We start from the raw sequence: 576,716 nt of genomic DNA on the forward strand, positions 1-576,716 counted from the left end.
CATTGATTGAAACATAGCAACTTTAAAATGCAGGAACGAAAAAGTTAATTCAACTGGTGCCAAAGCCAGACTGCAGTTATAAGAATCAAAGGATATGAAAGGGAATCAGTAGCTGAAAAGGTAGTGGGATAGGGTTGTTAATCAACCTGTAAACAGAGAAATCATTAAAGGAAACCAAGAAGAAACTTGGGAAAGAAATTCAAGTTTTGGGATAAGAAAAAGTCTTTGGGATTTGCTGATGACTTTATAATTCTCCCACAGGTGACAAATCAACGAGAAATTTATAGCACAAAGTAACTAAAAGAAGTGCTGGGTTGATAAAATACATGCTGTGGGGCATCAAGGAATAGTTAATTTGGTAATGGAAGTAAGTATAGGGCTTAGGGGAGGAGGTGCTGTCGAAGGAGAACAAGGTTTCAAAAAATGGTTCAAATGGCTCTGAGCACTATGGGACTTAACATCTATGGTCATCAGTCCCCTAGAACTTGAACTACTTAAACCTAACTAACCTAAGGACAGCACACAACACCCAGCCATCACGAGGCAGAGAAAATCCCTGACCCTGCCGGGAATCGAACCCGGGAACCCGGGCGTGGGAAGCGAGAACGCTACCGCACGACCACGAGATGCGGGCGAACAAGGTTTGGCTAGAAGAAACAGCACAACTGGGTGTAGTTTGTTGTAATTATGCCCAGAGTTGAGGAAAATGTTAGACTTACTGATACCACTTGTGTACTTTGAACCATGATGTCATAAAAATGATAGACATAACAACTTACTGAAATCCAACATGTGTGAAATAGACACCACAACAAGAATTACAGTTGTGATCATGACATTATATTTACTTTCTATCTATCTTAGACCTTAGGACATGCTACTGATCAGTATGTTACCACAAGTAAGATTTCATACTCACACTTGTTACATTCTGTTCCAGCTCTATTTGGGCACACATAACATCACACGCTCTAACATTGTTATGTCATGTATCAGCATGTATATTTGGTGCCAGCAGGGTCAACAAGCCCTGAACCACTCACACAAATACACTATAGGCTAATATGGAAAGATGGGGACAACTGAACCTACAGTTATTGGATAGCAGTTTGATTCCACAACATAATGACAACACTTAGGACATAGTACCTGCACACACAGGGTATTTGGGGGGGGGGGGGGCCGGCACACACAGCTTGTGACAGACTGAACTGTAGCATAGTCCAAGGTACAGGCTATGTTGAAAAGTGAAAACTTGGTTAAAGGCTGACAAAGCTAGTGAATGTGGATATGAAATCTTGGTTGGTGACATACTGCTCTGCAGCATAGCCTGAGGCCTAGTTTTGGCTGAACGTTGTCAATCTCACTGAGAAGTGGTGTAGCAGTACTGAAGGTCCAGTTAATTCATTCGAGAGATGCATCAAATGTGTCTTTAGAATGAGAAACAAAACAATACAGTAAATAAGTTTTGTACACTCAGCGGGTTCATCCCTTTTTATGGATATTCCATATTATTTCCCATGTGGAACAATCAGAATTCATGTATCTTAGGCTACAATTGCCTGGTAATTATGAGTATGTCTAGTCGGGTATCTGTTCTGAACATTTCATTATAATGAGATGTTTGTGTAACAGAAAGCATGTGGGAAATGAACAACACCCCATAAGATTATGACAGAAGAATGAACATAGACTGATGGCATGTCAGGTTATTTGTAATCATGTGCCTACTGTATTCCAACTAATCTCACTTGCTGCAAATGCACTTCATGCACAATGTAACTCAGCAGATACTCTGGGTAATAACACATCTCATGTTGCATAATACTAGTACCCGAAAAACTGACCTTGAAAAGACAAGTTGCAAGTAGGCTACATCTATTGTGTAACTTTTGTAGTCTGTGAGTCATATTATTAACACCAAAGGCATCTAACTAAATGCAATATCACGCTACATACGTATTTGCCAATTCTGCTTCTGAACAGAGTACTTCAGTAACAGGGGAAAACATATATTAAAGTTCCGTCATCTTTCTACAACCAACAGAAATTGAAATGAAGTAGTAAGGTGGTATTATGAATGACTTACTAAGTTGTCTTGTGCAATTTTTTTCTGTGACCTTTGTCTATTAACAGCTGAACTGGAAAGCCTAGGACGCTGTGGTGCTGATGTAGTTGGACATTTTGGGCGTCTATTGAAATTTGCTTCTATCTTCCTTAGTAAAATTTGGTTCTCTCTATCAATTTTTCTTACTTGATCCTTTGAAAACGTCATGTTCTTACAAATAACAGGTTTTCGTTTAGGTGTTGCACCATTATTTCGATCAACTGTCTCGGGGTTTGTACTATCCAATACTTCTCTCAAAAACCTCAGTGTATGTACTGGCTTCTGCTCCTCTTTTCTTTCAGCATCACTACTGTGGGAATGCTCCGTAAATTTTTTACGGCTTTCCCTGCTTTCTTCTGATCTTGATAGCGAAGAACAACCACTGGTTGTGGAACGTGGCGTAACATCTGTTACATCCGACGAAGTGTCTGTACTCAAGAAATCTGGCGAAGTTCTTTCGTCGTCATTGAATTCATCAGGTTCTTTCTGAAACGCTATACAGTTCATGAGATCTTTAACTGCGCCTGCACGCGTAGTTTTGCACTTTGCATCATCTGCAATATTTATCGTGACCTTTTTCGCACTAAACTTGGGGCGCTCGTGTCTGTTGCTCTGTAGCTTAGAATCACCTTTTTGTGATGCTCCGCACATAGTGTTAGTATTGCTATCATAGAAATCGTCAACTGCTTCCATCTCCTGCCCAATACGAAGATTCGTCAATACTTCTGCAGTTTCTTGGAGAGACACACCACCAGCATAGATTGACATCTTTCAATCAATGAATAAATTAATTAATTCAAAATTCACGCGACGTGTCAATTTTCCAGTACATCAAACTAGCAAAAATCTTAGAAAACATTAGAAAAACACGATCAGCAAATATACTTAATCGTCCTAAATACACTACCTCCCATTTAAAACAACTGACAAAATACTATCTGCATGCTTTGTTTGTTGATACACATAACAAAGCATTATCAAAAGTCGACTCTCGAACGGAACGTGGCAATTCTTCCCAATGCATTTCGATAGTGCTATACCCATTATTTTATAACCTGCCGCAAGACTTCATTTCAGGCTGCAAGAATTATATGTGTCTTGGCAACGTCCAACAGTGTTTTCATTTTACACTTACGGTAAAAAGTATAGTTTGTTCATAATAGAAGGACAGCTTTTTAGGGTGTAATAATAACCGCTGCCAGTGACAATAGATGGTGATTTAGTTTATGTCATCTTCTATTGACTGGTAGTTGTATTATTCTACAACCTATAAAGGAAGAATCACAGAGTTCAACTGCATCCACTGTGTATAAAATACATTTTGGACAGCTTTTTCTATGTATTATCAGCTTCTCGCACCATGAGCGCTTTTCTCTCAGAAAAAACGAGTAAAATATTTTATTGTGGTGAAAAAAAGTTATGGTTTCCTTTCTATGTATATCATTCAACAAATTTGGAACTTCAGACGTTGTTTTTTCTCATTATTTGTTCAATTTAATTTTATTATTAATGCGACTTATCTTTGTAGTAGTAAGGCCGATTCACACTAGACTGTCACTCCAGCTTCAGAGAGTATTCACATTGGACATCACGTCACATTCTATACGATACCGAAGTTGGAGTAATGGAACAGAGAAACTAACAACGATAAATTTTATTAAAGCCAAAAGTACACTTCAAATGGATATTCTTGACGAATTTTATATGGCAGACTACTAAGAAATGAAACAACATTTCAAAATATCGACATTTATTTGCTAGAGGAAATATACAGGCCCCCATATAAACACATCAAACACAAGAGAATACATACAACGTGTTTATTTTATCCATCACTCCAGGATTGTCTTCTTGTTAGATCTAGAAAATGGCAGTACGCTGAATTTATTGTTAGTTATATTTAAATTCTTAAGCTCTTGTTCATACTGTCATATGGAACTGTATATTATAGAATATATAATATATGAGGAACATCAAGGGTCCAGTACTGTGCCTTGTGGAACTCCAGTAGTTACTATTTCCCACTCTGACGAAGCTGGAATTCTATCACTATAAGTAACTTTTACAGTTTACTATGTGTTAAATAAGACTTAACTCTTTAAAGCCTGAAGTTGTGCTAACACAATATATCATTCGTAATTTTTTTACTCTAAATGAGTTGGACTAATTTAGAATTTCTTTATAAAAACATTAAGAGGAAATCTGAAATAATTAGTTTAAGCCTTTGTAATTGATTAGAGAACATAATGTTGACCACTCTGAATTCTGAAACTTCCAGATAAATTCATGCAGTTCATTAGAAAAATTTTTATTTTCTTTCCTAATTAGCACAAGATGATTTTTAAATGAATTTCACTCAGTGAACTCCTTTAAAGCTTCTAATGTCGTACTACATTATTGTTTAGACCTACATTAAAATGTATACTATTTTATACAATGTACAATAATGTTGCATTTATACAATTTTGGGACTTGTGAGTATTTGTGTAACCCAACTGCTTTATTCTACCACAATAATATATTGCTATTCCATTGTTGCTCGAACCGTTTATTATTGTCAGGCTTTGTCTGAAAGGTATTTAGTCAGTATGGTCTGTTTATGTGCTGGACATTAGTTGAAAATAGTTAGGGCGACGACTGAGAAACCACATGCTTTTATAACTGGTGTATCATTCTAAAAGGACTTTGCATCTCAACTAAGTTTCAGTTTGAATTTCATTTGTAACAGAGGGTGTGTTCACAGCTGGAACAATAACTGTGAGCTTTATTGAAGATCAGCATTTCACTTTATTTTTACTTATTATGAATAAATGAGATGTGGTGCTACTGAAGAATGAGGAGATTCTGTGAAGAATTGGCGAAGAAAGGAACATATGGAAAACAGTGACAAGAAGATGGGATGGAACAGTAAGATGTGTGTTAAGACGTTAGGGAGCAACCTCCATGGTACTAGAGGGAGCTGTAAGCTGTAGAGGACGAAAATTGAGGAAGACAGACTGGAATACATCCAGCAAACAAATCAAGATTTGGGGTGCACATGCTGCTCTGGGAAGAATACATTGGTGCAGGAGAGGCATTCGTGATGGACTGTGTCAAACCAGTCAGATGATGATCTTGCTGAAGAAGAGGAAGCAATTGATATTACAGGTACATTTGAAATACATCTACACAGTGAACTTGACAAAGCAAATAAAGACCTAGGGCCAAAACCCAGTTCTTCTGCTAAGAAAAGAAATCGAATTAGTGTAAATGCTACAAAAATGAAAGAATATGTTCCAAAATGGGAGAGAGTTCAACCAACATACACTTCTTCACCAGCAGCAAAGGTGCTAACTAAGACAGAAGATATAAAAAATAGATACAGGGTCTACCGTCTTAGAAAATTTTTTCGCTTTGCTTTGACTCAGAAGTGTCTGCAAAAATTACTGAATAGGCAAATAATATACACACAAGATAATAATCACCATTTATTTCAAATAACTGTTTCATTGCTAAAGCGTTTTATAGAAGTAACGATTCTTTCAGGATATCACACATTACCTGCAACTGTCCTGGTCAAAAGATGAAGATAAAGGATCACCAACTGTTAGAAAACGTATGAATCATATTAAATTCTTGTCAGTCAAACAAAACATCTATTTGTCTGAGGATGAAGAAAAGGATAAAAGTTACAAGTTTTCTAAAGCGGCAAAAGTGTTTGATATAATCTATCATACGTGTCTTCAGTTTGGAACATAATTTGCCTATTGACTAAGAAATAGTCCCTTATTTTGAAAGTCATTCCTGCATGATATTCATCATAGGTAGACCTGTCATATTTGGCTTCAAATTGTCATGTTCATGCAGTTCATGTAGCTACTTATACAGATTCATTCCTTTTTGTAGAAAGGTGGCAGGCAATGAAACATCTGAGTTTTCTTTGGGTGCAGTAGTTACAAACTTGCTTTGAGTTTCTGAAGACCCACCTCGTCATTGTATGTATTTTCATAATTTCTTTCTTCTTATTCTTTATTTTGTACTTTAAACGAAAAGGTCTTTTTGCAAATGGCACTGTTCGTGAGAACCACTCTGAAAAACTGCCCTTTGGAATCCACCTCAACCGTGAAAAAAAGGCAGGGGTGCACTTCATTTTCATTTTGATGATAAAATTGAATTCATGATGGTAAAGCGGTTCCAGGGTGACAGAAGTTACCAACTACGACACTATGATGATTTTTTCCAATACAAAAAGGTACAGTCAGAAAGACTAGAAAAATATTTCTCTGCCCCAGACCTGGGTAATGTCTCAATACACTCAGGACATGGGTAGCTTTGATTTGGATGAAACTGCTGTTGCTAATTGTAGATTTCGAATAAGAGGTAAGAAATGGTGGTGGTTTCTCTTCACCAACTTCACAGATATTGTTATTGTCAATTCATGGAAAATACACAAATGTGTAAATAATGAAAATTCGTCACAACTCGAATTTCGATCATACTTACGTATGACCGTAATGAAATGAAAAGACACTGCAGTCGTGAACTAAGGAAATAAAGAAATTGCAACCCCACCCACAGAGAAATGAACTTATGGGCAGCCTTCCAAAAGCCCTCTTCTGAATGAAATACATTATGATGGTGTAGTGTGGGTAATAAGAGGAGGAAAGCAAAGCAAGAAGAAGATGTAGGTTGTGTAAAAGTACAATAGTTTACAAATGAAAAAGAATGTAATGTGCATCTCCATTCAAACTGTTTTCAAGAATTTCATATGACATTGAAATAAACCTCCTTAGAGTCCCAAAGTTGCGTCAGTGCAACATTTTGCTATACTTTAATTAGAGTCTGTATGTTTCTTTTTATGTATTTATGTCTGTATTAGTGCACAATTAGGTCACGTGAACATCTTTTTAACAATTCCATTATTTTAATGCTTGGTCCTTAATGAGTTAATTTGCATCCAAATTATCCCAATTAGACCTTAGAAGTCGGCTTTGTTTAGAAGAAAGATCTTTTACTGGCTGTATAAAATTCCAGTTACTGCCACTTTACTGTTTAAAAATTGCAGAATATATTTGGTGAATGATAAAACTGACTGACAATATTTCACCTGTCATTACATAACACGTCAGCAGTAGGCAATCACACATCATCTGACTGGGAAGAAATTACATGTGGTGTTACCCAAGGTTCCATACTAGGTCCACTACTGTTTCTTTTGTATATTAGCGACCGGTCATCTGTTACATTACCAGATGCCAAGTATGTCTTATTTGCAGATGATACAAACATTGCAATAAATATTAAATCAAACGTAAATTTAGAAAGGGCAGCTAATCAAATTTTTACTGACATTAAGAAGTGGTTCATAGCCAATTCACTGTCAGTAAACTTTGAAAAGACCCACTATATGCAGTTCAGAACATCCAAGAGATTTCCTTCTGGTGTGTGTATAAAATATGATGACGTGGAAATAGGAGAAGTTGAGAGTGTAAAATTCTTAGGATTACAACTTGATAATAAATTCAGTTAGGAGCAACATACTAACGAACTGCTAAAGACCTAAACAAGTCTGTATTTGAAATGCGAATGATGTCAGACATAGGAGATATAAATATAAAAAAACTGGCATATTTCGCTTATGTTCACTCCATTATGTCATATGGTATCATATTTTGGGGTAACTCCACAAACAGAGAAAAAATTTTTAGAGCACAGAAGCGTATAATAAGGGTAATGTGTAGTGTAAATCCAACAAAATTATGTCGAAACCTATTCAAAGAATTGGGCATATTAACCACAGCTTCTCAGTATATTTATTCCTTAATGAAGTTTGTTGTAAATAATACATCTCTTTTTCCAACTAGCTGCTTGGTACACAGTATCAATACTAGGAATAAGAACAATATACATAAAGATTTAAAATCACTTACTCTTGCCCAGTGAGGAGTCCAGTACTCAGCAACACATATTTTCAATAAGTTACCAGCAACTATTAAGAGTTTAGTTTTAGACAAGGCACAATTTAAACATAATTTAAAAGAATTTTTGACGGCCAACTCCTTCTATTCCGTCCATTAGTTTCTCAACAAGTGCAGTAGACCATTTTAATAAAAATTTATTATACTTTAATTTTTAACAATACTTGGTTGTAACAGTCAAGTAACTACCTACTGTGTGACTGATGGATGTATGGAAAGCAGATGTAAGTCTTAAGTCTGTAATTAGTGGAAGTTTAATTTTAAATCTTGTACATAATCTGACTGTTCTTAACTGAGGATCACTGAAATGAATAATTTACTTTAATTATTGACAATACTTGGTTGTAATAGCCAAGAAACTAGCAAATGTCTGAATGATGGATTCAATGAAAGCAGATGTAAGTATTAAACCTGTAAATATTAGAAGTTTAAATTTAATTCATGTACATAATTTTACGGTTTATTGACTGAGGATCATTAAAATTATTGAAACTCCAGTTTTTCTAATTAAATTTTTGTAATGTGTTTATCTGACATGTTCCACACCCAGGAAGATTCCCTCTTTTATGGGTCTATGGAATGAATAATTAATCTAATCTAATCTAAACTAAACAGGTTATTAGTATTTTTCCCTCACATCAGCTTTTCTGCTACATTGGAAAACTTGTTAAATGGTAGTTTAATACAATGAATCTATTATACTTCTAGAAATGTGGCTTTACACATGAATGTTGTGTCTTGCCTATTCGTCGAATATGGGGTGCCTATTCGTCGAATATGGGGTGCCTATTCGGTGAATATGGGGTCCTAGGAAACCTGCATTCCAGGATCACTAGACAACAATTCAACCAAATAGTATTAATGAATGTTATTCACAGAAAATAAATGACAATACTTAACTCTGAGATATTCACAATGATGTGTCACAAGCAAAGGGCGTCATGCAACATAAGCAATCTCTTCATTATATACAATTCGGAATACAAGAGAAGTAATACAGTTCTTCAGTTGCTGCTATACAAGTGCCTATTCTTGATGCTGCTGCAGAAATGGGTGTACTGGACTGCAGCCAGGTGGCGTGGTGCCTGTGTCCTCTTCCTGTAGGTGGCACTGCCATTGTGTTGTCGTTCTGTAGAGCGGTTGGTCAGTGTGCAATTGGCTGAGGCCGTCTCACAGTCCTCTCAGCTCTAACTTTCCCGCCCAGCATGCCAGCGCTTGACTTTATCCAGAACAACGAATATTTTATCTCTCAGGTTCAATAATTTGTTGTACAGATTCATTTAGTATCTGACACATGACTGCACTTATATACCTGAACAATCTCTGAGTCTTCTTGTAGAAATAGCATCAACCCTAAAAAACTTTCTGTTTATATCTCCTTGACTGTGTTTTCATTTCACTGTGTGTTATAAGGGTTACAAGCATCTGTCCGATTTTGCTCCTGATAGCTTTCTGCAGAAGTCCCTTCACCTCATTCACTGTGCATTTACATACAGTTTTCTCTGCTGATTATAAAAAGTGTTAATTGAAAATATCAGCAACATCCTTATGGATTTTTCTATGTTGCATCTATGAATTACTTCTATGTCAGACACAGGCTTTACTTTCTCCCACACTCCTGTTTTATAACCTGCCAGATGGTTTTTGCAATATTGCACAGAAATGAGAAGTACAAATACAATTTACATATCGTATTGATGATACTGTTGGAATACTTTTTTCTGTATCTATTTATTAATCAATCACTGACTGTATATGTGATATGGGTTTCATCAATTACATGCATATTATTAGATGCACAAATATGCGAAGCAAAACAAAATTTTGTGGATTCCTACATACCCATACTTTTACGTGAACAAGCACCAAATCAGATACACAAAATATACTAAAAGTGAACTCACACATCAATGACAGAGCTGTACTGCTATTTACAAGATGAACAAACATAGTGATATGACAAGTGTCAATAACTGAAAAATATATAGTCATCTAGATCACATCACATGTCCCTAATACTTACACATGTTATGCAATGGGTAACAAAATATATGAATTTCACATTATAATCTTGTTTCTAAAAATTCTTTAACCAAGTGGAAGCAATGACACAGTAAATATTTTTTCAGTTTGGGCTTCAATTCCATTACTGATTTGATTTTTTTGAGTTCTGGTGAATGATGATTGTATATTCTGATTCCCGTATACTTTAGATTGCTTTCATAAAATTTTGTTTCTTGTGCCATAGGTGTGTGATAAAGGTATTGTTTAGGTACTCTAAATGCACGATTATGAAACAAATCTAACTAATTATGTATAGGCTTGTTCAGGGCAGGATATTAAACTATTTAGAATACAGCCTAAAGTGTTCATACTACTTATTAAAACAAAGTATTCCCACTGTGCGAGGCACAAGCGTTAAAATATCTTTATTATTTGTATCTCACACTGATCACATTAACAAACAGACTTTGTTAAGTTTTTTACAGACTTGTTGAAGTTCACTCTGTAGTGTCTTCTTTCTACCAGATTTTTCTTGTTTGCTGCAAATGCTTAGGTTTTCTTCCCAAATCAAATCAAATCAATGATCTTCTTAATTTACAAAAATGGTTTATTTTAAGTTTCATCAGTTGACACAAAGCTGACACTGCTGTGGACTGCAGACTGACTCTGCCTCAGCAAACATGGTGGCTAAATAGTTTATGGTACTGATTATTGCAAGTGAGTTATTTTTATTTCCAGTTTTTTTTAAATTTTTCATACATTTTATGTAATATTACTTTCACCTAACAACAAATGACTTTGCACTTGATTAAAACTTTATCATTTTTTCTGAAAATAACAAGTACTTTACAAACTAATTTATTAATAGGTATGCCATTATATAGGAATTTTCTCCTTTACCACATAAATTTTCCTTTCATGTTGTCAAAATATTTAAGTTTGTAATTTTGTATTGCTGACTACACTGAATTTTACCATATATTTAGCAAGACTTCAGTTCTTAATATAACTCCTCAGCTATTCATAAATTGTACAATTTTATCAGAACCAATTTATAACAAATCTGTCACTTCTTCAAAATTATTGTATTTAAATTTCTGAAAATAAGTTATGATTGATAATTCTCATATAGCTTATTATAACAAGAACGATCTTTCTAAATCCAGTTTCACAATAAATGTTATCGAAACAATGTAAATATCTCATATTATTAAAACTGGAAAATTATCTTTTGTGAAATATGAATTACATGATTTACATTTAATTGTGCTTCAGAGTGAACTTGTTCATTCATAAAGTTATAATGAGTGATTTGAAACAAATTTGATTAAGAACATGAATGACAGTCCAAACATCTTCTTTTTACAGTTTTAATTATTTATCAAATTGCAGTTGCTGTCTCTCTTAAAATATGTGACTTGTACATCCAATACTACAAAGTTGTATACCAATAAAGAACTTCATTATCTTTAAGTCATTAAGAGCTCAATTATGTCAATAACTGAAATTAGAATGAGTGATTTTGTCAGGTTCTTTAGTTCTATATCATTGTATTTCGCAGTTAAGAAATCTGTATTGAAATCACTAACTAAAAAATAAGTCCTTGATTTTGGAATATGTTTAATGAAGTGCAATGGAACTATTTACTGAAGAACAGAGCAACCAGTAACAGCTGATGTTATGAAAGATCAGTTTGGGTTGTTGAGAAATGCAGAAGCATGGAAGGTAATGCTGACACTGTGGCTCATCTTAGAAGTTAGGTTGAAGACAAGCAAACTTACATTTGCAGCATTTATGTATAGATTTTGACAATGTTGACTTGTAAACACTCTTCAAAATTCAGAAGGTAACAGGGATAAAAGTACAGACAGTGAAAGGTTGCATACAACTTGTACACAAGGGAGTGAGACACAGTGGTAGACTATCACCAATGTTATTCAATTTGTACACGAGGTAAGCTGTCGAGGAAACCAAGAAGAATTTTCGAAAGGGAGTTAAGGTTCAGGGAGAACAAATACAAACTTTTGAGTTCCCCCAGTGCTGAGCAAATAAGACTGAGAAATGAGACACTAAAAGTGGTAGATGAAGACATAGCAGCAAGAGGAGAATTCTGAAAAAGAGGAATTTGTTAACATTGGATATAAATTTAAATGTTAATGATTTCAAGATGATGGAAATAAAATGTGGATGATAAACAGTTCATTGAAGAAGGGAACAGAAGTTTCTGCAATGAGGTTTTTCTGGATCAGGTAAACAATTAATAGATAGAGAGAAAATTATTGTAATGGCACATCTTGACAAAAAATATATGTCAGTTGATAGGAAGCATTCTGAGGCATCAGTGTATTGGGAATTTGGTAATGTAGAGAAGTAAAAATTGTAAAGGGAAACCATTGCTGAAGTAAGTAAGCAGTTTCAAATAAATGTAGGTTTCATTAGTTATGCATAGACAACAAGGTTTACAGAAGTTATGTTAACATAGATAGCTGTTTCAAATTTGTATCCAGGCAGAAGACTGCAGTAACAAAAACAAAAGCAAGAATGGAAGCTGTAATATTGGTGTACATACTGTATATTCGCTCAGGTTAAGTCAGTGCCTGGTTTCGCAAGAGATGATTGAAGAGATGTTGTTGAAAGTGAGTCAAAAGGTTTCTCAATGTCTATGAGCCCCAAACAAAGTGGAAATTATTTTCATTGCTCTATTATAATTTCATCTCTCACTTGTGAATGGATCACTGTGCCATATTCACTTTAAGAGTAAGTGTCTTCCTTTGCCTGTTACAATATAATATTTTTTTTTCTAGTCAATTTGTGGTAATTTTACTGGAGCTCCTAAGCATTATAAAGACAAGACTGATTGTTCTATATATTTTTTTCTATATTTTTTATATCTTCTCGGTCTTCTTTCTTCTGGTACTCAAAAACTCCAACATTGCTCTAGTTGTGGAATGTTATAATTTCGCACAGATACACTGTAAACAACTTGATCAGTTCTTTGTGTGTTATTTTCTCTCCAGTTTTAAGAATTCGTATAAAAGTGTTTTCAAGTACTTCCCTTTCTTCATACTATACGAAATTGGAACATAGTAAAAAGAATAACAACAAATTACTGAGGTTTAACAATGTTTTGCAATAGGGTATTGGACATAATACTGCTAATGACAGCAATAACAATAATAATAATATTAATATTAATAATAATAATAATAATAGAGCAGTTTTGCACTAACAGAGTGATATCATACATTTTAGAAACTAACTCATTAATTAAGTAGTTACATATCATGAGAGAATGAGTTAACAGTTCTGCTACTTAAAGTTTCTGAAGAAAGCAAAATTGCTCTCTGTTCTCTGTGCACAACATCGAGAGACAGTCATACAGTTTTCTGATGATAGTTATATGACTCTGAAATCGACATCACACACATAAACAACAAAAAAATACTGCTTGTTTGAATGTATATAATATATTATTGAAAATGTATAAGAAATTAGTTAAATTTTATCCTGAATAATTTTGCTTCATGTGCTCTTCTAATGACTTGGAAATGGGCATCTTAGGATATTTCTGCAGTTACTTCTCAGATGTTAATAACATTGATATCTGCCATCTTAAATGTGTTGTTACCTGGTGTATTTTTATGTTTCATGTTTTGCATAATGCTATTGTTTTCAGTGTTTTGCTTGTATCTTCTCATACTGAAACACATGTTTCCAAATGGTTTTCATTAATTCAGCATATTCTGTCACATATCTATTATTGGTCCATGCAAACACCCCCTGCTTTGCTTTTACAATTTGAGATTTTCTTATCTTTTGCTTTCTTTCTACCTGCAACATCTTTTAGGATTTGTGTATAAACCTCTGCTGACTAATTGGCCCTTTGGTCTGCATTAGTGAAATCTTTATATTCAAGCATACTGAGGTTTGTTGCTTAGATTGAATTAACATACCTCGCTGGTAAAAAGTAAATTGTCAGAGTCTGTGTAGATAACTTTCTGTCTAATACACACATTTATTTCTAGTTTTGCATCCATTTTAATTTAGTGGGCCTATGAACACTTGAGATCATTAAATGTTTTATGATCACGGCATTTATAAAACATTGTTACTAAATGAGGAAATATAATTCACTTAATTTTTGTATTTATTTGCGCCTTTCCAAGTACATTTTCTATTTTCATTTTCACTGGAAGAACGTGTTAACTATGAATATGTTGATCTCTCAAGCAAATTCTATTAATGTATGAGCTATGAGGTTTGGACCTTTAATAGTGGCAACTATTTATTTACAGCTTCTACAAAATAGATACATGTTTCAAAATTTACTGACCTTCAAAGCAGTCACCAGCATTACGTATAACCCGTCACCAGTGATGTGGAAGTCATAGGATACTCTTAGTAGTCCCAGTTGTGTTGACAGTTTGAGCAGCGCTGTCTATTGTCGGACGAATTTGTAGCAGTTCTGAAGCGAATGCCATGAAATGTTTCCTTCAGTTTAGAAATCGAGTTGAACTCAGGGGGATTTAAGTCGGGGGAGTGCAGTAGGTGGTATAGCACTTAGCAACTCCATCGGTCAAATAAATCAGTAACAGGGTGTTTCTAGAATGAAATTTTCACTCTACAGCGGAGTGTGCGCTGATATGAAACTTCCTGGCAGATTAAAACTGTGTGCCGGACCGCGACTCGAACTCGGGACGTTTGGCTTTCGCGGGCAAGTGCTCTACCAACTGAGCTACCGAAGCACGACTCACGCCCCGTCCTCACAGCTTTACTTCTGCCAGTACCTCTGCCTGCAGAGGTACTGGCAGAAGTAAAGCTGTGAGGACGGGGCGTGAGTCGTGCTTCGGTAGCTCAGTTGGTAGAGCACTTGCCCGCGAAAGCCAAACGTCCCGAGTTCGAGTCTCGATCCGGCACACAGTTTTAATCTGCCAGGGAGTTTCAAATCAGTAACAGCTCGCACTGCATGTGCTTGGGCATTGTCCTGCAAAATGATGGTCAGGTCCTGCAGAAAGTGTCATCACTTCTGTCTCTAAGCTGTTCGTAGGTTGTGTTCCAAAAATGGGATCTCTTTAGTTCATGTTCTTGAACGTTTTCAAGAAATCTCTTTTTCTTTTTAAAATCTATCTGTCTTTCTCTATCTAAAATTCAGTAATTATGTATGATATTGTTTCTATTTTTCTTTTTTATTACTGATGAAATACCTCCCGCTGTAGACAGAAAATTAGTTGGTTGGTTACACATTCCATAGAACATTCCAACGATTCTTTTATCAAAGTGGTGAGGAACGAGTCAGTTTAGAGGATATGTATACATGATTTGTGTTAATGTTAGTGAAAACATTATTATCTTTAGTTCTACCCACGCAACTACACTTCATTTTTTATGGCCACCAGTTTTTAAGTAGAAATTCGTCAATGGAACAGAATGAGTTGTCCAGGAGCAATGACTTTAAATTAGATTTAAACCTTACTTCACTACCTGTCAGACATTTTATAGTATCGGGCAAATGATCAGATTTTTGTGGCTGCATGTTGAACTCCTCTCTGAGCCACTGACAGATTTAACTGTGTGTAATAACTTAACTGTTTCAGAAGCTCAATAAGATGCTTCTTCCAGTTCAAGTTTTCATCTGTATGTTCACCCAAAAATTTGGAGCATTTTACCCTTTGTATTGACTCCTGCCCATGTGCTTAATCATTTATTGATGTGACTGTTTCTTGTACAGAAATAAATGTAGTGTGTTTTTTCCAAAAATTTATGGAGAGTACATTTTCAGAAAACCACTCAATAATTCCTTGGAAAATGTCATTTTCCAATTCTTCTGTTACTTTGTCTCCAATAGGGTTTATTTTAGCACTAATGTTGTATGCAAAAAGGACCAATTTTGCTTGTTGAATGTTAAGTGGAAGATCATTCACATATATGAGGAATAGGAGAGGATCTAAAATAGAACCATGTGGAATACACTTCATAATGTTTTTCCAGTTACTGTAATTTTCTACCTTCCTGAAACTGTCTGAAGTACTAAGCACAACGTCTTGCATTCTGTTTGTCAAGTATGATTCAAACCAGCTGTGTGTAAAACCATTGGTTCCATAAAACTTGAGGTTTTCTAAGACAGTATTATAGTCTGTAATCAAACGCCTTGGAAAGATCACAAAAAATCAACTAGCGAAGTGTTATTATTTCAGTCTTGTATTATCTGACGGATGAAGGTATAAATGGCATTCTTAGTACAGCAATCTTTCTGGAATCCAAACCATAATGTGCTAAGTAAATTATTCCTATAATTGTGTAAGTCTATTTTGTCACTTTTATTATGAAGTGTTTTAATAATTGCATACTTCAACCATTCTGTAAAAATTCCCTGTGCCAGCGAAGCACTGCATACATCACAAAGGACATTAGTGATTACTTTTCAGCATTCTGTTTTAAATTCCATCAACCCAACAAGAGTTGTTATTTTTCAAATTTTTATGATTGTTTTAATTTTGGTGAAGGATGTTGGTGCTGCTCCTAATTGCTTAAATTTTTGTGATATGACACTTTTATATATTTTCTTACTTCTTCAACTGAACGATTTAATACAATATTTGCTGCTACATTTAGAAAGTGATTGTTAAAAATACTTACAACCTAGAATGAGATTTCCACTCTGCAGCGGAGTGTGCGCTGATATGAAACTTCCCAACAGATTAAAACTGTGTACTGGACCGAGAATCAAACTCAGAGCCTTTGCCTTTTGTGGGAAAACGCTCTACCATCTGAGCTAGGAAGTACTGGCGGAAGTAAAGCTGTGAGAACGGGGCGTGAGTCGTGCTTGGGTAGCTCAGATGGTAGATCCACTTTCCCACAAAAGGCAAAGGTCCCAAGTTTGAGTCTTGGTTTGGCACACGGTTTTAATCTGCCAGGAAGTTTTGTTACTTACAACCTGTAACTTATCAGTCACTGTATTGTCATTTAGTTTAACTGTTGTGGAATCTTGTACACCTACTGTCTATCCTGTCCCCCACTTGACAATGTCCCATATAGTTTTAATCTCACTATCTTAATTATTTATTTCTGTCATGAGTTGCATATTCTGCATATTTTAATGACTGTCATTAAAATACTACAGCATTTTTTGTATATGTGAATAATGCCAGATCATCACTTTACATAAATTTCCCTCTTCCTCTTATATGAGATTTTAATTCCTTTAGTTATCCACAACTTACTTGTTTTTTAAATGGATCTTGCAGATAATTTTTTTAGGAAATCAAAATATAAATATTGACACAAATTTACTATGTAATAAATTGAATTTGACGTTAGCCTCTCTCTCTAAATATACCTCGTTCAATTACACCCCTTTTAGCTTACTCTTAAAATATTATATCCCATTCTTACTAACAAGCCTCACTGTTTTGTATGTACCTGCTGCAGGATTTTAAGGTGCCATACTGTTTACTTCCATTGTCTGTGCAGCATGGTCAGATAGTACCTAGCAGTTGGGTACACATTGAGACTGAGCACTGTCTGTAAAAATGTCTTCAATCAGTGTCCTACTATTTTGCTACATACGATTTCGAAAACTGAGTACTGAAATGAGACTGAAACACCTAAATAATAATTCTAGTTTCTTTCTCCTGCCCAGATCTTTTAAGAAATCTGCATTTAAATCTCCACAAACAACTAACTGTTTCCTCTTGTCCGACAGGCAGCTCAGCAATGCATCTAGATTTCTCATAAACAGCTGAAAGTTTTCTAGAGGGGATCTGTAGAATATTACTGTCATCAAAGAAGGATTCTACAGTAACAGCTCGCAAGTATATGTTTCTAGGTTTTGATGAACTCGAAAACTATTTGTTAAAATATTTTTGACCTGTATCCAACTGGTACATATGTTGAAACTCCTTTTGCCATGTTAACTCTACATGAAAATGATGCATGTCTATAATCCTTGATATTTAACTTCTCTATTCCCGTGGTTACAGGGTGTTCAGAGAGGCAGAGAACATTCTATCACTTCAGAATTTTCCACATCTTCTAGGCGCACAATAAGCTCATCTATCTTGTTTTTCAACCTAAAAATATGCCCCTTTAATTCCAGTAATGACATGGATTTTGTCTTGTGTGCTAGTGGTCACCCTTACACTTTCTGCAAGGTGCTTAGCTAATCTTTACGGACCCCTACCTTTCAGATGGAGGCCATGAATAATGTACCCCATCCCCAAATAGCAAAATGGTTCAAATGGCTCTAGGCACCATGGGACTTAACATCGGAGGTCATCAGTCCCCTAGACTTAGAACTACTTAAACCTAAGGACATCACACACATCCATGCCCGATGCAGGATTCGAACCTGCGACCGCAGCAGCCGCGTGGTTCCGGACTGAAGCGCCTAGAACCGCTCGGCTACTGTGGCCGGCCCCAAATAGCAGCAGCAGGTATGGTACAGATATGAGACTTTGTTTCAGCCAAAAGCAATGTGCTCAGCTCTTTGTTCATGTGGCTCATGGCAGTCTTAACCTAGGGCTGGTCATATCACTGCAACCTAGGGCTGGTCATATCACTGTAAAGCTTTGACAAACCCTACATGAATGTGTGATGTTGCTGCTCCTGTTTTACTCAGGTAACTTCTGTTTCTAGCACAGCTGTTTCCTGCTCCTCTACTATAAGTACTTTATCCTCCCCATTAAAATCTCTACACAAGGCCCCTGTGTTCCCTGTCAACTTGCTAAGCTTAGCAGCAGGTTTCACGATGCTTGTGACCTGGTATTATGCGCCTAGATTTTCCTGTATCAACTGGCCTACACCTTTCCCGTGATCGCTTCCTTGCAGTAAGACTCTATTCTTTCTACATAACTTTTCTATTGACTTTGCCTTAACGTCATTGCTACAAGTCTAATGCACCATATTAAGCTCAAAAAGTGGTTGTGGCTCTATCCTTACTTCAGATAACAAGTCGGACTGATTGCTAATCGGAATTTGAAAGGTGATTTCTGAGGTTTTCTCCTTTTGTCTATTACTTTTCATCTTCTCCCAGCTCCCATTTTTCCCCATTTAACCCATATAATTCCACATATATCATTTCTAGTTCTTCCTGGAAGGGACAAATCTTTCTTCTCTATTCCACGATTTACTTGTCTCGACTAGTAATCTACAACACCATAGAAGAGCCTCATCTAACACTTTTTTAGCTTCCCCACTGCATTCTCCACAGTGAAACACCAATCCGCAGTCCTGACACGTTTCTCCCATGTCAGTTAACGTATGGCAACATCCACATTTGTCACACATGACGCTACTCTTACAATAAATTAAAAGAAGCACTAAACACACTTAAACTGTAACAAAGTAATAATCAGTAGAAAATTATCTTTCGGTAAGCTGTGCATCTAACTTCCAGGCTAAAGGCAGACATAGAATAAAGAAATCAACGTTTGTTGAATGCAGAAATTATTAGAAATGAGGTGAATCAGAACTGTAGAATCATGATATTTTCTAACAACACTCCTAATCTGACGCTATCAGGAAATTATTTAAAGCAGGATCCAAGACAACATGTAACGATTATACGTCTACAATTTGAGAGCCTTACTATGTCCTACCGGGTCTTATCTCCTAGAACCCAGAAAAGAATCTCCTTGAGCCATTAAGAAACAATCCTTTTTTTTTATTTGTGCTGGCCATGTCCATTTAGTTTTCATTGCAGTCATAATTAGGTCTTCAATTCCACTTTGCTACATAAAGCATGTGTTTGTTTTCGAGTATCTGCTAGTAATTAGCACCATGCATGTTATGTAACTCTTCAGGCTTTCCCGGCGAGATCTTGACATGTGGAATAATCGGGTCTACTGACGGATGTTTGTGTCGCTCTGGCACAATATTTCGGCCACGTAACTCGTTGCCTTCTTCAGGTGCTACCTGAGACTGCCATATTGGAGGATCTTGTCCAGTATTTATGCCCAGAGGGCGCTGGGTGCTCTCTCTGCCCTCCGCGCCCGCCTGACGCTGCCTGTAATGTGTTGCGTCTTCCCCAGTGATCCCTCGGACGTCCGCGCCCGACTTGGTCGCCATCTGTGGCAGCTGTCTGAGCCCGTCCTGTGTCGGGCGTTCCGTTCGCGGTCCGCGCCTGCCTGGTGCTGCTCCTGAGGTTTTGGCCCTTCCCTGGTGCTCCCACAGACGTCCATGCCCAGAGCGTCCACCATCTGTGGTTTTGGCAGCTGTCTGGGGCCGGACCGGCGTTTGGCGTTCCGTTCGTGGTCCGCGCCCGCTTGGCGCTGCTCCTGAGGTTTTGGTACTTCCCTGGTGCTCCCACGAACGTCCGCTCCCGCCTCGTCCACCATCTGCAGTTGTGGCAGCTGTCTGAGGCCCGTCTCGCGTCGGGCGCTCCGTTCGCGGTCCGCGCCCGCCTGGCGCTGCTTGTAAGGTGTTGTCTCTTCCCCAGTGCTCCCTCGGACGTCCGCGCCGACTTGGTGTCATTCTGTGGCAGCTCTCTGAGGTCTGTCGTTTGTCGGGCGTTCCGTTCGCGGTCCGCGCCCGCCTGGCGCTGCTTCTGAGGTGTTGGAACTTCCCTGGTGCTCTGACGGTCGTCCGCGTCCTGCGGTGTTACTACTTCTTGAGGAGTTTCTTGGTTCCTTTCGTTGGGCCTTGATAAGCTCCAGAGCCGGACTCCACGCTGAGCTGAGCTGGTAACCGCTGTCTCGGTTTATTAGGTTGTCTGTGACCTTAATCTCGATGGCCTCCTTTATAACACTGTCCCAAAATCTTGGAGTCTGTGTCACAATTTTGGTGTTGTCGTAGGACACTGTATGACCAAGCTCCAGACAGTGCTCCACTATGGCAGATTTGGCTGCCTGTCCATCTGGTGTGCTCTGATGTTCTTTGCACCTGACGTCCACCGTCCTGTTAGTGTGACCAATGTATGATTTTCCACACTGGCACAGGATGTTGTAAATGCCTGGTTTATGTAGCCCCAGGTCGTCCTTCACACTCCGTAGCATTGTCCCAATTTTGGAGGGTGGACAGAATATACTCTTTATATCATATTTTGAGAGAATTCTGCTGATCTTTGCAGAAACAGGTCCAGAATATGGCAGATATGCCACCTTCCTCGCCTCCTCTGGCTCCTCTTCTGTACCCTGTGGTTGGCTGGTAGCATGAAGTGCCCTTTGGATGTCTGTGGAGGAGTATCCATCTCTGCTGAACACCAACTGTAGATGTTCTATCTCTGTGGCCAGACTTTCCGTATCTGACAGAGCCTGAGCCCTGTGAACTAATGTTTTCAAGACTCCATTCTTCTGTGCCAGGTGGTGGCAGCTACTGGCTTGAAGGTATAAGTCGGTGTGGGTGGGCATACGATACACACTGTGCCCCAGAGTGCCATCTGCCTTCCTCTTGACCAGGACATCCAAGAATGGGAGTTGTCCATCCTTCTCTAGCTCCATAGTAAATTTTATACTTGGGTAGCGTGAATTTAGATGTTCCAAAAAGTCATCTAGCTTCTCCCTGCCATGGGGCCAAATGACAAAAGTGTCATCAACATACCTAAGAAGGCACTTGGGTTGGTAAGTGGCTGTTGCAAGTGCCTCCTCTTCGTACCTTTCCATGAAAATGTTGGCTACCACTGGTGATAAAGGGCTGCCCATTGCCACTCTCTCCGTTTGCTCATAAAATTGACCCCCGTAAAGAAAATATGTTGAGGTCAGTACATGCTTGAACAGGTCGAGCAGGGCACCATTGAACTTCTCTCCAATGATATTGAGTGAATCGGCGAGTGGCACTTGTGTGAAGAGCGACACCATATCAAAACTGCCCTTGACGATTTGGATGGGATTCAGTTAATGAAAAGGGGACATACAATTCAAGGTTTATTTCCCCAAAACAATTAATTAATTGTAATAAATTACACTATGGCTTACAAATTATAATGACACAAACAAATCAAGCTGCTTACAATATGAGGTAATAAAATGTTATATACCACAGCTAAACAGAGAAACTTCAAAACTGTTTACAATTTGATACATTAACAAATAATCATTGTGCATTAAACTACATGCATTCAACTAATACAGTTAAATTTTTAAATGTGAAGCACAAGTGAATAATTTACTATTAAATTTTCAGTTGAAGTTATACTTGGGTGGCGTGAATTTAGATGTTCCAAAAAGTCATCTAGCTTCTCCCTGTCATGGGGCCAAATGACAAAAGTGTCATCAACATACCTAAGAAAGCACTTGGGTTGGTAAGTGGCTGTTGCAAGTGCCTCCTCTTCGTACCTTTCCATGAAAATGTTGGCTACCACTGGTGATAAAGGGCTGCCCATTGCCACTCTCTCCGTTTGCTCATAAAATTGACCCCGGTAAAGAAAATATGTTGAGGTCAGTACATGCTTGAACAGGTCGAGCAGGGCACCATTGAACTTCTCTCCAATGATATTGAGTGAATCGGCGAGTGGCACTTGTGTGAAGAGCGACACCATATCAAAACTGCCCTTGACGATTTGGATGGGATTCAGTTAATGAAAAGGGGACATACAATTCAAGGTTTATTTCCCCAAAACAATTAATTAATTGTAATAAATTACACTATGGCTTACAAATTATAATGACACAAACAAATCAAGCTGCTTACAATATGAGGTAATAAAATGTTATATACCACAGCTAAACAGAGAAACTTCAAAACTGTTTACAATTTGATACATTAACAAATAATCATTGTGCATTAAACTACATGCATTCAACTAATACAGTTAAATTTTTAAATGTGAAGCACAAGTGAATAATTTACTATTAAATTTTCAGTTGAAGTTATACTTGGGTGGTGTGAATTTAGATGTTCCAAAAAGTCATCTAGCTTCTCCCTGCCATGGGGCCAAATGACAAAAGTGTCATCAACATACCTAAGAAAGCACTTGGGTTGGTAAGTGGCTGTTGCAAGTGCCTCCTCTTCGTACCTTTCCATGAAAATGTTGGCTACCACTGGTGATAAAGGGCTGCCCATTGCCACTCTCTCCGTTTGCTCATAAAATTGACCCCCGTAAAGAAAATATGTTGAGGTCAGTACATGCTTGAACAGGTCGAGCAGGGCACCATTGAACTTCTCTCCAATGATATTGAGTGAATCGGCGAGTGGCACTTGTGTGAAGAGCGACACCATATCAAAACTGCCCTTGACGATTTGGATGGGATTCAGTTAATGAAAAGGGGACATACAATTCAAGGTTTATTTCCCCAAAACAATTAATTAATTGTAATAAATTACACTATGGCTTACAAATTATAATGACACAAACAAATCAAGCTGCTTACAATATGAGGTAATAAAATGTTATATACCACAGCTAAACAGAGAAACTTCAAAACTGTTTACAATTTGATACATTAACAAATAATCATTGTGCATTAAACTACATGCATTCAACTAATACAGTTAAATTTTTAAATGTGAAGCACAAGTGAATAATTTACTATTAAATTTTCAGTTGAAGTTATACTTGGGTGGCGTGAATTTAGATGTTCCAAAAAGTCATCTAGCTTCTCCCTGTCATGGGGCCAAATGACAAAAGTGTCATCAACATACCTAAGAAAGCACTTGGGTTGGTAAGTGGCTGTTGCAAGTGCCTCCTCTTCGTACCTTTCCATGAAAATGTTGGCTACCACTGGTGATAAAGGGCTGCCCATTGCCACTCTCTCCGTTTGCTCATAAAATTGACCCCGGTAAAGAAAATATGTTGAGGTCAGTACATGCTTGAACAGGTCGAGCAGGGCACCATTGAACTTCTCTCCAATGATATTGAGTGAATCGGCGAGTGGCACTTGTGTGAAGAGCGACACCATATCAAAACTGCCCTTGACGATTTGGATGGGATTCAGTTAATGAAAAGGGGACATACAATTCAAGGTTTATTTCCCCAAAACAATTAATTAATTGTAATAAATTACACTATGGCTTACAAATTATAATGACACAAACAAATCAAGCTGCTTACAATATGAGGTAATAAAATGTTATATACCACAGCTAAACAGAGAAACTTCAAAACTGTTTACAATTTGATACATTAACAAATAATCATTGTGCATTAAACTACATGCATTCAACTAATACAGTTAAATTTTTAAATGTGAAGCACAAGTGAATAATTTACTATTAAATTTTCAGTTGAAGTTATACTTGGGTGGCGTGAATTTAGATGTTCCAAAAAGTCATCTAGCTTCTCCCTGCCATGGGGCCAAATGACAAAAGTGTCATCAACATACCTAAGAAAGCACTTGGGTTGGTAAGTGGCTGTTGCAAGTGCCTCCTCTTCGTACCTTTCCATGAAAATGTTGGCTACCACTGGTGATAAAGGGCTGCCCATTGCCACTCTCTCCGTTTGCTCATAAAATTGACCCCCGTAAAGAAAATATGTTGAGGTCAGTACATGCTTGAACAGGTCGAGCAGGGCACCATTGAACTTCTCTCCAATGATATTGAGTGAATCGGCGAGTGGCACTTGTGTGAAGAGCGACACCATATCAAAACTGCCCTTGACGATTTGGATGGGATTCAGTTAATGAAAAGGGGACATACAATTCAAGGTTTATTTCCCCAAAACAATTAATTAATTGTAATAAATTACACTATGGCTTACAAATTATAATGACACAAACAAATCAAGCTGCTTACAATATGAGGTAATAAAATGTTATATACCACAGCTAAACAGAGAAACTTCAAAACTGTTTACAATTTGATACATTAACAAATAATCATTGTGCATTAAACTACATGCATTCAACTAATACAGTTAAATTTTTAAATGTGAAGCACAAGTGAATAATTTACTATTAAATTTTCAGTTGAAGTTATACTTGGGTGGCGTGAATTTAGATGTTCCAAAAAGTCATCTAGCTTCTCCCTGTCATGGGGCCAAATGACAAAAGTGTCATCAACATACCTAAGAAAGCACTTGGGTTGGTAAGTGGCTGTTGCAAGTGCCTCCTCTTCGTACCTTTCCATGAAAATGTTGGCTACCACTGGTGATAAAGGGCTGCCCATTGCCACTCTCTCCGTTTGCTCATAAAATTGACCCCCGTAAAGAAAATATGTTGAGGTCAGTACATGCTTGAACAGGTCGAGCAGGGCACCATTGAACTTCTCTCCAATGATATTGAGTGAATCGGCGAGTGGCACTTGTGTGAAGAGCGACACCATATCAAAACTGCCCTTGACGATTTGGATGGGATTCAGTTAATGAAAAGGGGACATACAATTCAAGGTTTATTTCCCCAAAACAATTAATTAATTGTAATAAATTACACTATGGCTTACAAATTATAATGACACAAACAAATCAAGCTGCTTACAATATGAGGTAATAAAATGTTATATACCACAGCTAAACAGAGAAACTTCAAAACTGTTTACAATTTGATACATTAACAAATAATCATTGTGCATTAAACTACATGCATTCAACTAATACAGTTAAATTTTTAAATGTGAAGCACAAATGAATAATTTACTATTAAATTTTCAGTTGATGTTATTCCTTCCTATACTTTCTTTAAAAGAGTGATAAAATTTCCAACAGGTATCTCAATTAAAAATCCTTAACACAACAACACATACATGACTAAATATATGTGCAACAAGGCCCAACATCAACAGCGCAAAACACATTCACTCTCTCGCCAACATGGGCCGCTTGCTGGTCAAAACATGTTACGACTACAGCATCGGGCAAAGTTACGTAGGTAATAACACAGGCCACCTAGAAATCTTGCCAAAATCAGTTTACATGAAGGAGTAAGAAGGGGGGGCGGGAACACAATAAATACTATATGCAAGTGCACTTGCCAAACCTACTACTATAAATACTGTATAAAGGGCTCTCAATTACTGACAAATCCGGGATAGGCCCGGCAATATTGCACCTGAGCGCTAGTAGTCAAAATAAGGTTGACAGATACCAAAGTCTGACATCATCTTAGGGCTAACTGGCACAACAAATAAATAAGAGTAAAAGAACAAGTAAATGCCAATGCCCAAGAATTTAAATAGGATTAAGTACACATGAGGCTAAAATCAATTGCTAGCACCTTGGACATCGTCTTAAGCTTAATTGACACTACAAATAAGTAAAGGTAAAAGAACAGACAATTGACAATGTCCAGCAATTAAATAAAATAAGTAAGCACAAGGCTAAAAGCAACTGCTAGCAACTTAACAAGCACACATAAAAATATCAGGCTGCTGCCACATCACAAATGGAACAGCCGCACGTGCAGTCCCCAGCAAGCCAGAAAACCAATAACACACACTCCAGCAACTGAGCCAGCCTGCCACAGTAATTTCAACTCAGAATCAGGGTGCGTGAGTACTCCGGGTTCACGCAAAACACACACTGACAAATAATTCCCACCAACAGATATGGCTGCCTCTTGGGCGGAAAAACAGGGCCGACGACCGGGTACACACGATCAGAAAACTTGACACCCAGACTCCGGCTAAAACGAAATCACACAGAAAATATAAACAACAGGTGAAGTAAGGTGAAGTATGGTGAAACGAACCCCTCCACGCAGACCGGACAGAGCACACACACAGAAAGCCTGCCCTGCAGTCCTTACAACTCCTGGGTGCGGAAACCCAAGCGATATCGTGGCACCCCTTTCAGAGCCGGAGAACCTCGACCGATCGCGTGCGGGGATCCATCAGTTGTCCACTACACCACATCATCAACACGCCACACTGCCCAACGCCCAAATCAACAACGAGACCACACCTCCGTGCCGGGGCGGAAGGCAAAATACCACCAGCTCGGTGCGAATCCAACTGCCGAGCCAAGTGCGCGCGGCCCCCCGCGAAAAACGTTCCAGAGGGCAGCAACAGCCTCAGCGCCTGCGCAGGCCAAACCAGACACAAACAGAAATACAAGTCGCTATCGATAGTGTCGGATACGCAACGCTCCAGAGGAATAACACAATTTCCCTCCCCCAAAGGCCAAACTCGGTGGGGAACACTACTGAGTATAAGACAGGCATTTAAGCTGGCTGAGGTGTACCCTGGAAATACGTCCAGAAGAGAGATCTCTTACCTCAAAGGTCACAGGTCCCAAGATTTTAACAATGGGACAGGGGACCCGTAACTGCGGTGTAAATTTCCCTCCCAAACAGTGTCCACCAGTCTCAGAAATCGTACGGATAAAAACTAAATCACCAATGTTAGCATTAAATAGCCGTCTTCCCTTATTATACCTGTCGGCTTCTTTCTGGTGGGCCGCGAAGACGTTTCTCCTCACTCTCTCCCAATTTTCCCAGAGAATCGCAGGAGTAAATTGCTCCGGAAGAATATCATTGATGGTCCAGAGATTAGAGAGTGGCGAATTGACCTGATACGCAAATATCAACTTGTTGGGGCAAGAGTCGGTGGATTCGTGCCTGGCGGAATTGAACGCCTATTGAGCCAACCTAAGGTGGTATCCCTCTTAGAAGGGGCCCGAGCATGATTAATACAAAGAGCTACCTTCAAATTGCGGTTAACTCTTTCTGCAAACGAAGGACGGGGATAATAAGGGGTGGTGGTAATATGCCTGATACCTTGGTTAAAACAAAATCCCTTAAAGTGGCGAAACAAAAAGGCCGGCGCATGATCGGAAACCAAACTCTTTGGGGGTCCAAACCAGGCGAAAATCTTGGTTAGCTGATGAACGGTGACAGAGGCAGCAACTCCAGTGGTACGCCTCAACCAGAGAAAGCGAGAGAAGGCATCAACAGCCACAAAGATGTACTTGTTTCCTCTCTTAGTACGCAGCAAAGGTCCGACATAATCAATGTATATACGATCCAAAGGATACTGCTTGCGAGTAGACTGTAGGAGACCTTCCCGAGCCCTGGAGTCAGGTTTAGCTTTTTTACAATCATAACAATTGTTGACGTAAGAACGAACATCACGATACATGCCCTCCCAGAAAAATTTCTCGCGGACTTTCTCTAAGGTTTTAAAAAAACCAAGATGACCACCCAGGGCAGAGTTATGAAAATAGTGCAAGACACTCAAAATGAGTCTATTAGGAAGACAAATTTTCCAATCCACTCTGGGAGCACATTGTTTACAGAGGACCCGCTGACACAAGGAAAAGCCAGACACCCCCTCTCCACTCTGGAGACGAGTATAAATATCACTCCACTTACAATCCTGTTTCTGTTCTTGAGGTAAATCACAAAATAGATCTGGCACTTCGCCCAGTATGGTGTTAACGGCCAACTGATGTACTTCAACCTCGGGCTCTTCAGTAAACATACGATTCAATGCGTTGGCCACCTCGTTATCGACACCTCTGATGTGATGAACCCTAAATCGAAATGCCGACAACCTAATAGCCCATCTAGCAATACGAGTTGTTTTGCGGGGACGAGCCAAGACCCAGCTCAAAGCCTGGTTATCAGTTTCCAAAATGAATTCTCGATGTTCGAGGAAAAAGGCAAATTTCTCAATGGCAAACAGAACAGCCAGAGCTTCACATTCATACACAGAGTGCTTACTTTCAGTATCAGTAAGACGACGAGAGGCGTAGGCTACAGGACGCCTCTCACCGTTTTCCTCCTGCAACAAGACAGCCGCTATGCTCGCATGAGAATCATTAGTCAGAACCAAGAAGGGGAGATTGAAATCTGGGATCGCTAACACAGAGGGACTGCTAATAGCGGTCTTAAGAGCCAAAAAGGCTTGTTGCTGCTGTTCCCCCCAAACGAATGGCACGTTCTTTTTTCTTAAATAATTAAGAGGAGCAGCCAACTGAGCATACTTAGGGACATGCTTACGAAAAAAATTAACCATGCCGACAAAACGAGCTACTCCGCGCTGATCGCGGGGCGGAGAAAGTTCCCTAATGGCTCTGGTTCGCTCCTGATCAATGCCGACACCTCTGGCTGAAACAATAGGCCCTAAAAACGAAATCCTATCTCTACATAGGGTCATCTTGACGGGGCTGACCGTTAACCCAGCGTCTTTAAGCCTTTGAAAGACTTGTTCAAGATGGTGAAAGTGTTCAGGAAAGGATTTACTAAAGACAACAACATCGTCTAAATAATTGTACACACATTTAAACATTAAGTCGTGTAGTACATTATCGAGCAAGCGTGAAAGCACAGCTGCACCGGTCGCGAGACCAAGAGGAACCCGGTTGAATTCGAATAGGTTCCAGTCCATACAAAATGCTGTTACTCGCTTCGATGATTCAGCGAGAGGTATTTGGTAATATGCTTGGTTAAGATCCAGTACCAAGAAAACGGTAGCCCCCTTGAACCAGCGAAAACAGTTATGTAAATAGAGTAAAGGAACGGACTCCAAAATTACCTTTTTATTAAGTTCGCGATAATCTACCACCGGCCTAAAGTCCTTTTGGCCGTCTTTCGGTACTAAAAACATCGGAGCAGCATAAGGCGAAGTAGAAGGGCGAATGACTCCCTGTTGTAACATCTTTTCAATCTTTTGCCGAAGAATACCCATTTTTGGTGGATAATGGTGGTATGGTGCCCAACGGATGGGGACGTTATCAGTTAACTGTATTTCATACTGAATCAGGGCAGTCATACCCAAGTGTTGAGTAATTACCTCAGGAAACTTCTCAATTAAATGCTTAAGTTGGCTAGCAGACACCTGCTCAAGATGATCCAGATCAACACCTACCTCATCTTGTATAACACAAAGGGTTTTGGTTGGATTCTCGGGATTACAGGAACACAGGGCGATAGAAGTGCTAGGACTGAATTTAAAATAAAAGGTGTTCCCAGAGAAATCCAAGACCAAACCCGTATGTTGAATGAAATCACAACCCAAAATAACTGGGGTGCTTAATTTTTCAGCAATCAAGAAAGGGGTCGGCCATGAAAAACCTTGTATAGAGACCTTTGCCTTCACCAAACCGAAGATAGGTAACCTTTGCTCATCCGCGAGCCGACATCTACCTTCATAAGTTTTAGTAAAACCACACAAACGTTTAAATTCATGATACCAACGTCTATCAACGACCGACAGAGCGCACCCAGAATCCAAGAGAGCACACAGAGGTTCTTGCCTAATAGCAAGGCATAAATACGGTACTGAGCGCCTTTTAGGGTAGGAAATGGCTCTACAATTAACGGGCCAGTTCTTAACGCGCTTCCTTTTGCTCCCTATAACCTGGTGTCATTGAGAAACACGAGGTTTCCGTTGTACCGGGCACTGAGCTACCAAATGTTCGGAAGAAGCACAACGATAACAACGCCGCTCCCTGAGCTTCTCAACATGACGCTCAGACGAGCTCTATGGAGTGCACAAGGGAGTAATATGGGAGATAAGATTATTCTGATCCCGTTGTGATTCTGCAAAAGCTAACTCTTGTGCTGTAGAAATCAGAGCTTTAAACTGCTCATATGATGTTGGACGCTCGGCCCACACAAAGGATACCCTATCCTTGTGCCTCATACCTTCAAGTAACATAGCAACTCCATCCTGTTCCGGAACATCAAAGTCCAAGGCTAGCCTAGCTACGTTAACTCTTTCAAAATATTGAGCTAAGGTTTCTTCCACGCCCTGCTCCTTCCGGAAATAATCAGGCAATAACTGGTTGCGCATGCGTGCCGAGAGAAACTCAGTGCGAATACGCCTCCTCAATGCCACCAATGATCCCCCATTTTGCAGATATTCAGCCAAGACGGAAGTTAAACGACCCTTAGTTAACGGGTAAAGCACCGCTAGGATCAAGGAATGTGAAATCTGTAAAGCGTCAGCATGATCTTGCAACTCAACCAGCAGCCAAAGCAGATATTTAAGCTGCTGCAATGAATCAACATCAAAACATTGAATCCTCTGAACTAACAAGGCTAGCTGACGCCTTAAACAGGCAAATCTACTATCGATGGAAGCTGTCCGATCTCTGACCAAGGAAGCACAACTCGACACTGCTTCTTGACTACTTTCCCCTGACTGATTCTCGATCAAAGATACTGATAACAAGGGCATCTGCAATGACTTCAGCGACGTCAATTGGTCTTCAATTCGCTTCTTACCTCACCAGATTGACCAAACGAGAGAAGATCCATAAGAAACTGCCTATAATGCAAAAGGTGTGCCTGAATACGAGCTACCTGTCTCTGAGTGGGTGTCTCTCCCGTAAACAAATCCAGAACCGGCTCTAATAGCTGAAGATTATGTGCTACGCTTGCCAAGGACTCACCCAATGCCGGAAAATAGTCCGCGACAATGTGGACTGGTAATCCGAGCGCTGTGCGCAATCGCGACGCCAACTCGGGAACGGTGCCATCTAAAGCTTGGCTGCGAATGCGCAGCTCACTACGGAGCTGATCGCGTCGCAGATAACCTAGTCCGGGAACTGGTCGGGCAGTCATGACAGCAGTCTGAACTGAAAACACAGTACAAGAACAAATGAGTACAATACCAAACAAGGCTAAAATATTTATGATTAAAGCTACTTGCGTGCAAAAACCCCCCACTGAGCGGACGATTTGGATGGGATTCAGTTAATGAAAAGGGGACATGCAATTCAGGGTTTATTTCCCCAAAACAATTAATTAATTGTAATAAATTTCACTGTGGCTTACAAATTATAATGACACAAACAAATCAAGCTGCTTACAATATGAGGTAATAAAATGTTATATACCACAGGTAAACAGAGAAACTTCAAAACTGTTTACAATTTGATACATTAACAAATAATCATTGTGCATTAAACTACATAAATTCACCTAATACAGTTAAATTTTTAAATGTGAAGCACAAATGAATAATTTACTATTAAATTTTCAGTTGAAGTTATTCCTTCCTATACTTTCTTTAAAAGAGTGATAAAATGTCCAACAGGTATCTAAATTAAAAATCCTTAACACAACAACACGTACATGACTAAATATATGAGCAGCAAGACCCAACATCAACAGCGCAAAACACATTCAAACTATCGCCAACATGGGCTGCTTGCTGGTCAAAACATGTTACGACTACAGCATCGGGCAAAGTTACGTAGGTAATAACACAGGCCACCTAGAAATCTTGCCAAAATCAGTTTACATGAAGGAGGAAGAAGGGGGGGCGGGAACACAATAAATACTATATGCAAGTGCACTTGCCAAACCTACTACTAAAAATACAGTATAAAATGCTCTCAGTTACTGACAAATCCGGGATAGGCCCGGCAATATTGCACCTGAGCGCTAGTAGCCAAAATAAGGTTGACAGATACCAAGGTCTGACATCATCTTAGGGCTAACTGGCACAACAAACAAATAAGAATAGAAAGAACAAGCAAACGCCAATGTCCAAGAATTTAAATAGGATTAAGTACACCCGAGGCTAAAATCAATTGCTAGCAATTGCAATTGCAATTGCTAGCACCTTGGACATCGTCTTAGGCTTAATTGACACTACAAATAAATAAAGGTAAAAGAACAGACAAATGACAATGTCAAGCAATTAAATAAAATAAGTAAGCACAAGGCTAAAAGCAATTGCTAGCAACTTAATAAGCACACACAAAAATATCAGACTGCTGCCACACCACAAACGGAACAGCCGCGCGTGCAGTCCCCAGCAAGCCAGAAAACCAATAACACAAACTCCAGCAACTGAGCCAGCCTGCCACAGTAATTTCAACTCAGAATCATGGCGCGTGAGCACACCGGGTCCACGCAAAACACACACTACCAAATAATTCCCACCAACAGATACGGCTGCCCCCCAGGCGGAAAAACAGGGCCGACGACCAGATACACACCAGCAGAAAACTCGACAGCCAGACTCCGGCTAAAACGGGATCACACAGAAAATATAAAAAAACAGCTGAAGTAAGGTGAAACTAACCCCACCACGCAGACCGGACAGAGCAAACACACAGAAAGACTGCCCTGTAGTCCTTACAACTCCTGGGTGCGGAAACCCAAGCAATATCGTGGCACCCCTTTCAGAGACGGAGAACCACGAGTAATCGCGTGCAGGGATCCATCAGTTGTCCACTACACCACATCATCAACACACCACACTGCCCAAAGCCCAAAAGAACAACGAGACCACACCTCCGTGCTGGGGCGGAAGGCAAAATACCACCAGCTCGGTGTGAATCCAACTGCCGAGCCGAGCGCGCGCGGCCCCCCGCGAAAATCGCTCCAGAGGGCAGCAGCCACCTCAGCGCCTGCGCAGGCCGAACCAGACGGAAACAGAAATACAAGTCGCTATCGATAGTGTCGGATACGCAACGCGCCAGAGAAATGGCACAATACTCTTTATATAATATTTTGAGAGAATTCTGCTGATCTTTGCACAAATAGGTCCAGCATATGGCAGGTATGCCACCTTCTTCGCCTCCTCTAGCTCCTCTTCTGTACCCTGTGGTTGGCTGGTAGCATGAAGTGCCCTTTGGATGTCTGTGGAGGAGTATCCATTTCTGCTGAACACCAGCTGTAGATGTTCTATCTCTGTGGCCAGACTTTCCGTATCTGACAGAGCCTGAGCTCTGTGAACTAATGTTTTCAAGACTCCATTCTTCTGTGCCGGGTGGTGGCAGCTACTGGCTTGAAGGTATAAGTCGGTGTGGGTGGGCTTACGATACACACTGTGCCCCAGAGTGCCATCTGCCTTCCTCTTGACCAGGACATCCAAGAATGGGAGCTGTCCATCCTTCTCTAGCTCCATAGTAAACTTTATACTTGGGTGGCGTGAATTTAGATGTTCCAAAAAGTCATCTAGCTTCTCCCTGCCATGGGGCCAAATGACAAAAGTTTCATCGACATACCTAAGAAAGCACTTGGGTTGGTAAGTGGCTGATGCAAGTGCCTCCTCTTTATACCTTTCCATGAAAAGGCTGGCTACCACTGTTGATAAAGGGCTGCCCATTGCCACTCTTTCCGTTTGCTCATAAAATTGACCCCCGTAAAGAAAATATGTTGAGGTCAGTACATGCTTGAACAGGTCGAGCAGGGCACCATCGAGCTTCTTTCGAATGATTTTGAGTGGATCAGTGAGTGGCACTCGTGTGAAGAGCGACACAACATCGAAACTGACCATGATGTTAGAGTCAATGGTGTGTAGCTGCCTTAGCCATAGTAGGAAGTCCTCTGAGTTCCGAATGTGGTGTGCACGTTTGCCCACACATGGTGCCAATATCGTCTTCAGGTATTGTGCAGTGAGGCATGTCACTGCGCCGATGTTACTGACAATAGGTCGGAGAGGGACCCCCTCCTTGTGTACCTTGGGGAGTCCATAGAGTTTGGGTGGTACAGGTGCTTCGGGATTAAGCTTCTGGATGACCTGTTCTGGTAGACCTGTCTCCTTCAGCAACTTCCGGGTCTTCTTGTCCACCTTGTCAGTGGGGTTGCCATCGAGTGGTTTGTAAGCAGTGTCTTCCAGAAGTTGTTGCACCTTCCTATCATACACCAACTTGTTTAAGATGACCGTGGAGTTACCCTTATCAGCTGGCAGAACTACAACACTGTCATCCTCCCATAGATGCCTGAGTGCCACTCTCTCCTTGCTCGAGATGTTGGATTTGTGGGGCTTTGACCTGGTGAGTGCCCTGCCGGTCTCCCTGCGGATCTCGCCAGACACGTTGGAAAGTAGCGTGTTGAAGACCTGCTCAACAAAACTGATGAAGGCTGGAACAGGTATGCTTCTGGGAGTCACTGTAAAGTTGAGGCCCTTGCTGAGTGCTTTTGAGGTGGCCTCATTGAGCTGCTTGTCGCTCAGGTTGACCACTGTCCGTGTGTCCCCATCCTGCTGTACCTTCTCGTTAAGGCACTCAAACTTCGCCTGTTGACATGGTGTTGATTTCCTCATGGTGCATTCAGCCAAGGACCAGGAAGCACCATCAACCTGGTCTCAGTCTTCTCGGGTCAGGGTAGCTGCTATGGAAAGGTGGAGATACAGCATCTCCCAAGACGTGACATCTAGGTGGTGGCGCGTGTCACACACTCTTTCTCTTAGCAGTGCGAGGATGGCACGGTGTTTGATTCTGTTCGCTGTTCTGGTGTTGACGTGGTGCTTGAACCTGACGAAGACAGGAACTACATCCCCCTCTCGGCATCTCATAAGGAAACTGAGAGAACTCAGCATCCTCCCTTTCCTCTGTCGAAGCTTATCCAGCTTCTCGATATGAAGGTACATCTCCTCCCCGCAGAGTCTTCTGATGTAACTCTTCAGGCTTTCCCAGCGAGATCTTGACATGTGGAATAATCGGGTCTACTGACGGATGGTTGTATCGCTCTGGTACAATATTTCGTCCACGTAACTCGTTGCCATCTTCAGGTGCTACCTGAGACTGCCATATTGGAGGATCTTGTCCAGTATTTATGCCCAGAGGGCGCTGGGTGCTCTCTCTGCCGTCCGCGCCCGCCTGGTGCTGCCTGTAATGTGTTGTGTCTTCCCCAGTGATCCCTCAGACGTCCGCGCCCGACTTGGTCGCCATCTGTGGCAGCTGCCTGAGGCCTGTCCTGTGTCGGGCGTTCCGTTCGCGGTCCGCGCCCGCCTGGTGCTGCTCCTGAGGTTTTGACCCTTCCCTGGTGCTCCCACGGACGTCCACGTCGACTTGGTCTCCATCTGTGGCAGCTCTCTGAGGCCCATCGTTCGTCGGGAGTTCCGTTCGCGGTCCGCGCCCGCCTGGCGCTGATCTGCGGTGTTACTACTTCTTGAGGAGTTTCTTGGTTCCTTTCGTTGGGCCTTGATAAGCTCCAGAGCCGGACTCCACGCTGAGCTGAGCTGGTAACCACTGTCTCGGTTTGTTAGGTTGTCTGTGACCTTGATCTCGATGGCCTCCATTATGACACTGTCCCAAAATCTTGGAGTCTGTGTCACAATTTTGGTGTTGTCGTAGACCACTGAGTGACCAAGCTCCAGACAGTGCTCCGCTATGGAAGATTTGGTTGCCTGTCCGAGTCTGGTGTGCCTCTGGTGTTGTTTGCACCTGTCGTCCACTGTCCTGGTTGTCTGGCCAATCTATGATTCTCCTCACTGGCACGGGATGTTGTAAATGCCTGGTTTACATAGCCCCAGGTCGTCCTTCACACTCCGTAGCATTGTCCCAATTTTGGAGGGTGGACAGAAGATACTCTTTATATCATATTTTGAGAGAATTCTGCTGATCTTTGCAAAAATAGGTCCACCATATGGCAGGTATGCCACCTTCTTCGCCTCCTCTGGCTCCTCTTCTGTACCCTGTTGTTGGCTGGTAGCACAAAGTGCCCTTTGGATGTCTGTGGAGGAGTATCCATTTCTGCTGAACACCAACTGTAGATGTTCTATCTCTGTGGCCAGACTTTCCGTATCTGACAGAGCCTGAGCCCTGTGAACTAATGTTTTCAAGACTCCATTCTTCTGTGCCGGGTGGTGGCAGCTACTGGCTTGAAGGTTTAAGTCAGTGTGGGTGCATCTTGTTATTGCTTCCATTGCAGCACATGTTATCTTGAATGTTTTGTGTTCTGCTGTGTAAGAGTTCCACGCCTCATTGGCATTTGTAAGACCTATTCACACTCTTTCTTTTGATGCGAAAGGCACTGACACACATAAATGCATTACTAAAAGAACTAATAACACAGAATGTAAGGAAGGTTTTTAATTGAGATGAAAATCTATTTACAACTGACATTCCTATCCTAAACCATCCATCCCCGTGTACCTTCGCAAATATACTAACTTCTTGAGGTCGATCCCTCTTCTCAACCATCCCCCCCCCCCCTTTCAGTTCTATTTCAATAATTTCACTTCCTCTTGTAACCAGTGCTACCTCCCAGTCCTGTATGACCCACAGCAATAAATGTAGGAAAGGCCACCTGAGCTATACATCCTCGAGAACGATTCCTCACAGCCCACAAATGTTCAATTCACCTTACTAAAGCACTAACGTATCTGAGAGAAATACTCTGTCAAAAGCTAAATTGGAATCCCCAGCTAGTAACCATCCAAAAGAAATTCCAAAGTAGACTAAAACTTCTTACTAATCCAACATGGGGAATAAATCCCTTGAGTCTCATACATACCTACAACATATTCATCCGTCCTGTCCTCGCATATGGAAATATTGCATGGAGCTCTACATCTCTCGATGTACAATCTCCTTTAGATCCTTGAGTATCATACACTTCACCTCACTTGCCATATCTGTTTAGCATTCCTCACTAATATTTTGTTCCACGTAGTGAAATTACCATATCTCATCAAACAGTGGAATACCGCTACCAGTTCGAAATGTCCTGTAAAATTTCCTCCCATTACCTCTCTCTGTTCCCCATCTTCGAGAACACTGACCTGCTATCAGACCTCTGTCAAGATGTTCCAGCTTCCTTACATTTCGATAAACTCCATGTTATTTTAGAGGGAATTTAGTTTGTGTTCTCTCCTACAACTTGAAATAAAGCCTGAAATCCACCCACACAGTGAACTATTCGCTGCCTTACCTCACTTATTCCAAATGTAGGCCCCAGCATAACTGCAATCCTGCTCATTTCCTATCACTTTCATTCCTTCTCTTGGTCGTTCCCAATACCCATTCCACATCTTTCTCATCATATCACATCTTGTCATTCCACTTTTATCGAAATCTGTCAGATAATAAACGTTTCTGGGGACCCACAGCAACATCATCCTTATAGTTGTCAAGTCCAACCACATCGTCATCTCATCGAGAATAAAACAATCGATTTTATTCTTGTCAGTTTATTTTAACGTATTTCTTTAATTATTTTATTGCAAATGCGAAATATAAATAATACGAGGGTCGACCAGAAAGTAATGCACAGCAGTATTTTCTCAGACGAAAACAATGCTACGAATGCGAAAAGTTAGGTATGTATTATCTGAAGTCTTCTGAATGAGCGCGCCAAGTTTCCTTCACTTAGGACATACAGTGTAGCTGCACAACAGTTTCAAAATGGCGTCTGTAGGTGATTTACGTTACGAGCAACGTGGCGTCATTGAATTTCTCACTGCAGAGAAAGAAACTGTGGGGAATATTCCCAAACGCTTGTTCAAAGTCTGCCGTTGACAGAAGTATAGTTAGTTGCTGGAGATGGAGGGTGAAGTCATCAGAAGCTGGTTCAGCGGAGCTCCACGATTTGCAGCAGTCGGGGATACCATCCACGGCTGCCACACCTGACATGTTGCAGCGAGCCGATGTTGTCATTCGCAAGGACAGACGCATTACGACTCGGCAGTTGACGCTGCATCTGTCAATCAGCAAAGTAAAGTGAAGCACTCGCTCCGTCACCAGGAAAAGTATTGGTACCGATGGGGCATACACACCTTTGTTTCACGTTGGAGGAGGACCATAGAACGGGATCGAGATTGTTGTTGTTGTGGTCTTCAGTCCTAAGACTGGTTTGATGCAGCTCTCCATGTTACTCTATCCTGTGCAAGCTTCTTCATCTCCCAGTACTTACTGCAACCTACATCCTTCTGAATCTGCTTAGTGTATTCATCTCTTGGTCTCCCTCTACGATTTTTACCCTCCACGCTGCCCTCCAATGCTAAATTTGTGTTCCCTTGATGCCTCAGAACATGTCCTACCAACCCGTCCCTTCTTCTTGTCAAGTTGTGCCACAAACTCCTCTTCTCCCCAATTCTATTCAATACCTCCTCATTAGTTATGTGATCTACCCATCTAATCTTCAGCATTCTTCTGTAGCACCACATTTCGAAAGCTTCTATTCTCTTCTTGTCCAAACTATTTATCGTCCATGTTTCACTTCCATACATGGCTACACTCCATACAAATACTTTCAGAAAAGACTTCCTGACACTTAAATCTATACTCGATGTTAACAAATTTCTCTTCTTCAGAAACGCTTTCCTTGCCATTGCCAGTCTACATTTTATATCCTCTCTACTTCGACCATCATCAGTTATTTTGCTCCCCAAATAGCAAAACTCTTTTACTACCTTAAGTGTGTCATTTCCTAATCTAATTCCCTCAACATCACCCGACTTAATTCGACTACATCCTCGTTTTGTTTTTGTTGATGTTCATCTTATATCCTCCTTTCAAGACACTGTCCATTCTGTTCAACTGCTCTTCCAAGTCCTTTGCTGTCTCTGACAGAATTACAATGTCATCGGTGAACCTCAAAGTTTTTATATCTTCTCCATGGATTTTAATTCCTACTCCGAATTTTTCTTTTGTTTCCTTTACTGCTTGTTCAATATACAGATTGAATAACATCGGGGAGAGGCTACAACCCCGTCTCACTCCCTTCCCAACCACTACTTCCCTTTCATGCCCCTCGACTCTTATAACTGCCAGCTGGTTTCCTTACAAATTGTAAATAGCCTTTCGCTCCCTGTATTTTACCCTTGCCACCTTTAGAATTTGAAAGAGAGTATTCCAGTCAACATTGTAAAAAGCTTTCTCTAAGTCTACAAATGCTAGAAACGTAGGTTTGCCTTTCCTTAATCTTTCTTCTAAGATAAGTCGTAAGGTCAGTATTGCCTCACGTATTCCAACATTTCTACGGAATCCAAACTAATCTTTCCCGAGGTCGGCTTCTACCAGTTTTTCCATTCGTCTGTAAATAATTCGCGTCAGTATTTTGCAACTGTGACTTATTAAACAGATAGTTTGGTAATTTTCACATCTGTCAACACCTGCTTTCTTTGGGATTGGAATTATTATATTCTTCTTGAAGTCTGAGGGAATTTCGCCTGTCTCATACATCTTGCTCACCAGATGGTAGAGTTTTGTCCGGACTGGCTCTCCTAAGGCCGTCAGTAGTTCTAATGGAATTTTGTTTACACCCGGGGCCTTGTTTCGACTTAGGTCGTTCAGTCCTCTGTCAAACTTTTCATGCAGTATCGTATCTCCCATTTCATCTTCATCTACATCCTCTTCCATTTCCATAATATTATCCTCAAGTACATCGCCCTTGTATAGACCCTCTATATACTCCTTCCACCTTTCTGCTTTCCCTGCATTGCTTAGAACTGGGTTTCCATCTGAGCTCTTGATGTTCATACAAGTGGCTCTTTTCTCCAAAGGTCTCTTTAATTTTCTTGTAGGCAGTATCTATCTTACCCCTAGTGATATGCACCTCTACATCCTTTCATTTGTACTCTAGTCATGCCTGCTTAGCCATTTTGCACTTCCTGTTGATCGAGATTACGTGTGTATATAAAACACCATTCTTTTGTGTGTGTAATTCGCATTATGTTCAATAAAGATTTGTTGAAGAAAAAATGCGGTGCATTACTTTCTGGGCAACCCTCATACATAATCAAAAAAGTAGAATTGGTAGAGTGACTATAATTGTTAATGTTTTGTAGAAGGTAGGTCAACTGTGAGGTCAGAGTGCTGATTCTAGAGAGTGTTGTTCGATTTCACGCTCATTTGCGACCACAAAAGGCTATGTTCCATACTGTGGTGAGCTGATTGTCAACAAGAGACAGGATATTGTTGATGTCACGTAATACCTTCAGGGATCTCTCACTGTCAACACGAGACGGAAAACTGATGTATGTCTGTGTAATGTCGAGATGGGTAAAGAGGATGTGTGTTAGAGACCAATGATGTCGGAATAATACGAGCCCCTCAGGATGATTCTAAAAGAAAGACGAGAGTAGGATTTTTACATTAAAATGCTATATTACGATCCTTGGTGATTATTCCGTTAGCTATGTTAAAAGAAATCTTTTTATTTTATGTCATCCCATGCACCTAACGTGTCTGATTAGAGCAACTCTTTAGCGTTAGACATATATTTCCTGAAATTGTATGTTGTTGTTCTGTGTTTTCACATGTAGTTTCGTCATTTTGACTACCAGTTTGCTTTGTCTAACTGCCGACATTTCTGCAATCGTGTTGAGTTTTGTCACTCAGCTTTCATCTTCATCAGCCCCATCGTTATATAGTCATTGAGTGTCAGTCACCGTTTTATCATTCCATTGTCTGTCTTCCTGTCCATCAGTCCATCCATTTATCATGGTTGACGCTGCAGTTTCATTTTTGCCATATTGTTCTTCCACACTAAATAAGGCACTCATCTATAAGCATCATGATACATACATCTGTTCTTCACAAACGCTTACGATGTGTTACAGAGTGATAGTGGAATGATCCAACTGGGTTGATTACATGCAGTACATTTCAAAATTTTTATGAAAGACCACTGCACAGTATAAAATCAACACTGCAGCTATTTAACTCGTAAACAAGATACACTTGAAAGATAATAAACTGAAAAGTCATACCACAGTTACAGCTCTTAAACAGCAAAGTGATTTTATAAATTAAAATGTCTTTAAAATATACTGCATCAAAACAGTACAAAATCCATTCAGTGAGAAATGGTCTCTCATAAATAAAGATTCTCTTCCCAACATAAACAGCTGGCATTGGAACACAGTTCAAATAATAATATATTATTGCACCAACTGATGTACCTTAACTGTAGTAAACAATTCTCAGAGGGAGTGTCGCTAATAGCTAGTCCTCAACTAGTGACAAAACCTAGTATAGAATTTTCATGACAATCATGGTGATATCCCACAACATTCGGTGACTTGCCCAACTTCAGTGTCAGGTAAAAACTGGAGCAGTGATGGGCGTCTCAGGCAGGTAGTTGTGCTGTCGAACTAAGGCCCAGGACTCTGTGGCAGCAATGCATGTCCTTCTAGCTGAAAAAGTTCCGAGACAGACACACCTACTGCATTGTCCAACAGTGTCTCTAGAAACCGCTGCCAGATAATTCAAATCCACTGCAATCTGCCGGAGCCAATGGAATAGGAGGTGTTCAACATGCTACACTTTCAAAGCCTAGAATTCCTCTAATTAGTGTGATTGTCTCGGTTGTTCTATCTCCTGGTGTACCACATTCTAAATCCTTCCCAGCTCACCATCCTCACCAAGAATAGGAACAACGTTTGCCTGCTCATTTCATATCAGAATTACTACATGTGAATGCAGCACCACCTGTCTTACATCAACAGCTGCATCATCAACGCTGAATGCAGAATCTAGAAAAATGAGAATATTTATCTGTAACGATTCCCAAAACAATCTGGCACTAGCAGATATAAATAAAATATCCTCAGGCTGCAAGGATGGTTTTAAAACTCTTTTTTTACTACATGACCGAATTTGGGGCTGCCAGTTTCATTTTCAGTTGCACCTGTGCACAGGTATAACAAATAACAACAAAACGTTTTCCCTTGCAGTGTGCAGCTATTTTGTTTGTAACTGCTAATCATACACTGCCAGAAAAAATAATATACCCTTTTAGAGGTTTCCAATTTACTCAAGATGTATTGTAGCAAAAGTGCACATGGAGGTTATATCACATGCTAATGTGGGTGCGATAAACTACAACTCTCGTTCACCTTTGGTGTTTCTGTAGTGGGCGTTAACCTGCACTCAATACGTGCAGAATATTATTAGACCCGTCCTTTTGCCGTTCTTGCAACGGGAAGGTGATGTGTTGTTCCAACAGGATAATGCTCGCCCACACACTGACCGTGAAATCTGACGCGCTCTTCAAGGCGATCAGCAACTTCCCCAGCCAGACCAATCTCCTGACTTGTCTCAAATCGACCACATGTGGCATATGATAGGACGAGAAGTGACTTGTGCAACTCATCAAACAAAAACTCTTACAGAACTACATGAACAGGTTGAGTAGGCTTGGCATAACATATCCCAGTACAGTATACAGTATCTGTACAATTGACTGGATGCCAGAAACAGTGCTTGCATTGCCACCAGTGGGGGCTGCACTACATACTAATTTCGGTGTTTCAGTATGGGTCGAAACCTGGTTGGTACCTCAGAAGTACCTGACTTTGGCATCCAGTCGATCACCCATAATACTGATCTGGGATACGTTCCGCAATGCCTGCTCTACCTGTTCACGTAGTTCTGTAAGAGCTTGTAAGAGGTCCATGACTAAATATTTTATTGATAGCGCACTCGAACAGATGTAATTTCGATGGATTGCTCACATGCTGCCTGCGATATGTAAGCCATAATAGAATCACAGACCAGGGAGCAGTGTCAGCTGCGGAGAGCAGTTTTGGCAGTAGTGGTGGTAGTGTAATTTTAATTAATATTTGTATTTATACTGGTTGCTGGTGAGGAGGAAAGTTAGTTATTAGTATTTTATTAATGATCTCATTCATAAGCAGTCATATCACAGTCATGACAGTCGCTCAAGAAAGTTGTAACTAAGCTTTACGTGTTTCATCAGAATTGGACGATGACTCTCCTTGTCCGCAGTCTTGATGATTCGAAGTGATCTGCAATCCTGTGTAAATAAAATGTCTTGGTTTTCTTGCGTTGCGTAGTTAGTCAGGAAACCTCAGATCAAGCGGAAAGTTTGCTTTGATAGAGTTTAATCATCCGACGAAATAATGGAGCTCTTGGATCTAATAATTGCAGGTTTGTTTCCAATTCATCGGAAGTTCCCTTCTGATTACTAACGAAACCACACATCCATGCAAATTTCCAATTAGAGAATACATACATAATACACACCTTTGATGTAAATGCTCAGTATATATTTTCTTGAGTAGCATACAATATATTTTCCAACTCTTTCTTCCAGTAATCTCGATTGCAAAATTACAATTATTCAATGTGGCTATTCGGCACGGGGATGATCGTAGAAGTCCTCTGAACACACACCAGAGAGAATATTACAAAGAGTAACTATGCGCTCATGGAATAGTAATAGTACTGTACTACTTTTCGCATCGATTCTGTGAGTATATAGATGGTCAAGTAGGAAACGTAATTCACTCATAGAATTGTGCACGGATAATTAGTAGAATGCAAAGAGATATCACAATTGCCCCTCGCAGCGAGCGAAGTTAATGATAATACACTTTGCGAGCTAACCGTAAATTTTGTTGGCTCGTTTATTCAAAAGGGAAATATTTTGAAGATTAGTTTTTTAGAAATTTACCATAGAGTGTATGGGTAACATGTTAAGACTGTATGTTACCAGAATACCTAGGCTGTGACTTTTACACGTACCGGGGTATATCCGCATCCCACGTATGTAACCAAGGAAGATAGGGAAGATATAAATCAGTATGATCACAGAAAAGGTCTACCCATTTGGGAGCTGGCCTTCACAGGGAAACCCTGGAAAACCTGGAAGAATAGACCTAAGCTCAGGTATAAGACGGTAGGAAAGCCTAAACAAAGTGATTTTGAAATGTATAAAAACTTGATAGATGAGGTAGGTAGAAAAGTGCCTCATAGCCAAAAAAAAAATCTTTACAAAAGTGTTTCAAAAAAAATTTTAATTTCTTCTTTCGATGGTGTAGGCAGAGATCTCGTAGTGGAGCCGATGAAACAGGGACATTGGGTACGGACAGCGAGTAGGCGATGTACAGCATTTGGTGGAGGCGGTACGGAGGACAGGCGATGGTGGTGGTGGTGGTTAGTGTTTAACGTCCCGTCGACAACGAGGTCATTAGAGACGGAGCTCATGCTCGGGTTAGGGAAGGATTGGGAAGGAAATCGGCTGTGCCCTTTCAAAGGAACCATCCCGGCATTTGCCTGAAGCGATTTAGGGAAATCACGGAAAACCTAAATCAGGATGGCTGGAGACGGGATTGAACCGTCGTCCTTCCGAATGCGAGTCCAGTGTGCTAACCACTGCGCCACCTCGCTCGGTGACAGGCGATGAGTGGTGGTACAGGACAGAAGCTGGTAATGTGCCGTAGAAACAGCAAGATGGTCTCAGGAACAGATGCTCAGGGATGTGAACATGGAACAGGTTTAAAGTGGAATGAGAAAAGGTTCTGAATGAATAAATCCCTGGAAGAGAGTGGATTAAGGCACTTATGTCCATATTTCATTGTTGAATTCAAAATCGGAATTGATTCATTTATTCTTCCATCTGTACTAGACTGGAATATCCATCAGTCCTGAAAATCGTGAATTTTAATGTCATCCTCCATTTTGAAGTTGTTCAGAATCTCAACTGCAGATTGTCCAAAGTATTGCAAAAGAATCTGTGTTAATTCAATTTTGCTGTAGCACATCCTGAATGTATTCCTCCAAAAAATTTTCTTACTCTTATCTTCGATTTGATATATTTCAGGTGGAAGTAAGGCACTGAATCTGTCCGAATTTTGTTTTCAAGTACGAAATTATGGATAAAATTCAAGTTCATACATGAGGAAAATTTTAAAATATAGGCATTTGACATAGAATACACATAAAATTATGTTCTTCCAGTACCAATATCTGAAAAATTTTGATCTTTCTTATTATCGTTATTTGGTCTGCAGATCCAACTGCAATTAAACAGCGTTAATGGTGATGTATGCTCATTTAGCTCAGCATCTACTCGCAGAATCTTTGTCATTCTCTCATGAACATTAATGGAAAATATATTTTCAGCAATCATGTCAATAATATGAAAACACAAGAAACCCAACTCCTAAAAATTCAATGAAAACTCTTAAATTAATTCAACTGAAAAAGAATGCATAATGAGAACTTTAAAAATATAATAAACTTTCTCTCGCGTGACCAGCGAGTCTCTTTAATTGTTCGTAGCGGTGATATTATCGACTGTAGTTTCACTTCACACTTCACTTGTTTTTACCGCGAACAGCACACGTCCTGCCTTCAACATACTTCCATACATAATTACTACATTTAAAGTTTTATACGCCATGTTCATATGATTGTTACGTCTTGAGAGAATATAGGTGCACTTTAACTACACATTAACACTCCTTATGGCTGTTACTTATAGTCAATACGTACACACACTAGCAAATGCTACAGTCTGATACCTATTCTAAAGATTATACTAAACTATCACGGGAGTAATCTCACTGTCTCTTAACCTATCAACCACGTAAACATATTCACTCAAATAATAATAAAAATCCATTCTTTATTCTTCATCAGATCCATTGCCATGGCACATCCTTCTGCAGAAGTCGGTTTAATGCTTCGGAATTCATGGCTTGATTCTTTATGAAACGACTGAAGAACGACGCCATTCCTATGAATCCCTTCAATTGCCTCTTATTCCGTGGAGATGGAAAATTTCTAATTGCACTTATCTTCTTCTCAGTCGGCAGAATACCTTTTGCATCAATCATATGCCCTAAGAACTTAATCTGTGGTAATGCAAAGTCAGACTTCTGTAGGTTTACTGTAATTCCTGTCTTTTTGAAGACATAAAAAATCCTTTTCAGAATATGTAAATACTCTTCCAATGTCTTTGTTGCTATTAATAAATCGTCAACAAATATAGTTATGTGAGTTCGCAATTCTGGCCCAAGAGCATAATCCAACGCTGAAATGAATATTCTGGCACTGATTTTGAGTCCGAATGGGACAACTTTAATCCTTCATTGCGTTGCTTTGCAGATGTGCAAAGCAATGTTTCAACTCTCTTTTCGCCGTTGTTCTTGAAGTTCAATGCTTGAAACTACTTTTCTGATGTACTATGTTGTATTATGACGGTAACTGATAAGATTCTGCCACTATAATGCGCTACTGAGTGTATGACGTGACAATGTGTGTTGCTGTGAGTAGCACTATAAGTCAGGCTGACATTGCTCTCTTCTTTCTGCTTTTTTCTAGTTTATCGTGATAGTTCAAGTGCTGTAATGGAGTCATTCTTATATTTCGACAATGGACGACGTAAAGTGACGACGTGTGGGATACGGGGTTTGCACACAAAATTGAAATCTACAGTGGGCAAGAAAATAATCGAAAATTCAGGTTATATAATGAACCAGATATTGGAGCATCTGGAAACGTTGTGATTTGCCTCTTTAGGGAAGTTCCAAGGTATCAGAATTACAAGATCTACTTTGACAGACATTATGCCTCTATGGATCTAGTTGTATACCTTTTCATACTTGGGATCCAGAGTGTAGGAACAATACAAAGGAACAGGATACCAAATTGCAAATTTCAAAGTGAAAAGGAACTGAAGAAAGAAGTACGTGGCTACTCTGAGGAATACATCACTACTGTTCACAATGTGGACATTTCCTCTGTTTTGTATAAAGATAATAATATTGTCTGTTTCCTTTCTACATTTGTTGGTGAGCTGCCAAAATCTGAAGTGACAAGATTTGACAGAAAGAAGAGAGAGCACAGAAGGTGCAGTGTCCAGCTGTTGTTTCTGTTTACAACTCACATATGGGAAATGTAGATTTGTTGGATAGCAACATTGGAAGATGTCATATAAAGATTAGATCCAAACGCTCTTATTTACGTTTGTTTTTCCATCTGATTGTATAATTGTAATAAATTTGTGGATTCTGTACAGAAGGGTACTAATGGAAAAAACAGCAGCAAACATGCCAATAAATCAGAAGAAATTTAGAACTGAGTTGGCTCAAACTCTTTGCCAGATTGGTCCTGGAGCAAAAAAAAAAAAAAAAAAAACAAAAAAAACAAAAAACGACGAGGTAGACCAGCTAGCACAGATCCAATAGAGATAAACAGGGTGAGATAGAAGTGATCATCATTACATCCAAAGGAAGTAAGGTTAGATCCTTATGATCACTGGCCAGTGTAGAATAAGAAGAGAACAACATGCAAACGCCCTAACTGCAAAAGTACAAAGTGAATTTATGTTTAAATAAAGACAAAAACTGCTTTCTTGCATTCCATAGTGTTTAAGACATGTGCCTTTCATTAATTTTCGAATATGTCATTAATTCTTTCATATCTGTTGTTAATTTGACAAGAAAAAAATTTTTTTACAGTTAATAACCTTTTTGTGTGAAAAACTTCATATGGTTTTGCATATGTGCTAAGTGTCACTTATGAGTGTATATGATAAGTTTCCCACAGTTATGCATAAGTGCAAACTGAATAAAAATAATTTTTTTTCTGAATTAAAAACATCTTTTTTTTCAACATTTTTCCTGACATCCTTGAACAATTTGAAATACAAAAAAATATTTTAACTTCTAAAAAAAAAGTGTGTAATGAAGGGTTAAATTGGTAACTTCTACCTGCATAGATGAATGCCATATATTTCCTAGATTCTTCATTCATGGGAACTTGCCAATAAGAACTTCTCAGATCGACACTAGTCAAGTAAAAAAATCTTGAAAATTTTGAATTAACTCATCAATATTTTCCGGATGGGTTCTCACAGGTACTATTCTTTTATTGATCTCTTTTGCATCAAGAACTAATCCTATGTTGCCTCCAGGTTTTGGAACGACTAACAACAGGGAACAATATGGACTCATTGATGGCTCAATCAGGCCCCATTTTAGCATTCTATTTATCTCGTTTTGAACAGATTGTTTTAATCGTCTGGGGATCAGATAGTTCGTGTGACAGTAAGTTTGATGTGGCTTTACTTGCAGGTGGTAAATATACCCTTTGATAATTCTTGGTTTCTCATCAAAAATCTCTTCGTAAGCTGCTGCCTTTGTTCTACAGTAAGCTGATTTGATTCACTGGCTTTAAGTATTGCTGTTTGATTAAAGTCTTCATTCTGCATCGAATTATTTGAAAAATCCTTCCAACGACCGTTTGTAGTATCAATTAATTGAATGGTGGCACCACGACAATACTTCTTATGCACCTTCTGCTTTCTGTTTAAGTCCAGTGCCACCTCACCTCCATTTATTCTAAATTTAACTTTCCCTTCCGAAAAATCAATCTTACAATTGTACTCCTGCATACTCCCAATACCAAGAATACAATCCACTAACAACTTCTCTACTACAAGGAACCTGCATCTTATTGCTACATTTCCCATCTTCATCTCCAATTGAGTTTTTACTTTGACATTGGGAGAGCATGCTTCTACAGCTCCGATAATTTTACTGTTTTGTACCGGTAAAATTGATACCTTCCTCTTCTTAACAATTCTCCTAACAGGATCGTCTGAGATGGCATTGGCGGAAGCGGCGGTATCTAGTATTAAATTCGTTGGATTCTCCTCTATGTCGACAAATATCTCCGATACGGGAACACTCGATCTTTCATTCTGACACATTGTTAAATCTTTCGTCAACTCTTCAGTTAGTAGCTCACCGTCATTATATTGTAACATTTGCACTTTTACTGACTCGCCCCTAACAGATCCCCTGACCACTCCTCTGGGGCACTATTAGTTTGACTGATTTGTATTACGATTGTGATTTGTATCGTCAATTATTTCAGTAATGATCAGTTGTTGTGGTGAGTCGTGATTCCACTCTGTCTGTTGAGGTGAATTTGGTCAGTATTGCCTCGATTGTTTCGTGTAGTTATTGTTATTATTCTGCAGCTTTTGGTAGAACTGTCTTGCATTCCCATACATAGGATTAAATCGATTAAAATTTCTGTTGTTCCTGAAACTGCCCCTTGTGGCACTGTTATTGAAGTTTCCATTATAATAATAATTGTTATTTCCATTTAATCCATTTCTAAGTCTTTGCGGTTAAGATGGTTGGTCGTGATTATTATTACTGTTACTATTATTGCCATTTCAGTTCCTGGTGTAACTCGAATTTGCTTCAATCGGTCTTATTTGATGGAACATTTCTCTTGACCTTTGATCGTCCTCCTCAATTAAATCAATGTGATCAAGAGTGGTCATAAACGAGTCTAAGTCCTTATCATTTATGCACAAAAGCTGATTCTTTATATTCGTGGGTAATCTGGATTTAAGTATTCTGAGTAAATCAGGTAAAGGAATTGGTACGTCCCAGTATAATGATTTGTTAATATATTTCTCAAAATATTTCTTTAGGGATCGTCTAGAGAATGAGAAAGGCTGAGGATATGACACTTCCTGCCTTAGTCTTTCTTGTATTCCAGCAGACCAGTATTTTGATAGAAAAGCCTGCTCAAATTCTTTATATACTTTACAGGACGATATTTGCTCAGATGCCCACAATTCTCCTGATCCTTGAATATATCCTGACACAAAACTAATCTTTTGCCATTCTGTCCAAGATCGTGGAAATAGACCTCTAAAGCTTCTAATGAAAACTACAGAATGAACATTCCTTTTATCAGGATTAAAGATTTGGAATTGTCATTGTCTTTGTTTAATCATTTTTTCTTCTACCGCACTACGATTCCGAAAATCATGCTGTTCAAAATCTTCACGGTGATAATCTGGTCGATCAGCTCTAACCTGTGACGTTATACTTCTGTCTGCATCTGACCTTGACATTGACGGAATGTTACGCATAGATTGAGAATTTTGTTTCTTGCTTCGCGCGATTTCCAAATCCTCCTGCGAGAGATTTAACGATCTTTCAATATTTTCCTTCCAACGTGAAATTTCCTCCCCAAGTTGGTCACGGACTTCCTTCAACCTTTTGTTAAAGAAATTCGCTTCGGAACTATCAGAAATCGACTGCAAAGCTACTTTCACTGTTTCCTCGATCTTTTCAGAAGAAAAATTCTGCCGTTCTAATGTTATTTCTGAAAATTTCCCGGTAAATATATTGATTCTATGTTCAACATTCGTCTGGTTCTCCTTGACTTCGCCGAACTGCTTCTTTAGACTGTCTATTATTTCTGGTATCATAGCTACAGCACACTGCATGTGCTCATGTGCTTGTATTAATTGACGAACAAGTTCGACTTGTTTTTGTATCGTGCCTATCTTGGCAGATACATATTCGGTTAGTTCTGCCTTTAATTTACTGATAGTTTCTTGACATTGCTGACGGACCTGCTCTATTTGAGCAATGAGATTTTTTTCGGTTCTTTCTGCCTGTTCTTTTATTTCCAGTGTCTTGGTATTTAACCTGTGATCTAGTTCATTAAAGCTGTCTCGTAATTGATTCCGTAATTCGGTTTGCTCTTTTGCTAAGAGGGATACCTGCTGCATAATCACAATTAATGGGTCCACAACATTTTGATCTGGTGTCGTACGAAGATTGTCTGAAGCAGCGGGGGTTTCTATATTGCTACCACTATCCACAACAGTCTCAGAATTGCTCTCTATGGCCTCTGCTTCGGCGCAAACAGCTGATGGCTCTTGCACGTCTTGTTGCTGATGCATGGCCATTTTATATGCAGCTCTAGTTAACACCAAAAAATAATTATCTATCACAGTTTATAAATCACTGAATATTGTTTCAAATTTAATGTCTTGACCAAGTTTAACGTTCAGATTAATTCACTTAGGTAGTCAAGTTAAATGCTCACACACGAAATAGTAATCACACAACATTAAAATTCCACAAGCTAACTACTCTCTGAAAAACTTCTTTCCAAGATACTTCAAATTCTATTTTAACTACAAAATTAAAAATTCGTTTGTTCTGGCCTTTATCTGGAGTGCACTTCTTGTCTAGTAGGTGCAACCTTTCCTATTGGCAACCTTTACTGTCAGCACAGGATATCTCTGCAACTTAGTTCCAGTGCGTTCTCGTAGTTTATCATGAAACAGAAAATACATGTATTATAGAACAATCCAAGAGAGTCCTGTCACACTGGCGCCAATATAATTTTAATCAATTATTGTATTTTTACTGGCTGCTGGTGAGGAGGAAAGTTAGTTATTAGTATTTTATTAATGATCTCATTCATAAGCAGTCATATCACAGTCATCACAGTCGCTCAAGAAAGTTATAATTAAGCTTTACTTGTTTAATCAGAATCGGACGATGACTCTCCTTGTCTGCAGTCTCGATGATTCGAAGTGATCTGCAATCCTGTGTAAATAAAATGTCTTGGTTTTCTTGCATTGCGTAGTCAGTCGGGAAACCTCAGATCAAGGGGAAAGTTTGCTTTGATAGAGTTTAATCATCCGATGAAATAATGGGGCTCTTGGATCTAATAATTGCAGGCTCATTTCCAATTCATCGGAAGTTCCCTTCTGATTACCAACGAAACGAAACATCTGTGCAAATTTCCAATTAGAGAATACATATATAATACACACCTTTGATGTAAATGCTCAGTATATATTTTCTTGAGTAGCATATGATATATTTTCAGTGTCTTTCTTCCAGTAATCCCGATAGCAAAATTACAATTATTCAATGCGACTATTCGGCACGGAGAAGATCCTAGAAGTCCTCTCAACATACACCAGAGAGAATATTACAAAGAGTAACTATGCGCTCATGGAATAGTAATAGTACTGTACTACTTTTCGCATCGATTCTGCGAGTATATAGATGGTCAAGTAGGAAACGTAATTCACTCATAGAATTGTGCAGGGATAATTAGTAGAATATAAAGAGATACTACAGTAGCTCGCAGTCAGGTGGTTGCGCCGGTCGTGCCTGAGCAATGTAGTATAAGGTTAAAACAGAAGCGCGCATATCTAATTTGTTACAACTAAATTTGTACTATTATTATATCAAGTCCCATGCAAATGTTTTAAAAAATCTTTTAATAATAATCTTTTTTATAAAATTAACTTTTTGACAATCATTCATCTGAATTTAAAGAAAACTAATTTCTGCAATCCATGGTCATCCCGATTATCATAAAGAAAAATCAGATGTTTCTTTTTATACATGACAAATCTAGCGGCCAGGATTGCACTGGGCTGTGCCAGAAAAATTTCTTATAGGAGCAGATATATACATATTATCCGGCGACTTCATTGAGGTAAATTTTTCAGTTTATTCAGAATGAATTTTCAGGGCCATGACACAGCATTGCTGACGTCCAGATTTACCAGTTTATGTTCACAGTCAGTTAATCATTGATAGGTTATATGTGAGCCACAATTTTATTGACAGATTGGTCACATTTTGTTATTGGGAGGTTACGGAATTTCTCTGTTGGGAGGTTACACTTGTCGACAACCAGCCAGGATCGTATTTTTTTGTGAATTTCTGAGAAGTAGTCAGTTATATATCTGCTCTTATTTACCTAATGTTAAATAAAATTTGCATCTGGCGCAACGCATTTACTAATTTGTCACTCCTCTCACAGATCATCGGCAATTTATTGCTCCTTGTTGTTATTGTACTTGTTCCATTTTTGCATTGTCTTTGTTTGATTTTGTGCCTACTTTTGACTTGTGAAAATGCCGCGAAAAACTGTCAACAGTACATCGCAATGCATAATGAGTGAAAAAGCCTACTTGATTAATTTGACTGATAATACTAGCGACACTCGGTTACATAATGATAATCCTCCAATAACAGATAATCAGTGTGTGTCGAACACCAGTAATGATTGCAATCTAAATGATGAGCAGACTAATTCAATTGTGTTCACACTAAATTTAACGACAACTGATGATGCGGCACATTCCGCTACGATGAACGCTGCCCAGTTTGGCGCACCTGATTTGCAAAATCTGCACAGTGAACCGATAAATGCATCTAACGAAGATGAACAATGTGCCCAAAATACGTCAAATTTATTTGATTCCATTGTAGTGGCCAACAGTGCACATCCAATTAGCAAACCTTTTCATGAATCAGACAATCACCAAATGGTTACACAAAATGTAACAAATGAAGATAGACCATCACACAGCACAGAAAATAGAGTTGCTAATTTTGGCATGGATCAAGTTGTAGCATTATTGCCACACCTTAATGAGAAACAAGAAAACAACTATAGGCAACTTAATGAAAATATCAAACAGTCGAATGAAAACAAGACAACAAATATAGACAAGTTAATGAATCGAACAAACAACTTAGTGAACAGATTACAGCCATTGCCGTGCAATGTCATGATACTAAAGAACAATTACGTGAGGAAATTAAGGCTTGTGCTAGGAACAGTAGTGAAGAAATTAGATCTGTTGCACAAGAATTACGTAATACACATGCAGCCACAACGAAATTACTTAGAGATGAAATTAGTGCAGCTGCTAAACAATGTTCAGAAAACGCAACACAGTTACGCGACGAGTTTAAATTAATGTCAGCAGAACTTTCACGCACACTGGATGCGAAAGTAGACAAGAAATTTGAACAACAGAACAGCCAAATTGACGAACGTTTTAATCACCACTTACAAAACGGAGAGATGCGTTACCGTAAATTCATACAGGAACAGAACAAAGTAATGAAAGAAGTCACAGAAACAATTACTACACAGAAACAGGAAGACAAGCGAAAGCAAAAACATACATAGACAACAATATTGCCACAGTATCAGACGAAATCAATACTATCAAACAGTTGAACAGTGAATTACATGGTGAAATCTCCGATCTAGAAACAAAAACAGACACTGATATTCAGACTTTGGAAAATAAATACACAGTACACTTTCAGACAGTGACCAACAGACTTGAACAATTAGAATGAATACAGGATCCTCATGCCATTAAAGGAGACGTTAAGAAATTGAACAAAACCACACGTAAAATGCAAAAACAAATTAATGCTTGTGACACTAAAAATGACGATCATGTAAAAGCACTGATTGAAAAATTTGATGAATTGGCCAGCCGTATTACGTTATCGAAAATAACAATGACACCACATCAGACGATACGTCACCAGTTTCGGTCAAACACCCGAATTCCAAAACATACAGTAGACAATCAGATAGGTTCGTCCAATAATATATTATGTAGAAAATTGTCATCTTTACAGCAAGAAGTGACAGAAATGAAAAATGTTTCAGCCTGTAACGCGTCACAGCATATGCCACATTCTGAACATTTGTCACACTCACACAGCCAGTATAACTTAAGTGATTTACTGAGAGTACATGACATAGATTCCGAACAGTCACAGACAAACAGATTATCATACAATCCTGAACCTGTTGAAACATTCAGAGACGATAATTTTGATTACAAACACTTTCTATCCATTAGGAAATTTAAAGTATTTAAAAATGACAGAACACAGATTCACCCTTTGGATTGGATACAACAATTTAGCTTTGCTTTTCCACCAACTTGGCCCAGAACACAAACTTGTATTTATTTGCAGTTTTTTTGAAGGCGAACCGGTAACTCGTATGAGACTGATCACGACACAATGTTATTCGGTAGAAGAATTTCAGAATGCTTTTCTGTCAGCGTATTGGTCGAAGATGACTCAGCGGGGAACCAAGGATGAATTAAATAGTTTATCGAAGTACGAGAACTCAATTTTTCCCGCTGTCACGCAATTTTTTGAACACATGGTACAACAAAACCAATATTTATGTGAGCCGTACAGTGAATCAGCCCTTACCCAATTATGTATTCCAAAATTACCACGATCGTCAAGAGTATCACTTTTAACAGGACAGCAGAAAGAAAATATTTCGGCATTTAGAGATCTGTTGCAGCTTTTGGAAGTTCAGCAATCAGACTATTCCTTCATAAACAAAAATTTTTCACATCATAACCGAAGCAAACAAGCATACAGTAATTACGATCAGCCACGCTATTTTAATAGCGAAGGTGATAGGCGTTCCAGGAATGACAACCACCATAACTTTAATAACAGACAAATTTTAATTATCAGTATCATAAAAATTATCAGCAACAGCGAACACATTTTGGTAATAATAGAGGCTTTTCCCCACAACAGCAACAAAAGCAGCCGGTTAGCATACCTAACCAACAATATAAAGTGCAAGGTCAAAGAAGCTTTACAGTTTCGCAGCCTACACGTATAGCGTCAGCTGCGCCAAATAGTAACACACAGCAACAAGGAAATCACTACATACGGAAGACATAAAATTGGTTCAAATGGCTCTGAGCACTATGGGACTCAACATCGGAGGTCAACAGTCCCCTAGAACTTACAGCTACTTAAACCTAACTAACCTAAGGACATCACACACATCCATGTTCGAGGCAGGATTCGAACCTGCGACCGTAGCGGTCGCGCGGTTCCCGACTGAAGCACCTAGAACCGCACGGCCACAACAGCCGGTCAGAAGACATCATTTCAACTCAACTGACAACACATAGTAATGACTATCATGACAGACGTAAAAGTAATGAGCACAGTTTTCAGCGTACATTTAATAACAGTCGGTCTTATCTATTTATTTATTTATTTATTTATTGTTCCGTGGGACCAAATTAAGGAGAAGTCTCCATGGTCATGGAACGAGTAAATACGTGAAATTATAACACGATATTAGAAACAGATAAAATGAAATATAAAAAAAACGTATTGAGATGACAAGTCGTAAGTTTAAATAAAGAAAATCAACAATGTAACACTGGAATTTGCTTGATTTTTTAGCCCTTCCAGGAGCTCCTCGACAGAATAGAAGGAGTGAGCCATGAGGAAACTCTTCAGTTTAGACTTAAAAGAGTTTGGGCTACTGCTAAGATTTTTGATTTCTTGTGGTAGCTTATTGAAAATGGATGCAGCAGAATACTACACTCCTTTCTGCACAAGAGTCAAGGAAGTGCATTCCAGATGCAGACTGGATTTCTGCCTAGTATTAACTGAGTGAAAGCTGCTAACTCTTGGGAATAGGCTAATATTGCTAACAACAAACGGCATTAAAGAAAATATATACTGTGAGGGCAATGTCAGAATTCCCAGGCTATTAAATAGGGGTCGACAGGAGGTTCTCGAACTTACACCACATATAGCTCGAACAGCCCGTTTTTGAGCCCAAAATACCCTTTTTGAATCAGAAGAATTACCCCAAAAAATAATACCATATGACATAAGCGTATGAAAATATGCGAAGTAGACTACTTTTCGTGTTGAAGTGTCACTTATTTCAGATACTGTTCTAATGGTAAATAAAGCAGCATTTAGTTTCTGAACAAGATCCTGGACATGGGATTTCCACAACAGCTTACTGTCTATCCGAACGCCTAGAAACTTGAACTGTTCCGTCTTGCTTATAATATGCCCATTCTGTCTGATCAAAATATCGGTTCTTGTTGAATTGTGAATTAGAAACCGTAAAAACTGAGTCTTACTGTGATTTAGCATCAAATTATTTTCAACAAGACATGAACTTGTTTCATGAACTACATTATTTCATACTGTTTCAATATTACACACAATATCCTTCACTACCAAGCTAGTGTCATCAGCAAACAGAAATATTTTTGAATCACCTGTAATACTAGAAGGCATATCATTTATGTAAATAAAATACAGCAGTGGCCCCAACACTGACCCTTGGGGAATGCCCCACTTAACAGTGCCCCATTGGGACTGAACATCACTACCACTCTCAATATTGGGGAGAATCACCTTCTGCTTTCTGTTCTTAAAGTAAGAGGCGAACCAATTGTAAGCTACTCCCCTTGCTCCATAATGGTCCAACTTCTGCAGTAATATTTTGTGGTCAACACAGTCAAAAGCCTTCGTTAAATCAAAGAAAACACCTAGCGTTCGCAACCTTTTATTTAATCCGTCCAAAACCTCACAGACAAAAGAGAGTATAGCATTTTCAGTTGTTAAACCATTTCTAAATCCAAACTGAACATTTGACAGCAAATTATGTGAATTTAAATGCTCCAGTAACCTTGTATACACAACCTTCTCGATAACTTTAGCAAATACCGATGACATAGAAATAGGTGTAAATTTGTCAACATTATCAATGTCTCCCTTTTTATAAAGTGGCTTCACTACCGAGTACTTTAATCGGTCAGGAAACCGACCACTCCTAAAAGAAAAGTTACAGATGTGGCTATGCACTGGGCTAACATACATAGAACAATACTTCAGTATTCTGCTAGATACCCCGTCATATCCATGAGAGTTCTTAGTCTTTAGTGATTTAATTATTAACTCAATCTCCCTCTTGTCAGTATCATGGAGGAGCATTTCAGGTAAAAGTCTGGGAACACTTTTTTCTGAGAGCGCTATATGATTCCCTGTTGGGACTAGGTTCCTATTTAGTTCACTTGCTATATTCAGAAAGTGATTATTAAATACTGTACATATATGCAACTTATCAGTAACACGGACATTCCCACTACGCACTGTCTCTGCAGACCACCCACTTCCTTTGCGACTGACCATATGGTTTTAATTTTATCCTGAGACTTAGCTATTCTATCTGTATACCACATACGTTTTGCCTTCCTAATAACATTTTAAGCACCTTACAATACTGTTTCTAATGGGCTGCTGCATTTAGATTTTGACCGTTTGTAACGTTTTGATATAATTGCCACTTTGTTCTACAAGATATTCTTATCCCTCTAGTCAGCCACCCAGGCTGCCTGTTTGTGCTAGTACCCTGTTTTGAACGTTCTAACGGAGAGCAACTTTCAAAGAGCACGAGAAAAGTCTTGAGAAAAGCATTATATTTATCGTCTACTGTATCAGCGCTATAAACATCTTGCCACTCTTGTTCCTTGATAAGGTTACAAAGGTCTCTACAGCAACTGGATCAGTTTTCCTAAACAGCTGATGACTATATTTAACACGTGTTGCAGCACAAAAATCTTTTAGAGTTAAAATTTGTGCATCATGATCTGAAAGGCTATTCACCTTTTTGCTAACAGAATGCCCTTCTAGTAATGAGGAATGAACAAAAATGTTGTCTGTGGTTGTTCTACTGTTCCCTTGCACTCTCGTTGGAAAGAATATGGTTTGCATAAGATTTTATGAATTAAGGTCTATCAGCATCCTCTTCCTTGCACAATCACTTATACAATTAATATTGAAGTCACCACATATAACCAAGAACCTCCTCTAGCTTTAGCAAAAATGTTGTGAAATCGGAGTCTGGGGGTCTATAAATAACAACAGTTAGAAGTTTAGCTCCATTAGTTTTAACCACACCTGCACAACATTCAAACACCTTTTCAGTGCAATACTTTGAAACATCAATTGACTCAAATGGAATGCCGCTTTTCACATACATGGCTACTCCCCCACACCGCAAAGAGCTCCTTGAAAAGCTGCGAGCCAACGTGTATCCTGGTAAATGAAGCCTCTGAATTATCTCCTTATTTAAGAAGTGTTCAGATATACCAATAATTTCAGAGTCAACATCTATAAGCAGTTCACTAACTTTATCTCTAATACCTTATATATTTTGATGAAATATACTAATTCCCTCATTACTCAGATACCTAAGCTTTGTCAAAAGTGGTTCCTTTGTTAAAGAGACTTCCCTTAAGCAGGAATACCGATCAGCTGACTTCAATTTAAAAAAGGTGCAGCTCTAACACCCACCACTGCAGGAATTTTCCCATGAGTGATCCCACCAACCCCACCTACGCTGTCACCTATAAGCTTTTCCAACCTCCCCTTCCCATACCTGTTGAGGTGCAGGCCATGTCTAGTGAAACCCGTCCTGCTGATAGACTCCACCGACACCACTGAAATGTGAGCCATGCTTTCTGTCATCAGCGCACTCCCAAGTCTCATGTTATTACACCTGACGGCTGTATTAAGATGAGGCCGATCGTGACGCTGAAACAGTTCCACGAAATGCACATTCGTGTTGCCAGTCTGAGTGGCTATCTTTTCCTGGTCCCCATCTATGTCATACTCCCCGTCCCTATCAATACTATTACCAGCCCCACCCACAATCACTACCTGATCCTCTTTAGTAAAATCCCTACATAATCCCCCTATGTTAACAGTCACCTGAGCCAATCCTGCATTAGGCTTCACAATGCTGGTGACCTGGTACTCACTCCCCAGCACTTCCTGCAACTGCTGGCCTACACCTCTGCCATGAGAACAACCTAACAGCAGAACCCTCTTCTTCCTCTTCGACTTTGCAACTGTTCTAGCCACTGTAACTACTGAGGTCTGCTGCATACTTCCTACATCTACAGCTACTAGAGATTCCTCTCCACTAGACTCTGACAGTTGGTCATATCTATTGTAAACACCAATAGTAAAACTATCCGAAAATCTTCTTCTCCTAGCAGATCTCTTGCCAACAGCCAGCTCCCATTCCCTAACCCCCTTCTCCCTCCTCATCCTATCTAGCTCCTCCTGTGCGTTTTTCAACTGCACCTGAAGGGCACGGATCTTACGCTCCTGCTCTTCTATCAACTTACTCTTGCTACATAACCTGCAGTTCCAGGGGAGGGTCTCACCAGAATGCCCACTGGCTTCCCCACTGCGTTCCCCCGAGTGAAAATACTTCGAACAAGTCTCACACCGCAATCCACTACTCACGAACCTACGGCAAAGCCCACACTCCTCACTCATGGTAAAATTTTACTATTTCTAAGATCCACTACTACAATAATCACAAACTTACTCTACAAGGGAAGTAACTACTATTATTAACAGTATTAATAAACAACAAATGTGAATATAACAAAAGACTAATACAGAAAGAGAATCAAACGTCTAATGACGCAGTAACGAAGCTGAAAACAGTTCCCAAAACGTTCTTCTGAAATTATTTCACCAGAAAACACAAAAAACACCGGTTGAAGACTACTAAAGTTCCTAAATAAACCACTGTACACAAACAATTAATTAGTGCTTAACTTTCGATGCGCCGCTACAGCTGCAACTGGTCAGCGCGGAATGTAAACACAGGTAAGAGGTTACATTGCTCGATACGAAACACTCACAAATATCAGGTCACAACACAAGAAAGGCAGAGTCATCCACAACAACAGATTAACATGATGAACCAGATAGTCGATATCATTCCGAACCTAATACGTCAGGACGAAGTAACAGAACAGTACAAATAGTCGAAATGCCACAGCATCCTCCTGCAAATAACGGCACGTCAGAAAAAATTTGACTAGATACAGTACAGGTTGCATCTTCCAGCAAAGTAAGCAACACTTTTGACACACAGAATCTTGTTCACGAAAATGTTGTTACTTTTGACGACATCCGAGACACGCTTTTGCATGAAAAACCACTTATACAGAAAACCATTTTCCACCCTGTTATTGAAGTAAAGACTGGATCATCTACATTTCCAGCAGTAATCGATTCTGGATCATCTATGTCAGTTACAAATGACGAAACTTTCAACGAATGTAACAAATAAAACACCTATCCTACGTTACGATTAGGCAAAACTAAAGTAAAAGGAGCAGTATCTGGTAAAGCAGTAGATGTAAAATTACAGACACACTTATCATTTTGTATTGCAGGTCATATGTTCCACTCAAATTTGTGGATCGTTCCCTTATTGACAACAGACGTTATTTTAGGTACGAATTTTCTGGTACAACATGACGCAATTATTGAGTTTCAAAATTACTATTTAATGTTAAAGGATAAAAAGGTACAACTGGCATTAGAATTACAGCACGCTTTATCTGCAGAAGAACAAGCAATTAATCAGGCAGTGGTCATTTCTACATCACGTAACATAGACTGTCATTCCACATTGTTCACAGCTACGTATGTACACAACTACAGTACACCAGACGAAGCCGACTATGACGTCATGCAAATTATTTCTGATAAAGTAAAACAGAGCAATGTAAATACAGATGACGAACGTACTCAACTACGCAAAATTCTTTTACAGCGAGCTCCAGTTTTTGACAACGTTCCTGGTGCTATGTCCGGTTTTATGTATGAATTTCAAGTTAAACAGCACGACACATTTAAAGCCAAACATTATCCCATTCCATATATTCACAGAGAACAAGTTAAGAAAGAATTACAAGCTATGCTAGACCAAGGAATTATTGAATCGGCAGTTAGTCCGTACATAAACCCGCTCCATATTGCTAAGAAAATGGATGGTTCACTTCGCCTCGTAGTCGATTCGCGTCATGTCAACGACATTATTGTCAGTGAAACAGACACTAGTTGAACTTATACAGAAATTTCATGGTACTGCTATTTATTCCGCATTAGATTTAAAATCGGGATTTTGGAAAATTCAGCTCCATCCGAACTGCAGAAAGTACACAGCATTTCTCGGTTTTGGTGATTGTTATCAATTTTGCAAATTACCGTTCGGTTTAACAATTTCTTCAGCAGCATTTATTAGCGGTTTGAATAATACACTTCCGACAGAACTTAAAGACAGAATCACAACGTATGCAGACGACATACTTATCGCAGAAGCTAACTGGTCTGAACACAATTTGATTCTTGAACAACTATTGCAAACTTTTTGTGCACAGGTACTCACAGTTAATCTTAGCAAATCGCACTTTGGCAAAACTTCCATGAAATTTCTTGGACATGTAATTTCAGCAGAAGGCTTCTGGTCTTTTCCAGTATACAATCTTCTCTCACGATTTTCTATCAGGCTTTGGATATGCAATCTTTACGTGACATTACTACTCGTACTTCAACGACGAAGAAACAACTACGCAGCTTTTAGGATTAATTAAATTTTTCCGTCAATTTATTCATTACTCTGTTTTAGACACCCCTAGATTATGCCAGCTGACGGGTAAAAGCGGTATTTGGTCCTGGGATAGGCAAGCCCAGTCTGAATTTGTTAATCTGAAACATGACTTTTATCACACCCAGATCCTACCAGAAATTTTTAGATTGCCACCGACAGTTGTAACACCGCTTTAGGTGTATTCATTTTTCAGGAAATTGAAGAAGACGGTACTACAGTAATTAAAAACATCGCCTTTGAAAGTCGCATTCTCTCACCTGCTGAACGCAATTATTCTGTTACAGAACTTGAAACACAATGTGTTGTATGGGCATTTACCAGATTAAGGGATTTTCTTTATGGAAGAGATACTACCGTTTATACAGATCATAGAGCTATACAGTTTTTACTTTCTGCTGAATTTACGAATGACAGGTTAAGCAGATGGAAGCTTTATTTACAGGAATTTAACTTTACAATTGTTCACATTCCCGGTACACAAAATATTGTAGCAGTCGCACTATCCCGTTCTCTCAGCAACAATCAGCAAGACATCGCAACCGACTTCTGCCAAGCCAAGCAAATTTTAGCCTCATGTATATTCAACAAGGTGCATTTGAAAATTTCATTTCGTCGTCATTATGAGACATAGCACAAGAGCAGAGCAAAGACAACGTATGGAAAGAAATTAAACACGTTTGGCTAGGTAGGAATAACGTTACCATTAGAAATCATTATACTGTACGCAATAACATTCTGTTGCGCCGCTCTCACCCTGACAGAAAAAACTGGTTTTTATGTATTCCTGGCGAGCTTGTTAACGAATTAATTTGATATAGTCATTTAAGTTACGCACATTATGGAGCCAGAAAATGTTTTCTTATACTAAGTCAGAACTGTAATTTTGTCAACATGAAGAAACGTATTCAACGAGTTTTAGCGTCATGTAAAATCTGCCAGAAAGCTAAATCAGACACGACTTCACATATTCCTCCGTTACATTCCATTGTACCGATTAAATTGAGACATATGGCCGCTGTAGACATGTTTGGTCCGATTCCCAGATCTAGTAGAGGTTTTTGTTACATCTTCGTCGCTGTTGAACTCACTTCGAAATTTGTTACCTTCACTCAGTTACACAAAGTTACCGCTAAATCTGTTTCGAATGCATTTGTAAAACATTTTTTATTTCATGTAGGGCATGTATTGAAAGTAATTTCCGACAATGGACCACAGTTTCGATCTGCGATATGGACACATATGTTACGAGCTAGAAACATTTCTCTGATCTATATATCCAGGTATCGCGCTTCTTCGAACCCTTCTCAACGACTGACGAAAGAAATTGGTAAACTATGTAGAATATACTACCATAAAAGACATATTGATTGGGATACACACATACTCTCATTCCAGGATGTAATTAACTCCATACCAAATGAATCTACTATGCTATCTCCGACTGTTATATTGAAAAATGTTGAACCACCCAACAAAATTAAAGAATTAGCATGTTTTCCTACATCTCGTCGACTACACTAACATGAAATAATTGACACTGCGCTCAATAACATCAAACGTGCCGCAGAGCTCCGCAGAAGACAGCAAAAACAGGTTTGTACACGCCGTGAATTTCACATAGGACAGAAGATATTAGTATGCACACACTATTTCAATCACCATACTTCCACTATTAAACCCTTTATTGAATGAACATACTTTATGATTTATCACACTGTAATGCCGTTTCCAGATATTTATATGAACACTTACTGATGATGATCATATTTTTTCTTGGCAAATGCCCGGCAAGGTAAGGTTAGCAGGTCGCTTTTCTTGTCGTTATATATCAGACCGTGCACATTTTCCATTTTTTATGTATATATAATGGTTTTCCTGTCGAAAGAAGAATTTTCTCTGTATGCACTATGAAATGTTTAAGATGTAACGTATACCAGTTGACTTTGACTTTTTTGCCTTATGATATCTCAATATCTGGACTATTCTACATTTTTTGCTACTACATTATGATATTGTGTGTACATTTTTGCATTTGAAAATTGTCAGTGGTTTGACCTAATACGTTTTCTGTCATGCTATGCTGTATAATTAGTTATATCTCTAGAAACAAATTTTCATTTAATGAGTATATGATTTAAATGAAATATATTAATCCATATTCATCATTTCCAGAAAGCAATACCATGTAAAAGAAATAAATTAAACAACCACAGTGGTTTACTATGAAATGGAAATTTCACAATTGGAATGAATGAAGAGTAAATGGATCAGAATTAACAAGCATTAACATGAACATACTTTACACACTGTATGACAGCAGTCTTGACTAATTATTTTTCTTTCAGAATACGAGGCGATTGTCGCAGGCTGCCAGGCAAAACTACACATGTTAATTTTAGTGATGAAATATGCTAGAAGTAAGAAACTCTATAATATATGAAATAATGAATGATAAAGAATAGTTGTATGAGGAAAATGGTAACATGAATATGAATAATGAAGTGTCTATTTTTTGCAGATGGTGATAAATGATGATGAATAGTTGTATGAAGAATATGGTAATATGAATAATGAAGTTTTTCTTTGCAGATGATGATAATGATGAAGTTTATATATTTTCGATTAGTTAAGAGATGGTATGTAGTTATTTAAGTATTTGTTGCAGTTCTTTTTGACAGTATGTCATATGTCGCATAGTATAATGACTGAATGCTTTGGGAAAGACAGCTAGAGTACATATATATTAAGTACACGTTTCATTACCTGTTAATTTGAAGTTTACTACCTTTCAGCATAAAATACATTTGTTCTTTCAGCTCAATAAGCCACTTTGTATTTTTTCCAGGAGAAGCTTTCCATGATATTAATATGCTACAAGCACTTAGTTATTAAACTTGTTCTAGTACTTGCAATTTTTTTACCCAGTTGTGTGTATCATTCACGAATGTGATCACAATACTGTACTTGTTTCATAACTTTGCTACAGCTGACTCATGACGAATGACATTATTTATCCTTATTTCCAACAATAAGTCAAGAGCAAATATTTTCATGACCCAGCAATTGACTATCGACCCCAACACAGTACATTGCTAGCACAAAAAAATTATTATTACCAGTCCCAACTATTACCAGTATACAACTAAATAATGCTACCGGTTTAAGATATATTTCTAGTCCTAAATATAATACAAATTTTTCTGATATATTGATTCCATTATGTCTATGTATAATTGGACTAAACACCTTGAATACTAGTTCCAATGTCTTACATTTTAAATATGTCTTACATCACTTGTATGAATCATATACTATAATCACTAGCAGCTTTATGCTACACTCAATAATGATTAGCATAAGACTTAATGTATCTTTCACTTTCTGTCCTAATTACCACCAATTACTGCGATATCCGTATGTCCTGTCCATCCTCATGATCATGGAGCACTATATTTGGTTTTTGCACTAATTTTACGTTGATGTAAGAGTATGGATTCTACAAGAATGTGGTGTTGATGTCAATCTGCCTACCACTCTGACCGAAGGAGATGTTATTATGGTCCTACTGTTTGGTGTACCTAATGTACTACCAAAACGATAACATACAATATTAATACAACATTTCAGTGTCTTGGCTACACTGATAAATACTTCAGGGAAGAGAAATTCAGATTGTCTCACATGGTGTTGTGATTCTGTAGAAAGATATGGACTTTTAGTGCAGCTATGTGAAACCCACTGTGCTACAGTATTGATGCTATCCTTCCCCTTCTTTTCCTAGTTCTTATAAAATGCTAAAAACTTATACAGTGCATGTGCACTTTATTTCATTTCTCGATATGTTTAAATTCTTGTAAAATGGTGAAGACTTATACACTGTGTGTGCACTCTATTTCATTTCTTAGTATGGTCTGTACTCATTGCATATACACTTTGTCATTTCTTAATATGTTATGTACTCAGTGCGTGTGCACTCTAGTTCATTTCTTAGTATGTTCTGTACTCAGTGTGTGTGCACTCTATTTCATTTCTTAATATGTTCTGTACTTATATTATTTATCAATAATGTTATATATATATGTGTATACTCTGTGACTGTAGACTTAGTAAACTAAACAGATTATAGAAAAATTTGTTGCTCATGGCAAGTCCAGTTGACTTACCATCGCTGCCAACAAATTTTTACCCCCCCCCCCCCCCCCAGTGGAGGGTTATGTAAGAGTTCCACGACTAAGGAATTTATTGATAGTGCACTTGAGCAGATGTAATTTCGATGGATTGCTCACGCGCTGCCTGCGATATGTAAACTGTAATAGAAACGCAGACGAGAGAGCAGTGTCGGCTGCGGAGAACAGTGTCAGCAGTAGTAGTGGTAGCTCGCAATCGGGCAGTTGGGCTGGTCATGCCTGAGCAAAGTAGTATAAGGTAAAAACAGCTGTGTGCATATGTAATTTGTTACAACTAAATTTGTACTATTGTTATATCAAGTCTGATGCAAATGTTTTTAAAAATCTTTTAATAATAATCTTTTTTATAAAATTAACTTTTTGACAATCATTCATCTGAATTTAAAGAATTTACTACTTTCTACAATCCATGGTTATCCTGATTATCGTAAGGAAAATCCGTTGTTTCTTTTTATACATGACAAATCTAGCGTCCAGCACAGCACTGGGCTGTGCCAGAAAAATTTCTTATAGGAGCAGATATATACGCGTTATTCGGCGACTTCATTGAGGTGAGATTTTTTAATTTATCCAGAATGAATTTTCAGAGCCATGACGCAGCATTGCTGACGTCCAGATTTACCAGTTTATGTTCACAGTCAGTTAATTATTGAAAGGTTGTATGTGAGCCACAATTTTATTGAAAGATTGGTCACATTTTATAATTGAGAGGTTATGGAATTTATCTGTTGGGAGGTTACAAGCTGTTGGTTGACAAGTCACCTGAGTCACTTCTCACCCCATTATACCCCACATGTGCTCTATTCGAGACAACTCCAGAGGTCGTGGTGGGCAGGGAAGTTGCTGCACGTCTTGCAGAGCACGTTGACTTTCACGGACAATGTGTGGGCGAGCATTATCGTGTTGGAATTATACATAACCTTCCTGTTGCAAGAACGGCAAAAGGACGGGTTTAACATCATTCTCCACGTCCGCAACAGCTGACGCCCGCCAGGAACGTGAGCGACGGTTTGTAGCTTATCAAACCCAGATCATAAGGCCTGAAGTGGGGCCAAGGTGTCATCAACGAATTCACTCTACGAGACAGTGCTCACTAGGTCCACATCATACAGCCGAACGACCATCACTTGCATGCATGCAGAATATGCTTTCATTGGTGAAGACCAAGGCGCGTCATTTTATCTTCAAAGTGATCGTCTGACAGCGCCAGTCAAGCCGTGCACTTCGACTCTCTGGCATGAGTGGAAGACGGGCTAGAGGTGTGTGTGCCCATAGTCCCACCACTAATAACGGATTTGCAACAGTTTGTGTTGAAACGTCTGGGCTCACAAGCCGTCTTACCTGTGCTGTGGTAGCTGTACAATTTGCCACTGCCGCTCTTACAATACGAGGATTCTGGCGGGCATCTGTTCTGCATGGACGTCCGGAACCTCGTCTACAGATGTGAGAATGTTCACGTGACCACTGATACCAGCAGCGTTGCACAACTGACGCAGGAGGTCCAACTTGTGTGGCAATTCTCCGAAAGGACCATCGCACCATTCGGAAGGCCACAACTAAAGACATGCGCGGAAAAACTGGCTAACCTTCAAATGTAAAAACTTAGAGAAAGTGATGCCATCTGTTTCTGAGTACGGGAACTATCAAAATTGATATTGGTCTCACCCCTAAATATCACTTAGGGGTGAGATCAATGTCAATTTTGATAGTTCCTGTACCCAGAAACAGATGGCAACATTTATGTCTAAGCTTTTACATTTGAGGGTTAGTCCGTTTGTACGCGCATGTCTTCAGTTAGCCCCCTTTCAAACTCGCTCAGTTGGCTATAGCGAGCATGAGTGCATCTCCATAGCACGGTTGCCTGCTTGCTTCACAGGTCTACATCACACTGAGACTTCTGGCTGCAAGCATTCCTTATTAAAGGGTACACACAGGTGGCTCTCCAGGAGCTATGCAATTATGCTACCTGTTGGCGGACGACGTTGAAACCATTACCAGTACGTATACCATCACCCAGGTAGCAGATGCTATCATCAGATCAAACTCGCCATCATCTTTCCAGGTGTGCTATTTTTTTCTTTCTGGCAATGTATATTGTTGCGTTCTCACCATCCACTACGATTAATAGTCAAATTCGGCACTAGTTACCTCTCACTGCTCCCACAACATCATGGATCCCAACAGCCCTAAAAAACGCCGCAAACATTTCAGTACCGACACTGCAATTATCATAAACCTTATGAAAACTTCAAGACAAGTCGATGTGTGGGACATAGGCTCTAGAAAACTATTGAAACACATTTATCACCCTGTAAGAGTCATACCTTGCTTCCAATCCCTCATTCTCACATTCCTGGATTGAAAACCTCTTGTACCTAAATCCGAAAATACATCGCTTCTTCACCCATAAACTAGATCAGTTCACACAAAGACTCCATCCTTATAAAATCCCGCGAACCATACTTCCACCCCAAACTTCTCTACGAAATTTGGTGTATTATGTTCGGCCCTCAGGCAAACCTAACATTTTTCCTCCTAGACGCCTAACCCAGCAACAACAACGTATTAGATACCACCTGACGTAAATGACGGTGGCCTATAATTAAAATACTATATTGTCCCTCAGTATCTATCCACATTATCATAATTTACCTATTTCCATGTGTATTTGTCTCACAATGGCTGAGGGGTGTGATTTACATAAGCATTCATCACAGTATCCCTAAAATTAGGCATTTCACCCCATGTTTTTATAGCTATGAAATACAGTTTCATATTAGCTACACAGTAATACAGAGTCTGAATAACCTGGCAACGTATTGATATATTAGAGGCTACAGATGTGAATAATACCAACTACGAAACTATGTGATACGACAATATTTCATGAGAATACAAATTTTTCCACGAATATCTACAAAAAAATACGAAGACACTAACACACAAAAATGATTAAAAACACGCCCTAAATTGATGTGCCCAAAACTTTACACATGTTTGAGATCTCCTTATGTTTACTTTCTGGCATTTAATTCGATATTGCATCATAAATTTCTAAAATCTAGAACTCCTAGGGATGTATGTATGATATTGTGCTCATTTTATTAAGGGTAGCAGTTCCACAGTTTTATATGATGTCTGAAGTAACGTTTAGGGGTTGAATAAACAACAAAACTTGCTGTAATATTTATTATTATTAGCCTCGAGTAAAAATAAACACATTAATCAGTCTACTATATTTCAATAACGCTGCCACCAGTGCTGCAACCATACCATTACTCAGAAACAAATATGCACAGTGCCATTTGAAACAGTTAAATGAAACCATCGCTTTTCCTTCTTATCATTCTTCTAGTAACTGCTGTAACTCCCTGTAACTATCGAGGCACTTACGTGCATAACAGTGGCCTCTGACATCATTCTTGTGCCTTCAACAAAGAATATTTCAGAACATCACGATGTGTTTTGAATCAACTATCATGTATTCAATTTCAAATGACAGGTGAGAACAACTTTAAGCTAGATTCAATGTATCTTAATAGAATCTGGGCATCTTCATAGATTGCCAGTTTTGGTTGCATGCAAGTTGTGTTTACAATTTATTGATTGAACTGGACTGATGTGGGAACAAAAGGGCTAAAAAACATACAAAGCCAAAAATCGTGGAAAAATTTGAAATTAAAGACAAATAGACTGAGAATTTTAGGAATATCAAACGATTGTATTTGATTAGTAGATAAATCTGGAATGATATTTTATTAAGGTTAATTGTGTTGAAAGTTATCAGTTTTTTTATCAGTTTTTAATTATATAACAGTAACCAAAACGTCTCTTAAAGTGAAATAAGTTATGTGGAACAAGCATTCTGACTTCATACCTTGACTGAGATACCTCAAGTACTTCAAAATGGTTTTTAAAGAAAATGTCAAAAATAGATTGAGCAGTGTTCTCATGTGACGTATGGTGGGATTAGTGAATGGAAGCAACACCCCACAAAACCTGTTACATCACTGCGAATAAGAAACGGTTCTGTCTACCAATAAATGATGGTGATTGCAATTATGGTCATAAAGCGTCTAAACAAATGGCTTCGATCCGTTTACTGATTTAACATAAAACCAAATTTTTAGAAGTTTCTGTCAAGTCGGTAGACAGAACTTTATTTTCGAGTTCGTTGACCGCTTCACTTACGTCTCTCCTTATGCTAATTTTGGCATCGGTTCAGTTTGGTTTGTCTATGAGGCTTTGGTTGCATTTAAATTTGGAGTGAAGCTCTCTTTCCTTTCGTAGCAGCTTTCTATCATGGGTGTCGAACCACGACGGGCCTTTTCCATGCCTCACAGCTTTGCATGGCGTATACCTAACTAAAATGAATGCTCTTAGACTTCGTACGTTGATACTCTACGTTGTTAGTGTTGGAGACGAAATTTTCACCGAGACCGCTCAGGTAAACGGAAAACTTGTTTCTTGTCACTCTTGCTAAGCAGAAAATAAGGGCCTTATGATTCCTAATTCCATATACTACTCTGAGTCCAAAAGTCTGGGTCTGTTTTTCAGCGGCAGATCTAAGACATTAAGCTACTTTGGTTAGATCTGTGATTAACTGCTCGAGGTATATGGGCGTGCCGAAAAGTAATGCTTCCGATTTTTTTCTTCGAAAACTCTTAAAGATTTTTAAATAAAACAAAGTTTATTGACAATCCACATCTTTATTCTTCAAGCCCACATAATTATTCCTCAACATAGTCATCCTGGAGACGAAGACATTTTCTCCCAATGAGAAATCAGTTTGTCGATACCGTCACTGTAGAATATTTAATTTTCTTGACGGAGCCACAACATCAGCTCTGTTTGCATGGCTTCATCACTATGAGAATGAAGTCCTCGAAGGTGTTCTTTAAGTTTTGGAAACATCTGAAAATTGGATGGGGCCAAATCGGGATTGTATGGAGGATGATCGATGACAGTGAACTCACAGCGTGGGATTGTTAAATATGTCACAGCGATCGAGTATGGTATGGCATTGTCATTTTAAAGGAGAAGGTGCTCCATGTGTTGATGAATGTTTTTCTGCGGTTTCAAAATCGATTAAGCAACATGTTCCCTATGGATACTGAGAATAGAATAATATATTCGAAGGCATTGCTTTTCAGCACTCCCTCATAATTTTTGGATAAGGCATTTAAAAGAGTTTCACACGATTCCCTATCCTAATCACTTGAGTCTCTCAGTGTATAGTTGATAAGTTGAAACATCCACGTAAAATTACAACATGACCAGCAAATTTACGTCAAATATTGCCCAAGTTTCCTCTCAAATTTTCCAACACTAATGCTCCTAGGGAAGAGGGGGGGGGGGTCTATAAAGCACACTACTGCCATGCTTGATTCACCTTTAACGCTTTTATTCAACCAAATTACTTCGCTTACGGAATCTGTACTAATCTTAGTAGGACACAATCTTTTTTTTGTGGCAACAAACACTCCTCCACCACCAGCGTTTAATCTATCTTTGTGATACACATTGAATCAGAATTTATAATTTTATTGCTGTTGACATTTGGTTTCAGCCATCTGTCTGTCCTTAGTACTATGAGGGCATTGTTACCGTTTATAAGCGAGGCTAGTTACAGGGCCTGTCCATAGACGCTCCTGGGATTAACTAACACTGTATTAACATTTTCTTTCTCAGAACTGCTATGGCGAATGCTACGCTGCTTGTGACCACAACACATCGTCTCGGGCCTGTGGTGCTTAAAAACATACATGCGCAGGCCACACTTGCTCCACTACCTTATTAGCCATTTCCTGCGTATAGTGCAAGCCTCACTTATTGCGGGGGGGGGGGGGGGGGGGGGGGAGGGGGGCTACAATTCTCCAACAGATATCGAAGGTCGAGAAATCCAAGATCTTTGCAGATTCGCTTGAGCCTCTGGTGTAAGCCTTCCACTCGGCTCCAGACCAGAGCACCACTATTCGTTTTGGGAATGACACTGCGAAACGATAGCTCTGATTCCACACTGCGTCTTTACCAAATCAGGCAGCTGTCTGTAGGAACCGAGGATGGCCTCTGAACCCAGGCAGGAGGCGTCATTTGTGCTGATGTGGGCCATGATTTTCAGCTGAGTGTACCCAGTGTGCTCAATCCCTGCTAGCAGACCCCCCCCCCCCCCTTACCAGCAAACAAACGAAGTGAACACTAGCCTCCTTTCTCGACCAGCTCTCTACTTCTCTGGGAGACATCATCTGCCTAACACTGGAGCTCCTGATGACAAGCATTCCCATCTGCTGCACTTGTCTGGACCATTCAGGAAGATCGGCAACAATCCCAATAGGCAGGGCATTGTGTGCTGACTTAAATGTACTTTCAGAAGCACACAGTACCTCTAACCTGTTTTTAAAACGTAGGGGGACTGCCATGTGACTGGTATCCACTTTGACCTTCCACCCAGAGATTCCCGAGCCCGCCACTGTTCGTCAATTACTGTCCACTGGACAGGAGGTGCGAATAGGAATGCGCAGTGGTATCAGGGCTTCTAGGCGACACTATAGGCTCCAGATGTGCCAAAGCAACTCTCTCGGGTATACAACGCGACCGCAGCCCAGCACAGCAACCTGAAGGCTGTCTCCCCCCCCCCCCCCCCCCCCAAGGAACATCTCACACCCGACGAGTGTAATCCCTACGTTTGTGTGGTAGAGTAATGGTGGTGTACGCGTACGTGGAGAACTTGTTTGTGCAGGAATCGCAAACATAGTGTAGCTGTGGCGGGGAACCAGCCCGCATTCGCCAAGGCAGATAGAAAACCGCCTAAAAAACCGTCCACAGGAAAGCCGCCTAAAAACCATCCACAGATTGGCCGGCTCTCTGGACCTCGACCCAAGTCCGCCGGCCGGATTCGTGCCGGGGACCAGGCGCTCCTTCCCAGTACAAAAAGCCGTGTGTTAGACTGCGCGGCTAACACGGATAACCAGGTGGGCCAGACTTACATTTACTCAGAGTTTCTTTCTTTCTTTCTTTTTTTTTTTTTTTTTTTTTTTTTTTTTGCACGTTCTAATCAACTTCTCCCATGAACACATCTAAAGGCCTCTCAGCCCACTTGACGACGCTTTCGCTAACTTCATTTGGCACTTTGTATTGGCATATCTCGCTGCGGCAGGTTGTTTGTTCTATATTTTCTCCCTCTAACTGACGGTGTGCTCCAGTTTCGGACCTCTTGTCACTGCTATGGCTTTACACAACTTTCTTCTCAACTTTTCCAACGACGCACCTTCTAGCGCTGCATATTGCCACTGTCTGCTGGTATCGTTAGTAAATTACTTTGTCCGGCAGTTTCATTCACTTCACCCCAGTAACTCACGTTAGTAATATCTATCACCACCGAGCGAGGTGGCGCAGTGGTTAGACACTGGACTCGCATTCGGGAGGACGACGGTTCAATCCCGCATCCGGCCATTCTGATTTACGTTTTCCGTGATTTCCCTAAATCACTCCAGGCTAATGCCGGGATGGTTCCTCTGAAAGGGCACGGCCGACTTCCTTCCCCATCCTTCCCTAATCCGATGAGACCGATGACCTCGCTGTCTGGTCTCCTCCCCCCCCCCCCCCCCCCCCACCCCCCAAAAAAGTAATATCTATGTCCTTTAAACAACGGCACTGCTTCTCTTTCGAAGCTATGTACATGTAACATCATTTACTCAATAACATTTATACATCAACACCAAAGAAACACCGTGTATCATAAATCTTAGCCATGACTGTTGTCTGGAAGAGTTACTTCTATGAAAATCTCATACTGTATTTCTGCTCCTCATTCCTGCTCTTGATCACACGTAAGCTAATTTTAGTTTCGTAAGTTGATCAAACTGTAGTCTTATTTGGAAACAGGTTGCAGGTGGTAATAACGTCTGAATTTATAATGACCTCTGTTTATCACGCATTATAGGTGCCAATAATAATACTCAATGTTAACTAAACATTAACTTAATCGATTTCTTCATTTGCACAGGGTGTAAAAAATTACGTAAACAAAATTTTAGAGCGTTTAGAGGAGATTAAAATAAACAATTTTTTATATGACAAAAATGCCACGGGTGCACCATACTAATATTCAGACACAATGTGATGGGTATTGTTTGAGAGATTTTGCTGAAATTGTTGTCTGTTCACATTAACGCGAAACTGGGATTTGTGTGCTAATGATTGTCTAATATGCTCAAAACAATCATTTGTTTCACGAATAATGGCAGCAGTTTTAGACAAACGTGCAATCAACTCTTCAGGAGTGTTTGTTGGACAAAACATAATCTAAATGTTCTCTGGCATCAACAGCAAAGTCGGTCATGCTGGACTGCTAGCGGGACACTCTTCAACATTTCCGGTAGTACTTCACAAAGAAAGATGTAATTTCATCCACAGAGCGTGTTAGGCTGAACATACAGACCAATAAAACGGTCATCAATGATACCAGCATACACATTTATGGTAAATCATTGTTCATGGTGGAACCCACGAGTTGCCTTGAGAGATGGCTATTGTGGCTGTGAACACCGTCTCTGAACATCACTAGCGTCAAAACCTTCTAGGGACCCTAGTGGGGAATTGTGCGCCTGTGACATTTTTTTTTGCAAAACAGTGTTTCTTTTTTTCAACTCTACACATAGTTCCACATTCAAATTCTGGAACTAATATTACGAGTTTATGACTATTTTCTCTATATTTTATATTAACGCAAGAATAATACAACCACCATAGCATCTACTACCAAATTGGTTTTCCACATAATCAATAACAAGTTTCGTCTTTCTTTGGTCCTATCTGGAGATGGCTCGTTACCTTTATAGAGGCTGGGGTGTCAGCCCTCCATGTTGGGTAGAAGTCAGAAGACCAGCTGTTCACCACCATGGGCAGTGCAGCAATTGTGGACACCTGGTAGTCACTTGACGTACTCTCAATAAAAAAAACACCATTATTAAAAGTCATTTATTGTTCATAAACTGCAATAATCATGATGATAGAGAAGTCGAGAGACCCAGGACATAAGCTGTGTATGGTCTGTAAAGAGGCATGGGCACCAGTGGGCAGCGTTACAGCTTGCAGCAGTGGGCAGTTGGTGGGTGTTGGTGGTAGCAATTCTTCAAGGACACTGCCACAGCAGTGGATGGTGCTTTGCAGTGAACACTAGGGACTGCCCAGCAGCCTAGGACAAGGCATGTAGAGGTTCACAGACTCTCATTGCAGACCTGTGGTGATTGAGATGACTCACAGCAGTAGCTGTAACTGCCCACATGAGCATAGATGTGCAGCAATGATTTTGGATGCATGGTCAATGGCGGCTGAAGGGCTGCGCAGGCCCACGCTCAGAATGTAGAACTCCAAGGAAAGAGCCCAGCAGCAAGTGCAGAAGTGGATCCCTAGGTTGTCTGCTGGTTGGAGGGCACTAATTCCGCAGGACATGTTGCAAGCAGCAGGGTCACAGGAGTAGCATAGTCTGGAGATGGTGACTGGTTGGTCCTTGTAGACTCGTACATTGTCGTAGGCCACCTCTCAGGACTGGTGACTGGCAAGCTGCGGTACTTAAAAATGACGAGTATTTATATGGCCCGCCCTTGTTTTGCTACACTATTGGTTTCTATCAAGTAAGCCACAACAAAACTGTGTCTTGGATGTGAAGCAATCAGGCCACCAACACCGCAGTGCCTCTGCCATTCTGCTGTGTTATAGACATTACAATTCTGGTCCCTTGGGTGGCCTGTCAACGTGGTAATTGTGAGGTGTCATAGCGGCAGTTCTCCTTGTATCAGTAGGCAGCGTGTGATGCAACAGCTTCTGTTCAGCACCTGCGGTAGGTGATCAACATAACTCATCTGTACCAAGAACATTATTTGTAGTGCAATATACCTCCTTTCTTTACCTAAAGTAACATGAACCCGGTGAACCATCACTTATAGACTAGTAAAATGGCGTCACCAAATTATCCTTTCTTGAGCTATTTCTCAACGTTCACTCAACAGTAATTCGTCTCACTCAATTCTTCATCAGGCCTTTCATTCATCCTTGTTTATCAGGTGGTTTCTTACCTAAACCCTATTTAACTAATCGTTATTTCCTACAGGGAACCCAGTGCGCTGGTAGCTGATGCACTTGGACTGCAAGGGGTAGGTAGTTTTCACCTGTGGTTACACAAAGCAAAACCAAAACCACAACAGTACCAGAAACCAAAAGGCTGATGGTCATAATGTTGCTGTGCTGCTAACTGCAGTACTCATGTACATGTTGAAAAAATTGCTCTGTGATAATCCGACACTTCTGTGAAGATACAAGCTCATCCAGTGAATATAAGAGGTCTGGTTTTAGGGTGTTGTTTAAATAGACCAGTTTCTGAGCTGCAAACATGTCTAATGGTTTTTTTTTTTTTTGCCAGTGCAATGACGGTTATGTCATGTTTCTCATACTTATTCTCGAATGTTGCATCCATTCTGGATATTCTTGGTGGTACGACATTTGGGAGGAAAGAAATTCACATCATTATCCTTCCATGCCCCCTCTCAAGACTTGTCATACATTAATCACTATATCAAGCACTGCATCACAGTAACATACTCCATTCACTTCCAAACTATCTACCATAAAATTTAACAAGATAATCTTCTAAACCACAGCAACCTCACTGCAATGAGACAGACACGTGATTATCACATAATTTACCATGAAGCTGTTTATATATCACATATAACTTGATGTCTACTGAAATGGTCCAAGTGCATAAGGCACTACATATAGATTCTAGTAATTAGTTCTCAGTTCAGTCCTCCCCTTCTTATTTTTGACTTTACCTGAGGGTAGCGATCTTGGCAGTTGTTGCAAAGTGTCTAAAGTACCCTTAAAAGGCTTAATACACCATAAATGAACAATGAGTGTTCTCATTGATAATTGTAACTTCACATTCATGATGTGATTATCATAGCTGATATAATCGTTGGTACCACTTAAAGAATTCTTTCGGTTGGTACTTTGGTGTATAGCCTAAAAAGATGATGGCATCTTCCTACAGTATACTATAAGGGGTGATCAAAGAGTTTCCATTTGAGGGTTTTGCTGCAGCATGTATGCAAACCAGCGCTACTCCAATGTGGCTATAGAAGCATTGACACATAGGCAAGTGGTTAGTGTGTTCTTCAAAATGATACTTTCTGAATGCTCCTTGTGTCTCCTATGGCAAGAGTCCAATTCCATCAAGGACTTTACAATTGTACACAACTACGACATAGGGCAATTACACGTCTCAGTCGTTACAATAGCTTTTCACATAATAACTTGTCATTTTACTGACTGTACATTGGATCTGATCCATTCTTTGATTTGACGGAGGCTAGTCGGACTAGTTCTTAGCTTCTGCGTTTCCAATAAATAGCACAGCTGCTTCATCAGCTCAGAAAGGAAGTTGGTGGTTTGATCTTTAATTATCATATCAGGAACACAAAATTGTAACAACCAGTTGTTTCCCATTGCCTGTGCCACTGTGCACACTTTTTGATTCAGGATTCCAATCATTGCAACATAATGTTAAGAGTAGTGTGTGATGGTTAGCATGTAGTAGTTACCTGCTGGTGTTAAGTTGAAAGGGCCCAAAATGTCAATTGCCACCACTTCAGATGGCTTGAATGCCTTCAGTAACCTTTCCTGTGGTATTAATTGACAACTGATAAAGTCATGTTGTGCATATTGTATGAAACTCTCCACATCCTCTCCCCTCATGGTCCACGACTACTGTTCAGCTATTCAACGATGTGATGTTCCTTATCCTCCCTGAACTGTCAATACATGATCATGCACATCCTTCAGCACTTTGTCCCTCAGAGCTGCAGTTAGCACAATACATGACCTGAACTTCATATGTCTACATAACAGTCCATTGTGCAGAGTGAATGTTGGCCATGTCATAAATAACTGGCAGTCTGCATCAGCTGTCTGTGCCTGTTGTCACTCTACAAGGCGTCTGATAAACACTCATATGACCCCAAACTTTTGGCTTATCAACACTGCTATGTTTCCTGCTGGGTTTTGTAAGAGTATAGTATAGCATAAACAAAGTCACTCAGCTTCAGTGGCCAATAAGTTAAATTGCCTGAAGATCTTTCAATCTTGATAGCCAATCTGATGCCACATGGTCTATTATTACTTTGCATTTACTGCTATACACGTAACAGCAAAAACAGTAAAAATACGTAATATCATACATGACGCTCAAAATATCCTGCTCTATGGTCGAGTAATTCCATTTGGACTTATTTGGCTGCACTGGTAGGTACACTTCAGGGTGTTCCTTGCCATTCACATCCTATCACCTGATTGCTTGCTTCGCAGAACTCAATAAACTTTTTTTCATACTCAGACCTATCAGTGCAGGGACACTTGTTCACACTTCTTTCAGTTTATTAAATGCACTCTTTAAAATCGGTTGTCTTCTGGAATGTTATGCCTTTTTTTAAAATTAATTAATCAGTCGTCTAGCAGTTCCATCAAACCCCTCAGATATATTGTCTGTAATAATTACAGAGGCCTAAAATGACTGAAGTGTTAAGAAATAACAGACAACTCATATCTGTCTTGAGTCAGTTTTCATGTCATCATGGTTAGTCACAGGACCTAATATGAACTAGATAGTTAACCTGCGATACTTTTCAATTGTACACTTTTAACATTATGCATGCCAAATGCAACCCTTTGAAAAATTCCTCTATTCACTGTGTATCCTCCTCTAAATCTCAAGAACAAAACCTGCTGATATTGGTAGTGTCCACAAGGAATGGTAAAAGCATTCTTTGACCAGTCTTCTGGAACCACTTCCATCTGATGATACCCATGCATTAAATCCACCATAGAGAAGTACTTATTAACACTGAACCATACTGTCCAACATTTCTGTTATTTTCAGTATAGGATGTGCACCATTCTTGCATTCTGATATTGGTAATCCATATTCCTTCTTCTCATCACATGACTATTTTTGCACCTTGGCAATGATTGCTCCCCATGTGCTATCGTTTTCTCAATAATATCGTCAGTCAACTGTTGACTAATGAATTATTCCACTGTTGGTTGTAAGTGCTGAGGCATTCTGTACAGTTTCTTGTATACAGGAGGATTATCTCAAGTCACTATTATATGCTGTGTATTTGGTGTTGCTGGTAATAGACCACTAGGATTGAATAAATCCTTAAACCGTATTAACAGAGTTTCCATAGCCAGTCATATCTTCCCTCTTACATGCTGTGCTTTCTAGGGTAATGTGGATGCATTGATGGTTCGCTTGCAGCAAAGTTCTCCACTCGATCTATCTAAACCATCCTTGTCCAAGACGTCCAGACAGGTAATCAATAATCCGTTTTCCAGACCCACCTCACCAGAGGTGAAACTATCCTCACTCACTGGAACCATGTATTCCCCATCTGCTTCCTTCACATGTCCCACCTTTTACACACCAAACAATGCAAAATACCCAATTTGTCGTTGTGTTCCAACTGCGCTATAGCACCCAACATATTGTTTGATAGGTCAGAACCCATACCCACCAAGAGTAATTTCCCTGTACATCTAGCATTTTATCATGCAAACTGAGCTTTATTCAACAAGTACACATTTTATTTGGTTTCACCTGCATGTTCGGTGAACATTGCGAAAAAGTATAATTTTCATTTTCAACAGTCGTTCCAAACTGGAAAAATTTTCAACTGATTTTTATAGTATGCTGTGAATGATCAATTTTTGAGTGATATTTATTCAGAGAATCCAGCCATAGGATTTCACAGTATCCCTCACTAACATGGGGCACTACTTCCATATGTTTATAGAAATTCCTGGCTGTGGTACAGAAACTTAGCAATGTTGACCCAGTGATGCCACAACATTGTACCCCGCTCCACGTAATCGATATCATGGAGAATTTACTCTCTTTCCATCCAAGAAGTTCATACTTGTCACTGACAAATGGCCCCCTGTGTCCACTAAAAACATATTCCATCCAATTCACTATGCTCACCAGCCAACAGTCTTTCTCTGCATATGCCTATGGAGCATTTTGCTTTACTGAAAACGTTGTCTGGCAGTTTAGAATTCCAATTGGCGTTTAACAACCCCTTACCATGATGCCACGCCCTTTGCATTTTATTCCAACAATCCTGCACCCAATGATCCCACCACCCCACACTCATAGCACTGCGGCTGGTAGCATTGTTTCTGAACGTGGCCCACACATCCAGACCTATAGTACTTTATTTCTGTAGTAAAAACAATCGTTTTTCCTGCACCTGACTAGCTATGTCTACTTCCTCTAGTTACACAGCAACCATAACGGCAGCAGCAAAATCCATTAGATACTCTATCCTTACCCTCCGTGGCACATCAAGTGGATGTCCTCTCAAAACACAACTAACACCCTGTGTTCGGCCTCTTGCAGAATAATTTTATCCACCTCTTCATTCAGCATTAAGCCATAAGTCCGTGTATTAATTTTCTTAATTCTGTCTAAGAATGTATTCACCATTAAGTTGTTCCCTGAAGAATGTGGCACCATTTCATTTGTGGTAGCACTGATACAGTTCCTTCTTGAGTTGTTTAAATGTGCGCACTTTACATGATGAGCGTCTTTGCCTCGCCAATCAATCGTAACTCGGTATGTTCAAATGCACTTGGTCCTACTAATTGCCCGGACTAGCAGCGGCTTCCAGACTGTCAATAAACAATGACCCATCCTCAGTCGCTTCTGCCGAAAAAGAAGCCACTAGAGTAGCCGCAATGGATTTCACAGAAGAAACAGGTACCCTCGATGGAGTTTTTGCCTCTACTGTTTCGACTAATTCACTCCGTCTACGTGGATTATCTGCTGTTAAAGTGTCCACCTCTCTTTAAAATACCGTATTCCTCTCCTCCAGCTTCCCTATGTAACCGACTGCTTCCTGCGTCATCGGCCGGCCGTTGTGGCCGAGCGGTTCTAGGCGCTTCAGTCTGGAACCGCGCGACCGCTACGATCGCAGGTTCGAATCCTGCCTCGGGCATGGATGTGTGTGATGTCCTTAGGTTAGTTAGGTTTAAGTAGTTCTAAGTTCTAGGGGACTGGTGACCTCAGATGTTAAGTCCCATAGTGCTCAGAGCCATTTGAACCAACCTGCGTCATCACTGCACGTGTTTCTGGAATTTGTGCACTTTCTATCTACCAAAAATAGAATATACCTAAAGTTCACCAAACATGAACGAAACAAAGTCAGCTACCAAACACTTGGGCTAAAATACAAAAACAGTGACTTTAGTCTTTACAACGAATGATAGCCCATCGAGACTCTGAGCACTGGTGTGCATCGTCCACTCATGTCAACAAGTACTGCAAGTAGCTGGCACAGCCGGCATACACGCCACTTTCCAACCTGCTAAATTACGGTATTGGCACCTCACTGGCTGTAAATAGTATTCCTTATAGTGTCCTGTAAACTGCGATAAATTCAGTCGCCCGTCGAGATTCATAAATTGTACCATCATGTTCCTATCCATATCACTACCATCCACCATAGTTATGAACAGAACAAAACGACGAGGCCTCAAAATAACGAAACCTGTACTGCTGAAATACTCATTACAGCTGGAGACGTGGTCCTGGACCCAACTTTAGGCGTCAGTGACCACTTCTCATACCACTTCTCATACCACTTATAGACGCTGGGGTGGTAGGCCTGTATGATGGGCGGCGGAAGCGGGTCGGCAGAGGTCAGACACCTTCAGTGTAGCCGGTACGTTTTTTGTAAAAGCCATGAAATATTCAATGTTATGACGACATAATCACAATAATCTGAAATTTCAATATTATTACTACATAATCTAGTTGATGTATTATGATCACGTATACGAAACTCGAAATCATAGTGGCTGGTAAGTTAATGCATGCCATTTTCTTGCCAACTTCTTCGAGACCTGATACGATCACTCTCTGTATCAGGCAGGCCACGACAGCATGGGCTGCAGGTAGTCTTGTTAACCCATTGAAAGATAACGTCATTGAAAGTGCAGAGGCACCGGCCTTGACTACAGTCTGCTTAACTACTTTCTGCACGACACTGGAAAATTTTTTCGTACTAAATGCTTTTGTATTGCTATTCAGGGTGAGTCACGAATATATGCAAATATTTGAATATGTTATTGTACAAGTAACTCCGCCTGGGGTCAGTTGCCTTACAACAGCCACTGCTGGTACCAAGCCCAGATAAAGGAGGACGGTTGGGCATTGGGCTAACAACCCAAACCTGTAAAAGAAAACTCTTTGTTACGAAACACAAACTTGCCTCGAACGTGGATGGATGCAGTGGAATACGAAAACTGCAAAGGAAAAACGGTATACGATTTAGAAATTTTAATTTTGGATCTTGGAATGTTCAGAGCCTGTATAGACCATGAACCATCCAGACTATGGTCTCAGAAATTAACTGATATAAACTGGACCTGGTGGCGGTACAAGAAACAAGATGGCTAGGAGAAGGAATTCACAAAAAGGATGGATACACACTGTTCTACGGCGGGTGTGTAGATGAACACGAATTCGGCACTGGTTTTGTAACACACAACAAAGCAGCAAATTCGGTGAAGGTATTCAAAGCTGTTAACAAGAGAGTATCCTACATAGTACTTGGAAATGAAGTGCCAGACATCACATTCATCAGTGTTCATGCCCCAACTGAGGATAAAACAGATGAGCAAAAGGAAGAGTGCTATGACCAACTAGAACAAACAATTGAGAGCACATCAACTGAAATATCAGGATAGTGCTGGAAGATTTTAATGGAAAAGCAGGAAAAGAAGAATTCTACATATCAACTATAGGAAGGCACAGTTTGCATGATGACACCAATGAGAATGGTCAGAGGATGATCAACTTAGCTATCTAAAAGAACCTGAGGGTAAGTTCGACTTACTTCAAACACAAGAGAATACATAACGGAACATGGTGCTCACCAGGTGGAAGAACCACCAACCAGATAGATCACATGTTGGTGGACCAGCACTATAGCCATAGAGTCATGGGCGTCAGGTCGTATAGAGGAGCCGGCTGTGCGTCAGACCACTTCCTCATTGTGTGCAGGCTTTAACTCGTGTTCAACTACATGCACAAGAAGAAAGGGACACTAGAACTTGCTTTGAATGTTGAGAAACTACGAGAAAGTGCCATTAAAGAACAATATGCTATAGAAATCAAAAACCATTTTGAGGTCCTAGAGACCCTGGAAGCAAGAGAGAACGTGGAGGAAAGGTGGAAAGAAATAAGGTCCACGGTACTAAGTGTAGCGGAGGATATATTGGGAAGAAAGAAGACAATGAAGAAGAGGTAATGGTTCAACGAGACATGCCAGAAGGCTACAGAAAAGAGAAGGAAGATGAGGGAGAAGTGGCTAGCTGACAGGGAGAATGAGCAGAAAAGGGAACATTCTATCAACATCAGAAGACAGACAAAGCGAATCCTAAGAGCAGAGAAGAGAATATATCTAACCAGTTTACTAGAACAAGTTGGGGCAGAGAGCCAAAACAAGAATTCAAGGCAATTCTTCCAATACATAAAAAATTGGAAATGTGGATTTCAGAGCCCAACTTTTTTCATTAGAGATAAGAACGGCAACTTGATAAATGACAGGGAAAGAATTGTAGAAAGATGGAAAGAATACTTCTCAGAACTGTTGACTCGCCTAGACCCAGGTGAGATATTACCTGCAAACAATATGGAGGAAAGGAAAGATGAAGAAGAATGAGAAATTAGTGAAGAAGACGTAAAGATCGCAATCAAACGACTCAGAAACAACAAAGCCCCAGGGGAGGACAGAATAAGATCAGAATTAATAAAGGAGGGAGGTGAGAGCTTACTCTTAGAGATATATAAACTGATTCAGTTGATGTGGGAGGAGGAGACACTGCCAGAAGAATGGAAATTGGCTATAATATGCCCAATATACAAGAAGGGAAGCAAAATGGAATGCGGTAACTACAGAGGAATCAGCTTGTTGAATGTAACGTATAAGGTGCAATCCATCTTTACCCTCAGCAAATTGCAATCATTCATTGAGAACATCATAAAAGAGTACCAAGCTGGCTTTCGACCAAACCGATCGACAATAGATCACATTTTCATACTAAGACAATTGTTTGAAAAACACTGTGGATATGATAAAGATATCTACAGCCTGTTCGTCGATTTTCAACGTGCATATGACAGCAGCCATAGGAATAGCCTATATAGTGCACTGTGTGACTTCAGAATCCCTGAGAAGCTAGTGCGAATGGTGCAAGCTTGTACGGAAGGGTCAAAGGCAGCAGTACGTTTCCGAGGAGCCACACCAGAAACATTCGAGATTGAGAGACACAAGGGGATGCTCATGTGTTCTGTTCAATCTCATCTAAGAGAACGTAATAAAAGAGTGCAGGCAACAGGAGTGGGCTGGAGTAGAGATGGACGGTAACATCAACTGTCTCGCATATGCAGATGACATAGTACTACTAAGTAAATCAAAGGACGGGTTGAAAGGAATGTACCAGAAAATGGACAATTATGCACAGAAGGTAGGGCTCAAAGTGAATCGAGACAAAACAGAGTTCATGCAATTAGGAAGAAGACAAGAGCAGGAAGAATTTCTTGATATAGATGGCAAGAGGTTCAAGAGAGTACGCCAGTTTAGATACTGGGGATCTTGGTTTACCTGTCAGGCACTAGTCACGTGTCTCGATTGACATCTTACATGGCTTTTGTATTGTCTTCCTGAACCTATCGATTCTGTGTTCGCCCGACAGTCGTAGGTTCTTGGCCAACGTGAGTAGCAATATCGTGGAACGATAAACTATAGTATCGATAGTCTACATCTCTGTTACTGTCGAATTACGACACGTGCTGATAGACGTGTCTCCTTACAAGAAGCATAGCACGATCTTCTTGCGAACAAAATACACTCAAATGCAATTTATGAATGAGAAAACAGCTGCGCAATCTTTCCTTACCGAAAGCACATGGCATAACTGCTACCAACTTTCTGCGGTAGTATATAGAAGTAAATAAATCCAGATTATCATCATAATATTAATACGCGAACACGAAAATTGAAGTGCCGATTTTTAATATCCACTGTACAAGGAGGCCAATGATCCTTATGTAATTCGAAACGCACTTTGCTATAGAGGTGCACTAAGAAAAAAATGTGTGCATGTAGCCGATAAGAGTGGTAAAAGCAAGTGGAAGCGTTCACATTCGTAACACTGATGTTTCATTCTCTACCACGCATTAAGATCTCCATTACCTGAGCATCGAAAATTGAAGAGCTATCAACCTCTGCCCTGCGCACCGATCAAGTACTATGGTAGAAATGACACACGAAAGTAAGAACATTTCATGAAATCGCATTTTAGGGGCTTTCAGGTTTACATGGTACATTTGCAGTAAAACATGCGTTCAGGACAGCTATAATGCCGCAACGGCTACGTCACTAATGTCAACAATAGAAAACTAAATGTAGTAAAGAAGCCGTCGGGGGGAACGAACATTGTTTATTAGCGTCGTTTTTGCCACTTACTTTGGTCTAAGAGTAAACGGAACTAGCTCTGTGTTTGTTTGCCGGTATCACCACAAAATTTATTTTGTCCTTAATTTTCATATCTTCATTTCGAGGAGTTACGAAGTTTGATATTATAAGGAAACTACATTTATTTTAATCTGTCTCGAAGACAAACATTAACGGGTCAGGGTGAAAGACGAAGAGCTACTGAGACAATTTCTGCGTAGGGAAAGTAATAGGCATAATACAGATGTTGATACGATAATTCTATAGTCGTTCTAAAAGAGTTCAATGTGCACTGAACTTAATTACAAATAATTTTGAGAACTGTAATTGAGATTTGATGAATACACAGTACAGATTTTGTAATGCAAATCATTTCGTGTCTGAGATGACTTTACGTGACACAACGGCATTCACATTAAAGTTGCCATAAGGGTAAAATTAATATGCCCCCATTAACACAAAATCTATTTTTCGACGCAGCGTATCAAAAACTCCCCTCTAATGACTAAAAATTTAAGAGAAATCAAAGAATTATTTCAAGAATACATGTAACTATAATGCGGCATTTGCCACGGATCAGTTCTGTGGCTAAAATTTCAGACAATTGAAGATACATGGTATCTGCCATTAGAGATCAGGTCCACTGATGCAGTTGGTCGAATTTCGACCACAGCAAATACTAGTTAAAATAAATACCCTCTGTACAAAAGTATATCACACTGTGTGGAATGTCGTAGCGTTATCTCTGTTGACTACATTTAAAAATATCATCCTAACTGTTTATGTGCGTTTATTATTGTCGAATCAAACTATGCACAGAAATATGAGAAACTCTGCACAAATGGACCACAAGAAAACTGTAGGAAGCACTTCTTCCAAATGTCGTCACCAACTATGTATAATGGTCGATAATCAACTAAAATTGTGCGTTTTTATATTTTGCAGTTGAGACAACAGAACAATGCAGAACCTCACGCATCAGAAACATCACGAATAATGGCATAGTGTACAAGGAATCATTTCCCAAAAAGTATCGTGCAAGATATAAATAAAAGAAAACCATGACTGGTGTGAAGTTATTTGTAAACAAACCCATAGGAAGGTTGTGTTTAAATGTCCCATTGTTAACTAGGTGATACGAGATGCATAACACTCTCAAGTTGAACACGAATGTAGAATGAAATTCATCTGCCCTTATCAAAGCAAGCACATTCCTGAAATCGCCTTCAGCGAGATAGTGAAACTGTTGTTGTTGTTGTCTTCAATCCTGAGACTGGTTTGATGCAGCTCTCCATGCTACTCTATCCTGTGCAAGCCTCTTCATCTCCCAGTACCTACTGCAACCTACATCCTTCTGAATCTGCTTAGTGTATTCTTTAGAGTTTGAAAGAGAGTATTCCAGTCAACATTGTCAAAAGATTTCTCTAAGTCTACAAATGCTAGAAACGTAGGGTTGCCTTTCCTTAATCTTTCTTCTAAGATAAGTCGTAAGGTCAGTATTGCCTCACGTGTTCCAGTGTTTCTACGGAATCCAAACTGATCTTCCCCGAGGTCGGCTTCTACTAGTTTTTCCATTCGTCTGTAAAGAATTCGTGTTAGTATTTTGCAGCTGTGGCTTATTAAACTGATAGTTCGGTAATTTTCACATCTGTCAACACCTGCTTTCTTTGGGATTGGAATTATTATATTCTTCTTGAAGTCTGAGGGTATTTCGCCTGTTTCATACATCTTGCTCACCAGATGGTAGAGTTTCGTCAGGATTGGCTCTCCCAAGGCTGTCAGTAGTTCTAATGGAATGTTGTCTACTCCGGGGGCCTTGTTTCGACTCAGGTCTTTCACTGCTCTGTCAAACTCTTCACGCAGTATCATATCTCCCATTTCATCTTCATCTACATCCTCTTCCATTTCTATAATATTGTCCTCAAGTACATCGCCCTTGTATAGACCTTCTATATACTCCTTCCACCTTTCTGCTTTCCCTTCTTTGCTTAGAACTGGGTTTCCATCTGAGCTCTTGATATTCCATCCATTCTATCCAGGTCCCATCTCCTTAAATTCCCACCTTCTTGCAGTTTCCTCAGTTTTAATCTACAGGTCATAACCAATAGTATGTGGTCAGAGTCCACATCTGCCCCTGGAAATGTCTTACAATTTAAAACCTGGTTCCTAAATAGGGAAACTATGAAACATTAATTCTGAGTGGTCGAAAGAGGGTTTGTATTCAGAACCTCTAGAGCGTGAATACAGTGTGTGGGGTTGCCGCAACGCTTCAGAGAAAAAAAAAATCAGTTTCATTACAGTTAGTCTAAGCAAACATCAGACTGCAGTGTACGCAGACGTCATTTAATACTGCTGGTACGTTAATCAAGGATATCAATACAGAGAAGTGGCTATCAGAAACTACTTCTATTAAAGATAACCTGCTATGGATTATTGTTAATGAGGATGTGTATGACTAACATCTTGTATAATTAAGTGGAAGAAAGATGTTTGTAATTATACTTTATGACTGCACTAACTTTGTCTAGATGTTGTTGGCTAATATTTATGCATATACTGGAAATGAATCTGCAACAAGAACTATCGTCTGTTATCTTATTAACATCTTTCAACTTCCGAATCTAGCTAATGAACGTACTGTAGAAGTGGCTCTAAAGATATTCACCAAAATATATTTGAATTTTTTTGAATTTCCAATTTATTATATTACTTTGCGTTTGCTTTACATTTGTTAAATTCCTTACCTTACTTCTTTAAGTAGATTGTTAAATACATCTGAACAGTAAAGTAGCACTACGTTTTAAACTCTAGTCAAGGCTCTACAAGAAATTATATTTGGCCTTACTGTGTGGTTTCATGGAACGCTAAGGCGGATTATAATAGAATTGTGTCATTAGACACACATACCATTAAGCAGAAAATACTTTGTGAACCGTGTGTGAGGATTTCGAGATAGTTAAAGACATTCAGTTATGCATTTTGCACTATAATCTTATAGACCTCTTTTTCAGAATGAATATTGTTTTTACTTTAGTTGCATTACTCCAAAAGGTAATTCCATAGGACGACATTAGACGAAATTACGGAAAATAAACGTTATTCTCTGTTAGGCTACATAATCCTTACCTTGTACGATTTGTTCAATGGCATCACATCAGCTATTAAGCTGAAGTCAAACTTTCTAACGAACAATATCAGTAAAAGTGTTTGAGTAAGTTGTATACATATGAGGAATCGTGAAGTACAAAAATAATACAAGAAATCAGACTCACTTTGTTCATTATTTTATTTAAATTCTTACATAATATTTGTAGAAAATTACATTTTAATCACAGCCATTATTATGGGTAGAAACAACTTTGTTTCCTGGTAAGAACAAAATTTACGGCAAGAAACACCGCCGATGTCGATAAGAGAGCTATATCGTCACACTGGGTGACTGCGTGTAAAAGTCAACATAAAAAAAGTCACATGGTTAACATACGACTCATTTAATGCCTAACAACTTCTCTGCTTTAGCCTTCACCGTAGTCGTTACTATCGTTCTAAAGAGCAGTATAGAATCAGGGATCGTATTGTTCGCCCTGAAGCTAACCTTGCTTGAGACTTGATACTTTGCGAGCAAATCTTTCGTACGTTTGGCTCTCGCGAAATCGGTCGTAATTACTTAACAAGTCTCACGATATTTCATCGAGAACCATTGTATCTTCATGAGGTAGTGTCAACGGTGAAAGGACTCGGCCAGTGATAGAAGAACCTGTATTTTTTTTCTTACACTCTGACGCACCTCGGTCGAAGAAATAATAAAAGTGAACACCGTTTGTGTACTGTTCTGGCAATCTCGTTGGACAACCACCATAGCCTTCTAAATGTTTCAGGCTGTGGTTTGTCTTCAACTGAAGTGATACTATTTCGTGAATGAGAAGAAGATAGTATCTTAAAATGGACAGCAACTCAATCGCTGGCTTCTTGCGCTTAGACATAAATAATTATCGGAATTTCTACACAACATTATTAGTGTCCTCGTAATATCACAGCCAAATACAGCCATGAAACATTTATTAAAGGTTTTGTTCAAGCCACTTCAAGCAGGAGGTCAGAGCTGTATAATTTAATTACATCCACAAATTTCTTACTAGTCTGCAGCTCTCAATTTTAACATTTGGTTTTGTGCAGAAGCAAACATCTCCGAGGCTTTACGGAGCAATGCTCACAGGCGGAGGGCAGACATCTCCACAAGTTTCCTCTGATGAGTCGATTGATGTATTGGCGGACGATGTGATTAGCTCTCATTGAGACAACGTCGACCATCAACTGTATCAAATGTGCATAACTTCTACTTGTGGAAGCACAACCCTAAGAAAGTTTGGATCCTACAGTTCTCATAGGTACCATGCAGGCTTCTGCACAAGATTCCATTGTTGAATAAAGCGGTGTATTAACAGGTGAAGGGGGGTTAGCTCTCCCTGTTTCAGTGTAGTCCAAGAACCGTGACACATTTCGCTACCTTCGACTCTTGGAGGGAAATGTTCTGAAAGCCACAGTCGACCAGATCTCACATGTTGCATCAGTTATTGTATTGGTGGATAAAGTGGATAACTTTCTAATTGGCGTTTTAGTTCATCAATTATGTAAACATTTCACTGTCTTCTCCTCGTGGAAACCGACTGACGAGTTCTTATACATACAGGACGGATATCTGGAGAAGTCTGCTTTTCTACATCAAGTGGTGTACTGGCGGAAGAAAAGGTTAGATCTCTCCCGGTCAACGCCGCCCAGCAACCAATCCACATTTCAGTGCCTTCCATTCGTGGTAAGCGGCTGTCTGAAAGTTTGTACTGACAGAGCATTGCTGAATCATCTGATACATTGGAGGACGCTGTAGTCACCACCAGATGTCTCGGGGCAGACAAACAACTTCACTACGTTTCCGTGTCTTTGATTGGTGAAATGTTTGGATTGAGCGGCTTTCGATTGAGCTCTTTGCTGTAGCAAGTGGTGTATTAGTGGATGAATTGACTATCTCTCGCTGTGTCAACATGATCTGACAACCAAGCCACGTTTCATTGTCGTTGACCCATGAAAAACCGGCTCCGAAAGTCTCAATCGACTGGTTCTCTTAGACACAGGGCAGACATGTGAACAAGATTTCTTTGCTGCATGTAGTGGTATATTGGTATATCGAGGCTGTTAACGCTTGCTGTGTTAATTTAATCCAAGAACCATGCCACGTTTCACTGGCTTTGACTGACGGAAAGTCTGGGCAGACCTCTGGACAAATTTCCATTAGCGCAAAAAGTGGTCTATTGGTGTTTGAAGAGGTTAGGCCTCTCTCTGTCAGTACAGTATAACATGTCACAAATGAAAACCTTTGACCTGTGTCAGGCGAGTCTAAAAATCTGGAACCTGTGTCAGCGCTGTCCAACAATCGTGACATATCGTAAACTGATTTGTTGTCCTGTCGTCCTCAGTAGCGTGCAGTGTTGTAGGTTGTTGAGGATTATTACTTTAGAGCCGTCCAATCATATCTGAAAGGAAACAAACTTTTTCTCGCCATGCGCGATTCGCCTTTATTATTTGCAAGGCACCTTCAATGACCTAGGATGTATACTCATTTGTATTTAAACTATTTTGCTTTACATTTTGAACATCATATATTGAAGTTATAAAAAGTTTCTGCTTACCTGTGAAGTGGTGATAGTACAAATCACTACTCACAAATTTCGTAGATACTGGACTACATGTCTTCTTTTTCCTATTTTACAGCTACGCTGCTTCTGCTTCTGCTTCTTGCCGTATAAAATTTAATTTTCGCAGCACTAGAAAATGAGCATTTGTTTTCGTGATGTTAAATTTTGGGTAGTTTTGCGAATTTTTGAATCTTATTATCAACTATTGAATACTTCCTTGTGATACCTGTGATCTATCCTCATTTTGGATGGTGTTGTCAGCTGTTGGATGTTATTACCAACTGATGTAAGAGTCCGAAATGAATTTTCTCACTGCACCGGAGTGTGCGCTAATATGAAGCTTCCTGGCAGATTGAAACGTTGCCAGACCTTAGACTTACGCTTGCAAATGCTCCACAAAGTAAGCCATCCTAGCACGCCTCACGACCTGCCCCTAAATCGTTTCTCCTGGACAACAACTCCTGTTACATGAACGAATTTATATTTACAAATTTGTGGCCCGTAAAAAAAAAAAAAATAAAATAAAAAATAAAAAAAGACTTGTTTTGAAGTGTAGTTGCACGAGTACAACTAGAAAAAATGTGTTCGGTAAAAGAAACGTTCAATGATCTAAAGAACATGTAACCAATCAAATAACTAAACCGCAGTTTTACTTTCGCCAGTACCTCGTCTCCTACCTTCCAAACTTCACAGAAATTTTTTTGCGAAACTTGTGGGACTAACACATCTGGCAGAAAGGATGTGTGTTTGTGATATCAGTGATCTATCCCACACACAGGAGTAGATCACTGATGTCACAAACACACATTCAACAGTTGATAATGATGTTCAACTGTTGGCACCATCATCCAAAAATAACATTAAGTGAACACAGGTTCACTTCCTACTGCTAAGAAAGCGAAATTTCGTATGGCAAAAATCAGAAGAAGAACAGCTGTAAAACAGGAAAAAAACACATGTTGACCAACATCTACGAAATTTATAAGTAGCTGTTTATACTATCGCTACACCATCGGTAAGCAGAAATTGCCTAACCTTTTCATAACTTCAATATATAATGTTCAAACTGTAAACCAAAATAGTTTAAACATAAATGCGTATAACTCCACGCCAATGAAGATGCCTTGCAAATAATAAAGATGAAACGATATTCTAAGAAAAATTTGTTACTAAACGTGTTTACTGCCTTTGACTCATGGAAAGTCTGGATCGACCAATTTTCCTAGGTAACGTGCAGACCTCTGGACAATTTTTTTCTGCATTATGTGGTGTATTGGTGGTTGAAATGGTTAAGTCTCGTTTTGTCAACGCAGTCCGACAACCAAGTCATATCTCCTTACTTCCACTTGTGGAAAGTCTGTCTCAACCAATTCTCACAATAAAGCACATAGCTCTGAACAAGTTACCATTGCTGCAACAAGTGCTTTTTTGCCAGATGAAATGGTTAGGCCTTGCTGTGTCAGTGCACTCGAATAATTATGCCATATTTGAAAACCGCTGACCTATGTTAAGAGATCTGAAAACCTGCATCAGCTAGTCTCCTACAGACAGGACACACCTCTGACCAAATTTCGTTTCCTGCATCAAATGGTGTGTTAGTAGTTGAAGTAGTTAGGTCTCACCGTGTCAGTACTGCCAAGCAATCATGCCATATTTCCCCGGCATTGACTCAAGGGAAGTCTCGATCGGCCAATTCTCATTGGTACAGTGCAAACTGCCGTAAGTTATTCTTTTCTGCATTGAATGGCGAATTGGTAGTTGACAGGATTAGATCTGGCTGTATCACTGTAGTCCAGCAACCAGGCCACATTTCACTAAAGTCCTCTTGAGGAAAGTGTGGATTTCCCAGTTCTTGTAATAGAGGGCTTGCCTCTGGAGATGTTTAAATTGCTGCAACATGTGGTCTGTTGATGCCTTGCTGAGTCATTGCACTCTATCAGCCGTGCTACATTTCACTGCCTTAATACATTGATTGTCTGAATCAGTTCTGGAAGGGAGAAGGCAGACCTCTGGTGGTGTATTGCTGTCTGAAGTGGTTCAGTCTCGCTGTATCAATGCAGTCCAGCAACTATGCCACATTTCATCAACTCCCACTTGTGGTAAGTCTGGATCAACCAGTTCACATAATACAGGATGTACTTCTGGACAATTTTCAATTGCTGCAACAAGAGGTCTGTTGGTTGTTGATGTGGTTAGCTCTACATTTACCAATGCAGTCCACGAACTGTGCCACAATTCACTGTCTTTGACTGGAGGAATGTCTGGACCGACCAGCTGTCGTAGTTACAGGTAAGACCTCCGGTGGTGTATTGTTGGTTGAAGTGGTTACGTTTTGCTGTGTCAGCTCAGTCCAACAACCGTGCCAAAGGCCATGAAAGGTCTGGATCGACCAGTTTTCATATATGCCAAAGATCTGTAGGTGTCTGGATCGACCAACTGTCGTAGTCACAGGGAACATGTCTGGAAGTGTTTGAAGTCTCAGCTCAACCACAGAGCCATGCCACATGCTGTGGAAAGTCTGAATCGAAGAGTTCTCATACAGGGTGAAGGTAAGAGGACACGGTTCGACCGTGTGCCGGGACAGTGACCGTCACCAGCCGTACTCGGCCTGACAGGCGTCCAGCCCGTAGCGGTGCCAGAAGGTGCCCTGCTGGGGGCTCGTCATCTGGCGCCAGAAGTAGAGCATGCGCTCGGGGCCGACCTTGTGCATGGTGAGGTAGCTGCGAACATGGCACAGGAGGCGCTCGGCCAGTAGCGGGCGGTCCACGGCGATGGTGGGCACGTGGTACTGTGCCAATCCGGCGGCGCGCGCGGCCACGCCCGTCACGAAGACGTCTTCCAGAGGCAGCAGCGGCGTCTGGAGGGCGGCGCGCAGCAGCGGAGCGAGCGCCCAGCCGGCCACGGCGTAGCTGGGGCCCGTCAGGTAGTCGGGCAGAGCCGCGTCGGGGTGCAGCCAGCGCGGCAGGTACCACTGCGGGTACGGCAGCCGCCAGCGGTGCGGCCGGCCGTGGAACACGTTGCCCACCAGCCCCCAGCCGCGCGACGCCGCCTCCGACAGCAGCCGCAGCACGCCGTGAACGTTCACCAGCACGTCGTCGTCCACCTGCCGACACACCATAGCCCTTCTGAAATGGGCCCCTGTCTGACGGATGCACCACTGAATCAAGCTATTTGTGCGAAGCAAGGAAAATAGCTTTTCACCAACTGTGTACAGGGTAAAGTTAAAATCTTTTGGGTTGTTAGGCTGCGTTATATTTCCTTCTAAAATAATCGCCTTTTCGACCCCTCTGCTGGGATCTTCTTCAGGATGTTTCGGTGTCCACCATTGCTAGGACACTGTCAGAGACCAGCCTATAACGATGGCCCACCAATGGTAGCCACAAAAAATTTAGCCAATACTCCCACTTCTCCAGTACAAACGCGGGAAAACTCCCCTTTGTAAGAGAATGCGACAATGATCTCTGGCAGTGTTCTAGCAATAGTGGACACCGAAACATCTTGAAGAAGATCCCCGCAAAAGGGTCGAAACGTCGATTATCTTAGAAGGTAATATGACGTGGCCGAACAACCCAGAAGATTTTAACTTTAGTGACAACGGCCACGAAAGCCTGCAGACTTACATATCTGGTGTCTCAGGTAGAATGAGAGCGTCAGTCACTTGTTTACTTTGGTACTGTCCGTTTCGACGGTTCACACCACCATGTTTATTTACGTAGCTGGTGTTGGTTTGTCACTGTGAAAAGACGTCTTTATTCTTCACCAAGAGCAGTGCAGGTTATTTTGCGTCTTTTTTAGAAACGATAGAGTTGTGAAAGTCTGCTGCCTCTCCAGTGCACATTAATTTTACACTGTCACTTCAAAATTTTTGAAGTGAGCCGGCCGGAGTGGCCGAGCGGTTCTAGGCGCTACAGTCGGGAACCGCGCGACCGCTACGGTCGCAGGTTTGAATCCTGTCTCGGGCATGGATGTGTGTGATGTCCTTAGGCTAGTTAGGTTTAAGTAGTTCTAAGTTCTAGGGGACTGATGACCTCAGCAGTTAAGTCCCATAGTGCTCAGAGCCATTTGAACCTTTTTTTTTTTTTTTTTTTTTGAAGTGACAGTGTAAATGTAACGTGTGATGGGGAGCAAATATACAGTATTAGAAGGGAGTTCAAAAATGGCTCTAAACACTACGGAACTTTACATCTGAGGTCATCAGTCCCCTAGAACTTAGAACTACTTAAACATAACCAACCTAAGGACATCACACACATCCATGCCCGAGGCAGGATTCGAACCTGCGACCGTTGCGGTAGCGCGGTTCCAGACTGAAGCGCCTAGAACCGCTCGGCCACAGAGGCCGGCTAGACAGGAGTATGCAGTCGTTCTAAACTCTACCATTCCTCAAAAGATGCAAACTAAGCTACACTGAGAAAAGACGTCTGTGCTCTTCACCAATAGCAGCTATGTAAACAAACGGTTCTCCATCTGAAGGTGACGGTGTGAATCATCGAAACTTGCAGTAGCAGAACAAGCACGTGACTGACGCAGAAACTGTTATTTGTATCTACCTTACGAACGAAATATTCAACCAGCCACGTGTGAGGTTTAAAAACGTTTATTTGAATCAAACAGTGACCGGACTGGGATTTCTTACAAATCCATCTTCAGATGGTTGATACAGACTTCGTAGTTTTCCTACTAGGGCCTCGTTTTATATTTGTTATTGATTTGCTGCATTAGGACAGAAAGCTTTTTAATTCGCTATTTGGCGAAACTTACGAATAATTTAGTGCTTTTGACGTCTATTGAAAGATTTATGAAAGTGTTTTAAAGTTATTAAATCGTGAAACATGTCGAAGACTCACGTGCTGTATAAGTGTGTGGAGAAATCGCTCCGGGTTTTTGTTATGAATTTTAAAACCAGCACATTTGTGGACTGCACTCTGTTAGTGCTTTTCAGTTCACTCGCAAATACTTTACTTTCTCTGTTTAAAGGCAGCACGCACGATATAAATTCGAAATTCAGGATCCAGCTTCACAGAGAAAACAATATTTTCAAAGATGTTGCAGTGGTAAAGATGTTAGGCAACCAATGTTGCCAGAGTATATGGGCGTAGTAAAATATATCTTTGCTGGAGCAACGGAATTAATTTAAAAATCGAGAAGAAAAGTAGAATTATTTATCATTATTTGCAATGTGCTGAATGGTTAGGATTACACATAAAATACCAAACAAATTTATCTTATTGTAATTGTACGCTGTACGCAGTGTTAGGCGTTGAACGTGGGTAGAAGTTTTCCGCATGTGATGTTCGCCACACACGTGTTTGTGGAACACTAATGTGCAGAAAGTCGCTGTGTGATGGTAGCAAGACTACTCTGCTCCATTTTAATAATGTCACCATGTCTTACTACTCCTGCATAGGCTGTGGAGCTACACGTTCAGAAGAAAAATGGCAACTTTGAAGAATACATGTGTCACGCAATGTGCTGAAAAACACTTTACGGTCAGGATTTCTACGTGTCAGGAAGCGCTGACTGCATTTTATCGACAGCAGCAGCAGCAACAGAATCGCATACTCATCTCGGAAAATTCTTCATTGGTGTGGATGTGTGGCATTTTAGGTAGTGCCTGCACAAACACAGTTAATCGATGCTTATCTTCGATACACTCTCATTCAGTCACACTGCTTCACTTGCAACGCATGACGGATAAATGCGCCTACGACGGGGTAATTTAGTGGTACAAAGACAGCCCGAGCAAAGAGGCTGAAAGCAACGAGGTAAGTGGGCTGGGATAGAACGTCAATGAGTTTTGGTGGGTAAGAAACGCTCGTGCACGCCACTAGCCCAAAAATAAATGTACATTAATCGTGTTCTATCTTGGAAACATTTTGGAACAGGGCATATGTCCATATGAAGAGTTTTTTCCAAATGAGCGTTTCTATCACACTGTTAAGTATTGACCATTCCTCGTAGGGCAACCTGCATAATAGAATGTATGTAAAGAGTGGAGAGAGCAAATTAAACGTCCAAATTTTACGTCGAAGCGGATGGATTAAAAAACATGAAAGTAAAATAATTCACAACAATAATACATTTATGAATTTTATCCCGCGTAAAGAATATTATATGAGGTTTCAGGATCGCAGCCCGATTATGTCGACTTCTTGCCACGATATTGCAGCCATCTTCAGGAGACTGTTTTGCACTGGAGACTGCTAGGTTGGTTTGTGGGATTAAAGGGACCAGACGGCTACGGTCATCGGTCCCTTTTTCCAAAAACTAAAAACACCCACAGAGAATAAAAAACCAAAAACAGAAAAGACGGCAGACGACACAGGACAAGAAAGACTCAAACAGAGTTCAGACAAAACGAATTAAAATCACACAGTGTGACAGTGGTTGGCCGCCCATAGAGATAAAAAAGGAAAAGCCAACCACCGAGAAACACACTAAAACTCAGTCTAAAATCGTAGGCCAAAGGCCAGACTCAAAACAAAAAAACATAACAAACACTCAGATTAAATTATAAAAACCCCCTGCCTGAATAAAACGCAAAACTAAGCCTGTCATGGCAGTGTCATCAATTAAAATAGCAGGAAGCGTATCAGGTAGCGCAAATGTCTGCCCGACCACAGCTAAAAGTGGATAGGCCAACAAAATGTGGACCACCGTCAAGGCTGCCCCACAGCGACAAAGAGGTGGGTCCTCACGGCGCAGTAAATAACTATGTGTCAGCCGGGTGTGGCCAATGCGGAGCCGACGAAGGACTTCTGAATCCCTGCGAGTGGCTTGCATGAACGACCGCCACACATCCGTCGTCGTCTTGATAGGACGGAGTTTGTTTGGTGTGGTCAGGTTGCGCCATTCAGTGTCCCATAGTTCGAAAATTTTGCGGCGTAAGATTGCCCGCAAATCAATCGCCGGGACGCCAATGTCCAAAGATGGTTTACTGGTGGCCTCTTTCGCCAGGCGGTCTACATGTTCATTGCCGGGTATCCCAACATGGCCTGTGGTCCACAAAAATACCACAGAGTGGCCGCAACAGGCAAGAGCATGGAGGGACTCCTGGACAGCCATCACCAGACGAGAGCGAGGGAAACACTGGTCAATAGCTCGTAAACTGCTCAGGGAGTCGCTACAGATAACGAAGGACTCACCTGAGCAGGAGCGGATATACTCTAGGGCACGAAAGATGGCGACCAGCTCAGCAGTGAAAACGCTGCAGCCAGCCGGCAAGGATCGTTGTTCGTAATGCTCCCCTAGAGTTAGAGCATAACCGACACGACCAGCAACCATCGAACCGTCAGAATAAAACGTGCCAGGGCTCTGATACGTGGCTAGGATGGAATAAAAGCTGCGGCGGAAGGCCTCTGGAGGGACTGAGTCCTTTGGGCCCTGTGCCAATTCGAGCCGAAGGCAAGGGCAGGGCACACACCACGGGGGTGTACGCAGAGGGGCCCGGAATGGAGGTGGGAGAGAGGAAACCCCAAGCCCGGAGAGAAGCTCTCTGACGCGGACCGCGATCGTACAACCCGACCGGGGCAGACGTTCTGGGAGATGGACGACCGATTGTGGGAACAGAAGACAATGGTTAGGATCACCGGGCAAGCTACAAACATGTGTAGCATAAGCGGCCAGTAAACGTTGGCGCCGTAACCGCAGTGGAGGGACACCTGCCTCCACAAGTACGCTGTCCACAGGGCTGGTCCGGAAAGCACCAGTGGCAAGTCGGATCCCACTGTGAAGAATTGGGTCCAGCACCTGCAACGCATATGGGGATGCTGAACCATAAGCCAGACTCCCATAATCCAGACGGAACTGGATTAACGCCTGGTAGAGCCGTAAGAGGGTAGAGCGGACGGCACCCCACCTGGTGTGGCTCAAGCATCGCAGTGCATTAAGATGCCGCCAACACATCTGCTTAAGCTGCCGAATATGTGGGAGCCAAGTCAACCGGGCATCAAAAACCACACCCAAAAAGCGATGTGTCTCCACCACAGCAAGAAGTTCCCCGGCAAGATAAAGCTGCGGCTCAGGGTGAACTGTTTGTCGCCGGCAGAACAGCATATCGCAGGTCTTGGCAGCCGAAAACTGGAAGCCATGCGCGACAGCCCAAGACTGCGCCTTACAGATAGCGCCCTGCAGCTGAAGTTCAGCAGCTGCAATGCCAATGGAGCTATAGAAGAGGCAGAAGTCGTCAGCATACAAGGACGCTGAGACAGACGTTCCCACCGCCGCAGCGAGCCCGTTAATTGCAATTAAAAACAGGCAGACACTTAAAACAGATCCCTGTGGCACCCCGTTCTCCTGAACTCGGGAGGAACTCTGGGAGGCCGCGACTTGCACGCGGAAGGTTCGATGCGACAGAAAATTTCGGATGAAAATCGGCAGTGGAGTCCGAAGACCCCAACCATGAAGCGTAGAGAGGATGTGATGGCGCCATGTCGTATCATACACCTTTCGCATGTCGAAAAAGACAGCGACGAGGTGCTGACGGCGGGCAAAGGCCGTACAGGTGGCTGACTCCAGGCTCACCAGATTGTCGGCGGCAGAGCGGCCTTTACAGAGCCCACCCTGAGACGGAGCCAGAAGACCCTGAGACTGGAGTACCCAACTCAACCGTCGGCTCACCATGCATGCGAGCAACTTGCAAAGAATGTTGATGAGGCTAATGGGGCGGTAACTGTCCACCTCCAATGGGTTTTTGCCAGGTTTCAAAACAGGGGTAACAATGCTTTCCCACCATTGCGACGGAAACTCACCCTCGACCCAGATACTGTTGTAAAGGTCGAGGAGGCGTCGGTGGCAGTCGACTGAGAGGTGTTTCAGCATCTGACAGTGGATGCGATCTGGCCCAGGAGTTGTATCAGGGCAAGCGGCTAGGGCACTGTGGAATTCCCACTCAGTGAATGGAAAGTAGGATTCAGGATGGCGGAAAGCCAGTGGGTAATTCACAGATGTGGAACTGAGAGCAAAATGGTCTGCTAAGCGGTTGGCAATTATGTCGGAGTCGGTACAAATTGCCCCATTCAGTGACAGCGCAGGGACGCTGACAGGGATCCGATAGCCATAGAGGCGTCTAATCTTTGCCCAGACCTGTGATGGAGAGACATGGAGGCCAATGGTGGAAACATACCGTTCCTAGCACTCCTGCTTGTGTTGGCGAATGATGCGGGAAGCCCGCGCACGGAGCCGCTTATAGGCGACGAGGTTTTCGAAATATGGATGCCGTTTGTGACGCTGGAGCGCCAGCCTGCGATCTTTAATCGCCTCGGCGATCGCTGGCGACCGCCAAGGCACAGTCCTCCGCCGAGGGGACCCAGAGGAACTGGGAATGGAAGATTCTGCGGCAGTAACGATGCCAGTGCCGAGACTCAGTGAACCACTGCATCAATGGCTTCATGAGAAACAGCTTCAATAGCGGCAGTGGAGGAGAACAAGTCCCAGTCAGCGTTATTCATAGCCCATCTGCAAGGGCGCCCAGAAGACTGACGCTGTGGCAGTGACAGAAAGATCGGAAAGTGGTCACTACCACACAGGTCTTCATGCACACTCCATTGGGCATACGGTAAGAGGCTAGGGCTGCAGATGGAAAGGTCGATGGCGGAGTACGTGCCATGTGCCACACTGAAATGTGTGAAGGCACCATCGTTTAAAAGGGAGAGATCGAGCTGGCGCCTCGACCTGTTGCCACTGACCCATCCCACAGAGGGTTATGGGCGTTGAAGTAGCCCAGTAACAGGAAAGGTGGCGGGAATTGGGCTATCAGCGCCGCCAGGACATGCTGCGGGACATCATCATCCGGTGGAAGATAGAGACTGCAGACAGTAACAGTCTGTGGCGTCCACACCCGAACAGCGACAGCCTCTAAAGGTGCTTGTAGAGGGACGGACTCACTGTGAAGGGAGTGAAGGACATAGATGCAGACGCCACCAGACACCCTTTCGTAAGTTGCCCGGTTCTTATAATAACCCCGATATCCATGGAGGATGGAGGTTCGCATTGCCGGAAACCAAATTTCTTGAAGAGCAATGCAGAAGAAAGGGTGAAGGTTGAGAAGTTGTTGGAGCTCAGCAAGATGGTGGAAGAAATTGCCGCAGTTCCACTGGAGGGTGACATTGTCCATGGCTGAGAAAGGCGAGAAGGGACTGGAGAGGCAGATTACGCCGCTGGGTCACCTGCTGCCACTGATTGAGCACCTGTGCAAGTGCTATCCATGGTGTCTGAGAGACCAGCGAGATCAAGGTCCTCAGCGGACGCCAGGATCTCGACCTCATCCTCAGACGCAGAGCTCGAAGGGTGCGGTGGGGTCGGTGCCACAGCAAGTTCTTTGGCCTTAGAGGACTTTCTCTTGGACTTCTCTCACTGAGCCTTGGGTTTCACTGGCTGGGATGGCTTCACCGATTCAGTCTCCAGGACGGAGGAGGATTGCGAAGCCCTATGACCAGCTGCTGGTGGGAGCTTATGCCACTGTCTGGCGTCATCCTTCCTGCTTGTGGAAGCCTGGGAAGGGAGGGACCCCAGGGACCCCTTACGAGTGAGAGTAGCTGAATAAGTTGGACGCTTCTCCGGCTGAGAAGCGGGGACGGACGTCCCCAATGGGTGAGAGGGTGTTGCTCCTGAGGTAGGTGGCGCAGGAGCAACCGGGTGGGTAGAGCCCCCCCCCCCCCCCCCCACGGACAAGGGGGCAGGAGGAGGTGTACTGCTCATCGATCCAGCCGGAATTCTCGAAACTGATGGGGCAAGCACAGTTGTTGTAGCAGCAGTGTAGGAAGATGTCATTCTAACAGGATGGAGTCGGTCATATTTCCTTTTGGCCTTAGTATAGGTCAGTCGGTCCAGGGTCTTATATTCCACGATTTTGCGCTCTTTCTGGAAGATTCTGCAGTCTGGCGAGCAAGGTGAATGATGCTCTTCGCAGTTGACACAGATGGGAGGCGGGGCACATGGAGTATTGGGATGTGATGGGCGTCCGCAATCTCGACATGTGAAGCTGGAAGTGCAGCGGGAAGACATATGGCCGAACTTCCAGCACTTAAAGCCCCGCATTGGGGGAGGGATATAGGGCTTGACGTCACATCGGTAGACCATCACCTTGACCTTCTCCGGTAATGTATCATCCTCGAAGGCCAACATGAAGGCACCGGTAGCAATGTGATTATCCTTTGGACCCCGATGAACGCGCCGGACGAAATGTACGCCTCGGCGCTCTAAATTGGCGCGCAGCTCGTCATCAGACTGCAAAAGAAGGTCCCTATGGTAAATAACTCCCTGGACCATATTTAAACTCTTATGGGGTGTGATCGTAATGGCAACATCTCCCAACTCGTCACAAGCAAGTAACCATTGTGACTGGGCAGAGGATGCTGTTTGTATCAGTACTGACCCAGAGCGCATTTTGGGCAAGCCCTCCACCTCCTCAAACTTGTCCTCTAAATGCTCGACGAAGAACTGAGGCTTTGTGGATAGAGAACACTCCCCATCAGCTCTCGTACAAACTAAGAATAGGGGCGAATAACTGCTACTGCCATCCTGAGACTGACGCTCCTTCCACGGTGTGGCCAGGGAGGGGAACGTTTTCGGATCGTACTTCTGAGCATTAAATTGAGCCCGAGAACGCTTAGAGACTGTTGGAGGCTGGCCACCAGCGACAGATGATGTACCACGCTTCATTGCGGGTCATCTGCCCTGATGCTACCTACTCCGACCAAGGGCTCTCCCTACGGGCGCCACCCAGCCTCAGCAAGGCACAGCTGGCAGGATGGCCATTGCTAGGAGTCCAGATACCCCAGGAGGATAGGCATCTACTCCTTAGCATACGTGGGGAGTTAACGGCGCAGGCATCAGTAGAGCAATCCCTGTGTTGTCAGGGGGCTACAACCAACAGGGTACATGGCGGCCCCACCACAACGGACTGGCTACCGTGATGGATATTAGGTGCTAAAATGTCCGAGGTCATCGTCTCAGCAAAAAGGAACACTGCACGGTGCATAGTTGTAATCGCACCCAGGAACGTATCCTCCCCCAAGAGGTGGAAAACGAGAGGGGCAGCATTGCGACGACAAGAAAGCCGGCTAAAGGTCTCATTGCACGACGGATACAGTGCACAATGTAAGGCGTCCTTCCCCAATTGGCTCGCTCTTCGGAAGAATTTAGAAAGATGGAAGTCAAACCCGAGAGGGGACCATCACATAAGACCGAAACGTATCAGACTCCTTTTAGTCGCCTCTTACGACAGGCAGGAATACCGCGGGCCTATTCTTACCCCCGAACCCTCAGGGGGAGGGGGGGGGGGGAGACTGCTGGTACTTGTTGCTAACTTTATACGAAAGATAGACTGAAGTCACTTCGACTCAACGAGTCGGACTTAATTGTAAGCTTCGATGTCGTCTCACTCTTCACTAGTCTCCCTCTCATGCATTCATCGTCACTCATAAGAAGTAAGTTCAAAGTCGATGTAACAGAGCTATTTCATAGTGCCCTCTCTTCAACCTACGTTTTATTCAACAATGAACATTTTAAGCAAATTGACGGTGTTGACATGGGTAGTCCTCTCTCCTCTGGTAGCAAACTTTTTTATGAAAGACTTTGAGGAAAGGGCACTTGATGCGGTAGAACTTGAACCAAACGTCTTCTGGCGATATTTGGATAATACCTCTGTCGTGTGACCCCACTACGAAGAAGCGTTGTCACGCTCTTTGCAGCATCTGGATTATATGTGCTATGGAAGGGGAGAAGGGGGCTGTTTGCCATTTCTGAACGTATTGGTCAATAGGAGAATGGACTGATAGGCGTGGGTCTACAGTAAACGGAATGACCAGCTAATAGCCACCACCCATCGCAAATTATGGGCGTATGTACACCGAAAATGCATCATCCAAAATGTTTCGCAGTTTAATATCTGTTGATAACTTTTAATATCCTGCTATTTCCGAATCTGTAAACTTTGTACCGAAACTATATTTAATATGCAATGGAAGCAACAGCATACTCATTTGTGAATGTATGTAATTAATTGTTATTATAATGTAAATATTGTAAACTGCTGGGTAATCGCCAAGGGAAGTCTGTTCAAATGTATCAATAACAACGACGAAATGGCAGTAGGTATGCCGTTGTTTACCTTTGCGTATGGAGAGAGTCTGTCGTGTTGCGAGTAGAGACGTTGCGATTCTAACCTATTGCCTGCCCCATAAGTGTCCGTGGCTGCTGGTTCTCAACCAGCAACAGTAGCAGCACCAGGTTGGTTGGTTGTTTTGGGGAAGGAGACCAGACAGCGAGGTCATCGGTCTCATCGGATTAGGGAAGGACGGGGAAGGAAGTCGGCCGTGCCCTTTGAAAGGAACCATCCCGGCATTTGCCTGGAGCGATTTAGGGAAATCATGGAAAACCTAAATCAGGATGGCCGGACGCGGGATTGAACCGTCGTCCTCCCGAATGCGAGTCCAGTGTGCTAACCACTGCGCCACCTCGCTCGGTAGCAGCACCAGCAGCTCACCATTCTCGTCAGCTACATGCTTCGTCATCTGCACAGCCACAACGTTGTAAGGCTGTTCACTGACAGAGTATACCTAATGTTGTATAGGCATTGCCCAGTGGCATTTCTTTAACAAACTTTAATGATTGACTTCCTTGAATAATAACCTGCTATAAAAATGGTTCTGAGCACTATGGTACTTAACTTCTGAGGGCATCAGTCCCCTAGAACTTAGAACTGCTTAAACCTAACTAACCTAAGGACATCACACACATCCATGCCCGAGGCAGGATTCGAACCTGCTCCGCAGCGGTCGCGTGGTTCCAGACTGTAGCGCTTAGAACCGCTCGGCCACACCGGCCGGCAACCTGCTATAGTTAAAAGCCTGTAGGGCACCCGTGTTGTCATTGTCCTCAGACATTATTACCAAGCAGGGTCCCTTTCCTTTTCACACAGTCACCGAGTATCATAAAAATATGAAAATTGATTAACTATTTACTGCCAGTTTTGTTTGTTTGTTAATGACTAGTTTCACTCTAAATTTTTCTGCCTCAGTAATTGTTTATTCTTGTACTGTATATCAGAGGCGAAACTAATTTGCAATTGTGAGTATTAATTTCACTCAGACTAACATAAAATTTAAGTGGCAAAACTAATAACTAAAAGTACAGCATAAATTAAGACTACGCAATTTAATTTATTCTGTGTTTTGCTTAGAGAGTGACTTCTGTTGGCTTGGCATGTACTTTATTGTTCTTATGTTAAAACTGAAATCAGTTGCTCATTTGCTTAAAGTAAATTCAAAAAATCGTTCAAATGGCTCTGAGCACTATGGGACTTAACATCTGAGGTCATCAGTCCCCTAGAACTTGAAACTAATTAAACCTAACTAACCTAAGGACATCACACACATCCATGCCCGAGGCAGGATTCGAACCTGCGACCGCAGCGGTGGTTTGGTTCCAGACTGTAACGCCTAGAACCGCTCGGCCACATCGGCCGGCAAGTAAATTCAATTCAGTCTTAATAATTAAAGGTACATTGCTTGCCTTTTTCTAAATTTTGCATTACGTTACGCTGAGGTTACTGAATGTCCTTTTTTTAAGTAAGAAAGTTTCACTTACAGTGAAGTCATTTATTTAAGCAGCAACTTCATTTAATTTTGATTTCAAAATGTAGTATTTCAGAATAAGTAACTTTCTGATTCATTTATTTTCTCATGAACTGTTGTGTTGTGTAAAAGTGAGACAACCTTCTGTTGTCACGCCACTGATTATTTGCCTGATTTTCGTTGCCATTACCTTTCTTAGGATTTTGGGTATTCATCGTCCTAGTGGGCTAGCGACCGTTTAATTATTCCTTTTTTGTAATCAGTATGTTTTGTATTAAATATTACGTGATACCCTTCTCTCTCCTCTCCTCTCCCCTCCCGTATGCACTAAATTGCACCCGTTGAAAAATTATCATCAGTATTTAGATTAGGTTTGGAATAGATTCTTCCTTCAGAAGGGTCTGTTCTCCAATTTCTTCCTACTAATCGTTATTATTTTCCGTCGGTAACGATAGCCTTCTCACTGTAAAATTTCATTAGGCATACGCGATCACGGTCATTTGTATCGCAATCCAATAGTCCGATTAGGAAAGGGGAGGTTACAAGTGCTTCGAACGTTGGTGCACCGGGTACCTGTTGCGTCTGATGGAGACACCCTTGCAAAGGAGCTGGAACACTTACAAACTTTGTTCAAAGGTATTGTATTGTATTGTATTGTATGATAACCGGGGACCTAGAAACGACGGAGAGGCTCCGTCCGCGCCGCAGCCGCAGTGGTCCACAACCCCACGACGACTACCGCAGTCCACTTCACCCCACCGCCGCCCCACACAGAACCCAGGGTTATTGTGCGGTTCTGCCCCCGGTGGACCCCCCAGGGAACGTCTCACACCTGACGAGTGTAACCCCTATGTTTGCGTCGTAGAGTGTACGTGGAGAACTTGTTTGCGCAGCAATCGCCGACATAGTGTAACTGAGGCGGAATAAGGGGAACCGGCCCGCATTCGCAGAGGCAGATGGAAAACCGCCTAAAAACCATCCACAGGCTGGCCGGTTCACCGGACCTCGACAGAAATCCGCCGGGCGGATTCGTGCCGGGGACCAGGCGCTCCTTCCCGCCCATAAAGCCGTGCGTTAGACTGATCGGCCATTGTTCAAAGGTAATGGATATTCTCCAGTTTAGAACCGCAGTTTTAAGAAGGAAGAAACGTGACCACCGACAGGACCCTGACAAGAAAGAGCGTTCGTCCTATATGTCGGCAGTGTTTCGTCGAAATTAGGAAAGAATTTAAGGCAACATTACTTTTACATAATCTTCCGTTCCCATTTCTCGGTTCGCCAAAGAATGACCTGGGATTGTGGAGGGCTACTTTCTAAAGAATACCTTGCCAGTATGGCAAAGCCTACATTGGTCACATAATGCGCACAGTGCGTGAAAGATGCGTTCAACATGATTGCCACACTCGCCTTTCGCAGCCCACTAAGTGCGCCATAGCCGAGCATTGTATCTCCACATGACATACCATAGATTATTCTGCCACGGAAGCCATGCTCTCGACGAGATCCTTTTGGGATTCGGTATTAAGGAATCAGTCGAAAAACGAGTGGCGGAAGGTCTTAATAATCGTGATGGCGGGTTTCGTCTGGACGAGGCGTGGGACCCGGTGATTTCGCTTACTTCTTCAGAAAGAAAACATTTTTCGGCTAATAACTCGTCTAACGACAGCTGATGTTATTAAGTTTGACATCTAAATTTTAACTTTGCGTGTGTGCGTTCCGACAAAGAGCGTGCATATAGTGTCACAATTACGCATGCACCTGCGAGTCACAGATGGAGAGGTATTAGAAAAGGGCCGCGAAACTCTACAGAGTTTGCTAATGTAGCAGCTGCCTCTGTGCATGCGTCTCCGCGCCATTTTTTGGTATAAAGCTAACGATGTGAACCAGCAATTTCCACACATCAGCACCATCTGACTAGCAGTCTCTTGCACTAATTAGTTTGTTCCTACTGTTTGGTTTTTGCATAGACTGGTGGAGGCCACCTCCCTATTGGTTGGTTGATTTATGTGAGGGGAACAAACAGCGAGATCATTGGTCCCATCGGATTAGGGAAGGAAGTCGACAATGTCCTTCTAAAGGAACCTCCTGGTATTTGCATGAAGAGGTTTAGGGAAATCGCCTGTGTGCGTGCGTGCGTGTGTGTGCGTGTTCATCATCGTCTCCTTCATTCCTTGTCGACGCCTCCCCGCCGCCTTCCCAGATCTGTCTCCGTCCTAGTCTTTGTCACCTTCGCCGTCACCCTCGCCGCCACCGTAGCCTCCTTGCCGCCTCCATCGAATCGTCTTCGTCTCCATCGCCGCCACTCCTTATTTGCCGTCATCACATCATCTCGGACATTGTAGATGGCATCATACACAATCTCAGTGATGCTCCGTCTCTGGTACGTATCAATTTTATACCCGACTTGTCAAACCACGACGGACATCCCAACCATGTCCAACATTTACACCACTCCCTCCCCTGCCCCACTATCAGTATGTGTAGTGCTTCCGTCAATCTACCACCAAACGTCCACCCCCTTCCCTGCTGTTTCTTCCCCATCCACAGTCACATCAGCGGCTGACCCTCCCCTACCTTCCACTTTTTCATTTCCTTATTCTCCACTCCCAACCTTTCCCCTACTCACCACTGCTCCTATAACACCTGCACCAGTTACATCTTGGCACGCCACCGTCACTACACAAGACACCACAACACCATCCAGCAGCATCTGCACTGTCTCTGTCCCACTGGAAAGACCTGCACAGCATCATATACCCCACCCTCTCTTATTGTTCAACTACCATCCCATCCCATAATTACTAAAAAACTCCAGAAGCGACCAAACACAGACACCACAGCCAGCACTACCACCAAAAAATCTCAAACCAACCCAGACCATAACGAACACATGGGCACTGCTCCCTCCCCTGCACTCTCTCCTCAGTGAGACCACACCTCATTCCTCTCCTGCCCTAACCCTCAGTTCCTTAATGTCAAGCTCCTGACCCTCGAAATCAGAAAGTATGTCCCCCACATTCTCGTCATCCAAATCATCCCCAACAAAGATTTGGCCCCCATCAACTAATATGCCAACTTCCACACTGACCTTCTCCTCAAACTCTCCCCATGTTACGTCTGCGCCCGCGCGCGTACACACACACACACACACACACACACACACACACACACACACACACACACACACACACACACTGCTTCACCACCACCCATTCAAAGAACTCCAGCCTCCCTGCCACCCCACTTCCTCACTGACATGATCATGATGCTTGGTTCTGAGACCATGACAGAGGAGGTTGTCGCAGAACTCTATTCCAATCCTTCTTTCGCCCACCATATCTTCAGTGACATTTGCCGAACCTTCAACACACTTCACAAAGCATGCTCTCCCCACCAACCACCTCTCCACAGAGGGAGCCTTCATCTACAACCACTGTCACAAAGCTGAACACTCCAAATCTCCCCCCTCTCCCTCGCCTCCAATCCTACAGATGCCAAAAATGACTCCTCTATAACGACCACCTAACTGTAAGAATCCTCTCACCTACCTCCACTGTAAGCAATCCAACTTCCTTGAAGAATATCCCAACTTAGGTCCCCCCCCCCATCTGCAACACCTGCGATGGAACTCGCCCTACTTACTCCACAAAGTGCAAGGCCAAACCCCTACCTGTCAAGCATGAATTAACTGGGCCTGTCTATCCTATTGATAATCCCATCCAGCCCAACAACCCCTCCATCCACCCCTACTGCTGAGGACATCATCTGTCTCCTTACTTGTTTTGGGGAAGAGACCAAACAGCGAGGTCATCGGTCTCATCAGATTAGGGAAGGACGGGGAAGGAAGTCGGCCGTGCCCTTTCAAAGGAACCATCCCAGCATTTGCCTGGAGCGATTTAGGGAAATCACGGAAAACCTAAATCTGGATGGCCGGACGCGGGATTGAACCGTCGTCCTCCCGAATGTGAGTCCAGTGTGCTAACCACTGCGCTACCTCGCTCGGTTGTCTCCTTACTGTTGTCCTCCAGAATATCCACCTCTTCCAAACAAGATGACACCAGTTGACATCACAGCAGCTGAGAAGAGTGCTCCACCTACCATCTTCGAAGGATGCCACAGGTATAACAAGTCTTACTGTATTTTATCCTTATAAGCATTTTGTCATATTTTATTGTCAGTCTAGTAAGGTTTCTATTACTTTCTAAATTAAATTACAGGTCTGATGATGGTCATGTAATATGACCGAAACCGGTCACCTACGTTCTTGTAGCATCCGTGTGCGATCAAGACTGAATTTTAAAAAGAAAAGTTTTTTAACTGTGTGTGATGCAGCGTCAAGGGTAACCGCAGCCATGGTCTCCGAGCTGATAGTCCATGTTGCTGCAAACGTAGTCGAACTGTTCGTGCTGATGGTTGTCGTGTTACAAACGTCCCCATCTGTTGACTCAGGGATCAAGACGTGGCTGCACGATCCGTTACAGCCATGAAGATAAGATGCCTGTCATCTCGACTGCCAGTGATAAGAGGCCGTTGGGATCCAGCACGGCGTTCCTATTACCCTCCTGAACCCACCGATTCCACATTATGCTACCAATCATTGTCGACCGACGCGAGCAGCAATGTGGCGATACGATAAACCGCAATCGCGATAGGCTACAATCCGACCTTTAACAAACCCGGAAACGTGATGGTACGCATTTCTCCTCCTTACACGAGACATCACAACAACGTCTCACCAGGCAACGCCGGTCAACTGCTGTTTGTGTATGAGAAATCGGTTGGAAACTTTCCTCATGTCAGCCCGTTGAAGGTGTCGCCACCGGCACCAACCTTGTGTGAATGCTCTGAAAAGCTGATCATTTGCATATCACAGCATCTTCTTCCTGTCGGTTAATTTTCGCGTCTGTAGCACGTCATCTTCGTGGTTGAGCAATTTTAATGGCCAGTAGTGTACGTATCATCATCTCTTCTATACAGAAGTTATTTTGCGTGAGCTTAATTTCAGTGCAACACCTGCCAAAACAGGACTTTTTTGTGTTCATAAGGATCGTGGTGACCATTAGAGTGTCTCTCCTTCGTATGAAGAAGACTTTAGGAGTACAGAGATACATTGCTGATAGGTAGTAGGTGGCTAAGGTCAGTCAGGTAATGGCAACCTAATAGACGTGAGAGTTCCCTCAGAACTCGCTGTTAGGAGAGAGACAGCTTATTCTGGGAACGGCAGTTTATGGCGTCGGTGCTGCGTTTTTACTGGGAGCGAGTTTTTAAACAGGACCAAGAACGCCTCTTAGCCCCACTTTTTCGGTGACCTGCAGAAGTCAACAAATATCGACAGCGTAGTCACTGTCCATCACAGAGGACCTTGGTAGGCGCCTTGTGGACATAAGTCAGCCTCTAAAGCTTCATGCACTTACAGGAATAGTGAGCCTTTGAAAATCGAGTGTCCTATTTACTGTTCGCGAAACGTGATAGCGCGATCGGAAGGGAACTGCCGCCGCCGTCTGCATAGCACGGCGAAGCGCTATGGCCTACAGGTTAGGTAACTTGCCAACGTGCTCCAATATTGTTGCTCATTGCTAGCATCTCTCTCTCCCGCTCGTCTCAACCCTACAGTGGCTTGCTTGATGTAATTTACTAACTTTTATTTTTTACTGATCGTTGATCACGTGTGAAATCTCATACTGAATATTGGTGTACTCTATACTCCGATTTTAGTGCTTAATGTTGTTGTTCTTGATCTGATCTTAAATCTTAACTGCAGAAAATTTGTAATTAAATGAGTCAAATTCGGGCTCCTCCCACTGTCAAGGTTGCGGTACGGATCTTTCTATTCACCGAAATCTCCTTGTGAAGCTGTGATTAACCGTTGGTCAAACTGACAGCTTGATTCACGTCTCTAAGTAGGTCCGAAACGGGGTCTTCCAAGAGCACAGGTGCGGCATCGTCTTCTTTGGCTTTTGTTAACGGGAAGTGAAGGGCAGAAGAGCTGTAGCACCACAAAGTAACGCAAGCAGAAGGGAAAAAAATGTTCAAATGGCTCTGAGCACTATGGGACTCAACATCTTAGGTCATAAGTCCCCTAGAACTTAGAACTACTTAAACCTAACTAACCTAAGGACATCACACATACCCATGCCCGAGGCAGGATTCGAACCTGCGACCGTAGCAGTCCCGCTGTTCCGGACTGCAGCGCCAGAACCGCACGGCCACCGCGGCCGCGCAGAAGGGAATGCAAGCGTCTCGATACAAAAGAGCAAAATAGCAAAGAAGGGATGGCTAAATACAGGTCGTAACAGCATGGATGACTGAGAAGATACACACGTACATATCTAAAAAAAAACGTTGAAAGAAAGAGAAGCATCTTCATGAGGATTAATTATTTACTGTTCCTTTTTTGGTATGCAAATATTTTATTCATTTCTACATAGACAATGAAACTTTTACCTTTGATTGTTGCACCTAAATGTTTAAATGACTCCTATAGTGCGTGGAAACTGAAAAAGAAATCATTTTTCTCTAATAAGCATGTGTTAGGAAAGGAATTAATTTGCCTATTTTCTGTCATCGCACTGGGCTACAGTGTATGCCTGCTGGTAGTTTTGCGTGACAATGAATCGTGATTTAGTTGTATGGGTATGTTTGTGATGAAGATACGGATGTCCATATCCCATTCAGTATATTTCAGATTTCCTGAAGTACGTGTTGCATCAGTTTATTTTATGCTTCCCAGTAGTTTGACAATTGAATGTCACATTATCACTCCTTTGTTGATATGCGCTATTACTGGTACACGTCTTATATACAAAGTTAATTGTATGAGATTATCTCCAGGTTTAGGTATTAGAGTGAAATAAACCCTTTCACATTTTGTAGGTATTATCTTTTTTTCGTCACAATCAAATGGTTCAAATGGCTCTGAGCACTATGGGACTCAACTGCTGTGGTCATAAGTCCCCTAGAACTTAGAACTACTTAAACCTAACTAACCTAAGGACAGCACACAACACCCAGCCATCACGAGGCAGAGAAAATCCCTGACCCCGCCGGGAATCGAACCCGGGAACCCGGGCGTGGGAAGCGAGAACGCTACCGCACGACCACGAGATGCGGGCTCGTCACAATCCTTTTGAATGACCGTTTATCACGATCACTCAACACACTTTCGTCCGTGTTGTGACTTAGCGGATGATATATGTAACTGCAAGTTTTCTCGTCGTATTCCAGAAATAAAATCTTCTCGGGTGTTCAGTCAAGTGGTGGTTTCGCCTTCTCGCAATGTTTTGTCTTCAGGCTGGTCACCCAATAAGATTTTATCGTACGCGGATGATGTACTCCCACTTTCCCTGAATGAGGTATAAATCTTAGTTTCGGTGCCTCTTGAAATACCAAACACTTAGGCTTCCAGTATACGAGTACCAACAGTTTGCTCAGGTCAGAATTCACTTGTCTCCAACAGAATGCACTAAACTAAACTGAATACTGCTCTGACCAGCGCTTGCAACGTATCGAAGGCATTGCACAGGTGGTCAAATACAGTACGGCAACCTGTAGGCTTCGCTAGTACCTGAATTTCTGCCTAGAACCTACACTCTCCTTATTTCAGCACTAAACCTCTCTGGAATGCATAACAACTCGCTTGCAACGTCTGCGACTGGAGTGTGTTGAACATCTCATGAAAGTTCTCACTCATACTAAATGAACACGTAACGAAACAAGCCGCTCTTCGCAGTATCTTCTGTAACTGTCCTATTAGTTCAACCTGATAAGGGTCGCTGGCTGACGAGTAGCATTCAAGAGCCGATCGAAAGAACTATTTTTTTTGTTTTTTTGTTTTGTTACTGCACTTCGTTAGTCTATGAAGATTCTAATAGGATATAAACATACCACGTGGACTTGCAGCTGAAGAAGACACAGCAGAATGGGAGAGCTACGAAGTTAGTGAAGATGAAGCTGATGACTTAGAACTGATGATAATTCCACCAAATGCAGTGGAATAGTGGATGAAAAAGACAACGTATAAACTGCTCTGAAGATGTAGCAGGTACTTTTAGAAGTTATAAACAGTAAGAATGAAGCGAATGTTACTGATTTTTCTTCAGAAGCTAAGCATTACGACATGGGGTGGAAAGTGGTGCATTATCCACAGTAAGAAAGATGGAAACTGGCAGGTCCCTTGGCTGGTACGAGAAAAATGGTGGACGAAAGTGGACCACGATTCTACGACTACATGTTTGACAATGAGAATGAAGTCCTGGTAGTGAAATGCCGGGTCAAAAAACCAATATGCGTAGCCAAAAATTAAAGTACTATTACTCTTTTGAGTTGTGCTAAGAGATACTCACGGAGAAAGAAAAAGGAAGTATTTGTTACAATGCAACATCTTATTCGAGAATACAATATGGCCATATGGGTGCCGTAGACCTGTTGAAGAAGTAGGTATCATTTTATAGGACGAGGATAAGAGAAAAGAAGTGGTGGTGACCATTATTCACCCAGACGATTGATATATGCATGGTAAACACATAGTGTGCATACCAAATTTCTAACCCAAATGAGAAGATCTCACTTTTGTATGCCCAAAGGAATATGGTCTAGGTGTACCTCTCAAAGAACACAGGATTAACACCGAAATGCAAAGGTCCACAAGGAATCAAACTGTTGGGAGAACGGGTGAGTGCATTCGTACGACTAGATCCAGGAAACCACTTTACTGTGTCAAGTAAAACAGTGACGAGATGTGCATACTGCAAAAAGCGACAAAAATGTGTTACAGGTGCCAAGTCGGTGTGTATGACATGTGTTTTGTTCATTTCATACTGAATAGACACTCCATAACATTAAATACAGTGTTTTTATTTGTTCACGTGATTCTTATAGTTTTCTGCACTGGCAGCAACATTGTGCATTTTGATAGCTAATGTTGCTGATGTTCCAATAATGTATTAATATACTGAACTTTTTCAGAATACCTTTTACTTTCATGTATTACTCAGCGTATCACATTCATGTAAAAAAACTTAAAAAATTAAATGATACATTTTTGGCAAGCTCAGACAGCAAGGGAAGACGAGAAGGTGGACGTAATTGCAGGATCTACATAAATGAAACAAACTCTAAGACTGTATTATTGAAGGAGAAGAGGAAGTACATGAAGATGAGATGGGAGCTATCATACTGCGAGAGAATCTTAGAGATCACAGAGACCTAAGCCAAAACAAGACCTCTGGTGTAGACGATATTCCACGAGAATTAAGATCTTTGGAAGAATCAGCTATGAGAAAACTATTCCACCTGGTATAAAAAGATACGTGATAGACAAAATATTATCTCACTTCAAGGAGAAAGTAATAGTTATGATTTCAAAGAAGGCAGATACTAACAGGTCAATTCAGTAAGTCACGGTTGCAGAGTATTGACACGAATTATTTAGAGAAGAATGTAAGGACTGATACAAACCGATCTCGGAGAAGACCGCTTTGGGTTCCGGAGAAATGCAGGAACACGTGACACAATAATGCTATTAGGACTTACCTTAGAATATAAGTTGAAGGAAGCCAAACCGATGTTTATAGCATTTTTGTGTCAGAGAAAACTTCTGACAAGGTTGTCTGGAACATGCACTTTAAAATTCTGAGGGTGTCCGGGATAAAATAGAGACATGAAATGCTGTCTCCAACTTCTACAGAAACCAGACTTCAGTTGTAAGAATCTAAAGACATGACAATGTAGCAGTAATTGAGAAGTGAATGAGACAGGGTTGTAGCTTATTCCCGTTGTTATTCAGTCTTTACTCGTACAAAGAGCAAGCAGTTAAGGAAACACAGGAAAAATTTGGAAAGGAAATTAAAATACAGCGAGAAGAAATTAAATATTTGAGGTTTACTGAGAAAACTGTAATTTTGTCAGAGATGGTGAAGGACTTGAAACAACAGTTTAACGGAATGGATGGTTCATAAGCAAAACAAGGATACTGGAATGCAATAAAATTAAATTTGGCAATACTGACTGGATTAGACTAAGAAAGGAACGCTAACAGTAAAAGTAGTAGGTGAGTTAGCTATTTGGGAAGCAAAATAACTGGCATCTCAAGTACGAAAAATGTGAAGTGAGAATTTGCAACACCAAGAAAAGCATTTGTGAAAAAGAGGAATTTGTTAGCACAGAACATAAATGTAGAAGTTAAGAAGTCGTTTTTGAACTATAACCTTCTACGGAAGTGAAACATGGACGGTAGAAAGTTCAGACAAGAACAGAATAGCTTTGAAATGTGACCAAACGAAGCGATTGGTTGACGGGAGACTTGTCAGTTTGGTAATGGAGAGGTAGGGTAGACTAACGTTTCAGTTTAAGCAAGTCTTAGGACACAGTACTCTACTGACTAAGATAACACTTGACATCTCATCCGTCGGAATTGGAAAATGGTGAGAGAAAAAATACTGCATCGGCTCAGAAGTATCCGGACACCTACTGGTGGACATTACTATGAGATGTATTCATTCTTGTGAGAGCTTGAAATCTGCTGGGTACACTTTCAATGAGGTATCTGAATGTCTGTGGAGAAATGGCGCCCATTCTTCCTGAAGAGTCGAAAGCTATGGAAGTAGTGATACTGGACGCTGGGGTCTGGAGAGAAGTAGACGTTCTAATTCATCCCAAAGGTGTTCCGTTGGGTTCAAGTCGGGAAAAAGGGCAGACCAGTCCATATATCAAACTGATACAGTCATCGTCTCCGACCTGTACCTCTACTGTGTAGAGTACACAATGCTGTAAAATCGGTTAATATCATTCCGAATTTAGCATTTTTAAGAAAAATGAGGAGAATACACCCTAACTACGAGAAAAGACCCTCGTATCTTAAATACTACCTCTTCTGTACTCCACTGGTTGCGCTACACATGATGACCGCTAGCGTTCTCCAGGCATTCGCAAACCCAAACCCCTCCACAAGGTATAGCGAGACTCATCCTTGCAAATCACTCCTTCCAGTCATCCAATGTCCAGTGGCCTCGCTCTTTACGCCACCTCGAACGTCGCTTACTACTGACTACAGAGATTTGTGGCATATGAAGAGCTACTCCGTCCATCATTGTACCCCATTCCTTCTAGCTTCCTACGTACGATCATTGTGCTATCTGGGGTACTGGTGGTACATTACAACTCACGTATGATTCCTTCTGTTGGTTTATGCAGCCACTCTCCACAGTGTTCGACAGTCCATCTCCGTCAGCATGTGAAGTCTGTCTGGCCTTGACTTGGCTGTGGTTGTTTCTTTCGCTTTCCTCTTCGCGTTCACAACCGGAACTACCGACTTGGACAGCTCTGGCAGTACTGAAATGTCTCTGAAGGATCTGTTATTCAGGTAATGTCGAATGACTAGTCCACGTTCGAAGTCACTGGGGCCTGCTCTGCTGTTACTGCATCTCTACTGACAGCACAATACGTCGCGCCTCCTTTTGTACTGGCTGGTCTTCCTCTCGTATCGTCTAGTGCTCCGTTCCTTATTACATATATAAACACTTTCATTACATAGAGTAAATGAAACAAATGGGCATCAAAGGGATTAGCGAACGCTGGGAGTCGAACACGTCTAAAGACACCACAGCGTGGTTGTAGTCCTGACAGACAGTACTCACAATGACATAACTCGCAGCTTCTGAAGATGACAACTGAGCTGGTCATTTATAAATCGTAGAGGAAAATGAAATCAACATCTCAGCTGAACACTCTAAGCACAAAATTACACAAACAATACACTAAATTTGTTGGCAATTGCGAATATGGACAACCATCAGCTGTAGAATGGAATGACAACAATGAAAATTTGTGCCGATCCGGGACTAAAACCCTGATTTCCCGCTTACTGCGAGCGGTCGCCTTATTTGGCTATGCGTTCACAACTAACGGTCAGACCCAAACTTCCAAATGCCGTCAACAATGCGTCTTCAACCTATACTCCTACATCCATTACGTATATTCCTATACAGGGGAGACGTTTTACTTGGAAGTCGCTTGCCCGATGTCGACATTGTCGGCATTCCATTCTACAGCTGATGGTTGTCCATGTTCGTAGCTGCGAATACATTTAATGTATTTCATAACGGTTGTAGTCGCCGCATTGCCTGTTCCTTTGTATCGTAATTCAGAATCATACAGGTACTGCAATATCGCATTACTCAAACAAGCCAAGAAAACCTGAGACATCACAGCATTAACGTTACATGACAAGGAACCAACACTGATTGTCTGATCCCACGACGAAAGATAGTTTGGAGAGAAGTACCAGCAGTGGCACACAATATATGGTATCGTCTTAGTCGCATTCTTGCTGTATTTGCGCACAGTTTGTGGCAACACTGTTTACCTTGAGCAAGTACGTTGCCTTCGGACAGTGAGATACGGCCCACTTGAGGATGAAGAGCGTCTTGAGCGTCAAGTTGTGGTAGGTGTCCAAGAAATCCTCGACAAGAATGTCGCCATGCAACGCCGCCTCCTCAGCGATCTCTGGCTGCAACAAGACGACATTTTACTGTTTTTCATGCATATTTTATTCCCATGAAAACAAACATAAAATTTTACTCGTAATTTTGAGTGCGTAAACCAGAATGAGTGCTTCTATTTCTTTGTAGTTTCGCAGTTATATACAGTGTACTACCGGATGTTCAGAAAGTAGCTATGCAGTGCCATATTGTGGTGTGCTAAGTAATGACTGATATGACTCAACTATTAATACAATATTTTCCACTGTTTAACATATTTGGACCATATTTCAGCAGTTATCTGTATTTGTTTGCAGGTCTGGTTTGATTGAAGACCAATGTCTTGTGTGACATCATTGTGATCCAGGTCACCATGCTGACAATTGAGCAAAGAGTGTTCCTTGCGGAGCATGTGTTCCGCAATGGAGACAAGTTTAACTCAGCAGTAGAAGCTGCATTTGCAGAAAAGTTCCCAGGAGTGGAGATGCCTAACCGCATTGCTGTACAGAATCTCATCACCAAGTTTCGAAAGGCCGGATGCGTTCATAATGCTCCAAACTCAGGCAGGCCATCGACATTCACATCCAAAGAGAAAGTGGCGGAGGTGCAAGACATGATGCTGCAAAGTCCAAAGAAATCGTTAGACCACCAACTCGGCAGGCCCACGTGTCCGTGGATTCCCCTTACAAGATTCTCTGGACCTCACTGTCGATGTATCCGTACAAAATATCGGTCTTGCGTGAATTTTTGCAACGGGTTTCTGTCCCTCATGCAGGACAATGGTCGGAGCATTCTTGACAACGTTTTTCACGGATGAGGCATGGTTTCACATCTCCGGTTACGTTAATAGCCAGAATACTCGAGTGTGGATTATGGAGAAGGTGTCCCCACTGCATGATCCGAAGGTTGGTATATGGTGTGACGTGACTCGTAAACGCATCATTGGGCCGATATTCTTTCAGGACACCATAAATACAGAACGGTACTGCATCTGCATTCTGGAGCCTTTCCTAGGTGAACTGAAAGAGGACGAAATTGAGAAGGCCTAGTTCGAACAGGATGGGGCGACTGCACATACTGCCCACAAGGCGATGAACTTTTTAAAGGACATCTTCGGTGACCGCATCATCTCTCGAGGACTCTTGCCTCCGCGTTCACTCGACTTAGCTCCACCGAATTACATTGAAGCAAAAGGCCTATGAAAGCAATCCGCACAGCATACAAGAACTCCAAGCTGCACTGACACGTCACATTCGGAACATCATTCCGGATGTTCTGCACAAGGTCTTCAAGAACATGCAAAAACGTGTGGAACTGTATCTTCAAGTTGAAGAGGGATCACTTCCAGCATCTCTCATAACTTCCATGAGTTTAATACGGCAAGTTATAAACTGCGTAGTTACTTATTGAACACCCTGTATGTAGGCATATATACTATACAGACATTACTATTCCCTAACAGCTGTTTTTATTGTCCCCTCTGTTAGGATATCACAGACTCGAGGACACAAACATAGGGACATCAGAAATTACACATGCTGTCCCCCACTAACACCATTCTGCAACAAGAGTGGCTTATTGTCAGAAGAGACTAGATGTTCCAGGTTTACTGTAGGGGCAGTTCCGCTACGATACAGACATCTGGTGCATCACACTGCGGGAGTAAGATGGCGCGGCAACTGAAAAAGTACTCCAAAGTCTAAGTACGTGGGACAGTACGATTTTTTTAGGGCAAATCGTGAAGAACAAGCAGGAAAATTAAGCAGAAGTACAGTTCTCTTGCACAAAATAGAACACCACCACTGCATGCATAACACAAGCTTTGTTTCTCTCTTGGGACGTAAATTCGGCCAGAAGTTAGAAACAGCTTGAAACAAGACTCATCCTACAAAATGGTTATCTTCTATTGTTCCATAGTCCAACACCACGTTTTTCAGTTAGGGCGCTTGCATGATATGGTTGGTTTTGGAATTGCAGCTAATCCCTCAATTCCTTTCTTATGGAGCTCCCTTAGTGTTATTTGGCGCTAGGTGTTTCGCTAGTGCGACATTCAGTTCTGCAGAGACTTAAGCATCTGTCGCCCTCTTATTTTTCGTCACAATCTTCTTTAATGACGATTTGTCACTTCCGTCAACGCTGTGACTTACCACATGGTACAGGCTATGTGACTGTGGGTTTCCTCGACCTATTCCACTGATAATAATCTCGGGTAAGCACCCCAGTGGTTCAAATGGCTCTGAGCACTATGGGACTTAACATCTGAGGTCATCAGTCCCCTAAAACTTAGAACTACTTAAACCTAACTAACCTATGGAGATCACACACATTCATGCCCGGGGCAGGATTCGAACCTGCGACCGTAGCGGTCTCGCGGTTCCAGACTGAAGGTTCTTGCTACGAATCTCAAGCTAACATTTAGCTTTCCTTCAACCAACTGTAAGTGATTATTTCACTTTTGGTTGCTCCTATTTTACGGTTGTTACTGTTTCCAGTGATTTATCGCCTATAGCGTAATTCAACAGTCACGGGCCTGTTGCGCAACAGAATTTTATTGTATGCGTTTAAATTAAAAAAATAATCGGTCTAGCAGGTGAGCTCGGAACGGAGCAGGTTAGCGGTAGATTAGTGTGCCAGTCGGTATATCAACAGGACACACCGTCTGTGGAAAAGACGCCAGAACGAAGCAGACAGAAACGCAAGAACGGCTGTGCTACTTAACAGGGCACTGCGATGTAACGCACCGTAATTTCAAAGCCTGAGCGCCACTACAAAATCAAACGTACACAGATAATACCCAAGCTCGGCGATCCAGAATTATTACTAAATTACCACAGTGAGCCAAAGAGCGCTGAGGGGCCCGGTAAATGAGGACAAATGCGCTAATACAGTTACAAGGGGAACTACTTGTCGCTCCCCCCCCCCCCTCCCCCCTCAGATTTAGAGGTAAAATGGTCCAGTGGATAGACCGCCAAAACCTGAACACAGATCACGCTTGAAAACAGAAAGAAGGTGTATTGAACTGTGAAAAAAGAAGCAAAATGGAAATAGTGAACTTTCCAAGCTCAAGATATGCAACACTGATCGTGTTGCAAGAATTCCGAGGTCGTAGTTGTGGGGTCACAGTGTTGGACAACAAAGCGGGAGATCCCTGTTCAAGTCCTCATTAAAGTCTGTTCTCCTTCTGTTGTCTTGGCAGTTGTGGTACTATACATTGGTTATGTGATATGAGTCATGAGGTAACAATGTGTTACCGTCGCAAGTAAACGTGGTGAAGTAGTGGGAGCAGTTGGGACGCCGCATAGACCTCTCACAGATATGAAAACAACAAATAAACGGGCGTGAACTATGTTGAAACAAAGAAATTCATGAGTCAAATCTTAAAACGGAACGCAAGAGTCATGACATGTGGTACTTGCGTAGGACAAAAAGGAGGTACGTACGTCTAGACGTCCCTTCCTTGCATCTTGCTGTTGCAAATGGACGTTACACCACGACAAAAGCACAAATTAGAATACAGCGAACAGATACCTCAATGACCGGACGGATAGTTCATAATTTTGTGAAAAAAGGTATGGGACATCAGGGGGATTTGAACACGGACCTTCCTCTTCGCAGTCCAACACCGTGACAGCGTAACCACAACGTCACATCTATTGATATTCGCTTGATGTTGGACATCTTGAACCTGGACAGTTCACTGTTTCGATTTTGCTTCTGTTTTTTTCACAGTTCAGTACACAATCTTCCTGTTTTCATGCTTGATCTGTCTTCAGTTTTTGACGGGCTATCCACTGGGACATCTTACCACTAATTCTGAGGGGGGTGTAGTGGGGGGGGGGGGGGAGGGATGCGATGGAGAGTGCCCCTTGTTAGAGCCACAGGGTCATAGGCGCAGACTCAGCACATTAAACAGAGAGCTCAAGAACACACTCTTTTGTGCTGCCATTGTGTCGCTAGAACCAGAGAGATGACGATGATGATGTTTGGTTTGTGGGCACTCAACTGTGCAGTCATCAGCGCCAGTAGAAAGTCCCAGTTTTTTCACAGTACAATTTTGTTCACAGTCCAATCCATCCACTGTCACGAATGTTGAGGATGATGATGAAATGGTGAGGACATCACAAACACCCAGTCCCCAGGCAGAGCCAATCCGGTCGGGAATCGAACCCAGGACCCTGTGATCCAAAGGTAGCAACGCTAGCCACTAGACCACGAGCGGAGGACTGGAGAACCAGAGAGAATGACAGTCTGTTGAGTTTGAGTGAAACCACGACAAGATGATCGATGATGGCCAGCCTGCTACCAGCTTGCTAACTTCAACACCGAGACGCAGCCAGCCTGATGCATACCACAGTCGGTATGCATACTGGGTCATCGAGGATGGGAAGACTGGTGAGCGGCCAGCCCTTCTCCCTCATTGGATTATCTAGGATGATCGGCAAGCTCCCATCTGTGAACCGCCCAGACAAGCTGTATCCGCTCAGCCTCCTGGCCGATTCTCGGGCTTTTGTTGCAGTCTTTAGTCGATCCACGGTGGTTGACCAGGGCCTAGTCTTTATGATGGTCGACATCAAGGACCACAGTCGGCAGTGTCCACCTGAGCGAGCAACGGGCTGTCTCCGAGAGCGCTGAGATGGGAGCCGTACTAGGTGTTCACGGAACGTCCGGCAGGCAGCGCCTTCTTGGTCCCTCCACCATTGCCGGCACAGTACTGGCCGTGCCACTGACGTGAGGCGGCGACGTTACGATTCGCTGATTAGGCATTAGCACTCCTTTGTGGGCACGTGTGATTACGCCCGGTCGCCGACTGCAACTCTGAAGGCACTAATACCCCTGCACACTTTGCACGATAAATTAATGTCATTACAGATACCGCTGTATCATTGGCGCTTCCTGTCGTGACTGGACCACACACGCTCACTCTTCGCTTCACCTCCTGATCACAAAGGACCCCAACCCACGTATCGCAACAGATCTCTTTGACTGTTTAAGCGCAATATGTCACGTTTATTTCGGAGAGAACTGCCAGTGATTTCCCCTATTGTCGATCTTTTCCAGATCTTCCTGCATTTTGTAAGTCTTCTGGCGTTGCATGCTTCCTGCAGAAAACAGCATCTTTGCCAAAATCCTTATGGAACTTACGAAGTTGACGCGCTATTTGTGAACGCGAACTTGGTGAAAAGCTCTTAGAAAATGCCAGTATTTTTTTGTTTTTGTTCGTTTTAAGTACATTAACTCTAAAGTGTTCTATATTTCGAAAGTAATAGTAGTAACAATCTATGACAACGAACATTAAATTTAAATTATGCCAACTGCAATACACAGATCCTACTCGTATCACGATGACATCTACCTAGTTAACATAGAGTTGTGAAGTAGTGTGTTGCCCCATTTGTAGAGAGTGTAAAATGGTATCAACGAGCAAAAAGGTGTACAGCCCACGGAAAAAAAGTTAGATGCATAAGATGGGTAAAGGAGAAATGTTTAAAAACATTGCTGCTGAATTTGATGCTGGAACTTTAACGGTTTCAGACTGGAAGAACAACCGGTCTTTGGTTACAAAATGATGATTTTGATGACTAAATATCGCTAATTGTTCGTCTGCAGAGATTAACGATAGCAATAATGGACTACCTGGCGAATTGGACGCCCAATCTGACGATATAACACATACAGGAATAACCCCGCAAATGGATCAATAATGCCTTATTTGGAAAGATAGGCAGAAACCAATTCGGCCGAGTAAATGCTGGTAAAACACATGCGTGATCGTGCTGAACAAAACTAACCCACGAATTTGGCTCAACAGAAACTTAACTGATTATTTTGGTGTATGAAACGCTGTGTTTTTTCTTCCTAATATCTGCTCAAAATTTATGTGAAAACTATGTGTGATTTGTGTACTTGCGTGACAAAAAATACAGGGTGTCCAGCGCAGGAGTTCCTGATTTCATAATTAAATATCTCTAAAACTAAGATCGCAAGATGAGTACAACAAACGGTACGTTTATTGCGAAAGTTGTTAGAATTTTATACCGAAGTTATACAAAACTTTCGAAATAGTTCGAAAAGCTGCTAACAGAAGGCCCTGTGCGCTTTACAGCGCGCGTAATTAAACTCGTCCTCTGCAAGCAGTCTTTGTAATAGCATCACAATCTTCTCGAAATGCCCACCACCCACAGTACAGAGGTGACGCAAAAGAACAGTGAAATTTGCCATCACATCCTGTAGCATCTCAACGGAAACGAATTCAGATGCTACAGAGATCGGCTATTCGTGCTCGTCCAGCGTGTAGGGATGGTTAAGGTAGACACTTTCTTTCGTCGCGTCCCAAAAAAATTAGTCACAAGGAGTTAGAAAGAGCAAAGCTACAGGCTAATCCTTTCCTGCGCCAATAAGTGGACGGTAATCCAACACTATCACTGTTCCCGAAGTATTCGTACAGAAAGCGAAGTGCCTGTTCGGTATGATGCGGTTTGGCCCTATCTTGCGTGAAAAAATTGCTGCCTTTTCGACCCTCCAACGGCGGCTATGTGGCGAGGCATTGTACCGAGTTCGCAACATAACGTTCACTAGTGATCCTTTCTCGCATGAAGAAATGGGCGAAAAATGCTTCTCCTGCCTACCGGAGCCCAAACTTTGGACGAATACAGTGGTTTCTTTCACACAAATGAGGATTTTTGGAATCCCATAATCGCCAGTTTTGTTTATTCACGACTCAGTTTGGGTGGAAGTGCGTTTCGTCTGTGAATCAGACATAGCTAACATCGAATCCTTAGTTATCAATCATTTTAAGGATCTGGTTCACAAACTCAGATCTCTGCAGCACAGCTCTTACAGCTACAGATGGGCCCAACAACATGTCGAATGGACCGCTTAGGACTGCCATCAAGTTCTCTTCACCGATGCACATATACCTTCAACCACACAATCTTCGCGATGTTTCTGACTTTGATAAAGGTCGGATTGTAGCCTATCACAATTGCGGTTTATCGTATCGCGACATTGCTGCTCGCGTTGGTCGAGACCCAATGACTGTTAGGAGAACATGGAATCGGTGAGTTCAGAGGGTAATACGGAACGCCGCACTGGATCCCAACAGCCTCGTATCACTAGCAGTCGAGATGACAGGCATCTTACCCGCATGGTTGTAACGGCATCCACGGCATGGATTATGACCAAACCAGAGTCCTGACACAGACTTCCAAATACTGGGACTGTGTCATCAAAGAAGCCATAGAGATCAGAGTAAGGGAGCCACAACTAAATCGTGACAGCGGTTACATCCTTAGCAAGGCGTGGGAACCCGCGATCACCCGGATTAAGAAGAAAAAGGATATTTACCAGCGTGTACCAACTTCGGGGGAGGAGGGAAGAATAACGAGAGCGGTGCCGGCAGACACTCCTGAACGAGAAGACCTAGGACGCAGCGCCCAGACGGCGGGAGAACGGATGCTGTACCTGGACCGTGCACGGGGCGCGGACCACACCGACTCATAGGAAAGGCCTGAGGGATGAGCGGGAGGGGGCTTGTCCTATATATACCTGGCGCCGGCCCACCTCCGGTCAGTACATCAGCGCACCTGATGATGGCAACGTGGTCGAGTGCCGAAATTGTGTCCTATGCACACTCATACCAGGCTGTTCACCCGAGATTTATTTCGTCATAAAATACGCCTGGAGAAATTGAAGAATCACATCATACAGACTTGTTACACATCCTGCGAGCATTTCATAAGTGCTCTGTCAGCTCCGTATACCTTGCTACGCTCGGTAGCGGACGGTGCTCTGTCTACAGCAACATCCCTACTTGGCAGACCGCGGCAGAAACTCACCGGCACGCCCTGCCCCCGGTGGCCGACAACGAAGAGCAGTCTGGTAGCCGAGGGCTCCCGCCGGCCCCACGTCTGCCGCACAGCGTCCCGCCTCTGGCGGCGCCCGATGGCGGATGGCACGGCCATCAGCAGCACCGGACCCTGCTGCCACGTGCCCGACACGTGGCACAGCTCGCTCCGCGGCAGCAGCAGCGCCGTCCGCTCCCCGGGCCGCACGTACAGCGCGGCGTCGCGGCTCCGCCGCAGCCAATCCAGTTCCGGGCTGTACACGGTCGTGTACACCAGCAGCACGCACACCACCACCAGCAGCAGCAGCCCTGCACATCCACATCTACAGCTGCCAACACATCAACATCTCTACCGACATCAGCTTTGCGATGCACACTGCTGAGTTCTGCAGCAACAAGCAAATCACCACCACCACAGAAAATTCCCAAATATCCACATCTAAAGCTATATACCGGGTGGTTATAATTAAACTTTCCCTATTTAACACATTGTAACACAAACTAATTAGTGTACTAGAACCAAACTTCGTGGCGTTAATGTCAAGTACATAGGGAAGAGAAATAATGCAGAATCAATTCAATTGAAACACATTTAATGTGCTACCACGGTACATCATACCATTACATACCACTTCCATCACTGCTACAAAAAGGGCTCTATATGGCACTCATCAGTGCCCAGAAGAGTCTGAAAGTGGAGGACTGCATTCCGCACGGCACACCGAAGCATGTCCGTAGGTATGTTGGCTACCTCTCTTGATATGCTGCGCTTCAGATCAGCACATATGTGAATGTTCCCCTGGTAAAGCCTGTCCTTCAGGTAGCTCCGCAACTAGAAATCACAGGGAGTGAGAGGAAGTGACCTTGATGGCTGATAATTCGGTCGTTTCCAGATCTGTTTCGGAGAAGCAGGCTAATTTCGCGAGCGATGTGCGGTGGTGCCCCATATTCCATAAAAGCTGTCGAGTTCAACGTGTCTCTCTCCTATAGGACGGGCGTGACATGTTTGGGAAGCATATCGCAGCAATGCTGGTCAGTCACACCGTCTTTGGTCCCTGAGCACCAACCTTTGGTCCTTGAGCAGCAACCTGTTCAAAAAAGAATGGGCCAATGACGAACATAGCCGTGACGTTATACCATAGGGTGACACATTCACCATACAGAAGAATTTAATGCATAGTGACTGGAGGTGAAGATACCCACACTCGGCAATTCTGTGTGTTCACCTCACCCACCAGAGAAAAATGAGCTTTGTCTGTCCAGAGGATGGTACAGACCCAGTCCTCGTCAACTTCAGTCCTTGCGAGAAAGTCGATAGCGAAGTCAACACGTCGTTGTGCGTCCTGTGGTGCAAGCTGCTGTACGATGTGGATCTTCTACAGATACCATTTGAGAATGGTTTGAAGGACCGTCTGTACACTGGACCACGGGATGTTCAACTGTCGTGGCAGCACACTCACTGCCTGACGATCGGGAATTGCGCGCAGCGTTTTCTGCCATAGCAACAGCGATTTCATCAACCACCTGTGTTGCAATTGGTCGCTGACCCTTCCCAGAGCGACGCCCAGTTCTCGAGTTGATTTGCACTACTTCATTAGGCTCTGCACAGCAGATGGACGAAGATGACCCTTCTGTAATCCTTTCAGCTGTCGATGTTATCTAAGTTCAGTTGCAGCATTACTGTTGTTTTAATAGAGCTTCACCAATAATGCCCTTCTCCTTTTGTACAAGCTCATGTTGACACGTCGGAAAGTTCACTGCTACTGATCAGAGTTGTGAGACTGCAAATCACGATGGCTCCTGGTGGCCATAGTTGAAACTTGACATTAGTGCTGTGACGCATAGAAATCATGCACCCAATACTCTGGACATTAGTGCCACCAAGTTTGGTACTCATAATTACTTTCCATGTTATAATATGTTAAATAGGGAAAGTTGAATCATAACTACCCAGTACATACTCATAGGGAAATCTCTATGGAACTCAGCATTGTTATGTACACCAATTTTTTACCTCAGCAGTAGGCACACCACCACTACCTCTAGCCCAGCACATCCAGTTACAGCTACACAAACATGAACATGAACATGTCTACAGACATCAGCTATAGAAAGTATGTCATCTTGCAAACAAGCAGTGAGCATACCCACAGCAATACTAACTCTGCATATCCACATGAACATCTCTACAGGCATCTGGTTTACGATGCACACCAACTTCTACACCCAAATCAAGCACACTAATACTAGCACCAATCCTGCATAGCCACATCTACAGCTATGCATGCATGAATGTGTCTACAAACATTGCCTTTGTGAAGTACACCATCTCTCACACAGGTAACGAGCGCACCCACACCAGCACTACCTCTACATTTCCATGTGAACATCTCTACAGAGATCAGCTCCACAAGCACCAGTCCCATATGACCACATCTATAGCTATGCATACATGAACATCTCCATAGAAATCAGATTTGTCATGTGTAGTGATGCATACACCAAAACATGCACATCACCACCACCACTACCACTACCACCACCACCACCACCACCACCACCACCAACACCAACACCAACCCTGCATGTCAAAATCTACAGCTGTATACACATGAAAGCTTCTACAGACATCAGCTTTATGACATACATCACCATGTACACCAGAAAACCTGTAGCTTCACATCCCTATCTCTAAAGGCGTGACTGCATCTACAGACAAAAACCTTCGGCTGTACTCTTCACTTAAAATAGTTACATCTGTCCACCACCATCTAGGTATGGGAAAACCTGACCAGTTAAAACTGATACCGGTACTTTCGTTCTGAACAAACGGTATTTGTTGTTAATTGTTTGGTTTTTGTTGTAACAGGTGCTTCTTTATTTATACTAATAAACGGATAAAAACCGAAATATCTATTAGTCAAGCTGCAATGCAAACTTTTTTAAATTAACGTCTTTAAGAAAATGACTAATTTTCATTCATAAAATTTCCAATGCGTTATTATATAAAATGGAAAAAGCGATCAGTGCTATTTTATTAACAATGCCGAAAGAAAACGAGTAACAAACACATGACATAAGAATTGGTGCAGCATCGCTGAGACAATAATGAACCTGTTAGCATGTGGCGTGGCCTATAAACTCGTACAGGTGTAGAATGAGAGTTTCACTCTGCAGCGGAGTGTGCGCTGATATGAAACTTCCTGGCAGATTAAAACTGTGTGCCCGACTGAGACTCGAACTCGGGACCTTTGCCTTTCGCGGGCAAGTGCTCTACCAACTGAGCTACCGAAGCACGACTCACGCCCGGTACTCACAGCTTTACTTCTGCCAGTACCTCGTCTCCTACCTTCCAAACTTTACAGAAGCTCTCCTGCGAACCTTGCAGAACTAGCACTCCTGAAAGAAAGGATATTGCGGAGACATGGCTTAGCCACAGCCTGGGGGATGTTTCCAGAATGAGATTTTCACTCTGCAGCGGAGTGTGCGCTGATATGAAACTTCCTGGCAGATTAAAACTGTGTGCCCGACCGAGACTCGAACTCGGGACCTTTGCCTTGCGGGCAAGTGCTCTACCATCTGAGCTACCGAAGCACGACTCACGCCCGATACTCACAGCTTTACTTCTGCCAGTACCTCGTCTCCTACCTTCCAAACTTTACAGAAGCTCTCCTGCTTCTGTAAAGTTTGGAAGGTAGGAGACGAGGTACTGGCAGAAGTAAAGCTATGAGCACCGGGCGTGAGTCGTGCTTCGGTAGCTCAGTTGGTAGAGCACTTGCCCGCGAAAGGCAAAGGTGCCGAGTTCGAGTCTCGGTCGGGCACACAGTTTTAATCTGCCAGGAAGTTTCGTACAGGTGTACTTTTAGCGTGCGAGACTGGGCCCATTTGGTCTGTGTGGTAGTTCACGCTGTCATAGTCGAACATTAGTTGTATTACAGAGTGGCAGCATCAATAGTCGAGGAAGTATTTTACGAAGTGCGGTACCAATGAAGTACAATGCTTCATTTCCTCTAGAAGGTTGAGAAACGAAGGAGCCACGACAAACTTGTGACATCATATAAGGAGAAACTTTCCAACTTAACAATTCATTCATAGTTTACAATAAAAATTGAATGTAGTTGATCTGTTGCCTGTGTCTACGTAATATGCCTTTATCTGGTTATAGCCCTTGAAAACGGACAAATTAACATGAGAAATCTTCAACCTCAGATTTCGCCCTTTATCAATGACTATTCCGAAGGCAAAAGGGTGTGTGTCGCATAACTCTTCCTTAGTGTTGCGATTTTTTTCCGTCAGTGTCGATGGTTTAGGGAGCTTCAGAGAGGTAGCTTCTACATCAAGGACATGAAGAGACTGATGAAGTAGGACACATCGGTCGAGAGGTCTGCTGTACGCCGCACCTGATAGTGAAGCAAATGTAGATGGTCTCACTGTAGGTACCTTGCACAGCTCTTCAAGATCACGTTAGTATGGAGTAGTAAGTTCTTTGTGAGTAACCACGCACATTGACAAGTGACAGGGCATTGAAATCACACAGGGGATTCAAATTCAAGGACGGCCATGCAGATTTAAGTCTACGGCGAGTCCCCGAAATGCATTCTCTCGAATGCCGAATTGATTGCTTTGAAATTGCCACGCCTGGTTTCAGGTGCATCCTTGCTCAATCCGAGTCTGTATAGCGTCTCTTATGGCCTCGTGACTGACAAGACAATCTCACTCTTAGCTTCCCTTTCCCTTTTCTTCCTTCCCCAAAAGTTTGGTAAAAGAGGAAAATGCCTGTTTGCCCAGGGGATTATTCAACCGGGAAATATCGCTACAGCGCTAGCACTGCTAAAAAAATTGTTATATGGTTATAATGTTCTGGACAGCGAGCAGAATAAGGAAAGCTACTGAAAGTCGATATGTCGTTAGCGCAGTCTGCGAAAAACGGAAGTCTACCATCAGAAGGAAAATGATGAAACGCGTAACGTTCGAACGTCAGAAACATTCACTGGGAAGCCAGTCGTCGAAAAACACTTTCCATGGAAGAGTTTAGATCAAGCTACTCAAGATTTAATTATATTCAACACGCTTAAATTGTGGAGCACGTGATAACATTTTATACATGAATGTCGTCATCGTTATACTTTATTTTTATAAGGCGTCCAGTTTCAACCGCACTTAGCAGTCATCTTTAGGCTTAATGGTAAGAGACGAAGAGAAATAATCAAAAAAAGCAATGATTAAAATACTATATAGAATAAAACACACACAATATACCGTATACGGCCCGTCCAAAATATTCAGAGACGAAATTTAGTTCTGTAACTGCATTGGAAGCTTGTATTAACAAATGTAGACAACAGCCGTGCGTTCGCTGTCTGTTGTTAGGCGGTTGTGTTAAGTAGTGGACTTGCGGGCGTTGTTGTGCTACAAATAGCAATGGAGCAGCATTCCTAAATGAAGTACTCAAGACATTCTCCAGAATTTTATGAAGAAGACAAAAATTAATGTAAGGTATGTCCCTTACGTCTTCACACCCGAACAGAAACAACGACGCTTGGACGCCTGCCGCGACTTGATTCAAATGCAAAACATGAACAATTCTTTTCTGGAAAATAATTATCACTGGTGACGAAACTTGGTGCTATCAATATGAAACGAAAGCAAAACGACACAGTATAGCTATTCACATGAAGGTTCAAGTCTTCGACGACGTATTCGACATTTAAGTCAATGTGACGCTTATGTTGAGCAACATCCCAAAAAAATGTGTGTGGATTCCTAAAGGACCAAACTGCTGAGGTCATCGATCCCAGACTTACACACTACTAAAAGTAGCTTAATCTAACTTAAGCAACATCTCAAAGGAGGACTTTTCTGACTGTTTCACATGGTTGTATGAAAGTCCTGTGTGTTGTACTCAAGTGGGGGAGACTGTGTAGAACACCTGAAGCATTAAAACTTTTATCTTAACTTCAGTTTTTATTTATCCAGCCTCGAAAGTTTTTGGACTGACGGAGTACAGTAGTTACCGCAGTAACCAGTCACTTCGCCAAATCACAACTAACCATTCTGAATGCTATAAAAATCTCAGGTTGTTGCGTAGTACCAAGCATTATTAGTGTGGACTGGAGGTCTCAGCAGCCTCCGGCCACAATTGGAAATATATCCGACAAAACTCCAAATGAGAGAAGAAGAAAAAGAAACGACAGCTGAAGTATAATGTAGATCAATTCATAACGAAAGACTTGTTATATTCTACGATAAAAAATATAAACAGTTCCTTGAAATCAGCAGAGAGATAAAGTGTTGACCATTACATGTTCAAATCGACAATGATGTAGTAAATCATTAACAAAGAAAAAAAAAACGGGAAAAGAAACGGGACGCACTGCACTCTACTATTCCAGAGCACCCTCCGCACTATCCCGGTCAAATCGTGCTTTCTTCATTGCCCTCAGAAGTGGTGACGACGAGTTTCTGTGGTTGAAGATTTCTTGTAGGAATAGTTACATGGAAAAACCCAGTTACTAGGGAAAACTTCAGTAACATAATTTGCAGAACGGTTTCGAAATTAAGTGTAGAGGAAGTTAATTGATGCTATACTGAAATCACCTGATAGTTTAAAACTGTACTTGGTTCAGGATTCGAATACGGACTTCTCAATCATGGGAAATGTCCTTATCGAATGAGGTATCCTCCTCTCCCTTTCTACATTCACACATGACACGCGACACACGCCAAGCGAGCGCACACGCATCACTAATGCACTCGCACGAGGTTGGGGCAGCGCACAGTTTCAATCTGTTAATAGCTCTTTCGGACTGCTCAAACTCTATAGTAGGATTAGCGTCGCTGAGAGAAAGGTTATGACTGATTTCAAGTTATTCACAGCCTAGGGCATCGATGGCGAACCTATGACCAATAATATGGGCGCGGAGTTAAATGATGAATTTAGGCAGGTCCACCTAATTGAAATAACTAGTTTGTCGATTTGCGTTTGAAATCATAGTACCGAAGTTCAACGTGAACGGGCTATTTACATCTCCGTCTACACAGATACTCCGCAAGCCACCGTACAGCGCGTGGCGGAGGGTACCCTGCACCACTACTTGGCATTTCCCTCGTGCTCCACTCGCAAATAGAGGGAGGGAAAAATGGTTGTCTGTACGCCTCCGCATGAGCACTAATTTCTCGTGTCTTATCTTCGTGGTCCTTACGCGTGATGTATGTTCGCGGCAGTAGAGTCGTTCGGAAGTCAGCTTCAAACGCCAGTTCTATAAATTTTCTCATTAATGTTTCTCTAAAAGAAGGCCGCCTTCCCTCAGGGGTTCCCATTTGAGTTCCCGAAGCACCTCCGTAACAGCTTACGTGTTGTTCGGACTTACTAGTAAGAACTCTAGCAGCCCGCCTCAGAATTGCTTCGACGTCTTCTTTCAATCCGACCTCGTACGGATATCCCAAACACTCCAGCAGCACTTAAGAATAGGTCGGAACAGTGTCCTATATGCGGTCTCCTTTACAGATGAACAACTCTTCCCTACAATTCTCCCAATAAACCGAAGTTGACCATTTGCCTGCCCTACCACAGTTTTCAGATGCTCGTTCCTCCTCATATCGCTTTGAATCCCTACGCCCTGATATTTAAACGACTTGACTGTGTCAAGCAGGACACCAGTAATACTGCAACCGAACATTACAGGTTTGTTCTTCCTACCCATCCGCATTAACTTAGGTTTTTACTCATTTAAGGCTAGCTGCCATCGATCCCACTACCTGGAAATTTTGTCTAAGTTGTCTTCTATCTTCCTACTGTCACTCTTCGACACCTTACCGTACTCCACGGCATCATCAGCAAATAGTCGCCAAACCGTTTATGTATAAAGAGAACAACAGCGGTCCTATGGGTGCGGAGGCGTCATGAAAGTTGTAAATGACAAATCTTCGCTGATGCTCGCTAACTGTGTGTCACGGTGTACTCAAATAAATTAGTAATAATACACCGCCATCCACTGTTAGACCACGTAGGTTGGCAGCCGTTCCAACTATGGCGACTTCCGAAATTCTCTAACAAGTATCGCGATGGCAAATTGCGTCGGGAAAACAGTGTTCACCTGTTTGTTTTTGTTTGTTGCGCGCTTACGCCGTGTGCTGCAGTTACACATAGTAGTACCCTTTTTAAACTTGACAGTATTATTCTACCTGGCTAGTATGACAAAGACACAAAAGGGGCAAGAAACGTGCAATAGAGATTTTCTAACTCGGTGGATGACTTCAGTTATTACTCATGCACGTGTGAATACTCGTGCTCAGGCAATTAAAATAATAATTAATTCAAAGTTCGTACTCAGAACTTTAGTTTGTTTACTGACTAACAAAATAAAAACTGAATGAGTCAACAACGGTAGTTTTATGTTCCATGAATCAATAGTACATTTAGTTACATTGACAAGAAACGAGGATGGCTACATGCTGACCATTTTCTTCTTTTAGTAATACAAATGGCAATTGTTAATGCCACCACCTTCTATGCATTAGATAAATAGACATAATTCGACGGAATAGCAGGAGCCGTGAAGAATAAACATTTTCAATTCGTTTTGAAATTTAATGAGATGGGATACTAATAGAGTAGTGTAAATCACTATAATCTTTTCTGTTACGGATTTTGGTAGACAAACTTTGCCAGTTACTTAAAATTCACTCTCAGCATTGCTTCATTTAAGCGTTAATAACTTTAAAGCAACAATGAAACACAATGGCAACGCTGGACTACGAAGGCCAATTTATAGATACAGAAAATTACCAAAATCGCAGAAATAATTAATGTAGTTAAATAATAGGTAGTATTTACTGATATTTGCGAGATTAAATGGTTTCGATGAATCTTTCAAATATTAACTTTAAAAGTTAGTCGTTGTTGTTGTTCTTCAAACTTTAGTTTTTTTTACTTTAAATATTCAGCAACAACACGTACTCTCCAATAAAAATCAGATTTAACATTCACAATATGATACTCTGAATAGGCAATAACTCCAAACACTGGCATGCCTTTTACAAGGCTGAAAGTCAGAAGTTGTTCATTCTTACCTTTTTGGAAGATGCAGGAGCGAATCTGATGCTCTGCGACAACAATGTTCCATAATTCCAAATTGTAATATCTCTTCCGCAAATGCAAATACTACTTTCATTTGCTGTGGCTAAACAGTACTTCTCCTGTTGTTCTTCTTGAGGTCTTTGTTATAAGTCCCCAATGTGCTATGGTCAGTGGAAGCTGCAGTGCCTCTCGCAGCCACAGAAAATTGCTGCACAGTTTATTGGCTCCACCAGAGCGTTACATTCTCTCGTCTTTACCGACTCGGAGCTACACTGTTTACTTTTACGGCGAGGTTTTGTCCGTACCTCAAAGACTCAGATTGAACCATTCGCAAAGACACTAGAAGTGCAAGGTGGCAAGTTAAATCTTTACTAAGGCTCATTTGAAAGTATTGTGTTAACAATTATGACAGGAAAAATATTAGCTGGTGATGACTCACCAAGTGCATCAGGCGGGCGACAGAAAAAGAGTGTCAGGGAGGTGCAGAGATCAACCTTCTACTGGGCGTATGTATTACACTTCACAAACTAGGCATCGTCGACATTCAAGAAATGTTCAAAACAAACCATTAACTTGCACCATGAATACCGAACGAAAAATGGCACGCCACAGTGATCGCCAAGGTTCGCACCGTCAGACGGCTCAAATGGCTCTGAGCACTATGGGACTTGACATCTGAGGTCATCAGTCCCCTAGAACTTAGAACTACTTAAACCTAACTAACCTAAGGACATCACACACATCCATGCCCGAGGCAGGATTCGAACCTGCGACCGTAGCGGTCACGCGGTTCCCGACTGAAGCGCCTAGAACCGCTCGGCCACACCGGCCGGTGCACCGTCAAGATCGAAGGCGAACTCCTTGGGAGTTAAAACCGTGTTGGACGTTCAGCTAGGTATCGACTCTTACAGAATGCATACAGAATCATATTGGTGTAAAGGGGTGATGAGAACTGATGGATTGTGGTGGCATGAAACCGAATGCGAAACAGTCTGTCATGGAGCTTATCGCGAAGCTGGCTATGCTTTAAAACATAGCTCAGCTAGTGCGGTAACATGTTTTATAGGTAAGGGAAAAGCGAACATCAGACATTGAATTTGTCCAGTGGTTCCAGGTGGTACGAATTGCAATGTCTCACACTTTTCAGAAGGGACAGTTTGTTCTAGAGGCGTATGATTTTTATACGCAGACTACGAATCAAGCAAATTATTTTGACCAGCTATTGGCCAAAAGCAGTACTCATACCATATTTGTTGCTCTCTTACACCCATTTCACCGCGCTTGCTTGTTGTGAGTTAATTATTCCCTACTGCCCTTGCAAGATCAGGCACACGAGAAAGAATCGTAGGGGTCAGAGCACCTCCAACTTCTAGCAGCACAATAAATAACTTTGCAGCCCATTTACCATCCAGATTAACAGTCGGTGTAATTGTATAAGAATGCGTTAAGCCACTGATGTTAACTGATCTTGATACAACTCTCTTGGTACCTCTAATTTTCAGGGTTCCTTCCACATGTATTTACTCTTCTAATCTAGATTTGTGAGAACTGAAAACGAATTAGTTACTGAACTATGGCATATGTTTGTTAATCTCATCCACAATTTTTCGGGCCGATTCCTCAGTTTGCTGTGCATCGTCAAGTTGATGCTTTGTTTGAAATTTCGTTATGTCTTCCAATTCTGTAGCACTGTTTGAAGTTATACAACCATTCACTTCTTCCCTTGAGATCCATGTGATCTACGTCGAGCTTAATTTGATGTTTATAATGTAGTAGGCCACTATCATGCACATCGCGCAAACACCAGTTTTTGGAACAAGTGCGCCTTGACCTCCTTTGAATATGCGTAGTTTCTCTTATACACCCCAATGTCATATTTCTACGGACTTATTCAAAATCTGTTCAGAATTGTTTTTTACTTTGCTGCGGATGGTCATCCATGTACGTAATTATGTTTAGTACCCGCTCCTTGGATAAGGATTTTCCTTTGCCACGTTTCATTGGAGTAGACGGAATTTGTGTCTCCCTGTCCGACAAGGATTATGAACTACATGCATCGACACCTGTTTCAGTATATCTTTTACTGTTAAGCACGTATCGTCATCACTGTACTCCTCTTGTACATTGTTCGCACAATCGTGCATATACAACACACATTCCACTGACTCATCTTTCAGAAACACTAATATTTCATGACACGTCTTTCTCGCTCTGAGAAATTCCTTGGGTTCCTTTCCGACAAAATGTCAACTTTTGCAATTGTTGTTGTGGATATAATGCAATACTTGCTTTGTTTAGCGTTGCCATTGCTCTACATCTACATAGTTACTCTGCAATTCGCACTGAAATGCCTGGCAGAGGGTTCATCGAACCATTTACATACTACTTCTCTACCATTCCACTCTCGAATGGCGCGTGGGAAAAAGGAACACCTAAATCTTTCCGTTTGAGCTCTGATTTCTTTTGTTTTATTATCATCATCATTTCTCCTTACGTAGGTGGGTGTCAACAAAATATTTTCGCATTGGGAAGAGAAAGTTGGTGATTGAAATTTCGGAAACACTGCCACCCCAACTCGCGTATCATATCAGTGACACTATCACCCCTATTGCGCGATGACACGAAACGAGCTGCCCTTCTTTGCACTTTTGCGATGTCCTCCAATCCTACCTGGTAAGGTTCCCATACTGCGCAGCAATATTCCAGCAGAGGACGGACAAGTGTAATGTAGGCTGTCTCTTTAGTGGGTTTGTTGCATCTTCTAAGTGTTCTGCCAACAAAGCGCAGTCTTTGTTTCGCATTCTCCACAATATTATCTACGTGTTCTTTCCAATTTAAGTTGCTCGTAATTGTAATTCCTAGGTATTGAGTCGAACTGTAGAATTGTGCGTTTTATCATATACCCAAAATTTATCGGATTTCTTTTAGTACCCATGTGGATGACCTCGCACTTTCCTTTGTTTAGTGCCAATTGTCACTTTCCGCAGGATATAGAAATTCTCTCTAGATCATTTTGTAATTGGAATTGATCGTCTGACGATTTTACTAGACGGTAAATTACAGCGTCATCTGCAAACAATTTAAGGGGGTTGCTCAGATTATCACCTAGATCATTTATGTAAATCAGGAGCAGCAAAGGGCCTATGACACTACCTTGAGGAACGCCAGGTATCATTTCTGTTCTACTCGAGGATTTACCGTCTATCACTACGAACTGTGACCTCTCTGAGAGGAAATCACGAATCCAGTCACACAACTGAGACGATACTCCATATGCACGCAATTTGATTGTGAGGAACGGTATCAAAAGCCTTCTGGAAATCTAGGAATATGGAATCGATCTGAGATCCCTCGTCAACAGCACTCATTACTTCATGGGAATAAGGAGCTAGCTGTGTTGCTCTGTTTTGTATCAACACCTCTAGCACAGAAGCGCTGCTGCGAGTTACACGTCGACTAAGCGGTTCAACTACGCTTCGCAGCCTCATGCTGTGCTCACCATTGGATACTTTCAGTTCCACCCCCTGTTATTATTAGCAGCCAATATTGTGGTTGCATGGTAGACAATATGTGGGGCGTCGAACGCCGTAAACATCGTTGGCCTTTCGCGCCCACTCACTCAAAGAGTTCCTTGTCAGACGGTTTCAGTGACTCTATACAAAGTCTCGGACTTTCTCAGTGTGTCCGCTGCACACATTTTCCAAAATTGTTTCAATTGGAATATTATCTGAAACAGTTAAAACCAAACGCATTTCACATATTTAGTATACACAATGGTTAAACTGATCATTCGTAATAAAGAATTTTTAAAAAACCAGATTTGTGAAAAAGAAACAAATATTTCAATTGCACTGCCTTGTTATAGCGCCACGTTCTGTGTTTTTGTATTTCAGAGTGACTGTGTTCCGGTCACTGTCTAAACTTATGGGTAGTTTCAGTGCTGTCCATAGTCCACTGTGGTATGAAAAATTGAATGTGATAGTCGGTGGTGCACTGCAACAGTTTCCTAGATCCTTTTCTAAATATCATAAACCAAAGACGGATTACACGTGTGCGATTCGCAAAGACGATGACTGAAAGCAACATACAGTACACAGAGAAGTTCAAAATGGTTCAAATGGCTCTGAGCACTATGGAACTCAACTGCTGTGGTCATAAGTCCCCTAGAACTTAGAACTACTTAAACCTAACTAACCTAAGGACAGCACACAACACCCAGCCATCACGAGACAGAGAAAATCCCTGACCCCGCCAGGAATCGAACCCGGGAACCCGGGCGCGGGAAGCGAGAACGCTACCGCACGACCACGAGATGCGGGCGCACAGAGAAGTGACAACGTAAGCACACAAAGACCACAATTACTGAACGAGTGTTCCGGTTTTTCGAGGACCCCATTCCGTCAGTAAACGTGACAGAGACCTCTGGGTGGCGGCGATGGTCACAACTGGTGCAATTAGCTGAAACTGAGAGGGGTCAGACTGTAGATGTGCGCGAGGCTACTCGGTCCCTTCCAGCGACTGGTCACGCATTGGAGGTTACTTGTCTGCTGTGGCAGTGGGCCCGTGAAGGCCGCGGCTCCGGACGGTCGCGACATTATGATGTACGCCTGCGTTGCAGAAACTGTTCAGGCGACTGCAGCACATCGCTACCGGTGGGTCAGCATGACCCGCCACCAAATGTTTCGTTAAAGCTGGGCTCTGAGTAAGGATGCTGCTCGCGAATCATCCTGCATAACGTCATCATTTCTTAGCCCGTTACAGTTCCTGCTCTACGTTGATATATATGTATACAGGGTGAATCAGCTAAAACTCTCACCGCAGATATTGCGGGAATGGAAAGTGCTATTGATGTGCGGTTCCCACAGAACAGATAGGTAATCAGGGTCTCGTATTGTTAGCCAAGTAACAGATTGTATTAATACCTAGAAAGTGCGTCTTTTGGGCAAACATACTGTGGGGCGGCGGGTAAAAATTTATTAATTAATGCCGTCTTTTTCACGCGAGTCTGGCAACTAATTTTGTGGGCAGCCAGAAAGCGAAGGGAAACGTACTGACCCTAGTTTCCAGTCTGCACGGCCACATTCTGGTCCAGCTCACTGAAAGAAAAGTTTCTATTGCCCTATTTCTTTGCGGGATCAGGACCATGATTTTAAATCAAAGTATAAAGTTCCGGTCAAAATTTATATTACGTAAAGTTTCTCACAGACAACATTTACAAATTTGCTGTTGCCAACTGAAAGCAAGTCTTTCTATTCTAACAGCTCATTTAGCAGTTCAGAGGCGACCTCTACGGTACGTTCCTACCAGATTGTCTCTAGCCCTGACTAAAATTACTCAAACGAAATTTTGCAATAAATGCTCAAAATAATTCTCGCCATAAAAGTGGAAGTAAAGTCACCACTTGCCACGCGGAATGACACACTAACAGTTACACTGGCCAATTCTAAGCGATCCAGGACGGTGAACAGTCCTCGCGAGTTCACTATCAGTTTTTACCGCAAAATACGCGCTTTGTAACAGTTCGGCACTGACGTCATCAGAGGCAGATCGCGATCCGACGTTTGATAGACGTGGATCTTACAGTAGCTGAATCCGAAGTGAATCTTACTACTGCCTCTCGGGCTGCATTTATATAGGTGCCGGAGCGGACGGCCGAGGGAACATCTGTTGTCTACTACTATATGCATACTGCAGCAGCCTCCGAACGACCGCTCTCTCGGGCACATAATCTTTAGTAATGTAGTTACAAATTACTTCAGAAACTTCTTAATTTTTGCTTGTATACAGTTAAGCTGTTTGAAAGCACAGAGAAGGTTTCAGCTCGCTAGAATAAGAACTTTGCCTTCTAGAATTTTTATAGTGGAACCAACGGTAGTTTCCTCTGAACCACACCTTTACTAATACTAATATCGGCTGTTATTAATACCGAAACTCTCAAATTTGGCACAGCTCTATCATTTGGTGTGTTTTATCATCCACTTAAACCAAAATTCCCTATCATTAAAACTAGAGGTACTTAATCTACAACAATTGGGTATACTTTAGTTACGAAATTGGTTTTTACTTAATTACTGAGAAACTATAAGAAGTAGCTTAACGTGGTGTCGCAGTTATTTTTGGATTGAAGCATAAAACAAATTTTCAAGATTCTAAGTCCATTATTTAGCACCTCTGATTTTTCCTAAAATCGTGGATTCCGCTCTTAATTTTTGTTATATGGTTTTGGAACCTGCACCACTTATTTATGAGCTCTAACTGCACCTTCTGACCAAATTCTGGCTTTCTCGCTTAATTAATTAGCATCACTCATTTTTACGTAAACTGTAAAGTCTAGAACATAAAGACTTGGTATTTGGAACATTATAACACTAAACTATATTTTAACAAAGTTTTAAACATAAATTTTGATTTTAATTTCATACTTAACTGTGGTGCAACACATACGCGCTATGCGCAGACGCGTTAAGTGACGTGGCGCTACTAGCAGTGAACTGAGTCCCGACACGCTCGCTCGCCTCTGTATCTCGCACACTATACAGCGCTTGCTTTGCTTCAATACACTTTTTTTAATGGAACAATGACAAAACTAAAAGTAGGATAAATTAGAATGTTTGCTGAAGGACACTTTTGCGAGACCTTTACGAGATATCGTAGTTTGAAAAGTTTCCACATTGATACTTGTTTGTGCCACTCATCCTGCATGGCTGTTAACGAACATTGTTATTATGTTCGCTTACAATGTGCTTATGTGCTCCTTGAGTGCATTACTACTTGCTATCATTTAGTATGTGACAGTCCAAGCAGTAGGTCGTGAGTGGACTATGGGATTTACCAATGCAGTAAAAACCGACACGTCACGGTGAACAGAGAGTCTAAGAAGAACGCAGTTCGTTCTTGTACGGTGTATGTGGCAAGGTATCCCAATAGACGTCAATCATCTCGGCGATTATTTATCAACGTCAACCAGTTAAGTGTGTGTGTGTGTGTGTGTGTGTGTGTGTGTGTGTGTGTGTGTGTGTGTGTGTGTGTTCCTAAGGGACCAAACTGCTGAGGTCATCGGTCCCTAGACTTTTACACACACACACACACACACACACACACACACACACACACACACACACACACACACACATACACGCGCGCGCGCCCGAGGGAGGACTCAAACCTCCAGCGAGAGTGGTCGCGCAACTGGTGTGCAGTTGATCAGCACGTTATATCTCGCGCAATCGCACGAGGAAATAGCACGAGTCACGCAAGTATCCCACGCCTTCTCCATCGACATAGGTTCCATCCGCATCACGTCAGTCTCCATCAACGGCTGTATGCAAACGTTTGTGAGAATCGTGGGCGTTAAGACAGGACACTCAAGATATATCACGTATCTTGTTTAGTGATGAAGCTACTTTTACCAATAATTGGCAGCTAAACAGCCAAAACATGAACTATTGGTCTCTTGACAATCCCCGCTGACTTCGTCAGGTGGAACGTCAGCGTGCATGGAGTGTAAACATGTTGTGTGGGGTAACGAACTATCAGCTTTTAGGCCCGTGTTTCATAGACGGAACACTGAACGAGCACAAGTATCGCAGCCTGCTAACGGACAATCTTCCACGGATGCTCTGAAGACTAGGAGGGACCTGTGGTACAAGCGTGATGGCTGTTCAGCCCATTGTGCACGAAATACATCATGTCTTCACGAGCTGTTTCCAGATTGTTCGATTTGACGAAGAGGACCGGTACACTGGCTTGCTCGTTCCCCGGATTTGACGGCTGTAGACTTTTTTCTGTGGGGAAAGCTGAAAGACGCTGTCTACAAGGACATACTAGCTATACCCAATGATATACAACGACGTGTTACTGCAGGCTTCTCGGACATCTCCGCTGAAATGCTAGCGCGCGTGCAGCAGTCGTTCCGTACAAGACTGGAAGCAGGTACTGCCGCTGCCGATGGTCATTTTGGACACAATCTGTGATAGTCAACTGTCTCGTTGCTGGTGAGAATCAATAAACTAGTGTATGCACTTGTGTTGTTCTTCAGTATGGGCTACCACAAGGATTGTACAAGTGTCGGTGTGGGAACTTTCCAAAATACGGTACGTCGTAAACGGCTTTCTCTAGAATCCTGCAACCAATACCACTGACATTCTAATTTACGCTCTTATTAGTTTGTTACTATCAATAGGCATTGTTCCAAGTGTATGTTTGCACAAAAAAGGCATTCTTAAGTATTATTACAATGTGTTGATTGGCTAGAAATACGAGCCCCTGGCTACCACCCGTTCTGTGAAAACAGCACGTCAATAGCACTTCCCATTTCTCCAATATTTGCAACGCAAATTTTAGTTGATTCACCTTGTATACACACAGAATGCTTCAACAACAGAAGTAGAAGAGTCAATGTCTGTAAGCGTAGAAAAATATTTTAAAAGAGAATCAGGAGCCTAAATTTTGTTCAACCTACTGCTTTTCACACGGAGCAGAGGACTGGATGATGGGCGACAAAAAAAGCATTCGCTTAACGCACAGTGCCTACGACCTGCTGCCTCTCGAGCCGACCGACCGCCGTGTCATCCTTCTCCAATAGCGCCATTGCATTGGGTATGGAGGGCATGTGTCAGCACATCACTCTGCCGGTCGATGTCGGGCTTCTTGACGTGTGAACCACTACTAACCTTTCGAGTAGCTTCAGGAGGCTGACTGCACCCCGTTCCAGTAACGGGAATAATAGCCCGGTCCACTGCATGGCTGTCAGGCGCACGGAGGGCGAGACTAGTTATACTTCAGTGTATGTGTCTCAGCGGGTAATGTCGGAAACTCCATTGTTGAACCTCACGACACTATCGTAAATAGGGGCAACTTGCCCCGAGTCCCACCCAGACTACTACTTACAAAAAGCGTCCAATAGAGAACTTTTTGAATAAACCATATTACTTATACGAAAGCTTAAACAATTACTTTTGAACTTACCAGTGTATAATGTGGGTAAACGCTGAAAATAATATCGGACAAACGTCCGCCAAGCGTGTGTTGAAAAACCCTTCCTCTTTTTACAAAGTTTATAACACGTATTCATACATTCCGAAATCTAGTTCCGTAACGGCGCGTTCTATTGTGTATATAACCGAAAAACATTATCTTTGTTCGTACAAAGACGTGACTTCACGTAACCCACTGGAAATGGTCTCACGGTCTAATGTGGCAAGAACTTGGTGGCTCAAAGCGCATAATTCCGCGTTCGGAATGGCAGTTGACAATATCTTCTGGAAGGACTTGTCTTAGAGGACTATCCATTCCATTTACGGCGAAAGAAAGTCAGTGATCGTGTTGCGGCAACGTACACCATTCATCATCACTGGACTGCCTGCGGTATTTTCGATCAAGTGCAATATCCATACTCTGAGGGTTGGAACTTTAATAGTGGCAGCTATTTATTTATAGCTCATATAAAATAGATACGTGTTTAAAAGTTTTACTGGCCTTCAAAGTAGTCACCAGCATTGTGTATAACCCGTTGCCAGCGATGTCGAAGTCGTAGGATACTCTTAGCAGTGCCAGTTGTGTTGATACTTCGAGCAGCACGGTCTATTGCCTGACGAATTTGTAGCAGTTCTGAAGCGAATGCCGTGAAGTGTTTTCTTCAGTTTATAAATCGAGTTGAACTTACGAGGGCTTAAGTCAGAGGAGTGCAGTAGGTGGTATAGCACTTAGCAGCCCCATCAGTCAAACAGATCAGTAACAGCTTGCACTGTACGTGCTTGAGCATTGTCCTGCAAAATGGTCAGGTCCTGCAGAAAGTGTCATCACTTCTGTCTCTATACTACTAATTTCTGGAACACAGCCTACGACCAGCTGACTTAAGCCCTCGCGAGTTCAAGTCGATTTCTAAACTGAAGGAAATACTTCACGGCATTCGCTTCAGAACTGCTACAATTTCGTCGGGCAATAGACCACGTCGCTCGAACTGTTAACACAACTGGCACTGCTAAGAGTATCCTACGATTTCCACATCGCTGGCAACGGGTTATACACAATGCTGGTGACTACCCTGAAGGTCAGTAAAACTTTGAAACACGTATCTATTTTGTACGACCTGTAAATAAAAATAGTTGCCACTATTAATGTACCACCCCTCGTAAATAGTGGCTCGTTCTGCATGCTTCGGCCATTGAAACGTTCTGCGAGGATTCTCGTTGCTTCAAATTGGACTGTTATATGTATTGACATAACTTTCCTGTTGGAAACATGCTCCATCGCTAAAAATGACGTTCTTCACCGTCACCAAAATCTTTGTTTCCCAACACTCAGTCGCGCGAATTCACACCTCTGTAATTGGTCGGTTAGCAGTAGTTTCTGCGTCAGTTGAGCCTTGTAAACGTGTAGATGGAGATCATAGGACAGAATTCGCTGAATGCTGCTTCTCTAAATATTCAGTTCTTATGATTGATGGCAAATCGACATTCGGGTATCTTGACTACAATCTGAATTACTGGGGCAATATTTTCAGCTGACCGGCCGGTACGACTTTGCTTCAGTGTCTTAACATCACGAACTGAAACAGTTTCGTCAGAATTTGCTGTTATTCGTCGAAATGTCGATGAACTGGAATCATTCCGCAGAACGAAAAGTGTACACAATTTGCAAAGCATCTCTAGAGAATTTTCCTGTTATTTTTAACACTTCTGATTATGACAATTGTTCGACGATAACGTGACTTATTGTCTCTAACCGCAACGGATGTAGATGACAACCGAGTAATAACAAGTGCTGTCAACCGATCTGAACGAAAATGACGTTCAATACAATTGTGCTTTTTTGTCGGAGCGCATACAGAAACGACTTAATGGAAAAAGTAAGAAACCCAACGAGGCTGTTCACAGACGATGTTCATCATCAGTGTTCTGCCCTAGGAGAGGTGTTTGTATGTAGCTCCCCATGCAGTCCTGTCATTTGCCACCCTCTTCATTTCCTCATAATTGTTTCCTATCGTTATGTGAGCCACCATCTGGTTTCTGTTTCTTCTTCTTCTTCTTCTTCTTCTTCTTCCTCCTCCTCCTCCTCCTCCTCATCCTCCATTAATCGTTCCTTCCATAGCCTCCATCTCTTCTCATCCAATGTACAAGCCAATTGTGTTTCGTCTTCCTGATTACCTTCTCTCACTCTTCTCGACAATTTATTCTTCACTTTGTCTACCCATTATATCCCTTCCACCATCCTCCAAATCCACGTATCAGTTGCTTATATTCTTATTTCTTCCTGTTTCCTCAGAGTCCATGACTCAGCTCTGCAGAATGCCACGTTCCATATGAAACACTTCGCCAGTCTCTTCCTCACGTCCCTGTCCATGCACCGACATAGAAGCCGCCTCCTGTTATTAAACGCCTCCTTGGAAATTGTTATAATTGTTTTCATCTCATTGTATCTCATGTTGTCCATAATTATGCTTTCCGGATATTTGAAAGCACTAACTTGTTCTACATTTTCCTGTCCAAACTTTACAGTTGTTCTTATTTTCTTGCATTTTTCATCATACATTTTGTCTTTTTCTTATTAATTCTCATTCTGAATTCCTCACAGCTCTTATTTAATTCTTTTAACGTTCCAATTATAGTTCTTTCGCTCTCTGGCAATAACATTTTTTTATCCGCAAATCTAGTATATTCTGTCCTAACCCGGATTTCCGCTTTTTCATTTCAAACATTTCTGAATAATATGCTGCAAATATTTGTTAAACATTACTCGGGAGACACACCGGCCTTGCCTCACTCCCTTCCCAATTGTGCTTTCCTCTGTCATTTCATTACCAATCTGTTCTCATATTTTCTGTTGTAGATATAGGTTCTTAATCAGCCCTCTAGTCCTCCATTCGACACCATTCTTCCTTAGAATGTCCATTAATTTATTTCAATGCCCCAAGTCGATGAAAACAGTGTAAACTTCTCTTTAAATGTATCTGTCACCTATAATTCTCAGCAGTCCAATTGAGTATCTTGTCCCTTTCTCCCTTCTAAACCATACTGTTCCTCTGCAAAACTTTTTCCCAGTCTCTCGTACAGTCTTCTATTTATCACCCTTAGCAGAACGTTTTGGCAGATAAGAAATCAAACTTATGGTTCTAAAAACTTCACATTTCTTGGCAATGCTTTTCTTCTCAGTTGGTATCATTACTGCTGAGAAAAAGTCATTCGAACATTCATCTTTCCCATATTACACAAATAAGTTAACTCTTTAAAACCACTTCTCCCAAGGTTCTTAAACAGCTCTGCTGGTAATCCGTAACTTCCTCTTGCTTTATGATTCTTCGTCTCTCTTAAAGCCCTTTCTACGTCTTCTTCCAAGATGGAGCATCCTTTCTTCTCTTCTATAACTTCCGTCTCCTCTTATTTCACTATACTTTGGTTTTTGATCAGTTTCAAATCGGGACTCTACATCATCTTTCCACAATCCCAAAACACTTGCTCCCGCTTATGCAAAATATCATGCACATTTAGTAACAGGTATGTTTTTAAAATTAAAATACAGAACGTAGGTACGTTTGAGCATTTTATTTCGGTTGTTCCAATGTGATACATGTACCTTTGTGAACTCATCATTTCTGAGAACGCATGCTGTTACAGCGTGATTATCTGTAAATACCACATTAATGCAATAAATGCTCAAAATGATGTCAGTCAACCTCAATGCATTTGGCAATACGTGTAACGGCATTCCTCTCAACAGTGAGTAGTTTGCCTTCCGTAATGTTCGCACATGCATTGACAATGCGCTGACGCATGTTGTCAGGCGTTGTCGGTGGATCACGATAGCAAATATCTTTCAACTTTCCTCACAGAAAGATATCCGGAAACGTCAGATCCGCTGAACGTGCGGGCCTTGGTATGGTGCTTCGACGACCAATCCACCTGTCATGAAATATGCTACTCAATATCGCTTCAAACGCACTCGAGCTATGTGCCGGACATCCATCATGTTGGAAGTACATTGCCATTCTGTCATGCAGTGAAACATCTTGTAGTAATATCGGTAGAACATTACGTAGGAAATCAGCATACATTGCACCATTTAGATTGCCATCGATAAAATGGGGGCCAATTATCCTTCCTCCCATAATGCCGCACCATACATTAACACGCCAAGGTCGCTGATGTTCCACTTGTCGCAGCCATCGTGGATTTTCCGTTGCCCAATAGTGCATATTATGCTGGTTTACGTTACCGCTTTTGGTGAATGCCCCTTCGTCGCTAAATAGAACGCGTGCAAAAAATCTGTCATCGTCCCGTAATATCTCTTGTGCCCAATGGCAGAGCTGTACACGACGTTCAAAGCCTTCGCCATGCAATTCCTGGTGCATAGAAATATGGTACGGGTGCAACTGATGTTTATGTAGCACTCTCAACACCGACGCTTTTGAGATTCCCGATTTGTCTGCTACTTATGTGCGGATTAGCCGCGACAGCAGCTGAAACACCTACTTGGGCATCATCATTTGTTGCAGGTCGTGGTTGACGTTTCACATGTGGCTTAACACTTCCTGTTTCCTTAAATAACGTAACTATCCGGCGAACGGTCCGGACACTTGGATGATGTCGTCCAGGATGCCGAGCAGCATACATAGCACACGCCCGTTGGGCGCTTTGATTACAATAGCCATACATCAACACGATATCGACCTTTTCCGCAATTGGTAAACGGTCCATTTTAACAAGGGTAATGTATCACGAAGCAAATACCGTTCACACTGGCGGAATGTTACATGGTACCAGGTACTTATACATTTGTGACTATTACAGCGCCACCTATCACAAATCGAAAAAAGTGGTCCAACTACAACGTTAATATTTCTTTACGTACTACACGAATATGTAATAAAAAGTGGGGGTCCCTATTTAAAAAAACGTTGATATCCGTTTGACCTATGGCAGCACCATCTAGCGGGCCAACCATAGCGTCATCTGGTTTCCCTCTTCAAGCTAGACGTGTTTCGTTCTTTGTGGTTGATTTCGTGAAATATTTGGCCCGGTCACTGTCAATGGACCCCCTGTATAGGGGTTGCAGTATTTTTGCAGATTTGTAGAGGTTTGCGCAGGACAGTTTAACAACATGGAGAGTTGCATCAAACCAGCCTTTGCAGCAGCAGCACCACCACCACCACCACCACCACCACCACATGTTCTGTCACTAAGGATATAAGGATATTAAACTAGAATTCACAGCTACCAGATAAGCTACGTATCTGTTTGATAGTAATAAATATACCTTTTCCATGGTGTTATTAATCTGTGCGATGGACAAAGAACGCCAGATTAGTTGCGTGGAAATCGGAGAGCGAAACCACAGCGATTAAAAATAATTGTGTGGAGAAGAATTTATTCTATTCCATTGTGGATGGCTGATACAACAATCGTTTGGAATTATTTGAGAGTGAAAGACATTCTTGATGTGAAGTTAGTTACATCAATAAGAGTTTTTACCATTTTTGGATTTTCTCAGTTTGTGTGAGCGCTAAACGGATCCATTGTGCGGCGCACAGCTGGTACCGCGTTTGCATCTTTGTAAACGTGGTCGTATGCTGTGCTGCTACGGTGAAGTTTGCTGGTGTGATCAACGTCCACCTCTCATTCTGTATCACGCGTCCGGTCACCGTTACACAATCTGATGGTGCCACAAAATAGTGAGAGGCGTTTTTGAAATAAATAAATTCGCAACCCAGACTGTCTTTCCGTGTGAAATTGTGTAGAGCCTGGATTCGAGGGCTGAAGGGTTCTGTTTGCTGCCTGGCGGATGGCAGTGTTTCTTGTAAGGCTACGTGACAAGCAGTAATGCGCTGGTAATTGGTCTCTGTAGTTAATTATTTAATTAAAAAAAAAAAGACCACAATAATCCAGTAAATATGAAGCGATCAACAGGAGATACACAAGGCGTAGTTAAGGGTAATTTTAAAAATTTTGGAATTTATAGAGGACGGAATTCGGAACGTTTTGATAAAAAGCACCTATAGCCAGAAATGTGAAATAAAATTTCTACAGCTCTACACACTTTCTATGCATCCAGTAGCCTAAATGAAGCACCAGAATATTGTATTTCGGAAAACGTTTATTGACGGTAGAGTACAGTCGAACGCAGTTAACCGAGTCTGAGGTCACTGCTGTAGAGTAAGTATTCAGTGTGAAGACCATCAATTTCGTTATATAAAGTGCAACGACAAACGATGTTTTGTCTTACTGTGTGTAAGATTCCGCGCTCAACCGTTGAAAAGATGCGCGCAATGAGCTGAGCTACTGTCTCTACTGGTACTGAGTACACAAGGGTCTTTATATAATCCCAGAGGAAATAGTGAAGAGCTGCGAGGTTATGGGAGTCGCACGGCCCAAGGAACTAAGCGTCCTCTTTCCAAATGCTCTCTGGCTGAAGATATCTATGAGACTTGTTCCGGCTCCATGACCAATGAGCGCTGGAGCACCAGTGTTCTGAAACCACGAAAGTAGTGCTTACCTGCAAGTGAAGGTTCTACAGAAGTTCAGGCAAGGCATTTTCCAGAAACCTCAAATACCATGCACCATTAAAACGATCTGGTGAGATGTGCGCTCCAATGAGGTGACCTCGAAGAATCCCAGACCAAATGTTTACCGAGAATCTCTCCTAGTAAATTCTCGTAAAGGTAGTGCGTAGCTTTTCAACGGCCCGGTGGTAGCTGTTTCCGACTATAGCTTCCTCATAACAAATCGTTCCGAATTTCATCCTCCACAAGCTACCAAATTTCTAAAACGTCGCTCTGTTACACTATGTCTACCAGTTATGTACCTTAAATACGGAAGGAGCAGCCTTTTTAAAAGTAGCTGTTTTATTTATAATTTATTTTAATAAATATATCTGGTGTATGCATGAATAGCATGAAGACGTGCAGTGATAGTTAATTTTAATACAGCACGCAGATTTCGTTCGTATGATTTGCTTGTCCTTTGTTAATGGATACATCAACTCGTTTCACATACCTGAAATTTCTCCTTTTAATGATACCTACGGAACACGGTGTATGAATAAATAAATAAATTCGTAAAGTCCTCGTTAAAAAGGTAACTGGCGTTGTGGCTGACGTTTCAGAAATAGTTTTTCCATCCTACGTGGTTCAGAAGAGCCGGCGGTGAATGCGTGGAGCTCCATCTGTTTGCATACCTTTCCCGTTTCCCCTCCGGTTAGGGACCGGAAGTGGCAGGATATCCTGAGAAATACGGTGCTGCGTCGATAAGATAGTGGGCCCAGTTTTTACAGTGTGTATCGAACGAGGATAAGTCTATTTATATAGAACGATAACTCGTCTCGCCGCGACAGCACAGACCATTCGGCCAATATACAGTTTTATTTTATTATTTCGTTTCGGCTGGTCCCGGCGGAGGTTCGAGTCCTCCCTCGGGCGTGGGTGTCTGTGTTTGTCCTTAGGATGATTTAGGTTAAATAGTGTGTAAGCTTAGGGACTGATGAACTTAGCAGTTGAGTCCCGTAACACGCACGCACACGCGCACAAACACAAACACACACAAAAAAACACACACTCAGATACACACACACACACACACACACACACACACACACACACACACACACACACACACACACACGCGCGCGCGCGCGCACACATTATTCCGTTTCAAAAGTAAACAACTAGTATAAAAGGCATTCTTAAAAGAGCAGCTTTATCATTTTGCTTTTCATTACTTAAACTTGTTTTAGTAGCTCTGAATGGGTTGAAGGTGCGTCATCCCAGTTCGGTTCCACGAATTCAGAGCGCGTGGAAGTTTCACAACGATCAACCGTGTCAGACTCAGAACGATGTTCGTTCAAATCTTTTCATCTGACATCGAAGGTAACCGTTTATTGGTACTGTGTCAACATTTCTTTCGGGGATGATAACAACATTTTGAAACTCTCAGATTTTCATTACTCTTATTGAACTGAAGCATCAACACCCTATATCAGCGGCGATCGACACCCAGCACTACAGTGCAGTCGGTGATCTACTACGGAGAAACATCAACACCATGCAACTCTCAGTGAAACTATTTCGTTACATAATATTTAACACTTCACAAGCGAATTGGTGTTTTAGTTGCAACTTAGTATAACGAGTACCCGAGCAAAATAGGGCTCTTTCGTACGTGTATTAATCTTGCTATTAGTTGAGAAATTGTGTTCATATTCTTATATTCAAATTTTGTCTGACTGTTTTGTGAAATCCGACAAAAAGTCAAACAAATAAATCCATACACATTTTTATAATGTGTGTGTGAGCGCGCGCCTACAAAGCGATTTTTTAAAGGTCTCTACGGCAACTCCTCTTCATAGCACTATAGACGACTATTGTTTTCACCTACAGCCGTTTGCACTTCGCAATGTGTGTGTGTGTGTGTGTGTGTGTGTGTGTGTGTGTGTGTGTGTGTGTGTGTGCGTGCGTTTTCTTTTATCCAGCTCTCTTTCTCACCACTGGACCGATTTCAACCAAGCTTGTTACACGCATCACTTACTGTCAGGCAACAATCGCTGTGGTAAGAACCATATACCGATCATAATTCGGGAAATATGACGTCATAAACAATGAGATGCATGAAAAAATTCCGCATCATGCATGAAGTTTTAATACATTTCTTCTGTACTACTAATAAACTCCTACAATTTAGCCAACTTGAGGTAATCCCTGACATCTGGCAGCGCTTTTGACAGCTTTCAAACGCGAAGCGCAAACGGCTATAGGCGAAAACAGACTTCTATAGAGCTATAAAGAGGCGTTGCCATAGAGACGTTTACAAAATTGCGTTGTAGTCACACAAAGCAGCTCCGCCCAGCGTACAGAAAGTGTTTGGGATAACATCACACCGACTGTACTGCGGGAGCACATACACAGTATTCAAAAATTCAGTGCCAAAGTAACAGGGATGATACAGGAAACAAAAACAGGTGTATTTAGTGAAGCAACCGTGTGTCCGAAACCCATACAGCAACAGCACTGAATATGCGTAGGTAATACACGAGTGGAGCAGATCGCTGTGCCTAACGCTTTTGGTTTGAGATATGCCGTGACGTCGTGCTCTACGTCACTGAGTCACTGAACAGTGGGTCGCACTAGTGCCAGCATGACAGTTGCAGTATCAACATGCAGCGCTACACATGAAAAAAAAAGTGAGACATGCGCCTTTTGTACGGTGCGTCTGAAGGCAGAAGGACGTGGTTTCATCATGGTGGGGACCCAGAGCATATTGCAAAACCAGTTCGAGCAGTAATAACCAGCGCTTTTGGCAATCGGCCGACAGTCCGGTAAGTACGTTTACATTAGCCTGCAAGAATCCCGGACCTCACCTCGTTAGACTTCTTCCTCTGGGGCTACATAAAAGCCGGGGTGTATTCTATCCCGTTGACTCGGACGCGAAATTGGTTGTAATAGTTCTAGCAGCAGCCACACAAATACAGAGCACGCCACGCATTTCCCAGCGAAGACAGGCCTTCCTGCTACGTTGATACTGGCTCTTCGTCGAGGTTAATGGTGCTTAGTTTGAACATTTATTGCAATGAAACAGTGATCTGAACAACGAAGCAACGAAAAATATTTGACACTGTTACTTCCCAATCACACACAATAACTTCCTGTATACTCAGTACTCCAACAACACTATGAGTTTCCGCCACATGGTTGCCTTACGAAATACATTTGTATTCGTACCCGTTATCATCTCTGTTACTTTGGTCACTGAACTTTTGAACTCCCTGTATAATGCTTCGTTTCTGACAGAAAATTAGCAAAATGAATAACCTTGCGATTCAGGGTTTGTAAGTCAGCAGAAAATAAAGAAGCTATAAATGAGTGGCTCAGACACCAAGTTCAAGTTATCTTCATCGTTGAATTTGGAAAACTTACACGGCATGAGCTGAATGCTTAAATACAGATTGAGACTAAATTAAAAACTAGTATGAGTTTGACTGTCATGGAATAATTTTTTTCCCAGTGATTTATATCAAATGGCTCTGAGCACTATGGGACTTAACATCTCAGGTCATCAGTCCCCTAGACTTAGAACTACTTCAACCTAACTAACCTAAAGACGTGACACACATCCATGCCAGAGGTAGGATTAGAACCTGCGACCGTTGTGGCCGCGCGGTTCCAGACTGAAGCGCCTAGAACCGCTCGGCCACAACGGTCGGCTGATTTATGTAGTTAATTATTCGATCTGCCGAGTTAGTTCAAGTTATTACGACGGCATGGTGAAAAGTAATGCCTCCGAATTTTTTATGTGAAAACACTTAAAAGCTTTTTGAATGAAACAATATTTATCAGCATACTACATCTTTTTTATTTTCTCTCCACGTCTGCATATTTATTTCCTCAACATTGTCACGCTGAGAGAGAAACATTTCTCTCAATGAGAGACCACTTTGTTGATACCGTCGGTGTGGAACGTTTGACTTGGTTGGCGGAGCCACAACCTCACTTCTGCTTGCACCGCTTCATCAGTATGAAAGTGACGTCCTCGAAGGTGTTTTTGAAGTTTTGGAAACTGAAGTAAACCTGATGAGACCAAGTCGGGAGTGTATGGAGGATGATCGATGACAGTGAACCAAGGTGTGGGATGTCGTAGTGGTCGCGTGTGATCTGGCATTGTCACGGTGCGGAGGGGGGGGGGGGGGAGGGGGAATTGCCCATGTATGAACGAACCCTTCGAATTCGTGCTTTCAGTTTTCTGAGGGTCTCGCAGCACCTTGCAAAGTCCACAGTGGTGCCTTCAGGCACGAATTCCAAATGCGTCACACCTTGGACACCCCAGAACACTGTGAGCATGAGCACCACAAAACACTGGGAGCATGATTTTGTCGATGGCATAGTATGTAACATTTTTGGCGTCGGTGTTCCTCTGTCACACACACTGAGGTGAGCACCACCGTTTCCTTCGTTATTAGCACAAACGACCCAGCGTTCACATTACTAATATTCACACAATCACCAATGTACACAGCTTTCACTCTTCTATAGACACGTCTTCTACCGTTATAAACTCGATTACAGCACGCTGTTTCTCACGCACCTGTATAGTTACGTTACACGCCGCCACATTACGCGCTACAATTCGGAGACCTCTAGAGGCAGGGTATTGCATCTTGTCTCAACGAAGTAGGAAAGTCGTCCGAGTAAGACGAGGGCTGTTCAAAAAGTATCTGTCTTTGTTCAAATACAATTGTTTGTCACTAGTTACCTTCAAAGTAGTTCCCTTCTGCTTCTAAGCACTTCTCTCTTCGCTGCTGCCGCTGCTACAACCATTGCTGGAAAGCCTCTTTGGCTAAGGTGTTCTGTCGAGTTCTGCATAATGTGTTCCAAGTTCTGAATTCTGGTCCCTCTCAGAGTATTTTTCAGTTTTGGTGAAAGCTAAAAGTCACTCGCGCGTTAGGTCAGTGGAATGGGGAGGCTGACAAAGCACAGCCGTGCTTTGTTTGGCCAAAATCCCTGAATTAATTGAGAACGATGGACGGGTCCACTACCGTGGTGGAGATGCCAACTGCCTGCTGCCTATAAGGCGACTCAGAACCACTTGGTAGTACTCCTTGTTGACATTAGACCTTCTGGGGTGTACTCTTGATGGACCAAGCCGTTGGACTCATACAACACGGTCGACAAGACATTCACATCGCTACGGACGTGCCTCACTTTTTAGATCTCGGGAACTTTGTTTCTGGGTAGTAGTCGTAAGCCCAAGGACTCGTGGCCAGTGATCACTGTATTAAGAACGTTGAGATTACTGCTCACAGTATACACCGTAACCTGTGCGGTCACCGAATGAATTTGCTACTGGTCGTTTATTAGAATGTTCGGAACAAATTATGCTGATTTCCTCCTGAGGTGCACATGTTCCATTAAAATGGAATGAAAGGACTGAATACTAATTTCAAACTCGTTGCAAGTTCTCTGACAATCATTCGTCTGTCCTGCATCACCAGCGTCCTTAAGCGATCTAGAACAACCTCATTTGTGTATGTTGAGGGCCTACCTGAACGTTCTCCACCCTTCACTAAGGGGCGGCCATCTTTGAAGCGCTCCTTTATCTGTGCGATACCCATTGATTCGTCCCCAAACACTTTTCGAATTTTTCGGATTGTTGCAAATTGAGAACCGCCAAGCTTAAAACAAAATGTGATGCAACAACGTTGTTCCACTTTTTGTGCCATTTTGCCCACGACACAAAATCCGTCGACTACCACTTACAAGTGTTCACTTCTCAACGACAAGCCAGTGAGTGGTAAGTTTGTTTCCGTAGTACTGGAGGAAAATCAGGCTTGCGCACTACATATGCCTACAAACATGGAGAGGGCGCGCGTCCCGATACCATTGTTAGTTTCAACAGTAAAAATTAAGCTTTGATACTTAATGAACTGCCCTCACATGCAAGACACGCAATACCTCAGCCGCTATTGACAACAGAATAAAAATACGGAGGCATAAATTTTCAGCACGCCCTCCACATATGAGTTCCACTGTCACGCAATAGGTTTTTTCCTCCAGAAAGATTGTGTCGTTAATTATTCAATCTGCGTGTTAAGTTCTCTTAAAAAATTATTAGTCACTTCCTGGAAAGAGCCAATGGCTGCTTTGCAGTGAATGAGATGACGTGAAACTGGTACCAGACGGTCACGTGATCCTCCACCGCTGGCTTAAGCCATGATTGTGAAATGGCATATACAGGGTGAGTCACCTAACATTACCGCTGGATATATTTCGTAAACCACATCAAATACTGACGAATCGGTTCCACAGACCGAACGTGAGGAGACGGGCTAGTGTAACTGGTTAATACAAACCATACAAAAATGCACGGAAGTATGTTTTTTAACACAAACCTACGTTTTTTTAAACGGAACCCCGTTAGTTTTGTTAGCACATCTGAACATATAAACAAATACGTAATCAGTGCCGTTTGTTGCATTGTAAAATGTTTTACATCCGGAGATATTGTAACCTGAAGTTGAGCTTGAGTACCACTCCTCCGCTGTTCGATCGTGTGTATTGTAAGTAGGCTGTTTATGTTTTCTTATAGGCAACGTTACGTAGCGCTCTGTATGAAAATTACTGGCTGTGCGGTGTGCAGTCTGTGGCTAGTTTGCATTGTTGTCTGCCATTGTAGTGTTGGGCAGCTGGATGTGAACAGCGCGTTGCGTTCCGCATTTGGAGGTGAGCCGCCAGCAGTGGTGGATGTGCGGAGAGAGATGGCAAAGTTTTGAAATTTGTAAGACTGGATGTCACGAATGCTATATACAGGGTTATTACAAATGATTGAAGCGATTTCACAGCTCTACAATAACTTTATTATTTGAGATATTTTCACAATACTTTGCACACACATACAAAAACTCAAAAAGTTTTTTTAGGCATTCACAAATGTTCGATATGTGCCCCTTTAGTGATTCGGCAGACATCAAGCTGATAATCAAGTTCCTCCCACACTCGGCGCATCATGTCCCCATCAATGAGTTCGAAAGCACCGTTGATGCGAGCTCACAGTTCTGGCACGTTTCTTGGTAGAGGAGGTTTAAACACTGAATCTTTCACATAACCCCACAGAAAGAAATCGCATGGGGTTAAGTCGGGAGAGCGTGGAGGCCATGACATGAATTGCTGATCATGATCTCCACCACGACCGATCCATCGCTTTTCCAATCGTGGAGCACCATCCTGTTGAAAGATGAAGTCGGCGCTGTCGGTCTCCAGTTGTGGCATGAGCCAATTTTCCAGCATGTCCAGATACACGTGTCCTGTAATGTTTTTTTCGCAGAAGAAAAAGGGGCCGTAAACTTTAAACTGTGAGATTGCACATAACACGTTAACTTTTGGTGAATTGCGAATTTGCTGCACGAATGCGTGAGGATTATCTACCGCCCAGATTCGCACATTGTGTCTGTTCACTTCACCATTAAGAAAAAATGTTGCTTCATCACTGAAAACAAGTTTCGCACTGAACGCATCCTCTTCCATGAGCTGTTGCAACCGTGCCGAAAATTAAAACCGTTTGACTTTGTCATCGGGTGTCAGGGCTTGTAGCAATTGTAAACGGTAAGGCTTCTGCTTTAGCCTTTTCCGTAAGATTTTCCAAACCGTCGGCTGTGGTACGTTTAGCTCCCTGCTTGCTTTATTCGTCGACTTCCGCGGGCTATGCGTGAAACTTGCTCGCACGCGTTCAACCGTTTCTTCGCTCACTGCAGGCCGACCCGTTGATTTCCCCTTACAGAGGCATCCAGAAGCTTTAAACTGCGCATACCATCGCCGAATGGAGTTAGCAGTTGGTGGATCTTTGTTGAACTTCGACCTGAAGTGTCGTTGCACTGTTATGACTGACTGATGTGAGTGCATTTCAAGCACGACTGTCGGCCGCGGTGGTCTAGCGGTTCTAGGCGCGCAGTCCGGAACCGCGCGGCTGCTACGGTCGCAGGTTGGAATTCTACCTCGGGCATGGATGTGTGTGATGTCCTTAGGTTAGTTAGGTTTAAGTAGTTCTGAGTTCTAGGGGACTGATGACCACAGAGGTTAAGTCCCATAGTGCTCAGAGCCATTTTTGCCAAGCGCGACATACGCTTTCTCGGCTCCTGTCGCCATTTTGTCTCACTGCGCTCTCGAGCGCTCTAGCGGCTGAAACCTGAAGTACGGCTTCAGCCGAACAAAACTTTATGAGTTTTTCTACGTATCTGTAGTGTGTCGTGACCATATGTCAATGAATGGAGCGACAGTGAATTTATGAAATCGCTTCAATCATTTCTAATAGCCCTGTATATTATGACTATTAAGGTAAATACATCATTTGTTCTCTATCAAAATCTTTCATTTGCTAACTATGCCTATCAGTAGTTAGTGCCTTCAGTAGTTAGAATCTTTTATTTAGCTGGCAGTAGTGGCGCTCGCTGTATTGCAGTAGTTCGAGTAACGAAGATTTTTGCGAGGTAAGTGATTTGTGAAAGGTATAGGTTAATGTTAGTCAGGGATATTCTTTTGTAGGGATTATTGAAAGTCAGACTGCGTTGCGCTAAAAATATTGTGTGTCAGTTTAAGCACAGTCACGTATATAATTTTTCAAAAGGGGACTTTTCAGTATCGGAGAGCACCGAATTACGTAGGGATCCAAAGGGAACGGTGATGGACCTTAGGTACAGAAGAGACTGGAACAGCACATTACGTCCACATGCTAACACCTTTTTATTGAAACTTCCTGGCAGATTAAAACTGTGTGCCCGACCGAGACTCGAACTCGGGACCTTTGCCTTTCGCGGGCAAGTGCTCTACCAACTGAGCTACCGAAGCACGACTCACGCCCGGTACTCACAGCTTTACTTCTGCCAGTACCTCGTCTCCTACCTTCCAAACTTTACAGAAGCTCTCCTGCGAACCTTGCAGAACTAGCACTCCTGAAAGAAAGGATATTGCGGAGACATGGCTTAGCCACAGCCTGGGGGATATTTCCAGAATGAAATTTTCACTCTGCAGCGGAGTGTGCGCTGATATGAAACTTCCTGGCAGATTAAAACTGTGTGCCCGACCGAGACTCGAACTCGGGACCTTTGCCTTTCGCGAAAGGCAAAGGTCCCGAGTTCGAGTCTCGGTCGGGCACACAGTTTTAATCTGCCAGGAAGTTTCATATCAGCGCACACTCCGCTGCAGAGTGAAAATTTCATTCTGGAAATATCCCCCAGGCTGTGGCTAAGCCATGTCTCCGCAATATCCTTTCTTTCAGGAGTGCTAGTTCTGCAAGGTTCGCAGGAGAGCTTCTGTAAAGTTTGGAAGGTAGGAGACGAGGTACTGGCAGAAGTAAAGCTGTGAGTACCGGGCGTGAGTCGTGCTTCGGTAGCTCAGTTGGTAGAGCACTTGCCCGCGAAAGGCAAAGGTCCCGAGTTCGAGTCTCGGTCGGGCACACAGTTTTAATCTGCCAGGAAGTTTCATATCAGCGCACACTCCGCTGCAGAGTGAAAATTTCAACCTTTTTATTGGTCTTTTTCACTGACGCACATGTACATTATGTACATTACCATGAGGGGTGAGGTACACGTACACACGTGGTTTCCGTTTTCAATTACAGAGTGGAATAGAGTGTGTCCCGACATGTCAGGCCAATAGATGTTCAATGAGGTGGCCATAATTTGCTGCACACAATTGCTATCTCTGGCGTAATGAATGTCGTACACGCTGCAGTACATCTGGTGTAATGTCGCCGCAGGCTGCCACAATACGTTGTTTCATATCCTCTGGGGTTGTAGGCACATCACGGTACACATTCTTCTTTAACGTACCCCACAGAAAGAAGTCCAGAGGTGTAAGATCAGGAGAACGGGCTGGCCAATTTATGCGTCCTCCACGTCATGGTAATATACATGTGCGACAGTGAAAAAGACCAATAAAAAGGTGTTAGTATGTAGACGTAATGTGCTGTTCCAGTCTCTTCTGTACCTAAGGTCCATCACCGTTCCCTTTGGATCCCTACGTAATTCGGTGCTCTCCGATACACACGAACGAACAGCGGAGGAGTGGTACTCAAGCGTCAACTTCAGGTTAGAATATCTCCGGATGTAATTAACATTTACAATGCAACAAACGGCACTGATTACGTATTTGTTTATATGTTCAGATGTGCTAACAAAACTAACGGGGTTCCATTTAAAAAAAACGTAGGTTTGTGTCAAAAAACATACTTTCGTGCATTTTTGTATGGTTTGTATTAAACAATTACACTAGCCCCTCTCCTCACGTTCGGTCTGTGGAATCGGTTCGTCAGTATTTGATGTGGTTTACGAAATATATCCAGCGGTAACGTTAGGTGACTCACCCTGTATATGTGGAGGGGGGTCTTTCAATGGGATCAGCGCAGTGAATAAATTTTTTAAATTTGTGGTAAGTTCCCATGGAACCAAACTGCTGAGGTCATCGGTCCCTAGGCTTACACACTACTTAATCTAACTTAAAGTAACTTACGCTGAGGACAACACACACACACACACCCATGCCCGAGGAAGGACTCGAATCTCGGAAGGGGGGAGCCGTGCAAACTGCGGCAAGGAGCCCTAGACTGCGCGGCTACCCCGCGCGGCCTCAGCGCACTGAGATGGGTCGATGTAGAGATATGACATAATGACGTAAAGGAGCTATTGTTTTCGGATGTGTCGGTGAAGACACCGTGAAGTTGTCCGAGTTCCTGGTGTATCAGTCTGGACTGTCCAGTATGTCTACAATGACGTACTACTCGAATCTTCATACACTCTGTAGTCTACGAACAGCTTGAAAAGATCGGAAGTGACAGGGGTTGCAGTCGAGTGTCACGCCTTATCAACGACTGTTCCAAATACGACAGGAATTTCTACTGTCAGTGAACTCAACTGTGTTTCAACCAGTTTATGAGAGAAGATTGCGAAGGGACCCGCATGCGATGGACATTTATTGCCGCGTATCTCGTAAAATACCATTGCTGACAGCGGACAGTGACTTACAAAACACTTATCGAGCAAGAGTATTTCTCATCAGTGTGGGATCCGTACCAGGTAGGGTTGACAGAGGAGATGGAGCAGATCCAAAGAAGAGCAACGCGTTACGTCACAGGGTTATTTGGTAAGCGTGATAGCGTTACGGAGATTTTAGCAAACTCAAGCGGCAGACTCTGCAAGAGAGGCGCTCTGCATCGCGGTGTAGTTTGCTGTCCGGTTTCGGGAGGGTGCGTTTCTGGATGAGGTATCGAATATATTGCTTCCCCCTACTTATACCTCGCGAGGAGATCACGAATGTAAAATTAGAGAGATTCGAGCGCGCACGGAGGCTTTCCGGAAGTCGTTCTTCCCGCGAACCATACGCGACTGGAACAGGAAAGGGAGGTGATGACAGTAGCACAAAAAGTGCCCTCCACCACACACCGTTGGGTGGCTTGTGGAGTATAAATGTAGATGTTGAACATAAGGCTGCACGTCCTCTGTGAGGCAGACAACACAAACTGTGAAGCAGTTGAATAGCGGCGAGAAGTTTGCTCCGATGAGACGCGATTTTGCCTCTTTTTCCAAGTCCACCGAAGGCTCAAATATGCGTTTAACCCGCAGTGTGTGGAGGACGTAGCAGAGGCCAGAGGAGATTCTTTGATGACGTGCATCCCAGTACCTGGGCCTAAACTTGCAGGTTACCGTGAACATTAACTGGAATGTAAGTTTCCAGAATGAGATTTTCACTCTGTAGCCGAGTGTGCGCTGATATGAAACTTCCTAGAGCACTTGCCCGCGAGCGCAAAGGTCCCGAGTTCGAGTCTCGTTCCGGCACACAGTTTTAATCTGCCAGGAAGTTTGGTATGTAAGTCTTCTGGTTTTCGTGGCCGTTGTCACTGAAGGTAAAATCTCCTGTATTGTTAAGCCGCGTCATATTCCTTCTACTCGTATACCATCGACGTTTCGACTCCTCTGCTGGGATCTTCTTCAGGATATTGTGGTGTCCACGGCTGACTGAACACTGTGAGAGGCCACTGTCGCGTTGTCTAATAAACTAAGATTTTCCCGCGTTTATGCTAGAGAAGTGGGAGTATTAGGTAAAATTCCTTTTGTATCATTGGTACACCATTGTCATTGGATAAAAACAGATTTTTCCCGCATTTTGTTGGAGAAACGTTTTTGGTGAAAATTATTCTTACTACTATTAGTGGGCCACCGTCATTGGATAGAACTGAAATGGATAGAGTAAGATGAGTGGGGGGGGGGGGGGGTGGAGGCGTTTATCAAACATGCACTGCCAGAAAAAAATCAGTACACCGTTTTAGAGGATTCTAGTTCACTCACGGTCTATTTGTAAGACAGTGCATTTGGACTACGTGAAATGATTGTCAATCTACATTTTATATCCTCTCTACTTCGACCATCATCAGTTATTTTGCTCCCCAAATAGCAAAACTCTTTTACTACTTTAAGTGTCTCATTTCCTTATCTAATCCCCTCAACATAACCCGATTTAATTCGACTACATTCCATTATCCACGTTTTGCTTTTGTTGATGTTCGTCTTATATCCTCCTTTGAAGACACTGTCCATTCCGTTCAACTGTTCTTCCAAGTCCTTTGCTGCCTCTGACAGAATTATTGTCTTGTGACAGCCAGAGCGAGAGCACCAGCAGCAGCGAGTACTGTTTGTATAAAGCGTTTATTTTGCATTTTGTTTACGACCTTCCACTAAGGAAGGGATTCTATTTGTGTTTATCTGCTCTGCATAGTAACTAACAGTTCTTGATAAAACTCTACGTAGTTTTCGTGTTAGATTTCTTAGTGTTTTCTTGATCGTTTAGAACAGAAAGCGCCCTAAAACCGTCTTTTGTTTGTTTCGCGGCTGTTAGCCACTAGTCACTTGAATCAGCAGTTGTCTTGTGACAGCCAGAGCGAGAGCACCAGCAGCAGCGAGTACTGTTTGTATAAAGCGTTTTTGTACTTATTTGCTGCGCTTAGCTTTTAAATAGTTTTTCTGGGAAAACCTAGCGTAGTTTTCGCGTCTCGTGTTTCAGTGAGTGTTTCTTGATTATCAGAGTAGCTCATCAGAAGATTATCTTGGGAATTTGTCACCGTATAGAGTAGGGTAAACATAGTCATGTGTAGGGACTGTGGTTGTTGTGAGCGGACGCAAGGAGAATTGTCCACTCTTCGGGGGCAGGTGGAGGCTTTGTCTGTTAGGCTCATCGAGCTCGAGGCGCAGGCGTCGGCTCGTAGTGGCGTTGGGGCAACTGTGGTGAGACCTATGCCTACTTCGGTGGCCTTGGAATCACATGGAACCCCTGATGTCGCTGCGTCTTCCGGCAGTGAGCATCTTACCGGTCAGCCATCACTCCAGGGTGAATGGCGGACAGTGGTGGGCTCGCGCGTGCCTGGCCGAAAGGCAAAGGTGGGATCTGGCCGCGTGGCAGCTGCCTTACCCCTTTCCAACAGGTACGGGGTGCTTCCTAGTGGTGATGACATCGTTTCCGAGCCACCACAGGATGCCTCGCCTGTTGGGCCAGTGGCCGATTCTCCGGCAAGGTCCCGACAGTCACAGAGGGCGGGCCTATTAGTTATAGGGAGCTCCAACGTTAGGCGGGTTATGGAGCCCCTCAGGAAAATAGCGGGTAGGTCGGGGAAGAATGCCAGTGTGCACTCGGTGTGCTTGCCGGGGGGTCTCGTCCGTAATGTGGAGGAGGCCCTTCCGGCAGCTATTGAACGCACTGGGTGTGACCGGCTGCAGATAGTAGCACATGTCGGAACGAATGACGCCTGCCGCTTGGGTTCTGAGGCCATCCTTGGTTCCTTCCGGCGGCTGGCTGATTTGGTGAAGACAACCAGCATCGCACGCGGAGTGCAAGCTGAGCTTAATATCTGCAGCATAGTGCCCAGAGTCGATCGCGGTCCTCTGGTTTGGAGCCGTGTGGAGGGTCTAAACCAGAGGCTCAGACGACTCTGCGACTATAATGGTTGCAAATTCATCGACCTCCGTTATTGGGTGGAGAACTGTAGGGCCCCCCTAGACAGGTCAGGCGTGCACTACACACCGGAAGCAGCTACTAGGGTAGCAGAGTACGTGTGGCGTGCACACGGGGGTTTTTTAGGTTAGAGGGACCCCCCCTTGGGCGAAACGATAAAATACCTGACGGCTTACCAGAGAGGACATTATCATCGTTGATAAAGAACGTCCGTCCTCAGAGACCAAAAACAGGAAAAGTTAACGTAATATTGGCAAACTGCAGGAGTATCCAGGGCAAGGTTCCTGAATTAGTATCTCTTATTGAAGGAAATAGTGCGCATATAGTATTAGGAACGGAAAGTTGGTTAAAACCGGAAGTGAACAGTAACGAAATCCTAGACACAGAATGGAATATATACCGCAAGGATAGGATAAACGCCAATGGTGGAGGAGTATTTATAGCAGTAAAGAATTCAATAATATCCAGTGAAGTTATTAGCGAATGCGAATGTGAAATAATCTGGGTTAAGTTAAGTATCAAAGGTGGGTCAGATATGATAGTCGGATGCTTCTATAGACCACCTGCATCAGCAACCGTAGTAGTTGAGCGCCTCAGAGAGAACCTGCAGAACGTCGTGAAGAAGTTTCGTGATCATACTATTGTAATAGGGGGAGACTTCAATCTACCAGGTATAGAATGGGATAGTCACACAATCAGAACTGGAGCCAGGGACAGAGACTCTTGTGACATTATCCTGACTGCCTTGTCCGAGAATTACTTCGAGCAGATAGTTAGAGAACCAACTCGCGAAGCTAACGTTTTAGACCTCATAGCAACAAATAGACCGGAACTTTTCGACTCCGTAAATGTAGAAGAGGGTATCAGTGATCATAAGTCAGTGGTTGCATCAATGACTACAAGTGTAATAAGAAATGCCAAGAAAGGAAGGAAAATATATTTGCTTAACAAGAGTGATAGGGCACAAATCGCAGAATATCTGAGTGACCACCATCAAACGTTCATTTCTGAGGAAGAGGATGTGGAACAAAAATGGAAAAAATTCAGAAACATCGTCCAGTACGCCTTAGATAAGTTCGTACCGACTAAGGTCCAAAGCGAGGGGAAAGATCCACCGTGGTATAACAATCATGTACGAAAGGTACTACGGAAACAAAGAAAGCGTCATCATAGGTTTAAGAGTAGTCGAATCATAGCTGATAAGGAAAAGCTGAACGAAGCGAAAAAGAGCGTAAAGAGAGCAATGAGAGAAGCATTCAACGAATTCGAACATAAAACATTGGCAAACAATCTAAACAAGAACCCTAAAAAGTTTTGGTCATATGTAAAATCGGTAAGCGGATCTAAATCCCCTATTCAGTCACTCGTTGACCACGATGGCACCGAAACAGAGGACGACCGAAGAAAGGCAGAAATACTGAATTCAGTGTTCCGAAACTGTTTCACTGCGGAAAATCGTAACACGGTCCCTGACTTCAGCCGTCGCACGGACGCCAAAATGGAAAATATTGAAATAAACGATATCGGAATTGAAAAACAACTGCTATCACTTAGTAGCGGAAAAGCATCCGGACCAGACGAGATACCCTTAAGATTCTACAGTGATTATGCTAAAGAACTTGCCCCCTTTCTATCAGCAATTTATCGTAGATCGCTGGAAGAACGTAAAGTACCTAGCGACTGGAAGAAAGCGCAGGTCGTTCCCATTTTCAAGAAGGGTCATAAATCAGATGCGAATAATTATAGGCCTATTTCGCTTACGTCAATCTGTTGTAGAATAATGGAACATGTTTTGTGTTCTCGTATTATGACGTTCTTAGATAATACAAATCTCCTTCATCATAACCAACATGGATTCCGCAAACAGAGATCATGTGAAACTCAGCTCGCCCTATTTGCCCAAGAAATTCACAGTGCCGTAGACACTGGCGAGCAGATTGATGCCGTATTCCTGGACTTCAGGAAGGCATTTGATACGGTTCCGCACTTACGTTTAGTGAAAAAAATACGAGCTTACGGAATATCGGACCAGGTTTGTGATTGGATTCAGGATTTCCTAGAAGAAAGAACACAACATGTCATTCTTAACGGTTCAAAATCTGCAGATGTAGAGGTAATTTCGGGAGTACCGCAGGGAAGCGTGATAGGACCTTTATTGTTTACAATATACATAAATGACTTAGTTGACAACATCGGTAGCTCCGTGAGGCTATTTGCAGATGACACGGTTGTCTACAAGAAAGTAGCAACATCAGAAGACTCGTACGTACTCCAGGAGGACCTGCAGAGGATTAATGCATGGTGCGACAGCTGGCAGCTTTCCCTAAACGTAGATAAATGTAATATAATGCGCATACATAGGGGCAGAAATCCATTCCAGTACGATTATGCCATAGGTGGTAAATCATTGGAAGCGGTAACGACCGTAAAATACTTAGGAGTTACTATCTGGAGCGATCTGAAGTGGAATGATCACATAAAACAAATAGTGGGAAAAGCAGGCGCCAGGTTGAGATTCATAGGAAGAATTCTAAGAAAATGTGACTCATCGACGAAAGAAGTAGCTTACAAAACGCTTGTTCGTCCGATTCTTGAGTATTGCTCATCAGTATGGGACCCTTACCAGGTTGGATTAATAGAAGAGATAGACATGATCCAGCGAAAAGCAGCGCGATTCGTCATGGGGACATTTAGTCAGCGCGAGAGCGTTACGGAGATGCTGAACAAGCTCCAGTGGCGGACACTTCAAGAAAGGCGTTACGCAATACGGAGAGGTTTATTATCGAAATTACGAGAGAGCACATTCCGGGAAGAGATGGGCAACATATTACTACCGCCCACATATATCTCGCGTAATGATCACAACGAAAAGATCCGAGAAATTAGAGCAAATACGGAGACTTACAAGCAGTCGTTCTTCCCACGCACAATTCGTGAATGGAACAGGGAAGGGGGGATCAGATAGTGGTACAATAAGTACCCTCCGCCACACACCGTAAGGTGGCTCGCGGAGTATAGATGTAGATGTAGATGAATTACAATGTCATCGGCGAACCTCAAAGTTATTATTTCTTCTGAATGGATTTTAATACCTACTCCGAATTTTTCTTTTGTTTCCTTTACTGCTTGCTCAATATACAGACTGAATAACATCGGAGAGAGGCTACAACCCTGTCTCACTCCCTTCCCAACCACTGCTTCCCTTTCATGCCCCTCGACTCTTATAACTGCCCTCTGGTTTCTGTACAAATTGTAAATAGCCTTTCGCTCCCTGTATTTTACGACTGTCACATTTAGAATTTGAAGGAGAGTACTCCAGTCAACATTGTCAAAAGCTTTCTCTAAGTCTACAAATGCTACAAACTTAGGTTTGCCTTTCCTTAATCTTTCTTCTAAGATAAGTCGTAAGGTCAGTATTGACTCACGTGTTCCAATATTTCTACGGAATCCAAACTTTCCACGAGGTCGGCTTCAACCAGTTTTTCCATTCGTCTGTAAAGAATTCGTGTTAGTATTTTGCAGCTGTGACTTATTAAACTGATTATTCGGTAACTTTCACATCTGTCAACACCTGCTCTCTTTGGGATTGGAATTATTATATTCTTCTTGACGTCTGAGGGTATTTCGCCTGTCTCATACATCTTGCTCACCAGATGGTAGAGTTTTGTCAGGACTGCCTCTCCCAAGGCTGTCAGTAGTTCTAATGGAATGTTGTCTACTCCCGGGGCCTTGTTTCGACTCAGGTCTTTCAGTGCTCCGTCGAATTCTTCACGCAGTATCGTATCTCCCATTTCATCTTCATTTACATCCTCTTCCATTTCCATAATATTTTCCTCAAGTACATCGCCCTTGTATAGACCCTCTATGTACTCCTTCCACCTTTCTACTTTCCTTTCTTTGCTTAGAACTGGGTTTCCATCTGAGCTCTTGATATTCATACAAGTCGTTCTCTTATCTCAAAAAGTCTCTTTAATTTTCCTGTAGGTGGTATCTATCTTACCCCTGGTGAGATAAGCCTCTACATCCTTACATTTTTCCTCTAGCCATCCCTGCTTAGCCATTTTGCACTTCCTGCCGATCTCATTTTTGAGACGTTTGTATTCCTTTTTGCCGTCTTCATTTACTGCATTTTTTGCATTTTCTCCTTTCATCAATTAAATTCAATATTTCTTCTGTAACCCAAGGATTTCTACTAGCCCTCGTCTTTTTACCTACTTGATCATCTACTGCCTTCACTACTTGATCCCTCAGAGCTTTTTGTAGTTTCTTCAGTTTTAATCTACAGTTCATAACCAATAGATTGTGGTCAGAGTCCACATCTGCCCCCTGGAAATGCCTTACAATTTAAAACCTGGTTCCTGAATCTCTGTCTTACCATTATATAATCGATCTGATACCTTTTAGTACCTCCACGATTCTTTCATGTATACAACCTCCTTTTACTATGATTAAGTTATGCTGTGTGCAAAATTCTACCAGACGGCTTCCTCTTTCATTTCTTACCCCAAATTCATATTCATCTACTATGTTTCCTTCTCTCCCTTTTCCTACTCTCGAATTCCAGCCACCCATGACTATTAAATTTTCGTCTCCCTTCACTACCTGAATAATTTCTTTTATCTCATCATACATTCCATCAATTTCTTCATCATCTGCAGAGCTAGTTGGCATATAAATTTGTACTACTGTAATAGGCGTGGGCTTGGTGTCTATCTTGGCCACAATAATGCGTTCACTATGTTGTTTGTAGTAGCTTACCCGCACTCCTACTTTTTTTATTCATTATTAAACCTACTCCTGCATTACCCCTATTTGATTTTGTATTTATAACCCTGTATTCACCTGACTAGAAGTCTTGTTCTTCCTGCCACCGAACTTCACTGATTCCCACTATGTCTAACTTTAACCTATCCATTTCCCTTTTTACATTTTCTAACCTACCTGTCCGATTAAGGGATCTGACATTCGACGCTCCGATCCGTAGAACGCCAGTTTTCTTTCGCCTGGTAACGACGTCCTCTTGAGTAGTCCCCGCTCGGAGATCCGAATGGGGGACTATTTTACCTCCGGAATATTTTACCCAAGAGGACGCCATCATCATTTAACCATACAGTAAAGCTGCATGCCCTCGGGAAGAATTACGGCTGTAGTTTCCCCTTGCTTTCAGCCGTTCGCAGTACCAGCACAGCAAGGCCGTTTTGGTTAGTGTTACAAGGCCAGGTCAGTCAATCAGCCAGACTGTTGCCCCTGCAACTACTGACAAGGCTGCTGCCCCTCCTCATGAACCACATGTTTATCTGGCCTCTCAACAGATACCCCTCCGTTGTGGTTGCGCCTACGGTACGGCCGTCTGTATCGCTGAGCGCTGAGGTACGCAAGCCTCCCCACCAACGGCAAGGTCCATGGTTATTGGGGGAGGGGGGGGGGGGGGGGAAGACATCCACAGTGTGGAGATAATCAGATTCATTCGTTTTGCGTCGGAAAAAGTATTTTATTTTGTTTTGACTGAAGAAAGAGCCTCCCTTATCAGCGATGAAAACTGATTAGAATCGAAGTTGGATTTCTTAAATAAGGCAGTGAAGGTCAATAGCTATAATAGTTTGTCCATAGAGAGGGGTTTTAAGTGAAATATTAATTATGTAAACAGGAATGACGAGGAACCACCTTCTCATTCTATTAAGCTTCTGTGGTCGCTGACCACGTAAACAGAATTCTAAAGAAAAATGATATTCAGATGGTACAATTTTTTTAGGAAACATTATCAGCGATCTATTGAAATTAAAATTTAAAGATTAAAACAGTCTTGATCGCAACTTTTTATTTTTATTGGAGTGACCGGTTTCGATTCTATTTAAGAACCATCTTCAGACTCTGAAAAAATATATTACCAGATAGAGGGATCGTTATAATTAGTATATATAGCAAAATGTAGAACTAATAATAAAAGTTGCGATCAAGACTGTTTTAATCTTTAAATTATCTTTAAATTATATTCAGAAGGGTTTTGTTATTGGATTCTTATAACGACCAAAACCGCTGCACTGGCGCCAATCAGGCAGATCCGCCACTATGGGCTACCTTACAATGAGAAATGCGACCCTGGCCAAAATTAGTAACATCTGAATTAACTGCAAACTGCAATTCCGAGCAGCACAAATCATAGACAGCGCGTCTATACTGGAGCGTCATTACTGTCTATTTGGTGTCTCCCTCACAAACACGAAAATCACCAATCAAGTTACAGTCAAAATTAATTCATATAATAATATCATTGGTATCCTCAGAGGCTTGGTAATCTTTAATGAAACCAAGTTTGATGTGGCGATAATAGCTGCGCAGCCCTGGAGGGCGTGGAATGACAACCACAACCTGAAGTTGTGGGATGTGGACTACTTTGTGCGAAATATTCCATTCTACGATTCAGTCACGATGTCCCATTCAACAGTGACAATGTTGTTAGGTCGTAAAAGACGCAAATACATGTCACGTGTTACAGAGTGCTATTTACAACTGGGAATGAATAAGTTCCGAAACACTTGTGCTTCCGCACTAATTCATTTTACAGAATGTGTGCGGAACAATCTCTGATGTTGGCCGAATAACAGCTGAGAGGCGTCTTGTGGTGTACCACTGAGAAGAAGGTGCAGTCACCAAGACATCTGAAGGGGCCAACCATCTTCATACGACCGTCCAGATACAAATTTTCTGCAGTCTAATAAACTCACTGGCTCCGTAGACAAAGCCACAGTCGATTTACTGCCATTCCATTGAACGGTCAGAGCTTCGGCTTCGGCACTGCCAACCTTGACATCCACGGACAGTCAGGTTAGTACAAGAGGTTCCAGTTCATTGATGGCTACATCAAAAGAACACCGAGCATGCCCTGACCTTTACGAAACCCTAGCTCACTTTCGTTAGTGTTATCCTGCAGTAATAAAGTAAACCAGCAGGTTTCCTCATATTGCTCACGTCAAGTCGACAGAGTTATTTATGCGCCTGGAGGAATCACAACATTACCTACCGTCTGTGTCACGTCATGTTACCTGAGAGTTGTTTTTGTCATGGTCTTCAGTGGCTGGCTCTGAGCACTATGGGACTTAACTTCTGAGGTCATCAGTCCCCTAGAACTTAGAACTACTTAAACCTGCCTAACCTAAGGACCTCACACACATCCATGCCCGAGGCAGGATTCGAACCTGCTACCGTAGCGGTCTCGCGGTTCCAGAGTGTAGCGCCTAGAACCGCACGGCCACTGCGGCCGGCTGGTCTTCAGTCTCGAGACTGATATGTTGGAACACTATGCTATTCTATCCTGTGCGAACGTCTTCATCTCTGCATAACTAGTGCAAGCTGCATCCATTTGAACTCTGTTGACAATTCCCTGATGCCTCAGGATGTATCCTATCGACTAATCCCTTCTTCTAGTCAAGTGATGCAACAAAGTCCTTTAGCTATGTAATTCAATTATCAATTGATATTAGATGTTAAAAATTGTTATTTTTCAGAAATTATTTTCTTTCTTTTGCCGATCTGCATTTTATATCCTCTCTACGTCCGCCGTCATCAGTTATTTTGCTGCACAAATAGCAAACTCATCTACCACTCTGTTTCTCATGTCGTAATCTAATTCCCTCAGCATTGCTTGATTTAATTCCATTACAGTCCATTACCTTTGTTTTATTTTTGCTGATGTTGATCTTGTAATCTCTCTTCAAGACATTATGCATTCCATTCAATTGTTCTTGCAAGCCCTGCGCCATTTCTGACATAATTACAATATCATAGAACCTTTAAGTTTGTATTTCTCTTCCACTTCCCTGAATCATAGAGCTTTTTTATTTTTATTTTTTTACTTCATATCTGAGTAGGAAATTTTACAGCCACCAACAGGCATATACTTGGCTCAACAAACATGACAAATCCACAGATCATCAGCTACCAACTGAATTGTGTTACCTCTGGAAGATATGGTTGACACCCTCATGTTTACCCCAACCATGTAATGGGTCTGGCACAAAACCAGTGTGGTGGAATGTAAGGCGTTTCACAGCTCTTCTCAGGGAGTGGTATTCTCTTGCCAGAACGTGGTCGCAACTATCTGCTATAATCTCTGTGCTGCGTACGAGCCATTCGTCCTATCAGGCAGCAACCCGTCTTACACCTCTGGTATGCAAAAGGCCTAAAAGGGGAGGGGCAACACCAGCAGAAGACTGGTCAATGGTCGTGCGCGCTCAGCTAGCCGATAGGTGGCATCGTGATCGTTACCTGAGGGTACAAATAGATCTTACAATGAAATGAACACCCTTAGCTGCTTACAGGCGTTGACATAGGTCAACGGGGACAGATGAAAATGTGTGCCCCGACCGAGACTCGAACCCGGGATCTCCTGCTTACATGGCAGACGCTCTATGCATCTGAGCCACTGAGGACACACAGGATAGTGCGACTGCAGGGATTTATCTCTGGCACGCCTCCCGCGAAACCCACATTCTCAACGTATTGTCCCGCACTACATTCGAAGTGCCCCCACCCATTATACTAATTACTGGCGGCGCATTGCCGATTCCCGTAAGAGTTCGGGCACTGTTTGTGCATCCGCACAGAAGAAGAAGATGATCAAGTGGCCGGTGAGCCTTAACTATACATATACACTAAGATGGTATCTGTTCTTTTGGACATGTCCCAAAGAACAGATACCATCTTAGTATATACAAGTAGATCTGCTTGCTTCCGCGGATCACGTGGCCGCCACTAGTTCCTACTGCACCCTGGTACCGCCCACAGTCCACCATTCTGAGCTCTCGCAGGAAACCTTCGGAACCTTCCGCGCCGCTCCGTTTGCCAGTCGCCACCGACCCTTGGAGCTGCCAGTGACCACATCACGTACTGCCAGGACGTGGCATCCACACCCGAGACAGCGCCGGACTCTGGTAATAGTTATCGACCTTATCTCTCGTTGTACTGTTCCTACTTCCAAAGTAAATCTGGGACATTTGACTTCGTCCACCACAGGTGCCGTCTGCCCACTTAAGAATTTGCGTGAATTCAGTGTGAACCACGAACTGTTGCGAACAGTTGGTGAATTGACGTTGTCCAAGGAGGAGTTTCAATTAATGTACAATACAATAAATATGTTCCACACTATTTACTTGGGCTGCATTCTCATTGTACTTCTAGAGACACCAGCTGCAACACACTGCCTTTTTTCTGGAGGGCTGTTGCCACTCTGCATGTCATCTCTCCCTGATAACTGTTATTTTGGTCCATAAGATCGTAGCGCTTTTGTTTTTGCATGTTGGTAATCCGGCTGCTGGAGGTTTAGTTATCGATTGTCATTTTTTACTTGTTACTATTTGAGTTTACTTACTGTCATTATGTCAGCTCTGGAGCTGTGGACACTGGAAAATGGAGTGCCAAGTGGAGAAATCGGAACATTTTCGACATATTCTTCTGTTTGGGTTCGGTAGAGGGGTGACAGTAGCGAAGGCAGCCAGAAAAAATTTGCGCCGTATGGGGATAATGCCATTGGACACAGCACGGCAATAAATGGTTTCCTCGTTTTAAAGAGAATCGTCCTGCCATTAGTTCACGTATAGGCCGACCTACGGGGTTTGATGTAAAGCGTTTAAACGGATTAATACACAATGATCCACGTCAGTTCAAAATGGCTCTGAGCACTATGGGACTTAACTTCTGAGATCAGTCCCCTAGAACTTAGAACTACTTAAACCTAACTAACATAAGGACATCACACACATCCATGCCCGAGGCAGGATTCGAACCTGCGAGCGTAGCAGTCGCGCGGTTCCGGACTGAAGCGCCGAGAACCGCTTGGCCACCGCGGCCGGCTCCACGTCAGTGTACTCGAGAACTGGCAAATATGATGATCTATGATCATTCGACCATCGTGTGACATTTACATGCAATGAAGAAGGTTCAAAAATCACATGTATGGGTGCCGCATGCTTTAAGTGAAAATCACAAAAAACTGTGGTTGGCCATATGCGCGTTTCTGTTTGCTCGTCATTAATTGTCTCGTGAACAACACCGCCCATTCCTATCCTGAATAGATTCTGGTGACGATAAATGGTGTCTTTATGCGAAAATAAGGAAAAGAAAGGAATGGTTGAGCTCAAAGAGAGCAGCAACGCTTTGTACAAATACCTGTGCTCTTCCACAAAAGAATGTTATGCTTCTGGTAGAGAGGGACGATGTGTTGTGCTACGAGTTGCTTCCCTGAGGTGTAACCAACACTGTTGACATTTACTGTTAACAACTGAAACATCTTGCAGACGCAGTCCAAGAACGGCGACTGTGTGAAGTGATGCTAATCCACGATTTCGTCCGCTCGCATTCTGCTGGGCTGGCAAAAGGCACTACACAGGACTTGGGTTGAGAAGCACCTTATTCGCCTGATCTTGTGCCCTCAGGTTTTCAGGCCCAGCATCACGATGGACGTATCCCTGAGTAGAGGACCCGAGGAGAACGACATTTGTCAGATGACATTCGTCATCATCATAAGCGCCCAGTACTTGGCGTGGTGCTATAGTGTGCCACTGGGTACACAACAAGATCATCTCTGCGTCGTATAGAAAATAATTTAGCCAGCAGCCGATACATCTCTGACGTTTTACGGTCGGTGGATGCGCATTATCTTAGAGGTCTCTCTGACGTTGTCTTTCAACAAGATAACGCTCTTGCATGTTGCTTGTGTTGTCCTGACTTATCTCGATACAGAGGGTATTCGGACTCTTGCCTGGTCAGAACATTCTGGGCATGGGTTTCCAAGAGATCGCTAGTCCACCAGTCTCTAGACAACAATAAATCAACTTTGGTACAGTTGAAAAAGTATAGACTGACGGACCAGGTAGTTATAATTAAAGTACAGCTGCTGCAGAGATCCAGTGTGGGCTATAATTAACGTATGACGGCGAAATTTTGTACATATTCTGCTGCATTAATGCGGAACCGATTTACGCTGGAAAAAAATTGGTTCCAATCTTGGCCATCAGATGTAAATCTGGTATTGTGACTGCAAGAAGGATGCATAGAAATACTTCCATGTTATGTAATGGATTAGGAATGGCACATGGGCAGAAAAAGTCTAACAAGTGAGGAAAGCATGATGTGGATTTTTTTATTAAATGTCACCATAATATAAACAATATCCAGCGCCAGACTTGTACCTAGTGGCAAAAATTGGAACTAATTTTTTTCCAGAGTAAATCGGTTGCACATTAATGCATAAAATACCTACCAAGTTTGGCTGCCATATGATGAATACCTCGGGGAATATCAGTTTTGATTCCGTAGAAATGTTGGAACACGTGAGGCAATACTGACCTTACGACTTATCTTAGAAGAAAGATTAAGGAAAGGCAAACCTACGTTTCTAGTATTTGTAGACTTAGAGAAAGCTTTTGACAATGTTGACTGGAATACTCTCTTTCAAATTCTAAAGGTGGCAGGGGTAAAATACAGGGAGCGAAAGGCTATTTACAATTTGTACAGAAACCAGATGGCAGTTATAAGAGTCGAGGGGCATGAAAGGGAAGCAGTGGTTGGGAAGGGAGTGAGACATGGTTGTAACCTCTCCCCGATGTTATTCAATCTGTATATTGAGCAAGCAGTAAAGAAAACAAAAGAAAAATTCGGAGTAGGTATTAAAATTCATGGAGAAGAAATAAAAACCTTGAGGTTCGCCGATGACATTGTAATTCTGTCAGAGACAGCAAAGGACTTGGAAGAGCAGTTGAACGGAATGGACAGTGTCTTGAATGGAGGATATAAGATGAACATCAACAAAAGCAAAACGAGGATAATGGAATCTAGTCGAATTAAGTCGGGTGATGCTGAGGGCATTAGATTAGAAAATGAGACACTTAAAGTAGTAAAGGAGTTTTGCTATTTGGGGAGCAAAATAACTGATGATGGTCGAAGTAGAAAAGATATAAAATGTAGACTGGCATTGGCAAGAAAAAGTGTTTCTGAAGGAGAGAAATTTGTTAACATCGAGTAATTACTTAAGTGTCAGGAAGTCGTTTCTGAAAGTATTTGTATGGAGTGTGGCCATGTATGGAAGTGAAACATGGACGATAAATAGTTTGGACAAGAAGAGAATAGAAGCTTTCGAAATGTGGTGCTACAGAAGAATGCTGAAGATTAGATGGGTAGATCACATAACTTTATTTATTTATTTAATCGTGTCAGAAGCATCGTACGTAAAATCAGAATAATTAACACATAAATATCAAGTATACAACAATAGAATTGGGGAGAAGAGGAGTTTGTGGCACAACTTGACAAGAAGAAGGGACCGGTTGGTAGGATATGTTCTGAGGCACCAAGGGATCACTAATTTAGTATTGGAGGGCAGCGTGGAGGGTAAAAATCGTAAAGGGAGACCGAGAGATGAATACACTAAGCAGATTCAGATGGATGTAGGTTGCAGTAGGTACTGGGAGATGAAGAAGCTTGCACAGGATAGAGTAGCATGGAGAGCTGCATCAAAGTAGTCTCAGGACTGAAGACCACATAAACAACAACAACAACATGATAAATACAGTTCACATCGCAGCTCCGTGAGCAGCTGCAGTTTCATTGTACAACCCGATACTTGTATTCGTCATTCAAGCTCAGTTCGCCTCGTTGTCCAGCCAGGTTAGAATCACTGTTTCTCTTAGAATCACTATTTCTCCCAGATATGGTATCTCTCTGTATTAAATTTCGCACATGGTACATACGCAAATCAAATGGTTTCTTCCTGCTTCCTGTATACGCACAATAAGCAAAACTTCGTTATTTGCTATTCATTCTGGCGTTGCAATTTTACCGGCCAGCAGCGTACCTAGTTCGGCACAAGCGACAGTTTGCTTAGTACGCTGAAAATGTGGTGATGTAACTGAGTGATAAATCTTGTAGAGATGTCTGAATGAAACGGTGGTGCGAAGAGACCAAAGACGACAGAAGGGTCGTAATTCCAACTGCCAAGAATTACAAGGGCGTGATTTAAAGCAATGCCTCCGAATTTGTTCTGCGATAATTCATACTTCATATCTACATATTTATTTCTCAACATAGTCATCCTACGAGGAACACGTTTCTCCCAACGAGAGACCAGTTTGTTGATACCGTCACTGTAGAATGTTTGTTGACGGTGCACAACGGTGCACCGCCTGTGAGGGTACAGATACGTTGGTTAATATTTCAGAAGTTTCGTGAAACAGCTGTACACTTATCAGTCTGAGTAATCGTTTATACCTGGTGTTCAGCTAAATTTAAGCAGCATTATTGTCGTTAGTTAAGATATTGGGACGTTACTGGGCTTGATGGGGTTAGATTTTTATGTCTGAAGTGCTCCTAGCGTATAGTGCGGCGGCGAAAGGCGGCCTTTTGATGAGTTTCAAACATCGCAAGTAGTCGCTCAGAGTCTGCAGCGCCGCGCGTCGTGCCATGGAGCTCCTCCCTGACGAAGTTCGCTGGTTCTTGTTAACACAGATCTAAGAATGCAGAACAAAGAAAAGAACAGTGTGATGGCAGAAATTTGTCAGACAAGATGTTCTTTTGAAACGACTAAGTTGTAAACATAGTCCGCGTTGTATCTGGAAAACCAGATTGTGTACAGAGTGCATAGCCTGTTCTTCATCATAGTAAAAGTAGCTTTATGGGAAAAACTGCCAGAAGAAGTGTAGGTTCCGTCTGGTATAAGGTAAAAGCATACTTTAAGACAGCGGGAACCCTCACATGCTTGATCGCTATCGAAGAGAAATCCTGTAAGGTGTTCTTTAAGTTTTGGAAACAGAAGAAAATCGTGTGGTGCCAAGTCGGAAACTGTATGGAAGATGATGGATGACCGTGAGCCCAAGGCGTCAGATTGTTGCAAAAGTCGCAGTGCTCGTGCGTGGTCTGACATTGTCATGCCAAAGAAAAGGGTGTTCAATGTGTGGACGAACTGTTCAAATTCATACTTACTCGATTACATAACGTTGTTTCTCACGCAGTAATAAGTCAATTTTTATCAGCAATTTCACTGTGATTTGGGGCAGGAATTCTTCGTTCGGTCTGCCGCCAGGTGTGTTAGTTCTTTAAGCGTTACCCAGGGTGCACCACGTGGAGGCGAACTAACGTTAGAGATATTCGTATCGAGGAGGTTACCAATTCCCTGAAGAAGGTTAAACCAGGCAAAGCTCCGAGTTTCGATGGTATCCACCCTGAGTTCCTCATACATGTCGGAGCCTACACAAAACAATGGCTGGCTAAGTTCTTTACGGACATTCTCCAAGTGGGTAACATTCCTCCCTCACTTAAATGAGCAAAGATCATCGCAGTCCTGAAACCTGGTAAACCAGGCGATAGACCAGAGAGTTACCGCCCCATTGCCCTTCTCAGTACGGTCTATAAATTACTAGAAAGACTGCTCCTCAACAGAACAGGCCAAACTATACTCAAAAAAATCCCTATCGAACAAGCAGGATTCCGTCCCTATCGCTGCTGTACAGATCAAGTCCTATCACTGACAACATTTATAGAGGCGGGGTTGCAGAAGAAACAAAGTAGCTGCAGCATTCATAGACCTAACAGCAGCCTATGATACAGTTTGGAAACAGGGACTGATGTACAAATTAATCTGTGCCGTCCCCTGCAAAAAGATAACCAACCTCATTGACGATATGTTGTCAAATAGAACCTTTCAAGTAATAACGGGGAATGAGAGAAGTAAACAGATGAAACTCAATAATGGACTCCCACAAGGCTCTGTCCTTGCGCCCCTTCTTTTCAGGCTTTACATCGCTGACATGCCTGCAACAGATCGCGCAAATTTGGTTATGCTGACGACTGGGCTCGGGCAACGGCCCACAGAAATACAGAAAATGCCGAAGATATCCTTACGAGTGACCTAGGGATTCTCAGCGAGTACTTTAGAAAATGGAGGCTACAACCTAGTGCTACAAAGACGGAAGTATCTGGCTTCCACTTGAACAACAAAATGGCCAACAGAGAACTACATGTATATCTAGACGGGAAAATACTAAATCACAACAAACACCAAAGTACCTTGGGGTTACCCTAGATAGGACACTAACATTCAAAGAACACCTGACGAAAACTGCAGCGAAACTTAAAACACGCAACAACATTGCAGAAGCTCTGTGGCACCACTTGGGGCTCCTCAGCATCTACCTTAAGAACATCCGCACTTGGCTTGGTGTATCCAGTGGCAGAATACTGTGCCCCAGTGTGGCTTAACAGCAAACACACACACAGATAGCCAACTTAATGCAACAGTATTATATCAGGCACTATCAGGCACAATCAGGCCAACTCCTACAGTGTGGCTGCCCGTTCTCAGTAGCATAGCCCCTCCTAACCTGCGCCGAGAACACTCTCTGGTTAGAGAATTTCAAAAAATCATGACCAACCCTCAATTACATATCCATGAAGATACTCACGACATCCAAGGAAGCCGACTCCGGTCTAGGTATCCTCCACTAAAGACCGCACAGGCGCTGCACCAAAGCAACTTTAAAATAAATGACCGATGAAAAGAGGAATGGGAGAGCACAACAGCAGTAAACTGCAACAGTATGCCACGCGTCTTTAGTAAACCAAAAGGATTTGATTGCCCTCGCAAAGTTTGGTCAACTCTTAATCGCATCAGAACTAACTGTGGGAGATGCGCCGACTCTTTACACAGATGGGGTGAACTTCCTTCGGCCGCTTGCGACTGTGGCGCTGAGAGACAGACGGTCAAACACATCGTGCAGGAATGCCCACTATGGGCATATGAGAGTGACCCATGGGATTTCCTAATGACTATCCAAGAGGCAATCGACTATATATTTGTTTGTGATTGCTCTTCTGTGAGTGTAAATTTACTATTGGTGGTGTCCTTATATGCAAGCTGTTATTTATTGTTCTGCTTGTACATATGTGAATTTTTTTTAAATCGTGTTGTTTCTGTAATTTTTACTGTGATGTTATGAGCCATACGCTAAATAAAATATCAGCAATTTAGTTATATTTTTCTTTATTTTGGTAGTACGGTCGTTTTACGTCGATGACGCATGCTTTGTTTATTTGTTGTTGTATCTTTGCAATTTTCAAACTGCTATGTTAGTTTCGTTATCGCTGCCGTGCTGTTAATCATGGCTGCTCCGCTGTCTGCTAGCACCAAGGAAGAGCAACGTTCAGTAATCCGTTTTTTGTGGTCGGAAGGCCTACCAAGGGCGGAAATTCATCAAAGACTTTCGGTACAGTACGGTAAAAGTGTTTTGGCATAACGGAGTGTCTACGAATAGATTGAAAAAATCCGGAATGGTCGCACAAGTGTTACGCACGATTAAGGAGCCGAACCATCATTTACCGCCACAAATGAAGAAGCCATTGAGCGTTCACGTGGAATGATTCTCTTAGATAGACGATTAACTATTGACGAAGTTGCACATCATCTGAAAATTAGTCACTGTTCTGCCGACGGAATCATCCACAACAGACTTGGGTTTCATAATGTTTGTGCAAGCTGGGACCCAAAACAACTTACACAGTTGCATAAACAAACGCGCTTGGACATGTGCAAAAAACATTTGGATCGCTATGGCAACGAAGGGGAAAACTTCTTGGAACAGTATCATTACTGGTGACGAAACATGGATCCATCATTACGAGCCGGAAAGTAAACGGCAGAATACGGAATGGAAACATCCAAAATCGCCGTGCAAGAAAAAGTTCAAGATTCAGCCGCCCGCAGGAAAGCTGATGTTTACGGTTTTTTGGGACGCATAAGGTCCAGTACTGGAACATTATGGGGAAGGGGCACAACAGTAAACAGTGTACGTTACAGTGAGATGCTTAGTGCCAAGCTAAAGCCTGCAATTCGAAGCAAACACCGAGGATTGCTGTCAAAAGGTGTTGTGCTGTTGCACGACAATGCCCGTCCGCATACTGCTGAAACGTTCCAGAAACTCAAATCTGAAGTACTGGATGATCTTCCATATAGTCCCGATCATGCCCCTTCTGACTATCACTTGTTTGGTCCACTCAAACAGGCATTAAGGGGCCCTCGATTTGCCTCGGACGAAGCAGTGAAAGAAGCGGTGCATTCCTGGCTCGCAGCCCAACCGAGAACCTTCTTTTATGAGGGCATCAGGAAGCTTGTACAATGATGGACCAAGTGCGTTGAACGGCAAGGAGACTATGTCGAATAATGATGTTCTTGTAAATTTCCTATTTGATTACAATAAAATTTTATAACTACTTTGCGGACAATAATTGACTTACTGTCGATAGCGCAAAATAAAAATAAAGACTTAGGATGTTTATAACGTTTGTTTTATTTAAAAAACTGAGTTTTATATCAAAAATTCGTAGGCCGTACTTTTCAGCACGATTTCCTACATACAAAAAGGAAACGAAACTTGCCGAAGAATGTTGAAAGCCTTTGTAAACCGCAGTTATAGATCGCTAAAGCTCATGTCAATGTAGTAGAAGCAACTCGGGAACAATCTATCAGTCTCGTGCAGTCGTGATGCACTGTAACTGCTTCGTGAGCAACAGTACACTACTCGATCACCGGCTTTCGTACTTTTTATTTAGAATAGTCTGTCAAGCAACATTTGTGACACGGTTCCGGGCTGTCACGTACAGCCCCCAAGCACGCAATTTGCTGATAAGAATCTCGCTGGGAGCCAAACGAGCGCGTTTCGCCTGTGAGGCAACACGCAACACACCAGCTTAAAAAGGCGCCGCAGCCTTGTTTCAGCTTAGTGTAGAGTTTAGAAAGGGAAAACCGTTGTCAGAGTCCAATTTTCTAGCGGTGCCGACCACCTGCAACCAATCCTCACCATACGATAAACAGTTCAAGAAATGTTTTGCACCACCTGCGTATCTACGAACGTTCTGGGGAACACGGAATTAAAAAATAAGCCTAACAAAACTATAAAGGTTTGGTCTGTCGACTGAGCTATCCAAGCACGACTCACGACCTGCCCCCCACAGCTTTACTTCCCCACTACCTGTTGTTCTCTCTTTCAGGAGTGTCATTCTCGCAAGATATGCAGGAGAACTTCTCTGAAGTTTGAAAGATAGGAAAGAGGTATACATGTGAAAGTAAAGCTGCGAAGGTCGCGGGTTATCAGCTGTTATCGTGCTTGAATAGCTCATTCAGTAGAGCACTTTTCCGTGAAAGGCAGAAGTCCCAGATCCGAATCCCAGTCTGGTACACAGTTTTAATCTGCCAGGAAGTTTCGAATCAGCACATACCCCGCAGCGAAGTAAAAATTCGTTTTGGAAGTAAGTAACAAACTTAGTACGTATTATTCAAATAATCTGCATGGTACAAGGTATTTCTGCATAAATGGATTGTATCAGTTCTCCTTCCGTGTCTCTACGGGGTTGGCACGCTACTTCGAATTTGGCATTGTTAGCGGTAGTGGGTAGTCGGATCAATACGCAATGTTGCCCGCGTTTCCCAAGTGAGTTGGAAGAGATTTCGATTGTCTGCCAATATCTCAGTCATTCTGCGTCCTGAGAGTTTTCGTAGTTCTCAAGTCCTCCAGCAATTCAGTTTTTAGTCGACTGTTAACGTTAGCGAATATTTTATAATCATCATTGGTTAGGTAATCGGTCGTGTGTGATCAGCTGCAGTAATTTTTGTTTTCTTTGTTTAGCCGAGTAACACTTTCTGTAGAATACAAGGAGGCGAAGTGTACCGCAGTAACCTGTGTGACGGTCTGCTGTGTGTCGCAAACAGTTTCATTAGTCTGAAAGCTTTCCGTAAGATGCCTGCGCACTGTTTTGAACTCCTGAGCTTGTTGGCGTGTGGTCCTATGCTTCTTCGTCAAGCTGATATTCTTAGCCTTAACACTTTCGTGATCGAACCCGAATAGGACTCGTGCAACGGTAGTTGGTCAGGCGGACGACGTAAAAGTTAGTAGCTGCCATTTCGCTTCTTTCCCTCTGTCGGTAATGATGTACACGGCACAAGCGAATGTCTCTGCATTGTGGTACCACAGTGTTCGAATTCTGAGCTATCTGCTCTCGAATATAGCGTCTTGTATGTTACTACTGTGTGTTGCGTCCATGCTACTTCTGTCTGCATGTAAGAGTGAGAAGGGAAAAATAACAGAAAAACGTGCATAAAAAAGGTTCTGATGGTATCCAAATTGTGTGTAGAAACTACGTATCCATTAGTGTATATGTATATATATATATATATATATATATATATATATATATATATATATTTTTTTTTTTTTTTTTTTTAGAAAACGCCTGGTTCAGTAAAACTGTTTTTATATTTTCTAGTTTAACAAACTCATAATCCACCCTTTATCGATGGTTAAAGCAGGTTTCATCGTTTCAAATGACACTTCACACGAATGTATTGCGTTTATAGTTACAATATTATGACCGTCGGAAAATGTGATAAAAGCAGCTGTACAGCTATCCCGACCACGGCTACTGAGGGCCGTCTCGAAAGCGTTAACACGTTTTGTCACGACAAAGTTACGTTGTGTCGTCGAGCCTGCATCGTACAACTGTCGCAATTCCACTAAATAATATTCCCGCGTTATTTTTTCTCAGGTAGCCTTTACCTCTGCGTATTCTTTCACACAACTGATTAATACGGGCTTAGTTTTCAATATCCACCACTGGATCTGAGGCATTTTTTTGCTCTCTCCGGAGTGTCTGTGTTCCAAGTCTGGGTTTTTTGTACACTAATTCCAATACTGAATTAAACTGCAATTAAGTTGTCACAATCCTCCACCCCGATGGATTTTTGTGGTGTATGAGCAATGCAGACATGATAGACGGAATGATGTGAAAAGTGCAATTTTGTCATATGATGACATGATTGGAGGTCGTGGCTGTTATTTGAAGACAAATGTTGATGGTTTTGAGACAGCAAAAAGCCACAAATTTATTTTAAGTTCTTTTATTCAAAAGGTACCGTTACCCATTTCGAATCATTACTATTCATCATCAGATAGCTTTCATGCTTTCAGTAGAACATGTGGTGCGTTTTTTATTGATTATCTGTCCTAAAATATAAATACTACATAATTATAAGCACGCCACACAGATGGTTGCGTTACAGATTTGCATTGGGATATGACTTACGTGAAATGTCGGTCTGGAGTTTTTGTTTTCATAGTTTTCGTCCAACAAATGATATTCGTAGTTTTCGCCACATTCTTATCGCTGCACACATAAATTTTCATTATTGAGCTCAATAATGGGAATTTGTGTGTGCAACAATTAGAATGTGGCGAAAACTACGATCATCATTTGTTGGAAGAAAACTATGAAAACAAAAACTCCAGACCGACATTTCTCTTAAGTCATATCCCAATGCAAAACTGTAACGCAACCATCTGTGTGGCGTGCTTTTAATTATGTATTATTTATATTTTAGGAAAACTAATCAATAAAAAACGCACCACATGCTCTAATGAAAGCATGAAAACTGTCTGATGATGAATTGTAATGATTCGAAACGGGTAACGGTACAACGAGCGAGGTGGCGCAGTGGTTAGCACACTGGACTCGCATTCAGGAGGACGACGGTTCAAAACTAAGTCCAGCCATTGTTATTTAGGTTTCCCGTGATTTCCCTAAATCGCTCCAGGCAAATGCCGGCATGGTTCCTTTGAAAGGGCATGGCTGACTCCCTTCCCCGTCCTTCCCTAATTCGATGAGACCGGTGACTTCGTTGTTTGATCCATCCCCCAAACAACCCCAACCCCCGTAACGGCACCTTTTGAATGAAGGAGCTTAAAATAAATTTGTGGCTGGTGGCTGTCTCAACACCATCAACATTTGATCTGAAAAGACTGTGGAATAAAATTCTGCCGCATGTGTTTTGTTTGCGAGTTGTGATACGTTATGTGCGGTCTAAGCCACTCGCTGCGTTATCTGTGATTTACGAATAAGCCTTTCTGTTTGCGTATTTTAGCCTCAGGTGTCGGATAACTACACTTCACTGATTAAAATTTGAAGCTCGCTGCTAAAATTTGTATTCGGTGTTTGGTCTATATGACTAAGTACACAATTAAAATCCCCGGCGGTAACCATTGAGGGAACGGTTGCTATTTAAAGGTCCACCTATTTCTGTGGTGAAAAATATTTTGCGTTTTTTGCTTGGCGTTTGTCCCCGGAGGTGCGTAAATAATAATAATCCCCCTGGAGGCCCGGGAAAAGAATAGGCCTCCGGTATGTTCTGCCAGTCGTAAAAGGCGACGAAAAGAACAAACCACTAATAGGGCTAACCCCCCTTTTAGTGTGATTAGTTGGTTCAGGACAGAACTAATGAAGCCTCTGACAAGCGCTGTCATGGTCGGGGACGACGCTTGAACCCTATGCCCGTCCACAATGGTAACGACACTGCTAGCCACATGGAAAATGATTTAAATCCAAATAGAGGTGTTTTCCAGGATATGCTTCCTGCAACCACTCTAGAAGAAAAACAAAGACAGCGGATGAGATGGTCAGATGAAGTTAACAGACACCTCATGTTCTGTTATTACCAAGCAACAAACTTAGGAACCAACACAACTGGATACAGATCACAAGTACACACAACATTTATTACCAGATACCCAGAAAATTTTTTTTTAACAGAACAACGACTAGCTGATCATATCCGTGTAATAATCAGAAATAACAGGATACCCTAATCAGAGTTAGAAAACATCAAACAACAAGTACAACAAATACTGGAACAAAATAATGTGCAATCAGAAGAAGAAGAAAATACAGTAATGGACTCAAACATCTCAGAGCAAAGAAACAAAGAACAACACGCATCAGTTAAACAATCAGAGGAAAACGAAATTTTAAGACAGCCACCGGAACAAGCACAAATAGAACACGAAGTGACACACATGTCAGATATAGAAGAAAAATTTCAGCTGACATATATAGAATATAAAGACACAAATACAGACATTAGACCATTCTTGCATAGACCACCAAATAACCCACAAGTCGAAACAACAATAAAAACTATCAACACAATCATACACAACAAAATAAATGAAAATAGAACTACAGCAGAGTTAAAACTAATGGTTTATATAGGAGCACTCACTACACTAAATATACAAACTAGGCAGAGATCAGAACCAACCAACACACAGAAGAAACCCACCAAACCAGCATGGCAACACAGGCTACAGATCAGAATAGAAAAACTGAGAAAAGACATCGGACAGCTAACACAATTTATAAGAAATGAAATGTCAGACAAAAAACGAAAAAGGTTAGGTAAAATCTCACAACAAGAAGCGATAGAGCAATTAGATGAAAAGAAGCAGAAATTACAAGCATTGGCCAAACGACTTAGAAGATACAAAAAAAGTGAAAATAGAAGGAAACAAAACCAAACATTCAACACAAACCAAAAGAAATTTTACCAGACAACAGATAACACACACATTACAATAGACAATCCACCAAACATAACAGACATGGAACACTTCTGGAGCAACATATGGTCAAACCCGGTACAGCATAACAGGCATGCACGGTGGATACAAGCAGAAACAGATACATACAAGATGATACCACAAATGCCTGAAGTGATAATTTTGCAACATGAAGTCACCCAAGCAATTAATTCTAATCACAATTGGAAAGCCCCTGGAAGAGATAAAATAGCAAATTTCTGGCTAAAGAAGTTCACTGCAACACATTCACTTTTAATTAAATTGTTTAACAGTTACATTACACATGGAATAACTTATATGAAACCTAAAGATCAAGCAGACACAGCAAACCCAGCTAAATATCGCCCCATAACATGCCTACCAACAATATACAAAATATTAACTTCAGTCATTAGACAGAAATTAATGACACATACAACACAGAACAAAATTATAAATGAAGAACAAAAAGGTTGTTGCAAAGTAGCACAAGGATGTAAAGAGCAACTGATAATAGATGCAGAGGTGACATATCAATCTAAAACTAAACAAAGGTCATACACTATGCATACATTGATTACCAAAAAACTTTTGATAGTGTACTGCACTCATGGTTACTACAAATAATGGAAATATACAAAGTAGATCCTAAATTGATACAGTTCCTAAACATAGTAATGAAAAATTGGAAAACCACACTTAATACCCAAACAAATTCAAATAATATCACATCACAGCCAATACAGATCAAGTGTGGAATATACCAAGGAGACTCATTAAGTCCTTTCTGGTTCTGCCTTGCTCTGAACCCACTATCCAACATGCTAAATAATACAAATTATGGATACAATATTACTGGAACATACCCACACAAAATCACACATTTTCTATACATGGATGATCTAAATCTACTGGCAGCAACAAATCAACAACTCAACCAATTACTAAAGATAACAGGAGTATTCAGCAATGATATAAATATGGCTTTTGGAACAGACAAATGTAAGAAAAATGGCATAGTCAAGGGAAAACACACTAAACAAGAAGATTACATATTGGATAACCACAGCGACTGCATAGAAGTGATGGAAAAAACAGATGCCTATAAATATCTAGGATACAGACAAAAAATAGGAATAGATAATACAAATATTAAAGAAGAACTAAAAGAAAAATATAGGCAAAGACTAACAAAAATACTGAAAACAGAATTGACAGCAAGAAACAAGACAAAAGCTATAAATACTTATGCTATACCAATATTGACCTACTCATTTGGTGTAGTGAAGTGGAGTAACACAGACCTAGAAGCACTCAATACACTTACACGATCACAATGCCACAAATATAGAATACATCACATACATTCAGCAACAGAAAGATTCACATTAAGCAGGAAGGAAGGAGGAAGGGAATTTACCGACATAAAAAAACCTACATTATGGACAGGTAGACAATTTTAAGAAAATTCTTTCTAGAACGAGCAGAAACTAGCAAAATACACAAAGCAATCACTCATATAAATACATCGGCTACACCACTGCAATTTCATAACCACTTCTACAACCCTTTAGATCACATAACATCAACAGATACGAAGAAAGTAAACTGGAAAATGGAAACACCACATGGCAAGCACCCATATCATCTAATACAGCCACACATCAATCAAGACGCATCCAACACATGGCTAAGGAAAGGCAATATATACAGTGAGACGGAAGGATTCACGATTGCAATACAGGATCAAACAATAAACACCAGATATTACAGCAAGCATATTTTTAAAGATCCCAATACTACAACAGATAAATCCAGACTTTGCGAACAACAAATAGAAACAGTAGATCACATCACAAGCGGATGTACAATACTAGCAAATACAGAATACCTCAGAAGACATGACAATGTAGCAAAAATAATACATCAACAACTAATAAAACAACACGTTCCCATATACAAGTATGCACCACAAAATGTACTGGAGAATGATGAATACAAATTATACTGGAACGGAACCATTATAACAGATAAAAGAACACCACATAACAAACCTGACATCATACTCACCAATAAAAAGAAGAAATTAACACAACTAATCGAAATATCCATACCAAATACTACAAATATACAGAAGAAAACAGAAGAAAAAAATTGAAAAATACATCCAACTGGCTGAGGAAGTCAAAGACATGTGGCATCAGGATAAAGTTGGCATTATACCAATTGTACTATCAACTACAAGAGTCATACCACGCAATATCCACCAGTACATCAATGCAATACAGCCACATCCAAACTTATATATACAACTACAGAAATCCGTAATTATTGATACATGTTCAATTACCCAAAAGTTCCTAAATGCAATATAACATATACCGTACAGTTAAAAGGAAGTCACGCTTGATCAAGGTCCGCATCACTTTCCATTTCTGACCAGACATAACGTCTGAGAAAAGAAAGAGAATAATAATAATGATAATAATAATAATAATTTGGATGCCTGAGAAATCAGTCGTGATTCCGGGACCTGATTCGAGAATTGCGACAGGCGTTCAGTTTGGCCCGTCCCGAAACAACATAGCTGTGCCGTCTTCTCTGCCGTGGTTCAGTATTTCATCATATTCTAACATATCTACCAGTTTCGCGGTGGTAGTTTCTTACGTTAGAATAATGTCGACATCAGTAGCACGAAGATATTGTTGGAACTTATTATCTTAGTCGCTGATTAGATTCTGTTTACGTTTATGGTGGCAAGGTTGATGCAAATGTCGTCCACCAAGTTTAGGCAGTGACCATGTCAGTTTTTGGGCTTTTCCAAGATTCGCTCCGTCGCCGACAGGGAACGATTCTGTGTTTCCCTACTTTATGGGGCCAAGTCGTTTTTAGTGGCGCTGGTGTCCCTATCCACATCTTGCTTGTTTGCGACCCTGTAAATTGTAATTTTCTTTCTAGTACCCAATCCTGGAAGCCAGAGCTCTCTCTCATGGCGCGTCTGGTCCTAGCCGTTCTTATTGGTCCAACACAGTCAGTGTCAGTCAGAGATTGCTTGCAATACTCACCGTCTCTGTTATGAAGCGCGGTCTTTCATAATACACTACTGGCCATTAAGATTGCTACACCACGAAAATGACGTGCTACAGACGTGAAATTTAACCGGCAGGAAGAAGATGCTGTGATATGCAAATGATTAGCTCTTCAGAGCATACACACAAGGTTGGCGCCGGTGGCGACACCTACAACGTGCTGACATAAGGAAAGTTTCCAACCGATTTCTCATACACAAACAGCAGTTGACCGGCGTTGCCTGGTGAAACGTTGTTGTGATGCCTCGTGTAAGGAGGAGAAATGCGTACCATCACGTTTCCCACTTTGGTAAAAGTCGGGTTGTAGAGTATCGCGATTGCGGTTTATCGTATCGCGAAATTGCTGCTCGCATGGTCGAGATCCAATGACTGTTAGCAGAATATGGAATCGGTAGGTTCAGGAGGGTAATATGGAACGCCGTCATTTTTTCGGATGAATCCAGGTTCTGTTTACAGCATCATGATGGTCGCATCCGTGTTTGGCGACATCGCGGTGAACGCACATTGGAAGCGTGTATTCGCCATCGCCATACTGGCGTATCACCGTGCGTGATGGTATGGGGTGCCATTGGTTACACATCTTGGTCACCTCTTGTTCGCATTGACGGCACTTTGAACAGTGGACGTTACATTTCAGATGTGTTACGACCCGTGGCTCTACACTAGATTCTATCTCTGTGAAACCCTACATTTCAGGAGGATAATGCACGACCGCATGTTGCAGGTCCTGTACGGGCCTTTCTGGATACAGAGAATGTTCGACTGCTGCCCTGGCCAGCACATTCTCCAGATCTCTCACCAATTGAAAACGTCTGGTCAATGGTGGCCGAGCAACTGGCTCGTCACAATACGCCAGTCACTACTCTCGATGAATTGTGGTATCTTGTTGAAGCCGCATGGGCAGCTGTACCTGTACAAGCCATCCAAGCTCTGTTTGACTCAATGCCCAGGCGTATCAAGACCGTTATTACGGCCGGAGGTGGTTGTTCTGGGTACTGATTTCTCAGGATCTATGCACCCAAATTGCGTGAAATTGTAATCACACGTCAGTTTTAGTATAATATATTTGTCCAACGAATACCCGTTTATCATCTGCATTTCTTCTTGGTGTAGCAATTTTAATGGCCAGTAGTGTACATGCTCTGGTAATCTATTATATTCCTTGTCAGGATGCAGTTCCGGTTCCCCTCTAGTACTCCCTTCTTGCAGAACATTTTCACTGTCTTGGTCGCAAGTTTTTGCCGCCTTGTCCGCACGTGATAAATAGGTCTGAGATGTCGTTTCCCTGTCTACGCATGCGCTTGGAGGTGATCGTGATGCTAATTCGGAATGTTGTGGGCTTTCTATAGCAAATGATGAAAGGATGTTGGTGGCACCCAACTACGCACCCTCGGACTCAACGTTGAAATATTAAAAGTTGGGCAGGTTTCATTGTTTAGGGGCTGGGATACGTAGCTGCCGTATTACAAGCCAAATACTGCTGAGTCTACAGTATACAATAAGCAAACACACATGAATCGAATGCTTGAACGTTTCTGTCGGTCGGAAATTGCGAATTATGAATGTAACATATAAATGTATAACTGAAAGATTGAAATGAAATAAAATCTGCGGGTACTATCTTAACGACTTCACATAATGAGTACGATAGTAGAAGTACTTTTGAGAATGCGGTGTATTTCTGCAAAAGACCTATTGATGTTGTTGTTGTTGTTGTGGTCTTCAGTCCTGAGACTGGTTTGATGCAGCTCTCCATGCTACTCTATCCTGTGCAAGCTTCTTCATCTTCCACTACCTACTGCAACCTACATCCTTCTGAATCTACTTGGTGTATTCATCTCTTGGTCTCCCTCTACGATTTTTACCCTCCACGCTGCCCTCCAATACTAAATTGGTGATCCCTTGATGCCTCAGAACATGTCCTACCAATAGATCCCTTCTTCTAGTCAAGTTGTGACACAAACGTCTCCCCAATTCTATTCAATACCTCCTCTTTAGTTATGTGATCTACCCATCTAATCTTCAGCATTCTTCTGTAGCACCACATTTCGAAAGCTTCTATTTTCTTCTTGTCTAAGCTATTTATCGTCCATGTTTCACTTCCATACATGGTTACACACAAATACTTTCAGAAACGACTTCCTGACAAATCTATACTCGATGTTAACAAATTTCTCTTTTTCAGAAACGCTTTCCTTGCCATTGCCAGCCTACATTTTGTATCTTCTCTACTTCGACCATCATCAGTTATTTTGCTCCCCAAATAGCAAAATTCCTTTACTACTTTAAGTGTCTCATTTCCTAATCTAATACCCTCTGCATCTCCCGACTTAATGCGACTACATTCCATTACCCTCGTTTTGCTTTTGTTGATGTTCATCTTATATCCTCCTTTCAAGACGCTATCCATTCCGTTCAACTGCTCTTCCAAGTCCTTTGCTCTCTGACAGAATTACAATGTCATCGGCGAACCTCAAGGTTTTTATTTCTTCTCCATGGATTCTGATTCCTACTCCGAATTTTTCTTATGTTTCCTTCACTGCTTGCTCAATATAGAGATTGAATAACATCGGGGAGAGGCTACAACCCTGTCTCACTCCCTTCCCAACCACTGCTTCCCTTTCATGCCCATCGACTCTTATAACTGCCATTTGGTTTCTGTACAAACTGTAAATAGCCGTTGCTCCCTGTATTTTACCCCTTCCACCTTCAGAATCTGAAAGAGAGTATTCCAGTCAACATTGTCAAAAGGCAAAAGTACAAGTGCTAGAAACGTAGGTTTGCCTTTCCTTAATCTAGCTTCCAAGGTAAGTCGTAGTGTCAGTATTGCCTCACGTGTTCCAATATTTCTACGAAATCCAAACTGATCTTCCCCGACGTCGGCTTCTACTAGTTTTTCCATTCGTCTGTAAAGAATTCGCGTTCGTATTTTGCAGCCGTGACTTATTAAACTGATAGTTCGGTAATTTTCACATCTGTCAACACCTGCTTTCTTTGGGATTGGAATTATTATATTCTTCTTGAAGTCTGAGGGTATTTCGCCTGTCTCATACATCTTGCTCACCAGATGGTAGAGTCTTGTCAGGACTGACTCTCCCAAGGCTGTCAGTAGTTCTAATGGAATGTTATCTACTCCGGGGGCCTTGTTTCGACTCAGGTCTTTGATGTCGATAGTCCAGCAATTAAATAAAATGTAAGTAGAGTAACAGGGAAGCAATAGATTCCTACTGCAAGTAATTAGTTATGAACAACAACATAGCTCGCGAGATATTCACTTTTAAACGCACACTACGTCTTCACAGCAGAAGCCACGGAAATCACACGAGAGCACAGGTCGGCACTCAGAAATATTTCTATTCTCGGCGACCACGCGCAAAGGGCTCCATTGTCCAAGTCTTTCCGCCGACTGTGCGTCCGGCGCGCTGTACTGTCCGCGTCCAGCACTTACTCCCGTGTCCTGTGTCGTACCGTCCACAACTCCCTTCCATTCACTTTAGTAGTCGCCTCCCTTACTAACGAGCGCTGTGATTGGCTAGAGCGCTCCCTCCATGTCTCCAAGCCAAACGTGCACTCACAAACATATTGAAACACACATGAAATACTGCATTTACATTTAAATACTTGAAATTAAATAAATATTCCTACGGCTGGACCATAAACACGCTCTAACACACATTATTAAATACATAAACAATTAAATAAACATTTATCAATAGAAAAGAAGCGAAAGGTAGGCCAGAAGCCTAATGTGTCTGTGCTTTCTAACACACAGTAAATATTTAACCAATTTCTTCATGAATAGTATATATCGGATATAAACAAGGATATAGACTAATAAATATATTTACAAGCATGCTGCCACCTTTTTTCGTGTAACTGTGTAGTACTTATGGCCTGACACGATCGATAGCAATCGGCCACTATGACCTCCAATAGCTCATGTACTATTTAAGTTACATGCCTGTAATTGATACCAATTTAGGTTTACATTAATAGCATTCTAAAGACACGTAGATCGACAAAATCCGATTACATTTTGGAAATTCGTGGCTGGGTGTTACTTGTATAATTTACAGTCAGATACTAAACTTTAAAGCCGCGCGGGATTAACCGAGCGGTCTCAGGCACTGCAGTCATGGACTGTGTTACTGGTCCCGGCGGAGGTTCGAGTCCTCCCTCGGGCATGGGTGTGTGTGTGTGTGTTTGTCTTTAGGATAATTTAGGTTAAGTAGTGTGTAAGCTTAGGAACTGATGACCTTAGCAGTTAAGTCCCATAAGATTTCACACACATTTCAACATTTTTTTAAAACTTTAATAAAGATATTTAAAATCTGCTTACACCATCAGAAGCGTCGTGTAAATAATAGTAATGTACATGTTTCTTTCTGAGGTATCACGATTCATTTGGCTACTATTAATTTCTCTGTGAAATATCTGCATTAGGGTTTCACAAAGCCCGCCATCTTTGGCACTCCCGGCGAGTCTCCTCCATCAACGTAGCGTCACCGTGGACCCCTCTCGCTTCGGCCAGCGTCTGGCACCACGTCACACGTGGTCGGCCTGCCGAGCGGCCCGTGCGGCCACTGCTTCCTCCAAACTCAGAATATTGTCAGGGCGTAACGACTCACCCGTTACCTCAAAATGTCCTTGGTGATTTTCCGCCTCAGTGATAGGTGTTGGTCTGCCTGTGTTCTTTTGCTCCCGCTCCTTTAATCGCGAAGACTGTCTGGTTGATGTTTGTTGCATTCTTCTTTCTGCGAAATTATTTAACATCTGAGGTTTGGTTCTAATGGCCCTGCACTGTGCCCGTAGATGCTCCAATTCACCGCAAAGTGCGCACATCCATGACAGCCCGTCTTAGAGACTTGAATGTCAAGACCGGACAGGTGATCCGTACGTGCCACACATACACCGCTGTCCACATTAAACATTCTATACCCCTGGACAGAGCAGTATACAGCTATACAGGGAGCGAAAGGCTATTTACAATTTGTACAGAAAGCAGATGGCAGTTATAAGAGTCGAGGGACATGAAAAGGAAGCAGTGGTTGGGAAGGGAGTGAGACAGGGTTGTAGCCTCACCCCGATGCTATTCAATCTGTATAATGAGCAAGCAGTAAAGGAAACAAAAGAAAAGTTCGCATTAGGTATTAAAATCCATGGAGAAGAAATAAAAACTTTGAGGTTCGCCGATGACATTGTAATTCTGTCAGACAGCAAAGGACTTGGAAGAGCAGTTGAACGGAATGGACAGTGTCTTGAAAGGAGGGTATAAGACGAACATCAACAAAAGCAAAACGAGGATAATGGAATGTAGTCGAATTAAGTCGGGTGATGCTGACGGAATTAGATTAGGAAATGAGACACTTAAAGTAGTGAAGGAGTTTTGCTATTTGGGGAGCAAAATGACTGATTGTGGTCGAAGTAGAGAGGATATAAAATGCAGACTGGCAATGGCAAGGAAAGCATTTCTGAAGAAGAGAAATTTGTTAACATCGAGTTTAGATTTAAGTGTCAGGAAGTCGTTTCTGAAACTGCTTTTATGGAGTGTAGCCATGTATGGAAGTGAAACATGGACGATAAATAGTTTATATAAGAAGAGAATAGAAGCTTTCGAAATGTGGTGCAACAGAAGACTGCTGAAGATTAGATAGGTAGATAACATAACTAATGAGGAGGTATTGAATAGAATTGGGGAGAAGAGGACTTTGTGGCACAACTTGACTAGAAAAAGGGATCGGTTGGTAGGACATGTTCTGAGGCATCAAGGGATCACCAATTTAGTACTGGAGGGGCAGCGTGGAGGGTAAACATCGTAGAGGGAGACCAAGAGATCAATACACTAAGCAAATTCAGAAGGATGTAGGCTGCAGTAGGTGCTGGGAGTTGAAGAAGCTTGCACAGGATAGAGTAGCATGGAGAGCTGCATCAAACCAGTTTCAGGACTGAAGATCACAACAACAACAACAACAACAACAACAACCCCTGTCATTTCCTGATAGCAGTCAGTAGGAGTGACTAATACGTTCTGGTGACTTCCGTACCATGTCGTTACGAACTTCAAGAGGGACATTATAAACTCGAATGGTACCTAACTTAGCAAAAACCAATCGGTCACTAAAGTACCATGTAACTTACGTTTACGAATAAAAGCAGTGCAACCATAATTACTTGTATGTTCGTTTTCACAAGTGTACTGAAGCTGTTTAGCTTCAAATCTCGAAAGGTGAGTCCAGAAGAAAGGAATAGCAAGACTGCTAACAGCCTTTGATTGGGTGAAATGGAGTCTCTGATGGCACCGATGAAACGAACGAAGATGTCTAATAGGTCTCTGAACTTAGCTGGACACGTGTGTGTGTGTGTGTGTGTGTGTGTGTGTGTGTGTGTTCTTATGGGACTTAACTGCGAAGGTCATCAGTCCCTAAGCTTACACACTACGTAAGCCAAATTATCCTAAGGACAAACACACAACCGAGGCCCGAGGCAGGACTCGGACATCCGCCGGGATCAGCCGCACAGTCCATGACTGCAGCGCCTTGGACCGCTCGGCTAATCCCGCGCGGCTAGCTGGACACGTGCGTAAATAGTTGTTTTAGCCAAATGGCACGTATAGTTTTAATTCTTTGAGATTTGCGTGGCTCAAATTCTCCCGATTTCTCAACCAGTCCTCCATCCAGGCTTTGCGAATCATTACCTGGCTCGTATTTTCACGCCAAACATGGACAGTTACAACTGCGTCGGCCATATTTGCTCATAAGTTAACCCTGACAAAGTTAATTTTGCGCAGATTCGTTCCACAGTTCGTGATCACAATGGTGGGCAACGCTGAACTTGTGCGACAGTGGTTTGCGTAAATTAAGTGATCGCGTGTGTGACGCTTCAGCGCGGGCCGGGCGTGCCGCCTGCTGTTCACGGTATTGTTCACTCTCGTCCGTTGTCGTCGGGAATGGCCAGAAGCAGCTGCAGTCCATTTGGCTGCGCACCCCAGGAGGATCGATAGAAACCGCAAGATTGCGTACGACTGCGGAACGTCATGCACTTATTTCGCCTCGGTTCCGACCTTAGCCTAGCAAATAATGCAGTATGCACTGGAATAGTTGTCGCCATTTTGTGTTGTCATCGTCACGTTGAATGAGTTTTGTTTTGTACACACTAAGACAAAAAAGAAAAAAAACCGTACCACGAAGGGATTATCGGAATGTGACAGAAATCAGTAATGTGTGATGTACACTCTTTGACGTAAGAGCCCAAGTCCGCGCCGATTTCGAGTTGGGACGAATAACCTGTCCACACTGAAAAATATTGTAAGTCTGGCTATCTGCACGATCTGGCAACATTGTATGTTGCGGCACTTTCTGGAAGAAGTCTTGGCTCCAATTCGAGCTAGCTAGTTCCGGCTGCGTCCGTCGTCTAGTGGTAAAACGCGTGACTTTGGGATGTAGGGTCTCGCGATCGACACCTCTCCTCGGCTGCATTGTTATACCGCCTTTCGTCTGAGTGTTGAAGTCAAGAGTGAAATGGTAGCGGAGATACGGTTTATTTCAGTTCCTGACACACCGGTAGCAACAGTTTTACCGGATAACAGTAACCGACTGCTTGGCTGACTGTGTCTCTGAACGCCTCACACGCCACGGTATCCCGGACCCGTTTACTAGCTCCCGGTAGCGGCTGCCGCGGAAACTCTGCGCTTTCTCGCCAATTGTCGAAGGCGTCTGCTACCGCTTATCGCTTTGGGTAGTACAAAATGCTTTAATGTTGTCGAGTGATGCTCCAACAAAAATGTCTACGATTTGATTTCACGTTCGACAGTAACGGGGCTATACAACCATTGCGAATCATTACTTGTCTCACATTTCCACGCGAAACACAGACAGTTATAGTTGCGTCAGCCATATTTGCTCGTAAGTTAATCTTCACAATGTTAAGTTTGCGCAGATTCGTTCCACAGATCGTGGGCGCAGTTATGGGTAAGATGACTTTTCCATTACACTAATATGGTACAAAACCACCGGGTGCTCTTAATTTTCCTTTTTAACACGTTATAATACGGAAACTGATTACCGTACGAGTACCAAATTTGGTAGCAATAATGTCCAGATTATGGGGTGCGTGACTTCCATGTGTCACAGCGCCAGCGTCCAGTTCCAACTATGGCCCCTAGGTGTCGTGATCAGTCATAGTGATACAAAGTCTCATATACCTGACCATCATATACCAGACCAGTCGCAGTACACTTGTTGACGTGTTAACATGAGCTTGGACGAAAGGACCGTGGCATTACTGGTGAAGCTCTATTACCAAAACAACAGTAAGGATGCAGCTGCACTTCGTGAATATCGCCGGCTGAAAGGATCCTCTTTCTCCACCTGCTGTGCGGAGCGTGATAAAGAAGTTCGAATCCACTAGAGAACTGGCCGACGAATAGGCCGACGACCGGTTGCACCAGTGGTGGTCGAAGAAATCGCTGTTGCTGTGGCAGACAATACTGCGCGCAATTCCCGATAGGCAGTGAGCGTGCTGTGTCACGACAGTTGAATATCGCATGGTCCACTGTACGAAAGGTGCTTCCAACCATTCTCAAATGGTATCCGTACAAGATACACATCTTAGAGCAGCTTGCACTACAGACCGCACAACGATGTGTTGACTTCGCTATCCACATTCTCGCAAAGATTGAAGTTGACGAGGGCTTGTCCTGGACCATCCTATGGACAGAGGGAGCTCATTTTTCTCTAATGAGTGAGGTGAACACACAGAATTGCCGAGTTTGCGTATCTTCACCTCCAGTCACTGTGCATGAAGTTCCTCTGCATGGTGAACGTGTCACTGTTTCGTGTGGTTTCACGGCTGCGTTCGTCGTTGGCCCATTCCTCTTTGAAAAGACTGGCGCTCAAGGACCAAAGACATGCAGTGTGACTGACCAGCGTTACTGCGATATGCTTCGCCAGCATGTCATACTCGCCCTACAGGAGAGAACTCAACAGTCTTCATGCGATTTCTGGTTGTGGGGCTACCTGAAAAAGAGGATTTACCAGGAGAACATTCACACATGTGCTGATCTAAAGCGCAGCAAATCAAGAGAGGTGGCTAGCATACCTACGGACATGCCTCTTTCTGCTGTGCAGAATGCAATCCTGCGCTTTCTGACTCTTCTGGAGACTGATGGGCGGTTTATCGAGCCAGTTTTGTAGCAGTAATGGTACCGGTGTATAATGGTATGATGTACCGTAGCAGCACAATGAATTTATTCTGCATTATTTCTCTTCTCCATGTCATTAACATTAATGTTAACAAGTTTGATCCTCGTACGGTAATTAGTTTCCGTGTTATAACGTGTTAAATAGAGAAAGTTGTATTCTAACTACCCTGTATTTCTATAGTTTTTGACCCAATTAAAATACCTTACTACGATATTTGATGTCATTATTAATGCTTTATATCTGAATTCTTTTCCTGTCAGAGGCGGTTCATCACGCAATGTTTTAGTCAGGAATTCGTCTATTTCCGTGAAGCCACTGTAACGGTGGCGCAATGCGTTTCGCTGTCGTCGTTTGATTCCGCACGGTAAATGTTTGCGACAAACTTGTGAATATTTTGCACAGCATTATCTACAGCCAGGAGGTATACTGCACATTTTGAGGACCACATATGGATGCACGGAGAACTTAACACTAATAGGAAGTGATTTTTGTGGTACTCGGTTAGATTGAAAGCAACAAATCTGTCCATATTCGAAGCTTCCTTGATAGAACGGACGTTATTAAAGGCGTTGTAAGCAAACGTCTAAAGGTTGTGTCTAACTGCTGTTACAGAAATTTGGCACAGAGGAAGTATATCGATATGGTCACTTCACAGCTGTTCCCCTGACTCGGCCGGCCGGTATGGGCGAGTGGTTCTAGGCGCTTCAGTCTGGAACCGCGTGACCGCTTACGGTCGCAGGTTCGAATCCTGCCTCGGGCATGGATGTGTGTGATGTCCTTAGGTTAGTTAGGTTTATGTAGTTCTAAGTTCTAGGGGACTGATGACCTCAGATGTTAAGTCCCAGTGCTCAGAGCCATTTGAACCACCCCTGACACGTGAGTCGTAGGTGACGAGCAGACATCAAGTTTGTGTCGTTGACGGTCGATTCGAATCTCTTCAGAGACGTTTGTATAGTGATTCAACAAGATATTCGTCAGACACCCACCGTCATTAAAGCAGCTTACTCAGTCGACAAGGCTAGAAGACTTAATGTAAGGTTTTCTTCAGATTTCGCCAAAGCATTTCCTGAATCAATTTTCACCTCCATGGAGTAAAACGAGAAAAAAGAATTTTCAACGCTTTGGTACCCACCGCGAAGGAACTTGCAATCCACACCGGCGTTGCATCATATCACACGTGCAGAACCACTGAGCGAACGAAAAGGTGCTGGAAGCATCCTCTCATGTCGCACGATTAATCTCTGGCCCAGATAACGCACTAATAAACATAAGAACATTTGTTGCTTATGTAAAGAACGGAATACCTGGAGTCCAGAAATGAAATTATTCTTGTCAGTGTCTCATCTTTCATGAAGATTATACAGCGAAAGTCATCGAGGTTGAATGTGAGCGTCAAGTGAATTTAGCAGGTCTACTCAGTGACATACAAGGAAGTATATGCACTCTCACAATGTTGCCAAATATTTGCGGCGATGTCGTCAATTCTCAGCTATGCCAGTAGCAACTCTTGTATGTAGCGAAATGCTTGAGCTTGCTCGTCTCATACCGGCTCCAGACGAGAGGAGCGCGTGTTTGGATTTACATTGCGTTATCTCCTGATACTTCTTTACTCTAACTTTTAGGATATTTGTATTTAAGTCAGCAAATGACATTTAACCAGAATTCCCCATTTTCTAAGCTTTTCGGCATGTTAAGCGCGGTGTTACGTAGCAATAAGGTAGGGATCTCAAAGTTAGTGAATTAGTTTCGCTCATGCTGGATGCGGTATGCAAAGTATTGAGGTATATAATTTTCCACCACAAATGCAATTTCTCAAAATACAAGGGAATAAAACACTTACATGGATAATTTGCAACGAAAGCATATTTCAATGGAAGATAAAGATATTGGAAATCAACCTTGTTTCACAGGTCACGGAGCAGTAAGAAACCCACTTGTTATACCCCGAAATCGACTGTTTGTGTGCACTCTTGTCGTATGTTGGCGGAATGGAAGCAAGAAGAAACGCAGTTAGCTGATTATTCGATGGCACGCAGTAAGCCGTTCATTTGAGATTTAGAAGAGAAGAAACTGGCAGATATGTTCATTAACACGGAAACTAATCTGTAAATGTGGATAATGTGTAATTCAGTGCTTTCATACACTTTTGATCTGAAGAGATGATGTATATAGTGTAAATGACAGTCTGCTCACAGCTTTCTTAATGTTACGTCCCCCCTTCCCCGCCCTCACCCTCGATTGGTACGGAAGTGATGAAAAGAATCCAAATCCATGTCACAGATTGTTCTTTCGAATAGTTCTAGGACTTTTTTTCTGTATAACTGCTTGGTATTTGGAAAGAGGAACACTATACCTTCTCCCACGGTATTGTATCAAGATGGCTACGACACTTACTGCATTCGAAATCAAATTTAACAAGTGAAACACACACTTTATTACCTGGAATTTAAATAATACTTTACATAACTGTGCAAACAAGAACAAGAGAAAACTGTAATCTATGCACTGCCATAGCACATTTGAATAGCAGCACAACTGAATTATCAAACACAGTTTTCCACTTACGGTTGTTACTACACTCCTGGAAATTGAAATAAGAACACCGTGAATTCATTGTCCCAGGAAGGGGAAACTTTATTGACACATTCCTGAGGTCAGATACATCACATGATCACACTGACAGAACCACAGGCACATAGACACAGGCAACAGAGCATGCACAATGTCGGCACTAGTACAGTGTATATCCACCTTTCGCAGCAATGCAGGCTGCTATTCTCCCATGGAGACGATCGTAGAGATGCTGGATGTAATCCTGTGGAACGGCTTGCCACGCCATTTCCACCTGGCGCCTCAGTTGGACCAGCGTTCGTGCTGGACGTGCAGGCCGCGTGAGACGACGCTTCATCCAGTCCCAAACATGCTCAATGGGGGACAGATCCGGAGATCTTGCTGGCCAGGGTAGTTGACTTACACCTTCTAGAGCACGTTGGGTGGCACGGGATACATGCTGACGTGCATTGTCCTGTTGGAACAGCAAGTTCCCTTGCCGGTCTAGGAATGGTAGAACGATGGGTTCGATGACGGTTTGGATGTACCGTGCACTATTCAGTGTCCCCTCGACGATCACCAGTGGTGTACGGCCAGTGTAGGAGATCGCTCCCCACATCATGATGCCGGGTGTTGGCCCTGTGTGCCTCGGTCGTATGCAGTCCTGATTGTGGTGCTCACCTGCACGGCGCCAAACACGCATACGACCATCATTGGCACCAAGGCAGAAGCGACTCTCATCGCTGAAGACGACACGTCTCCATTCGTCCCTCCATTCACGCCTGTCGCGACACCACTGGAGGCGGGCTGCACGATGTTGGGGCGTGAGCGGAAGACGGCCTAACGGTGTGCGGGACCGTAGCCCAGCTTCATGGAGACGGTTGCGAATGGTCCTCGCCGATACCCCAGGAGCAACAGTGTCCCTAATTTGCTGGGAAGTGGCGGTGCGGACCCCTACGGCACTGCGTAGGATCCTACGGTCTTGGCATGCATCCGTGCGTCGCTGCGGTCCGGTCCCAGGTCGACGGGCACGTGCACCTTCCGCCGACCACTGGCGACAACATCGATGTACTGTGGAGACCTCACGCCCCACGTGTTGAGCAATTCGGCGGTACGTCCACCCGGCCTACCCGCATGCCCACTATACGCCCTCGCTCAAAGTCCGTCATCTGCACATACGGTTCACGTCCACGCTGTCGCGGCATGCTACCAGTGTTAAAGACTGCGATGGAGCTCCGTATGCCACGGCAAACTGGCTGACACTGACGGCGGCGGTGCACAAATGCTGCGCAGCTAGCACCATTCGACGGCCAACACCGCGGTTCCTGGTGTGTCCGCTGTGCCGTGTGTGTGATCATTGCTTGTAGAGCCCTCTCGCAGTGTCCGGAGCAAGTATGGTGGGTCTGACACACCGGTGTCAATGTGTTCTTTTTTCCATTTCCAGGAGTGTATCTAACCAACAGCTCAGTCAGGGATGAACCATGGTCGCGGTCACAAATTCGTAGATAGCTGTATCAGAGTCACTTCATACTACATAATCTATTGTTGAGTAATACGCTGCGATGTGAACTTATCCGACATCACAGTGTGAAATCAACAGCAATTATAGTAGATTTCTGCCCGCGTCATCGGTTGTCGTTCACTCAACGGGCTGTTCCTTTTGCCCTGAACGTAAGACGTGGAGCTAAATGTGCGTAGTCTGGGGCGAAACATCTAGGATTACATTTTTCCAGATTCACTGATCAAGTGCATTGGCATAAAATAAACGCACGAAATTTTTTGCGACAGTAATAATAGTAATAATAACTAACTAATAGTGATCGAATTTTATTGCTTTACCGAGGATGATGTCGACTAGAAATAAAAATAGGTTGATCGTTCATTTGGCCGAATGTAAAGGTTTCCTTATCATTTTGTGACTGAATTTTGTTCTTGAGGTGGTTGTTGTCGTTGTTGTTGTCGTATTCTTCAGTTCAGAGATTGGTATGATGCAGCTCTTCATGCTACTCTATCCTGTGCAAGCTTCTTCATTTCCAAGAAACTACTGCAACCTACAACCTTCTGAGTCTGCTTAGTGTATTCAACTCTTGGTCTCCCTTTATCATTTTTACCCTCCACGCTGCCCTCCAGCACTAAACTGGTGATCCCTTGATGCCTCAGAACATGTGCTACCAATCGATCGCTTCTTCTATTCAAGTTTTGCCACAAATTTCTCTTCTCCCCAATTATATTCAATACCTCCTCATTAGTTATGTGATCTACCCATCCAATCTTCAGCATTCTTCTGTAGCCCCACGTTTCGAAAGCTTCTACTCTCTTATTGTCTAAACTATTTATCGTCATGTTGCACAATCATACATGACTACGCTCCAAACAATTACGTTCAGAAAATACTTCCTGACACTTAAATCTATACAAATTTTTGCTCTTCAGAAACGCTTTCCTTGCCATCGTCGGTCTACATTTTATATCCTCCCTACTTCGACCATTATCAGTTATTTTGCTCCCCAAATAGCAAAACTCATCTACTGCTTTAAGTGTCTCATATCCTAATCTAATACCCCCAGCGTCACCTGATTTAATTAGATTACATTCCGTTATCCTCGTTTTGCTTTTGTTGATGTTCATCTTATATCCTCCTTGAAAGACATTGTCCATTCCATTCAACTGCTCTTCCAGGTCCTTTGCTGTCTCTGACAGAATTACAATGTCATCGGCAAACCTCAAAGTTTTTATTTCTTCTCCATGGATTTTAATTCCTACTCCAAATTTTTCTTTTGTTTCCTTTACTGCTCGCTCAATATACAACTCTTGATATGTGCAAATAAAAAAGACAAACCGAGGCGATATACATCTGCAAATCTAGATCTGAAACAGCAACTACCCTTGTATTAGATTACGAGGCAAGAATGGTGCCAAGAAGCTAACATGACGGAAACAAATTGAATCTCCGTTACTCGAAGTCATACAGGGCCTACTCAGAAAAAAAAGAAGGAAAAAAGGAAAAAGAAGCCTTCCCAGAAGTACCAGACTGAAGGTCGTCAAAGATAAAAGAGTTTTTTGTAAAGCATATATATCATTTCTGCCTCTTATGACATAAGACTTGTGTTACCATTAAGCGAGTAAATATACATATTTAGGAGTCTGGTGCAATGTGTGGATCCCAATGCCAGAAAGTATTTTAAACATTATCACAGGTAGCAATTGCCTATGTTTCCATCGAACACACTATTTCCAGGCATCTATTGTTACCAACGAGAGAGTTTTATTCAAGGATTTGCTGTCATCAGGCCCTTTATCAGAACTGGTCTTATTTTTGGATCGCTGTACAGAGCAACCCACAGCTAAAACCATTTATTGCTCTCCAACAGCGACCAACTTTCATCATCTATGCATTTAGTTCTGACCGTTACTTTCTAAAATAGTAGCCTCTTTCGAAATCAGTTTCAAATTTACTGCAACTTCTGTATCTTATTCATCCCATTTCGCTATTACCGGTCACTGTTTATGCTATGTTATGACAAAGAAAGGAGTTTGTGACCACTGGAGACAGTGCTACAGGTTATCACAAAGTGTAACACAATACACGCATGTCATATTAATACATGAAAATCCACGTGATGATTATACTTCTTTATTTGAATCGCCAATTGTCATATCGGAAGTCAGGGAAGAATCTTAGGAGACACACTGTCTCATCTTGGTCCTAGGACCTAGTAGGAAATTCCAGAGTAGTCTGCTTTGCGAGTGCGAAGTTGCACCACCAACAAAGCTTGAGAGAGTTTCTGAAAAGACGACGTAATTGTCAGTGACACAGACCTGTATCTTGTTCAGCATCATCTCGATATCAAACAAAGCGCGAAAAATTACGGAAGCACTGAACAAGCTTGTTAGGATCCATTATCTTCGGTAGACCTAGCGGTGAAAAACCTATGAGAGTGCACAACTGCACATTTCCATAAGTCGTCTTCTTTTCTGCTTAAAGAGTCATACATTCAAATGTTTCTCGTGAATACACAATTTGATTTATTACTACGTGCTATTGCTGCATTAAACGTATAGACAAGGAATCATCCTTTGACAACTTACACGTACGAATAGTCATTACACACGATGGTTTATCTAAGAAAATTACCAGACGTATCAGTAAAAGTAGCAAGTTTCGACTGGGTAATTACTAATGTCTTATACGCAGTTACATGGTGAAGTGGAAAACTTTTGAAATCACCATCACTAGAACGCAAAACTGCAAGAGTAAATCACGATTGTCGTGGACGAGCATCAACACAGTCAAGGCAAAAACAAATCGTACACCGCAAAAAACGGTCTAACCTTTTAACACATCAACGAGAGCAGCACTCCCTGCTGCCATATTATAATATCTCCGCATTTTTGTGGCATTCCTGGCCTAGTTATACACTGTAGAGCCAAAGAAACTGGTGCACATGCCTAATATCGTATAGGGTCCCTAAGAGCATGCAGAAGGGCCGCAACACGACGTGGTATGGACTCGACCAATGTCTGATGTAGTGCTGCACGGAACTGACATCATTAATCCTACAGGGCTGTCCATAAATCCGTAAGAGTGCGAGAGGGTGCAGATCTCTTTTGAACAGAAGGTTACAAGGCAACCCAGATATGCTCAACAATGGTAATGTCTTCGGAGTTCGCTGGCCAGCGGAAGTATTTAAACTCAGAAGTGTGTTCCTGGAGCAACTCTGTAGCAAGTTTAGGCGTCGCATTGTCCTGCTCTAATTTCCCAAATCCGTCGGGATGCACAATGGAAATGAATGGTTGCGGGTGATCAGACAGGATGCTTACGTTCGTGTCACCTGTCAGAGTCGTATCTAAACGTATCAGGGGTCCCGTATCACTCCAACTGCACACGCCCCCCCCCCCCCCCCACACACACACACACACACCATTACAGAGCCTCCCTCAGCTTGAACAGTCCCTTGCTGACAAAAGGTATCCATGGATTCATTGAGCTGTCTCCATGCCAGTACACGTCCAGCAGCTCGATACAATTTGAAACGAGACTCGCCCGACCAGGCAAAATGTTTCCAGTCATCAATAGTCCAATGTCGGTGTTGAAGGGCCCACGTGAGGCGTAAAGTTTAGTTTCGTGCAGTCATCAAGTGTACACGAGTGAGCCTTCCGGTCCGAAAGCCAATATCGATGATATTTCGTTGAATGGTTCTCACGCTGACACTAGTTGATAACCTGTGACGCTACAACGCAGTCATTGCTATGAATTTTTTCGCTTACTTAACACATGAAACTGTTTGTATACGATGTATTGTCTAGTGTAAATATGTATTGTAAATACTGTGTTTAAATTATGTAACATTTAACTCTAGCAAGTCAGGGCGTATTTAGTTAACGTTGAAGTCAGAGAGATGGTTTTGTCGTGTCGCTGGGCGCAGTGACGTCGTGCTCGGAGTAAGACGTACAGTCGAGTGCTGCTGTTCCTAGCTGTGTTACATATAACGGCTATTGTGGGGATCTAGGTATGGCGGGAAAGTTATGGTCGGCATACCTGGAAGCATAGCCGGGCAAGTTATTATGGATTAATGGGCATAGTGCTGAAGAAACGAGGGCTTAAATGTGAAGCGCACTGTGGGCCCAAGTCGCAACAGTAAAAGCCCGCTGCCACATTGTGTCGCCGCCGTGGACGTCCGTCGATCCACCGACAACGAGGGAAGTTAGATCTACGTAATTTTCGTAGGGTAAAATTGTAGAGGGCTTGCCAGTGACTGTGCTTTTCTCTGAAACTGAACAATTAATAACAAGCACTTTATAATCGAAGTGTTGCAGTTTCATTCCACCCGACAATAACACCAAGTAGGCTCCTTCCGATTCTTACCTTATTGAACCGAGTGTGTCACGCCATTATCAAGAGAAAACATGTTAATTATCAAATTATTTGCATAGACTGTGAGGAGTAAATTTCAGACTGTTTTGAACGATTGGTTATCGTAGTTAATTCTTGCACTTAATAAGCTTATACCAACCGTAGTAACTTAATAATAGACTGAAGTAATAAATTTGATTATTAAGATTTATTTCAATGCGTATTCAGCTGAAGTTAGTTCAAAGATATTTCATGAAACTATAAAGCTTATTCTACCTGACAATCGCCCAATTAATGAATTATTATAATTCAAAACATAGTTAATCAATTATTGGCAATATATTTCATTATCAGTAGATTAAAGTTGTCAAAGTACGTAATTTTAAAGACAGAATGATAGTCCATTATTCAAAATCTCCATAGATAATTATTTGCGTTGTCAGCATTGCACTTAGCTGACAAATTATAAACAAAATAATTATCAAAATACTTCTTGAAAGTTAACCAATAATGTTTAAGTGTAGCTAGATTGTTATTTTATATGACTACCGAGCCTCACACAGAACTTACGTAAAAGTTCCCGTTCCACCTGCTACGCTACAAACAGGTAAACTTTATTTTGGAAACAATTATTCACGTACTTAACAGTACTGTCGCTCATCAGTTGAGCTGGCGACCGATTTTTTAATTGCTTTTACAACTTAATCATTTCTTTCGGCAAAATTTCCACTGGCAAAATTTATTTCCAAATTATTTCCATTATTTCATTTACCGATCGTTATTGAATGAAATTACCCATTAAATAACGATCAAGTTATAACGTCTCCTGTTTCCCGCGGAATAATCATTATTTACTTCGGATTCGGATGCCTTATCCCGACACGGGTCAAAATTCATAATTCACGGTCATTGTTAACTTGTAATTTCGCAAACCCCGGGAAGCAGGGCGGTGTTATATGCCCAGCACTGAAATCTGCAGCAGTTTAAGGAAGGACTGCACTTTTGTCGCTTTGAAAGTTCGCTTCAGTCGCCGTTGGTCCCGTTTTTGGAGGATATTTCCAGCCACAGCGATGTCAGATTTGTTGTTTTACCGGATTCCTAATCTTCACGGTATACTCGTGAAATGGTCGTATGGGAAAATCCCCACTTCGTTGCTACCCCGGAGATGCTGCGTCCCAACGCTCGTGCGCCGGGTATAACACCACGCTCAAACTCATTTAAATGTTGGTAACCTTGCGATGTAGCAGCAGTAACTGATCTAACAACTGCGCCAGACACTTGTTGTTTTACATAGGCGTTGCCGAGCGCAGCGCCGTATTCTGCCTGTTTATCTCTGTATTTGAATACACATGCCTATACCAGTTTCTTTGGCGCTTCATTGTATATTATACACTCCTGGAAATGGAAAAAAGAACACATTGACACCGGTGTGTCAGACCCACCATACTTGCTCCGGACACTGCGAGAGGGCTGTACAAGCAATGATCACACGCACGGCACAGCGGACACACCAGGAACCGCGGTGTTGGCCGTCGAATGGCGCTAGCTGCGCAGCATTTGTGCACCGCCGCCGTCAGTGTCAGCCAGTTTGCCGTGGCATACGGAGCTCCATCGCAGTCTTTAACACTGGTAGCATGCCGCGACAGCGTGGACGTGAACCGTATGTGCAGTTGACGGACTTTGAGCGAGGGCGTATAGTGGGCATGCGGGAGGCCGGGTGGACGTACCGCCGAATTGCTCAACACGTGGGGCGTGAGGTCTCCACAGTACATCGATGTTGTCGCCAGTGGTCGGCGGAAGGTGCACGTGCCCGTCGACCTGGGACCGGACCGCAGCGACGCACGGATGCACGCCAAGACCGTAGGATCCTACGCAGTGCCGTAGGGAACCGCACCGCCACTTCCCAGCAAATTAGGGACACTGTTGCTCCTGGGGTATCGGCGAGGACCATTCGCAACCGTCTCCATGAAGCTGGGCTACGGTCCCGCACACCGTTAGGCCGTCTTCCGCTCACGCCCCAACATCGTGCAGCCCGCCTCCAGTGGTGTCGCGACAGGCGTGAATGGAGGGACGAATGGAGACGTGTCGTCTTCAGCGATGAGAGTCGCTTCTGCCTTGGTGCCAATGATGGTCGTATGCGTGTTTGGCGCCGTGCAGGTGAGCGCCACAATCAGGACTGCATACGACCGAGGCACACAGGGCCAACACCCGGCATCATGGTGTGGGGAGCGATCTCCTACACTGGCCGTACACCACTGGTGATCGTCGAGGGGACACTGAATAGTGCACGGTACATCCAAACCGTCATCGAACCCATCGTTCTACCATTCCTAGACCGGCAAGGGAACTTGCTGTTCCAACAGGACAATGCACGTTCGCATGTATCCCGTGCCACCCAACGTGCTCTAGAAGGTGTAAGTCAACTACCCTGGCCAGCAAGATCTCCGGATCTGTCCCCCATTGAGCATGTTCCGGACTGGATGAAGCGTCGTCTCACGCGGTCTGCACGTCCAGCACGAACGCTGGTCCAACTGAGGCGCCAGGTGGAAATGGCGTGGCAAGCCGTTCCACAGGACTACATCCAGCATCTCTACGATCGTCTCCATGGGAGAATAGCAGCCTGCATTGCTGCGAAAGGTGGATATACACTGTACTAGTGCCGACATTGTGCATGCTCTGTTGCCTGTGTCTATGTGCCTGTGGTTCTGTCAGTGTGATCATGTGATGTGTCTGACCCCAGGAATGTGTCAATAAAGTTTCCCCTTCCTGGGACAATGAATTCACGGTGTTCTTATTTCAATTTCCAGGAGTGTACATTACCAGACGTAATATAGTGTATTTGAAATCGTTGCTGCACGGTATGTTACTGTTTCTTGACATTTTGGCGAAGGCTGTTTTACGCTCCATTTTATTTCTGTTAAAGTAAGCTTTTACAGCAAACCGAGCAGGATCAGTGCGTAATTCACGTTTATTTTTGAACGTTGTAATCTGCTGCAATCTGCGGCCTTCCTTTAGGTCAGCGTCCGGTAGCGCAGCTACATTGAGAGCGGGCTGGAGTAGGCTGTGGATAGCGGTCAGGACTTCCTGAGCTAGTCATGAGGTGGTCCATAGTGATAGAGCAGATGCGATTTGAAAATATTGCTGACCATGTTTGGCAGCTCTGATCGTTCACTCACTTTCGGTATTGATGCTAAGTGGGTTAAATTCTCGTAATAGTCTCTTTTCATACTGGTGAAGTACTCTGATTAGTCACTATTGCCGCTATACTTATAGTGAGAGAACAGCAATAGTAAAGACATTTATAACAAGTCTGATTTATTCTTCAGTCTCAGTTGCACATTCTTCGAAAATATGCAACTGAGACCCGAGAATAAATGAAATTAGTTTTAAATCTTGCATAGTCATCGCGTTTATATAACATCAAGATCGTAAATTTAATTTTTCGGCTCTTGGAAGGTCAATCCACGCTCAAGTTGCAACTGGTTCTTTTGTTTCGTGTTGAGGCATGTCTGCATTAACTACCACCAGAGCAACGGCATAGAGTGTAATGGAGCACTGTTATGACGGTGGCGCCAGCCTCGTTTCATAATGTCAGGCAAGGGTAGTTACTAGTTCAGATCTCGTTGGAGTGCCGATGTGTAGCACTTCACTTTTTTCTTTTCTCTCTCCAGACCACAGTTCAATAACGAAATGCGAAGAGAACATTTGTATCGTTCTAACAAACGATCAGCCAATTTTCATCTATTTTTATTTTTAATCGTCAGTCTTCTTCCCATAATGCAATAAACTCCATTCATTATTAGTTTATTATTGTTACTGTTACTGTTCTTCCTTCACTCGCAAGAACTTCTGTATCCCTATTTCGTGCCCACGCATGTGACCAGTGAATCTCGAAGAATGGAATGTTGGATGTCTTGCCACCCAGAATACACACATTTACCTCGTCGTTTTGCGTTCAGGGTAGCAGGAATTGCCCAGGAAGCAAGGACGACAACGGAAGGCCGGTGACGCAAGCAGAACTCTATAACTTTCGCAGAATATTACTCAACAGTCTAAAACGCAGTATGGTCTCTGCGTCAGGTACAGATATCTGCGAATATGTGACCACGACCATAGTTTAAGCTTGGAAAAGCTGCTGGTTGTAAATAACTGGAAGACGATGTGTGTGCTGCTATTCGGATGGGTTACGCCATTGGATAAACTGAAGTTTCCTATTGCTTTCAATTACGCAGCTACGTAACGTATTATTTAATTCTAGGAAATCAAGTGTGTGTTTCACTTGAAAAAGATTTCGAATGCAGTTCGTAAGCATTCTGGCAATCTTGATCTACACTACTGGCCATTAAAATTGCTACACCACGAAGATGACGTGCTACAGACGCGAAATTTAACCGACAGGAAGAAGATGCTGTGACATGCAAATGATTAGCTTTTCAGAGCATTCACACAGGGTTAGCGCCGTGCTGACATGAGGAAAATTTCCAACCGATTTCTCATACACAAACAGCAGTTGACCGGCGTTGCCTGGTGAAACGTTGTTGTGATGCCTCGTGTAAGGAGGAGAAATGCGTAACATTACGTTTCCGACTTTGATAAACGTCGGATTGTAGCCTATCGCGATTGCGGTTAATCGTATCGCAACATTGCTCCTCGCGTTGGTCGAGATCCAATGACTGTTAGCAGAATACGGAATCGGTGGGTTCAGTAGGGTAACACGGAACGGCGTGCTGGATCCCAACGGCCTCGTACCACTAGCAGTCGAGATGATAGGCATCTTATCCGCATGGTTGTAACGGATCGTGCAGCCACGTCTCGATCCCTGAGTCAACAGATGGGGACGTTTGCAAGACAACAACCATCTCCACGAACAGTTCGACGACGTTTGCAGCAGCATGGACCATCAGCTCAGAGGCCATGGCTGCGGGTACCCTTGACGCTGCATCACAGACAGGAGCGCATGCGATGGTGTACTCAACGGCGGACCTGGATGCACGAATGGCAACCGTCTTTTTTTTTTCGGATGATTCCAGGTTCTGTTTACAGCATCATGATGGTCGCATCCGTGTTTCGAGACACCGCGGTGAACGCACATTGGAAGCGTGTATTCGTCATCGCCATACTGGCGTATCACCCAGCGTGATGGTATGGGGTTCTATTGGTTACACGTCTCCGTCAGCTCTTGTTCGCATTGACGGGACTTTGAACAGTGGACGTTACATTTGTAACTGATGTGTTACGACCCGTGGCTCTACCCTTCATTCGATCCCTGCGAAACCCTACATTTCAAGAGGATAATGCACGACCGCATGTTGCAGGTTCTGTACGGGCCTTTCTGGATACAGAAAATGTTCGACTGCTGCCCTGGCCAGCACATTCTCCAGATCTCTCACCGATTGAAAACGTCTGGTCAATGGTGGCCGAGCAACTGGCTCGTCACAATAAGCCAGTCACTACTCTTGATTGAACTGTGGTATCGTGTTGAATGTGCATGGGCAGCTGTACCTGTACACGCCATCCAAGATCTGTTTGACTCGATGCCCAGGCGTATCAAGGCCGTTATTACGGCCAGAGGTGGTTGTTCTGGGTACTGATTTCTCAGGATCTATGCACCCAAATTGCGTGAAGATGTAATCACATGTCATTTCTAGTGTAATATATTTGTCCAATGAAAACCAGTTTATCATCTGCATTTCTTCTTGGTGTAGCGATTTTAATGGCCAGTAGTGTAATACCTCGTTCGGTGCACGCATGGTGTTCTGCTTTCCGAGTATCAAGCAACAACATGGATAAATTTGAAAAACGACACTGTTCCACAAGGCTGAGTTTCCTATGTTTTTTACCTACACTATCAGTTTCGAGCATTGCCAGTTCCCAAGATCGTCTGTAGTGGACACTTCGTCGTCATCGTCTCAAAAATCGCGTGCCACTCAGATTTCTGCACAAATACGAATGACACATGATTTTTTTTAAAATAACGACAACGATATCTCCACATTTGTCCATATAGATGCATTTGAGAATGGGCAGTGCCCAAAACTAGTAGTGATAATAAGAAATATTTGCAACACAAATAAATGTCGCCAGAATGCATCGAAGAAACATTAAGTGACCTGAATTTGAATTCTTTTCATTATTTAGAGTCCAAACAAGGGAGGCACGTTAAGAAAGCAATTAACAGACTATTAAGCTTTGTTTTCGTGTTAATGAACATATTTGACAGTTTCTTCTTTTCTTAATCCTGAAATGAACTGATTACTGCGTGGTTTCGAATAATTAGTTAACTGCGGTTCTTCTTGCTTCCATTCACACCAAATACACAGTCAATTTCGAGCTGCAACGTGTTTGATATCTTCCTGTTTCGTAACATGTGGCAAGGTTGATTTCCAAATGCTTTTTACATCATTGAAATAAGGTTTCGTTGTAAGCTATCAATGTGTTTATTAGTTTTTTTTTCGTGAAAATACTAATCGTGACTGAAAATTATATACCTCAATATTTCACACGCCGTATCCTCCATGAGCGAAACTACTGCTACCTTAGATATCTTAACGCTAATATCATGTAACACCAGGATTAACAGCCCCCTTCCACACTGGAAAGCTTAAAATGTGAGTAATTCTGGATTAAATGCAATTGAGTGGCTTAAATATAGACAAAAGGCGAAGTTAGAACTATCAGGAGATAACAGTACAAGACGAACACGTCGAGAATTTCGCTACGTAGCTTCTCCTAGAACAGCTAAGAATTGGCAACATCGTCGCAAATATTTGGCAACACTTCGAGAGTGTATATACTTCCGCGTATGTCACTGAGCAGACCCGCTAACTTCACGACGTAAGTTTTTGTGTTTCACGTTGTGTTATCAGAGTCAACGACGGATTATACAATATGAGAGCGCTCATGCTGGCCGCGTCTAATTATCTCAATAGTTTGCACACGCGTTATGCTGCGACGGGTGGTGTGGGTTGTAAGTTCAGATCGTGGTGTATACAAGGACACTAAGGTTTTTTCCATTTTACTTTGTGGAGCTGAAAATTGCTGGAAGAAATTATTTAACGAAATCCGAAGAAAACCATTATACATTCAGCCTTCTCCCTCTTTCGAGATGTTCGTTTTGCGAATATGCCATGTAGAACCCACATGTCAAGGGGGACAGTTATAAAGTGAACATACTGATTAATACACACTGGAGACCCAGAGAAACTGGTACACGTGCCTAATATCGTGTAGGGCCCCGAAAACATGCAGAAGTGCTGCAACACGACGTGGCATGGACTCGACTAATGCCTGAAGTACACTCCTGGAAATTGAAATAAGAACACCGTGAATTCATTGTCCCAGGAAGGGGAAACTTTATTGACACATTCCTGGGGTCAGATACATCACATGGTCACACTGACAGAACCACAGGCACATAGACACAGGCAACAGAGCATGCACAATGTCGGCACTAGTATAGTGTATATCCAACTTTCGCAGCAATGCAGGCTGCTATTCTCCCATGGAGACGATCGTAGAGATGCTGGATGTAGTCCTGTGGAACGGCTTGCCATGCTATTTCCACCTGGCGCCTCAGTTGGACCAGCGTTCGTGCTGGACGTGCAGACCGCGTGAGACGACGCTTCATCCAGTCCCAAACATGCTCAATGGGGGACAGATCCGGAGATCTTGCTGGCCAGGGTAGTTGACTTACACCTTCTAGAGCACGTTGGGTGGCACGGGATACATGCGGACGTGCATTGTCCTGTTGGAACAGCAAGTTCCCTTGCCGGTCTAGGAATGGTAGAACGATGGGTTCGATGACGGTTTGGATGTACCGTGCACTATTCAGTGTCCCCTCGACGATCACCAGTGGTGTACGGCCAGTGTAGGAGATCGCTCCCCACACCATGATGCGGGGTGTTGGCCCTGTGTGCCTCGGTCGTACGCAGTCCTGATTGTGGCGCTCACCTGCACGGCGCCAAACACGCATACGACCATCATTGGCACCAAGGCAGAAGCGACTCTCATCGCTGAAGACGACACGTCTCCATTCGTCCCTCCATTCACGCCTGTCGCGACACCACTGGAGGCGGGCTGCACGATGTTGGGGCGTGAGCGGAAGACGGCCTAACGGTGTGCGGGACCGTAGCCCAGCTTCATGGAGACGGTTGCGAATGGTCCTCGCCGATACCCCAGGAGCAACAGTGTCCCTAATTTGCTGGGAAGTGGCGGTGCGGTCCCCTACGGCACTGCGTAGGATCCTACGGTCTTGGCGTGCATCCGTGCGTCGCTGCGGTCCGGTCCCAGGTCGACGGGCACGTGCACCTTCCGCCGACCACTGGCGACAACATCGATGTACTGTGGAGACCTCACGCCCCACGTGTTGAGCAATTCGGTGGTACGTCCACCCGGCCTCCCGCATGCCCACTATACGCCCTCGCTCAAAGTCCGTCAACTGCACATACGGTTCACGTCCACGCTGTCGCGGCATGCTACCAGTGTTAAAGACTGCGATGGAGCTCCGTATGCCACGGCAAACTGGCTGACACTGACGGCGGCGGTGCACAAATGCTGCGCAGCTAACGCCATTCGACGGCCAACACCGCAGTTCCTGGTGTGTCCGCTGTGCCGTGCGTGTGATCATTGCTTGTACAGCCCTCTCGCAGTGTCCGGAGCAAGTATGGTGGGTCTGACACACCGGTGTCAATGTGTTCTTTTTTCCATTTCCAGGAGTGTAGTTGTGGAGGGCATTGACACCATGAATCCTGTAGGGCTGTCCATAAATCCGTAGGAGTACGAGGAGGTGGAGATCTCTTCTAACAGCACGTGGCAAGGTAACTAACATATGCTCAATAATGGTCATATCTGGGGAGTTTGGTAGCCAGCGGAACTGTTCGAACTCAGAAGAGTGTTCCTGGAGCCACTCTGTAGCAATTCTGGACGTGTGGGGTGTCGCATTGTCCTGCTGGAATTGCCCAAGTCCGTCGGAATGAGCAATGGACATGAGTGGTGCAGGTGATCAAACAGGATGCTTATGTACGTGTCGCCTGTCATAGTCTTATTTAGATGTATCAGCGGTCCCATATCACTCCAACAGCACACGCCACACACCATTACAGACACTCCACCAGCTTCAACATTCCTCAGCTGACATGCAGGGTCCATGGATTCATGAGGTTGTCTCCATATCCCTACACGTCTATCCGCTCGATACAATTTGAAACGAGACTCGTCCGACCACACAACATTTTTCCAGTCATCAACAGTCCAATGGCGGTGTTGACGGGCACAGGCGAGGCATAAAGCTTAGTGTCGTGCAGTCATCAAACGTACACGAGTGGGCCTTCGGTTCCGAAAGCCCATACCGATGACGTTTCGTTGAATGGTTCTCACACCGAGACTTGTTGATGGTCCAGCACTGAAATCTCCAGCAATTTGCGGAAGAGTTGCACTTCTGTCACGCTGAACGATTCTCTTCACTCGTCGTTGGTCCCATTCTTGCAGATCTTTTTCCGGCCGCAGCGATGTCGGAGATTTGATGTTTTACCGGATTCCTGATGTTCCGGTACAAATGCGAAGTCGTCGTATGGGAAAATCCCCACTTCATCGCTACCTCGGAGATGCTGTGCCCCATCCCTCGTGCGCCGACTATAACACCGCGTTCAGACTCACTTAAATCTTGTTAACCTGCCATTGTAGCAGCAGTAACGGGTCTAACAACTGCGCCAGACACTTGTCTTATATAGGCGTTGCCGACTGTAGCGCCGTATGTTGCATGTTTATTTATCTCTGTATTTGAATACGCATGCCTATACGAGTTTCTATGGCGCTTCAGTGTAGTTCCTCTGTGCTAAGTTTCTGTAGTAGTTTGTATTGTAGACGTTTGCTTACACTTGCGTTTGCTACGACCTTCCATTCTGGGTGGCTGTAATACGAGGTGCAGTCAAGTTCTAAGGCCTCCGATTTTTTTTCTCCGGACTGGAAAGAGATAGAAACATGCGCATTGTTTTCAAATGAGGCCGCGTTCATTGTCAATACGTCCCAGAGATGGCAGCACCGTACGGCAGATGGAATTTCACCACCAGCGGCGAGAATGAGAACTGTTTTAAATACTTAAAATGGCGACGTTTTCCTTACTTGAACAGCGTGCAATCATTCGTTTTCTGAATTTGCGTGGTGTGACACCAATTTAAATTTATCGACAGTTGAAGGAGACATGTGGTGATGGATTTATGGATGTGTCGAAAGTGCGTTCATGGGTGCGACAGTTTAATGAAGGCAGAACATCATGTGACAACAAACCGAAACAACGTCAGGCTCGCACAAGCCGGTCTGACGACATGATCAAGAAAGTGGAGAGAATTGTTTTGGGGGATCGCCGAATGACTGTTGAACAGATCGCCTCCAGAGTTGGCATTTCTGTGGGTTCTGTGCACACAATCCTGCATGACGACCTGAAAATGCGAAAAGTGTCATCCAGGTGGATGCCACGAATGCTGACGGACGACCACATGGCTACCCGTGTGGCATGTTGCCGAGCAATGCTGACGCACAACGACAGCATGAATGTGACTCTCTTTTCGTCGGTTGTAACAATGGATGAGACGTGGATGCCATTTTTCAATCCAGAAACAAAGCGCCAGTCAGCTCAATGGAAGCACACAGATTCACCGGCACCAAAAAAATTTCGTGTAACCGCCAGTCCTGAAAAAATGATGCTGTCCATGTTCTGGGACAGCGAGGGCGTAATCCTTACCCATTGCGTTCCAAAGGGCACTACGGTAACAGGTGCATCCTACAAAAATGTTTTGAAGAACAAATTCCTTCTTGCACTGCAACAAAAACGTCCGGGAAGGGCTGCGCGTGTGCTGTTTCACCAAGACAACGCACCCACACATCGAGCTAACGTTACGCAACAGTTTCTTCGTGATAACAACTTTGAAGTGATTCCTCATACTCCCTACTCACCTGACCTGGCTCCTAGTGACTTTTGGCTTTTTCCAACAATGAAAGACACTCTCTGTGGCCGCACATTCACCAGCCGTGCTGCTATTGCCTCAGCGATTTTCCAGTGGTCAAAACAGACTCCTAAAGAAGCCTTCGCTGCTGCCATGGAATCATGGCGTCAGCGTTGAGTAAAACGTGTACGTCTGCAGGGCAATTACGTCGAGAAGTAACGCCAGTTTCATCGATTTCGGGTGAGTAGTTAATTAGAAAAAAAATCGGAGGCCTTAGAACTTGAATGCACCTCGTATAGTCAGATTCGTTGGTTTCAGTCTAATTGAATATTTTAAGTATCACTTTTGATAAGCGTTAAGTTCACAAGAAGTCCATATGTGCAGTGTGCATGCGTTACTGTAGCTCATACACTGCATAGTGTTTGCTGAGGTAATCACATACATTTAACGTAAAAAATCAAACAGCGACAGTAATACGTCGTGCACAATCATTGTTCATTGTGGCTTCAAAGAAACAGACGAATTTCTGGCGAAAAAATTGCATGAAGAATCGTCTCTGAAAGGAAAAAAGGACATACAAAGCATAGTAACATGAAACAACATGGTATGGCATTTTAATTAAATCACAAACAATAATAATAATTTTGTGCAATACTCATGTCTTTTATACCAGTGTAACAGAAAAGGCATCGTATTAAAACAGGTCGTCTGCCTACGTTGGTATCGAGTGCGAAATGCTGATCTTAGACTTTTGTCTGGAGAACCACTCGACAACAGTTAACCATTTTATACTCCCCAAAGCGACGAGCGATAGCTGTCGCCTTTGGCATGGGGCCCCCAGCGGTAACTAACGAATGGGTGCCGGACAGAACTGGCGCATGTATAGTTCGGAGGCAGATAGTCCACAAAGCAATTTGTCGCAAAATTGTCACTGAGCTGAACTGTTTTTTGCGATGTGTCAGAATGTGAAACACATTGTAGTTGCGTTATTGTTTCAGTCATGACATCAACATTCAGACGTAAGCGCTTTAAAATTTTAAGCAGCAAGTGGTCTTGATCGCGAGACCTCACATCCAGACACCAAGTGCTTCACCGCTAAACCAAGGCCACAGCCATCACCAACACTTTCGAACTGGAGGCGAGACTTCCTCCAGGAAGTGCCGCAGCGTACAATGTTGCCAGATCGTGCAGTCGCTGGACTTATATTTATCAATGTGGCCAGGTTACTTGCCCCAACTCGCGATCAGCGCGGACTTACGCTATGAGGCGGCCGACCGCTGGCCAGGTTTTATATCAAAGAGTGTACATGTACAGACAAACAAATGATTGAAATTTCATACAATTTTGATGATTTGTCCAGTAGAAAGAGCTTCACAAATCGAGCAAGTCAGTAATACGATTGTTCGCCTCTGGCCCTTATGCATTTATTCGGCTTGACACTGACAGAGTTGTCAGATGTCCTCCAGATTGATACCGTGCTAAATTCTGTCAAATTGGCTCTTTAGAGAGACAACATCATGAGATAGTTGGAGGGCCCTGCCCGTAATGCTCCAATTGTTCTAGGTTGGGGAGAGATCCGGTGACCTTACTGGCCAAGGTAGATTTTGCAAGCATGAAGACAAGCAACAGAAACTCTCACCGTGTGCAGGCGAGCATTATCTCGCTGAAATGTAAACCCAGGTTAGCTTGCAATGAAGGGCATAACATCTTCGACGCACCGCTGTGCTGTAAGGGCACCCCAAATGACAACCAAAAAGATGCAAACATGAAACTGAATGACATCCCAGATCATCACTCCTGGTTACTGGGCCTTATGGAGGATGATAGTCAGTTGGTATCCCACCACTGTCTGGAGTGTCTCCAGAAACGTCTTCTCTGGTCGTCGGAGCTCAATTGAAACGTGACTCATCACCGAAGACAGTTCTACTCCCATCAATGAGATTTCAAGCCGAATGTGCCCGACATCGCTGCAAAGGTGCTTGCTGTTTTACAGATGTCAATGGTAGTCGGTTCAAGGAGGCGCCGAGAGCTTAGCCCTCTTTCTCTGAGGCCACTATTACTGGTCCTTGTTGTCACTGAAGTACGAGCTGCATGTCGAATCGATGATAACGATGAATCCGCAGCTCGGAATGCCTCTCCGACGACTTCACTGTCCTCACCTTCTGTCGTCCCTCTAGGTCGGCCGCTTCCTTCTTGACGTTGTGGTCGGCCTTGGTTCATCGACTCCTGCTAACACTGTCTAATACTGGCATCGCTTGAGATGTCGAGCGAGACTCCAACCGACTTCCTTCAGCCAAACTACACGTCCTCTCTGGAATGCTGACGTCTGAGTATACAGGGTGATTCAAAAAGAATACCACAACTTTAAAAATGTGTATTTAATGAAAGAAACATAATATAACCTTCTGTTATACATCATTACAAAGAGTATTTGAAAATGTTTTTTTTCACTCAAAAACAAGTTCAGAGATGTTCAATATGGCCCCCTCCAGACACTCGAGCAATATCAACCCGATACTCCAACTCGTTCCACACTCTCTGTAGCATATCAGGCGTAACAGTTTGGATAGCTGCTGTTATTTCTCGTTTCAAATCATCAATGGTGGCTGGGAGAGGTGGCTGAAACACCATATCCTTAACATACCCCCATAAGAAAAAATCGCAGGGGGTAAGATTAGGGCTTCTTGGAGGCCAGTGATGAAGTGCTCTGTCACGGGCTGCCTGGCGGCCGATCCATCGCCTTGGGTAGTTGACGTTCAGGTTTCATAACTAACCTTTTTCGTAGGACTCTCCATACAGTTGATTGTGGAATTTGCAGCTCTCTGCTAGCTCTGCGAGTCGATTTTCCTGGGCTGCGAATAAATTCTTGCTGGATGCGTGCTATATTTTCATCACTCGTTCTCGGCCGTCCAGAACTTTTCCCTTTGCGCAAACACCCATTCTCTGTAAACTGTTTATACCAACGTTTAATACACCACCTATCAGGAGGTTTAACACCATACTTCGTTCGAAATGCACGCTGAACAACTGTCGTCGATTCACTTCCGCCGTACTCAATAACACAAAAAGCTTTCTGTTGAGCGGTCGCCATCTTAGCATCAACTGACGCTGACGCCTAGTCAACAGCGCTTCAAGCGAACAAATGTACAACTAAATGAAACTTTATAGTTCCCTTAATTCGCCGACAGATAGTGCTTAGCTCTGCCTTTTGTCGTTGCAGAGTTTTAAATTCCTAAAGTTGTGGTATTCTTTTTGAATCACCCTGTATTTTCCACGCTCCTGTCTGCGAGGCAAGGTTACTGCCCAACTGAGTACATGGAAAGAAATTCGCAAGGGGTTTATGCCCTCTTATCGACATGTCCTTTGGTTACTACTCTTGCAACCTGCACGTTAAAATGCGTTGCAGCGTCATACGCTCATCCCTCGGGCGCCGAAATTTACAATTATGCATTTTTCGTCGGTATCTGTATGAATATCAGTATGTGAACAACTGGCACAACTTCTTCGTGACGTGTCATTTTTTTGTGTTAGTGTGTATATTGTGATCGATGATGTTTCCAGAGCTGTTAAAAATGACTGATGAGGGACATTAAGTAACGGTTAACACTGCATGTCGCAGCTGCATTCGCATACAAACGTAAACGAGGTGATAAATTCAGTGCTGTATGCCAACAGAGGTAAGGTAGGTCTATAGCGACAGGAAAGCTGGCAGTTCGATTTGTATCGATTCAGTAATCCGCTTGACCCACAGCGTCGAGTGTCTTGCTGGAGTGCGCTTCTAGTAATTCTTAAATTTGTAGCGACATAAATACTCCGCAAGTCGCTATACAGAGCATGGCGGAGGGTGCGTCCTATCTATATAATGTTTCTTTCCTGTTCCATTATCGTACTGAGTGAGGGATAAATGACAGACTGTCTGTATACACACCCTAAATTCTCTTATCTCTATCCCTACGCGTGATACACATTGTGTGGCAGCATTATGGTGCCACAGTTTTCTTCGAATACAGCCTCTCTAAATTTACCCTACAGGACTTCGCGAGAACTGTCGTCTAATAATTGTCAAATACCCGTGCGTTTCTGTTACACTTTCGTATGGGCTGTAGCGTCCTGTTACGATCCTAAGAGCGCGACTCTGAATTCGTCCGACGTCTGTTCTCATGTCTACTTTATGAGGACACTGGATCAATATTCTACAATTAATCGCACTATCGGGCATGGACGACCTTTTGTGACCCGCAGGTCTGATTAAACCCGCTGGCCGTCTCGCCATGTGACGAGACACAACAGCTTTGCTCCTAGCGCGTAAAATCAGAACTATAACTTTCGTGGAAACAAGGCCCCGAGAGTAGACGTCGCTCTGACAGAACTACTGACAGCTTTGGGAGAGCGAGCCGTGACAAAACTCTTCCACCTGATGTACGAGATATATCAGAAAGACGAAATACTCTCAGACTTCGAGAAGTATGCAATTACTCCAATTCCAATAAAAGTCAGCGCTGACTGATGTGAATTTCACCGAACTATCAGTTTATTAAGTCATGTTCGCAAAATACCAACACGAACTCTTGACATGAGACTGGAAAAACTGTTGAAAGCCGACACTGCGGAAGATCAGTTTGGATATCGGAGAAGGGTTTGAACAAGCGTGGCTGTACTGACCGTTCAGGTAGACTTAGAGAAAGCTTTTGATGATGTTGACTGGAGTACTCTCTTTCAAATTCTAAAGGTGGCAGGAGTAAAATACAGGGAACGAAAGGCTATTTACAATTTGTACAGAAAGCAGATGGCAGTTATAAGAGTTGAGTGGCATGAAAGGTAAGCAGTGGTTGGGAAGGCTTTTTTTTGTGGTTTTAGGGCGCACAACTACAATGGTCATTAGCGCCCAGACTAAGTTAGGAATGCACCGCGAGGCACAAGGTTAAAATAGCAACTAAAAGGGACAATAGTATAAAAGACAGATAGGCAGATGATAAAAAAAAAACAGCATAATCAAATGTCCTTAGACAGGTTTGTCAAGTTGATAAAACGAAGAACGCGAGCAGCTGCTCCTGGGTCATCCGCTAAAATGGCATACAGAGTATATGGCAGGCCAAGATCAAGACGCAGTGTATTAAAATCCGGACAAGACGTTAAAATGTGGCGGACCGTCATCAATTGCCCACATGGGCAGAACGGCGCCGGCGCAGCCGTCAGCAGATGGCGATGGCTGAACCGGCAGTGTCCAATTCGTAACCGGGCCAAAACTACCTCATCCCGCCGAGAAGGGCGTGAGGAGGACGTCCAAGCCGCGGGAAGAGGTTTTAAGGCCCGAAGCTTGTTGTCCATAAGTGCAGCCCAATCGGCATGCCACAGCGATAAAATGCGCCGACAAATGACCCTGCTACAATCTGATGAAGGGACACAAGAAGCTGTCCGAGGCTGGAGGACCGCAGCCTTGGCCGCGGCATCTGCAGCTTCGGTTCCAGGGATACCGACATGGCCAGGAACCCACATGAAGCTAACCGGAGAACCGTCGTCCACCAGCTGCTGAAGAGAGCGTTGGATCCGGTGCACGAAAGGGTGAACTGGATACGGATCACTGAGGCTCTGGATGGCGCTCAGTGAATCGGAGCAGATGACCTAAGCAGAATGTCGGTGGCGGCAGATGTAAAGAACAGCCTGGTAGAGGGCAAAGAGCTCAGCTGTGAAGACCGAACAATGGCCATGGAACCGGTATTTGAAACTTTGTGCCCCGACAATAAAAGAACACCCGACACCGTCATTGGTCTTAGAGCCATCTGTATAAATGAAGGTCATATTAATGAACTTCGAACGAAGTTCGACAAAACGGGAGTGGTATACGGAACCGGGGTAACCTCCTTTGGGAGCGAGCTGAGGTCAAGGTGAACGCGAACCGGAGCCTGGAGCCAAGGTGGCGTGTGGCTCTCGCCCACACTAAAGGTTGCAGGGAGTGAAAAATCAAGGTGTTGGAGGCGACGAAAGCGAACTCCAGGGGGTAGCAGGGCAGAGACATACAACCCGTATTGACGGTCGAGAGAGTCGTCAAAAAAGGAACGATAAGACGGGTGGTCGGGCATTGACAGTAGCCGACAGGCATACCGACAAAGCAGTATATCGCGCGGGTAGATGAGTGGCAATTCACCGGCTTCAGCATGAAGACTCTCGACGGGACTAGTATAAAACGCTCCGATCGCAAGACGTAAACCCCGATGTTGTATGGAGTTGAGGCGGCGTAAGATGGACGGCCACGCAGAGGAGTATACGAAGCTCCCATAATCCAGCTTGGAGCGGACTATCGACCGATATAGGCGAAGTCGGACGATTCGATCCGCTCCCCACGACATACCACTGAGAACACGGAGGACATTTAGAGAACGGGTACAACGGGCAGGCAAATATGACACGTGTGGAGACCAGCTAAGTTTCCTGTCAAATGTAAGACCTAAAAATTTTGTTGTCTCCATGAATGGGAGAGCAACGGGACCGAGTCTTAAGGACGGTGGGAGAAACTCTTTGTAGCGCCAGAAGTTAATACAGACCGTCTTCTCGGCAGAAAAACGGAAGCCATTGGCGACACTCCAGGAGTAAAGACGGTCAAGAGAACGCTGAAGACAGCGCTCCAGGAAACATGTACGCTGCGCGCTGCAATAGATGGTAAAATCGTCCACGAAAAGGGAGCCTGATACATCAGCTGGGAAGCAATCCATTATTGGATTGATCGCTATGGCGAAGAGAGCGACGCTCAAAACTGAGCCCTGTGGCACCCCATTCTCCTTGCGAAAGGTGTCTGACAGGACAGAACCCACACGTACCCTGAACTGTCGATCCATTAAAAAGGAACGAATAAAAAGAGGGAGGCGACCGCGAAGGCCCCATGTATGCATGGTGCGAAGAATGCCCGCCCTCCAACAGGTGTCGTAAGCCTTCTCCAAATCAAAGAACACAGTCGCGGTCGGGCGCTTCCGCAAGAAGTTATTCATAATGAAGGTCGACAAGGTAACCAGATGGTCAACAGCAGAGCGGCGCCTACGAAATCCACATTGTACATTGGTAAGTAGGCGTCGAGATTCGAGTAGCCAAACCGAACGAGAGTTAACCATTCGCTCCATCACCTTACAGACACAGCTGGTAAGCGAGATCGGTCGATAACTGGAAGGCAAGTGCTTGTCCTTCCCTAGCTTAGGAATCGGTACAACAATAGACTCGCGCCAGTATGCGGGAACATGTCCCTCAATCCAGATGCGATAATAAGTACGAAGAAGGAAACCTTTACCCGCAGGAGAAAGGTTCTTCAGCATCTGAATATGAATAGAATCAGGCCCTGGAGCGGAGGACCGTGACCGGGCAAGTACATTTTCGAGTTCCCGCATGGTGAATGGGGCATTATAACTTTCACGATTCGAGGAGCCTCCTCTGCCTGTTTTCGGGGGAGGAAGGCAGGGTGGTAACGAGCGGAGCTCGAAACCTCTGCAAAAAAGCGGCCGAAGGCATTGGAGACATCCTCAGGGGCCACAAGGCCGTCATTCGTGACCGTCAAGCCAGAAACTGGTGAGTGGACCTTAGTGCCAGATAGCCGGCGCAGGCTACCTCAGACAACAGAAGGAGTAAAACTGTTGAAGGTGCTTGTGAAAGCAGCCCAGCTGGCTTTCTTGCTTTCTTTAATAATACGACGACACTGCGCACGTAATCGTTTATAATTGATACAATTCGCCACTGTAGGGTGGCGTTTAAAGGTGCGTAAAGCACGTCGACGAGCACGTAAAGCGTCTCTACATGCTGCGGTCCACCAGGGGACCGGTACGCGACGTGGAGAAAAAGTAGTGTGAGGGACGGAATATTCAGCAGCAGTGAGAATGACTTCCTTGAGGTGCGCGACCTGACTATCGCAGCTTGTGCAGGTTTGATCCTGAAGGGTCGCCCTGGAAGAGAAGAGCCCCCAGTCTGTTTGGAGATGTTCCAACTAGTTGAGCACGGAGAGGGGGTATGATGCAAGAGATGGATAACACACGGGAAGTGGTCGCTCGAATATGTATCAGAAAGTGCATACCACTCGAACGAGCGTGCAAGTTGGGTAGTACATATAGAGAGGTCTAAATGGGAATAGGTGTGAGATGTGTCCGAAAGAAAAGTAGGGGCGCCAGTATTGAGGCAGACAAGATTGAGCTGGTTGAAAAGGTCTGCTAACAGGGAGCCCCCTCAGGCAGGATGCTGGAGAGCCCCAAAGGGGGTGGTGCACATTGAAGTCTCCTGTTAACAAAAATGGTACAGGTTGCTGAGCAATAATTTGCATCATGTCTGCCCTGGTAACGGCAGACGACGATGGAGTGTAAACGGTACAAATGGAAAATGTAAAAGTGGGGAGAGTAATTCGGACGGGAACTGCCTGCAGGCCGGTGTGCAATGTGATGGGATCATAGTAAATATCATCCCGGACCAGCAACATAACCCCTCCATGAGCCAGAATACCTGCCACAGGGGGTAGGTCAAAACGCACAGAGGTGTAGTGTGCCAAGGCAATTTGATCGCATGGGCGTAGCTTCGTTTCCTGGACGGCTACGACGAGCGTACGGTGCAAGCGGAGGAGCAACTTCAAGTCCTTTCGGTTGGAGCGAATGCTGCGAATATTCCAGTGAATAAGTGCCATCGTGAGAATAAAAAGAAAATGCAAGAAGGGGTCACCTCGAAGGCCGCTGAGGACCTGGCTTCGAGCGAGCACTGCCGCCGCTATCAGTAGGCGGAGAGTCATCGTCCATTGGTTCAATAGGTTCATCGGCCTTCTTGTTAAGATGGCCGGGAGGGGGAACTTCCTCCGCCGGTGAACGGCCAGTTGTTCGGCTACCAGCGGTGCGGCCAGGCGAAACGGATGACGGCCTGGGGCGGCAACCGCTGGGTGGCGCAGGAGAAGAAATGCGCCGTGGCAGGGAAGGAGAACTGTGCTTCCTATGAGCCTTCTTGGAAGGTCGTTTAGTGGAAGTACTGGGTGATGGCTGGGAGTTCGAGGTACGTAGGAAGTCTGCACGGGACGGTTCCTTCTTGAAGGCCCGTGCATCTGACTTCTGGGTCTTCGTCTTGGCAGAAGCTGATGAAGGTGCTTGTGTCTGAGGGGTGACGGGAGGAAGAGGAGACGTCGACCGGGCGATCTTAGCACTGGCCGAACGGACGACCGCAGTGCTGAAGGTCAGATCGCATGTCTGCGTCGTCACCTCCTTGGTAGTCTGAGGAGAGGCGAGGACAGTACTGTATTTCCCCGCTGGGAGCAGCGTGGGCTTCCTACTAGCAAATAGCTTGCGAGCAGCCGAGGTGGACACTTTCTCTTTGACCCGAATTTCCTGTATACAGCGTTCTTCCTTGTAGATGGGACAGTCGCGGGAGGACGCTGCATGGTCACCCTGACAGTTCACACAACGAGGAGACGGAGGTGGACAGTCACCCTCATGGGCATCCCTGCCACAAGTGACACATTTAGCCGCATTAGAACAAGACTGGCGAGTGTGCTTAAAACGCTGACACTGGTAGCAGCGCGTAGGTGTCGGGACATAAGGGCGAACAGCCCGCTTTGATGCGCGACGGCAACTGCACACTATCAAAGGTCAAGAAAAGTGTCCGGGTCGGTACAAGGTCATCGTTGACCTTTTTCATGACCATATGGACAGCCGTCACGCCCTGCTCAGCGAGGAGAGACTGAATCTCCTCGTCAGTCAATCTGTCGAGCGATCTAGTATATACCACACCACGAGACGAATTCAAAGTGCGGTGAGCCTCCACCCGGACAGGGAACGTGTACAGGAGTGTGGCCCGAAGCTGCTTTTGTGCCTGAAAGGCGCTCTCAGTTTCTAGTAACAAGGTACCGTTACGCAACCTGGTACAAGACTTAACAGATCCGGCTATGGCATCTACGCCCTTCTGGATAACGAAATGGTTGACAGAGGAAAAATCCTTTCCGTCCTCAGATCGAGAAACTACGAGGAACTGTGGGGCAGGCGGTAGTACTTTTGTCACTGGTGGCTGGTCAAGTTTCCGTTTTTGGGCAGAAGTCGAGAGAGAAAAAGAAGAGAAATCCATTGCGGAGGAATCCCCCACGATTGCCACCATCTCCGATCGCGCGCTCCTTCCTTGTGGGGACCCTCTCAGAGGGCACTCCGCCTTAGGTGAATGTTTACACCTCAGGTCACACCTCCCGAGAAACGGACGGAGGGACGAATCGGCATGGTCGGAAGGTGTCAGCTCAGGCAATCACCCCTCCCTGGGCCTGGCCTTTACCAGGGGGTACGTGCGTGCCTTACTTGTTTACCCAGGGCGGGGAATTACGCGTTACCCCGTCACCGGCTACGCGTGCGAACGCGTGGGTTGGCCTTCAGGCACGCACAGGCAGGAAGGAAGAAGAGGAAAAAGAAGAGAGAGGGGGAGAGAAAGGACAGACTGTCTCAAACGCCGAGGCGGAGACCAGAGAAGGCAAGGAGAAGGAGGCAAGGAGAAGGAGGCAAGGAGAAGGAGGCAAGGAGAAGGAGGCAAGGAGAAGGAGGCAAGGAGAAGGAGGCAAGGAGAAGGAGGCAAGGAGAAGGAGGCAAGGAGAAGGAGGCAAGGAGAAGGAGGCAAGGAGAAAAGTAAGTAAGACAGTGAGATGGAGAAGAACAAAGAAAGGAACCAACCAAAGGAAGGAAGAAACCAGAAGAAGTGAAAAACCAAAATGACCGCAAATATAGGTCGTGGAACCGTCCGTCTCCAGACGCAGGCTCTAACTACCCCCTTGAGGGGGAGAGACTCCTTTTAGTCGCCTCTTACGGCAGGCAGGAATACCTCGGGCTTATTCTAACCGCCAGACCCGCAGGGTGGTGGTTGGGAAGGGAGTGAGACAGGGTTGTACCTTCTCCCCGATGTTATTCAATTTGTATATTGAGCAAGCAGTAAAGGAAACAAAAGAAAAATTTGGAGTAGGTATTAAAATCCAGGGAAAAGAAATAAAAACTTCGAGGTCCGCCGATGACATTGTAATTCTGTCAGAGACAGCAAAGGACTTGGAAGAGCAGTTGAATGGAATGGACAGTGTCTTGAAAGGAGGATATAAGATGAACATCAACAAAAGCAAAACAAGGATAATGGAATGTAGTCAAATCAAATAAAGTGATGCTGAGAGAATTAGGTTAAGAAACGAGGCACTTTAAGTACATAAGTTTTGTTATTTGGGCAGCAAAGTAACTACTGATGAGTGACGTATAGAAGATATTAAATGTAGGCTGACAATGGCAGGAAAAGCGTGTCTGAAGACGAGAAATTTGCTAACGTCGAATGTATATTTAAGTGTGAGCAAGTCTTTTCCGCAAAGTGTATGTATGGAGTGTTAGGTATGTGTGGAAGTGAAAGGTACAGAATAAGCAGAGAATAGAGGCTTCTGAAATGTGGTGCTACAGCTAAACGTTGTACTTTTTATTGTTTGTGTATATGTATGGCTGGTCTTTTGATTCAAAAACTATGCATACCATATGATAAATAAATAGTACTTATAGGATGTGACACGCTCAAGACGTTCACCACTAATCTTGTAAATAAATACTATATCATCCCTTCCTTTTGTAGAAGGCATTATTTAGCAAAGCCTTTGACACTGTCAGCTTCGACAGTTTACTTCCCACACGAAGAACCATACATTTCTCTCCAGATGCATTGGAAATGGTTTCTCTTGTACCTGGAGTCTCGCCAGCAATGCGTCATGTCAGCACCATTAAGTCACAAAGGAGACAGGCGCAAGAGTGTTCAGTATTTAGGCCTCTACTGTTTTCACTGTATGTCAATTATGCGTCTTCAGTTCAGTCACAATGTAAATACAAGTATGCTGATGACCTTCAGTAATGTCTAACAGCAATAACAATAAACGTGAAGACATATTGAGAATTTCGGTGCTGACCTGTGTACACTTTCAAAATGGGCACAAAACTCGGGCTGTCGTGATCGGTCACTATGTTCATTTGACCAAGAATTCTCGAATTCTATCATTTTCAATCCTAAATGGGACAAATATCAAATTCACTCCCACAACAAAGTGTCTATGAGTGGAAAGCCAACTTGGGCTGAGCACATAGCAGCAGTGTGCAACAAGGCACCAACATTTCTCCACGCCCTAAAAAAAAAAAGCTCCTTTTATGCCCGTAAAAATAAGTTGTGCAAAATATTATACTTCCAAATGTGGAGTACAGAGATGTTATCCTGCACGGAGAGCTCATAGCATCAGGAACTGTTTAAGAACGCCTGTATTCGACACACACACACACACACACACACACACACACACACACACACACACACACACATCAAAAAAGCTTTGCATCGCCTCGGTTCGAAGAGTTCCGGAACCTATACAGAAAATTGGAATAGAGATCAACATTAACATCAATTCCGCTCTCTTTATTGCTCCTCAAAACCACACATTTCATGTTGTACCAACATACAGCGAGACCACAGATGGTGGTCCAGATTGCTGTACACACTGGCACCTCTAATTCCAATAGCACATCCTCTTGCATTGATGCATGTCTGTATTCGTCGTGGCATACCATCCACAAGTTCATTAAGGCAATGTTGGTCCAGATTGTCCGCTCCTCAACGGCGATTTGGCGTAGATTATTCAGACTAGTTAGTGGGTCACGTCGTTCATAAACAGCCCTATTAAATCCATCCCAGGCATGTTCTATATTGTTCATGTCTGGAGCACAAGCTGGAAGTCGTTGTGGCCGAGCGGTTCTAGGCGCTTCAGTCCGGAGCCGCGCGACTGCTACGGTCGCAGGTTCGAGTCCTCCCTCGGGCATGGATGTGTGTGATGTACTTAGGTTAGTTAGGTTTAAGTAGTTCTGAGTTCTAGGGGACTGATGACCTCAGATGTTAAGTCCCATAGTGCTCAGAGACATTTGAACCATTCACAAGATGTGCACGATGGGGGCGCGAATTGTCGACCATGAAGACGAATACCTCGCCAATATGCTGCCGATATGGTTGCACTATCGGTCGGAGGATGGCATTCACGTATCGTACAGCCCTTAGGGCGACTTCCGTGACCAACAGCGGCGTACGTCGGCCCTACATAATGCCACCGCAAAACAGCAGGGAACCTCCACCTTGATGCACTCGCTGGACAGTGTGTCTAAGGCGCTCAGCCTGACCGGGTTGCCTCCAAACACGTCTCCGTCGATTGTCTGGTTGAAGGCATATGCGACACTCATCGGTGAAGAGAACGTGATGCCAATCCTGAGCGGTCCATTCGGCATGTTGTTGGGCCCTCGCCATGGACGTCGGGAAAAGTTGCGCATCATGCAGCCTACTGCGCACAGTTTGAGTCTTAACACGACGTTCTGTGGCTGCACGAAAAGCATTATTCAACATGGTGGCGTTGCTGTCAGGGTTCCTCAGAGCCATAATCCGTAGGTAGCGGTCATCCACTGGTGTAGTAGGCCTTGGGCGGCCTGAGCGAGGCATGCCATTGACAGTTACTGTCTCTCTGTATTTCCTCCATGTCCGAATAACATCGCTTTGGTTCACTCCGAGACGCCTGGACATTTACTTTGTTGAGAACCCATCCTCACACAATGTAACAATGCAGGCGCGATCGAACCGCGGTATTGACCGTCTAGGCATGTTTGAGCTACAGGCAACAAGAGCCGTGTACCTCCTTCCTGGTGGAATGACTGCAACTAATCGGCTGTCGTACCTCCTCCGTCTAATAAGCGCTGCTCATGCATCGTTGTTTACATCTTTGGGCGAGTTTAGTGACATCTCTGAACAGGCAAAGGGACTGTCTCCAGAATGAGATTTTCACTCTGCTGTGGAGAGTGCGCTGATATGTCAGGAAGTTTTAAAGGCACTGTGTGTGTGATACAATATCCACAGTCAACTTCTATCTTGAGTTCTGGGAGGTGGGGTGATGCAAAACTTTTTTGATGTATCTGTGACGTTCAAGTTCTTTGATGGTATTTCACCATCTTCTTCACAGTTATCCTGGCTACGTGCATACAAACTCCGTGATTTCCATGCAGTATTCTCCTCCGCCATCTTATCAGTGTATATCGTCTCTCAGATCTCTCCTTAACCTTAACGCTCTTGTTCGAACAACATAGCTAAAACACCAGTTCCCATAAGAGCAAAATCCTTTCAGTCACACTCCATCACTTAGCCCATTACGTGAAGCATTTTTCAGTAGCAAGCACCCGACACTGGAATGGCATTCCTCATATCAGAGAACTTAACAACAGCTGCAGCTTCGAAGGACAGAAATGACATACTCCAATCTACTGAAGCATCAATAATGTCTACCTGTGTCCTTGTACATACTCGTTATGCAATTACACCTCTCTCTCCATCCTGGTCTTTCTCATTTCCCAATGCTCTTAGCTGGTGCTGCCTACCTAAATTGGTCTCCCGCAGAACTCGCTGTAACAAAAATTATAATTTTTATCCATGTAGAGCGGTGTGCAAAACATAAGGACGAAAGTAGCCTTCGTATGCTGGGTCACTGGCAAGTAACCTATACAGAAAGAACTGCTACAGTGTATTACACAACGTAAGTGAAAGAAATATGCAATGAGATGGGCAGAAATAACACTTTTATACACTGACAATTACACTGAGGTCACCGCGATTTATGATCGTCCCGTGGGCACTACAAAAGGTGGGACACTGTTCTTAATAGAGTATATGATCACGTCGGACGGCAACGCATGCTCTCCAACACGCTACATGCTCCCTATCTGGTTACAAGGGGTTGCATTCCTCCACCAGCGCGGATGACAACTGCCGAATTATCGCTGGAGAATTTGGACGTACTGCAATGCGTCTCCCCACACGTGCTCGATGGGATTTAAGTCGAGGGAATGGGCAGGCCGGTCCATTCGGCCAATATTCTCTCGTTCGAAGAGCTGCGTGTTTACATACAATTGCGTAGCGTGCAGGGTGCCTTGCACAGCAACTAAATATCTGTGGCTGGAAGTTCGCTTCCTGCTACCAGTGATTTTGGGCATCATAAGGCTGTGACGAATACAACAAATGTAATTAACTCAGTTAAAAAAAGTGATACATCACTGAACGATGGGCCAACAGACAGATTCGCCTGTATTATTCACAGTTTTGTTTAAATGTGGGACGCCGCCACTATTTACCAAAGGTTGAAGTTTATTAACCTTTTTAATAAAATTAATATGACACTCAGCCAAGTGTCAACTGACAGATCTCAATGAGGGCTATCTGCAAATATTTTCGTTTACATCATTTACATATTTGTTTAGGCCGTCACTAATTATCATATTTGATTTCTTTTGAGAAGCTACATAATTAACAATGTTACACACTCCAGCATGTCCTAGTCTGAAGACCTAGTTATCAGAATAAACATGTCTATGCTTTTATGCACATTAGGATCAAAATTGGACGACGCTAAGTACGTATTATTAATACCGTCAGTTAGGCGAAAAACAGGACTGCCACGTTAACTTTGAGTCTATAATTGGAAAAGGGGTGGAGATTTTCCATAGGGGAGCCACTATATTTACCAACTCAACATTTAGATGTATTTTGATTGTTCGAAGATTCGTACTTTTTGCAAATATTACAAATTGCACTAACTCGGAGTATTGAAGTTGTGTTTAGGTGGGCCATATTTTACGGCAAAAATTCGCAGCTACAGCCTGTCGTCACCACTGCTGCAATATGGCTGCAACAGACGGCAATTTTGCGGTGTGACTGGACAATATTATTGACGTTGTTGGCTGTTGCAAGTAGTTGATTTATTGCCGAGGGGTTGCCGGTGTTGTCCACCAACGAAGAAGAGTATTTCGTAATGCAGGGAAATATTTATCTTTGTCCTTGTCTGCAAATACTTGCCTCTCCCTCTCATCTTTGTTTCCTACTTCTCTCACCGACAGCGCTGCAGTCACGTGTCAGGGTGAATACAATATCGTTTCGCTTTTGTTCGAAAATTTGCGCTCGATTATATAGCCACTTGTTTTGTAGTTTGTTGTGATTTTTTGTGTTGTGCACAACAATAGAAAAGTGGACAAGCGAGAGAACTATAAGCCTTCGCAAGCTATTTCGAATTTTCGAATGACCTCTGATTCATGTTTGATGAAGGATTCAAAAAATTCCGAAGTCTTCGAACCTATGCCAGATACGAGGCAAAAAGTTGCATAGACAGAGTGGAGGCGCAGGTAGCTCTTCATCCGCATGGTTTGTATGTGATGCTATGATTTTCGTACTATTTCGAGACTTCCCTGAAGCAGGAATTTAAAGTGTAAACAGTGGTGTGTGTTGGTGAACAAAACTAAAATAAAAATTGTAGTATTATTTGAAACTCCCCTTAACAAAGTTATTCAGTCCTACCAAAGCAGTGCACACTTCTGGTACTAAGAAGCTTACAGACGAAAAAGCAAGTTTAAAGACGTACATTAAACTTCTGTATGAATTCTCAGTACCTAAAAAGCCGTAGCGTGATCGCGAATCGAGTTGTGACTGGCATGCGCTCATATTCCTTTAGCAGTTCTCGGACCAATTGCTTATAGGAGTTATTGAAATCGTGTTTCGATATTTTAGTAAAATTTTGGAACTGGTATGTATTCAGCATCAGTTCACTAGTTATATTTTCCGCAGCATTCAGCTTACTTAAAAAATAAAGCAACGACAATACCCGATTTGTCTGTTTTTTGACTTAATTCCTTATCTGATTTAAAAGCAACAGGGTCGCTCTCTACTGGTGCCTCGCGTTAGTCCGTTTCGTGGGAATAGTTGAGACCTTTGTAAACACTTCTGGCCCAGACATGTATTGCTGCAAACACTGCCGGTCTGTAATAACCGATAATGTACTACGTACGTCTGCAATTCGTGTCGCCACAATGTTGCCGGACAACGTTGTCGGAATATATGGCCGTCTAAAAGTACTTTTAGATATAGAGCGTTTAAAGTCATTCTATTAAAAAGTTGAACATGTATGACATGGTACAATTGTTTAACAAAGTTCGTATGTTGTTCAAAACATGTGGAGTTTGAGAGACTGGTGAATCAGGTTAGACAAGTTGGAGACCCATAGAGGGAGTAAAGGTACAAGTCCCTGGTTTTCAAAGATTGGTGCACACCCACCCACCCACCCCTTTCCTCCCAAGAAGGGCGTAGGGACGTATAAAAGGGAGTGCGGCCGAACCGAGAGGTACCAACGCATTACATTATTAAAAAAAAGTAGCTATTTAATCAAGACAAATATGTTGGTACTAACGACGAACTGTCTACTGGTACACAGTATCTTCTGTGTACTCAGACTAATTTTCGTCTTAGTCATCAGCCTGGATGTAAGCGCAGTAACTGCCTGTAGCCAATCCTACCACTGAAATTCGTAGCGCACGAGTACAATAGATGTCCAAAATTTGGCAGATCGTCTCACGTCTGCCTGATTCGGAACACTTCGTGCAAAGTGTGTTCTGTATACCATTTCTCACAGCTTCAACGACATAGTAATTGTTGCCGGTGGTGGCTTTGCTTCTAAGCCGCGATGGCGCTGGAGTCTTACTAGGAATAAGTAGTTCAGTCAATATCGATCAAACAAACAGTTTAGTAGTGTGTACTTTCGATGTGAAAGTGAACTGTCTGCTTTTAGAGCTATTTTTTTCTTCACTTCGTTATGAGCTTGTCGAATAAACCCAAGTACAGTGACGATTACATTAAATATAGTTTGTTGCTGTACAAAGCAATGGTGTCGACCGGCCTCAATATGTTATTTGTTATGAAGTATTGAGCAAATGATGCCATGAGACCTTGTTGTCTCGAACGGTATTTGTTAACTGAACACAGCGCTTTAAAAGGTAAGCCGATGGAGTTTTGAGTTGCAAAATTTGCAAGTTTGAAATATATGAAGTTGGGTAGAACTGGATCCATTGCTCCATCTTCTGAAAAAACGATCCTAGCTTCCTGTGAGTTATCGCTACCCATCACACAAGCTAAGAAGAATCATTGTGTCGGAAAAACACTTGTCAAACCATGTTTGTTCGAAAGCACCCGATATTGTTCTTGGACCAGAAATTAAACAAAAACTTTCATATATACCTTTTTCTGACAACACTGTAAAACGTCGGGTTGATGACGACAGGGCCACAGACATAACAAATCAGGTAGTGCAGGCCGAGAAAGAATCAGAATTTTGCGTAATACAGTTAGAAGAGAGTACAGATGTTACAAATTGTTGTCAACTGTTAATTTTCGTTCGATGAATCCAAAACGAAACAGTTGAAAAGGAGATGCTGCTTTCTAGAGAGCTAACGACTTCTTCAAAAGCAGCTCATATAATGACAGCGATATCTGAATTCTTTAGAAAATATGAATTGTCGTGGCAAAAGCTGATCGTTGCCCCATCAATGCTTGGATATCGCTCAGGATGCGTGCAGAAGGTCAGAGGAAAGAATCCCAATGATATTTCAATTCACTGTGCTATACGACGTCCAGCCTTGGCAGCTGAGACACTTCCAGAAAAACTCAACGACGTCTCAAAATTATGCTTCAAAATTTGTGAATCTTGTTAAAAAGAATGCGTTAAATACTAATCTGTTACGGCCCTTTGTGAAGATTTGGGAAGGGAACATTTAAAAAAATTAGAAATTTCAAGGTGGAGATTCGAACGTAATTTATCATGAGGATGCCATCACAGCGTTTACTGATAAGCTGAAACTTGAGAAGCGTAGAATTGTAGCCTGTAATTATTCCTGTTTTCCCAGAATATTTGGAATCCTGGAAGCAGCACTCTTTATGGAGGTCTTTAAGCAAACTGATACTCCAAATAAAATATCAAATTATTTGCAGCATCTACCTGACAAATTCAAACGTTACTTCCCTAACATTTGCATATTGACAACAGATCCTTTTCACTTTGACATAGACATTCTGTCGTAAACACTGTGAGAACCAGCTTTGAAAATTAAAAACGGTTCTGCAGCCAAATCTGACTGAGGTGCACAAGAAGATCGATATATTTATTGATATATAAATAAATGCATATGTCTAAGAATTTATTTAATATCTTGTATTTAGAATTTTATATGGGATACAAATTATTTTCCTGGTTTTAGTGGAAATTGTTGCAATAACTTCCATAGGCGTAATATGCTCTTCAATTTTGATCAAATTGAAGATAACGTGAAATTTATGCGACTTTGGTTGAACCAATTATTATTTTACAACCGAAACATCTTGTCAATTTTTGGAGAGCTTTGTTTCATCGAGATATAGATAAAATAGTACACAATAGGTCTAAACCATCATCTTTACATATCTATGCTAAGATGTTATTCGACAAAACAAAAGTGTTTCCTTGTCATCTACAAAGGAAAGTGGCCGAAGAAGTACAGTACACAAATTTTTAGTTGTTCTTCCCTTGACATGTCAGAACAAGTGGAAACATTTCGTATCGATTAACCTCTTTTCCCCATTGGCACCATTGTCAAAGTCTTACTGTCGTGGCACTAAAGATGTGAGGGAAGTTTTGCTGTGTCGTGGTGTATTGTTTGACAATTCAAGTAATGACGAAATGGGCAACTAATTACAATTGGCAATAATTGTATTTACATAAAATTATCTGGCACTACCTAAAACGCTGAATACGTTTTTCTTCTTCTAATTGCTAAGAGCTACATCATCATTAAAACAGTTTCATTTCTTTTAATACATGTAACGCACTTTAAGATTAGCGCATTCTCAAATCTACGTTTCTTCCGTGTCAGATTTATAACATTGCAGCTTTTTGGTACGATGCGCACTAACCCGTCCGTTGGTAGCTCCGAACTGGAGACGGGTAAATATTTCTCCCTCTCACATCACCCGTTGCCGCAGCGACAATGATACTCTCTCGCTGTCCTCCACCTAAACGCGCTTGAGGTAAAACACCAACTCCAAATGTTCATACTGTAACATATTCTACTGCTCATAATCCAGTGAACGCGTTATCATCATAATATTAATACGTGAACACGAAAATTGAAGTGCCCATTTTTAACATTAATTGTACAACGAGGCAAGTGAAACTTACATAATTCGAAAGGTACTTTGCCATAGATGTCGACAAAGAATCATGTGTGTACATAGACATTCAGAGATGTGTGTACATAGATATACGCACATGGGAAAAGAGGAAAGCTTTCCTCTGTCTCTCACATTGCTACCAACTTGTACCACACGTACCGATCAGGTGCTATGGTAAAAATGACACACGAAAGTAGTGACGTTTCGCGAAATCGCATTCTAGGGACGTTCACGTTTAAATGTTGTCGACGGTTCATTTTCAATAACACAGGCACAATGGGCAGCTACCAGTGCCACAACTGCTACTTCGTTGGTGTTGTCAGCAGCGGAAAACGAAATTAGCAAAAAAGTTGTCGGGAGCAACAAACGTTCATTAGCGTCGTTTTTTCCCTTACACTGGTCCAAGAGTAAGCAGAACTAACTGTGTTGGGTTGCCGCTTTCATCACAAAATTTGAAGCGCTCCTAATTTTCAGTTTCTTTATTTTGAATACCTACGACTAAGTATATTTGTTTTAGGCTATGCGTGAAAGAAGGACACTAACGAGTCGGACTGAAAGACGAAGACAGAGAGAATTTTGTTGTAGGCAAAGTAATAGGAATAATGTCGACGTTGATAATAATCATCCCATTTTGTTTTTAAAGATACATTTAAACGTGCACTGAACATAGTTTCAAGTAATCGAGAGTTGTTATTGCTGTTTGATGATTTTAGAGTCCAGATTTAGTAATGCAAATCATTTCACATCTGATGTTACTTTACACGTTAGAACGGCGCTCACATTCTGTTGTCTTAAGTTATTTCACCATCATTAACTGAAAATTAATTCTCAAAGCACTGTATCAAAGACTAACTTCAAATGATCAAGCAATGAAAGAGAAATCAAAGAACTCTTTCGAGAATACTCGTAGTTACCATGCAGCATCTGCTATGGGTCATTTCTGGCGCCAAAATTTCAGAGTTGCGTGTGGAGTGTATCACTTTGAGATAGACGGTACTTTTTTATCACGGATTATGTCCACTGATTCAGTTGGTCGACTTTCGACTACAGGCGATACTAGTCATTATAAATTTATATAGAACTGAAGTCTATTCATCGCACTTACCAATATTGCAAGATGAGACCTTGTCCCAAAATGAAGTGAGGAAACAATTATGAACGGTTATTATTGTTATTGTACATGCAATTTTAGTTAGTGTCTTACTTAAAATGGTGTGTGATGCAGAGCGAGTATTATTTAGCGGCCTTGTTCGTGAGAGGGGAAATGTTGACTTGGTTCCCCATTGGTACTGCCTACCCACAGGTGCTTGCACTTCCTATGGAATGGAACTGGTGTCCGTCGACCCACTTTTTGGATAAAACTATGTACCAAAGTGAATATACACTACTGGCCATTAAAATTGCTACACCAAGAAAAAATGAAGATGATAAACGGGTATTCATTGGACAAATACATTGTACTAGAAATGACATATGATTACATTTTCACGCAATTTCGGTGCATAGATCCTGAGAAATCAGTACCCAGAACAACCACCTCTGACCGTAATAACGGCCTTGATACGCCTGGGCATTGAGTCAAACAGAGCTTGGATGGGGTGTACAGGTACAGCTGCCCATGCAGCTTCAACACGATATTACAGTTCCTCAAGAGTAGTGACTGGCGTATTCTGACGAGCCAGTTGCTCGGCCACTATTGACCAGACGTTTACAATTGGCGAGAGATCTGGAGAATGTGCTCGCCAGGGCAGCAGTCGAACATTTTCTGTATCCAGAAAGATCCGTACAGGACCAGAAACATGCGGTCATGCATTATCCTGCTGAAATGTAGGGTTTCGCAGGGATCGAATGAAGGGTACAGCCACGGGTCGTAACACATCTGAAATGTAACGTCCACAGTTCAATGTGCCGTCAATGCGAACAAGAGGTGACGGAGACGTGTAACCAATGGCATACCATACCATCATGCCGGATGATAAGCCAGCATGGCGATGACGAATACACGCTTTCAATGTGCGTTCACCGCGATGTCGCCAAACACGGATGCGACCATCATGATGCTGTAAACAGAACCTGGATTCATCCGAAAAAATGACGTTTTGCCATTCGTGCTCCCAGGTTCGTCGTTGAGTACACCATCGCAGGCACTCCTGTCTGTGATGCAGCGTCAAGGGTAACCGCTGTCATGGTCTCCGAGCTGATAGTCCACGCTGCTGCGAACGTTGTCTAACTGTTCGTGCAGATGGTTGTTTTCTTGCAAACTTCCCAATCTGTTGACTCACTGATTGACACATGGCTGCACGATCCGTTACAGCCATGCGGATAAGATGCCTGTCATCTCGACTGCTAGTGATACGAGGCCGTTGGGATGCAGTACGGCGTTCCGTATTACCCTCCTGCACCCACCGATTCCATATTCTGTTAACAGTCATTGGATCTCGACCAACGCGAGCAGCAATGTCGCGATACGATAAACCGCAATCGCGATAGGCTACAATCCGACCTTTATCAAAGTCGGAAACGTGATGGTACGCATTTCTCCTCCTTACACGAGGCATCACAACAACGTTTCACCAGGCAACGCCGGTCAACAGCTGTTTGTGTATGAGAAATTGGTTGGAAACTTTCCTCGTGTCAGCACGTTGTAGGTGTCGCCACCGGCGCCAACCTTGTGTGAATGCTTTGAAAAGCTAATCATTTGCATATCACAGCATCATCTTCGTGTCGGTTAAATTTCGCGTCTGTAGCACGTCATCTTCGTGGTGTAGCAATTTTAATGGCCAGTAGTGTAAATATAAAACTGAAACATAGTACTTGATACATTGTGCAATTCTGGTCTTATGGCAGTTCATGAATGCACGCATGTTCAAGATATGATTAGTGTATGGAAACTGAGGCTGTAATAATGAGTCGTCACGAGTCCGTTTATTTCGTGCGGCATTTACACCGTAGTGGCTGATCGGCACAAGGTTCACGCACCACAATTATGTTGGCAGTACCGGGAGAGAAACTAATGCCAACGCATTTCTCTTTCACGACGCCCCCCCCACCCCTTTCTTCACCAAATCCTTTCCACTTTCCATTTTACCACCTCCCCCAGCCCCTCTCCCTTACCCAAGACGTTGAGCTGATCGGTCGCATTTTCAGGTGCTTGCTGTAGATCGTACAGTATAATCATTGTGAAGGGGTGAGTGAAGTTTCCAGTTTTGGCAGTAGAGGAGCACAACAAAGAAAACTTTGGGAACTCGTGGTATAAGTAACTCAGAGAAACGAATGTGAGGTACGACTATGCACGAGACACGTTTACGCGAGGATTCCCTGTCGGTCTGTGCGACAGTTTAGTTTGTTCACGTCCTGACCGAATTTTCAGGGGGATACCGTAACCGAAGAGAGCAACCTGCGTCTACCATAGGCAAATACATTGGCTACTGCGAAGGGAGTGGCCTGTGTGGGGATCAAATTGCTCTTTCTTCACATAGTACTGGCACCTCACATGTGCTTACCGGTTCGGCATATTTCGGTACGAAAATCAGTTCGTAACGGCTATAGCAGACACAAGCACTAATTTTTAGTTCGCCAATGTTGGCAGCGGCCGGACACAGTTCATGGGCCAAAGTCTGTCGACTCGTATGGGCTTCCGCCGATCTAGAAGTAGGAAGCCATCGTACAGGATGTCGTGAACAAACTATGAAAAAGGGTCCTGTGGAGACGGAAATACTGCCGGCGGGCTGTGGCAGTGCGGTTCCTGATGTTTATCTTGCTGATTAGGACTTCCGCATCTAACGCGACGTCCTGTTTTCTGCACTCTACTACATCTGTAGTGGTACTCTGCGAACCACTGCATGGTAGAGAGTACTTCCCACTGTACCACGTGTCATTGTTTCTTCCCGTTTCGTTCGCGAATGGAGCCCAAAAATGCTTCCGTTGAAACATCCCCTTAGAAAAAATTTATGAATGACTTTCAATAATCCCTACAAAAGAATGGCCCTCACTAACAATAACTTATACCTTTCGTGAATCACTTACCTCACAAAAATCTTCGTTACTCCAACTACAGCAATACAGCGAGCGCCAACACTGCCAGCTAAATAAAAGATTCTAACTACTGAAGGCGCTAACATCTGATAGGCATAGCAAATGAAAGATTTTGATGGAGAACAAACAATGTATTTACCTTAACAGTGTTCAAAAGTTATAATGTATGTATCAGTTCATGACATCCAGTCTTACAAATTTCCTTTTTCTGAAGGACACGTCCAGATCGTCCGCTCTCAAAACTCTGCTATCTCTCCCCCCACATCCACCACTGTTGGCGGCTAACTGCGCAACGCTACGCGCTGTTCACATCCAACTGCCCAGCACTACAATAGTGAATATTCCACTAATGCCAACCAGCCACAGACTGCACACAGCACAGTCAGTGATATTGATACAGAGCGCTACGTGGCGTTACCAACATAAAAACCTAAACAGCCTACTTACACCGTGCGTGCCGTAATTAGTCGGGTCTTGTATTCGCCGTTCATACGGGAGAGATAAGTCCACATCTGTAGTATTACACTGTTGCATAAGTTCGTAGCGTTTTTGTTTTGCATGTAGGTATTCCGTTTGCTGTGTGTTTATTTGTAGTTCACTGTAGCTATTTAGTTCTACGTATTGTCATTTTGTCGTTTGGGGATTGTGAGTGGAGCTGTAGACGCTAGAAAATGGAGTGCCAAGTGGAGAAATTTGGACATTTAAAGTGTATTCTTCAGTTTGAGGTCCATAGAGGAATGACAGCGGCGCAGACAGCCAGAAACATTTGCGCCGTGTTTGGGGATAATGACATTAGACAAGGTACAGAAAGAAGATGGTTTTCTAGTTTTAAAAAGCATTATTTTGTCATAAGTGACTATCCACGTTCAGGAAGACCTTCAGGGTTTGATGAATATCGTTTAAATGCATTAACCTATAACGATACACGTCAGTGTACTCGAGAACTGAAAGATGTGATGAGAAATGTGATCATCCCACCATTGTGTGAAAATTGCTTGTCACGAGGAAAAGTTCAAAACATCGGGTGTATGGGTACTGCGTGCTCTAAGCCAAAATCAGAAAAATCAGCCGGTGGCAATATGTGCATCTCTGCTTGCTCGTCATCAACTGACTCACGAACAACACCGACCATTCCTACCCTGTATCGTTACTGGTGACGACAAATGGTGTATTTATGCTAACATGTAGATTTAGAGAATGCTTTTGACAATGTTGACTGGAATACTCCCTTTCAAATTCTGAAGGTGGCAGGGATAAAATGGGGTAAAATAAAGGGAGCGAAAGGCTATTTACAATTTATACAGAAACCAGATGGCAGTTGTAAGAGTCGAGGAGAATGAAAGGGAAGCAGTGGTTGGGAGGGGAGTGAGACAGGGTTGTAGCCTCTCCCAGATGTTATTCAATCTGTATATTGAGCAAGCAGAAAGGAAACGAAAGAAATATTTGGAGTAGGTATTAAAATCCATGAAGAAGAAATAAAAACTTTGAGATTCACTGATAACATTGTAATTCTGTCAGACACAGCAAAGGACTTGGAAGAGCAGTTGAACGAAATGGACAGTGTCTTGAAAGGAGGATATAAGATGAACATCAACAAAAGCAAAACGTGGATAATGGAATGTAGTCCAGTTAACTCGGGTGATGCTGGAGGAATTAGATTAGGGAATGAGACACTTGAAGTAGTAAAGGAGTTTTGCTATTTGGGGAGCAAAAGAACTGATGATGGTCGAAGTAAAGAGGATATAAAATGCAGACTGGCAATGGCAAGGAAAGCGTTTCGGAAGAAGAGAAATTTGTTAACATCGAGTATAGATTTAAGTGTCAGGAAGTCGTTTCTGAAACTGCTTGTATGGAGTGTAGCCATGTATGGAAGTGAAACATGGACGATAAATAGTTTGGACAAGAAGAGAATAGAAGCTTTCGAAATGTGGTGCTACAGAAGAATGCTGAAGATTAGATGGGTAGATCACATAACTAATGAGGAGGTATTGAATAGAATTGTGGAGAAGAGGATTTTGTGGCAAAACTTGACTAGAAAAAGGGATCGGTTGGTAGGACATGTTCTGAGGCATCAAGGGATCACCAGTTTAGTATTGGAGGGCAGCGTGGAGGGTAAAAATCGTAGAGGGAGACCAAGAGATGAATACACTAAACAGATTCAGTAGGATGTAGGCTGCAGTACGTACTGGGAGATTAAGCTTGCACAGGTAGAGTAGCATGAAGAGCTGCATCAAACCAGTCTCAAGACTGAAGACCACAACAATAACAAGAAAGGAATGGTTGATCCCAAAGAAAGCAGCAAATTCCCTAACAAAGACCCGCGCGCATGAACGAAAGATAATATTATGCATCTGGTGGACCAGCGATGGTGTTGTGTACTACTAGTTGCTTCCCGAGGTGTAACCACCACTGCAGACATTTACTGTCAGCAACTGAGACTCTTGCTGACGTAGTCCAAGAACAACGGCAGGGAGACGACGTGAAGTGATGTTACTTGTTACTCCATGATAACGCCCGCCCACATTCTGCTAGACTTACAAAGAACACTACACTCTTAATTTTTCATATCTTTTACACGGTCATGATTTCGGCCTTTGGAACCGTTCTCAAGCGTCGGTTGAAACGTTAAAATATGTCTGACTTGTCTGTGACAGGTCAGACATGTTTTAACATTTCAACAGGAAATTCAGAACGGTTCCAAAGGCCGCAATCCTCACTGCGTACAATAAATGAACAATTAACAGTCAAATGGCGGTAATTTCGCAAAAAACTGTATACGGCTGTGGTTCCCCACGAAGAGAAGGTCATTAACTGTAGAGGATTTTGGAAGTCATTCCGCCCCTACCTTATTTACCTCATCTTGCGCCCTGCGATTTTCACCGTTTCCGCTCTCTATTGAACAAGCTTGAAGAAATTTAATTTCTGGATAAAAATGCCCTCCGAACATGGCTGGACGAGTTCTTCCCTTCAAAACCACGAGATTTCTACAATCGTGGAATCGAGAAGCTACCCCAGTGCTGGCAGTCGGTAAACAGCGAAGAATATGAAACTTCCTGGCAGATTAAAACTGTGTGCCCGACCGAGACTCGAACTCGGAACCTTTGCCTTTCGCGGGCAAGTGCTCTACCATCCGAGCTACCGAAGCACGACTCACGCCCGGTACTCACAGCTTTACTTCTGCCAGTATCTCGTCTCCTACCTTCCAAACTTTACAGAAGCTCTCCTGCGAACCTGAGTTGCCCGCAAAAGGCAAAGGTCCCGAGTTCGAGTCTCGGTCGGGCACACAGTTTTAATCTACCAGGAAGTTTCATATCAGCGCACACTCCGCTGCAGAGTGAAAATTTCGTTCAGCGAAGAATATATTACTGACGACTTAAGTCTCTGTTATGTGTAACAGTTGTTTAATTAAACTTACGGAAAAACGCTACTAACTTACGCACGATCCCAATGTATTTCTAGATTTGCCGCTTAACAATTGTTCATGAAACTCCGTACAGCCGTTAAGTTATTGATAAAATGCGTTATTAACCAATGTTAATGACGAACCTCTATGTCTGCCGGTTTGGATCACAGACTATCATCACGGGGCTTCGGGTGAAAACAGATCACGTGAAAGCTATTTCACGACCGTTATGGGCTCATATGACAACTGAGTTATAGTTAAAGTCCAGTCAATAACAGCAGAAGGTTGTTATCGATGGGCGACCTAAAGAATATGTATAATAAAATACTCTGATATTGAAATATTTTATTTTCAGCTTACCTTGAACATTATCTTTCGAACTGCATTCCTGTAGACGCATAGGTCATAAATACTGACTGAATGAAATATTTGAAATATATGTCATCGACCAAGTAATGTTAGTGGTTGCCTTCAGCGGGCCAGGGAGTGTCCATGAATTGTTTATAGTGTAATAGCTATTTCATACAACATAAATCTAAATACATACCAATAATTTTCACAATTTTTATTTTTTCTACGAACTTTTGCCGGTTTCTGAACATGAATTCGAAATAAAGGAGGCTTAAAATGTAAATTTCCCCTAAGAAGGATAAAAAACTATTTGATTATCAAAAAACTTGCAAACTATTAGAAAACATAATGATAACCATTTCTTTTATTTTGTTCATAGTGACTTACTTAACCCTGAGATCAGACAAAATTCGAGGTGGCTTATTCAAGCCAATTCGCACTGCATCGCTTAACACCACCTAGTCTATGTTCACAGCACGGAACCTTACATTGTGAATATGACAAAATACTGTGAACTTCTCGTACCTTCCAATGATGGTTGCAGAAATTGAATCACTATTGTATCGTTATAAGGATTCAGTCAATAATACTAGTCCATAACAAGAAACGTGATGCAAATCCAACTTTTCTTCTAAACTGTTACTTTGCGTCTTCGTTGAACAATTTACAGTTAACGACCGCTAGAATACGCCTTGTCAGTATTCACAGAGAAATCGAGCCGGCCCATAGATAGCTACATTACACTAAAGTGCACTCTACGATTGACTGTGGACTTTCACTACGGTAATTTTGATGTCATGAGCCCATAAGGAACGTAAACTATGCTCTCACCTGACCTGTTTTCACTTCTCATTCTGTGTTATTGTCTATGACCGAAACCGATAGGCATATAGGTTTATTATAAACAGCTGATGGTTAATAATGCATTTTCTCAAGTCTTTTGTACGCAGGCTTGCGACGAATGATTGGATTCTTTCTTCAAGAGTCTGCTAGCTCTTTGATACCGTCAGATCTGAATCACTAATAACTTCGAGACTAATCATGTGTTAACAATGGTTGAGCCCACAACGGATAGATGACGCCTGTACACGTTTGTCGTGCAAGATTTGTCTTGCCTATGACGTTACTATACCACTATAGGTGCATGCGCCTAATTATTACCAACTGGCTTTGTGTAAAGTTATAAACTGGAAGCGTGGAAACCCGTTTGGCTAGACACTGTGTAGGGTGACACTGTGAAAATCTTGCGGAACACAACTAGGACTCAAAGTGAGACAACAAAAATATTTGCCGGAATATAAGTGAAATCGATATTAAACTGAAAATTACAAAATGAGAGATGCCTCCTATGACTCGTAAATATACTCGGAATTATAGAAAACTCAAGTCAGAGGAAAGCTCGCTATAGAAGCAATCCAAAAAGGATATGATTTCCAGTGTCCAAAACGAAATGAGAAAACGGTGCAAAGCGACGAGCATACGGCCAACGACAGTCCAGACTTGTGGTTTATCTATTCTGCAACCATTAAACTACTCTGTGTAACCATTGTATTGAAGAGAAAATTTAATTGTGACGGAGGGGACTGGAATACGATAGTAGGAAAAGGAAGCGAAGGAAAAATAGTAGATGAACATAGACCGGGGAAAAGGAATGAAAGAGGAGGTAGCCGCCTGGTGGAATTCTGCACAGAGCATACTTTAATCATAGCTAACACTTGGTTCGAAAATCATGAAAGAAGGTTGTATACGTGCAAGAGACCTGGAGACACCGGAAGGTTTCAGACTCATTAGATAATGGTAAAACAGTTTTAGGAACCAGATTTTAAATTGAAAGACACTTCCAGGGGCAGATGTGGACGCTGACCAAAATTTACTGGTTATGAACTGTAGATTAAAATTAAAGAAACCGCAAGAAGGTAGGAAATTAAGGAGATGGGATCTGGATAATTTGAACCAGAAGTTGTTTAACAAGGTGCATTGGGCAACAGTTGACTACAACGTGGGAAAGGATTACAGTAGAAGACGAATGGATAGCCTTGAGACATGAAATAGTGAAGGCAGCTGAGGATGAAATAAAAGAAAAGACAAGGCGTAGTAGAAATCCTTGGATAACACAGGAGATATTGAATTTAATTGATGAGAGGAGAAAATATAAAAATGCAGCAAATGAAGCAGACGAAAGGGAATACAAACGTCTAAAAAATGAGACTGGCAGGAACCTTAAAACTGTAAGCGGGACAAATTTAAGGATTTTAGGAGCATGTTTCACTAGGGGAAAGATAGATACCACCTACAATAATATTGAGGATATTTTTCGAGAAAAGAGAAGTAGCTGTATGAATATAGTGAGCTCGGTCGGATAGAAAGCCAGTCCCATGCAAAGAAGGGAAAGCTGAAAGGTGGAGTAACTATATAGAGGGTTTCTACAAGGGAGATTAACTTGCCGATAGTATTGTAGAAGAAGAGTGGAAAAACTGGAAGGAGCCGATCCCGAGGAAGATCAGTTTGGATTTTGGAGAAATGTAGGAACACGTGAGGCAATAATGACCCTACAACTTAGCTTACAAGATAGGTTAAGGAAAGGCAAAACTACGTTTATAGCATTTGTAGACTTAGAGAAAGCTTTCGACAATGCTGACTGGAATACTTCTCTTTTGCAGATGGCAGGGGTAAAATACAGGGAGCGACAGGCTATTTAGAACTTTTACAGAACCCAGACGGAATTTATAGAAGTCGAGGGGCATGAAAGGGAAGCAGTGGTTGAGAAGGGAGTGAGACAGGGCTGTAGCCTATCAGCGTTGTTATGTAAACTGTACACCGAGCAAGTAATAAAGGGAACCAAAGAAAAATATGGAGTAGGAACTGAAGTCGAGGGAGAAGATATAAAATCTTCGAAGTGTGCCGACGACATTGTAATTTTGTCAGAGACAGCAAATGTCTGGGAAGAGCAGTTAAACGCAATGGGCAATATCTAAAAAAGGGACGTTATCAAATGAACATGACCACAAGCGGAACAAAGAATGTAATGTAGTCGAATTAAATCAGTTGATGCTGAAATATCAGAGGGAGACCAAGAGAAGAATACAGGAAGCAGTTTCAGAAGGGAGTTTGTTGCAGTAGTTATTCGGAGATGAAGATTCTTGCACAGGATGGAGTAGAGTGGAGATGTGCATGAAACCAGTCTTCACCCTGAAGACAACAACAACAACAACAACAACAACAGAAGGAAGGGGAATGTTGAAAACGAAGAACAATACAGAAGTGAAAAATATTTGAACACTATTTATTAATCTCGAAACATAGCAATGACACCATTTATTGGTAGTTATCTATTATCTAAATGAAAGGGATTGAGGTCATGCGTTTTGCCCCTGGGGAAGGAAACATTAAAATACATGGGAATAAGTTCTGTACACAAATTTTTAGAAGTTTTTGACATTGGGTGATAAAACGTGAAAAAACATCGCGAATCTAATGTGCATTACCACTGGAAGCTTTCAGACTCCAAAGACATTTTTTTTTTCTTCAGAGCTTTAATTTTCAGCAACTGTAGTATATATTTCAGAACAATATTCAATCGGCAGTTGTTCATATTTATTTATTTTATTTATTTATTTATGCATTTATTTTACCTGGCAAGATTAGGGCCTTCAGGCCCTCTCTTACACCTAACCAGGCATACTCAGATTCAACAAATTTCAGTTTCTACAGAACATTAAGGACATATAACATGTTATACAGTATTAATGTTAAAGAAAAAAATAGAGATTATAAAAGTAGTACAATGATAATTATAACAATCAAAAAATGATTATGACAATCAAGAATAATAATAATAATAATAATAATAATAATAATAATAATAATAATAATGACTATGTATATGAAAGTAAACATATTTTTCTTTTATGAATGTCAGTCCTATTGCTAGTTGGGAATTTTCTCGTTATATTCTTGCAGCTTGTGAGTTATTCTCATCAAGCAGAGACATAAGACGATGGAGTGGGGTGAAAGAGATATAGAAGAGGTAGATAGGTTAGAGGAAGAGAAATAGAATGGTAAGATTCGAAGCTATGATGGAGTGGAGAAAGAAAAAGATGAGAGGGGCACAACAATGGTGGCTATACCGTCCCTAATATGTAAGTCTTGAGTTCCCTCTTGAATGTTGAGTGGTTTTGGATAAGACGTAGATCACAGGGGAGCGCGTTCCATAGTCGTATGGCTGAGATGGAGAATGACACGGAGAAAGATTTTGTGTTATGTAAAGGTACAGCCAAGATGCTAGACGTATCCGATCTGGTATTGCGGTTGTGGAATGATGATAGGTGTTTAATATGAGAAGATAAGTATTGGGAGCACCAGTGGCTAAGAAATCGATGAAGTAAGCACATCGTGTGGAGATCGCGTGCCTTATGTGGGCGTATCCAACCTAGCTGGGAGTATGAAGGACTGATATGATCATACAACCGTATATTGCATACGTATCTAACGCAAGCATTCATCACTAGCTCGAGGCATCTCGAATTTTCACTATTTGTGCCGTGTTGAACTACATCACAGTAGTAAAGATTAGGCAAGACTAGTGTTTGGACTAATTTTTGTTTAACATGGGTTGGAAATATTTTTCTAAATTTTTGAATTGCATGTAGGGAGGAGAGCGATTTCCGGCAAGCTGTGACTGTTTGTTCTTCCCAGTTTAGGTGTTCATCCAAGATTATTCCAAGGTCTTTTACTGTTTTTTGGTATGGTAGTTGGGTACCATTGAGGAGTATTTGAGGGACTGTTTCGCGAAAGTACCGACTGATTAACTTTGGATGAGATATAAGTATGACCTGGGATTTCTTGGGGTTTAGTTTCAGACCTAGGTTCTGTGCCCATCGAGAAACAGAGCAAAGATCTGCGTTCATACTCGCTACTGCGTCAGCAATGTTCTTGGGGCTTGCACTTATGTACAGTTGGATGTCGTCGGCATATAGATGGTAGTTGCAGGAGTGAATCACTGAAGAAATATCATTAATGTAAAGTGAGAAGAGTAATGGACCAAGGACGGAGCCTTGGGGAACTCCAGAGCGCACGTTTTTCCATGATGACTTTTCCGACCCACAAATGACTTGTTGACTTCTGTTTTTGAGGTAGCTGTCGAACCAGTGTATTGCGCTGTTTGAGAAATTCAGCTGCTTCATTTTAATTAGTAATATATCAAAGTCAACTGTATCAAAAGCTTTGCTAAAGTCAAGCAGTGTTAGGATGGTAGCTTCACGTCTGTCCATAGCATGTTTAATGTCATCAGTTACTTTGATTAATGCAGTTGCTGTACTATGGTGCTTTCGAAAGCCTGACTGATATTTGTCGTGGATGTGATGAGTTTTGAGGTAATCCGTCAGCTGTTCATGGACGATGTATTCTAGGGCTTTAGATATTGCAGGAAGTATGCTGATCGGCCTGTAGTCACCTGGCGGCTTAGGGTTGTCAGTCTTGGGTATAGGTTGAATTAAACTTTGCTTCCACTCAGTAGGATATGTACTACTGACAAGAGACAGGTTGAAGATGTCTGTGATAACTGGAGTAATAGTGTTTACGACGTTCTTAATCATGCCAATGCTCACTCCATCATTTCCTACTGCCTCGGAAGAGATTCTCATAATTGCCTTGTGTACTGTGCCGGTAGTGACATGTTTTAGGAAAAACTTGATATCTTGGGGCTGGTAATTTGTCGCTGCGTGGCAGTTTACAGCTGTTGAGAAGAAATCGTTTAATTCTTCTGCAGACGCTTGATAAACAGCGTCAGATCTTCGCTTCCCTATACCGAAACTGCGCAGCTTTTTCCACAGTGCAGCAGGTTTTGATATGCCGCATACGACAGAGCGGGCGTGTCTGATTTTGGCATTCCTCACGCTTTGCTTGGTTCTATTTCGGAGATTCCTATAAGCTTCGTACGCCTCGGGAGTTGGGTTACGCTTGAAGGCCCTATGTGCAGCATCACGTTTATTCATTAACTGGCGTAATGCAGTGGTGAGCCACGGAGCGGGAGCTCTCTCTACCTTGACAGTGCGTTGAGGAGCATGTTTATCATACAGTGCAATAATTTTGCGACATAATTCCCGAATTTTTCCGTCTAAAGTCGGTTCATTGCTTATATCATGCCAAGGGATGTCTGAGCAATCCTTTTGAAGAGCGTCATGGTTAACATTTTTTAGGTTTCTGTAGGTTACCAGGTGAGATTTTTCTTTGGTAGTATGTACTGAGTAATTTAAGAATATCACGTCATGAGCAGAGAGTCCTGGAGCGGATGTCTGATTGGCGCGAATTATTTTATCTGGTCGCTTTGTTGCTATTATATCTATGAGTGTATGGCTGTGTGGCGTGTGATGAGTTGGGTCCAGTGGTGTTAAACTCATATCATTGGAGTGGAACAGTCTCCTTAGTTTTTCTGCAGAGGGAGATTTTAACTGTAAGTCGATGTTTGTGTCGCCCATAATGATTGTGTGTTCATACAGTGTCACGAGCGAGGACAGGGCAGACTGAAAGGAGGACATAGCACCGACGTTTGGAGGTTTATAGATTACTCCAATTAGCAGTTTCTGATTTGATGTATCTATTTCGAAAAACAAGAACTCTGCTTCTCCTTCGCCCTTTGCATCCGATGTGCATAGTATAGTAGGTCTCAGATCAGAGCGAACATAGGCACCCACACCACCCCCGCGTCGTGTTTCACGATCTGCCCTTAGGAGAGAGTAACCAGTGATTCGGATAGCGTCGGAAGAAATGTTTGGTTTCAACCAAGTTTCAGAGACGAGGATAATATGAAACAGCGATTGGCAGAACAGGTCACAGAACTCGTCGAAGTGAGCCGTTAGCGATTGAGCGTTCGCGTGGGCCACAAAGAGCCCGCCGCCGGAACCGGTCCGTCCCATTGTGGCCGCCTGTAGGACCGAGCCACAGAGTAACATATAACCGAGCGCGCTCCGTCTACCTGCTGGCCGGAAGAGGGACAAAAGCTGGATTTCGCGGGGGAAGACATATTTACAGGTGTGTCCAAGGTCGTGACTGACTCAAGCGTCTGTGGGCTAAAGGTGAAAGACAAGCTGGAGATATCGGAGAAGGGAGCGAAAAGAAAGAGGGAAAGTGGCAGTAGTGGTTACGAAAAAGATAATAGTAGTAGTAGTGGTAGTGACGAGGATGAAAATAACAGATATAGAAAGGCGGTTTTAAGGAGGTTCCTGTTAATGGAGAATGTTAATTCCCGTTTGACCGACAATATGAATATACATGAGCACTCCTTTACAGAAGCATAATGTCATGGTATGTCCAGAAATTTTCATATTGTAAGTGATTATTGTAAACACAGACTGATAGTAACTGAATCACTTCAATGCACACGTCAAGCGAAATGAATATTCTCAAATTATTATAACTGACGACTGAATTTTACTCTCAAAAGTCATATTTTCTGTCTGGAGGAGGATAATGGTGAACATGAAGTTAGTTCGGAGATTTAACGAGAATGCAGATACATTCGCTGCTGGTCAATAACCACTAAGTTCTCTGGCATCCTTCACACTGATAGTGGACAGCTAACATCTGTTTGTGTGGCGGGACAGGGCGTCAGTTAAGTCTGCGAAGATAAGGGGTAGGGGGTGGGGGGTGGGTTACCTGCATTCTCCTCCTCCCCCCCCCCCCCCCCCCAACTGAGTACTCCCTTGTTAGCCTGATCACTGATGCACATATGGACAGTAAGGGTCTTAAGATACTTCCCTGGGGTACACCTGGAGTTACGTCCAAAATAACATTATCCAAGCTTAAATCGGTTTGCCGAATGGCTGTGTAATGCGGTAGTAAATGCAGGTGGCATCCGAAAGCTGCCAACAGTAACAGGTCTGATCCCGCTGAAGCAACACTTTCCGGGCAGTTTACATAACTCAGTATCTTATCGCAAAATGGCACCGAGATATCAACAAACTTATTTCACGAATAATCACTACCGATAAAGAGTGATCTTCTTCCTTAGTACAGCACACTGTCAGAATTAGGCGGCAGACAAACTAATGTCAGCACATAAAAAAATGAATGCTATTTTTATTTGTAACTAGCTTAGCGCCCGCTGCTTTGCTCGCACAGAATGCATGGTCTACAGAGATTTTTTGGTTTCTGTTTACTCGAATTTTTATGTTGTTCACAAATTGCAACGCATAAGCTTCTCACACTAATTAAGATCATAAGAATGGTCTTGTCCGAATGTACTTCTGACCAAAAAAGATATTCTGATAGCTAGAGTCCAAAGTTCTTGTTAATCATATCTTTTGTGTTCTTGTGGCGATACATCGAAAGTAACTTTCATCCGTTAACAGTTACTACTTTTTATCTAACCGAGAAGTGAAATACCAATTTGCATAAATTTATCTTTAAAATTTTCTTAATGTAAAGAAATATTTTCTGAAAAAATTTCATCCCTTATCGCACTCCCTTAGGCGTCGAATTTCCAGAAACACTGAAACACTTTTTTTTATTTCTAACCGATAAGTCAGATACTTACTATCATAGAGCCTTTCGTAATTATTTAAAAAAAAATCTTTCACCCACTGTTTTACCCCTTTAGTGGTAGAATTTCCTATACCGCTGAAACACATATTTATTTATCTCTGACCGAGAAACCCTAACCAATGTTCTTAGATGTAGCTTCAAAATTGTCGCAATAGCGAAATTTTTCCAAAAAAACCTTTATACCCTGTTTTACCCCCCTTAGAGTTCGAACTTCGAAAAATCTCTTCTTAAACGAGACCTACAGTAAGATCGGCATTTTCTCCAAATTTCAAGTTTCTATCGTTAGCGGGCTTGGGCTGGGCGGTGATAAGTGTCAGTCAGGATACTGACTTTTGTAAATAGAGATTTCGCAGATCGCCTGCGGAAACAACAGTTTCGATCTGCAGAAGAGGCTACTGCTACCAAGAGGTGCTGCGAAATCTAGCAGAAGAGCAGTGAAAGCGCGTATTTACTGTTAAAGAATAAGAAAATCTTAAATCAGAATTGTACAACAACATGTTTGGCTGTTAAGCAACAAAGCCAACAGTGTTTTGCAAGGGAGCAGTTCTCTTACAACTACTTAGGGAAAGGTAGGTCTGCTGTCTTTGTGAAAACCAAAGAGACCATAGAGTACTCTCAGCATCATATTGTAGGGAAGCAGCATACTCACACCAATTATTCCCCCCGCTGCCCCACAATATCCCGATCATCAGTCAATATGCCATAACCGCTTGTACTAAAGCGCTTAAGGTTTGTTAACCAAGATTTTGAATTTAAAAATTATATAATTTAAAAATATATACGAGGGCAATTCGGTAAGCAATTTAATTATACTATTCTAGCACCTACTCATTAAAGCTACAATCTTAAACTACTACTCAGCATACTTTTCTACAAAAGTAAGGCACTTGACGTAGCTGTTCTTTAGTCTCGTCGTAGACCACTATTGTCCGTTCGCTTGATCACGATTCGATGGCGTCTTCATTAAAAAAAAAGAAAGAAAGATAGTATTTGATGGCAAACAACCGGCGAACTACTGTGAGCATATTCCAAAGGAATCTCGTTAGTGCCATCTTCCGCAAATCTGTCGAGAAAATTGTCACCTGTGACTGCATACCGTGGCATGCCGCAGCAGCAAACCATACAGCAGACAGTTACTGTTACACGTGCGGAGTGCACACGCTGTCCGAAAGACTTCTACGGAATCCAGTCACTACAGTGATTCACGCTTCACGCACTGTGTACATATATGATTGGAATACTTCCGACGTTTGACGTATTGGGGCCTGAATAAGACGCTATCGAGGCGTTGAAACTGGTAGCTAATTGAAGTTTTCAAAAATAAAAACTGGTAGTACATATTTCTACAACAGTTCGACAGATCGCTGTTCCTCACTCCATATTTTTATGATAGATATGCAATTACACACTGCGCCAAGTGGTCATCAAGAAGTTTGGGCATCCTACGAGCACGAAATTTGCAGTGGAGAAATAGTTGCCTCGTCGTAAACACACTTTTTGACAATCTCCATTTCTTCCACACGCTGATCGGTCCTCGCCCGATCTTGGACAACACTTCTTCACGTAACACGCGGCAGAAGTGTCTTTCATTCACTCCGTAAACTGTACAATTTTCCTGCTTTGCACACGAAAAGGAATCACTGTGCGCCATTCACAGTGGTCGGGGCCTGAGGGTGCAGCAGACACTGCAAACCTTTGCCACACAATGCACAACGTCGCAACTACCTTGCCTCAAAGGCTGCCTGATTCGGACCGACCTAAGGCCGGTATTACACTATCAAATTTCTTTGTACAATATCTTTGTCAAAGAAATTTGATGGTGTAATAGGGAACTTGTCAAATTTCGTCAAATATTTGATCAAATCTAGGGCCCCGCTGTAGATTTGATCAAAGAAGTCGCTTGTCGCGTGTTCACTGCAATGTGACATGTTACCACGTGGAGCGCTAGCATGGTTGCTGCGTTCTGTCATCTGTAGTGTTTTTATAAACATTCCCGGTAAATACAACTGGTGTGTACCGACAACTACAAAAGTAATAGAGATGCATGAAGCTGACGAGGCGCTTTACAACGTGAGGCACCCTGAATACAAAAATAGATTTAGAAGATAGGAGACCTGACCTAACCTAACTCTCTCATGTAGCAAGGAATCTGAGTGTTACAGTGACCCTGTCTTCTGCAGATATAGCAGTTCTTGAGTGAGTATTGTGCTTTTTGATATGAGGATACACTTCACTGAGCACATACAGAAATGTTTTCTCATCCATTCTTAAGTAATTGATGCACGACTTGACGTCCTCCACTATAAGCTCACGTAACAAGTTTGATGAATGCCTTTATCGTGTCGTAAAACCCACGGCTTCCCCCAGGTACGTTTGTTTGTTTCCTTCCTTCCTTCCCCCCCCCCCTCCCCCCTCCACCCCCTCCCCCCCCTCCCCTTCTCTTCCGCATGTGCTCACAGACCAATTGTCGTACATGCAACTGCTGCGGTTAATAACAAGTTGTCAGCCATCTTGAGCTTCGACGAAAAATATGATGACAGTGTAATACCCATTTTTAGCGCCACATCAAAGATCTTTGTTAAATGTATTTGACGAATATTTGATCACATCTTTGATCAAATCTTTGAAAAAGAAATTTGATAGTGTAATACCGGCCTAAGCTACGTATTGCAGCCAGCGAAGCAGATGTAGCTCCACTCTCCCTTTCCCACGCTGCGTGGGAACGGATGTCGCTCTACGATTATTTCTCGCAGCACTCATGATTTTGATGCTTGTTCGTGGCGTACAGGAAAATCAAGAACGCAGCGTTTAGGGCTACTAAGAGTTTCTGCGGCACATACACGCACACTATCGAGTTATTCGATGCAATACAGCTGTCCGCGGCGTTAAAGTCAATGAGACGTGCTTTGGACAGGGAAGCAATTTCTCTTCATGTAGCTCTCTTAAACTCTAAGGAAACGCCACATGCTACCAACCAGACGCGACACACTAGAGAAAAAGGAACACGTTACCTGCGCCGAACACCGTCCGCCGTTCAACTCTCATGGCGACTGATAGCGGAGAGCCGCAGATAGTGTGCCGGGCTGTTGGGTCCGCGCTATCTGTCGGCAGTGTGGGATACACCCGCCCGCCGATCGCAGTTACTATCAGTCTCGCCAAACTATTCGACTCCCCACTAAATCTTACGGTGAAAGATGAATTTTGTGCTTCGTGAAGTGTGCGCTGTGCGTGTTGTATCCCATATTAATTAAAAAGAACCGTATTCTTGTTGCCATAATGTTGGATGACCAATAAACTGTTGTTCCGAAGAATAAGCTGCAAGTCTGTTCTCACTTTATTACCACTACCATGTGAGGATAACTACACAGTACCTCCAGGATAAATTTTCACTCTGCTGCGGAATATGCATTGATTGAGGAACTTGTAGAAGTAACGCTGTGATGGGGTTGTGAATCGTGCATGTGCAGCTGTTGTAGCGGCGCTGTACGCACCAGGTGGAGTATCGGTACTGTTGTTTCCGTTGGGCTCAGTCCTTAATGCCCTACACACGCATCAATGTATCGGTCGAACGACCGACCAACTTATTTCGCGGCAGTCTACACGCGCCTCGACCGACTGCACTCGGCTTTTACAGCGCCGCCCTGTTGTTGACTTTTGTTTATCTTAGGTTCACCGAGTTTATGTTCTACGAGAGCCCGCTTGGTTTTACACAGACACAAAAACGGGAGTTTCCCTTGTCTGTTTTAGAGGTGACAAGGCCATAAGAAGCCGGGAGAAAGCTGTGGGCGAAGAAGTGCCTAATGAGAGGAACGAAATTTACCCACCTTGTGTTACTTAAGCCGATGATTTCCGTAATTGTCTAAGAATGGGTGAATCAAGCATTTCGGAACTGCTGAACATCATCAAACCTTTCTTAATGAAAAAGAATTCAGTCATGAGAGACGCTGTAAGGTACGAGGAAAAGATATTAGCTAAATTGTGATTTCTAGCCAGTGGCAGAAAAAGAGGACCTCAAATTCAGCGCAGTTGTATGCCAACAATTATTAACTAAAACGACTCCTGAAACCTACGACGTGATTTTTTGTTGTTGTTGTTGTTGTCTTCAGTCCAGAGACTGGTTTGATGTAGCCTTCCATGCAACTCTATCCTTCGCTAGCTTCTTCATCTCCAAGTACCTACTGCAACCCACATTCTTCTGAATCTGCTTAGTGTATTCATCTCGTGATCTCCTTCTACGATTTTTACCCTCCACGCTGCCCTCCAATGCTAAATTTGTGATCCCTTGATGCCTCAGAACATGTCCTACCAACCTATCCCTTATTCTAGCCAAGTTGTGCCACAAATTCTTCTCCTCTTCAATTCTGTTCAGTACCTCCTCTTTAGTTACGTAATTTACCCATCTATTCTTCAGTATTCTTCGGTAGCACCACATTTCGAAAGCTTCTATTCTCTTCTTGTCCAAACTATTTATCGTCCATGTTTCACTCCCATACATGGCTACACTCCATACAAATACTTTCAGAAAAGACTTCCTGACACTTAAATCTATACTCGATGTTAACAAATTTCTCTTCTTCAGGAACGTTTTCCTTGCCATTGCCAGTCTACATTTTATATCCTCTCTGCTTTGACCATTATCAGTTATTTTGCTCCACAAATAGCAAAACACATCTACTATAGTAAGTGCCTCATTTCCTAATCTAATACTTTCAGCATCACAACGTGATTTATAGTTTAAAAAATTTTTTTTATGCCAGCAGCTGTAAAATTTTATTTATTCTCTACCGGATTCTCAGGACTGAGTGTCTATGTGTTACCGCACTTCGTCTGAGGAAAATCAATGAAACAATTATTGTGGTAATTCGTCACATTTTATACATGATTTTGTGGTAATTGGCAGAGAGGCATTTTTGACCATTTGATGTACATTCTTATCTGCTATGAAGATGGCAGCCAGTACCGAAAACGGCAGAGAATAAATAAAATTGTACCGACGTTGGCACAAAAGAAAATTTCTCCCAAATATTTATCGGCTTCAGCTAACCGCTTGAAGAAATCTTGATTTATAACTCACTGAGGAAATATATCATGATAAAGAAAATAAATAATACAACAGATATTATTAATGTATCTATGTATATAGCATAAGAATGTGCTGTAAGTTTCAGAAATTCATTTCAAATTCGAAGAAGAAGGACTACATATGGTGGTGGTGCACATAATCTAACAAATACGACAGAAACATGAGAAAAGAAGCTTTTAGCAATTGTTAGAAGTGTAGAAAAATCTCACACTTTGCTCTTCAAAGCAGAGGACTTGGATATCTACTGAATTTTTTTAACATCTTTAATAATGAAGGAAGTGTATTTTATGAATTAACGTCCACTGATGTTTCAGTTTTTAGCTTTCATATCCGTAACGCGTTGGAACGTAAACCTAATAAGTGTTTCTTGAACCTACGGCGCTCCAGGAAAGTTGTTACGCTCAAGTTCTTCTCGGAACCAAGAGCTGGCTGTAACCCGAAGTAGAAAGCTCAGAAATGTTAAGCGAGGCATACGAGTATAATGAAGAGATGGATTGGACACCATAGGAGGGAGAGTGTTCATTGCTGTCGATAAATATGTTGCGTCTATCGAGGTCAAAGTTGACTTTGACTGTGAAGTTATATGGACATGAGTCGCAGGTCTAGGTGAACTCAAATTAATTATCAAACATTTTTACCGGCAACCTGATTCCACTGTAACCGTTGTAGAATCATCCAAGGAAAATCTACATTCAGCAGGGCGAAAATGCCGTTATGATGTAGTATTACTTTGTCGTGACGTTAATCTTCCGAGTATATGCTGGGACGTCTATGGATTCACTGCAGATGTTACGGACAAACAGTGTTGTAAAGTACTTTTGAACACGTTTTCCGACAACTATCTTGAACAGCTAGTTACAGAACCCACACGCAATGGAAACATTTTATACCTTGTACCTAGAAACAAGCATGACCTTATCGATATTGTCAATACAGAGGTAGTGATTAGTGTTCACGATGTCATCCAAGCTACGATGGTTACAAAAGTTAAAAAATCGGCCAAGAAGGGTAGGAGAGTATTTATGCTAGAAAAAACAGGTAAGCACTTGTTGGCATCCCACTTAGGTAATGAATGTACATCATTTAGCTCCAATAGGACGGAAGTAGATGAATTAAGGGCAAAGTTTAAACTGATTGTAAGGTGAGCGCTGGAGATGTACGGGGGATTTAAGTGGATTAAGAATGGCTTTAAAAGACCCTCAGTAATTAAATTCGGAATTTGGTGAAGAAATGGATATTGATGCACTCTCGATTCAAGAAACACCGCGCAAACGTTGTCAGCAGAAGTTAGTAGAAATTCGTGTGTCCGTAAGAAGAGCAATGTACGGAGCATACAACTACTACCACCGTCTTACCTCAGCGAAAGATCTTGCCGAAATCCCGGGAAAATTCTGGTTATACGTAAAATAACTAAGCAGGCCGCAGGCTTATATCCAGTCACTCGTCGACCATTTTGGGGTGGCAATAGAAGACAGCAAGAGGAAAGATGAAGTTTGAAAGTTCACGTTTAATAAATCATTCATGCAGGAGGATAGTATAAACATACCGTCGTTTGTTATACAGACTCCCTCGTAGCGCAAAAGTCGCCAAGTCCAGAGGGAATCTCAGTTCGGATTTACAGAGAGTGCTCTGCTGCAATGGTCACTTACGTAGCTTGCATTCATTGTGGATCTCCCGCCCAGCGACAGGTACCGAGAGACTGAAAAGGAGCCCAGGTGACTCCTGTGTACAAGAAAGATAAAAGAACGGACCCGCATATTACCGACCAATATCCTTAACAACGGTTTCCAGCAGAATTATTGGACGTATTCTGAGTTAGAACATAACAAATTTCTTTCAGACAGCCAAGCTTTTATCCTCATATCGGCAAGAATTCAGAAAGCGTCGCTCGTGCGAAACTCAGTATGCCCTTTTCTCACATGATATCTTATAAACCATGGATGGAGGGCTACAGGCAAATTTCATATTCCTGGATTTCCGAAAAAGCGTTTGACACAGTACCCCATTGCAGACTGTTGGTGAAGGTCAGAGCCTACGGTTTAGGTTTCCAGATACATGAGTGGCTCGAAGCCTTAATAGAATCCACTTTGTTGTTCACGACGGCGAATGTTCATCAGAGACAAGGGTAGCGCCAGGTGCGCCCCATGGAAGTGTCATGGGACCGCTCGTATTCTCTGTATACATAAATGATAAGACGGACAGGGTAAGCTACAATTTACGGCTGTTTTTTGATGACGCTTTGGGGCACGAGGAGGTGTCGTCGTTGTGACTGTAGGAGTATGCCACATGACTTAGACGGAATTCCTAGTTGATGTGATGAATGGTAGGTAGCTCTAAATATTGAAACAATGTAGGTTCATGCGGACGAGTAGGAAAGAGAATCCTATAACTTTCAAATACAGCATTAGTAGAGGGCCTCTTGACAGTCACATGGATTTAAATATCTGGGTCTAATGTTGGAAGCCGGCCGTAGTGGCCGAGCGGTTCTAGGCGCTTCAGTCTGGAATCGCGTGACCGCTACGGTTGCAGGTTCGAATCCTGCCTCGGGCATGGATGTGTGTGATGTCCTTAGGTTAGTTAGTTTTAAGTAGTTCTAAGTTCTAGGGGACTGATGACCTCAGATGTTAAGTCCCATAGTTCTCAGAGCCATTTTTGAACCTAATGTTGGAAAGCGATGTGAAATGGAATGAGCACGTCAGGTTGGTAGTAGGGAAGGCGACTGATTCACTTCGTTATATTGGGAGAATTTTGGGAAACTGTAGTTCACGCATAAAAGAGAAGGCGTATAGAACGTTGCTGCGACCCATTCTTGAGTACCGTTAGAGCGTTTGGGATCCCTACCAGGTTGGATTAAAGAAAGGCATCGAAGAATCCAGAAGCGTGCTGCTAGATTTGTTACCAGTAGGTTCTATCAGCGCTGAAGCCCGAAGTAGAAAGCTCTGAGATATTTAGCGATAGATTAGACGCCAAACGAGAAATACTGTACATTTGCAGCTGACAAAACTATTGTCTCTATTGAAGACGAAGTTGAGTATGACAATGAAGTTGTCTGGTTGCGTAGAACAGGCCTAGGTGAAATCAAGTTCATTGTTGGAGTTTTTCCCGGCCATCCGATTCCGCTTTGACAGTTTTAGAGTTACTCAAAGAAAGTGTACGATAACTACCGCCTAAGTACCCACATCATGTATTACTAATTGTAGGTGACTTTAACCTACCGAGTACAGACTAGGAAATCCAGGGATTCACTGCAGGGCGCACAGACAGACGGTCTTGCGAAGTACTTTTGAACACGTTTTCAGAAAACTTTCTGGAGCAGCTAGTTCGACAGCCCACATGCAATATAAGTATTTTACACCTTTACATACAGGTCTAACCTTATCGACAGCGTCAGCATAGACACTGGGATTAGAGTTAATAACTCAGTCTTGAAGGCTAGGAGAATATTTCTGTTAGAAAGAATAGAGAAGAGGTTGTTAACTTCTCATTTAGACAAGGAAGTGACATTTTTTGGTTCCAGTAATATGGACGTAGAGGAATTATGAGCAAAGTTTAAACGGACTGTAAATCGTGCTCTGGAGGAACATGTGTCCAGGAAGTGGATAAAAGATGGAAAAGACCCATCGTGGTTTAACAACGAAATTCGGGAAGTGTTGAGGAAGCAAAGGCTGTTGCGCTCTCGGTTCAAAAGAGAATGCGCAATTGAAGACAGACAAATGTTAGTAGAGACTCATGAGTCTGTAAAAAGATGTATGCGCGAAGCATACGACTACTACCACCACCTTACCTTGGCAAAAGATTTGGCCGGAAACCCGAGAACATTCTGGATCTATTGTGATATTCCTGACTGTGTCCGCCAGTATTTTATTTTGCTAGAAGCTCGCCTTGATGCAGCTTGATACACTTGCAGTAGCATATGTTACTAAAGTGGAGTGAGGTACAAGCGATAGATGGTACAGTATGTACCAGTCCCGTGGGAGAGTCCGCCAGTTGTACTGAACTTGCTGCTGACTGGTCTGTACATTCGGGTGCTAGGCGCCAAAACGACGAACTTCTCTTATCAATTATTTATATACTTTTCATTGTATTTAACCCAGTTTTCAGTCTGACAGTCTCTCATAGTTACCCTATGAATCTACCGTTTTTGTTTATTAAATTTCACTAGTTTTGAGAAACATAACAGTAACGATATTACAACCGAAGATCTTCGGACACCTTCGGGTCGCTTTGGCGCGCCTGGGAGACGAATACTTCGGCTGGACTAGTCAGACTGCTTCGGGCGTTCTGAAGGTGCGGTCACGCAACTCTGTTTCGGTCGTTCGGTGGGCCAGACTTGAAACACTGTTTGGGGCGACCTTCAGAACCGGACGTGTATCTCTTTTTCGAACAGACATTTTGTACTCTGACCGCAAGTTCTCAGAAAAGTACCGTACTATTAAGAAAGTTATGTCAAGTGTTATAAAAGAATATTTGAATAATAACCAAACAGGATACAGTAATGAGAAGCGTCGCCTACCATCATTGTCAGTACTACAGATCTTGCCCTCTGTAGCTACAGAGACTAACCAGGACAAGTGGCTTCCCATAAAAAGCGCAATCACAGATTCGAGATGACGGCATAGCAGCCTCCGCCGAAGAAGATCCCACGACCGACGAACTGTCTTCTGCGCTGGGGACACAACTTTAGATGACGACAGGTTGGTGGAAAGAACGTTTAGCGATTCTTATTCAATCCCTCCAGATCTCTCCAGCTTCCAGAGGACACTCATAATTTATACTGCGTAAAATCACTGGGGGTCTATGGCTTCCGTCCAGCCGTCATTGCCCAGTCTGAGTAGAAGATAGCTAAAAGAAGGACGAAACTTTAAATTTCGCTTTTAAGAAATCATTCATGCAAGAGAATCGTACAAACATACCGTTGTTTGACCATTGCACACACTGCCACATGGACGACATAGTAATTGGTTACCAGGTGTACAAAAATAACTGAAAGAGTTGAAAACAAACACGTCTCCAGGTTCGTATGGTATTCTAGTTCGATTTTACAAAAGTTTGCATTCATCGCGAATCCCTCGCCCGGCACAAAGTCCCAAGCGACTGGAAAAAGCACGAGAAACTCCTATACGCAAGAAATTAAATGAACCGACCCACAAAATTACAGATCAATATCCTTAACATCGGTTTGCTGCGGAATTATTGAACGTATTATCAGTTCGAATATAACAAATTTCCTTGAGAAGGAAACTCTTCTGTCCACGAATCAGCACGACTGTAGACAGCATAGCTCGTGCGAAACTCAGCTTGCCCTTGACGCACTGTGAACTGTGGATGAAGGACAACAGGCAGATTCCACATTTCTAGATGTCCGAAACGCGTTTGACACGGTGCCTCACTGCAGACTGTTAACGAAGACACGAGCATGTGCAATAGGTTCCCAGATATGTGAGCGGCGTGAAGACTTCTGAAGTAACAAAAAACCAGAACGTTGTCCTCGATGACGAGTGTCCAATAGAGACAAGGGTATCGTCAGGAGTGCCCCAGGGAACAGTGATAAGACGGCTGTCGTTTTCTATATACATAAATGATGTGGCGGTAAGGGTGGGCAGCCACCTGCGGCTGTTTCCTGATGATGCTGTGATGCAGGGGAAGCTGTAGTCACAGCATGACTGTAGCAGGATACAAGATTCTTTGTGATGAACGGCAGCTAGCTCTAAGTGTAGACAAATTTAATTTAATGCGGATGAGTAGTAAAAACAAACCGATAATGTTCGAGTACAGCAAGTAATGTGCTGCTTAACATAGTCACGTCGTTTAAATATCTGGGTGTGACGTTGCGAAGGTATTTGAAATGTAACGAGCACGTAAGGACTGTAGTAGGGAAGGCGAATGGCCTACTTCGGTTTATTGGGAAAATTTTAGGGTTCAAATTTTAAATGGTTCAAATGGCTCTGAGCACTATGGGACTCAACTTCTGAGGTCATTAGTCCCATACAACTTAGAACTGGTTAAACCTAACTAACCTAAGGACATCACGCACATCCATGCCCGAGGCAGGATTCGAACCTGCAACCGTAGCGGTCTCGCTGTTCCAGACTGTAGTGCCTAGAACCGCTTGGCCACTCCGCCCGGCATTTTTAAGTACAGCTCGAGTATTTGGGATCCATACCATGTCGGAATAAAGGAAGACATCAAAGCACTGCAGAAAAAAAATGTCTCTGAGCACTATTGGACTTAACTTCTGACGTCATCAGTCCCATAGCACTTAGAACTACTTAAACCTAACTAACCTAATGATATCACACACACCCATGCCCGAGGCAGGATTCGAACCTGCGACCGTAGCGGTCTCGCTGTTCCAGACTGTAGCGCCTAGAACCGCTTGGCCACTCCGGCCGGCATTCTTAAGTACAGATCGAGTATTTGGGATCCATACCATGTCGGAATAAAGGGAGACATCAAAGCACTGCAGGAAAAAATGGCTCTGAGCACTATGGGACTTAACTTCTGACGTCATCAATCCCATAGAACTTAGAACTACTTAAACATAACTAACCTAACGACATCACACACACCCATGCTGGATGCAGGATTCGAACCTACGACCGTAGCGGACGCACGGTTCCAGACTGTAGCGCCTAGAACCGCTCGGCCATCTCGGCCGGCAGCACTGCAGAGGCGGACTGCTAGATTTGCTACCGTTCGTTTCAATAACACGTAAGAGTTACGGAGATGCTTCGGGAACTCAATTGGGAATACCTGGTAGGAAGACGACGTTCTTTTCAAAGGACATTATGGACAAAATTTAAAGAACTGGCTTTTGAAGCTGATTGCGGAACGAATCTATTGCTTCCAATGTACATTTCGCGTAAACACCACCAAGATAAGAGAAATGAGTTCTGATACGAAGCCATAGAGATAGTTTTTTCCCTCGCTCTACTTGCGGTTGGGGTACGAAGGGGTGTGACTAGTAGTGGTATAGTGTGCCCTCCGCCACTCACTGTTCAGTAGCTTGCGAAGTATGTATGTATGTGTAGATGTAGAAGTATTACGGAGATGCTTCGTGAACTGAAATGGGGATCCCTGGGCCGAAGACGACACTCTTTTCGCATGAGACTACTGCGTACATATTGCGTAAGAATCATGAAGATTAGATGCGGTAATTAGGGCTGGTATGGAGGCTTTAAAAAGTTGTTTTTCCGTCGCTCTATTTGCTACTGGAACACGAAAGGCAATGACTAATAATGACACGTGGTACACTCTACCATGCACCGTACAGTGGCTTGCTGAGTATGTACGTAGATGTAGATGTAATTACGCTACTGGCCATAAAAATTGCTACACCACGAAGATGACGTGCTACAGACGCGAAATTTAACCGACGGGAAGAAGATGCTGTGATATGCAAATGATTAGCTTTTCAGAGCATTCACTCAATGTTGGCGCCGGTGGCGACACCTATAACGTGCTGACATGAGCAAAGTTTCCAACCGATTTCTCATACACAAACAGCAGTTGACCGGCGTTGCCTGGTGCAACGTTGTTGTGATGCCTCGTGTAAGGAGGAGAAATGCCTAACATCACGTTTCCGACTTTGATAAAGGTCGGATTGTAGCCTATCGCGATTGCGGTTTATCGTAACGCGACATTGCTGCTCGCGTTGGTCGAGATCCAATGACTGTTAGCAGAATATGGTATCGGTGGGTTCAGGAGGGTAATACAGGACGCCGTGCTGAATCCCAACGGCCTCGTATCACTAGCAGTCGAGATGACAGGCACCTTATCCGTATGGCTATAACGGATCGTGCAGCCACGTCTCGATCCCTGAGTCAACAGATGGGGACGTTTGCAAGACAACAACCTTCTGCACGAACAGTTCGACGACGTTTGCAGCAGCATGGACTATCAGCTCGGAGACAATGGCTGCGGTTACCCTTGACGCTGCATCACAGACAGGAGCACCTGCGATGGTGTACTCAACGACGAACCTGGGTGCACGAATGACAAAACGTCATTGTTTCTTATGAATCCAGGTTCTGTTTACAGCATCATGATGGTCGCATCCGTGTTTGGCGACATCATTTGTCGGAATACGGAATACTGATGTTCGGGGAATTCCCGTGGCCTCAGAGAGTTCCCCGCAAGTTGCACTGCGATTATCTTCAAGAGCATCTGCCACGAGTTTAACAATTCTTATATCTATTGACGTTTTTGGCTCCCCAGGTCTTGGATTATCGTCTATGCCCATACGACTACCACGAAAACGATTAACCAAACGCGAAATGTACTAAGATCCACTGTAAACGCAACAGAAACTTCACTTAACGCACTGTGAACTTCTGTCGAATTTTTGCCATGCGAAGTTTTTCTATCTTGATGTACGACCTCTGATCTTCAACGGTCACATTACCCGAGATCCCTGCAGGGTCCATTTGCACATCTTGCCAATTTTATGTTAGAATACAAAGCGAAAAACCAAAAACAGTTGCAGACAGTATTGGTTACTGTCAGGTGCGTCCGAGCTAATTCCAAACTGGTACTTCTGTTGGCCTTTCCCCTGAAGATCCAATGTTCCGACAATCAAAGAATGGAATTAAATGAACAAAGTGCTGCAAACGTACCGTACAGTAACCATAAATTAATTTAAACGGAATTACATCTGTAACAAAGATAACGGAACTGAAGAATAACTTATACGAGACAGAGGTGGACACAACTGTGCTGCGAGAGGCGACTTACCCACAGTTGCAAACAGTACTGGTTACGAACACATTATAACTACAGACGACACCACCTGCACTGCCATTTTGTGCAGATAAGATGTACCGTGCAGTCCAGCCCCTCTTCTTGCACCAGGGAGAGGAATATCATACCAATTACAACACGACACACAGTTAAGCAACATCTACGCTCCATCCTGAGTTGTTCCGGAATTAGACCGACGCGAATTTTTTAAAACGCAACTGGCACAATTGTTCCCTAGCTCTTTAAGACCTACAATTCTTGGCGGAGACTTCGATTGCGTTATACACAAGAAACGTCAAGAAGAAAACTTCAAATATAATCCCGAATTACACAACTTTGTCAAAGACGCAAAAGTCAGCGGCGTGTGGGGTAAAGACCATCTCACGTAAACGGCATTAACCCACATTGTAAATAACACGGCAACCAGACTCGATCGTATACAGGGTGAGTCACCTAACATTACCGCTGGATATATTTCGTAAACCACATCAAATACTGACGAATCGATTCCACAGACCGAACGTGAGGAGAGGGGCTAGTGTAATTGGTTAATACAAACCATAAAAAAATGCACGGAAGTATGTTTTTTAACACAAACCTACGTTTTTTTAAATGGAACCACGTTAGTTTTGTTAGCACATCTGAACATACAAACAAATACGTAATCAGTGCCGTTTGTTGCATTGTAAAATGTTAATTACATCCGGAGATATTGTAACCTAAAGTTGACGCTTGAGTACCACTTCCCCGCTGTTCGATCGTGTGTATCGAAGAGCACCGAATTACATAGGGATCCAAAGGGAACGGTGATGGTCCTTAGGTACAGAAGAGACTGGAACAGCACATTACGTCCACGTGCTAACACCTTTTTATTGGTCTTTTTCAGTGACGCACATGTACATTACCATGAGGGGTGAGGTACACGTTCGACGGGCGTTTCATAGGACGTGGAGGACGCATAAATTGGCCAGCCCGTTCTCCTGATCTTACACCTCTGGACTTCTTTCTGTGGGGTACGTTAAAGGAGAATGTGTACCGTAATGTGCCTACAACCCCAGAGGATATGAAACAACGTATTGTGGAAGCCTGCGGCGACATTACACCAGATGTACTGCGGCGTGTACGACATTCATTACGCCAGAGATTGCAATTGTGTGCAGCAAATGATGGCCATCACATTGAACATCTATTGGCCTGACATGTCGGGACACACTCTATTCCACTCCGTAATTGAAAACGGAAACCACGTGTGTACGTATACCTCACCCCTCATGGTAATGTACATGTGCGTCAGTGAAAAAGACCAATAAAAAGGTGTTAGCATGTGGACGTAATGTGCTGTTCCAGTCTCTTCTGTACCTAAGGACCATCACCGTTCCCTTTGGATCCCTACGTAATTCGGTGCTCTCCGATACACATGATCGAACAGCGGGGAAGTGGTACTCAAGCGTCAACTTTAGGTTACAATATCTCCGGATGTAATTAACGTTTTACAATGCAACAAACGGCACTGATTACGTATTTGTTTATATGTTCAGATGTGCTAACAAAACTAACGTGGTTCCATTTAAAAAAACGTAGGTTTGTGTTCAAAAACATACTTCCGTGCATTTTTTTATGGTTTGTATTAACCAATTACACTAGCCCCTCTCCTCACATTCGGTCTGTGAAATCGATTCGTCAGTATTTGATGTGGTTTACGAAATATATCCAGCGGTAACGTTAGGTGACTCACCCTGTATACGGGCAGATTGGACCACTACCTCACGTATCACGTAGTGAAATTCTGCCACTGTGTTTTTCTGAACCAGTCTAGCTTTCATATTTCATGGAGGCAAGTCAAACAAAAAGGGTTTAGAGCACGAGGCCTTTGGTACTTGAATGTCAGTCACTTGTCAGCAACCTGCTGTAGACGGAAATCGAAGATTCAGAAAGCGAATTGACTGATGGTTGTTCTACACTAAAAAAAAGTACACTCCTATTAAAACAATTTTCAAGAGAAACTGGTACAAAAAGCACAGCAAGAATTAAACGGTACAGAGCTGAAACTGTATAGCTAACGCATAATGCTCCACAAGGATATGTTGTCCCAGGCATTCACATCCCGAATTCGCTGTCTCAACCTTCATATTAGGATTCTCGTATGGAAGCGCCAGGCGTTCATATCCAGAATTCGCTATATCTAGCTTCATATCAGGATACGAACAAAGTCATTAGTGCAACCTATTCATCAAGATGAAATAGCTGTAATAATGAAACAAATTCCTCCTGATAAGTCCCCGGCCACTGATAGAATCCCAGCTGAATTTTATAAACGCTATTGATATTTGACATGCTTAAATAAACTGAAATTTATAACGATTTACTATGAGGAGATGCGTTGCCACGTAATTTCAAGGAAATCGCCACCATCTTAACTGAAAAACAATCTTCTCCAAAAAAAAATATAGCACTTTCGACCAAAAACGTATCTGTACATTGACTTTAAGCTTTACACCTACTTTACCGACCCAGGTGGCGCAGTGGTTAGACACTGGACTCGCATTCGGGAGGACGACGGTTCAATCCCGCGTCCGGCCATCCTGATTTAGGTTTTCCTTGATTTCCCTAAGTCATTACAGGCAAATGTCGGGATGGTTCCTCTGAAAGGGTACGGCCGACTTCCTTCCCCATCCTTCCCTAATCCGATGAGACCGATGACCACGCTGTCTGGTCTCCTTCCCCAAACAACTAACCAACCAACCAACCTTTACACCTACTTTCTCAGTTCATGCGTAAAAGAAATTACATACAGAGTCTTGAGTGATTATCAATATAATGTAAATCCTTGATGAAGTACGACGGAGAAAATGGTGACATATTGGGATGTGATAGCGATGCCTTCTTAGACTTCAAAAATGCATACAAAAGTGTATGTGACAAACTGCCTATTGGCTCCTGTCTCGGGTTATTCGGCCGACGTTCATCTAATGATTTTACTGACGTTTCATCAGCACGAGTGGCTGGCATTGTCAAAGCTTCACCCTCCATTGCCGATGGTGAACTGGAGCCGAGCTCGCGGCCGCAGAATTTATGTACCTGGCGCGCCAACGTCCGAGGCTTCTCCACGGTCATTTCCGGTGCGGTTCTCCTCTTGCTACCTGCGACGGTCGTTCGCTACAGTACGGGAAGCCAGGATCCGTTTACCTTAAGGCTTTCCTCTTTCTTGTTGAAACTGCTCGCGTGTTTTTGTATTTCTGCCGGCCGAAGTGGCCGTGCGGTTAAAGGCGCTGCAGTCTGGAACCGCAAGACCGCTACGGTTGCAGGTTCGAATCCTGCCTCGGGCATGGATGTTTGTGATGTCCTTAGGTTAGTTAGGTTTAACTAGTTCTAAGTTCTAGGGGACTAATGACCTCAGCAGTTGAGTCCCATAGTGCTCAGAGCCATATGAACCATTTTTTTTTTGTATTTCTACTGCTTCTCTGAACAAGCGCGTGTGGTAGTGCTTCTCTACAGCCAGAACTTCCGTGTCGGCGAGTTTTATTACAAGGTCGGTCTCACTCAGTGCGTGCTCTGCCACGGACGATTTCTCCACCTGCCCCAACCTGTAATGTCGCTTATGTCCTTTGATCCTGATGTTGATTGATCGTCCAGTCATTCCGACATAAATTTTTCCGCAAAGCAGTAGAGCCATTGCTGTGACAATTCTATAGAACTCTTATAGGTCTATTCTTCACCAGCACAAATTCGCCATCTTACGAGTCGGGCACGGAAGCTCACAAACTCGTACAGAGTGGCTTCCTGGTGTATCAAAGTGTAAACAGCTAGCTGTACATTGTTGTAGACTCTCAAATTATGTATCAAACGAACTGTCAAATTATAATGCACTTGATGTTGCAAATGCTGGTCTATTGTTTGAACTGGGTGACTGATGTGGTATGGTTTCTCCTGCCTATCGCCTTTTCTTCTCAGATAGCAAGTTAATCTCAGATGCTGATCTACGATCCCTGGACATGACGGTGCCGGACTACTCTCAGCACGTGTTTCGCTGCCTAATTGATAGCTTCCTTCAGTGACAAAGGGACAGTGGGAAAGTTGCAAAACATGATAGGCAGCAGACCTAAATATGATAAAACTGGTAGTAAAACACAGGAATGTGATTAACACAAGAATACATTGTCCGTTGTAGGCTGTATTGAGCTTTATTAAAATCGTGCTGTTAGCTACTTTCCCCCGTGAGCCATTTCTCAAGCACATTTGCTGTGTCATGTATTACATTCGTGCTCATCACATTCTTTTATGCCACATACATAAAACCAGGATTCGTACTCCCCATCATAGCATACTCTAAATACTGCATCTTGACAACACGAATGTGAGTTAGCCCTGCACATTTTTCTGCCATGCACTCATAAATCTAGGTGATTTGGCACGAAGCCACTTTGCGCTAGGACAAGGCACGAAGACAAGAAAATACAGCAAAATACGTTGAAGTTCAACGAGATCACGTTCAGACCCTACGGAGCGAAGAATGGTCGAACGAAAGAAGGATAAGATGCTAGCTGTGAGATCCGTATAACAGCAACAGGAGCAGGGACCGAACGAGGAAGCTTACCGCATTACGCTTTGTGAGGTCATGGTGATCCACACAGAGGGCCGTAACACGCAGTCGCTCCTAAGTTGGTGAGAGACAACACTTCAATACCGAAATGGTTGTAGCTTCCGCAGTACTACTCTCCCCGCAGTGAGGGCTTCTGAGATCAGCAGCCGAGTGCTCTGAAATATGGCTCTCGGTGCTGTTTGTAAACTCGGGCCCCGCACACGTAGACCCCAGCAGCCAGCCTAACAGGGGGAGAGGGTGAACCGTTAGCGCAGCCTCGCCCCGGAGTGCAGTTCGGTCTCTTTGCCTCTCAGGTTGGGACACCTGACTGAGGGTAAATTTTCTGAACTGGTACGCTCACACCACCACGTGGGTCCATCTTACGCTCAAATGTAACGGCCACGAACAGTTAAGGAAATTTGCCATTAAGAGCATTTCCTACATTAACCAAATGGAGAAGGTGAAAATTACTTTGCCCCCTCCGTTTGATGGTCCTTGTGAGTTAACGAGCATTGCGCTCTCATTTAAATACACTCCTGGAAATTGAAATAAGAACACCGTGAATTCATTGTCCCAGGAAGGGGAAACTTTATTGACACATTCCTGGGGTCAGATACATCACATGATCACACTGACAGAACCACAGGCACATAGACACAGGCAACAGAGCATGCACAATGTCGGCACTAGTACAGTGTATATCCACCTTTCGCAGCAATGCAGGCTGCTATTCTCCCATGGAGACGATCGTAGAGATGCTGGATGTAGTCGTGTGGAACGGCTTGCCATGCCATTTCCACCTGGCGCCTCAGTTGGACCAGCGTTCGTGCTGGACGTGCAGACCGCATGAGACGACGCTTCATCCAGTCCCAAACATGCTCAATGGGGGGCAGATCCGGAGATCTTGCTGGCCAGGGTAGTTAACTTACACCTTCTAGAGCACGTTGGGTGGCACGGGGTACATGCGGACGTGCATTGTCCTGTTGGAACAGCAAGTTCCCTTGCCGGTCTAGGAATGGTAGAACGATGGGTTCGATGACGGTTTGGATGTACCGTGCACTATTCAGTGTCCCCTCGACGATCACCAGTGGTGTACGGCCAGTGTAGGAGATCGCTCCCCACACCATGATGCCGGCTGTTGGCCCTGTGTGCCTCGGTCGTATGCAGTCCTGATTGTGGCGCTCACCTGCACGGCGCCAAACACGCATACGACCATCATTGGCACCAAGGCAGAAGCGACTCTCATCGCTGAAGACGACACGTCTCCATTCGTCCCTCCATTCACGCCTGTCGCGACACCACTGGAGGCGGGCTGCACGATGTTGGGGCGTGAGCGGAAGACGGCCTAACGGTGTGCGGGACCGTAGCCCAGCTTCATGGAGACGGTTGCGAATGGTCCTCGCCGATACCCCAGGAGCAATAGTGACCCTAATTTGCTGGGAAGTGGCGGTGCGGTCCCCTACGGCACTGCGTAGGATCCTACGGTCTTGGCGTGCATCCGTGCGTCGCTGCGGTCCGGTCCCAGGTCGACGGGCACGTGCACCTTCCGCCGACCACTGGCGACAACATCGATGTACTGTGGAGACCTCACGCCCCACGTGTTGAGCAATTCGGCGGTACGTCCACCCGGCCTCCCGCATGCCCACTATATGCCCTCGCTCAAAGTCCGTCAACTGCACATACGGTTCACGTCCACGCTGTCGCGGCATGCTACCAGTGTTAAAAGACTGCGATGGAGCTCCGTATGCCACGGCAAACTGGCTGACACTGACGGCGGCGGTGCACAAATGCTGCGCAGCTAGCGCCATTCGACGGCCAACACCGCGGTTCCTGGTGTGTCCGCTGTGCCGTGCGTGTGATCATTGCTTGTACAGCCCTCTCGCAGTGTCCGGAGCAAGTATGGTGGGTCTGACACACCGGTGTCAATGTGTTCTTTTTTCCATTTCCAGGAGTGTATATGGCCGAAGGAGTCAGCCTACAGGAATTGTGAAATGAACCCTGTCGTCCAGGACCGCGTGCCACAACGGGCGGAGATTCGCCGCGAGATGGGGAAACTCACAGAAGTCTATTGTCTATTGAGGCCTAAGTGCTGTAGCGTGTGATTGAGACAGACGAGAACCTGTTTCATAGGGAAACACAGTAGAAGGCTTTTGTGGCCAAGGAGACGTAGCAGTGTTAAATACGGCGGACCTAAGATCGTTCATAGAGGGAAAACTATTTAATTCTGTAGTAATGTAGGGAATCAAGCCACAGTAATTTTAATCTGCCATCGTCCATAAATTTTCGTGGTGGTCCCAATAAAACTTGAATATTGATCATCTCTATAATGTGATTCTTCAGTTCCTCCCGGCGTATTTCTTGCTCGAACAGACCACGGGTGTACTGCCGGTTCATAGTGTCCAACGGGCGATCAGACATGTCACCATCGTCACGTGCGCTGACGAACTGGGCTCCTGGGGGTGGGTCTCCGTCTTAAATCCCCTCCCATCGCAAGGTGTTCTCTCCGCGGTCCGCGCCCGCGCGTCAGCGGTCGCTGAGACGCTGGCGTCGGCGTCTGTGGTGTCGTCGGTGTAATTGCCTCGTCCGCCCTAGTCGCCCGGTAGTTTCCTTTGCTGGGCGTCTTTTTAATTAGACTCAATGATGGTTCCTACGCCCTGTTGAGGTTGTAGCCGCAATCTCGGTTGATGAGTCCGTCCTTCGTACGAATTTCGATAGCCTCTTTAACGACGCTGTCCCAGTATTTAGATGTCTGTGATAGGACCCTGGAATGTTGGTAGTCCATTTCGTGATTTTAGGACAAACAGTGCTCTGCGACCGCCGACTTGTTAGGGTACCCAAGTCGAGTGTGCCTCTGATGTTCTCGGCAACGATCTTCGATGGTGCGCACTGTCTGTCGAATATAAGTCTTCCCACATTGACAAGGAATCTGGTATATGCTGGCCTTCCGCAAACCGAGGTCGTCTTTGACACTTCCTAATAATGTACGAGAAGACGAGGGACCTTTTCAAGCACGTTCTGACCTCCACGTATTTTCTCTTTAATGGAAAATACTGTGAAAAAACAGAAGGAGTCGCAATGGGGAGCCCTCTCTCGCCTGTGGTCGCCAATTTCTATATGGAGCACTTCGAGGAGGAAGCTTTGGCGTCATCCAAATGGAAACCTACTTGTTTTCTACGTTATGTGGATGACACGTTCGTGATCTGGCCCCATGGAAGGGACAAGCTCCTAAACTTCCTTACACATCTGAATTCCATTCGTCCGAACATCAAATTCACTATGGAGACCGAAGCAGAAGGAAGAATACCTTTCCTGGACGTCATGGTGAAAAGAAGAGCTGATGGTACCCTGGGCCACGGGGTGTACAGGAAGAAAACGCACACCGACCTGTATTTGCATGCGGATAGCTGCCACCACCCTGAGCAGAGGAATGGGGTACTAAAAACACTGGTACACAGGGCGCGCACCATCTCTGACGCAGAGAGTCTGCCCCAATAGCTGGAACATGTCAAAACTGTTTTCCGGAAAAACGGGCACTCGGAGTGGTAGATCAGACGCGCTCTCCGCCCCACCTCTACAGTCCAGCTTGTGGAGGCGGAAGAAGTCACGGAAAAAGAGATAGCCACTGCGTGTATACCGTATACTGGCGCACTATTGGGGAAAATAGGACGAATATTGAGGAAACACCGAGTAGGAACTGTCTTTTGCCCACCAAAGAAAACCCGAGCATTATTAGGAAGTTTCAAAGACGATCTCTGTTTGCGGAAGGTCGGCATATACCAGATTCCGCGTCAATGTGGGAAGACTTATCTTGGACAGACAGTGCTTATCATCGAAGATCGTTGCCGAGAACATCAGAGGCACACTCGACTTTGGTACCACAACAAGTCGGCGGTCGCAGAGCACTGTTTGTCCGAAAATCACGAAATGGACTACCAACATACCAGGGTCCTATCACAGACATCTAAATACTGGGACAGCGTCGTTAGAGAGGCTATCGAAATTCGAACTAGGGACGGACTCATCAACCGAGATTGCGGCTACAACCTCAACAGGGCGTGGGAACCATCATTGAGTCTAATTGAAAAGACGCCCAGCAAAGGAAACGACCGGGCGACTGGGGCGGACGAGGCAATTACACCGACGCCACCACAGACGCCGACGACAGCGTCTCAGCGACCGCTGACGCGCGGGCGCGGACCACGGTGAGAACGCCATGCGAGGGGAGGGGATTTAAGACGGTGACCCACCCCCAGGAGCCCAGTTCGTCAGCGCACCTGACGATGGCGACATGTCTGATGGCCGAAATATTGTGCCCGTTGGACACTATGGACCGGCAGTACACCCGTGGACTGTTCGAGCATATCTATAATAGTTTAGGGTTTACTGTTAAAGTGAAATTAACAACTTTTGTAACGAAGAACTGAATGCTAAAATCTGAATATTTTGGTCGATCTTAACGGTCGACATTTCACATAGAAGCGCATCATTAAAATGGCAAACGTTGTATATATCAAGTTGTATATATCAACTCTGCAACTTTATTTGCATAAAATATATAGTAAATTTAAGTTATCAATATTTTCACTTTAACATCATCAGACAATCATTTCCTCCACACAAAACACACTGGACGATGACAGCATGACACCTTATTGAAACATTAGGTAAGAGAATATTTGTATCAAGTTTAGTGCATACTATTTACTCTTGTCCTTTATTTATTTGTCAGAAAGCACAATGGTGCAAGGCTATTAACCGTGGCATTCAAAACTAAGAAGGAAATTGTATTGGTTTCATTAAAAGAGTTTTACGTTTATTATGTAATGAATATTATTGTGCTCTTAGAGGCGAATCGGGCGGCCCCTCCCAAAAAATGGTTAAAATGGCTCTCAGCACTATGGGACTTAACATCTATGGTCATCAGTCCCATAGAACTTAGAACTACTTAAACCTAACTAACCTAAGGACATCACACAACACCCAGTCATCACGAGGCAGAGAAAATCCCTGACCCCGCTGGGAATCGAAGCCGGGAACCCGGGCGCGGGAAGCGAGAACGCTACAACACGACCACGAGCTGCGGACGCGGCCGCTCCCGCCGGAGGTTTGAGTCCTCCCTTGGGCATGGTTTTGTGTATGTTGTTCTTAGCGTAAGTTATTAAGTTAGTTTAAGTAGTGTGTAAGTCTAGGGACCGATGACCTCAGCAGTTTGGTCTCATAGGAATTCACACACATTTGAACATTTTGATATTATTGAGCCGGCCGCGGTGGCAGAGCGGCTCTAGGCGCTTCAGTCCGGAACCGCGCGACTGCTACGGTCGCAGGTTCCAATCCGTCTCGGGCATGGATGTGTGTGATGCCCTTAGGTTAGTTAGGTTTTAGTAATTCTAAATTCTAGGGGACTGATGACCTCCGATGATAAGTCCCATAGTACTCAGAGCCATTTGAACCATTTGATATTATTGTTACTTTATTTAGAACGTGAAAGTGGCCAAGCTTTAATTATTTAAATATTTTAAAATGTGAAATAATGTAGAACAATCTGTAGCCAATCAGATGGACGGCTTCAGGGAACGGAACTGTACTAGTCACTTGAGCGACGATGCTCGGCACGCCGGAAACGCGGCCGGGGACGGAAAAGACAGTGCTGGTGGAGACGCAAAAGCGGATGGTCGGTCTTTAGGTAGCTAGGAAGTGAAACGACTTAGAAAATTTGGCGTTGTGTGGTATCGCGGGTCTTAGTCTCTGAGCGGTGAGCGGCCGCGCGCCTGATGTGAACTCTTAACTTTTCGTGTGAAGTATCGGACTTTTCTTTCGCGATGAGATTGTGAACGATCGAACTGCGTCAAATGTATATGCGCTCGAGTGTAATAGGAATTCTAAATACGACCACTTTCGCTATTAGTTTGCTTTCTGAATAAACATAATTCTAAACAAATCGCAACTGTGGCCTACATCATTTATGGGTCGTTAATTTAGTTCCCGATGTTATTATATGTTATATTAACTTGGTATTTCGTAAGCTTGCCATCTGCCAGACAATTCAATCAAAGGGTCATAAGTGACTAATTTAGGGCGTGTAATGTGACACATGAGGTTCAACCCCTACACGAGTCTAAGCCGAGACATTTCAACGAAGAGGAACAGCATGTGAGCCCGAACGTCTTTGGGATGATAGCCCGCATCCGCCATGGAATCAATTCTTCGGTGGCAGTCATTAGCAGGAGAAAAATACTCTAATAGCATAAAGTGATCGATTTAGTTTCATGACTTGTTAATTAAAGCTCCGCCTGGTCTTAGATTATTATCAATAAGTTCGAAATTTTGTAGGCAACTCGAATCTGTGGTTGGAATTACCAAATTAATTCTATCTGGATCTCTTTCTTTTTGATGGGAATTGGCCAGTACAGCCTTTGTGGCCGCGTCCTGGGCGCTGTATGCCCTCAAAAAGTCTTTGCTTTACAAAGCAGTGTGGAATACTGGAACGACGGCAAAGGAACCTCTTACAAACAGCGCACTGTTTATAAATACGTATGTTCTACTCAAGTTACACAGACAGCGCTCGTCTACCCTGTAGCACGTAAAAAGCAAAGCGCATCATATTAGCCGGAGCGTGTCCCATATGATCACCAAATGTCCTTAAATTACCTCTCCAGACAACAGCAACGTCAACCACAGCTGGAGTAACGGGTCTACAAAATCCGTGGACTCATTTTCGCATCATATTCGTAAAGGACACGAATTGCATCCTTCAAGCGAATATAAATTCCGTCACGTAAGCTTTGATGCTCCACTGTAGACCCGCAGACATGTCGCCCCAATACATACGTCTAGCTCACTCCTCCTTTTTCACATGTCAGGCAATACTCCCAGTACTCCATGATGCCAGTGTTACAGAGAGGACAACTTACGTCCACGACAGTATTATACAGAAGTCTTCGGATCACTTTCCCCACATTCAAGACAAGTCGCCCATCCTATAGCGAGCTGGGCTAGTGTGTGGATTAATACACAACAATCTTTTCTGTCCACCAGCATCAGGTCGAAATGGTATGACGCTGCCAATCACAACATGGTGACGCGAGAGGAACTACACTCCTGGAAATGGAAAAAAGAACACATTGACACCGGTGTGTCAGACCCACCATACTTGCTCCGGACACTGCGAGAGGGCTGTACAAGCAATGATCACACGCACGGCACAGCGGACACACCAGGAACCGCGGTGTTGGCCGTCGAATGGCGCTAGCTGCGCAGCATTTGTGCACCGCCGCCGTCAGTGTCTGCCAGTTTGCCGTGGCATACGGAGCTCCATCACAGTCTTTAACACTGGTAGCATGCCGCGACAGCGTGGACGAGAACCGTATGTGCAGTTGACGGACTTTGAGTGAGGGCGTATAGTGGGCATGCGGGAGGCCGGGTGGACGTACCGCCGAATTGCTCAACACGTGGGGCGTGAGGTCTCCACAGTACATCGATGTTGTCGCCAGTGGTCGGCGGAAGGTGCACGTTCCCGTCGACCTGGGACCGGACCGCAGCGACGCACGGATGCACGCCAAGACCGTAGGATCCTACGCAGTGCCGTAGGGGACCGCACCGCCACTTCCCAGCAAATTAGGGACACTGTTGCTCCTGGGGTATCGGCGAGGACCATTCGCAACCGTCTCCATGAAGCTGGGCTACGGTCCCGCACACCGTTAGGCCGTCTTCCGCTCACGCCCCAACATCGTGCAGCCCGCCTCCAGTGGTGTCGCGACAGGCGTGAATGGAGGGACGAATGGAGACGTGTCGTCTTCAGCGATGAGAGTCGCTTCTGCCTTGGTGCCAATGATGGTCGTATGCGTGTTTGGCGCCGTGCAGGTGAGCGCCACAATCAGGACTGCATACGACCGAGGCACACAGGGCCAACACCCGGCATCATGGTGTGGGGAGCGATCTCCTACACTGGCCGTACACCGCTGGTGATCGTCGAGGGGACACTGAACAGTGCACGGTACATCCAAACCGTCATCGAACCCATCGTTCTACCATTCCTAGACCGGCAAGGGAACTTGCTGTTCCAACAGGACAATGCACGTCCGCATGTATCCCGTGCCACCCAACGTGCTCTAGAAGGTGTACGTCAACTACCCTGGCCAGCAAGATCTCCGGATCTGTCCCCCATTGAGCATGTTTGGGACAGGATGAAGCGTCGTCTCAGGCGGTCTGCACGTCCAGCACGAACGCTGGTCCAACTGAGGCGCCAGGTGGAAATGGCATGGCAAGCCGTTCCACAGGACTACATCCAGCATCTCTACGATCGTCTCCATGGGAGAATAGCAGCCTACATTGCTGCGAAAGGTGGATATACACTGTACTAGTGCCGACATTGTGCATGCTCTGTTGCCTGTGTCTATGTGCCTGTGGTTCTGTCAGTGTGATCATGTGATGTATCTGACCCCAGGAATGTGTCAATAAAGTTTCCCCTTCCTGGGACAATGAATTCACGGTGTTCTTATTTCAATTTCCAGGAGTGTATTTTGCATCGCAGTGGCACCGAACCCGCACCAACCTTACACCGTCTCGTGTGCACGTACCAAAACAAAACGTGTTCGTGGTTTCGTAAAATACTGGCCCATACCACACGCATGGCACCTTCAGCTGTACTACCAGAAAATATGTTATGGCCAGAATGTTGGCTTCAAAAGCGGAACAGATCTCCGCGGTACGTTGTGATGTGAACATAAAACCACGTACGACACCATATTTTTCATTGGTGACTTGATCAGTTGCGTTTTAAGCAAATATTGCTACTTGTGGGAAGTATTTCTTCGCTAAAAATATTTGTCATCATTCCTTAACTTCCTCTGAATTTTTGTGCTTAATGTAGTTTCATAATATGAATCTTTCTTGCAGATATTGTATATCGCGCTGCATTTATCTTGAAAATCACGTCTTACTCAGTCATATGATTTCTCCCATCCGTATATACTACTCTGATTCATATAAAGGGTGACTTTTTCCACCAGTAGAAACTCTATGGACAGATCGATGAGAGTATAGGGAACAAAAAAGGTCTCATGAACTTATGTCCGGAAACGCTTGGTTTCCATGCTAGAGACCGTTTATTCGATCATAAACTGTTACAGAGTCTGCGGTCTAATAAGCGCTGTGGCCGGCCGGTGTGGCCGTGCGGTTCTAGGCGCTTCAGTCCGGAACCGCGTGACCGCTACGGTCGCAGGTTCGAATCCTGCCTCGGGCATGGATGTGTGTGATGTCCTTAGGTTAGTTAGGTTTAAGTAGTTCTAAGTTCTACGGGACTGATGACCACAGATGTTAAGTCCCATAGTGCTCAGAACCATTTGAACCATTTAATAAGCGCTGTACCGTGCAGCCACAGTTACAGCAAGTGTAAAAAATGGCTTCCATCTGCCTCAACACATGCGTGTACTCGCCGTAGCATGTTCTGTCTCACGCGTTCACATCGGCCAGGCTGTATTCGAACAGCGTCCAGCGCAGCATGAATACGCTGCTCCAGTATCTCCACACATGGAATGGGCTCTGAATTCACTATAATTTTGAGATGGCCCCATACACAGAACTCGCACTGGTTAAGATCCGATGAACAACCAGGTCATACAATTGGACCTCCTCGTCCATTCCTTCGACCAGGGAAGACACGTTTGAGATGCGTCAGGACGTTAAGGGAAGGTTTACTATCTTTTGGTTCAAAAAATCGATTTTTTAATTGCATTTTTGGATCTATAAAAGTGTTTAGAATCCACCCCTGAAACGGTTTTTCCGAATACGGAACGGAAATGTTTGTTATTCGCTGTAGAACAAAAAAATGCACCTGGCTGAAATCGGCCTTTTCCACGCACCAGTTTTTTTTTTCTTTCGGAGGACGAGTTATTGTACCGGTGCTTGGGAGGAAACACACAAAATTCAAATAAAAGTTCGAACGCGTGTGTTTGGAAGTTAGTCCCCAAGCATTTGCATTCTGGATCGAAGACTGTGGAGATTGTGACTTTCCTGACAGTGAGCAGCTTTAACGAAGGATATTCAGCAATTCTGAAGACCATGACAACGATGGACATCACCCTGGGTCCCTATTCGACGCAGTTCGCCAAGCATTCGGACGACCACCAGATTGAAACGGCCGAAAACCACTTGTCACCGGGCGTACGAGCGGCTCTGGAGCAGCGTAGAATGGCCCAGATCCAGCAGAACGCCCTCTATGAGGAAGAGGCAGGACTAGTTTACGGACCCGGAATAGCAGATTGAACGTAAGTTGCATAATATTGCATTTATATGTAGTCAAAACTTCAAATGCATTTTCCTCGAAATGACGGTTTTTTCATCGCGCGGTATGGTAACTTCAAATCTACTGAACCGATTGTCATGATTCTTTGTTTCCGACGCTAACTAAATTGTCTAGGAGTTGTAGCACTTTTATTCCGATTCATCAACTATACATCTTTTTACTTGGCCGACTAAATCGGAAAATCGATGAAAATAACCCTATTTTTTAAAATGGCCGCCATTTTGTTTCTTATGATCCAAATAACTTAAGCGAGGTACAACTCCTAAACAATCTCATATACTTCACTAACGTCAACTCAATTTTGATTTCAGACGAGCCCGCTGACCTTTGACATACCGCACTTGGAGGTCTACAGCGAAATTTTGTTTCGTTCCGACGGCACTTCCGCCTTTGCTCTTCGACATTTCCGGTCGAAAAAATTTCTGTTTGTAGAGGAAATATCAATAAACATTGTGACCAAATTTGACATTGATATGTGTAACACATCCCAAGAAAATAATTCTCAAAGAACTTGCTTTTTTCGGGCCAAAGATAGTAAGCCTCTCCTTAATGGGGAAGTGGGCTGGCGTTCCGTCATGTCGCAGCCATATAACCCTTCGAATCATCAATAGCACTTCTTCCAGCAGGGGAGGCATAGTTACCCACAAGAAACGCCGATAATTCCGGCTTTTTAGGCGACGTGGGAGGAAGACTGGTCCCAAAATACGGACGCCAATTATCCCAGCCCACACATTCCGGCTGCACCGATGCTGATGATTCGCTGTTGCTATAACTTGGGGGTTCTGTATTTCATTCCACAGATGACGGTTGTGAAAGTTGAAGATACCACTCCGTGTAAAGATGGCCTCATCTGTGAATAGGATGGAAGACACAAATCGTGGTCGTCTGCTGAAGAACCCAGTGACAAAAATGCTCCCGATGTGGAAAGTCCGCCGCTAGTAAGCCCTGCACACGCTGTAAATGATAAAGTTAGTAACAATTGTCATTGAAAATGTTCCACACTCTCGTCTGGCTTACCCTGTACTGGCGGGATATCTGCCTGTTACTAACACGGCAGTCCCGTTTCACAGTGTTAATCACATTTTTCTTCATTATGGTTTGTTTTGTGTGCTTGTGAACCTTTAGCCACTGTAAAGCGCCTTGTTCCAGAAGAAACTTATTTGGAAGGTTGGCGGTGTGCATAGTATATGCATTATCTATTTTTGTCCGCTTCCCATTAATTCTGCTGATTTTTAAAGTAAATTATTGGTCATGCAGTTTTGAATTGGATGCGCAGTGAAATGTTTAGTATTGTCAGTTATCACGGATGGAAATTGGAAATTTGTGGTAAAGTCTTATGGGACTAAACTGCTGAGGTCATCGGTCTCTAAGCTTACGCACAACTTAATCTAACTGAAACTAACTTACGCTAAGGAGGGAGGACTCTAACCTCCGACGGGGGGAGCCGCGCGGACCGTGACAATATGCCCCAGACCGCGCGGCTACCTCGCGCGACCTACCACGGATGTTTAATTGTTCATGTCACAGTGTGTGTCGATTTAATTTGCTTTTGCCGTTCTGGTTTCCTAGAAAAATAATGCTAAAGGGCTATGCTGTCTAAGAGATTATATAGTACATCTGTTATATTTAAGAGGCTCAAATAAACTTTAGTCTGTTCCAGAACACATTTGTTCTCTCCGAACTGCTATGGACTAATGTGTGTACGGATGAGCTCTGAATGTCATGTGAATGCCCTTGTCGCTACTTTAATGGTTTGCTAAAAAATTCTGATATTACTATTTTATTGCTGAAATTATTTTTTTAAATATTTGTAGCTGTTTTTTTTTTTTGTAATATTTCGGTTGTCGTGGCTTTTGGTAAGAGCTCAGATTAATTAATTATACATTAGAGTTATTTACCTGATGCACGGCTGTATGTTGGAATTGTAATCAAAATTATTTGTGCTGCAGAGAACTATCTTGAATAATCTTTTGTACCTCATTGCTGGTACTTGTTACCCAGGATGGGGCCCCACTTACTCAGGGCCCGTCGGCTTGCTAAGCCGGGTGTTTGCGTCATTTGGAGTGCATACACTGGGCTGCTCTCGCCGCTCCAACCGCAGCCGCACTACTTGATGTTACTGTTCGTATTAAATTTGTACTTGGAATAATTCTCAATTCGTATCCGTTAGGTTGTGGCCATCACCTTAAGCAAATTGTGATGAGTGTGGGGATCCCAACATATGCTTTAATCTATTGTAAATTAATTATTCTTGTGTTACTGGAAAATTTGTTAAATCTTCAATTGATGTTTCTGGGCTCAAAATTATCTTGCTTAGATTTTGGTGTTAAATTGTTTTTCATTGTTTTAGCTTTTTTTATCAGTCAAGTTTAAATCATATTTTGTTCTCACCATTTGGTAATTAAAGACCTTCTGATCTGTTCAATAATGGTTCAAATGGCTCTGAACACTATGGGACTCAACTGCTGTGGCCATAAGTCCCCTAGAACTTAGAACTACTTAAACCTATCTAACCTAAGGACATCACACACATCCATGCCCGAGGCAGGATTCGAACCTGCGACCGTAGCGGTCGTGCGGTTCCAGACTGTAGCGCCTTTAACCGCTCGGCCACTCCGGCCGGCCCTCTGATCTGTTCTGGTACTGTAGTTTAGATTTACGTCTGCATTTGTTATCACTTTACCCTTATTTCATTATGTGTCTTATATAGGGCATGTTTTGCCTAAAACTATATAAAGTCATCTTGGGTTAAAGTTAGCTTTAAATTGTCTGTAAATTATTTAAATCGGCACTGTATTTTAAATGAGTCTCATTGCTTGGGATTTTAATTATTTTAAAAGAAAGGGATTAGCTGGCTGGTTATGTGATCTAAACTGTGTAAAGTGAATTTGTGTTTTACCACTGAATGAAGTCTGTAAAATCCCCATTGGCCCAGCCATTCCCGGTTTTGGGTTGGGTTGTTTTGGGGAAGGAGAGCAGACAGCAAGGGTATCGGTCTCATCGCATTAGGGAAGGACGGGGTAGGAAGTCGGCCGTTACCTTTCAAAGGAACCATCCCGGCATTTGCCTGGAGCGATTTAGGGAAATCACCGAAAACCTAAATCAGGGTGGCCTGACGCGGGATAGAAGCGTCGTCCTCCCGAATGCGAGTCCAGTGGGCTAGCCACTGCACCACCTCGCTCGGTTCATTCCCGGTTTTCCTGCTGGCTGAATTAAGAGGCAGTAATTATGACCATTTCAAGTCGAATGAATCGATTATTTTCATTCGGTTGTTCCCAACACTAGTTCTAATCATATAAGGGACGAATTTCGCAATGGAAGTGCAATGTGGACAATCCCTCGGCCCACAAAAATCACGTCCTTGTAGTCGGCTACACAGTCGTAGCACACCTGCAACCTTGGTCTGACTGCGATCATCAATCATTGGCCGCAGAATACTATACAGTATATGTCGTGTACCTTCCACGCGACATGTGCTGCCACTTTCTATATACGTATAGGCGCGAAATTTAAAACGATATTTCATCTTCTGGAATTTGCGATTATATTTTATTGATTTACCCTCGTGTAAGTACGAGCCACAGGCTTAAGCTAACTGATGCGTTTTTTATGGTGAGCGTAAGGTGAAGCTAAAGGGAAGCACGGAGACAAAAAGTAGGTCCGCAGAACTCTTTCCCGCGAAACGCAGAGATCTCAGGTTCGCGTCCCAGTCCGACTTATAGTTTTAATGCGCCAGGAAGTATGAAATACGTATCTCACAGAAACATACTACAAAATACTTAAACAGAAAATGAGTTAGCAACAATGATCCAACTAATAAGTTATAGCCAGCCGCTGTGACCGAGCGGTTCTAGGCGCTTCAGTCCGGAACCGCGCTGCTGCTTCGGTCGCAGGTTCGAGTCCTGCCTCGGGCATGGATGTGTGTGATGTCTTTAGGTTAGATTGGTTTAAGTAGTTCTAAGTCTATTGGACTGATGATCTCAGATGTTGAGTCCCATAGTGCTTAGAGCCCTTTCAACCATTTAAAAAGCTGTAAAGGACTGAAGCCTCGTCAATTTACCTTATATATTATTAATTATTTATCGTCGTGCAGTGGTTACAGGTAACAAGCACTGCGTCAGCAGTCCAACCTATAATAATAAAAAGTTATGTGCAATTACGAGAGCAGCCAAACTCACTTACTGCTCGCTAGCAGGTACAGACAAGACAAAATCTAGTGATAAAACAAGCGCTGGAAGACCGATTGGCAACCAGCTATTTAAAATCTTCACCGACAAGAAAAAAAGAACAGCTGTGTGGATACCAAGAGCTCAGATGGAAACCAGTCCTAAGCAAAGAAGGGAAAGCTGGAAGGTGGAAGGAGCATACAGAGGGTCTATACATGGCATATGAAGGTAGTGTGATAGAATTGGAAGGGACGTAGATGAAGGTGAGATGGGAGACACGATACCGCGAGAGGCTGGTTCAAATGGCTCTGAGCATTATGGGACTTAACTGCTATCAGTCTCCTAGAACTTAGAACTACTTAAACCTAACTAACCTAAGGACATCACTCACATCCAAGCCCGAGGCAGGATTCGAACCAGCGACCGTAGCGGTCGCGCGGTTCCAGACTGTAGCGCCTAGAACCGCTCGGCCACACGGCCGGCAGTTAATGATGGCGAAATAACTTACGACAACAGAATGTGAGCGCCGTCCTAACGTGTAAAGTAACATCAGATTTAGTAATGCAAATCATTTCACATCTGATGTTACTTTACACGGCGCTCACATTCTGTTGTCGTAAGTTATTTCGCCATCATTAACTGCCGGCCGGTGTGGCCGAGCGGTTCTAGGCGCTACAGTCTGGAACCACGCGACCGCTACGGTCGCAGGTTCGAATCCTGCCTCGGGCTTGGATGTGAGTGATGTCCTTAGGTTAGTTAGGTTTAAGTAGTTCTAAGTTCTAGGGGACTGATGACCTCAGAAGTTAAGTCCCATAGTGCTCAGGGCCATTTGAACCAAAGACGTAAGTGAAAACAATTCCCCAGGAGTAGACGACATTCCGTCAGAAATATTAATAGACTTGGGAGAGGCAGCCAACCAACTCTTCCGTTTGGTAGGCAGGAAGTATGCGAGAGGCGAAATACCCTCAGACTTCATGAACAATATAATAGTTTCAATTCCCAAGAAAGCAGATGCTGACAGGTGTTAATATTACCGAACTATCAGTTTAATAAGTCATGGTTAAAAAGTATTAACACAAAATATTTACAGAAAAATAGAAAAACTGATAGAAGCCAACTTCAGTGAAGATCATTTTCATTCTGCAGAAGCATAGGAACACGGGAGACAATACTGGCACGACGGCTTCTCCCAGAAGCATTTGTAGACTTTGAGAAAGCTATTGACGGTGTTGACTGGAATATTCTCTTTGAAATTCTGAATGTAGCAGGGGTAAAATAAAGGGAGCGAAAGGCTATTTACAACTTTTACAGAAATCAGATGGCAGTTATAAGAACCGAGGGGCATGAAAGGGAACAGTGGTTGAGAGAGGTGTGAGACAGGGTTGTAGCCTTAGTCGATGTTATTCAATCTGTCAATTTAGCAGGCAGCAAAGGAAACCAAAGAAAAATTTAGAGTAAGGTTTTGGCTCAGCGAGAAGAAATAAGAACTTTTAGGTGTGCGAATAAAATTGTAGTTCTGTCAGAGACAGCAAAGGACTTGGAAGAGCAATTGAACGGAATGGACAGTGTATTGAAAGGAAGGTGCAAGATGAACATCAACAAAACCAAAACAAGGATAATGGAATGTAAATCAGGTGATGTTGAGGGAATTAGATAAGAAAACGACACAGAAAGTACAAGATGAGGTTTGTTATTTGGGCAGCAAATAAACTGATAATGGCCGAAGTAGAGAGGCTATAAAATAAAAAAAATAGTTTCTGAAGATGAGAAATTTCTTAACGTTGAATATAGGTTTAGGTGTGAAAAATCTTTTCTGAAAGAATATGTGTGCACTGTAGCCGTATATGGAAGTGAAACATGAACGATAAACAGTTTAGACAAGAAGAGAACAGAAGCTTTTGAAAAGTGGTGTTGGAGAAGAATGCTGAAGATTAGATGGGTGGATCACGTAACTAATGATGAGGTACTGAACAGAACTGGGGAGAAAAGAAATTTGTGGCGCACCTTGACTAGAAGAAGGGATCGGTTGGTAAGACACATGTGAGACATCGAGGGATGACCAATTTAGTTCTGGAGGGTATCATGGGGGATAAAAATCATAGAGGTAGGCCAAGAGATGAATACATAAACAGAGTCAGAAGGATGTAGGTTGCAGCAGTTATTCAGAGCCGAAGAGGCTTGCATTGGATAGAGTAGCCTAGAGAGTTGCATCAGCCCAGTCTTCGGGTTGAAGATCACATTCATTATAACAGAGATGAAGTGCTCAAGCAAAAATTACATAAATTTACGTTGAAATTGTAATGGCTACTACATGTACCATTTTTTCCGCTAGTGTTAAAAAGGTCGAGACGTCTTAGGACAAATGAATTAATACAATTAGTTTATATTTTATTTTTATATTTATGTTTGCTGCGTTATCCAGAACTGGAAGACATGTGGGCTATTTGAAAATTAAAAAAAGTGTCCGGTTTTCTTACAGGAGATAATGCTGGTCAAAACTACAAGAAATTCCTATGAACTTATGTCTGGAAACACACACTTTTGATACAGGGGCCATTTTAATTGTACCGAGAACTGCCAGTGCTCATTAACATAGGCTGTCTATTATAGATGTTCATTGCCCACTTCTTGTTTGCTGTATTTGCCTCTGTACTTAGTCCTCTCATTGTGATTCTGTTATAGCATACTGCACTTACAACTATCTGCTACATCAACTACGTGTAAGTCTGCGGTTGTCGTACATCAGAACACAGTTAGTGATTCAGTACAAATTAACAATTGCTGTTATCATCAGTTTCTTCTCGAATAATTACCCTTGTTATTGACAACGTTATCCTTGCGGAAAGAGATGGATGTGGTTTATAAGCGTAGGATCACCTGATCTTAATCCCTTAGCTTTATGGTCAAGGGGACGTTTAGAAGCACCCACAGATATTGCACGCGTCAAGGCGAGAGTTGCAGCTGATCAAACCCCAGAGAGGCTAGGTGTATTCGCACGAGTTTCCAATTCTTTGGTAAGGACGCTCGGCTATGTGAAAATGTGTGGTACGTAATCACATTGAGCCCCTCCTCTAGTGTCAATATGCAGATGGCTGTCGTAGGACAGAATGACTCATATACGTACAAGTACACTACTGGCTATTAAAATTGCTACACCAAGAGGAAATGCAGATGATAAACGGGTATTCATTGGACAAATATATTGTACAAGAACTGACATGTGATTACATTTTCACGCAATGTAGGTGCATAGATCCTGAGAAATCAGTACCCAGAACAACCACCTCTGGCCGTAATAACGGCCTTGATACGCCTGGGCATTGAGTCAAACAGAGCTTGGATGGCGTGTACAGGTACAGCTGCCCACGTAGCTTCAACACGATACCACAGTTCATCAAGAGTAGTGACTGGCGTATTGTGACAAGCCAGCTGCTCGGCCACCATTGACCAGACGTTTTCAATTGGTAAGAGATCTGGAGAATGTGCTGGCCAGGGCATCAGTCGAACATTTTCTGTATCCAGAGAGGCCCATACAGGACCTGCGACATGCGGTCGTGCATTATCCTGCTGAAATGTAGGGTTTCGCAGGGATCGAATGAAGGGTAGAGCCACGGGTCGTAACACATCTGAAATGTAACTTCCACTGTTCAAAGTGCCATCAATGCGAACAAGAGGTAACCGAGACGCGTAATCAATGGCACCCCATACCATCACGTAGGGTGATACGTCAGTATGGCGATGACGAATACACGCTTCCAATGTACGTTCACCGCGATGTTGTCGAACACTGACGCGACCATCAAGATGCTGTAAACAGAACCTGGATTCATCCGAAAAAGTGACGTTTTGCCATTCGTGCACCCAGGTTCGTTGTTGAGGACACTATCGCAGACGCTCCTGTCTGTGATGCAGCGTCAAGGGTAACCACAGCCATGGTCTCCGAGCTGATAGTCCATGCTGCTGCAAACGTCGTCGAACTGTTCGTGCACATGGTTGTTGTCTTGCGAACGTCCCCATCTGTTGACTGAGAGATCGAGACGTGGCTGCACGATCCGTTACAGCCATGCGGATAAGGTCCAGTCATCTCGACTGCTAGTGATACGAGGCCGTTGGGATCCAGCACGGCGTTCCGTATTATCCTCCTGAACCCACCGATTCCATATTCTGCTAACAGTCATTGGATGTCGACCAACGCGAGCAGCAATGTCGCGATGCGACAAACCGCAATCGCGATAGGCTAGAATCCGATCTTTATCAAAGTCGGAAACGTGATGGTACGCATGTCTCCTCCTTACACGAGGCATCAGAACAACGTTTCACCAGGCAACGCCGGTCAACTGCTGTTTGTGTATGAGAAATCGGTTGGAAACTTTCTTCATGCCAGCACGTTGTAGGTGTCGCCACCGGTGCCAGCCTTGTCTGAAAGCTCTGAAAAGCCAATCATTTGCATATCACAGCATCTTCTTCCTGTCGGTTAAATTTCGCGTCTGTAGCGCGTCATCTTCGTGGTGTAGCAATTTTAATGGCCAGTAGTGTAACACAAGTATTACAACTGGTTATCGTGTGTTTTATTGAGGCAGCGTAGCCGATGTCGAGCAAATACCCAGACTTCATTCATCTGGAATTTGAGTTAGAGAATTTAGCTACTTCCCACAAACTTTAAGCGTAATTTTAAGCCTTTTCTGCCTGAAGCCAGGCAACCCCTTCGACACCTCATAGGTACCACATGACCACAACCAAGTGCTGGAGCAAATGCGGAGGGCCACTCGGCTAAACTGTAGTCGATGTCTCTGTACAGTTACATATAGAATACAAAGTGCTCAACAAAGGTACATGGGCAGCAGCAGGGGTGCTGCCGAACTGGAAGGCCTGAGAGGGGCCCCTTTGCCATTTTATTCACGCATACATCAATGTTTCAACCGCCCGTGACTGCAGGAAACAGGAGGCTAAAAAAGCATAAACAGACTTTACTGCCACTGATCAGGTTCAAATTTCGTCGAATGATTTCGAACGGTCGCTAGTGGTTCCACCAAGTGTACCAGAGCAAAACTTGCTGTAGTGCTGCTCTTAAAAAGAGTCAGATCACATTCCATGGGGTTACAGTTTTAAATTTCACATTTAAGTAATCGTTCACAAAGGAGGATCGTACAAACGTACCCTCATTTGACCATCAGACAGACTCCCGTATGAGCGACATAGTAATAAGCACACCTGGCATAGAGAAACAACCGAAAGATTTGAAAGCAAAAAAATCACCAGGTCCGGATGGAATCCTAATATGCACTAATCGTGAATCTGTCGCCCAGCACAATGTCCCAAGCGACTGGAGAGAAGCACAGGTGACCACAGTATATGAGAAATGTCAAAGAACGGACCCGAAAAATTACAGACCAATATCCCTAACTTCTGTTTTCTGCAGAATCCTTGAACATATTCTCAGTGCAAATACAAACTTTCTTGAGACTGAGAAGCTTATGTCCATGAATCAGCATGGTTCGTGCGAAACTCGCTTGCCCTTATCTCACATGACATACTGAGAACTATGGATGAAGGGGATTCCATATTTCTAGATTTCCGGAAAGAATTTGACACGGTACTCAATTTCAGGCTGTTAAATGGTTCAAATGGCTCTGAGCACTATGGGACTTAACTGCTGAGGTCATCAGTCCCCTAGAACGTAGAACTACTTAAACCTAACTAACCTAAAGACATCACACACATCCAAGCCCGAGGCAGGATTCGAACCTGCGACCGTAGCGGTCGCGCGGCTCCAGACTGTAGCGACTAGAACCGCTCGGCCACTCCGGCCGGCCTCAGGCTGTTAAAAAAGGTACGAGCTTATGGAAGAAGTTCACAGAGTGGCTCGAAAACTTCTTAAATAATAGATCCCACGTCCGTGGTGTATGGACGTGGGATCCGCACCAAGTAGGAATAAAGGAAGACATCGAGTACTTCAGAAGCGGGTCGAACACCACGCAAGAATTACAGAGATGCTTGGGAACGCAAATGGGAATTCCTGGAGGGAACGCGATGCTTTTTTCGGGAAACGCTATTGAGGAAATTTAGAGGAACGGCGTTTGAAGCAGACAATTCTACTGCCGCCAACATACATTGCGCATAAGGACCACGAAGATAAGATACGAGAAATTAGGGCTCATTGGTGTGGATATTGTATCATTATCCCACTGTACACCTCACAGGAACTTCTGAGCTCCGGCCTTTTTTTCCACATGTGTCGACATGTTTCTGTATAAAGAGTCGACGAGCCCGGGGGTGATGTCGCAGGGCACGACGCTTTTGTTCTATAACAGAGAGGGGTTGTACGCCGAATTTCAAACTTCTACGTCGGAATAGGAGACAAGTGACACTTTGAGCATGTAAAGATCTCAGTGCCACGAAAATCGCCTTTGATTTAATGATTTCCATCCCAACCGCTGTCCTCCGTAAATTCTATCGGGAACTAATCCTATACCGCAGAACAGTACTCTAGCAGTGGGCGCACAAGTGTAGTGTGGGCAGTCTCTTTAGTGGATTCGTTACATTTTGTAAGTGTTCTACCAAAAAAACTCAGCCTTTTGTTCGCCTTCCCACAGTATGATCTATGTGATAGTATCAATTTAAGTTATTCGTAACTGTTATTACTAGGTAGTTTTTTGTTGAGTGACAGTCTTTAGATCTGTGTGATTTATCGTCTAACCGAAATTTAACCGAATGCTTTTAGCACTCATCTGGATGGCCTCACAGTTTTCATTATTTAGGGGTAACTTCCACTTTTCACACCGTACTGATGCTAACATTAAATGTATTCGCAACTGCGAATAAGGACAATCATCAGCTTTGGAATGGAACGACAACAACGAAAGTTTATGCCGGACCGGTCTCGCTCCTCGGTTTCCTGCTTTTTACGAGCCTTCGCCTTACCATTTCTTTACCTTTTATTTTTTAATAGACGCTTTATCCCACTGAGCTATTTTTTTAATTTTTTTTGTTTATCGCGAGCGATCACCTTACCATTTGGCTATTTCTTTTATTATCAGAATGACTTGGTACTATCATGAAACTTCAGTAGACCATAGTCAAATCATCATTTAACATAAGCTGTAAATGGGAGAAAAAATTAATTATGATAACAGAATAATAAACAAAAGGAGGAAACAACCGAGAAGGTAGCCGACAAACCACCACCAAACTCACATGATATGTATCAAGAATTATTTTTATATGGGTTTTTAGCAATTTTTTAATTTTTTTAAATTTTTTGTTTTTTATTTATTTTTTATATTTTGTAATAGAATCTATAAGTAGAAGGAAAAACGAAACAAGATTACATTCGAAATAGCAAATTAAGAAAAATCCCAATTTGACTGCTAGGATTGTCGACGCTCATTAGTATATATACTTCATCTATACACATTTTACAATGGAACTGGAGCGATGCCGAGTCAAAACGCAAAACAAAACGAACAGGGAAACCAGGAGAGGACAAGACGAAGCAAATCAGCTGGGAACATACACAACAAGGAAAAACACTTATCCGAAAAATTAAATTAACTAACACCTTGCCGACGGAAAGCAAGATTCAACATGTTGGCGAAGAAGTCTCGCTATCGAGGCATTCGCAAGGCAGTGCTCATGTACTGCATGAAGTCCATGTGATCTTTCCCCTCGCCTTCTACAGCATAATGAACGAAGTGTCCCAGCAACCACATAACGGTAAGGGTTTTCGACCGTGGAAAGAAAGAAGAACCTGGGCGCAATATGATGTCCATAGTGTATGCAGTCTCAGAAGATCGAGCAAGGAAGGCCAACTGTGTCCTGATCCAAGACCAGTTTGCCATACGACCTCCACAAGTAAGGCGATGTCGTATCGTACCTGGAGACGTACAACGATGCGATGCACGACTCACGGCAAGACCCAGACTGCCATGTGTTGTCAACCATGCGCCTTCACGTTGTACTCGTACACCCGTTGTGTATACTCCCATACAGATGAGACATTTTACTTGAAAGTCACTTGCCCGGTATCGGCGGATAAATACGATATTGCAGTGCTTGTGTTATTCTGAATACGATGCAACGTTCCTTTGGACGTGCATGAGTGTCGAAAGGAACAGGCACTGCTGTGACTGCAGTCGTTGTGAGATGAATTTGCCGCGCGGGGTAGCCGCGCGGTCTTGGGCACCTTACCACGGTTCACGCGGCTCCCCCCCGTCGGAGGTTCGAGTCCTCCTTCGGGCATGGGTGTGTGTGTGTTGTCCTTAGCGTAAGTTAGTTTCAGTTAGATGAAGTAGTGTGTAAGCCTAGGGACCGATGACCTCAGCAGTATGGTCCTATAGAAAGTGGCCACCACAAAAATGAGGTACACTAAATGTTGGTTATGATCTTCTAATGAAATCACTAGACGGTAAACGACAGTATCATCAGCAAAAAATCTAAGAGGTTTGCTGAGGTTGTCTCTTACATAATTTCTATAAATTAGGAACAACAAAGAGCTTGTAACATTTCCTTGTGGAACGCCACAAATCACTTCTGTTTCACTCGATGACTTTCCGTTAATTGGCTGGAAATCACGAAGCCAGTCGCACAATTGAAACAGTACTCCATAGGCAAGCAATTTGCTCAGAAGCCTCTTGCGTGGAACTGTGCCAAAAGACTAGTGGAAATCTAGAAATATGGAATCAGTCTGAGACACCTGTCAGTTACGTCCTGAGAATAAAGAGCTAGTTGTGCTGCACTAGAACGATATTTTTTTCAATCCGAGCTCATTGTGTCAACAGATCGTTTTCTGAGAGGTAATTCATAGTGTTAAATCACAGTATACGTTCCAAAATCCTACAGCAAATAGACGTCACTGATATGGGTCTCTAATTCAGCTGATTGGTCCTAATTTACTCCAACCATGTTAGGGTAAGCTGTGCGCCTTGAATAAGATGTAGCGGCTCGAAAGTCTGTAAAGCCGACAACGGTTGGTAGAGCGGTGCGCTGCCCCCCCCCCCCCCCCCATACCACATCCAAATGACGTCATTGGCTGACACGGCGGTCGGTCGGTCCCGATTGGCTCGTCTGAGGCCAGAACGGTGTAACACCACTATCGATATTATCTGTACGTATCTCATTTAATTTCTTTGTCTGCTTATGTTTAATATGTCTTCTGTATAACCATGTTCTTTGATGTAACATCTATGTAAATATTTTATTCATTACTTACTTCCATTTATGTCAATATAATTAATGTACGGATTTAATTTTAAATAGTAATGTCTGCAAAATAATTGAAATATTGAAACTTCACTTATGGTACTGATTTATGCATAAGGAAAGTAGGTTTGTAATCATGTGAAATATGGAGGGAATCCCTCTGCAACGATTTTGACTTGGCGGGAATAAAAAAAAGGTGGGTCTGGCGGTCGAACCGCAAGGTTCCTATGTGGCAAGATATAGTCGGTGGCTGGGATGTGACGAGTTCACTTCCTGTGTGCTGAGCGGGGAAAGAAGACCAGCAACATTACATTATATAGCCTCGGATGTGGAAGCAATACGGTTTATTATTCATGGCATACGTTGGTTAGTTTTGTACTACGAAAATCAGACGATAAGAGGAGAATTTTCAGAGCTTATTATAGAGCAGGAGTCATGGGTACTTTTGCCGACTTTTTGAGTAGCCACAGGAAATCATCACAGCCACCACCTTCGTCTCAAATAATCAGCTGAGTACTGCATGGGTCAGATATTTGATTAATTATACAATGAGTTTGTGTTATTTAAACTTTGCGTCGAGCACCCATACTTTGTCCTTGTTGTTGTTGTTGTGGTCTTCAGTCCTGAGACTGGTTAGATGCAGCTCTCCATGGTACTCTATCCTGTGCAAGCTTCTTCATCTCCCGGTACTTACTGCAACCTACATCCTTCTGAATCTGCTTAGTGTATTCATCTCTTGGTCTCCGTCTACGATTTTTAGCCTCCAGGCTGCCCTCCAATGCTACATTTGTGATCCCTTGATGCCTTAGAACATGTCCTACCAACCGGTCCCATCTTCTTGTCGAGTTGTGCCACAAACTCCTCGTCTCCCCAATTCCATTCAATACCTCCTCATTAGTTATGTGATCTTCCCATCTAATCTTCAGCATTCTTTTGTAGCACCACATTTCGAAAGCTTCTATTCCCCTCTTGTCCAAACTATTTATCGTCCACATTTCACTTCCATACATGGGTACACTCCAAACAAATACTTTCACAAACGACTTCCTGACATTTAAATCTATACTCGATGTTAACAAATTTTTCTTCTTCAAAAACGCTTTCCTTGCCATTGCCAGTCTACATTTTATATCTTCTCTACTTCGACCATCATCAGTTATTTTGCTAGCGAAATAGTAAAACTCCTTTACTACTTTAAGTGTCTCATTTCCTAATCTAATTCCCTCAGCATCACCCGACTTAATTCGACTACATTCCATTATCCTCGTTTTGCTTTTGTTGATGTTCATCTTATATCCTTCTTTCAAGACACTGTCCATTCCGTTCAACTGCTCTTCCAAGTCCTTTGCTGTCTCTGACAGAATTACAATGTCATCGGCGAACCTCAAAGGTTTTATTTCTTCTGAATTTATTTTAATACCTACTCCAGACATTTCTTTTGTTTCCTTTATTGCTTGCTCAATATACAGATTGAATAACGTCGGGGATAGGCTACAACCCTGTCTCACTCCCTTCCCAATTACTGCTTCCCTTTCATGTCCCTCGACTCTTCTAACTGCCATCTGCTTTCTGTACAAATTGTAAATAGCCTTTCGCTCCCTGTATTTTAACCCTGCCACCTTCATAATTTGAAAGAGAGTATTACATTCAACATTGTCAAAAGCTTTCTCTAAGTCTACAAATGCTAAAAACATAGGTTTGCCTTTCCTTAATCGTAGGGTCAGTATTGCCTCACGTGTTCCAACATTTCTACGGAATCCAAACTGATCTTCCCCGAGGTCGGCTTCTACCAGTTTTTCCATTCGTCTGTAAAGAATTCGCGTTAGTATTTTGCAGCAGTGACTTATTAAACTGATAGTTCGGTAATTTTCACATCTGTCAACACCTGCTTTCTTTGGGATTGGAATTATTATATTTTTCTTGAAGTTTGAGGGTATTTCGCCTGTCTCATACATCCTCCTGACCAGATGATAGAGTTTTGTCGGGACTGGCTCTCCCAAGGCCATCAGTTGTTCTAATGGAATGTTGTCTACTCCGGGAGCCTTGTTTCGACTCAGGTCTTTGATGTCGATAGTCCAGCAATTAAATAAAGTGTAAGTAGAGTAACAAGGAAACAATAGGTCTTTCAGTGTTTCGTCAAACTCTTCACGCAGTATCATATCTCCCACTTCATCTTCATCCACATCCTCTTCCTTTTCCATAATACTGCTCTCCCTGAAACTCTGTACAACCTCTGGTTCTTTCAGTTTATTCAGGTCCCATCTCCTTAAATTCCCACCTTTTTGCAGTTTCTTCAGTTTTAAACTACAGTTCATAACCAATAGATTGTGGTCAGAGTCCACATCTGCCCCTGGAAATGTCTTACAATTTAAAACCTGGTTCCTAAATCTCTGTCTTACCATTATATAATGTATCTGATACTTTCTAGTATCTCCAGGGTTCTTCCATGCATACAATCTCCTTTCATGATTCTTAAACCAAGTGTTAGCTATGATTAAGTTATGCTCTGCGCAAAATTCTATCAGGGCGCTTCCTCTTTCATTTCTTAGCCCCAATCCATGTTCACCTACTATGTTTCCTTCTCTCCCTTTTCCTACTCTTGAATTCCAGTCACCCACGACTAATAAATTTTCGTCTCCCTTCACTACCTGAATAATTTCTTTTATTTCATCATACATTTCATCGATTTCTTGGTCATCTGCGGAGCTAGTTGGCATTTAAGCTTGTACTACTGTAGCAGGCATGGGCTTCGTGTCTATCTTGGCCACTATAATACGTTCACTATGCTGTTTGTAGTAGATTACCCGCATTCCTATTTTTTTTATTCATTATTAAACCTACTCCTGCATTACCCCTATTTGATTTTGTATTTATAACCCTGTATTCACATAACCAAAAGTCTTGTTCCTGCTGCCACCGGACTTCACTAATTCCCACTATATCTAACTTTAACCAATCCATCTCCCTTTTTAAATTTTCTAACCTACCTGCCCAATTAAGGGAGCTGACATTCCACGCTCCGATTCGAAAAACGCCAGTTTTCTTTCTCCTGATAACAACGTCTTCTTGAGTAGTCCCCGCCCGGAGATCCGAATGGGGGACTATTTTACCTCCGGAATATTTTACCCAAGAGGACGCCATCATCATTTAATCATACAGTAAAGCTGCATGCCCTCGGGAAAAATTACGGCTGTAGTTTCCCCTTGCTTTCAACCGTTCGCAGTACCAGAACAGCAAGGCAATTTTGGTTAGTGTTACAAGGCCAGATCAGTCAATCATCCAGACTGTTGCACCTGCAACTGCTGAAAAGTCTGCTGCCCCTCTTCAGGAACCATACGTTTATCTGGCCTCTCAATGTCCTTAGGCATTTACAAAGAAAGGGTCCTATTCCAAGTGCTATCATATTTCCGAGTACCTTAATTTATTGAACTGAGAAAATAATTGCTTTCTTTAAGCTGTGTGTAATAAACTTTGCGGAGTAATAAGTTTCATATTTATTCAGTGAGCCTTGTTTCTGCAGTTGCCCATGTATTTTTCATAAAAGGAAAACTAAGGCTTGACCAAAGTGTAATCGCCAAGAAAGAAATGTAAAGCGCTTTGCTTCAATTTTATTCTTGTTGAAATATCAGTACAGTATCAAAGTTACTTGAACAAACCGATACTCAGTTTGAGTAGTTACTGACTAGTAAACTTGAAGGGTCAGCTTAAGAAATAATTAATGCGCAGGTTTGTAATAATATGCGTATTTCGTGTGTTTGCATTTGATACTCTTTTTCATATTGTGTTGTAACAAAACAAGCCGGCCTTGATTTAGTCACTAATAGATTGGTTTTTGCCCTCCCCCCCCCCCCCCCCCATTCAAATTGTTGATCCAGCTTTTCTTTAGTTACTGTAGTACTCAAATGCAAATACTTATTTTATAACATTTGTGTGCTGTAACAAGTAACTGGTTGCTACTATTCAAACTGCTAGAAATTTCGGGACCACAAATCTTTTTGCTTTATTTAGTATACATGAAATGCTCCCTGGTAAAACAATTAGCAATCTGAAGAAATAAAATAAAGATTTGTATACCATTTCAGTGACTGTATTTCCCAACAATTAAACTGAAGAAAGATGCTCATGTCCAAGTTAGTACTGCCCCACCAGTAATAACTTTCTTCTTTAACATAATGATCGCGTTGCTGAGAGCCAGTTGTTGCCAAAACGTTTTAACGCTGTGTTATTCATGACAAACCACTGTACTACCATCTCGTGTTCTATACGCAAGAATAGTATGCCAGTATCAATTAAACACGAATAGTTAACTTTCTTTATGAACAGTGATAGTACTTTGTTTAACTTTGCCGAACTTGGCTGGCGATCGGTTTCGTTTTTCATAACTGCAGTTTACTTTATTAGTAATAGAACCTTAGTTGGATTCCCATTTGTTCTGCTATTACTTCTTTCAATATACGAGATCTGTTCAAAAACTTCCGGAACATTCCTTATTCCGCGCCAATCGCGTGTTGGAACGAAAGCCGGTTGGAATCCCTGCACACGCTTCTGTATAATGTGTAACAGCCGTAAGTTTCATTGTTGTCATGTCTGTTAGTTGCTGCTCAGTGCCCTTTTGAGTAGAACGTTGTGTCGCACAGTTTGCGTATTTCGAGATGGCAGAGTTACGAGGAGCAACGCGTCTGCATTAAATTTTGCTTGAAACTGGAGGAAACTTTTACAGAGACACCCCAAATGCTGCAGAAAGCCTATGGTGGTGAATATTTAAGCCATACTTTGTGTTACGAATGGTTCACACGTTTTAAAAATGGGCAGAATGAAGTTAAAGATGACCCTCGCTCAGTTCAAATGTCAAAGTCATGGTGATAGTTTTCATTAACTTTGAGGGATTGGATCATCTTAAATTCGTGACACAGGTACAAACTATTAATCTATGGTACTATCGGGCCGTGTTGCGACACCTGCGGAAAAATGTGAGAATGAAACGGCACCTAAAAGTGAGGAGACAATTCATGGCCCTTGTATCACGATAACGCACCCGCACATTCATCCTTGTTGGTGAATGACTAATGCACAAAAAACCAAATAAGTGTGCTGCCTTGTCCTTCATACTCTCCAGACCTGTCTCCTGTGGACATTTTCTTTTTATTTCCAAACCTTGAAAACCTTTTGAAAGGATGAAAATTTGTAACGGTGGACGAGATAAAAGAAAATTCGCAGACGGCGCTTCGCACGATCCAGCAAGAGGCGTACCAAGACGGCTTCCTGAAGTGGAAACGACGTGTTGTATCAATTGTGGAGGAGAGTATTTCGAAGGAGACCATGCACAACAAGTAAAAGGTAAGCGAAGAAAAATTATGTGGGCGAAGTTGTGGAATTCTTTGAGCAGGCCTCGTGTATTTTCAGAGAAAGGAGAAACAGTCCGATACCTTAACCATTGGCACACAGTCACTGTCAAACCTAATAACTTTCAAAAGAGTAATATCATCAGTGAACTGCTTATTTAGTAACAGGGGTAGTGGTATAGGTGGAGCTGTGCTTTGCTTTTTGACTGCTACATGTGTTGATCGTTATCTAGAATTGACAGAATCTGCTTTGTGGGTGCGACAGCTCAACGAATGCTTAACTTAGTGGTAAAACGAACCGGAACGAGCTCTTTCTCGCACCTGCCGGACAACGTTGTGGAACGAGCGGGGACAATTGTTTAGGAGGATCGGCGATTGGGTGTGACAGATATCGCATCCGTATTTGGGATTTCCGTGGGATCTTTGCACATAGTCCCGCACGATGAGCTGAAGATGCGGGAAATGTCACCCAGGTGGGCGACCGAATGCTGACGGACGACCTCAAGGCTGCGCGCATGGCAGCTTGCCAGATACACGCCATTCTCAACGGACAGAAGTCTTCGACGTAAAAGTAACTTCAGGCATACACAAGCGAGTATTATAGGACCATTAGTTAAAAAAAAGAACTGTAAATGACCTAGTAGATAAGGTTGGAAGTTCCACGAGGCTTTCCGCAGATGATGCTGCTGCATACAGAAAAATCGCAACGCCGAAAAATTGTATCGAAATACAGGAAGACCTGGAGAAGGACGCTTGGAGCAGGGAGCGGCAAGTGACTCTCGGCGCTAACAAACGTGTTGCGTATACATAGACAGAAAGGTCCCTTACTATAGGATTACACCGTTGCAGAACAATCACTGGAAGCAGTTACTGCCATAAAACATCTAGGAGTATGCGTACGGAGCGATTTGAAGCGGAACGACACATGAAATTAATCGCGGGTGAAGCAGACACCAGACAGGTTCACTGAAAAAATCCTCAGGAAATGTAGTCCATCAACAAAGGAAGTGGCTTACAAAACAATCATTCCACCATCACTTCGATACTCCTAGTCAGTATGAGGTTCGTACCAGATGGGACTGATAGAGGAAATTGAGAAGACACAGAGAAGAGCAGCAAGTCTGCTTACAGGTTCATTTAGTAAGCTTGAGAGGGTCACGGAGATGCCCAGTAAACTATGAAAGGTCTCTGTTGGATTCTTTTCATGTTAATTTCTTAAATCTGTTGTCATTTACGGCATAAACTCCACTTCTAAATTTACTGTGGTGTTTCTGACTATCTGGGAGGAGACTGAGCAGTGAAACGTGTTACTTTTACACATAAACAAGAACGATCTGTCACTCTACTACACTTTAAAACACAGTTTATATGTAATTCATGTCACACAGTTTCATACGGAACCTACATCCGCTTTCTTTTATATACTGTATATGATAAGATACTGTCATCCCCCTTCCCTTCTGTGTGAGAGGATGAATGAGCAAATGTATTTCTAGTTGCATGCTTGATGGTAGCAGACAAGCCTGTCTGCTAGAGAACAGTAGGACCAACGTCGGAACAGGTAGCTACGCTTTCTAAAAGCAGAGAGGTTTCTATTCTTAGTCTGGTCCTGTCCGTCCCTTGTCATGTTGGTATAGGAAGCCGCCTCCCTGGTCACTTCCGTTGGTATTTGTGAAGCACGCTCGATAGGAGCCCAGCAGGGCAGTCTGTCCGCGGCGAGCGTCTGGAGTGGTAAGATCTCCGGCTAAGCGCGTGTCTGCTAAGTCCGTAGCACAATGGATTTCTTAAGTTCAGCCTAACTGAAAATTTATTCACCTGTGAGCTGTCTACCATGATAAAATTAGATTCGAGCCCACAAGGATACTAGCCAGCAATCGTCCTTCCCGCTAACCATACGCTACTGAAACATCGTAAGGGGGAATGGACAGTGGTACATTCGCCACATACCGTAAACTGGTTTGCGGAGTGTTGATGTAGATGAAGTTGACACGTGATGACGACAGGGATCGAACTTCATTCTCAACATCTGGTTCAAAGGGTGGGGCACTGATGCCCACGCTTAATATGAAAACGAAGCGTTAGTCAGTTCAGTGGAAACACACAGAGGCACCGCCGTTTATAAAAAGAATAAGTGTAAGGGAACATGTTTTGGGGCGGCGATGCCGCGATCCTTATTCATCGTGTTCTAAAAGGCACTGCAGTGATACGCGGGCGCTCCCAAGGTGCTCTGAAGAATAGGCTCCTTCCAGCATTGCGAGAAAAGTACCAGAAAAGGCTGCGAGTGTGCCTTCCCACCAAGACAAGGCACCAAGGCTTCGGGCGAACGTGACGCAGGATTGCCTTCACAAAAATAAGTCTCAAGTGGTTTCTCTTGTGCCTCTCCCACCTGAAGTAGCTCCTACGATTTTTGCCTGTTTCCGACGATGAAGGACAGACTCCGTGGTCGTGCCGCTATTGAATCAGCACGTTTCCGGTGGTCCAAACAGGCTCCTGAACATGCGTTCGCAGTGGACGTGGAATAAATGCATCAAGGGTGTGAAAATTATGTACGGCAGCAGAGGGATTACGTTCAGGAATGACAGATGTCTCAAACGTTTGTACGTCTGCTTAATGAAGAAGAACATCAGAGAGCTTAGAACTCGATCGCATCTCTTAAACAATCAGTATTACAATTAGAAATGCATATGCTTCACCTTTTGTGGGATATGGAATAATAAATTCTAATACCTTAAAAGCCGAAAGTAGGTTACCAGCTGAATAAGATGGAATGGGATATCGCAAAATTATCGGAAGTACGGCAGAAAAACGAGTTCCAAATAGAATTAAAATCAGGGTGTAAATTTCGCTACAGAGCAACGGAGCTGGGAGGAAATCAAGGAGTAGGGTGCACAGTAAACTCTAAAATTAAACAGTATTGCAGATATGGAAGGAATCTCGGACAGAATAGTAAAACTTAAAAGATGTTCCATGGAAATGACTCAAGTCTATGAACCAACATCCTCGCATTCTAATAGAGTACAAGACCTCTACATCAAGTTACAGTAGTTGATAAATGACAGAAAGCCCCACTGCAAGATAAGGGACAGTCTCAATGCGAATGTGGAACAAAAACTAAAGAACGACTCTTCACTGGGAAACTCCGCCGTGGTATCAGAAGTGCCAGAAGTTGCGTAAGTCGAACAACATGTTTGTTCTTAACACATTCTTCCAAAAGAAAAAAATTGTAAATATTTGGAACTAAACATGAAATCGACTATGTTTTATCAAACAATAAAGAAATTGCTTACACGAGTTCGCGATCGTTATTAATTTTTGTCAGTAAACACGTATGGGTGCTTAATATTCTTTTTCAGCCCCCGGTAGCTGAGTGGTCAGCGCGACAGAATGTCAATCCTTAGGGCCCGGGTTCGATTCCCGGGTGGGTCGGAGATTTTCTCCGCTCAGGGACTGGGTGTTGTGTTGTCCGCATCATCATCATTTCATCCCCATCGACGGACAAGTCGCCAAAGTGGCGTCAAATCGGAAGACTTGCAACCGGCGAACGGCCTACCAAACGGGAGGCCGTAGTCACACGACATTCATTCATATTCTTTTCTTTGATTACAATGCTTCGGCTACTGCTATCATAATTTAGAACTTGTAAAACAAATTTCAGTGTCGGCTGGAATAAAATGTATGCCTAAGTGGGGTACAGGCATTGATTTTATGGCAACCAACACTGAATATTATTTTGCGAGGTATACGTTTGATATGATGATGGCAATAACCAATACCCTCGAAATATGTGAAAACGTGTTAACTGATTAAGTCCTTTTACTCGCAAACAACACGAAACGATACAACTGCCTATAGTTCTAAATCACTAATTAGCTTAGCCACCATACGTTCTTAAGATGCAGAGTAAACGTAGACACAAATCTAGAAAGAAGCACACTCATCATCCAGGAAGTCAGGTACGTGGATTACCAGAATATATTTAAGAATAAGGCGGTATCACGGCTTAAACCAAGCAACAACTTCAGCATCTTAGAAGGTTAAGTTCAGAGGGACATAAACAAAAGGCTCAGTTTTTGGCAATTTATTTGATGGATATCTCGAAGAGGAAGTGAGTACATCTACATCTACGTGATTCCTCTGCTACTCACAATAAAGTGGCTGGCAGAAGGTTCAATGAACCACCTTCCAGCTGTCTCTCTACCGTTCCACTCTCTGACGGCGCCCGGGAAAAGCGAGCACTTAAATTTTTCTGTGCGAGCCCTGATTTCTCTTATTTTATCGAGATGATCATTTTTCCCTATGTAGGTGGGTGCCAACAGAATGATTTCGCAATCGTAGGAGAAAACTGGTGATTGAAATTTCATGAGAAGATATCGTAGCAACGGAAAACGCCTTGCTTTAATGATTGCCACACCAACTCACGTGTCATGTCTGTGGCACTATCTCCCCTATTTCGCGATAATACAAAACGAGCTGCCCTTCTTTGTACTTTTACGATGTCATCCGTCAGTCCCACCTGATGCGGATACCACACCGCACAGCAATACTCCAGAAAGGGTGGACATGCGTGGTGTAAGCAGTCTCTTTAGTAGACCTGTTGCACCTTCTAAATGTTCTGCCAATGAATCGCAGCCTCTGGTTTGCTCTACCCATAACATTATCTATGTGATCGTTAGGTTATTTGGAATTGTAATCCCTAAGTATTTAGTTGAATTTACAGCTTTATGATTTGTGTGACTTATCGCGTAATCGAAATTTAGAGGATTACTTTTGGTACTCAGGTGAATAATTTCACACTTTTCTTTATTCATGTCAATTGCCTCTTTTCGCACCACACAGATACCTTACCTAAATCATTTTGCAATTCGTTTTGGTCATCTTACGACTTTACAAGATGGTAAATGGCAGCATCATTTGCAAACAATCTAAGACGGCTAATCAGATTGTCATCTATGTCTTTAATACAGCTCAGGAACGATAGAGGGTCTATAACAAGACCTTGTGGAATTCCGGATATTACTTATGTTACTACGAACTGTGACCTTTTTGACAGGAAATCATGAATTCAGTCGCACAACTGAGGTGATATTCCATAGGCACGCAGTTTGGTTAGAAGACGCTTGTGAGGAATGGTGCCGAAAGCCTTCTGGAAATCTAAAACTCGACATCTGCTGTCGATAGCACTCATTACTTCAAACGATTCAGGTGGCTCTATGCACTATAGGACTTAACATCTGAGGTCATCAGTCCCCTAGACTTAGAACTACTTAAACATAACTAACCCAAGGACACCACACACATCCATGCCCCAGGCAGGATTCGAACCTGCGACCGTAGCAGTAGCGCGGTTTCGGACTGAAGCGCCTAGAACCGCTCGGTCACAGCGGCCGGCTACTCATTACTTAATAAATATAAAGAGTTAGTTGTGTTTCACAAGAACGATATTTTCTGAGTATGTGCAATAAGTCGTTTTCTTCGAGGTACTTCGAAATGTTCGAACACAGTATATGTTCCAAAACCCTGCTGTAAATCGACGTTAGTGATATGGGCCTCTCATTCAGCGGATTACTCCAACTTTCGTTTTTGGGTATTGAGTAAAGTGGAAGGAGGGAAGACTGATTAATGCGAAAAGAGGCGTCAGTATAGATGGACGAAAAATAGAATGCATAAGATTTGCGGGTGACATCGTGATTCTTGTAGAACACGAAGAGACATTGATACCAAATCTAAATGACCTGAATCAAGCCTGTGTTGCATACGTTATGACAATAAATGAAAAGACAACTAAAGGCATGATTATAAGCTTGGAGAAAACAAGAGCGAAGTATAAGTTAGAGTCAGGAACTATAGAAAAGGTGAGAGTATTCAAGAATTAGGACTAGGAAAGATATGCTTTGTAAACGGGACATCAAAGCCAGAATAGCACTGTCGAAATACACTACTGGCCATTAAAATTGCTACACCACGAAGATGACGTGCTACAGACGCGAAATTTAACCGACAGGAAGAAGATGCTGTGATATGCAAATGATTAGCTTTTCAGAGCATTCACACAAGGTTGGCACCGGTGGCGACACCTACAACGTGCTGACATGAGGAAAGTTTCAAACCGATTTCTCATACACAAATAGCAGTTTATAGGCGTTGCCTGGTGAAACTTTGTTGTGATGCCTCGTGTAAGGAGGGGAAATGCGTACCATCACGTTTCCGACTTTGTTAAAGGTTTATCGTACCGCGACATTGCTGTTCGCGTTGGTCGAGATCCAATGACTGTTAGCAGCATATGGAATCGCTGGGTTCAGGAGGGTAATACGGAAAGTCGTGCTGGATCCCAACGGCCTCGTGTCACTAGCAGCCGAGATGACAGGCATGTTATCCGCATGGCTGTAACGGATCGAGCAGCCAAGTCTCGATCCCTGAGTCAACAGATAGGGACGTTTGCAAGACAACAACCATCTGCACGAACAGTTCGACGACGTTTGCAGCACCATGGACTATCAGTTCGGAGACCATGACTGCGGTTACACTTGACGCTGCATCACAGACAGGAGCGCGTGCGATGGTGTACTGAACGACGAACCTGGGTGCACGAATGGCAAAACGTCATTTCTTCGAATGAATCCAGGTTCTGTGTACAGCATCTTGATGGTCGCATCCGTGTTTGGCGACATCGCGGTAAACGAACATTGGAAGCGTGTATTTGTTATTGCCATACTGGCGTATCACCCGGCATGATGGTATGGGGTGCAATTGGTTACACGTCTCGGTCACCTCTTGTTCGCATTGACGGCACTTTGAACAGTGGACGTTACATTTCAGATGTGTTACGACCCGTGGCTCTACCCTTCATTCGATCCCTGCGAAAATGCAGGACCGCATGTTGCAGGTCCTGTACGGGCCTTTCTGTATACAGAAAATGTTCGCTGCTGCCCTGGCCAGCACATTCTCCAGATCTCTCACCAATTGAAAACGTCTGGTCAATGGTGGCCAAGCAACTGGCTCGTCACAATACGCCAGTCCCTAGTCTTGATGAACTGTGGCATCGTGTTGAAGCTTCATGGGCAGCCGTACCTGTATGCGCCATCCAAGCTCTGTTTGACTTAATGCCCACGCATATCAAGGCCGTTTACGGCCAGAGGTGGTAGTTCTGGGTACTGATTTCTCAGGATCTATGCACCCAAATAGCGTGAAAATGTAATCTCATGTCAGTTCTAGTATAATATATTTGTCCAATGATTACCCGTTTATCATCTGCATTTCTTCTTCGTGTAGCAATTTTAATGGCCAGTACTGCAGGTATTTCAAAAGCAGAGAAGACGCTTACCTTGTGCTCTGAACATGGAATTAAGAAAGTGACGTGAAATGCGAGGACTTATATGGAGAAAGCAAGACGAGAACAGAATTGAACTTCTTTAGATGTGGATATGGTGTTTAATGGACAAGATCAGATGAACTTACAAAGTGGTGGCTAATGATGAGGAGGTGGGAACAAGGGAAACTCCCTATCGCAACCCATCATACTTACTAGTAAAATGGTCCAGTCGATAGCCCGTTAAAAACTGATAACGGATCAAGTATGAAAACGGAAGAATGTGTGCTGGACTGTGAAAAAAGAAGCAAAATAGAAAGAGTGAACGGTTCAAGATCAAGATGTGTAACGTCGAGTGAACTGGCAGAATGCGGCGTTGCGGTTGTGTGGTCACAATGTTGGACTACAAAGCAGTTGAACCGTGTTCAAATCTCCCTCGTGCCCCATTTCTTTTCCACAAAATTATGAAATTTCCGTCCGGTCACTGAGGAGTCTGTTCTTTTTCTGCAGTCTTGGCGATTGTCATTCTATACATTGGTTATACAATGTGAGTCATGTGGTAAGGGTATACTGCCGTCGCAAGTACACTACTGGCCATTAAAATTGCTACACCAAGAAGAAATGCAGATGATAAACGGGTATTCATTGGACAAATATATTATACTAGAACTGACAAGTGATTAAATATCACGCAAGTAGGGTGCATAGATCCTGAGAAATCAGTACCCAGAACAACGACCTCTGGCCGTAAGAACGGCCTTGATACGCCTGGGCATTGAATCACACACAGCTTAGGGCGTGTACAGGTACAGTTGCCCATGCAGCTTCGACACGATACCACAGTTCATCAGGAGTAGTGACTGGCGTATTGTGACGAGCCAGTTGCTCGGCACCATTGACCAGACGTTTTCAACTGGTGAGAGACCTGGAGAAAGTGCTGGCCAGGGCAGCAGTCGAACATTTCCTTTATCCAGAAAGGCCCGTACAGGACCTGCAACATGCGGTCGTGCATTATCGTGTTGAAATGTAGGGTTTCTCAGAGATCGAATGAAGGGTAGAGTAACGGGATCGAAACACATCTGAAACGTAACGTCCACTGTTCAAAGTGCCGTCAATGCGAACAAGAGGTGACCGAGACGTGTAACCAATGGCACCCCATACCATCACGCCGGGTGATACGCCAGTATGGCCATGACGAATACACGCACAATGTGCGTTCATCACGATGTCGCCAAACACGGATGCGACAGTCATGATGCAGTAAACAGAACCTGGATTCATCCGAAAAAAATCGTTTTGCCATTCGTGCCCCCAGTTTCGTCGTTGAGTACACCATCGCAGGCGCTCCTGTCTGTGATGCAGTGTGAGGGGTAACCGCAGCCATGGTCTCCGAGCTGATAGTCCATGCTGCTGCAAACGATGTCCAACTGTTCGTGCAGGTGGTTGTTGTCTTGTAAACGTCCCCATCTGTTGACTCAGGGCTTCGTTACAGTCATGCGGTTAAGATGCCTGTCATATCGACTGATAGTGATACGAGGCCGTTGGGATCTAGCACGGCTTTCCGTACTACCCTCCTGAACCCACCGATTCCATAGTCTGCTAACAGTCATTGGATCTCGACCAACGCGATCAGCAATGTCGCGATACGATAAACCGCAATCGTGATAGGCTACAACCCGGCCTTTATCAAAGTCGGAAACGTGATGGTACGCATTTCTCTTCCTTCCACGTGGCATCACAACAACGTTTCACCAGGCAACGCCAGTCAACTGCTGTTTGTGTATGAGAAATCGGATGGAAACTTTCCTCATGTCAGCACGTTGTAGATGTCGCCACCGGTGCCAACCTTGTGTGAATGCTCTGAAAAGCTAATCATTTGCATATCACAGAATCTTCTTCCTGTCGGTTAAATTTCGCGTCTGTAGCACGTCATCTTCGTGGTGTAGCAATTTTAATGGCCAGTAGTGTAAATGTGATAAATAGTGGCAGCAGGGGAGATACCGCTAAGACCTCTCACTGAAACGAAAACAAGAAATAATCGGGTGCGAACTATGTCACAACAAAGGAATTCAAGAGTCCAAACTTCAAGAACGGAGCGCAAGGGTCATAACGTGTGGTACTTGTGTAGAACAAATAAGAGGTGCGCACGCCTGGAGCTCCCTTCCTTACACCTTGTTGTTGCAAGCGGACGTTGCACCACGTCGCAGACACAAATTTGAATACAGCGAACAGACACGCCACTGACCGGGCGGACAGTTCATAATTTTGTGGAAAAAAGATGTATGGGGCACCAGGGAGATTTCCACACGGATACCCCCTTCGCAATCCGAAACCGTGACCACACAACCACGAGGCGTGGCTCCTCATGCACGCTCGACGTTGCACATCTTCAGCTTGGACTGTTTGCTCTTTCTGTTTCGCTTCCTTTTACGCGGTTCAGATACCTTCTTCATGTTTTCGCGATTCATCTGTGTCCAGTTTTTGTCGGGATGTCCACTGGTCCATCTTACCACTAAATCTGAGGGGGGAGCTTCCTATGTGAGAGCAGTTGAACACCGGAGGATGTTGCTGACGATGAAGAGCAGGAAGCTAAACTGGATGGGGCGTGAAACTTTCTGGCAGATTAAAATTGTGTGCCAGACGGGGACTCGAATACGCGACCTTTGCCTTTCGCTGGCAAGTGCTCTACCGACATTTTTTTCTTTTCTTTTTTTTTTTTTTAAATCTGAGGAACCGCTACGGGAGCAGGACGACGGGTAGGGTAGGAATTGACCCCCGAGGCCTGGCGATCCCGCCGCCATGCCCATGCAACTTGCTCTACGATCAAGGAGGGGATTTAGCAGGTTTATCTATTTTTATTTATTTGTTTTATTAACAAAAGATCTCACAGCTGCCGTAGCGAAGCTCCGAGTTGTGTTCTCGACTGTTGGTAGGGGTTACCCCTGTAATGTCCATAAGGGATCAATATGCTCCAGGACTCATCTTCAGAGACAGCGTCTCATACCCGGAACGCCCCAATGAGCAGTAGCGCCCGCAAATACGAACATAAATAACTGGCGAAGTGGGTCCCGTACTTCGGGTGGTGGTTGAAAGCAGCATATGTCATCAGTGCGGACCTTTGTGTCCATCACGAAATACGTAGTAAAGGACCGTGCCTTTAACGGCGTTCGTTCTGGTTGGTGGAAAATATACGCCCGGCTGAGCTACCAAAGCACAACACAGGACTCGTTCTCACAGTTTTACTTTCGCTAATACCGCCAGGTCCCGAGTTCGTGCCTCGATCCGCCATACAGTTTTAATCTTCCAGAAAGTCTCATACCAGCGCACTCTCCATCGCAGAGTGAAAATTTCATTGTGGATAGGACATAATTTGAGACGAGACTGGCTTTTAGTAGAGGCAATTGAATGCTTTGTTTCTGGGAAGAGAGGGAACAGTAGAGGAGATCAGATGTTGCACGACATCGTTACACCGCAAGGAGGGTACCAGAGAATAAAGAGGAAAGGAGAGGACAGAGAAGCATGGAGGGCTATGAATTCCAAAATTTGCAGCAACGAAGATATCCAAATGATGATTATATTTGTTTTACTTTAAATACCAGCAGCAATACGACATAGAGCATTTGTTTTTCTGCTCCCTCTTCGATCGTCCTCCAATGGCGGTTGCGTTACTGCGACTTCGATCTCTACAACTCTCGTCTGTTCTAAAAAAACAATCACGGTCATACGAGCACGGAAAATAAAACAGATGTGAAGCATTTTAATTTAACATTGAAGTTAAGACAGCACTTATTCGATCATCTCCTTCGAATTTAAAAAAATAAAAATATCCTAGCAATGGATTTCTGATGAATCGTGGCTTCCATTTTCTTTTTTTTCCCAGCTCGCGCTATTTTCGAAAATTTTTCTTACAGTGCACAGTTGACACATCGGTCCAAAGCTTCTCGCGATATGCTCAGCTGAGCACCAGATGTAAAAGCGCTGGTCTCAGTAACTGGAACATCCTGCCTACTGAGTGCAGGGAGCGTGCAAAATGAGGTTGGAACTTCCTGCGGATTACGTCGGCGAACTTGGAGGTGGCAGCTGCAGGAAACCGGTTCTGTAAAGCGACCTCTATAACACCAATGGCGCATCTGCGCTCTTCTGTAGGAACGTTCTACGTCGTAGCGGAAGACGTAACACGTGTAAAAACTTCAAAAGCTGCGAGATGTTGGTCATTGTCATTGCAGGGCTGCTTATGCGTACGTGTACTGATTGCACGGTACACCACAGAAACTAATATGTAAGTATGAGTCTATCATTCCAGTGCAGCCCCTGTTAGTGTGATACGAAAGGAAGAGGGAACTTCTGGACAATTTTACATCATATTAACAGAAATATGTTGTTGGCAGAAAATGATACAAATAGGTATTGTCTTTAAAAAGGGGACCGCGCCAACTCTTCACCGATTTCGTCCAAATTTGTGGTATATGCAGGGCTCGGCCAGACATGAAAATGGTAGAAGTGCGAATCCAGATGGCCAAGTGTACAGAAAAAAAATAGCATCTCTGACATGTGTAGAGCGAGGCATGAACCATTCATCTTAGTGTAGACTCCAGGAGGCAACTGGCCCAGGGAAAGAGTACAGAGTGGTAATCCGAGGGTCGGGGCGTCGAGTCCCTATGTGTAAACTTTTTCTCCTTTCTAATTTACAGTTTTTTATGTTGCTTATAAACCGAAATAACTCTCAATATATTGTATTTATTAACATTTTCATTCAAAGGCATGTAAAGGAAAATTTGGGATTGCAAGTAAATTTCTAGGAAGGGACTGCAAGCCATACACGAAAGCTTCGTACGTAAAATTAAATACTTTTTTTTATTTTACAAGTGATGATTTACACGTGTTAGGATGATATTCATCGTAAAAACAGGGGAAGCAGTAATTTTCTCGCTATCTTGGACACTTAACAAACACAGCAGTTTTACGGTTACATGGTTGTTTTAAAATTTCTACAGAAAAACCAACCTGGTTTACACTGATAAAAGGTTCTTTCTACTCGCACAGTTTGGCGGCAAACTCTGCGTAACGCATTATGTTGCCGAATATTGCCAAGGATAGATGATGACGTACAATGGAATGTTTTTTAGTGCATTGTTCTCGGGATCTGATTTCTTTTTCTGTCTCGATGAGATTAGAGTAGTTTTGAAGCTTCTTAATCAAATTCTTTAACTCACAATAAAAACAGACATTGCAGAGTTGCACTAGCGTAGTGCTTTTGGAGGGAATCAGTTTAATACTACGTGATGGCAATCGTTCATCGTGAAATATCTTGCTTATGATTGTGGATTTGTTTGTCCTCCCCACGAATCAGTTAACAGAAGAAGTTTGTTCTCCTGCACATAGGACGTCATCACACCAGTCAAATTTTTTGTATTACGCCTTTGTAAGTTTATTAAATTTTGTTGAAGTTATGACGAAATTCTTATATTTTTCCGCGTCTTTCGAACCCTCGCTCCAAAGGAGGCAGTACTCTGTTGTATCCTTACGTAGACTCTAGGTAATAATTTCCCAGAAAGGTTTAGACGAGTAGAAGACTGCGGTATATACAAGTTGATTACTTTGTTCACATACTCCAGTTTCACGAGAACTACTTCTGCCCCTCAGTAATCCAGAGCTCAGTTGTAAGTCAATTGGTACTGGCAAACTCGCTAAACAACACACGAACATAAATATTTTAGTATATATGACGTCGAGAGTTATCGACTTACCTCTTTGATCGGTCACTTTAATTACAGCCCATTCTTGGAAAGTCGTTTTAAACTCAAATTTTCCTTTCATTTGTGGAGATATACAGAAGAATGCTGAAGTTTAAGTGAGTAGATCATGTAACTATTGAGGAGGTACTGAGTAGAATTTGAGAGACAAGAAATTTGTGCCACAACTTGACTAAAAGAAGGAATTGGTTGATAGGACACATTCTGAAACATCTGGGAATCACCACTTTAGTACCGTACCTGAGTGAAGTATGGGGGTTAAGAATCGTAGAGGGAGACCAAGAGACGAGATTCAGAAGGATGTAGGTTGCAGTGGTTATTCGCAGACAAAGAGGCTTGCACAGGATAGAGTGCATGCAGAGCTGAATTAAACCAGTCTTCGGACTGAACACCACAACGAAAACATGAAAATATCTTCGAACTGAAGTCCGCAACGACAAAACAAAATATTAGCAAATACAGAGTATACTGAGAATCATTTCAGTTTATTCGCAGTGTAAGTACGGTAAAAATTGAAAACAAAATAGAAAAAAGGTGTTCGCATAGGGAGTCGACGTCACGATCCCCGTATTACCGTTTTATACTTTTCTTCGTGCGCCAACCACTGTCTGGGAACTACGCTAACATAAATGGCCTATGTCTCGCCCGACCCGCGCCAAAAAATTATTTTTTCTAGACGTTTGGTCATCTGGAACTCCAACTTCCGTTATTTCTCATTTTTAACCAAGTCCCGCAAATAACAAGTTGGACGAAAACGGTGATGAAGGTAAGGCCCGGTCTCCTTGTAAGCGAGAGAAATCATTGGCTAATTATCTTTTTATGAAAGAAAGTCTAGATCATCTTTTCATTTCAACATTTCATTCGGCTTTGGCCGAAATAAACAATTTTCAAAGTTAAAAGTAAAATACAGGACTGTTGATACCATCGGTGACAGTTGGCGTGCGTCGTTTTAACAAGCTGTAACGACGCCGACCACCACCTGTCGATGGTGGTAGCAACAGTTACCCTGTACTTAATTTTTTACTATGAAAATTGCCAAATTCACCTGAAACCGATTATAATATTTGAATAATAAAACGACACCACTGCCATCTCCTGCGTCACATTTTTGCCTTTCTTTAATTGTCATTTTTCGACAATTTCGTTCTGTATGTGACACTTTTTCAAGATACCTTCGTGTATTCTGCTGTCGAGATTACCCATTGCTAGTTGTTACATGTGACTATGCACAACACCAGATTTCGTCTGGAATTCGTTCATTAGTTCATCCAAAGTACTGATGTGGATTGTGAAAACTCAGTTCTTACGGTAAGCCTACTACCAAAACTTAGAAATGGAGATACTCGATGGTCTTATTTATTTCCACGATGCGTTTCGGAGTTTTAAAACTTTATCATCATCTAGAATTATGTGCATTAATGTGACATGCATGTTTATTAATAAAGAAATTAATTTTTCTGTATGAGTCCACGATCATTGTGAATATAATGTGCATTATCTTAATTTATTACGACGTTTCGGGAACTTTCATCAACGGATCTGCAATCAAAATTTTAAAAAAAGTAAAGAAAGAGAGGTAGGTTTTACGTTATGAAGCTACAAAAGATGAAATACTGAAAAGTTAAGAAATTTTAAAAGTTTACGCACCAAAACGTGGAACTTCCAAGACAAGGTCCAGTGTCAGTATCAGTGAAACCTTTACCTAATCGGGGTCAAAAAGTTTTACATTGATGTAAGTTCTAGCTGACAGGTGACGTTAGTGTGGGAGATATTGCCTTTAGTTTCTTTCCTTCACCCTCTTAAAATCACAGTCAGTCTTTAAATTACAAAGATTACAAAACACAATTTAAATGAGTATAGTTGCGTATTTATAAACTTTGCTTTTCAGATGGCGGCAGTAATTTGCCCATGTGGTGTTCAACTAAATTCGACGTCAAGTATTCATTGAATCTGCCTTACAAATGAATTAATGCAACAGAAATTTTAGTACAGAAAATCTGGATTAGAATCACAATATCAAGACAACGTAAAATGTATTTAATACTGAAGTTTGGCACACTGTACTTTATTTGGCACACTCAGACTGCCACATATTCCAGTATGTACAAACATTTTTGACTTGAAATCATCTTGATTCGAACCAAGAGGGGCTACCACCTCAGATGAGTATTTTATATCCCTTTCAAAAGAGCCCTTGACGACTGCAATTTACTCGCTGGAGACGGACAAAGTGGACATTTGGCATTCTGGCTGTTGCTTTCGTCTTTTTTGAACAGTTACAATTAGCGACACGAAAATAACATGGTGTAATCAACAATCTTTTGGGTCTACAAATACAATAAGACGTTTCCTTATATATTGCTGTTGTATTATATGTGTAGGTTTTAATCATTTTATGTACAGCTCAGTCAGGGGACGATGGGCGGAGCCTCTGTGTTGTAACTCGTAGCCCTCGCTGGCTAGTCAGTTGGCTATGGCTGCCTTTTCGTAGCACACAGAAGCTTCGAGCACCGGTTTGCTCCGTGGTCTGGGTAAACCGTATTTTATATCTGTTACTAAGGTTATTTTATGCTTATGACTCGACGTTGCTAATGATCTCCCATCTGCTATTATGACCCATTTCTATACTACTGTACGAAAAGAATCTTGGTAATACCTCATCTAATCAATTTTCCTGCCCACTGAAGCGTGCCTTCTTACTAACATTTACTAGTAACTTTAAAACTCGTCTTTAAATAATGCGACCGAGTAGAATGAAAATTTATGTAAAGCATTCTCCTTTAGAATCTGTCTTATCAAGTAGGTGCACTTCAAGAGCGATGGATTAATGTCAAACTGAGATATTTACTTAAGGTGGACTTTTATAAACGTTTTTTCCATAGCATTTATGGGAGCAATGTCGGCTCCCGTCACTGCTTTGTGGCATTTGATCGCGTAGGTTATTTTGGTTATCTAAAACTGATATATTAATTGAAATATAATCGAACTTTGTTTAGAATGAAGGCAGGTTCTTTGTGAAATAACAGAAAACGCTTAATGATAGTGCGTGACTGCCACAGGTTCGTTTCAACCACTAATACAATCCGGTGCCAACCATTTATGTTGCCGTTAATTATAAATATATGCAATTAATATCCCTGAGGGAACAACGGAGATGAATTTTTAAATAAGTTTCTTGAAATACAATTTAACAAGAACGCTAATTTTTATTCAGATAGTGATACTTAGTCTATATCTGAGGAGTCGAAAGCTAGACAACAGAGAGCTCCGAAAACCAGTTACTGACTATAAGCGATGAACGCTTATACGACAAATTGTTCAACGTTGCTAACACAATCGTTAATCGAAATCGGTATTCAGTGTACGTCACACAGTGGCTTATTGTTACGCTGTTTTTTCTTAAATCAGTTTCACATCGCATTTTTGTTCGCTGGAGGTAAACAAAAGAAAGATATATAACGCTATACTACGAAGTATCAGCTGAGTTGTGTGGCCGGATTCGTGATTTCGTGTCAGAAAGGTTACTGTTCGAAGTAACTGACGGGAAGTCATCGACTACAACAAGTGATTTCTGGCGTTCTCCAAGAAAGTGTTGCAGACGCTCTGCTATTCCTGATCTCAGCAGCCCTCTTAGTTGTTTTCAGATGATGCTATCACTTACCGCCCCGTAAAGTCATCGGATGATCGAAATGAATTCCAAAATGATTTAGACAGGTTGTCTGTAGGATGCGAAAAGTGGCAGTTCATTCTAAATAATCAAAAGTGGGAAGTCATCCGCATAAAAGAAATCCGCCAAATTTCGGTTACACGATAAATCACACAAATCTAATGCCTATAAATTCAACTAAATACTTAGGGATTACAGTTACGAATAATTTTAATTGGAACGTTCACGCATAATGTTGTGGGAGAGGTGAATCAAAGACTGAGGTTTATTGGCAGAACACTTAGAGGATGCAAGTTCTGTTAAAGAGACTGCCTACTCTACGCTTGTCCATCGTCTTCTGGAGTACTGCTGAGCAGTGTTGGATGCACATCGGATAGGACTGACGGAGGATATCGAGAGGATTCAAAGAAGGGCTGCTCGGTTTGTACTATCGCGAAATAGGGAAGAGAGTGCCACTGTTATGATTAGGTAATTGGGGTGGCAATCATTAAAACAAAGGCGTGTCATCGCTGCGGCAGAATTTTCTCATGAATTTCGATCATCAAATTTCTCCTCAGAGTCAGAAAATATTTTGTTGGTTCCTTTCTACATAGGGAGAAATGATCATTGTAATAAATTGTAATAAATAATTTATGTGTTCGTTTATCCCGCGCCTTTTTCGAGAGTGGAACAGAAGAGAAATAGCATGAAGGTGGTTCGATGAACGTTCTGCCAGGCACATAATTGTGAATTGCAAAGTTGTCATGTAGATGAATATAACGGAAACTGGTTACCACCAACAGAAATACAGAAACTGGTATTCAGACTGTTAATATTTATTATTATACACTCCTGGAAATGGAAAAAAGAACACATTGACACCGGTGTGTCAGACCCACCATACTTGCTCCGGACACTGCGAGAGGGCTGTACAAGCAATGATCACACGCACGGCACAACGGACACACCAGGAACCGCGGTGTTGGCCGTCGAATGGCGCTAGCTGCGCAGCATTTGTGCACCGCCGCCGTCAGTGTCAGCCAGTTTGCCGTGGCATACGGAGCTCCATCGCAGTCTTTAACACTGGTAGCATGCCGCGACAGCGTGGACGTGAACCGTATGTGCAGTTGACGGACTTTGAGCGAGGGCGTATAGTGGGCATGCGGGAGGCCGTGTGGACGTACCGCCGAATTGCTCAACACGTGGGGCGTGAGGTCTCCACAGTACATCGATGTTGTCGCCAGTGGTCGGCGGAAGGTGCACGTGCCCGTCGACCTGGGACCGGACCGCAGCGACGCACGGATGCACGCCAAGACCGTAGGATCCTACGCAGTGCCGTAGGGGACCGCACCGCCACTTCCCAGCAAATTAGGGACACTGTTGCTCCTGGGGTATCGGCGAGGACCATTCGCAACCGTCTCCATGAAGCTGGGCTACGGTCCCGCACACCATTAGGCCGTCTTCCGCTCACGCCCCAACATCGTGCAGCCCGCCTCCAGTGGTGTCGCGACAGGCGTGAATGGAGGGACGAATGGAGACGTGTCGTCTTCAGCGATGAGAGTCGCTTCTGCCTTGGTGCCAATGATGGTCGTATGCGTGTTTGGCGCCGTGCAGGTGAGCGCCACAATCAGGACTGCATACGACCGAGGCACACAGGGCCAACACCCGGCATCATGGTGTGGGGAGCGATCTCCTACACTGGCCGTACACCATTGGTGATCGTCGAGGGGACACTGAATAGTGCACGGTACATCCAAACCGTCATCGAACCCATCGTTCTACCATTCCTAGACCGGCAAGGGAACTTGCTGTTCCAACAGAACAATGCACGTCCGCATGTATCCCGTGCCACCCAACGTGCTCTAGAAGGTGTAAGTCAACTACCCTGGCCAGCAAGATCTCCGGATCTGTCCCCCATTGAGCATGTTTGGGACTGGATGAAGCGTCGTCTCACGCGGTCTGCACGTCCAGCACGAACGCTGGTCCAACTGAGGCGCCAGGTGGAAATGGCACGGCAAGCCGTTCCACAGGACTACATCCAGCATCTCTACGATCGTCTCCATGGGAGAATAGCAGCCTGCATTGCTGCGAAAGGTGGATATACACTGTACTAGTGCCGACATTGTGCATGCTCTGTTGCCTGTGTCTGTGTGCCTGTGGTTCTGTCAGTGTGATCATGTGATGTATCTGACCCCAGGAATGTGTCAATAAAGTTTCCCCTTCCTGGGACAATGAATTCACGGTGTTCTTATTTCAATTTCCAGGAGTGTATAAAGTAAAAATCATTGGAGTTCCAAAATGTTGCCCAAATTTAAGTGTGCTCCACAGAATAGTAAGGTGCAATATTTTCTGGGGGTGGGAGTAGCGGGGAGGGAGGGAAATTCTCCTCCATCCAGCGGCGTCACCAGCCTCTAGAACTTGTCGGAAAACTGGAAGGCCTGCTCTAAGGCAACTCCTGTAATCCGGCCTTGCTGCCCGTATGGCTAAATGATGTGGCTGTGTTTACAATAGGCCTGTGAGCTGGGATCCAGATAATATCGGTGAAGTACTTGCTAAGGGCTGACGTTATATGAAATTGTGAGACAGACGTATTTGTTCAAATATAACTGCCAGACGTAAATGGATGTAACAGCCACTCGAGAATATTATATTACCCGTCACTCTTCGAAAAGTGTCGTAAATATACCTAGCATTTAATTTCCGTAATGGAAGGTACTTTACTTCACTTGTTATTAGAGAGAACCATCGCTCAACATGGACTGTCGTATGGCAGACAGGTACATAAAGCTAACGTAGGCGCCTGCTTTGCTGTCAACTTGAGTTTTCCTAGGGGAATTGTCACGTGCCAAACAGCACGCAGACACACACACACACAGGACGCGTGGCTCTGGTGAAAGACACAAGTTCGATAGATAGGCGGTCCCCTCCAGTCGTGCCGTATGCGTGTCAGACGCACTGCACTTCATCTGATTGTACTGCCAGCTTTTGTTCGCTCTGTAACGAGGTTTTCAGCGAATAATTTGCCTAATGAGCATGTCGTAAAAACTTGGACGCCGCATGCAAGGAAGTGTGCTTCTGACGTGTAGCCTTATACGTACGTGAAACGCGGACGATAAACAATTCAGATAAGGCCGCAACAGAAGGTCCTTGAATGTGGTGCTACAGAAGGCTGCTGAAGATCAGATGGGTAGATCGAATAACGAAAGAGGAAGTCCTTTATCGAACTGAGGAAAAAGAAATTTATGGCTGATCTTGATCAAAGGAAGGCGTCGGTTGACAGGACACGTACTGCGGAATCGAGGAATCGTCAATTTCCTAATGGAGGGAAGGGGGGAAGGAAGGGATAAAAATTGCACAGGGAGATCAAGGATTGAATAGAGTAAGCAGTATTAAGAACTCAAATACACAGTATTGACATTCCACAATAATGTTTATTTTATAGTACGTTCTGAACTGACTTCCAGCTTCTTAGGCCATCATCAGACTGATGGTCTAAAAAGCTGAAAAACAGTTCAAAGCCTACTATAAAACAAATACTATTGTCGAACGTCAATAACGTTTATTTCAGGTATTATGTCTATGTTCCTCCAAGTACCGACGGAATATTCCATAAATGTGACAGTAAGCAGGCTAAAATGGATGTATGTTACAGCAGTAACGCAGATATGAAGCAGCTTGCTTCACGTAGACTGGCGCAGAGGGCTACATGAAACTGTTCTTCGAATTGAAGATGATGATGATGTTTGGTTTGTGGGGCGCTCATCTGCGCGGTCATCAACGTCCCAGTTTTTACACAGTCCAATCTAGCCACTATCACTAATGATGATGATGAAATGATGAGGACAACACAAACACCCAGTCTGCGTGCAGAGAAAATTCCCGACCCGGCCGCGAATCGATTCCGGGCCCCCGTGATCCAGAGGCAGCATAGACCACGAGCTACGGACCGAATCGAAGACATCAACAACAACAGACATAGTGCACAAGAAAGTACAATTAACAGTTAAACTTTTCAAGTAAGCACGTCGCAGAGAAATAATATTTGTGCAACTAGCTGTTGGCAGATAGAGTTATAAATAAATAAACAAAAAAAAAAAAAAGAAAACAGAATCCAGTAAATTTTGGCGTTCGTCTCAAAGATGTGGCAAAAGGATATACTCCTGTAAAGCATTGACATAATTTCCTTTAACCATAGTTATCGTTAGATTCACTTATGAACTATTAAACAAATAAAAGAGCCTAGTATAACTTGTTTTGGTGTAGCATTTTGTATTTCTTAGGATTGTGTTTGCTGTTTGGAAACAATGTGCCTCATTTAATACTGCGTCCGTATTCGGCCACTGACCTCCACCTGGTATCCGCAGTCTCTTCCTACTGAAGCCATCCTGATAAAGTAAAACGGAATTGGGGTTCACCATTCCATCGCCGACAAGATAAAGATGGAAGATAAGCTCGGGTGGACAATGTTGGTGGCAGAAATAGGCCGTGTCTCTTTCAGATGAAGCATGTTCCCCGTGAGCGGTTTAGAGAATCCGCGGAAACTCAAATGCGGATGGCTAGACGGGGATTTGAACCGACGATCTCATGATTACGAATCCAGTGCGAAGCGAGTTCGTTCTGAATGAAGCCATTCGAGAACGCGTGAAAGAATGCTTGAAAGTTTCAGTCTTGCGCTGTGTAACGACCTCGAATGGGAAGCAGAGACAGATATATTTCATCAGCAAGATTCTGATCCGGAAACCCGCCTGGATAGCGGTGCGTGTTAAGAAGGGGCGCCAGGCCTGGATGCGGATAGAACGACGAGGGATGGGGAGCCCTCCAGACAAGATGTGTTTCTTTGGGTGGTTTCCCACATCCCACCAAGTCCTGCTTCAATTTTCCGATTCTCAAACATTTAGAAAACGTTCATTCACTTTCACATGGCTACCACTACACGCAGGCAGTCGGGGTATGCGTACACCGTCCTGGAGGGTAGCAGGGTCGCGACAGGAAGGGCATCAATCACAGATTAAACTACCATGCCAGATCCAATAGTAACCATGCCGACCCCGCCTAGATGCGGGACAAAGGCACATGAAAAAGCAAAATTTTGAATCAGACTATGTGGGGATCTCGGATAGTACACTGGGAAGAATGCTGTTCGAAGCAGGTGATTGGTTTTCAGCTGCTCAGGAGATGTATACTCTTAATCTGTTAAGGTACGTTTATTTATTTATTTATTTTTTCAATCATCCGTCTTCCGACTGGTCTCATGTGGCCTAGCAAGAATTTCTCTCCTTTTCATCCCCAATTCTGATAGGTTTTTCACTGTTCTCATTTCTGCTATTCCTTATCACTTTCCTCTTTTTTCGATTTACTCTCAAACAATATTCTGCACTTATTAGACTGTTCCTTTAATTCAACAGATCCTGTAATCCTTTTTCACTTTCACTCAGGTTAGCAGTGTCATAAATGAATCTCATTCTTCATATCCTTACATCTTGAATTTCAGTACCACTCTTGAACCTTTCCTTTTTTCCGTCATTGCTTCTTCGATGTATAGATTGAACGTTAGGGGCGAAAGACTACATCCCTGTCTTACACCCGACCACTTCGCTCTTGGTGCACCACTTTTATTATTCCCTCTTAGCTCTTGTACATGTTGTATATTACCCGTCTTTTCCTGTAGCTTACCCCTATTTTTCTCAGAATTTCGAACATCTTGCACCAATTGAAAACACTTTTTCCAGGTCGACAAACCCTATGAACGTTTTTTGATTTTTCTTGTCTTGTTTCTATTATCAACAGCAACGTCAGAGACGCCTCTCTGACGTATTCACCTTTTCTAAACCAAATTGATCGTCCATCTATTGTGTGGATGATGTTTTTACCAATGTCTGATGGTATATACTCTACACACCAACGTGAATAGTCGTTGTGTTGCCACCTCTCCTATGATTTTAGAAATTACAACTTAATTCTATCTGTCCCTTCTGCATTACTTTGTCTTAAGTCTTCCAAAGTCTTTTCAGTTCTAATACTGGATGCCCTATCTCTTTCCTATCAACTCCAGCTTCTTCTTCCACAACCTCATTAGAGAAGTCGTCCTCCTCCTCATACAGACCTTCATTGTATTGTCTGCATCAATCCGCTTTCTCCTCTGCGTTTAACAATGGAATTCCCATTGCGTTCTTAATGTTACCATCCTATTATTTAATTTCAACAAAGGAGGTTGTATTCACTTTCCCGCACGCTGAGTCATTCCTTCCGAGAACCATTTCTTTTCCGATTTCTTCATATATTTCATGCAGCTATTTCGCCTTAGCTTTCCTGTATTTCCAATATTTGGGACATCGGCACGTCTACCTGAAGTATTGTTGTCGATGTTGGTTTGCTGTCGATTCTGAACTGTTCACAATAACTCACTGTCTGTCTTATCTTCCTATTAATAACGAATCCTACACCCATTACACCATTCTCTGCTAAAACTAAACTCCGGCCGAACAGGCAATGAAGGCCCAACGGTACCGACCGGCCGCCGTGTCATCCTTAGCCCACAGGCATCACTGGATGCGGGTATGGAGCATCATGTCGTCAGCACACCGCTCTCCCGGTCTGTTTACGAGACCGGAGCCGCGACTTCTCAATCAAGTATCTCCTTAGTTTGCCTCACAAGTGCTGAATACACCCCGTTTGCTAACAGAGCCCGGTGGACCGGATGGTCACCCATCCAAGTTCTAGCTCAGCCAAACAGCTCTTAAATTCGGTGATTTGATCCATTTTCTGCTGCTGCTGGTATTACCCCGTACTCATCTGACCAGAAACCCCTGTCTTCTTTCTCTTTCACTCCATTGAGCCCCTCTGTGTCTAGATTCAGCCTTAGCATTTCCCTTTTCAGATTTTCAAGCTTCGTTACCACGTTCAAACTAGTGCCACGCCACAATTCGTTTAAACGTTACCCTTTCGATGGTTACTGAATCTTTTGTCATGGTCAATTCCTCCTTGGCAGTCCCCTCACGCAGATCCGAATGGGAGACTACTCCGTAATCTTTTGCCACTGGAGAGAACATCATGGCACTTTTTCAGTTATAGGCCACATGTCCTGTGGATACAAATTACGTGTCTTTAACGCAGTGGTTTCTCTTGCCTTCTTCGGCCTCATACCGTAGATCATTGCTGATTTTCCGCTTTTGAGGGGCAGTTTCCTACACCAAGAGCAAGAAAGTGCCCTGAACCTATGTCGGCTCCTCCCCCGTCTTTGAATGGGCCGTTGACAGAACAAGGGTGACTTCTCATGCCGTAAGTCTTCGGTCACCTTTGCTGACGACTTTTTTGCAGGATTTAAGCAGTAGTGAGGTTCGAAAACGGGACCCAGGGCGTTCTGATTACTAGTCAAAGACACCATCCCTAAACCCCTAGAACGCGGACAGATTATCGTCCGATAATATCGTATGGCGCCATTTTTTAAGATACTACTACAGTACATCTACAGCTACATGTACGTCTACATGGATACTCAGCAAATCACATTTAAGTGCCTGGTAGAGGGCTAATCGAACCACTTTCACAATAATTCTCTGTTGTTCTAATCTCGTACAGCGCACTGAAAAAACGAACACCTATATCTTTCCGTACGAGCTCTAATATCCCTTATTTTATTATGATGATCGTTGCTGCCTATGTAGGTCGGCGTCGACAAAATATTTTTGCATTCGGAGGAGAAAGTTGGTGATTGAAATTTCGTGAGAAGATTCCTCTGCAACGAAAAACGCCTTTTTTTTTAATGATATTCATCCGAAATCCTGTGTCATTTCAGTGACACTCTGTCCCCTACTTCACGATAATACAAAACGTGTTGCCCTTCTGTGTACTTTCTCGGTGTACTCCGTCAATCCTATCTGGTAAGGTTCCCACACCGCGCAGCAATATTTTAAAAAAGGAAGACAAGCGTAATGTAAGCAGTCTCCTTAACAGGTCTGTTACATTTTCCTGCCAATAAAACGCAGTCTTTAGTTAGCCTTCCACACAACATTTTCTATGTGTTCCTTAAAATTTACGTTGTCCGTAATTGTAATTACTAGGTATTTAGTTGAATTTACGGCCTTTAGTTTCGACTGATATATCGTGCCGCCGAGGTTTAACGGATTCCTTTTAGCACTCACGTGGATGACCTCTAACATTCGTTATTTAGGGTCAATTGCCAATTTTTGCACCGTACAGATATCTTTTCTAAATCGTTTTGCAATGTGTTCTGATCCTTTGATGACTTTACTAGTCGATAAACGTCAGCGTCATCTGCAAACAACCTAAGACGGCTGCTCAGATTGTCTCCCAAATAGGTTATATAGATAAGGAACAAATAGTTCAAATGGCTCTGAGCACTACGGGACTTAACATCTGAGGTCATCAGTCCCCTACAACTTAGAGCTACTTAAACCTAACTAACCTAAGGACATCACACACATCCATGCCCGAGACAGGATTCGAACCTGTGACCGTAGCGGTTGCGCGGTTCCAGACTGAAACGCCTAGAACCGCTCGGCCACACCGGCCGGCGATAAGGAACAGCTAAGGATATATGACACTACCTTGGCGAACGGCAGAAATCACTTCTGTTTTACCCGACGACCATCCGTCAGTTACTACGAACTGTGACCACTCTGAAAGGTAATCACCAATCCAGTCACATAACTGAGACGATATTTCATAAACACGCAATTTCACTACAAGCAGTCAGTGTCAAACTATGGGTCCATCCAGATTGAGAATCAAATAGAATTTTATGTGGCTATATTCCTAAAAGCGACGTAGTTGCTGATGATGCCGAAACGATATGTTAATGACAGGCGAGTAGGTTATAAAACAAAAATAAAACAATAATTTGTGAGCAGCTGTACGTAGGAAATTTTATAGTATAGATAAATGGGCTAGACTGGTAAAGTAAAGTCGCAGTATATGAATAATTTTGGTTTGGACAGTTTAGTCTTGAAAAGTAATAACAAAGAATTTATAATGTGTTCCATAACACAGTCTAAGAAAAGAGTTTCAAAACAGTTTTAATTCACTACAATTCCTATTTTTATATATTTTTTGCTGGTATTAGTAGATAAACGACCAACTGCATTGTTATTAAAATATCAGTCCATTTTTCACAGCAGACCTTTACGAGAGTGGCATTCGAAATACAGGATGAAAGTGCTTAGTAAATCGCTCGTGTATAGCGTTTGTGTGTGTGCGTGCGCGCGCGCGCGCGTGTGTGTGTGTGTGTGTGTGTGTGTGTGTGTGTGTGTGTTTGTGTGTTCAAATGGTTCAAATGGCTCTGAGAACTATGCGACTTAACTTTTGAGGTCATCAGTCGCCTAGATCTTAGAACTAATTAAACCTAACTAACCTAAGGACATCACACACATCCATGCCCGAGGCAGGATTCGAACCTGCGACCGTAGCGGCCTCTCGGCTCCAGACTGTAGCGCCTAGAACCGCACGGCCACTCCTGCCGGCGTGTGTGTGTGTGTGTGTGTGTGTGTGTGTGTGTGTGTGTGTTTGTGTGTGTATGTGTGTGTGTGTGTGTGTGTGTGTGTGTGTGAGTGTGTGGCCTTTTAGAGATTTTTGATAATAAATAAAAATGGTGCATTCGGGTTCACTCAATCTGCCCTCTGACAAGCCATGTAGCAGATTTTATCAAGTAGTCAGTGTGACTGGTCGCACTTTAATAAAATTTTCGAAGCGCTTTCCATTTGTTATTACAGACATCAGGAGCTATCTGAGATATTCCAGTTACTGAAATGAAACAATCGCTAACGTAAATGCTTCTAGTCGTTATAACAAGAGTGTTATGTTATCTTAGTCGTCGGTGACTAGTGTTCGCTTTTAAACTTCCACCTCAGTTGTAATGCGAACCCAGCAAAAAGTGCAAACCGGCTTGTGTGAAAAGTTTTTGAAAAATTCCAAGGAAAGTTGTTGAGTGCACTACCTCCATGCATTTCACGCCTGCGTACGAATTCAGATACCGACATTTTTCTTTCTGCGTCACTTTATGCACTCGCCATACAAAATTATCCTCTCAGAATATGAGAGTTTTGAATTGTGGCTGTAACTATACAGTGTCTCATACTGCGTTCCCATTATTAGCGCCAAAAAACAATTACGCAGCTTTCATAGGCTATGCTCGATACCCCATGTTCTCTTTCGTTTCCTTTTAATTGTAATCGGTTGTTCACAGGTACAAACGAATGATAGTGTGCACTGTCGAATTGTCTACGACGAATGCTCGTTGGTTTGTGTTCGGTTCCATTCGCAGCAGCGTAAACCATTCTTCACACATAATGCTAATTCCACAGCTGTGTACACGGAAACAGTCTAAACACATCGTTTTTTCTCGCAATCACGGTGGTTTCCGCAAGAAAATTCTTTGAAATCCCCATGGTGGATTATCATCGCTTGTCATTAAATGTAGTGATGGTTGCCTACTCTCTCATGGGTTGTTTGATTAGTTCCTTGTTGGCAGATCTTTACGATTGTGGTCTGCGATCAGCGTGTTTCCAGACAGCGCTTCTTCGTCTCGTTTCGCTGCTTTCACATTTCCTACTCCCCCTGAAAGCCCGGCTCGTCATCACGATACGGCACTGCGTGTCGCCCTCTACTAACAAAAAAAAAGTTGCGAGAGAAAAATGTGGTTACTCAACTCGCAGGTGTATTCTGTTATCGAAATTAATGTATTTAAAGTACCCTGCATCGTCACTCCAACTTCAGGCACGCTAATGTCGGTGAATGCAAGTCACAAGTGTGAAGGTACTAATTGGCTCGTAACACATATTGTCCCCGGGTTTTGAAAATTGTTGTGTTAGTAATCACGAGTTCGAGACATTTTATTCGCGAGTTCAGAAGAGAGCACATTATAGACGACAAATTATCGCGGAAAATGTCTGCCGTATGCATAAAGTTGTGACGACGGCAACACATGAACGGTGTGTGTATTTTTGGCAATATCTACCGCACTTATCATTTTTAGATTAAGTCCTTCAGGAAAAAGCAAACTGTATGTTTCAAAGACATTAGTACACCTCAAAAAGCTGCGATTGTCATAGTCTGTTCTGATACTAGTTTAGATATGACTTACCATTTCGCAGTCTGTAACAGTGGTATAAACCACGTGCTTTATACGACTTTAAATTGTTAAAGGCTGCGAAACTAGTACCGGAATACTGTATGACATAATATCAGCTTTTTGGTGACGTAAGAATGTATTTTATACTGTTTCTCACATCTGTGCAGTATAGATTCAAGACTATTTGACATATTTCATTCTTTAGCCATTGTCATTGATTACTAAATAATTCAATAAAAGATATAAATGTCGAAACTGCTCGTCTACACGAATACAATAAAGTGTGTCGGGATACGATCAGCAACGTATTAAGAAATTCGGTACACTGCAGCAAATGTAAAAAACAACCTGGTGTAGGTAGAAAGCTATGTACAAATATATGTCAAATGGTAGAATAAACTGGCTGTATGAGAGTCAGACATATTTTAATATCTATATATTTCAAATGGAAAGGTTTTCCGTGTTTGAAAAAGAACAGGAATATTCATCCACGTGAGGCAGTAGCATCAGAGCCAGTGGCACGGAATTGTATTTTAACTCTTGTCACACGCCCCGCTGTTGAGATACAAGATGTGATACTTCCAATGACAAAATCGATACCGTCTGCATACCCGATCAAGTCTTGCTTGTATCGTGCCACTGTGAAGCATGCACAGTGCAGAGACTCGTATGAAGCCATCTACTGAAATGAGAATGCGTGGTAGCTTTTGTTATATTTCGTTGTTGCGTTTCAGGACGCAGGATGCTGCGGTCATCTGCGTCGGTATTTGACTACGTCTGGTCGACTCAGGTAAGACTTCTTATTTCTAGGTTTATCTTAACATATATTTACATGCACATACACATAACAAATCTCACTTGGCCGACGTTCCTAAATTGTTTTAAAATGCAAAACATTACACACAAAGGGAGAAGGTAAAAAAATGAGTGTATAAAATATATATACGGCCGTTCGATTACGTATCGTAAATAGAGCATGAGCCAGTCTCTGCTTGACACATTAAAACCTTCTCCCTACCACGATCTGAAAAGTTTGTGACAGCAAAGAAAATTTCGTAACTTCTACATCTACATATATACTCCGCTTTTCACCAAGCGGTGTGTGGCGGAGGGCACAATACGCGCCAAAGTCATATATCCCCCCCGCCGTTCCACTTGTGGATCGCGCGAGAGAAAAACGACTGTCTGAGCGACTCAGTACGAGTTCTTATTTCCCTTATTTTTGAATGGTGATATTGCGCGATTTGAAAGTTGGTGGTAATAATATATGCTCCACATCCTCGGTGAAGATCGGATTTCGGAATTTAGTGAGCAGCCCCTTCTGTTTAGCGCGTCGTCTATCTGCGAGTGTGTCCCACTTCGAACACTCTATGAGATTTGTAACGCTCTCGCGATGGATGAATGTACCAGTCACGAATCTTGCCGCTCTTCTTTGGACCTTCTCAATCTCCTGAATCAGACCCAACTGGTAAGGGTCCCATGTAGACGAACAATACTCCAAGACTGGACGAACTAACGTATTGCAAGCTATTTCCTTTGTTGAAGGACTGCATCGCTTCAGGATTCTACCAATAAACCGCAACCTAGAGTTCGCCTTACCCGTTACTTGTGTAATCTGATCATTCCATTTGAGTCACACCCAGATATTTGTCCCCCACCAATCTTGCAAGTTACATGTCCTCCATCTGTCGAGCTAGATCTCAATGAAACCAAGGTCGGCTCTTTAATCTGCGTCTACAGGAGACGCTTAAGTTATTTTAAAAGTGACTCTCCTATCCCATGAGACCTTTTACTCATCAAGAGAGCCTTTTTACACGGATAGATGGGATATAAGTTGTTGTTTCAGCTTAGCTTCGATACTTGGAACTATTGAAGCGTTAAACAGAAATAACAGAAAATTCATGTAGACATCATTTTCTAAGTGAGAGTCACGTATAACTCTGTTGCCACAGAAAAAAGGATGGTTAGAAAACTGTAGTTAATGTCACGAAGACCTGCAGAGCATTGACGCTTCATATACAGGTTGACAGTTGGTCCTCAACATAAAAAAAAACTGACTTATTGCGCAAAAGTAGTCGGAAAGACGCCGAAAAAATGCAACACGCTCAAGGACAAGGCCGTTTTTAAGTCGAGTGATGTAAAAGGTAGCTCATCATTGTAGGAGCATATGATAACAAATTCTGTCCAAATGAGACACAGGTGATTGTAATGAGTGCGCAAACAGTCGCGTCAGTACACAGTATATCCCCCCTCCACTGGCGGCAATGCAAGTGCGTATTCTCTCATGCACGATCATAAAGGTGCCGAACGGCATCCTGCGGTAGAGTGTCCCAACTACTTTGCAGTTTTTGTTGCAATTCGGCAATGGTTCTTGTAGACTCTGGAGGACGAGTAAGTTCCTGCTTCACCATGTCCCATTCGTTTTTATTTCGCGAGAGATCTGCTAATTTTGCTGACCAGGCTGTAACCGCGCGACCGCTACGGTCGCAGGTTCGAATCCTGCCTCGGGCATGGACGTTTGTGATGTCCTTAGGTTAGTTAGGTTTAAGTAGTTCTAAGTTCTAGGGAACTGATGACCTCAGATGTTAAGTCCCATACTCCTCAGAACCATTTGAACCATTTTTTTGCTGGCCAGGGCAGTTGTACATCACGAAGAGCACCTTGTGTGGCAGTAGCATATATGGACTTGCGTTGTCCTGCTGAAAAACAGTATCACCTTCCTGCCGAAGAAATAACAGCAGCATGGGAATAACAAACAACCCGTGCAACGTAGCGGGCACTGGTTACTTTATCCTGCAGAAACGCCAAATGTGGCAGCGACTTGTAACTGATGGACCCCCACACGACGCAGCGTTGATTGGGACCTGTGTGTTGTGGAAGAATGCACTTGGGGGTATATGCCGTACACGTGTACGTTCATCTCTCGAATACAGACAGGACCTTCTCTCATCACCGAAGACGAAAAGGGTCATTCCACTCTCCAATCGAGTCTTTCACAACAATGTAGTCGCGCTTGGCGGAGTCGTGGCGTCAACATTAGCCTGGCCAGAGGCATACGTAATGTTAGTGTTAGTGCAAGAAGACGATTCCCAGTGGTCCTTAGTGGCACATAAGTTGCAACATATGCTTACATTTTTTCCCTGGGTGCCTAATGCCACTGAACACAGTCCTTGAGAGTGATACATTTTTTCCGTCAGTGTATTTCGTGCACCGTAAGATAGGCAACCCAACTTACATAATTCTGTCGGCCACTGCTGCTCCTACAATGTATCGATCTTTATTTGTGTGTGTGTACCACGGGGCGTCTAGAACCTGGTTTACAGGTGTGCGAATGTCCCGCAGACCACTGTTGAAAGTAGTGACACATCACCGATACACCGTGCAGGACATTTGCAGCAACCTTGAAAGGTGTGTGTGTATATATACGATGGTTATTCGGAAAGAAAGGTCCGGTGGAGTGCGAAATGGAAACCATGGTGAAAATCCGATCAAGCTTTGCACAGACGTGTTGGACAGTGACTCTAGTATGCCCGTCGATCGCGTCATGTCGCTCTTTTCAGTTCTGAGCGCACAGTGAATACGTAAAGATGCCTAGAACAATAGTGTCTCCCGCCAAGTTTGAGGGGCTGGTGAGATATTTCGTCTGATGTAATGCAGCCCACATTACACAACTGTCATGGGCTTCCTTCTTCATGACAATTCTCGGCAGCACACCGCAGGGGCAACGAAGGCACTTCTGCAGCGTTTTCGATGGGAAGTCTTTTCTCGCCCACCATACACCCCGGACTTACCTCTCTCTGTTTTTCATCTCTGCTCACATGAACCGCTGTCTACGAAGACAACGTTCTGGCACAGACAACGAGCTGTAGACCAGCGTAGAGAATTGGCACAAAGCGCAGGCGGCTGCCTTCTATGACGAGGGTATTGAAAAGTTGGTAAAACGCTACGACAAATGTCTAAGTCTGAGCGGCGAATTCGTAGAGAAGTAGCTGGAAGGTGTTCTAAATAACACATTTTTGATTTTCACAGTGGTTCCCATTTCTCTATCGATCGGATCTTATTTTCGTAATAGCCCTCGTATTTTTATAGGTAATTTTCTTGTTTTTGATTGTCTTATTTGTATCACTTACTAATGTGTGCGCAGTCTTGCAGAGACGATGCACTGCTCGAAGACTAGTTATGTGCAGGAATTAAGTGTCGATTATGGAGAGAGGAGATAGGGAACTGTAGCGTGGTGTCGTAGCAGTGAGCTTGTGCAGGAAGGATGCAGAACATGGTGCTCCTGGGAATCGCTTTATTGATCTGATCGAAGATGATATTATTATTACAAAAGGAATACTGTCATTACGCAATGAATAGGATGGGTTTACTAAGATAGATAATATTTTGAGAAGACTAGCTGTAGTTTGTAAAGATACTAAGCATGACAACGCGAGAGTAAAGACGAAATCTGTTTATAACGTGCGCCTATGCCAAGACGCGCGGCCAGCGTTTAAAAGGTACTTTTAAACACTATGACTCGCTGGGCGCAGATATTTAAAATCGTTGCCGCAGCGCTTGATAGCAAGAAGCTGCGAAACAGAAGAAAGAACAATTTATCATTTGTTAGGAAAATTCTAGAGTCTTTATAGTTAGTTGTACTTCTGGTCGCCGATATGTTAACATGTACTTCGTTACCTTTGACGTTTGGTCGCCGACTTGTTAAGACGTGTTGTGTAGCACCGCTACAAGTTATATTTCATTTAGTGTAAAAAACCACGTTATCACCAAGAAAAAAAATACGCTTTTTTAAACCTTATGACGATAAAAAAACACTTACGCGCACGCCAGGACATATAATTTTTACAAAATATCACACATACAAAAGCAGCGATTGTTGAACTGCTCCATGTATGAGAAAAACATAAAGATGTAAGTTTTGTATTCATTGTAAATTTGTTGATGTTTATAGTTTGTTCTTTGAGAATATATTGATGCTTCACTGTACAGGAAATCTATGCTTATTCTTTTCTTTAAATAAACCACAAATAATGTTTATGTTTAAACGAACTTTGTTACAGGTTCGCTCTTTATCGCGGTGTCTCGATTGTATTTGGGAGACCATTAATGTGTTCAATTTCCGATCTGACAACATTTTTTTACGAAATTTCACTGTTTTGGATTCATTTCCAATTTTTTTAAATTATTAAAATAGATCCCTTAGGTAATTTCATTGAAGAGTCTGATTGCGTGAAAGCAATCCAGGTTAAGAGGTCATTTGAGAAACTATTTTCGCGCAATCAATCTGTACGTCTCCTGAACACAATCGAGAACCGACGCATCGGCGATCATTCATTAATTTTTCTCTCTTTCCAAGTCGTACCAAAAAACGGCCAAGGAGAACTGCCGTGAGTACGCAATCTAGTGTTAAAGGTTGCATTCTTTATCTTGTCGGCAAACATTGCCATAAATTATCATCATCAATGTTATATTTGGTTAAATGTGAAAAGCAAAAACCTTTTAACTCTAGAGATGTAAGGTAACGAATGAACATATTTTACTTTATTGTGGCAGCATTTAGTAAGGCATTCTTGATTCGACACAAACATCCGAGTCAGGAATTTCTTGAATGGATTCGAAAAGAATTTAATCATTAGTATGAGGACTTTTATGTGCAATAAATTTTCATGTTGAGTTACATTTTTGTATTTGTGCAGTTTTGTTCTTAGATAATTGTAATTTGTAATGATATATTTTCTCATTGCTTACTAAGCCTTCAATGGTGAATTTTTGTTAATGGAATAGTGCCAAGAAAATTTTTTCGGATGAATCTATTTAATACAGTTCCTTGAGAAGAATTTTTGTCTGAAGAGTAACTCAGATTATTCCACTTCATTATTTAGCTTAGGTGAAAATTCTTTTTTATGAGAGACAACTTTTATGAGGGCCAAATTTGCATTGCATGTATTTAAGATACTGCATTGGACTACAGCGATTCCCTGTGGTTAGTAGCAGCTCAGAAATTGACAGGCGTCTTTTTCTACGAGAGTAGCTGCACGGCGTGTTCCATTGCGACAAAGGTAATCCAAATACAGGAGATACGAGTTTCCAATTTCGCAGAGTCAGTTAACAGTGCTGGGTTTAATTATCATCATTAAAGTTCAAAGTCACTTTTTTGTTACAGACAGTGTTGGCCCAGAATGGGTGGGTTTCATTTACAGTCTCGCTGTCAAATTTGCTTCCAATTCTCGCAGGCAGATTTAGTTCTTAGCTGTAAACGTTGAGGTTAACTTATGCACATATGGGATCTTCTGGCATGCAACAGCTTACATTAATAGAGGGACTATATATTCAGAAAGAAACAATACAAAAGTAAAGACACAGGAGCACAATCGCATGATCTTTTTTATCTTTTTTATTTATTAAGATAATTTTTCACCTGTCAATGCGTGTATCCAACTTCCCGCAGGCCAACAATGCGACTCTGTTGAAATGGCTCGAGTTCTTCATCAGCGGTACGTACACGTTAGTAGAGCATGATTTTATCCTGGAATGAATGTTGCAACCACTGTTCATCTCTAAACTCAGCACAGTTACGCCTACAGAGGGCGCACAGACAGGCCTTGAGAGAGCCATCTGATCGCCAATGACTGTGACAAATGAACCGCTAACAATACAGCCCCTCGGTATATACATATTATATCCTAGTGCCACTGAACACAGTCCTTGAGAATTATAGTTTTTTTTCGGCAGTGTATTCATGCGTCTCACATAATCCTTAATCCATCTTACATAATCCTTAACAAGGGCAGATGATGTGAGTTGGGCTGCCTATCTGGTGACGTATGCAGTATTTTATGAGCCGTCCTGTATAACTGATCACAGAAAACGCAGGTGGCAGACTGAGATTCGTTGGAAGAATCCTCGGGAATTGTAGTTTATCTACGAATGGTGTAGCTTACAAGACTCACCTTCGATTTGTACTTGAGTATTGATTCATAGTCTGTGACCATTACCGGCTAGGAACGATAAAGGAAACAGAGAAGATACAGAGAAGAGCAGTGCGTTCCGTCACTGGTTTGTCTAGCAGCAAAGATACTCGTCCAACTTCAGCAGCAAACGCTACAAGAAGGCGATGAGTTAAGGCGTGGTATTCTGCTAAAATTCAGAGAGAATACCTTTATCGAAGAGTAAAACAACATGTTGCTTCAACCTACATACATAAAGCGAAACTATGGTGTAGTTAATATTAGAGATTCTCGAACACACACGAAGAAGTTGTTCCTGTGCACTATTTGCGAATGAAACAGGATAGAGGAGCGGTGACAGCTGTACACAAAAGCACCCTGCGCCACACACCACAGAGTTGAAGCTGTAGATGCGATGTTGGCATGTTTTATATCACTTCAGGTCTTTTGTATGATATTAGAATCACTTTATTATAGACTCATTGAGCAAGCTGACTAAAATTTTTGTGAACGCATAAATCTTCACGAAATCATACGTTTTGTATCACTAGATGTTCTTTACTATACGACATTAGAATCGTTGTATTATAACCTAATTAAGCAGTTTTTAAATATTTTAATGAAAACAGACATCTTAGTTAACCCTGAGTGTCAAATAACAGTACTGCAAAACGTTATAACCATTATTTACGTTGTTGTTGTGGTCTTCAGTCCTGAGAATGGTTTGATGCAGCTCTCCATGCTACTCTATCCTGTGCAAGCTCCTTCATCTCCCAGTACCTACTGCAACCTACATCCTTCTGAATCTGCTTAGTGTATTCATCTCTTGGTCTCCCTCTAAGATTTTTACCCTCCACGGTGCCCTCCAATGCTAAATTTGTGATCCCTTGATGCCTCAAAACATGTCCTACCAACCGATCCCTTCTTCTAGTCAAGTTGTGCCACAAACTTCTCTTCTCCCCAATTCTATTCAATACCTCCTCATTAGTTACGTGATCTACCCACCTTATCTTCAGCATTCTTCTGTAGCACCACATTTCGAAAGCTTCTATTCTCTTCTTGTCCAAACTAGTTATCGTCCATGTTTCACTTCCATACAAATACTTTCAGAAACGACTTCCTGACGCTTAAATCTATACTCGATGTTAACAAATTTCTCTTCTTCAGAAACGCTTTCCTTCCCATTGCCAGTCTACATTTTATATCCTCTCTACTTCGACCATCATCAGTTATTTTGCTCCCTAAATAGCAAAACTCCTTTACTACTTTAAGTGTCTCATTTCCTAATCGAATTCCATCAGCATCACCTGATTTAATTTGACTACATTCCATTATCCTCGTTTTGCTTTTGTTGATGTTCATCTTATATCCTCCTTTCAAGACACTGTCCATTCCGTTCAACTGCTCTTCCAAGTCCTTTGCTGTCTCTGACAGAATTACAATGTCATCGGCGAACCTCAAAGTTTTTACTTCTTCTCCATGAATTTTAATACCTACTCCGAATTTTTCTTTTGTTTCCTTTACTGCTTGCTCAATATACAGATTGAATAACATCGGGGAGAGGCTACAACCCTGTCTCACTCCTTTCCCAACCACTGCTTCCCTTTCATGCCCCTCGACTCTTATAACTGCCATCTGGTTTCTGTACAAATTGTAAATAGCCTTTCGCTCCCTGTATTTTACCCCTGCCACCTTCAGAATTTGAAAGAGAGTATTCCAGTTAACATTGTCAAAAGCTTTCTCTAAGTCTACAAATGCTAGAAACGTAGGTTTGCCTTTTCTTAATCTTTCTTCTAAGATAAGTCTTAAGGTTAGTATTGCCTCACGTGTTCCAACATTTCTACGAAATCCAAACTGATCTTCCCCGAGGTCGGCTTCTAGCAGTTTTTCCATTCGTCTGTAAAGAATTCGCGTTAGTATTTTACAGCTGTGACTTATTAAACTGATAGTTCGGTAATTTTCACATCTGTCAACACCTACTTTCTTTGGGATTGGAATTATTATATTCTTCTTGAAGTCTGAGGGTATTTCGCCTGTCTCATACATCTTCCTCACAAGATGGTAGAGTTTTGTCATGAATGGCTCTCCCAAGGCCATCAGTAGTTCTAATGGAATGTTGTCTACTCCCGGGGCCTTGTTTCGATTCAGGTCTTTCAGTGGTCTGTCAAACTCTTCACGCAGTATCGTATCTCCCATTTCATCTTCATCTACATCCTGTTTCATTTCCATAATATTGTCCTCAAGTACATCGCCCTTGTATAAACCCTCTATATACTCCTTCCACCTTTCTGCCTTCCCTTCTTTGCTTAGAACTGGGTTGCCATCTGAGCTCTTGATATTCATACAAGTGGTTCTCTTCTCTCCGAAGGTCTCTTTAATTTTCCTGTAGGCAGTATCTATCTTATCCCTAGTGAGACAAGCCTCTACATCCTTACATTTGTCCTCTAGCCATCCCTGCTTAGCCATTTTGCACTTCCTGTCGATATCATTTTTGAGACGTTTGTATTCCTTTTTGCCTGCCTCATTTACTGCTTTTTTATATTTTCTCCTTTCATCAATTAAATTCAATATTTCTTCTGTTACCCAAGGATTTCCATTAGCCCTTGTCTTTTTACCTACTTTATCGTCTGCTGCCTTAACTACTTCATCCCTCAGAGCTGCCCATTCTTCTTCTACTGTATTTCTTTCCCCCATTCCTGTCAATTGTTCCCTTATGCTCTCCCTGAAACTCTCTACAACCTCTGGTTCTTTCAGTTTATCCAGGTCCCATCTCCTTAAATTCCCACCTTTTTGCAGTTTCTTCAGTTTCAATCTGCAGTTCATAACCAATAGATTGTGGTCAGAATCCACATCTGCCCCTGCAAATGTCTTACAGTTTAAAACCTGGTTCCTAAATCTCTGTCTTACCATTATATAATCTATCTGATACCTTTTAGTATCTCCAGGATTCTTCCAGGTATACAACCTTCTTTTATGATTCTTGAACCAAGTCTTAGCTATGATTAAGTTATGCTCTGTGCAAAATTCTACAAGGCGGCTTCCTCTTTCATTCCTTTCCCCCAATCCATATCCGCCTACTATGTTTCCTTCTCTCCCTTTTCCTACTGACGAATTCCAGTCACCCATGACTATTAAATTTTCGTCTCCCTTCACTACCTGAATAATTTCTTTTATCTCATCATACATTTCATCTATTTCTTCATCATCTGCAGAGCTAGTTGGCATATAAACTTGTACTACTGTAGTAGGCATGGGCTTTGTGTCTATCTTGTCCACAATAATGCGCTCACTATGCTGTTTGTAGTAGCTAACCCGCACTCCTATTTTTTTATTCATTATTAAACCTACTCTTGCATTACCCCTATTTGATTTTGTATTTATAACCCTGTAATCACCTGACCAAAAGTCTTGTTCGTCCTGCCACCGAACTTCACTAATTCCCACTATATCTAACTTTAACCTATCCATTTCCCTTTTTAAATTTTCTAACCTACCTGACCGATTAAGGGATTTGACATTCCACGCTCCGATCCGTAGAACGCCAGTTTTCTTTCTCCTGATAACGACGTCCTCTTGAGTAGTCCCCGCCCGGAGATCCGAATGGGGGACTATTTTACCTCCGGAATATTTTACCCAAGAGGACGCCATCATCATTTAATCATACAGTAAAGCTGCATGTCCTCGGGAAAAATTACGGCTGTAGTTTCCCCTTGCTTTCAGCCGTTCGCAGTACCAGAACAGCAAAGCTGTTTTGGTTATTGTTACAAGGCCAGATCAGTCAATCATCCAGACTGTTGCCCCTGCAACTATTGAAAAGGCTGCTGCCCCTCTTCAGGAACCACATGTTTGTCTGGCCTCTCAACAGATACCCCTCCGTTGTGGTTGCACCTACGGTACGGCCATCTGTATCGCTGAGGCACGCAAGCCTCCCCACCAACGGCAAGGTCCATGGTTCATGGGGGGGGGGGGGGGGGGTTATTTACGTTACTATGTTTTAAAACATTTTATTCGTATTTTAGCTTTTGTAATAGATGTATCAGTAAGACAGGTGTAGACATCAACGTAGCTTTTCCATTTTCGCTGCACTGGTAGCGAAACCCTTCTGACGTGCTTCCTTTTTCTTATACGGGTATAATCGCTCGGTAATGACGACTCGAACCACCTGACGCTGAAGATAATTATCATCGCCTCCACATTTTGTACACTCTTGTACGTCTAACGTACTGTCCACTAATATTGCAGCACCAACAAGCCGGCATGAAACACATGTCAAACTGGCTTGAACTGTGCTACAGGCTTCTACATGTTAATGATTAGGATTTCAGCGCAGCCACACAGAATGGTTAGGAGTAGCACTATCGTTCGGTAAATAAGCAAAGATTACGCAGTGGGGTTCTCATTCGGAAGGCCCGCATCTCGTGGTCGTGCGGAAGCGTTCTCGCTTCCCACGCCCGGGTTCCCGGTCTCGATTCCCGGCGGGGTCAGGGATTTTCTCTGCCTCGTGATGGCTGGGTGTTGTGTGCTGTCCTTAGGTTAGTTAGGTTTAAGTAGTTCTAAGTTCTAGGGGACTTATGACCACAGCAGTTGAGTCCCATAGTGCTCAGAGCCATTTGAACCATTTTTTTTTCTCATTCGGAAACACCATTTTAGTATTGTTTGTGAGAAGATCTACTACACTGACGTCCAAAATTAAAGCAACAAACTGCTATTTCCCGCCGGCCGGTGTGGCCGTGCGGTTCTGGCGCTTCGGTCTGGAACCGCGTGACCGCTGCAGTCGCAGGTTCGAATCCTGCCTCGGGCATGTATGTGTGTGATATCCTTAGGTTAGTTAGGTTTAAGTAGTTCTAAATCTAGGGGACTGATGACCACAGATGTTAAATCCCATAGTGCTCAGAGCCATTTGAACCATTTGCTATTTCCCCGTCCTGTGTCTAATTCACGATATAATCATACAAACTGTCAACAGATGTCATTAAGATCGTGTTTTGCACGGCAGATGGCATTCCAATCAACAGAAAACCACGCCAGCAATGACGTCAGGGCATCTGTCAAGCGGGGTAGTGTTTGCAGGGCAGTCCCATATACACAGTCGCTGTGTGCACCGTCACAGACGATGCAGCATGGCACAGAGAACACGCCCTAAGACTCTCTGCTGTGGAGGGTCATGGAAGAATGGAAGTAGGAGAGTCACAGGCCGGCCGAGTGGCCGAGCGGTTCTAGGCGCTACAGTCTGGAGCCACGCGACCGCTACGGCCGCAGGTTCGAATCCTGCCTCGGGCATGGATGTGTGTAATGCCATTAGGTTAGTTAGGTTTAAGTAGTTCTAAGTTCTAGGGGACTGATGACCTCAGCAATTAAGTCCCATAGTGCTCAGAGCTATTTGAACCATTTGAATTTGAGAGTCACAGATTGATGTGGCCCGATGGCTTAATGTAAATTGTTCTGTTGTTCCTCCGATGAGGCTACAATTTATAGAGATCGAGACTGTATCTCAGAGACCAGGACAGGGCAGATCGCGTGTCACATCAGAAACTGTGGGCCATTATTTGGCTGTGAGGACACAACGGTACCGCCTTACTACTGCACTGTAACTGGCATCTGACCTCGCAGCATCCACTAGACGTGTTTTACCGAGGCAAACTGTGTACAGAAGGCTTCAGCACAGAGGCCTTTGTTGCTGGAGCCATCAACGGTCGAACGCTCGTACAGTAGGACAATGTTCGTTTTACAGATGAGTCTCGATTTGGTCTGGAGGGTGATTCTCTACGCATTCTCAGCTGGAGGGCACGTGGAACAAGATTTCTGGACCCAAACATTGTAGAAAGGGACCGACATCTAGGAGGAACCCTAATGGTGAGGGCAGGGATTATGCCGACCACTAGAACAAATGGTTCAAATGGCTCTGAGCACTATGGGACTTAACATCTGAGGTCATCAGTCCCCTAGAACTTAGAACTACTTAAACCTAACTAACCTAAGGACATCACACACATCCTTGCCTGAGGCAGGATTCGAACCTGCGACCGTAGCGGTCGCGCGGTTCCATACTGTAGCGCCTAGAAGCGCTCGGCCACTGACCACTCGTACACCCCTTCATGAAATTGTACGGGTGAATCAGCAAGATTTAACTGCTGTCAGGTGCAATGAGGAGATCTTGGGCTGTCATGTGCTGTTGTTATGAGGTATTGTGGGTCCAGACTTCGTACTGATGGACGATAATACTCGACCTCATAGATGTTTTTTTGGAAACGGAAGACATTTCACGCATGGCGTGGCCTGCTCGCTCTCACGATTTGAATCCCATAGAGCATGTCTGGGATACACTGATGCACTAGGAAGACGGGGTGCATCACGTCAGCATCCACCAACCGCTCTCCAAGACTTGTGAGCAGGTCAAAGGGAGAACGGGCGTTATTGACTCAACATGATATTGATGACATTATTCATAGCACAGTTCAAAGCACAATTATTCTCGGGGCTAATAATATGTTTGTAGACAGGCATGCGGTGTCGGCGTTGACGATACACACGTCGACGAGGCATAGTGCTTCAATGCTGTTGCAGATAGAGCTCACAGCGGAATGGTTCCGCTGGAGTGCACTGCCCGCTTATATAGGAGACGAGTGACCGTGATTAGGTTGCAGGGTTAATTTTACTCTGGATGTCGCTACTGGAAATTCTGGTAGTGGTTCGTTTACCCTTGTCATCGTTTGTTGTGAAAACGCGTCCCTTCCTGGTCTTGAATCTTTCGCCGATCGAGATGTCATCGCCTACAAGACGTGGCATTGTGGTATTGATCTAAAGACACAAATTAGACCTAGATATGTTTATAGTAACATGCCATTTACACTGTGTACACACTCCTGTAGAACAGTTCAACTGGTTCAACTGGCTCTAAGCACTATGGGACTTAACTGCTGTGGGCATCAGTCCCCTAGAACTTAGAACTACTTAAACCTAACTAACCTAAGGACATCACACACATACATGCCCTAGGCAGGATTCGAACCTGCGACAGTAGCGATCGCGCGGTTCCAGACTGTAGCGCCTAGAACCGCTCGGCCACTACGGCTGGCTGTAGAACAGTTAGTGATGATGAAAAAATTCATGTATTGATGAAAGGACTTGGTGTACTTGCTGAAAATGTAACTGTAACTGGATATATTACCTTGTACTATAATTATTAATAAAGTGTGATCCCTCACTTTAGTAACCGGGGAGCGTAGGCCTATATTGGTGCCAGAAGCGGTCACACCACATAGTGAGCACCTTAGCCACTTGTCAGAACGTGTCTGCAAATCCGTTAAAATGGTTCAAATGGCTCTAAGCACTATGTGACTTAACATCTGAGGTCATCAGTCTCCTAGACTTAAAACTACTTAAACGTAACTAACCTGAGGACATACTACACATCCATGCCCAAGGCAGGATTCGAGTCTGCGACCGTAGCAGCAGCGTGGTTCCGGACTGAAGCGTCTAGAACCGTTCGGTCACAGCGGCCGGCTGCAAATCCGTTAAGTTGGAAAAAAAGGAAGAACATTTTTTTGACTATAGTTACGCATGTTGCAGTTGATAACGTTCTGTATTCTTTACATTATTTCTACTTTTCTAGCGCCTACTTATACTGTTTTGTGGCGAAATAAACACAATTTTGGACACCAGTTTTCGCCTGCAAAAGGGTGTCAGTCAGTACACAACGCATCTCTTGTTCGTATAACTCAGACATGGGCAAACTTCGGTGACCCGTGGGGCTAATTCACATACCTACTGTCTTAAGCTCGCGGTCCGCCTCGTCAAGTCACGTGACGTGACAGCAGCTCTCCTACCGTATAAAAAACAAACTATAGCGTCCGCGAAGTTAACATTTATGAATGGCACCCCTTTTCCGACATGTGCAGCCAACTGATTAGGCTCAACACACTCCTTTTGCTGAGTGCATTCATTTTATGTTCACCCCATCTTCGGAATGGTTACATTTATTTACTTGTTGTGAACACTGTTTCTTTAAGTACGACGTCTAACAATAGCTGTCTTAAAAACTTCCGTTGCAAAATTCTGCAGCGCCGTTAGTAAAGAAACAATGTTCACAACACGTAAACAAATGTAAACAACTGAAGATGGGATGACAGGCATCTTGAAATGTCAGCGAGGAAAAATAAGTGCCTACAAAAGCAACTGGTTGCAGCTACAGTCAGTTCCACAAGATAATGTACGCCGTTATGAAATAGAAGACACTATCATAAATACATATTTACATGAAAATACATGTTATTACTAATTGCACGATCACCTAATAATAAATTCAATCGCTCCCAGTATCGGTTATAGCTTGGCATCTTTATGGCATGCTTCTAACGATATTTTCTGCATACTCTGTCGGTAACGATTTCCATATCGTTCTGATTTTATATGACAACTGCTTCAAAGTGTATATTGGCTTTCCTTTAAGCTTCATCTTAATATATGACCAAACATTTACGATTTGCATCTGGAGACATTGCAGGTCAATCCGTTGTGGACGCCCCATTCTCTTGTTTTCAAGGTGTAGAGTGACAGCTGCTATGTTTCGGATCATTATCCTCTTGTAACACCCAGTCTGCCTCGTTCTAACCAAATAGCTTCCTATCGGATCTCAGAAGGCATTTTTCATTAATACTGAACATTTTTTCAGCGTTTAAATTGGTTGTAAATAAGTGCAAATAGCCAAAACTATAATCGACAAATCAAAACATTCAGTTCTTGCACTGTTTATCTATAGACTGTGTAAAAGCGCATTGAGTACAGATACAAGACCAGAGATGTCGCTACGGAGTTTACATTTAAAATTATGGTGTACACTTTCATGTGGAACTGACAGTAATGAATTATAAATTTCCTTCAGTTTCAACAGTTTCCGTATATTATTACGTCCACAATGGACAAGAATTACTTACCAAGTTAATGCATGGAATAATAAAAAGAAAGTACTACTTGAGGTAGGCAGTTCCAGTTGACAAGCAATCAAGAATAACTTTGGGATTTTTTGTCACAGGCTGGTCATTCGAGTTTTGAACTTTAGTAAGTTAATATCCATGGACATTATTAGCAAGAATTTTTTAAATATTTGTCCAAATATGCTATTGATGATTGATCGGATAGGTATGGATTGTTTCTGTAGCACTAAATACATTAAGCCATTATTTCATTCTTCGTTTTAAAAAGTTTGAAAGTGTAAACCGCTTGAGCTTAACATGCACTGAAGCTCCAAAGAAACCGGTATAGGCATTCGTATTCATATACAGAGATATATAAACAGGCAGAATACGGCACTGCAGTTGGCAACGCCTATATAAAAAAACAAGTGTCTGGCGCAGTCGCTAGACCAGTTAATGCTGCTACAATGGCATGTTATCAAGATTTAAGTGAGTTTGAACGTGGTGATATAGTCTGCGCACGAACGATGGGACGCAGCATCTCCGAGGTAGCAATGAAGTGGGATTTTCCAGGAAGACCATTTCACGAGTGTACCGTGAGTAGTAGTAAAGGAGTTTTGCTATTTGGGGAGCAAAATAACTGATGATGATCGAAGTAGAGAAGATATAAAATGTAGACTGGCAATGGCAAGGAAAGCGTTTCTGAAGAAAAGGTTATGGTTTAGTTATTAGGATTGGTTGGGTTGTTTGGGGGAGGAGACCAAACTCGAGGTTATCTGAAGAAGAGAAATTTGGTAACATCGAGTATAGATTTAAGTGTCAGGAAGTCGTTTCTGAAAGTATTTGTATGGAGTGTAGCCATGTATGGAAGTGAAACATGGACGATAAATAGTTTGGACAAGAAGAGAATAGAAGGTTTCGAAATGTGGTGCTACAGAAAAATGCTAAAGATTAGATGGGTAGATCACATAACTAATGAGGAGGTATTGCATAGAATTGGAGAGAAGAGAAGTTTGTGGCACAACTTGACAAGAAGAACGGACCGGTTGGTAGGACATGTTCTGAGGCATCGAGGGATCAGAAATTTAGCGCTGGAGGGCAGCGTGGAGCGTAAAAATCGTAGAGGGAGACCAAGAGATGAATACACTAAGCAGATTCAGAAGGATGTAGGTTGCAGTAAGTACTGGGAGATGAAGAACCTTGCACAGGATAGGGTAGCATGGAGAGCTGCATCAAACCAGTCTCAGGACTGAAGACCACAACAACAACAACCGTGAATATCAGGAGTCCGGTGAAACAACACATCTCCGACATCGCTGCGGCCGGAAAAAGATCCTGCAAAAACGGAACTAACGATGATTGAAGAGTATCGTTCAACTTGACAGAACTGCAATCGTTCCGCTAATTGATGCAGATTTCAATACTGGGCCATCAACAAGTGTCAGCGTGCGATTCATTCAACGAAACATCATCATTATGGGCTTTCCGAGCCGATGGCCCAGTCCTGTACCCTTGATGACTGCACGGCACAAAGCTTTACGCCTCGCCTGGGCCCGCCGACCCCGGCATTGGACTGTTGATGACTGGAAACATGTTGCCTGGTCGGAAGAGTCTCGTTTCAAATTGTATCGATCGGATGGACGTGTACGGGTATGGAGACAATGTCATGAATCCATGGACCCTGCAAGTCAGCAGGGGACTGTTCAAGCTGGTGGAGGCTCTATAATGGTGTGGTTCATGTGCAGTTGGAGTGATATGGGATCCCTCATCCATTTAGATACGACTCTTACAGGTGACACGTACGTAAGCATCCTGTCTGATCACTGCATCCGTTCGTGTCAATTGTGCTTTCCGATGAACTTGGGCAATTACAACAAGACAATGCGACACCCCACACGTCCAGAATTGCTACAGAGTTCCTCCAGGGCACATTCTTCTAAGTTTAAACACTACCACTAGCCACCAATCTCCGCAGACATGACCATTATTGAGCAAATCTGGAATACCTTGCTGTTCAAAAGAGATCTCCACCCACCCGCACTCTTACGGATTTATGGACAGCCCTGCAGGATTCATGGTGTCAGTTCCCTCCAGCACTACTTCAGGCATTAGTAGAGTCCATGCCACGTCGTGTTGCGGCCCCTTTGCGTGCTCGCGGTGGCTCTACACGATATTAGGCAGGTGTACCAGTTTCTTTGGCTCTTAAGTGTATATCGCATGTGTTATACAGAAGCCAATCTGGAAAAATGCGAACAACAGACTGGCGAATATCCGAAAATGCATCACAGGTGGATTTGAATTCGAGCGCCTCGCTCTCCCACGAATTTTTCCGCGGGCCGGGTTGAACTCAATTGCGTGCACCCTGTTGCCCTCCCGTCACCCAGACGGTACACACACCGACCCATATCATCAAGACAGCATACAGACCGACCTAAAAATTCAGTGAGTGCCTCAGATCGCCCAGAGCAATACAATAGCCACTCACAGCGTCGGCATAAACTTGTGGCGAGGTTTACATCGGAATGACGGGACGATCCGATAACATCAGCAGTGTGGAATTCAAACGAAACGGCATTCTGAGACAGAGCTTTCTTAGGTTAGTTAGGTTTAAGTAGTTCTAAGTCTAGGGGACTGATGACCTCACGTGTCAAGTCCCATAGTGCTCAGAGCCATTTGAACCATTTGAACCAAGAACTTACAAGACAAGATTAACAAAAAATTTGGTCTCCAGCTACTAGAATCGCTTTTTGGTCGGCAGGAGATTCGGAAAAGACCATGCTTATATGGCCTTAATTAGCGTGAAGACTTTAGAAAGTTTACAATTTATGAACATCGTAAAAATTCGATTACATAATAAAATTCTCTGCAGGCTACACAGTCTACACGAGCAAAGCGATGGACGCTGAGCTATTGGGGTATAATCTTATGTTAAATACAATAAGACAAGTATTATTGTTATAAACTGTATATATTTCTTGAGGAAGCGTAACTGATCTAGCGCCAATTACAGGCTGGATTCATACAGTCCTTGGTAATGGTGGCGCTTAGCGACTTCCAGGAAACTTAACCTGTTCAAAATATTTTCTCACTGGCATTCCCCACTAAATAATGAGGAACAAATTTATCGCTTACTACATTTTCGTTGCTCATACACTATTTGGTCAAAAGTATCCGGACACCCCTGAAAACAAACTTTTTCATATTAGATGTATTGTGCTACCACATACTGTCAGGTACTCCATATTAGCGACGTCAGTAGTCATTAGGCATCCTAAGAGAACAGAATGGGGCGCTTCGCGGAACTCATGGACTTCGAACGTGGTCAGGTGATTGGGTGTCACTTGTGTCATACGTCTGTACGTGAGATTTCCACGCTCCTAAACATCCCTAAGTCCACTGTTTCCGATGTGATAGTGAAGTGGAAACGTGAAGGGACACCTGCAGCACATGGGCGTACATGCCGACCTCGTCTGTTGACACACAGAGATCGCCGACAGTTGAAGAGGTTCGTAATGTGTAATAGGCAGACGTCTATCCAGACCATCACACAAGAATTCCAAACTGCATTAGGATCTACTGCAAGTACTATGGCAGTTAGGCGGGAGGTGGGAAAACTTGGCTTTCATGGTCGAGCGGCTGCTCATAAGCCACACATCACACCGCTAAATGCCAAACGATGCCTCGCTTGGTGTAAGGAGCGTATACATTGGGCGATTGAACAGTGGAAAAACGTTGTGTGGAGTGACGAATCACGGTACACAATGTGGCGATCCGATGGCAGGGTCTGGGTATGGCGAATAAAAAATGGTTCAAATGGTTCTGAGCACTATGGGACTTAACATCTGTGGTCATCAGTCCCCTAGAACTTAGAACTACTTAAACCTAACTGACCTAAGGACATCACGCACATCCATGCCCGAGACAGGATTCGAACCTGCGACCGTAGCAGTCGCGCGGTTCCGGACTGCGCGCCTAGAACCGCTAGACCACCGCGGAATGGCGAATACCCGGTGAACGTCAGCTGCCAGCGCGTGTAGTGCCAACAATAAAATTCGGAGGCGGTGTTGTTATGGTGTGTTCGTGTTTTTCATGGAGGGGAATTGCACACCTTGCTGTTTTGCGTGGCACTATCACAGCACAGCCCTACATTGATGTTTTAAGCACCTTCTTGCCTCCCACTGTTGAAGAGCAATTCGGGGACGGCGATTGCATCTTTCAACACTGTCGAGCACCTGTTCATAATGCACTCCCTATGGCGGAGTGTTACACGACAATAACATCCCTGTAATGGACTGGCCCGCACAGAGTCCTGACCTGAATCCTATAGAACACTTTTGAATGTTTTGGATCGCCGACTTCGTGCCAGGCCTCACCGACAGACATCGATACCTCTCCTCAGTGCAGCACTCCGTGAAGAATGGGCTGACGTTCCCCAAGGAACCTTCCAGCACCTCATTGAACATATGTCTGAGAGAGTGGTAGCTGTCATCAATAGTAAGGGTGGGTCAACACCATATTGAATTCCAGCATGACCGATGGAGGGCGCCACGAACTTGTAATTCATTTTCAGCGAGGTGTCCGGATACTTTTGATCACGTAGCGTATACTAAAACTGTCGCATCATGCACGAGATTTTATTTCTTCTTTACTACTAATGGTATTCGTAACACATATAGCACACAGTGACAATATATTTCAATGGATGAACCTGCAAAATTATATCATGTACGACATATGGTTCAGAAGATTTGATATCACAAACTTTCAGATGAGTGAAAAAAATCCGCTGTTGCTTAAAACGGAGCTCATCTGGTTTGATGCTGAGAGCATTCAGTGACTTCCAACAAACTTTAAAAATTATTTCAAACCGTTTTTAAATATTCTCTCGGTTACGAACTTAACGTCAAATGCTTAATACATTAACTCTTTTGTACATATTATTATCAGAAGTCTGAAGCAGTTTTAAACTCCCGGGTTCGACTCTTTAAAGGCTCTGCATTTCCTGGTATATAACTGATATGGAAGATGGCTGAATGACGAAAAATATGAGATTTACAAGGGAGAGTTTTCTTTTATTATGTTACATTTAATTAAAAATGACACATAAAATTTTGAGAGGATATCATTACATTTAACAAAATATCAAAAATTAAGATGAATTTGCACTTGTCATCTAATATTTGCATAACTGGAACTTAAATTAAGATTGTGGGTAAAAGAAAATTGTTAAATAAAGTTTCAGGTATGCTTAATTAGAATACAATTGCAAATGAAACTTCATGACTCATGTGTTATTGTATGTAACGATTTCAACATAAGATTTCATTTGTCATTTTTAGTTTAATGATCTGACCGACAGGGCGAGACAGGAATCTGTGTCTGCTGATGATGCTGTGGTATACAGGAAGATGTCGTCGACAAGTGACCGTAGATTAATACGAGTTAGACAAAATTTCTAGTTGGTATAATGAACGGCAAGTGACTCCATATGAGGAAAAATGTAATATAATGAAAAATGAGTCGGAAAAACAGTCCTGTAATGTTCGAATACATCACTAATAGTGTGATTATTGATACAACCACGTCGACTGAATATTTCGGCGTAATGCTGCAAGGCGATATGAAATGTAAAGAGCACGTAAGGAAGGTAGTAGTGAAGGCGAATGGTCGACTTCGGTTTATAGGGGGCATTGTAAGAGAGCGTGGCTCATCGGATATGGAGACCACTTACAGAACACTAGTGCGACTTACTCTCGAGTATTTCTAGAGTGTTTGGGGTCACGACCAGGCCGGTTTAATGGAAGATATTAAAGCAATTCGAAACCGTGCTGCTATATATGTTACTGGTAGACTCGATCATCAAACGAGTGCTACAGACACACTTCGTGAACTCAAATGGAGATCCACGCAGGGAAGGCGACGTTCTTTTCGCGGAACACTATTGAGAAACCGTAGAAACTTCATTATAAAATACATAGCTGTACGAGTATTTTTATTGAAGACATTCGATTTTGTTCCAACGTTAGATGATTTTCGTGTGTCAAAAGCAACTCAGCTATGCATTCTCACAGTTCCAAAACAAAATGTTCAAATGGCTCTGAGCACTATGGGACTTAACATCTATGGTCATCAGTCCCCTAGAACTTAGAACTACTTAAACCTAACTAACCTAAGGACATCACACAACACCCAGTCATCACAAGGCAGAGAAAATCCCTGACCCCGCCGGGAATCGAACCCGGGGCCCAGGGCGTGGGAAGCAAGAACGCTACCGCACGACCACGAGCTGTGGACTAAACAAAATGTAACTTTTAGGCTGTTCCATTAATATTATTAACTCTCTGTGCACAATCTTTATGTACAGCCAACATCAAAGACGAAGCCCCGCCTGGCTCCTCAGTGTAGCCACCTTAACCTGTAGTTCATCGCTTAAATGTTGTTCGTAACCAGAACTGAAATCGTTATTTGTACTGACGCGCTTAATAAAGATCCTAACTGCAACAGTCACTTATACTCACAGCCGGGAAAGAGGACAGCACGAAACAGAGTGACACACAAGGCTTTGACACAGCTGACAACAATTACTAACTCACACAGTACTGTCAGCTAACTAACGTTGGCTGCAGCCAAAAACAAATGACTATCCTTGAGTGAAAATTATGCATCTAGTGGCAAGTGATAATTTTGGTGGATTTTGAAAATATTTGGATGTTTTATGGTAAAATTATTTTAAAAAATCACTTGACACATTCAGCCTACAGCAAACAGAACTATTTAATTAGCTAACGTCTAGTAGCTCTGAAATTCATATCACCTAAACACTTACACTGAAGCGCCAAAGAAACTGGTAAATGCATGCGTATTCAAATACAGAGATATATAAACAGGCAGAAGACGCTACTGCGATCGGAAACGCGTATATAAGAAAAAAAAAATGCTCAAATGTGTGTGAAATCTTATGCGACTTGACTACTAAGGTCATCAGTCCCTAAGCTTACACAATACTTAACCCAAATTATCCTAAGGACAAACACACACAACCATGCCCGAGGGAGGACTCGAACCTCCGCCGGGACCAGCCGCACAGTCCATGACTGCAGCGCCCCAGACCGCTCGGCTAATCCCGAGCGGCCGTAAAGACAAGAAGTGTCTGGTGCAGTTGTTAGATTGGTTATTGCTGATACAATGGCAGGTTATCAAGATTTAAGATTGTTTGAACGTGGTGTCATAGCATGCGCACGAGCGACGAGAGACAGCATCTCCGAGGTGGCGATGAAGTGGGGATTTTCCCGTACGACCATTTCACGAGTGTATCGTGAATATCAGGAATCCGGTAAAACATCAAATCTCTGACATCGCTGCGGCCGGAAAAAGATCCTGCAAGAACGGGACCAACGACGACTGAAGAGAATCGTTCAACGTGACATAAGTGCAACTCTTCCGCAAATGGTTGCAGATTTCAATGCTCGACCATCAACAAGTGTCAGCGTGCGAACCATTCAACGAAACATCATCGATACGGGCTTTCGAAGCCGAAGGCCGACTCGTGTACCCTTGATGACTGCACGACATAAAGTTTTACGCCTCGCTTGGGCCCGTCAACACTGACTCTTGATGACTGGAAACATGTGGCCTGGTCGGACGAGTCTCATGTCAAATTGTTCGAGTGGATGGACGTGCACGAATATGGAGACAATGTCATTCATCGATGGACCCTCCATGTCAGCAGGGGACTGTTCAGGCTGGTGGAGACTCTGCAATGGTGTGGGGCGTGTGCAGGTGGAGTGATACGGGACCCCTGATATGTCTAGACACGACTCTGACAGGTGACACGTACGTAAGCATCCTGCCTGACCACCTGCATCGATTCATGACCGTTGTGCATTCCCACGGACTTGGGCAATTCCAGCAGGACAGCGCGACACCCCACACGTCCAGAACTACTACAGAGTGGCTCCAGGAATACTCTTCTGAGTTTAAACACTTCCGCTGCTCACCAAACTCACCAGACATGAACATTATTGTGCATATCTTGGATGCCTTGCAACGCGCTGTTCGGAAGAGATCTCCACCCCCTCCTACTCTTAAGGATTTATGGACAGCTCTGCAGTATTCATGGTGTCAATTCCAGCCTACTTCAGACATTAGTCGAGTCCATGCCACATGTGTTGCGGCACTTCGGCGTGCTCGCGGGGTCCTACACGATATCAGGCAGGTGTACCACTTTGTTTGGCTCTTCAGGGTGTAGTTCCGGTATTCTGTCTTAGTTCCCGTATTGTTACGTGCCCAATTTATTATACGCTCTAGTATTGATAAACCTGCAACTGTATGCATAGTGCATACCTGTAGTCGCGGTTTAATGTGGTGTTTTCTTTACGTCAGAAATATTTTTTTAGTGCTAAACTCGGGAAAAGTAAAGGCACAGAATATCTACAAATTTCGTACTGAACGTCTGCGTGATGGTAAAGTTGCAGACTGGCTAGAACGAATTGAAGGCTGTGACATAAGCGCACTTATTAAAGTTTTTCGGAGTAGTTCGTTAGCGCGTTATGCCGATATATTAAGCCACCGTGACACAAAAAACACAAAATGCTGCAGTGTAAGACGAACAAAAATACCTTTCAAAACAGTGAAAGAATCTTTAGAAGAGAATCAATCTGAGGGCTCCCTTGCATTATTTGTTTCTAACCACTGTGCGATCATGTCATCTGATCACTTAAGTTATCTGTGTAAGAGTAAATTCACAGACAGTGATGTTTCCAGAAAGCTTCAGATAGAACAATGTTTAGTAGAAAACATGCACTACGGCCCTATTCTGTGGTAAATCTGGAGCAAGATACTGATGAAAGCATGTACAGCATTCTAGTTGCTGAAGCAACAGACATAAGCGTGACCAAATATTTAGGAATGATAATAATAATAATAAATTACAGTGCTGCAAACAATGTGATAATTTCAAAGGTTTTGAAACTGGCCGACGTCCAGCATTTAATTAATGCACAGTCTATTGTGACAGTAATTAAAGACACGCTTCAAGAATTCCATTTAGGTTTCAACAACTGCAGGGTATATGCACAGACAATACGGATGTAATGTTAGGTGTTAAACAATGGTTTTGTCTCAGTTTTGTAAAACAGACATTCCGCATTTGATCCTTATAAAATATGTATGCCATTCGGTTCAACGTACTGCTTCTGCTGCGAATTAAGCGCCGTCACGAAATCATGACATCCTACTTAGGGAATCGCACAACTGATTTTTGCGTTCTTCAACTCGTCAATAGTTGTTTCACGAAATTTACAAGACAATCAGGGAAGCAGCAGAACCCCTCAAATTTCCGCGTGCATGTGATACGCAGTGGCTGTCCATAGGGTCTTTGGTAAATAGAATTACAGACCAGTAGTTGAGCTTAGGACACTCTTTGAAATAATGCTAATAAAAAACAAGTGTTACAATGCAGAAATGCTTCATGCAATGTTTGCTGATGAATACACTTTGGCGTATTCAGTATTTCCGAAACCCATTCTTTCGAATTTGCAAATGGTTAATAAATGTTTTGAATCCTACACGGAGATCCGCGCAAGCTGTTGAACGACATCGTTGTGGTAATAGCCATTAATTAAAGTTGTTGTCGTCCCCACATATCCTGTGCAAAAAATTTAAATTTAGAAGCAAAAGCACTTAGATCCTAAACAATAACTAGGCTATGAAACCAAAAGAAAGGCTGATAAACATACACACTTACACCTAGAACACGCCTAACGTCAGAGATGCATCTAGTTTGTCTGCCATGATCTAGTTTGTTGCCATGATTTCCAGACAGCAACAAAATTCTGAGGAGAATTTCACTTCTTTTAGCGTGGAAAGCTCTTCTAGACGTTGAGGAACCATTGAATCCTCTACTTGTATCACATAATAATGACCCTGGCAGAATACACAAAAATTGATTTTTAGTGGCAAAATATAACTGTTGTCAAATAATCCGAAACCACAGACACTGTTAATTTCTGTTGTGAAGTGCTTGAATATAGGGATACAAGTGACATCACTCCACTTCCCTAACTGGCAACGTTTGCATTGTCGCGACTAGTGTTAGCATGGTTGAATGCGGAAGCGGGAAGACATTTTTGCCAGATGAACATTATTAAAACCAAAGCGAGATATAGGAAGAGATCCGAAATGATGAATTCATTTTTGTCGATCTGAGCGGGAGTGAGAATGAAGAATCAATGTTGACTACAGTTGCGCTCTATGATTGGGTGGTTTCGGTACAGTAGTTAAATGACAGTAAGTAGTAAGATTACCGGTAGTACTACCAGCACTGGTAAGGAAAGAAACACCAATGCATGTATGAGAGAGAAACTGGGAACCGACGACTTGTCTTTGTTTTTTGAAACAAAATTGAGAGTTCGAAGAAGTATTTAAGCGATGTTTGAAATATTTTTGTTTAGCGGTTTTTCATTTTAGCTTTTTTTGAGGAAATTGCGTTTTCTGGCACTATGTGATAAATCTGTATTGTTTTCTTTATTTTACTACAAAATCCATCTGTTTCACGTTACAAAGTAACAATTTTCGAATGAAACATGAACTAAGCATTAACAATTGTAGCCTTGCTGTCAATACTGTTTATCCTTAAGTAACGGGCAGGAGGATAGCTATGAGGAACAAAAGTGATCGTAGGTTACCCGACCCTTTATATAGCCTGACTCAGTTTCTAGACGGTTCATCGCTTCCGATTTTTAGGGAGGAGCTAGTGAGATCGCTTTGAGGTAACGCCTAATGGTATGCAACCCATCTAACAAACAAGTAACACGGGTACGACCTTAGCTGACAAAAGCTACTAGCAAAATTACTGTCGTCTACACTTAGTAATTGCAATCTACAGTATGCTACTTTGTCGACTCTGCCGGCCGTTGTGGCCGAGCGGTTCTAGGCGCTTCAGTCTAGAACCGCGCTGCTGCTACGGTCGCAGGTTCGAATCCTGCTTTGGGCATGGATGTGTGTGATGTCCTTAGATTAGTTAGGTTTAAGTGGTTCTAAGTCTAGAGGACTGATGACCTCAGATGTTAAGTCCCATAGTGCTCAGAGCCATTTGAACCATTTGAAGTTTGTCGACTCTAATGTTGCCACAATTATGAACTGACAGCAGAAGTGCTGAAGCAGACTGCAGCAATTACAGGAAATAAGCAGCTGGATGTACTTCATCCGATACTACCTTCGGCTCTGATGTTTAACCTTACGTCGAAGAAGACGATGATCTCGAGCTGTTCATTTTCTCTTAAGAAAGTTCGCCGTGATACATTTCGTAACACTAAGTCAGCTTTAAACACAAAGGGTAAAGTGAACTGTCTCATTTCTTGGTTGCTCAACATACCATACACTTAAAGAAAATAAAAATCAAATAGTTTTTTTAAATATGCGAAAAAATGTAGTGGTTTGTGGTGGTTTTGAATATGCTTTTAGTGGGCAATACAAGTTCACTGTTGGCATCACGCCTTCCTACTAGAGTTGTCAGGTTCAAAAATAGAAAACCCAAACTGGGCGTTACATTTAACCAGAAATTTTGCCTTAAAAGGCGGAATACCTGTTTTAAACAGAAATAGTTAGTTGGCTATTTTCAGTCGTTTATTAATAGTCAATTAGTCAGTTTTTTACTAGATTAACCTTAAACGTGTTTACAGGAAGACGTTCATGAAATTGACTGAAAATGTCAGTTTTCAATTTATTTTTTATTTATTAGCAGAACTCATGAACAATAAGTTCCCAAAGTTTCAATAATGAAATTACATGCAAAGTTCGTTAAAAATAATTGAATGTGTCATGCAGCATTCTTGCCACGCCCACTTATTGAAACAACACTTCAATACTAGCTCGGTGAACAACCATTCCCTGCATTACTTTCATCAAATTTGCGTGGGATGCATCTAAAGGGTTGTGATGTATGTTGTCTGGTTTTATTGACCGTCTATGACTGTACCGTATCTTAGAAACAATAACAAACCAGTTGATTTGTTTATGAAGAAGCAGTTCTTGTTTTGCCTAGCGCTACTGACGGAGATGACAAGGCTATCAGACAGACCTATACAGTGGAAGTAACTTGAAAAGTGCAGTATGGGCTACATACTTCCACATGGTGTCAACAAATGAACATCCCATTCATCATCTGTGTCACAACAGCTGGTGTAAACACCTACAGGCTCAGAGGGATAACAAGCCCCACATTCGCAAGGAGAGGCTTCCATATAGTATCCTGGATGTTGTCAAGGCCACGTACAGGTCTCTCGCCAATCCTGAAGTTCTAAACAAGTGTGTTCATGGCAAAACCCAGAATCCAGATGAGTCTCTAAATCCACTTATATGCAAACTATGCCCTAAAACCATATTTATACCTGCTACAGTTGTCAAAATTGGCGCTTATGATGCACTTCTTGTATTGAATGATGGGAACGTAGGGAGTAAGAAGGTATTAGTGAGAATGAGTTTTAAGACAGGAAATTTCACTCAAGACATCTTGAAGAAAATAGGTTTACACCGACTCTCCGCAGCTGAAAAGTCAGTTGAAGACCTGGCAGAGGAAAGAAGGCCGAAAGAAGCCTTGTGAGGAAATAGGACTCCGAGTACGAATATGAGGGCTTCTGAGGAGGTGACGTGAGAAAAAACGTTCGGTTGCGCTTTAAACTCCATTTCCTAAAAATTATCGTTTTTGAAGTTGCTATACCTTTTTCTCAGAATGTGTGACGGCTTAAACTATGGAATTCTGTACACTTATTTCCATAAACCCAGTAAATGTTGTCTCGAGAGTAAATTTTGGAATTGTGAGTGTAAACTGAGATACTGGGCAAAGTGCTTGGAATTTTGCAGAATTTTATATTATACTTACAGAATTATAATGAAAAATTATTAAAATTCTCGTATTCGATACATTGAAAGAAACCTCATGAGAGAAGTTTACTATACGCAAACAGATTAATCAGGGAAAATTTTGAAGAAAAATCTTGAATAGTTTCTGAAAAAGTTTTTAAATTCCATAAAAGAATTAAATATGCATAATCCAAGGAACTTAATAGTAAATGTGTTATTTTCACGTAAAGCAAGGTGCAAAATTTCATTGCTGTACCTTCAAATTTGTGGCTTTGTTGCATCTTTTAAATAGTGCCCCCTCAACTGAGGAAAAAATCAATAAAAAGCAACGCGCGATCGATGTGGGAGAGGGTTGTCATCAGCTGATGGGCACATTGTACTGTGCCTCGCTTGCTTTGTGCGTAGCGTCATTATGAAGTGTGTGTTATAGAAGAAAATTCTAGCACACAGACATAATACCAGCAGAGTGTAAATGAAAACTGTTTACAACGTACCACAGTGACGTAGGTGAAGTCGACGAGTACGAATTGATGTGGGACACTTGAGCGGTCTATCAAACTGGAGAACGGCCTCAAAGCGGGCTACAAAAGCTATATAAGCCACAGGGCATGAGCGCTGTGCGGGATTTTCGTTGAAGTCGATCTCGAACATTAAAAACCCCTTGTTCGTGCACTTACAAAATGTAAAATGAACGTTTCTGTAAATGGTACCTAAGAATATCGTGAATTTCAACAGCATTAAATTAACAATTAAATCGTCTTGTTTGACTGACCTTCTTACTACGAAACTACTGTGTCAGCCCCGGATCTACGATATTTCCGAACCTGCTTGATAAAACGAAATAGGCCTTTCTAATATTGCAGCATTTGTAACAAAAATTGTCATTTTTATCTACCTCATTAACATAAATAACACGAGAGAACATAATTCATGCACTACCAATATCAAATGCTTATTAGGCCAACTACAAAGAAAAAGTTTCATGTTAGGAAATAGTTTCACATTTCATAGAAAAAACATCTACATCTACATCTACGTGATTACTCTGCTATTCGCAATAAAGTGCCTGGCAGAGAGTTCAGTGAACCATTCCTTCAAGCTGTGTCTCTACCGTTCCACTCTCGAACGGCGCGCGTGAAAAACGAGCACCTAAATGTTTCTGTTCGAGCCCTGATTTCTCTTATTTTATCGTGATGATCATTTCTCCCTATATAGGTGGATGCCAACAGCATGCTTTCGCAATCGGAGGAGAAAACTGGTGATTGAAATTTCATGAGAAGATACAGTCGCAATGAAAACCGCCTTTGTTTTAATGATCGCCACTCCAATTCACGTATCATGTCTGTGGCACTATCTCCCCTATTTCACGATAATATAAAACGAGCCTCTCTTCTTTGAACTTTTTCAATATCTTCCATCAGTCCCATCTGATACGGATCCCACACCGCACAGCAATACTCCAGAATACGGCGGACAAGTGTAGTGTAAGCAGTCCCTTTAGTAGATCTGTTGCACCTTCTAACTGTTCTGCCAACGAATCGCAGTCTTTGGTTTGCTCTACCCACAACATTATCTATGTGGTCGTTCCAATTTAGGTTATTTATAATTGTAATCCCTAAGTATTTAGTTGAATTTACAGCCTTCAGATTTGTGTGACGTATCGCGTAATCGAAATTTAGCTGATTTCTTTTAGTACTCATGTGAATAACTTAACATTTTTCTTTATTCAGGGTCAATTTCCACTTTTAGCACCACACGGATATCTTATCTAAAACATTCTGCAAGTTCATTTTGGTCATCTGATGACTTTACAAGACGGTAAATGACAGCATCATCTGCAAACAATCTAAAAGGGCTACTCAGATTGTCTCCTATGTCGTTAATATAGATCGGGAACAATAGAAGGCCTATAACACTTTCTTGGGGAACGCCGTATATTATTTCCGTTTTACTCAATGACTTTCCGTCTATTACTAAGAACTGTGATCTTGAAATCACGAATCCAGTCGCACAACTAAGGCGATATTCCATAGCCACAGAGTTTGGTTACAAGACGCTTGTGAGGAACGGAGTCGAAAGCCTCCTGAAAATCTAAAAATATGGAGTCAATTTGACATCCCATGTCGATAGCACTCATTACTTCATGAGTATAATACGCTAGTTGTGTTCCGCAAGAACGGTATTTTCTGAATCCGTGCTGAGTATGAGTCAGTAAATCGTTTTCTTCGAGGTACTTCACAATGTTCGAATACAGTATAAGTTCCAAAACTCTACTGCAAATCGACGTTAGAGATATGGGCCTGTAATTCAGCGGATTACTCCTATTTCCCTTTTTGGGTATTGGTGTGACTTGAGCAACTTTCCAGTCTTTAGGTGCGGAACTTTCTGTGAGTGAGCAACTTCCAGTGATATATGTTTGCTACAAATGTTCCAGCACTTAACATCCAAACATATATCTTATTAAAATATTTCTAAGATTATAGAGTTTGTGTTATATCTTCCAGGTAGAAATGCAGCAGTCAGGCTTGCCTTTCTTTGATGAATACGATGTAGAAAACCGACAAAAGTAAAATGAATGTAGAAGTATCGAATATGACACTAATGGTGAAACTTAATTTGAAATACAGTTGTTCTGAATTCTATCACTTCTTAAACTTAAATGGAAACAAACATTTGCTGAATCAAATGCATTCATCACAGAAGTATGGCGGTACAAATAACTAAGTGTTAAAAACTTTGTATAGACACCTAAGCAAGTGTTGTCCACTTCTGGAAGTGTTGTCCCGTTTACTAACTTTCAGGATTCAAGTGTATTATAGTTATACAATAACTACGAATGTGCCTATTTTTAGATTACGTTTGTTATATTATCATTTGGTGCTTACTGTTCATTTCGTTGTAAGGTTTAGCTATGTATAACAGTTACGGAGCATTGTTGCACCCCGAGCAGTGAGCAGTCATAAAATTGGTCCCAGCTTCGATCGCTAGAAATATAGTCACCTTTGTTTGGATCGTATTGTAAACGTAATTGGCCTTTGCAAAACGCTTGTAAAAGTGTTTTTTTTCTTTCATCACCTGCACGGGGAAGTTTAAATTAACTTTCTGTTGCTTTTGTAGGCTATTTTGAGGTTGTTTCTCGGCGTGACAGACCGCACGTGTACAATATCAAACTGTCCGTCTCTAGGTCAGCTACACCATTATGGTACGTTGTAACCAGTTATCGTTTACATCCCGTACACCCTTATGGTATATCTCCTTATTGCTCCTTATACTTTTTCACCCCGCTCACATCATTATCTTGGTACAGACCTTCACAGTACGTTCTCTGCTTCATCGCTAAAACGTTTAACAAAGTGTTCCTCACATACGTAAACGATCTACCGTCTAATATACAACAGGCAGAAATAGTTCTTTTCGCATATGACACAAGTATTGTAATCAATCCAAGCATATGTGCAGAAACAAATAGTAAACAATGCTCTTAAAAGTATCATTGACTCGTTTTCTGCGAATGGGCTCAACCAAAATTTTAAAAAGGCACAACATATTCAGTTATGCACATCTAGGGATACTACACTAATACGAATTGTAACACATGGTGAGGAATAATAAGTGCAGTGAAAACTTCAAAATTATTAAGTGTTAATATTGATGAGAATTTAAACTGGGAAAACCTTATTTTGGAACTCATTAAACAACTTAATTCAGCCACTGCTACACTTATAATCATCGTAAATCTTGGGAAGATTTACCGAACAATCAGAAAGGTGACATATTTTGCATATTTTCATTTAGTAATGTCATATGGAATAATGTTCTGGGGTAACTCATCTTTAAGAAAGAAAGTCTTCATTGCGCAAGAACGTGCTGTAAGAACAATACGTGGCATTCATCCACGATCATCTTGTAGACATCTATTAAAAGAGTTTGGCAGTCTGACTACTGCTTCACAGTATATTTATTCCCTCACGAAATTTTTTGTAAATAATCCATTGCAGTTCAAAAGGAACAACGATGTAAACAATTACAATACTAGACGGAGAAAATGACATCCATTACTTCACATTAAGGTTGTATTTAGCGCAAAGTGGGATACACAACGCTGCCACAAGAAATTTTGATAACCTATCCAGGGTATGAAGTGTCTGACAGATAGCAAAGTAAAATTTGAAAACAAACCAAAAATGTTTGTCCGTGACATTCATTTCTGTTCTGTAGAAGAATTCCTATTACTATAATGTGTAAAAGGAGGTGGGCAGGAATTACTAACTCTCATATGGAGATATTAAAATAAAAGAACTACTACTTGATAAACCTACCATAGATCCGATTTCTACCCAATCAACAATAGGCAGCTGATGGGCCAACTTGAAGTTAATGCACTATATTAGCAGGAGCAGCAGTCTGAATGACTGACCGATCGGCTTTGTAACGCAGCCTTTGTATATTGATACTGCAAATACTGAAAGCAAGGATAAACTAAAGCTACCATATTTTTACGTGAAGGCTATGCAGCTCTACTGTATGGTGAAGTGATGATGGATTCCTCTTCGTTTTTTTCTCCCTCCCCAGCGCTTGCGAACCCTCTGTGCGTGCGTCATTGGCAGGTGGCTGTTTCGCCACCCCCTCGGTAATGCGCTGCCGGTAAGCGTATGTCCACACTCACAACGCATACTGGACTAGTCCGCAACGTTTTCAGCGTTTTTCTCTGCGCGTATCGAACACCAGCGCCGCTACAGTACTCTTCGAATCATGTGGTGAAATGTGTCATTACAAACCACGAAATCTTTTTTCAGTTTCAAGATTATGCACTGTTTCTGGAAGATAATTCGCCCCAATCCATATCTGATTTAAAACATTCGTAACATTGGTTATGTAAATGTTTATGGTTGCCTACATATTATACTGAGCGGTTATAATTAAAAGTGTCGCTGTTCACAGAGGTTCAGTGTGGGCTGTGATCGATTTGCTGCTAAACAGATTACGCTGGAAAAAAATTAGTTCCAATTTTGGCCACCAGGTGCAGATATGGCTTTGAGAATGCAAGAAAGAGGCATAGAAATGCTTTCATATGTAACCTATTAGAGACAGGACATGGGCAGAAAAGATCAAACAAATGAGAAAAGTATAGTGATAATTTTATTTTTAACCACTACATACACAGCTTCTTCAATAAGAGCTGAGACGCTGTAGAGTGGAAGATTTGCACCTGGTGACCAAAAGGGGAATTAATTTATTTCCTGCTTAAATCGGTTCCGCATTAACTCATTAGCATGTCTACCAAGTTTTGCTGTCATACGATAATTACAGCCCACACAGGACCCACGTGATTAAGTGCACTTTAATTAACAAAATGAAACGTTCTCGGACAAGACTTCCAAATGCAAATAACAATGAAATCTTTCAGCAAACAAAGTATTCGAAGAAGTGAGTAACATTGGATCAAAGCTAAGTAAAGCGATACTTTTATTCAGGAACGTCGATTCGTAAGGTCGAGCTTAAGTCAGACAATATTGCTGTTTTCCAGTTACCTGGATAACGGTTTTCCATTTGTGAAAGATCTTGCTGAAACGGTGCTCCATGTTCGTCACTAATGGCTCCAAGATTATCCTGGAAGACGCCTTAATGATCAGCTACTGACCGCCACATTCTCAGGATGCACTGTAATTGACAATTCTTCACTGTGACATGCAGCCCATGTATAAGATGGTGAATTGCACAGTTTTGTTTGTTTTGGAGGCGATCTATCTATTTCTGTCAGACAAAAATAACAGTCGAATGTGTTGTCCGGTGGCTCCCAGAAAATCATGGGAACATAACAAGTACGCATACATAGTCCTTTAAACTAACCTGTCAGGAGTGTAGTACATGACGAACATCTTATGTGGGTGACCAGATTATCGCCCTGATCGCCAATCTCACAACCGATATAAAGTTTGTAGCATTCCTTTACGAGAGCGTTAAGTTTTCTTTTTGACTGTTGAGACGTAACTCTCCACAGATATAACAAAAACAATTTGTTTTGTTTACGCAGGAACGAACATTTCTTCTTATGAACTAACACAAAACACATACCACAAACTTTTACCAGCTTAGAAGAACAAACAGGCACTTCCAACAACTGTCAGCATTCTCAGTTCCGAGATGCAAGTGACAACAAACGCAACGCGGTTCTCCGTGTTCAATCACGGCTCATCGACAGTGCTGCCAAACCACATACACTTCCTGGAGACAGATTTCTGAACTGAGGATCGAGCGTGGTGATACTTCCTTGTACGTATTTCGATTATTTTCCAACAGTTAATTATGCAGAAAATTTGCATTAGGCTACAGGAGAGTAACCAATACGCAGCGTTTTCAAGGATTTCGATAGACGGAGGGTAGACTTTCATAAAAAAAAATATAACTCGAAAGAATAAAGCTTATTTCGTTCTCGAATTCAGCACCGACGAAAAAGAACACCATTCACATTCTTTCTAACAAATGTGTTGTTGACCAAACCACCGATGAGTGATGAACCGGATAGAGACGACGCCTTCCGGCAAGCGTGTGGTCGCCAAGGTGCCGACGATTGCGCAAAAGTTGCACCGTGTGCGGCGTTGCAGCAAGCAAAGTTGAACACCCGCGGCTGCCGCAGCGGGCTGGTTTGCGGGCCTCTGTCCGCGGTGAGTACCTGCGAGCGCCAGCGCCGGCCGCCGCCTCCAGAAGCGCGGCATCGCCGCCTCCGCCTGCGCCGCCCCCGCCGCCGCTTCCGCTGCGTCCGCGCCTGCCTCCAGCTCGGCCGATGTTCCGCGCAGCACTGGCTTCGGCCGCTCGCGGCGCGCCGCACAGCACCTCGGCAGCCCGCCGGCTCGTGACCTTGGCGGCAAACCAGCACGGGCACGCCTCGTGGCGTGCGTATCCCTCCGCGACAAAACTGGTGAGAAATGACGCCTCCTGGTCACTGCAGGGCACGCGAGTACAACCGTGCTGAGGTGACCGCGCGCCTCTGGCAGAACTGCCAAAGCTTCGGCACCTCCCCACCCCTTCCTCCCCTCCGCCCAACCCCCACCCCACAGTAAAACTACCTACCTTCCTGCGTGGCGCAAATCCGTGGTTAACGGCTCCTTCGTCAGAGATACATTTCAGTAAAAAGCGTTTTATTTTTGTTTCTAGGAAACCTCACCTAGATTTTCTTCTTGTAAAACTCTGAAGATTTGAGTACACAGGAGACTTCTGAATAATCTAAAATTCGATTTTTTTACAAAATTATTAAATTATGTAGTAGTTTCTGATTGCACTGATGTAGAGGGTGCTCTAAAATCCCCTTACAACTTTCTAGGAGTTGTAGACGGGACTGAGTAGATAACACCGGGTGATCAAAAAGTCAGTATAAATTTGAAAACTGAATAAATCACGGAATCATGTAGATAGAGAGGTAAAAATTGACACACATGCTTGGAATGACATGGGGTTTTATTATAACCAAAAAAATACAAAAGTTCAAAAAATGTCCGACAGATGGCGCTTCATCTGATCAGAAGACCAATAATTAGCATAACAAAGTAAGACAAAGCAAAGATGATGTTCTTTACAGGAAATGCTCAATATGTCCACCATCATTCGTCAACAATAGCTGTAGTCGAGGAATAATGTTGTGAACAGCACTGTAAAGCATCTCCGGAGTTATGGTGAGGCATTGGCGTCGGATGTTGTCTTTCAGCATCGCTAGAGATGTCGGTCGATCACGATACACTTGCGACTTCAGGTATCCCCAAAGCCAATAATCGCACGGACTGAGGTCTGGGGACCTGGGAGGCCAAGCATGACGAAAGTGGCGTCTGAGCACACGATCATCACCAAACGACGCGTGCACGAGATCTGTCGGACATTTTGTGAAATTTGTTTTTTCTTTGGTTCTAATCAAGCCCCATGTCATTCCAAGCATGTGTGTCAATTTTTACCTCTCTATCTACATTATTCCGTGGTTTATTAAGTTTTCAAATTTATACTGACTTTTTGATCACCCAGTGTTTTGGATTGGATATCATGTCCAGAAACGTATGAGGGTCACTCCAAAAGAAATGCACACAATTTTTTTTTAATCCATCTTTTACTCTACATGTTAGAAAGTTTTACAGTGTGTAGATACATCCTTTAGGAACAATATTTTCATTTCTCCACATAATTTCCATCCCTCTCAACCTCTTTACGCTATCTTGGAACCAGCGCCTGTATACCCACACGGTAAAATTCTGGACCAACCTGTTGGAGCCACTGTTTAGCAGCGTGCACAAGGAGTCATCATCTTCAAACCTTGTTCCACGAAGACAGTCTTTCAGTTTCCCAAAGAGATGATAGTCACACGGAGCCAGATCAGGACTGTAAGGCGGGTGTTTCAGTGTTGTCCATCCAAGTTTTGTGATCGCTTCCACGGTTTTTTGACTGACATGTGGCCGTGCATTGTCGTGCAACAGCAAAACACCCTGCTTTTGCCGACGTGATCGAACACGACTCAGTCGAGCTTGATGTTTCTTAAGTGTCGTCACGTATACATCAGAATTTATGGTGGTTCCACTTGGCATGATGTCCACAGGCAAGAGTCCTTCGGAATCGGAAAACACCGTAGCCATAACTTTTCCAACAGAAGGTATGTTTTTGAATTTTTTTTTTCTTGAGTGAATTTGTATGATACCACTCTGTTGATTGCCTCTTCGTCTCTGGTGAAAAATGATGGAGCCATGTTTCATCACCTGTCACAATTCTTCCAAGAAAACCGTTTTTCTTGTTTCTTTGTGAGCCACTGTCAACATCCTGGGAACCCACCTGGCACAAACCTTTTATAACACCAGCACTTTCAGTATTCTGCGAACACTTCCTTCCCCTATCCCAACATAGCGTGACAAATCGTTCACTGTGATGAGTCTGTCAGCAGTCACCAATTCGTTAACTCTCTGCACATTGTCTGGAGTGTGTGCAGTACGAGGCCTACCGCTGCGAGGACAATCCTCAATATTACCGTGCCCTCTTTCATCACGTAACCTGCTTGCCCACCGACTAATTGTACTGTGATCGACAACAGCATCTCCATACACCTTTTTCAACCTCTTGTGGATGTTTCCCACTGTCTCGTTTTCACAGCACAGGAATTCTATGACAGCATGTTGCTTCTGACGAACGTGTAGCAGCCATCTTGAAGACATGCTGTGACGGCGCCACTCACGGGAACAGGTTGAACTAAGTTTGAAAACAAGCGGGAAGGATGTATCTATACGCTGTAAAACTTTCACACATGCAGAATGAAAACTGTATTTTTACAAAAGTAGTGTGCATTTCTTTTGGAGTGACCCTCTTACCATTTCTGTGCTACCCCCATTTGAAAACATACAGGTTACGCGGCCACTTTTACAAATAATTTATTAGGCGTGAGCCAGTACATCACCTATTTTACAATGCCACTCATTAATAACCAAAGAAACAAAAAGAAAACTTAATCAGTTTTGAATAACAGTGTTGTTTACAGTTACACTTAAAGCGTTTTTGTCCTTTTCAATGGAGGGTTAGCATTCTGATCCAGTAGAAATAACATTTGATATGGTGACTGTCATACCCTGTCCAGTAATCTAGTATAAGGTGTATAGGAAGCTGTTTTCTCGAATAGCTAGACAACAATTCAAGCAAATCTTATTAATAGAGTTTATTACAGTTTATTAATGTGACGATACTTAACTTTCCGTTTTCACAAAGAGGTGTCGAAACCAACTGGCGACATGCAAATAATCAATGTTCTTTGGTAAATGCAATTCCATTGCAAGCAAAACGTAAGTCACGGCTAAAGCGTTTGGATGACGGCTCGTCTTCTACAGCTCTTCGTATAGGGGCCGTTCCTGTCGTGGTGCCGTCCTAGTCAGCGTACTATTGGCTGACATCGTCTCACAGTTTCCCTTCTGCAACATTCCAGGCCAACCTGCCGGAGCTTGATGTTACGCCGGAACAGTGACCACCATGTTCGATACACAGATTGTACCTACGAATGATGTTATGGTACAGGGGCTCTATCACGCCTGGTGTGTCTGCAGTCTGTCCTGCAGCGACCATAACTTGTACCACCAGATCTTCTTCTTCCTCTGCAGGAGTCTCATAAACCAAACTCTTCATTCGACCCAGAGGAAAAAGTCCAATGTAATCAAATACTGTAATCGTGAAGGCCATGCGATGGGACCACCTCGGCCTATTCATCTGTGTCCGCATCAGTGATCCACCTGTTCCCAAACATGACGTCATAAGTGAGCGGATGCACCATCGTGCTGAAACCACATGCCCTGACGAACGTTCAATGACACAGCATCCAACAGCGCGCCCAACTCTTGTTGCAGGAAGGATGGGTAGATGGTTCCCATGAGCTTGGGTGGAAACATGCACAGCCCAGTCACATGACCATCCAGATACCTGCCCACACATTGATATCAAATCTGTGTTGGAATTCCTGGACATGTGTGTCATGTGAGTTTTAGTCTGTCCAGACGTGACTGTTTCGAGAATTGAGAACACAACCCCACCATGACTACCCCGTTGGATATCTACCCAGTAAACATGTTTTCAAATAGCTACAGCATGGAAACGGTGCGTTTCCGGACATGGTTCCAATTCAAAACTTTAGCTGCTCAATCCCATCCACAAGTCCTATGAGTTTGTAGGGGAATATTAGAGTACCTTGTATCAATTATTGGGTGTATAATGGAAAATTGGTCAAGTGCGAGTTGGACTCGCCATCTGAAGGATCCGTACGTACTTCATTAGGAATAATATATCGATAATCCATCCCTATTAGGAATAGAGACTCTCTACGATTTTTCCTGTTATTGATATCGATACTGGCAAGATATTGGACCGGGAATTCCAGGTCTTTCCAGAATGTTTTAATTTTAAGTGTTAAGTTTAAATTTTTTGTGTAGTGTAACATTTGCTATTGCAATTCCTGAGAAAAAGGGGTCTTAACAGAGGGAGACACAGATAGCCGGATAAAAATGACAAACAAATTCTTTTGCTGTGATATTCACAACCGTTTGTGAAAATTGCAACACCAAGAAGGAAACGCATGAATTCAATTAAATTAATACATTTTAGGTACATAAAAGGTAACAAATGAATACCTTTTCAAATCTGTACATGTCCTTTGAACCTTACTATTCAGTATGTCGTGTGGCCACGATGCGGTGCAATTAGAGCTGCTATACGCCGTGGTATTGAATCAATAAGGTTCTGAATACGTTCCTTAGGGATTTCCCTCCACGCAGTTTGTATCCGAGCCCACAAATCCGTGACACCAGTTGCTGGAGGACCGTGGCGCACCAGGTGTCGACCAACCATACCTGGATATGTTCGATGGGCGACATGTCTAGCGAATGTGCATGCCAGGGAAGCCATGGAACCTGTCGCTCTTCGAAGAAGGCCTGTTCATTCCTCGCAATATGTGGCCGGGCATTGTCATGTTGAAATGTGGCCTGTGGAGATTCCTGAAGCAGGGGGAATACCTCAGGCTCCACAGCCTCCGTTAGGTACCGGTTACTGTTCAAAATGTCCGCAGTATGTGCGTGGCGAGATCGGTTGTTGTAACCATGGCGCCCCAAACCATCACAGCTGGTGTTTGTCCGCTATGCCGCCCCACAATGTAGCCCTCCAGAGTACCATCGGACACGTATGCGGCGATCACTGTAGGAGACGTTGAAGGGGGACTCATCCAAAAAGAATACATGTTGCCACCTAGCACCCCAGTGACGGCGCTCACGTGACCATTGCAGTTGGAGGAGCTTATGGTTTCTGGACAATGGAAGCCGACGTAATGGCATGCGTGCAACCAGTTCAACCTGCAGCAGACGGCGACGAACTGTCGATGCAGACAAGTTCACACCTATTGCAGTCCTCCAGCGACGAGGCAACACTGTGGATGTCGCTGTACAGACCATAATGGCCATGCGGACTAGATGACGGTCATCCCGTGCTGTGGTCATGTTCCGTGATCCAATTCCCGCTCGTCGCTGCGTAGGACCTTCCTGTATCCACTGCTTCCACATAAGCATCAGTGTCGTGGCAGCATGCCCCGTTCGAGCCGAAATGTCACGGTATGACAACCCCGTTTCCCGCAGACCGGATCATTCTGCCCCGTTCGAACTCGCTCACATGCCGTTATGGTTCCCTTTGACGTCGACGAGGCATACTGACACTCACTGTATTGTTTCCACCTTGTGTGACAGCTCTGCACCGACTACACTAGGCGCAACACCGACACTGTCGGACCGACACGAGAGGACTCTGCTCGGCCTACATGTACCCCATCTCGCTGCAAAACTGGTCACGTATTGCTTGCACACCCGTCGCCACTGCCACCAACTGTGACGCTATTTGGGTAATTTCTCCTCGGTGTTGTACTTTTCACAAACGGCCGTGTAATTAGAAATTATCAATTTTCGGATTTTTTTTTTTTTCACACTTGTACTGTACAACCTTTCCGGGCGAGAAGGAGCGCCTGGTCCCCGGCACGAATCCGCCCGGCGGATTTGTGTCGAGGTCCAGTGAACCGGCCAGTCTGTGGATGGTTTTTAGGCGGTTTTCCATCTGCCTCGGCGAATGCGGGCTGGTTCCCTCTATTCCGCCTCAGTTACACTATGTCGGCGATTGCTGCGCAAACAAGTTCTCCACGCACGCGTACACCACCATTACTCTGCCACGCAAACGTAGGGGCTACATTCGTCTGGTGTGAGACGTTCCCTGGGGGGGATCCACCGGGGGCCGAACAGCACAATAACCCTGGGATCGGTGTGGGGCGGCGGAGGGGTGACGTGAACTGCGGTAGTTGTCGTGGGTTTGTGGACCACTGCGGCTGCGGCGGGGTCGGAGCCTCTCCGTCGTTTCTTAGATCTCCGCTTACAATACAGTACAATACAACACTGTAAAACCTTGTTTCTTGCCAAATTTCATGATTCTAGGTCAACAGGAAGTTGAGTTCTATAGGTGTTGATGAGTGAGTTTGCGACTATCATAAAATTGGCCAGCTGCGTGTAGTACTCACGTAGAAAGGATATCGTACAGACTTAATTATGTACGTAGACAGTTCGAGCATGTCGACCGTTTTTTGTCTGTAATCAACATTGATACTGACAAGATATCGGTCCCAGCGCTCCCAAGATTTTCGAGAATGTTTTAATTTCAAAAATATATATCATGCAGGGGGCAGGCGACTATTCTTCTAATAATCAGATCTGCATTCAGGCTGACTGGGTCGCAATGGTAAAATCCAAACAACAGACAAGGAATGACTTTATTGCTCATATGACGCGTTTCGGAATTTATCCGTCATTAAATAACCAGGAGCGATTACTGCACGTAGATGTGGTGTTTCAAATTGTGTGTGAAAGACACATTCGCAGACTTCGTTTTAATTTCAAGTTTGACGTCGGATAACAAATCACAAAAGAAATATTTTTTTCGTGTGATATAATTATAAATTAGCAGTTTTCGAATTTTTTTCCTTTATTTTTACGTCATTGTTGATCAACAGGAAGTACTCTATAGCTTTTGATGAGTGACTTTGCGACCATCATAATAGATGACAGAAATAGCCGTACCTTTTGATTCCATTGACTTAGAAGCTAACGTTTATTACAACGCCAAGACACCACAGCTCCTAGCATGTGCCATAAATTTCTACTTCATACTTCAACCTTTTCCTGAGGAAAATGGGTCTTATCAGATGGACGGTCAGACAGTCACTCTGATAACAAACTTTCTTTCATGTAACATAATTGCGGCCTTGCTGTGCTGGTACTGCGAACGGCTGAAAGCAGGGGGAAACTACAGCTGTAGTTTTTCCCGAGGCCATGCAGTTTTACTGTATGGTTAAATGATGATGGCATCCTCTTGGGTAAAATATTCCGGAGATAAAATAGTCCCCCATTCGGATCTCCGGGCGGGGACTACTCAGGATGACGTCGTTATCAGGGGAAAGAAAACTGGCGTTCTACGGGTCGGAGTGTGGAATGTCATATCCCTTAATCGGGCAGGTAGGTTAGAAAATTTAAAAAGGAAAATGGATAGATTAAAGTTGGATATAGTGGGAATTACTGAAGTTCGGTGGCGGGAGGAACAAGACTTCTGGTCACGTGAGTGCAGGGTTATAAATACAAAATCAAGTAGGGGTAATGCAGGAATAGGCTTAACAATGAATGAAAAAATAGGAATGCGTGTAAGCTACTACAAACAGCGAAGTGAACGCATTATTGTGGCCGAGATAGATATGAAACCCACGCCTACCACAGTAGTACAAGGTTATATGCCAACTAGCTCCGCAGATGACGAAGAGATTGATGAAATGTATGATGAGATAAAAGAAATTATTCAGATACTGAAGAGAGACGAAAATTTGATACTCATGGGTGACTGGAATTCGATAGTAGGAAAGGGAAGAGAAGGAAACGTTGTAGGTGAATATGGAATGGAGGTAAGGAATGAAAGAGGAAGCCGCATGGAAGAATTTTGCACAGAGCATAACGTAATCATAGCTAACACTTGGTTCAAGACTCATAAAAGAAGGTTTTATACATGGAAGAAGCCTGAGGATACTGGCAGGTTTCAGATAGATTATATAATGGTAAGACAGAGATTTAAGAACCAGGTTTTAAATTGTAAGGCATTTCCAGGGGCAGATGTGGACTCTGACCACAATCTATTGGTTATGAACTGTAGATTAAAACTAAAGAAACTGCAAAAAGGTGGGAATTTAAGGAGATGGGACCTGGATAAACTGACAGAACCAGAGGTTGTAGAGAGTTTCAGGGAGAGCATTAGGGAACGACTGACAAGAATGGGGGAAACAAATACAGTAGAAGAAGAATAGGTAGCTTTGAGAGATGAAATAGTGAAGGTAGCAGAGTGTAACGCCGGAAATGCATATCCTCCTATTTCCATCTATTGTACTATTATTTTTTTCCTTGTTTTGTTACCTCAAGATATGACATTTCTGTCTCTTTGTATATTGTAATTGTTTTACTATTTGTATATTTATGCATTTATGTCGATGTATAATTGGTTTGTTTCGTAAATATTATTTGTATTTTTACGCTGGGTCTTGCCTAGGGAAAACTGCTATCGAACGATTACGTCGATAGGTCGTGTGAAGAATCAAAGTGTGTAGGATCTTTGGTAGTGTTAACTCTGCCGCGTGGAGCGCGGGCAGAACAGTGAGAGTCTGGCGGGAGTAGCGAGTGGAGCAGGTGTTGTGTGACGCTCCCGCGAGTTGCCGCGCTTTCGGGGTTTGGCAGCATGTAATTGCGCTCGACTCGCGATGATAGTTTCTGACATGGTGTCGCGGACGGGAAGCATTAGCTGGCGCACATCAAGAGCCCGTTTCGCCTGGTGACCGTGTCGAGAAGAAGGCGCGCCAACATCCAGCTTCTGCAACAGCGACGGCCGACAATGAGTGACTGTCGCCACCTCCTCGATCGACGGCTTCAAACCTTCAATCAACCAACAAGGAAGACTAAAAGCACGTAAAGTTTCAGAACTGTATGGCAGACCTCAGCTTTTCAAATTGTTCCATTTGTCTCGCAAAATTACAGCAACTTAGCATGAACCTTTGTTGCTCATTGTCCCAATTTCATTGCCAAGCAGGGTCCCTTCCTTTTCCGAAATGAACCCGAGTGTCGTTGAAATTCAAACGCCAGCATAATTCCATTTCACTGCTTTAATTTCAAAGTTCAGTTAAAGTCTCAGAGCTGGCTACAATATTCAGATTACACAAGCACGAATTAAGAGTGCGAGCTTTGTTACCGTATTTTAGCTTACCTGTGACTGCAGCTCAGCTTGGTACGTACTAAATTTTACTATTGTTAATTGTTCAGAATCATTTAATTCAAGTTCAAAGATAAATCTCTTCTTTCTAAATTGCGTAGATTCAAGTAGCTTTTGAAATGATTGTTGAGGTAGTCCAAGACTAACCGTATTTTACTGGATTTCGATGTGCTTCAGAAAGAAAGCTCACTGTTAACTTCAGTCACTAAATTAACTTTCGATTTTCCGGTGTTATTAATTCTTTTGCTAAATTAAGTCAGAGTGTAGCGAAATTTATTACTTCTGACAGACTTTCAGTTTTCACACTACACGTGTCAACCTTCAGTTGCCACGCTTCTAGTGTTAATTATATGTGTAATAACCTTTCTTTTTCAGTTACTATAGTAATTGTCCTTAGGACTGGCGACCGTGATTTCCCCCAAATCTCAAATATCTAATTACCGCTAGTTAATTGTTAACGTAACGGCCGCACATTTACTTTCTTTATTAACTTTACCCCTTTTCAAAATTAATTTCCACCAGTTTCATTTGCATTTTTCCTTTCATTTAGATGTAACTCTTTCCTCCCTCTTTACCGACAGGTTAACTTCGGTGACGATTGCTTTTCCAAAACTCCCATTAGGTACACGTGGTTTCATTTTTCACTGTCATTAAGGTCGGTAAGTGAGGGGGAGGTTACACGTGGCGACCTGGTGACAGGACAATCTTCAGTTTTGAGGTTGTTCTGGACACGAATTTTGTATGGTGCAAATCTCGTAACAAAGTATTGGTTACGAACAGGTCGTTACGTCAGCGACATTAAGTAGTGGGAGTAAATCTAATTATATTTGAGATTTGGCATTTATATTGAAAATTATTAAAATGAGTGAAGGCAACAATTACCAAAATTTGGTAGACTTGGATACGGAACAATCGGTCGAACAGTGGGAAACGCGCACGGCGGTTCCCATTGTTCAGGGGCAGGCGGCTAGCATGAAAGACGCGACCGCCGAAACGCAACAAAGAGCAGAAATGGAATTCCAAACTTTAGAAAATGTTTCGGAATCGGAAGCGAAAATCAAATCTGTACCCCTTGATGATGAATACGGAGGAACATGTATAGAGGAACCAGCTACGGAAGTAAAACCGGTAGTCTCTGGGAATTTAACTGATTTATTGAATGCTTTGATTAATGAAATCAAGAGTCAATCGGCAGAAATTATAGCTCTGTCTGCCAAGCAAGAAGCTCAGTCTGAAAAAATTGAACGAAAGCTAGACAATCAGAACAAAGCTATTAATGTTGTTAACCACAATGTTGGAGTTGTTAATACAAAAGTTGATAAAATCAAAGAAGATATTGTTGTAATTAATACCGAAATCGGTAATCTTAAACAGGAAATGATAGGCGTTCAGGCGGAAATTGCGAGCATAAATACTCGCTTTGATTCCGAAATTAGCAGAATCGAGAAAAGTGTAGGAGAAGCAGTTGCTCCGATCATCGAGAATAAGGTGACGGAACAAATTCAATTAGTGAAAAAAGAGGATCAACAGAAGGTGGAAACTTTAAAGGCTTTAGTGTCCGAAGTAGACACTAAAGTGAGGGAGCAGGCTAATACCTGAGAAGAGAAAAAGAGGGAAGTGGAAACGCTTGCGACAACCACTTGCCAAGTAATTACGAGAGTGTCGGAATTAGAAAAGAAATTTGATGAAAAACAGAGCTATGTGCCAATCTGTGCACATAGTTCGGAATTGTTGACGAAAGAGGAGCGGTTCGACCCCTTGAAAAAAGGCGGTATACACGCGACAGATTTCATTAAGAATTGTGAAAGAGTTTTACCCAGATCATGGACTAATGAGAGAAAAATTAATGCGGTTATTGATGTGCTGGCTGGTGATGCCAAGCGTTGGGGCTTAAACCTCAACATTACGAACCTGACTTTTGACGAGTTTAAAAATTTGTTTCTGGCTGAATACTGGTCAGAGCAAAAGCAGCAAAGTGTCTGGCGCGAATTTGTCGTATCGAGGCCTTTCGATGCGAATTCGCGCGGTTCGATGAGGGAGTTTTGTGAGGGCTGGATCCGCAAGTTGGAATATTTGCGTGATCGCCGCACGGAATCCGAAATAGTCTGGGAACTCTACAAGAAGCTTCCAGATGATACAAAACGCTACGTAGGAAGCAATTACAGGACAATCAATGATTTCCTGGAAAGAGTTGAGGACGAGGACAATTGGCGCAATAATCGCGACAGTGGTAGAGGCCGTGGTAACAACAACGGGTACCACCCCAACCATAACAACGATAACCATGGGAATAATGCATACCGCAGCAATGACAATAATGGTTCGGACCGTAATAACAATCGGTACAATGCAAATAATAACCGGAATGACGAAAACCAGTATCATACTAGCGTGATACGGGCTGCGCAGAATAGTAATAACGCCAGAGGGTGTGACCAGCCGCCTCAGCAGTATCCGGGGAGCGTATCTGCTGGGACGAGACAGGGAAACCATTAGCCGCGCCGGTGAGGGGCCGACCGGGCGTGGAGAAATTTTGGCGGCCCAATAACAGGAGAAAACCCAGGTGTCGTCGTTATGGAAATTTCGTGTGGAATAATCAACGGCGAGAGAGTGTGCCAGTGTTAGGAGAAAGGAGTGCGCCCACAAGTAGTAGATCAACTGTATACACGGCAGTAGAAAATACCTTCACTGTCAGTGAGAACAATTTAAGTAGTGTTCCGGAAATCGATTATAAAGTGGCAGCTGTAATACCCACAGCGGAACTGGAGATTGAGTTTAAGAATGATTCGCAATTGTTGAGAGAAGATCAGATGTCGGATAACACGTCCGTCATCGAGCGAGGGGATGCAGAGAGGGAAGAGGTCTGGTTAAGGCAGTTCGGTCGCTTACACGACGAACTAAGAGATTATAGGGGTCTGTATGGGAGAAGCGTTTATGGGGAGCGCGTGAAGGATTTTCCGCGTCTCGTCCCGCAGGAAGATAGTGTTTGTGAAATGATAGAAAGTTCTGGCCCTAATCGGCAAACTTTACTAGAAATAGTTTATGTTAATGGGGAGCACGAGCAAGATGCGTCGTGTTTCGTCCCGCAAGAGTTGAATGTTGAAGTAGTAACGGAAAGCTCTGGCCCTAACCGGCAGACTTTACCGAAAGTTGTAGTGGTAGAAGTAGCCGACCCATCCGACGCGAACATCCAGTTTAAACATTGCGAGAGTATTAAGGAGAAAGATTACGAAAATTTTAGTGATAGCCGGACACGATTGGTAGGAAACCACGTAGATTACAGTGTGTATGAGTTTAGAGCTGACGTTATACGGTCAGACGATAACAGTGTGGGTTGCGCAGATCTAGAGGAAGTAATTGCAGATACTACTGGGCACATTTCTCCAGGTAGATTGGCAGATGAGATCAATCTGACCAAAGTGGAATCAACGAAGGTGACAATTAGTGAATTGATAGCAAAGCAACACTCACTAGTTGACGAGTTACAGGAAAAGGTTTCGGTATTGGAGGCGAAGCTACAGACTAAGCCTCAGGACAAACGTGTTGAAATTAAAACTGTATGTAAACAGAGGCTGAAAAAGCCGCCAGATAAACCGGATTTAGGATCAAAGCCGGATGGTTTATTCTGGAATGACCTGGATATAGACAAGGATTTACTATGGGAAAATAAAGAAACAGTCGAGGACAAGTGTAGACAGATAGTAGTGTCTGCTAATATGCACGGCCTACAACTAAACGTGTTGATTGACACCGGTGCAGAATTGAGTGCTGTATCTGGAAAAATATTTCAGTTACTGAAAGACAGACCTGGCATCGTAGTTATGCCAGTAACAGGGGTGAAAATTATCGGTGCTACTGGGAAGGCCAGTAAACCGGTCACAAAACAGACTTTTGTCAACTTCGAGATATGTGGGGCACGATTTGAACAAGAGTTTGTCGTCGTGCCAGACTTAACTACGGAAGTAATTATCGGGTTAGATTGGCTATTAAAGTACCATGCAGTGATTAACTGCGAAAGCAAAACTTTGACATGTATGTCACTAGATAAAACAATGATAGTTAGTTTTGACGAGGCAGGAGACGGTGTGCATAGGCAATACCAGCCTATACACATTGTTAACTGGCCGGATGACATTGACGTAGGAATGAGTTTGAACTGCCATAACATGAGGAATTTCGGCATTGACAAAAGTGTAGAAAGTGAACTGGAAGAGATAATCAAATTCCCTCCACGGATTAACATTAGTATTGGTGTGAAAAAAGATCGTTTGCGAGAAGTAATGAAGCTAAAAGCCGATGCTCGCATACGTCGTCATGACGCTAAAGCGCGTTTTGCTAAGTTTGCAATCGGAGACTTAGTACTTGTAAAAGCTCATGAGAAATCGAGCGAGATAGACCATGAAAACTCTAAATTTAAGTTTGTTTATAATGGACCATATAAAGTCATTGGTATGCCTCACACAAATGCTTACGGAATATTGTAGACTTGAAATTGTTCCAACCTAGGATCGATTAATACCACACAATGGGTAATTTATACAGTATGTAAAATAGAGTGTAAGATTTAACGATTTGCTAGATTGCCATGCTTTTGACTGACCAAGGTCATTAAAGAAGTTGTAATTAATAAGTAATTAATTTTGATTAATCAATTTAATTTTAATCAATTTAATCATGATCTAATCAACTGAAAAATCCAAGCTGCTAGTTTAAGTTTTCAGCTGAGTCACAGTAGATTAAGGAATGTAAATATGATTTTGTAAATAGCTGTAAGATTTCATAAATATGTGATTTACTAGTCATTGCCGATGTACTTAGACGCTGTTTTAAGTTTCAGGCTAGTACATGCGTGTGATGATGGACAGTGTTGAGTTATCCACTGTGATAGTATTAAGGGACTCCTTGAGATTACTCGGGAGTGAGTTTTTCCTAAAGAATTCAGTGAAACGGACGTTCTGGAAACGCCGTCATAAGGGCGAGTGAGATCAAGCGTGCCGCACACGCGGGCGCAACAATACTGGCGAGGCGAGCCGCTGTCGGCTCTTGTGCCGCTGTTGGCTCTTGTGCCGCTGTCGGCATCCTTTGTACTCGCGAGTACGGAATGTGGAGTTGCTTTTCTTCCCGGACAGCTGATGTGAAAGGATTCTGCTGTCAATATTTATGTTTTATTTTATCTGCTGTATATTATTTTCTTGTTTAGCGTTAATTGGACATGACGAGAATATTAATTATGAAAAGGTTACATAAATATGTGTATTCTATGTAATTAATTATTAGTTTGCGTATTTTGATATACCTGTTTTTTATGACCATGTACTCTGATCAATTTTGCAAATAGTATTCCATTTCTTATAGTGTTACGAATTTTAATGATTTTGGAATAGCTAAACCGTTTTCTATGTTTTCTATGAATTTTGATATGTTGTCAACCTGTTTTATTTTGTGCAAGATGACAGAGTGGAATAAGATTAGGAGTTTCTCCACTCAATTATTATTGTCTACAAATTGGTTTATGGTTAATTAGACGAATGCTAAATTTTTTTGATGTTTTGAGCATATGCATTTCCGCTGTTTCTTTTTTGGGACATTTTCTGAGTCTGTTTACGTTACACGAACATCCTCAGACAATGTGGGGCACGTGTAACGCCGGAAATGCATATCCTCCTATTTCCATCTATTGTACTATTATTTTTTTCCTTGTTTTGTTACCTCAAGATATGACATTTCTGTCTCTTTGTATATTGTAATTGTTTTACTATTTGTATATTTATGCATTTATGTCGATGTATAATTGGTTTGTTTCGTAAATATTATTTGTATTTTTACGCTGGGTCTTGCCTAGGGAAAACTGCTATCGAACGATTACGTCGATAGGTCGTGTGAAGAATCAAAGTGTGTAGGATCTTTGGTAGTGTTAACTCTGCCGCGTGGAGCGCGGGCAGAACAGTGAGAGTCTGGCGGGAGTAGCGAGTGGAGCAGGTGTTGTGTGACGCTCCCGCGAGTTGCCGCGCTTTCGGGGTTTGGCAGCATGTAATTGCGCTCGACTCGCGATGATAGTTTCTGACATGGTGTCGCGGACGGGAAGCATTAGCTGGCGCACATCAAGAGCCCGTTTCGCCTGGTGACCGTGTCGAGAAGAAGGCGCGCCAACATCCAGCTTCTGCAACAGCGACGGCCGACAATGAGTGACTGTCGCCACCTCCTCGATCGACGGCTTCAAACCTTCAATCAACCAACAAGGAAGACTAAAAGCACGTAAAGTTTCAGAACTGTATGGCAGACCTCAGCTTTTCAAATTGTTCCATTTGTCTCGCAAAATTACAGCAACTTAGCATGAACCTTTGTTGCTCATTGTCCCAATTTCATTGCCAAGCAGGGTCCCTTCCTTTTCCGAAATGAACCCGAGTGTCGTTGAAATTCAAACGCCAGCATAATTCCATTTCACTGCTTTAATTTCAAAGTTCAGTTAAAGTCTCAGAGCTGGCTACAATATTCAGATTACACAAGCACGAATTAAGAGTGCGAGCTTTGTTACCGTATTTTAGCTTACCTGTGACTGCAGCTCAGCTTGGTACGTACTAAATTTTACTATTGTTAATTGTTCAGAATCATTTAATTCAAGTTCAAAGATAAATCTCTTCTTTCTAAATTGCGTAGATTCAAGTAGCTTTTGAAATGATTGTTGAGGTAGTCCAAGACTAACCGTATTTTACTGGATTTCGATGTGCTTCAGAAAGAAAGCTCACTATTAACTTCAGTCACTAAATTAACTTTCGATTTTCCGGTGTTATTAATTCTTTTGCTAAATTAAGTCAGAGTGTAGCGAAATTTATTACTTCTGACAGACTTTCAGTTTTCACACTACACGTGTCAACCTTCAGTTGCCACGCTTCTAGTGTTAATTATATGTGTAATAACCTTTCTTTTTCAGTTACTATAGTAATTGTCCTTAGGACTGGCGACCGTGATTTCCCCCAAATCTCAAATATCTAATTACCGCTAGTTAATTGTTAACGTAACGGCCGCACATTTACTTTCTTTATTAACTTTACCCCTTTTCAAAATTAATTTCCACCAGTTTCATTTGCATTTTTCCTTTCATTTAGATGTAACTCTTTCCTCCCTCTTTACCGACAGGTTAACTTCGGTGACGATTGCTTTTCCAAAACTCCCATTAGGTACACGCGGTTTCATTTTTCACTGTCATTAAGGTCGGTAAGTGAGGGGGAGGTTACAAAAGGATCAAGTAGGTAAAAAGAAGAGGGCTAATATAAATCCTTGGGTAACAGTAGAGATACTGAATTTAATTGATGAAAGGAGAAAATACAAAAATGCAGTAAATGAAGCAGGCAAAAAGGAATACAAACATCTCAAAAATGAGATTGACAGGAAGTGCAAAATGGCTAAGCAGCGATAGCTAGAGGACAAATGTAAGGATGTAGAGGCGTATATCACTAGGGGTAAGATAGATACTGCCTACAGGAAAATTAAAGAGACCTTTGGAGAAAAGATAACCAACTGCATGAATATCAAGAGCTCAGATGGAAAGCCAGTTCTAAGCAAATAAGGGTAAGCAGAAAGGTGGAAGGAGTATATAGAGGGTCTATACAAGGCCGATGTCCTTGAGAACAATATTATGGAAATGGAAGATGAAATGGGAGATATGATACTGCGTGAAGAGTTTGACAGAGCACTGAAAGACCTAAGTCGAAACAAGGCCCCGGGAGTAGACAACATTCCATTAGAACTACTGATAGCCTTGGGAGAGCCAGCCCTGACAAAACTCTACCATCTTGTGAGCAAGATGTATGAGACAGGCGAAATACCCTCAGACTTCAAGAGGATTATAATAATTCCAATCCCAAAGAAAGCAGGGGTCGACAGACGTGAAAATTACCGAACTATCAGTTTAATAAGCCACGGTTGCAAAAAATACTGACACGAGTTCTTTACAGACGAATGGAAAAACTGGTAGAAGCCGACCTCGGGGAAGATCAGTTTGGATTCCGTAGAAATGTTGGAACACGCGAGGAAATACTGACCCTACGACTTATTTTGGAAAATAGATTAAGGAAAGGCAAACCCACGTTTCTAGTATTTTTAGACTTAGAGATAGCTTTTGACAATGTTGACTGGAATACTCTCTTTCAAATTCTGAAGGTGGCAGGGGGAAAATACAGGGAGCGAAAGGCCATGTACAATTTGTACAGAAACCAGATGGCAGTTGTAAGAGTCGAGGGGCATGAAAGGGAAGCAGTGGTTGGGAAGGGAGTGAGACAGGGTTGTAGCCTATCCCCGATGTTATTCAATCAGTATATTGAGCAAGCAGTCAAGGAAACAGAAGAAAAATTCGGAATAGGAATTAAAATTCAGGGAGAAGAAATAAAAGCTTTGAGGTTCGCCGATGACATTGTAGTTCTGTCAGAGGCAGGAAAGGACCCGGAAGAGCAGCCAAACGGAATTGACAGTGTCTTGAAAGGAGAATATAAGATGGACAACAGCAAAAGCAAAACGAGGATAATGGAATGTAGTCGAATTAAATCATATGATGCTTAGGGTATTAGATTAGGAAATGAGACACTTGAAGTAATAAATGAGTTTTGCAATTTGGGGAACAAAATAACTAATGATGGTCGAAGTAGAGAGGATATAAAATGTAGACTGGCAATGGGAAGAAAAGCGTTTCTGAAGAAGAGAAACTTGTTAACATCGAGTATAGATTTAAGTGTCAGGAAGTCTTTTCTGAAAGTATTTGTATGGAGTGTAGCCATGTATGGAAGTGAAACGTGGACGATAAATAGTTTAGACAAAAAGAAAATAGAAGCTTTCGAAATGTGGTGCTACAGAAGGATGCTGAAGATTAGATGGGTAGATCACATAACTAATTAGGAGGTACTATATAGAATTGGGGAGAAGAGGAATTTGTGGCACAATTTGACTAGAAGAAGGGATTGATTGGTAGGACATATTCTGAAGCATCAAGGGATCACCAGTTTAGTATTGGAGGGCAGCGTGGAGGGTAAAAATCGTAGAGGGAGACCAAGAGGTGAATAAACTAAACAGATTCAGAAGGATGTAGGATGCAGTAGGTACTGGGAGATGAAGAAGCTTGCACATGATAGAGTAGCATGGAGAGCTGCATCAAGCCAGTCTCTGGACTGAAGACCACAACAACAACAACAATTACAGATTCACAGTTTTCGGAATTTTTCATTTTGTTGTACTGTGAAACCTTGCTATTTACCTAATTTCATGATTCTAGGCATACGGGAGGTAAGCAGTAGGTTTTGATTAGTGATTTTCCGTGAATCAAAATATGTTACCTAACGACCGTAGCTTTTGTTGCAATGACTTAGAAGCTTCAATTTCTTACACCACCAAGAAATCATAGATCTTAGTATGTGACATTAATTTCAACTTGATACGTCTACCCGTTCCTAAGAAAAGGCATTTTTAACAGTCGTATAGACAGACAGGAAAGCGATCCTATAGATACTACAAGGGTCCCGTTTTTACCGATTGCGGCACGGGACCCTAAAAAATAAGTAAACTTTATTATATCAAAAGTAATCGCTAAAATTGTAGTACATTCCAACACAAAAAAAGAAGAAAAACGTCGTACCACGAAGAAATATCCGAATGGAACAGAACTCGGTAACGTGCTGAACACGTACAGACAAACAAATTATTATAATTTCAGAAAGATTGGATGATTTATTCAAGACAAAGAGCTTCACAAATTGAGAAAGTCAATAAGGCGTTGGTCCATCTCTGCTCCCTATGCAAGCAGTTATTAGGTTTGGCGTTGACTGAGTTGTTGGATGTCCTTCTAAAGGATAATTAATTACTTAGTTACACATTCCAAAGATTATTTGAACGAAATTGTGTGGAAAGAGAAATATAACAGGCTACATATAATAGCGTTAACATTAATGAGCACATTATTTTTAGTGCAACTACGCTTAATTATTTATAAAGTTTCAATTATTAATTTTTTATTGTTTAATTACTACCAGATTTTAAATAGAAATCCATCACTGGAGTAGAATAAATTGTCCAGGATAAATGATTTTAAATCAGATTTAAAACACATTTTGCAACCCTTTGGGACAATTTATGTTATGGCAAATGACCAAACTTTTTGTTGTTTCATACTGAACTCCTTTCGGACCTGCTGTCAGTTTTAGCAATGGGTACTAAAGATCACTTTTCCGTCAAGTGTTGTAGGTATGGACATCACTGTTTATCTGAAACTGCACTGGATTATTTATGACGAAATTCATTAAAGAATACATGTGTTGTGATGTCTCATTTTAAATGCCCAACTCCTTGAATAGCTACCTACATGATATCCTTAGGTGAACACCACATACTATACTTACTGCTCGCTTTCGTACAGCCAGTCATTTCTTTCTAAGTGATGAGCTATCCCAGAAAATTATTTTATAAGACATTATTGAGTGGAAATATGCCAAAATAGGTCAGAAGACTGATACGTTTGTTTCCAAGACTAGCAGCTACATGAAGAGCTAAAGTAGATGAACTTAAATTTTTGAGAAGATCAACAATGTGCTTCTGCCAGTTCAAGTATTCATTAATATGTACACCCAAAAATTTGGAGCATTCTACCCTGTTTACTGACTCCTGCACATGTGCTATATCAATTGTTGTTGCTATGACTCTATTTGTTGGTGAAAATTGAATGTAATGCGTTTCTTTTTAATTTAGGGAGAGCACATTTCCAGAGAACCACTTAGTAATTCCGTGGAAAATATCACTTGCAAACTCTTCTGCTGCTTCTCTCTGATGGGTTTTATTATAATACTAGTATTGTCTGCTAGAAGTACCATTTTTGTTTGTTGAATGTTAAGTGGAAGGTCATGCACAGATATAAGGAATAAGAGTGGACCCAAAATTGAACCCTGTGGCCTCCCTTTGTGGTCTCTCTCTCTCTCTCTCTCTCTCTCTCTCTCTCTCTCTCTCTCTACCCTACAAGCACAAAAATTTTTTATGTTTCTGATAATGTCTGAGTTATTGAGCAAAAACTTCTGCATTCTGTTTCTCAAGTATGATTCAGATTAGTTGTTCATAAGGTCATCCGTTCCATAAAACTTAAGTTTTTTCTAATAGAGTAATATGACCTACATAGTCAAAAGCCTTGGAAAGATCACAAAAATACTAGTTAGTGATATATTATTATTTAAGTCTTGTACTATGTGATAAGTGAATGTATAACTAGCATTCTCAATGAGGGAAACCTACTGGAATCCAAACTGTGATATGGAAACTAAAATTGTTTCCACTTAAGTGTGCGACTACTTTTGAGTATCTTACCTTTTCGAATATTTTCGAAAACTTGGGCGACAATTGTATAAGTCTGCCTTGTCATCTTTCTTATGAAGTGGTTTAACAATTGCATATCTTAAACTCTCTGAAAAAATTCCCTGTGCCAGTGATGCATTGCATACATCACAAAGGACATTACTTATCAACTTAGGACAACTTTTCAGAATTCTGTTTGACATTCCTTCTGCTCTACACGAAAATTTGTTTTCTAGAATGTCTATAATTGTATTAATTTCAACAAAGGTCGTTGGTGCTAAATTCCGTTCAGTTGGCGCGTTAGATCGTCAAAATTCCAAGATCGTTAGAAGGTCCTTCCTGGCCAAGGTAGGGTTTGGCAAGCACGAATACTAGCAGAAACTCTCGCTGCGTGGGAGAGGGCATTATCTTGCTGAAATGTATACCCAGGATGGCTTGCCATGAAGGGCAACAAAACAGGCGTAGAATATCGTCGACTTACCGCAGTACTGTAAGTTTGCAGCGGATGTCAACCATAGCGGTCCTGCTATGAAATAAGTGGCACTCCAGACCATCACTCCTGGTTGTCGGGCTGTATGATGGGCAACAGTCAGATCGGTGTCCCACGGCCGTATGTGGGCTCTAAGTACACGTCTTTGCCGGTCATCGGCGCTCAATTCGAATCGGAAATCGACGCTGAAGACGATAATACTCTAGTCAATCAGATTCCAGACAGAGGACGTATCTGGAGGCGCCCCAGATAGCAGTGGGTTACCAACCAGACTATCGCCTGCCATATGGACAACAGCCAGGAATGATGGTCTGGGATGCCATTTATTTTCGTAGAAGGATCCCTTTGTTTGCCATCCGCTGCATCCTTACAGCACAGCGGAACGTCGACGATATTCTACGTCCCGTTTTGTTGCTCTTCATGGCAAGCTATCCTGAGCTTACATTTCAGCAAGATAACACCTGCCTGCACACGTTGAGTGTTTCTACTACATGTCTTTGTGGTTCGCCAATTTGACAGAATTTGGCAAGACATCTTTTAGAAGAACATTAAAAAATCTGTTAATCATTACCGTATAGAATAACTGCTGGCCTAAGGGCCTGGTGTGGACCAAAGCGTAATTGACTTCCTCAAACCGTGAAGCTATTTCTCTTGAAGAAATCATCCAATTTTACTGAAATTGTAATCATTTGTTTGTTTGTACATGAACATTACATCTACCGATTTCCGTCCCATTCGGGTAATACCTTTGTGGTGTCTTGTCTTAGGTAATTCCTTTGTGGTGTCTTGTCTTACAGTGTGCTTTTGCCCTCCTGTGACACAAAACGGTCAATGCCTCATGGAAAAATATATGTGGTTGCTTACTGAAGTATGATTGTTCCCAGGGCCCGCCCAGTTGGCCGTACGGTCTAATGCACGGCTTTCCGGGCGGGAAGGAGCGCCTGGTCCCCAGCACGAATTCGCCCGGCGGATTTGTGTCGAGGTCCGGTGAAATGGCCAGTCTGTGGATGGTTTTTAGACGGTTTTCTATCTGCCTCGGCGAATGCTCGCTGGTTCCCCTTATTCCGCCTCAGTTACACTATGTCGGCGATTGCTGCGCATACAAGTTCTCTACATGCGCATACACCACCATTACTCTAACACGCAAACATAGGGGTAGCACTCATCTGGTGTGAGACGTTCCCTGGGGGATCCACCGGGGGCCGAACCACACAATAACCCTGGGTTCGGTGTGGGGTGGCGGAGGGGTGAAATGGACTGCGGTAGTCGTTGTGGGGTTGTGGACCACTGCGGCTGCAGTGGGGACGGAGCCTCTCCGTCGTTTGTAGGTCCTCGGTTAACATACAATACAATACATACAATAATTGTACCCAAGTGCGCAATCTTTGTGTGAAGTAAGTTGACGGCCAGGAATGTTCCCCTTCAGGACTCCGAAAATATGGAAATCGCATGGGGAGAAAAAATGACTGTATGGAGGATTTGTAAGGGCTTCCCAGTGAAACTTCTGCAGATTAGTCGAAATAACAGGCGCGCTAGCTCCAGGAAAGTCATGATGACCTTTTCCTCTGACTGCAAGTGCACGCGGCTCATTGGCTTTCTGGAACATGGCGCCAAAATTACTGCACAGCAGTACGTGCAAACTTAGCAATATTGGAGCGCGCCATCAAGTCCAGATACCAATGAACGTTGAGGAACGACATTTTTCTGTTGCAGGATAATGCTCGCCCACATGTAGCCATGTTTATTTTAACTTCGCTGCAGAAATTTTGTACGTAAGAGGAATAGTTCAAGCGATATTTTATTTTATATACATAATTTTTGGTGGTGCTGTTTAATTTTACTATAATGGTCTTATTTCTGTCATTTGGCTTCAGACTTCCTATCAACCCAACTCGGAAAGGTGTCTGGATGATCGCTGTGCGAAGGGAGGATTGGAAACGGACCAAATCGCAGATATCTGATAAAAATTTGGTGTTTTCACGTGTGTATTATGGGATTCAATAGTACCTGAATTTGAGGAAGCATTTTAGAAAATTTTGTGCCAATTGTTTTGTTCAAAGTACTTGTAAGATAGAAAGTATACTTCAAAATCGTAAAACATATTCAAGACAAAAAGTGCCTGAGGGAAACAGATGCTGATTAATACCGAGCCGAAAAAATATCCTGCCCCCTAATAGCCTTGTCTCACATAAAGGTAGATCTTTCACTGTACCAGCAACCTCCATCCTTGGCACATGAGCAAATGTTCAGTGTCTGTGTTTCTCCACATTTACACTGGTCATCTTCAGAGTAGCTCCACTTAACCACACTTACTTTACATTTTGCAACTACTGTTCTTAATCTATTCAGTGCCTTCCATGTACTAAACTGTAATAGCTGCCCTGTGTGATGTCCTCTTTGGGGTGCAGCTTTGTATTTTTCAGAGAGTCCAACCACAATGATATGTGGCAGTTCTCAGATAACTTTGTAGTGGTACTGTACTTTGGATAAAGTTCTTTCTTGACTTAAGACGATTTGGAACTATTCGGAGGTTATACATTAAGTGCCGTGGGTAGGTTTGCTGTCTCCTCCACTCTGTTTGACAAGTATAGGAGCGTAAGTGGGTCTCTTAGGGATGTGACTGCCAAAGAGGAGAAGCCCAGTGTGCAATCTGTGTGCATACCCGCTGGGAGTCATTCTAGATGTGGAGTGGATGCTTCTGGATGACATGAACAGCACAGTGTGCAGCCAACTGCAGGTGGTTGTTCACCTCAGTACTATTCATGTGTGTCACTTTGGATCACAAGAGATTATCTCGTTTTATGGGAGCTATCTGAAGTGGTAAAAACTGCTAGTCTTCCTTATCAGATGAAGTCAGATCTCAGTATCTGTAGCATCGTCAACAGGACTACCTGCATAGTCTGTATGGGATATGGTGGCCGATGTGCAGTGATCAATTTTCGTTCAAAGTGCTGGGCGAGTTCATTCTTTTGTTTGGAAGGGGAGGCCGACACTGCCTGCCACCTTTAGGCAGGTGCACGCCCTGAAATCGAGGTGCACGCCCTGAAATCTTTCAATAACGATTTTACAGAAAGTATTCAGTAAAAAAAATTTCATTTTTGCTTTACTTGTAGCTTTATATGTCAGGTTCATTATGAAGTGCCCATCCTTTTGTTAATGGTCACAGTTATATTGATATTTATGTAGAAGTAAGACACAGCGCGATAGTCGAAAAAGTTTGCATTGAAAAACAGGAGTCACTATGATTTTGCGTTTGGCGCACATTACAACATAAGTTGTTGTGTATGAAATTTACATAACATACAGAATTTTCCTGTAGGCTTTGGTGGAGGTCTATCTGTCACCAATGTCAAGAAAATTGATCTGACGTAGCACACTAATTTGTGATCGCCCCAAGCCAGCGTTAAAGCCAGAGTTGAATATCCACAACATTCCTCATATTTCATAAACAGTTTGATATATCGCAGAGATGTGGCAAATGATAGCACACAAAGAGGAAAGTATTTTTCCATATGATTATTACGCAAAACCTCATTATCTACTGTGTTCTTCCACTAACTACAGACTTTTTCGATGGGCAGTGGCATCAGACGCCAAATGTATCAGGATGACCGAAAGTAGTGGGAGAGGTAGAAGGCACGGTATTAAAACTTGGCAAGAACTTTCCAGTGATTTATTGTTTCCAACTACAGTGCTCTCGTTCCTATTGGTCTGCATCACAGGGCCCCGCAATGCTGAGGAAGCACCCCAGCGGCCGGTGCAACACAATGCTGTGTAGTGCCACCCTCGGACAGCTGCAGAATGCACAGACAGATGGCTCAGCGGTCCGCATCCGTGCCGACAAAGCGCTGCTTGGTGTAAGCTGCAGGTGCCGAGCTGCTGCTTCTTCTCGCCAGCATGGCTGAGATCGCAGAAACAACAAGCGCCCACGATCTGGAGTCTGAATATGCGGTCCTCTCCTCGGAATGCCTCCGGCGCGAGTTGTAAGCCAGGACGACTGCCCCCGTGGTAGCTGTGAAGTGGCCCACCGCTGGCTGGCTAGCGACACACCCTGTGTTGGCCTCAGGGACTAGAACCAACAACTCGCTGTGGACTGGAATGCTGGCGCCCATCTGCTGCTGTGTGTAGCGGTGGTGTGACATGCCCTGCCGTCCAGGAGAGCTGCCACACTTGAATGAATGTCGTTAGAAAACGGCACCTATTTATACTCGGCTGTGCGCCTCTGTTTTGCCAAGAGCACTGCTTCGCGTCATGTTCTCGTAACATGCTAGGTTGGCTAGTGGCTCCCTTCTGCCTGCGACTGGCAATATGCAAATCAGCCACGTATACTCTTTCAGGAATTTGACGGCCCTGTGGCCTCTGTTCCACTTCGCAACTGTTGGTATGCGTAACTCAATGCAATCCAGCCTGAACCTGGCTGTAATTTGTGCTCAGAATGTCACACAAAACTAACTTTTCCTGTCCTAAGCGATGGTTCCGCTACATTATTCCCCTCTTCAGAAAGACCTCATAAGCGTATTGTCATATCGCTGGCTTAGTTGTGGAGTATCTTTGCGGGCAGCCGCGTATGTAGAGAGTCGAGCGCGGGACACGGTACTGTTATGTTGTGTAGTGTGTAGCTCTGCATGTGAGAGGCTTTTTTTTTTTTTGTATTCGTGTTGAAGTGTTGGTACAAGTGCAGTTACAGTAAAGTGATGAAATATGGAAGTGATTCAGAGGAAAGTGTGTCAAGAAGTAATGAAAAATTGAGCAGTGCCGTCGATAACGTATTTATGTTTCCTCTCGTTGCGTGTCGCACAGCATCGATCATTCGCGCCGTGTTCGGTCTCCCCGAATGAACCAATGTGAATCAGTAAAAATTAGTTACCATAAAAGAGTGCAGTCAAGTGCCAGTGTCTTGTAGCGAGCGTGAGGACGTGCGTTCGATCATCGCGTTTCCGCATTATCAACAATCAACCGCGCCGCGACGGTTACGCGTACGCTCGTACAATTGAGAACTGAGAACTGAAAAATTAACTTTACGAACAGTGTTATATCGTTACTAGTGACAAGGAGGACTATTACCAGGTTTTTGTATGTGTGACGAGCGTAAGAACTTTCGTTCGATCATTCGGCTTCCGCATCATCAACAATCACCCGCGTCGTGTCGGTTACGCGTATGCTCGTCTAAATGATATTTTGTGGACTGTTAATCATCCATTAATTGGGATAACACTTCTAAATTCGGATGTAAACAGTGCAACCTGCGATTTTCCTTTAATCGTTTCAGAATATAGTTGTTCATACCAGACGTCGAACAGTGTTGTGTTTTAACGTTGAGTGGCTCCCCTTATTCGCTTGCATATTTCGATAAATAATTTCAGGCAAGCCAACAGCAGTGTCAAGCAGAACAGTACGACCGCCGCGGGATTATCAGGTACGTGGTGTGGACAGGGCGCACGGTCAAGAAAAACAACGGTCACGAAACGACAAACAGTTTAAAAAGGACCCCACCCATTTGTACTTCCGGGCGTGTTACATGGTGACGTGTATTCAGGACTTGCAATTTTCGGATAAGAAGTGCCGTATAATTTATTAGGAGAGTGAACCATTTGTGTACAAACACTGATTGTTAGTTTATATTATTGAGTGACGTCACGTGAGCTTTGGGATCTGTACGTAAAAGAACTTGCGACACAGTGTATATACTCGTCCGATCCATGACAGTGCAAAGAGCTAATGCTACGAAGGGAACATACTCCATGGTGGTGCGCTTTTGACGACGATAGCGACATCTATGTGCGAAAGGGAACAGTTATTTGGCAGCCATTATGGAAGACGACGCTAGTGGCACCTAAGGGCGAAAGTGAAAACTTTTTGACAGCCGTCACCGTGTATGATGTGAGCGGTGCCCAAGAGCGACGCAGCAAATTTTACCAGTCTTTGCGGAGAGGGTGCATTGCTGACAGCCAGACGGCGTCAACCAACGCCGCAACTGAGTCGGCGCTGCGCAACAGTCGCGACTACTGAGCCACAAGACTACGCAAAGTAAGTCGCGTATCACAACGTTACCTCACGCAACTGAAGCAACGAGAGTAATTAACTGGCAGTGCAGATTGCATTCTACAATTACGTAATTACAAACAGTGACACTTTTAAATTCTTTTGTATAACCAAAATTACGAGACATTGCTTACTTGCCGATCGTATAGTAAAGTAAATGTCGCTGTCAGATCCTGCTTACTTAGTAGTCTAATTTTTTAGCAACAGTTAATAAAATTGCAGAACTATATTTATGTTACCTTTTTTTTTTTTTTTCTTTTACGTGATCTTGTATGTTATGTGTGCTTCGGAGCACGAATTACAGCGTTGAATGTTTACGGCGTTATAGTTTGGTTGTGGTTATTGCCATCCATTGTGTGTTGTTGTGATTTGTTTATTGCTCGCTTGATTGACTTATCTGTGGTTCAATATGGCAACTAATGAGGTTCGCGCATCTGCAGTAGACAGGGAGGTGAAAGCAGACTCTTTAGGCGAAAGTAATCAGGTGGAGACGAAAACAGAAGCAAGGAGTAGTGGAGTGTCGGATTCCGGTATAGGTGACAGTAATATATCAATAGAGATGGGAAGTCCTAATGCAGTGTCGTCACCAATCATGGAAACGCCTAGACGGGATGAGTATAGATTTAGGTCTGACATGTCTATTGTTGACATGTTCAAAACGTTATTACACGATAATAAACAATTAAAAGAAGACATTAAGCGCCAGAGGGAAGACATTATATGCCAAAAAGAAGATATTAAGCAGTCGGTAGAGCAGATAAATGAACCACTCAGTAAAAGGATCGACGAGACTAATGAGGCTCTAAGGAAACTGGCTGAGTCAAGTCATCAGAGGATAGATCAGCTCACCGTTCGGTTTTAGGAGAACGTTTCAGGCAATACTAAACGTTTTGAAAAAGTAGAATCGGAAGTCAAAGAAGTGAAGGAAGAACTTACTAAAAAGGTTGAGGTTTACGACGGGCATTTCGAACAACTAAGTGAGGAAGTGAGACACTGTAAACACAGGATGACGGCTGTTGCGCTAAACCAGGATGCTTATGCACGGCGAATAGAAGAGGTGTACAGTGAGGTGGGAAAGACTAAGGAGCAGGTTGGTCAGCAGGTGGAGAACCAGGTGAAATCACTTTTACGTAATGGAAACATTGCGGGAGGCAGCTTAACTGGTATACGAAATGATAAGGTCTTCCTTGGAATAGGGAATTTTAAGAACTTCGAACCAAATGGGAGGTGGCATCCTAAGGATTTCTTAGATCAATTTAAGGGCGTGTTGCCTGAATTATGGAATGAGCAAAGAAAGGTACGCTTCGTTGCAGCAAGATTGGAAGGTGAAGCTGGTACCTAGGGTATGAGAATAGGACATAAGTGTACAACCTTTGCTGAATTTGGAAAGGAATTTTTGCAACAATATTGGTCACGACGGAAGCAAAATGAACTACATAACAGTCTATACCAAGGTAGAATGTTTGAGAGAGGGCGTGTCCAGAACTTGAAGAAGTTTCTTCAAGATTATTGCGAAAGGAGCTTGTATTTAGGTGAACCAGTGATGACAGAAGCAATATTGTCCCTGATGATAAGTAAACAACCAACTGGAGTTCAGGATACGTTGTTAGCAATCTATAGAGATGACAAAGAGGCAATGAAGTCGGCCTCAGGACAATTAGACATGTTGTATGAGTCACTAGGAACAGGAGGAGGAGAAGATGATAGAAGAGTATCAGGGAACGATGAACCCAATGCAGATACCCATTCAAACCTCGACAATAGACATAGTGGACGACATTGGTAAAATAGTAATTACAGGAGACATTATGGTGGTTTCTCTGGCCATGGTGGTCACAGAGGCGACCATGGCGTCTACGGATATCAGAATGCAAGGCATGATGCATCGGATGACCAGGTGCGATACTGGAAACATAGCAAGTGGAAGGCGTATATCACATATTTTTGAGGGTGCAATCAACAGCATACCTAATGCCACGTGGGAAAACGCCAAGTGGAAAACATTAAACTATACCATAGTGAGCAAGATTAATGACTGAGTGGTATATTGTGACGTGTCTGAATCTGTATATATGTCAACTGCTATTGTTCATAAGTACAGACGTTAATTTCTCATTATTGTGAGGTTTCATGAGGACAGTCTAATCGAGTGAGATTTAACTAGGATGTGTTACTGCCATATACAATTTTTTTTCTTTCTTTTCACTTCTATCAGTTTAACCTAGATTATATGTATTACATTTCTTCTTGCCCACACAGTGTTATGGTTGAGTGATTACTAGTGTCTAGTGTTTATAGGTGTGCTATCCAAAAGTTTTCATTTAAAAGTTTCTTACTACTCTTGCTTAATGATTTGCTATTAATTTTTGTACCATTCACTTAGCTACCAAATTTAAGTTAGTGGACATCCATATGTTTTTCTTCTTAATAGCGTATGTGTTTATTATGTCATGTAGACCATCGTAATGTTTACTGTAGTAGTAACGGACTATGAGTAAGTTGGATAGGCATTGCTAGGACAACACTGAGACCGTCACTATCCTGTTTCATGTACACCAATGGACGGGTTACCGCGAGGCGAGAGTGATGAGCTAACGACTATACTGCACATTTGCCGTTCGGCGCAGCATCGACGCTACAGTCACTCCCCACCCCTTTCAATGCAAAGAACGCTCCCTTGTGACACAGTGTTGTGAGTAGTGAAATAGTTTTTTTTTTTTTTTTTTTTTTTTTTTTTTTTTTTTTTTTTTTTTTTTTACTGGGTTCTGACGGCCTGGTGCTGATGGAGGTTCTTAAGGGTTGTTGTTCTTTTCTTTTCTTTTTTTTTTTTTGCCTAATAGTGCCACCAGTGATATTGTCTACTTGGAGTAGTTGGATTAGTTGGAGTAGCAGTGGAACGCGTGGGTTTTCCTACAATTTTTTTTATCTACTTCTTTCAGGCATCTGTGTATCATGTCTAACCTTTTGTATTTGTAAACTTTTCTATTTCAGGGACTTTATCCATTGTACTGTAACTGTGTTTTGCTATACAGGTTGCACTGTAGGTAGGGTTCGTTTATTATGTAAAAATTTTGCATATTTGACAACTGTTCTTTATGTTTCCATGATTATGTGTAACTCATGTCTGGTCCATAATGTGGCAATGGTATATACCTGTGGGATGGGGCAATATACCCCCCACCCCTTAACACCCTTCAGGAGGGAATTATCTAGATTTTTTGATATTCTCTTCGACAATTCGAAAACTTTTTCGTGCGGGAATGTAAGAGTATTGTCATATCGTTGGCTTAGTTGTGGAGTATCTTTGCGGGCAGCCGCGTCTATAGAGAGTCAAGCGCGGGACACGGTACTGTTATGTTGTGTAGTGGTGTAGCTCTGCATGTGAGAGGCTTTTTTTTTGTATTCATGTTGAAGTGTTGTTACAAGTGCAGTTACAGTAAAGTGATGAAATATGGAAGTGATTCAGAGGAAAGTGTGTCAAGAAGTAATGAAAAATTGAGCAGTGCCGTCGATAACATATTTATGTATCCTCTCGTTGCGTGTCGCACAGCATCGATCATTCGCGCCGTGTTCGGTCTCCCCGAATGAACCAATGTGAATCAGTACAAATTAGTTACCATAAAAGAGTGCAGTCAAGTGCCAGTGTCTTGTAGCGAGCGTGAGGACGTGCGTTCGTTCATCGCGTTTCCGCATTATCAACAATCAACCGCGCCGCGACGGTTACGCGCACGCTCGTACAATTGAGAATTGAGAACTGAAAAATTAACTTTACGAACAGTGTTATATCGTTACTAGTGACAAGGAGGACTATTACCAGGTTTTTGTATGTGTGGCGAGCGTAAGAACTTTCGTTCGATCATTCGGCTTCCGCATCATCAACAATCACCCGCGTCGTGTCGGTTACGCGTATGCTCGTCTAAATGATATTTTGTGGACTGTTAATCATCCATTAATTGGGATAACACTTCTAAATTCGGATGTAAACAGTGCAACCTGCGATTTTCCTTTAATCGTCTCAGAATATAGTTGTTCATACCAGACGTCGAACAGTGTTGTGTTTTAACGTTGAGTGGCTCCCCTTATTCGCTTGCATATTTCGATGAATAATTTCAGGCAAGCCAGCAGCAGTGTGGAGCAGAACAGTACGACCACCGCGGGATTATCAGGTACGTGGTGTGGACAGGAAGCACGGTCAAGAAAAACAACGGTCACGAAACGACAAACAGTTTAAAAAGGACCCCACCCATTTGTACTTCCATGCGTGTTACAACCTGGTCTCCAGGACGACCCCTAACTACCTCTTAACTTACTTGGGTCAGCATCTATGGCATATTTACTTACTATCAGAAAACTTACATGTGGCCTAGTGCCCCTTAAAATCATGACGTGAAACAAAACGTGAAAATTCCTTACTGGACGATCACTGCTCCATCAACCCCTTACCTACTCGTCTCACGCCCTCGGTATCCAATCCACTGGTGCCCTTTTGGAGTTAACTCTCCACCTGATCAGAAAGAAAACAACACATAACAAAGTTAAGGCTGCGATGACACCTGACACAGAGGTACTCAAAATGATCGTCATTTGCCATTGTCTTTCCCTGTACTGAGCAACATGTTGAACAAGCTGGTCGGCTGATTGCGCCCTCTTGCTCTAAAATGAACTGGTTTACGGATCTCAACACACCTGGCTCCATAGTTTGATTTAACAAGGTCAGATTCTGCCTTGGCAAAAACTCTAAAATGACTTCTGGCCAGTACAGCTGTGGCTGCGTAACTTTCAGTTGCGTGACTCCTGAAATTGACGCTGGCAGGTGGAAGGTTGGTCCTATTATGTTACACTTAGTCCCATTAATTAAAATTCCACTCCCTTCGAGCTCTATACGTTTCGCTTCTGCAAACACTCCCCGCTCAAAACAACTTGCTACTACTACCAAATTCTCGTAGGTGGAAAAGATCCAATGCATCCCAACCCGTTGGAAGCTCAATTTTGGCTCGACGAAGTCCCTTGGACAGTCTATTCCTCTCCCCCTAGCTAAAAATAACTGCACTGTGCACGTGTCCCATCTTTGTAGCTTCATAGATTTACTTCCAACATTCACTATTGTTGATCCAAACCTAACACCAATTGTGTGACTACTTTTATCCTTAAATTTACATTATATGAACCGGTGCAATAAACACAACTTTCCTGACCCAGCACTGTCGATAACAAAAAATTTAAACAGGAAATCGTACGACTCTGACATCGATCAACACATATTTATTACGGTTTTGCCTCAAAATTTACTCCGACGCATTTATTTCTCCGGAACTGCGTTTGATTTCTCCTCCAACAACACTCCACAAACGTCAGATGCTACACTTCCCTTTTCAGTGACCCTTCCTCACTCTTCAAAAGGACTGCTGTCCGCAGCAGGCTATATTCGAAAATACATGCAACATATGAAAATACAATGCCTAATTACTCTGCACAAACCCAATGACACATGACACCAAAACAAAAACAAAAAAAAAACTACAAGTACTCTACTACTTTCTGGATCGCAAAGAATATGGTACTTCATGCTGTACTCTATCTTCCTGGTTTTCTCTGTGCTTAGCACCTCTCATCACTCTCTCTTTCTTCCTCTTTCCTTCCTGTGACATGCCTGGAATCACATCCGGGCAACCCTTAAATGGTCGTCACCGCCCAATGTGTACTATCGTTGTTCTAGTTGGCAGCTGAAGCTTAACATTAACGAGGGATGTGGTTTTAACAACTTGGTATGGTCGCTGATACGTCTTGAGGAACTTCTTCGTTTTCCGTTTTTGTGTGTAGGTGCTGGACAGCATGACCCATTGCCCCGCTCTATATTGCGGTAAACTTCCTTTCCGCTTCACTGCGTCTTCCTGCCCTTCCAAAGCCTTCGTATTCGCCTTTTGTACCCGTTTACAAACATCCTGAATTGTCCCTGCGAGTTGATGTACAGATTCATCGGTCCTTCCTTTCTGTAGCTTCACTAAATCAAACGGTGACGGCATTTTTCGCCCGTACACTACCTCATATGGAGAGAAACCGGTATTTGTGCATTGTATGCACATACCATATGCCTCAAATACTAGTCCCACTGATGGTGATGAGAAGCCACATAAAAACTCATCATCTTCCCATTTGTTCTGTGTACCCATTCTGCCCTTCCGTTCGCCTGTGGTTGCAATGCACTCGTCCTCAACTTCTTTACGTTCAACAATTTACACAGTTCCTTCATTAAATCTGAAATGAAGTTGGTCCCTTGGTCAGTAACTACTGTCTCCGGTACACCAAACTTCAAAATCCAGTTGTTTACTAACGCTTGTGCGACCATTGCTGAGAGTTTATTTGGCATAGGCACCACCTCTATTATTGCAAGACCAATCTGTTCCCCGATGGTGTTCGATTGAAAGGTCCTAAGACATCGATCTCCAGCAAAGAGAATGGACATGTTGCTTCCGGTAATCGTTGTAGCTGTATCTGTTACCAACTCAAATCTGCTCTCTGCGTACATGGTATACAATTCTTGACATACTGATCCACATCTGCTTTATCTACTTTTCTACCTCTCCACTAATACCTCTCCGCCACTCTCCTATTCGTCGCTCTACGTCCTCCATGAACAGATAACACGTGATCATGAGCTTCCTTTAAAACCTCATCCCTCAACTTCGCTGGCACTACTACCCTTGGCCCTAACTTCGTTTCCCTGCACAGAAGACCGTTGTACATATTAAATTGTGGCTGTGTCCAATACAATTTACAATCGTTGTCGGCGTCCTGTAATTCTTGCCATACTGCTAGGTCATAACCTATGACTTCTACTTTTGCCACCTTCCTACTTGGTGCATCCGCATTACCGTGCTTCTTCCCAGGCTTGTGCACCACCTCGTAGTCAAATTCACTGAGTCTCACAGCCCATCTAGTGAGTCTAGTAGACGGATCCTTCAACCCCAACAAACACTTCAACGCAGCATGATCTGTCACTACCCGAAATCTTCTCCCATATAAATAACATCTAAAATATGTGATTCCATAGATTGCGCTAGCATCTCCCACTCTGTTGTTGAGTAATTCCTCTCTGCTGCATTCAACTGCCTAGACGCATAGGCTATAGGATGTTCTTTCCCATCAATTTCCTCGCTAAGAACACACCCCAATGCTAGATTCGATGCATCGCATGCTAGTATAAACCCCTTTTCAAAATATGGAAACACAAGAACCGGAATTGATGTTAACACTTCTTTTTGTTTGTCAAACGCTTTCTGGCACTCTTCTGTCCACTCAAATTTCACACCCTTCCGTAACAATCGCGTCAACGGCTGTGCTAAATCTGCAAAACCCTTCAGTAACTTTCGACAGAAATTGCAGATTCCAATGAATGACTGCACTTCCTTAACTGTCCTCGGTTCCCGAAAATCCCTTACAACCTGTACCAACCCCGGATCTGTTCGCACTCCGTTCTTACTGATAATATGAACCAAATGTTTTACTTCTTCTAATGTAAAAATGCACTTCTCCAGGCTCAACGTCAAACGAGCTGCTCTTAACTTCTTAAAGACTTCCCTTAAACGCTGTCTATGTTGCTGCATACTACTCCAAAACACTACAATGTCATCCAAATAGACCAGACACTGCCGTGGTTTCAAACGCCTCAATACACTGCCTAGCAACCTCTGAAAGGTTGCTGGAGCGTTGTTCAAACCGAATGGCATTCTAAAGTACCGGTAATGGCCTCCAGCAGTGGAGAAAGCAGTTTTTGGACGATCCTCTGGAGCCATCTCTAACTGATGATCACCACTTGTCAAATTCATCGTAGAAAAGTACTGGCACTGTCCTAAGTGATCCAAAGCCTCCGATATGTTTGGAATGGGTTATGCGTCAGTTACTGTCTTATTATTGAGGTCTCGGTAGTCACAACAGAACCTGTATTTCTTAGCAAATACCTCGGTATTCTATATGGTTTATGGTAAACAGGTACTTCATTCCATGTTGGTACCATATGTTGAACTAATGGAGTTGGTGGTAATGGCCCTTGTGGAAAAAACGAATCCTTAAATTTCCACAATAACTCTTCCATATGCTCCCTTTCTTCTCCTTTCAAATGCTTAATTTTCTCACGCAACGCAGTTCTATCGGCAGTTAGTGATTGATCGCTTCGTCTACCTCTCGAACACCAGTCTTCGTCATCTGGCACATCCAAATTTGCTACTAAAACTCCTTTCCTCAAATTCGCGTCTACAGCGCTAAAATTATTCACGTTCCCCTCCTGCGCGTTTACAACACTTCGTTTCACAAAACAACCCAGTGAACCCAAAACTTCATTATCCTCCAATGGTTCAATAACACATACTGTACGCACAGGTAGATTCGACTCCACACTTACCCGAATGGGACTTCCCAGTGCCACTGGACGCACATTCATGCGAATTAAGCATTAATGCTAATGTACGCGGTTCAGTTGGTTTGTTCATGACGTTGAGCGCCCCTCACGACAGCTCTGCATTGACAACAGTTTCCCCTAGCTGAAATAACACTCCACCAAGTTCCACAGTTCGTTGTCCAAGGTCAATTTTTGCATGATGTTCATGCAAGAAATCTACTCCTAGGATCAAGTCATAGCCCTCGCTTACCAATGGTACTACCTCCATGCATGCATTACATCGGGATTTCTCTATTCGAAAGTCAATTGTCACCGACCCCAAAGGCGTGACCTCCTTATCCCCCGCTCCACGCGACCTATACTGTTTTGGGTCTAACTTCCTTCGTCCCATTATATTCTTAGTAACCACTGATACTTGCGCCGCTGTGTCCAACAAAATCTTAAACTTTTTGGGTCCTGTGGATCCTACCACCTCTGCGTACGTATTCGTAGCATTGAAATTAAACAGGAGCTCGCTAGTTCCCTTAGGAGGGTCTATATCCGAACATTATGAACTACCTCGAGGAAAATGATCTACTGTCACATAGTCAACGCTGACTCAAACACAACTAGCTCTTTATTCACATGCAGTAAAAGTTGCTATGGACAGGGGATCTCAAATTTATTCCATATTTCTGGATTTCCAGAAGACTTTTGTCAACGTTCTTCACGAGCGGCTTCTAATCAAACTGCATGTCTATGGAGTGCCATCTCAGTTGTGCTACTCGATTAGTGATTTCAAGCCAGAAGCGTCATATTTCGTGCTAACTGACGGAATGTAACCGAGTAAAACAGAATAGGTACAGGGTGTGATTCAAAAGTCTCAAGACTTAGAACTAGAAATTTATTGGACATTTAATTACAGCGGACTAAAATTCTTCAAAATATGATCCTTTAGCATCAACACAGCGCTGCCAGCGCATCTTCCACTGTTCGTAGCTCTTCTGGAAGGCCTCGGGTGTCATGCTGTCAAGGGCTCTCGTCGAAGCCTGCTGGATGGCGTCGATGGAGTCGAATCGCTTCCCTTTCAGCCTGTCTTGATTCGGGGGAAGAGGAAAAAGTCACTTGGAGCCAAGTCGGGGCTGTAGGGTGGCTGCGGCAGTGTTGTCACGTTGAACTTGACCAAAACTTCGGCGGCGGCGCGCGACGGTGAGCGAGCGCATTGTCGTGGTGGAGAATCCATTCGCTCATGATCGCCAGACGGAAGCGGCGAACTCGATCCTTCAAGTGGCGGAGCACTCACACTAAGACGGCGGTCATTGTTTAAAAGTTCCCGCAGTCTCTCAACACTTTGATCCGTTCGGCCAGAGCGGCCGTCGTCTTCAACATTCCCACGGCCATCTTTGAAATGTTTGTGCCATATGAAAACCATTGCACGGGACATGGCTTCTTCCTTAAAGGCCTCTTGAATCACATCGAGAGTCTCCGTGACGATTTTGTTCAGTTGCACGCAAAACTTAATCGCATAACGCTGCTCCAAGTGCTGCACCATTTCCGCCTCTCCCACTTTTCGACCGAGGTCAATGACACGCACTCACGCTACAAGCAATGCGCACTCTCCAGGGTTCTGGAGGCAACTGCCGCAACGTCAGTTCGTTCCCTGAGATCCCCCACTACTTACCCCAACCGGCGGAACTGGTCCTACTCAGAAATGAATCAGTCTTGAAACTTCTGAATCACACCTTGTATATGGCATTCCCAAAGGAAGTGTTGTAGGCGCTCTGCTGTTCCTTATTTATGTAAACGGTTTAGGAGACAATCTGAGTGGGCCTCTTCTACATCTACAAACACACCTACATATACAACTATATCTATATTCGAAAGCCACTTTGTGGTATGTAGCGGAGGGTGTTCTGTGTACCACTGTCACTGGAGTTGTTAAACTACCACAGTCTACCATAGACAACGGCAGTTTTACTTGTAGCTTTGGTCAGTAAAGGTCGTACACGTGTTACCTGTGTGTTACGTGTGTTGCATACCATTGCGGGCATTATCTCATAACTATCGTTTTCTTTACACGTGCAATCAGAGCCTCGCTAGCTCCCAATAAAAACCGGAAGCAGTGAACCGTCTAGGCACTGAGGGAGGATGTGTGAAGGGTCGGGTAACCAACGAAACATTTTTGTTCCTCGTAGTTACTCTCTTGTCTGTTACTTAAGAATAAACAGTATTTATAGATAAATTGCAATTGTTAACGCTTAATTCAGGTTTATTTGAAAATTGTTGATTTGTAACGTTAGACACATGGATTTTGTGGTAAAAATAAAGAAAGCAATATAGATTTACCATACAGCGCGTTTAATTTCCTCAATAAGAAGCTGAAATTAAAAAAACCCACGAAACCAAAAGATATTAAACATCGCTTCAATACTTCCGCGAACTTACATGAAACATGTTTCTGTTGTTCATGAACAACTCTCACATTTATCAATCATAAAAGAAGACATTGCCTTTAATCACGATGCTGTACGTTATGCTGAGTACAAAATATAAACAACAATTGTATATATTTTTGCTTGTGCATGTTAACTGTATTTGCATCAAAAGTAATTGTTTTGGTTACATAAAAGTGCAAAAGTTATGCGATCAACCAATTTTTATTACTTATAAAATGCAATTTATATTCTGTAACGATGTAAAATACACAATGGACTATCACTGAATGATGCGCGCTTCAAACTACGTGTAAAATGAAAAAGAAAAAAGAGAAAGAAAGAAAAGAGAAAAGAAAGAAAGAAAAAAAGGAGAGACAGAGAGAGAGAGAAGTCGCTGGCTTCCAGTTTCTCTCTTCCATATTCATTTATTTTTCTTTTCCTGTCAATTCTACCAGCGCTACCAGTAATTCTATCATTTACTAGATCATTTATGTAGGGTACCATTTAGGTAGGGTACTATAACTAGCCGCACTGTAGTGTAGGTATCTGTGGAGAGGCCACACAAATGTGTGGTTCGTGAAGAGGGACAGCAGAGTTTGTAGTAGTTTAAGGAGCTATGGTCTGGATAATTGACTGATTTGGCCTTGTAGTATCAACCAAAACGGCCGTGCTATGCTGGCATTGCGAACGGTTGCAAGCAAGGGTCAACTACTGCCGTAAGCTTTCTCGAGGACTTGCAGCTCTACTGCGTGTTTAAATGATGACGCCATCCTCTTGGGTAAAATATTCCGGAGATAAAACAGCCACTCATTCAGATCTCCAGGCGGGTACTACTCAGGAGAATGTCATCATCAGGAGAATTAAAACTGGCGTGGAATGCTGGATCCCTTAATCGTGCAAGTAAGTTAGAAAATTTAAAAACGGAAATGAATAGGTTGAAGTTAGACATAGTGGGAATTAGTGAAGTTCGATGGCAGGGGGATCAGGACTTCTGGTCAGGTGAACACAAGTTTATAAATACAATTTCAATGCAGTATTATGTTTAATAACGAATAAGGAAATAGAAATTCGAGTAAACTACTATAACAGTAAAGTGAAAGCATTATTGTAGCCAAGATAGACACGAAACCCACATCCACCACAGTAGTGCAAGTTTATATGTTAAATAGCTCCGCTGATGATGAAGAGATTGAAGAAATGCACAGTGAGATGAAAGAAATTATTCAGGTAATTAAGGGAGACGAAAATTTAATTGGGATGGGGGACTGGAATTCGATAGGAGAAGAAGAGAAAATGGTAGGGAAAAACGGGCCGGGGGAAAGGAATGAAACAGGAAGACGCCTGGCAGAATTTGCCACAGAGCATAATTTAATCATTGCAAACACCTGATTTAAGAATCGTGGAAGAAGGTTGTATACGTGGAAGAGACCTGGAGAGACCAGAAGGTTTCAGACTGATTATACAATGGTACGACAGAGATTTTGGAACCAGATTTTAAACTGTAAGACATTTCTAGGGACAGATGTGGACTCGGTCCACAATGTATTAGTTAAGAACTGTTGATCAAAGCTGATGAAATTACAAAAAAACGTATGAAATTAAGGATATGGGACCTAGATAAGTTGAAAGAATGAGAGGTTGTTGGAAGCTTCACAGGAAGCATTTGGCAACAGATGATTATAGAAAAGGGGAAAGGAACAAAGTAGAAGACGAAAGGGTAGCCGCAAGAGATGAAATACTGAAGTCAGCAGAGGATCAAATACACTCCTGGAAATGGAAAAAAGAACACATTGACACCGGTGTGTCAGACCCACCATACTTGCTCCGGACACTGCGAGAGGGCTGTACAAGCAATGATCACACGCACGGCACAGCGGACACACCAGGAACCGCGGTGTTGGCCGTCGAATGGCGCTAGCTGCGCAGCATTTGTGCACCGCCGCCGTCAGTGTCAGCCAGTTTGCCGTGGCATACGGAGCTCCATCGCAGTCTTTAACACTGGTAGCATGCCGCGACAGCGTGGACGTGAACCGTATGTGCAGTTGACGGACTTTGAGCGAGGGCGTATAGTGGGCATGCGGGAGGCCGGGTGGACGTACCGCCGAATTGCTCAACACGTGGGGCGTGAGGTCTCCACAGTACGTCGATGTTGTCGCCAGTGGTCGGCGGAAGGTGCACGTGCCCGTCGACCTGGGACCGGACCGCAGCGACGCACGGATGCACGCCAAGACCGTAGGATCCTACGCAGTGCCGTAGGGGACCACACCGCCACTTCCCAGCAAATTAGGGACACTGTTGCTCCTGGGGTATCGGCGAGGACCATTCGCAACCGTCTCCATGAAGCTGGGCTACGGTCCCGCACACCGTTAGGCCGTCTTCCGCTCACGCCCCAACATCGTGCAGCCCGCCTCCAGTGGTGTCGCGACAGGCGTGAATGGAGGGACGAATGGAGACGTGTCGTCTTCAGCGATGAGAGTCGCTTCTGCCTTGGTGCCAATGATGGTCGTATGCGTGTTTGGCGCCGTGCAGGTGAGCGCCACAATCAGGACTGCATACGACCGAGGCACACAGGGCCAACACCCGGCATCATGGTGTGGGGAGCGATCTCCTACACTGGCCGTACACCACTGGTGATCGTCGAGGGGACACTGAATAGTGCACGGTACATCCAAACCGTCATCGAACCCATCGTTCTACCATTCCTAGACCGGCAAGGGAACTTGCTGTTCCAACAGGACAATGCACGTCCGCATGTATCCCGTGCCACCCAACGTGCTCTAGAAGGTGTAAGTCAACTACCCTGGCCAGCAAGATCTCCGGATCTGTCCCCCATTGAGCATGTTTGGGACTGGATGAAGCGTCGTCTCACGCGGTCTGCACGTCCAGCACGAACGCTGGTCCAACTGAGGCGCCAGGTGGAAATGGCATGGCAAGCCGTTCCACAGGACTACATCCAGCATCTCTACGATCGTCTCCATGGGAGAATAGCAGCCTGCATTGCTGCGAAAGGTGGATATACACTGTACTAGTGCCGACATTGTGCATGCTCTGTTGCCTGTGTCTATGTGCCTGTGGTTCTGTCAGTGTGATCATGTGATGTATCTGACCCCAGGAATGTGTCAATAAAGTTTCCCCTTCCTGGGACAATGAATTCACGGTGTTCTTATTTCAATTTCCAGGAGTGTAGATAAAAGGACCATGCCTATTAGAAACCTTTTGATAACACAGGAGGTATTGAATTCAGTTGATAAAAGGAGAAAACTTAAAAATGCAGCAAATGAACCAGGTAAATATAATACAAATGTCTAAAAAATGAGACTGATAGAAAGTGCAAAATATCTAAGCAGGAATGACTACAGGACAAATGTTGGGATTTAGAAGAATATTTCACTACGGGAAAGACACAAACCACCTACAGGAAAATTAAAGAGGTCTTTGCGGAAAAGAGAAACTGCTCTATGAATATCTAGAATTCAGATGGGAAACGAGTCCTGAGCAATGAAGGGAAAGCTTAGAGGTGGAAGAAGTACATAAAGGGTTTCTGCAAAGAAGATGAACTTATCGAAAGGGAAGAGGACGTAGATGAGGATGAGGTAAGAGATATGGTACTGTGAGAAGAATATGACCTAAGTCCAAACAAGGCCTCGGGAGTAGACGACATAGTGTCAGAATTATTAATGCCTTGGGAGAGCCATCAATGACAAAATTATTTCGTCTGTTGTGCAGACTGTATGAAACAGGCGAAATACCGTCGGACTTCAAGAAGAATGTAAAACTTCCAATTCCAAAGAAAGAAGGTGCTCACAGGTGTGAATACTATCGAACAATCAGCTTAATACGTCATGGCTGCAAAATAATAATACGGATTATTTATAGAAAAGTCGAAAAAATTGGTAGAAGCCGACCTCGGAGAAGATCATTCAAAATTCGAAGAAATGTAGGAGCAAGCGAAACGATGGTGACCCTGCGACCTGCGACTTACTTTAGAGGACAGTTAAAGAAAGGCAAACGCACGTGTATCAGGTGCAGAAGTATGAACTCGGAATTTTCCTATGGATGGTGCTAGCCGTCAGTGTAGGGCCCGTGCGACTGCGTCTGCAGTGCCATCTGCTTCCTGTAACGGCTGACGACGAATGTCAACACACAGTAACCGAAGTTCCATGCATTGGTATTTGTTTTAAACCCGTAAACATGCGGAGTTTTGTGCTTACGAACTACGATTTGCGGACAGCATTGATTTCCTGTTATCATTTGAAGAGAACTGCTGCAGAATCGCATCGAATGCTTGTCGAAGCTTTCGGCGACCATGCTCTTGGGAAAACACAGTGTTTCGAGTGGTTCCAAAAATTCAAAAGTGGTGATTTTAACGTGAGAAACGACGAGCACGGGAAACTAGCGAAAAAGTTTGAAGACAACGAATTGTAGGGCTTATTGGATGAAGATGATACTGAAACTCAACAGGAACTCGAGGAACAACTGAATGTGGCGCTGAAAGCCGTTTCTCCTCAGTTGAAAACTCTGGTAAAGGTGCAGAAAGTGCGAAAATGAGTTACGCATGAACTGAATGGAAGACAGCAAACAAATACAGAGGCCACTTGTGAAATGCTGCTCGACAGATACAAAATAAAGTCGCTTCTCCATCGTATAGTGACAGGTGATGAATAATTGATATATTTTGAGAATCCTAAGCGTCATAAATCATGGATGAATCCAGACAAACCATTGACATCCACTGGAAGACCAAATCGCTTTGGAAGGAAGACAATGCTCTGTGTTTGGTGGGATCAGAAGGGTGTCATGTTATTATGAGCTGCTAAAACCTTGTAAAACCGTTAACACTGATCGCAACCAACAGAAAAGGATCGATTTAAATCGAGCATTACGTGAAAAACGATAGGAATATGGAAAAAGGCAACACAGAGTCATACTGCTCCACGATAACGCCCCATCACACACAGCAAAACGCGTCAGGGAAGCGATCGAGGCGTTCAGTTGGGAAATACTAAGACATGTGGCTTATTCTCCGCCAGATTATCATCGATTTGCATCACTGGGACACCCTCTCGCTGAACAACGCCTCAATTCGTATGAAAATGCACGAAAATGGCTCGCTGATTGGTTCGCTTCAAAAAAAGAACTGTTTTTCTGGCGTGGCATTCATAGCCTGCCGTAGAGGTGGGAGAAATTTATAAATACTACGTCTACAACTTTGCTTCCGCCGTTTTTTCTCGAAGTTCGGGGCTTTATTGTGAAAAACGTAAAAAAAAATTATGGTTCATAGTATTGCCCATCGCTGGTCACTACTTTCTCCCATCTTTCGGATAGCTTACGAATTCCGTGGCGGAAGAACTGGCGTCTTTTGTGGGGATCCATGAATCGATTCAATTTTGCACTTGTTCATAAGAGCGGAAGTGCTGGTCAGCCAGACTGTATGCCACTGATCGAAAAAGGTGGTAGTCAGAGAGAGAAACCTATGGAGAATACGGTGGAAGGGATAGGACTTCTCATTCCAATGTTTCCATATATGTTTTTACAGGTTTTGCGACATGGGGTCGAACACTGACCTGCTGCAAAATTACCTTTACGTGTCTATCGCTGTATTGTGGCCGTTTGTGTTTCAGTGCTGGGCTCGAACGCATCAATTGCTTTCGATAATGACGTCCTGTGACTGTCTTCGTCTGTTTCAGTAGCTACGAAAACGTTCTGTTTTCCCATGCAATGCCGGTCTTCGGCATCAAAATCACTGTTTTTAAGGCGTTGAAAACATTCTCTGCACGTTCTTCCACTGATCGTTCCCTCACCATTGGTCTTACCCATCGTTTTAAAAGCCACAGCCGCAGATTTCTTCATGTTGAAGCAGAAAATTAAAACGTCCTGCAAATGGCGGGGTACTTAATTGAGAATAACCTTATGATGCAATCACAAATCGACTAATATTTTTATGGCATTATGTTTACAGATGCCTAAGCTTATTGTATTATACCTAAGACCAACCACCTGAACCCCACTTGCCGCTACTGCCGTCTATTGCAAAATGGCAGAAGCAAAGTTGTAGACCTAATAGCAATGGAGATTATTCTGACTAAAATATTGTTTATCAGTTTCAAACAACAGACGTGTTATTATTGCAATCAAATTTCGGTTTCATACTCCTACACCTGGTATATCGTTTATGGACTTAGAGAAAACTTTTGACAGTATTGACTGGAATAATATCTCTGAAAATCTGAAGGTAGAAAAAAATAGCGAACGAGAGGCTGTTTACTTGGACAGAAAACAGATGGCAGCTATAACAGTCGATGGGGCATGAAACGGAAGCAGTGGTTGAGAAGGGATTGAGACAGGGCTGTAGCCCGTCGCTATTCAATCTGTACACTGAGCAAGCATTAAAGAGAACCAAAGAAACATTTGGAGTAGGAACTAAAATTCAGGGAGAAGAAATAAAAACTATGACGTGTGCCGACGACATTGTAATTTTGTCAGAGACAGCAAAGGACTTGGAAGATCCGTTAAACGGAATGGACAGTTTCTTGAAAGGAGGATATAAGATGAAAGTCAACAAAAGCAAGACAAGGATAATGAATTGTAGTCGAATTAAGTCAGGTGATTGTAGAGCGAATCACATTAGGAAATTAGGTATTTTAAGTAGAAAACGAGTATTCTATATCCTCTCTACTTCGGCCATCATCCGTTATTTTTCTACCCAAATAGGGTAGAGGTTGAGAATTTAATAGGGTAGGAAATAACTGATGATGGGCGAAGTAGAGAGGATATAAAATGTAGACTGTCAATGGCAAGGGTAGCGTTTCTGAAGGAGAGAAATTTCTTAACATCAAATTTAGATTTAAGTGTTAGAAAGTCTTTCCTGTAGGCGTTTGAATGGAGTGTAGACGTGTATGGAAATGGAAAATGGACAAAAAGAGAATATACGTTTCGTGCCACAGAAGAATGCTACGGATTAGATGGGTAGGTCACGTAACTAATGAAGAGGTACTGAAATGAATTTATGAGAATAGAAATTTGTGGCTTCACCTGACCAGAAGAAGGTATCAGATGACAGAGCTCATTCTAAGGCGTCAGGAGATCACGAATATAATATTGGCGGGAAGGGGGGGGGGGATAAAATCCTAGGGGGAGACCAAGAGAGGAATATAGTAAATAGATTCAGAGGGATATAGCTTTCAGTAGTTATTTGAAGCTGAGAAGGCTTGCGCACGATAGGGTAGCATGGAGAGCTGCATCGAACCACTCTTCGGACTGAAGACCTAAACAACAACAACCAGAGCTACCGTACCGTAGTTTTGGTAGACCGTAACCCTGTCATACCAGCTTTTCTGTTCCAGGCGCGAATGATTCACGGGAAGTACAACTGACGGCATGCTTAGGTGTGGACTCTAATACTTCTAATTTTATCTTCATGTTCTTTTCGCGAGATATACGTAGAAGGGAGAAATATATTTGTACACTTTTCTAGGAAGGTGCACACTCGGAAAGTTAACAGTGAACCATAACGTGATGCAGAACCCTTCTCTTATAGAGTTGGTTTATAATCTCCATGCCTCGTGATGACTGGGTGTTGTGTGCTGTCCTTAGGTTAGTTAGGTTTAAGTAGTTCTAAGTTCTAGGGGACTGATGACCATAGATGTTAAGTCCCATAGTGCTCTGAGCCATTTGAACCATATAATCTCCGTGACGGTTCCGTGCTTACTAAATGAACCTGTAAAGAAACGCTCTGCACTTCTTCGGATCTTCGGTATTTTCTCTGCGAATTTTGGCGGGTACAGTTTACATACTGAAGAACAATATACAAGTATTCGTCGAAATAGGATTTTGAGTGTTACTTCCCCTGTTGACAGGTTACATTTCCTGGCGATTCTTCCAATGAATCTTCCTGCCAAATGCCTTTCCTGCGATTAGTTTTATTTGGTCGTTCCACATTAAATCGCTCCGTCTGCATACTCCAAGATATTTTGTGGAAGTATCTGCTTCCTGTGATTCTTCTGCAACCTAACCCTATTATGTGTCTTACAGTCTATGTGTACACAGTTCGGTATATTTTCTTATGCTAAGGGTCAACTGCCATCCTTCACCAAGCGTTAATTCTCTGCAGATCCACCTGCATTTCGCTACAATTTTCTAGCGTTGCGACTCTTCAGTATACATCCGCAACATCCGAAAACAGCCTCATGGAACTTCCGACGTTGTCTACTGTTTCATTTATAACGGGTGACTCAGAAACAAAGAACAGATTTTAACTTTTTATTACAGACGAACTACACTATGTGATCAAAAGTATCCGGACACCCCTAAAATACATATTTTTCAAAACAGGTGCATTGTACTGCCATCTACTGCCAGGTACCATCAGCGACCTCAGTAGTTATTAGATATGGTGAGAGAGCAGAATGGGGGGCTCCGAGGAGCTCACGCACTTCGAACGTGGTCAGGTGGTTGGGTGTCACTTGCGTCATACGTGTGTACGCGAGATTTCCACGCTCTTAAACATCCCTAGGTCCACTGTTTCCTATATGATAATGAAGAGGAAATGTGAAGGGCACATACTGCCCAAAACCATACCTGTTGACTGACAGGACTGCAGAGAGTTGAAGAGGTTCGTAATATGTAGTAGGCAGACATCTATCCAGACCATCACACAGGAATTCCAAACTGCATCAGGATCCACTGCAAGTACTATGACAATTAGGCGGGAGGTGATAAAACGTGGATTTCATGGTCGAGCGGCTGCTCATAAGCCACACATCACGCCGATAAATACCAAACGACGCCTCGCTTGGTGTAAGGAGCGTAAAGATTGGACGATTGAACAGTGGAAAAATGTTGTGTGGAGTGACGAATCACCGTTCACTACTTGGCGATCCGATTCCAGTGTGCGGATATGGCGAATAGCTAGTGAACGTCATCTAAATGGTTCAAATGGCTCTGAGCACTATGCGACTTAACTTCTGAGGTCATCAGTCGCCTAGAACTTAGAACTAATTAAACCTAGCTAACCTAAGGATATCACACACACACCCATGCCCGAGGCAGGATTCAAACCTGCGACCGTAGCGGTCGCTCGGCTCCAGACTGTAGCGCCTAGAACCGCACGGCCACTCCGGCCAGCGAACGTCATCTGCCACCGTGTGTAGCGCCAACAGTAAAATTCGGAGGCGGTGGTGTTTTTCATGGAGGGGGATTGCACCCCTTGTTGTTTTGCGTGGCACTATCACAGCACAAGCCTACCCTGATATTTTATGCACCTTCTTGCTTCCCACTGTTGAAGAGCAATTCGGTGATGGCGACTGCATCTTTCAACACAATCGAGCACCTGTTCATAATGTACGGCCTGTGGCGGATTGGTTACACGACAATAACATCCTTGTAATGGACTGGCCTGCACAGAATCCTCATCTGAATCTTATAGAACACCTTTAGATGTTTTGGAACGCCGATTTCATGCCAGGCTTCACCGACCGACATCGATACCTGTCTTCAGTGCAGCACTCCGTGAAGAATGCGCTGCCATTCCCCAAGAAACCTTACAGTACCTGACTGAAGGTATGCCTGCGAGAGTGGAGGCTGTGATCAATGCTAAGGGTGGGCCAACACCATGTTGAATTCCAGCATTACCGATGGAGGGCGCCACGAACTTTTAAGTCAGGCAGGTGTTCGGATACGTTTGACCACATAGTGTATAACAGATAGAAATACATTCCACATATCACTGGATAGGGGAAGGTTCAAATTTCTGACGTAGCAGCGCTGTCGTTTAATTGTAGCAACTTGGCGACTCCACCAGAAGAGAAATTATTTTGTGTATAGGAATTTGGGCGAAGTCAGTCAGTTGTTTAAGCAAAATGTGCATTCCGCCATCGTTTCAGCAAGAAGCCGTTTCTGCACATGCAGATCTATGACTGGTATGAACAATTCTTGGAAGGTGGTTGCATATGCAAAGGGAAGAGCACTGGTCGGCCATCCACGTCTGATGAAAATGTCGAGCGTAGCCGAAATGAGTTCCACAAGTCCATTTTAACTTTCTCTGACAATGGTCTATCGTGTTTTGAAACAATGCTCTCATATGAAGCCTTATAAATTGCAGTTACTGCAGCAACTGCGTCCCAGCGACCACGACAGAAGGTACGAGTTTAGAATTTCATTTCTCTATGATAAGCCAGAGGACAAATTTTCCGAACGACTCATAATCACGGAAGAATCGCCGTTCCATCTACCGGGTGAAATAAACCACCATATTTAAGAATTTAGGGATTACAAAATCCTGGCGTCGTTGTCGAACATGAAAATGTCTCACTGAAACTGAATGTGTTTTGTGCCATTTCTGTTCACAAAGTTCACTGACCTTCCTTTTTTGCGGAGGAAACTGATAGTAATGTCATACCTGGACTCAACTTCACGAAGATTCCCGTGGTATCATTTTTATGAATGACGGCCTCCCTCTCACCTTCACCTTGAGGTGCAGCATTATCTTAACAACACCATCCCACAACCTTGGATTGGAAGAGGTGGAAAACAAGATACTGTTCGTTGCTTTCGGCCTCCCTGGTCACCCGACTTCACACATTGCGATATGTTTTCTGTGGGGCACAAAAAAGACGGAGTCGTTGTCACAACTGTGGCAGCTACTTTTCAAGAGCTGAGAAATAGATCTGTTGAGGCTATCAATTCAATAAACAGGGACCTTTGATTCGTGTGCGGAATGAAATGGACTACCATTTCGATGCTTCTAGAACAACGCATGGTGCTGATGTTGAGTGTATGGTATAGTGTGTCTACGAACATAAAATTTTGAACCTTCGTCTATCCAGTGACATCCGCAGTATTTTCCTATCTCCCATAATTTATTTGTAATGAACAACTGAAATCTGTTTTTTCTTCGTGAATCATGTTATATATATTCTGAAAATTAGTGGACCAATAACTGTCCCTTAAGGTACTCCTAAAGTTACTTCTGAAGACTTGCTCTCATTGAGAATAACATTGTGTATTTTGTTTGCTAGAAACTTTTCAATACGGTCGTACAGTTGGTTTGATATTCCGTTCGTTCGCACTTTGTTCAGTAGATGGCACTGCGAAACTGTACCGAATGTCTCACGGAAGTCACGGAACATGGCATCTACCTGGATGCCGGTATCTTCCGCATTCTGAGTCACGCGGACGAACACATCGAGATGGGTTTCACACTGTCGTTTTTTACGGAACCCATCTTAATTCCTACAGAGGCTTTCTGTCTCCGGAAATGCCATGAAGCGCGTGCATAAAGCATTTTCCAAAATTCTGCAACAGACCGACTTCTGTGTCTGTGCGACCACCCTTCTTGAAGAAGGGAATGACCTGTGTTATTTTTCCGTCACCACGAATACTCCGCTCCTCCTGAGACCTACGGTAATTACTGCTACAAGAGGGGCAAGTTATTTCGCATACTCCACGCAGAATCGTACTGGTATCCCGTCAGATCCAGTGGCCTTCCTTTTGTTGAACTATTTGAGTTGCTTTTCTATCCATGATCCCTTATCTCGATATCATCTGTTTTGTCGTTCGTAGAACGATCTAAACCAGGTGAGATCTTCTTCTGGGAAGAGACGTTTAATATTTCGGCCTTTTCTGTGTCGTCCTCAGTTTCAGTGCCATTACGTTCACATAGTGTCTGCAGAGATCGCTTAGATGCATTTCCTGTTTCAACATAAGACCGAAATCTCTTAGTATTTTCTACCAATTCGGCAGAGAGAATTTTACTTTCGAATTCGTTGAACGCTTCACGCGTGACTTTCCTTACACTAATTTTGGCTTCGTATAATTTTTGCTGTCATTCACCGTCTATTGAATCCGTCAGAAGATCAGGACCAAGAGTAAAACAATTTAACAAGATGTCTGTATGGTGCCAAAAGTGGCAACTTATTTATAAATAATGAAAACTATGAGGTCTTCCGCATGAGTACTAAGAAGAATCCGTTAAATTTTGATTACACGATAAGTCACACTCAGTTAAAGAACAAGTTAAATATGGGCGATCACATAGAAAATGTTGTGGGAAAGGCAAACCAGAGACTGCGTTTTATTGGCAGAACACTTAGAAGTGGGAACATACCTACTAAAGAGGCTGCTTAAAGTATAGAAACCTTACCTGATAGACTGACGGAGGATATCGGAAAAGTTCAGAGCAGGATAGATCGTTTTGTATTAACGCGAAATAAGGGAAAGGTTTTCACGGATATGATAAGTGAGCTGGAGTGGCATTAATTAAAAGAAAGGCTTGCCACGAAATTTCAGTCACCTAACTTCCCCGAAAGCCAAAACCTACGCAGGGAGAAATGATCATGGCAACAAAATAAGAGAAATCAAAGCTCACGCGTTATTCCTGGTCGCTCTTCGAGACTGGAACGGTACAGAAACAGTCTGAAATGGCTCAATAAACCCTCCGCCATGCACTTAAGTGCAAATTGCAGAATAGTCATGTAGAAGTAGTCATGTAGACTTAAATCCAGATGTACTATGGGCCTGATATCGGTGGTGCTTTGGCCGTAAGTGAGTAATAGCGTTTATATTCCTAAGTTTCTCAGTTTTCAAATTCCACTGTTAACTCTTGGAGAGCAACGGAGCATCATGTTAACTAGGAGTCTACAAAGTGGCAAGTAATTCTATAAATTACAAGCTACGTTAAATACAGAGTACGTTGCAGTTCCTTATGTGAGGACCTGCCCATGTGGATGATCTTACGACCTGACCAGTAATATTCTAGCCAGCTTAAGGTTCAGGTAGAACCGACAAATCACAGGAGGATGAATAAGGTAAGACAAAAGAAGAAGGACCTTCCAACAAAAAAAAAAAAAAAAAAAAAAAAAAACACAGACCGACTTCCTTAACACCGGAGGACACGGTTGAGAGAAACAAAATTCTCCTCATTTACAGGTTCACATAACCAAGTGAAATACGGACAATGATGAAAGCACGCTTCATCTACACTATGACGTCATCAAAATCGTGAGTTGGTTAGTATTGTAATACTTAGATCTATTGTTTGACTTATGTTCTTGTAAAACTTCTGGACGTATGATTTTCAAATGCTGTATTCCTCTCAACTGCAGTTTCTTGGAGGCTATCCTACAGCGAAGCACTGATCTAAACAAATTACTATTTGCAGATGATCTGTTAATAACAGTTGGAACGAAACTTTCTGGCAGATGAAAACTGTGTGCCGGCTCAAGACTCGAACTCACAGGACCATTCCCTTTCGCGGGCAAGTGCTCTACCAACTGAGCTACCAAAGCACGACTCACAGCTTGTCCTCACAATTTATTTCTACAGTACCTCGTCTCCTAACTCGTTTGGAGTCGTGCTTGGAAAGTTTAGTCAGTAGAGTACTTGCCAGCGAAAGACAAAGGTCCAGAGTTCGAGTCTCAGACTGGCACACAGTTTCAATAGGCCAGGAAGTTTCATATCAGCGCAGACTCCGCTGCAGAGTGAAAATTTCATTCTGGAAACAGATGGCACCTTAGAGAATGCAAAGTAGAACTAGAACTTCTGAAGGGGCAGCTGAAAAACGGATTTATAAATACCTTTCGAAGAGACACACATGACCAATGAAAGTAACTCAGTAAAATTTTAAAAAACCAAGTGTGGCAACATCAACAACAAAGTGAAAAAAGCAGTTACATCAAAAAAATGAAAAAATGAAAAGAGCCTACATGGAAGTAAGAAGCATGTACAAAAAAATGTTTTCCTAGAGACGTTAAATAAAGGTATTATAATAAGTTGTAAAACCAGAAGTGTTCTGTGGATCGGAAACAACTTTCATTTGCATGTAAAATGGCATTAGAGAACCCGGAAAAAAAGAAAAAGAAAAGAAAAAGACAGTATTACGTTTAGTCAGGATCAAAGATTGCAACAGGGTTTTGATACCAAATAAGAAAATACGGTCATTTTGCCCTGAAATAACAGATGAGATCTGGAAAAGATATCTAGAGAGAATAAAGGAAGGCAGATTAACAGTTACGATCCACACATTCTCCCAACACAGGAAAACACAAAGAAAATAGGTGGAGAGGCAAGACAAAAAGGGATAGTTTGAGTGAGAGACCCTAGCCAGCAGAGACAAATTTAGATTGGAAATAAATAAATTCAGAGGTTTTCAGGATGATAAAACAAACAGGAAAACGTTTGTCAAATGGTCAGATGAGTAGAAAATTGCTCATTCTGAGAAAATGAAAGGGTTTCGGTGGAGGATGAAAGAAAGGAGAAATAAACAGTTATGTTGACAACCCCATTAGTTGGCTTTAAACAAAACAAAAAAATGATTTATGCTTTTTATTGTTGTTAACAATAAAATCGTAGGTATCCGTTGAACATTAAAAATGATTGCGACAGCATATCACATTTGCAAAAGAGGGGGGGGGGGGGGGGGGAGGACAAATGGAACAAACTGCGATGCCTTCCTTCCCCCCTCCCCCCCTTTCCGTCTTTCCTGAATCCAATCCTCGATCAGCGTCTGCTATCAGAAGGCTGTTCCCTGACTGCTGTTCATAAGCGGTACTTGTGTTTCGATTTTGGAGAAGTCTGTTAGAGAATTGGGTCTGAGATGGAGCCGCCGCAAAAGAAATACACAGAGCTCAGAATTTTTCTTAACTTTCCCTCTTGTATAGGGTCTATCAATATCAACGATAATATTCGCTAAAGATATTGCTATCCACAGTGCAAGTGATAAAGAACTTCAAGACACACTGAACGAAATGAACAATATGCTGAACACATAGTGTGAACTGAGAGTTAATAGAGGAAAGATGAAAGTGATGAGGAGTAGCAGAAATGAGATCAGTGATAGAACTGCCATCAAAATTGCGGATCACAGTGTACATGAAATGAAAGCGAAATAACATACGACAGACGAAACAAGGAGGATATTAAAAGCAGACTAGCACAGGATAGGAGTGTATTCCTGCCCAAAAGATGTATACTAGTATCAAACATTGGCCTTAATTTGAGGAAGAAAATTCCGAAAATGTAAGTCTGAAGTACAATGTTGTATAGAAGTCAGTCATGAAGCGTGGCGAAAGCTCAGAATAGATTTCCTTAAATCGCTTAAGGTGAATGGGGTATGGTTGCTTTGAAAGGGCATGGCCGAGCGCTTTCCCATCTATTTGCTGTATGAGTTTCTGTTCAGTCTCTGACGATCTCATCAATAACAATGCATTGGAACGCTATTCTTCCTTCCTTTTGCTTATGATTATAATCTAATAAACTTTTCCAGCAATTTCCATTATACTGCTTGACTTGATTAACAACTGACGTTTGCTTGTACACCCGACGGCACAATACGTGGGCCACCCCTGAATTCCGATGTGTAGGCCATATGCAATCAACATAGCATAGCTGTATCACAGGTCCTCTAAACACTATGCAGTACAGTCGTTTGACTATACACGATGGCTACCACAGGAGATCATTAGAGAAGACTGCTTATTATGGCAGTCAGTTCAGATGTAAATCAGTACTGTGATACCACAAATATTAGAAAACACGTTATTAGAGATAAAACAGTCCTTAACGCTTGTAAATTAAACTTCATTGTAATAAGCAGCACTGCAGAAGTCGTATCACACTTACTAAATTGCATGACGAGTTATTGTTCGTAATCCGAATTTGAACCCATTGTTAACGAAAGAAAGCTTGCGTGTCTGTTCGAGATTGAACTAGGCATAAAGAGACGAAAAATCTCGAAGTTTCACCAATATCAGTTCATAAGGCAGAATGGCCAAATCTGGAAATAAATGGCGATACGTTTAGCACTGCACTGGAAACCCCATGAAGCTTATATTGCCCCTGAGAAGTAGTGACGAAGTTATGTAATAAATTACAAGACAAAAGTATGAAACGCCATGAAGTAAAGTTGTGGTGATGTATAGAGTGTAGAACCCATTACTTACACGAATTGTTAACTAAGCACAGTCAGATGTCAGATATTAAATATGTTCACCAATAACGCGACAGTGGAACCTAAAGGACGATACAAATGATTTTTGCCTGGCAGGGATTTGAACCTGGCACCTTTCGTTATTGTCTTATAGCTATGAATAGGCATGAAATATTCATTGCATCTTCACCAGTAGCGAGATGTACACATGTTTGGCTAGAGGTAACGCAATGAGTAGATCTGTGTTGGCTGGGACTCCAACCCCGTACATATCGTCGTTGTTGACCCCACACAAAGAGATGTCATCTCTCAAATCCTCTTTCACTGGTAGTTAGGATCGCGCCGTTTATAGAGTCCTGAAGGACTTCAGCAACGTGGGGAAACAATGAAATGATGGGACTGTACCATCTGTAAGGGATCAAATGCAGAGAAAAATTGCAATCGAAGCTCGAACCCCATTCCAGTGCCACTATTTTCAAAATCTCAAGGTCACTTAAAATAAGAAATGAGGGTACTATGACCCTACATGACGATTGGTCCGTGAATTAAAATAACATTACTAGTGTAAGCAAGCTTACTAGAGACAGAGCTTCTGCAGCGACTTCCGCCTGACAAAACTAATCCAACTCTGTTCCAGTCAGTAATGAATGGACATGTTTAATGTTGATTTAGAACGACGGCACAGTCCTACGTTCCTTACTTGGCGTTACTGGAAGCGAAGAGGGTATGTTTGTGGCTGTTAAAAACTGGTACCCCCCAAGCGGAAATTGAGCCCACACCATAGCAATTATAAGCTATCCCCAGTCACCCAATCACAGAATTTCACATCGGTTAGCGCCATGTTTTTTCCATAATGGGTTACGCAGTACACCGCTCGAGAAGTGTTGACTCCCACTTGGGATGTTGTTGTGAATAACCTATTCATGGTCTGGTAGTCAACATAATGTAGTGCGAATTCAAAGCCGTGATATCGAATCCATCCTTTACTTTCTTTTTTATGTCGTATTCCGTATGTCTGCTAAGAGCATCAGGCTGACAGAAGGCCAGGAACAGTTTCGTTTATCTTCTGACCCGCTAGTAATAGAAAAATCTTGTGGGTGCTTGTCATGATAATACCAATTTTAGCGCCATCAGCCAACGGCCGCTTGATACAGACCGGCGTCCGCCCAAGTGATAGCGACGCATCGGGCATATACTCTATGATCTCCAGCGGGCTTTTCTGCGCTCCAATTAGCAAGTATCACATTATGTAACGTTGCGTATGATATAATACTACGCTTCAGCAAGCTCCGTGGAGATTTTAATGGCGTGCTGTTACTCGTATAAGCGTATTTAACTATGGTCTTATTTTGTTCAAGTTGTAGTATAGCTACTGCCATGAAAATCTGAATATTTCTCATTTTTGACGTTATGAAGAGCGTCGTTTATGCATTAGAAACCGGAGTCTAAAACTGAGTAAGGTCTAATATTTGTGACATTGCGTTCTGTTTGTGTACAATAAAAGGGTGAAAGCAGTGGAGGCAATTCGAAACACCTGTGCCCTGGACGGAGTGAGTGCTATCCAGAAAATCGTAAAGTTGTATCGTTTCAGGTACGTTTGTTTTGTGATAAATTAATCACTAGGCATTGATGAAGGACGTTTCTGAAATTTACTACTATGGACAATGACAGTATATAATTGGCAAGCCGGCCGGTGTGGTCGAGCGCTTCTAGGCGTTTCAGTCTGGAATCGCGCGACCGCTATGGTCGCAGGTTCCAATCGTGCCTCGGGTATGGATGTGTGTGATGTCCTTAGGTTAGTTAGGTTTAAGTAGTTCTAAGTTATAGGGGACTGATGACCTCAGATGTGAAGTCCCATAGTGCTCAGACCCATTTGAACAAACGGTCAATTACCCTACGTATGACACTTGTCTTCAGCAGTCATATTTAGGTTAAGACGAAAGAAGATTTATTACGGTACAGCATCTTGTCGAAACCGAGATTAGACACGGAGCAGAATCTCGAACTGGGAAGGATGGAGAAGGAAGTCGTCTGTGCCCTTTCAAAGGATATATATACACTACTGGCCATTAAAATTGCTACACCAAGAAGAAATGCAGATGATAAACGGGTATTCATTGGACAAATATATTATACTAGAGCTGACATGTGATTACATTTTCACGCATTTTGGGTGCATAGATCCTGAGAAATCAGAACCCAGAACAACCACCTCCGGCCGTAATAGCGGCCTTGATTCGCCTGGGCATTGCGTCAAACAGAGCTTGGATAGCGTGTACAGGTACAGCTGCCCATGCAGCTTCAACACGATACCACAGTTCATCAAGAGTAGTGACTGGCGTATTGTGACAAGCCAGTTGCTCGGCCACCATTGTCCAGATGTTTTCAATTGGTGAGAGATCTGGAGAATGTGCTGGCCAGGGCAGCAGTCGAACGTTTTCTGTATCCAGAAAGGCCCGTACAGGACTTGCAACATGCGGTCGTGCATTATCCTGGCTGAAATGTAGGGTTTCGCAGGGATCGAATGAAGGGTAGAGCCACAGGTCGTAACACACCTAAAGTGTAACGTCCACTGTTAAAAGTGCCGCCAATGCGAACAAGAGGTGACCGAGACGTGTAACCAATGGCACCCCATACCATCACGCCGGATGATACGACAGTATGGCGATGACGAATACACGCTTTCAACGTGCGTTCACCGCGATGTCGCCCAACACGGATGCGACCATCATGATGCTGTAAACGGAACCTGGATTCATCCGAAAAAATGACGTTTTGCCATTCGTGCACCGAAGTTCGTCGTTGAGTACACTATCGGAGGCGTCGTGTCTGTGATGCAGCGTCAAGGGTAACCGCAGCCATGGTCCCCGAGCTGATAGTCCATGCTGCTGCAAACGTCGTCGAACTGTTCGTGCAGATAGTTGTTGTCTTGCGAACGTCCCCATGTGTTGACTCTGGGATCGAGACGTGGCTGAACGATCCGTTACAGCCATGCGAATAAGCTGCTTGTCATCTCGACTGCTAGTGATACGAGGCCGTTGGGATCCAGCACGGCGTTCCGTATTACCCTCCTGAACCCACAGATTCCATATTCTGCTAACAGTCATTGGATCTCGACCAACGCGAGCAGCAATGTCGCGATACGATAAACTGCAATCGCGATAGGCTACAATCCGCCCTTTATCAAAGTCGTAAACGTGATGGTACGCATTTCTCCTCCTTACACGAGGCATCACAACAACGTTTCACCAGGCAGCGCCGGCCAACTGCTGTTGGTGTATGACAAATCGGTTGGAAACTTTCCTCGTGTCAGCACGTTGTAAGTGTCGCCATCGGCGCCAACCTTGTGTAAACGTTTACAAAGCATCGTAGTACTGAACTGTCAAAACTGAACTGTGAAAATATCTGACACAAACGTATTTTACGTTCTGTAACCACAAAAAGTAATTTTCTTACCAAGATACGGCAGGAAGAATTTACTATAGATGCAGTATGGTCGTTACTTCCAGCTATACGTAAATTGATAATGGCAATTGGCCGAAACTGGCCTGTTGTGCAAAATATTTAAAGAAATGTATTACCTTATTGCAGCTATTATGGAGCATTCATTTTAATTATGTCGTTTACTGGCGTAAACTATGCTGTGGGCTCAATGGAACGAGAAATAGTGAACCATGTTTGCTACCTACTCAATATATACGACTTGTTTCTCTTACAGAGTAAAGTAATTATTGTTGTTGCCATTTGGGGTTCAACAGTAAATATATTATTATAGAACAGAATTAATTGCGGTTGCTTTATGATTTCATAGTCCCACTGGCGATATGAACTCATGTCCGTGGCTTGTTTTGTATACCGATAATTAACATTAGTTTGTATGGCAACAGTTACTTCTGCCATTGTGATCTTGTATTTCTTGGATAGCAAATGTTGTTGTCGTGTTTGCTGTACATAGGGGCCTGATAACGGAGGAGTGGAGAACCGAAACCGGTCACATTTGAATGAATAATGTTATGCAACCGTTTTTTTTTTTTTTTTTTTCAGAAACGGTCCTGTAAGATATGTAAAATCATAAGGCAAAGACCCATTCGATCGGAATAATTAACTGACACCGAGAAATGTGGTACCTAACAATATTAGTGCTTGTCAGGAGCTAACTAATGTAATTTACTCTTCATTTACACTTTTATTCGGATTTGCATGTCTTGAAACCAGATTGAGATGAGGCAACAGAGCCATGGAGTCGCACAGACCATCGCCATTTGAGCGGTTCTCGGAAGGGAGCACCAGCGACAAAGAGGTCAATTGCTCGCAAGTGGCTGGACAGTCTTTTGTAGTGCCGCCATTGGGCGCCTGAAGCACCACAGCAAAACACAGATAAGATCACTTGTCCCGTGAGGCCCCCCAGCCACGACTGCTTCTACAACCCAGAAGTGGAATGAGAAGGAAGACTGTCCTTAGCGAATTCCAAGAAGGCATTATTGTGCACAAAACGTAGAAAGCTGTGTTTTCTCGGGAAAGCGCCTGATGCTACAGATGTTATCCTGAAAATGGGTGGGAACTTCACAGAAACCAAGTGTTTACGCTACATAAGAACTGCAGTGGCTAATACGACTAAAGTAGAATGGCTCTGAGTACTATGGGACTCAACTGCTGTGGTCATAAGTCCCCAAGAACTTAGAACTACTTAAACCTAACTAACCTAAGGACATCACACACATCCATGCCCGAGGCAGGATTCGAACCTGCGACCGTAGCGGTCGTGCGGTTCCAGACTGTAGCGCCTTTAACCGCTCGGCCACTCCGGCCGGCACTAAAGTAGAAGCTAGGCAGAGAAACTTGACTGTGCCTATGAGGACCCAACACATTGGCCACAGAGAGAGAGAGATGGAAAGAGAGAGATGTGCCTTTTTTCTATTTGAAATGGTAGGACGCGCATTACTGGTTAACTGGCTAAAGAACAACCCAGGGAAGGGAGAAGCGTTTTCTAAGGAACGTTTTTAAAGTTTTTCCACTCAGAAGATTGGTAGCCCCTCCACTCCCAGTCGACATAGAGTAAACAGCAAAAGTGTGGAAATACGAGCTCTCCTTTTAGTGAATACTTGGTACAAAGTTACTGCTTCTTATTCTTTCTTCGCTCAGAGACTCCATCGTCTGACTTCGCCTCTGCTGAGCTGCGACGCGACGAGGGTGGATAAATCGGAGGACTCGGAGAGATTTTAGGCTGATTTGCACTTAGCCATTGGAGAAGGTCTTGGTGTTCCTCCAATGACTGATTCTGTAGCCACTTCAACCTCCACCTACAATTTACTGTGGTGAGACTGAGCGGAAACCGTCAGAATTGAAACGTCCCCTTTGAACAATTATACAGGACTGTGCTTAACCTGACACACAATATTTTTAGCGCAACGCAATCTGACTTTCAAAATTCCCTACTAAAGAATGGCCCTGACAAACATTAAACTATACCTTTCACAAATCACTTACCTCACAAAAATCTTCGCTGCTCAAGCTACTGCAATACAGCGAGCGCCACTACTGCCAGCTAAATAAAAGATTCAAACTACTGAAGGCACTAACTACTGATAGGGGTAGTTAGCAAATGAAAGATATTAATAGAGAGCAAACAATGTATTTACCTTGATATCATCATATATAAATATATCAGTCCATGACAAATTTCAAAACTCCGCCATCTCTCTCTCCACATCCACCACTGCTGGCGGCTCACCTCCAACTGCGCAACGCTACGCGCTGTTCACAGCCAGCTGCCTAACACTACAATGGCGAGTATTACAACAATGCAAAGCAGCCACAGACTGCACACAGCACAGCCAGTGATTTTCATATTGAGCGCTACGTAACGTTGCCAATAAGAAAACATAAACAGCCTACTTACATAGAGAAAACATAAACAGCCTACTTACATAGAGAAAACATAAACAGCCTACTTACATAGCCCCCATGCTCCCCACAAAAATTTTACAAAATATTTTTTGGGCAGTGGCCAATAATGATTTGATAAAATTTTTCATAATTACAATAACAAACATGTCAAATGCACACACTTATTGATACAATGTTGGTCAAAAGCTAAAATTTTCTCACAGTCCATAAAGACAGTCCTAATCGTACATAACAGTAGAATAGCAGTGTTTTTTCTCAAAGTCTGAGCAGTAAAAGAAAATGCACACGGAAGTAGTGGATTTCCATGCAGTCTTGAAGAAGTAGTGTTGTCCTTCCAATGGAAAGACAGTGCTGACTCTTGATATGCATACAGGTAATGGGCCACAACAGAGCAAACCCACAGCAGAGTCAGTCGAAATTTTGAAGAGTATTGGTAGGTAGGTCATCACAGAGCAGACCCACTATAGTCCTGGTAGAGATTACGGTATTGGTGGGCCACCAGAGGTGCAGACCCACTGCAGTCCTTGTAGAAATAATGGTATTGGTGGGTCATCAAAGATGCAGACCCACTGTAGTCCTTGTAGAAATAATGGCGTTGGTGGGTCATCATAGATGCAGACCCACTGTAGTCCTTGTAGAGATAGCCAGCAGCCATCTGTTGTGACTGTGCAGGTGCACAATCACCACTGAAGAGTCTTGCGGAGAATATAGCAAGTCCATAAACCACCACTTGTGCACTCACAAAGTTTTTTGAAATTGTCCTTAGAACCAGCAATGCTGTTATCCAGTCCCTTGCTGAGTTATTAACACACGTGCAAACACTAACAGTCCCTACTTCTCATATATTATCCATATACTATGACCAACAGAAACGTGTGCAGTGAAATGTAACTAACAAGTTAATAATATCATGAACTGGTGACAATTACAATTTTATAACATAAGAATACAATAACAAAGGTACAAAATACATCATTAAAAACATAATAATACAGATAACATTTGTAGTACAGGCTTTACAAAAGAATAGAAATAAACATATACATGAGTGTTACAAAAATAGTGACATAAGTACATACATAAAATAATGAGAATAGTTTTCGAAACATTAATTTCACACATGAACATTGAAACAGAACAGAATTGTAAACAACTTTACAAAGAAAATAACATATTATTAATGCAACTTATATTTGAGGATAACAGTATTCCTCCTCATAGTGAATATAGCTTAGTATTAGAAGAGAAAAAAAATTCTATGAAACAGTACACAGAGACAGGAAGAAAACAAATACTCAAGGGTACACAAACACATAGTGGGATAACACCAATAGGAAAGGACAGGGTTCGTTTTCAGTGTAACATTTGGTACTGCAGTCCAACCCAAAACTTCATATATCTTTCCTCTTATTTCATCCTTTGTTTCCACCAAAAAAAATTCTAACTAAGCATGCTTTCTGTGTTTATATGTTCACACATTTCTTACCTCATTTTTATTTTCCATTATCTTACCTCATCATTTATTTCCAAGAAAATCCTACCTAAACCTGTTTTCTCAATGCATTTCTTCCAATTCATCGCAACTCATTCTCTTAGAGGCTACCCCCTCTTAAGCTAACTTAAATCTACTGAGCTCAGATGCTAAACTAAGGAACGAGGCAATGCAGCAGCACAAAACAATTAACACAAGCAGCAATGACAAAAAATACAGATTGGCAAAGCTAGCAGCAGCAAATGTAATAACTTATATCAAAACATGACATAGCTCAAGCAGAAAAAATAGTACACTAGAGATAACAATGCAGATAAGGGAAATGTATAATCACATCTTAATGTCTATGTAATTAAAGTGGTGCACCACAAGAAGTTATTCTACCAAAAAGTTACCAAGTACTTGAAAAGAAAATTATGAATGCAGTTACTAGTTCCTTCTTATTGTTCTTTCCTTTCCAAGTGCTCCTTTTTTAAAGAATGTGGATCATAAAGTAATTATTTAATAGATCTGTTGACAGAAAGTGTTCACATTAGCAAATGCATTTAATTTTATTTTATGAAACCAATGCTGCAACACAGCTGGAAAACAGATGTCAAATGAAATAAGCAATTACGCAAACCAAAGCATAAAAACATCATTCAATAGCTATGTGGCATTTCGTAAGTCAGTAGCTCTCAATTCTTGTAGAAAGACACTTGTCATTATCAGGTTTGCAGATGTAAGAATATTTCCAAGGATAATGGCCTCCCCTTTTTTTTTGTGCTACCTGTGCCGCTGAAAAGGGCTCGCAATAATGGCTTTTTCTCCAGGCGTCTGACACAGCTGGGTGCCCGCGACGCATTACGTGCAGGTGGTCACTTAACTTTCGTACGGAAATATTTACGACAGCAGTTTCTGCTACCGTTGCAGTCTCATATAAAAATATTTCACAGGTCAAGAATTAGCGTTGCAAATCTGTAGAAACAAAATCCTATAAATATAAGTGTCCAAAAAAAATTTTCAGTGGCATTGTGATACATTCATGCATATACACACACATTTCATAACTCTTAAAGTACGATTCTTGGTTTCCAACAACCTTTTCATAAATCAGAGTCCCTAACCCCTACTCCTTATTCCTTACCTTATTACACATATACATATTCATATTCATCAACACGTCTTCAATATTTCATCATAATAGCTACATAGCATAATCAGATTCCTCATATAGCATCAGCTTATTTATCATAAACATACCTCAACAGCATAGTACACATCGTCGTCGTAATAATATCATAACACTTCAATCAAATCTTAAAATCGTCGTAACTTCCTCCAATAATTTCAAAACGTAAAAAAAATTCTCTGCTCATTTCAATAGTGTCATCTTCCTCAAACGTACTTTAAAATCATGCTCCCTTACCAAATACATCATTCAAAGCTCTCATAGTATCACAATGATTCCGAAAAAATATGAAGAGTTCACACAGTACAGACAAAATACAATTTCGTAAGTGTGAAGTTATCCAACGGTGTAACTACGTAAACATCTGTCACTGATATAGTAAAAATAAATGTTTGTCTCTCTCAGTTAAATGATCAGATAGCTGTGTAATTTGTGTGTTAGAGAAATATGGTACCGATGTGTAAAGTTGTATAAGCAAATACCATATTAGCTAGGGTTCCTTGTGGTTGCCACACACATGGTACACAAAGTAGGCATGTACCCCCCTGAGGATTAATGTAATTATACCCTCAGGTGTTACAGATTACAGCAATGGAATGAAATATATCACGGAAAAACTTTGTATCATTGTGTTTCAAATATCTTTGAAAATAAATGTTTTTAGTACGAAATTGATCACTCAAATACGTGTCCTGTAGCGCTAAACATGCGTCTTGCTGTAAGATAATCTCTGTGGAAGTGTCGTAGTTATCGTCCCCCAAAGCTAAGTTCTGCAGAAGTCAATGTACTGACCTCATGATAAACAAAGTGAAATGCTTTGCGTATAGATATCATACTTATTACGCTTATTGCCGTGATGAAGAAAGTACTGTGCTGTAACGTATTGTTGTGCTACAGAAAAGGCTGTCTCCTTGTAGCTATACCATAAAAGTTACTACTAAAACAATTTTTTACCCTCCAGAATAATACAGAAAAACTGTGCAGATATAAAACAGAAACACCGCAAAATCAACATTTTAAATTGTCACTCATTAGTAGCGCCGTGATAAAACCGTGTAGTTGTCACATAAATTAACCACTGTGTCGTCTGGTATCTCACAGAAAATACTTTAAACCCAGAATGTATTTTCAAGTAAACCAAAATGTTGCATTAAAATCTCATTAGCAGTACTGGTAAATGTTCTAAGTATGTGAGCCTTATAGTCGTTACGTAATCGCACAACTAACAAGCAAGAATGTACACACACAATAACACTGTGACGTCTGTTCACTATAACAATGCATTCGTCATTTCTGTTTAAATAAGTTCTCTTGGTTCTTGATTGGATATTTAACTTCAAACATTGTTGCATGGTAACAGTTTCTAAAGCATACTAGTAACGTGAAGTGAAATGTTTTATGGCAAAGACAAAGTTAAAAAGCAGATTATCTTTCAATAAACGGTTTTACATGTGAAATATGGTGTAAACCTTTACTCTTCCTAGTACGCAGAATTTCAACTTCAACGCAATTATCATGTGGTATACGTCGGTGAGGAGCGCTAAAATTTTTCTCAAGGTTAGCGTCTTATGTTATTTTTCTCGGAGCCAGCAGGCGCAGGTGGCTGCCTGCGGTGCGAGTCATTGTCTGTTTCTTTGTTGGCGCGCGTCGTTACTGGGATTAGGAGGCCTAACTTCCACAAATTCGCCTTGCCGAGAGGGCCCAGCTCTGTTTAAAGCTCGCCAGTTCTGATGGAATTCAGGTCTGTCGTTTTGTCGGTAGTTTACATAGTTTCTTGTTTGTCGGTCATGTGGTGGAGAATTTCTCCCTGAGTCGTAACTGCGCGCTGAACTGTTGCGTCTAAAGTTATTCTGTCTCCCTTGATAATATTTATTTTGGTTCCCATATTGTCTGTTTCTCTTATTGTCTCTGTGATAATCATTACCACGGAGAGGTGATCTTTCCCTGTAATTATTACTACTCTGCCAACGGTTGTCATACGGGTGGTGTCTGTTTTGGTCACGATATGTGTTGTGAGAATAGCCTTGTCGTGTCCAGTTATTATTTCTTTCATCGTGGAATTGTGACAGATGTGACCTGTAATTGTTGTGCTCCTGTTTCCGCGTTCCCCGATTGTCAGTGTCAATTTCCAATTCTTGTAACAGACCCTGAAATGCTTCAATGTCATGTTTGCAACGTCCTGCTAAAATAATAAGTCGTAATTGTTCAGGCAATTTGAGTAAGCAAATGCGGATGAGTTCTGAGGGGCTGTATGGGTTTGAAAGATATTGATTCTTATGCAACATGTCTTCAAAATATTTGACAAGACTGGAAAATTCAGATTGTTCGAAACGTTTCATCATTATGATGCTATGTTTTACACGGTCTTGTGTAGCTTGAGACCAATACGCTGAGAGGAAGGCATGATAAAAATCTCCTTCACTGTGACAATCGTGAATGACCGATCGCATTCTTACACCTGGTTCATTCTCTAAGTAGCCACACATAAATTCTAACCTGTGCTCCAATGACCAGTTGGGAGGGAAACAATGAGAGAATTGATGGAGCCACGCTTGTGGATGAATGTCGTTGGCAGAATTCTTAAACGTTTTGAATTTACGTGTAGTAATGAACAACTTATAGTCAAAATCATCGTGTCGGCGAGTAGCATCTCGGTCATAGTTACGTCGTGTCGGCGGTTCCATCTCAAAATTCGGTGTACCTTGCCAATTTCTTTCATAATTACCGAAATGCCCTGTGTTATTATTTTGTGGCTTTTGCGTATTTCTAAGTTCCTCTTCCCGTGTTGGAGCGCGAGTGTCTTCTGAAATACGTAATTCTTGTATTACCTGTGTCAGCTGATCTTGTACTTCCCGGATTTCTCTTTGGTGTTGTGTATTAATTTGATTCTGATTTTGTTTGAATTTTCTGATTAGTTCATACTCTTCTGTGTCAGTAAAGGCTACGGGTCTTGTGTCATTCAGATCATCATCTACCTTTGTAGATAAGTTAGTGACCTGATCCGAAAGTTCGGCTACTTTCTCCGATAGTGTACTTATTTCCTCCATGTGTCTTTCTGAACCAATTTTCAGGGTATCTACTGTGTTCTTTAAGTTTTCCTGAGTTCTTGCAAGTTGCGTAACCGAATCGGTAGATGCAACTGAGTCAATTTTAGCTTGCAAGGTCTCATGATTTTCATGAACAATAATTTGCAGTTCTTTTATGGCTGCTTCGTGATTCTCTAATACATTTTCATGACGCAAAAAAATAGGTTGGAAATGCTCACAAATTTGTGTTTTTACGTCATTACAGACTTTTTGACATTTCGATTCAATGTTATGTAACTCAGCAGTTAAATCTTCACGCGTTTGTTCAAGAGTTTGTTCCAATGAGTCTAACTTTTGAAGCTGTTGCTGTGTTTGTCTCTGATTTTGTTCCATTTGTTGCATTAATTGCAATAATAATGTATTAGTGTCTGGAATCTGTTTCTCTACGCTTTTCGGCAGTGCATTTGCACCGGCAACATTCACATTTTGACAAGCAGAAAATGTGTCTTGACTTATTTGAGAAAACGGTGATGACCCAAAACCTGAATCTACAGTATTTGCGAAATTGTGTCCTGTCATTTCGGATTCCTGAGGCGAGCTATTGCCGACCGGTCGATCGATAATGCTTTCCTCTTCACTAATTGTTTCACTGTCCACGCCATTGTTTGACGCCCGCTCCATTTCCCTGTGCACAGTTACCAAATTACTACTTTGAACATTAGTAAATTCATTACTCGGCGGCGCTGATAAGCTACGCTCGTCATCACTATTATTTCTCAGTTTAGTTTGGAGCCTAGTGTTACGTTTTTCACACGCCATTATTGTCACAGTATTTCACACGACAACACAGAAAAACACAATTTGAAGATCAAAAATAAGAGAACACATTAACATAGCACTGAAAATAATATCTAGTTAATTGCAAGCGCAGCTGCGAAATACTTGGTGCAAATCTACATGCATGCCACAACTGTTTTACTGTACAACAATGAAAGGCTACAACTACAAAGGAAATTCTCTCTACACTTACGCGCTAGCAATAAACAAAAGCTACACTAAATACACAAACTACAAGAAAAAATCAGAAGATTCCAGTGAGGTATCCTAGGCTAAGGGTCGACATATGAAACGTCCCCTTAGAACAATTATACAGGACTGTGCTTAACCTGACACACAATATTTTTAGCGCAACGCAATCTGACTTTCAAAATTCCCTACTAAAGAATGGCCCTGACAAACATTAAACTATACCTTTCACAAATCACTTACCTCACAAAAATCTTCGCTGCTCAAGCTACTGCAATACAGCGAGCGCCACTACTGCCAGCTAAATAAAAGATTCAAACTACTGAAGGCACTAACTACTGATAGGGGTAGTTAGCAAATGAAAGATATTAATAGAGAGCAAACAATGTATTTACCTTGATATCATCATATATAAATATATCAGTCCATGACAAATTTCAAAACTCCGCCATCTCTCTCTCCACATCCACCACTGCTGGCGGCTCACCTCCAACTGCGCAACGCTACGCGCTGTTCACAGCCAGCTGCCTAACACTACAATGGCGAGTATTACAACAATGCAAAGCAGCCACAGACTGCACACAGCACAGCCAGTGATTTTCATATTGAGCGCTACGTAACGTTGCCAATAAGAAAACATAAACAGCCTACTTACATAGAGAAAACATAAACAGCCTACTTACATAGAGAAAACATAAACAGCCTACTTACAGAATATGCGTCTCGCATTAAAACCATTGTATAGAATTTCGAACTTCAAAACTTCACTTTGAAGACTTGCATTCAAATCCAAAGACCAGCTTACTTTCATCTCTTACCACAGGCTCAATACATTCCATTTTCAGTGCTGTCTGCCTTTTCTACTAACATCAAGACAATCACAGTACAACTTCGTGATCGCAATTATTTCATTTATACGATTATTGGTATATAAGCCTAGACTTTTTTTTATCAGATACGCCAAGGCTTTACTAGAATAATCGTATCATTTTTTCCTTTAATGGTAAAACAGAATTAGTTGTGATTCCTGGTAATCATTTAATTTCTAATTCATTATTATGGAAGACGGTTAATTAACGTATGTCAGATACAGGGCCCGATTCCCACACGAACTTAACCTAGCAATAGCCCCCCCCCCCTCCCCCCCCCCCACACACACACACAGCTGACAGTGATATCACTGCATCTCATACATTCTCTGGTACCGCGCCCCGTGGAATTTGAATCCCCGCCAGACGTCATGGACGTCAAAGATCCCTGGAGGTCTCTGCACCATCGCGTCGTAAGCTGTAACGGCGCGCGCCTCCTGGCCCGCATTGAGTGTGAGGGCGCCACAGTGGAACACGTGGTTCCAGCGGCCAATAGCGGCGCCCGCGATAGAGCATTTAAGCGCCTGCCTCTCGCTTACCCAGCGAGTCTAATGGTTGCGTGAGTCTTGACATATCTCCTCGACAACAGACAGCGTGTTGACCGTTCTTTGTTTTCATTACTAGTGGACGTCTTGGATTCGTTTGGTTGTCTCTGTCACTCCGTTGTTTTTTGCGTGTTGTCGTCGTTGTTTCGTGTCCGTCCTTTCCCTTCGTTTGTTTGTTCACGGGCTGCTCTCCGTTTGGTCCCTCCGCGCTTTCTCGGCCACCTCGCGACCATTCCGGTCGAGGTTACAACACATTCATCAGCTGTTGTTCCCCTGTCCATCTGAGACTGAGGATGGATGTACGAAAAAGAAAATCGGTCACATCTCAGGTAGATTTGGCAGTCCAAATGCTTACTCAGAATTACCCTACACAGGGTCAAGTGCTTGACCAAGTATTCTAGTAAAGTTTGCAGGTAAGTGTATCACCACCTTAAAACCGAATCGAACCACAGAGGTTGTGTCCATTAGTGTAGGCCACTTTTTGATAGATCTGCGTAGAAATCAGCGTGGATGATGATTAATTAAGTAGCGACAATGGTTTGTGGCTGGGAAAATTATAAGAAACAGGCAAAATATGTTCCATCCTGATTCGCACGAACTGCCGAGTGCATTAACGCGCCGGATCCGGTAGTTGGAGAGACTAGCCTACACGAAGTGAACCAACGTCGATGGCTAATAGCGTGTGCTGTTAATCCGGCCAGTCTGGATCTGGTTTTTTCAAATATAGCTCCGTAAATAAAGGGCTGGTATCCACGCACCACCTCAGATACACACCACACAAACATTTAGAAAAACAGTCTTATACTTGAACGTGGATTTTCTCCAGACACATAGGGTGCACAGATTCTGTACCAGAGGTAGTTGTGCCTAAGGTCATTAGGTTATCAACTGTCAGTAACATTGACTCAACCAATATAAGTATTCCGACCCCGTAGAAAAACCGGAAAAAGGCAAAGTATAAGAAGGAGGAGAAAAAGAACACAACAAAATGTCCTGTCCTGCTAGTGAGAGGTCCATCCTCGGCAGAGGCACCGTAGATCGTGTAGAATGAGCGTTAGTGGCGCTTGCTGAGAGGAAGACCGACCTCGTTTTTAACCTTTAAGTACAGTCAGCTTTTGTATGTCCATCCTTTTAGCAGGAGGTCTCTGGGACGACGGCCGTTTACTACCATGACAAAAAATAAAAACACCTGCAGCCGTCCATATGATTTTATTTTATGTTGTCACTACCAGTTTCAACGCTTCATTGCGTCATCTTCAGGCTCTTTTTGATGCGGTACAGGTTGATATGATCTCCATGCATAACCCATCAGTAGCCAGCATTACTGGACAAGCAGATAATGTGTCAGCACTCCAACCATCAACTGGCAGTTGAACGTTGAAACTGGTGGCGACAAAATAAAATCAAATCATAAGGACGGCTGTAGGTTTTTTTGTCATGATTTAAGTACAGTGGTTGGTATATAAACTGCATCACTCATAATTAAAAGTGATACGTCACTTTATACTGTCATCTGAAGCACACTTACCCAACCAATCTGTTTTTTGAGATGTCAGCTACTAAGACAAGCAGTAATATAGTTGTTGGCGCATTGGTAACTGGCTGATATGTTTGAAAGTTCGCAGCAGCGTCACCCGGTAAACAAAATACAGCACACGATTAGTTATCTAAGTAAATGTTATCAGCCATTTCTCATTAATCACGAAGAGCGTTCAATAAGTAATGCAATATATTGTTTTTCTCAAAGCAGTTTGATTCTATTCAGGATTCCAATACACGATATTATAACCCATTCTTTCGGCTACAAATCTGTTTTTCAACATAATTTCCGTTCACTGCAACAGCATTATGCCACATGACTGCGAGCGCTTGTACGTCTGCATGGTATGACTTTACTGGTCAATGTCGGAGCCATAGTTTTGCTGCATCAATAAGCTTCCCAACATCCACGTACTGCTCCCTACAGAGTGAATCCTTCATTGGGCCAAACAGATAGACATCGGTTGGAAGGTGCGAGATCTGGACTGTAGGTAGGATGAGGAAGAACAGTCCAATGAAATTTTGTGAGCTCTTCTCGGGCGCGCGGGCTTGTGTAAGGCCTTGCATTGTTATGGAGCAGGAGAAGTTCGTTTGCATTTTTGTGGCGGGGAACACGCTGAAGTCGTTTCTCCAGTTTTCTGACGGTACCATACTACACTTCTACATCTACATCTACACGGATACACTGTAAACAACATTTAAGTGCCTGGCAGAGGGTTCATCGAACCACCTTCACAATTATCTATTATTCCAATTTCGTATAGTACGTGGCAAGAGCGAACACCTACATCCTTCCTTACGAGCTCTGATTTCCCTTATTTTATTGTTGTGATCGTTTCTCCCTGTGTAGGTCGGTGTCAACAAAATATTTTCGCATTCGGAGGGGAATGTTGGTGATTAGAATTTCCTTTCTTGTAATGGTGTCTAGCCCAAACCCTGTATCATTTCTGTGACACTCTCTCCCATATTTCGCGATAACACACAAAGTGCTGCCCTTCTTTGAACTTTTCCCATGTATTCCGTCAGTCCTATCTGGTAAGGATCCCACACCGCGTAGCAGTATTCTATAAGAGGACGGGCAGGTGTCTCCTTTGTAGGTCTGTTACATTTTCTAAGTGTCCTGCCAATAAAACGCAGTCTTTGGTTAGCCTTCCCCACAACATTTTCTGTGTGTTCCTTCCAATTTAAGTTGTTCGTAACTGCGATTCCTAGGTATTTAGTTGAATTTACGGCATTCAGATTTGACTGATTTATCGTGTAACCGAAATTCAACGAATTCCTTTTAACACTCATGTGGATGATCTCACATTTTTCGTTATTTAAGGACAACTGTCAATTTTCGCACCATTCAGATACCTTTTTTAAATAGTTTTGCAATTTGTTTTGATCATATCGTGACTTTATTAGTCGATAAACGACAGTGTCATCTGCAAACAACCTAAGACGGCTGCTCAGACTGTCTGCCAAATCGTTTATGTGGATACGGAATAGCAAAGGACCTTAAACACTATTTTGGGGAACGCCAGAAACCACTTCTCTTTTACTCGATGACTTTCCGTCAATTACTATAAACTGTGACCTCCCTGACAGGAAATCACAAATCCAGTCACATAACAGAGACGATGTTCCATAAACACGCAATTTCACTACAAGCGCCGGCCGCTGTGGCCGAGCGGTTCTATGTGCTTCAGTCCGGAACCTCGCTGCAGCTACGGTCGCAGGTTCGAATCCTGTCTCTGGCATGGCTGTATGTGATGTCCTTGGGTTTGTTGGGTTTAAGTAGTTCTAAGTCTAGGGGACTGATGACCTCAGATGTTAAGTCCCATAGTGCTTAGAGACATTTGAATCATTTTTTTCACTACAAGCCGCTTGTGTGGTACAGTGTCAAAAGCCTTCCGGAAATCTAGAAATAAGGAATCGATCTGAAAGCCCTTGTCAGTAGCACTCAATACTTCATGCGAATAAAGAGCTAGTTGTGTTTCACTACAACGATGTTTTCTAAACCCACGTTGACTGTGTGTCAATAGACCGTTTTCTTCGAGGTAATTCATAATGTTCGAACATAATATATGTTCCAAAATCCTGCTGCAGATCGACGTTAATGACATGGGCCTGTAATTAAGTGGATTTCCAATCTTTGGGTACGGATCTTTCGTCGGGCGAAACGTTGTATATGACAAGTATGGAGCTAATGCATCAGCATACTCTGAAAGGAACCTAACTGGTATATAGTCTAGACCAGAAGTCTTGCTTTTATAAAGTGATTTCAGTTGCTTCACTACTCCGAGGATATTCACTTCTACGTTACTCATGTTGGCAGCCGTTCTGGATTCGCATTCTGGATCATTTACTTCGTCTTCTTTTGTGAAGGCACTACGGAAGGCTGTGGTTAGTAACTTTGGCAGCACTGTCTTCGATAGTATCTCCGCTGCTATCGCCCAAAGAAGGCACTGATTGTTTCTTGCCGCTAACATACTTCACATACGACCAGAGTCTCTTTGGATTTTCTGCCAGGTTTCGAGACAAAGTTTCGTTGTGGAAACTGTTATAAGCATCTCGGATTGAAGTTCGCGCTAAATTTCGAGCTTCTGTAAATGATTGCCAATCTTGAGGATTTTGCGTCTGTTTAAATTTGGCATGTTTGTTTTGTTGTTTCTGCAACAGCGTTCTGACCCAGTTTGTGTACCAAGGAGGATCAGCTCCGTCGTTTGTTAATTTATTCGGTATAAATCTCACAATTGTTACCGATACTATTTCTCTGAATTCAAGGCACATCTGGTCTACACTTATATTATTAATTTGGAAGGAGTGGAGATTGTCTCTGAGGAAGGCGTCAAGTGAATTTTTATGTGCTCTTTTGAATACGTATATTTTTCGTGTATTTTTGGAGGATTGGAGGGTTACAGTATTCAATTTCGCTACGCCGGCCCTGTGTTCACTAATCCCTGTATCCGTTTTGATGCTCGTTATTAACTCAGGATTATTTGTTGCTAAGAGTTCAAGTGCGTTTTCACAACCGTTTACCATTCGCGTGGGCTCATGAACTAACTGCTCGAAGTTTTTAAGCGTATCTCCAGAATTAAACAAATATTTTCGTCGAGATATCGAAAGTAAATAGAAGTCACCACCAACTATTATCGTATGAGTCTGGTACGTGTTGGAAACCAAACGCAAGTTTTCTTTTAACCTTTCGGCAACTGTATCATCTGAATCGGGAGGTCGGTAAAAGGATACAATTATTGTATTATTCTGGTTACCAACAATGACCTCTGTCCATACTACTTCAATTTCGCGACAACATAAACAACAAACACGCCACCGCCAACCATGTTTAGCCTAACCTTCCGGAACACCGTTAGGTTCTTCGCAAAAATTCGGCTGAGCTTGTCTCCGGCTTTAGCTAGCTTTCACTGCCTGTAACGATTTGTGCATCAGTGCTTTCTATTAGCGCTTGGAGCTCTGGTACCTTCCCAACACAGCTACGACGATTTACAATTGCTATACCTATGGCTCCTGTATCTACGTTCTTCCTGTGTCCGGGCTGCACCCTTTGTAACTGAAGCCCTTCTTGTGTTTTCCCGAGACCCTCTAGCCTGAAAAACTGCCCACTTCACACCAGACAAAAAAATAGTTCAAATGGTTCTGAGCACTATGGGACTTAACATCTAAGTTCATCAGTCCCCTAGAACTTAGAACTACTTTCACCTAACTAACCTAAGGACATCACACACATCCATGCCCGAGGCAGGATTCGAATCTGCGACCGTAGCGGTCACGCGGTTCCAGACTGAAGCACCTAGAACCGCTCGGCCAAACCGGCCGGCTCACGCCAGACAGTCCCTGCTACCAGTGTAGCCACCTCCTGCTAAGTGGACATCTGACCTATTCAGCGGAACCCGAAACCCAACCACCCTTTGGCGCAAGTCGAGGAATCTGCAGCCTACACCTTCGCAGAACCGTCTGAGCCTCTGATTCAGACCCTCCACTCGTCTCTGTACCAGAGTTCCGAGTTGATCGTTCCACCAAGATGGAAGACATCAAACAAAGAGCCCCTTCAGAGTCTCAGGGAGAGCTGTCATGGCTTTATCGGCTGAGGGCAAGGCTTTGAGCTTTTTCTTCGGAGAAGAGGTGGTGTGGCACCCCTTCATGGATTGCCGATTTGTTTCCGTCTCGAAATGATGCATCCATGTTCCATCGCCTGTGACGGTGTTCGACAAAACACTTTCCCTATCAGCCTAGTAACGCGCAAGCTGTTCCGTTTATGGTCTTCTGTTAGGCGACGAAAAACCCTGCGGGCAGACTCCTTTGAGCACCGAAACTGGTGGACGGTGTGTCAGCACTGCCAACAGAGACAGCGAGTTGTGCAGAACGTGTTTGATTTTGGTACGTCGATCACCTCGAATGAGAGTGTCCCCACGTTCCAACACTGCAGGAATCACAGTTGTGTGTAGCCGGACGACACGCGGGAGATGGGACAGGTTTGCGAGACCTTGTTGCGATGATGGCAGACGTCTCGCCCAACGACTCACCACGCTTTCGTTCACTGCCACGTCTCTGCACACATTCTGCAAGTGCCTATGAATATCTGCGATGCGCTGGTTTCCCGCCAAAATAAACTCAATGACAACTCCCTGCTTAGTACGCACCTCCGTTGCAGATGGTACTTTGGAGGCTGCTTATAATGCCGCCACCTATCTGACCTTCATGAAACTAAAGGGGCTGAAGCGGGAATGGAATGAAATGAGCGTTTGGCGACATTGGCCGGGAGGCCCCGTACGGGGCAGGTCCGGCCGCCTTGCTGCAGGTCTTATTATATTCATCGCCATATTAGGCGACCAGCGCGCCGGATGGGGATGAAATGATGATCAAGACAGCACAACACACAGTCCCTGAGAGGAGAAAATCCCCAATCAAGCCGGTAATCGAACCCGGGCCCCTTAGGACGGCAGTCCGTCACGTTGAACATTCAGCAATCGGGGCGGACGAAGCGGGAATAAACCACTATGTCCCACTACAACTTCCGCATGTTTTCGACAGAAATTAACCAAGAAAAAAACGTGTTGCATTAATTATTGAATGCCCCTCGCATATTGTTCTTGCTTCTCTAAATTCATTGAATTTTAAACTGTTATTTATTTTCAAATAAAGCGATTGTTTCTAAGGATTGTGTTACTGTTATAAATCAAAATTATCTCACCATCGATGAGATTTGTCTGCTCCTTTAAGAGTGCAGTGAAAAAGGACGTCAAAAATTCGGAATCAGAACAAGAGGCAAGCAATCTATAAGAATTGCATAATTTCGGAAGTGTTGACGTCTACATTAAAAACAGTTGGACGTTTTGAAATAAACGAACAGTACTACGTAAAACGCTAACTAAAGTATTGCTTACGAACACTGCCTGGTCTAAAGCCATCTCAACGATACGTTACAGATGGAAGAAGTGCTTTTGAAAGATACATCCCTGACGAAATTATTGAAAACATAGTATGTACAAAAATTTGCACGCTGAAGCTACATCTTGTAATAGGAGTTGAAATAAACAACGAGCCTTCAGATACTCAGTTTTTTCTAGGGTTATGTAGCCGGCCGGAGTGGCCGAGCGGTTCTAGGCGCTACAGTCTGGAACCACGCGACCGCTACGGTCGCAGGTTCGAATCCTGCCTTAGGTTAGTTAGGTTTAAGTAGTTCTAAGTTCCAGGGGACTGATGACCTCAGAATTTAAGTCCCACAGTACTCAGAACCATTTGAACCATTTTTAGGGTTATGTAAACGACAAGCAGAAGAACAGGAAGAGCTACTAAACGAATTACAGCAGGGATTTTTCTGTTGATGGCAATTGAAGAACAAGAGTGACAACACTTGTGTGCAGCGTAAGTGAAATGTCTGGATGTTGAGAACACACATATTTGTCAAGAGTTCAACAACACAGACCATGGTGAGGATGTAGAGCAGCTATGATTAACCAATGTGTGCCACATGCTCTGTGTAAGGAAGTGTTTTTCAATGTTTGTACTTAGTATTTGTTTTTGCAGTTAGCGTTTAATGTTCGCCACAGGATTTTGCTGAAGATATTTTGTTACTTTTAGGCACTTTCCCTACAGAATGTAGTCCTTCCTGGTCATTTTTAGCGTGACGTGGGGAACAGTAGAAACCACGCTGCAAAGTGAAGTCAGAGGAAGAGTTGACATCCGCATTAAGAAGGTGTGCAACACAATTACAGGATGACATTTCTGAAACCTCATAATTGTCTCTCATCACGATGCAGAAGTCTGACATTTGGCTCAAAGGTACCTGCAGAATCTGTTCCTTCGTCCTAGGTCAATTGCAAAGTCTAACAGAAAGAAGAAGGTTCTGTTGCTAGGTAGTTCGCACGGTAGAGGTGTGGGGCAGCAGTTGCAGGAGGTGTTGGGGAGTGAGTACCAGGTCACCAGCATTGTGAAGTCTAGTGCAGGATTGACTCAGGTGACTGACAGCATAGGGGAGTTATGTAGGAATTTTATGAAGGAGGATCAGGTAGTGACAGTGGGTGAAGCAGGGAACAGTCTTGATAGAGATGGGGAATATGATGTAGGTGGTGACCTGGTAAAGGTAGCTACTCAAACTGGTGGCACTAATGTGCATTTCGTGCAATTGTTCCAGCGTCATGATCGGCCTCATCTTAATGCGGCCGTTAGGGGCGTTACTATGGGGCTGGGGAGGCCACTGATGGCGGAGGGCATGGGTCACATTTCAGTGGTGACAGTTGAGTCTATCAGTAGATCAGGTTTCACTAGGCATGGCCTGCACCTCAATAGGTATGGAAAGGGGAGGCTGGCAAAGCTTATGGGTGACAGTGTAGTGGGTGGTGGTGGGATCACTCATGCACAAATTCCTGTAGTTAGTGTTAGAGGTGCACCTTTTTTAGATTTAAGTCAGCTGATAGGTATACCCGCTTAAAGGAAGTCCCTTTAACTAATGGCTCACCTTCAGAGGACGTCATGTTTCCAAGTAGAGAAGGAATTAGCATATTTAATCAAAATGTAAGAGGTATTAGAGATAAAGTTAGTGAACTGCTTACAGATGTTGACTCTGAAATTATTGGTATATCGGATCACTACTTAAATAATTTAACAATTCAGTGGCCTCCTTTACCAGGATACAGATTATCTGACTGTTTTTTCAAGGAGTTCCTTGTGGGGTGGGGAAGTGGCCATGTACGTATTCCATTTGAGTCCATAGACGTATCACGGTACTGCACTGAACAGATATTTGAATGTTGTGCAGGGGCAGTTGAATTTAGTGAGACTAAACTTCTGATTGTTGTTGTTTATAGGTCGCCTAACTCTAACTTCAGAGTATTTCTGCTCAAGCTAGAAATAGTTCTTGATTCACTTTATAGGAAGTACAAGAAATTAGTTATGTATGGTGACTTCAATATAAAAAAATGTTGTATGTGATGGTGCAAGAAAAAGGATGTTGGTAGATCTCATAAATTCATATGATCATGCAGACTATGTTTTTATCCAGCCAGGGTGCAGGGGAACAGTCGCACAGTCATAGACAATATTTTTATTCATTCTTCATTACTAGATAGCCATTCTGTTAGAGAAAGGGTGAATGGCCTTTCGACCATGATGCACAAATTTTAACACTAAAAGGTTCTTGTACTCAAACAAATGTCACTTACAACTACAAACGATGTAGAAAAGTTAATCCTACGGCAATAGAGAGTTTTTTAAACCTCGTGAAGGAACAACAGTGGCAGGATGTTTATAGTGCCGATAACATAGATGACAAATATAATGCTTTCCTTAACACATTTCTCATGCTCTTTGAGAGTTGCTTTCCATTAGAACATTCTAAACGAGGTACTAGCAGTAAAAGGCAGCCCAGGTGGCTGACTAGTGAGATAAGGATATCATGTAGAGCAAAGCGGGAATTACATCAAAATGTTTGAAGTAGTCACAATCAAGTAGCCCATTACAAACAGCACTGTAAAGTGCTTAAAATGTTATTAGGAAGGAAAAGAGTATGTAGTGTGCAAATAAAATAGCTAATTCACAGAATAAAATTAAAACCATATGGTCAGTTGTGAAGGAAGTGTCTGGTCAGCAGCATAAGGTCGATGATATAAAGTCAGTTCATAGTAAAAACATTTGTGTTACTAATAAATCAGATATATGTACAGTATTTAACAATCATTTTCTGAGCATTGCCGGTGAATCAAATAAAAATTTAGTTTCTACAGGGAATCACAAAACTCTCTTGGCAAATGCCTTTCCGAGATTGATGTCTGAAACACTCCTCTATGATACCGACAAGAGGGAGGTTGAGTCAATAACTTAATCACTGAAGACTAAGGACTGTCATGGATATGACTGAGTGCCTAGCAGAATATTAAAGTACTGTGTTGCACATTTCAGCCCTGTATTTAACCATATTTGTAATTTTTCCTTTATGAATGGTCGTTTCCTGAACAATTAAAGTGCTCAGTAGTAAAGCCGCTTTATAAAAAGAAAGAAAGGGATAATGTAGACAACTTTAGACCTATTTCTATGGCATCAGTGTTTGTTAAAGTTATTGAGAAGGCTATGTACGTAAGGATAATTGATCATTTTATGTCATAGAATTTGTAATCAAATGTACAGTTCGGTTTTAGAAGTCGGTTAACAAATGAAAATGCCATATTCTCTTTTTTCTGTGAGGTACTGGATGGGTTAAACAAAAGGTTTCGAAGGCTAGGCATATTTTTTGATTTAATAAAGGCGTTTTATTGTGTTGATCACAAAATATTGCTCCAGAAGTTGGACCATTACGGAATACTGGGAGTAGCTCACAACTGGTCCATCTCTTACTTTGGCAACAGACAGCAAAATGTTATTATTCACAGTGTTGTGAATGGCTGTGATGTGGTGTCTAATGAGTGGGGTACAGTCAAGAGGGGGGGGGGGTGCCCCAGGGATAAGTGTTCCTTATTTATATAAATGATATACCCTCTAGTATTACGGGTAACTCTAAAACATTTGTGTTTGTTGATGACACTAGCTTGGTAGTAAAGGATGTTGTGTGAAACATTGGCTCGGTTTCGCATAGTGCAGTTCATGACCTAATTTCATGGCTTGTAGGAAATAAACTAACGCTAAATCGCAGAAAGTCTCAGTTTTTACAGATTCTAACACACAATTCAACAAAACCTAACGTTTTAATTTCACAGAATGGGCATATGATTACTGAAACTGAACAGTTCAGATTTCTAGGTGTTCAGATAGATAGTAAACTGTCGTGGAAAGCCAACGTTCAGAATCTTGTTCAAAAACTTAATACTGCCATTTTTACAATTCGAACGGTGTCTGAAGTGAGTGATCGTTCGACACGAAAATTAGTCTACTTTGCATAATTTCATTCGCTTATGTTGTATGGTATTATACTTTGCGGTAACTGTTCCCAATCCATAAGGATATTTTTGGCTCACAAACAGGCGGTTCGAGCAATAAGTGGTGTAAGTTCACGAAGCTCTTGTCGACCCCCGTTCACAAGTCTGGGTATTTTGACATTGGCCTCTCAGTATATAAATTCCTTACTATCATATCTTTTTAACGATATTAGCTTATTCCAAAGAATAAGCAGCTTTCACTCAGTTAATACTCGGTAGATATCAAACCTGCATTTGGATCGTACTTTCTTAACTCTTGTGCAAAAAGGTGTGCAGTATACTGCTACATCCATTTTGAAAAAGCAACCAGTATAATTGAAAAATCTTAGCGTAATCCAAGCACTTTCAAATCCAAACTGAAGAGTTACCTCATGGGTCACTCTTTCTGTTCTGTCGAGGAGTTCTTTGAAAAATTAAGCTGATTCTTGTTGTATTGTTGCTGACCGCGTTTACTTAAACTTATGGCTTTACTTTTTTCGGGTTCATAAGCATTTTATTTTTATCTGTTACTATTTTTATGGTGTAATTTCATGTCTTGTCAAGTTCCATGACCATGGAGATTTACTCTGCAATTTGGTCCTATGGAACTTGACGTGCAAATAATAATTAAAAAAAAAAATACAGAGAAGAGTCCCAGTAAGAGCTCTCCAACCCCCCACCCCCCATCACCCTATTTCGGTAACATCATCCGTGCTCTTTAAAGATGTACTAGTACCATGACAAAGTCTTCAGCAACTACAGACTGCTGCTCTAGCCTCTGCTAGCAGACGTGCACAATCGCAGGAGTGTCATGGGGCTGTTGCCTGCAGGCGCCTATGATCTCGTTGCAGGTTTTCTCTATAGAGGGATTGCTCAATAAAGGTGGTCAGGTAGCACCGAGGGTGTTGCCGAACTGGAAGGTTTTAGAGGGACCCTTTGACATTTTGCGCATTAACGTGTCAATGGCACGCCCTCCCATGAACACGCCACTGGAGGGCGCCAAACAGGAGGGCTGGAAAGCATCAACATCCTTTTCTGCTTCGGATCACTTTCAGATTACGTCGAATGGTTTTGAACAGACTCTAGTGGTTCCATTATGTACACGAGAGCAAAAATTGTGGCCACGCTGTACTCCAGAAGGGTGCAATCACGTTCAGTGGTGTTACAGGCACCCAATGAACTTATACACTACTGGCCATTAAAATTGCTACACCACGATGATGAGCTACAGACGCGAAATTTAACCGACAGGAAGAAGATGCTGTGATATGCAAATGGTTAGCTTTTCAGAGCATTCACACAAGGCTGGCGCCGGTGGCGACACCTACAACGTGCTGACATGAGGAAAGTTTCCAACCATACACAAACAGCAGTTGACCGGCGTTGCCTGATGAAACGTTGTTTTGATGCCTCATGTAAGGAGGAGAATTGAGTGCCATCACGTTTCCGACTTTGATAAAGGTCGGATTGTAGCCTATGGCGATTGCGGTTTATCGTATCGCGACATTTCTGCTCACGTTGGTCGAGATCCAATGACTGTTAGCGGAATATGGAATCGGTGGGTTCAGGAAGGTAATACGTAACGCCGTGCTGGATCCCAACGGCCTCGTATCACTAGCAGTCGAGATGACAGGCATCTTATCCGCATGGCTGTAACGGATCGTTCAGCCACGTCTCGATCCCTGAGTCAACACATGGGGACGTTTGCAAGACAACAACCATCTGCACGAACAGTTCGACGACGTTTGCAGCAGCAGCATGGACTATCAGCTCGGAGACCATGGCTGCGGTTACCCTTGACGCTGCATCACAGACACGACGCTTGCGATAGTGTACTCAACGACGAACCTCGGTGCACGAATGGCAAAACGTCATTTTTTTCGGATGAATCCAGGTTCCGTTTACAGCATCATGATGGTCGCATCCGTGTTGGGCGACTTCGCGGTAAACGAACATTGGAAGCGTGTATTTGTTATTGCCATACTGGCGTATCACCCGGCGTGATGGTATGGGGTGCTACTGATTACACGTCTCGGTGACCCCTTGTTCGCATTGATGGCGCTTTGAACAGTGGACGTTACATTTCAGATGTGTTACGACCCGTGGCTCTACGCTGCGAAACCCTACATTTCAGCAGGATAATGCAGACCGCATGTTGCTGGTCCTGTAAGGGCCTTTCTGGATACAGGAAATGTTCGACTGCTGCCCTGGCCAGCACATTCTCCAGATCTCTCACCAATTGAAAACGTCTGGTCAATGGTGGCCAAGCAACTGGCTCGTCACAATTCGCCAGTCACTAATCTTGATGAACTATGGTATCGTGTTGAAGCTGCATGGGCAGCTATTCTTGTACACGCCATCCAAGCTGTGTTTGACTCAATGCCCAGGCGTATCAAGGCCGTTATTACGACCAGAAGTGGTTGTTCTGTGTACTGATATCGCAGGATCTATGCACTCAAATTGCGCGAAAATGTAATTACATGTCAGGTCTAGTATAATGTATTTGTCCAATGAATACCCGTTTATCATCTTCATTTCATCTTGGTGTAGCAATTTTAATGGCCAGTAGTGTAGCATTTTTGAAATGTCCGAGGAACCACAGCAGTGTCAAATTTTGTGAATAACGTCGTCCTTTTGCTCACCGCACATTTATTCCAGCCCCTGCGGCCTTTTCGTGTCGATTATGAGCGACAGTTTGTCTCAATTATCTCCGCCACCGATAAGAAAACAGCGTGATATCAACGTTGAGCGTTACGATTCTGCACTCAATCGCAGGGGCGTCAAGAGAAGGGTTGAAATTTGAGGAAGGAGGAATGTGACTACCTTCCCGTCGTGTGACAAATCCACGGTGGCTTTGGGCGGTATTGTGATGAAATTTGGTGTCAGTGTCGCATCATTAACCCACTTCCCACCTCACATCAATTTCTGTGTTATCTGAAGAGTCGCCGATCTCAAGCGTTGCGTCGCAGCCCGCCATGCTTTTGCACCATTACAGAGGTAGGTAGATGGCACCTTCGAGCCAAATTTCAGGCTTCTGCTCCGAAATGAGAGACAATTGCGGGGTTCGAAAAAGTGATCTTTTAATTGTGTTTCCCAGTGTACAAAAAAGGTTAATACTCTCAGATTTTGCGTAATCAGCACTCTCCAGTTTTTGCCATAGAACATAATATTCACAGAAAGTTAATGCTGATAGTTGCTGATTTTGAGTTATTCACGAAGCAAATTGACATGTTATTAAACATTTAAACTTCATAACAAAATGAGGTAATAGTAAGTGGAGGTTTGGATTTAAATTTTTTTCCTGAAGGGGTGTTCAATAGCTATGCCTCCAGTAGTTAAACTACAAGACGAATGAATCAAAAACGAATTCAGGTCTTCATGATGCATTTGCGAAATACAGGCTGGAATGATATGAACAAAACACGTGGAATGGGTGAAAAATATTTTGTTTGCTGTAACGTAGTCGTAGACTAGTTAGGGAACGGCACTGAAGCCGGGTTTCTACAGGCATCAATTACTTATACGTGCTTTCTCCCTCCATACCCGTATAAATTGACTTACATTTGGAAACACCCTACTGTCTCACTATCATGCCAGCTTACATTTAAGTTACGAAAGCTGAAAAGCGTTTAACTTTGTTGCACTGTTCGAGAGTGGAACCGTAGAGAATTAGCTTAAAGGTGGTTCGATTGACCCTCTGGCAACTACTAAATTTTGAATTGCAGAGTAATTATGCAAATGTAATTGCAGATGTAAATATCTCGTTTCCCTCACCACCATCTACGAGCCTCAGCAACTGCCGCTAGTTGGTTCTGCTCTCATTCTGCTCTGGTTCGTTCGACAGCACAGATCTTGCATCCTCTGTTTATCTACGTGAAAGGTTAGTGTCATGCCAAAATAATGGCCTTACTCTTCAATTAAGTTCATAAATACTTCGTAAAGTGGCGAAATGTTCTTAAACTGTACGATAGAAACCTCATTCCAGCAATTGGTTACAAACAATTATTTGTAAAAGGGTCACACACCATCATTTTAAGCGATGTAAGGGATTTTAATGGTGTCCTAACGATAGTATGGGTCTGTTGATGTTCATATTACTGCAGAGTTGTCAATGTTGTCAAGATATTTTTTATTTCAGTATAATCACAATAATTTTTTGCTTTAGAAATTGAGTGCGAATACTACGGTGAAATGGAAATTTATTTATGGGTTTAGAGATTTAAAATCATTCTGACCCTCATAAAAACTGTTTGTAAATACAATAGTGTTTGCATTGGTGCTGTCATTGCGTAATGACTATTCTTCACAGTAGTAAAAAGTTGGTTTCAAATTACGTAAAGGAAACGTTATGTTTCCGCACCTGTGGCCTACCAGAACCTCGACTAACTCTAAACAAAGACAAATCAGAATTGTTGAGACAAAAACCTTACTTTCCGATGTACCTTCTGTGTACTGTAGATAGTGTAGATAACATGAATCATACTTTTGATGTACCTTCAGCGTATTGTAGATGCAAAAAAATAGAAATACTGCTCTCTGGAATGCGATACGAGTATTGCAATGTCTCCAGTTGGCAGATACCGCAATCTTTCTTGTAAATTAATGCGAGCTGGCATGGCATCTCACATACCATTACATTTTTATATAGAACCACATTGGTGAATCCGACTTTTTCTTCGGCAACGTCACTAAAAGCTCTTCGGCTAAAAGCTGCGCAACTATATTAACAACCTTACGTATAACTTGACTTGTCGCCACCTTGAAGGTCGCGTATATAGCATTTCCAGCTTCGATCTGTCAAAACGTTTACTTACTTGTAAGTGTACTGCGGCACGGATGCACGTGTAGGGTATTCTTGCCTGCGAAAACTCGACTTAAAAGTGAACATTTGCAAGTAGATTAAACCCGAGTTACAAATGGGATCCGAATACGATACTGAAAACTAGCAGTGTCTTTGCAACCAGCTATTACTCACTGCAAATTACGTTGATTTATCGATGTGTAAAGATGAAATACGTCTTTGCTTCTTCCACACCTGGTCTCTGTTGAGCTCGGTGTCTTTGGAACCAGAATGGAGAGTGCAGGCACGTGGCCCGCTTCGCTTTGTCTGTAAGCAGGGAATGTGACGTCAGCTTCCGCTGGCTGCTCCAAAGGTAAAAGGCCTTGGGTAAGCAAGCACTGTACTGACAGCCGTCGCAGAGGTACGGACCGTATCGAGCCCGCTTACATGGGCCGAGCTTCCATGCTGGAGATGGTAATGAAAACTTCCTTCATTATTACTATTATTATTATGCTGCATATTGCCAGCGGCTGCCAGCCTACTTGGATAACACAGAGTAGGGGTATGGCAACAATGTAACACAAATGTACACTACCGACCATTAAAATTGCTACACCACGAAGATGACTTGCTATAGACGCGAAATTTAACCGACAGAAAGATGCTTTGATATGCAAATGATTAGCTTTTCAGAGCAATCACACAAGGTTGGCGCCGGTTGCGACACCTACAACGTGCTGACATGAGGAAAGTTTCCAATCCGATTTCTCAAACACAAACAGCAGTTGACCGGCGGTGCCTGATGAAACGTTGTTGTGATGCCTCGTGTAAGGAGGAGAAATGCGTACCATCACGTTTCCGAATTTGATAAAGGTCGGATTGTAGCCTATCACGATTGCGGTTCATCGTATCGCGACATTGCTGCTCACGTTGGACGAGATCCAATGACTGTTAGCAGAATATGGAATCGGTGGGTGCAGGAGGGTAATACGGAACGCCGTGCTCGATCCCAACGGCATCGTATCACTAGCAGTCGAGATGACAGGCATCTTATCCGCATGGCTGTAACGGATCGTGCAGCCACGTCTCGATCCCTGAGTCAACAGATGGGGACGTTTGCAAGACAACAACCTTCCTCACGAACAGTTCGACGACGTTTGCAGCAGCATGGACTATCAGCTCGGAGACCATGGCTGCGGTTACCCTTGACGCTACATCACAGACAGGAGCGCCTGCGATGGTGCACGAATGGCAAAACGTCATTTTTTTGGATGAACCCAGGTTCTGTTAACAGCATCATGATGGTCGCGTCCGTGTTTGGCGACATCGCGGTGAACGCACATTGGAAGCGTGTATTGCTCATCGCCATTCTGGTGTATCACCCGTCGTGATGGAGTGCCATTGGTTACACGTCACCTCTTGTTCGCATTGACAGCAATTTGAACAGTGGACGTTACATTTCGGATGTGTTACGACCCGTGGCTCTAAGCTTCATTCGATCCCTGCGAAACCCTACATTTCAGCAGGATAATGCACGACCGCTTGTTTCAAGTCCTGTACAGGCCTTTCTGGATACAGAAAATGTTCGACTGCTGCCCTGGCCAGCACATTCTCCAGATCTCTCACCAATTGAAAATGTCTGGTCAATGGTGGCCGAGCAACTGGCTCGTCACAATACGCCAGTCACTACTCTTGATGAACTGTGGTATCGTGTTGAAGCTGCATGGGCAGCTGTTTGACTCTATGCCCAGGCGTATCAAGGCCGTTATTACAACCAGAGGTGGTTGTTCTGGGTACTGGTTTCTCAGGATATATGCACCCAAATTGCGTGAAAATGTAATCACGTGTCAGTTCTAGTATAATATATTTGTCCAATGAATACCCGTTTACCATCTGCATTTCTTCTTGCTGTAGCAATTTTAATGGCCAGTAGTATATAATAAATAACGACAGTAAAAACCTTTGCCATTTCATACAAAACGCACCCACTGTCTTTTCTGCCTCTTTTCTTTCTTTTTTTGTTTTGTGGGAAACCATACTCCCTAAGTTATGCAGTGCACAGTGGCAGGACGAAAATGTGGGAACGTCTAAACCACAAAACATTACCATGCCTAATACTGTGCGGAAAACCATTGGCATTCAAAATAGCTTCTAGTCGTATCGGAACGGATAAATACAGATCCTACATGGTTTTCAAGAGAATCTTTTATCATTTGTCCTGCAATTTTGTGGCAAGTTCAGGTAACGATGGTGGAGGTGGATAGTAATTACGCACCCTTCTCTGCAAATTAGACCACAAAGTATCAGTCATATTGCAATATGGTGACTGTTGTCCCCAAGGGAGATGCGACAATTCTCACTCGTACTCACAAAATCAGTCCTGTCGCTTTGAACACAGCATCACCACTGGAGAACTTACATTGTACAATGGGACGGACCTGATCAGCCAAAATCTTCAAATAATCGTTGGCAGTAATGCGACCTTGTAGAGTAACCTTGGGGGCACATGGAGAACCACGAAGTGGCTGTCCAAATCGTCATCCAACCACAGCTATGTTTTACTCTCGGGAAGTAAACGACAGAATTTGGAAACGGTATGAAACAAGACTCATCCGACCAAATGACATTTTTCCATCGTTCCACGGTTCAGGTGTATCGCTTCGGAGCTTCATTTCCCTGTTACGGTCATCTGCGTCACTGATGTGTGGTTATGGTTGAAACGTCCCCTTAGAAAATTTAATGAATTACTGTGCTGATAAACCTCTTACATTATTTGCTTTTCAAACAGCTGAGCAAAACTGAACATACTCAGACATTACTCTCTTTACTTATTCTGATCAACAGTAAACTGACACACAATATTTTTAGCGCAACGCAATCTGACTTTTAATAATCCCTACAAAAGAATGGCCCTGACTAATAATAACCTATACCTTTCATGAATCACTTACCTCTCAATAATCTTCGTTACTCAAACTACTGCAATACAGCGTGCGCCAATACTGCCAGCTAAATAAAAGATTCTAACTACTGAAGGCACTAACTACTGATAGGCATAGTTAGCAAATGAAAGATTTTGATAGAGAACAAACGATGTATTTACCTTAATAATGTTCAAAAATCATTTTATATATATATATATATATATATATATATATATATATATACGCTGTTAACAGCCAATGGCCCAACACTACAATAGCATATTACAACAATGCTAACCAGTGACAGACTGCACACAGCACAGCTAGTGATTTTCATATAGAGCGCTACATGGCGTTACCAACATAAAAACCTAAACAACCTACTTAGATGGTATCCCATCTCGCCCTACAATTCCCTGCTTCTGGAGCTGCCTTCGTCTTGTTTCGATTCCTCCATTCAGTTCTGCAGTGACTTTTGTAGCTGTCGTCATCTTATTTTTCTTTAGAACCCCCTTCAGTGAATGTCCGTCCCGAGCACTGAACACTGACTTCCGTCTTTGTTGGGACTTAGCGGATAATGTTTCCCAGCTTTCCTTATTTATTATTTATCGTATGGCATACATCACAAGCCTTATACATTTTATACATAGGTTAATTACAGATTGACATCAAGACATGTAATATAACCAATAGCCTCCTCTGTTGCAGCGAGGAAATCGTTGAAGGTTCCCTTGTAGGCTCGAACCGGGCATTCTTCCACTATGTGTCGGACTGTTTGTTTTTCAGCACCGCAGTCACAATTTGGTGTTGGTATCGTTCCTCATTTGTAGAGGGCGTCAGCACTTCTTCCATGGCCAGTACATATGCGGTTTCGAGCTGTCCACATTTTGCGTGACTGGTTGATGCCTGACGGTTTCTCAGCTGTCATGAAACTTTGGCGTTTTAGTGGGCAGTGTTCTTGTCAGTGTTGTTTCCACAGATTGTCGACATCAAAGATGGAGTTCGTCATGTCTTTAGCAGAGAGTAATGCTGGACTTCTCGATTTAAGTCTTCTGCGTTCCAAGTCAGCTATGTAGCTGTGTATGGGCAGCTGTGGGTTATTCGTTATCTTGTTGGACTCACTGAGAAGAGCTTCGCCGCATTTCTGAGGGTGGTATGTGGCTCAGAGTTGGCAGCCATACAGTGGGCGTAGATTTTCTTGTGCCACTGATAATGCGCATGGTGTCATTTAGTACCACATCGATCCTGCTTGTATGCGGGCTGTTAATCCACACGGGAGCGCAGTATTCCACCATCGAGTCGACAAACCCAACTGCTGATGTGCGGAGTGCGCTTCGATACCGTGTCTCTTGCTTCAAATGGTTCAAATGGCTCTGAGCACTATGGGACTTAACAGCTGAGGTCATCAGTCCCCTAGAACTTAGAACTACTTAAACCTAACTAACCTAAGGGCATCACACACATCCATGCCCGATGCAGGATTCGGACCTGTGACCGTAGCGGTCGCGCGGTTCCAGACTGAAGCTTCTAGAACCGCTCGGTCACAACGGCCGGCGAGCCTATTGAAACGTAAAAAACTTCAGGTGTCTTTGTTACGGAAGCACACACCAGATGAGCACCAACAATTTGCTCACGTTCAAATTCACTCAGCTCCGACAAAGCGGTCCCACAACTACAAAGAATAATGTTTTAACCACGACTGACACATGTAAAATTGCTGACATTGCACAGGTACCGTTCCTGGTCAAATACTGGAGCGCTCCCTGCAGGTTTGTCTACCATCTGCATGTATACTGACGAAAAAAAGTTTACAACACCAAACAATAATTAATGTAGAATAATGAAGTTTGCTGCGCGGGATTGGCCGAGCGGTCTAGGGCGCTGCAGTCATGGACTGTGCGGCTGGTCGCGGCGGAGGTTCGAGTCCTCCCTCGGACATGGGCGTGTGTGTTTGTTCTTAGGATAATTTAGGTTCAGCAGTGTGTAAGCTTAGGGACTGATGACCTTAGCAGTTAAGTCCCATAAGATTTCACACACATTTCAATATTTTTCAGTAATGAAGTTTGAGGAAAACATTTGTCAAGGCAACATATTTGAGTGATTAACACTGCTTGATGCCGGCTGGTGTGGCCGAGCGGTTCTAGGCGCTTCGGTCTGGAACCGCACGACCACTACGATCGCAGGTTCTAATCCTGTCTCGGGCGTAGATGTGTGTGATGTCCTTAGGTTAGTTAATTTTAAGTAGTTCTAAGTTCCAGGGGCCTGATGGCCTCAGATGTGAAGTCCCTTAGTGCTCAGAGCCATTTGAACCATTTTTGAACACTGCTTGATAACAGTTAAATGTAAGCGCGAGACAAGGCATTGCAAATGTGAGATGCTGGTACATTAATAATCGGTATAATAGCCAGAATGTTGAATGCAGGCATGCAGATGTGTATGCATTGTGCAGGTGCTGGATGTCAGTTTATGGGATGGGGTACCATGCCGCTGCACTTGATAGGTCAATACACTGACGGTTAATGCTGGTTGTGGATGACGGTGGAGTTATCCGATGATGTCCTATATGTATTCGATTGGAGACATATTTGGTGATCGCGCAGGTCAAGGCAACTTGTCGACACTCTGTAGAGCTTGTTGGGTTACAACAGCGGTATGTGGGCGAGAGTTACCCTGTTGGAAGACAATTCCTGAAATGCTGTTCATGAATGGCAGCACAACATGTCGAATCACCAGATTCACGTACAAATTTGCAGTCACGGTGTGTAGGGTAACCACGAGAGTGCTCCTGCTTTCGTGCAATATCGCACCCCAGACTATAACTCCATTGTGTCTAGCACACAGAAATGTTGGTTACAGTCTCTCAACTGGCGTTCTTGTAACCATCACTGGCGCACCGAAGCACAGTCAGCTTTCGCCAGATAGCACAACAGTAATCCAATGAGCTCTCGCTTGCCACCACTTGTGAGGGTACTGGTGTGTAGTATCTGTAGGTGGTTGTTCTTTGGAGGGCGACAATTCCCAGTGGCGCAGAGAGTCACAAGCAGAGGCAGTTGTTGAGAGGCTGTGGAAGGTGTAGGCTGCGTGAGCCAAAGGCGGTTGCGTAGCGAAGGATGTATCGCTATGTTTAATAGTAGTGGCACACAGTTTGAATAATGGTGTGTTTATGATTGTGCAGTGTGATAAAGGAAATAAATTAAATTTTACCAGTTGTTAATGCGTCTCCATCAGTTAGTACCACACCATTGCATTTAACAATGAACGAAGTCTCGATATATACGGTCCACTAAAAAAAGAGGAATGTAACATAATAATCATTAATTAACCCATATAATCTCCACGAAGAAGGGAGGTTATACACTGAAGTCGCGAATGGTGTTGGTTCGGGGTCAGTGGAACGCACGTTACAGGAGGTCTGTCTCAGAGCTGCCCTTGAAGTAACCAACTTGTAACCGTTCGCCGTGTCACTGCGGTGCTAACAGCAGCTGAAATTGCTGCCGCAGATACAATACAATGCGCCAAAGACCTACGCCGAAAACAATGGTCTTCCCTCTCGGTAACACGGGGTGTTGAAAAAGTCTCTCCGCAGCGCCGTATGATTGTTAGCCGCGTGTGCCGTATGATTGTTTGCCTACCTGGGTTCCTTCCCTTCAAGTGGAGTCTCCCAAGATTCCACTGCTTCGTTTATCTCAGCCAGCGTCAGTAGTATCGTTGTTGTGTGTCGTTACGTGTTGACTTGAACGTTTAAGTTTAGTTCCTTTGTTCGTTTTTGTCAGTGTTAAAATGCTAACCACTGAAGAACGTGTGTTTTTTGTCGAACAAGTGTTCAAAGCTGGCGGTAAATACACAGTTTCAATTCGTCAAACATTTAATTCAGTTTTCCCGAAGACAACACTCCCACATCGCGATACTGTGCGAGATTTGATTAACAAATTTCGAAGTACGGGTTCGGTGACAGATGCACCGAGAAGTGGTCGTTCTAGCGTTTTGTCTGAGGATTAACTAGTCGATATTTCCGATAAAGTGTCTACGAGTCCGAATAAGTCAGTAAGAAAACTCGCGCAGGAAATCGATGTTAGTGTCGGAACGGCCCACACAGCTGTAAGGAAAAAATTAGAACTTCTCCCATACAAAGTGACAGCCGTGCAAGAACTGAAGAACACTGATCATGACAAGAAACTGCATTATTGTCAATGGTTCAAAAATTTCGTTCAACAAAATGGAAGGGATATTCTTAATGAAACATTTTTCACTGATGAGGCGTGGTTAAATTTATCCAGGTACATGAACTCGAAAAATTCTCGTATATGGAGTACTGCAAATCCATCGTGTATTCGTGAGGAACCACTTCATTCTGTTAAATTTGGAGTTTGGATTGCAATTTCTAGACGTCGGACTGTGGGTCCTATATTTTTCAACGAAACAATAAATGCACAACGATACTGCAGTGAGTTTCATTTCGGTGTATTCACTGCGGCATACAGCACTCGCAGCTGACAATCATACGGCACTGCGGAAAGACTTTTTGAACACCCTGTACAACATGGCCGCTTGGAGCCCGGTCTTCTCTCGACCGTACATTCTCGTGGTCACCGCCATCAGCAATCATCTACATCTACATACATAATCCACAATACACCATACGGTTCATGGCGGAGGGTACCTCGTACCACAACTAGCATCTTCTCTCCCTGTTCCACTCTCAAACAGAACGAGGGAAAAATGACTGCCTATATGCCTCTGCACGACCCCTGATCTCTCTTATCTTATCTTTGTGGTCTTTCCGCGAAATGTAAGTTGGCGGCAGTAAAATTGTACTGCAGTCAGCCTCAAATGCTGGTTCTTTAAATTTCCTCAGTAGCGATTCACGAAAAGAACGCCTCATTTCCTCCAGAGACTCCCAACCGAGTTCCTGAAGCATTTCCGTAACATTCGCATGATGAACCAACCTACCAGTAACAAATCTAGCACCCCGCCTCCGAGTTGCTTCTATGCCCTCCCTCAATCCGACCTGATAGGGATCCCAAACGCTCAAGCAGTACTCAAGAATAGGTCGTATTAGTGTTTTATAAGCGGTCTCCTTTACAGATGAACCACATCTTCCCAAAATTCTACCAATGAACCGAAGACGACCATCCGCCTTCCCCACAACTGCCATTACATGCTTGTCCCACTTCATATCGCTCTGCAATGTGACGCCCAAATATTTAATCGATGTGACTATGTCAAGCGCTACACTACTAATGGAGTATTCAAACATTACAGGATTCTTTTTCCTATTCATCTTATTTAATTTACATTTATCTATATTTAGAGTTAGCTGCCATTCTTTACACCAATCACAAATCTTGTCCAAGCCATCTTGTACCCTCCTACAGTCACTCAAAGACGACACCTTCCCGTACACCACAGCATCATCAGCAAACAGCCACACATTGCTATCCACCCTATCCAAAAGATCATTAATGTAGATATAAAACAACAGCGGACCTACCACACTTCCCTGGGGCACTCCAGATGACACCCTCACCTCCGATGAACACTCACCATCGAGGACAACGTATTGGGTTCAATTACTTAAGAAGTCTTCGAGCCACTCACATACTTGGAACCAATCCCATATGCTCGTACCTTAGTTAGGAGTCTGCAGTGGGGCACCGAGTCAAACGCTTTCCGGAAGTCAAGGAATAAGGCATCCATCTGATACCCTTCATCCATGGTCCGCAAGATATCATGTGAAAAAAGGGCGAGTTGCGTTTCGCAGGAGCGATGCTTTCTAATGCAAGCTAAGTAAGGAGCCAATGCAGTAGAGTACTCTCTGTAAAACCGAATTGGAATCCCATCAGGACGTGGCGATTTATTTATTTTCAACCCATTCAGCTGCTTCACAAACCCAGGGATGTCTATCACTATGTCCTCCATACAGGAATCTGTACGAGACTCAAATGGCGGTATGTTTGTATGATCCTCCTGCGTGAAAGATTTCTCAAATGCTAAATTTAAAATTTCAGCTTTCGTTTTGCTGTCTTCCGTTGCCAGGCCAGACTGATCAGTGAATGACTGGATGGAAGCCTTCGACCCTCTTACCGATTTTACGTAAGACCAGAATTTCCTTGGGTTTTCAGCAAGATCTTTTGCTAAGGTATAACGGTGGTAGTGGTTGTATGCTTCGCGCATCGCTCTTTTTACAGCAGCACGAATCTCTACTAACTTTTGCCTGTCCTCATTCTCCCGATCTTTCTTGTACCGCGAGTGCAACTGTCTTTGCTTCCTGAGCATTCTCCGAATTCCGCTGTGAAACCACGGTGGGTATTTTCCGTCCGTAACCCACTTTTTCGGCACATACTTGTCCAATGCGTGATTTACAATGTGTACACGGAAGTTGCTAGGCGCGTCTCTGTTCTTGAAAGATGATGTCTATTCAAATTGGATACATTCCTACCAAGTCCTTCTGAAATATCGCAAAAGGAAAATTCATCTTCTCGTAGCCATATTACACGACCTCGTTCAAACTTAGTGAGATGCTGACAATTGCGTATTTGTCGCCTTAAAGGCATTCTAGTCTAACATTAACTCACCACGCCCCGTCTCTAGGAAAAAGCACTCACGACTGTTACAGCGTGTATTTAAAGCAAACCTGTTTTGCATTCTTATAGTGGGACTACTAGCGCCGCTCTTGTGCGACTGGCGCGAAATTTGAATATACATCATCTGTGAAGAACAGAGACACGCCTAGCAACTTCCGTGTATGACGCACAACTCCTTCTTGGTGTTACGACTTTCTTCCGTCTGTGTACGTGCGTTCATGGATTTCTCAAGGTGTTTGCGTATTTTTGTCCAACCCCGGTATAATACAAACATCTCATCTTCTTTCTGAGCTCATTGTAGAGAGATTCTGACGTAGTTTTTCAGGCTAAAAGATTGGAAGCTGCAGTACGCAAATGAAAATCAAACATCGTCCCTGTGGTCCTGACGTCAACTGATAGCGTGTGTAGTGTTGCGTTGTAAAACACTACTACTGCTGCTTCTACGGGAGAGGGTAAATGTGTTTTCTTGCGTTATGAACCTGCAACCACTAAAGACATGTTGTAGCCGGTTTCCGACAAGCGCATGGGATTGCATTGCGAAATATTGTATGATTCATGGGCTCAGTACCCTCTTTAGCTACCCTTGTCCATTGTGATAATTATCGAGAGAAAATAAAGAGGCAATTAAGTCGAGATATGATTGCGACTTTGTAATAATTGGTGTTCGCAAGTGCTGCACTTATGTCCAATGACAAGTCGATGCATCTACAGGCTCCAATGGAAATATTTTTTTCTCATGTTCTTTCTTCATAACTTGAAGAGCCAAAGAAAGTGGTACACCTGCCTGATCTCGTGTAGGGCCCCCCTGCACGCAGAAGCGCCGGAACACCACGTGGCATGAAGTCAACTAATGTCTGAAGTAGTGCTGGAGGGAATTGACGTAATGGACCCTGCAGAACTGTCCCTAAATCATTAAGAGTACGAGGGATTGTAGGTCTCTGAACGGCACGTTGAAAGCCATCCCAGACATGCTCAATTATGTTCATGTCTGGGGAGTTTGGTGGCCAGTGGAAGTGTTTGAACTCAGAAGAGTGTTCCTGGAACCACTCTGTAGCAATTCTGGACGTGTGGGGTGTCGCATTGTCCTGCTGGAATTATCCAAGTCCGTCGGAATGCACAATGGACATGAATGGATGCAGGTGATCAGACGGGATGCTTACGTACGTGATACCTGTCAGAGTCGCATCTAGACATATCAGGGGTCCCATATCATTCCAACTGCATACGCCACACACCATTACAGAGCCTCCACCAGCTTGAACAGCCCCCTACTGATATGCAGGATCCATGGATTCATGAGGTTGTCCCCATACCCGTTCACGTGCATCCGCTCGATACAAGTTGAAACGAGACTCGTCCTACCACGTAAAGTGTTTCCAGTCATGAACTGTCTAATGTCGGTGTTGAGGGGCTCAGGCAAGGCACAAAGCTTTGTGTTGCGCAGTCATCAAGGGTACACGAGAGGGCCTTCGGCTCCGATAGCCCATATCGATGACGTTACGTTTAATGGTTCCCACGCTGACACTTGTTGATGGCTCAGCATTGAAATCTGTAGCAATTTGAGGAAGGGTTACACTTCCGTCACGTTGAACGATTCTCTTCAGTCGTCGTTGATCCCTTTCTTGCAGGATCTTTTCCCCTGCCGCAGCGATGTCGGAGATTTGATATTTTACCAGATTCCTGACATTCATGGTACATTCGTGAAACGGTCCTACGGGAAAATCCCCATTTGATCGCTACATCGGAGATGCTGTGTCCCATCGCTCATGCGCCGACTATAACACCACGTTCAAACTCACTTAAATCCTGATGACCTGCCATTGTAGCAGCAGTAACCGATCTAACAACTGCGCCAGACATTTGTTGTCTTACATAAGCGCTGCCGACCGCAGCGCAGTATTCTGCCTGCTTACGTATCTCTGTATATGGATACGCATGCCGATACCAGTTTCTTTGGCGGTTGAGTGTAGAATATTACATTGTCACTTCATGTGTTTTCTCGGTGTATTAGTAATCGTGACTTATGTGTAACTTGGTGTGGATTGAATGTCTGTTACACATGGCACACATAGTCAGTCGTCAACTGTTGCCAGGTATACTTACATAATATCTACAATTGGAACCTATTATCTTTGCTGTTGATTCTCATCTTAATATAAAAAACCACAAGTGCGAATAGGAGTCACACTTGAGGGTTCCGTTTTATGTTGTGTAATGTTGTGTTACGTATATAGATAATAATAATTCCTGGTTGCTCAGTGGCCTGATCCAACTCTTTCAGCTGGACGCCACTTCGGCGACTTTAATGTCCCTAACCTACTCTAGTTGTCCTACCGGGGAAAGGGGGCCTCAGTTTAACATGGAATACGAACCACATGGTGTCTCTGGCAACTCCGCAAATCACTGAGAGGTGAAGGCTAGGTTAAAACAAAGACTGAAGAAATATATGTTCCGAACAAGAGTCTATCCCACGACCTTGTGGTTTCCAGGTACGCGCTTTACTGCTTGACCGACAGGTCCGACATGTACATTACTAGATCTTCTATGGGTTTTGATGAATGAGTTTGCGAATATCAGAATATGTGACATATATTGCCGTATCTTTTCACTCCATTGACTGGGAAGATTAAATTATTTGCACTGGCAAGCAACGCAGATCATTTTGACATGAATTTCAACTTGATATCTCTGCTGTTCCTGAGAAAATGGGATCTTAACAGCCGGCCGTATCTTTTAACTGCATTGAATTAGAAGCTCAACGTTTTCACATTGCCAAGAGACTGTAGTCCTTAGCGAGAGGCATAAATTTCAACATGATACCTCAACTTGTTCCGGAGAAAAAGGAGTCTTAGCAGTTGGACGGACAAATAGACAGACAGATAGACAGAGATACACAACAAAGTGATCCCATAAGGTTACCGTTTTTACCAATTGAGGTCAGGAAAATTAAAAATTAGTCAGATTTGTTAGTAGTGATTTTGCAAATGTTAAGGGGGGTAGGACGTGAAACGGGCCGACTTGGAGCAGGAGAGTCACCACAGGACATTTTAATTTCTACTGTCTATACTTTTACAAATAAATTCATAAAACTTTGTCACCATGACCAGGAAGGATTGAGGACTTACACTCATCGCAGTGGAAGTTCAAAAACGTAGCAAAACTCATTTTTTTACATGTGAAATTTCATCATTTTTTCAATTACTACTGGCTGCATTTGTTGCTATAGGTACACGGTAGTTACAGGTGTATGAAACTCTAGAATTTTCCAAACCTATTAAAAAACTGTGGAAAAAATTGAGATAATTAACTATGAAACTTGAGTTTTTTCTAAACATGAAGTTTAAAATGTAACAGTTCATTCATTTTTTCATAAATTAAATAACTTCTAGAGTTTCATACACCTGTAACTATGGTTTGTATGCTGTGCAAAAGTCATCGAAGAATCTCTCTTACTTAGGAAGAAAAGTGTACGTACAGCAACAAATGCAGCCAGTAGTAATTGAAAAAATGATGAAATTTCACATGTAAAAAAATGAGTTTTGTTACGTTTTTGAGCTTTCACTGCTATGAGTACGAATCCTGAATCCTTCCTGGTGATGCTGTTAAAGTTTTATGAATTTATTTGTAAAAGTATAGACAGCGGAAATTAAAATGTCCTGTGGTGCCTCTCCTGCTCCAAGTCGGCCCGTTTGACGTCCTACCCCCCTTAAAGTGAGAAGTCTTTCTCAGGGAATAAGCTCATTGCATTCGGATAACTTTTAGTATAGATCAGAATAAGGCCTAACTTAGATGTATTCCATAACAGATCCACTGGACCATGTAACAAAAGGCAATCAAAATCCTGGTAGGAGTCGATTGGTAAGTTGCTTGTGCGTGGTGGCGTCCATGAGAGCGAATGAATGTAGGTGATATATCGATTGTGTTTAGTGCCCTCCAGGTACACATTCGAGACCACGCGCTCATTCAACAGGTGTGTTCGTGGACGATGGAGCGTTACGAGGCAGCGCGCAGAGATGACGCTGATGTTAATAATACTTTGTTTTCGTCACATTGGTACCTGTTACACAGTAACGTTAGTCACGTCAAAATATTATGTACACGTTTAAGGCCGATGGTTTCCACGGCCGGAATGAGTTTCTATAAAATTGTTGTGGGTAGTAGCCCAAATCTTACTCTAAAATTATGTACCAATATTTCGGCCAATTTGCAAGTGGCTTTCACCAGGACATTAAAATTCCTACATAAATTACAATAAATTAATTACTTCAAGTCTCTTCTGCTCCACTTTCGACATTCAATCATATGAAGAATTTAACTTTTCGAGGAATTTTAGAAGCACTGTCCTCCTTGTGTTACATACTGCACAAGGCTACCTGCGCTAGTGTCTACATCTACATCTACATTTATACTCCGCAAGGCACCCAACGGTGTGTGGCGGAGGGCACTTTACGTGCCACTGTCATTACCTCCCTTTCCTGTTCCAGTCGCGTATAGTTCGCGGGAAGAACGACTGTCTGAAAGCCTCCGTGCGCGCTCTAATCTCTCTAATTTTACATTCGTGATCTCCTCGGGAGGTATAAGTAGGGGGAAGCAATATATTCGATACCTCATCCAGAAACGCACCCTCTCGAAACCTGGCGAGCAAGCTACACCGCGATGCAGAGCGCTTCTCTTGCAGAGTCTGCCACTTGAGTTTGTTAAACAACTCCGTAACGCTATCACAGTTACCAAATAACCCTGAGACGAAACGCGCCGCTCTTCTTTGGATCTTCTCTATCTCCTCCGTGAACCCGATTTGGTACGGATCCCCCACTGATGAGCAATACTCAAGTATAGATCGAACGAGTGTTTTGTAAGCCACCTCCTTTGTTGATGAACTACATTTTCTAAGGACTCTCCCAATGAATCTCAACCTGGTACCCGCCATACCAACAATTAATTTTATATGATCATTCCACTTCAAATCGTTCCGCACGCATACTCCCAGATATTTTACAGAAGTAACTGCTACCAGTGTTTGTTCCGCTATCATATAATCATACAATAAAGGATCCTTCTTTCTATGTATTCGCAATACATTACATTTGTCTATGTTAAGGGTCAGTTGCCACTCCCTGCACCAAGTGCTTATCCCCTGCAGATCTTCCTGCATTTCGCTACAATTTTCTAATGCTGCAACTTCTCTGTATACTACAGCATCATCCACGAAAAGCCGCTTGGAATTTCCGACACTATCTACTAGGTCATTTATATATATTGTGAAAAGCAATGGTCCCATAACACTCCCCTGTGGCACGCCAGAAGTTACTTTAACGTCTATAGACGTCTCACCATTGAGAACAACATGCTGTGTCCTGTTTGCTAAAAACTCTTCAATCCAGCCACACAGCTGGTCTGATATTCCGTAGGCTCTTACTTTGTTTATCAGGCGACAGTGCGGAACTGTATCGAACGCCTTCCGGAAATCAAGAAAAATAGCATCTACCTGGGAGCCTGTATCTAATATTTTCTGGGTCTCATGAACAAATAAAGCGAGTTGGGTCTCACACGATCGCTGTTTCCGGAATCCATGTTGATTCCTACAGAGTAGATTCTGGGTTTCCAAAAACGACATGATACTCGAGCAAAAAACATGTTCTAAAATTCTACACCAGATCGACGTCAGAGATATAGGTCTATAGTTTTGCGCATCTGCTCGACGACCCTTCTTGAAGACTGGGACTACCTGTGCTCTTTTCCAATCATTTGGAACCTTCCGTTCCTCTAGAGACTTGCGGTACACGGCTGTTAGAAGGGGGGCAAATTCTTTCGCGTACTCTGTGTAGAATCGAATTGGTATCCCGTCAGGTCCAGTAGACTTTCCTTTGTTGAGTGATTCCAGTTGCTTTTCTATTCCTTGGACACTTATTTCGATGTCAGCCATTTTTTCGTTTGTGCGAGGATTTAGAGAAGGAACTGCAGTGCGGTCTTCCTCTGTGAAACAGCTTTGTAAAAAGGTGTTTAGTATTTCAGCTTTACGCGTGTCGTCCTCTGTTTCAATGCCATCATCATCCCGGAGTGTCTGGATATGCTGTTTCGAGCCTAAATGTTAGTAAGCTAACATTTTACATACAACATGGCCTAGTCTACAACCACGAAGAATGTAATGGCAACTACCCTGTGCAACAGTATTTTTAAGTAGGTTCTGGAAAAAAAACCTTATTGTGCCTGTTCCCTTAAAGTGAGTGATGAGGAATACTGGAAGGCTTACGAGAAGCCTCTTACTTCATTTTCAAGAGATAAAAATAGATTACTGAGCGGAAGCATCGCTGTACATTTGAAAATGACCTACTTGAAGGATATGTTGAAGTTGCAACCCTAGGTGGAAACATCGAAGCAGTGATTAGTGTTGGGCCCTCGGCAATTTAAAGTGATTGGCGTATCCAATGCCAAGACAAAGGTAAGGGATACAGTAGATCTGACATTTAATTGCGACAAGTATTTGTGTAAATTGGATGCCTGCTGCTGCTGTGTCCTGTAGATGATATAGCGTCCATCAATACACAGAAGACCGGCGATCTTCCTAGTAGTCAGGGGCAAGTGAGATAAGGCTAGCCTACAACAGATGGCGCAACAAGGAAAGGTCTATTTTATGCTGTCATTATACTTCATTCAAATGGAATACGCAGTCAAGAGAAAACGAAGCAGATGGAAAAAGTAAGTAAGCTGTTTGTTATTTCAGAAGTGATTGCCGTAACTGTTAATACGTTTATCCCACAGTGAGATGAGCGCGCTCATGGAAAATTGTTTGCGGTTGCCTGTGGAACCATGATTGTATCCAGGTGTACATCTCTTAGTCCGAAACAAATCGATGACAACATGCTGCCAAGATTACTTCGAGTATGCTACAGAAGTTTCGCTAGGAAGCCCTGACACACGCTTCAAACGGTCCTGATATCGTCCTATATAATTTCACTATTGTAGGAGCCCTGAAGAAAGGCATTCGTTGTCGTCGATTTGCTTCAGAGGAAGAGGTGCTCTCCGTATTGTCACGGTACCATATGCAGCAGCAGACCTTCTTTCGTGAGGTCACTGTTTGTATCGTCTCACAGAGTGATAAATGTATTGACAGTTACGGTGATTACTTTCGAAATAACAAATAGCTTACTTCTTATCTCCCACATGCACCGTTCTCATTTTACTACCTTTTATCTTTCCAGAGCGGATATCCATTCACGAAATGGAGTATAAGTGGACATACAGCGCCTATCAAGGCAGTGTGAACACTGTATCGACAGAGGATCCAATAATACCTCAAGACTGCGTCAGGACCGTGTCCATAGTTACCGCCAAGAAGGACCATTGGACATTCTGGAAGTTCAAAATGGTTCAAATGGTTCTGAGCACTATGGGACTTAACATCTGTGGTCATCAGTCCCCTAGAACTTAGAACTACTGAAACCTAACTAACCTAATGGCATCACACACATCCATGCCCGAGGCAGGATTCGAACCTGCGACCGTAGCAGCAGCGCGGTCATTCTGGAAGTGATCGTAGTGGCAGTTCGCTTGATACAGACTTAGTCAAATCAGTGCAACTGTACATTTATCTATTGCCATGCACTATCTTCCTACCAAAGTAAAGTATTTGTAAAGCTCCTAATAACAAATTAATTTAAATTGGTGCTAATCTGTTTCACTATCATTTCTGCCATAGTCTTGCCTGTCCCATTTTGGTAATACGACTAAGCTGTACAGTTGCTGAGTGCAGCTGCTTTCGGTGGTAGGGATGTTTTCTTCCTGCCACATTATTTATATTTGACACCAGCTGCGTTCGATAAATGTAATACACTCCTGGAAATTGAAATAAGAACACCGTGAATTCATTGTCCCAGGAAGGGGAAACTTTATTGATACATTCCTGGGGTCAGATACATCACATGATCACACTGACAGAACCACAGGCACATAGACACAGGCAACAGAGCATGCAGAATGTCGGCACTAGTACAGTGTATATCCACCTTTCGCAGCAATGCAGGCTGCTATTCTCCCATGGAGACGATCGTAGAGATGCTGGATGTAGTCCTGTGGAACGGCTTGCCATGCCATTTCCACCTGGCGCCTCAGTTGGACCAGCGTTCGTGCTGGACGTGCAGACCGCGTGAGACGACGCTTCATCCAGTCCCAAACATGCTCAATGGGGGACAGATCCGGAGATCTTGCTGGCCAGGGTAGTTGACTTACACGTTCTAGAGCACGTTGGGTGGCACGGGATACATGCGGACGTGCATTGTCCTGTTGGAACAGCAAGTTCCCTTGCCGGTCTAGGAATGGTAGAACGATGGGTTCGATGACGGTTTGGATGTACCGTGCACTATTCAGTGTCCCCTCGACGATCACCAGTGGTGTACGGCCAGTGTAGGAGATCGCTCCCCACACCATGATGCCGGGTGTTGGCCCTGTGTGTCTCGGTCGTATGCAGTCCTGATTGTGGCGCTCACCTGCACGGCGCCAAACACGCATACGACCATCATTGGCACCAAGGCAGAAGCGACTCTCATCGCTGAAGACGACACGTCTCCATTCGTCCCTCCATTCACGCCTGTCGCGACACCACTGGAGGCGGGCTGCACGATGTTGGGGCGTGAGCGGAAGACGGCCTAACGGTGTGAGGGACCGTAGCCCAGCTTCATGGAGACGGTTGCGAATGGTCCTCGCCGATACCCCAGGAGCAACAGTGTCCCTAATTTGCTGGGAAGTGGCGGTGCGGTCCCCTACGGCACTGCGTAGGATCCTACGGTCTTGGCGTGCATCCGTGCGTCGCTGCGGTCCGGTCCCAGGTCGACGGGCACGTGCACCTTCCGCCGACCACTGGCGACAACATCGATGTACTGTGGAGACCTCACGCCCCACGTGTTGAGCAATTCGGCGGTACGTCCACCCGGCCTCCCGCGTGCCCACTATACGCCCTCGCTCAAAGTCCGTCAACTGCACATACGGTTCACGTCCACGCTGTCGCGGCATGCTACCAGTGTTAAAGACTGCGATGGAGCTCCGTATGCCACGGCAAACTGGCTGACACTGACGGCGGCGGTGCACAAATGCTGCGCAGCTAGCGCCGTTCGACGGCCAACACCGCGGTTCCTGGTGTGTCCGCTGTGCCGTGCGTGTGATCATTGCTTGTACACCCCTCTCGCAGTGTCCGGAGCAAGTATGGTGGGTCTGACACACCGGTGTCAATGTGTTCTTTTTTCCATTTCCAGGAGTGTACTTGCCAAAGTAAATGAAAAAAAAAAAATAATGTTACTCAGCAATGATTTACAAAGTGATTTTTAGGACTGTTTCTTTTTAAATTCTGCTGTATCAGACGTCTGTTCAATACATTGCGTCACAAACGAACTAACAGTCACTTATGGCAGCTAGGAAGCGGGTAGTGCTGCTCTAAGAAAGAAGAATATCACCTGATGGGAAAATAAAGCCCATCTTTTCTGAGACACATAAAAAAGTCAATTTACTAAACTGCAAGTGTGAAACAAGTGACGAAAGAACTGCATTAGCTTTTCTAGTACGGTGAATGTCACGTCCTGGTCCTAAAGCCTAAACATAACATGCCACATACACCGACGAAAAAGACTATCAATACCAAAAAATAATTAATGTAGAGTAATGAAGTTTAGGAATTACATTTGTCTGGGTATCATACTCATGTGATTAATACTGCAAGATCATAGGTTAACGTAAACGCGAGATAAGCCATTGCAAATGTGAAATGTTGGTACATTAATAACCGGTGCAGCCAAGAGGTTACTGGACGCAAGTATGAAAATGTGCATGATTTGTGTTGTACAGCTGCAAAATGTCCGTTAGTGGGGTGGAGATAGATGCCTCCTACTCTTGGTCAGTCAATAAAAGGACGGTTGGTGCTGTTTGTGGATGACGCTGGAGTTGCTGTCCGATAATGTCCCATATGTGCTCGATTGGAGACAAATCTAGTGACCGAGCAGGCGAAGCCAACTTGGGTTACCACAGCGGTATGGTGGTGAGATTTAGCCTGTTGGAAAACACAGCCGGCCATTGTGGCAGAGCGGTTCTAAGCGCTTCAGTCTGGAACCGCGCTGCTGCTACGGTCGCAGGTCGTAGGTTCGAATCCTGCCTCGGGCATGGATGTGTGTGCTGTTTTTAGGTTAGTTTAGTGGACTGATGACCTGAGATGTTAAGTCCCATACTGCTTAGAGCCATTTGAACCATTCTTTGGAAAACACATTCTTGGAATGCTGTTCATGAGTGGTAGCACAACACGAAAAATTACTTACAAATTTGCAGTCAAGGTGCATGGGATAACCACGAAACTACTCCTCCCGTCATGCGAAATCACACCCCCGGCCTTAACTCCAGGTGCAGGTCAAGTGTCTGTAGCACGCAGAGGGGTTGTTATAGACACTCAACTGGCCTCATCCTGATCAACTGACGGCCATCGGCGGCACCGAAGCAGAACCAGCTTTCACCAGAAAACACAACAGACCTCACCCCTGCTCTCCAATGAGATCTCGCTTGACACCACGAAAGTCGTAAATGGTGGTGGCTTGGGGTGAGTGGAATGCACGCTATAGGGCGTCTGCCTCGTAGCTGCTGTTTAAATAATCCATTTGTAACAATAGTTCGCTGTGTCACAGTGGTGCCAACTGCTGATCAGATTGCTGCTGCAAATGCACTACGATGCGTCAGAGCCATATGCCGAACACGATGGGCTTCCCTCTCGGTAGTGCCACGTGGACATTCTTGCGACCGAACATTCCCGTGACCACCGCTGCCACCAATCACGTACAGTGGCTACATTCCTGCTAAGTCTCTGCGCAATGTTGCAAAAAGAACGTCCAGTTTCTCGTAGCTCTATTACACGACCTCGTTCAAGCTCAGTGAGGTGTTGTTTCGGTTTCTTTGTCGCGTTAAAGGCATTGTCGACTGACTTCAATTCACCATGACCAATCTCAAAGGTAACTAGCGCTCACGACCAAAGAAATAGCGTGCATTAAAATCAAATCTGATTTGTATCCTCATTGTTGCGGTACATCTTTCAGATGACGAAACACGCCTAATATCTTTCGTTTATAGCGCACGACTTCTTCTTGGTGGTGCGATGGTTTCCGCCAAGGTGTTACCTACATATCTGAGAAAGTGCATAGGCGTAGGTTCAAGAGAACTGGTAAATGAAGGAATATGCGTTCTGAATCTAAAGAAAAAAAAATTCTCTGAAATAAACAAAAAAAGTAAAGCAAATAAAAGTTCTCGAAAGTGCATATCTTTGAAATCAAAACCTGCCTTGGATAACATTAAATACTGTGATACTCTTCCCATTGCATAGGGACCTACCTGAGAAGCTGATGAAGACTGTGCAGATCACGTCCCTTCCACTTCTCGACTGACCCCTCCTGAGACTATGCAATGTGTGAAGACGTTCCAGCAAGAACGTCTGATATGCTCAGTTGGGTATACGTCGGTACATAGAGCAGGTCACTCAATTCGGTTAATTCTAGTTTTTATGGCGATGAGAGGGGTTCAGCATCAGTACATGATACTAGCCCAAGCCACGACTGGTACACCTTCTCTCCTAACCCATTAACCTTCTTGCCTGAGACAGGGGCTCTTCCACACTCTTCTAAGACGATCATAGGGCGTTACAAAAATCTTACGGCAGTTGGCAGCAACGTTCCATAGTTGGCAGTAATATTCCTAACATAACATGGATTAAAAGAATGTTCAGATTCTTAGTCTTGCTGTGCTACTGAAAACTCAGGAAGTACAACCAGAATGTTACTACGTTATACAAAATCAGGAACTGAAAGAACTGTTTCTAACCGCAGTCTCTTCGTCCGGACAAGCTTCGGAAGGCCCAATGGTACCGACAAACTACCGCGTCATTCTCAGCCCATAGGCGTCATTGGATGCGGCTTTGGAGGGGCATTTGGTCACCATACCACTCCCCTGGCAGTTGTCAGTTTTCGTGGGCGGAATCGCTACTTCTCAATCAAGAAGCTCCTCAGTTGGCCTCACAAGAGCTGAGTGTACGCCACTTACCACCCAAGTACGGCCAAGTCCGACAGCACGTAACTTCAGTGAACTGACGCGAACCGGTGTTACCACTGCGGCATGGCCGTCGACCTAACCTCGGTCTCCAGTGTCCAAAATGTAAAACAAATTACGATACACACACACACACACACACACACACACACACACACACACACACACACACACACACATAATAGACCACAGATGATATCCTCCAACAAAATAAAGGCGAAATGCCTATAGCATGATAAAATTTCCTCTATTAAGTTGTAGACTATCTGATCAAAAGTATCCGAACACCTATTAGTGGACATTAATGTGAGCTGTGTCCACCCTTCGTCTTTATGGCTGCTTGAACTCTGCTGGGGACACTTTCAGTGAGGTGTCTATGGAGGAATGGCAGGAAATTCCTGCTCAACAGTCGAGACCTGAGAAGGTAGTAATGCTGGACGCTGGGGTCTGGAGCAAAGTCGACATTCCAACTCATTCCGAAAGTGATCTGTTGGGTTCAGGTCCGGCCTCCGGTCCCATCGGATTAGGGAAGGTTGGGGAAGGAAGTCAGCCGTTTCCCTTTCAAAGGAACCATCCCAGCATTTGCCTGAATCGATTTAGGGAAATCACGGAAAACCTAAATCAGGATGGCGGGTTTTGAACCATCGTCCTCCCGAATGCGAGTTCAGTGTGCTAACCACTGCGCCACCTCGCTCGGTAAACCATTGCCCTACAGATGGTCTTATGGTAGAGTGCTCTGTCATGTTGATATAAACTATTGCCATCTACGAAACTTCCTCTGATGTACATAGTACACAATACTGTAAAATGTGTTCACATGCTACGGCATTTAGTGGTTTCTTAAGCGCAATAAGGGGACCACAACCTAACCATGAGCAACTCCATCACACCGTAACACCACCTCCTTCGTACTTCAGTCTTGGCAAGTAACGTTTTCTAGGCTTCCGCCAAAATCACATCTTCCAATCAGATTGCCACAGGATATAATGTCATACGGATATACCACTCCAAATCACTTGTTTCCCGTCATCCATTGTCAACTGGTATCGCTCTTTACACCACCTCAAGTTTCGCTAAGCATTGACTACAAAGATATGTGGCTTATGGGGAGTTGCTCGACCACTGTTCACCATCTTTTTCACTCTCTATGCACAGTCATTCCGTTAGCTGGATTGCTGGAACACTTTATAACTCACGAGAGATACTTTCCGCTGATTCACGTCTACTTTTTACAATCTCTGTACTCAATGCTTCACAGTCCCTCTCCGTCAATACATGAGGTATATGTGACAGAAGTCCAGTGCTGGACGGTTCGGAATTTATGAAAGCGGGCACACTCGTCGTGAAGGCTGCGCTCAATCTCGTCTGCCACCACTAAGGAGGATCTGTACGCTGTGCACAAAGATCATTACAACCCTTCACATCGTCGTATGACATCCGAGAAGAGACAATGGACTCCCTGGAATGCTGTGTCACCCCACACCATTTCTCGGATACTACCAGCAGCTGGACTAGGGAATTACCATCCCATTTGTGGGCTGCTGTTATCACGATAACACGAAATACTGCGTCTGGAGGGGTGCGACCACCAGGAAGTATGGCCTGCTGATGAAGGTGTCGCACTGTGTTCAATGACAGGTCGTGGTTCTCAACTACTCTAGATGATTATTGTCGGTATGGCGGTGACCTGAGAAGTGGTTCCATCCTTCCATTGTTTAGGAGAGGTTCAGTGGCGTTACTCGTGACGTCATGGTTTGGGGGTCCATCTGGTATAACTTCAGGTCACAGTCTGAGTCCTAATGTATTACCTCTTATGTGAAAGTATCGTGGTGTCATTTTGCAATAGGCTATTGCTCGTCCACACAGGACACGTGGGTCTGTAAACTGTTCACGCACGTGATGTTGAGATACCCCTGTGATCAGCGCAATGCCCCGATCTATACCCGGTAGGGCACTGTGGGACGAGTTCGGACGTCAACGCCGTCCTAGGGCCAGTATCCAAGAAATCAATGAGCAGTTACTGCTTTGGCGGGCCAGCTTGCTCCAGGAGAGGATAGAACAGATTTTTGAGACCCTTTGCCACCGAATTGGAGCTTGCATCCCCGCCAGAAACCGTATGAAACATCAAACTGATAAGTGGGCTCATAGTGTCAACATCTTTGATCACTTGAATTGATTTTGTAATCCCTGAAATAAAATTACATATCTTCTTAGCCGGTGAGATTTCATTTCGATTCCCCATCCTCTTCTGGGGGTTTCACTTTTTTTTGTCACACAGTATACAGGTTGTCCATTAATTATCTTTACAACTTAACGCTTAAATAACTTTAAAACTATGCTAGATATCAACAAATTGTTTCCATTGTGTGATAAGATAACTCAAAGTTTTTTTTTTTTTTTTTTTTTTTTTTTTTTTTTTTTTTTTTTTTTTTTACCTTCCACGTTACGCAATTTTGACGCAAAATTGTACTTGTAATCCTGATAAAACGCGAACGTTGCAAGACAAAGCTTAGTGCGTGTCCTGATTGATAAGGTGTTGTTCGATACCAAAGTAGAACGAAACTTTCGAACACGTTATGGAAAGCAAGCACCGTCCCCAACAACTATTCGGGCTTGGTATATGTCGTTTAGGGAAACAGGTAGTGTTCTCCATAAAAAGGGGCCGGTTGTCCATCTGTTTCAGATGGCAGCGTGGATAAGGCACGGCAAGAATTTGCAATGAGTCCGATAAGATCACTGCGTAAGGCGGACAGAGAGCTAGAAATGAGACGATCAATAGCGCACAGTGTCTTGCACAAAAGGTTATTGCTATATCTTTAAAACGTGCAGCTGCTTAAGACATTAAAGCCTACGAACAAACCTCAGATCGAACAGTGTGCAGTGGATAAGCTAGGCACGACTGACACAATGATTTTTTGCATAACGTTTGTTTCTCTGATGAGGCAAAGATTCATATACCCGGCAAGGTGACTACTCATAACGTACGTATATAGGGTTCACAGCATTTACACGTGAAATGGAAAGAGACAGTACCAAGGTCATAGTTTCGTGCAGAGTGAAGCACAGCCGCATGACGGGTCCATTGTTTCTCATCGAGTCTTCTGTCAATGGTGGTGCTCACTTGGACATGTTACAAGAGTTCGCTGTGCCACAATTGGAACACCTGAAACCTGATGCCACTTTCCACCAGGATGGGTAACAACATCACCGGTCCCTAAATGTCCATCAATTTCTAGATTAAAAGTTTCCATGTAGGTGGACTGTATGAGATGGTCCAGTTCGGTGGCCTCCCAGATCCCCTGACCTCAGACAACTAGACTTCTTCCTGTGGGGTTTTCTAAAGGATCTGCTATACCGAACCAAGGTCAGAGACCTATAGGGCTTTTTGGGAAAGACCTACGCGACGTGAAGGCACGCATTCGCAATGCATTTGAACATGACACCGTGCAGACCTTGAAACCTACTTGGAGAGAAACAGAGAAATGGAATTCCGACTAGACAATATCCGTGGCTCACTAACGTCTGTGAATGACGAAACAAAACTTTATGGGTTATCTTGTCACATGTTGAAAACCGTTTGTTAATAGCCAGCACGGTTTTAAAGGTATTAAAGTCTGAAGTTGTATGGATAATTTATGGATACATTGTATTTCGAAGTGTTAGCGGTGCCCTAAAGTAGAGACGTTTGGCGACCCACATACGGCATACGTCGGAGGGGTCAGGTGCTCTCTAAAATTGGGACAACCCCTGAAACTCGGGACATCTGGAAACGACAACTCTCAGTGATGCTGCTACACTTACTGGTCGTACAAAGAGTTAGCCTGTGATGAGAAAGTAATGAGGGAATTATATGCAAAGGAAAATGTAGTAGTGGGGGAAGAGAGAGTTCGGTGCAGAAGACAGCTGTGAGGCGTTGTGTGAATTGCAGTGCATGATGGTGTTACAGTAGAAGCAGAAAATGAAAAGTATGGATAATATAACATTGAGGATATCCGAGGAAACGGAAAGGTCGATGAAATGTATCTAACGAAAATGACGAGCGAGGTGACGAGATGTAACGACGTTAAGACAAACTCTGACAGAGTGACGAGGACGATGAAACTGCCTTCTGAGCGGTGACGACGACTATGACATGCGAGAAGGAAGGTCTGTAGCGAAAACTGGTGACACACAGTCAACGAAAACGCACGATGGCGATGGCTAGGTGGAATGAGGGTACAAACGACCAGATGACACAAGCAACAAAAGCGGGTATTTTCGCTAGCTACGAGCAATCAAGGAGTAGCCTTGGCTGACTGCGTGTGGGATTCCAACCCACGCAAGATTAAAACAGCCTGAAACACGCGAGACGGTGAAGCACCGCTAAACCGAGACCCACGGAGTGAAATACACACATCAAAAAAAGTTTTGCGTCACCAGTTCCAAGAACTCCTGAAGATAGTCATTGACTGTGGAAATTGTATCACACACACAGTCCCTTTGACAGTTGAGAAGTGCCACTAAACTCACCCAAAGATGTAAAAAACCATGCATGAGAAGTGCCTATTAGACGCAGGGGGTCCGACAGTCGATCAGTTCCAGTCATTACATCAGGATGGAGGTACACGGCTCGTGTTGTGTGCAGTTCAACCATGCCAAGGGAGTCAACACCGCGGTTCGATCGCGTCCGCATTGTTACTTTGTGCCAGGAAGGGCTCTCGACAAGGGAAATGTCCACTCGTCTCGGAGTGAACCAAAGCGATGTTGTTCGGACATGGAGGAGATACAAAGAGACAGGAACTGTCGATGACATCCCTCGCTTAGGCCGCCCAAGGGCTAATACTGCAGTGGATGACCGCTACCTACGGATTGTGGCTTGGAGGAAACCTGACAGCAATGCCACCGTGTTCAATAGCTTTTCGTGCAGCCACAGGACGTCGTGTTAAGACTCAAATTGTGCGCAGTAGGCTGCATGATGCTCAACTTCACTCCCGATGTCCATGGCGAGGTCTATCTTTGCAGCCATGGAGCGCGGTACAGATGGGCCCAACAACATGCCGAATGGACCGTCAGGATTGGCATCACGTCCTCTTCACCGATGAGTGTCGCAATGCCTTCAACCAGACAATCGTCGGAGACGTGTTTGGAGGCAACCCGGTCAGGCTTAACGCCTGAGACACACTGTCCAGCGAGTGCAGCAAGGTGGACGTTCCCTGCCGTTTTGGAGTGACATTGTGTGGGGCCGACGTACGCCGTTGGTGGTCAAGGAAGGCTCCGTAACGGCTGTACGATACGTGAATGCCATCCTCCGACCGATAGTGCAACCACATCGGCAGCATATTTGGTGAGGCATTCGTCTTCATGGACGGAAATCCGCGCCCACATCGTGCACATCTTGTGAATGACTTACTTCAGGATAAAGACATCGCTCGATTAGAGAGACCAGCATGTTCTCCAGACATGAACCTTGTTGAACATGCCTGGGATAGATTGAAAAGGGCTGTTTATGGACGACGTGACCGACCAACCACTCTGAGGGATCTACGCCGAATCGCCGTTGAGGAGTGGGACTATGTGGACCAACAGTGCCTTGATGAACTTGTGGATAGTATGCCACGACGAATACAGGCATGCATCAATGCAAGAGGACGTGCTACTGAGTATTAGACGTACCGGTGTGTACAGCAATCTGGACCACGACCTTTGAAGGAGTCGCTGTATGGTGGTACAACATGCAATGTGTGGTTTTCATGAGCAATAAAAAGGGTAGAAATGATGTTTATGTTGATCTCTATTCCAGTCTTCTGCACGGGTTCCGGAACTCCCGGAACCGGGGTGATGCAAAACTTTCTTAGACAAACAAACATCTTAGAAGTCTCATTCATGCCGCTTCAATTCCTTCCAATTGTCTGGTCGCTGAAGTCCGTACACTGGATTCATAAAATAGCAACGGTATACTCATAGTATTATAGAATTTAAGAACTGTCTGTTTTCTGGTTTTGTTCAGGAGCGGTCTCTTAATCATAACTAACACATCTTTGTAGCTTCTTTTCAGTATCATTACCATAAGCATAAGAGACATCACAGCCCAGGTAGTTGAATATAACAACTTGTCCCATTATGTTATTTTCGATTATGATTTTAGCTCTAAGGTGTTATTTTCCACAAAGTGTCATAAATTTAGTTTTCTGTGTGATATAGTTAAATTATATCGTCCTGTCATAAGTTTAATGACCATACAGCTCATTTCTCATTCTACAGATACAAAAGCCTTACAACACGACTTGTGTATAAATATTAACTTGTAAACGCAATAGTAGAATTAAAAATTAACAGCTTGTACATAACATACAAGAGGAAACAAATATTTCATAAAGATATCGACAATCACCTTGATAGCCCTTCATTGCTTCAAATGCGTGAATGTCCCAGTCAGGCGGTATGAGCAACCGGAACAGACGCTTAGAAGAATATGCAAAAGCTACGTAACTAGATAAGAAGGACATTTCAGGTACTGCAAATACAGGACTATTCATTCAACGTTCATCCAAGTTGTGAATGAGACATTGCTCTCTTCGGAGAAAGATTGAGGGAGCAAGAAAATTTTCATGAGAAAAAAGTAATTGTAGAAGGGTAAGGTGTGATGAATGATCACAAACATTTTGGTAACTTTTGTTGCGGGAATATCGTTCCATGGGCAGGCATGTCGGAATTCTGTCGTTTGTGCTTTTGTTACGCTACCTATACCGTAATTCAGTGTACCGTAATGGTGACTTCGAGAAATAAATATCCTGTGACATGCGCAAGCAGTTGCTAAAAAAAACTATTCAACTTTTTCAAAGGTGGCAGTAGTGACGCAGCGTGTGGTCTTCAAAAGCAACGAAGAAATACACTCAGGTGACAGAAGTCATAGGATACCTCCCAATATCATGTCGGACCTTCTTTCTCCCGGCGTAGTGCAGCAACTCAACGCGGCACAGATTCAACGAGTCGTTAAAAGTCCCCTGCAGAAATATTGAGCCATGCTGCCTCTACAGCCGTCCATTATTGCGAAAGTGTTGCCGGTGCAGGATTTTGTGCACGGACTGAACTCTCGATTATGTCCAATAAATGTTCGACTGGATTCGTATCGGGCGATCTGGGTGGTCAAACCATTAGCTCAAATTGTTCAGAATGTTCTTTAAGCCAGTCACGAACAACTGTGGTCCGGAGACATGGCGCATTTTAATCCATAAAAACTCAATCAGTCTTTGGGAACATCAAGTCCAAACAAGGTTTGTCGTACGCTCCACAGTGATTTCTGCGGTTTTTTTACATGTTGTTGCTTGCCTGTTAGCACTGTCAAATGGTTCAAATGGCTCTGAGCACTATGGGACTTAACTTCTGAGGTCATCAGTCCCCTAGAACTTAGAACTACTTAAACCTAACTAACCTAAGGACATCACACACTTCCATGCCCGAGACAGGATTCGAACCTGCGACCGTAGCGGTCGCGGGGTTCCAGACTGTAGCGCCTAGAACCGCTCGGCCAGTCCGGCCGGCTGTTAGCATTGTCAGTTCTGTGCAAACGCCGCTGCTCGTGGTCGTTAAGTGAAGCCCGTTGGCCACTGCGTTGTCCGTGGTGAGGGGTAATGCCTGAAATTTGGTATTCTCGGCACGTTCTTGACACTACGCGTCTCAGAATACTGAATTCCCTAACGATTTCCCAAAAGGTATGGCCAATGCGTCTATCTCCAACCACCATTCCGCGTTCAAAGTGTGTTAATTCCTGTAGTGCGGTCATAAAGCGGAAACTTTTTCACATGAATGACCCGAGTACAAACGACAGCTCTGCGAATGCACTGTCCTGTTATGCCATGTACACGCGACACTCCCACCATCTGTGAGTGTGCATATCGCTACCCGATGAGTTTTGTCATCTGAGTGTAAATATCCTGTGTTATTCGCAAGCAGTTGGTATTGCAGAACATTTTCAAAGGTGGCAGTAGTGACTGACGCAGCTGTGGTTTTCAGAAGAAACGAGGACATAGAAAGCAAGCAATGGCAAAAGGCTTTCGACGAGTATACTTGCGGTTAGGCACAATCTCTGGTAATAGAGGCGTCTTTTCTGTTACATAACGAACCGAAGGAGGTAGATGAGTTCAAATGTAGCAAGACTGTACGGGCCCATAAGCTCAACTATTCTGGCATAATGACTCCATACTCCATAGCCCAGGTCCAGAGTATCCAGTTCACAGTAAGCCACTGACGGCAGTAGTTGGCCAGAGAAATTTACTCTAGAATGCCCTTTTATCCGTGTCGGAAAAGAACGGGAGACTGAGACAGGAAGATCCTTTGCGAGTAGATACTGTAAGCTTTCTGTATTATTTATCTACAAATGAAGATACTAAATATTGTTATTTTAAAATCTTACCCCTCGTGTAACGTGAGCTTTAGATGTCGTACACAACTGCTGAGAAGTACTGTCAGTTGGTTGGCACTGTGTTGTCTATGTTTACAGCGTCGTAAAACATAACTATAAATACAGTGAAATACTGAATTCGAAATGATGAAAAGTAATATAATTAAATGTCAGATGTTACGAATTGTGTTCTTAGCGAAAACTATTTAATAGAAACTCAATACTGAAGTACATTTTGAAAGCTGCGTGACATGAATTGCAGTTTCTGACTTGAGGTGTCCACAAAAACAAAAAATACTGCTCTACTCAGAAGAAAAGTGACTGTGAGATTACCTGCACTATAAATTTATCTGTCTGCTTAGCACAACACCTGATAATTCAGACTCATAAGAGTGCAAAGTGAGATCTGTCCTGAAACAGAAGTAACATAGCTCATGCACAGAATGCTGCTTTTTTTATCTGGATAACCGACGTTCTCGAAAGCAAATAGAAATCAGTCGATGCAGCAATTGCAGAAAAAATAAACTACTCACAACAATGTTTGTCTTTCCTCGTCAGAAACAATTTGTGGCTTCGTGCGGCGTAAAGTGCAGTGTACACACGACAAAATATTCAAAAGTTTTCTAAGAATAATGGAGGAGGGTTTTACTTTAAAGAAAGTCGATCGTGAAAAATTAAATTCTGATTATTGTCAAAAAAGAATGTGCAGCAGAAGGAGACCCTACCAGTTACGAAATAATTAGACATACCGACCTATTGCATTATTTGCGACATAATGAAAACAAAGAGATCAAATTAACACTAATCACGAATGTTATTAGATATCTGAGAGACAAAGATTTCCTTCAATTAATAGTTGTGACAAACAAACATTTCAGTGCTGCACATGCATTGGTTACCTTGAAAAATTTCTCCAAAAAATCATCTCTATGAGTAGTATCAATAACGTACATTTACGAACATGTTTTCATCTCCATAATAAAGTATTCCAGGTAATTTCTCACAGACTCAAAAATATCAAATCTTCTTCTCTAAAAACTCTACTGCTCGCTACTATGTCTCAGATATGAATGTATCAGCGCTGACCGGCGACCAGGAGACCGTAGTAAAGGAGAATTACTTACAATGGAAGAAAACATATGAAAACCTTACAGTAAGAATCAGTTCTTATTTTCCCATTTCATCTACTTCTCTCAAGTTACTGACTACAAAAACGAATGCGTGATGTCCCTGGCAGTGCTGCAAGCACTGCAGGCGGTTATCAGTGTGGCAACAGCAGTGATTTGTATCAAGTGACGCGTCACGGAAGTCTGTAGGTACATGAGGAATGACAGTTACGTGGGCGTGACGAAAATTCCACGAAAGATACGTCTTGGTCTGGGACGACTTTTCCTCGTTAACGCTCGGATCATTTCTCTTTCGCAATGGTATATCACGAGTGCACATTACAGCAATTTACGCGGTGAAGAACCCTTTACAATGTACACTACTGGCCATTAAAATTGCTACACCAAGAAGAAATGCAGATGATAAACGGGTATTCATTGGACAAATATATTATACTAGAACTGACATGTGATTACATTTTCACGCAATTTGGGTGCATAGATCCTGAGAAATCAGTAGCCGGAACAACCACCTCTGGCCGTAATAAAGGCCTTGACACGCCTGGGCATTGAGTCAAACAGAGCTAGGATGGCGTGTACAGGTACAGCTGCCCATGCAGCTTCAACACGAAACCACAGTTCATCAAGAGTAGTGACTGGCGTATTGTGACGAGCCAGTTGCTCGGCCACCATTGACCAGACGTTTTCAGCTGGTGGGAGATCTGGAGAATGTGCTGGCCAGGACAGCACTCGAACATTTTCTGTTTCCAGAAAGACCCGTACAGCACCTTCAACATGCGGTCGTGCATTATCCTGCTGAAATGTATTGTTTCGCAGGGATCGAATGAAGGGTAGAGCCACGGGTCGTAGCACATCTGAAATGGAACGTCCACTGTTCAAAGTGCCGTCAATGCGAACAAGAGGTGACCGAGACGTGTAACCAATGGCACCCCATACCATCACGCCGGGTGATACGCCATTATGGCGATGACGAATACACACTTCCAATGTGCGTTCACCGCGATGTCGCCCAACACGGATGTGACCATCCTGATGCTGTAAAAAGAACCTGGATTCATCCGAAAAAATGACATTTTGCCATTCGTGCACCCAGATTCGTGGTTGAGTACACCATCGCAGGCGCTCCTGTGTGTGATGCAGCGTCAAGGGTAGCCGCAGCCATGGTCTCCGAGCTGATAGTCCATGCTGCTGCAAACGTCGCGAACTGTTCGTGCAGATGGTTGTTGTCTTGCAAACGTCCCCATCAGTTGACTCAGGGATCGAGACGTGGCTGCACGATCCGTTACAGCCTTGCGGATAAGATGCCTGTCATCTCGACTGCTAGTGAAACGAGGCCGTTGGAATCCATCACGGCGTTCCGTATTACCCTCCTGAACCCACCGATTCCATATTCAGCTAACAGTCATTGGATCTCGACCAACGCGAGCAGCAATGTCGCGATACGATAAATCGCAATCGCGGCAGGATACAATCCTTCCTTTATGAAAGTCGGAAACGTGATGGTACGCATTTCTCCTCCTTACACGAGGCATCACAACAACGTTTCACCAGGCAACGCCGGTCAACTGCTGTTTGTGTATGAGAAATCGGTTGGAAACTTTCCTCATGTCAGCACGTTGTAGGTGTCGCCACCGGCTCCAACCTTGTGTGAATGCTCTGAAAAGCTAATCATTTGCATATCACAGCATCTTCTTCCTGTCGGTTAAATTTCGCATATGTAGCACGTCATCTTTGTGGTGTAGCAATTTTAATGGCCAGTAGTGTAGAACGGTAGGGACCTGCCTCTTAACTGTATCAGCAATGAAAATCTCCTTTCCGCAAAGTAACAACCACGGAATTGTGACTCGAACAGAAATAAAGTGGATGTTGTAACTGGACTGGTTACAACTACCTACTCCCGGACGAGGCCAAACACTTTCAATGCTAGTAGGGTTATGGCAACTAATAAATATTCTGAAATGAATTGTCAAGTGAAATCATTTTGTTGATATGTAATCACCAGGGAATGAGGACGAAATCTAAAATCTTTATGTGACGCGTTTGCAAATTTAGAGTTTCGGTTGCTCACCGTTGCAGTAAGCCCTTGTATACAGTCAAATCACATTACTGTCACCATCTGTGAAATGCCTGAATAACCACGTGTCGCACCACGGACAGAGAGTCAATGAGGCTCTGGAAGGTACTGACAGGCTTGTGGAGCCATACCGACTCCAGTGCCGCGGTCAGCTGCACTAAGTTCTTCAGTTGTGGATCCATGGCCCCAACAGCCTGATCGGTGGTCCTACAGATTCTCGAATGGGTTTAAATCTGGGAACTTTGGTGGACAGGAGAGTACGGCAAACTCAACCTGACGCTCTTCGAACCACGCACGTACATTGCAAGCTGTGTGACACGTTGCTTTGTCCTGCTGGTGATGACATCGTGTCGAGGAAAAACAAACTACATCTAAGGGGGGATGTGGTCCCCAAGGATAGATGCACACATGTGTTCATCCTTCCAGATTGACGACATCATCCAGAGAATGTCACGAAAACATCGTACATGCCAACAAGCATCTGCTCAGTGGAAAATAAAACGTAATTCTTCTGAAAAGGCCACCTGTCGCCACTTAGTGGACGTCCAGTTATGATGTTGGCGCGCAAATTCAAGTCTTCATCGCCGAAAAATAACAGCCGTCATGGGTGCATGAACCAGCGCCTGCTGCGAATGTCCATCGGCAGTAACATTCCCTGAACGGTCGTTGGCATCCCCTTGGTTCATCTCGGCGTTCAGTTGCTCAATAGTTGCGCGTCTGTTCGCCCATACACATATCTACAGCCGTCGTTGATCCCTGTCATCTATGGCCTGTGGTGCACCACAGTTGCCACTAAGCCAGTTTTGGATAGCGCCGTTTGCCACGCACGGTACCCATTAACCACGGCGGTACTCGAACATTTTACGAACATAGCCCTGGCCCGAAAGCCAATAATCATCTCCTTTTGGACGGCAAATAGACGTCTCCGTTTCCACATTACGGCAATGACCGCACTGTTTCTCCCGTCACCACCGACACGCTTTATATACGGTCCACTGCTAGTGCTCCCACCTGCCGTCTGTGAGTAGTTACAGCACGTTGACGTCGAAAATAGCTGCTGGTGACATTAATGTGACTGGACGGCGCAGAATGATCGCGTGGCCAGTCTAATAGATACACAGTGAATAGTTTATAAAAAAACACAGTTAAATAAATCGGTTACTAAATGGAGGAGATAAGAAAGAAAAATGTTACGATGATGATGCAGCCTAACCACAGGATGAAGATTCACTGTCAGTTTTTACAAGTCACACGTAAGTCACTTCTGATTGTGTTCTTACATAGGCTAATATTTAAACACAGGGGAGCAATCAGATACGAAATAACTGCCCCAGCAAAGCAAGTATAGCTTGTGCAGCCAACAACGAATGCAATCCTAAGGCATTATGCAGTACGCCAAAATACTCAAACTGAAGTTCCATCAAGTTAATTGAAGACGACATGCAATATCCAATTCAGCACAGCAGAGTTCAGTCACTGACAATTACCCCAACATTCACTGTCCAAATAATCTCTAGGTCCCAGACTGCTACAACGAAAAAATAGTAAGCCCCGAATACGTGCACAGAGAAGTATTCTTATGACTGAACCAACACTAAAACACACACAGCTCACTACTCACTCAAACATTGCCTACCTTTCCCAACCAGATACGAACATGGAAGGATCCTGAACGATGCTCTGCCTACCTATTTGAAACACATTTCACGTGATCGTTACTGTAGTCATTCTACTCAGCATTAGTTTTATAACTTTACACATTTCAAACATGTATAACATTCATATTTAGACAATTTGCAGGCACATAATACTTCCTTTCTGCTACATATTGTATAATACACACCTGTGATTTATATTTTTATACATCACGAAAGGGAACGACAAGCGCTAGTCAGATTCCTAATTACATTCAGCTTCCGCACTACACTTTTATACTTGCTACTCAAACATCCATTTTACAAACACTGACTTATAAAAATTGTAATTATACGAATAAACCCTATGTGATCAAAAGGATTCGGACAACTGGCTGAAAATGACTTACCAGTTCATGACGCCCTCCATCGGTAATGCTGGAATTCAATATAGTGTTGGCCCACCCTTAGCCTTGATGACAGTTTCCACTCTCGCAGACATACGTTCAATCAGGTGCTGGCTGGTTTCTTGGGGAATGACAGCCCATTCTTCACAGAGTGCTGCACTGAGCAGAGGTATCGATGTCGGTCGGTGAGGCCTGGCACGAAGTCGGCATTCCAAAACAGCCCAAAGGTGTTTTGTAGGACCCTGTGCAGGCCAGTCCATTACAAGGACGTTATTGAAGTGTAGCCACTCCGCCACAGGCCGTGCATTATGAACAGGTGCTCGATCATGTGGAAAGATGCAATCGCCATCCCCGAATTGCTCTTCAACAGTGGGAAGCTAGAAGGTACTTAAAACGTCAATGTAGACCTGTGCTGTGATAGCGCCATGCAAAACAACAAGGGGCGCAAGCCCCCTTCATGAGAAACACGACCACACCATAACACCACCGACTCCAAATTTTACTGTTGGCACTACACACACTGGCAGATGACATCCACCGGGGATTCGTTATACCTACACCTTGCCATCGATCGCCACATTGTGTGCCGTGATTCGTCACTTCACACAACGTTTTTCCACTGTTCAGTTGTCCAATGTTTACGGTCCTTACACCAAGAGAGGCGTCGTTTGGCATTTACCTACGGATATTGAGGAGTGCGGAAATCACTCGTACAGACGTATGACACAAGTGACACCCAATCACCTGACCACGTTCGAAGTCTGTGAGTTCTGCGGAGCGCCCCATTCTGCTCTCTCACGATGTTTCATGACTATTGAGGTCGCAGATGTGGAGTACCTGGCAGTAGGTGGCAGCACAATGCACCTAATGTGAAAAACGTATGTTTTTGGAGGTGTCCTGATACTTTTCATCACATACTATATATATATCAAAGTCTACTGGACTCATATCAGGACTGTACGCTGGGTGGGGAACTATTTGCCACCCATGTCTGTCTACCGTTTCTCTCACTGGCAGGGCAATATGCGATCTCACTTTATTGTGCTAAAGGAAGACAAGAGCTCCAAGCATGTCAATACATCTTTGGCGAATTTTCGGGTACAAAACATTTTGCAGAAACTACTTGTAGTAGGCGCCTGTTACAGACGTCCCCTTGGGCACTCTACTTATAGCAAAGACTCCATTCATCATCAAAAACCATCACTTTCACCTGTGATCGTTGGCGGCGGATTTTCTTCAGGCCTGGAGAGTCGGAACCTTTCCTTTATGACAACTGAGACTTCAGTTCTGGCTCAAAGTCCCGTATCCAGGTAACATCAAGTGCAACAGTCCTATTCAGAAATTGTTCTCCTTCTTTTCGATAGCGTTGAAGAAATTCTTCTGCGATTCTTTTGCGACCTGCTTTGTGCTCTTCACTCACATAGTCTGGCAACAACTTTTCTAATTTTTAACTTTTCAGTTATGATACTGTAAACCGAAGTGACAGACATTCTGGCCTCATATGCGATTTCCTCGCATGTTTTTCGTCCATCATCTCTCAAAATTTCGTTAACAGTAACGTGACATGTTTAGTCTGCGGCAGTTGGCTGCGTTTCCCTTCTTGGATTGTTCGTAGTGCTTACCCGACCTTCACGAAAACGAGCAGACCACAGTGATACTGTGGTACGATTCACGACACTATTCCACGCATCTCTCAAAGCGTTGTAAATTTTCGTTGGGTTCTTTCCAGGTAGGAATTCGATTTTGATGGTCACTACGTTTAATCCGACCTGACTCGGTTTCAGCTTCCATCTTAAAATATCATCTCAATTTGAAGATAAATATGGTTATTTTATATCCGACTTCAAGACCCGTCCAATGGTGTGTCGTAGGCATATGTAACATGTCTTGTGCTTTTGTTACTGTTATAAAATTTCTTACTTATGGATGTCGATAACTTTGTTAATTTTGATTGTATAGTTATATTAATAATTTTATTGGACTCGTCTCGTTGCTGCGATTTCAACGCCGTCATAAGACTTCTTGTAGCGTGTCTGGAAGTGAGTTTAGTGTTTTTTGTGAATATTTGGAGCCTCAGTTTTAGCACAGTCATAATCTGGCCGTGTTTCATAGCGCCCATAGCCTCGCTGTGGCACAGTTTAGCCTTGCCGCCACATGAATTCCAGGCTGCATCTGCCCAGCAGTTCGCTATACATCACCCCACATCCTCTCACACTTCCCTCGCGGAAACTTGGCAGCAACATAGTGCGCAACCAAACCTTTCGGTCCTTGAATAATTTACACACAGCGGACACTCTGCTTGTAAGGTTACAGTCTGACAGGCTGGCGTGATCAAAACTCTAACTATAAGCTTACCAGACATTTTTGAGGCGAAGTGGTGTGTCTTGTGTGGCTGTTCAATTCTCTCAAATATCCCACAACAGATGTTCACTATGCCTGAGTGAGAACGTAACAACTTACAAGAAAACCTTCTTACCGTAGTAGTAGCAGAAGATGGTACTGAACAACTTCAGCTAGCTGGTTTTGGTGTCTGCCCACATTTTTCTACACAATGATCGGTAATACACCAGACATTTAAAGGACTCCGAACAGATTGCAATCTTGAAGTTTTCAACTGCTGTTTTTTCATTGATTTTAATTTACGGAATTTCCCCTTTGTAATTACACACAGTGCATGTATATTGTTGCTTTATTTCTGGTTTATTCATTCGTTTAAACAAAAAACTGTGCGAGAGTGACAATATGCATTTGACAGTTCTCAGACTAAATTTTACTTTTTGAATCACCCGGCTCCGAGACTAGTTGTTCACCAGATGGGGATTCTCATCCTTTCCAGAGCAGATGAGGGGCACAAGCCATATGGACAAAACATAGCTAACACTATAGAGCGTAGTTCATGCACATAACAATGGAAATAACGAAAACTATTGTACTCTTTTGTCTTTGCGTCACAACACACTCGCAGTAGTTACGTTGGAATGTAATATAAGCCTGATTTTTAGATTAATCGTGCTTAAATTGGTATGACCAATAGAAAAATGACACTCATGTGGAAGGGAATTTGGGTAAGATGGCGAATCCAAACTTCCTTTTTCTTTCCTGACCTTAATATTTGTTGCTGAGAGGCAGGACCTTAGCAATACTTTCTTATAGCTGTCTAGTTTAAAGTAACATAATTATGTTTCTCAAATTTGTGCCTAAAACGTTGTGTTTGTTATAAAAAAAGCTGTTTTCGTCTTTTTACACCTACATGTCTGTCAATGGACAAAGTCAGGTAACAGTTTACTTGAACAACAAATGATAGTAATTCCCAGTTGCACTATTTTGTGTTGACTTACAAACCAAATTAAAAATATAGTGACTAAAAAAGAATAATTACTTGGTAATTGTGATATGATCTTTTGGACCTTGATAATTGCTATAAAATGTAGTTATTTTTATAAATCTACTCTAAACCTTATAAACAGCGATATATAAATCTGCATATATTGAACAGAATTTATGATCTGATTATCCTTTGTTGAATGTACACATACCAAAAAAAGTTTTGCATCACCTCGGTTCCGGGAATTCCGGAACATGTACAGAAAATTGGAATAGAGATCAACATAAATATCATTTCCGCCCTTTTTATTGCTCATGAAAACCACACATTGCATGTTGTACCAACATACAGCGAGACCTTCAGAGGTGGTGGTCCAGATTTGCCGGCCGGTGTGGCCGAGAGGTTCCAGGCGCTTCAGTCTGGCACCGCGCGACAGCTACGGTCGCAGGTTCGAATCCTGCCTCGGTCATGGATGTGTGTGATCTCCTTAGTTTAGTTAGGTTTAAGTAGTTCTAAGTTCTACGTGACTCATGATCTCAGATGTTAAGCCCCATAGTGCTCAGAGCCATTTGAACCAGTTTTTGGTGGTCAAGATTGCTGTACACACCGGTACCTCTAATACTCAGTAGCACGTCCTCTTTCATTGGTGCATGCCTGTATCCGTCGAGGCATACTATCCACAAGCTCATCAAGGCACTGTTGGTTCACATTGTCCCACTCCTCAACGGCGATTTGGTGTAGATCCCTCAGAGTGGTTGGTGGGTCACGTCGTGCATAAACAGCCCTTTTCAAGCTATCCCAGGCATATTCGATCGGGTTCATGTCTGGAGAACATGCTGACTACTCTAGTCGAGCAATGTCGTTATCCTGAAGGACGTCATTCACAAGATGTGCTCGATGGGGATGCGAATTGTCGTCCATGAAGACGAATGCCTCGCCAATATGCTGCCGATATAGTTGCAGTATCCACAATCAAAGTCTATCTTCAAGAGTTCTGGGAACTGGGGTGATGCAAAACTTTTTTGATGTGTGTAATTATTCTATATTAGTATTGTACTAAGGAAATTTAACATACGTAACATATGTACAGTCATGTATTTATTACCAAAATTGTATATTATACTGATTACTTTTGGTAATATTTATTATTCAGCATATAACTTAAACTTGGCTGATAGCAATGATAAACATTATGTGTAAAACATTTTATTCGTGGAAACACTAAAAATTTAAGATTCAGAAAAACCATAAGGACTTGAAAATCCGATTCCACTAATAAATATTTGTTAAAAGATTGATGTACCTCATTTAATAGCTCTGAATCCGTCACTCATAAGGTACATTTTCTACTGTTTTTTTTTCATTCTGTAATTCAGGAAGTATCATTACTCAAAATTATTGTTGTACATTTATCAAATTTGAGAATGTGAACTTTTCATAATCTAGTGCTGTTGTAAAGTAGTTCTAGCTGTTTTGTGTTCAAAAATGTATATCTCTGTTTGAATAAAATGTTGCTTAATACCATAAATATGAAACTTGGGTTACTACAAAACTCTGGGTAGACTTAAAAATCTGCTCAATAACATAGAACATAATATTAATATCATTTAAAGAACATACAGCGTGTAAGGAAACAAAGCAACTTCATTGCCCGATATGAATAAGCATTATCTATTAGTCCTGCCCTTTTTTGTTATTGTTGAATACGTATTGCTCAGTAAATTGGTATTTCGTTACAATATTTCTATTTTGTGGGTTAGTCTTTAAATAGTCACAGTGGGAAAGACCAGAGGAAATGTACATTCAGTTTTGGACGATAAACGTTTTGTAAAGTAATCTACTATTAGAATGTCTTCAAATCACTTAGTTTTGAAGGCTTTGCTTTATGGTAAGATGGAAATTTCGGAACCGGATTTTTAATTTTAAGACATTTCCAGTGGTAGATGTAGACTCTGACCACAATTTATTGATTATGAACTGTGGACTAGAGAAATTCAAAAAGGTAGGAAATTAATGAGATAGGATCTGGATAAATAGAAGGAACCAGAGGCTGTTGAGAGTTTTAGAGAGAGCATAACTCAACGACCGTGAAGAACAGAGGGAAATGAATACAATAGCAGACGAGCGGATAGATTTGAGAGATGAAATCGTGGAGGCAACGGGGGATCAGACAGCTAAAAGACAAAGCCTACAGTAATCCTTGAATAACACAGGAGATACTGAATTCAGTGACGAAAGGAGGAAATATAAAAATGCAGGTAGTGAAGCAGGCGAAAGGGAATACAAATGTGTAAAAAAAGAGAGTGACAGCTAGTGCAAATTGACTTAGCAGGAATGGCTAGAGTACAGTAGCAAGGATTTACAAGCATATACGGGAAAGACACATATCGCAAGCAGGAAAATTAAAGAGGCCTTAGGAGAAAAGAGAGGCAGCTGTATGAATACCAAGACCACAGATGGAAAACCGAACCTAAGCAGAGACGGAAAGCTAAAAGGTGAAAGGAGTATATAGAGGATCTGTACAAGGAAGATGAACTTGATGGCCATTTTAAAGAAAAGGAAGAGGATATAGATGAAGATGAGACGGGAGATATGATTCTCCGAGAAGAATGTGACACAGCACTAAAATAGTAAAGCTAAAAGAAGGCCCCGGGAATAGGCGGCATTCCGTCAGAACTACTGACAGCCGTTGGAGAGCTAGCCATGACAAAACGCTACCGTCTGGTGTTCAAGATGTACGAGACAGTCAAAATACCATCAGACTTCCAGAAGAATATAATATTTCCAATTACATAGGACGCAGATGCTGACAGGTGTGAATATTACCGAACTATCATTATAATAAACTGTGGTTGCAAAATACTGACACGAATTCTTTACATAAGAACGAAAAAACCGGACGAGGCCGACCTCGGAGAGATCAATTTGGATTCCCGATGACTGTAGAAACACGCAAATTAATACTAATTCTACGACTTATCTTCGAAGATAGTTTAAGTAAGGCAAACATACGTCTACAGCATTAGTTAACTTAGACAGAGCTTTTGACAATCTTGACTGGAATACTCTATTAGAAATTCTAAAGGTGGCGAGGTTGAAATACAGAAAACGAAAGGCTATTTACAGCTTGTACAGAAACTAGACGGCAGTTATAAGAGTCGAGGGATATGAAAGAGAAGCAGTGGTTGAGGAGGTAGTGAGACAGGTTTGTAACCTGTCCCCGATGGTATTCAACGTGTACACTGGGCAATAGTAAAGGAAATCAAAGACAAATTTGGAGTAGGATTTAATGTTGATGAGAAGAAATAAAAACTTTGAGGTTAGGAGATGATAATGGAATTCTGTCAGAGACAACAACGGACTTGGAACAGCAGTTGAACGTAATGGATATAGTTTTTAAAGGAGAATGTAAGATGAACACCAACAAAAACATAACAAGCATAATGAATTGTAGTCTAATTAAATCAGGTAATACTGAAGGTATTAGACTAGGAAACGAATACTTGAAGTAGTAGGTGAGTTCTGCTATTTGGGTAACTGATTATGGTCGAACTAGAGGGGATATAAACTTTAGACTGACAATGGCAAGAAAAGTGTTCCTGAAGAAGAGAAATTTGTTAACATGGAGCATAGATTGTCAGGAAGTTTTTTTCTGAAAGTAGTCGTATGGAGCGTAGCGTTTTATGGAAGTGAAACATGGACGATAAAAGTTTAGACAAGATGAGAACAGAAACTTTTGAAATATGGTACTACAGAAGAAAGCTGAAGAGTAGATTAATAGATCATGTAACTGCTGAGGAGGTACTGAATCGAAATGAGGAGAAAAGAAATATGTGGCACAACCTGAATAGAAGGAGAGCTTCGTTGGTAGGACATGTTCTGAGACATCAAGGGATCACCAGTTTAGTACTGAAGTTGAAATGTGGGGGTAAAAATCGTAGAGGGATACCAAGAGATGAATACGGTAGGCAGGGTCAGAAGGGTCTATGACACTGATAAAACTGGAATGAATGACAGATATCGAGATGCGCATTTTTATTTGCGTGACACCTAAACATTTTCGTTGCGTGTAAATATTTAGGATTCGGGACCCAGTGAGAATTTTATTAACGCCATGCACTAGGACGCTTAATTCACACCAGGAAACTTTTTTAGGGTAAGTAAAATTCCTTGATAAGGACTGCGTTACTTTTTCTCACCAAAATGTAGTTGAAAATGCAATTCAAATAGTTACTACTTAACAAGAGCACTTAATTTCAGGGGCTCTCCTGTGAAGTGACGTATTTTCGTGTGTGATCTTTCTATGGCGATTTTGAACATGACAATTACTGGAATAAAGGCATAACTGGGACAATAAAGTGTTTTTGGGGCGGGGTCCTGGGAGATGACGATTCTGAGGAGAATAAAGGTGTAGGTAGACTTTTCAGGATCAGTAGAAAATGCATTGTAACACATGCTGAGAAATATGAGAAAGCCTTGAACTGGATGAAATAATAACAGAGATGAGGAAATAAATGAACTAAGTAGTGAAATATCTGACAGTGTAAGAGCAGCAACGAATGAGATAAGACGGAGAGAAAAAACTTAGTGTTCAGATAACAGTTTTAAGTGAAAGAACAAAGTAAGTAAAAAATAAAATAACAGCATTCCTTTGGCGTCGTGCATTTGAGTGGCGCATTTCTGCGCCAGTCATAGGTCTAATGTGTGGCTAAGCTGCTACAGCCTCGTCACGCAGCGATACCAAAAATCGGAGCCGTTGATCTACGAGACGACAGCCATTCCATTGGTTCCTGTGGTCCTTTGAATCGCATCTACCAAAGCGAGGCCGTCCAGTGGCCGCCTGGTACTCTAGCTAGTCCTTGACGTTCCTCGGTTCACCTCGGGGTGTCCTGACAGCCATTTCGGACCGCAGGCAAATCGCCAGGCTAGCCTCGCTGCCCGACGTATATGACAAGTGGCTTGGGTCAGCAAGGACCCCGATGCCGCCATCTTCTGCTGCACTGCACAATCATGCCAATGGAGATGTCGTCTGCTGATACTTGCCTGGCTCTCTTTCGTAGGAGTTTTGGATGAAAGGCAACTAATCATAAAAAAAATGTTAATATTCAGAAAGCATTCGTGACTGCAAGACTGGTGTGAGAGAAGCCACACCGTAAACGGCGATATTGCGAAGCGACGATTTTAGACATCACCTCAATCCATGGAGAAGTAATAAAAACTTTGAGGTTCGCCGATGACATTGTAATTCTGTCAGAGACAGCAAAGGTCTTGGATGAGCAGTTGAACGGAATGGACAGTGTCTTGAAAGGAGGGTATAAGATGAATATCAACAAAAGCAAAACGAGGATAATGGAATGTAGTCGGATTAAGTCGGATGATGCTGAGGGAATTAGATTAGGAAATGAGACACTTAAAGTAGTAAAGGAGATTTGCTATTTGGGGAGCAAAATAACTGATGATGGTCGAAGTAGAGAGGATATAAAATGCAGACTGGCAATGGCAAGAAAAGCGTTTCTGAAGAAGAGAAATTTGTTAACATCGAGTATTGATTTAAGTGTCAGGAAGTCGTTTCTGAAAGTATTTGTATGGAGTGTAGCCATGTATGGAAGTGAAGCATGGACGATAAATAGTTTAGACAAGAAGAGAATAGAAGCTTTCGAAACGTGGTGCTACAGAAGAATGCTGAAGATTAGATGGGTAGATCACGTAACTAATGAGGAAGTATTGAATAGGATTGGGGAGAAGAGAAGTTTGTGGCACAACTTGACCAGAAGACGGGATCGGTTGGTAGGACATGTTCTGAGGCATCAAGGGATCACCAATTTAGTACTGGAGGGCAGCGTAGAGGGTAAAAATCGTAGAGGGAGACCAAGAGATGAATACACTAAGCAGATTTAGAAGGATGTAGGTTGCAGTAGGTACTGGGAGATGAAGAAGCTTACACAGAATAGAGTAGCATGGAGAGCTGCATCAAACCAGTCTCAGGACTGAAGACCACAACAACAACAACTCACTGTGGTGAAAGAAAAGAGCTGTTTGGCATGTGACAGGATTTGGCATATAGCGTCTAATCATCTGATTAGGGGGCCTGAACATTGTGTCAGGGAATGTAGGGGATGCTCACGGTTAACATACAAACATAAGAATTAGGTGTGTTTCGCGACAGGAAATACGACTGTGGTGTTGGTTCCTTTCCTATTGCATTTCTCCTTTTATCATGGACACGGGCTTTGCAATGATCGTACCTGGGACTGGAAAGATTAAAACTACGGATCAATCCTTATTGAACCAGGTAGTGCAAATGCAAGCAGACAGTGGTTCAAATGGCTCTGGCACTATGGGACTTAACATCTGAGGTCATCAGTCCCCTAGATCTTAGAACTACTTAAACCTAACTAACCTAACGACATCACACACATCCATGCCCGAGGTAGGATTCGAACCTGCGACCGTAGCGGTCGAGCGGTTCCAGATTGAAGCGCCTAGAACCGCTCGGCCACAACAGCCGGCTCAAGCAGACAATACGAAGCTGCGCAAGTAGTTGGATGCGTTGAGAAAGGCTAGGAGGGATTATTCCTCGTCCAATATGTCGGTACCCATCTTAGACGCTAGTACCGCTACCTTAATCTCCCCTTTTTTCGTAAGGCATGAAGAGATGTGTTATGTTCTTAGACAACCTGTTGGCAACTGCAAAGCCGAGTGTTGGCCGGAGGAACAGCTTTTACATATGGCCAAAATACGTTTGGTGGGAGACGCTAAGGAGTATGTAGCGTATCACGAGGAGTTAAGGAATCAGCAGATGGTTCACATGGCTCTGAGCACTATGGGACTTAACATCTGAGGTCATCAGTCCACTAAAACTTAGAACTACTTAAACCTAACTAACCTAACGACATCACACACATCCATGCCCGAGGCAGGATTCGAACCTGCGACCGTAGCGGTGGCGCGGTTCCAGATTAAAGCGCCTAGAACCGCTCGGCCACCGCGGCCGGCGAATCAGCAGACGTTTGAAATTCTGAGGGAGGGCCTCGTGCAGAGAATAAATATCTGTAGGCACTACACAGTACAATAGAACAATGTGTTGCAAAAATGTGGGAGTCAATCGAAAATTTTGTGGACAGCATTAGAAAGATGAATATGAACACATACAAGTTGACAGACAGCGATGATGCCAACAGAGTCATTTCGCAAGGGACAGAACAGGGAGCATTAAAAACATTTTCGCAGTAGTTGACGTGATGTGTCAAGAATAATACTGACTGAGGCCCATACGAAGTTAACTGAAGCCACAGGGCATCAGAAGAGACAGACGCGGTGACTCGAGTTTGGCGTAGGAAGGGAATTTTCGCCATGGATGTTTAATATTACAGATATGGATAAATGTGTCATATATCGTGTGAAATGCAATGTATGAAATGCGGGAGAACATAGCATCTGGAACAGAATTGCAGACAAAAGTCTGACAAAGGGCATGATATGTGGACACAGGATCAGAGTAGTAACCCACCACTAAACGACAAGGAGGCCTCCGGATCCGCAGGTTTGGACCTCATGGAGAGCAGGAAGTTGGATCCACCACGAGGAAGGTTAAGTAGAGTGGGTGGGAATGACGTGTGCTCACTGGGTCTAGCTGTTTTGAGTTTTTTTGTTCGGACAAAAATTTCCATGTTTTTATGGAAGCTTTGCCTCATATAGGTGATGGCTACTACGCTGTGTTAACGTTAGATTTCTTTCTTGAACATCATGCTAGAATTGATCTCGATCAGCGCACCGTAGAAGTCGATGAGACATTGTTTCACCTGGTCAGCGCGACAGACTGTCAACCCTAAGGGCCCGGGTTCGATTCCCGGCTGGGTCGGAGATTTTCTCCGCTCAGGGACTGGGTGTTGTGTTGTCCTAATCATCATCATCTCATCCGCATCGACGCGCAAGTCGCCGAAGTGGCGTCATAGCGAAAGACTTGCACCAGGCGAACGGTCTACCCGACGGGAGGCCCTCGTCACACGTCATTATTATTATTATTACCTGAAAAAAACTGCCGACAGTGCCACACTGTCACAAGGTTCAACCCTAGCGCAAGGGCAACCACAAAACTGCGTGCATGCCCGCTGAGGGTCAATTTCTGTGATAATGTTCCATAAGGTATGGGAAAACTATTGTGGGTCAGTGTAGAAACTAAACTGCTGGTAAACCTATTGAATACAGTAGAGCTATTTCAGAAAAATGAGGATAGAGCACAGCGTTTTGTACACGGCGAATATTGTATACATACAGCGGACGTGGAACTGTCCAAAGGATTAATGGTCGTCAATTTGGAAACCTTGCAGGAAGACAATTTAGAAAGAGCAAATTGGGACCCTAAGCTGAAGCAAGTCACTAATGTGGCTTCATTATGAGAGCGGGTAGCGCATTTGGAAGGAGTAGAGTAGTTAGCGATGGAACAGTTACCGTTAGAATAAGAGGATCTCTTTATTCCTTGTCAGTCTTTGAAAGAGATCCCAGTGACACTGAAAAGAATGTCAAGTGGAAATGAACTGCCCGTTTATTGTAAGCTCTACCATATACCACATCACCTGTAATCAGCGATAGAAGAATTATTTAACCCAGTAACGAGACCGTACTACTGAGGAAAGTAATAGTCTCTGGAGGCCACTAAGATCACGAGATAAGCAGATGAAGAGAAGAGAGGAGACTGTTTGAAATAATTGTCGTTAATGGAAAATGCGAATGCTATTTTATACACCCGTATCCAGTGATATGCGAGGACATAAGGGAAACTGGTATATTTCATAGCAAAGAAGATTCTACTGCATACGCCGGGTAGGAAGACTCAAGCATTGATGGCCAATGCCAGAGAGAGTAGGCAGTACAAACTGGCACGAGAACATGCGAAACTGAATTATTCCTCAGAGCAAGAGACGTGGGTGGATAATCCTGGGACATCCTTACAACCCAGCTAAAATTTTCAGAAATTAGAATCTCAGTGGTTATACTCAGCGTACAATTCAGTCGTAGCTAACTCAACCTGTTACGAGCAAGGATGCTCAAAGAGAACAAAACGATTGGAAATGTAGCACAGTGGGATACTGCTAAATAGCGCTCAATGTGACATCTCGGGACCGACCCTTTGGCTTCCAGCAGCAATAAAAGGTACTATGGATCTGAACGTAAGGTACTGAAAGTTGTGGACTTATTGTTTACTGCAAGGTCGTTAGCTGTAACATCATAAAACAAAAAACACAAAGCCAAATTAGAGTCCAAGTAGAAGTTGAAATAACTCTCTCTGGACAGCAAACCTATAACTACAAAACACCTGTGAGTACAATTCTCGTTCCCTTCTCTGAATTTAAAAAAGAAAAAATCTGATCATTGAGTTTGTCCACTCAGCATAACTGAAACACCATCACATAACTAAAACACCATCACATTGAGTGCAGCAGCTTAGAAAACAGCAGGTTACATTTATTACTTGTGTGTCGCCTAGTCAGTAAAAACTTGCAAGACAATGAAGAACCTTGGCATCCAAGCCAAGACTGAGGGTAACATACAGGGTGTTTCCATAAGAGCGTGCAAAAATTTAACAAGACATAGAGGATGCTCCACTGTACAATTTGGGGTGGAGAAGCCAGCTTAAGGAGATAATAGGAATAAAATCACATTACTGCATATTTCTTTATTTACAATAGTTACAGTTAACTGCAAATGTCATCATTGACACAATGAACGTACCATTTGTTTTGTATCTTATGAAATGTGCTGAAACTGACAGCTATCAATCTCAATGCAAATATGACACAGGCTAACAAGATTCTGACGCTCCCTGACAAATATCACTGGTTCCATGTGCTTCCATGGAAAAAAATAATACACCTCATCATCAGGGCTACTTACGAATTCAAAGTTAGCGAGATAAAAGGTAGCCATAAATTATAACCAATTAAGCAATAATTTACGTGAAAGAGTAAGTAAGTATCGAGCTGCTCAGGATATGTATCACGCTACCAAAATTTCGTCACATATTTCTCCAAAATCAGCCAGCAAATGGCAGCAAGCACCAGACGGCTGATGGGGCTCGAAAAGCAGCTCTCCATCGAGGGGCGACCCGATGCTGTTGCCTATGTGACAAACGAGAGTCACGCTTATTTTAAGAAAAACAGGGACACAGCAGAAATCTCACAATCTTGGCGTACAAAAGGCACATTTACATCAGGAGGCTGGTACTGGCCTGGAGCAGTGCCTCATCGATTGGTCGGCCTCAATGCGCCAAGCACAGTGGCATGGGGTGACACATTCGATTGCGTTACACTAAAATTTTGGAGTGAAAGCAGCCGACTTTCCCACACTGGTTGGACAGCATCACAGTACCCTGTCCGTCAACTCTCGTACAGAATATGGAAAAATGTAATGCTCAGTTACTCTCTGGGGGCGGCGCTGGCGACACGATGTCCTCTGCCCTGAGCCAGGACAGGTGTCAGCTCTGCCAACGAAAGTACAGAGCAGGCCGTGGTCCAGCTTCCACGAAAATTGCCCAACTCCCCAGAGACGCTCGTCCCTTCCAATGATATCCACTGAACGCCTTCTTCCATCAAACAGAAACTTGAGTCCATACTGGGAGCGCGCTTTCCCAGCTGCAAAATGCTAAACTTTTCTCCCTAGTACCCATGTCCAGCAATCACAACAAAATAACCACAAGATTGTGGCAGAAAAATAAAACAATATCGCATAGCGATATTTGACAGTTAAGTCATAGTATGAAATTTCCTGGCAGATTAAAACTGTGTGCCGGACCGAGACTCGAACTTGGGACCTTTACCTTTCGCGGGCAAGTGCTCTACCATCTGAGCCACCCAAGCACGACTCACGCCCCGTCCTCACAGCTTTACTTCTGCCAATACCTCGTCTCCTACCTTCCAAACTTTACAGAAGCTCTCCTGCGAACCTTGCAGAACTAGCACTCCTGAAAGAAAGGATATTGCGGAGACATGGCTTAGCCACAGCCTAGGGAATGTTTCCAGAATGAGAAAGTTTCCTTTCTTTCGGGAGTACCGGTTCTGCAAGGTCGCAGGAGAGCTTCTGTAAAGTTTAGAAGGTAGGAGACGAGGTATTGGCAGAAGTAAAGCTGTAAGGACGGGGCGTGAGTCGTGCTTGGGTGGCTCAGATGGTAGAGCACTTGCCCGCGAAAGGTAAAGGTCCCGAGTTCTAGTCTCGGTCCGGCACACAGTTTTAATCTGCCAGGAAGTTTCATATCAGCGCATGATCCGCTGCAGAGTGAAAATCTCATTCTGGTAGGTCATAGTATCCTCTACTGCATCTACGTGATTAACATTTCGAAATCCTACCAGCAAACATCGTAACCTACCCGACTGCTACCCTTGATCCTACCATAGTCAGCTTTTTCAACAAACTGTTAGTATCACAGAAGGGGGCTATTATTGCAGAACAGTTGTTCCAGCGTAGTGAGCAGTACCACAGTAGATACCAACATTCATTTATGATAGTGGAAATTTTACCTCGGGAACTTTCTTAATCTTGGTCGTAACATACGCGTTTTATGTTCATCATTAGCAGGAAACTATCTCCCACCCGATATCCCATTTCACTACCTACAAATCAAATGGATAAAACCACAAGGTTTTACGAAAATGACAGAAGATTTTCGATGTATCAGTCATAATGCAGTTTGTGACGGAGTGTGTAAGAAAGTAGCACAATGCGTTAAATGTAAATAGTGGACTGGAAAGGAGTAAATCGCACGGACAAGGCAAAAATGTAGACACCGTGGTACAAAGGGCGTTCAAAAGGTTTTGCACAGTCGTCTCTAATTTTTTTTATTTGTTGCAGGAGGATAATGAAATTTTTTGTGAACATACTTGGAACATTTAGCTATAAGTTGGTACATAAAATTATTTTCTTTTATTGACAGGTGAGCCATAAAGAACCGTAAAGTAGATGTCAGGTTGCGACAACGGTCAGTGATGGAGTTCCTCTTCGAGACTGGCGATGACTCTGCCAGATCGATTCACAGGAAGCTGCTCCCTGTTTATGGGGAGGACACAGTGGATCACAGCAGTATCCAGCGGTGGTTGCAGAGGTTTAAAGAAGGTGATTTCTCTCTACTGGACAATCTACGATGCGGTAGACCATCGACGGCAGTGAGAGATGTGAATAAGGAGACCATTGATCTAATCATCCAAAATAACAGATGTGTGAGGACACCACAGCTTGCTGAAATGACTGGTTTGTCATTGGGTTGAGTGGTATCACTGGTACAGTCAACAGGGTAGAGATAAATCTGTGCACGTTGGGTGCCTAGATTATTGAAAAGAAAAATGGAAACGATGAGGAAGAATATGTGCGAGGGTCTCACGAAGACCTTTACTGAAGACTGGAAACAGTGATTCGACGGCGTCATTACCCAGGATGAAACATGATTGTTTTTGACGGAACCTGAGGGCAAAACCCAATCCATGGAGTGGAGTCATCCAGGTTCCCCTCGGAAGTGGGAACCAAGACTTTCACGAACAGCAGGCCGAAAGGTGATGGTCCTTCTTCTTGGATCAGTGTGGTGGTATTTTCATTGACTTTTAGGAACATGGCTCCACAATTAAACGGGACCGTTACTGTTTGTCACTGGACAAACTGCGACGTGTCATCAAGACCCACAGACCACAGCTTCAGGGTCAGCTCATAAGACTACACCATGACAATGCCGAACCCCTTACAGACGTTATGATGCAGAAGAAAATCTGGAAAATGGGTTGGAAAATTGTTCCTCATCCTCCCTATAGTCCGGATTTGCCCCGTCTGATTTTTACCTCTTTGGTTATCTGAAGGCCCACCTGCGCGCTAAAACATGTGGTAGTGAGAAAGACCATATTTCCTGTGTCAAGCGATGGTGTAAAAATCAATACCCAGTATTTTACCATAGCGCATTGACATCATGGAAAGAACATTGGGCCAGACGCATCAGAGCTGATAGAGGCTACATTGGGTAGGGTCAATGTATAGCTAAATGTTTCAAGTATGTCCACAAAAATTTCTACAAAACATAAAAAATTAGAGGCGACTGTGCAAAACTTTTTGAACGCCCTTTGTGTAATGATGTTTTAGTAGTTCACAGATTCAGCAGTAGCCTGGTTTTGAGAGGACCGAAATTTTCCGTGGAGAGAGGAAACTTGGCAGCCTCAGCTTTAGACAGGCCTGTGTAATCAGCCAAGGAATGTTTGGGTCAGTCACCACAATTGTGGGGCTTTAGTCTGGACAGCGTACCGCTCATGCCAGCTTTCAATTGCGAAGAGCTAACGGCTGCAGACGAAAAAAGAAATCGTCTACAGAGCTGTGACAGCGCTGAGGCGTTGCCATAGAGGCGGTTGCAAAATCGCGCTACCCTTTTGGTTGAGGTAGGCCTGGAAATTTGCTGCGCCCAGCTCATGCAACTGTCGGGGTCAACTTAGGGCCATCTCAACTATAGGCAGTGCAGTAGTCCAGATGTGGCACCATGCATCACGGCTTTCTACCGTCAGTTGTGGACTAGATTGCTACATGCTGTAGCACCACGCAGCGTTTACACAGCTGGCTACCTTACGAGAGCATAGCTGTGTCATAACACATCGAGCCAGAGCAAGAATAAATGCTCCCAGCTTAGTTGGTGGTAGCATTCCTTTGGAGTCTGTGGCAGTCATTGGTCGAATGTGTGACCGACCTATCTCAGTCTCGTCAACCAGTGCCATCAACAAAGTGAAGCCACTGATCTATGAGCCACCAACTAGCCCAGATGTTCAGGGCTTCGAAAAGAATGTCAAAAATGTGTGTGAAATCTTATGAGACTTTACTGCTAAGGTCATCAGTCCCTAAACTTACACACTACTTAACCTAAGTTATCCTAAGTACAAACACACACACCCATGCTCGAGGAAGGACACGAACCTCCACCGGGACCAGCCGCATAGTCCATGACTGCACCGAAATGAATCCTCTGAGACTTGGTAATAAAGCCAGTCTCCGACGGTCCTGATTTTAACTCATGGCAGTAGCTGTATTCTGTAGGTTCGGGCTCATTATTTTCCCACTGGCTCAAAATCGGAAGATTCCCAATTGAAATTTTACAATTTTTCGCTAGTGGGAAAAAATTACCGAGAACTAATAGGATACTGCTACTATCCAACTAAAAACTATTTTATTGTTTATTCTTATTTTCAGCCTTCTCAGAAAAAAATCGAGGTTTCCCTGCCATTGATTTTCATGAATTATTTTACTTATTTGGTTAATGGAGGTAAATTATTCACTTTTTCATGATTTCTTTCTAGTTCATTCTTCTTTAGCACCCATGAGATTGTTGTGATCTGTTGGTTGTTAATGTTTTTTGATATTGTTCCCCATCACTCACATGTAACTTTAATTTTATCATAATATTTTTTTACATTGTTTACATATTAGTTTGATATTTATCTTTATCAAAGTCTTCAGTAGCTTTTTTATCCAGACATTCACCATACTGATTTAACTGTTTGGTATTTTCCATTTAAAGATTATAAAATTTAAAAGGAAAAATAAAATTTTCAAATTATAAATTCTAGATCATGGAATTCATTATTATTTTTAAGCTTCTTCATTCCTTTATATCTGAGTTTCAAATTTCCATCTTTAAAAAACAGATAATTGCAATTAGTCAAAGGTTTCAAGTACCTGTCTGATAAAACAATCTTAAACTCGTTATTAAGCTCCATACAAATATTCTATCCATATCTAGTATTCAAGCATTACAGACAGTAACATTAAACTAAATATTTACATCTAGCGCGCTTATTTTTTAAATCTCTTTGGAGGCGCTTAAATTATTAACTTCTAGAGTGGAATCTTCATTTATATAGTAAAAAAATTTCATTCAGGAGAGTTAATTTATTCTCAAAAAGTGCAAAACTTTCCCTATCGAACACCTTTCACTCGGTGATATCTATAGACCAAGTTTCTGGCCTCTGACCTTCTGTAAATCAGTGCATCTCGGAGGCCTCAGACCAGCCAGGGAATGGGTCATACAGAAGTGACAACAGAAAGTTTTGTTAATTGGCTAGCTATCTCCACATTTGACACTCTTAAGACTCTGTCAGATTACTGGCCACAATCCTTCAGTCGACATGCTGATGTAGAGTTTGACAGAGCAAACAAACCAGCAGCTTGTGTATATAGCTGGTATTTGAGTGACAAATTTCTGTAGTGGCAACTTCTGCCACCGAATGTATCAGGATGATCAAATGAGGCGGGAAGAGGTAGAAGGCACCGTATTAAGACTCGTCCGAGCTTTCCAAATGAGATATTGTTCCCAACAACAGTGCTCTCGTACACCTCAGACTGCATCACAAGGCCCCACAATGCTGAGGAAGCACACCAGTGGCCCGCGCAATGCAGTGCTGTATCGAGCCTTGTACGCCAGCGGAGTTGCATCGTCCTCAGGATGTCGGCAGTCGACTCAGTGGTCTGCGTCCCTGCCAACTCAGCGCCGCTCGGTGTGAGCCGCAGGTGGCCAGCTGCGTCCTTCTCGCCGACGTGGCTGCGAATGCGGCGACAATGAGTGCCCGCAATCCGCAGCCGAATCTGCGACCCTCGCCTTGGATGTCACTTGTGCATGTTGGAAGCAAGGATGATTGCCCGTGGTAGCAAGCTGAAGAGTGGCCCACTGCTGGCTGGCTAGCTATGGACCCTGTGTCGACCTCAGAGGGTCGAACGGGCGACCCGCCCTGGACTGGAATGCTGGTGCCCCATCTGCTGTTGCGTGAAGCTGGTGGTGTGACATGCCCCGCCATCCTGGAGAGCTGCTACACTTGAATGAGTCTCGTTAGAAACCCACACCTATTTATACACAGCTGTGCATCTCTGGTTTGCTAACGCGCTGCCCCGAGTCACGTACTCATAACACCTAGCTTGCGCCAGTGGGCCCCTTCTGCCTGTAACTTGCGCCATGCAAACAGCTGCATTTAAGCTTTTCAGTGGTTCGACGGCGCTGTGGCCTCCATTATATTTCGCAACCACTGGCCAATGTACTTACTGTCAACAGGCCCGAGCCGGGCTGTAACTTGTGCGCTCAAAAATGTTGCAATGAATCAAACTTCCTATCTTAAACTGTGGTGCCGCTACATTATTCCCTCTTTGGAAAGACCCAGTCCCCAGGTCGACCCTTAACTAGCTCTTACCTTGTTTGGGTCGGCACTTATGGTATATTTCCTTACTGTTGTAAAACTTAAATGTGGTCTCGTGCCCCTTAAAACCATGACATGAAACAAAACATAAAAATTCCCTACTGGATGACCACTGCTGGATCAACCCCTTACTACTCGTCTCACGCCATTGGTATCCAATCCATTGGGACTTGGACTACCCTTGGTTCCTTCTTGGAATTAACTCTCCACCTGTTCAGAAAGGAAACAACACATAACAAAGTTAAGGCTGCGATGACACCTGGCACAGAGGTACTCAAAATGATCGTTATTTGCCGTTGCCTTACCCTATACTGAGCGACATGTTGCACAAGCTGTTCGGCTCACTTGCTCTAAAATGAACTGGTTTATGGGTCTCAAACAGACCTGGCTCCAGATTTTGATTTAACAAGGTCAGATGCTGCCTTGGTAAAAACTCTAAAGTTGCTTCTGGCCAGTACAGCTGTGGCTGTGTAACATTCAATTACGTGACTCCTGGAATTGACGCTGAGAGGTGGAAGGTTGGTCCTATTATGTTACACTTAGTTCCATTGATTAAAATTCCGCTCCCTTCGAGCTCTACACGTTTCGCTTCTGCAAATATTCCCCGCTCAAAACAACTTGCTACTTCTACCAAATTCTCGTAGGTGGAGAAGATCCAATGTATCCCGACCCGTTGCAAGCTCAGTTTTGGCTCCACGATGTCCCTTGGACAGTCTATTCCTTTCCCCCTGACTAAAAATAACTGCCCCGTGCATGTGTCCCATATTTGTAGCTTCACAGATTTTCCTCTAACATTCATAATTTTTGATCCAAACTCAACACCTACTGTGTGATTACTTTCATCCTTAAATTTACAGTATATGAACTGGTACAATAAACACGACTTTCCTGACCCAGCACAGTCGATAACTAAAAATTTAAACAGGAAATCGCACGACTCTGACATCGTACAACACATATTTATTACGGTTTGAACTTTAATGTTTAACTACATTTGTGTGCATGTATATTTATCTGGTTGTAAGGTGTATGAGGATTCAGCATCTTGAAAGAAGAAACACATTTCATTGTGCATACGAAACAATTTTCATCGCGCATAAAAAACAAAATGACATCCACCGAGTATTAGCATTTCTGTTTGTAACCTTAACGGTGAATCACCAAAGTTTGTTTCTCACATTTTCAGCCTCACGACTCTGCCATGGGGGAAGAAGGTTCAACTAATTTAGTACTATTTTAATTGTAGCTTATAATTTTGTTACCTCTGTTTTACTGACGAATTTAGTCGGATAACATAAGAGCACTCATTACCGCAGAAACCAAGACCATCAGCAAGAGTAATGTGCATCGCGTCGAGCATCAAATACCTGTAGCGTTGCCTGCGCGAAAATGTGCCGCTTGCAAAATACTGTTCGTTAGAATTTTACCGCTTATCGGTATTTTCGTTTAAAAATGTCTCAAGAATTTGAACATACAGTATCACATTTGCTTGATACGGTATCATATAGCAGAAAGATTAATTCCGTTTCCTGTAACGTTCACAATTGCTTTTATGAAACATCTAAGTCCCGAGAAGAGGACTATATTCTCGGAACAAAATTCTTTTAAACAAGCTTCTTGTAAATACACGGTCCAGTCACATTAATGTGATCACTGCCTATGTGGTTCTGCAACGTGCAGCAACGACTCACAGATGGCATTGACAGCATTAGAAGTGGAGGTTAACTAAATCGTGTTTTATATGACGTCCAGTAGGGCACTGGCTTACGTCCCAAGAATTGAAGCATTTTCGAAACGGCTAAGTATGTAAGCTGCTTCCTTGCTGCTGTGGTTAAAGTTTCCCGTGCATGGCAAAATAGAGCTATCCAGAAATGGCACAGAGGCAACTTTGGTGCACCGCAGCCCGTAGATGACATGGGTGAACAACGGCTGCAGAGATGTGTTGTAAGGGCAAATACAATGCAACTGTCGAGCACCTGGCTACTCATAAGATTTTTGAAACTTTTGAAAACATATTCAGCGATCTTCAAAGTGGTTAAAATTAAAATTTAAAACAGTCTTGATCGCAATCTTATTAAAATATTTTTTTATTGGAGTGAGTGAACGGTTTCGACTCTATGAAAGAGTCATCTTCAGACTTCGGAGCGGTGGGTAGACATTGCTAGATGAGTTCCGTCGACCCTCGACGCTCATGTAACTGTCGTCAGTAATTTAACAAGATTGCGATCAAGACTGTTTTAAATTTTAATTTTACCTGACTGCCCAGATGAACTATGGGGCTACCAAAAGTGTCTCCTCAACGATTATGCAATGGACATCGCTGCATATGAGCTTCCGCAGGTGTCCCATTAATGCACCCATGTTGACTGCTGTTCACTGGCAACGGAGGCTGGAATTTGCACGCCAGTGCCGCAATTGGACTTCCGCTTATTGGCGATAGATGGCCTTTTCAGGTCAATCACGTTTTATGCTCCATCGGACTGGGGAAACATTTTCGCGGCATTCTGTGGATGATCACGCCATTCTGGAAGCTACAGTGGATCAACACTATCCTTGGGGACCATGACTACTCCTGCATGCAGGTTGTTTTTCCTCAGCACGATGGCACCTACCAGCAGGGCAATGCAAGGGGACACGCAGCTCGCAGTGTACGTGTGTGGTTCGAAGAGCACCAGGATGACATAGACAAATTTAATGTATTGCGAATACGTAGAAAGAAGGATCCTTTATTGTATGATTATATGATAACGGAACAAACACTGGTAGCAGTTACTTTTGTAAAATATCTGGGAGTATGCAACGGAACGATTTAAAGTGGAATGATCATATAAAATTAATTGTTGGTAAGGCGGGTGCCAAGTTGAGATTCATTGGGAGAGTCCTTAGAAGATGTAGTCTTTCAACAAAGGAGGTGGCTTACAAAAAACTCGTTCGACCTATACTTGAGTATTGCTCATCAGTGTAGGATCCATACCTGGTCGGGTTGACAGAGGAGATAGAGAAGATCCAAAGAAGAGCGGCGCACTTCGTCAAAGGGTTATTTGGTAAGGGTGATAGCGTTACGGAGATGTTTAACAAACTCAAGTGGCAGACTCTGCAAGAGAGGCGCCCTGCATCGCGGTGTAGTTTGCTGTCCAGATTTCGAGAGGGTGCGTTTCTGGATGAGGTATCGAATATATTGCTTCCCCCTACTTATGCCTCCAGAGGAGATCACGAATGTAAAATTAGAGAGATTCGAGCGCGCACGGAGGCTTTCCGGCAGTCGTTCTTCCCGTGAACCATACGCGACTGGAACAGGAAAGTGCGTAATGACAGTGGCACGTTAAGTGCCCTCCGCCACACACCGTTGAGTGGCTTGTGGAGCATAAATGTAGATGTAGATGTAGATGAGTTTACGGTACTCCCCTGGCCACTAAATTCCCCGAATTTAAACGCAGTAGAGAATCTGTGGGACCACGACGATCGGGCTGTTCGTACCAGGGATCCTTAGCCACGAAACCTGGCGCAGCTGGTCGTTGCACTGGAGTAGGTATGGCTCCACATCCCTGTCGGTACCTTCCAAAACCTTATTCACTACCTTCCTGCACGTCTCGCGTTGCCAAAGGTGGTTATTCAGGCTTTTGACTGGTGGTCACATTAATGGTAACTGGACGGTGTACAAAACGACGGTCCCAACAGCCTATAACAGATGAAACCTGTTATCTTTACAGATTTCCTCACCATTACAAGGTGCTTTAATGGAATGCAGGATTCGGAAAGCTGGATATTCCTGTAACAGTGAGTTGACAGTATTGTTGCAGGGATAATGAAGTGATCTCTGACACTGACAGTGATGGGCTATCAACGTGTCAGAATGTGTTCAGTAAAAATGGAATATACGCCAAGAGTACTCGAATGTCATTGTCAGTTGTGGTTTGCCGTATTTTACAATAGAGTATATACTGAAAGAACGCAGGTCCAATGATAATGATAAGCTTCACTGATAAAAAAAAAACAATGCACAAACTTTTCTTTAGCCACCAGTGTCATAACTGGGTTATTGTCACCCACGACGACTTCCTCTCTCACCCCAAACTCTTCATCTCAAACCCAAGGTCTTGGATAAATTATACGTCTTGTTCCACAATTTTTGCTCTCTAGTGCCTTCTCTACAACCATCGTAGTTACTCTCTGACGCCTTAACACGTTTCTTTTTGCCGCTTCTTTTAGTTAGTTTTCATCCCAAATTCCTTCCTTTGCTAATTCTGTGAAGAATGTCTTTATTTGTTACATTATCAGTCCACTTTTATCACCTTTTCTTTAGCGCCACATCTCAAACACATCGATTCTCACCTTTTCCGTTTTTCTTGTCGGCCGTGATTCCCTTCCGTGTGCTCCAGACGTTTACAATTTTCTTTCACTTAAGGCTTATGTTTGGTACTAGTAGACTGTGTTCTTTGCTTATGCTAGTCCGCTTCTTATATCCTCCTTGCTTTGTCTGCCATGTTGTATTTTTCTTCCAAGGTAATAGAATTCATTCAAATCGACAGTTCAATCCATTCAACATCATCCTCTCTTCCACAGAGGATATCAATGTCATCGGCGAAATCCAGGAATGATATGCTTTCACCCTGAACTTTAATGGCTCTGAGCACTATGGGACTTAATTTCTGAGGTCATCAGTGCCCTAGAACTTAGAACTACTTAAAGCTAACTAACCTAAGGACATCACACACATCCATGCCCGAGGCAGGATTCGAACTTGCGACCGTAGCAGTCGCGCGGTTCCAGACTGTAGCGCCTGAACTTTAATCTCGCTTCAAAACTTTCCTGTCCCGGTCTGCGTCAGCACATCACAGATTATGATCACTATCACTGGAAAGATGCAATGACCTGTGGAACAAACAGGTGGATATCATGAAGTGAGCGGCTAACCAAAAACAAGTCCAGAGCGTAGCAGAGTCGTCTTCAGCGTTTACAACATTGCAGAAAGCAGTCCCAGTAACAAATCTACGAGTAGTACAGGCAAGGCTATTAACACTACTGTTAATGGCGTTTATAGGAAGCTTGAAAGAATAACGAGAACTAACTGGCGACTGTCAGGCGGCGTTATTTACAGGCACTCTTGTGTCGGCGGATGGGCCGACGTGACATGCCTGCAGCTGCGGCGGCTTCCTTTGTGGGAGCAAGTTCCGGCCGTGGTAAGAAGTCCCCGTATCTCTGACCTATCCTGCACATTGATACTCACTGCAGGCTGGGAACCTGAATCAATCAGATATTAAAATTTTTTTATTTTATTTCCTTCATTGGATATTAGGTATGTAAATTGATGGGAGAAAAACTGTGTCTCTGTCTTTACGTTCTTTTTCATCCAAGCACTTTTCTCTGAAGTTCCCATTGCTCTCTCTTAGTTCCTGTACATCGTCAAGCATCCGTCAGCACGACCTACGTAATATGTTGCAAGACGCCGCACATAAAAACGAGATTTTTCCGGGGCTCATAATTCGGATTCTATTGGTGACAGAAAGGTAGAGTCAAGTGTTTGGGGTAGCCCTTGGTCTGGGTACCATTTGTATATCCGACAGAAGGATCATCTTGCTCTAATAGTCCTACAGCGCACTGTCAAATAATGAATATTATACATTTCCTCCCAGCTTAGGCAAATGGAGCAAATCGATTGTTTCTTTTTACATCTGATGTGGTCTACGATGCACCATTAATGCATGGGCGATTCCTGAGAAAACACGAAAAACAGGGTATTTGGGTCCCAAAACCGAGCCGCGGATTCCAAGACGGCTATACACAGAAAATGGCTGTAATTTTTACGATTTACTGGTAATATTCAGATCTCTAATAACACTGAAAATGTTCATTATATCTTTATCCACTTCTGAGATACAGGGGTTCAAAGTTATCCTACTTGTACACGTAAAATACGCACGTATTTTCCGATGTGAGTCGAAAACGTAGTTTATAAAGTGATGGAGCACGAATTAATATGCTGTAAAGGGTTTACATTATCTTCAGAAGGGGTCTGGGAACCCCATGTTGTACTGACACACATGCAAAACTTTTATGCACATAAAAGGCGGTCTGAGGTGTAAAATTAGTTTTGCATTATTACGATTTCACATAAGAAAATTATATAATTTTACTGCCCCACAAAGTTCTTTTCATCTACATCTACGTGATTACTCTGCTATTCACTATAAACTGTCTGGGAGAGGGTTCAATGAACCACCTTCATGCTGTCTCTCTAGCGGTCTACTCTCGAAAGGCACGCGGGAAAAAAGAGCACTTAAATTTTTCTGTGCGAGCCCTGATTTATCTTATTTTATCGTGATGATCATTTCTCCCTATGTAGATGAGTACCAACAGAATGTTTTCGCAATCGGAGGAGAAAACTGGTGATTGAAGTTTCATGATAAAATCCCGTCGCAACGAAAAACGCCTTTGTTTTAATGATTGCCACTCCAATTCACGTATCATGTCTGTGACACTATCTCCCCTATTTCGCGATAATACGAAACGAGCTGCCCTTCTTTGTGCTTCTTCGATGTCATCCGTCAGTCCCACCTGATGCGGATCCCACACCGCATAGCAATACTCCAGAATAGGGCGGACAAGCGTAGTGCAAGCTGCCTCTTTGGTAGACCTGTTGCACCTTCTAAGTGTTCTGCCAATGAATCGCAGTCTTTGGTTTGCTCTACTCACAACATTATTTATGTGATCGTTCCAATTTAGGTTATTTGTAATTGTAATCCCTAAGTATTTAGATGAAATTACAGCCCTCAGATTTGTGTGACTTTTCGCGTAATCGAAATTTAGCTGATTTCTTTTAGTACTCATGTGAATAACTTCGCACTTTTCCTCATTCAGGGTCAATCGCCACTTTTCGCACCCTACAGGTATCTTATCTAAATCATTTTGCAAGTCATTTTGATCATCTGATGACTTTGCAAGACGGTAAATGACAGCATCACCTGCAAACAATCTAAGACGGCTACTCAGATTGCCTCCTATGTATTTAATATAGATCAGGAACAATTGAGGGCCTATAACACTTCCTTGGGGAACGTCGGATATTACTTCTGTTTTACTCGATGACTTTCCGTCTATTACTACGAACTGCGACCTTTCTGTCAGGAAATCACGAATCCAGTCGCACAACTGAGGCGATACTCCGTGGGCAGGCAGTTTGGTTAGAAGACGCTTGTGAGGAACGATGTCGAAAGCCTTCTGGAAATCTAAAAATATGGAATCAATTTGACATCCCCTGTCGATAGCACTTATTACTTCATGAGTATTAAACAGCTAGTTGTGTTTCACAAGAACGATATTTTCTGAAACCGTCTGACTATATGTCAATAAATTGTGATTGAAATGGAATTATCGTAAAAATGCTCCTACCGGAGCACAAAAAAGACTAATATGCTGCTGTTTATAGGACTGACTGAAAAGTGCGGTACCTCCTGCTTCATTCTACCTTTATCGGCACCTTGAAAATTTTCCGAAAATTTTAGGATGCGAACATAGTAACGCTTTTCTACGCTGAGAGAAGAAGACGGTTGAAGTGGGAAAGAGACAGCAAAGTAATAAATGCTGGAAGATACTAAACAGTGGTTAAGTATAGAAAGAGCGAAGGAGGCAATGGCGGTGTGAGAAAAAGAGAGGGACAAAGTGGAAGTGGGACATAACTGATAGTGACAGAACAGTGCTAGGATAAGCGTGAGTGGGTAAGAGGCAGTGCCGATGAGAGACAGACAACGAGAGAAATGTATAGTGACAGTGAGAAGAGACATCAGGAGTGGGAAGGAATTAATCGGATAGTAGCAGTAAGAGAGAGCAAGAGGGAGACAGTGACAGTGAGAGCAAACAGTAGTAGTAGGACAGATCGAAGGAGATTGTGGTTGTAAGACGGGGAACAGTGACAGAGAGGGAACGACAACGCGTTGGGCTGAATGAGTGAGTGAGAATGTACAAGTGGGAAAGGATGGGTATGAGCGACTTACACCGACTGAGTAGTGGGTGTGAGCGAGTTACAGTTCGGGGATCTTGAGAGAATGAGATGCGAGTTCCATGGTAAAAAGAGCGCTAATATGTTCGCATGCCAAAATTTTTGAGAACGTTTTTGAAGGTTTTGAGGAAGATAGAATGAGGCAGCGTGTACCCTATCTGTAAGTCAGAGCCGGCCGGAGTGGCCGAGCGGTTAAAGGCGCTACAGTCTGGAACCGCACGACCGCTACGGTCGCAGGTTCGAATCCTGCCTCGGGCATGGATGTGTGTGATGTCCTTAGGCTAGTTAGGTTTAAGTAGTTCTAAGTTCTAGGGGACTTATGACCACAGCAGTTGAGTCCCATAGTGCTCAGAGCCATTTGAACCATTTGTAAGTCAGAGTCGTTTGAAATACGAGCATATTAGACCCATTTTGTGCTACGATAGGAGCATTTTTCCATTGGTATTGTACATGAATCGTCTTTTCTTGTAGAGGTTACGTATTTTTCTAGTTCTTCAACCACTTTAGCACTGTCCACTGCTATTTCTAGGTCAATAAATCCTATGAACGCGTCTTTGTTCTTCTCTCTCCCTCTCGCTCCCATTATCAAGAGCAAGTGATACATCAGAACTGTCTCACTGATGCCTTTAACTTTCCTGAAGACACATTTCTCAATTGACAAATGCTTCATTGACTTTATTCGCAGGAATTGGTTGTACATTGTTAACAACTCGCCTATAATGGTCCTGAGAGAAAACTAACTAAGTGTTCTTTGGTTTGAGCAAAAGGCACAAAAGGAAATTCTGTGAAACTTCCTGGCAGATTAAAACTGTGTGCCGGACCGAGGCTCGAACTCGGGCCCTTTGCCTTTCGCGGGCAAGTGCTCTACCAACTGAGCTACCCAAGCACGACTCACGCCCCGTCCTCACAGCCCCACTTCTGCCAGTACCTCGCCTCCTACCTTGCCTGCAAAAGGCAAAGGTCCCGAGTTCGAGTCTCGCTCCGGCACACAGTTTTAATCTGCCAGGAAGTTTCATATTAACGCACACACCGCTGCAGAGTGAAAATCTCATTCAGGAAATTCTGTTTTTGCAATGTTTATGATCAGGTTTCTCGTAACGTTAACGTCCATTCATGTAGTGTATCCGCTGTTTCCTACAGTATAAACGCCAGCAATTTCGGGTACAAATTTTATGCCTCTTTTCACCGGTGAGGCCGTTTCGAAAGTGTCTGCGAGTGCTAATACGTTATCAGAAGAGGGCTTTGAGTTCTTCAACGCGCCAGTGTCTATGACCGCATCCCGTACGTTCGTTTGGTTGCAGAACCTCCAGAGACGTTGGAAAAAGATTACTGTGGCATCTAGAGCGGTAATTCAGACACTTAAAGGCAATCGTCTTCGCGGTCCGGCGAGGTCACCCAGTTTAAAATGAACTTCCGCCCACTGTTCGTCTCAAGTGAGGTCACTTTCGCACAATCTGCCACACTCATCGGTATGTCCAACTTCGGCGCAGCAAATAGAGTGGCCGAGACTCCTACAGTACTACTGCTGAGAGTTTAAAAAAGACAATAACGTTAACCTTGCATAGGTAATTAATTGCTTCCATTACTTTCCATTTGGACAACAAATTGCAGAACCCTAGGATCCGAAGGTAGGATAGTGCAGTTGGAGGAGGAGCTAACGTAACTTCGAACTGGTTGTAGGTGGGTTACCAGAAATGCAGCGAAATGACGAGGACTCTTTGCTGACAGTGCAGGAAATCGAAAAGAAACTTAAAGCGTAAGCTTCAGTTTAAACAAGATTATTAAAAACAATATTACAGATCCAGAATGACTCTTTCATTCTGCAGCGGAATGTGAGTAGTTAGGAAACTTCCTTGCAGATTAAAAGCCGCGTGACTTAGCGGCACTCGAACCCAGGACCATATCTTTCGCGGGCAGTGCTGATGGTGACTGTTTTTTCTTTTTTTACGGGCCTCCCTTCTCCTCTTCAGCCCTTCCTTGCGCTCAGCAATATTTATCTTCTGGTCGTGGCATCAGACGCCATTAAATTCTTTTCTTCTCCAAGAAAATGAATTCGTTTCTGGTTGATTATCAGGTGGAGAAATTCCACTAAACAATACTTGCTTCTTCATAAAAATATAATTGTTTCTTAGTAAAATAAATAATTACTTCTCCAGTTAGATAAATGCCATAATTAAAGTAAATTTTTATTCTTAAAGTTTTTTTTCGTAAAGTAGTTACGTTGTGTTCTTTAAAAAGAGATAATAAAATGAATACTAGAATAGAATATATTTGAATCTGTGTTAAATTATTAGGTAATTCAGAGAAAAAATTGAGAATATATGTGTAAATAAATTGAAGCTATTAATTCCAAAACAGCACAATCCCATCTTTTTGGCACCAAACGAATTATTTGCATTAGAATGTATTTGATTCTGTATTCACTTATTAAATCATTCAGAGAAAAAAATTGACAATATATGTATAAATAAATTGAAGCCATTAATTCCGAAACACTACATGTCCGTCTTTTCGCACTACACGAGTTATTGGCGTCAGTGTATTCATCTCACACACTGGAAATCATTAACAGTCAGAACAGCACGGGTTGAATTTTTCAACGGAGGGGTATTTTACAGAAACTAAACATCTAAGGTCGTCAGTCTCCAACTCATCCCCCACGATGGAATCCGTTGTGCATGTCAGGATGTGACTGAGGTGGAAGTGGGGTCTAAAATAGAACAAGTGTTAATTTTTTAACTCCGGTCGACAAACTGCCTCCCGTTTATTGAGAAAACATTTACTGATGACCTAGCCGGGGTACATTATGTGAGTTTAGCGGCCCTAAGGCGCAAACAGATTGAGCCGGGGCTCGAAAAGTGCACGGAGGCAACCGGCCAATGCGTCTGATCTCGTCGTGGGCCTGTCAGTAAAAGAGAGCGATCCACACGCCTCGTTCGCGCAGCTCGGCGCGGTGGGCGCTCACACGTGATCTCCTGGACCTTTCTGATTGGCTGCTGTAGGAGCTCTGCCTAGGCAAGCGACGCTTCCCTAAGCGTCAGCAGAAAGGTTGTTTGTTCGTCGAGCACGTGAACAAGCCGTGGTATAGCGGCACATACTGGAAAAATCTGATGTGTCGCCAACCCAGGGCCAGTGCACGGCTTTGTGAAGATCCATTGCCATCCATAGCTCACGCATTTAAAAAAAATCTCTTTTCTTTTATTTAAAATAAATGACTCCCGTACTCAATCTGCCAGGACCTGTACACCGTGTACCCCATCTGTCAGCGTCTAGAGCAAATCCTACAGTGTATCTGAGGTGGGACGTCGGTACCAAGCCAGTATTCAGCTGATGAGAAGTGGAAAACGGCCTAAAACCACCTCCAGGCTTAACGGTACACCGTTCCTCGTCGTGAATCCGCTGGGCGAATTCGAACTGGCGTCGGCGCGCCTCCCCGTCCCGCGACCGAGGCTTTAAGGTGCGTAGCTAACCAGACGGGTGCTAAGTCAATGGCTCAGGGCTGATTCTATACGGGTTGTCACCATTTCCAACATCAATAAACATCTGAAGTGATGTGTTGGTTGACGATGTATGATTTTTCCTCCTCAAGCTTCCATTTCAATCCAGTGGACCTAAGATTTTACACATTTTTCTCCCTTCAGATTTCCTTCTTGAAATGAGACCGTTGGCAGATGGATATTTTACGATGTCTGTTCTTTTACTTGATGTGAGGGAGGGTTTACTTGTGTTGTCTTCCTTCTCCCGAGTGGTATTGGAATTAAGAGCGACGTCTTTTTTTCCTTCGGATATGTCGTGAGTTTGTTCTTTGTCCTTCAAATTATTTGATGTGATCTTCTCACGTTTTGGAAGCCTCATTTTCAGCTGCTTGATGAGCTGTTCTTCATTTCTTGTTCTCACTGAGTGTTGCAACACGATCTTCCGATGCAATACTGTCCGTTTCCACGTTATTTGTTCGTCCAGTAAGGATTTCTGAAACTGCACAGAATTTGTTGTTTTCAGTAAGTCCCGTTTTCCGTTGATCATAATCGGTATCTTCTGACTCAGCGTTCCTATCTAAGTTTGCAGTCTGCTGGACACTGTCGCCGCCCATTTCGAGGATAATGTGAATGGTAATTGTCGTCTTTTTCTAGCGCAAGTTACTCGTAGGACCAGTAGAGCGAAATATTTTTTCTGCTTTCCTAAATCTCAAGAATGACTATGTAAGTACAGGCTACGTTTGCTTGCCTCGAACAGGTACCGAACACAAACTTTCTGAGTAGTGGGCCAAATTTGTATCAGCTAATTAAACTGATAAAAGAGCACTACCGCAAAGATCGTTTGACGATTTAATAAAATGCCAATCCATGTACTGGATATACTCATAAAATAATCATGACTAATTTAATTGAAACATTATTAAGGGGAGGTACAAACTGACTTATTTTAAGGATCCTGACTAGGGAGCGGAATGGCGCTGTGAGATGTAGTGGGGGGCAAATCTGCTAAATTCCTGGTTACGATTTATGTAGATCACATACATCACGTTCACACTAATCACTCACACAGCGAAAGATAGAATTCAGAAGAAAGTTTTCCTACTTCACAAGTAAACTCAATGGATCAGAGCGCGACTGGTTTTAACGGTCAGTTTCAGAGAACAAAGCCCACTTCTGAAATTCCGTTCAACTCAGTAATTTTGTAAATGAATATACCAAACGTGAGCACGTCCACTCCACGATGAAACTGAAGCTTCAATTACAAAACGAGAGGTGTTTACGTTGAATAGGAGCCTCATGGTTTACGAAGAAACGCACTTGGTCCAGCACAGTACGGGCTACTAAGTCCATGGGGATGAAATACAAAGTGGAAGATAAATTAAATAAAATTTAATACAGGCATTCCACAAATCACATGACACATTCATACATGATACACGAAACTAAGACTGTACATCACGTGACGGCGCAGCTCGTCCGCGCCAAGTTGCAGTTGCACGAAGGATCTCATGGAATAAACTGAATACTAGTGAAATTAATACCCTTTCTTGACTGAAATAATTGCTGCGACGTAATTATCAATGCCACACACCAGAGTGATTACTGGAAACTCAAACAAAGCTACCTCTTACACGTTGCCACTTAGCAGCTTGAGATACTACTCAGAACATCCATACTTACCGGCGTCTTAGGGAATAGTTACATTAAGCTGCCCCGTCGCCGGGGTCAACACAACAATCCGGAAGGGCCCAGAGAGCGTAAGCGGTGTCTGCCTGTACCAACCTCAAAATGGATGCTGACCAGTGGCCACTAACGCCTTTCTGACCCAACGTATCCGTATTCAAAGTTCTACACAACGGTTGGCGAAACTAGTCTTAACGTTCAAGGACACTTCATGGCAGACTAAAGAAATCTGAAGTGGCAGCTACAGGCAAACCACACATTCATACCAGCAGACGACAGTGGGGTCAGAAAAGATATGGCATGAATACATGATAATGGATTACACTGATACATACAGAACATAGTTATGAACTTGAAATTTAAAAAGACATTCTTGTTTTGTGTTGAAATGCCGCTTTAATATCACGCTCTCTTGTCCATCTTTTTCTCCAGGCATAGTCATGCAGAACATTTTTTAGTTCAAATGGTTCAAATGGCTCTGAGCACTATGGGACTTACCATATGAGGTCATCAGTCCCCTAGAACTTAGAACTACTTAAACCTAACTAACCTAAGGACGTCATACACAGCCATGCCCGAGGCAGGATTCGAACCTGCGACCGTAGCAGCAGCGCGGTTCCGGACTGAAGCGCCGAGAACCGCGCGGCCACAGCGGCCGGCAGGCTGGGCGTGGGTTCGACAGCGTACGTGTTCGTTAGCTGGATCTCGCGCCTCGCGAGCACTCAGCATGCACATGCTCAGTGGAATTGCGTATGTTCTCATCATAGATAACTAACGCATGGTTCCTAGATGCTATGAATGACGGAATGTGCTTCATTAGGTCACTATTCACTTTCCTAACTGCACTGAGAATGGAAATCCGTTACTCCACCTCTTTTGGCTTACATGATTGCATGGGATTTGAAACGGGAACTCGAATGCTCTTACGGTGCGCAGCCCTAATCCAGCATGTATTATCTTAACCCCACCTAAACTTCCGTTAGAAAGTGTAAATTTCATAGTGCCTCCTCTCTCATCAATCTTGAAGTTTCACGTAAACAATAGTGGAAGACAGCGAATGGTGTACACCAGTTGTGTACACATTCTGTTTTTTACCTGCCAGTACTTGCCTGTTAGCCAGGCAGGGAAGCTTTTTTTGTTTCTATTTTGTTTTCTTTCTCTTTTGTTTTGTTTTAAGGCACAAGAACCACTAAGGTCATACGCGCCCATGTCAAAACATTAGAACACTAATAGGAAAAGTAGTTAAAAACGACTTTACATTAAGCCCAATCGTTGGAACAATGACTTTCTCTTGGAGAAAGATCCACAAAATACGCCGTAGAGACAACGGAGGTTCCGAACTAAGGATTAAATGTCTCTCGCCATATTGCTACGACGAATAAAAAGTAAAACGCGATCGACAGCCCGCGAGTTGTTCGCTAAAACCGCCGATAACTCAGACGGAAAATATATATTATAATGTAAGCGGTTAAAAAAGGGGCATTCGTTGGTTGGCTCTGAGCACTATGTGACTTAACTTCTGAGGTCGTCAGTCACCTAGAACTTAGAACTAATTAAATCTAACTAACCTAAGGACGTCACACACATCCATGCCCGAGGCAGGATTCGAACCTGCGACCGTAGCGGTCGCTCGGTTCCAGACTGTAGCGCCTAGAACCGCACAGCTACCACAGCCGGCAAGGGGCATTCGGTCGCGAAATGGCGAACCGTCAAAGGTTGATGACAATGAGCACAAAATGGTGGGTGATCACTATTTAAGAAATGGCGATTGCTAGAAAAACATTGACCACATGCACTCTAACTAAAATGATCACCTCGCGGCGAGAGGACCGAGAGGACGTCGATCAAGCTGCTGGGAGAGGTTGAATTCCCCAGAGCTTGTTCCCATGAAAGGAAGACCAGTGGTGATGCCAATGTGACACCACCTGCTGACAGGCGGCAACACGGAGATCATCGGAAGGAACGGAAGAACTAGAGGGACGAGGTAGGAGGACTGCAGCCTTGGCAGCAGCGTCAGCAGCCTCATTTACCGTCAGACCGACGCGACCAGAGACCCACATAATCATCACAGCGGGTCTCTCAACAGTGAGCAACTGGAATCTTTCTTGGATCCGTTGCTGTAAAAGATCGACTGTGTATAGCACACACTGCCTCTGAAGGGCATTGAGAGAACCGGAACAGATGACAATTGAATAGCCTGTGTCGTCTGATGTACTGCGTGGCCTGATACAGGGCGAACAGCTTTGCTGTAAATACTGAGCAGTGTTCCGGAAGCCGACATCGAAAATCGTCGGTTCCAGTGACGAAGGCACACCCAACACCACCGTAAGTCTGAGAGCTACCAGCGTAAACAAAGGTGCTATCGCTAAGTTCCGAGCGCAGATCGAGAAACTTAACGCGATCGATCGAATCTGGAGTAGTTTCCTTGGGAAGCGAATGAAGTCCAACGTGAACACGAGCGGCCATACGAAGCCAAGGTGGTGAACGGTTCACAACCATCGGGAAAGTGGTAAGCAGCGTGAAGTTAAGCTGCCGGAAAAATAGCCGAAAACGAACTCCAGGAGTTACAAGCTGCCGCACGTTATCAGCAGTACGGGCAGGTTGCTTTACTCCCAAGTTACAGTCAACCCATGCAGGCTAAAGGAATCTTATTTACCTGTCCGTCTTCGCGTCGTGCTAGGACACGTAGCAATTTATTTCGTAGATTTGATCGCTCACGGCATTCTATATGTCCCTCATGTGGCCGTTGTATTTTGCTCCAAAGTTCCGAAAGCATCTCGTTGCATCGTAACACAATACAGGTATGATATATTGGCACCCAAACGCTCAAAGGTGCATACTACTTCAGTGGGACACGTGTGTGCCATCAACCACGAAAGGGTTGAAACTGTTTGGCAGAAGTTTCCCATAATCATAAGTAAAAGCAGATATAATAAATACTACGAGGGTACTTTAAAAAGTAAGTAACACATGTCGCCCTACGCTAAGACCGTTCCGCAAAAAGAGGGGTGCATTATCAGAGGACAGCAGCAGCTTTCATTTTGTTGTAGACAATGCTACTGCACTGAGGGTAACAAGTGCATCATGGAGTGAGGCCGAAATGACGCGGCGACTGGAAGGGTACTCAAAAGTTGAAGTATGTGGACAGCACGGTTCTCTATACAAAACGTCTAAATGGCAGACAGATTCGTGTGAAATTCTGGTGTTGTATGGACCAAATTCAATGTCGCATCCAGCGGTAGTGAACGGTGCCAAACAACTTCACCAAGATTTTTGGTAACTTTTTTTAGAAACAGCGATCTTGTAAGCTATATAAAATTAGTGAAAAAAACAGTCTAGATCGCGACCTAGATCGTTTTTTCAATAATTTTACATAACTTGACCAAAGCCGCAGAGACATGGTGTGAAGCTGATTAGAAAGGAAGGCCATGGACATCGCCCACAGACGACTGTCTCCATACAGTCTACATCTACATCTACATCCATACTCTGCAAGCCACTTGACGGTGTGTGGCGGAGGGTACCCTGAGTACCTCTATCGGGTCTCCCTTCTATTCCAGTCTCGTATTGTTCGTGGAAAGAAGGATTGTCGGTATGCTTCTGTGTGGGCTCTAATCTCTCTGATTTTATCCTCATGGTCTCTTCGCGAGATATACGTCAGAGGGAGCTACTGAGCGTCTCTCCTGCAGAGTCTTCCACTGGAGTTTATCATCTCCGTAACGCTTTCGCGATTACTAAATCATCCTGTAAAGAAGCGCGCTGCTCTCCGTTGGATCTTCTCTCTCTCTTCTATCAACTCTATCTGGTACGGATCCCACATTGCTGAGCAGTATTCAAGCAGTGGGCGAACAAGCGTACTGTAACCTACTTCCTTTGTTTTCGGATTGCATTTCCTTAGGATTCTTCCAATGAATCTCAGTCTGGCATCTGCTTTACCGACGATCAACTTTATATGATCATTCCATTTTAAATCACTCCTAATGCGTACTCCCAGATAATTTATGGAATTAAGTGCTCCCAGTTGCTGACCTGCTATTTTGTAGCTAAATGATAAGGGATCTATCTTTCTATGTATTCGCTGCACATTACACTTGTCTACATTGAGATTCAATTGCCATTCCCTGCACCATGCGTCAATTCGCTGCAGATCCTCCTGCATTTCAGTACAATTTTCCATTGTTACAATCTCGCGATACACCACAGCATCATCTTCAAAAAGCCTCAGTGAACTTCCGATGTTATCCACAAGGTCATTTATGTATATTGTGAATAGCAACGGTCCTATGACACTCCCCTGCGGCATACCTGAAATCACTCTTACTTCGGAAGACTTCTCTCCATTGAGAATGACATGCTGCGTTCTGTTATCTAGGAACTCTTCAATCCAATCACACAATTGGTCTGATAGTCCATATGCTCTTACTTTGTTCATTAAACGACTGTGGGGAACTGTATCGAACGCCTTGCGGAAGTCAAGAAACACGGCAACTACATGTGAACCCGTGTCTATGGCCCTCTGAGTCTCGTGGACGAATAGCGCGAGCTGGGTTTCACACGACGGTCTTTTTCGAAACCCATGCTGATTCCTACAGAGTAGATTTCTAGTCTCCAGAAAAGTCATTATACTCGAACATAATACGTGTTCCAAAATTCTACAACTGTTAGACGTTAGAGATATAAGTCTATATTTCTGCACATCTGTTCGGCGTCCCTTCTTGAAAACAGGGATGACCTGTGCCCTTTTCCAATCCTGTGGAAAGCTACGCTTTTCTAGAGACCTACGGTACACCGCTGCAAGAAGGGGGGCAAGTTCCTTCGCGTACTCTGTGTAAAATCGAACTGGTATCCCATCAGGTCCAGCGGCCTTTCCTCTTTTGAGCGATTTTAATTGTTTCTCTATCCCTCTGTCGTCTATTTCGATATACACCATTTTGTCATCTGTGAGACAATCTACAGAAGGAACTACAGTGCAGTCTTCCTCTGTGAAACAGCTTTGGAAAAAGACATTTAGTATTTCGGCCTTTAGTCTGTCATCTTCCGTTTCAGTACCATTTTGGTCACAGAGTGTCTGGACATTTTGTTTTGATCCACCTACCGCTTTGACATAAGACCAAAATTTCTTAGGATTTTCTGCCAAGTGAGTACATAGAACTTTACTTTCGAATTCACTGAACGCCTCGCATAGCCCTCCTCACACTACATTTCGCTTCGCGTAATTTTTGTTTGTCTGCAAGGCTTTGGCTTTGTTTATGTTTGCTGTGAAGTTCCCTTTGGAACTAATTGGCTGCAATATCAGATTTTCTGACGATGAGCACGTACACACAGCGGTTCTCCAGTGGCTCCATATCAATGATCAGACTTCGTCGTCGAAGAACAGAACGACTGGTGGAACGCTCCGACTGTTCCTTACAGAGATTTAGCGAATATGTTGAAAACCAGTGTCTTGTATCTCTATCACCATGAAGTGTAGTACAGCATTCAATAAACGTTACCAGGCCTACCACAAAATGTGTAACTCACTTTTTGAAGTACCCCTCATATTGTTATAAGAGGGCGTACTGAAAAGCAACACCTCGAAGCTTTTATGTGAAAACTCTTGAATCGTTTTATAAACAATAAGTTATTAACGCTGTACATCTTTATTATTCATGTCTGCATATTTACACTACTGGTCATTAAAATTGCTACACCACGAAGATGACGTGCTACAGACGCGAAATTTAACCGACGGGAAGAAGATGGTGTGATATGCAAATGATTAGCTTTTCAGAGCATACACACAAGTTTGCGACACCTACAACGTGCTGACATGAGGAAAGTTTACAACCGATTTCTCATACACAAACAGCACTTGACTGGCGTTGCCTGGTGAAACGTTGTTGTGACGCCTCGTGTAAGGAGGAGAAATGCGTACCATCACGTTTCCGACTCTGATAAAGGTCGGGTTGTAGCCTATCGCGATTGCGGTTTATCGTATCGCGACATTGCTGCTTGCGTTGGTCGATATCCAATGACTGTTAGCAGAATATGGAATCGGTGGGTTCAGGAGGGTAATACTGAACGCTCTGCTGGATCCCAAAGGCCTCATATCACTAGCAGTCGAGATGACAGGCATCTTATCCACATGGCTGTAACGGATCGTGCAGCCACGTCTCGATCCCTGAGTCAACAGCTGGGGACGTTTGCAAGACAACAACCATCTGCACGAACAGTTCGACGACGTTTGCAGCAGCATGGACTATCAGCTGGGAGGCCATGGCTGCGGTTACCCTTGACGCTGCATCACAGACAGGAGCGCCTGCAATGGTGTACTCAACGACGAACCTGGTGCACGAATGGCAAAATCATCGTCATACTGGCGTATCACCCGGCGTGATGGTGTGGGGTGCCATTGGTTACACGTCTCGGTCACCTCTTGTTCGCATTGACGGCACTTTGAACAGTGGACGTTATATTTCAGATGTTTTACGACCCGTGCCTCTACCTTTCATTCGATCCCTGCGAAATCCAACATTTCAGCAGGATAATGTACGTCCGCATGTTGCAGGTCCTGTACGGGTCTTTCTGGATACAGAAAATGTTCGACTGCTGCCCTGGCCAGCACATTCTCCAGATCTCTCACCAATTGAAAACGTCTGGTCAATGGTGGCCGAGCAACTGTCTCGTCACGATACGCCAGTCACTACTCTTGATGAACTGTGGTATCGTGTTGAAGCTGCACGGGCAGCTGTACCTGTACACGCCATCCAAGCTCTGTTTGACTCAATGCCCAGGCGTATCAAGGCCGTTATTACGGTCAGAGATGGTTGTTCTGGGTACTGATTTCCCAGGATCTATGCTCCCAAATTGCGTGAAAATGTAATGCTTCAAATGGCTCTGAGCACTATGGCCATCAGTCCCCTAGAACTTAGAACTACTTAAACCTAACTAACCTAAGGACATCACACAACACCCAGTCATCACGAGAAAATGTAATCACATGGGAGTTCTAGTATAATACACTCCTGGAAATGGAAAAAAGAACACATTGACACCGGTGTGTCAGACCCACCATACTTGCTCCGGACACTGCGAGAGGGCTGTACAAGCAATGATCACACGCACGGCACAGCGGACACACCAGGAACCGCGGTGTTGGCCGTCGAATGGCGCTAGCTGCGCAGCATTTGTGCACCGCCGCCGTCAGTGTCAGCCAGTTTGCCGTGGCATACGGAGCTCCATCGCAGTCTTTAACACTGGTAGCATGCCGCGACAGCGTGGACGTGAACCGTATGTGCAGTTGACGGACTTTGAGCGAGGGCGTATAGTGGGCATGCGGGAGGCCGGGTGGACGTACCGCCGAATTGCTCAACACGTGGGGCGTGAGGTCTCCACAGTACATCGATGTTGTCGCCAGTGGTCGGCGGAAGGTGCACGTGCACGTCGACCTGGGACCGGACCGCAGCGACGCACGGATGCACGCCAAGACCGTAGGATCCTACGCAGTGCCGTAGGGGACCGCACCGCCACTTCCCAGCAAATTAGGGACACTGTTGCTCCTGGGGTATCGGCGAGGACCATTCGCAAGCGTCTCCATGAAGCTGGGCTACGGTCTCGCACACCGTTAGGCCGTCTTCCGCTCACGCCCCAACATCGTGCAGCCCGCCTCCAGTGGTGTCGCGACAGGCGTGAATGGAGGGACGAATGGAGACGTGTCGTCTTCAGCGATGAGAGTCGCTTCTGCCTTGGTGCCAATGATGGTCGTATGCGTGTTTGGCGCCGTGCAGGTGAGCGCCACAATCAGGACTGCATACGACCGAGGCACACAGGGCCAACACCCGGCGTCATGGTGTGGGGAGCGATCTCCTACACTGGCCGTACACCACTGGTGATCGTCGAGGGGACACTGAATAGTGCACGGTACATCCAAACCGTCATTGAACCCATCGTTCTACCATTCCTAGACCGGCAAGGGAACTTGCTGTTCCAACAGGACAATGCACGTCCGCATGTATCCCGTGCCACCCAACGTGCTCTAGAAGGTGTAAGTCAACTACCCTGGCCAGCAAGATCTCCGGATCTGTCCCCCATTGAGCATGTTTGGGACTGGATGAAGCGTCGTCTCACGCGGTCTGCACGTCCAGCACGAACGCTGGTCCAACTGAGGCGCCAGGTGGAGATGGCATGGCAAGCCGTTCCACAGGACTACATCCAGCATCTCTACGATCGTCTCCATGGGAGAATAGCAGCCTGCATTGCTGCGAAAGGTGGATATACACTGTACTAGTGCCGACATTGTGCATGCTCTGTTGCCTGTGTCTATGTGCCTGTGGTTCTGTCAGTGTGATCATGTGATGTATCTGACCCCAGGAATGTGTCAATAAAGTTTCCCCTTCCTGGGACAATGAATTCACGGTGTTCTTATTTCAATTTCCAGGAGTGTATATTTGCCCAATGATTACCCGTTTATCGTCTGCATTTCTTCTTGGTGTAGCAATTTTAATGGCCAGTAGTGTATTTCTCTATGCACCCCGGGGACGAAAACATTCCTCTCATCGAGAGACCAGTTTGTTCATACCGTCACTGTAGAACGTGTGACTTTGTTGACGGAGCTTCAACGTCAACTCTGCCTGCACCGTTTCATCACTATCTGAGTGAAGTCTTAGAGGGTGTTCTTTACGTTTTAGAGTCAGATGGAAGTTGAATTGTGCCTAGTCGGGACTGTATGGAGGGCTATTAATGACAGTGAACCCAAGGCGTCGGACTGTTGTAGATGTCGCAGAGCTCGTGTGTGGTCTGAGGTTGTCATCGTGAAGTAGAGGATGCTCCACGTGTGGACGAACTCTTCGAATTCGAAACTCGGTTACAGCACAGTGTACGTCCCACAATGCGTGTTACTCTCTAGAATTACGAGCCTTCTAGTTGTAAATGGTTGCAAATATACAGAAATTAACAGTAAAGATGTAAAAAGTCAAAACGTTTGTTTTAAATAGCTTTAAGAGTATTCACATAATAAATGCAGAGGATTTTTTTTCTAATAAGCTCTCGCTTTTAGTTGCACTGTACATCGAGGTATTGCTGCCGTTTTATTTTTCCACTATCTCTTTTAAATTTTTATAATATAACTTAGAATATTTGTATTTAAATACTGTTATTTCACATGTGTGTCCTTAAAAATGAGTAGCTCACCTAATGGCCAGTAGTTGTATTTCTGTTTGCTTCTGATCCCAGCAGTCATCTGACACCTCGCTGAAGCATAACTTTTGTTGAAACTGTTGCTGAAGGTTGTTTTAGAAGTTCTAAATGTTGCTGCATGAAGTAACTATTTTAATTTTTTAAATTTCCTAATTTCTAACTTTTAAATTTTTTACCATTTTCATGGCTGCTAACGTATACCATCGCACATTCTTATGTTTCTTTAATCTTAATTACAAATGTGGTGATGGCAATAGCCAAAATGTTGTAATAAATAAAGAATATTAAGCCAATGGCGTTATTAAAAAAACTCACATTGATCGCAGACTCATTCAGGAAATCTATTTTGTGGCGAACTGTCGTTCAGCATAGCTATAAGTGAATACAACAGTTCAATAAAATGATTAGATGTTATTCTTGTGCAGAGACGTGATCGCTAGAGAGGAACCAGCTGATTACATGGCAACAGTAGTCCATTCTTCTCTTTTTTCTCGATTCATTTTCTTCTCTTCATATCTACCGTGTTAATTCTCATATTATTTTTATATCTCATGCACTATGTTTCACTCATCTTTAGTTTCATATTGTATCTCTTCGCTCTCCCCATTTAACGTCATCCAAATAGCTTGATATGGACGAATTCGCCATCAAAACACGTAGACTGTGAAACCTCCTTTCCGGTAACTTCCCGACAGGATTTCGTGGACGATACATAAAATCCCGACTCATTTTCACAAACGAGCGGCAGCTGTTTTCCCAAAACAGGAACGAAAATAGCTTTTGTAGACGAGACTATTTGTACAATATTTTCTTCTGTACCTGCCCCATTATCAGAAAATCTGTCATCTGGCTGCAATGGTTAGCGTTACTGAATCTAAATCTCGGGCTCTCGGGTTCGATTCCTGGCCGGGTCGGAGATGTTATTTGCTCGGCGACTGAAGTTTGTGTTGTCCCAATCACTTCATATCAGTTTCATCGAAAGAAGTCGCCGAAGTGGCGTCAAATAGAAAGACTTGGCCCAGGGGCTTGAACAGCGCCAGAGGGGGAGCCCTGGCCAAATAACACCATATGATCATTTCATTTAATTTCCTACATTCACCTTCTACTTACAATTTCACTTGACCCTATAAAAGTAGGACTATTCGCTCTACCAGTCTATTTTTCCCGTTTCTTCTACGCACGCCATCACTATATTTTCATTAATCTATTTCCTTCAACTTTAAATTTGGTTCTAACTACTATCGTCTTACCCTTTTCTGCTCTGTTATATCCTCTCTTGCACCTTATCATTTTCTTTCTGGTTTCTCTTTCTCCTAATTTTCCATTTTTACCTGTTAGGTGTTTCCCCTGATACTGTCCTCTTTATTTCCTTCTATCTACTCTCTCTCGTTCTCCTTATCCTTTTCTTGTCAGTCCTTTGGCTCTTTTTCCCTCTTACTGACCTGGTTCCTATATTTTCTTTCACTCTTCTGTCTTTCCTCCCTATCTTTTCTCTCCCAGTTGTCCCTCCTTTCTCCTTTCCCGCTTCTGTTTACTATTCTTTCATCCAATAATAGCATCATTCAGGTGATCATTTTATGAATACGTTACTGGCTTTCCGTCATTTTTCTTGTCTCACACTCCCCAAAAACAAGATGTAAATTTGAAACATATAAATATCACACTGCTTCATATCCAAACATTTCTCCAGTAAATGGTAAGCTTTCCAGACACAATCCAGTAGTAGAGAACACTCCCAGACCAAGTACATAAAACGCGCACACACTCCAAAAAAAAATGCTCAAAACTAAGTCGCGATAAGGCGTCGGATTTATGTAACAGCTTTCTCTTCGTTTTGAAGCCAGCAGTCGATGCTTCCAGCCAATGGAGACAATGTTCTGAATGGTGGTACCTGTCCTGCCAGGGGAAATGGCACTCTGGGTGTCCTCAGAGATGCCTTACGTGCATCACTTATCACTTGCCTGAATCAATGCCCACTTAGCAGTTTACAGAAAGACAAATCTACCAGACGGATTGCACTTGTGATCAAGCAAATATTTGTTTAAAAAATCAGGTTTTTATAAAACAGGCTTTTATACCAGATTAAAAAGAATAAAATAATTTATCCTAGTCCCATACGGATTCCTAACACCATACAGATATCCTGAAAGTTTGTGAGTGAATTTTTAATAGCTATGAAAATACTTGTAAGCTTTATAACGAACAACGTAGGGCGTCATAATAGATAGTGAATAGAAGGTGAAGTAGTCATATATTAATTTTTATTGCACGTGCCCTACGTTTTTCATTATTATTCTTACAAATATTTTTATAGCTACTGAAAATTCAGTAGCCATGAATTTTTACCTTCACGGTCTTCTCACGAGATATACGTAGAAGGAAGTAATATGTTCCTTTACTCAAATGAAGAGAAATTGAAGTAAATCTGAAACTCACCACGAGTCTCTCATGGCTATCTATATAGGGTTAGGAATCTGTAAGAAGCCATGCGAAATTATTTTATCCTTTTTAGTCTGATGTAAAAAGAGTGTTATATTAAAAATTGATATTTATTTAAATAATTATTTTGTGCTTTATAGTCTTGTGTGTGTGGAAGTTTTTGCAATTGGTCTCAGACATCTTGATGGGTTCACAACAGAGACTCGTGGTGAGTTTCAGATTTACTTCAATTTCTCTTCATTTGAGTAAAGGAACATATTACTTCCTTCTACGTATATCTCGTGAGAAGACCGTGAAGGTAAAAATTAGAGGAGAGACTTTAGCTGAAAAAGAGGCTTGCTAACAACCGTTCGTCCCACGAGCCGTTGGCGACTGGAGCAGGGGTAGGAGAAAATGGCGGTGGTGCACAAAGTACCCTCAACATACCGGACAAGAAAGCGAGTTAAAACTGCACTGTCATCCAGTTCCGAGCTACGTTGAAAGTTTCACGTCTCTTGCTCATCGGGAAATGATAGCGGTAAGTAAAGTACTCTCTGCCACACACTACACAAGAAACTAAGTTAATATAGCGTTGTTATCCAGCTCTGAACTACGTTGAAAATTTCAAGCGTCTAGCTCATGGGGAAGTTTGTTTAAAGTCAGCTGCAAGGTGTGTCCCGAACAGACACATAAACAAAAGGGCGAGATAATAAAACTTCTTAAAATGAGTAATTCATATACTGAACTTGGTTGAAATTGCTCCAAGTGTCCCACATTTATAGCTCCCCTTTTCACCCGCACGCTCAGCTGTTGGGGTGCTATGAGGGTCGAACTGTCAGAGTAATGTCTTTTCAGGATGCATGTTGTACGTGTGCTCAGCTCGATAGGAACTGCTTTATCCGTTTCAGAGGTGCACCAGTAAATCGAGAGATTTGTCGCAGAGTCTTTCTGCAGCAGGCAATGTACGCACATTGCGCCTGTAGGGGCTGTGACGCAGTATGTTAAGCTCAACCATCGTGCAGAAAGTCCAATTGGACAGGCAGTGATGTGCATTATACGTCTTTGTCACACCGTTTCCATGCTCATCCCTCACCCCTATTGCAGATAGGTGGTTCTTACCTCCACACTACTGCACTGCCATGCAGTTCTGAGCATGTTTAAAATTTAAAGTATCTAGCTCATCGGGAAGTCAGTTTCAAATGAACTGCAGAATTTTTACCCAACAGGCACACATGAAAGCAACCTCATAAAAACGTTAAAAAATGAGTGACTTCAGACGAAAAGGTGTAACCTGATTATGACAGTGTACGAAGACTGATTATCTGTGCTATTACATTTTTCTATTAAGAGTACAACATACACTGCCGTCCATTAAAACTGCGTCATTAGGATCGATAGCAAGTAACGATATTTTACTTTTTATGCAGACACATACAGTAAATGGAGACATGCTATTCTCTCAGCAACCTACGATCAGATGATTACAATAGGTGACAGATCAGTGAGTCGTGGAAATAAAATAAATTGATGCTCTTTACAGTCATCTCGCTGTGGTACAGTAGAAACTCACTCCTCATTCGTTCGATACTCCTATATAGTAGTACATGGATAATGAAGACTGTCTCACTGATTCGAACGTGCCCTGATACAAGGAATTTAAAAATTTATGGAGGGACAGAATTAGTAACACAGGTTTATTACACATACGTTATTCATATCTCCAACCATTTATTTTATTTTAAATGGCTACAAGAAACCTCAAGCACTGCTGTGTACAGTTGATTGTAAAAAAAAGGACGTTTTAATCCTTCCAATAACAGCCAGTGACAGATGTATTCAGAACAGATTTAATTTTTCGGCAGCATGTAACGCCGGAAATGCATATCCTCCTATTTCCATCTATTGTACTATTATTTTTTTCCTTGTTTTGTTACCTCAAGATATGACATTTCTGTCTCTTTATATATTGTAATTGCTTTACTGTTTGGATATATATATATTTATGCATTTATGTCGATGTATAATTGGTTTGTTTTGCGAATATTAATTGTATTTTACGCTGGGTCTTGCCTAGGGAAAACTGCTATCGAACGATTACATCGATAGGTCGTGTGAAGAATCAAAGTGTGTAGGATCTTTGGTAGTGTTAACTCTGCCGCGTGGAGCGCGGGCAGAGCTTTCGGGGTCTGGCTGGAGTAGCGAGTGGAGCAGGTGTGTTGTGTGACGCTCCCGCGAGTTGCCGGCTTTCGGAGTTTGGCAGCATGTAATTGCGCTCGACTCGCGATGATAGTTTCTGACATGGTGTCGCGGACGGGAAGCATTAGCTGGCGCACATCAAGAGCCCGTTTCGCCTGGTGACCGTGTCGAGAAGAAGGCGCGCCAACATCCAGCTTCTGCAACAGCGACGGCCGACAATGAGTGACTGTCGCCACCTCCTCGATCGACGGCTTCAAACCTTCAATCAACCAACAAGGAAGACTAAAAGCACGTAAAGTTTCAGAACTGTATGGCAGACCTCAGCTTTTCAAATTGTTCCATTTGCCTCGCAAAATTACAGCAACTTAGCATGAACCTTTGTTGCTCATTGTCCCAATTGCACTGCCAAGCAGGGTCCCTTCCTTTTCCGAAATGAGCCCGAGGGTCGTTGAAATTCAAACGCCAGCATCATTCGATTTCACTGCTTTAATTTCAAAGTTCAATTCAAGCATTAGCTGGCTACAATAGTTAGATTACACAAGCACAAATTAAGAGTGCGAGTTTTGTTACCGTATTTTAGCTTACCTGTGACTGCAGCTCAGCTTGGTACGTACTAAATTTTACTATTGTTAATTGTTCAGAATCATTTAATTCAAGTTCAAAGTTAATTCTCTTATTTCTAAATTGCGTAGATTCAAGTAGCTTTTGAAATGATTGTTGAGGTAGTCCAAGACTAACCTTATTTTACTGAATGTCGGTGTGCTTCAGAAAGAAAGCTCACTATTAACTTCAGTCACTAAATTAACTTTCGATTTTCCAGTTTTATTAATCCTTTTGCTAAATTAACTGAGAGTGTAGCGAAATTTATTACTTCTGACAAACTTTCAGTTTTCACACTACACGTGTCAACCTTCAGTTGCCACGCTTCTAGTGCTAATTATATGTGTAATTACCTTTCTTTTTCAGTTACTATAGTAATTGTCCTTAGGACTGGCGACCGTAATTTCCCCCAAATCTCAAATATCTAATTACCGCTAGTTAATTGTTAACGTAACGGCCGCACATTTACTTTCTTCATTAACTTTACCCCTTTTCTAAATTAATTTCCACCAGTTTCATTTGCATTTTTCCTTTCATTTAGATGTAACCCTTTCCTCCCTCTTTACCGACAGATTAACTTCGGTGACGATTGCTTTTCCCAAATTTCCATTAGGTACACGCGGTTTAATTTTTCACTGTCATTAAGGTCGATAAGTGAGGGGGAGGTTACACGTGGCGACCTGGTGACAGGACAATCTTCAGTTTTGAGGTTGTTCTGGACACGAATTTTGTATGGTGCAAATCTCGTAACAAAGTATTGGTTACGAACAGGTCGTTACGTCAGCGACATTAAGTAGTGGGAGTAAATCTAATTATATTTGAGATTTGGCATTTATATTGAAAATTATTAAAATGAGTGAAGGCAACAATTACCAAAATTTGGTAGACTTGGATACGGAACAATCGGTCGAACAGTGGGAAACGCGCACGGCGGTTCCCATTGTTCAGGGGCAGGCGGCTAGCATGAAAGACGCGACCGCTGTAACGCAACAAAGAGCAGAAATGGAATTCCAAACTTTAGAAAATGTTTCGGAATCGGAAGCGAAAATCAAATCTGTACCCCTTGATGATGAATACGGGGGAACATGTATAGAGGAACCAGCTACGGAAGTAAAACCGGTAGTCTCTGGGAATTTAACTGATTTATTGAATGCTTTGATTAATGAAATCAAGAGTCAATCGGCAGAAATTATAGCTCTGTCTGCCAAGCAAGAAGCTCAGTCTGAAAAAATTGAACGAAAGCTAGACAATCAGAACAAAGCTATTAATGTTGTTAACCACAATGTTGGAGTTGTTAATACAAAAGTTGATAAAATCAAAGAAGATATTGTTGTAATTAATACTGAAATCGGTAATCTTAAACAGGAAATGGTAGGCGTTCAGGCGGAAATTGCGAGCATAAATACGCGTTTTAATTCCGAAATTAGCAGAATCGAAAAAAGTGTAGGAGAAGCAGTTGCTCCGATCATCGAGAATAAGGTGACGGAACAAATTCAATTAGTGAAAAAAGAGGATCAAAAGAAGGTGGAAACTTTAAAGGCTTTAGTATCCGAAGTAGATACCAAAGTGACGAAGCAGGCTAATACCTGCGAAGAACAAAAAAAGGAAGTAGAAACGCTTGCGACAACCACTTGCCAAGTAATTACGAGAGTGTCGGAATTAGAAAAGAAACTTGACGAAAAACAGAGCTATGTGCCAATCTGTGCACATAGTTCGGAATTGTTGACGAAAGAGGAGCGGTTCGACCCCTTGAAAAAAGGCGGTATACATGCGACGGATTTCATTAAAAATTGTGAAAGAGTTTTACCCAGACCATGGACTAATGAGAGAAAAATTAATGCGGTTATTGATGTGCTGGCTGGTGATGCCAAGCGTTGGGGCTTAAACCTCAACATTACGAACCTGACTTTTGACGAGTTTAAAAATTTGTTTCAGGCTGAATACTGGTCAGAGCAAAAACAGCAAAGTGTCTGGCGCGAATTTGTCGTATCGAGGCCTTTCGATGCGAATTCGCGCTGCTCGATGAAGGAGTTTTGTGAGGGCTGGATCCGCAAGTTGGAATATTTGCGTGATCGCCGCACGGAATCCGAAATAGTCTGGGAACTCTACAAAAAGCTTCCAGATGATACAAAACGATACGTAGGAAGCAATTACAGGACAATCAATGATTTCCTGGAAAGAGTTGAGGACGAGGACAATTGGCGCAATAATCGCGACAGTGGTAGAGGCCGTGGTAACAACAACGGGTACCACAGCAACCACACCAACGATAACCATGGGAATAATGCATACCGCAACCATGGCAGCAATAACAATAATGGTTCGGATCGTAATAACAATCGGTACAATGCAAATAATAACCGGAATGACGGAAACCAGTATCATACTAGCGTGATACGGGCTGCGCAGAATAGTAATAACGCCAGAGGGTGTGACCAGCCGCCTCAGCAGTATCCGGGGAGCGTATCTGCTGGGACGAGACAGGGAAACCATTAGCCGCGCCGGTGAGGGGCCGACCGGGCGTGGAGAAATTTTGGCGGCCCAATAACAGGAGAAAACCCAGGTGTCGTCGTTATGAAAATTCCGTATGGAATAATCAACGGCGGGAGAGTGTGCCAGTATTAGGAGAAAGGAGTGCGCCCACAAGTAGTAGATCAGCTGTAGACACGGCAGTAGAAAATACATTCACTGTCAGTGAGAACAATTTAAGTAGTGTTCCGGAAATCGATTATAAAGTGGCAGCTGTAACACCCACAGTGGAACTGGAGATTGAGTTTAAGAATGATTCGCAAGTGTTGAAAGAAGATCAGATGTCGGACAAAACGTCCGTCATCGAGCGAGGGGATGCAGAGAGGGATGAGGTCTGGTTAAGGCAGTTCGGTCGCTTATACGACGAACTAAAAGATTATAGGGGCCTGTACGGGAGAAGCGTTTATGGGGAGCACGGGCAGGATTTGCCGCGTCTCGTCCCGCAGGAAGATAGTGATTGTGAAGTGATGGAAAGTTCTGGCCCTAACCGGCAGACTTTACTAGAAATAGTTGATGTTAACGGGGAGCACGAGCAAGATGCGTCGTGTTTCGTCCCGCAAGAGTTGGATGTTGAAGTAGTAACGGAAAGTTCTGGCCCTAACCGGCAGACTTTACCGAAAGTTTCAGTGGTAGAAGTAGCCGACCCATCCGACGCAAACCTCCAGTTTAAACATTGCGAAAGTATTAAGGAGAAAGATTGCGAAAATTTTAGTGATAGCCGGACACGATTGGTAGAAAACCACGTAAATTACAGTGTGTATGAGGCTAGAGCTGACGTTATACGGTCAGACGATAACAGTGTGGGTTGCGCAGATCTAGAGGATGTAATTGCAGATACTACTGGGCACATTTCTCCAGGTAGATTGGCAGATGAGATCAATCTGGTTAAAGAGGAATCAACGAAGGTGACAATTAGTGAATTGATAGCAAAGCAACACTCGCTAGTTGACGAGTTACAGGAAAAGGTTTCGGTATTGGAGGCGAAGCTACAGACTATGCCTCAGGACAAACGTGTTGAAATTAAAACTGTATGTGAACAGAGGCTGAAAAAGCCGCCAGATAAACCGGATTTAGGATCAAAGCCGGATGGTTTTTTCTGGAATGACCTGGATATAGACGAGGATTTACTGTGGGAAAATAAAGAAACAGTCGAGGACAAGTGTAGGCAGATAGTAGTGTCTGTTAATATGCACGACCTACAACTAAACGTGTTGATTGACACCGGTGCAGAATTGAGTGCTGTATCTGGGAAAATATTTGAGTTACTGAAAGACAGACCTGGCATCGTAGTTATGCCAGTAACAGGAGTGAAAATTATCGGTGCTACTGGGAAGGCCAGTAAACCGGTCACAAAACAGATTTTTGTCAACTTCGAGATATGTGGGGCACGATTTGAACAAGAGTTTGTCGTCGTGCCAGACTTAACTACGGAAGTAATTATCGGGTTAGATTGGCTATTAAAGTACCATGCAGTGATTAACTGCGAAAGCAAAACTTTGACATGTACGTCCCAAGATAAAACAATAGTAGTTAGTTTTGACGAGGCAGGAGACGGTGTGCATAGGCAATACCAGCCTATACACATTGTTAACTGGCCGAATGGTATTGACGTAGGTATGAATTTGAACTACTGTAATGTGAGGAATCTCGGCATTGACAATAGTGTAGAAAGTGAATTGGAAAGTATTGTAGACGGTGTGTCAAACGTAACACACGAACAAAGACGAGGCCTGTATGAAGTAATAATGAGGAATAAGGGTGTGTTTTCAGACAAACCGGGTCTTGTGGAAGGATATAAATGCAAGTTGCATGTAATTCCGCACGAACCATTCTTCGTGAGACCGTATGCTATACCGCTGTCCAAAAAGGAAGCAGTGCAACGGGAGATAGATAAGATGATCGAATGGGGAGTGATTGAAAGAAGTACAAGTCCATACAATAACGGTTTGGTCATTGTAGCAAAACGGGATGGTAGTGTGCGTATTGTGATTGACGCACGCACGTTGAATAGGGTCGTTCAACGTGAAACAGACAGACCAGAGAGTATGGAGGAGATTTTGCAACGTTTTCATGACGTTAAGTTCATGACTAGCCTCGATCTGACGGCTAGTTACTGGCAAATAGAACTCGAAGAAGAATCTAGGCCATACACCGCCTTCTTGTTTGCGGGCAGGTGTTATCAGTATAGAGTACTGCCGTTTGGACTTAATATATCTGTGTCCGTATTCATCAGGGCCCTAGATAAAGTGCTAGGACCGGCTTTGAGTTCAAGATTAACTGTATATGTTGACGACCTATTGTTGGCCAATGCCACTTGGCATGACCATTGTGACCTGTTAGATGAAGTTTTTAGAGCATTGCGCCGTGGCGGAATGACTCTAAAGCTAAAGAAATGCGAATTTGTGAAGCAGGAACTGAAATTTTTAGGGCATGTAATTACCACTGCTGGTATTACGAAAGACCCAGAGAAACTAGAGGCAATAAGGAATTGTCCTCCACCCAAGTCTAGGAAACAGTTAAAAAGTTTTCTAGGGCTCACAGGATTTTACCGTAAATTTGTAAAAGGACAAGTATTTAATGATGAAAATTTGAATGACCTCTTACGCAAAAATGTTCCCTTTGTGTGGACTGACGGGTGTCAGACCGCTTTCGAGAGATTAAAAGACGAGTTGTTAAGATCTAACATACTATTTCATCCTGATTTATCGCTACCCTTCCATCTGGGAACGGATTCGTCGAATTACGGGGTGGGGGTAGAACTGTTCCAAGAAGTTGGTAAAGGAGAGGATAAGGAACACCGGACGATAGCGTTCGCGAGTCGAACTTTATCAAAAAGTGAGCGAAACTACACGATTTCTGAGAAAGAGTGTCTCGCTATCGTGTGGGGATTCAAGAAGTTCAAGGGTTACCTATGGGACCGTAAAGTGATTATTCATACGGACCATAAGGCGCTCACTTATCTGAAGGATTGTAAACTACTTCACGAAAGACTGACTAGGTGGTCGCTGTATTTACAGCAATTTAACTATGACATCTGTTACGTAAAAGGGACCGACAATTGCGTAGCGGATGCGCTGTCGCGGTTGCCCGAGTCTAATCAAGGTCTATTGAAAGATGAGGCAGATGGAGTGGTCAAATTGTACTATTTTAAAGAAGTTGAGGGACGTAAATTAATAATGAACATTTGTAAGAATCTACGTCGTCATCAGAACGAGGATGGTTGTTTAAATATGGTGAAAACCCGATATGATGAAAAGAGTCCAGAAGGAGAGAAATTAAGGAAGTATTACAAGATATACGATCATATCTTGTACATACGTAAGGGTGAAGATAGTAATATTTGGCGGGTATGCTGGCCCACCAAATACGTCACGGAAATAATAGACTACTACCATTTGGCGTATGGTCACTGTGGACCAAAGAAATGTACGGAAAAGCTGAGTGAAGTAGTGCATTTCAACAACATGTTAAAACGAGTTACTGACAGAGTGAAAACTTGCGATTTATGTCAGAAGGTGAAGGTTACCAACTGTACGAGTCGTGGTCCTATGCAAAGTATAAGGCCTAACGACACCTTTGAATTACTGTGCGTGGACTTGTACGGACCTTTGCCCAAGTCATCAGGAAACTTTGCCTACATTTTAGTAGTGCTAGAAGCTTTTTCCAAGTTCATCAAACTATACCCGATTAGGAAAGCTACAGCCAAAGCGGTCTATAGCAAGCTGGTGAACGATTATTTTGTTCATATTGGTAAGCCCAAGGCGATTCTATCAGACAATGGGGCACAATTTACTTCTAAGTTGTGGAATGAAGGCATGGAAAGTAATGGGGTCGAGGTGATCCATATTTCAGCTTATTGTCCGGCTGGGAATCCCGCTGAGAGGTATATGCGCGAGCTAGGCCGACTGTGCCGTACCTATTGCCATCACAACCATAGGGCATGGGGCAAATATGTAGCAGTATTTGAGAGGATTATGAACACCTTGAGACATGAATCGACGGGATTTTCTCCAGAGGAAATCCTGCTGGATGACAGAAGTAAAAGTTTAGTGGAAGAGATAATCAAATTCCCTCCACGGATTGACATTAGTATTGGTGTGAAAAAAGATCGTTTGCGAGAAGTAATGAAGCTAAAAGCCGATGCTCGCATACGTCGTCATGACGCTAAAGCGCGTTTTGCTAAGTTTGCGATCGGAGACTTAGTACTTGTAAAAGCTCATGAGAAATCGAGCGAGATAGACAATGAAATCTCTAAATTTAAGTTTGTTTATAATGGACCATATAAAGTCATTGGTATACCTCACACAAATGCTTATTGCTTAGAGTATCCAAGCTCTGGAAAGCTATTAGGTATTCGAAATATAGTAGATCTGAAATTGTACCAACCTAGGATCGATTAATACCACACAATGGGTAATTTGTACAATATGTAAATATAGAGTGTAAGATTTAAGGTTTGCTAGATTGCCATGCTTTTGACTGACCAAGGTCATTAAAGAAGTTGTAATTAATAAGTAATTAATTTTGATTAATCAATTTAATTTTAATCAATTTAATCATGATCTAATCAACTGAAAAATCCAAGCTGCTAGTTTAAGCTTTCAGCTGAGTCACAGTAGATTAAGCAATGTAAATATGATTTTGTAATTAGCTGTAAGATTCCATAAATATGTGATTTACTAGTCATTGCCGATGTACTTAGACGCTGTTTTAAGTTTCAGGCTAGTACATGCGTGTGATGATGGACAGTGTTGAGTTATCCGCTGTGATAGTGTTTATGGACTCCTTGAGATTACTCGGGAGTGAGTTTTTCCGAAAGAATTCAGTGAAACGGACGTTCTGGAAACGCCGTCACAAGGGCGAGTGAGATCAAGCGTGCCGCACACGCGGGCGCAACAATACTGGCGAGGCGAGCCGCTGTCGGCTCTTGTGCCGCTGTTGGCTCTTGGGCCGCTGTCGGCATTCTTTGTACTTGCGAGTACGGAAGGCGGAATTGTTTTTCTTCCTGGACAGCTGAAAGAATTCTACTGTCAATATTTATGTTTTTTTTCGATCTGATGTGTGTTATTTTCTTGTTTAGCATTTAATGGACTCCCATGACGAGAATATTAATTATGAAAGGGTTATGTAAAAATGTGTATTCTATGTAATTAATTATTAATTTGCGTATTTTGATCTACCTGTTTTTATGACCATGTACTCTGATTAATTTTGTAAATAGTATTCCATTTCTTGATACTGTTGGGAATTTTGACAATTTTAGAATAGCTAAACCATTTTCTATGTTTTCTATGAATTTTAATATGTTGTCAACCTGTTTTATTTTGTGCAAGATGACAGAGTGGAATAAGATTAGGAGTGTCTCCACTCAATTATTATGGTCTAAAAATTGATTTATGATTAATTAGACGAATGCTAAATTTTGTTGATGTTTTGAGCATATGCATTTCCGCTGTTTCTTTTTTGGACATTTTCTGAGTCTGTTTACGTTACACGAACATCCTCAGACAATGTGGGGCACGTGTAACGCCGGAAATGCATATCCTCCTATTTCCATCTATTGTACTATTATTTTTTTCCTTGTTTTGTTACCTCAAGATATGACATTTCTGTCTCTTTATATATTGTAATTGCTTTACTGTTTGGATATATATATATTTATGCATTTATGTCGATGTATAATTGGTTTGTTTTGCGAATATTAATTGTATTTTACGCTGGGTCTTGCCTAGGGAAAACTGCTATCGAACGATTACATCGATAGGTCGTGTGAAGAATCAAAGTGTGTAGGATCTTTGGTAGTGTTAACTCTGCCGCGTGGAGCGCGGGCAGAGCTTTCGGGGTCTGGCTGGAGTAGCGAGTGGAGCAGGTGTGTTGTGTGACGCTCCCGCGAGTTGCCGGCTTTCGGAGTTTGGCAGCATGTAATTGCGCTCGACTCGCGATGATAGTTTCTGACATGGTGTCGCGGACGGGAAGCATTAGCTGGCGCACATCAAGAGCCCGTTTCGCCTGGTGACCGTGTCGAGAAGAAGGCGCGCCAACATCCAGCTTCTGCAACAGCGACGGCCGACAATGAGTGACTGTCGCCACCTCCTCGATCGACGGCTTCAAACCTTCAATCAACCAACAAGGAAGACTAAAAGCACGTAAAGTTTCAGAACTGTATGGCAGACCTCAGCTTTTCAAATTGTTCCATTTGCCTCGCAAAATTACAGCAACTTAGCATGAACCTTTGTTGCTCATTGTCCCAATTGCACTGCCAAGCAGGGTCCCTTCCTTTTCCGAAATGAGCCCGAGGGTCGTTGAAATTCAAACGCCAGCATCATTCGATTTCACTGCTTTAATTTCAAAGTTCAATTCAAGCATTAGCTGGCTACAATAGTTAGATTACACAAGCACAAATTAAGAGTGCGAGTTTTGTTACCGTATTTTAGCTTACCTGTGACTGCAGCTCAGCTTGGTACGTACTAAATTTTACTATTGTTAATTGTTCAGAATCATTTAATTCAAGTTCAAAGTTAATTCTCTTATTTCTAAATTGCGTAGATTCAAGTAGCTTTTGAAATGATTGTTGAGGTAGTCCAAGACTAACCTTATTTTACTGAATGTCGGTGTGCTTCAGAAAGAAAGCTCACTATTAACTTCAGTCACTAAATTAACTTTCGATTTTCCAGTTTTATTAATCCTTTTGCTAAATTAACTGAGAGTGTAGCGAAATTTATTACTTCTGACAAACTTTCAGTTTTCACACTACACGTGTCAACCTTCAGTTGCCACGCTTCTAGTGCTAATTATATGTGTAATTACCTTTCTTTTTCAGTTACTATAGTAATTGTCCTTAGGACTGGCGACCGTAATTTCCCCCAAATCTCAAATATCTAATTACCGCTAGTTAATTGTTAACGTAACGGCCGCACATTTACTTTCTTCATTAACTTTACCCCTTTTCTAAATTAATTTCCACCAGTTTCATTTGCATTTTTCCTTTCATTTAGATGTAACCCTTTCCTCCCTCTTTACCGACAGATTAACTTAGTCCAGGACACGTCAACACCGCGTTAGTCCACATCTGGCTCTTATGCAAGCAGTTATTCGGCTTGAGATCGGCTGGTAGAGTCGTCGTATGTCCTCCTGAGGGATATCGTGCCAAATTCTGTCCAAATGGCGAGTTAGATACCGAGCTGGTTGGGCGGCCCTCCCATAATGCTCCAAGCGTTCTCAAGTGGGAAGAGATCTGGCGACCGTACTGGAGAAGGTAGAGTTTCGCAACCACGAAGACAGGCAGTAGAAACTAGAAAACTTCGGCCTCGAATCTCTTCATTCATCAGCCCTGCTTCGAACTGAGCCTCGATGACCACCGAAGACGAGTGTGGAGACGTCCTGGACAGCACTGGGATACCGGCGTGACTGTCGCCCGCTTATGCCCCGACGAACACGAATGATGATCTGGGATGCCATTTCTTTTCATATCAGGACGCCTTTTGTTATATCCTGTGGGCAGCCACTACGTCTCATCTACCTTTGGGCCACAACGTCATCCTGCACACCTCAGCCCACAAAGTCCTGGGCTGCTGGCAGACCTAAACGCTGCCATACGACCGCCACATGCTGCTCTGGTCGGCGTCCTTGCGGAACCACTGTCGTCGTCACCAGTGACACTTCAAGCTATCAGGCCACCTGCTGCCAAATACACTACTGCCCATTAAAATTGCTACACCAAGAAGAAATGCAGATGATAAACGAGTATTCATTGGAAAAATATATTATACTAGAACTGACATGTGATTACATTTTCACGCAGTTTGGGTGCATAGATCCTGAGAAATCAGTAGCCAGAATAACCACCTCTGGCAGTAATAACGGCCTTGATACGCCTGGGCATTGAGTCAAACAGAGCTTGGATGGCGTGTACAGGTACAGCTGCCCATGCAGCTTCAACACGATACCACAGTTCATCAAGAGTAGTGACTGGCGTATTGCGATGAGCCAGTTGCTCGGCCACCATTGACCAGACATTTTCAGTTGGTGAGAGATCTGAGGCAGCAGTCGAACACTTTCTGTATCTAGAGAGGCCCGTACAGGACCTGCAACATGCGATCGTGCATTATCATGCTGAAATGTAGGGTTTCGCAGGGATCGAATGAAGGGTAGAGCCACGGGTCGTAATACATCTGAAATGTAACGTCCACTGTTCAAAATGCCGTCAATGCGAACAAGAGGTGACCGAGACGTGTAACCAATGGCACCCCGTACCATCATGCCGGGTGATACGCCAGTATGACGATGACGAATTCACGCTTCCAATATGCGTTCACCGCGATGTCGCCAAACATGCGACCATCACGATGCTGTTAACAGAACCTGGATTCATCCGAAAAAAAGCCGTTTTGCCATTCGTGCACCCAAGTTCGTCGTTGGGTACACCACCGCAGGCGCTCCTGTGTGTGATGCAGCGTCAAGGGTAACCGCAGCCATAGTCTCCGAGCTGATAGTCCATGCTGCTGCAAACGTCGTCGAACTGTTCGTGCAGATGGTTGTTGTCTTGCAAACGTCCCCATCTGTTGACTCAGGGATCGAGACGTGGCTGTACGATCCGTTACAGCCACCTCGACTGCTAGTGATACGAGGCCGTTGGGATCCAGCACGGCGGTACGTATTAACCTCCTGAACCCACCGATTCCATTTCTGCTAAGAGTCATTGGATCTCCACCAATGCGAGCAGCAATGTCGCGATACGATAAACCGCAATCGTGATAGGCTACAATCCGAGCTTTATCAAAGTCGGAAACGTGATGGTACGCATTTCTTCTCCTTACACGAGGCATCACAACAACGTTTCATCAGGCAACGCCGGTCAACTGCTGTTTGAGTATGAGAAATCGGTTGGAAAATTTCCTCATGTCAGCACGTTGTAGGTGTCGCCACCGGCGCCAACCTTGTGTGAATGCTCTGAAAAGCTAATCATTTGCATATCACAGCATCTTCTTCCTGTCGGTTAAATTTTGCGTCTGTAGCACGTCATCTTCATGGTGTAGCAATTTTAATGGCCAATAATGTACACCTCCTCACAGGCCGTACGTAGCTTACGTCCTGGGAGAGGAGGGTTTGACTTTTCCGAGTATCATCTACACCCATACTCCGCAGACCTCCTTACAGGGCATGTCGGAAGGTACCTTGTACCATTACTAGTCATTTACTACCCCGTTCCACTCGCAAATGGAGCGAGGGAAAAATGACAATCCAAAATCCTCTTTACCAGCCCTAATTTTCGCATCTTCATGGTCCTTAGGGGAAATGAACGCTGGTGGCAGTAGAATGGTTTTGCAGTCAGCCTCAAATGCCGGTTCTCTAAATTTGTGCAAAAGTGCCTTGTCGAGAGAGCATCGTCTTCTCTGCAGGGAGTCGTATTTGAGTTAAGCAAGCATCTCTCGTTAATACTTGCGTGCTAATCGAACAAACTGGTAATAAATTCAGCAATCCGCCTCTGAATTGCTTCGATGGCCTCCTTTAATCCGACATGAAGCGGATCCCAAACACCCTAACAATACTCAAGAACGGGTCGCACTAGCGTTCTATACGCCGTCTCCTTTAGGATGAACTGCACTTTCCCGAAATTCTGGCAATAAAACGAAGTTGAGCATTCACCATCCCTACTACCAACCTGACTTGCTCATTGCATTTCATATCGCTTTGCACCGTTACGCCCAGGTATCAGATCCAAGTGACTATATCAGCCTGCACACTAGTAATGCTGTGTTCAAATGTTACATGACTATTTTTCCTATTCCTCCGCATTAACATACATTTTTCTACATTTAGTGCAAGCTGTCATTCATCACACAAACTAGAAACTTCGTCATCACGAGTGTTTTAGTTGAACAATAAATCAATGCTTTAGCAATGATGTTTCTGTGACAGCAGTATAAGGCATGGGAGCGGCTTGGAGAAAAGGAAAGTTAGTGCCGTAAAAGGTAAACTTCTTTACAATGCAATACGATAACTAGTAAGAAATACGAATGCAGTTCAGGAAACGCGTAAGACTTTCAAGTACAGGTCAGTAGAGCAAATAATTGTTACTTAAAGGCAAGTACAAACAAGAAAATCTGTTAGCTTACTGTCAGCCCACTTGAGTGTCAAGCCAGACAATGGCAATGACAAACGTATTAACCTTGAAACGCATAATTTAAAGAAGTGAGGTGAAGCGCCAAACATAACTTTTTTTTCCAAATGACGAAACTGGTAACAATATTTCAGATCTAACTGTTCTGACGGTACCAGGCAACAGAAATAACATGCAAGGCAAGATTAAAATGGAAAGCTTACAGTATAGATTACTCGTATGTGCATAGTACCCATAGGTCCTCAGATTGCGCATTTACATAATGTACGGTACAATCACTATTAGAAAAATCGGTTGAAGTTATAACAAGTAACCAATACGTCAATAGAGGCCAATATGGGTGCAAAAATGCAATGATGTAGAATTAAAAAGAAACACCTATGATTAATAAAATTCGTGAAACACTAGTAGCATAATTAGATATGGTGAGGACCTAACAGTTCGTAATAATTCAAGAACAGAATTAGATGGTACTCGCCCACAAGAGCTTCTAGTCAATCAACAAGTAAAATGGTTCAAATGGCTCTGAGCACTATGGGACTTAACTTCTGAGGTCATCAGTCCCCTAGAAGTTAGAACTACTTAAACCTAACTAACCTAAAGACATCACACACATCCATGCCCGAGGCAGGATTCGAACCTGCGACCGTAGCGGTCGTGTGGTTCCAGACTGTAGCGCCTAGAACCGCTCGGCCACACCGGCCGGCTCACTAAGGTACTACTGACGATAGTCAAACAACAGTACGACACATTAACAAGGGAGACTCACCATCGCACACTACTCAGATTTAGTGGTAAAATGGCCCAGTGGATTGCTCGTCAAAAACTGAACACAGATCGAGCATGGGAACAGGAAAAAGTCTACTGAACAGTGAAAGAAGAAGAAAAATAGAAACAATGAACGGTCCAAGCTCAAGATGTGCAACATCGAGCGAATTGCAAGACCCGCGATGTCATAGTTACGGTGTTGGACTGCAAAGCAGGAGATCAGTGTTCGAATCTCCTTCGTGCCCTATTTTTTTTCACAAAATCATGAACTTTCCGTCCCGTCAGTGATGTGGCTGTTATTTTTCTATAGGTTTGGCGATTATCATACTATACATTGGTTACAAAATATGAGTCATGTGGTAAGAGTATACTACCTTCGTCAGTTTTTGTTACGAATAACGAGAGCAGGCAAGATGCCGCTTAGACATCTCAGATAAGCGAAAACAAAAAATAAACGTCTGTGAACTATGTTACAAGAAAGGAATTCAAGATTAAAAACTTCCAAAACAGAGCGCAAGAGTCATAACATGTGGTACTTGTGTAGAGCAAATAGGAGTTATGTACGTCTGGAGGTAACTTTCTTACATCTCACTGTTACAAACGGACATTACACCACGACACAGACTTGAGTACAGAGAACAGATACATCAATGACCGGACTGAAAGTTCATAATTTTGTGGAAAAAAATATGGGTCAAGATGCAGATTTGAAGATCGATCTTCCCCTGCGCAGTCCAACACTGTGACCACATAACCACCACGCCGTTGCTATTCATATTCGCTAGATATTGTATATCTTCTGCTTGGGCCGCTCACGATTTTGCTTTTTTTTCACCGTTCAGTACACCTTCTTCCTGTTTTCATGGCTGATCTGTGTTCAATTTTTGACGGGCTATACAATGGGCCATCTTACCACTAAGTTTGAGGAGCGTGCCATAGGAGTTTCCTTTGTACGAGGAAGGAGGTTACTCGCTACACACCAGACAAAATACCCACTATAGACGACAGTGTGCATGGCGCACTTTATAGGAGATTTAAACATAGAAATAAAATACAAGTTGTCACCGCAGACAGATTACACAAATAACCATGAAAAACATCGGTCATTGCATAAATCATAATAACTGATACTCAATGCACTTAACCCGACACTTAAATTCCTTGCCCAGCCACACAACGACTCACAATGCGTGTTTCCAACGAATACAGCAGAAAAATATTTCGCAATTTAGGAGGCTACATACTACGGCCAGATACCACACGGCGCGCGCAACCAAAATGCTGACGAGCAATAAATTTTGAGAAACAGGCAGAAGGCTTCACGTAACGTCAAAGCTGACGCTCACCACTAAAATTTCCACCACTTTGAGAAAATAAGATAATTCCGGGTTGTAGTTAGCGCCTCAACGACGTAATGTGCTAAGCAGGTCGAATGCAGGTCACGAACTGACAGCAAGGTAGATTGCTACTTCCTCCGTACTGAGCTGTGCACCGCCAGGGATAACACTCTGCAGCCAAACACCATGTTTAAATGGGGTTCTAAAAACCGAATTTCGTAAACCGATTTCCCAATGCTGCTTCTGGGTGGTGATGTAAACACTTGAAAATCGATTCTGGAAATCGGCTTCTGCTTGCTGGTTTTCCAATTCAGCAATCGGTTTCCGCTCTAAATTAAGCGCAGCCGATATAGAAACGTGCTTGAGGTGTCGGGTTTCGTCTCCTTTTTATAAATTTTCGGCTAATACGGTTCAAATGGTTCAAATGGCTCTGAGCACTATGGGACTTAACTTCTGAGGTCACCAGTCCCCTAGAGCTTAGAATACTTAAACGTAACTAACCTAAGGACATCACACACATCCATGCCCGAGGCAGGATTTGAACCTGCGACCGCAGCGGCCGCGCGGTTCCAGACTTTAGCGCGTAGAACAGCTCGGCCACCCCAGCCGGCGGCTAATATGAACGGAGCCCCTTTTTGTACAGTGAAAGATAAGTAGAAATATTAGACTGAAGCTGTTTACACCTCGTCTAATTGAAGATAAATAGCTACTGTGCTGAGCCGCGCGGGATTAGCCGAGCGGTCTTGGGCGCAGCGATCATAGTCTGTGCGGCTAGTCCCGGCGGAGGTTCGAGTCCTCCCTCGGGCATGGGTGTGTGTGTGTTTGTCCTTAGGATAATTTAGGTTAAGTAGTGTGTAAGCTTAGGGACTAATGACCTTAGCAGTTAAGTCCCATAAGATTTCACACACATTTGAACATTTTTTACTGTGCTGACTAAATTACGAAATGTAACGGCTGTTTTCCAGGCGCCATATTTAAATGGGATACCAAATACGCTTCAGGTCTTCACATGCAAACGCGATAGCGAAAGACGGTTTTCGAAATTCGGTTTTCGTCTTCCGGAAGATGTGTCGCATTTAAACGATAATGTAAATGAGGGCCTCTAGTCAAACAGTTCAGTTGCCTACCGGCCAGCCAACACATAGCCGTCAATAAGAGCGAGACCGTGCACCAGTTCACCACACCACGGCACGGCGTGATCTTGTTCTAGGGAGCGGCCGGACATAATCAAAGCAGGGCTGCATCTATCGATACTAGATGTGCGCGACAGAAAACTGGCGTGTGCACGGCTCAAAAATGGTTCAAATGGCTCTGCGCACTATGGGACTCAACTGCTGAGGTCATAAGTCTCCTAGAACTTAGAGCTACTTAAACCTAACTAACCTAAGGACATCACACACATCCATGCCCGAGGCAGGATTCGAACCTGCGACCGTAGCGGTCGCGCGGTTCCAGACTGTAGCTCCTAGAACCGCTCGGCCACACCGGCCGGCCTGTGCACGGCTCAAAAACGTCGGACCACTGGCGGGAATCCCCTCACTCGCTTATATGCTTAACCTCAAATATTTAACACATTAACTCACTGGTAAAGTAATAAAATAAATTGAATCTGTTTTATACACGGAAGTTCAATTCTATACAGAATCAGGGGCTTACTCGTCGATTGATAAACAAAGACACCACCTATTTAAAGGCAGACGTCGCATGAGTTTAACAAAATTTCAAAACATGAGGTTATTATACATTTAATGTGAACGAAAGAATCAGAAATGGTAGATAATACATATTTGCCAAATCAGTTATTTTGTTTAACTATTGGTTGTGTACCATTAAAATGGCGTTCATGGTATGTTCCACTTTATGTAAAGGAATGTTTAGTGTACTCTTTTGGGCCTGGCATTTGCGAAGTTTCTCAAGAATTTTTCTTAAACTAGCAATGTAGTCTAGCAAAATTACACATTTTTGAAAACAGAAAAAAATAGCTACTGTTTAATAACACTAGTTTGGCTGGCTCTAAGCACTATGGGACTTAACATCTGAGGTCATGAGTCCCCTAGTCTTAGAACTACTTAAACCTAACTAACCTAAGGACATCACACACATCCACGCCCGCGGCAGGATTCGAACCTGCGACCGTAGCAGCAGCGCGATTCCGAACTGAAGCGCCTAGAACCACTCGGCCACAGGGGCCGGCTGACACTAGTTTCTCGGAAAGAGAAGATTCTAGACTTCTTAAACATTTTCGGAAAAGAAATGGTGTTCTTTGCAAAGAAGAAAATGAGGGCTTTCAAAGAAGATACGTCAACCCTTTCGGTCAAAATGTCAAGTGCACGTGGTTTACACGAATCGTAAATTCGGAGTATTTTTTTTAACATTTCTACAAAAAGTACGAGGGGCTTTCAATAAATAATGCAACATATTTTTTTTCTGAATGCATGCTGGTTTTATTCAGGGTCCCAACACACCATTTTATTCCCTACTCTTTTATAAGCAAAATCCTATTTTCCAGCGTAATAGCCGTTCAATGCTGCGTGTTTACGCCACCTTACTGGAAGAGACTCCATGCCGGTATGGTAGCATTTTACTGGTGGTCGTCTGAGCCAATGTCTTGCTGCATCAATCAGATGTTCGATTGTGATGTCTCGATCATTTTGAATGAGAGTGTCCGCACGTTCCAACACTGCAGGAGTCGCATCTGTGTGCGCTCGGTCGGCACACGGGAGATCGGACAGGTTTACACGACATTGTTGCGATGATCACAGACTTCTTGCTCAACTACTCACCGTGATTTTGTTCACCGTCAGGTCTTCGAAAACATTCTGCATACTCATATCTCAAGTGCATCCTTCTGCTTCTAAGGCACCTCGGTTACAGACGTCATTTTGAAGGCTACCTACAGAGCAGCCACCTATCTGAACTTCAGGAAAACGTAGGAAGTGAAGCGGAATTGTTCCACCATGTCCCACTACAAATTCCGCATTTTTAACCGAAACTGGCTGAGAAAAAAATGTGTTGCATTACTTATTGAACGCCTGTCTTGCTTATACTGACAGTAGCAGCAGCATGTAAATTGTACACTGAATAATAAGGTTCGGAAAAATACGAGTTGTAGGAGAATCTGCAGAGTTCATGTATACGTGACGTATATGTTAAGCACATAAAAGAAAGAAAAAGAAGAGGAATCGTATTTTTGTCAGGAGTGGTATTAGAGCAAGCGGAGGTAGTCGCACGACCTGTGTTGAGAACGACTCTTTTTTTAGAGATATATTGCTTATTGTATGCCGACGATTACAAATTATGCCGACGCCAGGAGAGAACAGAAGTAGCAGGAAGATTTAGCGTGAACACAGTAAAATTGTGGAGACGGTGGGAGATGTGTACTTGCCGCGGCCTGGGAAGGCATTAAAGCGGCCGCCGCACAGTGAAGGGAATCACAGGCCACGGGGGCAGAGATGACTCACGGCGCTGTCAAGTGACGTGATGCCGCCCAGCCGGTGAGGCCGCAGCGGCCTGGCGCCTCCCAGCTTTGCTCAACGCTGGCCGAAAGCGCCGTGTGAGATGTGGCAGTCGTAGCAACAATGCGTCCTAGAATTCGTCTCCTTCAATCCGACTGTTTCTCGGCCCCATGGAACCGGGTGAATATCATTTCAATAATGAGATCGAGTTCACCCGCTTCTATGAGTACTTGAGTACTCCCGACATGCAGTCTGTTGAAACAGCGACCAACACTACATCGTCACTGACTACTCTATACTGAATGACGATCTCGAAATTCTAGCGTTGACTTCGTCATTCTCGGACTTGGTGGTGAACACAGCAGTGCAAACTCGGTTAACGAATTACCCTCTATGACAAAAAAAAAAGACTTACCACGAAGTTATCATCCGAATGGGACGGAAATCCATAAATGTGATGTATATGTACAGGGAAACAAATGCTGACAGTTTCAGAAACATAGGACTATTTATTCAATAGAAAAAGCTTAACAAACTGACCAAATCAATAAAGCTCTCATTCAGCAGCTTAACATTGATTGATGGAGTTTTTGGATGTCTTCCTGAGGGATATCGTGCCAAATTCTGTCGAATTGGCTCGGTAGATTCTCAAACTCCCGAGATGATTGGAGGATTCTGCCCACAATGCTCCAAACGATATCACTGGGGAGAGATCCGGCGACCTTGCTGGCCAAGGTAGGATCTACATCTACATCTACGTTATTACTCGGCTATTCACAATAAAGTGCCTGGCAGAGGGTTCAATGAACCACCTTCAAGCTGTCTCTCTACCGTTCCACTCTCGAACGGCACGCGGGAAAAACGAGCACTTAAATTTTTCTGTGCGAGCCCTGATTTCTCTTATTTTATCGTGATGATCATTTCTCGCTATGTAGGTCGGTGCCAACTGAATGTTTTCGCAATCGGAGGAGAAAACTGGTGATTGAAATTTCATGAGAAGATCCCGTCGCAACGAAAAACGCCTTTGTTTTAATAATAGCCACTCCACGTATCATGTCTGTGACACTATCTCCCCTATTTCGCGATAATACAGAACGAGCTGCCCTTCTTTGTACTTTTTTGATGTCATCCGTCAGTCCCACTTGATGCGGATCCCACACCGCACAGCAATACTCCAGAATAGGGTGGACAAGTGTGGTGTAAGTAGTCTCTTTAGTAGACCTGTTGCACCTTCTAAGTGTTCTGCCAATGAATCGCAGTCTTTGGTTTTGCTCTACGCACAATATTATCTATGTGATCGTTCCAATTTAGGTTATTTGTGATTGTAATCCCTAAGTAGACAATGGATCGCAGTCTTTGGTTGGATCTACCCACAACATTATCTATGTGATCGTTCCAGTTTAGGTTATTTGTAATTGTAATCCCTAAGTATTTGCTTGAATTTACAAGCTTCAGATTTGTGTGACTTATCGCGTAATCGAAATTTAGCTGATTTCTTTTAGTACTCATGTGAATAACATCACACTTTTCCTTATTCAGGGTCAATTGCCACTTTTCGCACCATACAGATATCTTATCTAAATCATTTTGCAAGTCGTTTTGATCACCTGATGACTTCACAAGACGGTAAATGACGGCATCATCTGCAAACAATCTAAGACGGCTACTCAGATTGTCTCCTATGTCGTTAATATAGATGAGGAACAATAGAGGGCCTATAACACTTCCCTGGGGAACGCCGGACATTACTTCTGTTTTACTCGATGACTTTCCGTCCATTACTACGAACTGTGACCTTTCTGACAGGAAATCACGAATCCAGTCGCACAACTGAGGCGATACTCCGTAGGTACGCAGTTTGGTTAGAAGACACTTGTGAGGAACGATGTCGAAAGCCTTCTGGAAATCTAAAAATATGGAATCAATTTGACATACGCTGTCGATAGCACTTAGTACTTCATGAGTATAAAGAACTAGTTGTGTTTCACGAGAACGATATTTTCTGAAACCGTGCTGACTCTGTGTCAATAAATCTGATTTAGCAAGTACGAAGACAAGCAGTACGAACTCCCAGAAATGAAATTTTCACTCAGCTGATGTGAAACTTCCTGGCAAATTGAAACTGTGTGCCAGACCGAGACTCGAACTCGGGACCTTTGCCTTTAGCGAGCGACTGCTCTACCCACTGAGCTACTGACAAGGGAACCTCCCCATCGCACCCCCCTCAGATTTAGTTATAAATTTACACAGTGGATAGGCCTTGAAAAACTAAACACAGATCAATCGAGAAAACCGGAAAAAGTTGTGTGGAACTATGAAAAAAATAAGCAAAATATACAAACTGAGTAGTCCATGTGCAAGATATCCAACATCAAGGACAAGATAGCCGAGGCGCGCCGTGGTCCCGTGGTTAGAGTGAGCAACTGCGGAGCGAGAGTTTCTTGGTTCGAGTCCTCCCGCGAGTGAAAATTTTACTTTCGCAAAGTTACGATCTGCCCGTTCATTCATTGACGTCTCTGTTCACTGTAATAAGTTTAGTGTCAATGTTTTGCAACCGCACCGCAAAACCGTGCGATTAGTAGACGAAAGGACGTGCCTCTCCAATAGGAACCGAAAACATTTGATTGCAAGGTCATAGGTCAACCGATTCCTCCACAGGAAAACACGTCTGATATATTCTTTACGACACTGGTGACGGCATGTGCGTCACATGACAGGAATATGTTGTCGACCCACCTAACTTGCACACTTGGCGAATGGGTAAAAAGATTCTTCTACCTTGCCCGATTTAGGTTTTCTTGTGGATGTGATAATCACTCCCAAAAAAGTGATGAAGACATAAGAGTTTGTCACATAAACTGCAACAAATGAATGCAACAGTTTCACAGTCGCACAGTTTTTCCTGTGCTCTGTCAAAACACATGTTTTTTACGTTTTCAAATGTTCCCGTGCGTAGACCGTCAAATCCTGCATATGTCCAAGCAAATCTGAACATGTCCTGGAATTTTGGAGAGCGAAGTTGATTATGTGTGAGTGCCTGAACTTTGATAATTATCTGAAAATAAAAAATTAAACTTTTCACCCGAGGGAGGATTTGAACTAAGGACCTCTCGTTCCGCAACTGCTCACGCTAACCACTGGACCACGGCGCTCGTAAGCTGACACTCTCCTTGATGTTGCCTAGGTTGCGCATGGACTACTCAGTTTGTATATTTTGCTTATTTTTTTCATAGTTCCACACAACTTCTTCCCGTTTTCTCGATTGATCTGTGTTCAGTTTTTCAAGGCCTATCCCTGTGCCAACTTATAACTAAATCTGAGGGGGGTGCGATGGGGAGGTTCCCTTGTGAGCTACCTAAGCACGACTGACGACACGTCCCCACAGCTTTAATTCCGCCGCAGGAGAGCTTCTGTGAAATTTGGAAGGTTGGGCACGAGGTATTAGCGGAATTAAAGCAGTGGGGAGGGGTCGTTAGGGTAGGGCACTCGTCCGTGAAAGGCGAAGGTCCCGAGTTCTAGTCTCAGTCAGGCACACAAATTTAATCTGGCAGGAAGTTTCAGTACGAAATCTCACTGTGTGCGGCCGAGCATTATCTTGCCAAAATATAAGAGCGGGATGACTCGCTATGAAGTGGAACAAGACGAGGCTTAGATTATCCTTGACGTACTACTGTGCTCTACAGGTGCCGCGGATGGGAACCAAACGGATCCTGCTATGAAAAGAAATGGAACCCTACAGCATCAGTCCTGGTAGTCGGGCCGTACGGCGGGCGATAGGTTGGTATCCCACCGGTGTCTGGCTCATCTCCAGACACGTATTCGCTGGTCATCGGGTCTCAGTTCGAAGTGGAGGTAATTCTATTCCATTCATGAGATTCCAGGCCGAAGACGCGCCTGGAGGGATACCAACCCGACTATCGCCCGCCATTCGGCCTGACAATCAAGACTGATGGTCTGGGGCGCCAATTCTCTTCATAGCAGTACTCCTTTGGTTGCCAGCCGCGGCCCGCTTACAACACAGCGGTACGTCGACGATATTGTACGCCCCGTTTTGTTGCCCTCCACAGCAAGCCACCCTGAGTTTACATTTGAGGGAGATGATGCCCCCGTTCTCACACAGCGAGACTTTCTACTGCTCGTCTTCATGACTACCAAACCCTGCCTTGGCCAGGAATGGCGCCGGATCTCTTCCCAATTCAGAACATTTGAGGCACTATGGGCAGGGTCCTCCAACCATCTCGGCATTTTTACGATCTCACGCGCCAATTGGACAGAATGTGGCACGATATTCCTCAGGAGGGCATTCAACAACGCTATCAATCAGTGCCAAGGTGAATAACTGTTTGCATAAGGGCTAGAGATGGATTACTGACTTGCTCTTTCCGTGAAGCTCTTCCCCTTTTTTCTGAAACTGTAATAATTTGCTTGTCTGTACACGTACATCACATCTACCGATTTCCACCCCACTCGGGTGATCCCTTTTGTCTTAGAGCTTATTTAATTAAAAGAGATGGAAGTTTCATGCTTGACGAAGAATAGAATCCAGGGCTTTCTTTGATCATGTGGAAAAAGACTTCGTCAGAATGCCCTTTATCGAAGGATCGATATCCCACCAAGGATCGAGCATCTACCCTCAGATTCAGTTCATAAATCAAGCAACGCAGTGACGCTACTGTAGTGTTTAAAGTAAATAAGGCATACGACAGAAGCGTATACGACAGAAATATTACTTGTATTTCTGCTGCTTCAGTCAACACGCCGCGAAATTAGAAGATGCACAGATAAAAATTATTTGTTTTGTCTGTAGTCGCTCCTCTACACTGCCTGACACAAAAAGCGATGCACCCATAAGACATAGTCTAAATTCAGTGTATTCGTGCACGTACAAACTATCGATGGGTAGGTAAATGATTAGAGTTTCAATTCCGTGTAACTGCTAGAACAGTCACCAGAGCGCATTAGTGTCCTTTGTATTCTGTGTTCTTAGTACTACTGTTGGTGAGGTATATGACGGACGTGAACGGTGTCAGGTGTTGAGCGATAATTGTGAAGGACATGGAGATGTACCGTATTCATGTCAGACAGCATTACTAGCACCTGACAAAGCTTGAATGGGGCTCCATTGTGAGTCTCCATTTGGCCGACTCGTCAAACAGTACAGATTTCTGGGACGTTACAATGGCCCGATGATAGACTGCGTGAGAACGTGAGGACCGACATAGTCGTCGTCAAGGATCCCACAAACGATGGCTAACCAACATCGGGGAGGGTCGTTGTATTGTCCACCAACACGCACCTTTGGTCAGAGACGGTGAGCAGTCCGAGTAGGTAGCTACTGTCCCATGCGCAGTTTGCTGATAACACCACAGTATAAACTTCTGCGTGTGGAATGGTGCCTTCACCGGGAAGCATGGGCTGCTGGTGAATGGTATCACGTTGTGGTCAGCAATGAATCGCGGTTCCAGATTACCTGAATGACCATCCTTGAGGGGTATGACGACGACCTGGGAAGAGGCCGAATATTACCAATCTTTTGGGGAGGCACAGCAGAATTACTCCTAGAGTCATGGTGTGGGGAACCGTCGGTTAGGACTTCAGGCGACGGTTGGTAGTGACTGAGGGAAATCTAACAAAACAACGGTAGGTCAGCGACATCCTGCGTTCTCCTGTGTTACCTCTGATGTGACTGTATTGTCATGCCATTTTCAACAGGGAAATGGTCGTACATACATAGCATACTTGTCTGTGAACTAACTGCGTGATGCTGAGCTACTCCCGTGACCACTAAGGTGAACAAATCTGTCACTGATAGAACATCTGGGGGATCATCTCGGGCGTCAACTCTATTCTGGTGCCAGTATCCACGGCATCAAAGACCAGTTACAAAAGTTCCTTGTCTCTCGGGAGGATACAAAGGCAGTACGATACCCTTCCTAAACGAATCAGTACATGCATGCAGGCCAGAAGGAGCTATATTTTATATTAGACTGAAGAGCCAAAGAAACTGGTACACCTGCCTAATATCATGTAGGGACCCAGCGAGCACGTAGAAGTGGCACGACACGATGTGGCATCGGCTCGATTAATGTCTGAAATAGTGCTGGAGGGAACTGACGCCATGAATCCTGCAGGGCTATCCATAAATCCGTAAGAGTACGAGGGGGTGGAGATCTCTCCTGAACAGCATGTTGCAAGGCATCGCCGATATGGTCATTAATATTAATGTCTCGCGAGTTCGTTGGCCAGCGGAAGTGTTTAAACTCAGAAGAGTGTTCCTGCAGTCCCTCTGTAGCAATTCTGGACGTGTGAGGTGTCGCATTATCCTGGAATGCACAATGGATATGAATGGATTCAGGTGAGCGGACTGGATGCTGACGTACGTGTCACCTGTCAGAGTAATACCTAGACATATCAGGGGTCCCATATCACTCCAACTGCACACGCCGCACGTCCTTCCAGAGCCTCCACCAGCTTCAACGGTCCTCTGCTGACATGTAGGGTCCATGAATTCATGAGTTGTCTCCATATCCGTACGCGTCCATCCGCTCGCTACAATAATTTGAAAAGAGACTTGTTCGACCAACCAACACGTTTCCAGTCAGCAACAGTCCAGGGCCGGTGCTGACGAGCCCTCGCGAGGCCTAGAGCTTTATGTCGTGCAGTCATCAAGGGCACACGAGTGAGCCTTCGGCTCCGAAAGCCCATATCGATGATGTTTCGTTGAATGGTTTCCACGCTGACACTAGTTGATGGCCCATCGTTGAAATCTGCAGCAATTTGCGGAAGGGTTGCATTTCTGTCACGTTGAGCGTTTCCCTTCAATCGTCGTTGGTCCCGTTCTTACAGGATCTTTTCCCGGCCGCAGAGATGTCGGAGATTCGATATTTTACCGGATTCCTGATATTCGCGGTACACTCGTGAAATGATCGTACGGGAAAATCCCCCCTTCATCGCTGCCTCGGATATGCTGCGTTCCATCGCTCGAGCGCCGACTATAACACCACGTTCGAACTCACTTAAATCTTGATAACCTGCCATTGTAGCAGCACTAACCGATCTAACAACTGCGCCACACGCCTGTCTTATTTAGGCGTTGCGGCCGCAGAACCGTATTCTGCCTGTTTACATATGTCTGTATTTGAATACGCATGCCTATACCAGTTTCTCTGGCGCTTCAGTGTAAGGTATCACGAATAATAAAGACAGAGAACATTCTGTCTTTTGAAGTTGAGCTTTTATCGTAATCAGATAAAGAAAGTAACAGGTAACAAGTAGAAATTTAAATTATTATTCAGTTTATAGTTTACGGGGTGAAATGAACTTGTAAATACATTTACAGGCTTTATTTCTAGCATAACTTACAACTACCGGCGTTGGACAAAAATATGGAACACCACGATAAATGCACGCTTGACGTAAATGCAGATGCCAGCTAAACCTGCAGCTTGGGCTGGTGTATTTGACAACGAATGGGACCTGTGCGATGTTCTCAATGAGTTGCAAGCGTCAGACGTCGTCAGAACAATGTCCCGTTGGCTTGTGAAAGTGTTACGTAGGAACTAAGTGAATTCGTACATGGTCAAACTGATGGTGCTCGTGCTTCCGTAACGGGTAGCTAAAGTGTTTGGGGTTTTAAGAGACACCATATCGAAGATTTCTACCGTGTTCAGGGGAAGCGGAAAGACATCGTCCTTTAAGTCACAATGCAGACGAAACTGTGTGTTGTGTGATCATGACAGACGGTCATTCAAGAGGATTGTGACGAAAATTAACTGGACGACAGCTGCAACGGTCACTGCTGAACTGAATGTCACACTCGCGAACCCTGTCAGCATCAAAACAACACGAAGGGAGCTGCATAAGTTGGGAGTTCCACTTCTCATCAGTGACGTTAACGCCCACAACAGGAAACCGTGGTGCCTATGCTATAAAACCTAGACTGTGGGGCAACGGAAGAAAACTTAGTTGTATGAGTCACTCTGTTATCAACTTCTGCCTGAGCTTATGTCCCAAGAGTGAAACATGGCGGGGGTTCGGCGATGATTTGGGCATTCATATCGTAGTACGCTATGGGCCTCTAATTACTCTGCAAGATCACATTATTACCAAGCTTTTTCTAAAAAAAAGTTTGAGGGTACTCCGACATTGGATATAATGCAGCGAAAATTACTTATAACTGAAGCATGGGATACCACCGTCTGCTTTTAGCCATGACACCATCAACATGTCGAACTACAAAAAAAACTGGTATCGAACTCTTCAGTTGACTTAGCTCAAATGACGCAGGTGATGCCGAGAAACATCCAAACATACAAGAGAATGTGTTATCGAACACTTCAATTTGCATCACCTCAAATCAAGCATGCGATTCCCATCAACCACTGAACAATAAAAGAAAATGGTATCGTACACTTCAATTGACCTATAATACACGTCAAATGAGACAGGTGAGTCCAATCAACCCTCCGACAAACAAAACAATACAAGGAAATATTGCCGAACACATGCTTAACGTATAAAACACCACTTAAAGACACAATACAACAAAAACCATCCACACCTATCATCAACAACAAAAGAAACTACTCTACAAAAATCTTTTGCAACCTTGTTTGGCTCCAGAAACGGCATAGATGATGGGTGGTATCCCCTGCTTCAACTGACCCAATTTTTAATACAGCTGAAAAATTATTTAACTATAAAACTACAGTGTGACTTACATTAATAGCATTACAAGAGTTTCCAAACTGACTTTAGTTCATGGCTGCTGTACTCTTCCCGCCTTCTTACTTTACGCTTGGTATCAGTAGCAAGATGTCTGCCTTTCATGAACCAAGAGCATACATAGTCCATGGGCTGGAACAACATCAGTGGAGGACCAACCAACTTTATGAACATCAGATTGCTGACTGTGGAAAGATGAAATGAAGCTCTTGTTGGTGAGATGATCAGATTCATTTGGGAAAACCCATGTTCACATTCATTCGTTAATGTAGTAACACATTTCAGTGCATTCTGAAGAGGAAGGAGGGACGCTGGAATTTTCTTCTCCATCAAGTACTCCCGAAATATTCTACATGCTTGTCTCTCTGGAAGAGAAAACAACAACATAAAGTTTTGATATTTGTTTCGCCATGTGTTATTCCAGGATTCTCAGGCCAATTTGATGAGTTCAAAACTTTCGCACATTCGGAGATAGCAATATCCTCTGTCTGCAGAGGACGATTCTCCATCCGCTGTTTCAGACAATCGTAAAATATGCTGGGCTCAAGATGTCTGATAGTTGCCCCCTTTCCCAGTGGAATTCTCTGAAGTTCAGCTCTTGGACTGCTTTGAGAGCTTCACAGTAACGAGGACCTCAGCTCACTTTTCTTTCTTCAAACACCAACAGCTGATTTCTGATCTTCTGTTGGGCAGAACACAGTGTGATGTATCTTGACTGTAGCTCAAGACTAAATGTGATAATTCTTTAAGGGCATCACACATTAGAGCCAAGTCGAGAATGAAGTCAACTTTGGTAATGTACTTCAATAAACCACCGTACATACCTCTGTCAGTTGATTCCCTGCTTTGATAATCTTTTACAGCTGTGAAGTGAGCAACCAAAGCTTTAAAGTTTTTCCACAATGAATCGCAAAGGATATTGGTAACGGGACCATAGAGACATCTATCGGTAGCTCGGTGTTTGAGTGTACGCATATCCGTTTAGCACTACCATCGCCCACTATTAGCGGGCGAGGCCACTACATGCTTGTCGAACTGGCTGTCAGCGATTCAGTTGAGAATTGTTGCCGCTGCTTCGAAATGCCTGAAACAATCAATGACATCGCTTTTCCCACCAAAAACTGCACTGGTATCATTTGTATTGCAATTACCAACACAAAAAAATGAAATAAAAAATTTACGTCCATGAAATAAATCTTTGGCACTCTTCGAAGTTCTCAGCACCGTAAAAAAATTACTTTGCCGACGAAAAAGTTTAGGGGTACGCATCCCCCAGCGTTCCCCCAGAAAAACAGCACTGCCAAGGACTATGTGACTGTTTCGGTTGGTTAGGTCCATCCCGTGGCACAATATTTGTTTCCCCAATGGTGGCGCTGTGTCAAGACGACAGCGGCCCTGTTCGGCGTAGCTTGTATCGTCCAGGACTGGTTCTGTGTGCACGAGGATAAATTGTCGCATATATCCTGGCCATTACAGTCCCCAGATCTCATAATAACTGAGCCATTGTTGTCTACTTCGGGGACAAGGCTGCGTGTCCACTATCCACCTTCATCTTTGTTACCTGAACTTGCCGCCATTTTGCAGGAAGAGTGATATGAGATCACCTTGGGAACCATGCAAGACCTATATTTATCCATTCCGACACGGTTGGAAGCCGTCCTACACCGATTGGGCATGGTAATGTGTTTTCTTTTTAGTGTTCCCTTAGTTTTGTCCACTCCCGGGAGTGAGACAGACATAATCTACGATTTTCAGTTCTTCGTATAGTGTCTTTACTCTTTCTTCTTATATTTTGCAAATTACACTAAAGCATGCACTGACCCGCCAGGGTAGCCGAGAGCGCTAACGCGCTGCTTCCTGGACTCGGGTAGGTGCGCCGGCCCCGGATCGAATCCGCCTGGCGGATTAACGACGAGGGCCGATCTGCAGGCCAGCCTGGATGTGGTTTTTAGGCGGGTTTCCACAATCCGCTAGGTGAATACCGGGTTAGTCCCCATGTTTCGCCTCAGTTACACGGCTCGCAGACATCTGAACACTTTCGCACTGTTCCATGACTTACACTCGACGCAGACAGTTGGGGTACACAAATTCCGTCCCAGGGGGGTACAGGGTGGTGGCAGGAAGGGCATCCGGTTACCCCTTAAACATTAACATGCCAAATCCGATTAAAGATGGCTGACCCTGCGTAATTGTGGGACAAGGCGCAAGCGATAGAAAACACTAAAACATGCACTGCGCTATTTTCAGCTAAACTCTAATAGCGAATTCTTTAACTGGGTATTCCTTTTGATAGCTATACGGTCTGCGCCATACTCTCCTACTGCTTGCGATCAGAATCATGGGGTTTGAGGTAGGTAAGGTCGGATGGGCCACTGCAAAGTTGTTTCGAAGTTAATTTCCTTGTCACATGCTATTACATTAATTGGTTCAAATGGCTCTGAATACTATGGGACTTACCTGCTGAGGTCATCAGTCCCCTAGAACTTAGAACTACTTAAACCTAACTAACCTAAGGACATCACACACATCCATGCCCGAGGCAGGATTCGAACCTGCGACCGTAGCGGTCACGCGGTTCCAGACTGTAGCGCCTAGAACCGCTCGGCCGGCTATCGACATTACCGTTTTTCCACTAAGTGCTAGGAATTTATAGTAAACACAATGCGGAAGGGATATTAAAATGTGTGCCAGTTTGTGTACGTTCCGTTTTATGTTATTATATCTACGTCTACATTCATTCTGCAAACCACTGTGAGGTGTATGACAGAGGGCACTTCCCATCTCGCTACATGTTGGCGATTATTCTCGTTCCATTCGCGCACGGGGCGCGGGAAGAATGATTCCATCAATGTTTCTGTCCGCGCTCTAAGAAGTATAATCTAGGTGTCGCAATCTCTACGGCTGTAGCGTGGGTGGGGGTAAAGCCCAGCGTGAGGTAAAAACTCGCACCGAGTTTTTGAGTTGACTGCCATCGTTTAGGAGTTGACCGACGGGTGGCAGGTTTGTCTTATTGTAACTTACTGTTCCATGGAAGTTCGTCCCGGCAAGTTGCTCCGGAGACGCAAAAATAAGGTTAGTCTGTTTTTTATTACTTACATGTAACTTTTCTGACAATTTATTGGAACATTGCATAATTTGTAGCTTGAAACAAAGAAGCAATAAATTACTCGTTAACACTCTTGCATGAAAGTTTCACTTTCGCATAAAAGTAATTGTTCCAGTTGCTCCCAAAAATCAGCAATGGCTCGTTTGTCAGAAAATGGCGAAAAGCACAAGATCCCAGCATGTGTTTTGGGGTAAATCCCGCAACTCCAAAAGTGTGACGACAATTCTTCAGTGGTAACACCCCGCAAAACATAAAATTCAACGCACGCTGCGTGAGATTACCCCCACAGTCTAAAACAAAGAATTAGTGGTACGTCTCTGGCAAAGCATTGGAATCTGTACTTCTAACGTCGACATCCAGCAAAGAATGAATGGAAGAAGAATAAAAAAGAAAAGAAAAGCTTTCTACTGAGAAGGGAAGACATGCCAAAGAAAGAAAAGAGCTTGATTTAGAAACGAAACGACGTAAGCTAGATTCATTGCATCAATGCCAAAAAAAAAAGGGAAGAAAACGGATCACACAGCCAGCTGATTATTCTTCAGAGTCAGCTTCAGACTTCTCACATCACGATAGTAGCTGAAATATAGATATGGACTTATTATTTGAAGTACCTGAAGAAGAAGAACAACAACAAGAGCTCGGGACTTCAAGGAAGGATCAGAGAACTTAACAAAGTACACTATTTACAACATACCTAGATAGCCTAGACACAGTAACTGAACTCTTTCAGATTATCTACTAACCCTTCTTTCGTGGAGAAGTAAGCATTATTTTTGTACAAGTATTTTTAAGCGTTATGTTCAAATTAGCGAAACATTTCATTTCAATAGTGTGTTGGGTAACTTGGCTACAGTACAACAATGTTTCAAAGGTTTATTTAAGGTGATTTTATTAAGCAGTTACCTATTTATACCCATGTTTATCTCAAATGGGGCAAAGACCCACATTGTGCGGCTTTACCCCATTTTGTCGGGGAAAATCCCCGCAATTTTTGTTTTAGCTAATTTCGAAATTTCTCTGTAATTAATGATCAGGCAGAGCTGGAATATGCGTGGGTTGTAGATAACAACCCAAACTACGACTTCACTTCGAAATCGTGGGAAAATCTACCGCTCGTTAACCAGAATATTAGAGAAATTGAAAATTGCGGGACCTTACCCCCTGCTACCGTAACATGTAGAGGGCCGTATTGTATTTCTATATTTATCCTTTCATACTGGCTCCTGAGGCTTTGTAAATAGCCTTTCCAGGATACGTGACGCCGATCATCTGCCAGTTACGGGTTTTCCAGCATTTTCACGACGCTGTCTCGTGAGTTAAACAGGCGTGTGATCATGCGTGCTGCCCTTTTTATTACACTTTCAATAATTCCTACTCTGTAGGAATCAGCAAGGGTTTTGAAAAAGACGATCGTTTGAAACCCAGCTCGCGCTATTCGTCCACGAGATTCAGAGGGCCATAGACACGGGTTCCCAGGTAGATGCCGTGTTTCTTGACTTCCGCAAGGCGTTCGATACAGTTCCCCACAGTCGTTTAATGAACAAAGTAAGAGCATATGGACTATCAGACCAACTGTGTGATAGGATTGAAGAGTTCCTAGATAACTGAACGCAGCATTTCATTTTCAATGGAGAGAAGTCTTCCGAAGTAAGAGTGATTTCAGGTGTGCCGCAGGGGAGTGTCGTAGGACCGTTGCTATTCACAATATACATAAATGATGTTGTGGATAACATCGGAAGTTCACTGAGGCTTTTTGCGGATGATGCTGTGGTATATCGAGAGGTTGTAACAATGGAAAATTATACTGAAATGCAGGAGGATCTGCAACGTATTGGCGCATGGTGCAGGGAATGGCGATTGAATCTCAATGTAGACAAGTGTAACGTGCTGCGAATACATAGAAAGAAAGATCCTTTATCATTTAGCTACAATATAGCAGGTCAGCAACTGGAAGCAGTTAATTCCATAAATTATCTGGGATTAGGCATTAGGAGAGATTTAAAATGGAATGATCATATAAAGTTGATCGTCGGTAAAGCAGATGCCAGACTGAGATTCATTGGAAGAATCCTAAAGAAATGCAATCCGAAAACAAAGGAACTAGGTTACAGTACACTTGTTCGCCCACTCCTTGACTATTGCTCACCAGTGTGGGATCCGTACCAGATAGGGTTGATAGAAGAGATAGAGAAGATCCAACGGAGAGCAGCGCACTTCGTTACAGGATCATTTAGAAATCGCGAAAGCGTTACGGAGATGATAGATAAACTCCAGTGGAAGACTCTGCAAGAGAGACGCTCAGTAACTCGGTACGGGCTATTGTTGAAGTTTCGAGAGCATACCTTCACCGAGGAGTCAAGCAGTATATTGCTCCCTCCTACGTATATCTCGCGAAGAGACCATGAGGATAAAATCAGAGAGATTAGAGCCCACACAGAGGCATACCGACAGTCTTTCTTTCCACGAACAATACGAGACAGGAATATAAGGCAGAACAGAGCTACTCAAAGTACCCTCCGCCAAACACCGTTAGGTGGCTTCCGGAGTGTGGCTGTAGATGTAGATGTAGATGTAGTCCTATTCCGTATGAGTCGTTCAAACCTGAGTAATATTCTAGGATGACTGGTACTAATGTTTCGTAGATATTTTCATATGTGGACTGCCTGCATTTTCCCGGTATCCTACAGATGAACCAAAGTACAGTGTAGGAACAACCCATCAAGATTTTCCCTTGTGGCCATTAGAGGATGAAAACTGTCCCTGGGCAAAATTGATCGTCGCACGTTACGGCGCGGTGCCTTCGTACAAGCACTCCAACAAGGGACTTCAGCTGCGTGCATTGTTTACGCGATTGACGTCGATCGATTCTCTGGCGCCTGGGACTCAAGCTGTACGTCCTATGCGAACACTCTTGAAAGTAATTGCAATTGCCTGAGAACTACGTTGTCAGCAGTGCTCCTGCAGCACGGCAAGAATTAAGGCGAAACTGCGTATTGTCTTATATTTCGACACACACCTTCGTTGGCCACTGAATTCTGAAAGTGACATTTTGAGGCTATTAAGTGGTCACATGACGAAGAGCCACACATTCACGCTTCGGAGCCATTACGTCAGTTTCCACTATAGACTGCATTAACTCTCATATTTTTTTCGTCAAGACGACTATATGCAAGTTTCTGACAGCAAATGGGAGCATATTATCTGGACAGGATTTCAGAGAGTGAATTGAAACTATTAGTAGGGCGTACAGCTTAGCGTAATGACCAAATCATGTCAGTGGGAAAGTGATATAACGAGATAATCTTCTGCACGGCAACAAAACGTGTACTAGCCACTACGTACGTCAGTGTTATCCTATCTATGAGGTGATCTGCGGTTCTATTCGCAGGCTGTCTGTTTCCTGAGAAAAAGCTGCGCATATTTTTTTAACATTTACATCTGTTTACATTTAATTGGGAAGGGAATTAGCGCTCTGGGAGAACAAATAAAAACTTCTGAGGATTACAGTGACATCGTAATTCTGTCAGAGACGATAAAGGGCTTGGAGGAACAGATGAAGGGATTGGATAATATCTTGAAAAATTTGAATTTTCTCATTATGAGAGTATTTAAGGGCAATCTGTTTTAATTGTTAAAAACCATTCAATATCCAAGATCGAGCAAAATATTTTTTATTCAAGACACCCGGTTTCAACAATCTTAGCTGTCATCTTCAGGTATTCAATATTTTTTTTTAGTAAAACATGTTCAGGTTGAATCTCATTCACAAGTTGTCAAGTGGATAAAACTCTGCACATTATAAACTTTTGTCATCGCTAAAATACTTAAAAATACGCAGCACCTTGACCAGAAGGCCATGTCCATCCACATATTTCTCACAGATGCTTGTTACATGATACAAATACGGCACACAATAGCACATCCATTTATATATGCTGGACACGTACTAAACAGTTGTACCCTACACGCCGTTTAAAGTGGAATCGCACTGTTTAGACTCCCGTAGTGCTCAGAGTCATTTCGCACTGTTTAGTACGTGTCCAGCAGATGTAAACAGATGTGCTATTGTGCACCGTATTCATATCACGTAACAAGCATCTATGAGCAATGTGTATAGGGACATGGCCTTCTGGACAAAATGGTGTGTTCTTAAATACTTTAGCGTTGACAAACGTTTATAATGTGCTGAGTTTTATCCACCTGACATCTTGTGCATGAGGTTCGGCGTAAAAAGAACATGTTTTCTAAAAAAAATGTTAAAGACCTGAAGATGACAGCTAAGACTGTTGAAACCGGTTATCTTGAATAGAAAATATTTTGTGAGATCTTGCCTTTTGAATAGTTTTTAATATCTTGAAAAAGTGAACAAGATTAACATCAACAAAATCAAAAGGAGGATGATGGGATGTAGTCGAATTAAATCAGGTGATGCTGGTAGAATTAGATTAGGAAATGAGACCCTAAAAGTAGTTGGGCAGCAAAATAACCGACAATGGCCAAAGTAGAGAGGATATCAAACGCAGACTGGCGATAGCAAGACAATCGTTTATGAGAAAGAGAAATTTGTTAACATCGAACATAAATTTAAGTGCTAGGGAGACTATCCTGAACGTATTTGTCCGAGTATAGCCGTCTAAGGAATTGAGACGTGGACGATAAGCAGTTCAGACAAAAGACGAGGACAGAATCTTTTGAAATGTGGTGATGTATTAGGATGCTGAGGATTAAATGAGTACGTTGAATAATTGATGAGAAGGCACTGAACGGATTTGGGGAATAAGAAATTTGTGGGACAGCCTGACTCAAAGAAGGGTTCTATTCATAGTACACACCCTGATGCATCAAGAAATTGCCAATTTTATAATGGAAGGAAGCGCGGATGTCTGTGTGTGGGGGGCCGAGAGGTACGGGAAGGGGGAGGGGGGGGGGAGGGACAATTTGACTAAAAGAAGGAATCGGTTAATAGGATACACTCTGAGGCATCAAGGAATTGTCAATTTGGTAATGGAAGGAAGGGTGTATCTGTGTCTGTGGGTGATAACCAGGTAGGGGTGAAGAAGCTTGCACAAAATAGACAACCCTGTAGAACTGCAACAGACCAGTCTCCGGACTGAAGCCCACAACAGCAACATGTATCCGCTGCGAATCACTGTGAATTGCTTAGCTGTAGGCATGTTTTATCCTAGCATGTATTGTTGGTACTCATTTTCCGTCGCGAACAGAGAGTGTGAAGAATGGCCACCCGCATTTGTGGGCGAGCTGTTATTTTCCTCACTTTTGCTGCGTGAACTGCGCAGAGCTGAATTAGATAGGTAATTTCTACTCTGAAAGACAATGCCTGAAGCTTTTCGTCTTTCCGAGTCTTTGCCACTTAAGAATTTTCAGAATTTGTGTTATACTCTGCCGCCAGTTAAACCAGGCTGTCACCCTTCACACCTCTCTTCTACAGTTGAGATCGATGTCCCATGTCAGCCCGGCGTGGTATCGACCCTGTACACTTGAACACCAAACAACTACCGGCTGTAAAATGTATTCTGTGCACTAGATGTCATATGCAATCTGCAGTTGTCAAGCATCCATCCAACGAATCATAGCCTACCATTTCCTTTAGCTACATGTCGACCTATCTCCACACACTGCTCTTCCCACAAACACAGTGATTCAGCTACCTATGGATTTTATGCAACCAAAACCGTCTTCAAAAACGGCACGTGAAATTTTCGTATTCTCTTGCTCACTAAGCACAAACTGTTACTCCTATAGAAAAAACGAGCAGGACATTTTTGTACGAAATTTAATGTAGTCAAATTTTGTACTGGGGTACTGTTAGCTACTGTTTTAAACTTTTTCAAGAAAAACGAGTTTCATACGTTTTTTTTAATGATCCGAGAATAATGGACTCTGGCAACAGCGTATCCCAGTGCAAACTTTGACTATATTAAATTTCCTACACAAGGGTCCTATTCATTTTTGCTGTAGGACTAGTAGTTCGTGCGTAGCGAGCGAGAGAATATGGAATTCTTGTGCACGATGTTTGAAGGTTCTGTGGGTTGCATAAAACCCCTAGATAGGGGCAGCTGAACCTACCTGTATATGTATGTATGTCTCGCCTTGTGACAGGGAAGTTGTGCAGTATCACCCACAACTTCGCAACCTACATGATTTATGGAATTGTAGAGTTAATTTAACGTTTTCATTATAATTTTATTGGTGTTGAAAACTACAAAGTGTTTTTTTTTTAATTCACAAGGTCGATGGCCGCTCCACCGGAACAAGAAGCGAGAAGCTATACCGCATCTCCTGCGGCGATTACAAAATTACACGGAGGTAGTTGAAAGAATAATGGATGTAATAAATGTCCAAAATACTGGATTCACTATCTTCTTGGCCACGCTAGAATCAGGTTCAATTTTTTAAGAAATAATTTAAGATTTTTTATTACATGGGCTTTATTGTAAATCTTTGTTTAAAAAAACGGATATGTGCGAGTATGACTCGCGCTTTGGGGGTTTCCAACAAAACGTAATCATATATATAGATAATAATAATAATAATTATTATTATTATTATATCGGATGCTTCAATGGCCTGGTGAGTCTTTCTACTGGGCACCACTTCGGCCATTCGTGTGACTCCAACCTACCCCAGTTATCCATACGGAGAAAGACTATCTGCAGTTCAACGTGGGATCCGGTCCACTCGCTTCTGGCGACTCTTTAAACCTTCGAGTGGTGAAAGCTGAGTTAAAACTAAAATTGAAAAATCCGTGATCTGGTCGAGATTCTATTCCAGGCCCTCTCGATTTCGAGGCATGTGCCTTCACCAATCCCGCCAGAGGCACACTCCGTTCTTCCGTAGTATCGAAATATGTGGCTCATATGTCCTTATCTTCTGGTTGCATTGAGTGATAATCTTAAATTATTTACAACGCCAAGGACCGTAGACCCTGGCTAGTGACATAAATTTCAACTTTAAACCTCTATTCGTTCCTGAGGAAAAGAAGTCTTTACAAACGGACTGACAAACTGACCGACACCAAATGAAAACAAAAAATATTTTTTGTGTGAACGAATCAAAACTTTCCGGAATTTTTCCTTTCCTTTTGCTGTGAAACCTTACTCACTGACAAATTATATGATTGTAGGTCAACGAGAAGTACCCTATATGTTTTGAACAGCGAGTTTATGGGTATAGACATATGCTACATGTACCCTGTATGGCCTTGTCTATTCATTTTGTTGACACAGAAGAAAATTTCTTTACACCGTCAAGAGACCGTAGAGCTTAGTACCTGACATAATGCCCGCCCTGGTGGCCGAGCGGTTCTAGGCGCTTCAGTCTGGAACCTCGCGAACGCTGCGGTAGCAGGTTCGAATCCTGCCTCGGGCGTGGATGTGTGTGATATCCTTGGGTTAGTTCGGTTTAAGTAATTCTAAGTTCTAGGGGACTGATGACCTCACATATTAAGTCCCATAGTGCTCAGAGCCATTTGAACCATCTGAACCTGGCATAAATTGCAACTTGACACTTTTACTTGTTCCCAAGAAAAAGGGATCTTAACAGACGGAAAGACAGAAGGATAATAAACGGCAAAGAATATATTTTTTTAATGTGATGTAATCACAAATTAAAAATTTTCAGATTTTTACTTTACTTGTACTGTGAAAACAAAACCTGCGTCCGACCATTCTGATTTGGATTTTCCGTGATTTCCATAAATCGGTTCGGGCAAACGCCGGGATGGTTCCTTTGAAAGGAACCCACGAGACTCAGAGGGCCATAGACATGGGTTCACAGGTAGATGCCGTGTTTGTTGAGTTCCGCAAGGCGTTCGATAGAGTTCCCCACAGTCGTTTAATGAACAAAGTAAGAGCATATGAACTATCAGACCAATTGTGTGATTGGATTGAGGAGTTCCTAGATAACAGTACGCAGCATGTCATTCTCAATGGAGAGAAGTCTTCCGAAGTAAGAGTGATTTCAGGTGTGCCGCAGGGGAGTGTCATAGGACCGTTCCTATTCACAATATACATAAATAACATCGGAAGTTCACTGAGGCTTTTTGCAGATGATGCTGTGGTGTATCGAGAGGTTGTAACAATGGAAAATTGTACTGAAATGCAGGAGGATCTGCAGCGAATTGACGCATGGTGCAGGGAATGGCAATTGAATCTCAATGTAGACAAGTGTAATGTGCTGCGAATACACAGAAAGATAGATCCTTTATCATTTAGCTACAAAATAGCAGGTCAGCAACTGGAAGCAGTTAATACCATAAATTATCTGGGAGTACGCATTAGGAGTGATTTAAAATGGAATGATCATATAATATTGATCGTCGGTAAAGCAGATGCCAGACTGAGATTCATTGGAAGAATCCTAAGGAAATGCAATCCGAAAACAAAGGAAGTAGGTTACAGTACGCTTGTTCGCCCACTGCTTAAATACTGCTCAGCAGTGTGGGATCCGTACCAGATAGGGTTGATAGAAGAGATAGAGAAGATCCAACGGGGAGCAGCGCGCTTCGTTACAGGATCATTTAGAAATCGCGAAAGCGTTACGGAGATGATAGATAAACTCCAGTGGAAGACTCTGCAGGAGAGATGCTCAGTAGCTCGGTACGGGCTTTTGTCAAAGTTTCGAGAACATACCTTCACCGAAGAGTCAAGCAGTATATTGCTCCCTCCTACGTATATTTCGCGAAGAGACCATGACGATAAAATCAGAGAGATTAGAGTCCACACAGAGGCATACCGACAATCCTTCTTTCCACGAACAATACGAGACTGCAATAGAAGGGAGAACCGATAGAGGTACTCAAGGTACCCTCCGCCACACACCGTCAGGTGGCTTGCGGAGTATGGATGTAGATGTAGATGTAGATGTAGATGTAGGAAGGGCACGACCGACTACCTACCCCATTCTTCCCCAATCCGATGGGACCGATTACCTTACTGTTTGATCCCTTCCCCCAAATCAATCATTCAGTTAATCAGTCCTATCGTGCGTCCATAATCACGTCGGAAACCTTTTCACAGTGATCACCTGACTACAAACGACAGCTCCGCCAATGCACTGTCCTTTTATACATCGTGTGCACGATACTATCGCCATTTGTCAGGAGTGCCCGAGGGAAGTGTGATAGGACGGCTGTTGTTCTCTATATAGATAAATGATTTGGCGGAAATTATGGGCAGTAGTCTGCGGTTGTTTGGTGATGATGCTGTGACGTACGGTAAGGTGTCGAAGTTGAGTGACTGTAGGAAGATGCACAACTTAGACAAAATTTCCACAATGTGTGATGAATGGCCGCTAGCCCTAAACGTGGAAAAATCTAAATTAATAAAGATGAGTAGGAAGAGCAAACGTATAATTTTCGGATACAGTCTTACTTATGTCCTACTTGACACAGTCAAATCGTTTAAATATCTGGGCGTAACGTTGCACAGCGATACGATATGGAAAGAGTATGTGAGAACTGTGGTAGGGAAGGTGAACGGTCGACTTCGGTTGATTGGGAGTATTTAAGGTTCAAATGGCTCTGAGTACTATGAGACTTAACATCTGAGGTCATCACTCCCCTAGAACATAGAACTACATAACCTAACTAACCTAAGGACATCACACATATCCATGCCTGAGGCAGGATTCGAAGATGCGACCGTAGCGGTCGCGCAGTTCCAGACTGAAGCGCCTAGAACCACTCAGCCACACCGGCCGGCCTGTATTTTAGGAAAGTGTGGTTCACCTGTAAACGAGACCGCATCCAGCACACTGGTACGACCTATTCATGAGAACTGTTCTAATGTTTGGGATACGTACGAGGTCGGATTGAAGGAAAACATCGAAGCAATTCACAGGCTGGCTGCTGTATTTATTACCGGTAGGTACGAACAACATTTGAGTGTTACGGAGATGCTTCAGGAACACAAATGGGAATCCCTGGAGAGAAGGCGATGTTTTCTTTCCGAGAAACTCTGTTGAGAAAATTTAGAGAACCAGCGTTTGAAGCTGACTGCTGAACGATTCTACTGCTGCCAACACACATTGCGTATAAGGACCACGAAGATAAGATACGAGGAAATAGGGCTCAAAAGGAGGCATATAGAGTGTCGTTTTTCCGTCACTCTGTTTGCGAGTGGAACAGGAAAGGATATGACAAGGAATGGTACAGGGTATCCTTCGCCACTCCCCGTAAAGTGGCTTGCGGAGCATCTACATTCACTACTGGCCATTAAAATTGCTACACCACGAAGATGACGTGCTACAGACGGGAAATTTAACCGACAGGAAGAAGATGCTGTGATATGCAAATGATTAGCTTGTCAGAGCATTTACACAAGGTTGGAGCCGGTGGCGACACCTACAACGTGCTGACATGAGGAAAGTTTCCAACCGATTTCTCATACACAAACAGCAGTTGACTGGCGTTGCCTAGTGAAACGTTGTTGTGATGCCTCGTGTAAGGAGGAAAAATGCGTACCATCAACTTTCCGACTTTGATAAAGGTCGGATTGTAGCCTATCACGATTGCGGTTTATCGTACCGCGACACTGCTGCTCGCGTTGGTCGAGATCCAAAGACTGTTAGCAGAATATGGAATGGGTGAGTTCAGGAGGGTAATGCGGAACGCCGTGCTGGATCCCAACGGCCCCGTATCACTAGCAGTCGAGATGACAGGCATCTGATCCGCTTGGCTGTAACGGATCGTGCAGCCACGTCTCGATCCCTCAATCAACAGATGGGGACGTTTGCAAGACTACAACCATCTGCACGAGCAGTTCGACGACGTTTGCAGCAGCATGGACTTTCAGCTCGGAGACCATGGCTGCGGTTACACTTGACGCTGCATCACAGACAGGAGCGCCTGGGATGGTGTACTCAACGACGAACCTGGGTGCAAAACGTCATTTTTTCGAATGAATCCAGGTTCTGTTTGCAGCATCATGATGGTCGCATCCGTGTTTGGCGACATCGGGGTGAACGCACATTGGAAGCGTGTATTCGTCATCGCCATCGCCACGTAGCGCTCTGTATGAAGATCACTGGCTGTGCTGTGTGCAGTCTGTGGCTGGTTGGCATTGTTGTAATATTCGCTATTGTAGTGTTGGGCAGTTGGATGTGAACAGCGCGTAGCGTTGTGCAGTTGGAGGTGAGCCACCAGCAGTGGTGGATGTGGGGAGGAAGATGGCGGAGTTTTGAGAGCGGATGATCTGGACGTGTATCCATCAGAGAGAGTAAATTAGTAAGACTGGATGTCATGAACTGATATATATATATATATATATACATATTATGAGTTTTGAACACTATTAAGGTAAATACATTGTTTGTTCTCTATCGAAATCTTTCATTTGCTAACTATGCCTATCAGTAGTTAGTGCCTTCAGTAGTCAGAACCTTTTATTTAGCTGGCAGTATTGGCGTTCGCTGTATTGCAGTAGTTCGAGTAACGAAGATTTTTGTGATGTAAGTGATACATGAAAGTTATAGGTTATTGTTAGTCAGAGCCATTCTTTTGTAGGACTTATTGAAAGTCAGACTGCGTTGCGCTAAAAATATTGTGTGTCAGTTTAGTGTTGATCAGAATAAGTAACGAGAGAAATGTCTGAATACGTTCAGTTCTGCTCAGTTGTTTGAAAATCAAATAATGTAAGAGGTTTATCAGCACAGTAATTCATAAATTTTTCTAAGGGGACGTTTCAACCTCTTGATCGCATTGACGCCACTTTGAACAGTGGACGTTAGATTTCAGATGTGTTACGACCCGTGGCTCTACCCTTCATTCAACCCTGCGAAACCCTACATTTCAGCAGGATAATGCTCGACCGCATGTTGCAGCTCGTTTACAGGCCTTTCTGGACACAGAAAATGTTCGACTGCTGCCCTGGCCAGCACATTCTCCAGATATATCACCAACTGAAAGCTTCTGGTCAATGGTGGCCGAGCAACCGGCTCGTCGCAATACGCCAGTCAGTACTCTTGATGAACTGTGGTATCGTGTTGAAGCTGCACGGGCAGCTGCACCTGTTCACGCCATACAAGCTCTGTTTGACTCAATGCCTAGGCGTATCGAGGCCGTTATTACGGCCAGAGGTGGTTGTTCTGGGTACTGATTTCTCAAGATCTATGCACCGAAATTGCGTGAAAATGTAATCACATGTCAGTTCTAGTATAATACATTCGTCCAATGAATACCCGTTTATCATCTGCATTTCTTCTTGGTGTAGCAATTTTAATCGCCAGTAGTGCACATGTAGATCTGTATATGTGCATATCTCTTCACATGACCCGCGTAAATGTTTCCAGTTACGCATGCTGAACAGAACACTGCGGTATTCGTTGCGCGTGCCGCATATCTCCAAGAATGCTTGGAATCTGAGCGCTTAACGCTATGGAAGCTGCGAAAAACGGACGAAAAGGAGCGTTTCAGTGGTATTTTGTAAAAGCTTAAACAGGCGATCCTCGTAAACACTGAGACGACGGAACAAGCAGATGTGTAATGCTCACACATAAGACAACTACGAAAAGTTTCCAAGTGAGGTGTCAGCAAAGCGGAGATTCGCGGCTACCTCATCTAGCGCGCCGCACATGTTTATATGCTTCAAGTGATTCAAAGGAGTGTGCCAATTCATCTAACTGGGGTAAAATTTCACTAGGTGTCCCACAAGGTTCGATCACGGGTCCCCTCCTGTTCTTGATATATGTGAATGACCTCCCTTCTTATGTGAAACAGGATGCTGAGCTGACACTGTTTGCTGTGATACAGGCATAATCATTAATCCAGTAAAAGAAAGTCCGGTAGAAAATGATACAAATAAGATCTTTGGAAAAGTTATTAGTTGGTTTTCTGTGAATGGGCTTGCTCTGAACTTTGAAAAAACACAGTACATCCAATTTTATGCTGCAAAAAGTATAATTCATTCAATAAACATAACACATCAAAAGAAGTCAGTAGCCAGGGTAGAGCTTACTAAGTTTTTGGGTGTACATTAAGATGAGAATCTTAGTTGGAAAATTCATAGTTTGGATCTCCTAAAGCGACTAGGTTCAGCAACTTTTGCAATCAGAATAATTGCCAATTTTGAGGATGTAGAAATTAGCAAGCTAACATACTTTGCACACTTCCACTCTATGATGTTATACGGAATAATATTCTGGGGCAACTCAACACTTAGGCAAAAGATACTCACTGCTCAAAAGAAAGTAGTTAAAACAATGTGTGGGGTTCATAGTCGCACATCTTGTAGGCATCTGTTTAAAAGGTTAGGAATTCTTGCAACTGCTTCACAGTACATTTACTCAGTAATAAAATTTGTTCGCAACAACATGGACCAGTTTAAAATCAACAGCGACAATCATGATTACAAAAGAAAGACCTACACTATCCTTTACTTAACCTATCTTTGGCACAGAAAGGCGTAAAATAAGCTGCTATAAAACTTTTTGATAAATTACCAGATGAAACAAAATGTCTGATAGACAGCAGTAATAGTTTCAAAAACAAATTGAAATCATACCCACAGGACAACTCCTTCTATACCGTAGATGAACTATTCAATATGAGTAAATAAATCTGGAGATATAATACATGCATTTTGTGCCATTTAACGAAGTGGGATAGATAATAGAAATATTTAGGTATAACACTATAATGTAAACAAAAAAAACCTTGTTTCCTGTGCGCATTTCTCGTGCATTTGACACGTTCCACATCATAACGGTTTTTCCGTGCTATTGATCAATGGAACACGCAACTAACTAACTAACTACACTACTGGCGATTAAAATTGCTACACTGAGAAGAAATGCAGATGATAAACGGATATTCATTGGACAAATATATTATACTAGAAATGACATGTGATTACATTTTCACGCAATTTGGGTGCTTAGAACCTGAGAAATCAGTACCCAGAACAAACACCTCTGGCCTTAATAACGGCCTTGATACGCCCGGGCGTTGACTCAAACAGAGCTTGGATGGCGTGTACAGTTACAGCTGCCCATGCAGCTTCCACACGATGCCACAGTTCATCAAGAGTAGTGACTGGCGTATTGTGACGAGTCAGTTGCTCGGCCAGCATTGACCAGACGTTTTCAATCGGTGAGAGATCTGGAGAATGTGCTGGCCAGGGCAGCTGTCGAACATTTACTGTATCCAGAAAGGCCCGTACGGGACCTGCAACATGCGGTCGTGCATTATCCTGGTGAAATGTAGGGTTCCGCAGGGATCGAATGAAGGGTAGAGCCACTGGTCGTAACACATCTGAAATGTAACGTCCACTGTTCAAAGTGCCGTTCATACGAAGAAGAGGTGACCGAGACGTGTAACCAATGGCACCCCATACCATCAGGCCGGGTGATACGCCAGTATGGCGATGACGAATACACGCTTCCAATGTGCGTTCACCGCGATATCGCCAAACACGGATGCGACCATCATGATGATGTAAACAGAACCTGGATTCATTCGAAAAAATGACGTTTTGCCATTCGTGCACCCAGGTTCGTCGTTGAGTACACCATCCCAGGCGCTCCTGTGTGTGATGCAGCGTCAAGTGTAACCGCAGCCATGGTCTCCGAGCTGAAAGTACATGCTGCTGCAAACGTCGTCGAACTGCTCCTGCAGATGGTTGTTGTCTTGCAAACGTCCCCATCAGTTGACTCAGGGATCGAGACGTGGCTGCAGGATCCGTTACAGCCATGCGGATAAGATGCCTGTCATATCTACTGCTAGTGATACGAGGCCGTTGGGATCCAACACGGCGTTCCGTAGTACCCTCCTTAACCCACCGATTCCATTTTCTGCTGGTAGTCATTGGA

At 43.0% G+C, this 576,716-nt stretch overlaps 2 protein-coding genes across 2 annotated transcripts in view; both read right to left on the reverse strand.

Moving 5' to 3' along the window:
• Nucleotides 1-3,058, reverse strand: part of LOC124622507 (cilia- and flagella-associated protein 97-like) — a 7,653-nt gene extending 4,595 nt beyond the window's left edge. The window contains exon 1 of the mRNA XM_047148226.1: nucleotides 2,090-3,058. Within this exon, the coding sequence (XP_047004182.1) occupies nucleotides 2,090-2,875 (786 nt within the window). The 5' untranslated portion in view covers nucleotides 2,876-3,058. The remainder of the gene's footprint in view (nucleotides 1-2,089) is intronic.
• Nucleotides 3,059-92,241: 89,183 nt separating this feature from the next.
• Nucleotides 92,242-366,164, reverse strand: LOC124621969 (beta-1,3-galactosyltransferase 4-like). Its single transcript, XM_047147503.1, has 4 exons — nucleotides 366,111-366,164; nucleotides 126,539-126,855; nucleotides 118,589-118,732; nucleotides 92,242-94,754 (listed from the first exon to the last, which is right to left on the reverse strand). Exons 1-4 carry the CDS (start codon nucleotides 366,151-366,153, stop codon nucleotides 94,242-94,244), a joined length of 1,017 nt encoding a protein of 338 aa, XP_047003459.1. The 5' UTR covers nucleotides 366,154-366,164; the 3' UTR covers nucleotides 92,242-94,241.
• Nucleotides 366,165-576,716: the final 210,552 nt, after the last annotated feature.

This window comes from Schistocerca americana, chromosome 7 (assembly GCF_021461395.2).
Source record: "Schistocerca americana isolate TAMUIC-IGC-003095 chromosome 7, iqSchAmer2.1, whole genome shotgun sequence".
NCBI lineage: Eukaryota > Metazoa > Arthropoda > Insecta > Orthoptera > Acrididae > Schistocerca > Schistocerca americana.

What these genes read in the sequence shown, in the direction of transcription:
- LOC124621969 (XM_047147503.1), bottom strand. Translation starts at nt 366,153, where the DNA reads ATGCCGCGCTTCTGGAGGCGGCGGCCGGCGCTGGCGCTCGCAG. An exon ending in ACCGGGGGCAGGGCGTGCCG is followed by an intron (nt 118,733 to 126,538) that starts GTGAGTTTCTGC and finishes GTCTTGTTGCAG; the next exon opens with CCAGAGATCGCTGAGGAGGC. An exon ending in AGGCAACGTACTTGCTCAAG is followed by an intron (nt 94,755 to 118,588) that starts GTAAACAGTGTT and finishes GTGTGTCGGCAG; the next exon opens with GTGGACGACGACGTGCTGGT.